The sequence below is a fragment of the Aspergillus bombycis genome (assembly GCF_001792695.1).
Source record: "Aspergillus bombycis strain NRRL26010 chromosome Unknown contig00014, whole genome shotgun sequence".
NCBI lineage: Eukaryota > Fungi > Ascomycota > Eurotiomycetes > Eurotiales > Aspergillaceae > Aspergillus > Aspergillus bombycis.
Genome location: NW_019170016.1, coordinates 1 through 424,183, shown reverse-complemented (window position 1 = coordinate 424,183; position 424,183 = coordinate 1). Strand labels below are relative to the sequence as shown.

The 424,183-nt window shown below is 49.5% G+C and overlaps 138 protein-coding genes across 138 annotated transcripts; 69 read left to right on the top strand and 69 right to left on the bottom strand.

The window, feature by feature from the left end:
* Positions 1-309: 309 nt before the first annotated feature.
* Positions 310-2,390, top strand: ABOM_002076 (flavin-containing monooxygenase; the record flags this gene model as incomplete). The annotated part of the gene is made up of 4 exons (XM_022529206.1): positions 310-947; positions 1,005-1,258; positions 1,308-1,444; positions 1,497-2,390. 4 exons carry the CDS (start codon positions 310-312, stop codon positions 2,388-2,390), a joined length of 1,923 nt encoding a protein of 640 aa, XP_022392424.1.
* A 390-nt stretch (positions 2,391-2,780) lies between these two features.
* Positions 2,781-3,307, bottom strand: ABOM_002075 (uncharacterized protein; the record flags this gene model as incomplete). The annotated part of the gene is made up of 2 exons (XM_022529205.1): positions 2,781-3,014; positions 3,134-3,307. The coding sequence occupies 2 exons, from the start codon at positions 3,305-3,307 to the stop codon at positions 2,781-2,783; spliced, it is 408 nt and encodes a 135-aa protein (XP_022392423.1).
* A 1,126-nt stretch (positions 3,308-4,433) lies between these two features.
* ABOM_002074 (MFS transporter) lies at positions 4,434-6,132 on the top strand (the record flags this gene model as incomplete). Its single annotated transcript, XM_022529204.1, has 4 exons — positions 4,434-5,061; positions 5,134-5,187; positions 5,256-5,548; positions 5,620-6,132. 4 exons carry the CDS (start codon positions 4,434-4,436, stop codon positions 6,130-6,132), a joined length of 1,488 nt encoding a protein of 495 aa, XP_022392422.1.
* Positions 6,133-9,855: 3,723 nt separating this feature from the next.
* On the bottom strand, positions 9,856-11,452 carry ABOM_002073 (sugar porter family MFS transporter; the record flags this gene model as incomplete). Its single annotated transcript, XM_022529203.1, has 2 exons — positions 9,856-11,198; positions 11,251-11,452. The coding sequence occupies 2 exons, from the start codon at positions 11,450-11,452 to the stop codon at positions 9,856-9,858; spliced, it is 1,545 nt and encodes a 514-aa protein (XP_022392421.1).
* A 6,188-nt stretch (positions 11,453-17,640) lies between these two features.
* ABOM_002072 (flavin-containing monooxygenase) lies at positions 17,641-19,251 on the top strand (the record flags this gene model as incomplete). Its single annotated transcript, XM_022529202.1, has 1 exon — positions 17,641-19,251. One exon carries the CDS (start codon positions 17,641-17,643, stop codon positions 19,249-19,251), a length of 1,611 nt encoding a protein of 536 aa, XP_022392420.1.
* Positions 19,252-22,347: 3,096 nt separating this feature from the next.
* ABOM_002071 (D-isomer specific 2-hydroxyacid dehydrogenase family protein) lies at positions 22,348-23,650 on the top strand (the record flags this gene model as incomplete). Its single annotated transcript, XM_022529201.1, has 4 exons — positions 22,348-22,510; positions 22,566-22,635; positions 22,697-22,983; positions 23,076-23,650. 4 exons carry the CDS (start codon positions 22,348-22,350, stop codon positions 23,648-23,650), a joined length of 1,095 nt encoding a protein of 364 aa, XP_022392419.1.
* Positions 23,651-31,233: 7,583 nt separating this feature from the next.
* On the bottom strand, positions 31,234-32,526 carry ABOM_002070 (uncharacterized protein; the record flags this gene model as incomplete). The annotated part of the gene is made up of 6 exons (XM_022529200.1): positions 31,234-31,286; positions 31,354-31,512; positions 31,573-31,817; positions 31,897-31,951; positions 32,022-32,144; positions 32,202-32,526. 6 exons carry the CDS (start codon positions 32,524-32,526, stop codon positions 31,234-31,236), a joined length of 960 nt encoding a protein of 319 aa, XP_022392418.1.
* A 930-nt stretch (positions 32,527-33,456) lies between these two features.
* On the bottom strand, positions 33,457-35,449 carry ABOM_002069 (cytochrome P450; the record flags this gene model as incomplete). The annotated part of the gene is made up of 8 exons (XM_022529199.1): positions 33,457-33,699; positions 33,752-33,932; positions 33,997-34,054; positions 34,113-34,167; positions 34,215-35,019; positions 35,083-35,178; positions 35,228-35,267; positions 35,314-35,449. 8 exons carry the CDS (start codon positions 35,447-35,449, stop codon positions 33,457-33,459), a joined length of 1,614 nt encoding a protein of 537 aa, XP_022392353.1.
* A 5,962-nt stretch (positions 35,450-41,411) lies between these two features.
* ABOM_002068 (uncharacterized protein) lies at positions 41,412-42,926 on the top strand (the record flags this gene model as incomplete). The annotated part of the gene is made up of 1 exon (XM_022529198.1): positions 41,412-42,926. One exon carries the CDS (start codon positions 41,412-41,414, stop codon positions 42,924-42,926), a length of 1,515 nt encoding a protein of 504 aa, XP_022392354.1.
* Positions 42,927-43,130: 204 nt separating this feature from the next.
* On the bottom strand, positions 43,131-45,011 carry ABOM_002067 (uncharacterized protein; the record flags this gene model as incomplete). The annotated part of the gene is made up of 5 exons (XM_022529197.1): positions 43,131-43,376; positions 43,437-44,634; positions 44,696-44,766; positions 44,817-44,890; positions 44,951-45,011. 5 exons carry the CDS (start codon positions 45,009-45,011, stop codon positions 43,131-43,133), a joined length of 1,650 nt encoding a protein of 549 aa, XP_022392349.1.
* A 904-nt stretch (positions 45,012-45,915) lies between these two features.
* ABOM_002066 (uncharacterized protein) lies at positions 45,916-47,340 on the bottom strand (the record flags this gene model as incomplete). Its single annotated transcript, XM_022529196.1, has 3 exons — positions 45,916-46,043; positions 46,093-46,252; positions 47,110-47,340. 3 exons carry the CDS (start codon positions 47,338-47,340, stop codon positions 45,916-45,918), a joined length of 519 nt encoding a protein of 172 aa, XP_022392350.1.
* Positions 47,341-50,335: 2,995 nt separating this feature from the next.
* ABOM_002065 (uncharacterized protein) lies at positions 50,336-51,892 on the bottom strand (the record flags this gene model as incomplete). Its single annotated transcript, XM_022529195.1, has 4 exons — positions 50,336-51,066; positions 51,127-51,340; positions 51,403-51,459; positions 51,530-51,892. The coding sequence occupies 4 exons, from the start codon at positions 51,890-51,892 to the stop codon at positions 50,336-50,338; spliced, it is 1,365 nt and encodes a 454-aa protein (XP_022392351.1).
* Positions 51,893-53,818: 1,926 nt separating this feature from the next.
* ABOM_002064 (putative oxidoreductase) lies at positions 53,819-55,394 on the top strand (the record flags this gene model as incomplete). The annotated part of the gene is made up of 4 exons (XM_022529194.1): positions 53,819-53,901; positions 53,956-54,395; positions 54,452-54,629; positions 55,100-55,394. 4 exons carry the CDS (start codon positions 53,819-53,821, stop codon positions 55,392-55,394), a joined length of 996 nt encoding a protein of 331 aa, XP_022392352.1.
* Positions 55,395-55,829: 435 nt separating this feature from the next.
* On the bottom strand, positions 55,830-57,297 carry ABOM_002063 (acyl-CoA dehydrogenase family protein; the record flags this gene model as incomplete). Its single annotated transcript, XM_022529193.1, has 3 exons — positions 55,830-56,003; positions 56,062-57,035; positions 57,111-57,297. 3 exons carry the CDS (start codon positions 57,295-57,297, stop codon positions 55,830-55,832), a joined length of 1,335 nt encoding a protein of 444 aa, XP_022392345.1.
* A 419-nt stretch (positions 57,298-57,716) lies between these two features.
* Positions 57,717-58,670, bottom strand: ABOM_002062 (phosphotransferase family protein; the record flags this gene model as incomplete). The annotated part of the gene is made up of 2 exons (XM_022529192.1): positions 57,717-58,413; positions 58,465-58,670. The coding sequence occupies 2 exons, from the start codon at positions 58,668-58,670 to the stop codon at positions 57,717-57,719; spliced, it is 903 nt and encodes a 300-aa protein (XP_022392346.1).
* A 625-nt stretch (positions 58,671-59,295) lies between these two features.
* On the bottom strand, positions 59,296-60,858 carry ABOM_002061 (putative endoglycoceramidase; the record flags this gene model as incomplete). Its single annotated transcript, XM_022529191.1, has 2 exons — positions 59,296-60,324; positions 60,379-60,858. Coding segments are annotated over 2 exons (1,509 nt in total), but the record flags the coding sequence as incomplete, so codon positions are not given.
* Positions 60,859-62,294: 1,436 nt separating this feature from the next.
* ABOM_002060 (saccharopine dehydrogenase family protein) lies at positions 62,295-63,745 on the top strand (the record flags this gene model as incomplete). Its single annotated transcript, XM_022529190.1, has 4 exons — positions 62,295-62,484; positions 62,538-62,685; positions 62,738-62,810; positions 62,867-63,745. The coding sequence occupies 4 exons, from the start codon at positions 62,295-62,297 to the stop codon at positions 63,743-63,745; spliced, it is 1,290 nt and encodes a 429-aa protein (XP_022392348.1).
* A 3,696-nt stretch (positions 63,746-67,441) lies between these two features.
* ABOM_002059 (MDR family MFS transporter) lies at positions 67,442-69,168 on the top strand (the record flags this gene model as incomplete). The annotated part of the gene is made up of 3 exons (XM_022529189.1): positions 67,442-68,031; positions 68,095-68,509; positions 68,569-69,168. The coding sequence occupies 3 exons, from the start codon at positions 67,442-67,444 to the stop codon at positions 69,166-69,168; spliced, it is 1,605 nt and encodes a 534-aa protein (XP_022392426.1).
* Positions 69,169-70,000: 832 nt separating this feature from the next.
* ABOM_002058 (uncharacterized protein) lies at positions 70,001-71,065 on the top strand (the record flags this gene model as incomplete). The annotated part of the gene is made up of 2 exons (XM_022529188.1): positions 70,001-70,176; positions 70,240-71,065. 2 exons carry the CDS (start codon positions 70,001-70,003, stop codon positions 71,063-71,065), a joined length of 1,002 nt encoding a protein of 333 aa, XP_022392425.1.
* A 2,217-nt stretch (positions 71,066-73,282) lies between these two features.
* Positions 73,283-75,334, top strand: ABOM_002057 (uncharacterized protein; the record flags this gene model as incomplete). Its single annotated transcript, XM_022529187.1, has 10 exons — positions 73,283-73,484; positions 73,557-73,634; positions 73,699-73,823; positions 73,917-74,080; positions 74,156-74,239; positions 74,300-74,476; positions 74,542-74,625; positions 74,686-74,969; positions 75,038-75,140; positions 75,199-75,334. 10 exons carry the CDS (start codon positions 73,283-73,285, stop codon positions 75,332-75,334), a joined length of 1,437 nt encoding a protein of 478 aa, XP_022392432.1.
* A 510-nt stretch (positions 75,335-75,844) lies between these two features.
* On the bottom strand, positions 75,845-77,534 carry ABOM_002056 (sugar transporter; the record flags this gene model as incomplete). Its single annotated transcript, XM_022529186.1, has 4 exons — positions 75,845-76,503; positions 76,558-77,036; positions 77,098-77,269; positions 77,324-77,534. The coding sequence occupies 4 exons, from the start codon at positions 77,532-77,534 to the stop codon at positions 75,845-75,847; spliced, it is 1,521 nt and encodes a 506-aa protein (XP_022392431.1).
* A 948-nt stretch (positions 77,535-78,482) lies between these two features.
* ABOM_002055 (transcription factor) lies at positions 78,483-80,627 on the bottom strand (the record flags this gene model as incomplete). The annotated part of the gene is made up of 3 exons (XM_022529185.1): positions 78,483-79,225; positions 79,281-80,487; positions 80,538-80,627. 3 exons carry the CDS (start codon positions 80,625-80,627, stop codon positions 78,483-78,485), a joined length of 2,040 nt encoding a protein of 679 aa, XP_022392434.1.
* A 484-nt stretch (positions 80,628-81,111) lies between these two features.
* ABOM_002054 (arrestin family protein) lies at positions 81,112-82,587 on the top strand (the record flags this gene model as incomplete). The annotated part of the gene is made up of 4 exons (XM_022529184.1): positions 81,112-81,362; positions 81,411-81,723; positions 81,779-82,219; positions 82,303-82,587. 4 exons carry the CDS (start codon positions 81,112-81,114, stop codon positions 82,585-82,587), a joined length of 1,290 nt encoding a protein of 429 aa, XP_022392433.1.
* Positions 82,588-84,400: 1,813 nt separating this feature from the next.
* Positions 84,401-84,973, top strand: ABOM_002053 (GPI mannosyltransferase 2; the record flags this gene model as incomplete). Its single annotated transcript, XM_022529183.1, has 2 exons — positions 84,401-84,516; positions 84,571-84,973. 2 exons carry the CDS (start codon positions 84,401-84,403, stop codon positions 84,971-84,973), a joined length of 519 nt encoding a protein of 172 aa, XP_022392428.1.
* Positions 84,974-87,681: 2,708 nt separating this feature from the next.
* ABOM_002052 (uncharacterized protein) lies at positions 87,682-89,150 on the top strand (the record flags this gene model as incomplete). The annotated part of the gene is made up of 2 exons (XM_022529182.1): positions 87,682-87,777; positions 87,834-89,150. The coding sequence occupies 2 exons, from the start codon at positions 87,682-87,684 to the stop codon at positions 89,148-89,150; spliced, it is 1,413 nt and encodes a 470-aa protein (XP_022392427.1).
* A 1,696-nt stretch (positions 89,151-90,846) lies between these two features.
* On the bottom strand, positions 90,847-92,211 carry ABOM_002051 (M20 family metallopeptidase; the record flags this gene model as incomplete). The annotated part of the gene is made up of 4 exons (XM_022529181.1): positions 90,847-91,085; positions 91,134-91,261; positions 91,321-92,078; positions 92,149-92,211. The coding sequence occupies 4 exons, from the start codon at positions 92,209-92,211 to the stop codon at positions 90,847-90,849; spliced, it is 1,188 nt and encodes a 395-aa protein (XP_022392430.1).
* A 341-nt stretch (positions 92,212-92,552) lies between these two features.
* Positions 92,553-96,696, top strand: ABOM_002050 (pantothenate transporter; the record flags this gene model as incomplete). The annotated part of the gene is made up of 13 exons (XM_022529180.1): positions 92,553-92,586; positions 92,648-93,410; positions 93,463-93,775; positions 93,833-94,006; positions 94,712-94,890; positions 94,950-95,043; positions 95,098-95,222; positions 95,283-95,541; positions 95,593-95,856; positions 95,915-96,015; positions 96,075-96,140; positions 96,196-96,430; positions 96,478-96,696. 13 exons carry the CDS (start codon positions 92,553-92,555, stop codon positions 96,694-96,696), a joined length of 2,826 nt encoding a protein of 941 aa, XP_022392429.1.
* A 3,926-nt stretch (positions 96,697-100,622) lies between these two features.
* On the top strand, positions 100,623-104,397 carry ABOM_002049 (uncharacterized protein; the record flags this gene model as incomplete). Its single annotated transcript, XM_022529179.1, has 6 exons — positions 100,623-100,717; positions 100,797-101,039; positions 101,098-101,675; positions 101,741-101,775; positions 101,836-101,869; positions 101,939-104,397. The coding sequence occupies 6 exons, from the start codon at positions 100,623-100,625 to the stop codon at positions 104,395-104,397; spliced, it is 3,444 nt and encodes a 1,147-aa protein (XP_022392363.1).
* Positions 104,398-105,433: 1,036 nt separating this feature from the next.
* ABOM_002048 (class I SAM-dependent methyltransferase) lies at positions 105,434-106,507 on the bottom strand (the record flags this gene model as incomplete). The annotated part of the gene is made up of 3 exons (XM_022529178.1): positions 105,434-105,550; positions 105,603-105,936; positions 105,993-106,507. 3 exons carry the CDS (start codon positions 106,505-106,507, stop codon positions 105,434-105,436), a joined length of 966 nt encoding a protein of 321 aa, XP_022392364.1.
* Positions 106,508-109,278: 2,771 nt separating this feature from the next.
* ABOM_002047 (class I SAM-dependent DNA methyltransferase) lies at positions 109,279-109,929 on the bottom strand (the record flags this gene model as incomplete). The annotated part of the gene is made up of 1 exon (XM_022529177.1): positions 109,279-109,929. One exon carries the CDS (start codon positions 109,927-109,929, stop codon positions 109,279-109,281), a length of 651 nt encoding a protein of 216 aa, XP_022392357.1.
* Positions 109,930-112,937: 3,008 nt separating this feature from the next.
* ABOM_002046 (uncharacterized protein) lies at positions 112,938-114,932 on the bottom strand (the record flags this gene model as incomplete). Its single annotated transcript, XM_022529176.1, has 5 exons — positions 112,938-113,500; positions 113,554-113,595; positions 113,650-113,816; positions 114,160-114,723; positions 114,793-114,932. The coding sequence occupies 5 exons, from the start codon at positions 114,930-114,932 to the stop codon at positions 112,938-112,940; spliced, it is 1,476 nt and encodes a 491-aa protein (XP_022392358.1).
* Positions 114,933-115,437: 505 nt separating this feature from the next.
* ABOM_002045 (serine hydrolase domain-containing protein) lies at positions 115,438-116,783 on the bottom strand (the record flags this gene model as incomplete). The annotated part of the gene is made up of 3 exons (XM_022529175.1): positions 115,438-116,139; positions 116,188-116,324; positions 116,393-116,783. The coding sequence occupies 3 exons, from the start codon at positions 116,781-116,783 to the stop codon at positions 115,438-115,440; spliced, it is 1,230 nt and encodes a 409-aa protein (XP_022392355.1).
* An 810-nt stretch (positions 116,784-117,593) lies between these two features.
* ABOM_002044 (flavin-containing monooxygenase) lies at positions 117,594-119,261 on the top strand (the record flags this gene model as incomplete). The annotated part of the gene is made up of 1 exon (XM_022529174.1): positions 117,594-119,261. The coding sequence occupies one exon, from the start codon at positions 117,594-117,596 to the stop codon at positions 119,259-119,261; it is 1,668 nt and encodes a 555-aa protein (XP_022392356.1).
* A 353-nt stretch (positions 119,262-119,614) lies between these two features.
* Positions 119,615-122,119, top strand: ABOM_002043 (Zn(II)2Cys6 transcription factor domain-containing protein; the record flags this gene model as incomplete). The annotated part of the gene is made up of 1 exon (XM_022529173.1): positions 119,615-122,119. One exon carries the CDS (start codon positions 119,615-119,617, stop codon positions 122,117-122,119), a length of 2,505 nt encoding a protein of 834 aa, XP_022392361.1.
* Positions 122,120-123,228: 1,109 nt separating this feature from the next.
* Positions 123,229-125,569, bottom strand: ABOM_002042 (hexose transporter; the record flags this gene model as incomplete). The annotated part of the gene is made up of 10 exons (XM_022529172.1): positions 123,229-123,334; positions 123,416-123,505; positions 123,576-123,787; positions 123,849-124,060; positions 124,123-124,312; positions 124,359-124,508; positions 124,565-124,658; positions 124,717-124,877; positions 125,104-125,243; positions 125,320-125,569. 10 exons carry the CDS (start codon positions 125,567-125,569, stop codon positions 123,229-123,231), a joined length of 1,605 nt encoding a protein of 534 aa, XP_022392362.1.
* A 546-nt stretch (positions 125,570-126,115) lies between these two features.
* Positions 126,116-127,868, bottom strand: ABOM_002041 (glycosyl hydrolase family 79 C-terminal domain-containing protein; the record flags this gene model as incomplete). Its single annotated transcript, XM_022529171.1, has 7 exons — positions 126,116-126,558; positions 126,607-126,640; positions 126,707-126,798; positions 126,850-127,212; positions 127,271-127,518; positions 127,570-127,689; positions 127,738-127,868. 7 exons carry the CDS (start codon positions 127,866-127,868, stop codon positions 126,116-126,118), a joined length of 1,431 nt encoding a protein of 476 aa, XP_022392359.1.
* A 1,690-nt stretch (positions 127,869-129,558) lies between these two features.
* ABOM_002040 (putative class V chitinase) lies at positions 129,559-133,577 on the bottom strand (the record flags this gene model as incomplete). The annotated part of the gene is made up of 4 exons (XM_022529170.1): positions 129,559-131,297; positions 131,367-133,023; positions 133,092-133,450; positions 133,547-133,577. The coding sequence occupies 4 exons, from the start codon at positions 133,575-133,577 to the stop codon at positions 129,559-129,561; spliced, it is 3,786 nt and encodes a 1,261-aa protein (XP_022392360.1).
* Positions 133,578-134,263: 686 nt separating this feature from the next.
* On the top strand, positions 134,264-135,246 carry ABOM_002039 (uncharacterized protein; the record flags this gene model as incomplete). The annotated part of the gene is made up of 2 exons (XM_022529169.1): positions 134,264-135,043; positions 135,112-135,246. 2 exons carry the CDS (start codon positions 134,264-134,266, stop codon positions 135,244-135,246), a joined length of 915 nt encoding a protein of 304 aa, XP_022392436.1.
* Positions 135,247-136,437: 1,191 nt separating this feature from the next.
* On the top strand, positions 136,438-137,301 carry ABOM_002038 (uncharacterized protein; the record flags this gene model as incomplete). The annotated part of the gene is made up of 1 exon (XM_022529168.1): positions 136,438-137,301. One exon carries the CDS (start codon positions 136,438-136,440, stop codon positions 137,299-137,301), a length of 864 nt encoding a protein of 287 aa, XP_022392435.1.
* A 60-nt stretch (positions 137,302-137,361) lies between these two features.
* ABOM_002037 (2EXR domain-containing protein) lies at positions 137,362-138,465 on the bottom strand (the record flags this gene model as incomplete). The annotated part of the gene is made up of 1 exon (XM_022529167.1): positions 137,362-138,465. One exon carries the CDS (start codon positions 138,463-138,465, stop codon positions 137,362-137,364), a length of 1,104 nt encoding a protein of 367 aa, XP_022392440.1.
* Positions 138,466-138,765: 300 nt separating this feature from the next.
* On the bottom strand, positions 138,766-139,878 carry ABOM_002036 (nitronate monooxygenase; the record flags this gene model as incomplete). The annotated part of the gene is made up of 1 exon (XM_022529166.1): positions 138,766-139,878. One exon carries the CDS (start codon positions 139,876-139,878, stop codon positions 138,766-138,768), a length of 1,113 nt encoding a protein of 370 aa, XP_022392439.1.
* A 1,750-nt stretch (positions 139,879-141,628) lies between these two features.
* On the bottom strand, positions 141,629-143,239 carry ABOM_002035 (glycosyl hydrolase family 79 C-terminal domain-containing protein; the record flags this gene model as incomplete). The annotated part of the gene is made up of 1 exon (XM_022529165.1): positions 141,629-143,239. The coding sequence occupies one exon, from the start codon at positions 143,237-143,239 to the stop codon at positions 141,629-141,631; it is 1,611 nt and encodes a 536-aa protein (XP_022392438.1).
* Positions 143,240-144,112: 873 nt separating this feature from the next.
* Positions 144,113-145,515, bottom strand: ABOM_002034 (cellulase family protein; the record flags this gene model as incomplete). Its single annotated transcript, XM_022529164.1, has 4 exons — positions 144,113-144,201; positions 144,258-144,825; positions 144,881-145,054; positions 145,108-145,515. 4 exons carry the CDS (start codon positions 145,513-145,515, stop codon positions 144,113-144,115), a joined length of 1,239 nt encoding a protein of 412 aa, XP_022392437.1.
* Positions 145,516-146,338: 823 nt separating this feature from the next.
* Positions 146,339-149,415, top strand: ABOM_002033 (Zn(II)2Cys6 transcription factor; the record flags this gene model as incomplete). Its single annotated transcript, XM_022529163.1, has 6 exons — positions 146,339-146,383; positions 146,440-146,962; positions 147,024-147,261; positions 147,317-147,866; positions 147,932-147,995; positions 149,159-149,415. 6 exons carry the CDS (start codon positions 146,339-146,341, stop codon positions 149,413-149,415), a joined length of 1,677 nt encoding a protein of 558 aa, XP_022392444.1.
* Positions 149,416-149,816: 401 nt separating this feature from the next.
* Positions 149,817-150,824, bottom strand: ABOM_002032 (uncharacterized protein; the record flags this gene model as incomplete). Its single annotated transcript, XM_022529162.1, has 2 exons — positions 149,817-150,059; positions 150,138-150,824. The coding sequence occupies 2 exons, from the start codon at positions 150,822-150,824 to the stop codon at positions 149,817-149,819; spliced, it is 930 nt and encodes a 309-aa protein (XP_022392443.1).
* A 3,575-nt stretch (positions 150,825-154,399) lies between these two features.
* ABOM_002031 (putative glutamine-serine-proline rich protein) lies at positions 154,400-155,521 on the top strand (the record flags this gene model as incomplete). The annotated part of the gene is made up of 1 exon (XM_022529161.1): positions 154,400-155,521. One exon carries the CDS (start codon positions 154,400-154,402, stop codon positions 155,519-155,521), a length of 1,122 nt encoding a protein of 373 aa, XP_022392442.1.
* A 1,923-nt stretch (positions 155,522-157,444) lies between these two features.
* Positions 157,445-159,609, top strand: ABOM_002030 (MFS transporter; the record flags this gene model as incomplete). Its single annotated transcript, XM_022529160.1, has 7 exons — positions 157,445-157,691; positions 157,870-157,969; positions 158,035-158,047; positions 158,120-158,337; positions 158,393-158,542; positions 158,598-159,001; positions 159,062-159,609. The coding sequence occupies 7 exons, from the start codon at positions 157,445-157,447 to the stop codon at positions 159,607-159,609; spliced, it is 1,680 nt and encodes a 559-aa protein (XP_022392441.1).
* Positions 159,610-161,544: 1,935 nt separating this feature from the next.
* Positions 161,545-162,049, bottom strand: ABOM_002029 (uncharacterized protein; the record flags this gene model as incomplete). Its single annotated transcript, XM_022529159.1, has 2 exons — positions 161,545-161,599; positions 161,649-162,049. The coding sequence occupies 2 exons, from the start codon at positions 162,047-162,049 to the stop codon at positions 161,545-161,547; spliced, it is 456 nt and encodes a 151-aa protein (XP_022392365.1).
* A 1,855-nt stretch (positions 162,050-163,904) lies between these two features.
* Positions 163,905-164,801, bottom strand: ABOM_002028 (NAD-dependent epimerase/dehydratase family protein; the record flags this gene model as incomplete). The annotated part of the gene is made up of 1 exon (XM_022529158.1): positions 163,905-164,801. One exon carries the CDS (start codon positions 164,799-164,801, stop codon positions 163,905-163,907), a length of 897 nt encoding a protein of 298 aa, XP_022392366.1.
* A 3,431-nt stretch (positions 164,802-168,232) lies between these two features.
* ABOM_002027 (ankyrin repeat domain-containing protein) lies at positions 168,233-169,783 on the top strand (the record flags this gene model as incomplete). Its single annotated transcript, XM_022529157.1, has 1 exon — positions 168,233-169,783. The coding sequence occupies one exon, from the start codon at positions 168,233-168,235 to the stop codon at positions 169,781-169,783; it is 1,551 nt and encodes a 516-aa protein (XP_022392367.1).
* Positions 169,784-169,887: 104 nt separating this feature from the next.
* ABOM_002026 (ankyrin repeat domain-containing protein) lies at positions 169,888-170,954 on the top strand (the record flags this gene model as incomplete). The annotated part of the gene is made up of 2 exons (XM_022529156.1): positions 169,888-170,111; positions 170,183-170,954. The coding sequence occupies 2 exons, from the start codon at positions 169,888-169,890 to the stop codon at positions 170,952-170,954; spliced, it is 996 nt and encodes a 331-aa protein (XP_022392368.1).
* A 1,802-nt stretch (positions 170,955-172,756) lies between these two features.
* ABOM_002025 (GNAT family N-acetyltransferase) lies at positions 172,757-173,353 on the bottom strand (the record flags this gene model as incomplete). The annotated part of the gene is made up of 1 exon (XM_022529155.1): positions 172,757-173,353. The coding sequence occupies one exon, from the start codon at positions 173,351-173,353 to the stop codon at positions 172,757-172,759; it is 597 nt and encodes a 198-aa protein (XP_022392369.1).
* A 523-nt stretch (positions 173,354-173,876) lies between these two features.
* ABOM_002024 (putative rhamnosidase B) lies at positions 173,877-176,450 on the bottom strand (the record flags this gene model as incomplete). The annotated part of the gene is made up of 4 exons (XM_022529154.1): positions 173,877-175,050; positions 175,112-175,830; positions 175,888-176,364; positions 176,427-176,450. 4 exons carry the CDS (start codon positions 176,448-176,450, stop codon positions 173,877-173,879), a joined length of 2,394 nt encoding a protein of 797 aa, XP_022392370.1.
* A 564-nt stretch (positions 176,451-177,014) lies between these two features.
* On the top strand, positions 177,015-177,878 carry ABOM_002023 (2EXR domain-containing protein; the record flags this gene model as incomplete). Its single annotated transcript, XM_022529153.1, has 1 exon — positions 177,015-177,878. The coding sequence occupies one exon, from the start codon at positions 177,015-177,017 to the stop codon at positions 177,876-177,878; it is 864 nt and encodes a 287-aa protein (XP_022392371.1).
* Positions 177,879-178,737: 859 nt separating this feature from the next.
* ABOM_002022 (lytic polysaccharide monooxygenase auxiliary activity family 9 protein) lies at positions 178,738-179,820 on the bottom strand (the record flags this gene model as incomplete). Its single annotated transcript, XM_022529152.1, has 1 exon — positions 178,738-179,820. One exon carries the CDS (start codon positions 179,818-179,820, stop codon positions 178,738-178,740), a length of 1,083 nt encoding a protein of 360 aa, XP_022392372.1.
* A 1,458-nt stretch (positions 179,821-181,278) lies between these two features.
* Positions 181,279-182,670, top strand: ABOM_002021 (glutaminase; the record flags this gene model as incomplete). Its single annotated transcript, XM_022529151.1, has 1 exon — positions 181,279-182,670. One exon carries the CDS (start codon positions 181,279-181,281, stop codon positions 182,668-182,670), a length of 1,392 nt encoding a protein of 463 aa, XP_022392373.1.
* A 1,124-nt stretch (positions 182,671-183,794) lies between these two features.
* ABOM_002020 (uncharacterized protein) lies at positions 183,795-185,153 on the top strand (the record flags this gene model as incomplete). The annotated part of the gene is made up of 1 exon (XM_022529150.1): positions 183,795-185,153. One exon carries the CDS (start codon positions 183,795-183,797, stop codon positions 185,151-185,153), a length of 1,359 nt encoding a protein of 452 aa, XP_022392374.1.
* A 981-nt stretch (positions 185,154-186,134) lies between these two features.
* ABOM_002019 (Zn(II)2Cys6 transcription factor) lies at positions 186,135-187,832 on the bottom strand (the record flags this gene model as incomplete). The annotated part of the gene is made up of 4 exons (XM_022529149.1): positions 186,135-186,893; positions 186,947-187,080; positions 187,172-187,718; positions 187,773-187,832. The coding sequence occupies 4 exons, from the start codon at positions 187,830-187,832 to the stop codon at positions 186,135-186,137; spliced, it is 1,500 nt and encodes a 499-aa protein (XP_022392453.1).
* Positions 187,833-188,401: 569 nt separating this feature from the next.
* On the top strand, positions 188,402-189,626 carry ABOM_002018 (uncharacterized protein; the record flags this gene model as incomplete). Its single annotated transcript, XM_022529148.1, has 5 exons — positions 188,402-188,501; positions 188,568-188,723; positions 188,776-189,056; positions 189,124-189,426; positions 189,483-189,626. 5 exons carry the CDS (start codon positions 188,402-188,404, stop codon positions 189,624-189,626), a joined length of 984 nt encoding a protein of 327 aa, XP_022392452.1.
* A 559-nt stretch (positions 189,627-190,185) lies between these two features.
* On the bottom strand, positions 190,186-192,235 carry ABOM_002017 (amino acid transporter; the record flags this gene model as incomplete). Its single annotated transcript, XM_022529147.1, has 9 exons — positions 190,186-190,629; positions 190,686-191,011; positions 191,064-191,087; positions 191,145-191,525; positions 191,593-191,647; positions 191,701-191,728; positions 191,780-191,892; positions 191,946-192,008; positions 192,062-192,235. 9 exons carry the CDS (start codon positions 192,233-192,235, stop codon positions 190,186-190,188), a joined length of 1,608 nt encoding a protein of 535 aa, XP_022392446.1.
* An 894-nt stretch (positions 192,236-193,129) lies between these two features.
* On the top strand, positions 193,130-194,628 carry ABOM_002016 (uncharacterized protein; the record flags this gene model as incomplete). The annotated part of the gene is made up of 5 exons (XM_022529146.1): positions 193,130-193,318; positions 193,384-193,488; positions 193,557-193,784; positions 193,856-193,998; positions 194,091-194,628. 5 exons carry the CDS (start codon positions 193,130-193,132, stop codon positions 194,626-194,628), a joined length of 1,203 nt encoding a protein of 400 aa, XP_022392445.1.
* Positions 194,629-194,803: 175 nt separating this feature from the next.
* Positions 194,804-196,634, bottom strand: ABOM_002015 (myo-inositol transporter; the record flags this gene model as incomplete). The annotated part of the gene is made up of 3 exons (XM_022529145.1): positions 194,804-195,082; positions 195,185-196,383; positions 196,436-196,634. The coding sequence occupies 3 exons, from the start codon at positions 196,632-196,634 to the stop codon at positions 194,804-194,806; spliced, it is 1,677 nt and encodes a 558-aa protein (XP_022392448.1).
* A 1,072-nt stretch (positions 196,635-197,706) lies between these two features.
* ABOM_002014 (cytochrome P450) lies at positions 197,707-199,626 on the bottom strand (the record flags this gene model as incomplete). The annotated part of the gene is made up of 7 exons (XM_022529144.1): positions 197,707-198,103; positions 198,162-198,433; positions 198,488-198,732; positions 198,780-198,931; positions 198,989-199,180; positions 199,239-199,368; positions 199,434-199,626. 7 exons carry the CDS (start codon positions 199,624-199,626, stop codon positions 197,707-197,709), a joined length of 1,581 nt encoding a protein of 526 aa, XP_022392447.1.
* Positions 199,627-201,919: 2,293 nt separating this feature from the next.
* Positions 201,920-203,692, bottom strand: ABOM_002013 (neuroligin; the record flags this gene model as incomplete). The annotated part of the gene is made up of 2 exons (XM_022529143.1): positions 201,920-202,071; positions 202,123-203,692. 2 exons carry the CDS (start codon positions 203,690-203,692, stop codon positions 201,920-201,922), a joined length of 1,722 nt encoding a protein of 573 aa, XP_022392449.1.
* A 740-nt stretch (positions 203,693-204,432) lies between these two features.
* Positions 204,433-206,156, top strand: ABOM_002012 (pyridoxal phosphate-dependent aminotransferase; the record flags this gene model as incomplete). Its single annotated transcript, XM_022529142.1, has 9 exons — positions 204,433-204,549; positions 204,625-204,666; positions 204,722-204,984; positions 205,032-205,177; positions 205,241-205,446; positions 205,505-205,557; positions 205,637-205,804; positions 205,867-206,082; positions 206,132-206,156. 9 exons carry the CDS (start codon positions 204,433-204,435, stop codon positions 206,154-206,156), a joined length of 1,236 nt encoding a protein of 411 aa, XP_022392326.1.
* Positions 206,157-206,889: 733 nt separating this feature from the next.
* ABOM_002011 (alpha/beta hydrolase) lies at positions 206,890-207,694 on the top strand (the record flags this gene model as incomplete). Its single annotated transcript, XM_022529141.1, has 2 exons — positions 206,890-207,273; positions 207,356-207,694. 2 exons carry the CDS (start codon positions 206,890-206,892, stop codon positions 207,692-207,694), a joined length of 723 nt encoding a protein of 240 aa, XP_022392451.1.
* A 959-nt stretch (positions 207,695-208,653) lies between these two features.
* Positions 208,654-209,304, top strand: ABOM_002010 (uncharacterized protein; the record flags this gene model as incomplete). The annotated part of the gene is made up of 1 exon (XM_022529140.1): positions 208,654-209,304. One exon carries the CDS (start codon positions 208,654-208,656, stop codon positions 209,302-209,304), a length of 651 nt encoding a protein of 216 aa, XP_022392450.1.
* Positions 209,305-212,465: 3,161 nt separating this feature from the next.
* ABOM_002009 (uncharacterized protein) lies at positions 212,466-213,251 on the bottom strand (the record flags this gene model as incomplete). The annotated part of the gene is made up of 2 exons (XM_022529139.1): positions 212,466-213,075; positions 213,154-213,251. The coding sequence occupies 2 exons, from the start codon at positions 213,249-213,251 to the stop codon at positions 212,466-212,468; spliced, it is 708 nt and encodes a 235-aa protein (XP_022392383.1).
* Positions 213,252-215,357: 2,106 nt separating this feature from the next.
* Positions 215,358-217,098, top strand: ABOM_002008 (amino acid transporter; the record flags this gene model as incomplete). Its single annotated transcript, XM_022529138.1, has 7 exons — positions 215,358-215,539; positions 215,604-215,617; positions 215,671-215,743; positions 215,809-216,140; positions 216,202-216,342; positions 216,401-216,615; positions 216,673-217,098. 7 exons carry the CDS (start codon positions 215,358-215,360, stop codon positions 217,096-217,098), a joined length of 1,383 nt encoding a protein of 460 aa, XP_022392384.1.
* A 1,034-nt stretch (positions 217,099-218,132) lies between these two features.
* ABOM_002007 (uncharacterized protein) lies at positions 218,133-219,587 on the bottom strand (the record flags this gene model as incomplete). Its single annotated transcript, XM_022529137.1, has 2 exons — positions 218,133-219,307; positions 219,386-219,587. The coding sequence occupies 2 exons, from the start codon at positions 219,585-219,587 to the stop codon at positions 218,133-218,135; spliced, it is 1,377 nt and encodes a 458-aa protein (XP_022392381.1).
* A 1,071-nt stretch (positions 219,588-220,658) lies between these two features.
* On the bottom strand, positions 220,659-224,436 carry ABOM_002006 (fungal specific transcription factor domain-containing protein; the record flags this gene model as incomplete). The annotated part of the gene is made up of 10 exons (XM_022529136.1): positions 220,659-220,730; positions 220,788-221,072; positions 221,131-221,290; positions 221,349-221,553; positions 221,623-221,759; positions 221,821-222,216; positions 222,278-222,570; positions 223,541-223,720; positions 223,781-224,009; positions 224,066-224,436. 10 exons carry the CDS (start codon positions 224,434-224,436, stop codon positions 220,659-220,661), a joined length of 2,328 nt encoding a protein of 775 aa, XP_022392382.1.
* A 464-nt stretch (positions 224,437-224,900) lies between these two features.
* ABOM_002005 (uncharacterized protein) lies at positions 224,901-227,029 on the bottom strand (the record flags this gene model as incomplete). The annotated part of the gene is made up of 12 exons (XM_022529135.1): positions 224,901-224,933; positions 224,988-225,041; positions 225,115-225,268; positions 225,323-225,439; positions 225,504-225,745; positions 225,803-226,051; positions 226,115-226,156; positions 226,209-226,284; positions 226,332-226,472; positions 226,534-226,633; positions 226,692-226,797; positions 226,853-227,029. 12 exons carry the CDS (start codon positions 227,027-227,029, stop codon positions 224,901-224,903), a joined length of 1,491 nt encoding a protein of 496 aa, XP_022392379.1.
* Positions 227,030-227,495: 466 nt separating this feature from the next.
* Positions 227,496-229,007, top strand: ABOM_002004 (M20 family metallopeptidase; the record flags this gene model as incomplete). Its single annotated transcript, XM_022529134.1, has 5 exons — positions 227,496-227,618; positions 227,674-227,851; positions 227,910-228,486; positions 228,548-228,691; positions 228,758-229,007. The coding sequence occupies 5 exons, from the start codon at positions 227,496-227,498 to the stop codon at positions 229,005-229,007; spliced, it is 1,272 nt and encodes a 423-aa protein (XP_022392380.1).
* A 2,367-nt stretch (positions 229,008-231,374) lies between these two features.
* On the top strand, positions 231,375-232,337 carry ABOM_002003 (oxidoreductase CipA-like protein; the record flags this gene model as incomplete). Its single annotated transcript, XM_022529133.1, has 3 exons — positions 231,375-231,407; positions 231,461-231,637; positions 231,717-232,337. 3 exons carry the CDS (start codon positions 231,375-231,377, stop codon positions 232,335-232,337), a joined length of 831 nt encoding a protein of 276 aa, XP_022392377.1.
* Positions 232,338-232,766: 429 nt separating this feature from the next.
* ABOM_002002 (putative phosphatidylglycerol specific phospholipase C) lies at positions 232,767-234,311 on the bottom strand (the record flags this gene model as incomplete). The annotated part of the gene is made up of 3 exons (XM_022529132.1): positions 232,767-233,567; positions 233,621-234,029; positions 234,127-234,311. The coding sequence occupies 3 exons, from the start codon at positions 234,309-234,311 to the stop codon at positions 232,767-232,769; spliced, it is 1,395 nt and encodes a 464-aa protein (XP_022392378.1).
* A 1,736-nt stretch (positions 234,312-236,047) lies between these two features.
* On the bottom strand, positions 236,048-239,260 carry chsC (chitin synthase C; the record flags this gene model as incomplete). The annotated part of the gene is made up of 7 exons (XM_022529131.1): positions 236,048-236,185; positions 236,236-236,881; positions 236,942-237,125; positions 237,194-238,040; positions 238,126-238,487; positions 238,547-238,970; positions 239,177-239,260. The coding sequence occupies 7 exons, from the start codon at positions 239,258-239,260 to the stop codon at positions 236,048-236,050; spliced, it is 2,685 nt and encodes an 894-aa protein (XP_022392375.1).
* Positions 239,261-244,002: 4,742 nt separating this feature from the next.
* ABOM_002000 (putative MFS transporter) lies at positions 244,003-245,888 on the top strand (the record flags this gene model as incomplete). Its single annotated transcript, XM_022529130.1, has 4 exons — positions 244,003-244,195; positions 244,248-244,410; positions 244,464-245,522; positions 245,588-245,888. 4 exons carry the CDS (start codon positions 244,003-244,005, stop codon positions 245,886-245,888), a joined length of 1,716 nt encoding a protein of 571 aa, XP_022392376.1.
* An 854-nt stretch (positions 245,889-246,742) lies between these two features.
* Positions 246,743-247,249, bottom strand: ABOM_001999 (MAPEG family protein; the record flags this gene model as incomplete). The annotated part of the gene is made up of 1 exon (XM_022529129.1): positions 246,743-247,249. One exon carries the CDS (start codon positions 247,247-247,249, stop codon positions 246,743-246,745), a length of 507 nt encoding a protein of 168 aa, XP_022392462.1.
* Positions 247,250-247,505: 256 nt separating this feature from the next.
* On the bottom strand, positions 247,506-248,318 carry ABOM_001998 (uncharacterized protein; the record flags this gene model as incomplete). The annotated part of the gene is made up of 1 exon (XM_022529128.1): positions 247,506-248,318. One exon carries the CDS (start codon positions 248,316-248,318, stop codon positions 247,506-247,508), a length of 813 nt encoding a protein of 270 aa, XP_022392461.1.
* A 790-nt stretch (positions 248,319-249,108) lies between these two features.
* ABOM_001997 (uncharacterized protein) lies at positions 249,109-255,333 on the bottom strand (the record flags this gene model as incomplete). Its single annotated transcript, XM_022529127.1, has 4 exons — positions 249,109-249,756; positions 249,843-254,197; positions 254,258-254,861; positions 254,923-255,333. 4 exons carry the CDS (start codon positions 255,331-255,333, stop codon positions 249,109-249,111), a joined length of 6,018 nt encoding a protein of 2,005 aa, XP_022392458.1.
* Positions 255,334-257,267: 1,934 nt separating this feature from the next.
* Positions 257,268-258,219, top strand: ABOM_001996 (5'/3'-nucleotidase SurE; the record flags this gene model as incomplete). The annotated part of the gene is made up of 2 exons (XM_022529126.1): positions 257,268-257,442; positions 257,504-258,219. The coding sequence occupies 2 exons, from the start codon at positions 257,268-257,270 to the stop codon at positions 258,217-258,219; spliced, it is 891 nt and encodes a 296-aa protein (XP_022392457.1).
* Positions 258,220-259,109: 890 nt separating this feature from the next.
* Positions 259,110-259,879, top strand: ABOM_001995 (NPP1 family protein; the record flags this gene model as incomplete). Its single annotated transcript, XM_022529125.1, has 2 exons — positions 259,110-259,327; positions 259,387-259,879. 2 exons carry the CDS (start codon positions 259,110-259,112, stop codon positions 259,877-259,879), a joined length of 711 nt encoding a protein of 236 aa, XP_022392460.1.
* An 812-nt stretch (positions 259,880-260,691) lies between these two features.
* ABOM_001994 (putative endo-1,4-beta-glucanase) lies at positions 260,692-261,653 on the bottom strand (the record flags this gene model as incomplete). Its single annotated transcript, XM_022529124.1, has 2 exons — positions 260,692-260,937; positions 261,006-261,653. 2 exons carry the CDS (start codon positions 261,651-261,653, stop codon positions 260,692-260,694), a joined length of 894 nt encoding a protein of 297 aa, XP_022392459.1.
* A 3,155-nt stretch (positions 261,654-264,808) lies between these two features.
* On the bottom strand, positions 264,809-265,534 carry ABOM_001993 (uncharacterized protein; the record flags this gene model as incomplete). Its single annotated transcript, XM_022529123.1, has 1 exon — positions 264,809-265,534. The coding sequence occupies one exon, from the start codon at positions 265,532-265,534 to the stop codon at positions 264,809-264,811; it is 726 nt and encodes a 241-aa protein (XP_022392395.1).
* A 1,365-nt stretch (positions 265,535-266,899) lies between these two features.
* On the top strand, positions 266,900-267,330 carry ABOM_001992 (uncharacterized protein; the record flags this gene model as incomplete). The annotated part of the gene is made up of 3 exons (XM_022529122.1): positions 266,900-266,943; positions 267,006-267,060; positions 267,118-267,330. The coding sequence occupies 3 exons, from the start codon at positions 266,900-266,902 to the stop codon at positions 267,328-267,330; spliced, it is 312 nt and encodes a 103-aa protein (XP_022392454.1).
* Positions 267,331-270,633: 3,303 nt separating this feature from the next.
* On the top strand, positions 270,634-276,144 carry ABOM_001991 (MFS myo-inositol transporter; the record flags this gene model as incomplete). Its single annotated transcript, XM_022529121.1, has 9 exons — positions 270,634-270,765; positions 270,879-271,221; positions 271,281-271,988; positions 274,160-274,375; positions 274,470-274,533; positions 274,586-275,029; positions 275,065-275,362; positions 275,414-275,752; positions 275,809-276,144. The coding sequence occupies 9 exons, from the start codon at positions 270,634-270,636 to the stop codon at positions 276,142-276,144; spliced, it is 2,880 nt and encodes a 959-aa protein (XP_022392456.1).
* A 966-nt stretch (positions 276,145-277,110) lies between these two features.
* Positions 277,111-279,002, top strand: ABOM_001990 (amino acid transporter; the record flags this gene model as incomplete). The annotated part of the gene is made up of 8 exons (XM_022529120.1): positions 277,111-277,361; positions 277,414-277,874; positions 277,933-278,076; positions 278,130-278,344; positions 278,399-278,596; positions 278,655-278,682; positions 278,743-278,858; positions 278,919-279,002. 8 exons carry the CDS (start codon positions 277,111-277,113, stop codon positions 279,000-279,002), a joined length of 1,497 nt encoding a protein of 498 aa, XP_022392455.1.
* Positions 279,003-284,568: 5,566 nt separating this feature from the next.
* mfsA (glucose-inactivated glycerol proton symporter STL1) lies at positions 284,569-286,197 on the top strand (the record flags this gene model as incomplete). Its single annotated transcript, XM_022529119.1, has 1 exon — positions 284,569-286,197. One exon carries the CDS (start codon positions 284,569-284,571, stop codon positions 286,195-286,197), a length of 1,629 nt encoding a protein of 542 aa, XP_022392385.1.
* A 2,627-nt stretch (positions 286,198-288,824) lies between these two features.
* Positions 288,825-289,958, top strand: ABOM_001988 (sialidase family protein; the record flags this gene model as incomplete). The annotated part of the gene is made up of 1 exon (XM_022529118.1): positions 288,825-289,958. One exon carries the CDS (start codon positions 288,825-288,827, stop codon positions 289,956-289,958), a length of 1,134 nt encoding a protein of 377 aa, XP_022392386.1.
* A 247-nt stretch (positions 289,959-290,205) lies between these two features.
* On the bottom strand, positions 290,206-291,037 carry ABOM_001987 (carboxymuconolactone decarboxylase family protein; the record flags this gene model as incomplete). Its single annotated transcript, XM_022529117.1, has 2 exons — positions 290,206-290,860; positions 290,946-291,037. The coding sequence occupies 2 exons, from the start codon at positions 291,035-291,037 to the stop codon at positions 290,206-290,208; spliced, it is 747 nt and encodes a 248-aa protein (XP_022392389.1).
* A 3,715-nt stretch (positions 291,038-294,752) lies between these two features.
* ABOM_001986 (putative lipase 2 precursor) lies at positions 294,753-296,173 on the top strand (the record flags this gene model as incomplete). Its single annotated transcript, XM_022529116.1, has 2 exons — positions 294,753-295,190; positions 295,259-296,173. The coding sequence occupies 2 exons, from the start codon at positions 294,753-294,755 to the stop codon at positions 296,171-296,173; spliced, it is 1,353 nt and encodes a 450-aa protein (XP_022392390.1).
* A 456-nt stretch (positions 296,174-296,629) lies between these two features.
* On the top strand, positions 296,630-299,002 carry ABOM_001985 (transcription factor domain-containing protein; the record flags this gene model as incomplete). Its single annotated transcript, XM_022529115.1, has 3 exons — positions 296,630-296,717; positions 296,778-296,832; positions 296,893-299,002. The coding sequence occupies 3 exons, from the start codon at positions 296,630-296,632 to the stop codon at positions 299,000-299,002; spliced, it is 2,253 nt and encodes a 750-aa protein (XP_022392387.1).
* A 158-nt stretch (positions 299,003-299,160) lies between these two features.
* ABOM_001984 (C6 transcription factor) lies at positions 299,161-301,225 on the bottom strand (the record flags this gene model as incomplete). Its single annotated transcript, XM_022529114.1, has 3 exons — positions 299,161-300,213; positions 300,270-300,734; positions 300,785-301,225. 3 exons carry the CDS (start codon positions 301,223-301,225, stop codon positions 299,161-299,163), a joined length of 1,959 nt encoding a protein of 652 aa, XP_022392388.1.
* Positions 301,226-303,725: 2,500 nt separating this feature from the next.
* Positions 303,726-304,955, bottom strand: ABOM_001983 (uncharacterized protein; the record flags this gene model as incomplete). The annotated part of the gene is made up of 2 exons (XM_022529113.1): positions 303,726-304,284; positions 304,354-304,955. 2 exons carry the CDS (start codon positions 304,953-304,955, stop codon positions 303,726-303,728), a joined length of 1,161 nt encoding a protein of 386 aa, XP_022392393.1.
* A 1,183-nt stretch (positions 304,956-306,138) lies between these two features.
* On the top strand, positions 306,139-308,112 carry ABOM_001982 (uncharacterized protein; the record flags this gene model as incomplete). Its single annotated transcript, XM_022529112.1, has 2 exons — positions 306,139-307,836; positions 307,903-308,112. The coding sequence occupies 2 exons, from the start codon at positions 306,139-306,141 to the stop codon at positions 308,110-308,112; spliced, it is 1,908 nt and encodes a 635-aa protein (XP_022392394.1).
* Positions 308,113-309,033: 921 nt separating this feature from the next.
* On the top strand, positions 309,034-309,971 carry ABOM_001981 (SDR family NAD(P)-dependent oxidoreductase; the record flags this gene model as incomplete). Its single annotated transcript, XM_022529111.1, has 2 exons — positions 309,034-309,739; positions 309,805-309,971. 2 exons carry the CDS (start codon positions 309,034-309,036, stop codon positions 309,969-309,971), a joined length of 873 nt encoding a protein of 290 aa, XP_022392391.1.
* Positions 309,972-310,570: 599 nt separating this feature from the next.
* On the top strand, positions 310,571-311,917 carry ABOM_001980 (Zn(II)2Cys6 transcription factor domain-containing protein; the record flags this gene model as incomplete). Its single annotated transcript, XM_022529110.1, has 3 exons — positions 310,571-310,684; positions 310,743-310,991; positions 311,063-311,917. The coding sequence occupies 3 exons, from the start codon at positions 310,571-310,573 to the stop codon at positions 311,915-311,917; spliced, it is 1,218 nt and encodes a 405-aa protein (XP_022392392.1).
* Positions 311,918-312,116: 199 nt separating this feature from the next.
* On the bottom strand, positions 312,117-314,074 carry ABOM_001979 (uncharacterized protein; the record flags this gene model as incomplete). The annotated part of the gene is made up of 5 exons (XM_022529109.1): positions 312,117-312,611; positions 312,672-312,945; positions 313,004-313,574; positions 313,627-313,903; positions 313,952-314,074. Coding segments are annotated over 5 exons (1,740 nt in total), but the record flags the coding sequence as incomplete, so codon positions are not given.
* Positions 314,075-317,127: 3,053 nt separating this feature from the next.
* Positions 317,128-318,766, bottom strand: ABOM_001978 (aminopeptidase Y; the record flags this gene model as incomplete). The annotated part of the gene is made up of 3 exons (XM_022529108.1): positions 317,128-317,253; positions 317,325-318,466; positions 318,523-318,766. 3 exons carry the CDS (start codon positions 318,764-318,766, stop codon positions 317,128-317,130), a joined length of 1,512 nt encoding a protein of 503 aa, XP_022392327.1.
* Positions 318,767-319,928: 1,162 nt separating this feature from the next.
* On the top strand, positions 319,929-321,323 carry ABOM_001977 (uncharacterized protein; the record flags this gene model as incomplete). The annotated part of the gene is made up of 2 exons (XM_022529107.1): positions 319,929-320,640; positions 320,719-321,323. 2 exons carry the CDS (start codon positions 319,929-319,931, stop codon positions 321,321-321,323), a joined length of 1,317 nt encoding a protein of 438 aa, XP_022392397.1.
* An 89-nt stretch (positions 321,324-321,412) lies between these two features.
* ABOM_001976 (uncharacterized protein) lies at positions 321,413-322,158 on the bottom strand (the record flags this gene model as incomplete). Its single annotated transcript, XM_022529106.1, has 3 exons — positions 321,413-321,463; positions 321,520-321,811; positions 321,887-322,158. The coding sequence occupies 3 exons, from the start codon at positions 322,156-322,158 to the stop codon at positions 321,413-321,415; spliced, it is 615 nt and encodes a 204-aa protein (XP_022392330.1).
* A 1,607-nt stretch (positions 322,159-323,765) lies between these two features.
* Positions 323,766-324,675, top strand: ABOM_001975 (pyrroline-5-carboxylate reductase family protein; the record flags this gene model as incomplete). Its single annotated transcript, XM_022529105.1, has 2 exons — positions 323,766-324,315; positions 324,371-324,675. 2 exons carry the CDS (start codon positions 323,766-323,768, stop codon positions 324,673-324,675), a joined length of 855 nt encoding a protein of 284 aa, XP_022392329.1.
* Positions 324,676-325,781: 1,106 nt separating this feature from the next.
* Positions 325,782-326,462, bottom strand: ABOM_001974 (nitroreductase; the record flags this gene model as incomplete). Its single annotated transcript, XM_022529104.1, has 1 exon — positions 325,782-326,462. The coding sequence occupies one exon, from the start codon at positions 326,460-326,462 to the stop codon at positions 325,782-325,784; it is 681 nt and encodes a 226-aa protein (XP_022392328.1).
* A 1,515-nt stretch (positions 326,463-327,977) lies between these two features.
* ABOM_001973 (uncharacterized protein) lies at positions 327,978-329,006 on the top strand (the record flags this gene model as incomplete). The annotated part of the gene is made up of 1 exon (XM_022529103.1): positions 327,978-329,006. One exon carries the CDS (start codon positions 327,978-327,980, stop codon positions 329,004-329,006), a length of 1,029 nt encoding a protein of 342 aa, XP_022392334.1.
* A 718-nt stretch (positions 329,007-329,724) lies between these two features.
* On the top strand, positions 329,725-330,347 carry ABOM_001972 (uncharacterized protein; the record flags this gene model as incomplete). The annotated part of the gene is made up of 2 exons (XM_022529102.1): positions 329,725-330,090; positions 330,141-330,347. 2 exons carry the CDS (start codon positions 329,725-329,727, stop codon positions 330,345-330,347), a joined length of 573 nt encoding a protein of 190 aa, XP_022392333.1.
* Positions 330,348-331,756: 1,409 nt separating this feature from the next.
* ABOM_001971 (uncharacterized protein) lies at positions 331,757-333,331 on the top strand (the record flags this gene model as incomplete). Its single annotated transcript, XM_022529101.1, has 6 exons — positions 331,757-331,966; positions 332,053-332,142; positions 332,200-332,373; positions 332,441-332,838; positions 332,903-333,073; positions 333,136-333,331. The coding sequence occupies 6 exons, from the start codon at positions 331,757-331,759 to the stop codon at positions 333,329-333,331; spliced, it is 1,239 nt and encodes a 412-aa protein (XP_022392332.1).
* Positions 333,332-333,872: 541 nt separating this feature from the next.
* Positions 333,873-337,137, bottom strand: ABOM_001970 (uncharacterized protein; the record flags this gene model as incomplete). The annotated part of the gene is made up of 7 exons (XM_022529100.1): positions 333,873-334,325; positions 334,385-334,468; positions 334,556-334,677; positions 334,747-335,615; positions 335,672-335,709; positions 335,768-335,885; positions 335,936-337,137. The coding sequence occupies 7 exons, from the start codon at positions 337,135-337,137 to the stop codon at positions 333,873-333,875; spliced, it is 2,886 nt and encodes a 961-aa protein (XP_022392331.1).
* A 2,136-nt stretch (positions 337,138-339,273) lies between these two features.
* ABOM_001969 (Zn(II)2Cys6 transcription factor) lies at positions 339,274-341,702 on the bottom strand (the record flags this gene model as incomplete). The annotated part of the gene is made up of 6 exons (XM_022529099.1): positions 339,274-339,527; positions 339,587-340,497; positions 340,563-340,999; positions 341,079-341,273; positions 341,349-341,558; positions 341,634-341,702. The coding sequence occupies 6 exons, from the start codon at positions 341,700-341,702 to the stop codon at positions 339,274-339,276; spliced, it is 2,076 nt and encodes a 691-aa protein (XP_022392398.1).
* Positions 341,703-341,999: 297 nt separating this feature from the next.
* On the top strand, positions 342,000-342,937 carry ABOM_001968 (chaperone protein HSP31; the record flags this gene model as incomplete). The annotated part of the gene is made up of 5 exons (XM_022529098.1): positions 342,000-342,075; positions 342,127-342,347; positions 342,404-342,519; positions 342,582-342,763; positions 342,813-342,937. 5 exons carry the CDS (start codon positions 342,000-342,002, stop codon positions 342,935-342,937), a joined length of 720 nt encoding a protein of 239 aa, XP_022392399.1.
* Positions 342,938-343,202: 265 nt separating this feature from the next.
* On the bottom strand, positions 343,203-344,698 carry ABOM_001967 (aldehyde dehydrogenase family protein; the record flags this gene model as incomplete). The annotated part of the gene is made up of 2 exons (XM_022529097.1): positions 343,203-344,481; positions 344,550-344,698. 2 exons carry the CDS (start codon positions 344,696-344,698, stop codon positions 343,203-343,205), a joined length of 1,428 nt encoding a protein of 475 aa, XP_022392400.1.
* A 930-nt stretch (positions 344,699-345,628) lies between these two features.
* Positions 345,629-346,147, top strand: ABOM_001966 (uncharacterized protein; the record flags this gene model as incomplete). Its single annotated transcript, XM_022529096.1, has 2 exons — positions 345,629-345,803; positions 345,864-346,147. The coding sequence occupies 2 exons, from the start codon at positions 345,629-345,631 to the stop codon at positions 346,145-346,147; spliced, it is 459 nt and encodes a 152-aa protein (XP_022392401.1).
* A 750-nt stretch (positions 346,148-346,897) lies between these two features.
* ABOM_001965 (uncharacterized protein) lies at positions 346,898-347,590 on the bottom strand (the record flags this gene model as incomplete). The annotated part of the gene is made up of 3 exons (XM_022529095.1): positions 346,898-346,993; positions 347,049-347,450; positions 347,531-347,590. The coding sequence occupies 3 exons, from the start codon at positions 347,588-347,590 to the stop codon at positions 346,898-346,900; spliced, it is 558 nt and encodes a 185-aa protein (XP_022392402.1).
* A 1,266-nt stretch (positions 347,591-348,856) lies between these two features.
* On the top strand, positions 348,857-350,563 carry ABOM_001964 (histone deacetylase RPD3; the record flags this gene model as incomplete). Its single annotated transcript, XM_022529094.1, has 4 exons — positions 348,857-349,051; positions 349,116-349,416; positions 349,473-350,014; positions 350,066-350,563. 4 exons carry the CDS (start codon positions 348,857-348,859, stop codon positions 350,561-350,563), a joined length of 1,536 nt encoding a protein of 511 aa, XP_022392403.1.
* A 541-nt stretch (positions 350,564-351,104) lies between these two features.
* On the bottom strand, positions 351,105-352,208 carry ABOM_001963 (NAD(P)-dependent alcohol dehydrogenase; the record flags this gene model as incomplete). The annotated part of the gene is made up of 3 exons (XM_022529093.1): positions 351,105-351,387; positions 351,444-351,873; positions 351,926-352,208. 3 exons carry the CDS (start codon positions 352,206-352,208, stop codon positions 351,105-351,107), a joined length of 996 nt encoding a protein of 331 aa, XP_022392404.1.
* Positions 352,209-355,247: 3,039 nt separating this feature from the next.
* Positions 355,248-356,129, top strand: ABOM_001962 (uncharacterized protein; the record flags this gene model as incomplete). Its single annotated transcript, XM_022529092.1, has 1 exon — positions 355,248-356,129. One exon carries the CDS (start codon positions 355,248-355,250, stop codon positions 356,127-356,129), a length of 882 nt encoding a protein of 293 aa, XP_022392405.1.
* Positions 356,130-357,352: 1,223 nt separating this feature from the next.
* Positions 357,353-357,909, bottom strand: ABOM_001961 (uncharacterized protein; the record flags this gene model as incomplete). The annotated part of the gene is made up of 3 exons (XM_022529091.1): positions 357,353-357,639; positions 357,720-357,801; positions 357,874-357,909. 3 exons carry the CDS (start codon positions 357,907-357,909, stop codon positions 357,353-357,355), a joined length of 405 nt encoding a protein of 134 aa, XP_022392406.1.
* A 520-nt stretch (positions 357,910-358,429) lies between these two features.
* ABOM_001960 (beta-glucosidase) lies at positions 358,430-361,070 on the bottom strand (the record flags this gene model as incomplete). The annotated part of the gene is made up of 7 exons (XM_022529090.1): positions 358,430-359,729; positions 359,780-359,942; positions 359,999-360,245; positions 360,300-360,522; positions 360,584-360,636; positions 360,692-360,885; positions 360,944-361,070. The coding sequence occupies 7 exons, from the start codon at positions 361,068-361,070 to the stop codon at positions 358,430-358,432; spliced, it is 2,307 nt and encodes a 768-aa protein (XP_022392407.1).
* Positions 361,071-362,176: 1,106 nt separating this feature from the next.
* On the bottom strand, positions 362,177-364,109 carry ABOM_001959 (sugar porter family MFS transporter; the record flags this gene model as incomplete). The annotated part of the gene is made up of 5 exons (XM_022529089.1): positions 362,177-362,571; positions 362,628-362,913; positions 362,965-363,331; positions 363,390-363,816; positions 363,887-364,109. 5 exons carry the CDS (start codon positions 364,107-364,109, stop codon positions 362,177-362,179), a joined length of 1,698 nt encoding a protein of 565 aa, XP_022392344.1.
* Positions 364,110-364,875: 766 nt separating this feature from the next.
* On the bottom strand, positions 364,876-366,419 carry ABOM_001958 (UNC93-like protein; the record flags this gene model as incomplete). Its single annotated transcript, XM_022529088.1, has 3 exons — positions 364,876-365,951; positions 366,004-366,211; positions 366,348-366,419. The coding sequence occupies 3 exons, from the start codon at positions 366,417-366,419 to the stop codon at positions 364,876-364,878; spliced, it is 1,356 nt and encodes a 451-aa protein (XP_022392343.1).
* A 2,207-nt stretch (positions 366,420-368,626) lies between these two features.
* ABOM_001957 (uncharacterized protein) lies at positions 368,627-373,213 on the top strand (the record flags this gene model as incomplete). The annotated part of the gene is made up of 2 exons (XM_022529087.1): positions 368,627-369,575; positions 369,621-373,213. The coding sequence occupies 2 exons, from the start codon at positions 368,627-368,629 to the stop codon at positions 373,211-373,213; spliced, it is 4,542 nt and encodes a 1,513-aa protein (XP_022392336.1).
* A 501-nt stretch (positions 373,214-373,714) lies between these two features.
* Positions 373,715-374,845, bottom strand: ABOM_001956 (putative phosphatidylserine decarboxylase; the record flags this gene model as incomplete). The annotated part of the gene is made up of 3 exons (XM_022529086.1): positions 373,715-373,925; positions 373,978-374,536; positions 374,605-374,845. The coding sequence occupies 3 exons, from the start codon at positions 374,843-374,845 to the stop codon at positions 373,715-373,717; spliced, it is 1,011 nt and encodes a 336-aa protein (XP_022392335.1).
* A 297-nt stretch (positions 374,846-375,142) lies between these two features.
* ABOM_001955 (DUF2945 domain-containing protein) lies at positions 375,143-375,611 on the bottom strand (the record flags this gene model as incomplete). The annotated part of the gene is made up of 3 exons (XM_022529085.1): positions 375,143-375,214; positions 375,273-375,335; positions 375,405-375,611. 3 exons carry the CDS (start codon positions 375,609-375,611, stop codon positions 375,143-375,145), a joined length of 342 nt encoding a protein of 113 aa, XP_022392338.1.
* Positions 375,612-376,699: 1,088 nt separating this feature from the next.
* ABOM_001954 (uncharacterized protein) lies at positions 376,700-377,855 on the top strand (the record flags this gene model as incomplete). Its single annotated transcript, XM_022529084.1, has 3 exons — positions 376,700-376,913; positions 376,973-377,287; positions 377,350-377,855. Coding segments are annotated over 3 exons (1,035 nt in total), but the record flags the coding sequence as incomplete, so codon positions are not given.
* Positions 377,856-378,422: 567 nt separating this feature from the next.
* On the top strand, positions 378,423-379,933 carry ABOM_001953 (uncharacterized protein; the record flags this gene model as incomplete). The annotated part of the gene is made up of 4 exons (XM_022529083.1): positions 378,423-378,609; positions 378,656-378,756; positions 378,807-379,067; positions 379,124-379,933. The coding sequence occupies 4 exons, from the start codon at positions 378,423-378,425 to the stop codon at positions 379,931-379,933; spliced, it is 1,359 nt and encodes a 452-aa protein (XP_022392340.1).
* Positions 379,934-380,638: 705 nt separating this feature from the next.
* Positions 380,639-383,276, top strand: ABOM_001952 (ferric reductase family protein; the record flags this gene model as incomplete). The annotated part of the gene is made up of 7 exons (XM_022529082.1): positions 380,639-381,076; positions 381,132-381,172; positions 381,228-381,548; positions 381,599-381,828; positions 381,883-381,938; positions 381,989-382,110; positions 382,169-383,276. The coding sequence occupies 7 exons, from the start codon at positions 380,639-380,641 to the stop codon at positions 383,274-383,276; spliced, it is 2,316 nt and encodes a 771-aa protein (XP_022392339.1).
* A 3,714-nt stretch (positions 383,277-386,990) lies between these two features.
* On the top strand, positions 386,991-387,563 carry ABOM_001951 (uncharacterized protein; the record flags this gene model as incomplete). The annotated part of the gene is made up of 3 exons (XM_022529081.1): positions 386,991-387,324; positions 387,380-387,453; positions 387,504-387,563. 3 exons carry the CDS (start codon positions 386,991-386,993, stop codon positions 387,561-387,563), a joined length of 468 nt encoding a protein of 155 aa, XP_022392342.1.
* A 440-nt stretch (positions 387,564-388,003) lies between these two features.
* On the top strand, positions 388,004-390,737 carry ABOM_001950 (transcription factor domain-containing protein; the record flags this gene model as incomplete). The annotated part of the gene is made up of 7 exons (XM_022529080.1): positions 388,004-388,136; positions 388,233-388,311; positions 388,405-388,510; positions 388,588-389,531; positions 389,580-389,993; positions 390,076-390,314; positions 390,370-390,737. 7 exons carry the CDS (start codon positions 388,004-388,006, stop codon positions 390,735-390,737), a joined length of 2,283 nt encoding a protein of 760 aa, XP_022392341.1.
* A 213-nt stretch (positions 390,738-390,950) lies between these two features.
* On the bottom strand, positions 390,951-392,523 carry ABOM_001949 (MFS multidrug transporter; the record flags this gene model as incomplete). The annotated part of the gene is made up of 4 exons (XM_022529079.1): positions 390,951-391,088; positions 391,148-391,783; positions 391,846-392,151; positions 392,221-392,523. 4 exons carry the CDS (start codon positions 392,521-392,523, stop codon positions 390,951-390,953), a joined length of 1,383 nt encoding a protein of 460 aa, XP_022392416.1.
* Positions 392,524-394,851: 2,328 nt separating this feature from the next.
* rglB (polysaccharide lyase family 4 protein) lies at positions 394,852-396,948 on the top strand (the record flags this gene model as incomplete). Its single annotated transcript, XM_022529078.1, has 3 exons — positions 394,852-395,515; positions 395,569-395,675; positions 395,728-396,948. The coding sequence occupies 3 exons, from the start codon at positions 394,852-394,854 to the stop codon at positions 396,946-396,948; spliced, it is 1,992 nt and encodes a 663-aa protein (XP_022392417.1).
* A 344-nt stretch (positions 396,949-397,292) lies between these two features.
* ABOM_001947 (bile acid:sodium symporter family protein) lies at positions 397,293-398,555 on the bottom strand (the record flags this gene model as incomplete). Its single annotated transcript, XM_022529077.1, has 2 exons — positions 397,293-397,847; positions 397,950-398,555. The coding sequence occupies 2 exons, from the start codon at positions 398,553-398,555 to the stop codon at positions 397,293-397,295; spliced, it is 1,161 nt and encodes a 386-aa protein (XP_022392414.1).
* A 1,152-nt stretch (positions 398,556-399,707) lies between these two features.
* Positions 399,708-407,670, bottom strand: ABOM_001946 (type I polyketide synthase; the record flags this gene model as incomplete). The annotated part of the gene is made up of 12 exons (XM_022529076.1): positions 399,708-400,556; positions 400,616-401,090; positions 401,148-401,563; positions 401,634-401,915; positions 401,974-402,840; positions 402,907-403,029; positions 403,085-405,231; positions 405,281-405,730; positions 405,789-406,212; positions 406,269-406,381; positions 406,443-406,566; positions 406,630-407,670. The coding sequence occupies 12 exons, from the start codon at positions 407,668-407,670 to the stop codon at positions 399,708-399,710; spliced, it is 7,311 nt and encodes a 2,436-aa protein (XP_022392415.1).
* Positions 407,671-408,431: 761 nt separating this feature from the next.
* Positions 408,432-410,111, top strand: ABOM_001945 (uncharacterized protein; the record flags this gene model as incomplete). Its single annotated transcript, XM_022529075.1, has 4 exons — positions 408,432-408,554; positions 408,605-408,680; positions 408,733-409,043; positions 409,098-410,111. The coding sequence occupies 4 exons, from the start codon at positions 408,432-408,434 to the stop codon at positions 410,109-410,111; spliced, it is 1,524 nt and encodes a 507-aa protein (XP_022392412.1).
* Positions 410,112-412,669: 2,558 nt separating this feature from the next.
* Positions 412,670-414,380, top strand: ABOM_001944 (acyl-CoA dehydrogenase family protein; the record flags this gene model as incomplete). The annotated part of the gene is made up of 4 exons (XM_022529074.1): positions 412,670-413,276; positions 413,339-413,564; positions 413,615-413,983; positions 414,044-414,380. 4 exons carry the CDS (start codon positions 412,670-412,672, stop codon positions 414,378-414,380), a joined length of 1,539 nt encoding a protein of 512 aa, XP_022392413.1.
* A 282-nt stretch (positions 414,381-414,662) lies between these two features.
* Positions 414,663-415,428, bottom strand: ABOM_001943 (sugar O-acetyltransferase; the record flags this gene model as incomplete). Its single annotated transcript, XM_022529073.1, has 3 exons — positions 414,663-414,758; positions 414,817-415,216; positions 415,268-415,428. 3 exons carry the CDS (start codon positions 415,426-415,428, stop codon positions 414,663-414,665), a joined length of 657 nt encoding a protein of 218 aa, XP_022392410.1.
* Positions 415,429-415,952: 524 nt separating this feature from the next.
* On the top strand, positions 415,953-416,890 carry ABOM_001942 (uncharacterized protein; the record flags this gene model as incomplete). The annotated part of the gene is made up of 2 exons (XM_022529072.1): positions 415,953-416,350; positions 416,401-416,890. Coding segments are annotated over 2 exons (888 nt in total), but the record flags the coding sequence as incomplete, so codon positions are not given.
* A 262-nt stretch (positions 416,891-417,152) lies between these two features.
* ABOM_001941 (uncharacterized protein) lies at positions 417,153-418,683 on the bottom strand (the record flags this gene model as incomplete). Its single annotated transcript, XM_022529071.1, has 5 exons — positions 417,153-417,200; positions 417,255-417,891; positions 417,942-418,075; positions 418,142-418,449; positions 418,506-418,683. 5 exons carry the CDS (start codon positions 418,681-418,683, stop codon positions 417,153-417,155), a joined length of 1,305 nt encoding a protein of 434 aa, XP_022392408.1.
* A 997-nt stretch (positions 418,684-419,680) lies between these two features.
* Positions 419,681-420,839, top strand: ABOM_001940 (proteasome inhibitor PI31 family protein; the record flags this gene model as incomplete). Its single annotated transcript, XM_022529070.1, has 2 exons — positions 419,681-419,867; positions 419,947-420,839. The coding sequence occupies 2 exons, from the start codon at positions 419,681-419,683 to the stop codon at positions 420,837-420,839; spliced, it is 1,080 nt and encodes a 359-aa protein (XP_022392409.1).
* A 646-nt stretch (positions 420,840-421,485) lies between these two features.
* ABOM_001939 (serine/threonine-protein phosphatase) lies at positions 421,486-422,820 on the top strand (the record flags this gene model as incomplete). Its single annotated transcript, XM_022529069.1, has 6 exons — positions 421,486-421,647; positions 421,715-421,756; positions 421,850-421,955; positions 422,015-422,548; positions 422,607-422,679; positions 422,748-422,820. 6 exons carry the CDS (start codon positions 421,486-421,488, stop codon positions 422,818-422,820), a joined length of 990 nt encoding a protein of 329 aa, XP_022392325.1.
* Positions 422,821-424,183: the final 1,363 nt, after the last annotated feature.

Sequence of the window (424,183 nt, the reverse complement as noted above, 5' to 3'; positions counted from 1 at the left end):
GGGGGGGGGGGGGGGGAGGGGAGGGAACTAGACCCACGTGGATGGGAGATTTTACTGAGCGTGGAATGGTGGAGGTGAAGAATTGGCGGATTTTCCGAGAACTAGACAGTAACTCCCTCGGGAATTTGAGATGCCCAAGTAATCGTTTTCCCCGCGTGAAAGAGAAAGCCGACCCGCTATGAAGGAAAACAAGCAACTGCAAAGTAAAGTCGCAAGTAGAGTGCGTGAGTCTTGATATTTGAGGGTCCCTACCCCTTCAATCCTCAACACCTTGCAATGTTAACCAAACCATCCATTCGAGCTGGCGACATGAAGGACAGTCATCGAAACCCAATCTTCGAAGCCTACGGCATATCGGGAGACGCAGCTCTCGGTGGCAATTCCCAGGGAGCGCACCCTTCCTCCGTCGACAGACCGGTCCACTACCCGCAATGGGACCAACCCAGCAGCCGTGGTTATGTGGTCTCCAACCATATGATCAATGAGCCCCCGCAAGGGAAGTCCTTTCGGATTGTGGTCATTGGCGCCGGTGCGGCGGGCATCGACTTTCTTCACCATGCGCCATCCGCATTGGAAGGCCTGGGGGTGAGTATTGTGTGCTACGAGAAAAACCCGGACGTGGGCGGCACCTGGTATGAGAATCGCTACCCGGGCTGTGCTTGTGATGTTCCGAGTATCTCGTATAGCTTTCCCTGGAAACCCAACCCCCAGTGGAAAAAGTTCTATTCTTCTGCACAAGAGATATGGCAGTATATGCGAGACATCGTCGACGAGGAAGGCATGATGAAGTACATTCAGCTTCAAAGCCAGCTGGTGTCGGCGAGATGGGACGACGAACGTAGCAAATGGTGCATACGAGTCCGACGCGAGGTTCCGGGCGACAAGGAGATTTTCCAAGAGTGGAGCGAAGAGTGCGACCTTCTTCTTAACGGCGGAGGATTCCTCAAGTATGTCACGCTCTCTCTTCAAGTATGTATGGATTTGGTGAGCTAACTATGTGATAGCTCATGGAAATGGCCAGATATCCCGGGGATTAAAACCTTCAAAGGCGATATTTTCCATACGGCTAATTTCAAGGAAGACTATCCTGTCAAAGGGAAAACGGCCGCCGTCATTGGAGCTGGCAGTTCTGGGATTCAAACCGTATCCGCTATCTATCCTGAGGTTGAAAAGCTGTATACTTGGGTGCGAAGTCCAACCTGGATTACGGCGGCGATAGGGCAGAAGTTTGCGTCCAAAGAGGGCCATAATTTTGACTGTGCGTTGCCTCCCCCACAACCAAGAGATGCAGCGCTAATGAAATTCAGATACTGAGGAGCAAAAGGAGTTCTTTGCCAGAGACCGCATGGCATATCATCGATACCACAAGACTATTGAGTATGAACTCAACAACCGATTCAGAACGGTGTTGCGGGACACGGCAGAATCCGACGAATCCAATGCTGTATGGCTCCCAATCATTCTATACCGCCACAAAAGATTAACATGCCTTCCAGTATGCGTATCGGGTGATGACGAACAGGCTCAGATCGAAACCAGAAGTCCTGGAAGCCATGCTCCCTCGGGACTTCAGTGTTGGCTGTCGTCGCCCCACACCCGACAATGGCTATTTCAATGCCTTGACAGGAGGTAAGACAACCGTGCTGCCAGGAAGTATCAAAGCAATCACCGAGACTGGCATCGTCGATGCAGATGGTACCGCGCACTCGGTCGACGTGATTATCTGTGCCACCGGGTTTGACACTTCTTTCCGTCCTCGTTTCCCCATCCATGGTCTGGATAGCACGCAGACGTTGGCTGAAAAGTGGGCTGAGTGTCCTTCCAGCTATCTAGGAATCGCAGTTGATGGCTTCCCGAATTACTTCACATATGGTGGACCTTATACCCCCGTGGCGCAAGGGTCCGTCCTCCCGATTCTCTCTCTGTTGACCAACCACTTCCTAGAGATCATCAAGACCATGCGTACTCAGCATATTCGACGGCTCAGCCCGAAGGCATCTGCCGTGGAAGACTTCCTGGAGCACGCACGCACGTACCTCCCACGCACCGTGTGGGCGGATCCTTGTACCAGTTGGTTCAAACTGGGCACCAAGACGGGGAATCTTGTGATGTGGCCCGGCTCTCGTCTTGCCTTTTTCGAGGCCCTCCGCCACCCTGCCCTCCAAGACTACGATATTGAGTATTGGAGTCGCAACCGGTTCGGCTATCTGGGTAGCGGCTTCGTCGACTTTGAATTCAATAACCCCCCTGAGACCACCTGGTACTTGGATGCGTTTTCCAATAACGACAAATGGCAGCGGGGTAGTGTCGAGTTTTGGAAGTACGCCGACGATTTTCAAGGCCTGAGTGAAGGCACTTTGCCGCCGCCTTCATCTTCATCGGACTTTTGAGTCTAGCCTCGAGCTTTGGAAAGGAGTAGTCACTCGTGGTTGTAGGTTTCTTCAGAGTCTGGTTGATAATTTTTCCTTTTCCTCTTTTTAAATGAAAGTCTATAGATATATTGTTTCTTTTCCTTTCTTTTTCGGTTCGGTGCTGAGGTGTAATCTTAATAAGTATGGGCTGTAGTGTTACGATCAGGACATTCATTTGGCAAACAGTAGGATATCTTAGGCAACTAGAAGTGCTATCATCTTGACGGGATTAGATATAGACTTCTTAGATATGTATTCAAGCACTAGTTAGACAGGAGAATGCTGATTATCGCCTAGGCGAGGAGTTAACTAATGAGATCAACCAGCAAGCCAACGATATGTCAAATTCGCATGGCTCCAGGTTGTATTTTACAGGCGTGATCTCTTTGAGCATATGGGCTGACGTTTCCCTTCCATTCGGGACAAGAACTCCTGGCTCACCCGGTGACTGAAGTTGGGAGCTTGCACAGTCCTGTTTTCTTGCACGGTCCACTGTTCATGCTCGACTTTGAGCCAATCTATAACATTTTTGGCTAGCTGCCTAGGCTGTTCCACAGGAGCGACACCATTGAGGCTGACGACAAATATCCATTTCCATGCGTCCTAGTCTTCGACAATATTAGGTGCTTTTCTCATGCCGGTGCCTTGTGGCACACCTGCTACAATGATATATCCGACCCAGTTATTAACGCCAGTCACAGAGGATACGTCCACTTCGGTACAATGGACATGGGGTTCACCTTGGCGATCGACTCTGTCAAATTGGCAAAGTTCTGACTGGTGACATCCGCTATACAAACAGCCGCAGCACCTCTTTTTGCGAGGAGCCGAGAAGTGGCAGCACCTACACCAGAGGTGCCTCCTCTAATAGCGAATATCTTTGAAGAAAGGCTCATGGTGACAGCGAATTCCGTTTAGGCCCTACGCTACATAGATATATTTTAATAGAAGCGTCTTGATTATCATATTTAGCTTAGCCCTCTGGATTATATTATGAAGATTCGTTCTAACAGTCAGCTCAATTAAGTGGAACCGGCGTAAGCGACCTGTTTCTCGGGTAATATGAACGTAAGGTAATTCGTTCATTATTGATTCTTGTTTTTCTAAATAATAAGCCTTATATGCCTCTTTAAATGTCTTATTGGCCCTGGGCATATTAATACCGATGGTCCCACCTACTGTATTTGCCGAAACACGGCAAATACTTGGCAATACTACGAATCGAGGTTCCGGACAATGTAAAATATTACCAGCTTTACCAATATCAACACGCAACTCTATTGACCAATTAAATATATTATAGATTTCCACTGTACTTATTAACCAATTATATTTATTCTTTCTATAATAAACTTCTGGATTACTAACTAGTCCAATTCCGAGCTATTTACCGCTTTTTTTACTGTTCAGAAAAGTCTTTTTCAAATTTTCCAGAACTAGCAGTATCCTGTTCTTAGGAACTACCAGTACCCTATTCTTAGGGACATCAGTATCCCGTTCTTAGGGATTACCAGCATCCTGTTTTTAGGGACTATTAATATTCTGTTTTTAGGGACTACCAGTACTATATCTTTGGAAAAGCTCAATATGAGATCTTTAGATTCTCTGAGATTCTACGGAGTAGTAATAATATTTGTAAGCCCTAGTAGAATTTTAGGGGCCGGTGGTATATAGATTTAGAAAGCGCGTGGCTTTACGTAAAACCAAAAGATTTCAGTGAGGAATCTTACATAGCCCATTTAGTCCGCCGTAAATACCACATGTAATAAACAAGATTCTCACTCCACTGCCAACAGTATATCCACCCCCTACATGGGTTAATATGCACCAGAAATCCGGATTATGCATGGTGCATTACCACCATGCAGTATGGTTATTCTAGCATCGGCACTGCCGACTAGCCGATCAAATGCTTTTTAGAAATGCTCGTGGCTTGCACAAGCTTTCCCAAGAATAACATCCTTCCCGTCCTGGCCTGCATATGACAAGACGATCTTGAATAGTGAACGACGGTTGACCACGATGCACAGTGGGCTCTCAAACGGCGTGCCTGGGGCTTCCCAGCGTACTTACCCTCGGAAGATATCATTCTGGCGCCTCATGACTGATCACCAAGTCCTCACGAAGGAGATTGTGGAATACGACTATCCTGGGTCTGGCACGAAAGACGACCCCTTTGTTGTATCGTGGCTAAACGAGGATCCCCGCAACCCATTGCAATTCAGCATGGCTAAAAAGGTGGCCATCACACTGGTGACGGCCTTTGCGACCCTGATCGTATCCTTGACTTCGTCTGCCTACTCTGGCAGTATCTCAGACATCGTTCGTCGGTTTGAAGTAAGCACCGAAGTGGCCACTTTGGGCCTCTCGCTGTTTATCTTCGGGTTCTCAGTAGGACCACTGGTATGGGCTCCCTTGAGTGAAAGCATCGGCAGGCAAATCCCCTTTTTTATTTCATTTTTGTCTATGGCTGCCTTTTTGGCAGGGTGTGCAGGGGCGCGCAATATCCAGACCCTGTTGATTCTTCGGTTTTTCGCCGGAACATTTGGCTCTTCACCCTTAACCAATGCGGGTGGAGTCGTGTCTGATATGTTTCCTGCGCGGCAACGCGGATTGGCACTTTGCTTGTTTGCATCCACCCCCTACATGGGTATGTCTGCCTTTCCCTTCTCGGCGAACATGAGAACTTTGGAAATCTGATCAAAGAGAATTAATTATATAGGCCCTGCACTTGGTCCAATGATCGGCGGCTTTCTCTCGATGAATGCGGGTTGCGGTGGGTGGAAGGCCTCTTGGCTGCATGTGCTGGACTGGTATGGATAGTAGTCACTATCTCAGTGCCAGAGACCTATGCGCCGGTCCTCCTCCGCAAGCGTGCCGCCAAGTTATCGCGTGAAACAGGGAAATGTTATCTGAGCAAGCTGGACGTGGGCAAATCACCTGTGGCGTGGACAAGCCGTCTGAAGACGGTATTTTCCCGGCCGTGGGTGCTGTTGTGTCGAGAACCGATTGTTCTCCTTTTCACTTTCTACGCCTCGGTCATCTACGGTACCCTTTACATGCTCTTCGCGGCATTCCCCATCGTCTACGAGCAGGGACGAGGTTGGAATCCGGGTGTGGGGGGCTACCTTTCCTGGGTGTGATGGTGGGAATGTTTGCGGGCGTGGGCTATGCGATTTTGGACAATGGACGGTATGTTCGAACACAGGAGAAGTATAACGGCTTTGCGCCACCGGAGGCGCGCCTGGTGCCTTGTATGGTTTCTTCTGTCACCATTCCGATTGGCTTTTTCTGGTTTGCATGGACCAATTCGCCCTCCATTCACTGGATGGCCAGTGTGGCCGCCATGGTTCCATTCGGTTCTGGCCTGGTACTCATCTATTTGGGTATTGTCAACTACCTGATTGACTCCTATACCATCTACGCCGCATCGGTGATTGCCGCCATGTCAATCCTACGATATAGCTTCGGCGGCATATTCCCCTTGTTCACGACGTATATGTATGAGGGACTGGGGATTCACTGGGCATCGTCCATTCCTGCATTTGTTTCGGTGGCATGCATGCCACTGCCATTCATATTTTACAAATATGGTGCCGATATTCGGAAGCGCTGCAAGTATGCCGCTATTTCTGCGAAGCACTTGCAGACGATACAGGAGACGGCCGAGGAAGAGATACGACGGAATGCTGTCGCGACCCAACCCAATGCTGCGGTGTAGAGGCAATCTCTTTCACCAGCCCCTAGACCAGGATGAAAGCTGCGGACATAACCCGCTGGTAAAAGTAAGAGCGAAGCGGAGGCGTGTGGGTTTAATGTCCAGGAGTTGCGGGACCAGTAGCAGCACCAGGAGCCGGAGTAAACCACCCACTTTACTGACGCCTTTTGACATAGAAGGGATCAAGTCCCGGTAAATATATGTATGCCCTTATACATAGTTGTTCTTCTACAATATCGTAAATTTCTTCAAATACCAGGAGACGAATGAAAGCACACCTTGCATATTATTCATCAGAATAAGACTCTCTATAACTCACATCGTGGGCTCTCCCATATATCCCGCGGACAAAACAAGATATAGAATCTAAGAAAGCCGATCTACAGAATGGACGACCAGTCCTCCGTCTTGATGTACGCCTCCATCGGAGTAACAGCAATCTCAACACCAAGCTAATCAACGTCGGCATATTACAACAATATCCATAACGAAAACATTCAGCTTCCCTCACTAGCCGTCTGCACCTCCGGATCACCCCCTGTATATCCAAACTCATCCACAGACCTGAACGTCTCCGCCAACTCCACCGTCAACGGCTCAGGAACGCCGTGGAAGTACTCCTCCTCGGACACCAGTTGAAAAAAAACGCTGTAGCCCCATGGACCTGCCCCCAGAGCTCCGTCCACTGCGGCCAGGTCATCAACTCCGACACACCGAGTGAGTGTGTCCTAGCCGAAAGATCTACCACTAAGGCCTTAACAAATGCCCCCGTATCCTTCTGCGTCACGACAAACGGCATCACCGACCCAGGCAAAAACGTTCGTTTAATGAGAATCCCCCCCCCCCAATCAGGTTGCTTCTGCGGCGCCAACGGCGGCGACATCTTCCAGTTCGTCACGTAGTGGCCGATCTGCACAAGACTCATCTTCTCCGCGAGCTGCGGATACTGACTTTTGATGATGGAGATCTGCGCAGTCTTGGAGTTGTTGTGCAGCGCGTTGGGGTATTTTCCGCCGCTGGTTTTGGAGAGAGAGAGGGCTTGGGCGGCCGGGCTGGATAGATTGCGTGTGGATGTGTGTTAGTATGTTGTCGCATGTCGTGGGGAGGGATGTACCTGGATACCGGTGACGCCAACAATCACGATGAGTTTAGACATGTTGATGTTTGATTGAGTTCTGCTGATTCTGTATACAATGTCGGTCATCGCAGGACATGGTCGAGGTATATATATGATCATCGGCACTTACCGTAGATGGGCGTGTTACACCATCGCTACATGGTAAGAGGCGGATGAAAATCTATCCGATATGAAGAACACTCCTGCGATTGCGATGAATCTATCCGACTCTTCGTGAAAGGTTCTCTGTGAGTCGGGTTGATCCTGCAGATTAGTAGCCATGTCGTCCGTACGGAGTCCTGCGGGTGAGCCTTCCACTCAGTCGGAGTTGGATTGTTTCCGGTGAGAGATGAGACGGGGATCGGAGGGATAATCACTTTTCCTTACTGACAGTTGGGTTCCAATCGGACTGGGGAAATCTCGCATCCTCCGTTTTATTGGTGTCATCGGATTTTGCGATTTTGCGATTTTGAGACTTTGCGGCTGTCCGGCGTTTTCGGCTTTTGCGGTGTTTGAAAGTCTTACGCCCCGAACAGGATGACACCGTCGGAATCGGCCACGCAACTTCAGGTTACTAAGCTCCGGGGGGGATATATCATTGCGCAGAAAGAAACCGTCATGAAGATCCCACCAGTAGGGCTCGATATTATTAAGGCTAGCATACTCAGAGCACACTCACCTCCACAGCAATCGCCGGAGGCCGCTCAGGGCGAGCACCAAAATGGAAAGGGGAAGACCTTGAGCTGGCGAGAAATCCAAGCACGTTTGAGGGGGCCCTCGGGAAAGTAGCTACGCATTGATCTAGCGTGAGAGGCAGATATAATAAGACGAAGATGCATAGTCCTGCAGCGAGGATCCTTCTATCTCGTGCGTTCTCCATGGTTCAGAAATACTATATGATGACTAAGAGACGGCATCCAGAATGAATTTGCAGATAATCTCATCCATCTTGGCCTGAATTTCAAGACCGCAAATAGGCCACCCCATGGCAAATGTGTGCATCTCGCCCACCATCGCCACCTCTGTGACCTCGATACCGGCTTTCATACATTTTTGATACCACCTTTGGCTGTCACTCGCCAATATCTCCGTGCTGCCATAAATCAGCAGTTGTGGCGGTAACCCAGAAACGTCATGTGTGAGCAAGCTAGATATTTCTGGAGTATCGGGAGGAAGGTCAGAAGGCTTTAGCGCATCGAGCAAAATAGGAACGGCCGTATCATATTCCAACACAATATCGTGGCGAACATTGGGAGATCCGATGGTCCTCGCACCGGTCATATCAAGCCAAGGTGATATGAGGACTGCGCAATTCGGCAGAGAAAGCCCGCAGGTCTTTCCATGATCACGAATATAGAGCAGGGTGAGCATCGCGAGATTGCCTCCGGCGGAGTCACCTGCGAAAACTACTTGCTCGGGTAAGGCTCCACACTGGAGGACCCAGCGATAAGCTGCCAGCATTGATTCACGCTGTGCGGGCCATTTCTGAGAGACTGAAAGAGCTGTGCTCTCGTAGATTGAGTTAGCAGATGTCTAGAGCCCAGAGAGTACCGTTTCACTCACGATATTTTACCGCAACAAACACCAATTTCTTTCCACTACTCTGGCCTTTGGCCGCCCACCGTTGATAGGTCTTTAGATATTGCAATGGATGTCCCGATATCATTCCACCGCCATGTGCAAATATTATAACCGCATCACTAGTTCGTATGTCGGACGAATCTGTCGATGGCACAACATATCCGTCAAAGCCATTGTTCCGAATCAAAATCTCGCGGTGATTTCGAGGCTCGCTATACAAAATGCTTCCCAGTGTTGAGAGAGTAGTCCCAACCCAGGCTCTGGCAATCGAGTTCCGAATCGAGAGAGGCTTGAGGGACCCGGGAATAAAGATGGCACAAATCAAAACGCAAGTAGACCGCAGCACAGCAAGACACAAGATCTTCAGTGTGAGCAATGGATGGGCCCGTATCTCCCCCCAGTGAATGGATAACATTTCTTGTAGATTGATCGAGAAGAAACCAAGCAGCGACACTAGGGTTAGAGGAAAATGGTATTTCCCAAGCGATCAAATGTTGGAAGACAAAAGAAGGGAAGGGTTAAGTACCAGGAGCGACTACTGTGTGACTTTCTAGCTACCTCTCCACTTAACGATATACGGCGCCAGTGACTATTTATGACCCGATCTGGTACATTTGCGAGAAAGTATTATCGTCGCACACGAGCCTCTTTGAATGATCGGGAAATCAATGCTCGGCTTACGCAGATGCCTCGGTCTATGGGCATGCGCTTCGGAGAGGGTTGCCTAACCATTCTTCCTTCCAAACATTGTTTGCTCTATTTCAACTATAGACAGTCGTATCATATCTCTATTTATCTAGGTATGGCAGTGTAGGCATTTGTACAGAGAGTTAGTCTAATAATTAGGCTACGGAGAGAGAATGGGTTAAAAGAATACATCATCTCATCTCATTAGCACCATAGACATCTGCATCGAACACAGGCCATCCTTCAGCAATCAACGTTCCGGAGACAAGAACTAGTATTTGGACCTCTTCAAATTGCTGTTTGACTTTAATGACACATTGACACAGACTGCCTAGGAAAAGCTACTCCAATTCCTCCGACTTTGGTGAGATATCCATTGTTTCCTTTGCCGCCTCATGAAGAACCGACAGACTGAGCCTCGGCATCGTCCTGGACAGATGAACCGCTTCGAGAACCGTCTTGGATGATCTAAATATCTCTTCAATCTCCTCCAACGATCTTCCCGCTGTCTCAGGGAAGAAGAAGTAGACAATAGGAATGGCGGCTGCGTTTGTTGCACACCAGAGAATGAAGTACCGATAGCCAATACTTTCGATAGCGACAGGGGTGATTTCTGCAACCAGGAAGTTGAAAAACCAAGATACCGCCGTAGAAATCCCACACACCGGGGCTCGGAGGTGCACTGGGGCCAATTCACTGGCATAAAGAAACGGGAGCCCAAGATAGCCAAGAGAGGCCACGAAATAGAAAAGATACAAAAAGAATACCCCAGACCGAAGAGCAGCGTTGTTATTTGGATTCGAGACCACACCAGTGAGGCAGGCCATGCAAATCGTAAGCCCTATCGAGCTAGACAGCAGCAGCTTTCGGCGACCGAACCGGTCGACCGTATAAGCGCACACGAAAGATCCAATGATGAAGACTGCCTGAGAAGCAGCAGCCAATACAAATGCCTGACGGGGAGGAAATCCAAGCTGCTTCGAGTAGATCGTCGGTGCATAATAGGTGATTGCATTGATGCCAGTCAGTTGCAGCAGCATTTGGACAGTTCCAGCAAGGAGGAGCCTTTGGAGATTTCGTTGTGGCTTCATGTCGAGCAGCGACCGAAGGCTCTTGTTCTCGGACATCTGGAGGGAGAGTAGGATGTCTCGCATGATCTGATCAACTGACTCGGAGTGGGTATCTTCGTCGTAGAGAGCGGCCAGCACGCCCCTCGCTTCCTCAATCCGGTCCACCTTACAAAGCCAGCGAGGGCTTTCCGGGAGATGAAAAATGAACCCACAGACGACGACGGAGAGGAGCGTTGTGAATGCGAGTGGAAATCTCCATTTGACCGACGATTCCGGGGCAAAGGATATGCCAAAGCTAATCCATAGTGCAGCGGAGGTGCCCATGCCAGCGAATATACCAAATGCAGAAACGTGACGACCTCTGCTCTCTGCTTTGACCAGCTCCGATTGCCATAACGAAATCGTCGCGACTAAGCCTCCGGTGCCGAGCCCGAGAATGATACGAGCGACAATGAACTGAGCCAGCTGGAAGGAAGACGCCTGCAGGATAGCCCCGACGGCTTGGATAGCACTGGCGATGAAAATAGTTCGCTTTCGGCCCAGACGGTCTCCGAAGCTGATGCAAGCTAAAGCCCCAAAGGCCCCAAGAAGTGTGAACAATGCAACCACCGTGCCTGTCTCTCAGTGAATGGATGTCATTCCCGACTTCAAGTCACTGTGACATACCTTGTATTGTAGAGTTATGTTGCCTTCGGTCCTCCGGCACGTTGGTAGTGTCCATAGCAGGGAATTGCTCGTTGAAACCTGGCAACCCAAGCACACCACCAGCGCTTGCGGAATTATAGCCAAAAATCATGACCGCAAAGCAAGCCTCCATCCAGACTGCGATACGCAATCTGGATCCTTTCAGTCCAAAATATGACTTCATTTTCAAATATCAAAATTTGACGCGGAGAAACGACCTTGACTAGCGAGTCAGGTAGTGATGGGCAGGCGCGTATTTATATTCAAGTCTTACTTGTCAATTCAACTTCGACCAAGAGAACCTTTAACCATGAAAAATTATATTCTCATAAAGGAATACCAAAATATTGTTAACTCTATACCAATGCCGTCGGCAATTGACAAACATGCAACGAAGTTAACTCTTCGGCCATGACTCCGTTTCCGGTAAGTTAGGGGGAGAGCGGTAAAACCAGAACTGGTTCTTGGGTTAAATGAAGGCAATAATATTCTGGGCCTGAATGCTGTTTTGAAACCTATATGTACTTAATTGCGAGCAGTGCGTGCGTGTTGATCAGCGTCAATTACCTTCATTCACTTCCCAGCGAACCGTATGACGAGACATGGATCTCTACTCATTCCTCGTTTAGGGATTCAATATTCTCGCTTCTAGATCTATAGTACTTCCTACGTCAGATGTCAAGTGAAATATAAAAAGTAACCAAGTCGGCAAAGGTTCTACAATTACCGGCCTTAACATATTTTACTTCATTCTACAGAACATCACTCGAAGATCCTCCACGGCTTATTTTTCAAGCCTGTTTTCTCCTATCACTGAATACTATACCGAAAGCAATCAAGAACCAAAGGATAAAGAAAGCCGAATAAATTCAATTTCTAACAATCGGGTAAATTGAGTTCACCGATAGACCAGAAAAGAACTGACGTGAATATATCAATCACTTTGGCCCATTTAGGATACCCCGGAATGCGCTGTATTTGAGGCCTCTACAAATTCAACCCTGAGGATTGGTCTACTGAGTCCAAAGCTGAAAGCAATTCACCACGCAGTGTCGGCGAACACTGATCTAAACGCTCTCTCAAGCGTTATCCCAACTACCATCCTCGACGATGAGATCTCACAATATTAATATCGAGATATAGATATTTCGTAAGTAAACCGTGGATCAACATTGGTTCAAAGAGGAAGTCCAGATTACACCAGTCGACACCCCCGCAGCTAAAAATGTTCAACCCGGCGACAGCGGCATATGTGTTATACAATATTCTCGTTCTGAAATGCGGCCAGGAAATCACTACCTTGTGCTTCTATTTCCCACATGGCCTCCCTCGTTATGCAGAAAGAAGGAGCAAAAATCATGGCAGGATGCCATGAAAGTCTTGACCAGTATCAATATCCATCGAGCCAACTAGGTCGTTGACCATATCATTAGGGCCAAGAGGGCCGAACTGGAAGTCAAAAGGCAGTTCGAAGTCCGGAATATTCAATCCGAGAGCAAATTCCGAGTCGCCCGTACACAGTCCCTGCGTTGTCTGTAGCGCGTATCGTCTTGGAGTTTCCGAGGGAGGGTTGAAAACAAACTCACTCTCTAGTTCCTGGCCTGATGGGGTCGAGGCTTCAGACATCGATATGGAGAGACCAGTGGTACGAATAATCTTTTCAAACATTTGCAGTGACGACTTGTTCAGTGACGACATTTTGGAAAGCTCACGCAGAAATTCCAACTCGCTGTGGATTCGGAAGATATTGAGGTATTTTTCATGAGTGCTGACTGGAGTCGTTACCGCTTTCTCTATATGCAGTGCTAGTGCAGTACAAGCGCAGGTGTACCTGGATGCCGTTAGCCAATGTGCATTCATAGGTAAAGAACTGGGGGGGCGTACACAAACCATGGGCAATATTGAGCCATTCGATTGGCTGATATTCGACCTAGCATAACATCCAGCTCAAACATGGCGCTCGTTAGGTTCTTATCTGCGAGCTGGTACAGGGCATTCTTCGATGGGCGTAGGTGGCTCCGAAGCATTCGATAAATGACGCATTCGCAAACGTAACATCTAGTATTTAGGTACAGGGCCCAAAAGTTACTTTCGTTCCAATCTTGCACATCGGATACTTTTAAGCCTTCTTGAAGCGAGCGACGCCAGGATGCCATGAAGTCTCTGATTTGCTCAACTGCAGAGCCAGACTCTGACGAAATAAAATCCTTCCAGAATCGGCCAACTGCTCCCAGTAGTTAGTGTAAGAGTTGTCAATCGAGGGAGCTTGGAAATACGAACCACCGAACTGAAGTTTGCAGCTTTCGATGAGAAAAGACTTGTGTAATTCTGGAATAGGGCGAAGAAGGTCTTCGATGTCTGGTGAGATATTTTCCTCCCCCCAGTCATCCTTCGTGAGAGTCGGGGTGTCGAATTCGCCGTGTTGAAACGAGCGCACGGCTTCCAGTCCATGCAGGGCCAACAGCGTATCCCAACTGTATACAACCCACCAGATACGACGGTAGATTTTCCGCGAGTCCGGATCAAAGTTGCTTGCAGTCCTGCTTCGATGCAGGCCCAGCCGGATCGCGATGCGAGCCGCGTTTGAAATCCAGTAGCGGTGATCCTTCTCCATGTCACGTGACACGTGGGACATGGCGAGCAATAGTGAGCCTTGGAGAATCCGGACTTGACTCTTCTCGCCTCCCACGTCATGCAGTAGCTTTGCCCGGGTGAAGAAGCACCTTTGAGCCGTGATATGATCGTCAAACCCAGCGTCATGCAATAATTCAATGGAGGCATGGGGAATGGCACTGGCAAGAATAGCGTGAAGGAGAAACAAGGAAGGTTTCTGCTGTCGATAATCCCTAGTAAATCTGACACGATCAAACACAGGCGCATACGCGTAGACTCGGTCAAAAAATAGCCGAATTAATTGATCACTGTTCATTCCGTGGATTAAAATTTTTAGTGGGGGACCCCGAGAGTTGGTGACTTACCACACGGCTGAGACAGGAATATTGTACACTCCTTTGTGTCTCAAATAGGCGGAATCAACGTCATCTAATTCGGATATCCCCCCAGGGCTTTCTCGCAGGATTCTTTCCGCCAAGTTATTCGAAGTCGAGCGCCCGAGAGCCTCACTAAGGATATAAATGGAACTGATACCCTCATGATAGTCTGCTTCTCCTTCCTCGACCTGTGATGAACCATTCAATCGGGCTAGATCAGGCGAATCGTCACGCATCTGCTGCTCATTAGGCAATCCTGCTGATTGTTCCTCTCGGGCACTGCCCCCGGACGACGGCGAACGGTGAGGCAGTGGTTCCTGCAATGGAGGAAGATTTGTTTGCGTCGTGAACGACATCTCGGGTGGTCTTGTGGGTACCAGTGTTGGCTGAGATGATCGTCAGTGTGGGAAATGAATCCGAGATATTTCTGAGATGACTGACCGGTCGCCCGTCACTCTGATCTGCCCCCAAAGTCGCGTGATTCGTGATGGAGCCATTGGCATGATTTATCGACGGGGTCGCATTGAAAGCATGACTTCGTAGGTCGCCTTCAGCTGCCTTTGACTGTTGGCGTTGAGTAGGAACTTGGCCGTGGATGTTCTTTGGCTTTCTGAAGTTCATATCAGCATCCCAACGCTGTCGATCGTCAAGGCACATGGAACCTTCGATTCTTCTCCCCGTTCGCTACAGCAATGCAGCTATCTGCCCGCTTACAAATGACGCATCTGGAGCACGGTATCCCAGTCCTTGCCGCATCACAACGCACCTTGCGCTCATGGCAAGGCACGCACGCTTGAGGTTTTCTCCCCATTGCTTTCGGTCGATGGGGTTGGTGAGGCTTCCGATGTTCGACGTTGCTGGTGAAGTCCCAACGAAATGTGGCCATTACCGAGTGAGGTGGTCCGAAAGGAAAGGCTGGTAGGCACTACCTCATTCGAGGTTGATGATATAAGGAGGTTGGCATTGGAAGCGGGGAAGCGATCCGCTAAACCTTAATGCTTCCGGGGTAATCCACACTACTAGTCCTACGAATGCGGGGCTCGAGCATGTATCCGCCCTTTCTGTTCATGTTGGAATCGGAGCCGCCAAGCGCCCCGTATTTGTGTGCTTGGTGGCGCATCTTGTTGGTGTCTATGACACATACGGCAGGTCAAACCGCGCAGTGTACAATATCCTGAATAATGGGAATTGGATGATTGCTGGTTTGTAATATGCCTGGTTGGGGTATGTAGTCAGCTCTGGACCCCATACTAGCGGAGACACCCTCATAAAGGCGACTGATTGGTATTATCTCCATCGTTCTCACTACTAGTACCTTGATCGGGTCAGTTGACGTACGTTGGTGGCCGCCTTCACGGAAAGGTAAAGAACAAACACCTGGAAAGGCCGATGTAACACGATCTAGCGTGCCATTGGTTGCAATCTCGGGTAATGGCAATTCTACCCCACTTTCCAAAGTTGACCGCGTATTCGGCTTTCGCTCTCCCTGTATTTGGTACGGTACAGTCTGGAGAAACAATACACACAGACGAATTGCTGTCGACGCGCACAGCAATATCTATTAGACCTTAAATATCAGCCTGCATGGACTATGATCCCGGTAATTTCTTGTTGGTCCCTACCGTTGGCTGTTCGTCTCGACCAGTCCCTCATCTTCTCTAAAATTCCGTGTTGTTTCTTTGCTCCCGCCCCTCTCCGACACTTTCCCAATGCTAGCAGCCAGAATAACTTTTGAGACTCTTGCCTCGTTGACAACCAATGACCGGTTGAGGCTTTGTGTGGCGAACATTGTGGCTAGAGATTTTCCCATTACTGGTTTTCGCTGGCCTAATTCTGTAGGCCTTTAGTGCTAGTTCTACGCAGTTAGACTATCCGATAATGGATGGATGCTATTGAATTCCGTTTGGTTTTTGCTTGCGCGTAGATCAAAGCCACTGCACGCAGAATTCTATGAGGGCCGAGAAGTTCCTGTGTAAGCAAGAAACGTTAACTCATAATCAAAGGCATTCCTGTCGCCGAGCAGAACACGTCAAAATATAATTGCAACAGTGACACGTGCCTTCAAATGACGGATTGAATGCCAAAACGCAGGCACCGGAGATGGAACCCCACGTCGCCAGGGGTTTGAGGGTTAGTAAATTGAAATTACTGTTCCAGCTTGGGCATTCCGTGTCGCTGGCTTGCGCCTATATCGGTTACCCTCGCGGGATGGCCCACGATCTAGTGGCACAACAGAGCCCTACCACCCACAGGATCTCGTCTCCCTGCATCCTTGGAGTCGTTACTTACCCCTTGTATCTGGGCGTTTTAGCATCGTAATTCTCTGGATTATGTTTTACTACAGTGTAATCTATGCCGGGAAGTTGCAGCACACCTCGGTTTTCTCATGACGGGAGATAGAAGAATATGGCCGGGTTGGACATACGATTCGCCCCTGTCAGCCTTAAACAGGATGAATTGGAAATCCGTAAGTACGGGTAGTCATAGTGAGCACATGCGGGATTTCCTCGTTCGTTTTGTCAGGGCGCTTGAGGAAAAAATATGTCCGAGAGATGGGTTTTCTCAGGCACCGCTAACATGTATCTCTCAGGACAGAAGGTAAATGAGACTCATGAGTCTGATAAGTGTCACGTCTGCGATGAAGAGAGCAGCTAGCTCCATGTGCAGACACCTCTCGATAACCGGCAGGACAAGCGTGATGTCTGCTACTAGAAGGCCATGACCTCAAGCGATACCTCAAGATCTGCGCCGGCAAGGAGACATCCACTTGCCTTCCATGGTGCTATTGTCGTTCGCTACTCATCAGCATCTGCCAAATTGGGAATAATGCTTACATCTGCCGGTGTTGTGGCCAAGACGCTTTCTTTCATACATGCAGGGGGCCTTGTGCGTGAACACGCAGTGTAGACGGTATATCGGTCAATTTCAGTGGCTTCCAAGTTCATTTACCCGACGTACAAGGTATATTCTAGTATGCGAACAGTCACCCCCCCCTCCAGCAATTTGCATCTTTGATAAAAAGAAAGATGATATAATGTAGTCCTGCACATAACACAGACAATCCAAAAGCACTTGTCCAAGATGCTATATCCCGGTTCGCCAAATGCCGACCAAGTAGGCATTTACCGGCCAACAGAAGTGAAACCCGTCTGGTGACGAAGACATCGTAGCTACCCTGTCGAGGCAGACTCCATAATACACCGGTCGGATTTCAAAAGGTGCTGCAATACACCGGCTGGGCAGAAGCAATTGTTGATGAATATAAATCCAAGTCTGTCACCCGCTTCATCAATGATCTTCAGCCAAGCTATCTTTCCCTTTTTGCTCCAGACATAGTCTTTCCACTATACTCCGTACATCCAAGTACATCATTACGCCCATCATGACAGTCGATACCAACATATACGATGCCGTCATCGTGGGAGCGGGGTTTGCCGGAATCTATCAATTGCACCGATTCGTGAACATGGGCATGTCTGTCAAGCTGATCGACAAGGCGGGAGGCCTCGGAGGCACATGGTACTGGAATCGGTACCCAGGAGCTATGAGTGACACCAATTCAGTTGTCTATCGCTATTCCTGGGACCCCGAAGACCTGCGCGAGTACAAATGGCCGAGACATTACGTGCGCCAGCCCGAAGTGTTGGCCTACCTCGAGCATGTGGTGGAGCGCTACGACCTTGAGAAGTACATGCAATTCAACACCGAGCTGGTTGGCATGGAATACGATGAGGTTCGGAAGTTGTGGAAGATCGAAACCCCCAATGGGCCCCTCACAGCTCGTTATGTGGTGACGGCCCTTGGTTTGCTCAACCGCCAGAACTGGCCGGATATTCCCCACATGAAAGACTACCAGGGCGAGATCCACCACACCTCCAACTTTCCCAAAGAGTACGACTTCACCAATAAACGGGTCGGTGTCATTGGGTGTGGGTCTACGGGCGTTCAGGTCATCACCGCGCTGGGACCCCAGGTGAAGCATTTGACATGTTTCCAACGACGCCCCCAGTACAGCGTCCCCGCCGGGGATGCACCCGTGACGGAGGAATATCGGGATTACCTCAAGGAAAACTACGATCAGATCTGGGATCAAGTCAGGGGGAGCTTTGTTGCCATGGGATTCGAGGAAAGCACCGTCTCGGCTCTGGAAGTGTCCGACGAAGAGCGTGAACGCATCTACCAGGCGGCGTGGGATAAGGGCAATGGGCTACGCTTTATGTTTTGGACGTTCAAGGACCTGACCACGAGCGAAGCGGCCAACAAAACGGCCTGCGATTTCATCCGCCGTAAGATCGACCAGATTGTCAAGGATCCCAAGAAAGCCCGAAAACTGAAACCGACCGAACTGTACGCACGACGGCCGCTCTGCGATTCCGGGTACTATGAGACCTTCAATCGCGCGAATGTGGACATTGTGGATGTCAAAGCCACGCCCTTTGTGAAATTTACGCCCACCGGGATCCAAACGGCGGATGGCGTGAACCACGAACTCGATACGGTGATCTGCGCGACCGGATTTGATGCGGTGGACGGCAGCTACTCGCGACTGGGGATCCGAGGCCGTGGTGGCAAGACGCTGCAGGCTCACTGGGAAACTGAGCCCCGTACTTTCATGGGCTGCGCCATGGCCGACTTTCCCAACTTGTTCATGGTGAATGGCCCCCGAACGGTCTTCGCGAATATCCCCCCGTCCATTGAATCGCATGTGGAATTCATTACCGATCTCGTGGCCCATGCCGAAGCGCAGCGAAACGGCGCGAGGCAATCAGTGGAGGTCGAAGTAACGAAGGAAGCGGAGGATCGATGGGCAAAGTCGTGTACCCAGGCTAGTGAGGGAAGCCTGTTTACCAAGACCGATTCGTGGATCTTTGGTGCCAATGTGAAGGGCAAAAAGAAGGCCGTCCTCTTTTATTGGGGTGGTCTCGGTACATTCCGCAAGATCCTTCGCGACGAGAGGGAGGGTGGCTATAAGAGCTTCATCCCAATCCAGTGATGGGCGTTGGTGGTACTACCAGAATGTTCATTCTTCACATGTGCGTTGAAATTCACGTCCAATACATTGATTACTTTGTACTACATCTCATGGAATCCCTCGTATCTCACTGTACTTTGCTATGCGTCAAGTTCAGCCTGCTCGATGATAGTCCCTGCCCAACCCCGATGTTCCTTCACCGCAATAATTACTCTTAGTTATGTCAGTGCGTAAGGTATGGTCACAACGTAGTTATGTGACACCAGAGTGGAATAACCATGGGCCAACACTACTAGTTACTCTAGGTTCACTACACCAGAATTCAGAACCGGCGCCCGGGTCTCAGATTCACAGATTCTCTCGGTCAAACAAATAACTGCTAGACCAGAAAAAGTGTGATCGCACCTATTAGGCTTGATACAGTACAGTCCGTCTTGGTATCTTTCCACATTGACACTTTCTCAAGACCTTGTGCCACGGCCGTGCTAGTCCTCCTCCTTAAGCTTCTATGGCTGCAGACACCTTTCAGAGGATGACCATCACGAACTCATTTTGCCCGAAATACCGGACAAAGTGGTGTGGAGCATATGCCGTAGCGTTGTTCCTGAATTACGAATATACTAGGATCAGGAAGCAAGGCCACCTTGGGGAGGGGTGGTCGCAACATGCAAGTGCTGGTCCAAGTTGACATTCTGTTGTTTATACTGGCGGCTACAATCTATCATTTTCTTAAAGACCTGAAATGGTTACCTAAAGTGCGCCTAATAAATTTCTTGGGACCTAACAACAACATGATCCGCTTCGTACGTGAATATAACTGACTTACCAATCCTCAATCGACTTCTAACACATGCAAAGGAAACAAATCCAGCCAAACTCCAAGAAGAACTCAATGAAATGATCGGTATGATCATCAGCATAATCATCCTCCTTGCCACGCCACTCTCAGGTAATACTGTGACAATATGTTTTAATCGCAAAGAGAAAAATGCTCAGGCATGAGTTGTGCCATTTCTTTCGGTTCTTGGTATACCAGATGATCCAGATGTTTTTGTCATCTATCTTTTTGGAATTTCGTGCTGAACACTCCTAGTCACTATCGCATACATGATGCAGCAACAACTAAAAAAATGGGATTTTACTACTTTCGAATCTTACAAAAATTCTTTAACCACAGTATCTGCAACTTACGGTACCCACGTATGGATCGGAGCGAATGGGTGTTGACCGTGAGCGAATTGCTCAACATTTCTTACCAGAGCCGCAATACTCGTGCTATTACTGGGTATATCCTTCACTTCAGGCTGGGTCTTATGGACGCGAAGTAGTCATATGTCACTCCTTAAAAGAGCATTTTCTCCATTTGTTGGAGGGCATACCCTTAATGGGACTTGCCTCTGACGTGACATACGTACAAGACCCAAGCGTCGCTATCTAAAAAGATCCTAGGCCTCTGTGCTTCGGCCTTAGTAGCGGTCGGCGGCACTTGTAAGGTCACTTAGGAAGCTAAAGCCCGTTCATACATTCTGACTCAACGGAGGGTCTAGCTAGACAATTACTAGCCAACTCTTTGTGTGATGTCCATCACTGTGAGCAGAGATCAATTGGAGTGTTGTTGTAATATTAAATCATAATCCAACATGCGGCCCGCAGCCGACCACGCCGGCGAACATAACGCGCGGAGCCAGAGTTATATTGATTCGTTGAGCAGCTTGGTGTATACAGGTAGAGTGATGGTGACATTGGGATTCATTTACACTGACCCCTTACCGAAGCCATGTGCGGTATACGAGAACTATATACCTAAGTATGTACACCTGAGATCGTCAACTTCCTGACACCAAATTGAAGCCTCATCACAGCCTCTCGTGGCCAATTGCCGCTCCCATTGTTAGGCTGCTCTTATGGTGCACGAAGACGAAACGGCTACGACACCTCGGCAGAGTACGATACGTCCTGAACCGTCTTCGCCCTCGGCATGATGTCTGGTATACTTTTCTCACCTCCGTTTGAGCAACACGCCACTAGCACGTCTCGAATTTTCTTCCGCTATTCCAGGACCATGGGTGTGTTGGTAAGAACTGCAATAAACATTCCCGGAGCTGCTTCGGGCCACTGTGTCTTTCTTGAGGCTGCCTGGGCCCACAGTGCTCAGGTACTGATTTTGTCTGTACTAGGCCTCACTGCTATATAGTATCTTGCTCCGGCCCAAGCTCCAAGGATAGTATCTGCACTGGCCCGGGTTGTATGACAGAAGATGGTGACTGTGACGTGAAAGAGGCCGAATACTGTACTGAATAGATTAGTAGTACCATAATCACTCCGGCTTCCATCTGTTCTACCCAGACAGTGACAGCAGCAGCCTGTAAGACAAGTATTGCTGGCAGTGCAAACGGAACCACTGTCACCAAGAAAGTCGACAAGGATAGTTTGGTCGAAGGAGCTGTGACATATATGATAACGACGTGCCAGCCGATGCTGCAGACGATTCTATTGTCGGTTCTCTCGAAAGCTACTACTCTAGTTATTGGTCCGCTGTAGATGCGACTTCCGCCAGCTCCTCGAGATATTTACCTATGATACTATAGCCCCTAAGCTTAGGGATCAAGTTGCCTGAAGTTAGCGACGGTCGTACCTAACCTTGGGGGCCACAACACTGGAGATCAAAGTAGAAAAGTCGTAAATATCTTTGGAACGCGACTGAACTAGTGAATTATCCAAGTATTTCAAAACCTATGATTGGTTGATATACATTGCGCCCACCACCGTATTGCTCGGAATTTTAACCCGTTACCCGTCGATATCCGAGCACTTAGACCACTATGACTGGTAGGTAATAAAGTGGGATCTAAGCAATAGATTCAATTGGCTTATCTGATAGTAAAACTTTTTGTTCGTTTGTTACGCTGCCGCGTTAGTACGTGCAGTCGCTTTAACCCCCCCCCTTCCCCTTCATCCCTGCGCAAGGGTTTTGCCCCGCTCATGCACTAAATACCCTGCACGGCAGTTGAATCGATACACTTAAATATAACCACCGATTCCACCCTTCCTTTTTCTCTCTCTCAGTTCATTTTCTGGCCAGCTTAACTTATCGCAGTCGAACGATCCACGGTAGAAATGTCGAAAGGTCATTCACGGGAACTCCTCCTCGTCTTCCTTCCATTGCCAGAACCCAAGGAAGCAATTGACTTCATTCGCCAGCAATTTTCTACTATAGAGGTGGCATTCTTTGAGATTCCCCCTGGTACATTGGAGCTCACCGATGATATTATTCCTTCTGGTTAGAGGACCGCTTGGCAGACCCAATCACAATTACAGCTAACCGGGAGACTTAGATTTACTTCAGAGGGTAACCATTATGACGACAGCTTTTGGTGTTGTACCGCATCCCGATCAAACTCCTCGGTAAGCCACTTGGATCCACTGTGAAAGTATCAACGGACGGTCGCTGATGATGTCGGCGTAGGCTGAAGTATTTGCACTCTTTCTCGGCTGGTGTGGATCATCTGATCAACCATCCTATCTTCCGTGACACGAACATACGCATGTCCACAAGCTCGGGGATCCACGGGCCGCCAATTGCGGAGTGGGTGGTCATGAATTGGCTTACCTACTCAAGAATGTATTCCAAGATTCTAGAAGCCAGTAGCCAGCATCGTTGGCTGACGTTCAAGGAAGTGACTCAATGGGGGGTTGATGACCATGTGGGCCAGACTGTCGGCATTCTAGGATATGGTAGCATTGGACGCCAAGGTAAGACAAACACATGAAAGAATAATATCCTCTTCTTCGCCACCGCAGTGAGTGGTGTCTCGTTTTCCACTTTGATGGCTAATATCAATTAGTTGCTCGTGTTGCATCTGGTCTCGGTATGAGAGTCCTGGTATACACGGCACAACCAAGGCGAACGCCAGAGTCGCGAAAGGATACTGGATTTATCATCCCAGGGACAGGAGATCCGGATGGTCTGATACCTGAAGCGTGGTATAGCGGGCGAGACAGATCATCACTTCATGGTTTCTTGGCCCAGGGCTTAGATCACCTTGTGGTCTCTCTTCCCTTGAACACGGGAACTGCCAATCTGATCGGTAAAGAGGAGTTAGACATCATGTCTGCACATTGCAAGTCCACCGCTCAGAAGCCCTTCTTAACCAATATATCGCGAGGCAAGGTACTTGACCAGGATGCCCTGCTATCGGCACTGCAGTCAGGGGCCTTGGGAGGTGCGGCGTTGGACGTGACTGACCCTGAGCCACTGCCAGTGGACCATCCACTCTGGGAACAGCCAAATGTGAACATCGGTTCACACATGAGTGCATTCGGGAAGCGGTACTGGGCTCGCTCACTAGAGATTCTACGCCTCAATTTGGCCCGTATACGTGAAGGAAAGGAGTTGATCAACGAGTATCATAGGTGTTGATTTAGCGATCGAACCAGTCAAACATCTGCTCTACAAACGAGGTCCATGAGACCAAAGCTAATTAAGCCTCTGTTGTGGTGTGCTCCCATGGATTCATGAAAGACGAAAAGGAAATCGAACAAACGGTTTATTCCCTCACGGCTGCTAGTGAAAGATACACGTTGGTCTAGACAGGTGGGAGCCAGGCAACCTTGGTGACTAATGCTAAAGTTCTGCTATGCAGGCTCTGCTATTGGCGAAGCTTCAGTGATGTCCTAATCATGGTAAAGTCGGTCAATCGAATAGCTAATACATGCGAGATCTCTATTCCCGACTGTCGTCCCGTCCATGCAATCAATCTCGGAGGAGAGGAACAATTATCTATAATGCATTTTTATCTCTGTCCGCATATTTCCATTGATTCCTTGCTATCAATATGATGTGATTCATGATACTGATTACCAGTTTAGTGAGGTGGGTTACAATAAAGAAAATAGAGACCAGCAGAGAGAAAGAGACGGTGGCATTTCTGAATACTACGGAGTCATAAAATTTCCATCATTCTATTCTATTATACTCTATCATGAATGCAATCCTTATCAAAGGCTTTCTAAGAAATATATATAATATAGACTACCCATTCTAGTAGCTTAAGGGCTTTTGTAGCAAAGGCTGGACCTCAGCGTAGCCCATCGTACGAATATAAGCACGATTTCCATGTGCAGCGGGAATGATCGCTATGCAAAACCAGACCTAAATGAACACACTGACCTTTCTGCATTGAGTCCGATATGTATCTGCCTGACATTGAATATTAGTAATACAAGCTCTATGTTTCTATTTCAATAAGTCTTGCTTATATTACTGAATAAGCTTTGGGTTGGAAAGTACACAAGGTACGTTCATCTAACCGTGAGCACCCCAAACTGTCATCGGATATCTGGGTGTCATACAGTACAATCCGGTTTAAACCCCATTTGTTGAAGGTTGTACTATGGGATGCTGTAAATAAGGTGGCTCAACGTCATTATAGATTCTACATCCTAATCACTATTTGCATGTGTTTTGGTCAAGAAATAGGAAGAATAGAAATGGCTCAAGGTTGTAGATATAAGAATAGAAAGACTGTAAGAGTCTCGCAAAACCACGTGATACATAAAAACAAAGCAAAAACAATCATTGAACAAATATGGTTCCAGAAAAGGCAACTCCGATAGGATATCCACCGAAGGCTCCCAGGTGGATATAGATATCTTCTCCCCGTCACGGAGCCACGTATAGCACAGTATAGCCCGAGACCAGGAGCCAGATCACCACTAGCCAATGCCATTGTCCTGGAAGAAGTCATCTATATATATGGAAATATAACGTAAGGCTGAAACCGTCATGGTACTGCCATGATCGCAAGAGCAAGTCTTAAAGGCACGCCAGCTTCGAAGCAGAACCAGTACCCCTGGCCTACGCTCGTCATGAATCAACCAGGGCTGCCAGGGACTTATGGCTTTAAGGGTCAAGACGTGCAAAGGCGCTGGAAGAACCATTCTCCCAAACTCAGTTGACTTTTCAGGTTCGTGGGTGCAGTATCAGGCTGCCGTGCGCGGTCATTTATCAAGCTTATCCTCTACCTGAAGCAAAGGCAATTCTATTATCAGTATACAGTGAGTTGAAAAACCTTGGAGCTCATACCGTCATAAGGAGGGAGGCCTCTCAGCCAGTTTGTCAAATTAATCAAGTTCAAAAGAAATCGAGGGAGGTTCATGACGAGATCGGCAAGCTTAAGTAACCCGTCAGAGATATCTTTCGTGGAAGAGTCCATGGTCACAGCGGTTCTCTGTTAAGGCAATACTCAAAGGAATAGTCACTGTTTGAAATGTAGAGTAATGTGGAGGTGATGGGTCGAAAGAATATGGGGGAAAACCCAGTTATATACGTCTCGCCAGGCGGGAAACTTCCCTTAGCTATTGTAGGTCACTATTCTGGGGGCTGATCACACTAGCTGTGATTAGGAATAGCATATTGAAGGTACTTAGTGTTTATTCCAATTTTGGAAATGGTTGGTTGTGTGCTCTTGGGGTGAGCTTGTGTAGGTAGGGTAAACTTGAAAAGGTTTCCACCCTACCAGGGTCTGGTGAAATGGGATAAGCTCTCATGAAGAGACAGCAGGCATCCACAATATCTAAAAAAAGCAAAATTTGGAAAAAGGGAACCAGAAAGGCATCGAATTGGGGCTCTTCCAGACGGACAGGGGACGGCGACTGCTTAGGAGCTTTGCTTAGATCCAGAATCATTTCCACAAGTCGGTGTGCGTTCGTATGAAACACAAATTCGAATTGTGGTAAATGGTAAAATACCAGTTAGGTCCATTCCCTTCAACAGATCATGGGCGAATAGAAGACGGTGTCGACAATCAAAAGCGGTAGGTCGGTGGTGTCTGTAAATACAGTATAAAGAGGCAGAGAACGACAAACTTTGCCAATTCTCAAACAACAGACGACAATCCTGCTTCGTATCGGGCCACTAAGACCACGAAGCTAACGATCAAAAAAATTTCCTAGCAACAGATTTCTCCTGGGAAACTGTCATAAGGGAGGCTGAATACAGACAATCTCCCTGAAAGGAGTAAACAAGGTTTGAGGCTACATGCAGCCACCATGCAGCTTTGGATAGAATCACCTCGAATGTCCAATTTCAAAGTTTTCAATGTTGATATCTGTCTTGTCTTTTCCTTTTCCTTTTCCTTTTCCTTTTTTTTCTTTTTTCTATTGTGTACCTGCAGTGTTATTACAGCCAACGGCGATCAAGTCTTGTGGGCTGGACTACCGTTCCTCCCGGACCTAACTCACTCAACTTCAACAAGATCATTGTTGGCCTGGGCACTATATCTCCTGGGCTCTGTAGCTTATGGTTTATGTTTTTTATTTGACGTTTCTTCTACAATTTCTGTTTTTTCCCCTTGTTCTTTTGCTCAGTAGAGCAACTCGCTTCTAGCATAGACAAGACATGGATATATTTTCCCTGACCATTGGTCCGCACCGTAGGAGCCACTGTTGGTTCATCGCTTCGTGTTTTTCCCTCCAGAAGGCTCATCCAGTACTCATTGGACTTCATGACATTAAACTTTCGGTACTACATGAAGACAGACTGTGTCGTCCTTGGTCACCGGATGTCTGTCGAGTCACTGATGACGTTCCTGGTTCCATGGCTGGATTCTCCACAGTGGATAGTGGGGCCGGAAGAAATGAGTTGGTTCATTGATGCATGTCTTGAGCGGAAGGCATCGGTCCCAACCGAGGTGATTATGGGCTCGGACGTTAGCCTTCGCTAATCCCTCGAGCAGCAGTCCTTCCCGTCCGCCACGGGCCATTCCACGGAAGAAGCGGTGAATCACATTTGATCTGGTTGGATATCCTGGGAGTCGGGTCCACAGAGCCATGTAAATCCCGTGGGTTGCGCCGCGCCAGTTTGAAGGGATGTTCGTTAAGGTTCGGGTACCCTATCTACCTCCGTAGGCTTGGAGTTTGAACTGCCTACACGTGGGGGATGTAGCAGCGATCCTCTACGGCCCATGTATGCCATGCGATGGGTCCATTGCTGTAGGGACTATATACAGCTGAATCACAGTCACACCCGATTTTGTAGGTGGGTTAGCGCCTCGGTCGCGTTTAATCATGCCGTGTGTCCCTGCATCCACGGAGTACTTCGGACGATCAAACTCTCGAGCCTGTATTCCTCATCCGATGCTTGGCCCTGTCTAGTTTAGATAACCTGGTTTTTGGGAACAGTACATCAGATTGGGTGATACACAGGTATGTGGCCATCCTCAAGCCAAGACGGCGTGGCTGTGTGCTATGCGCGACTGTGCGATGCTTCTAGGATTGGCACGGGATACTAAGACATTTGGGCTCGCTGTTGGTTCGGGGAAGTTTGACCGTCCACCACTTGGCCTGCATACAAAAGTACGAAAGCAAGAGATGCGACACGAGAGGCGGTCGTACCTTTGCCGTCCATGCATGCATGAATGGGAAGTGATGGCGCGAGTTGGGAGCCAGGTCCATCATCAGGGGGCACTTGAGTCGAACCCACAGCATTGCTTCGCCTCGCTTAGCTTCCAGCTTGGAAACCAAACACGAGCAAAAGTACGGACCTACCTGCAGGATCGACAGGATAGCGGTTGTCAATGCCGCTCAGATTTTACTATACCTCCCAACTCTGCACAGCCTTTGCCAGCTGTCCAGGCTAGCCCGAGTTGTTGTTGATGTATCCCCACTCTGGCAAGGGCCCAGATAAATGAATAGATTAATCAATACACAGATAAATCAATAACAGTGTGATGATAGAAAGTCCTCCGGATACTAATAAAACTATTTGTAAGATACTCCTCAAGGTCACCAAGAACGGAATGTCTGATTTTATCTTACGTTATCTTTACAGGTTTTTCTAAAACGAAGATTTTCTCTCCGGTCGCCCAACCGTTGACAACTTACAGGCCCACTTTAATTAACTTAACATAATCCATAACCGGCTCAGCGAAATGTGCTCCCCCGGTTACCCTTGGTCTTCTAGCACATTTTCTCATCCTAAGATCCCAACAATAAAACAGGGCAGGAACTTAACATGGCCGAGCCGCAGGCCCGCTGCCCGCTCCCCGGTTACGTTAGCCTAGACGCGCCGACGGATTGCCATCCACAATGAGGATTCCCCATCAGGGTTGGCTGTCGGTTAGCTTACATCGGCATGGTGCTTAATTTAATGTCTTCCAGGAACCATCGTATGAACTGTCGATCGTTGGACACTGCAAATGGTTGTAACGTATATGGATTGCATTCCAAGACCATCCCACCCCAGAGTACCTGGATCCACGAGATGAGAACATGATGGAGTAAGATTTAATCACCAACCGCTGGACGTTGCTGCCTTCAGGTCTGGGCTCCGGAACGGGAACGGTTGGCCAACAGATCCTTGTTCCTGATGGCTTATTGGACCATTGCTTTCGTCCAATTTCCCTTGACCATCGGATCCTGGGTGGGTATTCCGAGATCTTCTTCGCCGCATGAAAAACATCTAATAGTATGATTAAATTAAATCTGCGTAAGCCAAGGAGCAGGTGCTGACAAGAGCATTTTACGAGAAACCATCGACCAATGACCTCAGTGCTGTACGTACCTGAGCTCCGTGCAGAGAACCCGTTGCATAACCTTTCATGCATATGGCGAGGTCGACCACGACAGAGAATATTCTCTGTTCAGCTAGGCCCAACTGCGTAATAGTCGGGGACTTCCGCTCCATCGTATATAACACGTCGGATCCGAGTATAAGGATAGACGCCCCATGGAGCCGCGTGACCATGTATCCATGATTTTGAGTTTGGCCGGACACAACAAGAAAGTTGCTCTTCTTGGAAATGAAGACAACGAGTGAAGGGGAAAGGGAGATTAGCAAAGTCCACGCCAACTATGCCAAGCATAGCCCGACGCAATTCCATTAGCATGCTAATCTTCTGAAGTGTAGGCTATCAGGGCTGCGTCTTCACGCATAGCCAAAATGGCCATCACCCCAGCAATGAGGAGTTCGGAATCTACATTACCAGCAGATAGATGATCTTCGTAGATGAAAAAGTTAGCATTGGTCTCAATCTGCGCCAATTCCCTATGAGGCCTCAGTATCTTTCGGTTATGTTTCTCCCGCACACTTAATCTCCCTTTCAAACAATAGTTTCGTACTAATACACTGTGCCTCGACTACAATAAGTGCCTTTATCAAGTCATGACCCGTACATGAGGTTCGAAGCAACTATTGTTGAAGTACCATGCAGTTATCTGGGCTTTTATTGCCAAGGGCAACCCAGAGAGCGACAACATTGGTCTTTGCCCTGGACTAGTTAGGTACAAGGGTAATCAAGCGCTTTGACATTACGAGGCACACTGTCAGAGGTCCTCAATGCTCATCTTATGATCATGCGCTGGCATACAGTCCTCCTTTTTTTCTTTTTTTTACTTTTAGTTATAGGGCCTTCACACAAGCAGGCCCAGTATTGAGTAGTTAGTACTGTTGTATTTCTTAAATGTATAAATCAGAATAAACAAGTAAAAATAAGAGAAGGGTGATCCACTATTCCATGGCTTTCATTCTATTCGGACGGAAATACAGAGAGCTTGGCCACAAACAGGGCGCGAAAACCAGGGTTTGGGAAGATCCTGTTGAATCAGCTTCGGAAGTGTGAGTTGTACAGAGACAAATGAATGTAAGAAATGATTCTACACTGTTGAGAGGCTGCTTTTCATTCTACGTGACAAGCGAACCGGATTGTTGTTTCAGATCGAGCATCATAGCGCAGTGGCGCCTACTACTAGTAGCCATTTGCTGACTACAATTCAAAATAGTTGTTAATCCACAGGGATCAAGAATGATTACATATGAACGGCTTGCTGTCTTCCTAGGTCTGGTGCTGTTTTAGCGCTTTCCCCTTTTTTCTGTTTTGTTATTTTGTCCCATTTCGTCCCACTTCGGCTCACTTCGGCTCACTTCGGCTCACTTCTGCTCACTTCGGCTCACTTCTACTCACTTCTGCTCACTTCTACTTACTTATCACAATCCTATCTGACTTTTTCTTATTTTTTCTTTTTTTCTTGTCTAGATGTAGGGTGGAATTACATTTTCTGGAGTTCTATGTTGATGTCTGGACAGGGAAATGTCTGCTATCTCCATATTCATCGACTATTGGTAAGTGAAACGGTTCTAAATGATGTCCTTACACTAACCCAGGCGTTGTTACTGGAGATGGAACTTGTACTATAGTTGGAATGCTAGATATGAAGCGTACTGTTACAGACCCTTGTCTAGCATACCTTATCGAGAAAGCGGACACGAAAGGATAGAAATAATAGAATACTAAGGGCCAGAAACAGCTACGTGATCACCAGCAAAGAGTTATTGAAATATTCGACAATACTGTTAGCGAACAGCTGATATCAGTCTTATTATATAATAATCTATCTCGGGATCTATTCTTATGGGACTATATTGGGAGTATACAGTACTGTATACTATAATTAAATATACTATACTATCTATTCTATGGAGAGTTATCATAAAAGTAGATAATTCAGAACATATAATGATATTTATTTATATATTTAGTCCAGTTCTTTGTAATTAATTAATATTATTACTATAGCGTTATCTTTGCTAGTAAATCAGTCTTAACTTATTTATACTCTTCTAACTACTAAGTATATATATTTACTCTAGATGTCAACTTTTTATCATACTGATCATCTATACCATGATTCCAGACTATAATAGAACATATATACCTACTACCCGTGTATATGTATCGCAATCCTAGCTCTGAACCCAGGGGTGCCTTGTTCAGGAGTGTTTCAATATTTGCAATTATTGTCAAACCCAAGACGTTACGACCTTGTGACGTTTGAACGAAATTCATAATATTTGTAGAAGCTTCAACACATCCACAGCTTTTGAACATTGTGCCCATTGAATATTTCAACAACATTGAATAAGACCAGTTGGCTATTTTGCTTGCATCTCCCCACATGTGCAGCTCCTGAGGTTCAAATGTTCGGTTGGATGATTCAAGATTTAGTCTACACGCTATGTTTGAATTCATCGTAAAGCGTTGGCAAGAAGGTATTGAGATCTATTCCTCGGAATCAAGTCAGCTAGCAAATAGGGATCCACAATGAATGAGGGTTGCTGGTACTTACGCGACATCTCGATCCCACAGTGTACCATCAAGTCATGACCGACTTGGGGAGATGCTCCCGCGATCCAGAATCGCGATCGAAGTTCCCGTCGGCCATTACTCATGCGCCGGACTTGATGAATCAGGTAAGATTGGTCATCAAATCCCGATGTGATATGCGCTTATACGCATGTCAGCGTCTCATTGCTCCTTGCTTGAAGTCCACGATAAAGGGACATACCGCCAATGTGGATATGACCAACAACCATCGCCTCGACCCCCTGGTCGTCGAATTTTCTTTTGTCAATTCCCAGTTCTGCGGGATCGATGAAGGCGATCGTCAGCTTGCCGCCGTCATTTCCGATGAATTCCGAGATGAAGGAATAACTGCCTATATAACGACTTGGTAGGTCTTCCGTAGACCATTCAAGTGTATTAGGATGTCTCCAGGCATACTGGTGTGCAATTGGATTCCACAGTTTGTATCTTGTGTCGGTGAGCGCAATATTAGCACTCGGACTTTTTATTCAAATTGATGTTGGCAATTTCCAAATTAATGATGTACCTTGTTGTGTCTGTCAAGTGCCAGCCAAACCACCAGTTGTACATGTCACCGGTTACTGCAAAAGAGCCTCAGTAGACTTGTACATGGTACGGGATTTCATTCCAATCCTAGCTACGTTGACTAACCTTCTGGGATCTCCGTTCGCGCGGCGATGAAAAGTGTCTTGTCATGTAGTATCGTATACCCATTCTCCATAAGTTGGTATCCCTTTTGTAGGAGATAGTCTTTGGCTTCTTTGGCCGGGTACCCTGGGGAGATAGTATTAGCGTCCAGAAGGAGCGCGGCGGAGTGGCTTCACAGCACACCTAGGTCACTAGCCCAGGGACTGGCAGACAATCCCTTTTGAAGTTCATCGGAAATTGGTGGAGTGACCGAATTATAGAATTTCGCAAACGGTTTGTCAAAGTCATTCTGGCGGTACCCCAGATAGTAATTTTTGTCTACGGGATCATAAGGGTCCGCGTTAACCGATGTAAGACTCCCCGATTTTTCAGTCGCCATCTTGTATGGGTCGCCGTGGGTTTGGGTGTGTAATTTGAGGGCTTTTGATGGTCTATTTGAAGTGTTCGGGAAATCGTAAGATGGTTCGGCGTCGTCATGACTCTCAGTCTCAGCTATCCGCAACGTCATGACCCGCGACATTCCTTACGAACGCAGCGACGTTCCAAGATTGTTCTACACCACCTGTCCAACAATACAAGAGAACTGGCACATCTTTAAATGGGGCGCGCAGTTTTGGGGGTTTTGTAGGCTCCTTGCTTCCAGGTGATCACTGGATACACTGGCTGGGCCCAATTGATTAAATAATGCAGTTCTCTTCGCCAGTGAACGTAATCGGTACGCGAGCCGTATGCCACACACCATATGAAAAGTCAAAATGACCACAACACCATACATTTAGACTTCTATATCAAGGATGAGTAGTTCAATGGATTCGGACAGTGCGCAACCTTGTGGCCCTGTACATTATAGCCAGAACAGTTGAATAGGGCGCGCCTAGGAGTCGATTCACTAGATAGGGCCTTACCTGCCTATATCGCTTCATCATATACCAAGAGTCGCCGGTTAGCAGTTGCAACTGCCAGCAGCTACACAAACACGATGGAAACGACGTGTCTATTTGCGCTGTTTCGAGACCCCGTCCAGTTCGTAGCAAGAATGCTGCCATTGAGTACTCGCATACCATGTCTAGAGGAGAGAAAGAAATAAGGCGTGAGGAACAACCCAAGGAAGCTAAGGTTCCATCCCCAAAGTAGACTAGTACTAACTGCCTTCGGGATGTCGTATATAGAGATAAAAACCTCTCTTGTTCCAAGTCCTAATCATATCATCAACGATCCTACGAATGAAGGGTCTATATGGCTATCGATACGAATTGGTATGGGGCACTTCTAGTAGAGACAGAAACAGATACCATACCCATTCTAATTAGGAAAGAGAGTACCACAACAATAACTCTGCTTTGGACTAGTATGCAGAGTACGAATAATGGAGTTTCATTTTGGCTAAGTTTAGATAGGATAAGTTGGAAGGGTGTGGATCATGGCTAATCCTACCGACTTAATCGGTGTATTTCACCAACGTTTCATTGGCCTCTTCGTGCTCCCGTTCAATCACTTCGCCATGCTTCTCAGATCGTAGGGAGAGGCTCAATGGGAATGGTTTGGGAGCTATCAAAAAACCATTTGTCCAAGCTCTTCCCACGTTATCATCTATCTCTTGATGTGACAATTGGCGTCCTGTAGCTGGGTCTGCCCCAGGCGTAATGTCGAACGCCCAGACGAGCTTGGCGATATTGATAAGCTGTATATGATCAGCATCCGCAATAAGTGTATTTCCGGGAAGATATAATTACAAGAGAGTTTTCAGCGAGGTGAGATCCAGGGCAGACGCGTCTTCCTGCCCCAAACCCGTATGTCCGGTTTAAACCGCTGATGGTCGCGGCACCCGACTTGAATCCGAGGTCGTGTTGCTCGAATCGCTCCGGCATGAAAGCCTCTGGATGCTCATAATTCTCAGGATCGTGGTGGATAGCCCTGCCAGCCAAGGTATCAGTGTGTATTCCAAGGCCGTCACAAAAGTCAACCCGGATGGTCATACCACGTGTTCGCTAAAAACGTTGTTCCTTTTGGGAAATGGTACGTCCCATACACGTCATCTATATTCATCAGCAGGGTCTAGTGTGTGTCGAACATGGGTTGAGCGAAATTAGTTACCTTCAGTGAGAACATGTGGAATGCCGCCTGCTGCGACCGGTCGCCAACGCAGCACCTAACCATATGTAAGATAGGGATACAGAATCGAACAAGGTGGCGTACCTCAGTGACACAGTGCTTGATATAGGGCAAGTTGTCCATGTCGTCAAATGTCGGAGATCTCTCGGTCCCGCATAAGGCGTCCACGGCAGCTTGCGCTTTACGCAGCACTCGCGGATTCCTTGCCATTGCCAACAAGAAACTTAGTAAGGCAGATGCTGTTGTGTCAGACCCTCCTTCCATGAGGACACCTCCGATATATGCAATATGTTCGTCATCCAAGCTGTACTTTCGTTGGAAACTCTCTTCAAGTAGCATATCCACGAAGCATTTATGAGACACACCTCGGGACTTTGTGCTCCTGACGCTCTGGAGAAGCTCGAAGTAAAGCTCCCGCTGCTCTTTCCGGATCTGTTGGGCCCATTTTCGCCACGGTGCTAAGAAAGCTGGCATATATTTTAAAAAGGGAAACACGTCGATCGGAGGAGTGGCCCCTGTTTCCAAGATCGCTGTGAATTGATCCTGGACATGATACAGGCGCTGAATATATGGACTGTGGAATTCAGACCCGCGGATACCGAACACGGACGCAAGGATCACCGCTGTCGAGTACCGGCGAATGTGATCATAGTAATCCTGGGGGGACTGCATAAGTTGACGGAGAGTGAAAGTTGACTCTGCTGCTTGCAAGGGCCGGAGAGACCCCACAGCCTTGATGTTTAACAGCTCCTGGAATAACTTTCGCTGGTTCCTCCATTCCTTACCATAGGGCATGAGCAGCAAATGGGTATTGTCCTGCGTAATGACTTCTGTTCCAATATAGTTCGGGGGTCGGCTGGAATAGATAGCGCCACGTTTGTCAAATAGGCTAGGTTAGGCATGTATGAGTGCGAGAGTCTGCGAGGTATGTATACGGAAGACTTTTACTCACTCCCTAACCGCACTCGCTGAATTCAGTATGATGAGGTCTTTCGGGCCGACCTTCAGGGAAACAACCGGGCCATAAATCCTTGCCCATTTTTGAAACCTTGGAGCAATATCAGCATGGATGGGTTCAGATCTGGAGAATCCCGTACTTTAAGAATCCCTTAGCGGAGGGTATCTGGTGTATGTTGCCTGGAATTCATTAGCTTCATCAATCCAGTCACAACCAGCAGCGTACCAATTAGCGGTAGTGTTGGAGGACCAGGAGGAAGAGACGCCGAACGCCGTGATGCTCGCATCAGCCGCAGAGCAAAGGCGGTAGCTGATGAAACAATAAGCGCTATGAGAAGCTTGAGGATGGTAGCGGCACCCATCTTGAACAACAGGCATCTAGGAACAGTGTGAACATTTATGCTTATTGAATTGGCGAGGTGCTTGGATTGCTTTTAAAGTCAACATGTCCGTGTTTAGACAGTTCCTGCCAGGCATGTCAAGAAAGCTAAGGAGGATAGGGAATGACCCTCATGTTGGCGTTGCGTAAGCTGGTGGGGTATTATGCAGCCAGTAATAGCCATTTCTACGGATTTGTGCCATACCAAATGTGCGGGAGTTGTGGGGAGCCATACATATACTACCGGGCAAGCATGGAGTTGGCGGGGAAAGGAATGCCGTGGGAGGCTTTTGTTTGAAGATCCTGCTGATCTCCCCACCCGGGCCGCGTGGGGTCAGCGAGACATGCAATGCGCCTAGGTGGTAATACCCGCATTTTCCACATCTCTCCAGCTCAGCCATGGTCCGATAAGGTTATTAATCTTCGAGGTCTGTATTAGATTGAATTGAGCCAGAAGTGCGGATGAACGAAAATCTGGCAATAACTGGTATGTCCAGGATCCCAATATAGTGGCATCTACTTCCCTATTTACGCGAATCCGTAGAAAGGCTCTATCAGTGTTTCTAGAACCACGTTACCCTCAAAGCTCCGATGATCTATATCTTATTTACCTCAGGGGAATATAATTTCGCCTCATAGTATGTATGTAAGAGTTCTCAATGGTGACGAACTACCTCGAACACCAAACCGGTCATCTTGCTCTACCCATGGTCATTTACATATATATAATTGTGAGAGTTGCCGATATTTACATTAGGTCAAGTGCATAGAACCGGCAAAACAGTCCGCAACTAGCTGACAATGCAAAAATATCACAAGGACTATGACACCAAAAGTAGATCACTAGACACACCCATTCGTATACACTTTCGAATACTAAGAACTCTCATACAGTTGTGTTGCAGGAACCGCGAAGTTTCAACTTGTGCTGTAGTGTCCAGCACCATAGACAGGTATATTTTACTCCATGGAAAGAACTGGCCCCCGTTCCTTCCATGAAGTAAAATATACCTTTCCCTCTGTGATATGACTGCAGGATCATATCCCCAGTAGGACGTTGAGGCAAAGGTTTCTTATATTTCGGTGCTAGTAGCGACACGTGTGAATAGGGATTGAAGATTATCATAAGACTGGGTTGTCAACTTTTGAGGGAGAGAAGTCTGGAGCTTGTATGACACACGAAGGGGTTTTATACAACACTTCGAAACACACTGGTCAACGTTAAGGGTTGGGTATGCCTGAACAAATTTTGGGTCGATTTTGAGATAACTCAGATCCCAGTATCTTAAGTTATAAACGGACTGCAAAGCACAGATGGTTGGAGATGAAGCGCTGACCTTTAATTTGTCGAGTGAAAAGGCCGTTCCATGCTCTATTTCGAGCGCATAAATGTCCCAAATACGGAATGCAGAGTCGTAAGAGGTCGGCTGCCCAAGGTCTCCATTAGCCGGTCTTTGCTCAACGACGGTGTATTCGAGTGCGGCCTTGATAACCTTATCCATATCTAATTGATCCTGATATTGGATTAGACGGTCTCGGAGTTCAGGCCATGGGAACCAATCAATTACGGGGCAGTGAGGGACGTTTATTTGCATCGGCGTGGGTCGATACACAGGAGGCACGTTATAATATGTGCGCTTGCAGGGGAAGTTTCTCCAAAGCTCAATTTTGAAGAAGGCGTCATACCCCGACTATCTAGCGTTAGTATGGTTGGAAACTCTATGAAGCAAAAGTTATGAAACAGCTCTTACAATTAGTTTGAATGCCCCCTCAGCGGAAGTCCAACATGACTCGAATATCCAAGACAGGCTTGAGGCAACCCACCGTTCCATTAGGGCTCTATTGGAAACCGTCAGCCATAAGCACGCAACTCATATTAACCCAGCAAGCACATTAGCAGCCACAGTACCTTGTAGTAGCAAACAACTTTGAGTGACCTGTTGTGAGTGTCTTGACCGCATTGATATGTTGATCGAGTCCTCCCTCAGACGCCTCGTAACTTGGAAACCCATCTTGAAAGATACATGTACTAGACAACAGAAGGTTTCCACTTTCCCAATAGGATGGAACAATCGTATTGGATTGGTCTGGCCATTGTTGGTTTACAAGCCGGCTTCTAGGAGATCTCGCGATGTTTCCAGAATGATGCAAGTCCTCATTGGCATTTGCATCGTAGTTAATGGCCATGTTGGTTGGTTGATAAAGGTTCCGTGCGCCATGAATGGTCTCACAGGTTTGAGTATATGCAGGAAATTCAGGATGTGAGGTCTCCGGGTCCTCGCCAGCGACCAGACAATCTTCCATGTGAGGCGCAGTACCAGCTGCCTGATGCTCGTTGTAGTGGATTGCAAAAGAAGCATCCAATTGAGGACCGCTTTTTTTCAAGTCAGTTGCATAATGATCATTCGATTGGAGAAACGGTAACGTTGAAGACTGATCGAAACATTTAAGCCGGCCATCTGCATTATCTGCTGCAAGAGGTGATAGATCATATATCGGTAGGTCAAGGTCAAGATCTAAGGTTTGGAATACAACACAATATTACGTCAATGTTTATCCGCTGCATAGAGGGGCTGTGGCACTCACTGTTTCCATGCAGTAAATTTCCATTGAAAATCTCTCCAAGCTGCAGGGAAGGTGACACAGCCCATTGAAGCTGGGAATTATTATATCTGTCGACAATTTGCTTCAACTGCGCAATCTGAACTCGAAGATGTATATTCTCATCTTCCAATCTCTTTATGTATCGCTCCTTCTGCTCTAAGGCTGCTTCAAAAGCAGCTAGTCCTTTCTGGCGATGTAACCTGAAAGTTCTCTTTCTATCCCGCCCTGAAAGTGTCGGCTTCAGCCCAGAATATATGATCTCTGCCATGGCTAGGGCCCCAGAGTCGAGGATACTGGAGGCACTAGATTCAGCTATAAGTGCGCAGCCAAGGATTTAAGCTAAATTCGATACATTGCGGGGTAGCGGGGTGAGCTCCGGCGGCGGGGCAACAGGCCAACTAAACCTAGAAATGACCAAGCGGTGATTACGCTTTGCTCATTATTGGGAATTGTCTCCTTTGGCATACGCATACAGGATTCAAATTTACATTTGAAAGCTACAAACGTCCTAATCACTGCCACAATCCATTACCGTAGCAAATAGAAGAAACCTTGCGGTGTTCAAATTTGATCCGATATTGTAAGTTGACCAGACATGGCTGAACGGACCTTGAGCGCACATAATGCTATGCAACGACCTCCATGAGCAGCACGAACTAGATCTTTTGACCCTGTAGTACGTGCGCAGTAGGCAGTAGACTGTTTCTGTAGTTACTCACGGTCCGGTAATGCATCCTTAGTTATTTTTAAGCTTGTGTGAGATAATCAGATGTTACGGTTCTCAATGACTGGTCCGGGAACCTCAATATCTCTCATCAGTCTCCTTTGGGATAGTAGCCAGTTGCGATACATTGGGCGATAAAATCCTGTCAGCTCTAACCAGTCTTTGATATCAGCGGCGTTATGTTCGTCGGAGGCTACTTGTATCTTATGCCGGCCGATTTGACAGGTAGAGTGGCAAAGATCATTTGAATACCGTCTTTCAGCCCGAGTCAGCCGTAGATCAGAGGTTGAGGACATAGTCGGACTTTGCAATAGTTCGTCCATCCCAGACTGTATCTGATGCCCCTCATGGTCATACCCAAGGCGAGGAACTCTCCCATCCACGGATTGGTACTCAAAGCCAATGCCCGTAAGATTGGCAACGTTTGTCTCATCGCCCATCTTATCAGGCATTTGATCATATACCGGTCCAAATGAGTCATCCGGTGCTTCCAAGTCCGCCGACTCTGAATACTCTGGCAAATGGGCTGAAACTGGAATGATCCCATTCACCATGTCTCTCACCAGAGTATGGTCCAAGTGACCACCGTGGTCAGGAAGGCTATCAGCAGGGAGGAAGTCTCCAGAGTCGGACATTCCACTTGACATCGATGTCGGCTTGTTAGCGTCATCAGGCAGTGGACCCCGTGGTCGATCCGACTGACAGTTGATTTGCCTTTTCTGGCATGCCTGGCATGGTACAAGCCCATCACACTTCCGCTTTGAGATACGACACCTATCGCAGGCGCGTAAAACTCTCTCGGACAGTCGAGGGTCCCTAACGTGCTGCTTCAGATGACGTTTCAAGGCATCCCTGCAAGAATTCCACAGTTGGCCACAGATGGTATTACTTGTATGGTTTGAGTGTCTCGAGTGGATTGGGATCCTCTTACAATCGAGCAAAGTCTTGGGGGCAGAGCGGGCAATGATAAGGTCGTGTGTTACTATGTGTTCGGTAGTGGCCGTCGAGGTGTTCACGACGCTTGAACGATCTGTGGCAGCCCGCTACTATACACGGAAATTTCTTCGCCGCTTCCATAATGCTTGTACTAGTACAAGGCCATCACCGTTCCCTTCGCATTGGCAGAGGTTGTGGAGAGAATCAGAGAGGGAGAGCGTGGAACATCTACAGAGGGAACTGACTAATAACTTGTGCCGGGAAAGCATCCCGCGTATGACCCCCGGTGGGGTAACGGCGGGGTGTAGTTCGGGTGGCAGCATTCGGTGGGGAAGCTTCCGCCGTCTCCGGGATTCCCCGCTGTCCTCGTCTGTTTATCAAAGAACCAACTGTTCAGGAAATAGGCTCGCAACAGTTCACGAGGAGCGACACCTGCTCAACGTACTTGTACGACAGCATTCAGGGCTGCTCTGTTAGAGTACACTTCAGCATTCCAGTTGAATGAGTACATTAGGTTTATGTTTTTTTTTTTTTCTTTTGTTTGTGTGTGTGTGTGTGTGTGTGCGACTGAGGACGGGAGCAGCGGTTGAAACTTTAGGGGCCTTTCTTGACGAAGCTGAGGGTTGTACTTTCACTTGAAAGTAGCTTACTAGCCGCTGAGAGTTTGAATAACCTCAAAAGGCAAGAGACACGCCTACCTGATCAAGGGGTAGAAGGTCGTTATCGGTAACCAAATTGAAGCTTCGATCGCTTAGGACAAATGACCCAAGAGTCAGATGTTGATATGTGCAGGACTGGATTGGGTAGTAGAATTTTTAGTGGTCCAACCTGAGCCCTCCCTGGACCCACACTGATCTTGGTCTATCCAGTCGGTCGGCGGATACCCAGCATTAGGCTTAGTAGTTAGGCCTAGTTCCGTATAGACTAATTTGGCCGGTAGGACCCCCCCAGATTGTTATTTAATTATACTACAGATTTACCACCACCACCAAGCAGGATTAAGTCATTTTGTGATATATACAATTCTATATATCTTCAATACAGAAATTATCCATTAAAAGGTTCTAAAAATACTTGGATTGGCTAAATTCTCAATTTCCAGTACGTTTCCCAACAATGCTGTGTATATATATATATTGCTACACATAGAAGAGATATTTGTTGAAGATAACTATAATGCATTTAATTTTCAATTAACGATATACACATCTAGAGATATTTTCAGCCTATGGCAAATATGAAGGGCCCAACTATGTAAATAAAGCCAGAGATGTAAGATGTTACTTAGGTTAAATCTATGAAAACCCGACCCCAGCGAGGGGTTGGGCCCTAGATCTCGAGCACGAACCCGCTGCGAATAACTAGCTGACTGACCGAAACGGTTACTCTAACCAGGCAACTGTCGTTGGACTCGTCGATTCGTCTATATCAGGCAAGTGTAAGCACTCCGGCAGACTACTGGGGAGGCACTAATTTCCACAATAGTCGACCTGCCCCAGATTCCCCGCAATATGGGGTGGAAATCCCCCACATCCAAGGAAAAACCCCAAAATGAGGAACTCCGAGCCGTCGAAGTAGTCTTATAACCCCAGTATAAAACCCGGCGCAGGTTGCGAGATGGGCCACTGTACGGGTGAACCCTGGGATCACTCATATTGACCGCGCTGCTCAGATGCACATGATGCAGCTTTTCACCCGCCACCTGTTCGCGGTGGGCCTGTTCCTCACGGCCGCCCAAGCGTATGCGACCAGCAGGTTGGGGATGCTGCGCACAGTCGTCACGACTGACATGGAGCAGGATGACCTCGCCTCGCTCATCCGGTACCTACTTTACACCAATGAACTCGATACACAAGGCATCATCTACAGCTCCAGCCGCTTCCACTGGGCTGGCGACGGCAATGGCACGAAGTTTTTCCTGCCCGACCGCGAATATACCTCCCCACAGTGGACATGGCGCTGGACCGGCACGCGGACGATTCAGGATCAAGTCCTCCAAGCATACGCAGAAATCTTCCCAAATCTGCTTAACCATGATCCATTCTACCCGACACCGGACGAGCTGTTGTCCATAGTCAAGATCGGCAATATCGACTTCGAGGGTGAAATGGGTCACGACTCAGATGGGTCTAATCTCATCCGCACGCTGCTGCTGAACGAAGACGCACGGCCGCTCTACTTGCAAGCATGGGGTGGCACCAACACCATCGCCCGTGCTTTGAAGTCAATCGAGGAGCAGTACTCGGGCTCGCCGCAGTGGACACAGACCAAGGACGCAGTCTCCCGCAGAGCCGTCATCATGGCAAGTGGCTTCCAGGACGAGACATATGCGAACTACATCTCTGTCAACTGGCCGGAGATCCGTGTTGAGCAGTTGGGGGCCGGATACAGCACCTGGGGCTACAACTGTAATAAGGGTCAGGGCAACGTCCGTGGTCTGCCAGACACCCACGTATACTTTACCGGTGACTGGACCAAGGCGAATATCCAAGTAGGACCATACGGGAAGCTCTACCGTTCCTGGCTCGACGGCCAATCTATGCCAGGTGACCCAATGGACACTTTCGGCGATCGACATGCCGCCAATTCGTCAAGTTTTTGTCAGCCACTGGACCCGTACGCCTTCCTGTCCGAAGGTGACAACGTGGCTTTCAACCCCCTACTTACCACCGGCATTCATGATCCGGCCAACCCAAATCTCGGTGGCTGGGGCGGTCGAGCTATGCAGAACAGCACCTCACCGAACTTGTGGGAGATGGTTGAAAGCGAGAAGAATAGGACCGGCGCGGAGTTGGATGGCTACACAACGGGCCGCTGGGCCGCAGCCATCCAGAATGACTTTGCGGCTCGTGTGCAGTGGACACTGACGCCGAAATATCAAGACGCCAACCACGCACCCTCGGTGAAGATCCTGAACGGAACCACAGTACAGGCGCATCCTGGGGCCACTGTAACCCTGGCGGGTGCGGTCAGCGATCCAGACGGCGGCAATGTCACCACATCCTGGTGGCAGTACGTCGAAGAAGGTACATACCCGGGCAGCGTGACAATGACTGAGTCAGGGAGCAATTGGGCAGACGTGACAATCCCAGAGGATGCCCAAACTGGCCAAAATATTTCGATCATTCTGCAAGGCACTGACGATGGAACATTCCCGTTGACCCGCTATGGCCGCATTTTTATCCAAGTCATATAATCGAATATACCCGGACCGGTATGTCGCTACGAGCTCTAGCATGGATGAAATGAGATACAAAAGCTGCAGGCCTTTCTGTGTATATTCCCGGGCGCAGCAATAACTGCTTAGTATGATACAGTAAATACCGCTCTGCTTCACTGATTGTCATGTCTCATTGCCACGATCCCTTGCTTCCTGCGTCAGCTGAGAATGTACATATATTTATTCCCGGAGGTCGATCTGCTTCCCGGCAAAATATCGATATCTTCTCGCGCCTAGAACCCGAAGTCTCTTCCCATAGATGATAAACAGAGCATTGCCAAGGAGTATGACGGTTAAGATCACACTGAATGTAATGTAAAAGCCCGTGAGCCCAGAACTATCAATCCAGGGAGCCAGAGCAAAGACAAAGACCGTGGAGATTAGGTTGCGGATGAAGGTAACACCCACGAGAGAGCCCGCCACAATCTGTTTAAGTAAATCTGTGAGTAGTCAAGGCATAGAGTCATGATTGGGATTGCCACTTACATCGGTGTAGGCATCAGTTAGGTACGTGAGAGAGACGCTACTGGGTGGTGTTGAGCCAAAGGACGCTAGTCCGAGGCCTACAGCTGGAACTGGCCACGGAAGCCCCCGATCTAAGCCGATTCCAAACATGATGAGCCCCGCAGGTACAAAGGGAGTAAATGCCAAGGATAGCCAAAGGCGCATCTCGGGCTCATAAATGCCATTGTTCCTCCGCGCGAGAAGGACAATGAGTTTGTCACTTAAGGGCCCTGCGAGGAGGATTCCCAAGGACGTGCCAATAAATGAGGGGAGACCCATCAGGCCAATCTGCGCGGCACTGAAATTATATGGCGGAATGGTCATCCAAGATGACAGCGTGGTGACGGTCACAGTCACCGCAGCTGTCATAGCTCCATACACAACCGCCATAAAAAATATGGCCGGAATGGTGAAAAGCATGACGAAGGGCTCGTAGCTATAACGGGCGAAGTTGGCTAGAGAGCTCGGTGAGATCGTCCACAGCGCAAGCCTCTGCAGATAGGTCTTCTTGGGAATAGAAGGGTCGATCCAGTTGCCTCTCTCCGCTTCCCGTCGCATTTTGTTGTCTTCTTGTGGATTTTCCTCATCATTTGTCACGTTTTCTTGATGCTCAAAACTTCCCTTTCTGTTTTGGACCTTCGCTGGTGACATGGAGGGAGGAGCTTCCTCGGTAGGGGTTGCAACAAACTTTGTTTCTTCATATAGAAATAGAAAGGCGACTAATCCGGCACCGAATAAGATCACCATCCACCACCAGACCCAACGCCAGCCCTGTGAGTCCACGATGTACCCGCCAGCCAGCGGAGACAGGCTAGTTCCCACGGTCATGATCCAGACGTAGATACCATTCATCAAACCTCTCTGGTGGACGAAATAGATATCTGCTACCGTCATCTGAACCAGCACTTCTGCCAATGCCCCCACGACGCAGCTCAGGATATTGACTGCCATTAAGTCCGCGACGTTCATCATCCGTGCCGTCCACACGCTGATAGCGCATTGGAAGGCAGTACTAAAGACATATACTGGCCGTCGACCATATTTCAGGGCAAAGGGGATGATAATCACACTTCCGATGCAGAGCGCACCACATCCTGCTGCGTAGCTGTCATTCAGGATCTCGAAGCTGAACCCGAGCTCGGCGTTGACAGGACCCCAGGTTACCGTTGCCACATCGATTCTGGGTGAGGTGTGACTCGTGAGATAGGTTGAAACCCGTGATGGTAAAGAAGATGACCTACAGTGCAAAAACCATCATCACATAGTAGGAAACCAAGGAAAAGTTGAGGTGCTTGCGCCATGTGGACCAATTCTATTGTATATCAGCAGGTCTTCCTTGCCTTCGCGGATGCTCAAACTCACCAGCGGATCGTTGGGGTCATGACTTGGCTTTGGTTGTAGGATAACGTTCGATCCGCGGTCACACTCGGAAGCCCCTGTGATATGTAATAGTGAGCAAAAAGGCCCTAAAGGGAATATATCGTGCTCGTGTATACCTTCAATGCGAACAGTGCCGGGTGGCCATGCTGGGTCAATATCCCTGATTTCCGATGCCATTGCGATTGATTTGACGACTCTACCGCACGCGACAATGAAAGCCAGACGGGTTAATCTTCTTTACGAGCTCTGCTCATGGTACCGTCGGCATCTTATAGTAGTAGTTTGATAGAAACTCCGCACACCAGCCTACACCACAGTCCAAGCCATGGTACTATGTGCTTTACGACATCGTTTACGCTCTGAGCATGGATAAGCTATTTGATACGGCGATCACTCGAGTTTCCCATCAATAATGCGGGGGTGGAGCAGCCCCGTCGAGCTGGAAGGGATAGTTGGAGCGACAGTCCAATAGCGTCAATTTGCGCGACGGACAGTCTGTGCTGAAGTGCCGTGCGGGGAAGCCTTGCCGATGGGATCTGGCGAGCAACACGCCGTATTCATTACCCACAGACGATACTTTGGTGGTGGTGGCAAGAGGTGTTGCGTCGAATGTGGTCATCTCAACGGACTCACTCGTGCAATTCACGATGGTATGGTGTTTTCCCAAGCTTCTTGTACGCCGTTATCGGCCGCTCCCATTCTATCGTTCTCTGCCCCTTCGGCCGTAGACCCACGGGCAGAGTTTCCACTGTAGAGCTAGCCAGAACGAGACAACCCGTTTCGTCTAGTAGGGCGTAATCGGGAAGCAAAGGAGAGTCGATCTAACGAACTCGTCGTCGAGGTTGCCAGAACGGCATCCGTGTACTAACACCACATCATTTCATTTTCGATATGACTGCCATACCTCGTGGCCTCGTATTCGAAACTCTCAACACTTAGATTGGTTCCCCTGGGCTCTAGAAAACGGGCGTTGCGCGTGAGGAGAGACTGTTCAAATGTACATACAAACTCCTTATACATCTGCTACAACACAATCAAGACCATACAAAGCCCTTCCAATGCCACGCGATCATATCGGCTTCTACACACGGAAGGAGAAAGCGACAGGGCCCAACAGGTCAGTATCCTGTGCGCCCTGAGATCCATAGGTATCAAACCACGTTTTGCGCAGTGTGTTCTCCAGTGTAGTGGCGCCTGCAATTTCAATATCTGCAGTTTGTCAGCATTTAGATGATCCTTCTGTCCGATGAATGCCTACCGTTGAGACCGTCTCTTGCATATGAAGTCACTTCCAGTGGTGCCGCAGCTAGGAAGTTAACACCGTCGAGTTGCAAATTGTTGGTGTTCACGCCCCAACTACCTCCAACATCACCCAAGTCGATAACAACCGCGATACGGTCTCCAGACGATTCATTTTTCTACCAAACAGATAGATCAATGGTTGTCTTGTGACTGCCAATGCCACTGGCACTTCCGAGTCTAATAATATTAATCCAAGCCTTGAGGGTGCTCATTTGGTACTCGACAAGCTGGTCTTCGAGTCCAAAGTGGAGTTGAGTCCAGTCTCACTTGCACTAATGGAAGACAGGCCCTCGACAGATAATGTCCAAGATGTCAGCGATACAGGGGCTGGTACATCGTTGAGTGTGACACTGATGGTCCGTCCATTGGACAATTTCACAGTCTGGGTTCCACTTTTGCTAGATCTCAGGAAGGTATTTGCCGTCTCAGCAACGGCCTCGGCCTCGGTAGCAATAATATGTTTGCTGAAGCTTGAGAGACCGTATGGGTATCATTTATTAAGCCAGTTTGCTTATGCAACCGTCTCGCCCAAGGATAGTTCGACTCCGATGTACCCAACGGCTGTGTTGAACGCAGCAATGGGTGAAACTTTCCCGGTCCAGAAGTTCAACATGAGGGGACAACCCCCCGCGAAAACGCTGGACATATGTTTTCTTGGTAATTGCGAACGAACTCGAGATGAAATAGATCGGCTCAGAGTCACTGATGCAACGGTTGGTCGTGATGGTGGATATATTTGATGATGTGGAGTGCCAAACAAAGGGATCGATCCCCAAGGCCTTCAGAGCTGCAGGAGCCTTGGATTTGGAATTCACCCGCTTTGTAGTCTTCGAAGAAGCCATTACTCAAAGGCCTGCCGGATCTGAGCTTTGACCTGAGCGCAGTCGATGCACAATGATTGTGGATGGGACGGAGTGTCCCTAATAATCACGCTAGGTAGACCTGAACTCGCATAGGTGAGAGTCTTCCTGACATTAGCCAAGTTAAGACTTCTGATATTATCCATCCGAAGGGCTTTGTACCGAGGACCACCTGGAAGAGGGCGCGTGTTCTTGGCCGTTGCGAAGTACTCTGCCAGGCCCTGCATCTCGAATGGTTTCACCGGGTAAGAATAACCGCTATCGTTGAAGACAGTATCTGTCCATCTTGCCGCCACACGCCAATCAGTATGCCGAATAGGCAAATTCACCAATGTAACATCCATTTGCAGAGCTTGATGAGCGTGCGCCATACACATACTACCTCTCGACGCGAGGATCCACTGAAGCCGACGCGGACTCTATGCATCCGCACACCCATTACTCGAGGAGCCGAGCGGCGTGAAAGGCGCAAAGCCAGGTCACACATAACATGGAAAGTCGCGCAGCCAAAACACGGAAAGCACCATTGCCACCGTCAAAGCTGAGAGACTCCCCCTGGGGAATACCAAGCTAGAGGGTGCCCTCGAAGAGTGAATCGTACCTGTGTAAGTGTGTAGGCGCAATTTAGGCCGAGTTCGATAGTGAATATTTTCAATCCCTGGACGCGGTAGTCAATATACAAGTATGTGACAGGGGAGTAAACGTCGTGCTCAATTCTGGTTGCAACTTTATCATGACCCGTAAATGTGTTGGTATCTCTGATTATGTAGAACTGATGTGGAGTCAAACCATAACCTCGACACTTCTTGAACTATTCCAGCACCCTGTCGGTCTAACATTGCTTCCACTTTAACCCGAGTGAGTCTTCGAGAATCGATCCTCCCAGACTCTTTATGATATGGCGCAATTCACCACTCAGGATGTGTTTGTTCCAGTAGTTGAAGGATGCATCTGGCCCTGCCCCAGCCAAATGGTCGACGATGTAGGCTGGAAGCGGATATATCACCACCTTTGAAGCATCTGAGATTCCGTCATGTATTTCAGATCTGCCCGTTTCTTTGGCGTAAATTGCAACAACCATATAATTTTCATCTTCTGGTCTAGTCTAGAAGAATCGATCTTTCCGATAGTGCGTCATCGAATCCACCACTGTTGATGGTTGAGATGCAGCCGTGTATTCATGTGCGATTGTGTGGACAGATGGGTTTTCCAGTTTCTTTACTGTACACCACAGGCAATGAGGCATTCAATTTTCTTCCTTCGAAAGCCCCTCTCGACCCTTAACCTATATATAAAGGAAATGGTTACGCATAGGCTGGGGTTCCAAGAAAAACGCAAGAGGTATAATGTTGTCTCTCAGGTAGGATGCCTCGTCTAATTTAGACAGGTAGTAGCGATATGACCCACCAGAGGTTTGGACATCCCTTTCCATTCATCTGTCCTCTCCTTCACAGCGAGAGTCCTGATCGTCCGAGGGTTGATCTTGTGTCTGAAACAACAGGCCAAGACTATGAGAATCAGACCCATGAACATGCATATCTAGGTTGATAGATCATAATCCAGCCCGTTCAACCATATTCCTTGTAATATCCTAAGGAAGCAGAGGATTAATGGTCGCTGTAGAAAGCTGGATCCGTGGGATGATTCGAGTGGGAATGGCGCAATACAGGCAAGGTTTGGACGTCGACCTAGTTGGATGCATGTACCCCTTCTTCCCTGCAGTTGAGCATCGCTCCACCAATAGTCAGACTGCCATGTACGTGGCATCAATTGCATGTCCGGCTGCAAGAACAATCCACCTTCCCCATCTGCTTTGAGTGCAAATAATTTGAAGAGGCCCTTGTTTCCCTTCCATCACTAAGGTTCCGACATCTACCTCTCACACTACAAACAGCCCCGGCTACTAGCAGGTCAACTCTGGTGGATTGACTACTCTGTATCAAGAGCATGGGTAAGAGCCATTAAGAGCTTTGGTAGCACGGGGATCTACTATGCTATGCGACGGCCGGCTTCATATACCGAGAAACACTCATTGACGGGCTACCGTCCTATCATTGAGAATACCCCTCCAAGTACAGGTTAATCATGCACCCGGCCTAGCGGGAGGGGAGAAGATCAACATCTTTGCTTGGTGCCACATCACTTCCCACTGTGCATGCCCCGCTACATCAGGCCGAAATGACGTTATATGCAAGCATCAGTGGCCGGATGAGTTGTTGGTCTATCACATATTGAAGCAAACAAGAAACGACTGAGTCCATTGGCCTGGTTATTTAATCTGCCGCCTCGCACAAAGTCAACTCCGATCTTGTTGCAAACATCTAATTCTCTAAGTTGAAACAAGGCATATTGAGCAAACTGCACAATGGTGAGTTCGGCAGCATAACCTCTCTACTCACATGAGGAGATCGCGAAGTGGAAGGAAGAGTTGCGGAAGATTGTGAGTGCATGCGATCGACCGGTCCAAACTCGGCTAATCTCAGGAAATATTATCGAACACAGATTATGACAGTAAGTCTGTTGCTCTTTGAACTACTTCCTCCCATATCTCACGCATTATATCTACTAGGCTATATCGATCCGTATGAGATCATCGGTACTGTAAATGAAATGGGCCTAGGTATGACCAACGAAGAGGCTGTCGCCTGGGTGAAAAGGCTGGACTTTGACAGCAATGGCAGGGTGTCATTCGGCGGTATGGATCCATCCAGCATCAAAGCTCCCTTGTATTCACTGGAGGGAACAGAATTCCTCGCAACGGTTGGTGAAAGGAGCAACAGCAGCAGCTAAGCACACGTTGGGAGGATCAAGGAATTGGACATGATATCGAATCACTTATATGATAGTGGGTTTCCAGAAAAAGCCTGCTCATTACTTGGAGTGGAGCGGTCGAGGTACATAGCATCCTCAGGGTACTGGTATCATCCTCGAATAGTTTAGTTGTGATGTGAAGCTTTGCACTATCAATGCAAACGTGGCCAACCATAAGTTGTCTACTAGTCGTCCAGGCCAAAAGAGTGCCATGCGCTACGTGGCTACCATTTTTGTAGTTCGTTAGATCTGATAGTGGCCGTATACCCTACTAGTAGTACTGGCGGGATCAAGGATACACTCCGGAATTCAGGTATCTGATTCGCCTGGATTGGGTGGTCTTGTATGTCCTTGTTATCCAGAGATTATAGGATCATATTCATGCCTTATACCCTACTGTGAGAACGCTCGTCTTCGAGCCAAAGGAAAACTGAAAAGCATTTTATTGTCTGAAGAATGATGAAATTTTGGTCAGTCTGCCACGACACCACACTCTGCAGTCTCTGCTCGTCCAATGGGATCTGAGCCCTACTCTGAATCGTCCAATTCCTCTGGTTCGGGGGACTCAGGTGCCGCTTTCAGTCCTTGCTCGATCATAACCGCCTCGGCAAGACTCATATTCCTACATTCGACAGCGCGTTGCAGTATCTCGGTATGCAGGTGGTCATCCAGGGGCGGTTTGGTACCCTTTGCCGAGTGGGCCATAATACGAAGACCGTAGAGCAGAAGGTCCGACGGGCCAATGTGCTCCAAGTCGGCGTCCTGGATCTCTTGGCCCTCCTTATCGTCCACTGTCTCCTCCGTGGCCATGAGCAGCCGGCGGCTACCTCGCCAGTTCGGGTCCACATAATTATTCATGGAGTCTGCACTACCAATAACCATCTCAATCCATGTCAGAGCCCAACCGCCATTCGTCGCCCACTCCTGGAAGCCCTCCGGGTCAGTGATGGCCATCCATGCCACCGAGAATCCCGCCGATAACAGGGGCCCGACGCCCGGCACAAGACCCAACCCTGCGGAGACAACGGTCTCGATCAGGTTGAGAAGAAACGAACTTCGGGGCGGCACCGGCTTCCAGATTACATCCACCGCGAAATTTGCGTTGATGAAATCAAGGAAGTCAAAACTCAGGTTGGGGCGCACTTGTTGGGCTAAATGTCCCGTGGCGATGTCACCCACTTCTCGTATGACAATGAGCTTTTCTCGCCAGATATTTGTCACTCGCAGCCTCGGCGTTAGGGCGAGCAGCTTGATGCATTCTTGAGGACCGCCTCGTCAGTATCCAGTCACTTCCGGCGGACATCCCTAGATGCACGTACCCTGCACGTCGATTCCTAGACTGTGGCCCCACGCAAAGCCTACTCCAAGCTCCGGGGTGAAGTCGTGGCCAAGAAATTGGTTTATTCTTGGACGCCAAATATCTCGCCGTCCCTGATGGTAGAAGTTAATCTGGACGTAGGTGCAGAGTTGGGGAAAGTCCTGGTCGGCTTGCTGGGACAATGGAAAGTAGATGGCTCGGATGGGCGTGACGAGCTAGACATTGCGCGGTAGGTTAGTTTCTATACACATCGCCACAATACTTAGCAATGGCTTACGTCAAGCCAGATCCACTGCTCTGCTGTGGTTGGCAGAGGACAAGGATGCACCCGGACCTAGCAAGATCAGCCGTTACTCGCTACGAAACAATGAGTTAATACCGCTGCAGCTACTCGGAAGACTTACCTTCTGCGCCCCTCCGTTGTAGCTATCCCTGAATTCGGCTGGGTTCGTCTCCAGTGGGATCTGAGCCCAGCGGCTGATATTGTTGTTCCGGCCATAGCTCACCGGAAGATGGCTCCAGAATCCATACCAGGTCCTGGGTACCCCGGATGGCCTCTCACGCAGATACTGAGATCGAGGGCCTTCATGATTGGGCTGGGGAAGATCGCGGACCTGTCGAGCCATGGCCACATTGCTAACCCATTCAATTAGAAAGTGAGAATAAAAATGATTCGCATTGTTGGCATCGAAAAAGGTGAGATGGTTGGCAAATCGTAGGCTTGATCGCTGGAAATACACTTCGCCTTCCGGATGTGCTGCTGCCATGGTGGATATGAACCTTGAGAGAGGATGCCAAACCGAGAGATGGGGAGCACAGGACGCCACGTCCTCAAATTTATAAGAAATTACAGGGTGGACAAGGGAATCGGAAGGAGGCGGCGATGGATATTGCAACTAATCTGCAATGTTCAGCTTGACTGCGTAGGATATTGCCACCACCATCGCATCGGCCAATACATGGAATCGCAGGTATTCTGCTGGCGCTTGGTTGGTTCTGACCTGCATTTGCTCTCGGGCGAGCTGAAACCAAGTAACAGAAGCAAAGGAAGCACTGCAGTTCGACAGTACCACCCTTCCAGTGGGCGTAGTTGTGATTGGGGCCTGGCGATGCACCATACGTTGCTTTTTCTAGGATATATTGGCGATAGCCAGCCACACGGACCCATATCCATGCATCTAAGCGGGGCACCACCAGGTTACAACTTCATAATGAAGAGACACTGGACCAGGCCGTAATCACGTTCAATCACAGCCTGCATCGATAGTGGGGGAGACACCATTTACCCAATGTACTCCGCATAACACGACCATGTAAGTGACGCGACGAGCCCCTGCTTTCCCCGTTCTGTCTTCCAGTTTGTTGTCACGGCCTATCCCCACCAAGCGATGGGAAACCCGGCCCGTGTCTTGTTATGGCTGCATTTTCCTCTCCGTCCTAGTGCTATACCATTGATGCAAATGGTACCTTTGTTTTGGCGCTTTCCGGCCAAGGGGATGAGAGGGATTTGGGGGGAAGTTGGGGTGATCAGGGCTGCTGCACGATGTATTGGCTTGCCGGTATCATGCCAAGCCCTGCGGCCTCCAAGTGCAAGAGTGTGCTGGGGACATCCGTCAGGGTCCCAGTGTGTATTACTACAGAATCGGTCTCAGGCGGAGCAGAATGGTAACATCCCACTTAGAGTTGTTTTCGGGTCGGGTTGAGGTTCAAGACCTAGGGCCCGCACCGGAACTCACTGCGTTCGGGGCGGGTTCGGGTCTAATTATGAATCGATCAGTGACCGAGAAAGACAATATAACATACCTGCGTTACACGTTTTACATATAGGAGGGGGAAAGCCTTCGAGTCGGGTATCTTGCATGACTAGGGCGGCTGCGGAAGAGTAGCCGATCTGGGTCGCTCCCGTCTTGAAATGTGGGCGCAGAGCGAGTAGTGTATTTAGCGTGGAAGACTTGTGCCAGGGGCCTGTGGTCGCAATTCGATATGGTCAACATCCCAGGTAGGCTGATGTGGCTAGATAAATAATCGGATCAAACCTGGTCGTCAATGAGCGCTAATGCGCCTTGCGTTTTGCGTTCATTGTGTTGGGCGCATATGTCAGCGCCACCTGGTCTAATGGCCTTGTCCACAGACTAGTTATTCTGTTCCTTTGACTAATTCTCAGTGCTAATCTCCATTGTACTTTTCATGGTGTGCCTGCCAGTAGCATGGGACGGCCTCCACCCCCAACGTTGCGCCATGCTTTGGGGCTCTTTGGGTACCATTAAACCAACCAATTCTACTTGGCGCGAACGCAAGCTGAGAGTAGAGACAAAGGATGTGTTTACTTCTCGTAAATCTCAGAATGTAACCTTGACTCAAGTTGCCGGCTATTGTGGTCTGTTGGTGGCATCGTCCTGTTCCTTTCCACCCTGCCTATACTAAAAAATATATATCGCCGAATGCCACCCCCCACAGATCCTGTCCACAAAGGAAGAGAAATAGAAGTACATTCAGTTCCTCAGCAGCAATGCCCACCTTTCCCCTCGGACCTGCCTGTGGTTGCCCTAACGAAAGTTTCTCTCTCAGCACTGGAGCGCAATTCTGCGGCAGAAGCACAGAAACTGCTTTCGGCATGTCAAGAGTGGGGTTTCTTTCTACTGGACATGGAAAGCTCAGACCAAGGAACTAGAATGCTCCAATATGCAGAAGCAATGTTTGACCTCACGGCTGACCTTTCGGAGGTGGACCACGAATCTCTGAATAGGTATCACCACAAACCACCCGATTTCACACGGTATGTGCTGCTCTCCTGCTGCCCTCTATCACAGCCGACTAATGATCAAATCAGGTATAAATCCATTGGGACCACCAAGACAGAGCCCGGAAAGTTCGACCACATCCACGTGTACTCGGTTGCCCAGGATGATATGCTAGGAAATACCTCCTCCGAGCCCCAGCTCCCTCACCCAGGGACCATCACTCGCAAGAAAGCCCAAACCCGCGATTTTATATCCCGCAGTCATGCGGTGTTGGATCGTGTTCTCGCCAGCCTAGATACCAGCCTCGGCATTACCCCAGGAACTCTCTCAGCGATGTGTCCACCCACGGAACCCTCTGGCACCCTCGTCCGTCTCATCTGGACCCCTCCCAGCGCCCAACAGCCCGACTACCGTCAAATCTCCTTTGGCAGCCACACCGACATGGGCATCATGACATTGCTCTTCAACGTCGCGGGCGGACTCCAAGTCCTCCCCCCGGGCGCGGCCAACGTTGACGCGAACTGGCAGTGTATTCGGCCGGAGCCGGGCTGCGCGGTCGTCAATGTCGCTGATACCCTCGAGCAGTGGACTGGGGGACTCCTGCGCAGCTCCCTTCATCGGGTCGTGATGGCCCTGGAGCCCAGGCGATGGTCACGCGGAGAAGTGTGGCGTATTTGCTGCGGCCGAGACAGGATGCGTCGTTGGCACGCTTTGTGGGGGGCATTGTCCCGCCGTTGCAGCCTGGAGAGGAGAATGAGACAAGGTCAGTCGATGAGTGGAATGAGTGGAGATCAAGGCAGATTCTGCAGGGGCAGTTGAAGACTGAGCATCAGAGTGAAAGGGAAAATTGAGATCGCAGGTTGTTGAAGGATCCGGGCCAATAGAGAGACAGGCTTAGGCACCGATGGCTACTGGGAACATAGGAACAGTACATGTAGGCTGGCACAGAGAAATTGCTATCCATCAAAATCGACGGTGTATGTAAGGTCACTATATAAAGAGCCCAAGTAGCACCTGGCACCTGCATCCCCGGACCGCAGGTTCACAACTTCTGAATCTTGAAAGACGGAGGAATAAGAACCGCTGTCTGATGACTGATCGCAATTAAATCCATCCTCTAATTGAATACGAAAAGCTCCATATCCAATCGCCCATTCAGAATGCGCTTGCATTCGTTTCGCAGGTAGAGGCAGCGGACGCCCTGAGGAGGCAGCCGTTGCCTGATCTCCGTAGACATCATGAACGAGACATTGTATCACCAGGCATGCAGCCCCATCCATTGCCGGAGTCGCGGCAGGACCTGCCCTTCGGTGAGGGCTTCGATCGCGATTCCCCGCCACTGTCTTCTGTCTCTAGTGGAAGGAACTGGCACTCCAGGAATCGCAGCTGGTCCGCAACCCAGGCTATCGGCCGGATGTACAAGCGTGTCCTGGAATGGGCGCGAAGAATCGCCCGAATAGACGACCTGTCTGGGGGTGTGGTCGCTGTCTTTGGGGCTCAGGCAGTTCCTCTTGCGCTTGACGTTTAGACCCAAGAGCGGAACGTTCGGGCACGGGCATCATTACATCCACACGACTCTCGGATGGTAATATGGGGCCGCTACTCGCGTGTCCACCGTTGCCGTCGCCGACGCGTTGCCCGGGAACTTCGCAGCGGCGTATCAAACGACGGACGGCACGGCGTTTATCATCCGGTGACGTGACGCGCGGGCCCCAGGCACCAACCAGAAACTCACCTTGCAATGAATTTCGTCCTCCATTGTACAGATCGTACGATCTCAGAACCGTCGCCGGTAGCGCTGGCGACATACAGCCTTGATAGGCGAGTTAGACGTCGTTCCGGACAAGACTCTACCTTGCAAGCACCTGTATAGCTACACGTTGATTACTTACCCCTCGCCAGAAAGATAGGCTGGATTGATTGCGTGGTATGGGCTACAGAGACAATATACGGGAAAGCTTATCTACAGCTTCGTCTTTGCCTTTTCACGCCCGGCCTTTCCCTTGAATCCAAACAAATATGCCGCAACCTTGCGGATCTGGATCTCCTCTGCGCCTTCCGTGATGCGATACCGGCGGAAATGCCGATAGATATGTTCGAATGGGTAGTGGCGCGAGTAACCGTCACCACCATGAATCTATCAAGTCAGCCTCGCCAAGAATAAATCCAGAAACGGAACAAGGGGCAATTTATACCTGAATCGCTTGATCGGCAGCCTGACAACACAACCGATTCGCCCAGAAATTGCACATGGCGACTTTATCACTCAACCGTCTTTCGATCGCGATCCACGGCTTGTCCGTTGCCTCGGCCACCACCCGATCCATGTCGCAGCTCGTCTTGAGGATCAACAACCGCAACATCTCCACCTGGGTCATGAGCTCCACAACCGGAAACTGCACCGCCTGGTGATCTGCCAACTTCTTTCCCTCGCCCCAGATCGTTCGATTGCGTGCGCGCTCGATGGCACGCTCGAGACAGAACTTGGCCGCTCCGCACGAGCTGGCCGCCTGTCGGATGCGGTTCTCATGCACAAAGGTCTGCGCAATCGCCAACCCCTGGTCAATGACCCCTAGAACCGCCGACTCGGGCACCCACACCTCGTTCAGGGTTACCGTTGCGTGGTCTGTGGGCATATTCAAGGTCCACTCGTAGCTGGCGATCTCAACCCCTTCTGTCTCCCGGGGAACCAGGAATGCCGTGATGCCCTTCGCGGATCCATCTGGGCCAGACGTTCTCGCGAAGATGATCATATGCGTGCAGTGATGCGCGCCCGTCTGCCACTTCTTCGCACCACTGATTTTGAACCCGCCCGGCACACGCGTCGCTGTCGTCGACATGAAGGTCGCGTCGCTGCCGTGGTCGGGCTCCGTGAGGCCGAAGGTGGTGCGAAATTCCCCGTGGAGTCGCGCGGGGATAAGGTTGAGTTTTTGCTCCTCCGTCCCAAAGTGGTGGAGCATCAGGATATCGGGAAAATTGCCGACGATGCTGTGTTCGTTTTGCAGGTCATTAGCGAGCCCTAGACCACCACCGTACGTCGGGTGGGAGGCCATGTGGAAGCGCGTGGCGGACATCCATAGGTTAGTGTCCGGGTGGCCTTGTCCACCATAGATTTTTGGGAGGGCAAAGCGGAAGAATCCGGCTTCGTCAGCAAGACGGCGAGCTTGGCCTGGTGCTTTGTCAGTATCTCTCTACAGTTGAAAGTGGTAGAGACCGGCATTGGTAGGGCTGGGAAGGGGTGTACTTAGTAAATCCTCCCATTCTGGCGATGGGAGGCCGCCCTTAACCCAATCTGTCCGGGCATACTCGCGGCGATGATCGAAGAAACGGTTATTGTCTTCGGAGTGCTGGAGAGGAAGGATGGTCGAGTGGATGAATTTGTCCACGGAGTCAAGGTGGGCGACTAAGGGGGCAGGCAGATCGAAATTCATGTCCGCCCAAGGGTTTCTTATGGTCTTTCCGATCGATGTTGCACTCAGGCGTAAGGAAGGTTCATATTCATACTAGTTCGTTGTCGAAGTGCCGTGATGGATACCTATATTTAGCCTAGATTCCGCTCCGCACGGTGTGGTTCAACCCCGCAGCCCTACCTCGGTCGCGGATCGGCCGCTCGGCTTCTCGCTTGAATTGAACCAAGCCTGTTAACTCTGGCTAGCACTAGGAGGAGTATGAGTGCTGTGGTGACAAAATTACGGTCCACGGCGGCGTGTTAGGAGACAACGATGTAAGTCTGGGGGTTTCAAAGCAAAACTTCGAAGTATGGAACTAGTGATTATGCGACAGCAGGCTCGTTATAGGAAAAGTATCGCCCTTGCCTGATTCAGAGTCTAGAAAAGAGGAGCAGTCCTATTTACAGCTTCTTCTCGCGGGTGGAACTGTCGCGCAGCGTATTCACTGTTTCCCACATTATCTGCGCTCTGGTACCAAGGCTGTCCGCCCATTCTTTCGCGCCCGGGCTCTTCGATTGCCCGGTCACGTATCGTGCTGCGATTCCTTGTGCGATGACACAACCTCGAAAATGAGCGAATGCGATACCCCAGTCGAGGTCCGACTTTGCCTCGTATCCTGATTCATAATACCACCTCAAACACTGCTCTAGACTAGGCAGACCTGGTATATCGTTCCGAGTTTGGTCACGGAGTACCGGCGCACCGGGTCCAGAGTCTTGGAAGATGGGAGACAGCAGATGAACAATATCTGATAAAGGATGCCCGATGGTTGCCATCTCCCAGTCTAACACCCCGATTACCTTTGGCTCTGTTTTGTGAAAGACGATATTGTCGATCTTGAAGTCGCCGTGAACGATGGTAGATCGATCCGGAGGCTGATTCGTCTTGAAAAAGCTCGCAATTTCCTCCAGATGTGGGAGTTTGCCAATGGGGACATTCGTTTTGGCGTCCACAGCCTTTGACTGGCTTTTTGCTATCGCCGTAAAAGTTCGAATCTGGCGATCATAGAAGTTACTATGCTTACCCAACCCCCCTACACCGACCGCATTATAGTCGAGGGTATGTAGTTTAACAAGAGTTCTCACTGCATCCCGCCACCTATTTCCGGTCAGCCCGTGAGACAGAGTCATAAGCTCCATGGATCCTTACATCTCCGTGCGGTGTTCCGCTGTCACTCCCGGCATGTAAGGATCTGTGATAAATCGGCCGTCCAAGAACTCCATAATGTAGAACGCGGTGCCGATTACCGTCGGATCTTCGCATAAGACGTAGACCTTGGGTACTGGAACCTCAGTCTGCTCCAGTGCGTGCAGGATACGATATTCGCGCTCGACTTGATGCGCCGTTTTGGACATGATCTCGCCCGGTGGCTTCTTTCGAAGCACATATCGTCGGGACTTCGCATCTGTGAGTAGGTACGTCGGATTGGACTGACCAAATCCGAACTGCAGCCCACAAAACGAAACAAAAAATATTTAATTTCTGCTCATCCTCTATGAGGGCAGTAACAGATAGTCGGGGGGTAGCTTAGGTACCTGCTTGAGATCAAGGGGTCGCGATATTGCTAGGTTGTGTTGCCTAATATAGTGTTCTAGGGCAACCAGGTCAATGGGTTGTCTGACGGGGCCGGCCATGATGCCCTCCTTGATGTCTACTACTTCTAGCTCTATCTCCGCCGGTCTTCCGTGCACATATTAACTTATATACGCCCCTCTTGGCGCCCTCGGCTGTTATTGAATTACCCCGCTTTGGTGATAATGCCCTCGGACGTGGAGATACGGCCGTCGTGTACCTTCGTGCACGGCCTTTGATAGAAACCCTGGCTCAGGGGGTGAGTGAGTGGTAAGTACTTCTCTTGCGTAGAAAGATCCCCGCACAGGAGCATGGCTAGAGTCAGGATGTATAGATTATATTTGGAGGCTGATCTTAACTCCACGATTATGAGTATTTAGGTTCCCTAAAGGCAAACTATGGATGTTGTTATTTACGGGTGACGGTGACCGAGATCTCGGTGGCGTCCTTGATACTGGTCGATGTGAACAACGCCAAGGTGCGCTTGTCAACTGCGTACTGGACCACGCTGCCCTCAGGCGAGACCTGGACACTATATCCATTGGGGAACGTGGATGGGGGCAGGATGATCTCGGTGGGCGCGTCAATATTTGGATCAGACGTGAACTGCAGCTCGAAGGTGGCCGAGCTCTCAGAGAAGCCGAAGCTTTTTGGAGTACCAGCGACGGCAGCCGGGTAGGCACGGCTGTAGTGCGTTGCTAGCTCAGGGTATGCCTGACCAGACGTGCCATTGTACAGGTTTTCGTACGCCCAGCCGATCCAGGAAACCATCTTTTCGTCGGTCGCCGACATGGCTTCTGCGAGGTCCTGCATTTGCTTCTCATCGCCCATCCAGAACGTCAGCTCGGTCAGCACACCGGTCGTCTTCAGGCGCTCGTTGTCCTTGCGGCGGTTGTCGAGCGTGGTGGAGATCGATCCCATTTGCGGCGGGTGGTAGTAGTGGAACGAGTGCACTGACTTGGAGCCGTCCCCGAGAGGGACGTCGTTGAACCCCGACAAGACGTCCAGGGTGGCGCCTTCGAACCAGATGAGCGTGTCCGTGTCGACCGTACGGATCTGCTTGGTGGCGCGGTTCCAGAGCCCTTCCAAGACCTTGTGGTCGGCCACCCCAGGCACCAGGAGTGTCGGGTCGGCCCAGGTGTCTCCCACCCACGGCTCATTCAGCAGGTTATACCCGACCACATTGGTCGTCGTGACATACTCGGATGCCAGCTTCTTCCAGTACGCCGCGAATGCATCGCCCAGCCCGTCGTTATTGTTGTATAGCCGCCCAAACGCATTGCCCAACGCGACCGACGTGTAGCTCAAAGCCCAATCCACAGTCCCGCACAGCGACTCCGGCGATGGGAAGCCGCGTTCATCCACCGGGAACGGCGTCGTCTTGAGAGGAAACGGATACATCTTACCACTCGAGACCCAGTCCTTCTGCGCAAACCACTACAGAGCCGTGTCAGCATCAACTGAGGTAATTTGCCCCCTACGTCTACTTACGTCCGGTGCGCCGTTGCCACAAAATTGCCGCGCCAGGCAGTCCTGATGGACGTCCACCAGAACATAAAGGCCATGGTCCTCAGCCATCTTGGTCTGCTTCTTCATGATATCCAGGAAGGTCTGGTTGTACTCCCCACGGACAGGCTCTGCACCCGCCCAGCTGTGGCCCAACCGCACAATGTTGAGACCCAAGTCATGCAGGTTTTGGACATCTTGCTCGCCAAATGAGGAGACGCCCGGCACCCACTCCAATGGCCGATGCCATGGTGGCTCCTTCATCACGACATTGGTTCCGTGGAAGAACCGCGTCCGGCCGAATTCATCGATGATCTGATGCGTGTCTTGGTTGACCTGCTTGATACGGGACATGCCCGGATGATCCTGGTACCAACCCTCGGCATCCTGAGCCCACACGCCCGCCGACGGCGTACCGACCACTGCTAGCAGCGATACAACACCAATCCGATTCAACAGCATTCCACTGAAAGGATCCCGTCAGTCCCGGGCGGAAAGAGGAAAAGTGGGAGTGGACGAAGAGAGCAAGTGTCAATCCGAATCAAGGGACTACAGAGAGGTTATAAATGGCCCACGCTTCTTTTTACATAACGTAAACTAGGGTTACATTGCTACTCCATCGCCTGAAGAATTAGACGTCGAGATGGCCTACAGCCACCCCAGAGCTCGGATTGGGCCGTGGAGACACGTCGCAGGGTCTAATGAGAAAAGCGGGTCCAGCTCGCCTATCAACCACCGTGATGGCTGCGGGCAGGTAACATTAAGAACGGCCCAGGTGGGCCACCAGCACTGTGACTTCGCACCCCAAAGGCATCCCACACTTGCATATGTACTTCCGTAGCGCCTACAGCTCTCGCGTCGGAAGCGAGAGCATCTGTGATTGTCGGCGGTTGTAAGCGACTCTCAGTTCTTCGTCACCCGCCTTTACCATTACCGTTGGGAAGGAATCCGATAGCGTGAGCTGATATGCGACCAATCTACCACAGATGCCGTTTCGAGCGTGCGTTGTAGTGTGATTGATTTTATCTCCGATCCTCGCTTCGCTATCAGCAGGCTATTAATTACCAACAATGGTACGGCTTCAGTTCACGGCACAACAGATCAAATGAGTGACATGCGCTGCAGAAGCGGTTTTATGGATCTTGCTTGCCAGGGTGCCACTTTTCAGGCAATTATACGGCCGTCAGATGAGCTGGAATTCGCCATGCTTATCCTTGGGCCGTGGGGCAGTCATTTCAGCAGATGTAGGAGTGTTCCTTTTCCCATGGTTGGGGCAAGGCTACGGAAAAGGGGTCACAACGACCGCTAGTGCCTAGTGTCCGATCATAATACCTCGGCCATTAGGTCCAGAGTCCATGCGCCCTGTTCGCATCCCCGGAAGGCCCCACTTGTCCCTGTCCGTGGATCCCCATTCCAGAACAGATAACCAGATCTTCGTGTGTGCGCCGGGCAAATGGGGGAGCCGAACCGTGTACAATCAAGTCAGAATCCGTGACAGGAGCACAGCAAAGCAGAGTAAGAATGGATCCCAGGTGTTAGAAGACCTAGTATAGAATCTCGCAAATATATCTCAATGCGACTAGCCTGCAGGTTGGCAACGCAATCCTAGTCGCTAGCCACAATAGGGTTTCCCATGCATTAGTCCTATAATCGGAGGAATTATCAGTCCGATCCTTCGGGCGATCCACATGTGATGCTATCCGCAAGTCGAGACAGGGATAGCGACAATCGATTGTTAACCAGACTCTGGGGAAGCAGCTTCCCCACATATAGTCCAGGAGCGGTGCTCCGTGCCCATTTATACAATCATGGCCCTCATCGTAACATGGTCGTTTGCTTTCCGCTGCTCTGAGTTGGAATAACTCGCGTCAGATAGCTTGAGCCTGTTGATCAATTGCAGAATGACTTCCAAACGCGAATACGACTTGATTTTGTTAGGTGCAACTGGCTACACGGGTATACTCACGGCGCGGTATATTTTCAAGTCGCTACCACCTGACCTGAAATGGGCTATTGCCGGGAGAAACAAGGGAAAGCTCCAGCAGCTTGCTCAGTCTCTAGTGCCGGAAAGCTCTTCTAGACAACCACCTCGTCTGTGAACGCCAAATCTCCATTCAGCTTTGCAAAAGCTGAATTCTGAGCAGATACCCTCATCGTGAAGCTAGACCAGACTGAGCTGAACGACTTGGCAAAGAGGACACGACTCGTTATATCGACTGTGGGCCCATTTGCGCTGTTTGGCTCGGAAACCTTCGCTGCCTGTGCTCGAAATGGAACTCACTACTTAGACTGGTAAGTCTCCAGTGTGCTAAAATACATGACCAAACTGACAATGGATGTATAGTACTGGAGAGGTGCCCTGGTTGAAGGACATGATTCAGCAGCACGATCCCGTCGCAAGAGAGAACGGAAGCATTGTATATCCCATGGGCAGGATGATCGCACGGAGATGTTCGTAGCTGACTGCACCCAGATGATTCCGTGCTGTGGCTTCGACTGTGTGCCATCCGACCTTTCCACTTGGGTTGCGGCCAACTATATCCGCCGCCATTTCGGCACCCAGACTGGCCGTGTTGATGTATGCATCCACAGTGTCCAGGGCGGAATCAGTGGCGGGACATTGGCGTCGGTTCTGCAAGCGTTTGAGCTTCATTCCCTTCGCCATCTCTACAAGGCCCATGCCCCCTATTCCCTATCCCCGAGGCGACCCGCACCGACCGTGCCCGTACAACGAACTAGTATCTGGACCAAGCTTTTCGGATTACTCTGGATCAGGCAGCTGGGCTGGATGGCGTATCAGCCACAGGGACCGGTTGATCGAGCCATCGTCCATAGATCTTGGGGCTTGTTAGAACCGACTACCGTTGCATATGGCCACCGGTTTGAGTTCCATGCTTGGTTTAAAATCTGGGGACCCGTGGCTGCGATCTTGTGGCATTTGGGAGGATTAATATTGGCGCCGTTGATCCTCCTACGCCCCATCCGAAAGCTACTTCCGAAGCTTTGGTATGAACCCGGTACTGGTGCAAGCCAGGATAAAATTGAGAAGAATTGGTTCGAGTATCGATGTGTTGCCGAGGCAGATACCGCTACTAAGGTGAAGCCAAAAGCCTTGGTTCGGATGCGATACGAGGGTGATGCATACATATTCACGGCTGCTGCCTTGGGAGAAGCAGCACGAATTCTTCTTTGGCAGAAGGATACATGGGCGCACAACTTTGGTGGTGGTGTGTTGACCTCCGCCACCCTGGGAGATCACTATGTCTCTCAACTACGGGCTGCTGGGGTGACCATCGAGGCTCGACGCGACGATCCAGCATTAAGGGGAAAAGATCCTTTCACCAACGTTTGAAATTGCTGTTGAGGATGCGCCCGGGGGTCTTCCGGTAAAGGCTTGATGTCGTCATTCTATTCTATATTCATACGAATAGTTATGTTTTCACTACTGTCTGCGGCAAAGTCGAGCCCCAGTTATTTTGATCCGTCCACGTGCATCTTCACCTATTGCTAGAATCAAGACGCGGATCGGGTTCTCATCTCAATACTCTCGCTTGCTTAAACTGGTAGACTGGCAATATGGTGTTAAAAATGGTACTAGTCTCACAGAAAGCATAGCCATGAAGTTGTCAAGACAGTATATAGTAACAATGTTTAAAAGGCAGCTTGAACAGGATCTTCATTTTGGCATGTCAGCCAGGATTCAGCAACCAGTTCTGTGCCAAATAACTTGCTGGCTGTGGCTGCGCTGCGTGGAGACCCGAGAAAGAGGACCTGAATGTCAACCACGGGTTACCAGGTTAGTACCGGAGATAGTATTCCCCTCTTGAGTCCCTCCTTTGAATCCGATAATAGCGGCAAACAGGAAGTGGAGTGTTGTAGTGGGTACGACTGACTCTAGAGACCCCCTATGCACGGACTTGGATCTCTTCTGTGGCACTAAGGGACCGAAGCATGACGATCGCCGAGTGCAATGCGGCCGTACTCTGCTAGTTGTCCAGCTGCATTGCTTGATGTAGCTGTCATTTTGCAGGGCAGCGGCGAGGAACCCATACGGCTAAGAGTATCTTGGAAGATCAGATAATACAAGGAACCGCCACCAACGGCCTTTTATCACCAATATAGAAGGCCGCATGCGACTTGGCACACATCATTATGCCTAATTATACACACATCTCCATCCTTTGGCAGTCGTATGGCTCACCTAACCGTATAGCATATTGTTTGGTCGAGGTCGGCCCGGAGTGCGCGTGAGGTCTTCACGGCACCACAGGAAAGGTTAGTCCTAGATGGTTGGCACAAATCCGTGTCTATTCAGATGTCAGCTGCAAAATCGACTGATTCCATCCTCTGTGAAGTGACATGATGTCCGAGCCATCTTAGTCATCATGACCATTGTATGCTGGGTATCGTAGAGCAGCGTTAGGGTAGATCTTCCGACAGCTGTTACGCTGGTGACAATAGAATGTAAAGAAAGTTCAGTCAGTCCACCTCCAGATTTATCCGTGTTCCGGGGCAATATGTCTGCATATGTAATTAACTTTCGCATCCATCCTGTACCAAAGTAATGGGTTGGGCGGGATATAAATAACTTTCGCTCACTTGGGTCCTTGTGTTCTTGGCTTCGTATTCGACCCTTTACACGAAGCTGTTCCACAGCTTTCGTGCCAATGAATTATATTGTCCTCAAAAGGACAAATCTATGACGTTTAGAAAAGTACAGATTACCGTAAAGAACTACATCATGCACCCAGAAGGGGTCAAATGTTCTTTTGCCTTCAGGATACAACCGGCTAATCTAGAACACATAGGATACCAAGTACGGGCGACGAGTCAAAATACCTTGAGGGGCACCAGATATAGAGATCTGTATCTTTGGATACGATGGTAGTTTGAGGCAAAATATACCAAAAGGATCCGTCTCTGCGTTTCTCTCTCAGTTCTCTGGTACATCTCCAGCCAGCTTGACCCTGAGAAAACGCCGAATTACGAGATTTATCATGGCTATCTGGTTATAGACAGATTTACTGCCATGCATTAATATACCAGGGTCCAAGGTAGTATCGTATTGGGAAAGTGGACTTTAGTATGAACGGGGGTCTAGATCAACCATGTTGAGTTAGCCTAACTATGCAGTGGTGTGACAACGCCTTCTATACACCTTTCATTGGCCTTGATTCAGAACCGCTCCTGAAGTAGCTACTGTGTACCAAAGTCCTTGGGCATCTCCAGGGCTATATGCTTTTGACTCTCGATAACGGACATTTCGACCATACCACGACGCCTCCTCTGGCCATAAGGCATAAATACCTCCATCTCTCCTCTCCACGATGGTCCTCGACCCATCCTTCCAACCCGGACCTTAACCATCTTCCCTTCAAACAAGCTTAGTGAACAACATCATGTTGCTGTTTAGCCTTCTTACCTATACCGGCCTAGCAACTGCTCTGACCTGTACCATTATTGGTCCAGGCTCCGGCAATTGCCGTTCCTGCCCAGCTGATGACTGCGAAATAAAGCAGAAATTCAACACTGGAAGCCGGCAGGAGTTTAAGTGTGTCTGGCCTGATGGCGGACCGGTTTCTGGCAGAAAGTAAGCTTGCCGGTTTGAAATATCATTGACCTCATGCTAATGGTGACCGTTCCTCAAGACGCTGGGGCTATAACCAGGATCGTGACTGCTTTGTATCAGAAGTAAGGCTTGGAAGGTGCAACATCAGTATGTTTACAACATGTTTCATACCTACCTCAGGAATAACTAAGGCTCACGTTTTATAGACTCCGTGACGGATTGTGTTGTGGGCTTCGCTCAGGGTTTTGCGCCCCCTACCTAGGCTTCACTTTAACCCGGACATTCTCACATCTGGAATCTCGGATCACCCTTGCAGGCCCCCAATTCTTCTTTTTGTTTTTGTTCTTTGTCTTATTCTTCTGCTTTTTTATTCCCTTTTTCTTTTTCTTTTTTCCTTCTTTCCTTTGTGATTCTCGGGCCAGGAGTTCTTTGGAAAGTGGACCGTTTCACCTCGCATGGATGCTAGTCAGAAAATCCCATATTTCGTCCATAAATAGTATACGTCTGATACCGAACAGCTAGTTGTATGTTACACAATATAGCATAATATTGCTTCCAATCAATTCTGCAGACTGCGACATTTGTCTTCCTGAAGCGACTCGTCCATGATTTAGCATGCTTCCATGCCTCTTGGTGTCAAGGAAGCTTACTTAATAGCTCTTGTATGGGAGATTATTTGGCACCCATGTGTACCCTTGGAGCGTAAGATGTGTAATACAGCTATGTATCAACACAAAGCCGTTTTACACAATAGCAGGCGACATTTCCTTGACACAAACCATATTTGCACGAGAAGTCAAACGGCAGGGATTATGCAGGTAGCAATATGTGTATACTCTGATGCTCTTGTTGAGGAAGTAGCGTATAATGTTTATTCTCATCATAATAGATAGGTAAGATTAATCACCTGTTAGTCATGGTGCATAAAACACTCGATAACTGAGAAGAAACTACCCAGAGAGAGTAGTAAAACCTAACTGTATACAAACATATCGATACCACTACACACACACACACACACACATGCATTTGTTTAAAACCAGAAATGACAGTGGAGACTATCTAGATCCAAGTATATCGCAGGTATAGAGGAGACCCCACATACTGATAGAAGGAATTTAAACAAGCTTTGCGCTGTTGAAAGAATAAAACCGCCCAGAGCTGTCAGCAACCTTGTAGAGCCGAAGTACAACCACTTAACTGACGATGGACCTTTCCACCTCTCTCCCTATCCTCGTCTTCCATGACTTTGTAACTTCGGCGAATAAGGTAGGGTTATTGGCTTAAGGTCCCGACGGGTTCAAACATCCGATGGCGTTCTCCACATGTGCAAGACTACTACCTCGGCTGTGGAATTGAAGCCATGCATTGTGTGCAATCACGCTCCCACTCGTCCCTCTCATCTTATATTTGCTGCTGCCAAGAGGTTCGTATAATGCCATCGACAGAGACTTTCCCTCAAGCACGAAACGTTAAGATATGCGGCCACATCAAGAACGAGGGTCGGCAACCTCGCCACCAACAGTCGAGACTCTTGCTGTCGAATCCGTCCCGCCAGATACAGAGCCCAATTACCCAACAGGCACCAAGTTTTGGTTCACCATCATAGCGCTGGGTGTCATCCTAATCCTCGGCGGTCTGGATGCCAACATCGTTGCTACAGCGGTACCGAGTATCACCAACCACTTCCACACGCTCGCCGACGTAGGATGGTACTCATCTGCATTCCGACTCTGTACCTGTGCATTCCAGTTCGGGTTCGCGAAGCTATATACACTCTTCTCGATTAAGGCTATTTTTTTAATAAGTAATATGATATTCCTTGTAGGCTCAGTACTCTGTGCCACGGCTGCTTCGTCGACGATGTTTATTGTAGGAAGAGCAGTAACGGGTCTGGGATTCGCCGGTGAGCTGGCTGGCTGTTTTGCCGTCCTTGTGCACATTGTTCCGCTGAACCGACGCCCCGTATTTGCGGGTTTAATGGCGTGTGTGGAATCGCTGGCCATCATTGCGGCGCCTATATTGGGTGGTGCACTGACGCAATCTCTGGGGTGGAGATGGTGTTTCTGGTATACCCTGCTCCTTCGAGTCATGACCAAACTGGAGGCTGCGAGATGCTGACACCTGCATAGGATTAACCTTCCTATCGGCGCAGTATCGCTAGTGACCATGCTTTTCCTTTTCTCGGACCCAAGAACTGTCCAGGAGGACGACCTTACGATAACCCAAAAGATTAGAGAGCTCGACCTTGTGAGTAACTGCTTATTCATTCCCTCCCTGACAGCCCTGTTCATTGCGCTATCGTGGGCGGGGACCAAGTATCCCTGGTCTGATGGGAAGGTGATTGGACTATTCGTTGTATTTGGTGTCCTACTCATTGCCTTTATTATCAATCAATACCGACGCGGAGATTCGGCAGCTCTCCCTTTCCGTATCATTAAAAGCCGAAATGTCATCGCTGGCTTTATCTTCACAACGTGCACAAATTCAATGACAAATGTCTTGGAGTGGTATTTACCAACGTACTATCAAATCGTTCGAAACCAGGTGAGCTTTCACCAGATAGTGAACGACGTACTCTCACTGACAATACTCCATGCGACCAGACCCCAAGCGAGAGCGGTTACTTGATGATTCCCATCCTTGTGGGAATGATGCTCGGGCTCTTTTTGCAGGGTATCGGTACTACAACCTTCGGCTACTACGCCCCATTTATGATCTTTGGCTCCGTTTGCATGCCGATTGCCGCAGGCTTGATGACAACATACAATCCGCACACATCCCTTGCCCAAATTATCCTGTATTCGGGATTGGCCGGTTTCGGTGGAGGTATCGGCTTTCAGGGCTCCCAGGCAGCTGTTCAGACAACGTTAAGTGCCGCAGATGTCAATCTTGGGATCGGGGTCATCTTGTTCGGGCAGAGTATGGGCCCGGCGGTGTTTATAGCCATTGCGCAGGTTATATTCACCAATCAGTTGTCATCAATCTTAGACGGTGTCGTACCGGGGTTGACACCTGCTTATATTGCAGAGCGTGGACTTGGTGATATTAACAACCTGGTTCCCATGCAGCGGTGGGATGAGGTGCTGCGCGGAATCGATCAGAGTTTGACTCGGACGTGGTACCTTTGTGTCGCGCTGGGTTGCACGACCATTGTGGGAAGTCTGTTGATCGAATGGCGCTCGGTTAAGGAGAAGCAGTCATGAACGTGGTAGTGCTTCCATATTGGAGTTTTATGGATAGCCTTGCTAATTCAAGGGTCATGACAAGGACATAGGCTGAGTAAGTACTTACTCTAGAAGTCTGCGGCTAATTGATAAATTTGTAAGTAGTGGATGAATTGGTTGACACATCCGACGCCGCATGACTCTTGATTTGGCCATGTTTCTTTGACCCTTTCGCCTTGTTGCAGGTATGTACATATATCGGATCCAGCTCAGATGAAACCATGTGATACAATATATATCTCGAGTACAGCGTATTCAACTAGTAGTAACGGTTTGACAGACAACTGGCACCCTAGACTAGACAGAAAAATCTACTGTGGCTTTCAGTTGCAGTCTCTACTGTCGTATACACAGACAGTTCTGAATCCAACGATATCGTACATCTCCCTCCGCTGTGACTCCTCCGGAGAGTGACATCTGGTGGCGAGCCTTAGGCCGACCACGCGAGCAAAGACGCGGGCCGCCCGACGCTAGGCCACAAGCGGAAAGAGCAGGAGACAGCCTTTTGTTCAACGCTGTTGATATCCACCTCGCTTACTCCATGCAATCAGTGCTGTATTGGTTACCTTTACCTCCACTCACGGTTTCCAATGGGAAATATGATCAAAGATGTTGAGAGGCCATTTCAATCAGGCAGGTCCTCCCGTTCTTCAGAGCTCCTCGGTGGGTCATATCCAACCAGATCTTCGGAACGTCGGAATCTCGGAAACCCCAAAGTTTTACCTCCATCGGCCAATTTATGGCTCTGTGATTCCTCGCGGCTGCCCGAAGCTGGCTCGCCATCATCACATTGCACGTATAACTCGCTACGATGCCAGACTCCGATCGCCAGCAAGGGGATTGTATCGGCGCCTTCCCAGGCACAGAGTGCGGCACCAAATCAAAACCTTCCACCGATATAGATCCACATCGTGTGGGGAAATGTCAGCCGTGGTCAATATCCGCCGGGCTGAGGTCAATGGATATCACAGCGCAAAAAATCAACATGTAGGTGTCGTCCATCTTCATTTCTCAACCTCCTTGTACCTAATGTGCGATTGTGAACGGCAGCCTGATCTCTAGCTCAATCGGCCAGGACACCGCTCTCGGCTCCATTGAATATCTATCACACGCCTTGCATTACTTTCTCCTCTCCAGAATCTGGAGGAAACTCAAGGCTCGCCTGTATGCTCTGCTGAGAGTGATTCAGAGACGTAAAACTACTCCGTGTCAACATCACTCCCGCCCTGAACGAGTCAGGACACCTCCGTGGTCACCGCTTCTGTCCCTGTCAACTTTGATGTTCGACACTCGTTGCACCCTACGTCTCCTGGGACTATTCTCGATATGGACCTGGGGCTCGGAAACCGCAAAGGCTCCACCGGTGGATCGAATGGTTCGAACACTTACGCGGCTTCAGTTATTGGCGACCACATCGTACCAACTCCTAGAGAATGTCGCGTTCCTCATGTCGAAGGATGTTTTACCGGAGCGATTATGGGGACGGCTGGATGGCGAGAAGCTGTTTTCTTGGAGTCTTCTTTCTCTGTGTGCACATATGATACTCCAGTTAGGCAAGCTTTGGCGGGAGAGTGTGCTTAGAAAGGAAGAAGACCGGAAAGTGATGTTATCCAGCAATGGGTGCATAAACATGATTGACAAGGAAGAGGAAAGTGCGACTGGAATCGGCGACAACGACACGGAAATATCAATACGGCAAGAAGAAACCACGGAAGCGAGGAAGAGCTTAATATCTAGCTTGACTTGGGGAGCATTATGTGCGCATTGGGGTATGCCCGCTGGAATTGGGATTCCGGAGGCCTTCATAGGGGCCTTGAGCTTTGTTGCTGATGCTTGGGAACTAAGGGATACATGGAATTCAATCGAAGTTCCATAGGTTGGATGTTTCTGCGGCTTACAGGCTGGAAATACACGGTAGCGCGTTATTTACGTTATCAGGAAGAGCAATACATCATACTCAACGGGGATCCTTCAATTGAAGAGGTTGACCTACAGAACATGCACCTCATGTATTGTATGAAATTGAGCCACTTATGGTAGCCGGTTAACGGATATGATTGAGTGTGCCCTAAGCGGCGAACTTTCAATGGAGCCATTGACCCATAGCTCCTCAAGTGGATGTCTGGTTGCTGGAGAACCTGGGAAGGATATCTGTTATAGGAGTTGCTGGACAAGAGTACCGCGTGCTATTGTGACTACAGACAACAATCTTTCTGTTCTCGGGACCTGGCACCTGGGTCATCGTGCAAAAGGTACGTATATACGCCGTTGTTTCTTGCGGTGTCGCATTGTCCCGATTTTTGGGTTATTAACCCTCACTGCCCTAGGATATGAAAAATGCCACATCTCGACGCCATCCACGTTGCCGTCAGCTGGCTCTTTGTGCACAATTTGTCTTTCGCCAAGGCGTTCAGTTTATCCAGACGCTCCCAGCTCTTCCCATAACCCTCCTCCTTATACCAACGCCTCCTTCTCGGGCGGTTGCGATGAAAGTTAATATGACTCGACTCGATATCCAATGTAAGGTTCTGTTTTGAGCTTGGCCTATGTTTGATGACATTGGAGTAGAGTCCCGTGCAATCCTGAGATTGAAGCTTGCCACTGAATGGCCTTTCTCACTTGTACGTGATGTGCATATACACCCATGTTTGTTCTCTCCCAACTATTCTGCTCTTTCACATTCCAACGCGAGTCGATCTTTGTCAGACTGTTCTACCTGCACAGCCTGGATATCATGCTATAAATGCCCCTTATTTCCTCAAAGTGGCAATCCGGCGCCGAACATGGCCCAACGATTGTGAGATACCCACTTGGTCGTCGAGAATGCTGGTTATGGCTTCTGCGTGGCTCCGGATCAGCAACCTCTCCAGACTGGGTGGCCATTGATCAACAAGCCAATATAGTTCATTCTGGCGGTCCCGGTTCCCCTCGTGTAAAGGCAGGCCGAGGCCCCAATCATAGTTCTCTCGGGGCTGAGAAGTGCTCCAGCGAGCCCTTCCGCCTCCAGATCCATAGGGCATCCTCAACGAGTTGTCACCATCTGCATACTCATTACTCTGCTCTTCCTCAAGGCAACTTGTTTGATGTGCCTGGCTCTCAGTTTCGTTCATGATCTACGAAGCGAAACAATTTTGACATCCGGATACAAGACCTCGAGAGTTGTGTGGTGAGATGGTGGTGCTTGCAAGACAACGCTATGACTGACGATGTCACAAGCTGTTTCCAATCGAATACCAGAACGTCTTGCGGCAGTCGGGTGGGATTAGCCCACTCTTGAGGTTAAAATAGTCTTCTTTATGTCCCGTGTACTTCCTTCTGACCGATTGTCCACCGACCGGAACACTTTTGTGGTCCCGATTATGATCTCATATTTTACCGGACGCGAGCCGATGATTGGGCATCTTGCTGCAGCCAGCACTATGCCGGCGAGAATGAGTACATGTCGTCGTATCTATCTCCTTGCAAGATAGTGGTGGGTAACTCGTCGTGACGCCACCGAGATAGCACTGAAGATGGCGGAGTGGGGAAGCCGCCCGTCTAGTGGTTTTGTTTCGCGTGGACCTTCCTTGGCCTTAGCCTGGAAGCTTTGGACGCTTGGAGCATGGGGAAGAGACCCACTCGGGTTATCTGGCTCCGGAGATAAGAGATATTGCTAAGAAATAGTCGGAATGATGCGCCTTGACGATAACCGTTATCCTAGATCCCGATACTGTGACGGAATTAGACACTGCGGCGTAACAAAGCAAGAAAAATAGAAAGAAAATCCCTATCAGGACAGCACATCTTCTGGATCAATATCCACCATGGGATTTATCGAAAGACAACAGAGCAGAGAGGCGCTGGAGCAATCTTCCCGCGTGGACCTTCCATCGCCTTGAGAAGAACCCCATGGGGAACAGACCCACCATTCACTTCGCCGCGAGACGCTCCGGACACGAGCTTAGCGTCAAGATATGAGGAGACATACTCCGAAGCCAGACACCCATCTATATAAGCCGTCATGCTGGCCAAAAGGATTCTGGCATCTTTCTCCTCTGACCTGACCCAGTCACTCAAGGCGCCGTACGTGTGGTGATCGTACACCTCTTTCATAATGATCGACGCAAAGACGGCTGTTCCTATTTCACGCGAGGGCTCTTCTCCCACCTCACCAACCAATATAGTCGATCAGAGTCAGGGAGTCACCATGGAGGCCATTCCGCTATGGAAGCGTGTATGGCGGCACAGTTTGACGCAGATGATCCTTTTGAGCGTCCAGGCTTTTTGTGGGCCCGCCATGTCTGACGCGATTACGGGTAGGAAATCTATACCATCACCATATGCCAACTAGGCTTCGGTGGTCTGAATGTGCCGCTGACTTTTTGGAGGCCTCGGCGGTGGTGGCCTTGCAACTCCACAGGTGTCAAATATTTCGACCGCGATCAGATATGCCACGTTAGCTGTCGGTATGTATCTCGGCAGACTCGATCAATAACTGTCAGTGTGCTGATCGGTGAATGCCCGATCAAGTCTGCTTCTTGGGCGGTCCCATAGTTAATAAAATTGGCGTGAAGTGGGCCCTGGTCATCGGCTCAATGTCTTTCCCCATCCAAGGGTCTGCCTACTACTGCAACAGCAAGTTTGGAAACCAGTGGGTGAGTAATAGGACTTCTTGAACGTGCCCACCGGCCAGATTCATCCTTTCTTCTTGAAGTACGCAATGCCTGACAGGACGCCACTTTTTCCAGTATCTCATTCTCAGTGGTGCTATTGGCGGTATCGGAACTGCTTGCTGGTATGTCGCCGAAGCTGGAGCCATCATGACGCTTGCACCGTCGGGTGCTCGTGGAAAGTACCTGGCACTGTGGATTGTCTCGCGAAACCTTGGACAGTTGGTTGGAGGCGCAATCAAGTAAGCCTCTCGAAAGTCTACACGAAAAGCTTGTGTGATGAATCGATGCTAACTGAGGGCCCACTCTTTTGATAGTCTATCGAAGAACCACGAGAAAGGCGCCAATGGCGGAGTCACACCCGATACTTTCATTGCCTTTGTGATTATTGAGTGCATCGCGTGAGTGTATTCTCCCTTTGCATAATCTCGAGGACCGAAACTAAACGACGATTCTTGCAGCCTTCCGTTCGCATTATTAATCACCCCCTTTGAGCGCGTTATTCGATCCGATGGCACCCAAATCGTGACCGCAGAGACTCTGTCTACCAAACTGGAGCTTAAGCGCATCGCGAAAACCATGACCTCACGGCTCATCGTCCTTTCGTCGCTTTGGGCATTGTGGTCGTTTTTCTACACGTAAGTCATATTTCACACTCATTTTCATTTATTCGACAACAAGGAAACATTGACAGAAATGGTAGTGGTACTTGGACTACCTACTTAGGTACCTACTTCTCCGTCCGGGCCCGCGCGCTCTCATCTCTGATTTCGCCCTTCTTCTGCATGTAAGTCGAAGGCGTGTTTGATTCTTATTATTTACACTGACCAAGTGCTTTCCTGACCAGCATCGGCTGCTTTGGCCTCGGCTATATCCTCGACATGAAAGGTCTTAGCCAGCGGCGTCGCGCACAAATTGGTCTTTACACCGTCGTCGTCCTCAACGTCGGTGTGTACATCTGGTCCATCATCATGCAGACCAAGTTCAACCGCCATGATCCTGGCCACATTGATTGGGATGACGGACTGTATGCTTCGTCCTTCCTGCCGTATTTCTTTGTGCAGACCACAGGTCCGTTGTCACAGTCATACATGTATTGGCTCCTGTCGTCTTTTGCGACAGATGCACAGGGTGAGTATTGAAATAGATCTGTGTTTGAAGAGCCGCAAGAACTCGTTCATATGCTAATGGCCTGTTAGAAAACGTTCGGAACGGGGCTGCATTCAGATGCATCGAAGCTATCGGCCAAGCAATTGCCTACGGCATGAATACTCAAACAACGAGTGACCCTCTCATCGGATTGTACGGTTTCCCATCCCACTTCTATATTATAAGGCCCAGGACATACTGACTAGCCTAGTTGCGTGACGTTCGCCCTCCTTGGCGCTTCTCTGCTCCCCATGATTATGCTTGTGAACACGACGCCGGACCGCATTCCCGCTGATATAATTGCTGAGCAGCAGGATGTTGCTCGTGAGAAACTTGAGAGTGCCTAGATTAGCCAGGACTTCATGGTCTGGGTTAGTGTAATAAGCGGATGTTGTCTATAGTACATATTATGGATGCCCTGTATATACAGTGTCTCGCCAAAACACCAAAGGCTCTAGATCTGAATACCACTGAGACTTTTTGACATGTTTCACATGGGATACCAAGGCTAGACTATAATAGTCCCGCGGAAGTCGTACAAAGTAGCAAAAGGTGAAGGCGTCTGTGTAACTGCGTCTTCGATGGGTAAGGCAATATTCCCGTCACAGGACGGTGTGTAAATGGGATGGGGGCTACTCGTTAGCAGCAAAACTTCGAATTAGAGTAAGTTGCCAGGGTTTTCTTCATGAATTATTAATACAAGATAGTCTATAATATATTGACACCTCTGCTGGGCGGTGTCAAAAGATAGCAGAAGGTCCCATGCTGGGGTTTATCCATTGTCCGCGAAATGGTGGAATGGAAACAAGCCCAGCTGCGGGCTCTTCAGGTTCGGCCTTAGAGCCCTCAGCCCATATTCAAACACGCTCCACTTCGACACCACCGATCTCCTTTTCACCAGAGTGCTGTTCTGATTGAATATACCCATATGCCTTGATTTCCGCCGCCATCAGTCTGGCCTGTTTCACCGGATCCCCGCCCCGGGAAAAGATGAGATCAATATCCTCAAGGCGCAGGTTGCTCGTCTCAGGATAGAAGAAGTAAATGATTGGGATAAAGAGGAGGTTGGTGACCATGAAGATCAGGTATGCCTTCCACTGGATGCGGTTGATGATAACTGGCGTGATCATGACCACAGTAAAGTTCCACAGCCAGTTGGAGCTCACTCCAATCGCCGTGCCTTTGGTCCGGGCTTCGAGGGGTAGAATCTCTGGGACGTACACCCACGGGACCGAGTTGATGGACATGCCATGGATCAGCATGTAAAGGAAGAAGAAGGTAACAGAGGCGGAGGCATAGGCCTGTCCATTGGGCTCATTGACCTGGGAGAGCAGGGCTGCGACCATGAGCATACATACGCCTAGGCCAAAAGAACCAATCATCATTGTCTTGCGTCGGCCCATCCGATCCAGCATAAATGCGGGAAGAAGCGATCCGAGCATGAACATGATCTGGATGCACCCGCCGAGGATCTGAGAAAGTTGGTAACTCATGCCCACGTTTTGTCTGAGGACCGCTAGTAGATGGATCATCAGTAGTGGTCATCCAGTTCAAGGAATACAGCACCTACTCGGAACAAAATAAACGACTAGGTTGATCCCTCCAACCTGGTTCATGAGCTGAATCCCCCACGCAAGGAGCACTCGTTGGCCCGTTTTCACCTCATCGTTACGGAAAATCTTCCAAAACGACTGTTTGCTGGCCGCGTCTTCTAGCTCAATCGCTGACAAAATTGCCCTGTGCTCGTTGACGATGAATTCGTCATCCCGCTCCCGGTCATAGACGGCGCAGAGGACCTCCATGGCTTCTTGCTCTTGGCCGTGGTTCATCAACCATCGCGGAGATTCTGGGAGGCCAAACACCAGCACAATAACGAAGATGGCGAATACGATTTGCATCCCAATCGGAAGTCGCCAGGCGATGGGGCCGCCGACAAATGACATCCCGAAGTCAAACCAGTATGCCACAACGATACCAACCGCAGTGAAAAGTACTTCGGATGAAATTAGGCGTCCTCGGGTTTTGCCCTCGCACATCTCAGCTTGATACCTTGGGTCTCGGTCAGCATCCTAGTCATTGTGTTTCAATGATCGCTAGCACCGAAGCTTACATTGGCACCGTCGATGTCTTCAAACCTGTGCCCGCTCCGGTCACTACTCGCCCAATGATCAGATGGGACACAGTAAACGCGCTAGTCTGCAATACTGCGCCAACGATCACCACACCCATTGCTAGCCAGATGGTCTTCCGGCGGCCGAGACTCTCTCCGATGAAGAAGTTGACTAGTGTCCCTCTGAGTCAGCCCGATGCTCGTTGATAGTTGCCAGTTCACTTACTCAAGCACCCCAAGAGACAACCCAGGTTATAGCAGCTGACTATAATTCCTTCCTCCGAATCATCGGGATAGTTGAACTGCTTCCTCCAGTCCTCATTTCCAACAATCCCGCTGAAGACGCCCTGGTCGTATCCGAACAGAACAAAAGCGACAAGACAGCATGCAGTGATAGCTGCCTGCAGGGATTTGCCCCTTCCATACCAGGAGCGCATACTGAGCGGTGGATAATAATTTAAGAGAAGTGGTCCACTACTGAATAGCACATGACAATGGCCATGGATCTGGTCCAGCCGAGAGCGTTCTTATATATCCTCCGTGAACCATGTATATGACGACACGCTGGTTCTCAGAGTCGGGAGGACCCCGATGATTGTGGATTGGAAGGGTCCATCTTGTCCACTTGACGGACAGCAGTGGATCCAACGCGGGGGATTCAGGAAGCTGGAGAGAAGCATCAGATATCGTTGTGAATAATGCGGAGGGTGAAGGGTCTGGGGAATGTCTGCATCGGGCAAGCGAGGGTCCAACTCGGCCGCCGTCCGAAGCCCATTGCGGTTTAACTTGCCTGGTTGGGCCCGCCCCAGGATAAGGATTGCTCCGAGCCCACGTGACCCGGGCCCCTTTTGGGGGACGCGTGCTGGTTTGGGAAGCCGCAACCACTCCGGTTCTCCGCCGATCTTGTGCCGATCGTATATCAAACCGAGTCTGCGAGCATCGCTCCTTTCGAGACTACACGTAGGGTTACATTAGCTTACGGGCACCTCATGTTCGACTGAGAAATGGCGCGAAAATGGGTCCAATGACACCCTTGGTACGGACGACATGGGGAGAATTGCAATATATCGAATGCTGGAAAGAACAGGAGGGGTACTGTGATATTGGTCTTTATATTCAGAAATACCTGAGCCCAAGTCCGAGTGACTTCAGAAGAACTTGGCTGTACTTGTTCTCTATTCGTGTAGCCGTTCGATATCCGTAAGATTGAGTCCCAGCCCTCCACATTGGATGGGTTGACGGTATTATATATAATCCATACTCGATTGCCCACTCGAGATGATTTACTTTCCATTTGGACACAGTACTAGCCAAGCGAGGCCTTTAATTTCAAACTACGGTTGCCCGTCTTGGATTTTGTTGATCGCCATTTCCAGCTGGTGTAACTAATGGCAAGAAAAGTCAAACTCATCGGGGTTCCACATCGTGTCCGGGTTGATAAAGGCCGAGTCCGAAGGGCATTTGGGGATAGTAATGTTCAAAAAATTTCCCAGCTGATCGTCGATATCCTGAAAGATGGGATCCGCCACAAAATCATTAAAACCGCTGTCATCCAAGTCCCCAAAGTCGAACAATGGTTGGTGATCTGTCATTGCGACGGCCTCGTTTTCAAAAAGTTGTTGGTCGTGTGCCGCTTCGGCTACTGCTACTGAGCTCCCTTCGGAATGGAACGAACACACATCACAGGCATCGCAGCTTGATGAAGCTGCAGCAATAGGTCCCTTCTTGTATGGCGGCGCTAGTTGACTCGTTCTTCCCGCCAGGCGTTGCATGCCGTCCAGTGCACGCTGACCAAGCCGGGTCATCACTTGAGCGGACCACCACATCGAGCTCAGAGCCTCTAGGCTCTTATAAAAAGTTTGTAAATGTTTCTTGGCCGCATGCTGGGCACTGAGAAGCTGACAACGCTTGAGCTGTTTATAGGAGATGGAGAACGCAAGTGAGATGGAATACGCAACTGTCGGTAAAGGCGCGAACTGACTGATAGCGCACATTTGTATCAGCGTGGCTATGCGATAGACAGCCAGATCCTGTCGCAGGTACAACGCGTGAGACCGAGGTTGAGCCTTAAGGCCCCATGGCCGCGAAGCTAGAAGAGCTATTGCATGATACGCCAATTCAAACGACACTGAGGTAGTTTAGCCAGAACTCTGTGTAGAAGAAGGCGTGAGAAGGAGACTGACACATTTGATCCAAGGGTATATTCTCCGCTTGACATTTCGCGATCAGTTCTTCGAATCGGGGAATTTCGGGTTTGTTCTCATCCACCGGGGCATCCAGCATTGGCCGATACACCACCATGACCTCGCCCATGATTGACGCCAAGGAAAGCCAGACGCGGAACGGGCTGTCGAATAGGTCAATCACGTCTGTGAGCTGTTGTCCCAGGTCTCTGTCATGGATCACCAACGGCCTCCCGTGAATGGCAGCAGTCCATCGGTCAAGACTCCACAGGCACCAAAACAGTGTAACTAGCGGTTTTTCATGCCTTTCAGGTCCGCACTTTAGGAAGTGTAGCCCAACCGTGTGAGCATGATGAATGGCTTGGGCTAAGTAGAGCGACGCGTCCTCAAAGCTCTTTGGTCTTGAAGTATGCAACGAAGCAAGAGCAAGGGTCTGTATTAAAGCCATCCGTTTCCGCTCTAGACGCATGGTAATAGCATAGCAAAGGTCGTCGTACAGAAGGTCGCTAAATTTGCGAGGGGGAATGGTTTCGGTACGATCCCCAAGCTGGAGCAATGGTTCTGCATCGCGTTCCTTCGAGGCCACCAGACATATTGCCTGCACGAGGTACAGAGAAACAGTACCATTGCGGAATTGCATTTGAAAGTCTTCCTCGTGGACCAGAGGGAGCATGGGGTGGATGCGATGAAAGTAAATGTTTATCAACGCTTCCTGCGTTTGTCGTGGCGGGAGAAGAGGACCCGCGCATCCGGAATGTCGCTTTGATCGAGACACCTGGTATCGGGTATTACTCGATGAGCGCTCTTCATGAGAGGCGTTCTCGCCTTTTTCAATAAATTCATTTTCCCCATCGAGCCAGACTCCAACATCCTGCTGATGAGCACGCCCACGCATGAGTCTCATACTACCATCGTCGACAAAGAGTACAACTGGGTTCAAGTCACCGATAAACCGATGGGTGCTGGTATCCCTCTGTGAAATTTGCGAGGCGTTTCTTTGACTATCGATGTGAACTTGAGAGGGTTGTTGCGCACTCTGTAGCTTGGGCTCTGCAGGTGCGCCAGGAAGTCGCTGCGATGCTGAAACACCCCGTGGTGATTGTGACCCCCGCGTCGTAGCTGGAGAATATTGAACAAACTGGGTAGTCGGCCGCTGTGGCGTAGAAAACGCCGATTGTCGGTTTGCTTTCTGATGGTAGCATTTCTTCTACATGTCCGGTGAGTGAAGTGCGCACGCAAGGGTAAATACCAACCAACCTTTCTCAGGCGGCATCTCTCACAAGCACCCCTGGCATAGGATCTTTTCGGGACTTTTCCATCTTGACTGATATGGAAGGTGAGGTCCATCTCGACTGACTCATATGGTGTTGCTTGTTCAATCTCGTGGTGGCAACTTGCCCACAAGTGATTCAGGTTTTCTATCAGGTCAGAGGGATTGGTCGTGGCACACCTAGAATGACCTCTATTCGCTTGGGCTGATTACCAACGGATTTGACTCACGGTGTATTTGATATCTGTTCGGTAAGTCTAGACGACGACGACGTCGTCCGATCCACTTCGGTGGTCTGGACCAGCAGCTTCCATTTATACCCGATCTGGCAGTCTTGGCCACTGGGAGACTTACCCTTTTGAGCCATTCCGCCCTTGATGGGGAAGTTCCGCTTTCCGGACCTAAAAGGGAAATCCCTTCATCCCATGCGATACTAAAAGAAAAATATATATAAGAAAACAGTGAGGAGTCGACGGCACAAGTACAGACGAGCAGTAGTGAAATCAGTTGGATTGATCATAACGACATTGCATATCTAGTGACCCATCGATACCCTTCATGATGTTGTTCAATGAGACCGTGTGCTGCAGTGTAAGGTTCGATTTGAGTCCAAACTCCCATCTTGACACTTGCTCAAAACAAGCTAACGCCACTATGTTTCACATCTGTAGTTTGGACAAGTCATGTATCTTTCTTCCGTCTTCAAATTGCTCTGAGGGCAAGCCTTGCATATCTGGGAAGCTTCGTCTGTCACTTGCGCAAGCTATGACCGTTAGAGGAATCTCGGTCCAGGTGCGAGGTCTAGCCAAACTGTGAGTTATTCTCTGCGGGTTTAAAATTCCCATCTCTAACAAACATAGGCCATATGATCAGGGCACATTCTTCCAATCCTATCATGAAGAAAATACATTTGTAACAACCCAGCCCCTGGCGTCGTCTCACAAGCAGAATCCATTCAACCTACCAACAGGGGACTATGAATTTCCATTCAGCATTCCTCTAAATGATAACATGCTGGAAACTGTCTCCTGTCGACGGTCAAGCTACCGCTTGTACCAGGTACATGCCATCATCCAGCGCAGGTGGAACAGAAATGTCACTGTCTCTAAACCGATCCGAATTTATAAACGGTTTTCCATTGAGGAGAGCCTCAACTGGATGTTAGCTTTGAATGTCAGCAATGCAATGGCATTGTGCCTATGTACACATGGCTAATGATGCTTTATAGTCAATTGACAAACAGTGGGATAATGTCGCGCAATATAACGTGTCCATCCCCGATGTCAATATCCCGTTCGGCGCAACATTTCCCGTGAAACTCCGGGTCGCCCCCTTATCAAAACGTATAAAGCTCCAAGCGTTAACGATCGATGTGGTTGAGCAGCATGAGGTCAAAATGAAAGCTCCGGCAACATACTCCGCACAGTTCAACGTCCACTTTCTATCATCCAACAAGGAGCACGTCATTTTCAGAGAGCGGCACAATTTAGATGACTGCACAGTGTCCGGATCAGAAGACTCTGATCTTGAGTGGTGTATAACAAAAGCTATATCTTTGCCACAGGACCTCGAAGAGTACACCCAAGACGTGAGCTCTAACGCGATAAGGATCAAGCATCATGTAGCGTTCACCGTCGAGTTGCTCGGCGTGGGCGAGGGGGTATCCATGGTAAGTGAAACCCATTAGTTATACACGACAGAAGAGCACCGCTGCATACCTTTCCTGGACTACCTATGCTAACGCCTCTATAGATCAAAGGAACTATTCCACTGAATATTTACATGTCACCCCATGCCATCAGTGAGGACGGCACCGTTCGTCGTCTTCATATTGATAGATTCCATGACGAATATGTGCCTCCTCCACCCTTGTACAGCGAACATCAAAACGATTTATTGCTACCTATAGCGGAGGCTTTGCTGGATATTAAGAAGCTACGATTGAATTGCGAGCAACAACTGGATAATGCGAGCTTCAATTCTACCCGACGTGACTGTGCACCCAGTTACGAAACCGCGATTCAAACTAGCCATTAATCGCAAACCACACTCGGGCAATATGTTCTTAGAATTGAATGATCGGGATATTCTCAGACTGGGATGTTACCTAATATCTTTCCACCCGCTGAAGATTTCAGCCAAAGCTTAAATATATCCCTAGCTCTGTTTATGGCTCATGATTGAATGTGACTGGATATAATGTTTACTGCGCGTCTCAGAAATTGCGGGTCTATCTGTATTCATCAACATACACATCATACGAACCGACCATTCCTTGCTTAAACTCCATATTAAAGCCAGTATTTCCTTGGGAAAAGAAGATACTGTTTGAGAAAAGAAAAGATACAGTTTCTTCACTAGTAAGAAAAGAGATCCCTGGTGATCACGGCCCACGCGATACACTTTAGAATAGCTTAAAGTTAGGATTTTTAGTACCCCATTTGATGGGAATTGATGTAGACCAAGAGACTAATAAGTTAGGATCCCGCACTGTCGAGGTTTGTCAACGTTTTTTTCTTCTTCTTCTTTTCTTCTCATTTTCGCTACGAAAATACGGTGAGCATCCCCTTGCTTTTCTCCCGGTTGCCATGGATCAGATGACCAATCATTCCCTATAACTGCCCCAAGCCAGTTCTTCTCAATGTGGTAAACAGGCACCAAGCAATGGATAACTTGTTTGAAAAACCTCTTCACTACGCAAGAATACCTTACTTTTGAGATAGCCTCAGGCGGTTATCTGGACCAGCGGAATCCTGTTCCGCAGTGCGTTCATTACGTGGCTTATCCCAATCGAGCACTGCCCATATATCAACAACAATCCTTAAGTTGCTTGTTGATGATTCGTGATAGACACTGCGACCGGAACACATTCAAAGCTCATGCCATTGCCTGTAGGTATAACGTTGAGCTTCGTGAATCCTCGGCCGTGCTCCGATGAGCTCCCGGTCAGCACAACGGCCACATGCCTGGTTCATACTGAACCCTGGCCACCCCGTTAAGAGCCTTTTCGTTGCATTTTGGTTATGGAAATCCATTTTACTAGTGGTTATTGCTTGCTGCCCTGGACCTGGCTATGAGACTTCCCTCGGTCTTCTTTCTTGGATGCCGGGCGCCATGATAGTAGACCTCAGCAAACCGAGTCCCTCACGCCACTTCCAACGCTTCTGAAATTCGCTCGGTGGGACGCAGTTTACTTTCTCCACATCGCTGAACATGGCTACGTTTATGAGCAGGAATGGGCGTTTGGATATGGGTATACTCAAGTCTTATCATTTCTTGCTTCTGGTACTATCCTCCATATCGCTATCTTTATCCGCCATATATATGCAGATGCTCACACCGATCAGTTCTCCGTCGGAGCAGTGGACTAAGTGGCGTCACTGCGACCACTCTTGTTGCAATTGCCCTGTCTCATATGACGCATTTGCTCTCGGTCGTAGTACTGTACAGGCTGTCGATCAATGTCTTTGGACAGGACACACCTAATCGGAGGTTGACCTGCTTTCTTTCTGCTGCCTTGCATATCATTTGTCCAGCAGGAGCATTCCTCTCCGCTCCATACGCAGAATCCCTTTTCTCTTTTCTCAACATGCTCGGGTTCTACATTTATTCCTCCTCATTTCTTGACGATAATGCGGGTCGTACACTAACTAGTAACGTAAAGCTACTCATCGCCTCGGTGGTTCTTTCAGTAGCTACTACGGTTCGAAGCAACGGGATCCTCAGTGGATGTTTATTTACATATGACGCTGTTTTCCTTCTTCAAAGAGCACTCTTCCAGGGTCCGTTGAAGCGGGCTTGTCTTCGCTTATGCGTGACCGTTCTCGGCGGTTGTATAGTAGCCGCTGGGATGATCTTCTCCCAGGCCCTGGCTTACGCAGATTTCTGCCTGGACGTACAGACCTCTCGACCCTGGTGCAGACACCTGATTCCTAGTATCTACGCATGGGTCCAGCGTCAGTATTGGTCAGTAAATGGGCGATCTCAATGTTTGGAGCGGTCTAACCTTTCCGTTTTCAGGGATGTGGGTTTCCTTCGATACTGGACGATACGGAACCTTCCCCTCTTCCTACTCGCAATTCCCATGCTACTCACCCTCTGCCGGTCTTCCATCTGGGCAATGTCTTTATCCAAGGCTGAGGGTCCCTTATTTTCCACCATGTCCGCTTCGTTATTGACCCGACTGGCTCTCCCTCAGGGTTTGCTAGCCGTACTAGGCTTCACCAACTATCATGTCCAGATCATCAACCGAATATGCTCTGGATATCCGCTATGGTACTGGTACATTGCGTGCCAAATCGTTGGTGATTGCTGCGAGCCACGCTCTAAGAAAACCCCGGGCTGGGGATTCGTTGTACAAGGCATGGTCATGTACGCCATTGTCCAAGCAGCGCTCTACGGTTCCTTCCTCCCCCCGCCTTAAGGAATCTCAACTCTGTCCCCAAACAGCGGCAGCAAAACCTACAAGTCTGTATATTGAGCGTTTCGTTCTGCAACATCCATCAGACCAGTCATGATTCATTATTGCGAGACACAAATAAGCGCACCCACACCATAGTCAAGGCTCTAAGGTGGGGTACGTTGTTTAACGGATCGATCCAGAGCACCATGCTACGGTTTTTATTTCACCTTTGTTTGCTATTACTTCGGGTAGATCAAAACTAAAGCCATCGATATTCGGCCGAATAAGTGGATTACGTGCATTGTGCAACCAATATAATAAACTATATGCGCAATGTTCTTGATGATGTGATTGCCAGCGAGCTTAAGTATATAAATCTAAATGCATGCAGACACATATCCGAAATACCAAAAATGATCCAGGATACTTAAAAGTAGCAAGAGAACGCTGGTTTGCCCAGCATTTCCTTCATTGGAGTCGATGGCCTGTATAATTGTGATCTCTGGCTCGCGTAAATAGTCCCATCGATCGGTTTTCAGCCAATATTCCGGGCTAAAGTGGCTGTAGTCAAGTACCCGCGGTGGGAATTGAGGCACTACATCAGTTGAATGTGTGATGCGATAGGAAGAGCCATGCCCTTGGCCCGTAATAAACTCTGCTAACACGCGATTCCCAACCCTTGGTGAACCATACGCGTACTATCTCATTAGCAGGATTGAGAGGAAATGATGAAAATGCGAGCCCACCAAATCAAGAACCCAGCCCGCCTTTCTCAACTCCGTCGCGGCAATTGTGCCTACGGCAGCCCCTGCACTGTGACCAGTAATAACAATGCCATAATCGGGGTTTGTTCCAGCAAAGTCTAACAGCTCATTCGTGACAGCTTCGGCCACTGAACGCCATGATTGCCAGTATCCTGTATGCACCGTGCAACCCTCGCAAAGACAACTGATATCTACCTGGGAAATCTTCAAATTGGATATCCATGTCGTGATGGAGCGCGTACCGCGAAAGGAGATCACCAACAGCCTCTTTGTCCTGTCCACCGCAACAAAACCGCGGACATCCCCAACGCGTGATCTGAATGTCTGCTCAGAGATATCCAACTAGTGAGAGATGGGGGAACGAGTTACGTATTGATCTCTAGTAGCGTTTCTGTATTTGCTTCCTCCACTAGCGGACAATTGCCAATAGGGCACAGTACTTTGTCTCCCGGGGAGTTGGTGTTGGCTGTGCAGTAAGCCGCTGCAGTGTATTGTGCGAATAGGTTGAGTTGTGCTGGAAGCGATATGGGACTATCTGACGAGAGCATGGATTGGTTAGAGCCTGTCGTATACTTTTGGGGCTAGACTCCTACCTCTGAAATTGGGTTGACTTGCAGTTCTAGCAACCAGGCATCCTAGGCTAAGTCCTATGTAAAGAAAATTCACCATCAATACCAGCATCGAAGAGAGTGTCACGGCTATGCCAAAAGCCGCGTAATTGTACGAACTCTTCGCTCTCATCAGAAGACGCGGCCGACTCGTGGTCGATACCCATATATCCCTGGCGCAGAAGCCAGGCGGGTATGTATTACGTGGTTCGCTCTGTAGCAGTCGAGAAGCCGCTTACATGCAGGAGTACAATGTTTGAGCTGCGGCGATGCATTTGGTAGCGAGAAGCTTAAAGCCTTGCAGCAGGCCTTTGGTTATAGCGCAAGGGACAGGAATGTGCTAATATGACATGCTCTCAATGAATGCCCCCACAGGATTGGGATTCTCCCGTGGCGGTCATTTTGTACGAGTCGCGCTGTGAGAGATTCGAATGATTAAAATTGAACTAACAGTATGAGTACTCTAAGCCCCGGGAGGTTGCCAAAATAGTCGATAAAGGTTAAGGAATGCCAGTTCAATAGTACGGAGAAATATGCAGGATAAATCAATAGTTTCATTTGATCGGTTGAGCGGTCAGTTCTGCACGGCGATCAAATACTTCGTGTGTCATTTCTGCACCATTTCTCTAGAACATACGTAGTAATTGCCCAAACGTAGTTCTCGGCCTTGCTAGGAAAGCCCAAGAGGTTCAGGTTGGATACAGTTCCCGGGGATCAGAATAATTCGCTACATTCCCACCCCTCTAGAGTATACTAGACTACATGTATCTCCGGATGACCGGAGAGCGCACGGATCGCCCCAGTTAAGCAAGGACTAAAGCAAAACATGAAGTCGACGAAGCGGAAATGGTTTGATGCGGAGTTATTTCTCATTGGCAACAAGGGAATCACAGTGTAATGCAAGAAAGATAGCAAGCCCGCCTATTGGCACGAGAAGCGTGGCCCGGCCGTATCCTACCGACGCAATGACGCCTTTTTACGGTTGCTGGCTGATTTCCACACAAGCGCTCGGTGGACTCTGACGATCGACAAATCGTGCCGAAAGAGCTTAAATTGATAGATGAAAAATCACACACACCCCAGAAAGTGGGCCAGCGTGCATATGAGAGCGATTTGACTCAGGAAATACGGTGTCCAGAAAGCAGACAGTCGGACCCTTTCACGTCACCGAGATCCTCCGACATCTCCTTGCATTCCGTGGGCCGTGTGGCAGATGGAAAATGGGGAGGATGGGGAGGTGTGTCGGATCACCGTACAAGAACCATAAGACTGGTAGGCGAAGGCCCTCTCGAAGGTCTAGCCTCTCATTATCCCCTTCTCAGCCCTGAACTCGCAGTTTCCTACTCTCACACCAGCCATGGACAGCGATTATAGGGCTCGGAAGGAAGCGTTTGTGTCGGACCTGTCCGGTGGAAATCTCAAGGAAGTCAGCAACGTCCTGTTAGCCCCCTTGGTTAGTATTCCCGGTGCGAGTTCACTTTCATTTGTCTCACATGGCTTTGGACATAGACCGCAATCCTCCTCTGGACTACTCTTCGAACGCGATGCTCGTTCCTGTTGAGACTTCGCGCTGTCAGTGTCACAGTGGAATTCCTGTTAACTGTATGGGTACCGCTTGGTGCTTTGACGGTCTGGTACCCATTCGTGCCAGCATTAAATATCGCCCTTGTTCTTTGTTCTGCGCTCTTACTCCTCTCCTTGAAGCCATCCGTAGGTGGGCGCCAGACATCTACATCATCCTCAAAAGAAGGTGCGGGCCGCCAGCAGCACTATCTGTTCATCTCACATCATCGTGGAGCGCTGATGATGTTGGCCTGTCTTGCCATCTTGGCCGTTGATTTCCAAGTGTTCCCGCGAAGTCTAGCCAAGGCTGAGAACTGGGGCATATCTGTGATGGATCTCTTTGCTGGCAGCTTCGTGTTTTCGTCGGGATTCATCTCGCACAAGTCCAGTCGGAATGCAGCAAAGCGGTCCTTTTATCTCACATTATTTGGCCTTCTGCGGCTGGGCGCCATGAATTTGCTTAATTACCAGCAACATACCTCTGAATACGGGGTTCATTGGAATCTCTTTTTCACGATCCCCGCCGTGACCGCTATGGTCAACATAGTCGACTGTATCACCGTTGTTGTTCCCTTGCCGGATGAGGCACTGGCGGTCGCGACCGTGGTGACAAGTGAAATTTGCCTGAGAACCAGAGGCCTACAGGACAACCTTCTCAGTCTCGACAGAGGAACCGGGTTTATTTCTCTCAACCGGGAGGGTCTTTTCTCCACGGTCGGATACGCCGCAATTTACCTCATTGGCCGCGGTGTCGGTTCCCATATTTTCATGCTGCTGTCATCTCAGAAACGGTCGAAGATGGTCCTGTCAGGACTGGCGACACAGGCATCTCTATGGGCCGGGTGTTTTGCTCTAGCCTCTACCGATGCCGTTGGTCTTGGATGGCAGATTCCAGTCTCCCGCCGGCTCGCCAACGTATCCTATGTTTTGTGGGTCGCAGCAGTCAACAGTGTCTGGCTGTTCCTATACTACCTCATTGATGGGGTCCACACGACCGCAGGTCAAGGGTCGGGCAATCGACACATGCGGAGGGATGACACCGATGTTACGAAATCTGTACGAAGCGATATAATCTCTGCCTTTAACGAAGCTGGTCTGGCGGTCTACCTCATTGCAAACCTCATCACTGGAGGGGTGAATTTGGCAGTGAACACCCTTGATATGTCCCGGTCATCATCAGTGACTCTCCTGGTTAGCTATGCTATGGTTCTCACCGCTGTAGCTTTTCACTTCCGGTCATCGGAGAGGAAGTTGAGAGTGTAGGCTAAGAAAAGATCTCAAAAGAGCGATATCAAGGGTACCCACAGTGACCTCCACCACAGCAAAACCATGGTTCATCTTTGGCAAAGCTGGGCCCTGGGGGATATATTAGAATGAAAACAGAATGCAATACTTGTGATCTCAATTGTCCCCGTGTGGGCTATCAATACAGTAGGCTAAGCGCTTATAGTGCACGTGTGCGAGTGAGATTCTTGGTTGTTTCTGGTGCAGTTGCAGCTGCAGGAGGTGTTGTTGCCTATAGTATGATAGTTAACCCAGTCACATCGGCGCAGAAAGGCCGTGGTCAGGGTCTGCAATAGGAGGTAGTGTTGTGATTGTTTGAATTTTTTCGATTGCGGTTGATGAGTTAGTAACTTTTGTCACAGGGCCTAAGGTGTCGCCTCTGTTCGCTCTATACACACCGTGATCGCCATTATCACCAGAGGCACTGAAGGCTTTCCTATGTGACACAGAGACATTTCCATTTCTTCTTTTCAGGACGTTCAGCACGCTTTTCCAAGTTACTTGACTCTATTCCGCGATATCGTCCCTTGTGTTTACAAAGCTCACCCCCACTCAACCGCCGCAAATTCTTCCCGTTTATACATGACTCAACATCTATATATTTCTAGTCTAGGCAGATACTCCTGTATTCAATGGTTAAGAATAGGTTCAGTGCGAATGTGGGAGATATATCAGGTCTGTACTACGATGGATCACCGGGCATCACTGGATTCAAAAGCATGGGCGCCATCTATCGACCGCGGGATTCCTCCTCGGAGTAAAAGTACGAACATTTCACGCCGCGATTACAAACAGGACTCTGAGGATATAGGCCGTATGGGTATCACAGGGCATTTGGAAACATCGCCTTTCCCGGCGTTCAGCTCACGGGCTTCCTTGCAGAATGTGAGTTCGCACAAGGCCTGCTGCCATATAGCACCTCGATGTACAGGCTTACTCCTGGTTTACAATGATGATACTCGAAGTATTCTCGGTCAATGGTACGAAGGTACGCACACGAAACCAGATATACAAGAAATAAGTTTCCAATCCGGATATGCTTTGTCATTTTACTTAACACAACAGGCGAATCTTGTATCCTAGCCAAGATCGATGCATTACGGAGCGCTACTCCCTTAGAGCCAGGTTGCACCTAGATTGATATAGCATATGGAGTGGGTATTCATGCACTGATTTGCTAGAATAGAGCTGATAGACTTAGGGTGAAATTATCTGGCTATTTTTACATTGTTCTGATGTTATCTTCGGTGGGATGGTAGGGAACTGTGTTTCTTCGCATTCCGCGGTGCAAATCTGGTCAAGCCACCGTGTGATTTTTCCCGGGGTCATTATGCCCCGTAGATGAAGAACATTTCAGGAGTCGTGACCGGACTGGTTGTCTGATGCATTGGGGATCAAGGAAGATACCGAGTAGTTAGTAGTTCCAGGGGGATGAGGCCAACTAGCTTAGTCAGCCAACTGTTTGTTTACAGCCGATAACGATAACGATAACGATAACCACCCAGAATGGCCGTTGGCCACGTGACTGGTCCATGGTAACAAACCACCCGAGATAGGACGATCTTAACGGATACCATTAAACCAACTCTCTGTACATTCGAGCTTGGGTAATCTTCGCTATTTCAACTGGATGAGCTTGTCAACTTTGGCTCGAGCGTCTGCATAGCTAGCGCAGCTATTCAGCCTTGCCAAATCTCTCTCTGTGCTCTTCCCACAAGCGATTCCGGAGTTCCTCATCCTGCAGAACTTCAAGGCCTGTCGCAGCCATGATCGAAGCGAACCGCAAACACGACTCAAACGCCTGCCGTGTTCCGGCTGCCTTCTCAAATCCAGGGTGGTGCGGTCCGATCGTCGGTGATTCCACCCCGATAAGGAACCCAGGATGCAGGCTTGGAAGCTCATAACTCACATTACCTGATTTGACGGTTAGTATCCGTGGCGATTTTGGGCAGAGAGTCCAACCTTGATCTGTTGATGCGCCACTGACTGTAGGCAATGATTTCATGTAATTCTGCTTTTGCTCCTGTGAGTTCTTGTAGAAGTTTTCGATGAGGATATTACTGCATTGTAATTCCTTGTAGCTCTCAAGCCTGGAGGCAATCAGGTTAGCGATCGCTTATGGGGGCTTCCGGTCGGTGCGCTTACGTACCAGGCAAAATCAACGGTGCACCCGGCGGCTATCGCTGCTCCTTCACAGCAGGCAGTCACCCTCTTGACGGTGTCGCGCAACTCTGTATCTGTCTCCGCGCGGACGAAGAACTGGAGCTCTGTGAGATGCGGAATCACATTTGGCTTGTCACCTCCCTTGGAGATAATTGCATGGATGCGCTGATTAGGCGCGACTTGTTGTCGAAGCATGGCCATGTTGCTGTAGGCAGCTACTGCGGCATCCAATGCGTTGTGACCCAGCCAAGGGGCATTGCCAGCATGAGCATTAACACCACGGAAGGTCACCGTGGCTCCTCCACGAGCCATACAGCGAGCAGCCGCCACGCCATCCACTGCCACGCCAGGGCCAGGATGGCCCATGAGGCAAGCATCGACGCCCTTGTATGCGCCGGCCTTGAGAAGTTCAATCTTGCCCCCGCCGCCCTCTTCTGCTGGGGTGCCGAGAAGGCGCACACGGCCCTCAATCCGGTTGGTGTTTAAGGCTTCCGCAGTGGCAAGGAAAGCTGCAAGGGAGGAGGTGGCGATCAAATTATGTCCACAGGCGTGACCAATTTCTGGTAAGGCATCAAACTCCGCATTATAGACAATCAAGCCCCCACCGGTCCCGACCTCGACTTCGAACGATGTCTTGAGTCCATAAGCATGACGCGTGACGGTGTATCCCAGCGACTCGAGGAGGTTGCACAGGGTATCATGGGCGTAGACCTCTTCATAGGCAAGCTCTGGATTGGAATGGATCTAGATGAAGGTAACACATCCATGAGATATGTCCGGTACCATGTGTGAGCACGAAGGCTTGGTCACTCACTTGCTGGTTAACTTGCCAGAGACGCTCCTCGTGTTTGTTTATAGTTTCCGCAATCGACGCCATGTTGAGAGCGACTTGCAACGTTGGATATTTTAATATACAAAAATGGATTTCAGGGATGCCACTGTTCTACTTATACTGCTCCACTTATATTTGTTCTACTTATGCTGGTCTACTTATACTGAACAAGGGCGTGTACGGTGGACCCCCGAGGGTGGATACCTGGGGAACGCATTGTGATATCGGCAACCGGTGTCCAATGAGCGGCAGGGTCTCGCTTATCCCGCAACCAATTGCCGAACGAAGCGGCAGCAGATCCACTTAAAGGCCAACAACGCCCCGTTCATTTCTTCTCCTGCCTTCTGTTCCTGCAACAATATACTAGCAGAACCCCCGTAACAGCTATGTCTGGACGCCATGCATCACGATCGCGGACCGGTGAGCATCTTGATTTTGACCGGCTAGTTTGCGTCCCCCTCGCTAAATGATTACGCAACAGGGTGCGCGACGTGTCGGACCCGGAAGGTTAAGTGTGATGAGACGCATCCCACCTGCATCCGATGTATCAACGCCCAAATGCAATGTGAGTGGTTTCAAAAGTCTCCGAGGAAAGCCGCCAGGTCGAAACCAGCCTCGACGGCGTTGAGGGGTCTAGGCCTACCGCGCACCTATCAGCCACTCCGACCACGAAACATAGGTCCGGGTGTGCATCTTACTTTCCTGCCGTTGCCAAACTACCGCTTGCTATCGTCCAGCGAACGGGAGTACTTCGCGTTCTTTCCCCACACCTCCATGGTGCGATGGCTTGGGAAGCCATGGCAATGGGCCTCCCTTCATTATGTGTATAGCCATATCGCCCCGCATTCATCCGTCGTGACGAAGATGATTCTGGCAATCTCTGCTACGGAGCTGGAAGGGATTCGCCACATGGAGCGACTTAGAAGCGACCAGCGAGCCTCACACGACCAATGGCCAGGTGAAGCTGGTACGGCACACTATCAGAGGGCTCTACGCGATTTTCAGCTCATTCTTAGTAAGAGCCAGGGGTCACTATCTCCTCAGGAAGTTGATGAAATCTCGACAGCATTTTTCCTTATGGTGACCTACGAATATATGTTTGGTCAGGATAGCGCGGCCGTAGAGGTGCATATTCAAGGCATCTACACTTTCCTCAGGGCTCATGATTTAGTTCCGAAGCTTGGCGAGCCTCGCCAATGTGCTAGACTACCGGTACTGACGCAACAGCTATTGCTTTTTGTAATGTAAGTCAATGTTGGCTTGGAGGTACTTGTAGCTTTCTACTCATGACTACAGGTATGCGAACCTGACAATATGCAAGTACGGCCATCTCCGCCAATTATGGGAGGAGGCTGGCCATGAATCTTCCTTTGTCTCTACTATGGATGAGCTCTTTTATAACAGCCGCGCGTTACAGCATGCAATCTGGCCGTTCGAATACCCGACCGAGGCATCGTTGGATGACATTTCGGTCTTTCGTCCGTTGGAGCTGACTAACGAATGCAAGAAACTGAAATATAAACTATTGCGCATGCCTCAAAAGATACAAGTAAAGTCCGAAGGTGATCTCTTGCACTGCCTAGAGCAAGACCTGCATGGCATTGGAAAGGTATACAATGCACTCATTCCACGGGAAGTATCCAGCTAATCAACAATCCACGCATAGCGATACCAAGATCTGATTACCCTCAGCCAGCGGCCGCACTCGGACTTGCGAAATAGGCAATTGCAAACGATATATTTTGCAGTTGCAGAGTATCATGCGACGACAATCTTTTACTGCTACCGGCGGAGCTTGCTTGGCTGTATGAGACCTCCGTCCGTGTCCTCTCACGACGCAGTAAGTGGTGCATTAGCAATCATTAAGGAGCTGTCAGCCGAAAGTCCTTCGTGCTTAGGAAGAGTCCACTGGCCGATAGCTGTTCTGGCCGGATGTATAGAGGATTCAGAAGACCGCCAGTGGATCCGGAAGACCCTCGTAGGATTGCAGCATACGATAGTCTTTCCATCCATGAGGGGGTGGCTTGATGACATGAGTGGCCTCAACCTCTAGTATTGGACTGTCACCAAACCAACATAGTTGTAGACAATATCTTTCAGTATCTATCCTCGGCTATCGGTCCCTATCATCAGGCTTGTCTATTACATGCTAGAATACGAATCCTCTTGGCAGGCCAGCCTCCAAGGGGAACATGTGGGAGTGCATTTGAGGAATGCATTCTGCTAGACCCATTTTTGCCGAGACCACCAATAAATATCCGGCCCCAGATATGACCATCTCAGCCATACTGAGCTCTGAGTGGTTGCAAGTTAAGCGACGGTCAACTTAATGTCCGTCCATGCGACACGATAAGGTTTATTGGTATGCCAGATAACGGAATGAAGAGTGAGGATCGTCCCTTACTAGTCCATATCTCGAGCGGGGGTACCGATATCATGTTATCAATGTTTGAAGCCCAGATGAAGGCCAACCGCATGAGTATTTAGGACCAGGATGCAGACAGTCTGATGGGCTTGCATCGTCACAAGTCTTACTCAAACTCAGGAAACTGTCCTTTCCATGCCGAACAATCAAGAAAAGCCGGCGACTTCCGAAAAGGAAGTGGAGGTCGCCTTGAGCCATGCTGCGGACCTCCATCGTGTTTCCGTCGGATATGGGGAGCAATTGCCGGACCCATCAACATCGACCACAAATAAGTCCTTGCTGAGAAAGATCGATTGGCGGTAAGTGTGCTTGCAACGGGTCTTACTAGCGGCGCACCAATGTTAACTGGAGCTTTTAGTCTGTTGCCAATTATGATGATATCATACATGCTGCAGTTTCTTGACAAGCAAAGTTTGTCCCAATCCGCCATTATGGGTATCGTAGAAGACCTGGTTAGTCCGGCGGTCAAAAGAATAGAAGGTACAGACTGACCGGAGAGCGTAAAGGGATTGAACGGCAATGAATACTCTTGGTCAGGCTCGATATTCTACTTCTCATACCTTGTGTTTTCTTATCCTGCCTCCATGCTCATGGTGCGGCTGCCGATTGCTAAGTTTCTCGCCACGACACTGTGAGCTGAAGTCTACTCGAACAGTCGCCTAGTTGTGAGCAGTATTGACCATGTTCTTAGCGTTCTTTGGGGCGTCGTGCTTGCATGCCACGCTGCTACGCAGGACTTTACAGGACTTATGGTTACGCGCTTCTTTCTGGGTCTCACTGAGGCCGCCATCTCTCCCGGCTTCAGCCTGATCACTGGCATGTGGTATACCAGGTCGGAGCAGCCCTTTCGCCATGGTGTATGGTTCGCTGGTAACTCTATCGCGACGGCATTTGGGGGGCTGGTAGCCTATGGAGTCGCTCATATTGTCGGCTCTATCCCCGCCTGGAAGGTGCGAGTTGTCCGTTGATGCCATTGACGCGTTAGATTAACGCTGGCGCAGTGGCTATTTATTATTTATGGACTGATCACCGTTGTGTGGTCAATTGTTTTCGTGGTATTCATGCCAGACTCGCCGTTATCCGCCCGATTCCTCTCCCAACCCGAACGCACCGAGGCGGAAGAACGAGTTAAAGTCAACCAAACAACTATCAAACACGACAAGATTGAGTGGCACCAGGTATGGGAGGCCTTGACGGACTACAAGATTTATATCTTGTTCTTGTTCCAGCTAGCCAACAATATCCCTAACGGCGGTTTGACCATGGTATTTTCCTCTCCCTCAGGCCCGCTTACAATTATCGGTGGTTAATCTGGCTGCATAGTTCTCCTCATTGGTAGTGAAAGGCTTCGGGTTCTCAACGTTACAAGTCTACCTTTTGTCAATACCCACGGGCGCTGTCCATGCAGCCTTTGCTCTTGGAAGGTATTGCCTCGAAAACCTATCTACCACTTCCACGGTTAACACAGTTCAACAAACAACAGTACCTACCTTGCCGGCCGCTTTCCAAATATCCGTTGCATGCTACTGGCTGGTTGCACAACGATTGCGTAAGTTCCATCATCTCATACTAAGGGAGAACAATCTGTGACGGAAAGGATATAGTCTCGTTGGAAGTATTCTGGTTTACGCCTGTGAAAGCACAGGACTCCGCCTATTCGGTCTCTACCTGTTTGTTGCCTATGCGGCGGGTATTCCGATGACTCTCTCCATGGTCTCATCCAATGTTGCTGGCTTTACTAAAAAGGCGACTGTCAGCGCGATGATGTTCATCGCTTACTGCGCAGGAAACATCATCGGTCCATTCTTATTCTTCGCGCGTGAAGCTCCAGTCTACAAGGTAAAGCTACCCGGTTGGAATAAATATTCACACTGACGTTCCGATAGAGCGGTTTTATCGCCATGATGGTCTGTCTTGGGGTAGCAACTGTTCTGATCCTAGCACTAGGGTTATGTTGGCGGTTGGAAAACTCCCGGAGAGATCAGGTATACGGGCCCGCCGCGTTGGTGCCTACAAATAGACCCAAGGAACTAGGGCAAGGGACATCTGGGACGACGGAGGATCTAACCGATGTTCAGAATACGGCGTTCAGATATGTCTTCTAAACTTGAGGGTGTTTCTGTGCCCAGAGTGCTCCATAATGACCAGAGCTTGATGCTCCTGAGTGCCAGGAGGCCAGTCTAGTGTTACGAAGAACGGCCGTAATTGGCTCCGTATACGGTTGCTATAGCTCATATCAGCATGAAGCTTTGGTAAAGCAGAAAACAAAGGCAAGGAAAGGCAAGGAAAGGCAATGCTTCGTATACAGGGGTCGAATCACTTTGACCAAAACGGCGAACCTGAGAAGCGCAGCCTTGCGATGTTCGTCAGTTCAGAGTCAATATATATATAGTATATATAATCTAATCCACAATAGTCTCTACTGACTTACTGTCTCTTTACTAAACTTAATTTAGGGATCATGGTATATAGATTTTAGGGGCTGCAGAGCCTAGATTTAGAGGCTACTGTATTTAACTTAATTAGTATTATTCTATATCTAGCAATGTTTACCGGTTACGTTATAAGGCAGGTTTCTTTCAATAGCACAACTACTAACTACATACTACGTCCCCAACAGAGAATCCTTGATTCTACCGGTACACTTTACCATCGAGTTGAGCCTGCCCAGAACTGCTGATCCTCTCAGACTACTGGGTCTGAGCAAGACTTGTCCTTTATAAATACCTCGCTGATATCGGCCCTCCAAGCATTATTCCAACTATCGGCTCAGGAGAGTTCAAGAAACGCAGAGATAGATACTAAAAGAATCCTATCAAGAGCACCAGGAAATACGAGTATCTGTCATAGTTTGGCTAGAAGTTGAAGTTGTATACCTCCCTATAGTGACCCATTCTGGCTATTCCGCCCGCCACCTTCAGCACCCCAACAGCTTCTCAGAACAAACACAAGTCCGCACATATAAAATCCAACATTGCCCGCCTAGCAGATCGGAGGTTATAATCACTGACGGGGAGACGAGAAGTCTATATCAGTAATTAGTTTGGCCTTGACGGTGTCATTGAGAAGAATTCATTATGGAAATCTTGGGATCTGTCCGCCACATTGGGAGCAGGTGAATGGCAAAGGCTGAGTGATATAACTCTATCCGCAGCTTGGGCAATTTCATTTTGGAAAGCACCCACCTTGATCCATATGTTGCACTAAGCCCCATTAGTGGGGATTCTTAGCATAATTGCAATATAAGCTAAAGTAGAAGGCATAGTCCTGGCGTCCTTACAGAAAGGAGAGATGATTCCTCCTTCATCCATGGTTGTGCTTTGGTGGTGTTTACTGCCGTTAAAATGAGAATTGGTATTATTATCCACAGACTTTGAACTTACCTTCTATATCATGGTCATTTGTTGTTAGAATCCATCAGGGAAAAACGTGAGCTAAGCTTAATCCGTGACAATGCCTTCGTACCGTCTATTCTCACATAAATAGTTTCATCAGCTACTCCGTACGTTTTGGTGAAGTATGGAGTAGAAGGATATTAAACCTACTTTCTATTTCGGATCGTGGAGTCAGCCTTTGATCAATCATGGGGCTTCATCCTGCTACTTACTGTCTATAATCGATGTTAACAGTTTTGCTCAACATTTCAAGTTATCACTCAGATATAAAGAGTTGGTCAGTAAGCCAGTACGTACACCCTAAATTTGAAATTTATAGTCAGTCACTGGCAAATAGTCTTCCTTGATGATAACTTACACCATTCTGTGCCTATTAAGTCAAAAATAAAACCTTAGCGGCTTTCTTATATATTCCTTTCAAATCAATACTTACTGCAGCAGAAACCTGCAAAGGTATCAATAAACATATAACTCATGTTTCCACTGAGTGATATGCTCTTACCGACTAGTTAAATACGCCGCTGGTGTGAGCACTACTATCTTGCTCTTTCAATTCACATAAGGTAACAAACTGCGATACTTACCACCTATCTTGCATTAGAAGACCTGCCTTTACAAGAAGCCAATTGGAAGTTCTCTTGATTTCGGGTGATAGCTTACTCCCTAGTGGTTCGAGATTATTAGCACCAATCAAGTGACTCTGCTACTGATAACCATATACAAAAGGAAGTGACTGCCCACCATCTGTTGGATGACATTGCATCAATGTGTACCCTTCGCATTTCATAAGGCCAATCTGACGTTGGCGTGTAAACTTACTTTCTAGGTCATGAATCATGATTAGATTTAGCCGGACGATAATAGGGGATTATCTCTATCAGGCCCTGTAAACTTACATACTAGTGCAAGAAGTCCCCATCAGTTATTAGTCTATACCATGTAGTATCGATTGCGGTATTACCCACCCCCTGGGATTGAAGATACAATTAATATTTATCTTGCAGACTAGTAAAAGTGGTCACTTACACACTATTCGGAATCAACCAGTTTGGTCAGTGGAATATTTCTGCTGCATATTCTATGGGGAGAAGACTTACGTTCTATATTTGTCCAGTTAGTCCTTAACAATATACTATAGCAACATTCGACATGGGAGAAGACTTACATTCTGTATTTATTGAATTTACTCAGCTTTAGGCTGTGAAGATCACCCAAGTGTGATGCCTTGGTGTTGGCAACTTACACACTTTCCGTGGGTCAGTGTCCAATAGTCACATAGAAACTACCATGGTGTTGATCGAGTGACGAGGTATCTTACAACCTGTTCAATTATTAGCTTAGGGGTAACTTCCAGGCTGATAACTATATTTGTGTCCATATCCCCGGGGCCATGCTACTGACATGCTTTTTAATCACAGGGTGGAGTGATTAGTCCAAATCCTTTCGAAGGCAGCAAATAACAACGCACATTGACCTATTGATTCACCGGTTAGATTAAGCAAAGTGGATGTTTCTTGGAAATCATGCTTTGCAGCTCACCATCTGTGAGAGAATAATGGCATAGCAGATTAACATAGTTCAAGGATTCCCACAAATCAAGGGGAGTATTCACATCCTGGAGCAACCGGTTATTGTCAACAATTGGAGGTGACTTATGATCTTAACTGGAGGAGAACTCACTCCCTTTTGCTGCATCATTGAAAGAAATAATAAGTATCCAGAATACCATGCTGATCTTTAGGCACATGAACATACACACTGGGATGGAGGTCAGTCTTTCCCACAGTCACAATAGCCATCATGGAGTACTCACATTCTATATGAAGATCGAGGAAGTCGCTTTGTCAGAACATGGTCATTGCAGTGGGGTTGTACTTTCTCACCAAACAATCCGCCATCTAATTTGTTCATTAGTCTTCTCTCGAGACCCGCTAACTATTGGAAAATGTCACTCACGATAAGATGCTTCGAACTTGGTGTTTGGTTGGGAAAGGGCTTGCGGTATATGTGAAATACAAGGGAGCAAAAACAACAACGAAGAATATTTGGAGACTAAATCACGAATGATGGCACTGTAGGGGGACAGGCCCTTTAATGGTAGACTTCGAGCCTCTCTCAACCTTCTCTCTTAGCCTGTAGTCCAATGTAACCCTCCCGATGCAACTGCACCAATACCATGTCTGGGAATGCGTGCTGTGTACTGCTATGAACCGGTGCTCGAGCCTCTCCCCCTCATCGCCAGTTCGTACTCCAACGAGTTACGAACTGTTCAGCCAATCAAGTCGCCAAGCGATAGCGGGCAAGGAGTTGGCGTACGTGGCAAGTGTCCTGCTTCCAGCTCATTCTGGTTGAACAGGAAAATAGCAGCCAGGCTGTCTCTTGGGGTGGCTTCAACTTGACACTGTTTGACCTTCTCCTTAACAAGGCAGAAGTATGCAACAAGAATCCGTACTTCCAGCCAGCAATCAACGGGACCGTGGGTCCCATCCGCAGTCCCAGTATGAACTTTGCTTACTCTCCCTTGGTAAGTACCAGATCCCTTGTATTTTGCAAGCCAAGATCAAAGCGCTGACCTGTCGGGTGAAGATGGGGGAGGTGTGCGCGGCCTTTCGACACTATATATCCTTAAATCCATCATGCAACAGCTCAATCACTCACGGAGGAAAGGCGATCTTCCAGCAGTCAAACCGTGCGAAGTTTTCGATCTGATTGGAGGAACGAGCACCGGCGGGTAAGCACCCCAATACTCAACAAATCTAGTTGTGATTTCCTGTCCTGATTTCCATCCGTAATGAAAATCATGGTTATAGATTGATTGCGATCATGCTTGGCCGGCTGGAGATGGACGTGGACGAATGCATCGAAAAATACACCAGTCTCATGGAGGAAGTCTTCCGGAAACAACGAGTGTGGCTCCCATTTAATTGGAGAGGGAACATTGAAGCACGCTTCGACTCTGATCGGCTGGCCTATGCCGTCAAGCAAGTGGTTCTGGAGAAGGAAGGAGTAGAAACAAGTCCACTTGATGATGGCAAGTCAAATCGCTGTAAAGTGTATGGCGCACGGATTACTCCTGAAGTAGGCCGGCCTTGAGACTGACGTCTGAACTAGGTTTGTGTGCGCGACAGCCAAAGAGACTAGGATGACCACGCGATTGCGCAGCTACAAACTTGCTGATGAACTTTGCATCGATGCGACAGTTCTGGAGGCCGCACTGGCCACATCGGCCGCTACATCATTCTTCAAACCCATTCAAATTGGAGCCCGCACATTTGTTGATGGGGCCCTTGGAGCGAATAACCCCGTCGAAGAGGTCGAGAGAGAGGCGACTAATATATGGTGTTCCACGAGTGCGAACTTGAAGCCATTGGTGAAGTGTTTTATTTCGATTGGCACGGGGAACCCCGGGAAGAAAGCGCTCGAAGATAGTGCCCCCAAATTCGCAAAGGCCTTGGTTGATTTGGCGACAGAAACAGAGCGAACAGCCGAACGGTGTCTTGAGCGCTGGCGGGTTGAATTCGAAGGGAATCGGTATTTCCGGTTCAACATTGATCATGGACTAGAAGGAGTGGGATTGGAAGAGTTTCAGCAGCGGGGTCTACTTGAGGCTTCGGCAGACGAGTATCTCCGGAGCCAGGAACAGAAGATCCGGCTTCGCGAGTGCGTGGCGAACTTGCAAGTGAGATCGTGTATGTATATTGAAGACTTCGCCTGATAGCGGCGTCGGAAAATCCAGAAGGCTCACGTCCATTAGCCCTAACAGGCGATCCACCCCAAGAGATGAGACCAGTATGTTGATGTTTATCCTGATCTTCACCCACAAGAGTAGCGTGTACTGATGGTGGGTAGTTCTTTGAACGAAGTCCTCTCCCATCCCCCCGAAGTAAGTTAGAAGGGCATCAATAGTGTCGTACCGCAGGGGACGGGACCTGGTAGGCTAAGTGATATGCAGCCCAGCAATGCCCGCAACGGCTCTGGCTTGTCCCCTTTTTGAGAAACCCACGATTTGTCGGTCGTACTACGGAGTTGGCCGCCTTGGAGTCAAAGCTCTTTGGCACAAGGCATCCTCCCAAAGTGGCCATCACCGGCCTAGGGGGCATTGGAAAGACGCAGGTGGCAGTGGAGTTTGCTTACCGGATTACCGAGAACCACCCGGACCTCTCTGTCTTCTGGGTAGTTGCAACGAATACGGAGAACTGGGTCAATTCATACCGTGAGATTGCGGAACATTTGAAGATTGGGGCCACGTTCAATGATGATGAGGATATCAAAACGACCGTCAAGAATTACCTGAGCCACGAGTATGAGGGTCAGTGGTTGATGATAGTGGACAATGCCGACGACCTCGATTTAATCGTGTCCAATCCCACAAGCACCAGCCGATCTCTCTTTGATGATCTACCCCAGAGTAGCTGCGGTAGACTGCTAGTCACGACTCGAAACCTCAAGGTCGCGACTAAGTTGGTGAGAAATAACATTATCTACATACCAGACATGACTGAAGACCTTGCCCAGGAGCTGCTGCGCAGTTCCCTAGTTCATCCTGACCTACTGCACAATGCCGAGGCAACGTCGGAGATGTTAAAACGGCTTGCCCTCCTGCCTCTCGCACTTGTCCAAGCAGCTGCATTTATGAATGAAAATAGTGCAACGGTCGAAGACTACCTAGGGCTCCTGGAGGACGCCCGAGAGGTCGACGACTTGTTAGGAGAGGATTTTGAAGACGACACCAGGTATGACTATTGCAGGAACGCGGTTATCACTACATGGTTGATTTCCTTCGAGCAAATACAGCGCCGTAACGAGCTGGCTGCACAGTACTTGTCATTCATAGCCTGTCTTGATCCCAAAAATATCCCCATGGCGCTTCTACCGGTGTCGTCCTCAAAGAAAATACTGTTAGAGGCTATTGGAACGCTAGCAGCATACTCTTTTGTGACTAGACACCGAAATAATGAATTCATGGACGTTCATCGACTTGTCCATCTTGCAACACGAAATTGGCTGAGAAAGGAGGGAAAACTAGAGCACTGGCAAAAGGCCGCCATGAACCGTCTAACCGAAGTCCTGCCGACTCCCAGTTTTGACAATATGCCCCTGTGGATACACTATTTGCCCCATGCAGAACAAGCCATCGAATACGAAGCCACCACAATGGGTGTCGGTGAGGAGAGCTGGCATAAATTCCCTCTATATGAGAAAGTGGGCGCATGTCTGCTCACCAATGGAAGATATGCAGACGCGGAGGTGTTGCTGCGGGAATCTAGAGACTGGAGGGAGAAGACACTGGGGCCTTGCCATATCACCACCTTTGAATGTGCCATTAATCTGGGGCGAGCGTTGAACTGCACAGGGAAGTTCGTGGTGGCTGAGGGACTTGCCACGAAGGTCCTGGAACAAATGTCGGCCAGCCAGGCATCGCATCAGCCGCTTACGCTGGAGTGTCTGTCGATCCTGGCCGAATCCTTTCGAAACCAGGGGAGGTGGGACGAGGCCCATAAGCTTAACAGGGAATTATTCGAAAAGAGAAAAGAGGCACTGGGGCCGGACAACCGCGACACTCTGTGCAGTATGTCGGATCTTGCTGAGACACTCCGCAACCAAGGGTGTTTCAAGGAGGCGGAAGAGCTGAATAAGGAGGTCTTGGCGAGACGCAGACTGGTCCTAGGGCCCCGTCATCAGTCCACACTGGGCAGTATGCTAAATCTTGCTGCGACTTACTGGAACCAAGGCCGACTGCAGCAAGCCGAGGAGTTGGAACTAACAGTGCTCCAGGAGCGAGAAAGGTCACTGGGATCGAACCACCCAGACGTAATCAAGAGTATGGCAAACCTTGCTGTCACCTACTGGGAGCAAGGCAACTTGAAATCTGCTGAAGAGTTGGAGGTACAAGTGATGGAGTCAAATAAAAAGATACTAGGGACTGGCCACCCCAGGACCCTGAAGAGCATGAGTAATCTCGCTGAAACATATCGAACGCAGGGCCGTCTCTCAGAAGCACAGGATCTCCATTGGGAGGTGTGGAACAGACGAGTTGAGCTTCTCGGAGAGGACCATCCCGCAACGCTGAAAAGCAAACACCATTTAGCGGAGGCCAAACGACAGCAGGGAGATTACCGGGAAGCGGAACAGCTGCACGAGTATGTTTGTAAGAAGAGGCAGGCTATTGTTGGTCTGAACCACCCAGAGACACTCAGAAGCATGAACAGCCTAGCTGCAACATACCATATGCAGAACCGCGGGAGTGAAGCCCAGACACTGTACGAGGAGGTGATTAAGCGACGGCAACGGATTCTTGGAGCTGAACATCCTGATACGCTGGCTAGTATTGCGAGTCTTGCCCAGGTTTCTCGGACAGTCACCCAGACGTCATTGATGGAAGTGAAAGCAGACTGTTTGGCACGTAAGTAGGTGGGTCGATATTGGCATGTGTTCAATTCCTGCAACTGCGTTATACGCGTGGGTGAGATGAGAATCATTTCGCTTGGTTGGAAATGTGTGCGGATTAGACAGCGATTGGAGGGATAGATTTGGAGTAGCATAACCAGACTGCTGTATGGCTAGGTTAGCTTAGGTTCACTGGGTCTGTTATACCTAACCGGTAGATTATGATTACAGCAATAGAATTTTTATATCTAACTATAGTTAAGTCAAAAAATAGATAATTAATCTATATTTACTTGTTACACCCGGGGTTTTGTTATCAAGCCACTATAGACAGTAAACGCACCGCGCGTATTTTCTTTTTCTACAGTAGATATAAGACAATCGATATTCATATATCTTAATATTATTATTATTATAGTCAATATATTATCGAATAGCATTATATTAGATTAAAATCTATAATATCACTCACGTTCTTCTCGATTTGGGTTATCCCGTCACTCCTTTGGGTATGCCTCAAATGCAGGGACTTGCAGACGAGGTATAGAGCTGTAGAGCGTCTTGAGGCATAACTCCACCACGACGGGGCTTATGACTCCAATCTCCTGGTCCAAATCGTGAAGAAACATATGGTACTCGAGCAACCAACCCCCGGCGGAGACACAGAAAATGTCCCTTATTACGCACGTATTGATAGCGTGATGAGGGTGAACTCATCGGGAGGAGAATGACACTCTACCCAAGAAGGCTGGTTGATTCGTTTTCTCCTTCCCCTTTTTTTGGGCTGCACATCTGAACACTTGATCGTGGCCCTTACATCAAACGGGAAAGCTTCAAGGCGTCACTAATCCTTCCACTATGGTATCTTCTAATTCCAGGTCAGTGTAACGTTTCTCCGTGGGCAAGTCTCCGCATGTCGGGATCTTCAAGCACCAGGGTACCGCTTCCCATCCTGTTGTCGGCAGTCTTTTAAAACGCTACAAGCGGATTGTGGCATATTTTGCAGTTATCCTCGAGGACTCTATGTAACGGGCCTTTGTTTCCTTAAACGCAACTCGGGCTAGATGTTTGGCTTCTGACCGTAAACCACTGATATCTCGACGTATGCGTGGATACTCGGATTATTTAATGCGTCACGCATTTTTGCAAAAACCACTTCAACCTCCTCCCTGGACCACTAATCTCTCGTGTTAGTTACCTGCTAATGCTCTTGTAAGGCTGCTACTTACTCCAAGAATCTTAGTCCACAGCATCATCGCCCACATCTCCAGACTTTCCTCCATGACGATGCGAAAATACCGACCAAGAGTCTTTAGATGCGGGTCTTTTGGCCACGGGCCGATGGGTAGTTTATACCGGCGTTCAGTAACGTTAACAAAGCCAGCATCCATCATTCGCTGCTTAGACTCGTCGACTATGCGCAAGGTCTTGCCGAATTTGTCGCCGGCCTCGAGACTTTTCTCGCCCCATATCTCATATATCGTGCCTACGGTGCTTCCGTCATCCGAGACCGGGGTCACACTCATCTCGGCCTGCTCCAAATATCCACCCGGAAGGAGGTTCCTAAAATCCAAAATGATGAGAACCAGGGGCCAGCAGTGTAATTCGGAAAAGCATACTTCAGAGCCTGCTGGTAAAACCTCCCCCAATCCGCCACGCACCCGTATAGCCCGCGAACATGTATATAGTCAAATGCACTTTTGTACACCCACTCATCACAGCAGTCGTCAATCTCAAAGAACACATTCGGGGGGACAAAGCTAGGCTGGATGGGTGAGAGATCCGTTCCGATAACAGTTGCCCCGGGGTGAAGATCGGCAAAGTCCGTGGCCCACGACCCAGTTCCAGTTCCGACATCAAGCACTCGCTGTGGATTCTTGATCGGGGCGAGGTACAATCGGCCATGCAACAGTAGCCCATAGAGGTGATGACAGATCTCCATCGCATCAACGGCCTTCTCGTCGTTAGATCCCCAGTACGATCCTGCATGATACGCGTGGTAGCGTCGGCCATTCTCGTAAACATAGTTGACGATACTGCTGCGCATCGATGTCACCTCGGAGTCGGTCGCCACATACTGGGCGTCGTACTCATCACCGGAGTCGACAATTATCGTTTCATTACTCTCTGCCATTTTGCTTGAAACCTACTGTGATGTCGTGTTTGGCCATCAAAACCATTCCGCAACCAGACTGGATTGGTGTGCGCGCAAATTTATATGTCAGCTGGTCACCACAATCATTAGGTTACTTCTCGGATCAGTGTCTTCACCCGAAGGATACAGAGACTCCGCCAGTAATATCAGAACACGAGATATCCATCTGATGACACTAGCCAGGACTGTGGGGCCGGGGAATCGGGCACTGGGGCCGCCTTTTAACGGTCACTGAAGTTACCCCCAATAGAAGCCTCAGAGATGTGGGGGCTACAGACAGGCCATAGTCATTAGTGAAAATAGCTATGTCCAGACCAGGCTAGCATTGACTCTCAACTCTTCTCAAAGTCTGCCCTGGGTAATTCCTTATCTTTCGCCTGCTATCATGTCACCTAGCATTCTAGATTTGGCTTGACAGTTGCCCTGTAAGTCGTGTCGTTCTCCATGAGTCATGTTGGCCTGATGGCTACTTAGAAACTAGAGCCTCTCGAAGCATCGGGTAAACAGACGACAGGAAGGGAAAATAGCTTAGTGAACCCTAGGCACAGGACAAACTCAGAGGATACATGGCGGCCCCTGGATTTGAGGTTTATTTACTCTTACTCTGGCTTTTATTTCTAAGGGCAGTCTGTGGGTTATCCTGGGTATAGAAGGATTTGCCTTTCATTTCACCCCGTGGGCCCTAATAACCCTTCATTTAGAAGTTAGAACTCTCGACTTACTACTGAAATGCCCGCGTTCTACCCTATGCAGATCTCCGAGGCAGAGTGTCTGCCATTCTTGCCACCGCTAATGACACTGAGATATTAGGTCCTTCTCCTGATTATTCGCCTCTCAATACTCTATCCAAACACCCAATCCGTGTGCTAAATCATCCTGTCAACCTGAAGCCCCTGTGCTGTGCCCAATTGTGGCGTTGACCAAGCTCAAAGCTTCCCTGCTGGTGTGTCTCACTCGTCCGTGCTGAAAATATTATCCCTCCAGATACTATGGATTTCGACGTATATACACCACGTACCAGGACGGGTGGTCTTCAATTGGCGCCTTTCCGCATGGGTGATTCACATCTCGTTCTCACGGGACGAATTCTGAATTGTGTGTCGACTTCAACTTCAAGCGCTGCTTGGCCCTGTCATGGGGATAGCACCACGTCACCGATTGGGTTCCTCGCTAACCGTAGACATCTACTACGGGACAGATTTTGTATCGAGGGTTCCACTAACGTGGTTCCTCGTCCCCACCTCTCCTTGATCTAGTTGACGCAAGTGAAACGTTCTCCTTTTACCTCTGGGCCTCTGTTCGGCACAGTCGCGTGAGAAAGGCCCAAAGGCTCTCCCACTGTTAACAAGGAGACTCATGAAGACCATGATTGTATCGTCAAGCGGAACTGAAGTATTAACTTCAGATATTGACTACCCGTTGCTTGAGTTGAATGAAGATGTCGCCGAAGAAGAATGAATGACTGTTAAACGAGTGTCGGGGTATGTCTTGGAGCAGGGACGTTGCCTCAGTCTTACTCGCGCAAAACTTAGGTATGTTCTGCAAGGGGGCAGATCGGCTATTTGTCATCCGGCGCTTTGGCGAGCATACCTACAGCCTCGCTGGGGATGAATTGGTCCATGGGCTTATGCATGCAGAAGCTTGTGGACGTCAATATCCAGCCATGCTGGATTATGATATTAATTGAATGTAGGATGTAAATGCATGGATGATTGCAAGATTGAAGATGCCCACAGCTATTCAACGCGTACGACCTGAGTTCAAAATAGAGCTTTGATTCTGGGTACGCGTTGGAACAGCTTTCTGCGTTGGAGAAGCCCTCACAGTACACGGTATGATATATGATTTGATCTCTGTCAGCCTGGCGAGCGCAGGTAGCAGCACAATTATGCCCGTGTCCATCTTGGGCAGTATCCTGGGCACTTCCATGCCAGGCCCGATCTTCCTATGTTTCCCTAGATAGAAAACGTCGAGATGCAAGCTACTGACGCCAATGTTTGTGAGCCACCAGCAGGTCTCTGGGTGCGACGTCTTTAATTTATCTATCTTTCTATAAAGAAGTGTCGTATTATATTGTAGAGTTCGGCATTCAAACATTCCACAGATGTACGGGGTTTGCCGCGTCCGTTGTCTCCATAGAATCTGACAAATTTAGATATATGATGAAACTTGGGGCAAGGACTAATATCAAAGTTTCTTCGTATTACTTGAGTGCGAACTGAACCACATTTGAGGATAACTTTTCTTTGCGACAAATTCATGTTCATTTGCAGACTATATAGTTTTTTACTTTTATTAGTCCCAAGTACCCAGTATCGCAGCTTCCAAATCTCTCGCCAATCTTGCAAGTGTTATACTACAAACCGTGAACTCCTCTATAGCTTATTGTCTACGGGAAGCTAATTCTTTTGTTTCCCTATTCCTACACGCGGTTTGATTTACTCTCCAGCTCTATATTCTCATTATCTAGTAAGCTTGTACATATACAACGCAACCTAGACTCGGGTCCCTGTCGAAGTCCGTCGAAGAACGGTCGCACCGGGCTAAGAACAGTTGCACTGGGAAAGAGTAGTCGCGCTGGGGGAAAAAAAACAGGCAGTCGCACTGGGGAAGAATGAACGTATAGTCGCATTGGGAACAGGCTTGAGGTCCTTGCCAACTTAAGCTCAGCCCAAACCTAGAATGTTAGAAAGCCTCCCTCCATCTCACGCCAAAAGACCGATACAAGAGAACGATATCGTCTCGTGCATTCAAGCGGATCCTGTCTTTTTCATCAGGAGCAATGTGGCTTTGTCACCCGCTCCCTTGCGATAGTCTATGAGGTCCCGACTGACTACCTTTGCCAGCCCTTCGGCCTCGAGCTTGTCGGCTTCGGCTTTGTAGCCTCCGGATACCCAGATTTCTTCGAGGACTGTGGCGACGATGGTACCGTTCGGCTTAAGAAGACGGATGAATTCTCTCAAGGCAGGGTCGGGCCCGACGTGGCCGCGTGTGAAGGTGCCGCAGCATGTCACGATGTCGTACTTCTGGTCTGGTTGGTCGATCGGCTGGGTCAAGTCGACTTTGAATAGGCTGCGATACACGCCAGTCTGTTCTGCTACCTTGAGCATAGCAGGAGACAGATCCATGCCATCGATGGTCCATGGGCTGCCTTTGGCAAGGGCTTCAGCCACAAGCCCCGTTCCACAGCCAGCGTCCAATACGGTAGCCTCGGGGTCTTTGCTTGATGCAAGGGCGGCTTGGGCGACAAGGAGCGGAGCGATATAGTTCTGGGATGCGTCGGCAAGGTCATCGTTGTAGGAGGCGGCCCATTTCTCATAGAGCTCCATGCAGTCTTCCTTCTTGAGACTGTTGCGGGCTCCCGCCAGGTAGGTGTTTTCCGTTATTACTTGGGTTGCCATGGCTGCCAAATAAAACTTGGTTGGATGGATATCGGTGCGAATAGGTGGAAATTGAACTGGGATCGAAGGGCTTGCTTGGGATTTCAATGGAACATTGAGCAACAACGGTTATTCTTCCGACTACTTATATGCTTTCGGCTCCTCACTCGGCTTGTATACTTCAATAGGATCCCTGAACAGCCCCTCACTTCACATGGGAACGCTGGCGAATCCTATGGGATGGAATCGTTTTGCTGATGCATGGCGCACAGTCCTTCGTCCGTTCTCGATGGCGTGATGGCTGGCACTATTAACTGGCTTGTTCCGAGACGATCGCACTGTATCTGAAGCTACTGCCTGTGGCTTTCCAGGGTAGAATGAGCATATTACATCATGGGGGGAGTGTTGGGATAGGGCATAAGAGAACTACACTTCTAGTGGGGTCAAGGAAACAGCCTCCACCGTGACGACTCTTGGCGCAATACGATGTTTCCCCCACCAAGTACGAGTTTCCCCGCGCGGCCTAGTCTTTGTGGACTCTTGACTCGCTGTAAGGGGTGGTAGGATTGGAGTGTACGATTGGTTCACACAGTCGGTTGACTGTCCTCCAGGCAATGAGGTTAGTACAACCAGAAATTCGCGAATCTTTCGCCTGCATAGCCGGACGTCCGGAGAGGAAGTCGTCGCTGTTAGTGGTGCATTTCTTGATTTGAGCCCTGGATCATCAATCACCCACATAACGCTACTGTATTGGAACTGCTGCTCCTCATTTGCAACCTATGATGTGCATTTGACTGCAGCTTCTGGGCTTTCTTTTACCCCACCAGTGCAACACAACGGACGCTCGACGAACCTTGTTGATTACACCATTGATCTTATGGACACGGATGTCTCCATGCGGTCATCCCGCTCCTGCGTCATGCAGAAAGTATGGTCGTCGAGGGGAGAGGGGTGTGTTACGTCGCGAGACTTACCATATGCATGCCAAACCCTGTTGACCTCATTCGCCCAATGGGATAGCCCCGATTTTGGTCGAATCAAAGGTGGTCAAGCACTGGAGAATATGCACTTACTCAGCATGCAGGATAGAGAGAAACAATGAAGCATGTTGGCCGACCGTCCAGGGTGCAGCTGTGCAATGACCTTCGAGTTAGGGTAGAACCCCTGTCAGCTGAGTACGCGTTCCGAATTCTCCCCTCGATCCAAGCATGATTAGTGTCTGTGTATTTCTCAACTCGATGTGCGTCTGTTCCCTACCCTTAGCGATCATTTTTCTTCAAGTGGTTAATGCTAGTCCTACTGTCGCAGGATTCTAGCCGTAACAACAGACGGTTAGGGCACGCGCTACTAAAAACAGAAACCGATATCTGATCCGTGGAGAAAGCTCCTTTACTACTACCGAAACAGCTTGCACATCACTTTCAAGGCCGGGAAATTACGAATGCGACAATCAGAAAGCTGAGGAAACGATGATTGCCTAGAGAAGTGGTTGAATCCACTCTCGTGCATCGTCTCACTTCGCCAAGGCCGCAGCAACCAGCCCTGATTAGCCTAATGATAAACCGCTTCGATTGCCCCGCATGTCAGAGATTCCAACTTCCCCCACCAAGACAGACACGGCACAGAGTTCAACCGAATGGTGGGCACAGACTAGCGCTGTGATGATCCAGATCGGCCACTGCCAGTACCTTCCTCTCTCTAGCGCATGCCGGCGAGTTCGAAGGGCATATCGTCCCTAACCGGCGGCAAGGGCTCATGACGGCCATGCCTGGGCAGCCCTTTCTTCATTCCTTCCATCCTCTTCTTGTGGTAATGTAGCCCGAGGGGGTACCAATTCTCCGTGGTCAGTCCGCGCGAGAAGCGCGGGAAGCCCATTGGTTATAACGCTGACGTAGGTATCGTGCCACGACCGCGGATGATGCGTCAGAAAAAAGGAGCCGTGTTTAGCGCTGAGCGATCCACTGCACAAGCGCCATGGCAATGGGGAATGCCAGCCTTGCCTCAACGACATACGATGCGGTCCATGGGGCTGGATTCAGCCACTGAACTATGATCGATCCAGATCAGCCAATGTGAAGAACCGCCCTTGCACATAGTCCACAGCATCCCTGGGAGATATTTCCATCTGATACGGGACGGTTTCCGGGATCAGGATAACGGGAGGTGAGTCGACTGGCGGCGGGCTTAGCCAAGTGCAAACGACCGGATAGCCGCGGTGGTTGCGATCTTAACAAGACCGATATGACCCCCCATGCCGCAGCCAAGTCTGACGGTACCTACATCAAGCGCGTTAGACATTACGATTGTGTAATCAGCCGCGTTGATAGTCATAGGCACTAGGGATGCATTAGCCAGACAGTACAATATCTATCCTGAGCGGATATCTTCGCAACTCTCCGTTAAGATCTTATCCAGTCAAGCTGTGGGGTTTGGGACATCACTACACAGTACAAAGCCAATTCGAACAGTGTGGGTAGTATGTGGGCCTCGGCCTGTCGGAATCTGGTTTCTGTGCCGGATATTTCCTAGGCACCTTTGCTTCGCAGCAGCCCAATGGCAACGAGCTGTCTCATGGGCGATCGATAGAAACTGCTATTGGAGAGAGAAGATCAAAAGGAAAGACACCACCTGGCTCTCCTGCCAACCAGACCGGAGCCTCATAGATTTGGCAGCACACTGACTATCAGTATGCCTGTCAAACGACAATCTTCCTCTGACGCTAAAGCTCGGACGAACTTGGCAGACATAGGTGGGGATTTTTGAAAGGACACCTAAGTCACCTCAAAAGCCTCCAATGACATATACTGCGTGCACCTTTTGTGAACCATGCAACGCTATTACGTATACAATATGTATGCAGGAATTCCTTCAAGAAATGGTTTTTTTGCTATCGGCCCGCGCACACCCCGTTCATTTCCTTCCTGATGAGCTTACCACACGGTGCGAGAATTGTTCTCCCGCATATCTGGACAAACAGGAAGTCAAAAAAGGGATACTCGTCCGTCCTACGGGGAACGTAATCTCGCTTTCTATAAGAATCCCAGCAGTTCCATCATCCATGCATCGTCAATACCGTCAAGTCTTAGATCGTCTGGATTGCCTAATGTATTCTGCAGGGTCGGGTTGGCCGCCTCAGTGGCAGGCAGGTACTGCCGGGCCTGCATCAAGGACGGTCCCCATCTTTCCTTGATGGCGGATATCATTTTCACGCCCTTTTCAAATATGTTGTCTTCCGCATCTTGGCCGAGATGGTCGGATGACCTTTTGAAATTGATTTGCAGGTGGTCTAGATAATGGAGTAGGTTTGCGCTGTCTTGAACGCCATTCTTATCCCATGCTGGATCATCTAAGGTGGAAAGCTTGAAAAGATTCACCAGGGCTCGGCAGAACTGGAAGAGTATGGTAAAGGATACTCCCAAATAATGTTCCGGGGGAACACACAACCAGACATCCAACCACGACTTTGCAGCGAGAAGAGACACATGAAGACTTTTGAGGCCTTGGGGGTCTGGGCAGTTGATCGGGATGGGAGCCTTAATAAGCACCTCATGGATCGCAAGTTCTGCGTTCGAGAAGTACATACTGATGACATCTAGGCAGACAAATTAACGAAGCAGGTCTCCGAAGGGAGGGCGTAGGACATACTATTTTTCCTCAGGGGCGAAGGGATCTGGCGCTTGACTGAATCTAGTTGGGATTGCAAGAGATCTGTCACCAAAGGTGATGAATGAGAGCTCTCACCGTCGCGGCGCAGATGATAAGATTTGTCGACCACTAGCTGAATCCTGACGAGCCACACCAGCAGTTCGTCTCCAATGCACTCTTTCGTGCTAGCCAAGATCTCGAGGCTTTCTTCCATGTGGGGCGTCCAACGCAAGGCATCACTCTTAAATAGCGATGACGCGATACTAGAGTGATAGAAATTCATCAGGTTAAATCATATTGAATGCACAGGCTCCCGGTTCACCTTGAAGTGATCAGAAAGCACCCCAGCACTGCCCTTCGCTCCTCCAAAGTTCTTCTCGTAGCCGGTTCTGTCTTTAGACCGGCCGCTCGATTAAATCCATGCAAGATTGTTTGTTCATTGAGTGGAGCTTTGTTGATACCCAGCTCGCAGACCACGCCGGTCAGTATGTGGCTGTAGAAGTTGAGAAATGGCTTCGCGCAGTATGTTTTCCTGGATAGAAAAGTCAGAGAATGCTAGTCTACACGCTTTCTCAGTGGGACTGTTGGACCTCTTCGCCCACTTACCAGGACATGAATGTCATAAGGCCGAGAAGAATGTCCATGTTAGGGGCAATGTCCACGAGCAGCTCCTGGTAAATAGTGTTATGCACTTTGGTGAACAGGGATTCTCTGTGAGTCAGGTTCGGCGTCAGGACTGCAGTAAGACAGTACCAGAAGAATGGCTTCTCTTTCATAAGTTCTTGAGGGGTGACATGGGGCGGTATATGGATGTAGGGGAGATAGCTCAGGTTTTCGGTACGGAACTGCTCAAGAGCTCTAGTTGCCGCATCGGACGAGACATGATCCAAGGGATTCGGATTGTCCGATGCAGGCAGCGCAAAGACCGGAGTCCTTGTTTGAACATCATATGGGCTGGGCGACTCCTCGGCGTGCCCTTCTAGCGAATTGTCACCCTTTCGTACTCCTTCCGAGCCAGAAGAAGACTGCGTAGATATACTAGGGCTTTGCAGCGCGGACAGAAGACTATCGAGTCTAGATTCCACTCGTGCAATCCTCGTATTTGAAGAACCCTTCCGGCGCATTCGAGCCGATAACGAGGGTCGGCATTCCTTGCCCAGACGATCGCATCTATCATAGGTCAGTATCACATACCTCCACACGTCTCAGCCCTGAAGCCACAGCACTACGATTGCAGACCTTTCACACTGGTCCCCAGTCGCCAATAGTAAGCATTTGCATTTGGCACGGGCGCAATTGATGCATGCTTGACCGTATGGGGCGGGTGTTGTCTTTCGGAGTCTCCTCGCCTCCGTCCGACGGGATTCGCTGTTTGGCATTACGATACAATGGTTGTTTGATGGTTGAAGAGAAGGAGAAGACCATGTGTAGGTTAACTTTTCCACGTCCAGGTAGACGGACGGATTTCAGCGAGGATTCCGGACCGGGATTGAAGTTAATTCACCTCCAAGTCCGACCTGCTGACTCATCACATCGTGACCTGGTTGATACATTTATCTCCTCGTCGCTGAGAATAAGCTGGAGATCTTCATTTCTAGCAGTTCACTCTTATTGTTATTGCTATTGTCTTATCCATTTCGCTCCCCTGCGACGAAATTGGCGGTGTTGTTCACCGTGAAGGTCTATATCGCCACTGGAAAGCCGTCGGGTTTCGCAATCCCGATTTCCGATTCAGCCATGGGAAACAGTAGTGTATATAGAGAGCAAGAGATCCACGTTGTCCTTCTCACTGGGTATATAGCAATTAACCCATCCATGCACAGACAGGGCTGAGCTAAGAACAGACCATTCCTAGCCTTCGTACTAGACAGGCAACAAGCGTAGCTACAAGTCAAGCCCTTGGTACACCAACGACTCCATGTCGCTCCACAGCCCCAGTACTTGTGCATCTGCGAATGGTAGTATCTGTGTACAAACCATCCCTGCGATCCCCTTGGTTCTGTCACACCACCACCAAAGATTAGGAAGTCCAGCCCAATGACCAGTCTGCGCCGAACGGCCAGTGCTGCCCCCAGTAAGCATACAGGTTAGTCCCCAGCCTTGAGGAGTGCCGGATGGATACAGATGAGGAATGTGGTTGGTGAGATCCGCTTTGGCTGGTGGAATGCCCTGGGATGCAAAGTTGGGGAACTGGGGAATCTGGTTTTCGAACATTAGGTCAACCGTCGCCTTGCAGAGGATCTGCTTGTTGGTGGTGGGCGATATGCCATCGTTCAAAAGTGTGGCGAGAATTTGGCAATACTCCTGAGGCTTAGCAAAACAGCCTGCCCCGCCACTGTTGAAACAACGGTCTATATCGCGCGCATCCTCCACGATCAGTGGTCGTCGCAGAAGGTGATCGCGTGGCGATAACTGTCCATCTGGCGCCCGGGAGTTCATATGAGCCAGTCTTGACTTCATGGAAGCATTCGGGAACATGGAAATGTTATGCAAATTCAAAGGCTCAAAGATATGACGACAGAAATACTCATTCAATGACAGACCCGTTACGCGCTCCACGAGAAGGCCGGCCCAATCAATGTTTACCTACAGCTGCTTGTTAACTCTGCATCGAACCACGGCTTGTCATCTTACCCCATATTCCCATCTCTCTCCTGGTTGGTTCACCAGCGGTTGTAGCATATCATAAAAACATCCCGAGAATTCGTCATATCCTACCGGCTTGCTATAGTCTCGCAGTTTCTCATTGAAGAATGAGTACCCGAAACCAGCTGCACAAAGTTATATGGTTAGCATATGTACCTAGAGTGCCTGTTCATGCTCTGATGGAAGCTCTCACCGGTGTGGGTTAGAAGCATTCGCAGCGTAATGCCCTGTTTCTTCTCGACCAGACTTCCATCCGCTTGCAAGACCTGAACCCGCTTCAACTCGGGGCAGATCGTTTCGACCTGGGTACAATCGTCCAAGGAGAGAAGGCCTTGCTCCACAAGCTGCATACAGGCAATTCCCGTAATCAATTTGGTACATGAGGCAATCCAGAAGATATTATCGAGTGACATCGGGTCAGGCGAGCCATATCCTCGTTTTCCGCTGGCATGGGCAAAGTATTCCCGACCATCCTTACCCACGACGACCGCCACTGCCCCAGGGATACCCTTCTCCTGGTCCGTACAGGCTTCATCAAGCCGAGCCTGTAGAGAGCTAGTCACGTCGGGGGTCAGTGGAGTCATTTTCGCAGTTGGGAAAATTATGTAGTTCGTCGTATCAGCAAGCGCTTGCATACGAAGCGATCATGATCACCTTCTCCAGATTGAGATGTACCTCAATATATCCTTCCTGACCAGATGCTTCATGTTGGTATTTTTGATTGGGTCGCCCCGTAAACTCCGCACGTCCGTTGAGCCAACAAGGACAGATTGAGTTAAGTTGCGGGGACGCGGTTATGCAGCATCGGATCCGCATACATCCAGCGGCGGGGGTGAGTAATGAAAGGCACAAATCATAATGCTCAAGCTAGCCTTCAAGCTACATCGCAGTCGGACATGTTCCGCGTCACAAGATACCGATGCGGATCCGCATGCACAGACAATCACAGCCGATTCCTTTATAGGACAATCCCTACAGTTCCGCGCAGTTCTGCTATCTTTGCACAGATACACAGTCTAGGCCTTCCCACGCTTGGCCTCGATTGATTGGTCTACAGGTATACCCATGCAGCAACACCCTGGCGAGGGGGGGACCGATTGTCTGCCAGAATCGGACTGATGCATCATTAGCTGGTGCTACGCATACACGGCTCCGTCGGTTATGACCACGGGCAGGCACACTTATGGGCGCTTGATCCTAGCTGCTGACAGTATTTAAGGTATCTGTTCTCTTGGGCCAAGTGTACCCATCCAATCTCGAAGTATCGTCGGTGCAGAGAAATACTAGTACCTCTCAGAGCTCTTTGGCCTCTCTAGGTTCCTCTTCAGACCCTGACGATACCTTTCTTGTCGTTCTCTATCGATCGGAATACCAAACGGTATACCCCCGAAGCCATGCACGTAAGAAGGGAACTCGCGGAGAATGCCAAGCGTGGCACCGCTGACGGGAATTACGCCGACGATCTCGACGTTGACGTCCTGATTGTGGGTGCTGGTTTTGGCGGTATCTACTCCCTGTACGAAATGCGAAAGCTCGGGCTCAAAGCCGTCATCTATGAAGCGGGGAATGACATTGGTGGCACATGGAGATGGAACTGTTATCCCGGCGCGGGTGTGGACTCGGAAGTGCCCGAGTATCAGCTGTCGATCCCGGAAACCTGGAAGGATTGGACGTGGTCGACCAATTATCCCAACTATGAGGAGCTGCGCAAGTACTTTGACCATGTGGACAAAGTCCTCGATATCAAGAAGGACTGCGCATTCAACAGTGTAGTCGTCAGCGCCCACTTTCATACGGTAGAAGGTCGCTGGCATATCCGGACGGCAGATGGAAGAACTGCACGGGCCAAATACTTTATCATCGCCGCCGGTTTTGCGGCTAAGCGCTATATTCCGGAGTGGCCCGGCATTGAGAAGTTCAAGGGTACCGTCCATCACTCGTCATTTTGGCCGGATGAGAAGATTGACGTTCGTGGGAAGCGCTGTGCGATCATTGGTACTGGAGCCTCTGGCGTGCAAGTCACCCAAGCCTGGGGACCTGAGGCCGGGGAGCTCAAAGTCTTCCAACGCACGCCGAACCTGGCAGTGCCCATGCGCAAACGATCTCTCACGGTGAAGGAACAAGAGGACACCAAGGCGTTCTATCCGGAACTTTTCCGGTATCGCGAGAAATGCTTTGCTGGGTTCCTGTACACATTTTGTGAGCGCGGTCTGTTTGAGGACAGTGAAGAAGAGCGGGAGCAGTTTTTAGAAAAGCTGTGGACTGAGGGTGGATTTCGGTACTGGGTTGCTAATTACAAGGATTATCTGTTTGATGCGAAGGCAAATCGTGTCGTTTATGATTTCTGGAGGAAGAAGGTGTGTGAGCGCATTAATGACCCCAAGGACCAAGAGCTCCTGGCGCCTTCAGAGCCACCACACCCCTGGGGAGTGAAGCGGCCTTGTTTGGAATATGACTACTACGAGCAGTTCAACCGGCCCAATGTCGGCGTGGTCAATATCAAAGACAACAACATTGCAGACTTCACTGAAACCGGCATCAAGCTGCAAGATGGAACCGAATATGAATTTGACATTGTGTGTATCGCCACGGGATTCGACATCACCACTGGGGGCATGACCAGTATGGGGCTTCACAGTATCTCTGGCAATAGTCTCAAAGAGGAATGGAAATCGGGTGCCTTCACCCATCTTGGCATGACTGTCAGTGGGTATCCCAATATGTTCCATATTTACGGGCCACATGGCCCGACCTTGCTGAGCAATGGCCCTACAACCGTTGAAATCCAGGGGCGGTGGATTGCCGATGCCATCAAGCAGATGGAGCGGCAAGGCATCAAGTACATCAATCCGACCGCGAAGGCCGCCCAAGAGTGGAAGGTCAAGATCAATGCACTTTCGGACAGGTCACTCTTCCCTACGACCAAGTCCACCTACATGGGTGGTAGCATGCCCGGAAAGGTCTTTGAGCAGGTCAACTATGCCGGGGGGGAGTACGCTTATTCCAAGGAGATCCGAACAGCTCTTCCCGACTTTGTTGGATTTGACGTCGTCAGACGCTGAAGGGGGGGACCCTTTGGAGACGCTGAGTCGTGTTTCACTAGCAATAGCCTTTTGTAGCCATGGGAGTCGCAACACATGACCGAATGATTTTTCTTCGTCCGAGCGGTAGAGAGTCCCGTCCGCAATCATGTAGCCGTAGCCAGTAGAATTCAACAGGCCGAAAATAACCTCAAGCGTAAGCAGATCACGAACTATTATTGTAACCTTAAGCTTGGCCCGAGTGATACCCCGCAAACCCCCGCTTTTCCCCAGCTCAGCTCATGCTTTAGTATCTCTCAGATCCATGTTCGCCTTCCCTATTCTCTCGGGAACAGCACTACCTTGCTGTCGCTCATATCACCTTGCTGCGAATAATGTCTTATCGTCGCCGTCAGCATCGTAGCTGTGATCAATGTCGTAAAGGCAAAAGAGCATGCGACGCCCTCCTAGCTGACGAGCTTGAGGGGATTGCGAATGCTGGTGCTCAACAGGCCTATAATCACTCTTGCTCCAATTGCAGGAAATACAAGAGGAAATGCACATTCGACTGGCTCTTGAGTCACAGTCTCACAGTATCTCGGCATGGTCATCGTAAGAGAGCCAGAAATACTGCCATCGCTCGCTCCCAGCAGGCCAACGACCCTTCCGCCGCTCGATTCTCCCAACAAGCCTCCATTGGGCCCAATCCTACAGAGTCCCTCCAGCGAAATGTCGAGAACTGTGAACAGCCAACGTCCGTTTGGGATCCTCTTTCGCCGTGGCCGCAAGACGAGGGACTAAATGCGGAGTGGTTGACTTGGGGGAACCTGAATGACCCAGCTGTCGTCTCTCCTTGGAGCGACGACATGATCGTCAATAGCAATAGCCACGTCGACGTTGACCATACACCACAAATGGCTGCCCATTGGAACTCTCCCGGAGCCTGCCAAGATTGGCATATTACCGGTCAAACGGCTTTGCTCGATACGATGAGCAATTCAGTCGCTTCGTCGCAATCAAATGGTACACCTGGTCCCCAATCATTTCATGCCTGTGGTGTCAATTCTGAGCTCTCGCTGTATGATGTTCCCCCAACCGAAGTTTATGCTGTGTCCCTGCCAAGGAACACTACACTGTGTGTAGGCTCTAACCAATTATCACACAATTATGCGCACTCCACGATGACGCACAACTTATTCCACATATATAACGACAGTATGGAAAACGCCTTGAGCTGTTGGCTGACGGAACGTAATTGCCCCTACAGTAATTTGGGATATGTTGACGCAGCAGGACCGAAGACAGGCTCTTACACCACGAATAGAATCTACAGACGGGTTTGCCTCTTAGATCAGGCATACTCATCCATCCCAGGTCGACGTCTGACGAGCGTGGAGAATCGGACGGCAACACAGGTGCTTCATGCTGCCATCATGGCATTCGCTTCTCAGTGGCTAGAGGAACGTTCAATAGACAATTCTATTCGATTCCCATCCACCGCAGTTCATCAACGAAGAGGCATGCGGGAGATTTTCTGGAATCAAGCGCGTCATGTGCTAGAGCAGTCGAGAGCAATTCCATCTTTCCGCGTGGCCTTTGCGCATATGTTAATTTCGCTAACTCAGCCTCCCCTATACTTTGGGGAAAGAATGGAGCCCGGCGAACTCATAGACCATGATCCTGCACCGATGTTCCTCGAAACGGCGCTCCGGCAAATGTTTACTTTTCGTTCTACGTTGATCAAGCTTCGGCGGCAAGGTCCCAACAGGGTCCTTGAGCATGGCGAGGAGAGAAAATGTGAGGGATACCATACAGGACAAAGTGCCCATCAGTCAGGCCAGATTGATGTGATGCTGAAGGACTCTGAAGCCCATCACACTTTCGATCTTCTATTCTGGCTGGGCATCATGTTTGATACGTTGACATCGGTCATATATCAACGCCCCCCTGTGATTTCCGATGAGGACAGCCAGATTATACGCACCCGGTCGCCCATAATTTCATTTCCGGATGCCGTTGATTTAGATGGGTGGGATATTAGCTCCTCTTCCATTCGCAAGAGTAAAGAAAGTGTATGGGGCGATCTTTTCCTCCGCAAACGCACCATGCTCCACAGCCTCAACCAGGCCCGCTGGCCCTGTTCTTACGAAGAGGCAGCGGAAGTCCTATCTGACGCCGCGCCAGTAAAGGTCCTTCTATTCCGTCGCATAACTCATATCAACACCCTTGTGTGTCGGGGAGGTGAGGCTGAGGCTATCGAGGAAGCGATCCACAACGCTCTCTTGGTCTACGAGTACTGGAACTCCACGTACAAGCAATTTATGCTGGATTGCCTCTCTCACCATCCAGAGCTCCCGTCTCGCATACAATCGTGGTATTTGGTGCTGGCCGGACATTGGCACCTTGCGGCGATGTTGCTCGCAGATACTCTTGAGGACATTGACGAAGCGCGACTTGGTCTGGGCACCCAAGCCACGTATCGGTACACGACGGGCCTCATCTCCCTCTTGAGACGCGAAAGTGCGTTCGCTGTCGGAGACCTCGCCCAATACTCTTACGACTTGCAGGGATCGTCGCATCCCAAGCTCCGCAACTTTCACGATTCAGTCAATCAAGCAGCGTCCTTAACTGAGCCATGGGCTGCTGTCCTTATCCACTCTTTCAGAAAAGCAGGCACCGTTCTGATTAGGGAGATAGGGACATCACAATATGGCTACCAAATGCAGCAAGAATCTTTCATGCTGGCGTGCCAGCGTTGTGAGCACTGTATAAAGGCACTGCAGTGCCTGGGAAAAAAGTCAGATATGGCTCTGACCGCAGCTCACAGACTATCAGACAGTGTAAGCAGAACACTGTCGCGACCCAGTCCTATTGTTTTATACAATATGTGCGCCGTGTGATATTGCTTTGTTGACCTGGAGCTGGTCCACTCGAGATTGTCCGACATTAGGAAACGGAGTAAGTGTCGGCGAGATGAGCATAGCGCCTCGATTATGTCTAGCGAGTATCATTGCTAAAATACACTGGCAGGCATTAACCACAAGATGAAGGCGCAGAATATGGCAGGACACGAATCCGCTACTTGAGAAAGACCATTTCCACGTCAGTGAGATGCATAAGGGACTTGGAGCATTTATCATCCACGACGAACAACCGGAGTTTCAATATGGAGGATTGTGTACTCCAGAGAGGACCGCTTGCTATGATTCGACGCGCGAAATATTGATTCAGCTCTGTTCCATCCGGACGGTTCGTGTAGAGTGAGCTGCCAAGAACAAGTCGCGTTGTGCCTTCCGAACAGTAAACAAAAGATGGCTCTACACGTGACTCTTGCAAGATAGCCCAGCGTATCTCAAATTCATTTTCAAAAATTCTTCTAAATTCGTGTATAGATACTACAGTAGCTTCTACATATGTTTGTGAATTTTGTACGATATTCCAAGCCTTAACGATGCGTTTTTGCTTCAGCTGTATTTCAGCCGGTAAAGTAGATACTGGATATATATTTGCTTAGGAGCGCTTCGGGACTACATGTACATGTACGCATACATCTAGGATTACTCACGCAAACTAGCTCACAAAGTTCTAAAAAAAATGTATAAAATATACCTTGTAGCAGAATTATCTTTTCTATTTTCCATGGAATTTTGTCATATACTGTGGTAGGCATTCGGGGTTGTCAAGCGAAGAAATGGTGAAATCTATGAACTGGAGATAACTACCAATACGGAGTCAGAGAAAGCCCCGGCCCTAAGCCCTAAGCCCTAGCGATGTCACCCAAGCCAAACTGAAATAAGTATTAGCTGCCGCCGCTTTTATGACGACGTTCAGAACATCTCCTTACATTCGAAGGGTGAAAAGGAGAATTCATTCGGATCAATATACTATTTCAAGAATTCATGTAATAGTCGGGCGTCATGCAATACCGTCAACCACGGATATTACCATACGTGTTTGATGATGCGCTAGACTTGTCAAATGCAGCTCTTTTGGCCATATCTGTCTGACTCTATGCTGTACGCGTGTGTGTCTCCAGCTCGTGTTGTTCGAAAGCATTGGTCTGAACGTCAGTAACATAGTGTTTGAACTTGCGAAGATTGATCTTCTTCTCAAACCTATGAGAAAGACCCCAAGGAGTTAGCACGACTCGAAGATGGAGGCATAAAAGAATACCGTTGGAGCGCGTTTCCACTTACATTTCATCGATCTCGGCAGGTGTCCGACGTGTGACCTCCGGGAGAATAAACCACGCGATGATAACAGCTACCGTACCAGTTCCCGCGAAACTGTTTTATGAAGTGTATGTCAGTGGCCGATCATTTCATTTCTCCAGTGGAGTGGAAACCGAGTACGCACAAGAATCCTGTTTTGACTCCCCATTTTGTAAGGGGTCCGTTGATCATCAGCGGTGTGCAGAAGCTGAACATGAGCGCGATTAAATTGGACGCCGCAAGGGACCAGCCTGCAGTTTGAGCACGCAGGCGTTGCTGGGGGATCTCTGCAGCGTAGGCGTAACCAATTGACGAGGCACCGGTGGTTGTGAACGTAGCGAGACAGGCGAAAAAGACCTGTGGCGCAGTGTTGGTTGGTTAAGGGTCCTGGTGAAAATCATAGATTTGAATAACTTACTAGAAGCGAGCTTGTAGACTTCTGAGTGTAATCAAAGCAGCCGATTATTCCAAGGCATAGCACTGATAGAGTCGTTACCGCATAGGGATAGACGGTGAGTGGTCGACGGCCAATTTGGTCGGTGAGCATGGCTGTGATGATCATGGAGAGGAGCTGAACACAGGACAGGATGACGGTGACCAAGAAAGGGTCTTTATTACCCGCATATTGAACTGCAAGGAGAGGTGAGCAAGAGAGAGGAGGAACAGCTCATTTGAACGCGCAGCTAACTTACAAAAATAGGTAGCGTTGGAGTTAAACACTGCCAGCCCGACAAACTGCTGGGTGACCTTTGGCCATCCAGCAATCACGAACCGGATGAAGTTGCGGCCCTGGAAAACTGCCCACATCCCTTCCTGCGAGTCTCGCTCAGCAATCCGGCGCTCCTCGGCGACTGTGGCGCTCATGATCTCCTGCAATTCGCACTATTGTTAGTAACAAGCGCGCACTAAGGGCGATATTTGGACAGACAATTTGTTCAGACACATCATAACCCTCAACGCGGCCGTTATAGGTCGTAAGGATCTCTGCGGCCCTATCAAGCTTTCCTTTACTGACGAGCCACCACGGGGTTTCGGGCATGATGACGAAGATAATAATTGTTGCTCCGACCATAGCCCACTGGAGAGACTTCTTAGTACGATCACTGAGATCGGCTCAAAGAGACTGGATTTTACCTGTGTATAGATGGGCGTTCGGAAGTCCAAAGGGCTTATAGCATGAAGTCGGTTGAGAGCCACTGAGGCGAATATTTGTCCCACCACGAACCAACTGAGAAATGTTCTGGTTAGGAGTATCCGTGATTCAAATCGGCAGTGAGGCAGCTTACAAGCTGTATGCATTAATGAAGAATCCCCTTAACTGGGTCGGGGCTATCTCCGACAGATAGATAGGCAATGTCGATTGCAGCATGCCGACTCCCATGCCCGAGAAGAGTTTCGCCACGAGCCAGTGATCCCACCGGGTAGCAAATGACTCAATGAATATACTCTGAGAAAAAAGAGTTGCATTAGCACTTTGGTACATACGCCAGTGAGTAGAGGTTTAATGAAGCAGGGGGAGCCTTGAGTTACGGCGTACTACTACGAAGACGACCCATATGATGTAAAATGCCACTTTTCGGCCGAATGCTTCCGTAGCATATTGGAGCAGCTGTATAGAAGCAGGAAAAAATATTTAGCAAGCTTTCCATGAGTCTCGGCGTGGGTATCCGTACAATTTGGCCAACCGCCTGGCCAGAAGACTGAATGCCACTCCAAGCGGAGACATACTGGCCTTCGATGATCGTGGTTCCAGGGCTCGCCATCTGTCGGATGAACCCCTCATTGGAAACGAGCCCACCATTGAGGTTGATCTCTAACACCGTGCATATATTCTATTAGTCTGACTTCCGTAAAACTTTGGATAGAAGTTCAGGATAAAGAAACCGTACGGTAACCATCTAGCGCGGCACTGAACGCCGCAGCCATTGCAACGACCGAGACGACTTTATATCGCCTCACCGTCTGCCATACAGAAAGGTCATCCTCCTTTGAGCGCATGACTGGCGCACCGCCTTTACCTATTGCACAATGCTCATTCTCTTCAGCGGTTGGCTGTTCGGGCCCCTCATGTTTGCTAATGCTTGGCTCGTCTGCGGTGACGGCCTGCAAGCGATCGTGTGAGGCGTGGTTGGTGACCATGGTGATCTGTCGTTGATGTGACTCAGGTCCCTAGTCTCCTAGACGTGCAGGTGTAGGTCAGAGGGTATCCTTTCGGCCAAGATGCTTTTGTATATAGACAAAAGAGTACATTAGGGCTCATAGTGGACCCGTGCGGAGACCCCAGAGATACCCCAGACGGGAGCCCCATTAACCTATGTCAAGCTTTGACACACGATCGGTTATTGACAGGGCAGGCTCGGCTTACGACTGCTGGTTTAGGTTACGGAAGGATTCCAAGCTCCGGTGGAGGTGGAGTGTTTAATTGCGCCAGTGCTTTTGATTTCGGGATATCGCACCCCGAGTGTGTGCTCACATTGGTTGATCGACACCACAAGACCATGCTGTATGAATGAGGGGTTGAACTAGCGCAAGTTACCAACAAAGTGAAAGGATAGTTCCATTGGTTTGGGCAGCTGCCTCGGATAAATACAGGACAAGTAATAACTGGTTGGTTACATCGTAATTTGTCATCGCTTCTAACCCCTGCATTATGCCGTGAAAGCACAGACCGAAGAACACTGCTTCTTAGAGATAGATAAGTAAGGCTTCTGAGGCGCTGAGTGTAAATGTGGCTGAACCGGAAGACACAGTGCTTGTTTCTACGACTTCATCGCCCTGGATCACGCATGTTCCGTTTGCAAATGTCCGGCCTGCAACGGTAGGAACCTGGCCCCGATCGACTCGAGACGTAGAATAGGGCGCTGTTAGTCGTTTTGCGGTGACACTGGAGGAACTTAGTCCGTTCAACGTGAAGGTCTGCGACGGGCGTGTACCAGTGGTGTAGTAATCTGAATTGTACAAAAGTATTCTAGACGGAGCGCCGCCTTGGTAGATGGCGTATGCGGCGTACGGGGTTGTCTGGTCGTCTAGAGGAGCGATCTGGTCTGCATTGGCCAGAGCCATCGTCGCAAAATAGGCGCCGTAATAGGGTGCGCCCATATTGTAGCGACCCCACCAGCAGTATGGGCCTTTCGAGTCAGCATTCTTCCAGGAAGTGGGCAGATCTCGTTACTTACAGTTTCCTATAGTGCCCTGGTGGAAGTAGAGAGCCTGTACAAGCCGGAGTGGAAGTGGTTACTTTCTGTGATACCGACTCGAGTGATCCCTAGTACATACCTGTGTTCCCAAAAGAAGAGTTTGCATCACGTAGTCTAGGATCCAAAGACTAGCACCGTATGTTGGGCTGATCCCACCGCCCCCTTGTGTCGCTATGGAGAACCGTCAGTGACAGCTTTGAGCGTGGGACGGAGTATAAATACCAGAGTTAGTTTCTCCAAAAATATGAGCTTTGCCTTTTGCAGCTGCAGCTGCAGCTTCGGAGGCAAAGGGTTGAATTTGCGACGCAATGCCACTGTGGCTCATTAGACCGGCCAAATCAGCAGTGTTGGGCGACTGGGGATAATTGTGCGAGCAGTAGTCCTTGACAAGGTCATTGGCATCATCCTCAACGGCGGATAAGCCGGCGATACTCATCGGTGAGGTGCCAAAGTAGACACCAGCGGAAATGAGACCTGATGCGGACAGATTCTGGCAAACTGCATCCTGCCAAGCTAACTGGGATTTGTAGTCGGCTGCAGCGTCCCATGACGCGCCGTCTGCAATGGGGTCGCTGTCGGAAAAGACTGAGTGGACTCCATATTAGCAGGCTCCCGAGCGCAGTCATGCATAGGAATAACCTACAGTTTGGTTCATTTCCAAGTTCTATGGCATAGAGGTTATTGATTGTATCTTTGGCCAGGGCCGCTGCAGCAATTGTGTTGGACTGATTGTTCAGACGGCGATTAAGGCCCACGATAACCTGGCCGCCGTAGTTTGCAGCCAGGGACATGAAGGGTGGGCCAAATGTAAGTGATGACGGTGCATCTGCCGGATCGGATACTGTGTAGGTGACTGCGCTACTGGAAGACGCATCATATGTCGCACGATCTCTAAAATGGGATTAGAACTGATCAGATAGTGTCAAAGAAGAAGAAGCGCACTGCGTGGTGCCGCCAATTCGGAGTGGCGGCCATGTCCCGGTCAGGTCCTTGAGGTTCTTAAGGCAGGTTTCGGTTGCATCGACATCGTTCATGTAAGCCGGAAACGTGAAAAACTCGAGACTGCGTAATCAGCGCGGTACTCTCCAGGAACGATTGTGTGATACTAACGAAAGGCCCACTGGTGCCTCAACCAACTGAGCGCTTGCATTTGTCGGTGCTGACCCTGGCACATCAAAGATCAACGCTGATGCCGGAGCAGCAACGGCGAGGAGGCCTGCAGCGAGGTGAATGAGAGTCATTAGGACAAGTGAACCCTGTCGTGACTTCACCTGGAGGATAAGATGGCAATACTAGATACGTCGCCCTTGGGGAGGTTTGCTACATTATATCTACCGGATTGTTATTCACTACCCTACATACTCTGATAGCCTCGGTAGGACATCCCGAGAACAGAATGAACCTTGAACTTCAGGTATTTCCGTACAATATCTGCTAGAGCTCACCTCCACCGGAGAGAAGTCGACGGGATCCCCACTGCCATCCCCAACGCCAGGATGGAGTGCAAGTCTGGAGAAGACGGCGTGCGTCGATCAAATGCGGGGTACGTTTACCATAGATGACATGTCTTAGTCGTCGGGACAAGCTTTCCCGAGGCCTAAGCAGTAGGATGATATGCTAAGACAATAATCCCTCTTGTCTCCGATGCTGAACCGTTTCTGCCGGATTTTTGCCTGATTGAGGGCCAACGACACGCACGTGCACAGGGTGTTTTCCCCCGCCGAAAAGGGTATAGTCCAACTGCATTGCTGCGACTTTTGATCTCTCAGGCGATGCTGACGTCTAGTGATTCTACGGCCAGTAAACCCTGAGGTCTAAGCTAGAGCTTGGTGAGTTCAGTTCATTGACTGCTGGCTATAGTATCCCGGCCAAAAATTGTGCTTCTCCTTTCCCAAAGCTCCAGTCCTCCCTGGAATTTTCGGCACAGCTGATAATAAGATCTTCGCCAGAGAGTCCACATCTCTCAGATAATTGCTCATGAAGTGCTTGATACGTAGCCTGCTTCTGTGTAGCACTACGCCCTTGCTGCAGGATTTGTATGATAACCAAGTTGTTGCTTCTCTTCATTCCCAGGTTCGTATCCTCACAGATCAACTCGTAGGGCTCGTGTTGGGTGATAATCTTTGGGCCAGAATATGGTTAGAATACAATATGGGTGCCACGGGTACATGTAATATAATACTTACTTGATAGCGATCCCGGTACGGTGCGTTGAAGTGCTTTCGCATAACGTCTTGGATAACATTGGCCAGCTGTCTTATCTCATGGGGAGATCTTACCCCTTTGATTAGATCAATTCTCACCAGAGGCATCGTTGTTTCGGGATAAGCAGAGGAACGAAAAACGAGGCGTAGTAGACCCTGAAAAAGAGAAAAGAGGAAGGGAAAGACGAAATCAATCAATCGATAGCGTTGGAACAGCACGAGTAAATACCTGCACAACAATCCCAAACAAGACACTTAGAAGAGGGTCATTCTATCTATCCAGGCTGTCGAGCATATACCCACAAGAAAATTCCCATACGACTAAGGTTTCTGATATTTACGTCTTGTGTGGTGAGGTTCGCTCCGCAATATCCGCGGCGATCTCGGGGTCTTCCATCGTGACATCATACATGCATTGGTCTTTTTCAAAGGTGCACCCAACATTTACGAGGATAAGGGACAAAAGAAAGATTTCTCTCCGCTAGTAGGCTGCGGAGATATACGCTGCTGGTCATCACAAGATTTCGTGATGTTCTGTGAAAATGATTTCATATATCGGGTATGGAACATGAGACGCTCCTGCCGGGAACATAACATGAAAAAGTTCACGTCTGTAGGAACGTCTTAGCTGGCATCTCTTATACTGGTCTATATGAAAAGAGAAAGGGTGAAAAGTGTTTTAATTACGAAGCCCAGTGCCTCGTCGTACCATGCCACCACACCACACCTACTTCCTCGCACACAAACTTTGTACAACCTTTTGCACCAAAGCATCATTATCCCTAAACCTCTGTGGAAACTTGGCCAAATCACTACTCTTTAACAGACCTCTCGCCTTGGAAGCCTCCACCAGCGCCTCCGCCTTGGACAACTTGCCTGACCCGCCGCCAACACCCGCAATCAAGCCCAGCACCGCAAACGGTGCAGACGTCGGATCTTCGATGATTTCCGCCACCGTCAACGCTCCATTTCCTGCTTCGCCGATGAGAAGTGCAATGCGAGCGATTGATGCTGCACTGCCGATCAGGGGGCCGAGGGCCTCGCCGACAAAGGGGATGACCATGAAGACGACGGTGAGGATCTTAAAGATGAGGTCCTTCTTTGCTTGTTCCTTGGCGTCTTCGCCGATTTCTTTAATGTCCTTCATGCTGTTGATGGCTTCCGCGAGTTGCAGCACGGGCATGGAGTAGGCGACTACTGCGTCAGTGGCCGAGGTATCGTTTGGCCCGTCGTCGTAGAAGGACAGGCCCACGCTGAGGTACGAGGAGAGGAGCGAGGTTCTCAGCGCCGTGACATTGTCCATGGACGCTTCGATGAGCTTCTTAGGATTGCCGACGTGAATATCGTCATCGGAGCCCTTCTGAGGGTAGTTCAGCTTTTTGTGGAAGAGTTTCCGACAGGGCAGGCCGTTGGCGGCGCCTGGTCGTATATCGCCAGGATCCGCACATATCCAATCTGAAGTTTCACCGCCAAGCGTCACCCACGACTCGTCGATGCCAGTCTCAGCAGCGAGCGCGTCAAAGAAGCCCTTCTTGTCGACGAGATCGTAGCGGATGCTCCACCCCGCAACTATGTCCCAGATGTGCGGCATGGTGAGGCAGGGATCTTTGGTTTCCTTGCCGCCGGTATATGCCCAGTAGCAGTCAAAGTACTTGAGGCCTTTGCCTTCGCCGAACTTCATGAACTGGTCGATGCGCGGCTGGATTTGCTCCTTGGTCCACTTCTCGTACCAGCCGAACTTGTCGTCGTAGCCTTCTGAGTTGGTTTTGAACAAAGATAAGCTGTCGAGGAGCTGTGAATATAGAATGTCCATTGCAAAGAGGTGGACACAACCTGGGTCTAGAGAGTCGGCTTTATCAGCGAGACCATCCAGGGTGCCAGGGTTCTTGTCGGGTGGGCAGGTGAGTGTGTCATCGCCAGATTCATCATCGGCACCGTCCTCATTCTCGCTATCGTCGCGGTTTTCATCGTTGGAGTAGTGTTGGAGGTCAATGGCCCAGTCGCTGGAACCGCCAAAGTTGAGGCCCTTGATCCAGTTGATCCGGTTGGCCTTGAGATCACCGTCCATATAGGCCGCCCAATCCACCGCTCCGGGATTACCGTACATGAGAATGTTGGAGTCGGAATCCTTGTCAATGTACGACTTGACAATGGAGTAGTTTCCAGGGTTGTCAATGATATCGTTAAGCTCAGCATTGGAAATATAGCCACCAGTTGTGGTACAAGGCGCGGCATAGGCCGCAGACTGATACTTCGCTCCAGCATAGGTGCACAGGGGACCGGAGCAGGACTCGTCAGTCATGCGAAAGCTTCTGGCATAACTGGTGACGCCAATGACGACCTGTCGGGCTTCCACACCAGCTTTGGTGATCATGACCATGGAATTATGTGTCTCGGTCTTGTTGACGTGTGATCGAAGGCAGTTTCCAGCTTCGCAGCCCGGCATGGCCGATTTGCTGTCGACGTCTGCATCCAGAGAGACTCACAATTAGCATATCGTTCTATCCCGTTGTATCCCAGACGCGCGTTACTTACCCCATTGGCCGTGCAAGTCATACGTCATGTAAATAAAGTAATCCACATATTTCGCAATCTCCTTGATTGGGTACTGCTTCAAGTACCAATACGAGGACGGGATGGCAACGGAAATTGATTTCTCGCTGGGCAGCTTGCTTCGCAGCAGCTGCAGGAAACCAAGGTAATTGTTTGCATCTTCAGGACTGCCGGGCGGCACGTCCGGAATATCAGGTGCACCAGGATACTCCCAGTCAAAGTCAAAGCCATCCAGGTTTTGGCTACTCATGAAGTTTACTAGGTTGTTGACAAATGTGTCGCGGTACTCCTTCTTGGTGGCATCCCGGAAGCGCTGGAACGTGCCTGCATCTGTGGAAAATGCCCACCCGCCGAAAGAGAGAACTTTTTTAAAACCAGTCATCTTCATGAATTTGCTGAACTCGTAATAGACATCTGGGATATCTATATCGAAGTTAGATGTGACCGTTCCAAAAGCAAAGTGGATATGCGTGTACTTGTCGGCCGGGATCTCGCTGACACCCATTCGCAGACACGCCCTCAGCTGATCAAATGCCTCGAAGTAGCCGATAGTCCTCACCTGGTCAGGCGCCTTGCCGTTGTTGACAATATCCATCCCACAGTTGGAGATACAACCGTTGGTTTCTGGCTTTGCGGTCCCGGGAGCGCCAGTATCTGCGGGTGACTTAGTACAGAAGTCGACCGTTGTTCCGCAAAAACCCCAGGCATCGCAGCATGCATTCAGTGGACATGGATTAAGATCAGCTAGTGCCGTTCCGTTGGAAGGCTTCTCGGTACCCGGTACCTGTGGACCGCAGGTGGCTCCCTGGACCGGCGAGGGCATAGGAGGTGTTCCCTTACTGAGGCATATGAGTTGGCCAATCTGCAGATGCGCACAGCCAGCCCAGCCCCAGGTGTTTTTGTTGAAGTCTTCAATGTCTTGCTGTTCCAGGTAGTGTGTTTGTGCCACGTCAGAGCATCCATCGTTGTCATTGACTTTGTATGTGTTGCAAGTGCCGTCGGGCTGGGGCTGAGGGCGAAAGTCCGGCAGGGTGCCTGCGTTGCAGCAAACGTGCTGTTTGGGCTTCAGGGTCGAGCACAGGTTCTTTTTCGGGTTGTACTTGGACAGGTCAGTTCCGGAGATGCCGCAGCGGCTGGCCAACGAGGCGCAGCTGTCACCTCCATGGACCTCTTCTGTTCTGCACTCTTCCCTTGGGAGAAGGGCTCGCAGTTTTCCTCTAGCTGTTCTGTTGCCATAGGAGACTTTAGTGATATTGCTAGTAATAGCATTGAAGCTTTTATCCACTGTAGACACGAGAACATCCATGCTGATGGCGGTAGCGGAAATGGCCCCGTCAAGGCAGAGACCATTGCTCCAGGCCTTGATAGCATCTTGAGCTACTGCTAGATCAACAAAGCCAGTAGAAACCACCCCAACAGTCAGGGCCGCGCCGGCAGGCTGGCAGATCTGCAGGGTAGAGGTTTGCCGTTCCGGGAAAGAGTCGAGGAAATCTCGAGCGGCATGTTTAGTGATTTGTGCACCAGAATATAAGCCCACGACAGCAGACCTGTGTTTGGCAAACAGGATGGTGGTGCCACATTCAGCGCTCTTGTCCACGAACAGAGCAAGTTGACGAATAGCCTCGGCTACATGAGCAAACTGCGGAGCAGTGCCGGACGCTTGGTAAGCGTCGAAGGGCCAGTCTGGGGAGTGAAAGTGGTCTTCACTGCCTTGGCACCGCAGCTTTCAGCGACGATGAGGTTTTGTTGACTTGGCTGCTGAGGCACATCGGGGGAGGCAGCAGCCTCGTACGTCTGGCCTTGACTAGCCACACAGGCGCGGATAGTAAGGATGGTGCTTGGATCGGCGACAGAGTTATAGATATTCAAACCAAAGAGGACAGTTTCATCACAGCTCTCAAGATTGTGGAGATGGTGGATGTTGGTCCAGTTGGCCGGACTGGGACCAGCATCAGCACACAGACTGGGACAGTTGTCAGCATACTGGCCATTGTAGCTCTCTGTGACAGCAAAGGCGAAGTCGAGCAGAGAGGCAAGGAGGACAAAAGAGAGCCTCGTCCTGTTGTCTGAGCCAGTGCTAGCAGTGGGTGAGGGAGATTGCGAGGAAGATACCGAGTACTTGGGCGGATTTGTCGTTCATATAATGTACTACTGGTGCTCACCGTGTAAGTCGGCGATATCGACCCAACCCATTCTACTACCCTCAGCCCATTTCTTTCGGGTTGTTAAATTACTTGCAAGCCTCGTCGAGGGTTCCCATTCTGCCCCTGAGAGATGCATGGCACTAAGGAGAGAAAACCCCATGTCTGGTCTGGTTGGGGATTGCAATCTATACGATGGCCCTCACATGCAAGTAAACCCTGGCGAATTATGATTACTATTATTACTATTCTCCTTTCCCCTGGTCGGTCTAGAGTTTCAAGAGCTTTTAGTCCTCAATAAAACCAGTCTAGGGAGCAATGCTATCAACATATCCCTGCATGTAACCTTGTGGCTGACTCGCGGTACACCCTAGAGACTTACTAGTGTTAGTTAGCAACGGACTTCCGAACATCTCCGTGGCCTGGACTACGCTGTCAACCAAAATCAGATAGAGACCTCCTAGAAAGGTGCATGCGGTCATCTTTACATACTACGAGGGAAATCATTTAATTCGACTCCTCCTTTTGTAAAAGGGAAAGAGGAAAGGTATTGGGTCTCAAAGTCTGAATCAAGTTGCCACGCTTGATTCTCGTTGCCGACACCCTTCCTTTTCTTCTACAGAGTACGTATCGTGAACAGCCTTGTCTTTATTGTCAAAAACACGTCCCATTTACTCTTCTGTTATTTTCCGGGTGATTGACTTATCCGCCTCACAGTTCCCCTTTTACTGAGTTATTATGGTCCTTGCTACAATGGCCGCCGCGCTCACTGCACCGGTCTATATAGACTATAATGAGTTCTTTATAAATAAAAGCAACATCCTGACGGTCCCCTATGAAGATGTTACTGCCGCTTTCAAGACACCTGTCTCTATCTACTCCACAGCTGTAGATGGCTTCGACTGGACACAGCCGTATCCGGGCTCCCGCAAAGACGGACACACGGCATACCTGGAGGTCGCCCAGGAAATGCCCTTGTCTGAGTCTATCGTGCAAAATGCAACCACGGTGTTGTCATCATTGACGTTTGGTATCCCCGACAGCATGAGCTCTGGCGGCCAGCCACTGGCCATGGATCCTTCATGGTACATCTGTCGCCACGTCTTCATCTCGACCAGTCCCGAGGCGAAGCTGGCCGTCGACAGTGGCAGCAAATGCGATTTCTTATCTCGGATATGTCAGGATGATCTTAGGACTAGCCTGACTCAGGATTGGGGGAAAGCTGCTAATGGCACCATGTGCTCGGCGCTTGGCTTCGACCCCATACCGCGGAGTTGTAAGGACTCGTTTGGCTTCGCGCGCCAGGATGTCATGGACTTTGACGCCGCCTTCCTCGCAAATACTACCCTGGCCCCGGCACAGACGAGCAAGGAGCAGCAGCAGTACAGCTGGCGTATTGGCACCGGGTATCACGACCCTGGCGATGCTCGCGCCTACGCCTTGGCCGCCAATCGTACTTACCTCGTCGCTACCGTTTGGGGCTACAGCGAGAGTTCAATGACCATACAGGTCCCCGAGGTATCATTTGATTGCCTCTCGTCTGGCGCAAGCGACACCCCGCCACCTTCACCCACTCCATCAGCCAGCACGACCGCGACTACGGCATCGGCGTCTTCATCTGCCGCGAGCCCAACGCTAAGACCGGCCTGGATAGCTACAACAGGTGCTATGCTGGTAGCAGCAACGGACTTGCCATACTCGGCCGCACTGTCAACAATTGAAATGGGCTCGAGGCTATTCAGGCTGCGGACATCAAGGAAGGACAAAAACATCCCTTGATGATTCAGGCAAGCGGGGATTCTATTTTTGTCTACGTGGATGACTTGTGACATTAGGGCTTATATGCCGACAATGTCTATAAGCAATGCAAGAACATGCACGGTTTGAGTTGGATATACAGTGAATAGTAATAGTGTATCTCAGTTTGAAGGTTCATAGCTTTTTCAATTAAAGGTTTTCATGCTATATGAGATTCATTTTTCTTTGACTTGGACAACATCCTTGTGTACACGGGACTAATGGTACCGCTAGACCTGTGCTAGGTATGCGATACTATCTCCCTCATCTATGTCACCCATGTAGCAAACCGCCGAGATCACAATCACGTACTTTGGCATATTATTGACACCGGAGCATGAGGAAGCTTAAGGACAACATGTAAAAGCAGGCGAGTATTGACCACTCAATTGGCAATTGACTTGTTTAGTGCAAATAACTAGGACGGAATGTAACTCAACCTTCCCACCACACATTAGCTTGACCCCAAAAACTGGTTATGATCAGCGATTGGTTAAATACGGAACCATGAGCCGATATCTACTATATTAATATATGCGCGTTGGAAGCGGGCTAATCTCCTAGGTAGTAGCCGAGGTATCGAAAGGTAAGACACCAGGGATTATACCCTTGTTACTATTAGCCTCGTTAGGACTGCTATAGAACTGCATCCGGTATACCCCTGCTAGATGCATGAATCTTGAGGCGAAACAAACAAGCCCCCGAACAATTGCTTCGCCTCGCCTTGTTCGGATATTGCGAACCCACACGCAGGGATCCTGTTGTCCAATCGGTAAGTGCTCATAGATCACGAGACCATGTTGTATAGGTCCATCTCTCCGAGGTCGCCAAGTCTCGCACCTTGTTGAATCTAGCCCTTGGAATTAGTAGGGAGAGTGAGTAGTGAGTGTTAAAGACTATCAGAGCATGACAGAATTCCCGCCCCCTTTTCCTGTGCATTTCTTCTGCCGGCGCATGACTCGCAGCCCGTAAATCACTTGCACTCGTTGTCATAGAAGGGCTCTTATATTGGTCAGAAGCCCTTATTCACTCTAGGCTGTCGTTTCGTATACCGCATTCTTTTACACATTGCCTCTTTTTGCATCTTGTTCTTTCTCGGATAGAAACCAGAAATCATGCTTCTACTGCTGTGTATCACCGTCTTTCTCGCGGCGGGTGCTACGGCCAACAAGGTCGCCGGCAAATTCCAAGTTCTCTTTTTCTATCAGCTCTACAGACTCGAAGTAGACGCCCACGGCCTCGACGACTCGCGTATGGCACCTGGCTGCGCCAAGAACGGTGTCGTCTGCGACATGGAGGCCTTCGCTAAGGCAGTCTGCAGGGTCGACACCACCGCTGAGATGGGCCCCGACAAAAAGCCTATCAGGGACCCTAACACCGGCAAAGTCATCCTCAAAAAGGTGCCTGATTTGGGCAAAATCGACTGGGCACGTATCGGTGAGGGTGCAGATCTCGATGTCTTCAGCACTGAGTTCGACAAGTCTGGCTACCAAGGGAATCTTCAGAATGCTAAGCTCTTCAAGGATTGGAAAGGGAAGGACAATTTTGACGACGTTATGAGCGAGGCAGAGGATATTGGTCTCAAGGCCATTAACAAACTCAAGGCCGATGGCAGGGAGCCTGTTGATGACCGTATCAACAAGATGACAGCTGCACTCCAGACCCATGCTGACGCCCGGCGCTACGACCAGGCAATCACGATCGCTAAAGATTTTGAAAAAGAGATAGGAAGAAAGGGATTCACCGTAGTGTACACAGATCCGATAGAGCGACCACCGGTACCGGGTTACAGGAAAATCGACGCGGAGCAGACTATTGATGTTAACAAGGGCAGAAGCGGCTTTGATAAGGTTGAGGAGACGGTGAAAACGTTTATTAAGGACAAGAACAGCGCGGGATTTTCAGGGCGTCATGCCGAGCTTATCTACAAGACGCGGGATATCCATAAACATCTTGCAGAGGCGTGTCGAACAGGATGAGATTCTATTGGACTATATAAAAGACAATTCTCCACCGATATAGGCATAGCATCGATTCCTTTACCAGTAGGTCGGAGGTGGCGGGTATCTATAACACTCACCGGTACAATATCGCACCATAATCCGCGGTCGCAGCTTGGGCAGACTCTGTCGAGCTTCTTTGACCCACGGATGGTCCTCATTAGGCGAATACCGATATAAGTCGATACGATCTGGCCGCGCCAGGCAAGGCACCCAAGCGGAGGCCGGGTTCGTCCCAAGAATGTCGAGGTTTTCCCTTTGTGCGTAGTACCACCTGGACGCGAGAAGGACCCATTCAGCGCGTCTTTTCCATTTTTCCACAGCCGCTCGGAATCGAGTGGTTTTAAGTAATTCAAAGAGTGTTTGCACCACCGGTTCCTTGTCCAATGCGTGCTCTCGGAATAATGCTTGAAATTCCCCCAACCGAGCTCCGTCGTCAACATCAACCATTTGAACGGGCGCATCGCCCAACAGTCCAAACAGGCCAGATCTCAAAGCCACTTCCCTGGTGATATGCAGAGAAATTGCCACCATGGCCACGTCGAGCCTTGGTGCAAATTCGGCGAAACCTGCAATCTCGTCCGCTTCTTCATTGCCTAGAGGGTGACACATGCCCGTACGACGACAACCCTGGAAGGAGTGGTTGACACACTCATGATGGTCATCATCGTCAGCAGTGCCATCCAACAGCCCTTTCAAATCAAAATAGTGAATGACTTCTGCCACGATAGAAGGTTGCATCCTGAGCTCTGCTGCGTAGTACAGGAAGTAGGCCATCGGGCTGCTCAGTTCAATAAGCGGTCCCAAGACATCGTAGCTCATTCGCGTCCAGTTGATATGCCAACCATCCCGACGCGGCTGCACCCATATCGACTCGAGGCTAGTTGTTCCCTGTCCTTGATCCCAGCGGCCATGTTCAAACGCGACTAACCGAGACTCACTGTTGACAAATGCGATGACCGGCAGCCGAGTGTTTAGGTGTGTTGTTCGCATGGGGAAACAGGCTTGACGGGATTCGTCGCCATCGAGAAGGAAGGCGGGGATGTCTTGTTCTGCTATACGATACGGTAGGCAGTGCTCCCAAATAAGACGGCGCAGTTCGAGAGGCAGCTGCATGAAGTAGTGGAATGAGTTGCTGGACATCTTGTAGGCTTAGTAGATAGTGACTGTCACGTAGGGCGCGTGTACGGAGGAATAAATCAATAAAAGACAACGAGGCGGTTGCAGATTAAATACTAGTCAAAGCCCGTTCGGCCCTAACGGTCGGGCCGGTGCTCCCCTGTCCCCAGTTCATTTGGCGCCCCCCTTTAAGGGCGATAGTACTCAGTATCTTAACCCTTCTTAACTTACCCTAGTTATAGTCCGGTATGAGTCACTCAGCAAAAAGTGGCGCTGATCTAGCGCCCTTCCACAAAGAGAAACTCGTAACTTGCTTGCTACTGCTCATAGCTTGACAGGAAGGATTGGCCTCTGGAGACTTTCCATCGCATCCCGCCGGGTCGTCGTAACGATCTGTGCTGCTGGCATGGCCGCTCGTATCAGTCCTACCCCGGTTCCTGCATAGGTGGTCATCCGGCCTTGCGGTCCCCAACCATCATCCCCCTTGAGCTTCTCCACCTCATACAAACGTCGATTCTCCTCCTCGGTGACCTCCTGGTTCACAATGTCCTCGTACGATCGATTGATCAGCCCGCGTCCATCATACTTTATTGGCCAAGCATAGATCCCACGGACTTTATCATACACCGTTGACCGGACCGTATTCACTCCACCGTCCGAGGCCCGAAGAATCTCATTCTGATAGCCTTTCGCAATTTGTGCCTCGGGAGAGGCCAGAAATCGAGTCCCCATAGCACATCCATCTGCACCCAGAACCATCGCGGCTGCCAATCCTCTCCCGTCAGTGATACCACCTGCTGCAACGACAAACGGTTTCCCGGTGTTTGGAGTTGGCCTCGGGTTTCTGGACTTCAATTGATCCAGGACTTCGGGAAGTAGAGTGACAATACTAGCAGACCGAGCCAATCCATGGCCACCGGCATCACACCCTTGGACTACCAGGACATCCGGCAGCAGTTTCTCTGTAGACTCCATGGCATCTCCCAAGCAACAAAGTTGCACCCAGATCTTGACGTCGTAAAGGACGTCGGATCGAATGGCTCGGACCCAAGGTACGAGGTCGTCCACACCGGTCTTCGGTGCAAACAGCCAAACTGCGCAAGGGCGGTACTTCTTGATCAAGGGCAGTGCTGTTTCCAGAGATGCGCCCCAATTTAAGAAGCCCACCCCGACGGGGAGAACGCCAGACTCGCCCGGGGTCCGTTCAAGCTGGGACTTTTGGAGGTTGGACTCGGCGATGAGACCTTGTGCTTGAATGAGCTGTTGTTCCAGACTCGAGAGATCATATCCGCCAGCAATGAAGCCAATCCCCTTCGCGGAGGAGACCGCGACTGCGAGCTTTGCAGTCGCGATGTTGAGCATGGGCGCCGACGCAATGATCGGGCCTGCGATCCACGGATAATCTTTTTGTAGACGAGAGAACTGGGCAACTGTCATTATGGTCGAATTTTGCCTTCTGGTATTCCTTCTAGAACGACTTTATCTACCTCGTCAGAAAGAGGTATATATACTCGTCGTATGCGCTAGGCGAGTGGAAGAATACCCGAGGTCCAAGCGAGGGAAGCGTTTATAACAAACCAGTAGGCAATGAGATACGAACAAGGACCCCAGAAAGCACTATCATGGAACAAAGGGGACGTGGCGCGGTCACGCGGCTGGCGAGGGCCCAAAGCGTCAAGCATGCCCTATCTCGATGCTCAGTCGTCCTGCCGGCAGGGATCATCGCCGCAGTGAGGCGGGGATCATGAGTAACAAACAAATCCATTGAGCGTTCCTAGTACTACCCGGACCGCGCTGGTATGTAACCTATCGCATATCTTATCTTCCATCCCTTTGTTATCTTGTTTTAGTCCATGTCGCGAAAGGTACTGATGACTGGCGGGGTATCTGGAGATACGATCAAGATAAGTCGATTATCAATTGCGGTTTCCTGGTAGGATATCGTGCAGTGTGGACCCCCGAGGCAGGCTTATACTCGGACGCTCTTTCGAACGCTGCTTAAAGTTTGCTTTCTCCACGTTTCTCTAGCATGGCGTCCTCGAGGAAGCCCTAGGCAAAGGCTATATTTTTGAGTTCAATATAACCCTATCTGAAGCTCCGCAATACCCGTATGAGCCTTTGGTTTACAAGTTATTGGATTGACCACGTCATTACACAAGCACGTAGCCATCCCGGATTGTTAGTCGATAATTCAATCGCAGTATTCCTTCGATGTACAGGGGAATTAAACAGGAATCCAGTTATACATTGACGTAATGGTGGTTTCCTAGTCCATGGTGCTGCACCTCTAGCGCCAGTTGTCCAGGCAGGCGAACTGGGGCCCATGTCTGTATCATATGCCGTTTACGCCAGCATCGCAGGCCATTGAAGTGCCTGGAATAGGGCAATGAAAACGAATGCTCCTTCGACCTTCTTGTCAAGACAGCCTGTGGATTTATTTCTTTGGATCTGGTCCCAACCACGTTGTACCGCACGTCAAGGCACACCTCGCGTGTTACTACTAGTAGTAGGGTAAAGTTCGATTGGTATCGAGTAGGATTTCGCCAACAGAACATACAATTTCGACTCCCAAGAAACCATAGATTTGGAGGACGATGATAAATGGCTTGGAGCGTCTATGGCAGATTCCCGGCCCGCAAAACGTAGCGACACACGCCGCATTCATGGAGGAACCATGTCCCTTCTATGAACATTATCCTTTTTTTCGGCTTATCCTACCTGACGAGGAATTGAACTATTAAGCCTGCCTCATTTTTTACAGCCTATGAATATTTACCCCAATGCGACCGTGTGGACAATCGCTATTGGGGCGCAACGAATCGGATGCAGCTGTTGAGGGAGATGATATATTTCAGATGACCACTGTCCTCTGTACTCAAATTACTTCTCTAACTTCATTATCTGTTCGGTATATGGTGTGCATGTTGACGCCTTTCCGTTATGAAGCGAGAATGATAAGCACTTAAATATAGCGAGTGTTACAGATATCCTTCGTTTCAGTGATCGAGCATAATGAAAGTTCAAGTAGTAGACGGAGATAGTACTTTCTGGAAGGACCCATAAGGATCCTTGGAATGCTCTGATCTAATACTATTGCTTTGAAAAGCAAGCCTGGTGTGTTTTCTCATACCAGCCCCTCGAATGTGGAGAGAACGCCATGTCGCTAGTTCTAGACAAAGCACCGAAATCATTTTGAGGGCTTCTGGATCAAGATGGCCTCGGCTTGAGAGAGCTCACATCGAACAATACCACCACTATTCACAATACCCTGCTCGATCTTTTGCTGACCTACCAAGTCACCCGTCACTGAATCAATGCCGACTCCCGACACGCTCACCCCACTCTTCGCATTGGTTCCTGGACCCTGCAATCTGAGAATCTCTATCTTTGTTCCTGGGCTCCACGAGGTATGCACTTCCACGGTTCGTCGTGGTCGGTCCCCTGGGGAAGCAAACGTGGAGTCTGTCGCAGTTAAGGTGGAGGGGTTATGGGCCCCGACTGTCGAGTTCCACACGCCCAGATCGATGAAAACAAGCTTTGCAAGGTTGGACTGCGCAGTATCGCTGAAGATTGCATATCCGCTAAAGTCCGACGCATTTGCGGCGGGTAACGCAGCGATCTTCCACGAGTCCGCCTTCCTACCGGAGATGACATGCGCGAGGAAGATGTGCGAGAAGAAGTTGGCTCGGACACCCGCAGTGAGGTTCTCGCCCTTATACTCATACGGCAGGGGCGTGAAGGCAGAATATTCGCTCTGGTGACCGAGGTGGAAGTATGTTTGCTCGAGGCCAATAGTCGCTGCAGTTAACACATAATCGGTGGCCCAGAGAGCGGCTCCAAATGTGTCACTGATCCCGCTTTTCCCACTGCAAGAGGCCGAGTTGGTTTCACCCAGAACCAGTCGGCTTCCTGCCGCTCTGGCAGCTGCGTCCTGTGGAATATACTGCGACAAATTCCTCCAGATAACATTGTGATCTGAGAGCAAGTTCAAGGAAAGACGTGCGTAACGTACGGCATCACAAGTCGATTGGGGGTAGAGATGCACCGCGTAGCTCTCAATGATCTTAGGGTCGACCAATCCGGCGCGGGTTACGTTGACGATGTCAAAATCGTCTATCTCATCATGTTGATCGGGGACCATGGGAGGGTCGGCAAAGACGGCCGCTTGGAAGAGTGGCTTGTGAGTAGCATTCTTGTAGAACTTGGAGGACAGAATTTGGCCTGTCAGCTGGCGCCACTGCTTCGTATATTCCTTGGTGTCCCAGTCGGCTCCCCGCCAGCCCTTGTTGATATAGTGATCTATCTCATTCCCCAGCTCAAAGTGTGATAGGGAGTCTCCCAGCGCCCCCATCGCGGCCTTGGCTTCCTCCATGGCGTTAATCCACGAACCCGTCTCATTGCGGAGATTCAGCGTGTATAGAATGTCCGTTCCTTGTGGGAAATATTCTTTCCAACCATTAAACCAATCTCGTCGGATGCGCAGCACCTCCACAGTGGTATCATTCGGCAGCGCTTCCGATGGCACTCCTAACGTCGGATCGAACAATGTCTGGTCGGCGATATTGCCTCCGACTCGAATTGGTGCGGGTACGCCAGCTATCTCTGCGACGTGTCTCAATAAATTTGACGCCAGTTCAGTTTGGAGGTACGGAGCAAGCGACACAGGTTCAATTGAATAACCATACAAGTCACGCCTGAGGACCCTAGACGAACTGTTCAAGGGTATATGAACAGTGGACACAGAAGACGCAATCGCGAGATTGCTAAAGAGAAGGAGAGAGGGTAGCCAGGATGACATTTTGTGCATACTGAACAGGGTCACCGACTTGCAGGGCTCATGTTCGGACAGGAGCTGAGGCACAGCAAGATTTATTTACATCACTAGAGTGGGGCAGAGTCAATGGGGTGATCTCATAGAATGTGCTCAATCAAGCAACTTAATCTAATTACCAGAGAGATCGGCGCAGGATGTCAGCACGGCGATATTCCGGTGGGGGAGTGTTGTCACCGACTGCACTCCATGGTCCCTCGTCAAGACAAACTAGAATCAACATGACTCGGAAAATTCCAGTTGTCTGTCGAAGTCTGAAATCCGACACCATTTGGAAGACCACATTAAATACTATAGAAGGAAGCCGGGACGGTATCTCATGGAGGCCGGTGGTTACTCCACCGGACTCGGTCTGGTTTGTTTCCCCACGTTTTAGCTCCGGAGGGGTGTTTAGAGCTGCCACTCATGCTGTCGGGCAAGTCCGTCCCTTTCTGTCGAGCTAAGAATGTTACGATGCGGGGAAATGCCCGCCTTGAGGACGGCTGGCGCTGCAGCTGGGCCGATTAAGCTATCTCAGTGTCCTTTCCTTGTGCCGTGTGTCGGAATCAGAGTGCCGGAAAGTTTATCATCGCTTCCCTCCCTTATACGTGACCTTCTGATACGGCCTAAAATAGTAGTAGAATTTGAGAATGGATCAGGAAAAGTGAGCTCTAAATTAATCGCATAGCAGGTTGTCATATAGAAGTATTCTCAATACTGAGCCTATTTGTTGGAAGGACTGCATATCATACGCTCGCTCGGGCAGTAGTATTTCAATGCACAATCCAATCTTTCCATTACTGTGCTTTGTCCTGGTTATCCCTCGGCAAACCTGGAGAAGCCATGCGATACCTTGCCGGGCTATCCCAGCGTTGCCTGCACCATGGGTATCAAGCCGTTTGTGACGGCGTCGGTTGACCGCCAATCCGACCAAGAATGGTCAAGAAGTCCTACATGCTTGGTTAGAGACCAGTTTGCTTTCAGCTTGGTTTGTTAAATGGCTTACCCCATTGCTCGTCATCATCCTGAATCCCTTTCCGGATATAATAGCTTCCCGCAATCACCCAAACCATCCATCCGGCCTGTAAACTGGGCAACCATTCCCTCAGACAGGAGGCATACACATCCGTATATGTGGTGTTGTCCTGTGGGAAACCGAATTCCGTCATCTGAACCGGCATGATATTCACAATGCTCGAGTTCTGGGCGTCCAGGGCATTGAAACCGGCATTCCATAAACTAGACTTGAGGTTCTCACAGCTCGTCGCTGTGCGTTCATAGTTATGCAGCTCGAGCACAATCTTATTAGCGTATTTGAAGTCATGCTTACGAAATGCAGTGCCGTTTCCCAGGTCCATACCGGTAGGTATCGGGCTGAGCTTTGTGTCATAGTCGAGGCCCGAAAAGTAAATCAAGACATTAGGATTGGCCGCATGTATCTGGTTGGCATTATCCACCATATGGCGGTACCAGTACTGCCAATTGTAGGTCCTATTGATCAAGGTCGGATTATCTTCGGCTTTACGTAGTTCATTTCGCATCCCGACGCTTTTCACGGCGGGCAGAGATTTGACCTGAATGACCGTGTCAGTACGTGGATGGGGACCAGTGCTCCGGGGGCTTCAATACATGTTCAGCCATATACTGCCACCCGCGATGCCATTTCGCCACATCGAAATACTTGTCTCCAAACCAGGTGTTTCCGTCGGTCCCTGAACAGCACCACATGGCTTTCGAGATGTGGTTGTCCAAGTGCACATAGACCCCTTGTCGGTGTGATTCGTTTGCGACTGCGTCAAACACCTGTGAAACATTCGATTAGTCGTGAAACAGGCGCTGCCTTAGGCGATACCTACTTGTAACCTCGTGGTATTGACACCAAACTGTGGATTATGCTGCACAATATCGCTAAAGACTTTCGTTCCATTCTTCTCCCCAAGCGCCTTCACAAGTGAGTCTTTGATAGAGACATCCTGCCCCGTCTCCAAGATATCGTCGATCATCTCGATGGCAAAGGTGAGGCGGATGACGTTCATCCCCAGTGTTTTGATCTTGCCGATAATATGGTCAATGGACTGATACTGCAAGCCTTCTGGTAACATGGCTTCTGAAGCACCTGGCCAGTTGACACCTGCGAAAGTCACATTCTGTCCGTTAGCGTCGACTACCCAACGCCCAGAAGTTGAAAGGGGGCCTGGGGTAATTGCAGAGGCAATTTGGGGAACCGCGATCCCGACCAATATGGGTAGGATGTTGAAGTGCATTTTGGTGAGCTTGTACTGTGGAGAAGAAAAAGACCCTCATGATGGGTTGAGCGCCTCTTATATCATTCTTTACTTGAAAGCCTCTCTGCAGCATGTATTGGTTTGCATGTACTATGTAGGAGCTACGGAGTATTCACAATCATGCATGCTTTGGTCACATACGCGGAGTACCAGTGGTTGAACCAGTTCATTGGATCAAGGCCGTAGACGCGGAGGGAAATAACCGGCAGCCTCCCAGACGGAAATTATCCGATCATTTAAACGGAGCGTGTTAACGATCACCTCCCAGAAGAGTAATAATAATGGCGAGGTGCAACACACGCCATCAATGCCTGCAGCCGTTAATGTCCAACGTTCTTGGAACTAGATCTACATGAATACCCACTTCCAGTCGCTGAAAACCGTCAGGTATGAGAATCATCCTCGCATGTCCGCTGAGGAGCCCGGATAAAAAACAGCACGCGAATGAACGGGGTAGTGTTGGCTAATGCAAGATGATGTAAAACGAAACATTGTCCACTGCGGGGCCATCGCATGATCCATCCTCAGGCATAAACAACATCGAGGGATTGTGCTAGTACCTGTATCGCATCAGACAGGGCCTGGGTCCAGTGGATACCACCGCATAAGCGATCTTTGCTGCATCCGGTGTTGAAGAAGTGAATCAGTCATAAGAAATCACATGTAACCTTCATGCGATCATGACTAATTATGCATCACATGACATATACCGTCTGGGGAGTTCTTTCCTCAGGCACCCAGCTCTTATCATGATTATCTTATCGTAATTGCAGAATCCAACCTCATCGTAGGCAGAATCATAATGCCTCTTCAGCCGCTGTCATGCATTCATTGCCGGGAGAAAAAGGTATATGACGCCGAACGTTCTTCCTTTCCTTGGGATATATGCTAACAGACACAAAGCGCAAATGCTCGCGAGAGTCTCCGACCTGTAGTCGGTGTCACCAGTTGAAGCTCAACTGTGCCTATCCTACCAGGTGGCGCGGACGACAAATAGAACGACTTGTTCCAGGAAGTCCAGGCAACTCAAATGCGTTATCGATCACGGCAAACGGGTATCTTACCTCCAAGGCGAATGGACTGCAACTATTGGATGCCTACTTTGCGCTCTTTATCCCATCGACCTTCGTCTGTCACCCGTCACGGCTGAAGGCTCGGTATAATGACGATTGTCTTCCGAGCTGTGTCCGTGACTCTGTTTTCTCCATGGCAACTCTATTGCGATCTGCAACTACGACAGGTCTAGCTAGCGATACCCGATCCACATCAGAAGCAACACCCCCAGGAGAGATCTGGGCGCAACAAGCTAGCACGAATGTTGTTAACCAGATCAGCCGGCCGTCATCGGATGTTCTTCATACCCTCTTTAACCTAATGGTTTACTGGTGTGCAGTGGGTAAAACACAGAAATTCAAGGAACATGCCAGTGAGCTGAGCGTCTAGAACTATCTACCTAATCGAGCGGTGTCGACTGACCGGCTCAACAGAAATGGCATTGATGGTCATTCGGCAACTGAAGATGCAAGAGCTGGCCTCCTCAGTCACTAGATCTGGTCAACTTGAGCGGGCTTCCTTTTTCGTGGGTATTATTAGTCAATGCATCACGGACGACAGCGAATGGGTAGCTCCGAGCACTCCATTCTCCTTAACCGGCCCACTTCCGTCCTCCGAAATGGATCTTCATAGTCCTATCAGGGGACAGTTATTGAAATTCATTCAGCACTGGTATTTTTGCGTTCATTCAAATGGAGACCGAATCACTGACCTCATATGCCGCTAGGATTAAAATACGTTACTTTGTTCGCGGTATGCATGCGGATACGGACGCAGGTATGCAATGGGCGACGCTGTTCAACTTAGACGTCGAAACTAGAGCATTGTACGAGTCCCTCTCGCCACATTTGCGTGATTTCAATGGTCAGCGAAGTCTTGACGCAGACTTTCGTGAGAGTCTGGGATTACAGACTCTGTACCATATGTGCCGGTTCGTTCCCCATATAGCCATGGTTCGATTGTTCCAAAAGCAGAAATCGCCGGCAGAGGATTATGTGCAACTATGCGCACAGATTGCAATACGGCATATAAACCAGGTTTCAGATGTTATCATGAACTCCGTTACATCAGGACCGGCCTCATTACTAACTCTACCACCATTTGTTGCATACTGCTCCTTCACCTCCGTTTCAGTATATCTGAGCTATCTCAATTACTGCGGTAAATTTTGGAATGATGCCAATGATCCCACCATTTACCTCTTAAGAGACAGACTCCTGTCTAATTTATACTTACTCAATCGGCTCCGACGCGTTTGGAATCCGGTAAGGGTAATGGTATGTGTTCTAGCCCACATGCGGTCCTACATGTGAACATCGGCTAACGTAACGATTGTATATAGTGGGAAGCAATACAGATGGATGTAGCTGCCCTGGGCATCTCAAACACCGATGTTGAGGCCTATGGTAGATCTCCAAGAAATATGTCCCCCCCCTCCAACAGACTGAACCCGAGATCACACGTCTCTCACCTTGCACCTGCTTTTGAGCCTCAGGTGGAAACTGAAATAATGTTTAGTTTTCCACATATTGTTGACCGTGTTAAACTCGCTGATCCTGTATATATTATACTCGGTATCTTCCGCTTATTTCAAGTCGGCAGCCAATACAGCGTGATGCCAGCTTCCAGCAGCAATAGCCCAGGGACCAGACAGGCACAAGGGCTCGCTGGTAATGCTCAGCATACCGCACAAGTGTTTCCCAGTAACGCATCCTATCTAGCCTCCTCTCGTCCTCATCGGCCTTTGCCTCTCAATGCGAACGAACGGCGGATCCCAAAACGCCCGCCTGTATTTTGCAATCCGCAATGAACAAACACGAGACCGCGGACCAAGTATATCCTAGCACGCAATTGGGTGGCGCAGAGGAGAATCCAGCCATACCTTTGGGAATGTTACAGATGATGTGGCTTGCCGAGCAAGATCTTCCGTGCCTGTGAACCCAAGCTCTTCACATGCCCTACTGCTCTACGCAGTACGCATCTGAGTGTAATGCACGGCATATTGTACCCAGGAAAGCTGGCTGCGGCGCTCTTCGGCATCCTCAGGCTAGACTTCAATCTGCATACTTTCTTGAAAGTTAACCCACATTGCATTTCACGATATAATAGCAATTGCAAAGGCCCGGCGAGAGGAATGGTCCTCTGACTTTACGTGTGGCTATACACTATTTTTTCAACTCAAGCACGACCTCGTGGAGTGACGGCTGGCCCTCGGAGGAATGATTTCTACGGATCAGGATTCGATTAGCTGATTCACAACCAGCATCCAGGGAAGCACTTAGCAATAGCTCTCCCTGCGGTAATGCCACCGTCTTCAGGAGAGTCGCTCATTTACTATTATGGCTTCTCCGTTGCACATAATGCAGCGTGTCACCAATTTGGGCTTGTTCAACGGGCATGAAAACAAATACGGAGTCAGTTATCCAGCATGCATGGATTGGAATCGAACGGTCATTTTGCTCAATCAAATCTAGCTTTCATTGAGTGAAAGGATTTATCTACTTGAGAATAACCAATGGCCGCGCAGGACTGAGGGATCGCAGTGTTTCCATGTACATACTGTGTGTAGACGACATTATATCTGGCGCTGTAAAGCTTGACGGCGCCATTGCGGCGATGGCGATTCAGTCTCCCCAAAAACGCGGGCGCAAGCCCACAACTGTGGCCGCCTGGGTCGCGCAAACCCGTGGGTATGGCCTTGATCACAGCACATTGTCAACTCTCTCCTGTCAGGTAGTGGACTCGAATCATAATTCGTCGAAACGACTAGAGAATGAGGTCAACATAGGGGGCTGTGATCAAACCGCTATTATCTCGCTCTTCTAACGGTTTGGTTAGTGTGATAACAGCACATCGTTGGATAACCTTTATATCCTGTCTGTCACTAATGTACTATCAATTAATTGATTAATCGATCAAGATCCCATTTCCTGTTAGAACCTAGCAATTTAACGTTTAGCTATACAGGTGCACGAGGCTACCAGCATACTCCAGGAGTACCCAAATATATCTATATAGGATATACTAGTAACACATTGCACGTTACTATAATATCTAGATTTGTAGCCTTCTCTAAATTTATCGTCTATATTCCTACCTGCGGGTAACACTTGCGCTGAAAGCATTGACTTTGTCAATCAACTTATTGAGGGCTAGCCTGTCCACCCCTGCAATGATCGAGACGCAGTGAGGCTTTGGGTGGGGGTTAGTAGTCCATGCGCTGATGATCATGCTCCCATCTTCGAATTCGTTTCGGAAAAATCCCGGAACTCATCCCTCGAGCATCCAAGGTAAAGTGGATAGAGCATAGTTGCTTCTGAAAGGCCCCGTTGCATGAAGTGGCCTCGAAGACATCCTAGGTGATAGGTTCCCGTGACGCGGATGTTCATGTCGAGAATGAGGAAACGTCCATCTGGCCCAATCATGAAGTCTACGCCTGCTGTGCCGTAGTAGCCCTTGCTGAACAGGAACTGGGCCAAATGGTCTGTGAATTCTGTTTATTCTTCCTGACGCTGTGGCTGTTCGGGATATGAAACGCAACCCCCAACCCAAAGACCACTGTCGTTGAAAAGCTGTTTGGTATAGCCGATGAAGATCTCGCGACCTTTACACGTCACAAACAATAAGGCCATTGTCTCCCCTTCCAGAAAGTCCTGGATAATCAGGCTACACGGGGAAACATGTTGATTTGTTGGGTGCACTTCTTGGATCATCTCGCGTAGCTCCTTCCGGAGTACTGCTATGGCATCCTGTCGATCGGGTTCGGTACGCAGAATAAAAGTTCCCTGGGCAGAGATTGATTGTGGGACCTTCACAATGAAGGGGAGATCCTTTTCGTGGACTGTACGCAGCATACGTTGAATTTCGGTCTCGACGAGACATGAATCGTGCACTTGAGAAGGGAGTAGATGGCTGTCGATCACAACAGACACCGGGGTTGGCAGACCAGAGTACGCTAGGCCTCTTTTTGATAGCAAGTTATAGTGAGCCTCAGGATGGACGGCATGCGGCAGATGTGCCAGACAGTCTACGGGACTCAGAACGGCTAACCGCGCGTTCGGCGGTAGTACCACATCTGCTGGGCTGCGAGCAAAGCTGACTTTGGGTTGTTGGTCCGGGTACAGTTGTTTATAGACCTCCATAGGATCGACATGATGCGCACGCAACTTTGCCGGTGGATCTTGTCCGTTCTTCTCGTGGTCGTCAAGATCAAGCTCGAATAGCACCAAAGGCATCTTCCCCGCAATGAATCTATATCGCTAAGGTATGCCCTGCAGGAGCTTTTTGGCCAAATCTTGCTTGCAAGGGGTTTCCGCCAGTGGGCTCTGGTACGTGAACCTCTTCGATAAAGGTAGGGAGGACGCGGCTTGAACCCGAGGGATGGGAAAAGCAAAGGCCAGAACAATATCTGAGGCTTTCCCGCCGTCTAATGAGCACAGATCTTCCAATGTATAGTTGAGGGCAACTGGACGTGTGTGAGCGTGCATTGTTGCGAAATGTGCTTTCTAGCTTTGAGGTTGGTTTGGAATCCGTAAGATCAAGATAAAACCATCGCTGGTAAGGGTGATAGCCACGAGCTTTTAGATTGTGCATGGTGCTGTAGCCAGATCATACAGTGGAGTACAATATACATCGATCTTGCCCTTGGGATCTTGATGAACGCCGAACCCCTCCATGTTTCTTGAGGTCTTTTCTTCAACGATGCCCGAGACTGTATGACTACTCGCATAAATGGCTCAAGTACAACTAGAGACGTGATATGCATGCCCCGCCCACGAGCGGAGACATCAAACAATCCCTGCAGCCGCAGTCGACGTAGTATCCAACATATTCATGTCACGTGTGTTTGGATGAGCTCATTCTACATGTTGAGGCATAGGCAGCCTGCATGCTGATAATGAGATGTCACAGTGGAGTCAGCTCGTCGGGCTTCTCTGCATATCACACCAATGCAGTGGGCTTCAAAGGAGTCTGTATGAATCATACCGCGAAGACCACTATTGTTGAGACTTCCAAGTGACAGTTCATCTATCTGCTAGGGGCAAGGCTGGTCCTAGCATTTTGTGTCATATTCATATGCTCAGGTGTAGTGCGTCATCTTATGCAAGGTGTCGCAGGAAAGGGTTGTGAGAACCTGGAGTTGGGCATACAAGGAGCAAGCCTTGCAGTGATCTATACCTGAAAACAGAAACGAGCGCTCACATGATAACTCTGCGATGACATGGGGCTTGCATTGAACCTGTGTTTTCGATGAGATCGAAAGCGATGGGGATTTTCAGGATGATACGACATCCTATCGTGGATTGTATCGGGTCTTGTAGGGTTATATCAGGTTTCGTACGACTTGGACTGTATGTGCATGAGAGGACGACACGTTGTCCACCAATCATTTCTTCCTCCCGCTCTCCTAAACAGACTGCGTTGAAGCTAACAGAGTAGCTAGTCCTGCCACTACGGAATTTCCAGGCTGGCACAGTGGAGTTCTCGTTCTGCTTGGGCGGGTGCTGTTAGGAAAGAAAACGGGGAGGAACGGACATCATTAGAGAAATTCAGATTGTATTCTCTAGGAAAATACAACAATCTCTATCGATCTGAGATTGTTGCCTCGTGTCTATACCAACCGAAGCGGTCATCTGACCATCAAGCGTCCCAGTTGAGAAACACCTAAGCTTGAGGTCAGCGATAAAGCAATAGCACTCCAAAGGCTCGCCATCGGGCCCCAGTTCTCCTGTTGGAACCAGCATGCCCACCAGCGAACTGTCTGAACCGGTTGCGCCATCTTGGCAATTTCGTCTCGCTTACGGATGGCTAGCCTGTGTCTCTTAGAAGGCTGCTCAGGCTCCTGTTGAATTGGCCATCGCAATTGCGGGAGGCCATCTTTGGTGACCTTTGCTGTAGGGACCGCAGCGCAGGAAAACAAATAGAATTGATACAAAGAATACTAGAGTACGCGTGAGAGAATGAATTTACCATGTGCATGAAAGGAAGCGAAGCCCAACCAGCACATATCGCAGCGCTAAACTCTAAGTACCTTCCAGGGCATTGACAAGTGCCCATAGCAATATCCCGCCTAGCAGGTCTTGCCCCCTATCAGCCATGGTGGCTCTTGTGGAGAGAAACGGACCACAGTACAGCAACATCACTACAAACGCAATTTTGATTAGACTAGCAAGATGAACAAAAGAAAATGAAAGAAAAAATAGAAGAAAAGAAAAGGGAAGAAAAGAAAGAAGGAAGGAAGGAAAAGGAAGAGGAAACGCATTCATGGAGCACAATAGACCATGTCCACTCCCGCCTCACTCCAAGCCTGTATCAGAGTCAAGCAACAGTATATCCAGACCCATCATACAAAAGCAATAATGGAGCCAGCCAGTTGCAAGCGATCGAACGAGTATCCTGATTCGACAAGGTGATCAGTGGAGGCTCGACAAACAAGAACGCGCAACTTGGGGCATTCACTACCTCACTGTTATGACATTCTGAATTCCTCTTAGCCGGGCGGTTGCAGGTGGGACGTTTGGGCGATCGGAGCAGGTTTTTGTATGGAGTCCTGGTTTGGAACCCATTGCACGATGGGCGGGGGCTGAAACCCACTCTCGAGTTGTCTTTCTTTGGCCTTCCGGCTTCGGTGCCTTTTGATGAGGAAGAACACGGCGACCGAGATGACCAGAAGGAGAACGATGGGAATGAGGATGGCTTTCAACAGAACCTTTAGGACACCCATACCGACGGAGGCTTGTGGGGGACAATGGAAGAAGGTGGGCGGCTTATGGGAGGAAAGGGTAACTCGATGTTCTCAGATGGTTGCGAGTTAGGAAGCCTGTGAACGAATCCCCCCTCCATGGCTTTATATCTGGGACAGCGCTGGGAGACAGTTGAGGGCTTGCACGCTCCGGACGACATGGCCACGCCAGGGGGGGTTGATTTGGAGATTCCTCTGAATGTGTCGATGACCAAAGGCGCTTAGTACCAGTGTTGGATTGGGTGACCCATTGGGTTCCTGCAGGCGATAGCCCGTTCCCTGAGCAGAAGCACCAATGGGCTGTCGCAAGGTTACACACAGATTGAACGCTGTCGAGGAGACATGGGATAGGCAGCCATTATGTTTCTCTCTCCGGCGACTGCGCATCCAGTACCACCACCTCCATTCAACGAGACAATCTTGACACACATCGCCTTGGTTTCTGGCCACCGTGTGTTATCGTCCCGCGGAGTAACAAGCCAGTCGGAGTATCTCACTGATAGCACTTTTGGGACGGGTGTGATGTGCTATGCAGAAGCTTCATTCTCGACTCGCATTTGATGGTTGAGGGACGAGCCTGATTGGTCGGCAATCAGCTACGGGCCGTGGGTAGTGGAGACGATCCGTTTTAATCGTCTACTAGGCAGCCATGAAAACGAGGGCAGACGGAGATGGACGAGGGCTGCTGGAGGGTGTCACCCATGATTAAAATTAGCACCGTGTGATGCGGAATGGCCCTCGCGCCATGTAGGTCAATAATTTGCTCAATTGAGGCATGTAGCCAACGTGATGTTGTCCGACTCGGGGGGAGGGTGAAGGCACCTTAAAAGGAGGACAAGAATATCCAAAAGTGGCTTGCTTGTGCCCACGGTTGTGGCAGTGCCGAGAGCCCTGTAAGGCACAGCCACCCCACCTTTGTTTGGGTCACGGGCGTATAAATATCAGAACCTCGACTTCCACTTCTTCAAGCAAAGGACACTGATCTTTGACTCTCTCTGCCTTTGCGTCCGTGTTGGATTTCACTCGTAGCGATTTTACCACTCTCACTACTACCTCCATCCTTTGGCCATGACGATGCGAGATTATCCTAGTGGGGACCAGCAGACCCCCACCGGCTATGGCTATGGGGCAAACAACTATCCTCCGAACCGACAAGGAAACCCATCTCCTCAGTCCTTTAACCATCCGAACAACAGTGGCTATTATTCGTATCCTCCATCTGGTGCCAACCCGTCGGAGGCAAATTATAACTACAACGCTGGGAATCAGTCCTACCCCACGCAGTCGGAATATCCTCAGCCGCAGCCATGGGCGGGGCCCTCCCCTTCACCTGGGAACTACTACCAGCAGCCGGAGAACCGATCATATCAGAACCCCCCATATGGAGGACAGCCACCATATCCCCAGTCTGAATCCCCCCGGCCGAACCAGACGGATGCCTACCCGAAACCATATCCTCCTTCCTCCCCACAACAGGCGGGTTACGGGCAATACCCGTCGGCACCACCACCATATTCCCCCCAGCCCACAGGGAGCACAGATAGCCCGAATGCTGAACCAGAGGAGAAGGATAGAGGATTTCTCGGTGCGGTCGCAGGCGGAGCGGCAGGTGCCTACGGTGGTCATAAGGTCAACCACGGCTTCCTAGGCGCCATCGGTGGGGCGATCACCGGCTCAGTCGCGCAGGACGCGATGAAGAAACATAAAGAAAAGAAGGAGGAGGAGGAAAAGAAAAAGCAATGGGCCGCTCAGCAAGCAGCCCAGCAAGCGGCTCAGCAACACGCTCAGCAGCACGCTCAGCAGCACGCCCCCCCTCCCATGTTCTCCCCGCCCCCACACCATGGACCTCCCAGGCATGATCCAACCCCACTGCGTGGGAACTTCTCTGCCTCATCTCGCGACATCCGTTTGGAGAGGGGCCATGAGCTCGTCGCCCACTGTGGCGCAATCTCGGGCCAAATGCGTCCATCATCCATTCCACTCAATAACGTGCTGTCTAACCAGTACGGCAAGCTCGTGTGGGCACGGAATGGCAACTTTGCAGCGTCGGCGCGGAATATTCGTCTGATCGAAGGGGGCAAAGTGCTGGAGGCCGAACTCTCGAACGGCCGAGGGGGATGGGAGCGATCATGGATGAGGTTGGATGAGCGTATCTCCAATCAAGATGGCAATCTTGTCTTTCTAGACTAGATCCGGCACTCTTTATCTTCTATTCACTCTGGTTTCTTTGTTCTTTTCCGTCCTCCTGTTTGTCCATCGTAACGAGATCGCCTCCAGATAGCTAGAATGAATTTTCATGTTCCGATTCGGGATTCACTATACTGTAGCCTGTTTTCTTTGTGTATTTGATCGGAACAGATCCAGTTGTCAAAGTGGGCGTCAGAGACCCCCGAGCATGCTATGCCAGATCGCAAGATATATATATCTTGCTTGCTTGTTGCCGACCAGCACGTGACCGGATCCGGAAGTAGAATTCGGTCCGCCGGGGTGTCCTGCCGTGTGTCTGATATTCTCCTGGGCTGGAGAACAACCCTAATGTGTACTGAGTACGGCACGACGACGACAGCAAGGTCAGCATCCATTCATTCTCTTTTGCCAACAGACCCGATACTCCGTACGTACGGCTGAATTGCGAGGACAGGCATGACGTCAACTTCCGCAAACAACCGGAAGTATGCCGAGGACGCTTTTGGTGGATGCTCGGCTAATTCTTAGTCCACCACCAAGTGGGCGTCGAGCGGCCGAAGCCGATGCCAATTTCCGACCGCACGCTCACTTTCCTTTCCTATTTCGCCGACATTAGGGTCCTTGGCACCGACAATACGACGCCAGGACGCGAATGAGCGCTAGGAGGGAAATTATCGACTCACATTCTGACCCACCGGCCGATTTTGTTAAGAACCGCGAAGTCTACCCCAACGACATCGAATCATACAATCTTAAAAATTTTTTTTTCCTGTTCCTTCCTGGTTTCCCCTTCTCTTTGGCCTTTCTCGGGTCCTTCCCCATTCTCCACTGTCACCCACATAACCCGCACGCACACACACAGCCAGTGTCGACCTGAGTAGGAAGAGGCGAAATGCCTCAGCCCCAAAGCGCCATGAGGAGAGCAACCCTGCGTCCTCAAGTACCATAAGACTAGATGAGCCGATAGCAATGATTGTGGCCCGCGCAACGACAAGATGCCCTGTCAGTCACACCGAAAATGGGGCGCTATGTATTCGTACCGGGAAGGAGCAGATTTCAATTTCACGCGGACATCATCAGCTCTACCTTAGTTCTGGCGTTGAGCCTAGTGCGGTGGGCCTGTTCGTTATGCATTGATGTTATGTCAAATTTTCACCATTAGTCCTATAACGGAGATATAGTGTTGCATGGATCGGGGGTTATATAGGGCGCAAAAGTTCCCCCCCGTCCGTTGTCCGCTGCTTTCGGATTCCTATCCTACCCTACCCTCGTCTTCCCCATTCTTTCCTCTCCCCACCTGCCCCATCTTTTGGAGGAGGTATTCCGTTACCTCCCTCAGTTCACTGGAGTCCCGTTCTTACTACGACGGAATCGTTTGGCCTCCCTCGTTCCTGTGTGTCATCTTTGGGCTGTGAAGGACTGTGGTTACCGGGCTATTCAGCGAGATAATATACGAACCAAAAATTGTTACGGGCTTTTTCTCTGTGGTATCGGACAGCACTAGATATAACAATTCTAGGACCGAGACACCCAAACCGGATACTCCACCACGCGCCCAAGCGAAAACCCAGAGAGCGACCTGTGTTGATAGAATTCCATTGCGCCAACTCCCATTGTGACAACCCTCTGCAGCTTCGGTGCCCAATCCTGGACTCACGACAGCCATTGCGCCACCTAGCATCTGCCCTGAATAGCGCCCTGCAACGACTTGCCCACTCACGATCCAGGTTGTAAGAGTTACCCAGTTGCAACAATTCCGACGGAGAGACCCCGGAATCATCCCCGACGCAAGGTAGCCAGTGCTATACCAGAACCCTGCAAGACAACAACCCCAGCAACCTTTAGGTCGTCCGTTTCTTCTTGCCACGCGCCTCATCCCGATCGTGATCCCCCTTGCGACCCTCCCCCCCGGAACGCCTGATCAAGATGGGTAATTGGATGAAGTCCTGGCAACGGGAGCGCCTGCAAATCCCCGAGGTCGTGATCCCACTCGCCGATGCCCCAAATTCGATCCCCCATGCGGAAAAGGATGGCGAATCAAACGTCAATAGCTTGGATTCTCAAGAAAAGGGCGCCGGTTCTGCGCCCGAGTGCAGCACGCTAACCATGGAGGCCCTTCGTGCAGAGGTGGAAGGCGCCGTTGCCGCCTCAGGCCACAACTCAGTCTATGATCGTATGTTCCTTTTGCCCTGTCCTGAAGTAATCATTGAACCCCAATGAGCCGGCTATTGCTCCGATGCCTTTGTTGCCGATGCTATCCCTTTGCCATATCCCGTTCCACCTTCCCAGCCATGGCTCTCGACCCGACCTAGACCGAGGGCTCCGTATTTCTGACTGAGAGATCCTCACAGGCAAAGCCAAAATTATCAATAGAGCCATCCAGGATATCGGCATGGGCCGTTATCAATGGGAGCTCTTCATCCTGTGTGGATTTGGCTGGACTGCCGATAAGTGAGCAGACCCCTCATGCCCTATCTAACCTACATGATGTCGCTCTAACCACCCCACGCGTACAGCCTTTGGCTACAGGTATGATTGCTCGATCCTCGTCCGATTTGCGTCGAACGAAGTGGGCAGCGAGACTAACTTGATCGCGCGCAGGGAGTTGCCCTGACCCTCACCCCGTTGTCAATGGAATTTGGTATCTCTGAATCCTATGTTCGTTTCACCACCTGTGCCTTGTTTGTGGGCCTGATCGTTGGCGCTACCTTCTGGGGTCTTGCATCTGATCTCATTGGACGTCGATTGGCTTTCAACACGACACTCTTCATGTGTGGCGCGTTTGGTCTCGCGTCCGGCGGTGGTTCAACCTGGGTCGGGTGGGTTTATGACCAGCCCCAGTTTGCGTTCTCGTGAGGCTAATGGGAATTCCAGTACTTGTGCCCTGTACGCTTGCTTGGGACTAGGAGTAGGTGGTAACCTGCCGGTGGATGCTGCAATCTTCCTCGAATTTTTACCCACGTCTTCCGGCCACATTCTGAGCTCGCTGGCCGTATTTTGGTCGGTGGGTACTTTCATTGCCAGGTTTGCCTATCCACCTTGCAGTACAATGTCTTCGAGTGTACTAACCCACGAGTAGTATGCTGGCCTGGGCCTTCATCCCCAACTATTCCTGCACCGATGCCAGCACCTGTACCAAGGAAAACAACATGGGCTGGAGGTACCTCGTTCTTACTCTGGGTGCCATCACCATGGTCTTCTGGATCTGTCGATTCTGCTTTTTCAAGCTGTACGAATCGCCTAAGTTCCTGGTCGCCAAAGGACGGGACGACGAGGCTGTTGCAGCGATCCACGGTGTCGCCCAGCGCAACAAGAAGAAGACGTGGCTCACGACGGAAATCCTGAACGAGATTGGCGGATCTACAGAGCAGACTGAGAAGGAGCAGAATCTTTCCTCTAAGGAGATCCTTGCGCGGTCTCTCTCCAAGTTCTCCGTGCAGCAGATCGGTCCGTTGTTTTCCTCCAAGCGTCTCGGCATCACCAGTAAGTCTTCTTTCTCCGGGTAGTAGTGTGACCGGGCGATAACTGACAAACCAAACCTAGCTGTTCTCATCTGGCTCTGCTGGACCACCATCGGCATGGGATACACGCTGTTCAACGCGTTCCTGCCCCAATATCTCGGCTCGACCGCCTCGACATACGAGACCTACCGGAACTACGCGATCACATCCGTCACGGGTCTGTTCGGACCCATTCTGGCTCGCTACGTCGTCGACATCAAATACATCGGTCGGAAGGGTACCATGGCCATTTCCACTTGTATCACGGCCGTCCTGCTCTTCTGCTTCACCGCGGCCAAGACGGCCGACACCCAGCTGGTCTGCTCCGCTCTCGAATCGTTCACCCAGATGATCATGTATGGTGTGTTGTACGCTTATACCCCGGAAGTCTTCCCGGCTCCCAACCGAGGCACTGGAACCGGTATCGCGAGTTGTCTGAACCGGATTGCTGGTCTCTGTGCACCGATTATTGGTATTTATGCTTCGGGGAATCCCAGTGCTCCTATTTATGCTTCCGGTGCGCTCCTGTTGGTTTCGTTTGTGGCCATGGTATTGCTGCCGATTGAAACTGCCGGAAAGCAGAGCCTATAGAGTGCGTTGTGTGGAGGTTTTATGTGGACTATAAAAAGATCAGAATATCTCACAGATGATACCATACTATTGTGTATATGTTGACTCCAGCCAACTCATTGTTCATGATTGTACTTTGGTTGAATATATAGAAATAGCTTCACAAGGACTGAATAATATATATTGGCTTATTAACATACATAATACTCATGTCACTGCTAGAAAAAGAAACACAACCTAGCACAGACCAAAAACATGAAAAAAAAGCCTTAGTTGTCGTTGGCGACTGAGCTCATCCAGGCCGCTCCCCCAAACCCTACCCCTTGCCTATGACTCTCCCAACGACCCACCCTGGTCCGCGTACCCCCCGCAGGAGCGGTACCCCCCCAAATAAGGGGACCCTCCTGACCAAAGGCAACCCTCGGAGCATAACACCAACCACGCCCATGAATACAGCGCCAGCGGTGCGACCTCCTCCCCCAGGCCCCCCCCGAGGCGACGGTACGGCCCCAAGACCACCGCCACCAAGAGCACCGCCCCCAGCAGGATCTCCCCCGGTGCCGCCTCCGCCCCCAAGAGCACCGCCGTGTTTCTGATTTCTACAAAGACAGCAGCAAAAGTTCTGGTGAATGACCACCCACCACTTCCTACATGCTATATGACCTTCCCATTAGTATAGCTTCCACTCAAGATCTAGGATCATCTTACGTGGGGGCCTTGTAAGCTTGTACACTCGTTCAAATTCTTCAATTGTTTGTGGGACATACCCCCCCATGGGGAGCCTATATTATAGTAGATATTATTAGCCCTTTTTCAAAGTTAACCAAAGTTAGATAGAGACAATATATACCGATGTTTAGCGCGTAAAAGCACTATGGCGAGCCATGTCGCCACTGCCCCAATTATTATAAGGCCTAACAGATCCAAGCTCGAGTAGCCCATATGCCACTCGGGGCTATTTATTTCGTTCTTTGATTATGAATCTCCTTGCTAGTTAGATAGTATGTAAATCGAATCAAACTAAGAATTGTTAAATCCCCCCGCTTTCCATGTGCCAAAGGACCAAGGAAGATAAGACAAGACAGCACCTTAGGCCAGGAAGGAGAGGGCTGGTGGAAGGATTCGTACTGAGTGAGATTGGATGATGGAATGGAGAAGGAGAGGATGGGGCAGACGACAGAGAGAAGAAATATAGACATGAAGGAATATACGGAGGCGAGAGAATGAATGACAGAGTTAAATCACTGCGCTATTCATCGCGCATGGCAAGTGGGCATGTGAATAGTCATCGTTTTCTCGAGAGGGAATGCTCCTTCCTGAAATCACTCAGCGGGAATCTTTAGCAGCATCAATACCAATGCCAATATCAATACCAAAGAGAGACGCTAAAGAAAGGAGAGAAACACGAGACCGACGGAAAGACACCCGGTGATATCCGAACCCCTTGGAGTTACATGAAGGGGATCTTGCATATATTTATAGTTTGGAAGAGCCCCTAACAGGGTGACCCATGTACAGTGGTTGACTTTCGCAAGGCGTGGAGGGAAATAGGGGATTGATCTCCATACAACTGATCCCTCGGCCTTCAGTCCGGCGTTTTAATACTACTCTTTGGCCATTTTTGGCATACTGCAAATATTTCCTTCCAAACCAGTCGCGTGCATGACGGCAGTACTACTCTTAAGATAGAGCAACAAAAGCATTGATATTCTTCCTCAAAAGTGAGAACAAGAGCACGAAAGATTAACGATCAAAGTCCCCAGACATAAGCATTAATCAGAGATTTTCCATAGGAAGAACCCAACCCTTTGATATCTGCCTTCCTAATTTCCCACTCCACTAAGGTCGGGTCCCCCTCAACACGGAAATTAATACTGAATCCTCTCAGCTCCTCGCAACACTTGCACGCCGCTGTGCAATGTCCAAGGTGATCTGGACGTTTAGAGCCTCGAGGCCTCATGCAACAACTACACCCTCGGCCACAACATCCACCCAAGTCTGCACATTCGGTCTGTAGCCATTTTGAATGATACCAATCGCGTGTTCGGCGACGAGCATACAGAGCACGCTTGAAGGGCCCATCTGGAAAGTTTCTGAGTATGTTCTGTATCTCTAGTTCCGCATTCCAAATAGCACGATTGAAATCTTGCAGGTCTTTTTGAATACTCTCCATCTCTGTCACCAACGTATCTGCTACAGGCCGGCCCTCGTTCAGCTGCTGGAAGAGAGTATTATGCTGAATTTGTAAATAGGCCTCGCGCTGTATGAGGCAACGGTAGGCATGCTGGGCTATGTAGTAGGAATCGAAATGCTCCGGAAGTTGAGGCTGATAGGTGCGCCATTCGTGCTGTTTACGGCGAAGCTGCTGGGCTTTTCGGAAGTGACCGCCCTGCTCAAGCTTATCCTCGAGACACCGGAGAAGCGGTTCAAATCTCTTTGCAAGGTAGTCTTTCAGAGGCATTATTTTCGAGTTACGCGTAGGAGCTTGTTAGATTCAGTAATATATTGTGAATGAAAGGACCCAGTACAAACTCTTCGTCGAATATGTCATCCGGCATCATTGTTCCATCACCCCCGGTTCAAATGGGTAACCAGGGAGGAGGGTTCATGCCCACAATCATTGGTTGAGTTCTGCATGCTTTTGCTTGCTGGAGGAAACCGCAGCAGGGTCTCTCGAACGACCACGTGAACCAACGCCTTCCAAGATCGTCCACGTTTTTACGACCCTTTGTTTGGATTTCCAGCTGCGTTGTACATCGAATAATCAAACCATCTTTTCAACCCACTTTGCGAATGATTTTCGAATAAGTGTACAATTTCACTGGCTAATTAAATCAAAGACTCTCTCGAAAAGTTCAAAGAGAAAAAGGACGACTACTACGGGGGCATCTAACGGTTAACCCCCTATCTACGGGCATGCCGGCAAATATCCACCGCGGATGGTATATAGGCTCGTCCGCCCTGAGGCTGCTTGCCATCATAATAAGCGGTGCATTCTACACATGGTATCGCATCTGCCTACTCCGGGCAAGGAACAAGTACGTTAAAGTCAATATTAAGTACTATGTCATAGTGAAAAAAAGGCTAATACATCTACCATTATATAGGTATCCGCAATACACACCCAAGACCTTGAGTGAATTTTTAAAAATTCACAATGTTGCCCGGTCTCGCCGTAGGATGACCCCTGATTTTGAGTGGAACTTATACTAATGGGAAGCTCTTGTAGCCCTGGGATAGTAGTGGCGATGCATCGTTGAGAACTTTTGTTGTTGGTGCTCCTGCCCTTGTGCAAAGGAGGAACCCCACCTGCGCCTGCTGGAAAGCGACGCCTGATGAGGTATAACTACTCGCTACGATACCTATGTCTGTTTGGTTCAGCACACACTCACATCTGTGTGCTGCAATCTCGATAATGCCATCTATCCCATTGCCTCCCTCCCTATCGGCTAGTGCGGCCCCACCAGGGGCGAGCCCCTGATGGCATATTGGCTATTCGGGATTGGGGTGCTGGGCCTCATCATCATAGGGGCCACGGCCATATGGCTCGTGATAGTTCTTTTACGCGCTAAGCATTGGTATATATTATCTATATTTATCTTTGGTTAACTTTGAAAAGGGGCTAATAATATCTACTATAATATAGACTTCCCATAGGGGAGTATATCCCGCAGATATTCGAAGATTTTGAACAAGCTTACGAGCTCACAAGACCCCTACTTAAGATAATCTTAGATCTTGAGTGGAAGCTATACTAATAGGAAGGTCATATAGCACGCAGGAAGTGGTGGATAGTTATCCACCAGAATTTCTGCTGCTGTCTTTGTCGGAAGAGAAATCAAAAACGCGACGAAGATATCGCCCTCGAGGAAAGGAACAGACGTAATGTCAGGAAAGGAAGGAGGGAAGGGGGGGAGTAGTATTATCAGACAGCTCAATTAGTTAGGACTGAACTAAGATTATCAATCTACCAGTTCGCACCGCACCGATCAGTTCTGGTGGGATACTTATCTACTTGCAGATCTATATCGGTCCAATCTGGTCGATTCCTTACAGTAACAACCCGGCTGGGGAGGGGGACAATGATGCCACTGGGGGGGATAGGGCTAGAGGGGGAGTGGTCGGCTGGGTGACAAAGACCTGGCTGAGATACCTTAAGAAGGGCGACTAAGACTTTTTTGCATGTTTTTGCCTGTTTTGTTTTGTGTTGGTTTTCTGCAAATCGCATAATTACTATGGATTTCAATACACCAATATAACTTATTGATTCCTTGTGGAACTATTTCTATCTACCCAACTCAACCAAATTAGAATCATTAAAATAAGGAGACAATCTCAGCAATCGCTCTGCTGACATCGTGACGGCGATATCCAAGTCTCTCGGCATCAGCTGGGTCTGGTTCATATGACACCATATTTCCTCGACCCGAGTAAATGACCGTATCAGGTAACAGTGGGTGTTCTTGATCGAGCGATGGAAGTGACGTGCTATTACCAACGGCGTCGAAGAATTTCTGGAAATAACTTGCGAAGCTGAGATTCTCGTCACCTAGTAGGTAGGCCTTCCCCGGCTCACCGTGTACCAAGGCACCTGCAATTGCTTCCGACAAGGACTGGGTTGACATGAAGTTCGATCCACCAAGTGGGCCGAAAAATGGGATCCCCAACTCCCCTTTAGCGTAGCGTACGTAGGCTTCAAATACCGGCGTACTCATTCCGGGCACGATCCCTACGACGAATGGCGCCTCGAGAACGCATGCGTTGAACGCTTCTCCTGCAAGCTCAAGGATACCGTCGGTAGCCAGCTTCCGCGAGCGAACGTATGCGTTGGAATCAATCGACGCTTTCGCAATACGCGGGTAGAAGCTTCCGATATAGACAAAGCGCTTTACGCCAGCATCACGCGCTAAGCGAGCGAACTGTGGGATGGCTTCGCCATTCACGCGGAGAACATGCTCGTCAAAGTCCTCTCCCGGTGGTGTATGACGGATATCGTGGCCAGCAGCGAAGACAACCGCATCAAAGCCGGCTAAGTGGTCCCTGGTGAACGTGTCTTGGACGAAGTCTCCCTGGATATATGGAAGCCGGATAAGAGCGGTTGTCTCTGGTGGAGGGCGCCGACCTGCGATTGAAACTTCATGGCCAAGTGATTGGAGGTGGAGAGCTGCGTGTCCACCGATGGTCCCAGTACCGCCAAGAACAAGGACTCTCATTGTCTCAGTAGGTCGGATATCGTGGGGAAGGTGAAACAAAAGTGATTTATGCAGTGAGACTGCCCACGAGGGATAGCCATGCACAAGGCCTCGCAAGGTCACAGCATTTATAATTAGATATGAAGCTTCACTTCCTTCTTGATTTATCAGCGGACAAGAGATTGTGCTCCACAATGTTCAGTATGCAGAACTTGGCAAGTATATCGTCTCGTATGCCTCAAAAGGCTGCCGGGATCGGATCTTACCGAGATCCGGCTTGGCGATGGACTAGTCCTCTTTAGACAAGGAGATGAAGCGACGAGGTATTCAGGTTGTTATCATCTCGAGAATGTGGAAAAGAACATACAAATGGTATGATGTCCTAGGTACTGTTTGAAGAGAGAGATCTATTAATCCCGATTTGTGGGTTCTAGCTTCCGGTTGTTTCTCTGGTGGACATGTATCTTTACTCCAAAACATGTATGTATATATATATATACAGTTAGAGGTATCGTCATGACTCAAAGAGACGACAAACACATACATCAACGAGGGGAAATAAAGAAGACAAAAGAAAAATGACCATGCTGCAAATAGATGAGTGCCGCATACTAGCCACAGGAGCTACTTCAAGCGCATCCCTGAGCCATCTACCTGATGTCGGTCTAGAAGCGTCGGCGTTGCGCCTCGTGCGCCATATACATTGAATTGAGTATAAAATCGTTATCAAGATCCAGCATGCCACAGGATATGAATAGCCGTTCAAGAGTCTAGACAACAACAGATTCCATAGCACGCTACTCTGCCATGCTAACTTCGATATTCCAAGTTTTTTAGCACTAAGTAAGAAGCTAAACTCTAAATTGTTGGTTTTTGATACAACTGACTAGGAAGCCCATATGCTTTAGTGTGTAATAAGAGCTAGCAGTGTGTGGCTTCCAAAGCTGCTATCAACAGGTAACTCAATGGGTTTGAGGTTGAATGATTGAACATCCCCCTCAATATATTTTAGGTTTCTCTGCCATAAATCGTACACTCCATTAGAAATTCACATGGGATGTTAAGGACTTCTGCTAATGTTACCGGAAGGTTGAGCACTAAGAATGGTTGCTAATTATGATCTACAAAGGAGGCTCTCTACACTGAGGCATTTCGATAAGGCATTCCGAGGAGGCACCCTTTGAACACAGTGTCTATATCCCTCGCCTTATCATGCACAGACCGCCCAAGTGGTGTTCGCACATCGTACTTTTAAAAAGGCAAAAGGTTGCATTTATTAGCGGCCATTGCCGCTTTCCCCGGCCTGCACTAACGTTGGCAGAGCTTGCCTGTGAGATGATCGACAACACATCGGCCATTATACGAATGGTTAGTTAAGTTCGGCAGTACTTGTATATTCGTGCGTCCAGCTGAAACAGGAACCAGACATGAAGGCTATTTGACGTGAGCGTTCACTGCTGTTTTGACAACTCACTCCGTGCAAGGTCCCACATCGCGAGGGGCCTCTGCTCTGCTGTGTAGTGAATTGTGCATAGTGAGTACTCCACCGAAGTCTTCTTAGGATTCAAGAGATATGGCACTTCCCTGTGGCTCAGCTGTTCGTAGGGCCTCCAAAACACCTGCAGAAACTGGCTGGGTCCATCACCTGAGAATGATGTGGGCCAGGTGGAGACTTTTATGGGAGAGCATCATTGGGCGGGCCAGAGGACAAGATAATGGGTCATTTAAACTTCAGAAGATCGATACTCTGCACTCCACCGGATGGCATATGGCTCGAGGTTGGCAATTGCTATTCGTTAAAGATGTTGGAAACCCAGGCGGCTGAATAATCCGATCCACGATAGTTCACGATGGAAATGTAACCTTGTCCTCACCTAGTTCTGAGTTAATTCTCGAAACCCATGGAAAGCAGGTGAAAAACGTAGAAAGTTATCGAGGTTCGGGGTTTGGAAAGGAAAAAATGGAGAAATTGTGACTAAAGGTTCACCTTAGACATGGGTAGCAAAAGACGAAGTCTGAAACAGGGATAAACACCAGGATGCGATCGTCCGCCAATCGTCGACGCAGAGATATCAGGGTTAGAATTAGATAAGAGTGTTGGGTTCTTGTCCTGGTGCTCCTTTCTGTTATGGTGCGAGATTTAGTGAGACATTTGGCCAGGGCTTGAAAGCGACGATCACACGCATGAAGCGCAATTTGAGGTTTAGGGCTTACCGCTAGCTATGAGTCTAGTTTCAGCGGTTCCAAAGGTTCAGACCACTAGCCGCCACTGACCTTCTCCCCCTCCGACATTACCAAGAGATTGGGTTTCTTGGTGGAACGGAAAAGGGAAATACCAGTGGAAGAGATATAAACCGATAACACAGAACAAAGAAGTGACTATTGCTTGGTAAAATATCGAACACCTGAGGTGGAAATCTGAGCAAAATAAGGAGGGTTAGACTAAGCATGATGATGCACCGAGGGCATGCTGCTTGGCACCACATCGCCGGAGACAAAGTCTGGTTCTCTCTAGGCTCCAGGCTCCACCCGCGCAGCATCAACGGCTTTGTCCCTTCATGCACGAGGCGCCCCAGTAGCCAATCTTTCGCAACTATGACCAATTTGGTGCGCTGCGCGGACGAGACTTTCCGAATGTACCCAAACTTCTTCGACAAGGGCAGTCTCGAACAAGTGCCAAGAAACCTAAACTCTGTTCGCCAAACTTTCCCCTTGGCATCGCGTCAAATTCTCGCGCCTTCTATCCCAGGTTCCCAGACGCTGACGGGATGGAGCCCACTCGGCTTAGAAAATTCTGACCCTGCGGAGGAGCTGACACTTCTTTTCCGCAAGGTAACAGGGAAGAGTCGTGATCATGATCCGCTAAACGGTCAATTGGAAATCATGGATATTATGCGGTGTAGTGCAGTATGCAGAAAATACGCCGTCGCATCATAACCAACGTCGATCGGCTCGCTGTCGCGGGGTCAGACTTTGAGTTTTGCCCAGTTTGGCGAAGTAGATTACGTGCAAAATATTCGGCTGTACGTAGTACGTCTCCGATGGGTCTCTAGAGTCCCAAGATCTTGGTTAGCTCCAGGCACAGGATCATCATGGCTAAGGGGAATGCCCACCAAGAACCCCAATTGTTTGACTAGCACATGGTGCCTTGCGACGGATTCTTGCGTGGCCCACTTTCCTAGCGGAGCAACTGGTAGTATCCAATGAGACTAATGGACGAAGGCAATCGCATTTTGGGTGAGTGTTAGTTGTAAATCGTTGGCTGGTCGCGGTTCTAACAGGTATCGCGTGCGCTGGCGGGCCTGGTTGCCCCAAGTTTTCCTTAAACCCCGACGTCGTACCTTCCACGAAGAAAAAGGAATAAAACAACCAACTGAAACTGACAACAAAACATAAAGAAACACGAATCCCCACTTGAGATATACGAAACACTCCTCACATCCCGCAGTGTCATGGCTCCTACCCCGGAGGATGCCGTCTTTGCAATTTCCGCCCAGGCAACTCAGCTGGGCAATCGCATCTCCGTGCGGATGCTTGACTACCTAAGTACGGTGCACGACATCCCTGATGGCTTTGGAGATCTCTCAAAGGTCTTTCTCGATACCTGTCGCTCCTTGTGGACAATCGAAGCCGGCCTCAGCGAGTCGACAACGGCGAACCGGCCGCTGCCCCGGATAATTGTTCAGGAGGTGGAAAAGAAGTTTACAGAGGCATACCGAGAATTCCAGCACCTGGACCGGGTCGTGACCAGGTTGATCCAGTACGAACACCGTGGGGCACTGGGAAAGCTACAAAGGGGATGGAACCGACCGAGCCACGAGCTGGGCAAGATCCGGGAGTCGCTCAAGAACACGATGGAGGCTCTACAGATCAGTGTCCTGGCTTTCCACTGGTCCCTTGGCGATGCAAAGCCAGAGGAATCGGTCGGAGTGGGATATGCAGGGCTCGCTGCGGCACTTGATCGGATGGCGAAAGGGAGATCGGTGGCTGGAATAAACAAGGCGAAGACACTAGAACGCGGGATCGCCGAGATCAAGCAACCATCACAGGCTGTAAAGGCAGCGCCCGCTGGGCCCCCTCCCTCGGTACCCGTTCCACCAGTACCACCGAAACCATCATCCGGCAAGGACGATGTCAGCAGAGATCCCGGTCTGGGCAGTTCGGGCGGAACATTGGTTGAGTCAATGCCGGAAACCATGTCGTCTGTCCTGTCACTGGATTCCCTCTCATTATCGAGCTCTCACCATGGGAGAGATCTAGAGTTATCACAGACCCGGACTCGTACTACAAACAGTCACCGAGATGATCATCCCCACCTCCAGAGCTCCTCGGCATCCACTCTAGCTCAGGAGATGGATACTAATCCTAGCTCTGTTCTACCGAGCAAGGCATCATACCGGAAACACGATCTACCTCGCATGCCGCAACGGTCCCCGAGTAATACCAGCGCTGCGAATGTCGGTCATCTGAAGAATGCTTTAGCCTCTGCCGTGCGAGCGAGAAACCATCAATTAATGGAACAGCTCCTGGATAGTGGCGTATCACCGGACATGGGAGAGAACACGCATCCACTGAATGAGGCGATTTTGCACCGTGACATCGAAGGGATGCGTCTGCTTCTGCTCTTTGGAGCCAACCCGAATGGACCAGACAAAGACGGAAAGTCACCACTATTCTCTGCGGTTGAAGGGTCATTCATAGATGGTACGACCTTGCTGTTAAAGTACCGTGCAGACCCATGTCTCATGACCGGATCTGAGCTTGAGTCTCCCCTTGGTTTGTGCATCACGAGCCTTAAGACGGGTCTTGTTCATGTCCTACTCGCGCATGGAGCAGATCCCAATCACGAGATGAGAAATGGCAGCACAGTGCTCATCGAAGCTATCCGGAAGAAGGCTCCTCAACGACTGGTCGATCTGCTCCTGGATGCTGGTGCAGAGGCAAATTTGAAAAACAGGGAAGGGAAGTCGGCGTTGTTTGAAGCGTCCAAACCGACCAGGTGACGGTAGTGACAACACTCTTGGACCATGGAGCGAATGCAAACCTCCCTGGACCGGAACATGTGCTCTGGTCAGCCATCTATCGGCCGGCTTCTTTGCGAATCCTGATGGCTCGTGGGGCCGATGTCCGAAAAACCCCGGGTATTATGGAACAAGCAACAAGCATCAACAACATTGATTCCGTGCGAATCCTACTACAAACTGGCGTTGACCCCAACTCTAAAAAGGATGGAATTTATACACCATTGTGCTCTGCGATCCGTGACAATCGTGGGGATATATTTGCGCTTTTGCTGGCCAACGGCGCAAACCCCAATGTCATGGCATCGGAGTATCCGGCGTGGAAATGTGTTACTCATTTCCGGACACATTTACTGCCCGATCTAGTTGACGCCGGCGCAGACCTCCACCAGCACCGGGTATTGTCGAAATGGCAGTGCAAGTCAACAACGGAGAGGCCGCACAGTGGCTCTTGGAACACGGAGGCGCGAATCCGAACGATCGCAATGCACAGGGACATACAGCACTCACAACAGCGATTCGTGATGACCGCGTCGATCTACTGACTCTCCTGCTGGCGCATGGAGCGGATCCCAACCAACGTGGCCAAGACTGGCCCGTGTGTATGGCCGTCCGGTCTCCGACACTTTTGCAACAGCTCCTCCCCGCCGTGACAGACCTGTCGGCACACAAAGGGGTCATGGAGATGGCCGTGTTGGCGAACCAGTTGGATAGTATCAAGTTGCTACTCGCTGCGGGTGCCAGCGTCGAGTACAAGAATGGCGGGGTTTTCTCCCCGTTAACGACAGCGCTTCGCGAGGGTCACGAAGATATTGTGCGATTCCTGCTGAATGAAGCTGGTGCAGACCCCAATGCGCCCGGTGAGCATCTTCCCATTGTCAAGGCTGTCCGTAGATGCCACGATAGAGACTTCAAGATGATCGAATTGTTGCTCGAGAAGGGCGCAGACCCGAATGAAACCTATCGGGAATGGAACGCGGTAATGGAGGCCATCGAGAACCGAGACCTGGGTCTCCTTCAACTTCTGGTAGAAAAGGGCGGAGGCGTCGATCTTGAAAAGCGAGACGAGACTGGCAAGAGTGTGATGCAGATGGTGGATGCCTCTGGTTGGAGTGAAGCAACACAGCTTCTACTCGACAATGCGCGCCGATGAGGAAGTTTTAATGGCCGAGACTATATACCCACTTTTCCTTTGTTTACACCGAAAGATAATCCGTCAGAGAGGGCATTTGAAGTAGTTGACCTGTACCAAGTCAATGTCCGAGGAACCATTTCTTTAAACCTGCGAGACCAGAAGCCGATGCTTTTGCTCTTAAACGAAAGTCGCAGCGAATCACTTGGGCCCGAAGGTGGGCTATTGGCCATGGCAGTGCCTTTTAATATGTTGTTGAAATATGAAGTACTATATGGTTGGATTCCTCCTGCAACGTAAATAGAATAATCATAGATCAAAGAGTTAAGTTAAAAGGGAAGCCATTTGCGGGGACCTCGCGCTAGACCAAATCTGGGTAGGGCCCACCGCTTCAAGGTTGCTAACACGAGTTCAAAGTCACTTTCATATTGTTTATTGCGCAGTGCAGCGTTAGCGTAGCAGGTAATATCTCAGACTACGTGAAAGGATTTATGTTTTGATTGGCCCTTGTATGGGGATTTTAATTGGCCCCTCGAATGAAATGCTATATACTAGTACTAGTAGTACGGAGTAACGTAACTTCTAGTACTATATTCCCAAATATATAGTGGTTATTGTAAACGGATCCCGATTCCATAGCCTAAAGTGCTTAAACCACTTGAAGTACTTGAATTGCTTGAGTTGCTCTTAGATCATATGATTCCTTCGCTGCGTATATCTTTCCAGCCCATCACAAGAGGGACTAGAAGTCCCTCGTACCTATCTAACAGTAACTTCATGCCTTAAAGAATACGGCGTTTTGAAGGAAGCAATCGGTGTTGAAGTCAAATCATCATAACCTGCATCATGCATGATACCAAGTCCATCCCAAACACCCTTGTACGACCGGGTGTCCGGGCACGCTCGTTCCCAAGTTCCCGCCTAGGTGAAAGGTGCCTAGATCGCACATTATATAGCTACTACTAAGGGTCCGGTGGCGTACACCCAGGATGGTACATTGGATACTCAGTGTTGGGGTTGGTATCTTTCAGTATCCTGTGTGCCTTGATGGACATGTTTCCGAATTTGTCTGAAGAAGGCAAATACCAGGTATGTATTGTCTATATTAGGCTTGACGTAATTTGGAAGACGGCTAAGTATGTCTACTATTGGATAGATATCCCGTAGGGAAATTCAACCCTAGCAACATAGAGGAGTGCGAGGGGGAGTTACGCCTCCGAAGGTATCCACGTAAGATAACTTCTGATCTTAGGTGTTTCTACACTAATATGAAGATCTTATAAGACCGAGAAAACGGTAGCGAGTAATTGGGGAGAAGTTCTTTTGTTGTTGTGTTAAATCGCAACAAAATATAGCACTACCGGACCTCAAAAAGCCTTAATAGGTTGGAACAAACTGTTGAAGATTTCGAGAGGGCATACGAACTGATAAGACCTCCACGTATGATGATCTCGGATCTTGAGTAGGAGCTATATTAATGGGAAGATCCTATAGCACTGCGAAAGTGGTGAAGGGTGTTAGGAGAAGAAATAGCATTCAAAGAGTTGTTGATTGGCTTTTGGAAAAGCGGGCTTAATAGGGCTTTTTGTTTTACTAGCCCCAAAGTCTTTCGTCTCGTCGTCACATTGTCGTGAGGTGACCCTAAGACACGCTTGTAATAGAAAGCCGATATCCATAGGATAGTTGAATCAGGAAAGATCTTCATGCTCTTCATGGGCCGCACCAGCCGGTATGTGTAGGAATGCGTGTGAAATTGCCCACGAATCAATTCTTCCAAGGGATCTCAGTATTTCGCAGCATATACGACTTCCCTAGCCATTCTTTCACTTCTCCAAACCATCGGTTCTGATCAGGCGAAATTGCATTGTATCTCGCTCAGGTGGTGTCATCCAAGGAAGGACGTAATCCTTTCTTGTCACTTCGACAAGTTCAAACCCACATTTGCGCAAGACCTTAACAGACGCCTCGTTCTCCGTGTCGCAATATGCCTCCAACACAGTGAATTGAGGTTTGCATGACCAAAAAAGTTCCACAAATGCTCTCAATGCTTCCGTTGCAAATCCCAGCCCCCAAGTCGATCGGTGAAAAATGAAACCCACCTCTGGGAGAGGATCCGTTCTCCATGTGCCAACCCACCCGATAAATCCTCCATGAGCCAAAATATCATACGGGTGAATATCCTCGGCGCCCTCTTGACTCCCCTGGAGCTGGTCCATATCTGGCCGGAGGAGTACCGCATAGTTCTCACCAATGGGGTTTTCCTTGAGTAACAAGCTGGACATCCACTGTCGGGAATCGTCCAGTGTCTTGCATGGGCCATGGGCGCTCCATCGGGTGGCCACCGGATCGGACCAAATGGCGTGGTAGCCAGCCACATGGTCCTCGGTTAAACGGACGAGCTGTAGTCGTTCTGTCTGCATATTGGGGAGAGATAAGTGAGGACAACAAAGACCGCGATATAGGATTATAAGACACGAAGACTGAGAAAACCCAGGCGCCGCCAACTTCGGAAAGAAGTACACAAAACGGAAAGTAAGGAGAAGAAGACGAAGCAAATAGACGCATGGCTTGTGTCGTTATAAAGCATATGGACTTCGTATTTTCGGACTGACTCAAAGGACTGCGGGCACCGCATGCAGTTAGACAGGCTGAGTAATCCATAGGAGTTAACTAAAATAATAGTTAAATAGAGTAAGAGAGTATATACCGTTAATGCTGCTATATTATGCCACAGCATTGTGGTGTCCACCATCACTCAGAAAGAGACTGATATGTGGAGCATTACTATAAAATGATCGCCATTTGATCTACCTTATTTGAAGAAAAATCTACAACTGATAATACAGGGAAAGAGGATATGAGTCCCCGTAACTCTATCACACACCCTGATCGTTCTTTCTGCTTCTAATTGATAACCCCCTCCCTCGCTTTTCTCGATACATGTTACGGAGCTTCGTGAATGAGTCTTACATAGTCGATGAGGCCGTGCTCCTCTTCAAGGCCACCTGGCAGTTGACTGACCACTTCGACTGGCTTCTCAAGTCGGAGCTCGACGTTCTTCTTGCCATCACTTCCAATGGTCCACGAGACGGTCACAAGATTGTCCTTACCCAGCGCAACCTTGGCCTGTATTGTGTCACTGAGCCCAAGCCGCGGTTTGAAGAGAAGCTTAGTCGACCCCGGTGCGATAGGCCGAATGCCAGCCAATTCCGTGCAGTACTCATAGACGGGCACACTAGACCACGCATGACAATCTGACCGCTGCCGAACATCGTCCTCCTCCCAGGTTGACAGATTGTTGGCTAGCATGTTCCGCCACGGGTCCCACAGCTGGGGCCAGAAATTGTCGTAGACCTGATCGCCAGCTAGAGACAACGCACGCAGGGCATAAAATCGCATCATGTAGGAGCATTTTGCGAAGCGAGAGTCCGCGAACGATTCGGTTAGAATGCGGGTCCGATCTTCCGGTCGCGCTGTCCCAGACAAAACCGCAAAAACCTGGCAATGTTGTGAATAGGACGATTCATCAGCGATGTTGGCCGTGGAATCGGTGAAGAAGCGTCCGTCGTAACAGTGAGCTCGAACGGCTTGTTGCAGTGCGGTCGCCCGTGCTTCGTACTCCTCTGCATAGCCCGGTCGGCCAACGTCGCGCACAAGCCGCGCAGCTTGTTGCAGGACATATGCGTATAGCATGCTGAAGTATGTATGTCGGTTTGATTTGCGACCCGAGGTGGGCACCCCTTTGTCGGGATAATCCTCCGTTGCACCCCAGGTCGTGACCCAGTCGACATACTGCCACACATCCTCCGGAAGTCCACTTACAAGGCCAAAAGGATCGATGTGTGAGTCGAAGAAGTCGAGAACGCCGTCGATGCGAGGGAGGAATGAACGAGCAAAGCGAGTATCGCCGAAATAGAGATGGTGATCGCAGACCTGCAGGACCCAATACAACGAAAAGCCAGCAATAAGCTGAGGGACGTGGGAGGGGAAGCGAGACTGAGTGAGACCCTCAGAGGTGACTGAAGCTGCAAAATTTGTAATTGCTTGTCGCATCAACCGGTCGTCACCCGAGAGTAGATAGTGAAACAGGCCGACGGCGCGACTGTCCCCAGAATATCTACCAGGAATGTTAGTCCTCCCAAATGCGATGGGAATGATATGTCTGGCAGTGGACTTACTGAAGTTGCTCATAAAACGGACAGTCCGAGTACCCGTCGAACATGCAGTTTCGCATGGTGCGGATCGACACGTCCCATATTCGTTCGCTGTATTCATCGCCAGACTCGGCCCAACTGGCCTTGACGGCGAGGGGATAATTGACTTGTGTCGCTTCCAAAGGCAGAATACGGACCGACTCCTCTCCCACCGTGATCTCGACTCGAAGAAGGCGAAATGTTCGGAACCAAAATGGCTCGTAGACCACGGTCTGCGTGTCCGGGATATCCAAGGTCGCCGCGTCATACGGACCCAGGATATGACCAGCCTTTGCATCTAGCCGATCTGTCTTCTTGCGAAAGAATGGATAGGAACGGGGCTCCAGCTCGTACCCTTCCGAGTATGTCACTTTCATTGTGATCTGCGACGCGCCCGTGATGCTTTGAAAGGCCCATCGGAGGAAGGCAGTTGAGTGTGTTTCGGCCTGCAATTCAAGCATATGCGAAGAGCGTCCCTGAAGGGTCAATTGCCCATTCCCCGACAAGCAAGATGCCCACTCGTCCGCACTGATAGAACTCTCGCAGGCGCGTATCACGTTCACAACGATGGGGTTCTGGTCAGGCATTGGGATCCCCCGCGGACGTAAACGCCAGGGTGGGAGATCGCCATTCAGTGTTTTGATCCCATACATCTTTGGGGTCACTGCTGAGCTATAGATCGTCGGAGTGACTCGTTCGTATATCTGTCAAAACGTGGTAATGGGTGGAGTGTTCAGGACTGCAGGATGGACCCAGCTTACGTGTAGAAATCCGTCATCTATCAGGCCCATGGGAAATTGGATACTCTCATCCACCTGTGCCTGCCATCCCACCTGGGAATCAATGTCCACAACATTACTGCCCGTCTCTACACGGCCAACTACAGTCAACCCCGGCAGCGTCGTCCTCTCAAATGGCATTGCGCCGCGCGAGGACGCAAAGTATCGCACCACAACGAACCGAATCACATTCTGTCCACGGGTGAGATATGGTGCGATATCAAGAGTGTCATAATACCAGATCCACGGACTGCTGCGAGCTGGCCCGACGGCGACACGGGTCCCATTGACATAGAGTTTATATCGGGTATCCGCAGAGAAATGCAACTGCGCGCGAGTTGGACGCTCCGGAAGGTCGAGCTCACGGCTGAAATGGACAATTCGCCCTGTCGTATTGACTCGCGACGAATCGACCCAGTCTGGTGTCCAGATCCAGTTGGCCTGGAGGGCATTGATGACCTAGTGAGACTTGTTAGTAGGCTCTAGATGTGTCAATGGGCTTTTGTCTCGGACGCGCATACTTTCTGTTCCTCGGGTGTCACCATAGTGTGTCGACCAGAGAAGAGGCTGGTTTCACCTGTGAGTGTGAGTCGAAAGATTCGGACCTGAGGGTATTTGTCTGCCCATGTTGCGCGTGAGGGGTTTCCCTGGTCTCGGGCTATTCTCCCCCGAGTTTTCGGTTAATTAATCGCAGATCATCTACATCGTAAAACCCGATCTATGCGCCAGGTAAACACGAAGATATGTACCTGAATACCGAGAGAATCAAGAAGTGGAAGATGAAGAAGAAAAGGAAGAAGAAGAAAAGAGAGCGTAAGGTATTGAAAGCAAAATATAGCAAGTTCTAATGCCTCGGCTAAAAGGAATAGCTGAATGGATTCATCCAACACAGGAATCGTCGGCCCGGGGCACTCAATGAACACCAGATACATGAGTGATGACATGAAAATAGAATCAACAGAAGTGGTGCCAAGCAAAGCCTCTTGTCAGCTTGACTAGGCAACCACAGCCACAGCCCTGTTCAAGAACCTAGTCACGAAGCTTTTCTCCCGCGCAAACCGTTGACGCCCTTCATCTTACATCTGCCTGCTCCTGGTATATCATCCACCATGGCAACCTCAACGACAGCAGCACCGAACTCCTTTCCCTTCACGCGTCTTCCTGGGGAGCTTCGCAACCAGATCTGGCAATTGGCTCTCTCCGACCCTGCCCACTCACTGCCACAACTCTGCTTCTACAATCAGGGCTGCTGGGATCCGCAACAACCTCCCGACGAGGATGCGGAATTTCATCCCCACAATGACGAGATGAAGGTGACACTCGCATTTTTCCATGATCGCCTGGACCCGATCCTCGTGGAGGTGCCACTATTTTTTGTCAACCGTGAAGCGCGGAGTTTCGCGCTAGCTTGGATCCACGAACATGGCATACAAATCCGCTTTGATAAGCACACCCAATCCCTGTATTTTGTCCCCCTTGTGGACCCAAGACGGGATGTATTATATATCCCCAAGGAGCAGTTTGATGACTTTCTGTTTGATCCTTCGTGTCGACTGGTTGAACTTGAACTAGGTGATTGGGATTATAGTTTTGCTGCGCCTGAAATTACGCGGCTAGCTCTCCCTGCTACGGTATTATGGGAACCAGAGATAGATACCCTACGCAGAGCTCTAGAATATTTCCCTCGAGTGAAAGATGTTTTTGTAATTTTTCAGGCGCGGTCTGAGGGGTTTTGGAGTGAGGGACATGAGGCTAGGTTGCGGCAGCGTTGGGTATTGGAGGACGTGCCAGGTCTAAAGGGGCCGATATTCATTCGGGATGAGGCTGCTGACGAGGAATATTGTATGGATCCGCCAAAAGCCTTGGGTAATTACGGTTTCAATTATCTCTTCGGTAATGCTTACCTTGCTATCGGCACCTTTCAAGTTGAGCGCTTCGAGATGCAGCATGCCGTTGCCGTGAGGAGGCTCTAGGCACACCTTTGACATTTCTTGACATTCTTCTCTTTGAAGCAAAGCCCACCTGCCCTTGAGATATTCTATATCTTATTTTGTCTCCTGTGGCAACAGGATTAGCTTCCCTACACCTAGATAAAAGAATTATTTGACAGTAGAAGTGGTATATTTGGCCTCCACCTTGGTACAGTGTCAGTGGCCCCAATGGCCAAGCTTGACTGCCTACGTCTCCAACCTTTACATAGGACAACAGAGAGGCTCCAGCCTCCTCGCCCCGTCACGCCGTTTGTGACGGTCTGACAGCAGTACTCTCTCTGTGTTATACGAAAAGGGTCAACAGCAAAATGCATCGTAGTGTATTCAACTAATGAATGAAGAAAAAAGGTACGACCCATAGCGTACTATGTGCTACGTTTGATTTTACCCCGTAAGTTGCTATCTGTTGAACATGCTGTGTCATTGCCTGAATTGTTCACATAACCGTCCGGCGAATTGCTTTATGTGCTCCTGTTTATATCGTTAGCTATAATTAGGGATGTTCATTTCAAACATCCGCAAAGCCCGTCCATATTTCATCTACAAGACCTGCAACCAGCAAGGCCTCTCTTGCCTAGCCAACAGGGACTGAAAAGAGCACGATATGAGAGTAAGATAAGTGGAAGCCATAAGAAATATGTTCAATTATGCTATCTGGCCAATTGATTAAAATACAGCTCGACACCCTATGTCGAGAAATGTCTAACAAGACACTGCTGGAAGGCCTGGCACAAACACTGACCATCGTGGCCGTGTGGAGAAGCCAGGATAAGTAACTCAGGTTCATCAGGCGAGCATATAGGTCCTCTCTCCAAGCATGCGGCGAGCTTCCAACGCCAGTCTAGGCGGCAGCAGCCTTTTCAGTGACGGTCGTTGTCGTGGTCACGGTAGCGGTAACCGTTGTTTGCGGACCGCATGCATTACCGGTAGTGATGCCGTTCGCCTGAGCCGTTACTGTTGTCGTTTCGGTCACAGTCACGTAAATCGGTTCAAGGTTGCAGGAAGTTGGGGAGATAAGAGGACTGCTGGCCGGGAGGCTGGGCACGGGCGTCGAAGATGTGATCGGTTTTGCAACAGCTACTGCTGCGGGTGTTGTGGAAGAAAAGACTGAGCTATACGAGACGGGGTCCACTGCAGCAGATTCAGATGCAGTGGCAGTTACAGCCGATGCAGACCAGGAACCTGACGGGGCGACAGCAACCCCAGCAGCCTTGACCACGTTGGAGCCACCGTCCGGCCATACGCGAGGCCCGGGCATGGTGTAGTTAGTCCAATAGGGGCGATACATGTAGAAGAGAATGCCAGGTTCATAGCCATTGTAGACCCCCGGGATCTGGACAACGGGGTGCGGAACGGCGGTGCTATCGCTCTCCACCTCGATCTGTGCGCAGTTGAAGTAGAGCTCCGCACCACCCCATTCACCAGCACCGTGTAGGGCAATGTGTTCAATGCGAACCAGGTATTGGCCGGCAGGAGTCTCCTTGGGTAGGGTGAAGGTGAAGTTTGTTTTGCCTGTAACGCCCCATTCGATCCCATCGCTGCCGAACGATGTCGGGCCTAACTCGTATATCTTGAACCAGTCGCCAGACCCGTCATAGTCGCGCACATCACCAGGCGCCTTGGACAGGTACACCTGCATCGGTCCGGGGTGCTCAATCAGCGCGCCGAAGTCGGTGCCGAAGCCAATGGTGTCGCCGGCCTTGACCTTGTAGACGTCGGTCTTGCTGGCAAAGTCCAGTGAACCAACATTGCAGCGGAAGTCAGTGCTGTCGTAACCGCCCTTGTAAGGCATATAGCCCTGGGTATCCTCGCGTACGTATTCGAAATACTCGGTGAAGTTGCCATTGGCAATGAAATTAGGGAAGAAATAATGAGTGGATACTATAGGCGCGGCCGCCAGGGTAAGCGCAAGCTGGATCTTCATAGTGATGCAAAGAGCGAAAGTCAATCAAAGAATGTGGTTCAATCGCCAGGGCTGATGGTTGAAAGAAAGAAAAAGAAAAAAAAAAAAAAAAAAAGGAGAAGATGAAAGATTTTTATCGATTGTCCATCTTGTAAACTAGTACATACGTTGAACTCGGGTACAGCAAAATTAACCACATGGAGAGCCGGGGAAATTGAGGACTGGAACAGCCAGCTCGGCTGCTAATCTGACACGACTAGGCGGAGCTATGCAGGCACCGTTGTTTCAGCCCTAGGCCTGTAGGAGCACAAATACTACTCACAACGTTCAACATTCCAATAGGAACTCGAAGTGGGCCGATTATACTAGACACTGCCAAGGACCCTGTCGACTCCAACTGTCCAAGGATGGTCAGCCCTACTTCAGAGTGGAGCAGCCGCTGGTCACCGTTCAAGAAATATACGTAACTGCCGGACCCATCAGGGACTTTAGCCGATGCCATTCAGCCTGATCATCTCGTTTCGCGTGGATTAAGTGGCTCTTACTACGGAGTACGTAGCTCCCTATAATGTATTTGGTAAGCGAGTCAACCACTTAACCTGTGATTTGACGCGCCTCGGAATATTGATTTAATTCAACAACCGAAGCACCAAAACTTCCGAAAAGTTCAAATGATTTAGTATACAACCCGAATGCTAGTTTCTATTAGCTATACCGTGATTAAAAAAAAAAGAAAAAAAAGAGATTCAATGTATTCGAGAGGTAGCGCGTATATACATATAATGTACCTCGTTCCACTGGATCTGATTTTGAACGGATGGTGACAGTGTTCGGCCTGGACCACGCGCACATAGTCATAAATTGACTATTTCTGAAGAGAAATCCCTACCAATCCATACTGTGGATTCTATCACTAGATCGACATGGGATACCTCCCCGGCCTTGGCCATAGACAAGAGTTTATAGACCGAAGTTGTATGGACGGTGCAATTGCGCTAGTGAACAGCCACCATATACTAGTAACCAAGGTTAATTTAGAGCTAGATCATCAATCTGCTACTATTTCACTTTGGAGGATTGAGTAGGTAATTATTTCACTTGGATTCGACGATCAGGTCACTCGATTTCCGCCAATTAACTCTATTATTTTAGGTTCCACTGGATCCTGGACTAGTGGGCTGCTAAAGATCCCTACCACTTTGAATATCCTGGTCCTGCAGTATTATACCGCTTCGAAGAATGATAGATTATACGAACTGATTCTTTCCCCAAGCCTACTAATTATAAGTGCGTGGCAGCTGTAGCTGAACTGCAGAACGCCAAGCGGCCAAGATTTCGGCAGAAAAAATTAAATCGTAGGGTGACCATCAGTCAGGCTGCGAGATTTAGTGGCCGCTTGCGTCGATGACCAAAGTAAAAAAAACCTTATAACTACACCCCAACCAGACAATTCCTCCTTCAGAATTGTTCCATAAAATCATGAAATCTCCTATCCCCGACTATCTTCACCAGGTATTGGAAAATGCCCGCCCGGAGGAGTCCGGAGAGCTTGCCAGCTACATCGATGTCTTGGCTAAAGCGGACCCCTCCAAAATGGCCATTGCGCTGTCGACTGTAGATGGGAATCTCTACTCGGCCGGGGACGACGAGGTTGAATTCTCCATCCAGTCCATTTCCAAAGCCTTCGTGTATGCTCTGGCTATTGAGGATGCTGGGCTGCCACGAGTCTTGGAAAAAATCGGGGTGGAACCATCCGGCGACGCATTTAACAAGCTGTCGTTGCAACCTGGTACCAACCGACCAATGAACCCCATGATCAATGCCGGTGCTATCGCCTCGCACACAATGGTGGTGGGCGAAAATGCCACAGCAGAGCAACGCGTTGATCGCATATTGAAGGCATTGTCGAAACTGGCAGGCCGGGACTTGGAAGTGGATGAGGAAGTCTACGAGGCCGAGCTCAAGGACGCGAACCGAAATATCGCCATTTGCTACATGCTCAAGGCGGCAGGCATCATTTCGTGTGATCCACAGGAGGCTGCACGCGGTTATATCCGCCAATGCTCTATCAAAACCAACGTGCGCGACCTGGCCATGATGGCAGCAACTCTGGGCAATGCCGGCATACATCCCATCACCGGGGAGGAAATTATGCCACACCAAAGCGCCCGCCAGGTCCTGTCCGTCATGACCACCTGTGGCATGTACGATGCTGCTGGTGACTGGGTGTCCCGGGTTGGCATGCCCGCAAAGAGTGGCGTGGCCGGCGGTATCATCGGCACCCTTCCCGGCCAAGTGGGCATCGCCGTCTTCTCTCCGAAACTGGACGGGCGTGGCAACAGTGTCCGAGGCGTCAAGATGTTTGAGCAGCTCTCGTCCGAAATGGGCCTACACATGATGGACATCAGCCAGGTCGGCAGGGCTACCGTGCGTATATGGACTGTGACCATTGTTGGCGGCGCCGATCAACCCCACGAGTGTCCGCAGGAGGTGCCTGTCTTTGGTCTGCGAGGCGCCGTCCGTTTCGCGGGCTCTGAACGCCTTACTCGTGCTATTGTGCGCGAGTTCACCCCTCCGACCGCTGCCAACCCCGAGTATGGGCGACACAGAAATGCTTGTGCCGTCATATTCTCATTCAAAGACACTTATTCCCTAAACTACGTTGCGCAGCGCATCATTGGTGAGGATATCCGTCGCCTTCTTGACGCAGGTAGGAATGTGGTGGTGATAGACCCTTCCAAGGTCCTCAGGATTGACGGAAACCCTGCTTTTATGGCTATATCCCCTCGAGTGGTCAACGACGAAGCTGAGGCGCGTCATTATATCGGTGGTCGAGGCTGCAGGGCCGTCTCCATTAGTGAAGATTGGTGATAGAGACTGGGCACTACGTTATATAGAGGAGAGCGTTCGGCGTGCTTTTTGATTGTACTGTAACAGCTCGTTAATATCAGTATCTCCTCGTTGCGTAGAAACCCATGAACTCAATCGCAACCAGACGGATAAAGCTTATGGGGTCACAATGCTTGATATTAGAAACGATGCGGATTCCTGTCGGAGATAGATACTGGTTACAGAATGTCGGATCTCGGAGATAAGGATCGGCCTCGGTGGAGACTAGTCCTCACTAGGCAGTCAAAGGCGGGCCTCTTTATCAAATATGCGGAGAACGATTTAGAGAATCCTGGAGCCCACTTCCGCTCGAAGCATATCTGTGGTACGGTCCGCCAATTGACCCCAGTGGCACGGATGTTACGCAGATCCCGGACATGCTAGCGCGGCTCGGCTTCTACTTGGAGTGTGATCCCCAGTATAAGAACCAAGAAAGGAGTATAGCGCCGCCCCGTGCCGCCTGGCAGACACAGTCCCACGACTGCGTTCGGACCGCGTGCTCTAAAGTGCGTTGGAGAGTTAGTCCTTTGGTTAGGCACATGGGTAATTGATGCGGCCATCCGGAGAAGAGTCATACCCATGCCATCTGGATCCGCTAGTTGGTATGGAAAAACCAATACATACTCTCAAGTCCTCAGGATGCTACCGGAAGAGATCTACTACTTGGACTTATTTTTCAGTCCACAACAGCAGGAGCTTTCGCCGTTATATATGATGCGGCATTAGGCATCTGCGGAAGTGTCCAGGATTATATCAATAGTACGGATTCCTCAAGCAAGGTTGTCAACTTGCTGATCTTTTTCAGGAGCTGCTAATATAGCACTCCATTCGCTTAGATTCAACATTTGCCATAAGCGGCATAAACTCATTAAACTGATCCACTTGATCTGCGGTCTGGTGTCGTTCCTGCGTCTAATAGTAGCAACGCGCGTCACTCCGGATAATGTCGCAAGCGGACGGTGGTCTAGCTCGACTATCAATTACCCCAGCATGCATAATAAATACCCCGAAGGTGCCCCTGGGAATCTAAACACAGAGCCCATGGAGTAAATCTAGCATTTCCCTTGTGTTCATTCCATTCGAGCATTTCCTCTACTTAGCACAGAATGGTTTTCTCCAAGGGAGCAGCTCTTGCTGCTCTGTGCGCTCTTGCGATTTTTGCCAAACCCGCATTTTCCGGTTCCAATGAGCAATTGCCACTTTTGAAAGACTTCGATGAGTCTGGTGTACTTGGCGCTCTCTATCGGCCCAACTCTACAAGCGAAAGATCACGCATCGCGGTCTACGTGATGCATGCGGAGCAAGACTACACTACTTTTGTGGCCTGTACAGAGCTACCTAAGCGCGGCTTCACTACTTTCTGTGCCAACAATGAAGCTAGCAAGTATGGATACATGTCAGACCTGAACTTTGAGGACATGATGACAGAGATCAACACCGGTATGGCTTGGCTACGCAACCTGACCGACATCGACAAGGTTGTGATCCTAGGCCATAGTGGTGGTGGCGCAATGATGGCAGCATACCAAAACGTCGCAGAGAACGGTGTTTCGGCATGCAATGGTGCTGAGAAAATCTACCCGTGCTCTGACGCGATGGCTGGCCTTGAACCTGCTGATGGCCTAATGTTGTTAGATGCCAATTACGGTCTTTCCACCATGGCGTTACTGAGCCTGAACCCTGCCATTGAAGATGAGACCGACACGTCCAGGTTAAACCAATCTTTGAGCGTCTACAATCCTGCCAACGGATTCAACAATAATACCCAGTCCAAGTACACCGCCGATTTCAAGAGTCGATTCCAGCAGGGCGTCGTGGCACGCAACAACCGCATCCTACAGTATGCCCAGACGCGCCTCAAGGCACTTGAGGCCGGCAAGGGAATGTTTGGTGACGATGAGCCACTGACTATCCCAGCTTCACTTTATATTGGATTCAACAATCTATTCTTTGCCCAGGACACCCGGTACCTGCACCATACCACATATGCCTGGCCTCTGCTCCGTAAGAACGGCACCACCACGCAAATCGTCCCATCTGTACGCGTCCCCGGTAACTTTAAGGACTACTCCAATAAATGGCAGAGTGGGGCGCTGAAGACTACCATCCGTCGATTCTTGTCTACCTTTGCCATCCGAGTCACCGACAAATTCAACATCAAGGCAGACAACATCGAGGGCATTGACTATGCCTCGAGCCAGACGGCACCCCATGCATCCGTTCAGGGTATTCGCGTCCCTCTCCTAACCATGGGCATGACGGGTCATTACGAGTACTTGAACGCGGAGAAGCTCCACCTCAACGCCGTCAGCAACGACACTGCGATTGCTTTTGTGGAGGGAGCTCAGCACACTATCAACACTTGCACCGAGTGCGAGTCCTATCCCGGTGAATTTGGGGACACTGTTGTGACATGTTTCGATTATGTTGCGGAGTGGTTGGCCAAGCCAGGTCGCTTCCTTTAGGCTTTAGAAATTCTTGATCTGTGCCCAGTAGACTTAGTACGCTTATTTAGCGGGGGATACTCTACGGGATACGATAGCGGCTCCAGGTAGACTCTTTAATTGGAGGCTCTGGGATTACTTTCCTGTCTCTTGAAATACTAGTAGGTAGCAATGGTTCTGCCCACCCACATTATATTATCCATCACTACTATCTGCTAGTCCTGTGAAAACGCCATTAAAATAGATATATAATGGATGTTGTCAGGAAGAACAGACATGCATAAGATAAGCAATAACTCTGGCTGACGTTGTGTAGACTTTCCCAAGCGCAAGTTCAGTGCCTTTGTCATACCGTCAAGAGCGACGTTAGATCCCGACCTGGATTTCTTCTTGCCGCATTCCCCGTACATTCCCCCACTGGAGAATAGTACGGTCTTATTCTGTCGGCACTTGGAGCATCATTCTGCGGTATCCCAGAGGCTAGCGATCAGAGAATCCCCGTCATCGAGGAGGATAAATACTTGTGGAACATGGAAAGGCATCGATCAGAGCAACGTCACTGAGAAACAACGAGGGCACCAATTTGGGTATCGCTGGCAATATTATCTACGTGTTATATCATGAATGGTGTTTATCAATGGCAAAAGCAGAACACTATGTGCTCCCGCTTAGACGGTGGTGAGTTTCACAAAGTCGCTTCTCTCACGTTTTCGTATCCTAAGTATTGGACAGAACACCCACAGATTGCCTGCATATAGCTTAGGTGCTGAATATGAGGCTTTTGACGATTTTCCTGAAGACTTGTTCTCCAAGTATCTTCTCGTCTCTCATGGCGTGCGTTACAAACGAAGCAAGCATTGCGAGCACATATAAATGAAACCACTCCTATCCAATCATGAAATTGCGTATCCGAAGACAAACAACATTTATGTGCCCTTTTTCTCGCCCGGCATGAAAACGTCTGGCTTTGAGCATATGCGACCTTCTCAAGCGACGAAGGATCTAACAGACCACAAGTTGCAGATTTGTTTCCGTTGGAACCGCATCGAGAAAACCGCCTACATCAATGCCAAACATCTTCGTGTACTCAAAGATATGGTAGAACCAGTTGCGCTCAGGGAGATTGTAATAGTCGAAGTACCCGAATGCAATTGACGCCGGAAAGGAGATCACACAAGCACCCAAGGCAATTGTCTTTGGTTGCAAGAAGTATTCAGCGCATTTGCCAATATTGACGGCCATATCATGCATCTCTTGTGCATCGCAAGGGAACGGGAGGAACGGCGGCCGACTCCCCTCGGGAGCATTCCTTAGACAGCTCAGATATAGCATGTAGAGATTGCTGCAGAGAAGGACATGAGAGGTCCAGTACAGCAGGTGAATATGACCCGTCTCAAAGTCAGAAAAATAGATACTCGTCGGAGGGAACTTCTCCTGTGGCATGGCGTGGCTTGAATGAAAGCTCGCCGGTTGCTCCCAGTATAGCTTGGCAGGGTAGTCCCTTTTGTATGCCTCATACCAGGCCCGGAGCCGTCTAGAGAGACTCAAATATTCCTTGTAGATTGTAGATAGCCTTTGTAAATTCTGGGGAATATCTGACGTGTTATACGCCGAGTCAATCATCTGCAATAAAGCCGGAATCTCCACCATCAGGTCTAGTAAGTACTGTTTTGGTTCCTTCTTATACCCCTTCCAGGGAACAGACGTCCATTCTGGCGTTGCAAGGTAGGTGGGTTTCCTTGTTCCAATGCAATGGATCATCTGACGTGAAGCAAATTAGTCCTGTGGTCGTACATCAACATCGCAGAACGTACAGCGGAAAGCCGTAATCCGTCAAACAGTCTATGTCTTGCCGGAGACCATTCACTGTCCAGACCTTGTGAGTGAACCAATGAAAGGGCTCCGTGGGTATGGCTCGCCCAACCCAGGCCTCTGCTAGACGATCCTTCTAGAATCTGTAATAACGGCTTGCTGTTAGCACGGACACAACTACTAGTAGGACGGAAGCCCTGCCTCATAAATTGCCAAGAACATCATACTTGCTAGGGTCTCGTCTCGGAGGCCCCGGGTTCCATTTTGAATGGTTCTGTGAAGATGTCTCAGGGATTGGGAATATGATTCTGAGCTTATCCGAGTCAAACGGGGATCCTGGGAAATGCGACCCATTCGAGCCGCACCGAGTGCCAGCAAAGCCGACTTCAAACTCGGCTCGTCTACATCGAGGTCAGGGGTAAAGGCCATCCAGTCGATATAGCTCGACTTTCCAAAAACGTCTAGCCCCGTTTGGATGACGTTGTTATGGAAGTATGCGCCACAGTAATACGCAACAGCAGAGCGCTGCAGGGTAAGGGCATGGGAGGATAGCCCACGGCTGCACACGCGATGTGTGACCGCAAGGTCTGACTGGGCATCAACCTCTCGACCGTCGGAGCTGACTTCAGTGGTCGAGCTAGACTCTGATACCGCTTGACTGGAACGACCTTTCCTCTGATAGGACACATTGATGAACTTCATTTCGCGCGAATAGCCCGGACAGGAAGTGTTTCGCGACAGGCATTGACCACACGATGGTCGCTGTTCGTCGCACTATCGATATGATTCAGTGGGACAGCTCAGAATTAGCCAAATAATGCCACTCACACGCTTCTTGCGCCTCCGGCATGCATGACACCCTTTCGAGCCTCCTGCGATTCGTGCCATTGTATCAAGAGCAATGATATCAAGTGCTTTGTTCCACACTATTACGCACCGAACATAGATTGAGATCCAGATTTATTTCCTTCAGAAGATCATTTGTGACCCTTACATAGACCATATCGTGGGGCTGTGAAGGTTCTCCACGGGAATACGAGGCGCCAATAGATGCGGTGCCAAGGTTGAAGCACAGTCCAGAAACATTTAACCATTTGGCCGGGCGCAATACATTTCCTGACTAGGCATGGTTCATCATGACTAAAGCCTTGGCAGCTTCGTGGTTGGCGGCTATATATAGCGGTATATCATAGGCAGGCTGCAAGATATCATTTACATAGAAGTCACAGAACTTCATCATCAGTAAGCGCAAAACCTTTCTCGATCCAGTAGTTAGTAATTACGATGGTGCCTAAAGCTCAGTCATTCTACAATCTTGTTAACTCAACAATTGAACATGGCAAAAACGTTGTTACCTTAATAGATACGTAGTTTAAAACATACAAATGATGCAATCTCCAGTGCCTAACACCCCTTCACCAGCCCTCTGTAAATCACTTCATCTTTGATTCTCAACTATGGACCGTGTTGCTTCAGGTACTCCTAATGCCAGGCCCGGCTGGCTCCAAAAGCTATACAATGCCTTGGGATTCAAAAAAGGGTATAACCTCATTCTATGTATGTTCCATTCCGCGACCTGTGTTTGTGTGTGTGTGTAGCAACAAGAAACTTACCATGGGTCAGTTTTCATCTTCGGTGGTGCTTGGATGGGATTCACCCTCGCTCGTCTGGAATTCTTAGACTTCTCAACGTTCTGCGACAACGCAGCGCCTGGGGAATGCTTTTACTATAAGGGGAGCGGATACGTAGGACTATACCTGCACCTGGGTTGTATACTTCGTGTGTCTCTTTGCCCGGAATATCTTCAATCGAGTCGCTAATAGCATGTCAGCTGCTGCCTTCCTCGCCTTCTTCCAGTTTATCCCAGCCATCCGATACAAGGTTATACTATTCCACCGCATCAATGGATACATCATCATCCTACTCGTCCTGCTCTCCCATGTTGGGACATTCATGATTGCAAGACATGCCTTCGGAGGGCTCATTCCCACCCAAGCCGCCATAGGCCTCCTGGTAATCATATCGACCTGTGCCATCGGCATGGCCTACTACAATGTGAAGCGACTACAGCTAGAACAGCATCGAGCCTGGATGCTACGGGCATTCTTCTACGTAAGACCACTTTTCCCCAAACAGACAAACCTTCTCTGCGAACCTACTAAACATAGCCTTCTCACAGATGGGATGTATCATCACTGTGCGCATAATCCTCATCATATCGACGACCATCATCTCAATCTCACCGAGCTACTACATGGCCCAGCCATGCGAAAAAATTGACTTCATGATCGGAAAAGAACAAACACTCGAGAGCTACCCCGACTGTGTCAGCTTTTACAACGGGTCGCAGCCGGCCCAGAATGTCCTCGTCCTGGGCGACTTCAATGGCGATGCGGACAGAATAGGAACCGCCCTTAACATGAACTTCGGGATGGCGTTTTGGCTCGCCTTGTTTCTTCATGTTATCGGTGTAGAGATCTATGTAAGTTCAGCAGAGTCGATGTTCCCTCACCCAGAGAAACTGACTTGAATCGCTAGCTGCAACTAACTCCGAGAGAATCTCAACGGCTGCGTGAAATTTCCTATACTCGACAGTTGGAAGCTGGGTTCGAAAACCCTGGGAGGGCGGGTCTCACTGTCGACAAATTTGGTGATAGTGAGCCTTGGGTTTCTGGAAAGTGATGTCGATGATTATTGCCCGATAACTTGATCCATCTGCTGGGTTATCTAACCCCGGTGAATTGGGTATAGCCCTTTATTGAGTGAGCCGCACTTGGTGAAGTTGATGCTCTTGGCTTTCTGCGACTTTATATATGAAATTGTCTAGTTCCCTGGTATACAATAGTGTCTTGCTGTTAAACTATCTAGTCGCTATATATGTAGTGTTTGAAAACATAAGGGAGTATCAAATACCAACAATTGACGCACAAAGAGACATGCATGTGTAGAGGCTGGTACAAGCTGCGCACTGAAGAGCCCGAGGATGTTTTGGACTGTGCTTCACCATTGTGGGTCAATGGGACTCAAGTAATGGGATAAAGTCACTATAATTGGTGATACTCTAACCGTCTTTCTCGTAGTCGGCCGATAGCATTCAGACTCGAATTTCTTCAGGAGCCCATGAAAATGTGAAATCTGGACAGGTAATAACACTTTTCTCCTTTGACTGTCTTCCCTGCAGGTTGAGCAATTCATTAACAGAATGAAATAATTTGATATGAGCCTGAAGACCACAAAATACTTAATGAAACATCCGGCCTTCTACCTTCACAACAGGGCCTTCGTAAACCTTCCTCGCAACCAGCCAGTATAACACCGCCGATAATCCCATGACCCCGACAAACAGAACCGGTGCCCAGTTCAGAGTTTCCGTAGTGACTTCGCGGTTCACAGGCCAAAAGCTCCAGAAGAATGCCCATGAAGCATACACTAGCGCCAGTATGTTTATTGGCATTCCGAATCGACCAAGCGACCAACGGGAAGGGGGTAGTGGTGGGGACTTTGTTATGCGGCGCACAATAACACAAGCAATGGAGATCGTATATGTAGCCATGAGAGGGCTGGTAGAGAGTGATAGCAAGGCGTTCATTGCGACACCGGAACCAATGTTGATCAGAAACATAATGAGTGAGAAGGCGCATGTCATGATGACTGAGTTGACGGGGATATGGAGTGTCGGGTGGACCTATTCACAATATCAGCCATAAATCCAGCAACTACCGCAACTAATGAAGGACTTACAACTCCAAGCCAGCTAGAGAAAGGTAGGCCATTATCACGAGCGAAGGCGAAGGTCTGTCGCGAGGCTGACGCTATGCAGCTAATAGTGATCATGAAGAATAAGAGGAGGATGACCACCACTAGGATACTTGCACCAGTTACATTCTTCGTAGCCTCCGAGAACACATGGATAAATGGTAGAACAGTAGGAGAGTCCAGGGCTTCTTGCACGTCGAGCATTGTAAATAGATATGCCAGAACTAAACCAATGGCAAATGGCATATTCAGGAAAAATGACAGTATCATTGATTGAGGAACTGTAATACCAGCGTTTTCAATCTCTTCCGCTGTAATATGATTAGCTGCCCATAGGCCACCTTGCTAACAAGAAGAACTTACACATATGTGCAACCGAGTCAGAGCCTGGTGCAGGACAGAATCAGCAAAAGCCTCTTAAACCCCCATAGTTAGGACTCTCACCCATAACAGTAAACATTTGGGACACCTGTCCTATCATCACTGCCAACGATGGACTCGCCCATCCAGCTCCGTAATCCTTAAACCCGAAAAATACGTCCTGTGTCTTTGCCTTGGGTGCGAGGACGAGTAGCGTGACTATAATTGGAGCAAATGCAAAGAAGTGGAAGGTGACAAAGATGCCCTCTGCAAGTGGAAGATGTTTTGCAGCAAATATATTAAAAAGACTCATTCCAATTGATGCTGCAGAGACAATCAAGGTTCCTTGCCAACGAGCCGGGACATACGTCTCATTGTTCAAGAAGATCATGGCCTGTATCATTGTTCCGGTTAAATAGGTGTCAAATGCCACCACGCTCTGCCAGGCGAGTGCCGAAAGCCATCCTATGATAAGCACGTGTGTTAGTATACATGGTCAGTTTGATTATATCCACAGCTTTAGAACACGTACCGGAGGCATAGCTAAGAAACTTTTGATATTTCCTGGGAGCGAACTCAGACACCCACTAATAAGGAGTTTTAGCTTCACGCTTTCTATCGTCCGGGATGGACTACCTACATGGTACTGGCCACCTGCGGTAGGCGCCCTATGTGCGCAACATTAGTCCTTCTGTCGAAACCCACACTGCCGTACTCACATGGAGGACATTTCAGCCAAAGAAAGGACTATAAAAGCTGTCCGCAGTATGCCCAAACCAGCGACCAAAACAGACATGGTCGCCCACCTGTCCTCAGGCCCTGGGAGGTTGATCTGGCACCAGATTAGCTAGTTCCTGGCAAATATAGGTGTACCTACGTTAGCACATTCTCCCACGTTCCCATGATGCATGTTGTGAAGCCAACGGTACTGATAAGCCGGAAGTTTCTCTTTCATGCATTAGTACCGTACCTTCAAAGGTGCCGGTAGGCTGGATGCAAACCCTCATTTCCTGCTTTTTACCCATCCGATGCATGTCTCTCTGGTCGTTCACCGTGAATCCATTTCTGACGCCCTTCGATACACCTTCAAGACATTCCCTCGCATCAGGTATTGCCTCCACATGTGGGGTGCGGTCCGAGCCGACTTCTTTCAGTTCCAATTGCTCGTTAGCCATAATGACGATGAATGATACAAATTCACAGATCTGAGAAGGTTGACAGATTGTGATGGGAATTGTGCTGGGAAATTGAAGAATGGGGGACTCCTACGTGGCGTCGATTTGGCCCCCTGCGGAGGGTACGTAAACAAGAGCACAGTGTCACATCTCCATTGCATCCCCGGAGGTTGTACACGGACTGTAGTGGGTTTACTCTGCGTCCAGGGTGTGGAAGTCTCGACATCAATTGGAACATCTCCCAAGCTACCCAATGGCCTCTCCGGTGGCGCATAGCCTGCATAACGTCACAGTTAGGTTTCAGGGATCACGCACAAAGAATTCCCCCCGTGGAACCTTTCGCCGTGCGAGGCCTCTTTAAGCGTTCTAAGTAATTTGAGTCCCGATCTGATAGATCATACGCTTTCGAGGTCTGCCTGCCTCTTGAGGTTATTTCTTGCTTTATTCCTGAAGGTACGGCTTGAGGCCGTCATCCCTATTTCCCGAAAGAGCCCAGGAGGCATAAAACCTCGAGGTTGCACACATCGACATGTTAGCCTTCTAATATAGCCCTTCGACTGGGACCATTTAATTCTGCGCCTCCTATATGCGCTAGGGGCACGTTACTACCTTGCTCAGACCAGTTCCAGCCCCGCCCCGATCAGTTCTCTTAAACCACTTTGAGGATAATGTCCGACCCTTTGTGAAACCGGATAATCGGAAATCAAGAATACGCGATTTTGTCCAAGGGAACCGCCGCCGTCGGGTACAGCATTCATACACCATTGCGAGAGTCCAGGATCCCTTGTCCGCATACCGAACCATTGGAAGTGCCTCCCTTAGGGCTCTCTTGATAGTCAACATGCCTCTCCTCCAGTATCATAATTACACTTGGTTGCTTTTGTTCCAACTCGAATGACTTTTTCCGGCTATGAGGACCACTCCTCTATGGAGATTACGTCCAATAATCATGTCGCAATCATTGTTATTGCCGCAGTAGTTGGGTTGGTATGGTCGATATTGATGATTGTAATGAGAATATACTTACGATTGCGTCTCATTCCTCCCCTTGGCTTTGACGACGCCGTTGCTGTTTTTGGAACGGTACATACACACTCTTATCTCATCTCATCCGTTTCTAATATATAGACTAACCTATACAACCAAAGATTGTGGGCATAGTGCAGACCTCAATAACACTTCACGCTGTGCACAACGGCATCGGCAAACAGGAAGACTTACTCTCGCCCAATGACGCTGACACCGTGATAAAGGTATGCCGTCCTTTCCGTGCCTTACAGGATATGATAATCCAGCCACTAACTGTGGGGTGACCGGGTAGGGTATATACATTGCCTGGTTGCTTTACCCCATCGCTGTCTGTTCCTCTAAAGTATCTTTGGCATTACTTATCGCGCGCCTTACAGTGGTCAAGGTGGAGCTTCGTGCAAGTTATGCCCTCGCCGGAATGGGCGTTGTCTGGGGGATTGTTTCTGTCATTGTGGCAGCGACGCAGTGTAAACTGCCGCAGCCATGGAACATTGGGGTCTCTCATCAATGCGATACCATGGTATAGTCCACATCCAGTACTTTCATACAAAGTGCAGTATAGTGTTTCTAACCTGTCTCATGGTCATGAAGTTTGTGCGCTGGACCGTGATCGAGACGGGAAATATGTTGATTGAGCTGCTAATTCCCGGCCTCATCATTATGTTGCTTTGGAATCTTCAGGCGCGATTCAAGACAAAGCTTATAGTCCTGTTAGCCTTTTCAGTTCAACTTCTGTGGGTGGTTCAACCCTAATTCCGCTTCTCTTCGTCAAAGATGTTCATATCACAACCTCTACTAACACGATCCGACACCATGACTCCAATAGTGTCGCAATCCCAACAATATTCCGATTAACACTCCTCTACGAAATGACGACAAGAGACATTCGTAACGACCGCACTTTCGCATTGACTAATGCGGTAGTGCTCACTGAAATCACGATGCACTTCTCCCTTATGGCTGCGACCTTTCCATGCCTTCGCAAATTCCTGCAGGCATTTGATACCAATCTAGGCGCAACCACGCATATGACTACTAGGCTTGACGTCACAGGCGACACTGGTTCAAAGGGAAGTTACGCGCTTAAGTCCTTAGAACGGCCCTCCCAGGGAACCGGTGGCAGCATCGAGCAGTGGCCTCGAATTAACCGCCGACCCGGTCGCAAATATCAACCACACACTGTGGCAGCGATTTCGGCGGGGAAGGACTCGAGTCCTCAGGCACATGGGGCTGGGGGAGGGGAAAGGGAGCGCACGGGCAACCATGATATAGAAAGTGGGAGTGTAGAAAGCGACAATAGCCAACTTGCCATAATCAGGCGGACGCAATATTGGGAGGTAACGATAGAGTCGGGAGGAAAATGATACAGACATATACTACTGGCATCTGACGACTCTGACCTGCGTTAAAACCTACAGTGTTTCGAGCGTTGTGTTACAGTAGCTTGGCTTGCATAACTCGTGAATACCCATCTCTATTCGTATATTTCAATCACGTACATAGTGTCCCTTAACCAAGCCATACGTCCGGAGCAGTGTTTTAGTGCCCAAACGAGGTGACTGTAGCAGCCTTGGCCTCATCACGATGCTCCTTCTGCCATTTCTTGGAGTAGCCCACACCAAAGCCATCGCTGAAGACTTCACGAATGGCTTCCAGAGGCATGCCCTTGCATTCCGGGAAGAAGAACAAGACAAACACCCAGCCAGTGAAGCAGATGCCAGTGTAGAATCCAAACGCGCCGCTCGGCGTGATGCCCTTCATCATGGATAAGAAGGTGGAGGAGATGATAATGTTGGTGCTCCAGCAAGTAACCGTGTTCTGTTGCGCAACTGTTAGTCATCATTTCGAATATGAATTCATGTTGGGGCAGGGTGTCAAGAGGAAAGGGGATCAGTGGGAAATAGAGAAGGGAGGACAAACCATCATTGTCCCGATAGCTCGGACTTCAAGTGGAATCAACTCGGTTCCAATCCACGCAATGGTCGCAACGCCAGACGAATAGCAGGCAACATAACAAATGATAGTCACCAGGACTACAATTCCCGGCCAGCCAACGTTATCGGTTTCCACTTCCAACGTTTGCAGGTTCACTGGAATATAGTGGAACGCGACCGAGGTGATGAGCATACATATAGCCATGCCAAGCACGGTAGTGGTCAGGATAATTCGTCGTCCAAATCGATCCACAACCAAGAGGTTGACGACCGAGAAGACAAAGTTGGTTCCTGAGACAGTGATACCGACGGCTGTGGGGTTGTTGAATCCAACGATCGAGAAGAGCTTGGCCGCGTAATACATAAGCGTGTTGAACCCTCCTAATTGACTGATGGCCATGACGACGCATGCAGTTAGGACGGCACGACCCGTTGATGGCGTCGTGAAGACCCGTTTAATCGTCGCCCAAATTGTGTCTTCGGACATCGCATGCGTTACTTCCTGAAGCGACAGCTCGATCGATCGGATCTTGGCTTCGCGCTGTTCCACGGTAGACCGTGGGTAGATGCGCCTGAGGACAGCATCTGCGCTTGCATTGTCACCACGTGAGACCAGCTGACGAGGCGACTCCGGACAGAGGAAGAGGAGCGCAGCAAGTGCCAGGGGCGGTGCAGCTCCTATCCCGACGGTTGCGCGCCACGCTTCTCCCTCCACCTGTGCGAAGCCGGCTCCAATCGCGCTCGCGAGTAGCTGACCAAAGGTAACGCTCATGTTGTTGAATGCCACCATACGGCCACGGTATTTGGCCGGGGCTATTTCACCGACTATCGATCGATTAGTATGCCAGTCAGTGTAGGTGAATAACGAGAAGGGACGTACTATACAGGGGGACCACCATGCAGCGCTGCCGACGCCGAGGCCCACAACAAATCGACCGACCGCAAACTGAGGCACAGAATAAGAAGCTGTCTGAAGCACGGTTCCGAGCACAAAAAGAATACAGGCCCCCCAGATGGGCCAGCGGCGACCAAAGCGATCGGCCGACAGACCAGCTCCGACTGCGCCGATCAAAGCACCACCGCTCGTCAGTGAAGTGACGAGTTCCTCTTCACTGGAGCTCAAGGTATGACCGAGGGACGTTCCAATGGTCACCAGTACCGAGGAAATATAGCCGGTGTCGTACCCTGAGAAGGAGATTGTCAGTTCTGCCTTTGCGGTGCTATGCGACAGACATACCGAAGAGAAGACCACCAATTGAGACGGTTATGGAGATCAACCACGCGGCCTTCGAGGCCGCTGTGTCTTCAATGCCACTCAGCTCAGAGACATCCTGGAGACGTCCCTTTTCAGCATCTATTGTGTCAATGTGCTCCACTTGCTCTGCCTTTTCTTTCTCGTACGAATCGTCCTCGCCACCGTACTGGTTCGGGGACATGATGCAGAGCTCGGTGTGGTTTGATCCAAAAATTTCCAAATATGAACAATTTCACTAAAAGAAAAGAGTAACTGATCGATTGAGGTGGGTAGTGGAGAGACTCAGAGATAGCGCTCCCATGTCAGAAATGCCAGATGGAGTCTGGGGATGCATGAAGCCTTATAATTGTTTGGTTGATAGACATCTAGCCCCAGACTAGTTGCGCTCCATTCTTCCCCACTCCCCCAGGCCCGTTTTACCTTTCCCCGTGGGGTACATATCAAAGGCCAATCATGTTCCTCCGATCGAGCAATGTCGAAGAGCCCAGCCAAGAATGTCTCTCTAGGCTGTGGCACTGCTGGAGATTCAATAACCGATGGGATGCATAACCGACAGAACCGGGGGCAGATCGTTTAGCCACGCGGAATAAATTACTCTCCTGGTGGCGCCCAGGCCTCAACTGACTTTTAAAGCGAATCCAAGACGCCGTAAATCCCCCAGATTGACTGTTTCTCCGCATTGATAGGCGTCTGGGGTCAACCTTAAATCCCTGGCAGCCCCACTCAGCCCCTTCGGGAGGCAATTCTTTCCAGCGGGATTTATTCCCTCTTTCACCCATTCTTTAGGTACAATCCTTTGAAAACCAGTGGACGCCAAGCCTGTATCCGTGTGGGATTGTCATGTTGCAAGTTTCCCCGAGCAGTTCGCCGCATCCCAGGGTTGCCGACTGGCTTCGGGACGTTCCAGACAAGCCAAGACGGCTTTCTCCTCACGTTTGTCCACTTGCGGCCAGTCAGACCCGATGCAGATACGATTGGGAACTTATACAAGACAGCATGACATCATTGGATTATCTCTTCTATTGACGTATCTCTGCTAAAAGTGGGTATCGAGTGGACCTTGCCGGGTACAAGTGGGTATGTGAGCAGGAATCCAATCACAATTCCCTCGTGAGTGATAACACACTCTCATTGCCCTTGGTTAAACCACATACTCGGGCGCGGTGTGGCCATTTCAATCATATACTCCTTTCAAAGAGCACTCGACTTCTGTCCTGGACGTCTAGGCACCTTGGCGACAGATCACTGGCAAATCAGGTTTCCAGCAGGGTAAGTTCCTCCGCGTGGCTCTTTTCCCATGGGAAGCTCTTCTCAACCGCCCGAATAAGACGCTCGTGTTCGGGGCTACGGACGCAAATGCTCAGCTCGAATGGCACCGGGTGACTGATAACTCCTGTCGAAAACTCGGGAGTAACGGGGACTTCTTTTCCATCTCGAACCGCATTGGTAATGTTGAACACGGCCAAGCACCGCGCCACGGCAAGATAAAGATTGGCATCAGCGAGATGCTGTCCGGGGCAAATCCGGCGCCCGAATCCGAATGCGAGTAAATGCGGATCATATTCTGGTGTTCGCCCATTATCGCTCAGGAAGCGCTCCGGCTTGAACTCGAGCGGGTCGTGGTAAAGGTCTGGATCATGAGCAATGGCCCTGTATATGTGAGGTATGTCAGCGGACAGCAATGGAGATGCAAAGATGGCTAACGCACCAGATGTTCGGGACCAGGATCGCGCCCTTAGGAATGAGGTAGCCCTCGTATGTATCGTCCTCGCTTGACGCATGAGAGACCCCCAGTGGAGTCACCGGATGCCATCGAAGGACCTCCTTCACCACGGCATTGATATATGGCAGGCTTTCACAGTCAGACATTTCCGGTAGACGGCTCGTTCCCACCACACGGTCAATTTCCTCCTGGGCCTTCTTCTGCACCTCCGGGTTCAGCACCATAGCCTGGAAAAAGCATGCTAATGACGAGACACTCTAGAGTAAGGGTTAGCTGCGAACACACATGAATCGATTAGCCGGCGGATGTACTGTTTCAGCTCCTCCACCGTAGAGCGACTGTGCAGACCACTTCGCCACGATTTCTTCCTCGGAGCCTGGTTCGACATGGCCTTGCTCCAGAAGACTCGACACATACGAAGGCACATACTTCTGCTGTTTAAGCTGTCGTCGAACAAACTCGTAGGGCACGTCTCTCATTGCCGTCACCCTTTTCTTGTATGCCTTGGCCGTCTCTTGCCACCCGCTACCGGGAAACCAGCTGGGTAGGTATTTTACTGCATCTGGTCAGTACACATTCTGACAAATAGCGTCGGCTTCATACATATGGGAATGAAGTTGACCAGCCAAGCCCCAGGAAGGACAAGTTGCGAAAAGTCCTCCATCCCCTTATCGACCAAGTCAACCAGGGGGTCACGCGCATGTGACTCAGTGATATAACCGTATCCGACTCTCAGGATAATCGAACCAGCTTCCCTAGACGCAGGCGATGCTTTAGTGGGTCGATTCAAGTCTGAATGCCGAACAACTCACTTCCTGATGTGCTGGATAAGATCATCCGGGTTGTCCAGTATACGGAACACCAGACGATGTGTTTCCATGTCGATGATATTGTGGTATTTTGAAATCGAAGCGATAGTGCCCATCTCTTGGTGCAACGCTTTCCGATAGGCGCGGAACCAACTGTTGTACGGCAGCAACCCCAATGTGTCCTTCCAATCCGTTCTAGCAAGCCAGTTAGCCATATATAGCTTTGGCTTTCCAGAGTCTTTGGCTACCGCACATTTCTGCGATGGGCAGGTGAGGCCTGGAGGAGTGCAGCCCCGAGCGCTTCTCCATGAGATCCACCACGACCTGATGGTCGTTTATGATGACGAGTGTTTGTCCAAAAATCGTTACCGAGCTGATTGGCCCTATTCAGAGGTTCCGGGATTAGTACTTTGAATTCCAGTATTTCCGACTTGGATCATCGTGTTACCATAAAGCGCCTTATGCTTGAGCCAGTGCAACCAGTCTGGCGTGCCCGGTGACGGCAAGTCCAGCAAGTTGCCGATGATGGGCTTTGAAGGAGGGCCTGGTGGGAGCCTCTTTAGTGTCTTCCACGCCCCCAGACTCCATCGGACTATGTAGAGGCCAGCGAGGCCCAAAAGAAGGCTGACTACCAGCAACATGGTGACTACAGCCTGCTCCAGTGAAGTTGAGTGGCACAGCCCGGGCTCATCCCATTCTTATGGGACTCCCTTGAGATGAAACAGGGCTGCAGATATCCCCCTTCATTCAGCTGAATATGCGGCGGTAACCATGACCAGGGGGGGTTACATCGCCTCTACAATAATCATCTCTCGCAACACAGTGATTGGTTCGATCTAGTGCTTAGTGGAGCCAGTGCTCTGCAAGATATTTGAAAAATGCGCATGTATTCAACCAGGGCCTGAGTCTTGTTTCGCTTATCTACCGTGCTTTACGCCACGTCGTGTATTAGCGTCTCTATGATTCTTGGTTCATCTTTTTCTTTGTTTCCGTCCCTTATTTTACCTAGTTTTTGGTGGTATAAATCATGACCAATCCATTCCTGTCAAGAGTCCCAACACACGTCTGTGGTATGAAAGGTCGAAGTACAAGAGACTGAGCTGCAACAGTGCATTGACGAGCGTTATGTGAAAACTTTCATGGTTTATACACATTCCTCATCTGCCAGAAAAACCTTCAAGATGCTAGTATGAACCTAATGTGGCCCCTGTCTATGCGGCCGCAATTGATACGGGATGGTCAAGCCGGTGTTATTCGGCCTTGATCGTCTGACACAACCTAAAATGTCACTGACGAAACGGGCAACGAGCAGCCCTGTATCCGCCGTAGTAACCTCATTTCGTCTGGGGTGTAAGGATTGTGGTCGTACGAAAAGCCCGGCAATACCGCAAGGCATTTCAAGCCTCCCAGTGCATCATAGACGGGCCGACAGACATGAAAAAGCCCTAAGCCGCTGATATCAGAGGCTACAATTGAGGTTCTATTACCCGGTACAATACCCACGAATCGCGAATCTCCAAAGAATAACAAGAACAGGAGAACCATGACCTGTATTTGGGGGGCAACAGACTGCGGTACTGGTACTGTTGACAAGAGCCGACCCATCCCTTTCTTCGCCAGTACCGCCGACGTAATCTGGATTGCGTTGTACCACTCACCGTGAGTGCAGACTCGGCGCTGTCGTACAAGGGGCGTCCTCTGTCTTGATTCCCTTTGATTACTTGTTCTTTTTTGTTTATGGTTTCTTTTTTTTCTGCACGGGGAGAAAAAGGCAACGCTGCAAAACGCCCTGCATAACCTCCAGCTCCACCCTCTCGCGAATCTACCAATCAAAAGCTCCCTCCCTTCTTCGACCGCGTTTCCCCGATGGTGCATTTCTCCGTCGCACAGGCCTGCTAGGGGGGATCCACTGTCCACCGTAGCCTGTATAGAGTGCCAGGTCGTTGCCCTAGTGCCACTATTGCCACGTATGGGCGCATTAGGCCACATACGGGTTAGTGCGGGAACGGCCCGAGGCTGAACTCTCCACAGTCTGGATGGAGTGTTGCAAGACATGAGCAGATACCTTGGACATTTTCACATCCCAAATCCCTTAATATATATACAGTTGAATATCTTTTTTATAGTTGAGTGTAGTATGTCAGTGTACACATCACTCATCTGCCATCCCTTGGATCACAAGCCTCGTGCTCTATATGTAACCTGTATCGCGATATATATATTTCGCCATTAAATCACTTTACTGACTAATATAAAATCACGTCTAATTGATAGTAGAATGTTCGGTCAAGACACAGTCTCCCCCGAATGTTGAACATAAGACTTAGATACAAGCACTCACCTATTCAAAATATCCATACGTGAACAACTGCTATGATCATGGTGCTCACAATCTATGCAATCTACAGACTTGAACTACAGTGACGTGATACATGCCAATAACTTATACAAGGCCACGCCCACAAAACCACATACTTTTGGGAACTGAGTGAATATCAGCATAGCTTAAATATGAATAGAGGAGTCTTGCTACAGGGGTGTTGCTTTTTTTCAGCAGATCGCTTTTAGAGCTTTTGTGAGGACATGCATTCCAGGTGAAAGTTTATCTTGATAGGTTATTCGTACGGATCAGTAAAGTGTTGATGGCACTGCATATCAAACTTTAATGGCTCTGTGCTGTGCAAGTCATCGAGCTGCAATATAGCACAAAAGCTAATGGGAACCGGGGTACAGAGTCGGAACGATACAATCTAGCATAGGGGCATTGCTGGTTTACACAAATGGAATGAAATCTATGGCACCGAATGCTGCGAAACAAGGCATGACTTGGATGACACATACACCCGACATACTTACCGGATTGCTGTCCTCGTTAATTGTTATACGATAACAGAGCTGCGTCGACAAAGATTGCACTTTACCACGGCTCGCGAATCAGAACTTGTACTCGTCAAAGGCGTCAATGACACTTTGGATGACCCCCGACCGCCAGGTATCACGCTCCACCGTTGTACTCTCAAGACGGAAAACCAAATTTGCGGCCGAGTCTCTCTGATATACTGGCCATTGTATCTTTAGATCTGGCACTACATGCAGTAAGTAACCTGACTGGGAGAAGCAGCAGCAAAGTAACTTACACTGGTGATTGTTCGGCGATAGCGTGCCTACAAAGCTTAACCACATACGGGCCACCCTGTGACTAACATTTTGTAGTTGGCTCTGAGCTTGGCTATCGGATGAAAGGAGAGGAGGAACCGTAAACCCGACTCCTTCGGAGTTGCTGAACACAAATGCGATATCCTGGAAGTGTGCGGCACCGAGAACCTGAGGGGACACACCATTAGGAATAACCGCAAAGAGATAGCTATAAACGGGTGTCCCGGATTCAGCCCACATTTGAGCACAATAGCGCTTGGGGGCATTGATGAGGTAGTCTCCAATGTAGAATGTGCTATAGCCATACAGTGAGCCATACTTCGAACTAGGGGAGATGAGAACTGTTCCCAAGTCAGCTCTGACTTCCCGGATGGGTAGCTGAAGATATCCATCCACTATTCTATCAATGGTGTCATTGGCAAGATACTTCCCGGCCCCGAACCCGGTGATCACAGCTCTGAGCTCAGCCCCCGTGTTAACAGAACCGAACATGCCGGAAGCGATATATCCTGTCCCCTCGTTCAAGTTGGACCCGATCAACAATGGTACTTTCACAAACCTTCCCTGCTTGAGCGCGTTTGAGGGAAAGTCAGTGATGAGTTTCCCGTCCACAACGGGGAAAAAGAACTTTTGCTGGAATGCAGCCTTGAGTGATTCCACTGGTGCTTGTCGTAGGCACTCAATGGTCCCTGTTGCGGCAGTACACCCAGTAGCGTTGAGGACATCTTGATACATGCGCTCCTGTTCATCCAGCGGGATGAGCGCAGCTGAACTGAGGGGAGCACCGCTCTGAGTGATAGCAGCGCGAAAAAGTCCATCGTCACGTCCACCATACGCTAGAAGATGGTATCCGACGGACAAAGCTCCACTGGACTCTCCTTGAATCGTGACGCGAGTAGGGTCTCCGCCGAACGCGGCAATGTTCTCTTGGATCCAATGTAGCGCCATGCGTTGGTCGTATAGGCCAAGATTCGCGAGGCCCGAATCATTGAACGTGCGACCGGACAAAAATCCAAAGCCAGAGACTCGATAGTTAAAACTAACTCCGATCGTTGGAGTGCCCATTGCGACGGATTCCTGGACGAGAAAGGACATATTGTAGCGCTGGTCTGCGCTACCCCCTTCCTGTAAGCCACCGCCATAGATGTACACCAGCACAGGGAAGCGAGAGGAAGAGGTCGCTCCAGCAGGACGGACAACATTTAGAGTCAAGCAGTCTTCATCTTCTTCGTGGTGGAACCCATCCTGCGTGTAGCCTGGGAGAGAGAGAGGCGCGGAGTGGCACCAAAGTCCGTAAGAATCTACCTGCTTCGGGACTTTCCACGACTCATTCAGCGGCTGTGGTTGTTTGTATCGTAAATCCTGGACCGGGGGTTGAGCGTAAGGGATCCCAAGGAAGAAGTCCTGATGGTATCGGGCATTGTGGACACCAATCAGGGTTCCATTTCTGACCGCGGCGATGGGTTTCACGCTGCGACCATTTCCGTGCCACGAGGGGAGTAGCAATTCTATAAGCCAGAAAAAGGTGATGGTCGGAGACCACGACCACATGTTGAACGGTTATCGTGTCGCTTGAAGTTCTGAGTCGACTGACGTTCGATCCAACGGACGCATACATTCCTGCCAAGCAAAGTATGTCACATGTTTTCCCTGTATGTTTTCAATAGTTCATGCAGGAATATCAGCCGGCATCAGCACTCCGTACTTCCGGATAGAGACAGAAGAGTTGTGGAGACGGAGTACAGGCGTTGCATGGGTCAGCCTTTGAGATCGTACTACGGAGTAATGATCAGGTTATTAAATTGGGCCAAAGGCGAATGTTATAGTACGCAATGAGGGAAAATTCCGGTATCAAATATTCAAGTGGATTATCACGCCTAAATGAAATACCTCGATTACACCCTCATTATTCCCTCCGTCTGTTCTTGCCCCGTCCGTGTGATGTCGCTGGGAAGTAATGGATTTCACTAAAGAAATTAGGCAGACAACCCCAATGCCATGGATGCCTAAATCATGTGTAGACGGTAGGCACTAGATTAATTCTCAGGACTGAAGGAATCTTGGTCGATCGACGAGCTTGACCTTGTTGGGAGATAGTCACAACATAAAAGCTGTTGTTTATTGGTTGGTATACGCCACAAGCACGCAATAAACCTTGCGCATGTCGTGCAGAACACCGCATATAGGTGTGATCATCCTTCACGTGTACCTAGTATCATGTTATAATGACTGAATGGCCTCATCCCAAGGGCACTGGTAAATGTTCGGCTTCGAGGTGTGCAGCTAGAGCAATGTTGTCGAGGCGAGGAGCGCAATGGGCAACAATTGATTTTGCTCATGGGGAGCAAAACAGCTATAACGCTGCCACTAACTCAAACGGTATTGTTAGCTTTGCTAATGCGGAAAATGTAAGGCCAGAGGCCACAAGGATCCGTGACTCTTTCCCGGAAGCCTATACAAGGAATGACATTGACGCGCAATAGTGGCTAATGCATGATGACCTTGCGGGTTTCATAAATGAACATGTAAGGCACCTTCCCGAACGAGGATCACCAGAAATACTGATATTTAGGTGTTAAGAACGACTTTGATAAACGATGCTGCGCTTACGGGGAAGGGTATACCGGCACATTGCGTCTCAGACGAGCGATGGCTGCGCACTTAAATGCTCATTTCCACCCTGCCAACAATATCAGTCCCGACGAAATCACCTTCGCGGCTGGAGTGACCTACCTTAATGAGGCATCCGCACTGATTCTTTGCGATCCGGATCAAAATGATGCTATCATGCTCGGACGGCCGGTATACGGGGCTTTCGCTAGGGATCTTGCCATGAGAACCAAGTTCGCAGCCCAAGAGCAGATGATGATCTCTGGCTAATGGTTTCCAGCATACACTTGGAATATGTATCAGTGGGTGATATGGATCAGTTCTCCCCATCTTGCATCACCAGTTTTGATGCCGGGTTCGAAGCTGCAAAAGCACGAGGAATCAATATAAAGGCTCTCATGATATGTAACCCGCATAATCCCCTAGGTCAGTCACACCCGCAACGATACTTTTGCCTGTATAACTGTTAAATATGTTACACCTGAGTAGGGCGGTGCTATTCTCATGAGACACTTGTTGGGTTGCTGCGTCTCTGTGCCTCGAAGGGAATTCATCTCATTAGCGATGAGATATACGCACTGTCTGTTTACGAGCGCCATGACCGCGAGTCAGAGACTTTTACATCGGTCCGAGCAATAGACCCTACCGGGATCATTGACTCGAGTCAGGTTCATGTTTTATACGGCATGTCAAAGGTAAGTGACGAGTTTGACCATAACTCTGGAGAAGGAATCTGTAAACATTCTCTTGCAGGACTTTGGAGCTGGCGGAATGAGACTGGGATGCGTCATATCCCAGAATGAAGAGTTTACGAGAGCAGCACGTGCTACCTGGCTAGTCACTCACTGTCATTAACGCGTTTCAGGGTAACTCATAATTTCACAGTCGCTTTTCGTCGCCATCCCAATTTTCCATGGATTTAGCCGCCAAATTCCTCGAAGACCAAGAGTTTGTTGCGAAGTTCCTGCAAAGGTCGCATCACCGTCTGCTCCAAAGTAGATTACTAGCGGAGGATCTCCTCTCCCGGGAAGGCATTGGTTATTCTCAGAAAGGGTATGATGTGACAAAGCTTGCGCTATCTGTTGTCTATAAGCCAATCTCTGATAATCGTCTAGGAACGCAGGCTTCTTTCTATGGCTAGATTTGAGCGCTTTCCTCCCTCTCCATGAAACTCATGGGGATGGCTGGGCTGCACAACGGCTGCTCACGGACCGCTTCAGCAAGGCTGGTGTCATAATGTCTACCGGTGCGGAATATCGAGCGCCAAGTCCGGGGAGATTCCGCTTAGTGTTTTGCGTCGACCCGGACACTCTGAGGGAAGGCATTAAAAGGTAAGACTCTCTCATTTCTAGAGTGCGATATTGCTGACGGAAGGCATAGAATTTCACGCGTTCTGGCACGGTGAGGACCTGCAGAGGTAGTAATCAGTCGAACTTTATGACCATAACTGGGAGAACAACTATTCTTTCAAGTTTTGATTAAACCTGGGTAATGGAATTGACGGTTTGTGGAAGATCCACAAACTCACAATTCCTTCTATAAAATATTTGCGCCAGAATGTTGACCGACAAGAACTTGGCCAGTAGCTTGGGATCAGTCTTTCATGGAACGAGAAATAACGACTAGTAAAAAGTGAACTTGGAAGGAATCCAAATCATCTCAAAAGCTTGAAAGTTGAGCAGTTCCGTTGTTTGGTTCTTTTGTGCTGTTTACGATGTTTGTTTCTCTGCACCCATGAGGGAGGAGACAGAAGCCCAATCTTAACTCCATCCTCATTGATTGACTTGTTCGCGGCTACTGTCTCGCTACACGTCACGACATTGATAATTCCACTGGACTAGATGGGCTAAACGGACCGTGCAGCACCGCTTATCCGTAATCGGCAAGGATATACTCGGTTGATCTTCAGACAAGCCGAACAGAGCCGATTCATGGTGGGCTGTCAGGCTGCCAGCACAATAATACTCGTCGCTATTTTCCAAGGGAGATACCATGTAATGTAACCTCTGAATCAATGGGCGATAATCCTGATATAAATCTCCACCGATTTGACTGCCGAGTTGCGAAAGCCAAAATATAAATAGGCACCGGACAACCCCGCCTCCCACCACCCAAACGCGACGAATAGACAAATCAAAATGTCTACCATAACAAGGCGGCCAACCTTCCTAATTATTCATGGATCATGGCATTATCCCGAGCTGTACGGTACCTTCTGCAAGGCGATCGAAAATCGCGGCGCGGAAGTTGTGTGTCCCCGCTTACCGAGCTGTAGCGGAGAGCTCCCCCGGACAACAAGCATCGAGGACGATGTCGCTCTGATCCGAGAGACCGCTCGGTCCCTGATTCAGGAGGGAAAGGACGTTTATGCTGTCATGCATTCATATGGCGGTATGGTCGGCACGGACGCTCTGGAAGGGTTGGGGGTCCAGCGTTTGATTTACCTGGCAGCATTTGTGCCGTTCGGTGGGAACAGTCTTGCTGATATGTTTGGTGGCTCTCTGCCCCCATTCATAGTCTGTGTAGGTTAATGATGTTTGCTGATCGAACGGTTGGCAGTCCTGGTTAGATGTAGTTTGCTGATGTACACTCTGTGCCAAATAGGATGAACAAGGTATGTCGCGGGTTCCCGAGGCAGCTTCGGTATTCTACCAGGATCTTCCCGACGACGAAGCCGCTTTCTGGGCGGAAAGACTCGTCCCCCAACCAATATCCGCACACCTCAACCCCATCTCCCACGAAGCCTATCGCGGCATCCCCGCCACATATATCTTATGTGAGGACGACCGGGCGATTCCCGTGAGCGCACAAGAGAGGATGATCGCAAATGTGCAGAGTGCGGGTGTGAGGATGGATGTGATACGGATACCTGCGAGCCATAGTCCCTTCCTGAGCATGCCTGAATCGACTGCCGAACTGGTGGTCAATTTGGCAGCGGAGTAATGTCTGGAAGTTCGCACAGTATGGGCGAAAATAGGGGAGAAAAATGTATGAAAAGAAGAAGAGTAAGGATTGAAAATAAAACCGACGACTTTTGAGACGGGAAGCTACACCAAGCCAAGAACTTGTTGCTTGGCCCTTTGGGAGACATCGCAAGCGCAGGGTTTGAGAAGCGGCAGCGTTGATAGCGCCTGTGCATGTAGGCTTAATAATCCTGAAGCGACGATTAACTCGCTAACTAGCGACCGGTTGTTCATGTAAGGAATCAGTGGCGGTATAACGCATTCTTCCTGTCCTTCCAGTTAATTCAATTCAATTCAATTCAATGATTGGGTTGGCGGCGATCGCGAAGTGTTGGGATCTTGGTTCCAACATTTTCATCTGACGCAGCTAACGCGCACATTTCCAACGCTCTGGCCCTGCTGCCCAATAACCACCAGAAGAGAGCATGCGAAAAGGCGGCTCTGGAGTAATCCGTTACCGACACAAAGGAAAGTAAACGATCGGAGATTTCGAGAGCGATCCACGACATGTCTTGGCAAGGTTACCGCTGTTTTGTCGGTCTAGAATATGCTTGCTCCCGGATGCGAGTTCTTGGAACCCAACGGTTTGATTTTCCTTAAATGGCGCCCATGTCAAAATGGAAGCACCTTAGTAGGCTGGTTTATGACGTGTCGCGTCTCTGATCACTCAGGAAGTGCTGATACACCGTGCTGGATTCTAGAGCAGGAACGGTACGGAGTACAGTGCCACGCCTGTTTTTTTTTTTTTTTTTTTCATTTTCCCTTCCCGCGGCAAAACAAGATAGTCAAACAATTTATCTGAACCCTACCGCTAGAGACAAAAATATCGCTGCGGCTCCGGCGCCTTTTCGAATGTTAGGCTAAAACTATAGCACTAATATATAAAAACTGTAGAAAGCCCCCGCGGACCGGACCAGACGAGGAACATCAGTTCTAACGATGGATTATCCAATTCTGGAATTCTTTACTTCGCTCGTTCTTTCTACCACTGCCATAGACAGTCATTCCACCACGCCCCACGCAAGCGGCGAATTAACCGAGAGCGACATTATATTTGGCATGAACGACGGCCTCTTAGAGATCATAAAACGGATATCTTCCCTTCACTGTCGCTCAAGAACCGGGAAAGTGAACAACTCCACCACGATTACGGAAGCTGTGGGCATATGGCAAGACCTAGCGACCTGGCAACCGCCAGAAGCCCTGCCCGGGGAACAATACCAAGAACTATACGATTCTTACACATCTGCACTTTTTACCTGGCTCTACCTCATTCTCCATCCCGACAGTATGTGCGACGCGAAGGTCCAGTCCATGGTGGAACAAGGTGTTGTGGCCATGTCGGCGATCACGGTTCTCGAACTGTCACCCTTTCTGCTCATTCCTCTGTTCATTCTCGGATTGGCCAGTATGCAGGACGAGCACAAAGACTTGATCAGCGGGTTGTTTGACCACATCGAAGAGCATACCGCGTGTGAAGAGGTGGACGTATATCGCACGATGGTCGAACGCAGTTGGGAAAACCAAGATCAGGGAATGCCGAGATGCTGGGAGTGGATCCAATGGCAGGACGCGGGCTCTGTAGGATGACAGTGTTTCTGATCAGACATTGCACTTGATGAAGCTGGATGGGATGTCGCTGTATCGTCCTTACAACCGCGGCTAGCGATGGATCCATCGGAAAAGTCGGCGGGAGGGCCCGACGAAAGAATCAAATTGAAACAAGTCCGACAAGAAGAAAAGGAAATGAAAACATGGAGTCGGTATAACGAGCGTATCATAAGTTGGCATGCTGTTACATACAAACACGATAATATGCAAATGATAGAAGGGTTCAATGTCTACCTTGACTGCGCATGAAGAAATGGCCCCCTCAAGGAACGTAGTGTATGAAGGAGCGCAGGAGTTGTAGCTCAGCTCACGGAGCTGCCATATCGGAAGGATGCACCGGTGACATGTGGGGAAAGGAATAGCCTATCTTGACTGCAACATAGCCCTCATGTGGGATAGAATCTGTCTTGGCAGCGTAAGGATCTGGATGTCAGAGACCCAATTGTATATAATGTTCGTTGTAACCTGGCTCTGTGAGAGATAGACCTACCCACAAGTAGACGATCCTGGCGAGAGAATGGGGATTCAAATTCTCAAAGACTGGCGCAAAGCGCGCTGACGGTGTTAAGTACCAAGAAACTGGCAGCAAGGCATGTCTCAGAACCCCTTGCGCAGATGACTTACGGAATACACACCCATCACATGGCTAATAAGGACAGGTGCGGTGCTTTTATTTGCCATGAGAGACACCTCTTCTTTCTGTGTCACAATGTGTAGCAGCCTCGCCTTTGTTGAGATGGTGTTCATGAGCAATAGCGACAGGAAGAACCCGTGGGTTGTAACACGGAAAACCAAATAAATCCGAGGTTTCATTTCACAGCAGCGAAGGAGCCAGTTGTCTATTAGAGGTGCCGCTGTCATGTAGCACCTATTACTAGTATTCAGGCTTGCTCAACTGGGTGGCATGTCTGTCTAACGACCATGCCGGCTAAGATGGCCATGGCTGAGAATCATCCATGGATCAGGCCACGTATAAGGTCGCATGCCCCAGATTGTAGACACTAAAATGACAGACCCACTGGAACAACTCATTACCATGTTCTTGACACTGGTGTGTTGGGGATCTGTGCTTCATCGGCGGGCGTAGATCCGCATGCCTAGCTTGCGACCAAAAATGTTTGAAGCGCGCTTTCCGCAAAAGACCTCCAACAATAATAGCTTATAGCGTGAGGTCTTGTGTCTATGCACGGGCATCTCGCTCCCCAGTCCCTCCACTGTGGAGGTGGGCTCGGTGGAGACGAGAACGGTGGTCTGAGACGCTAAAATGGGCTCATTTGTAGATTAGCAATCGTCCAGCCTTAATAGGCTGGAACCGGTCAACACTTTGAGTGACAAGCAGAAATAGCCTTGTATAAGTGTATAAGGACTGGATCTTGTACTCAAGAACGGTTTTGCTCTTTTCTGCCAGTGCCCCAGCCTGCAGTTAACGTGTGTCATCCGTGTATGTGGGCCAGCTGAATCCACCGATAAGCGCGGCTATTAAGAGACCAAATTTGGCCAATTAGTGGAATGTTAAACCTGCAGTAAACGGTTCATGGTTACTCCATACAGCGAAAATAGCTAATTAAGCTCAACCCTTCTAGGGTTCTGGAACGTACTTTTTGTCCAAGATCGTCATGTGCAATTTTCTACGTCTCTAGTGACTTTCATAGTGCAGCGCTATTAGGAACCGGTTCCACTGTCCTGGCCATGCAGGCCTTGACAGCTTTCCATCAACTGGAACATATTGCGAACTTTATGAGTTACATGATAAAATGTGTTCTATGAAGGTTTCACAGAGTCTTGTCGGCATCCAAATCATGTGGATAGTACTGAAGTTTCCTGAATATATGACTTGCGGATTATGCGTGTCATGCGCGATTTATGGGACGCTGACAGATGCATGGCATGGATGGGACCTACTGCAGAACCTAGCTGACAAAATCAGTTGCCTCCTAGTCCTATATTCGAGAAGCGAGACCTTCTGGCGCGCGCTATCACCTCCGTATAAACACTCGAGCCGTGATTACTGTTTCACGTCTTCGGGAAGCCATTCCTCACCATGTCTATTCTATGGCCCGTTATAGTCGTATGTCTCTCGCGCATCCCGCGTTTATGCAACTGCCCAGATCCACTATTAAAACTGTGCCTTCTTTATCAGCATCATTTATTCATGGACGATAGGACTTAAAGTACGAACAACGCCATAGTCTACATATCTACCTCCATCGCAAGATAGAGAAACATCGACTTATCATATATGCGCAGTAGCTGGCAACCCAGCGTACGCCCTAGTAGTTCAACACGGAGAGCCGCCCACCCACTACGATATATTGATCTCAAGTACAGCTGTCCTCTGGAGGTAACATCAATACTCAATCTCTAGCTTATGCATATACGCGGAGGACGAGTAGAAATAAGGGTCCTCAGCATTAGGAACCGCTGTTCACTAAACGATCTAGAGGGAATAAAAGTCCCTCCGCAGATACATAGAGAATAACAGTGCTCATTAGCCACCAATAGTATCCACCGGAGTAACGCGGAGAGAATTCCACCGTGGTTCGGCTCTGGGGAGTAGGGTTACGGTAACTAAGACAGTTGTCTGTGGGGACTAGATGTTGTTATGTCATACGAGCTCTCTGAGCACAGACCACTGATGAGGAAGTTGCAGCAGTGCGGAGACGGCTTGTTGCCCAAAGGTCTTGGGTCTGGAGCTAGTCTAAGGGACTAATGGGCGGCCGAGAGTAATGCAAATGAGTTATTCGGGTCATCCAGCACAGGTATTGATCTGCTTTGTTGGGCTCCTCCATAGCTGCCCTTATCACCCACCATTGGGGAAGGGCGACAGATCCATAATAAATTTCATTCGCCGATGGCCCTGTATGGATTTTGAAGGGGTTCGCACTTATGCGCTCTTGTTTTGGGGGTACTAATTTACGAAGATTGGGAGGTCCTAGCCTTTGGCTTACCTGGTGATATATTACCGAATCAAAACACGGGACAATGGCGAAATGGCGCATTATAGGCTTTTTTCGGGGCTGCCAACGAAGCATTCTATTTACATATGCAGATCACTACTCCAAGAAAGACACGTCCTGAAAATCAGACCCAAGACACAGTAACCCCAGTCTTGCCATCTACACACATTCAAGAACGGCTACTCAACCGGGACCTACGAGATTCCCATGCCCTGAAATCTGTGAACCATCCAACTCGGAAACAGTGTGGTGTTCTGGCAACTCGGATTTCGGTCTATTAGCCGGTGGCACTTGCGACATGCCATTGTTCGTGACTGGAATAGGTGGGATCTGAGAATCACCGATCTCTGACTTGGCCGAAGCAGCGTTGTTTCTCCGTGACCCACACCTGAACCATAGCCATGCAATCAACCCCAATAATACAATTGCGCCTAAGCATGCAGCGACGATGATTCCGGCCTTCGCACCAGGCGACAAATGCGCCGATATGGAGGCGCTGACCTGTATTCCCGAAGACGAGTCGGATGGGGTGGGAGGGGGTTGCGTCGATGTCGGCAAGTCAGTTGCCATGTGGTTGATCTGGATCATGGGAGCTCTAACAGTGTACGCAGAGATTGTGTGCGTCACCGTCACGGATTCGGATGTGGTGGCCGTGACAGTCGCCGGGACTGTTTGATACGTATAGCCATTGCTCGAGCCGGACTTGCATTGCACAACTGGGAAAGAGCCAGTAACGTAAACGGACTGGCATGTTTGATATTGATCCTGACCATCATGTCCACAGGAATAGCCGCTGTCAGGATTATTTTAGTTAAACTCAACATATGAATGTGTCTCCGAGAGTTACTACGATCGCATTGGGCAAGCTTACCTTGGACAACAGCCTACAGCAGTCTCACCGTCGTTCAACGAGTATTGAAACTTGAATCCATCATTTGACCCGCCCGTTGCCGAGCAAGCAGTCACCATCCCAGCAGGGCAATGTATACCGGGTGAATAAAAGCCCCAGCCGTTGAGGGCTACTCCTGTTGCGAGGCTATGATTGGTCCGGGGTGGCCAACACTCGACATCATCCTGCACCCCTTGGCGGTTAAAGGCATTATTACTGCATGTTTGAGCCTGCCAGCCTTGTGTGCAGGTTGGACACGCTCCTACAGCAACAGTACATGATTCCGGATAAGTAAATATTGTGGTTAGTGGTCCGAGGTTAGTGCGGAGGGATGTCATCGGCGTGTTTTGTGTCGGTAAGATCTTTGGAAGAGCGCGTTATCTAGGACAAGCATTCACTGTCTTATTTGGAATGCAGGAAGGAATAAGGGAGAGGACCACAGCTAAGCAAGACAAATTGACCTAATGATCAGGTTTGGTTCTGAAAACACGTATCTCAGACACTATGATCAATCTTGGTATCTGCACGGTTTGAACAAGAATGGCTTACTCGGCACACATGTAGCGAAGGCAAAAACAAGTTCCAGATTAAGGCGGGATTTAAACATCACCCCCTGTTGATCTCGCAAGACTCAGCCCTCCATAACACCGTAGAAACCCGAAGCAAGGGGGTAAACTATACGCAACTCATCATCCCTGCCAAGACTCAGCTCGGTTGATCGGCCTCATTCGCAGGGCTGGGGGGTACCTTAATGTAATACCGACTAGCAAGTAGGATGTGTGAGTGCAAGAGAAGCCAATTAGCCTTGCATGTCATACGCATGTACTGGAGTATTTTCGGATATTTCTGGCTTCCTTTTAGCTTTTCAATGCTTATTATGCTTAGCGTATCCTCCCTGGCCCCACTATTCCTCACCCTGTGAGTAGGTAGGTTTGGACATATCTCACATAGTCAAGGAGAGGTATTTTAGTTGATCTGCACTCTATTAAATCGAGATCCACGACCTACAATGTCGGTTGCATGTATCTGAACCCTATACGGACGACTAGTGTCAAGCTTCCCTTTCACCTAGCTATGTTTGTAGCTATTTTCGAGGTTTTTCGTCTTGCCTCTTTCGTATGAGCATAGTCTGCATAGGCCATAACTTTGCCTCTGATTGGTCTACCGTGGATTCCATGTCTGCTGTATATAGTATTTCTTTGACCAGAGATGAGACTTTCTCAAATGGCAGGTTTCTGGGACACGGGTTACTATTATATCTGTCAATTTGTCGTCCAAGTTTCTCTGACAATTATTTCCTTTCATTTCTATTCTACCTTTGTATTTTGATTGCTAAATGACAAAATGTTTGTATTTTGCTTGGATTTTTCTCCCTCTCTGTCGCCCTTAAGAGGATAAACTTCGTTAAGCTACAAGTGCATCGCTTTTTGTTCACCTTCAAAAGAGTCTCGAAAAGCGATCAATGCCGAATGACCACAAGACATCACTGAATACGTTGAGTATTTGCGAGCAACCAGAAGGTACAAGACAGTTGCGCCAGAAATATTATTTGATCTACAGTTGAAAGGGTTACCACTTATACTAGTATGAGCCGATAATAGCCGAGGGCGAGCTCGTTCTGTGGGACGATATGGACTAAGGGCTGCATAGCGTATCCAGTCAGTAGCTGTAGTGGGTCTAATGATTCAGTTATGCTTAAGTGGACTTTCTTCGGTTTTAACTTCTGAATTTCCAACCTAACCGAAGCTTTCGAACACCATATTGCCTGCAGATTAAGCGGTTGCCTTGTGCATACATCGAATACATAGGATTGTCTGCCACGGCGCGAACTTCTTAATACAGATAGTCCAAATCGATAGCTAGGAAGCAGAAAAAAGAGGTGAAACATTTTATTACTCATTTTTATGTACAGCTCCGCCTCTAGCCGCGCCATTTGTAAAGGATACAGGCTTTTACTTATTCTCGCCCGATATCGGTGTTCATACTCTATGCGAAGAAATCTGCCATGACTACAGTTGTTTTAGGGCTGTCTGTGCCTCAGAAGCTAATGGAATAGTTTTTTTTTCTCTTGGTGTTTGCTTGGTTGTAGACCAGCTAGTATACTAGACGTTCACTTCGAAAACGGAACCGGATCAGACCCAGAACCTCGATTTGGATAAGCTGCAGTAAACTGCCCAAGTCGGAAGATGACACAGAATGAGAACAAAACCCTTTCTGGGACGGATTTGGAAAGTGATCTCAATACCAGCTTCAGATCCCAGACATCTTTAGAAGCGAAGGCCGAGGACCAAGCAACCTTTGGATTGACTCAGGATGCCTTTGGCGACGAATCGAACGCTGAGGTGAAATACAAGGTCCTATCATGGTGGTAAGCATCAAAGCGCGAGGACTGGCATGTCTTTTGTTGGGATATGGCTGATAGTGGCCAATAGGCAATGTGGATTACGTCCGTCTCCCAACCCAAATTGCTTTATGCAAGTCAAACTGACCTATTGCTAGTCATGATCGCAGAATCGATATCCCTCGGCGTCTTATCCTTACCAGCAGCTGTTGCTACGCTCGGCCTAGTCCCGTTAGTGATCCTCTGTCCCCTACCTACAACAGCGACTTTGACTGATAATCTGGCGACACGATAAGGGCTGTTATTCTTATCATCGGCCTTGGGCTTTTGGCCACATACACCGGCTATGTCCTTGGTCAATTCAAGTGGAAGCATCCCCAGATTTCCAATATGGCGGACGCCGGTGAGGTCCTGATGGGGTCTTTTGGTCGAGAGCTATTGTGTGCCGGGCAAACACTGTTTCTCATCTTTCTCATGGCAGGCCATCTTGTAACCTTCACGGTCGCAATGAACTCTATTAGCGACCATGCCACCTGTTCAATGGCCTTTGGTGTGGTTGGGCTTGTGGTCTCGTTCATTTGTTCTCTGCCGCGGACGATGAAGAATATCTCCTGGCTTTCCATAATATGTCAGTGCGATTAACACGGGCACTCTTCATCTTGCATTCGATGCTAACCAAACGCTGGCAGCCTTTATAAGTATCTTAGCCGGCGTGTTCGTTACGATGATCAGTGTGGGTATCACAAAACCTGGCACTGGTGAAGCAGCAACGACCAAAACCAACCTATACCATGGATTCTCAGCAGTATCTAACATTGTATTCTCTTACGGTGAGCACCGCCTTCAGAACTACTCTGAGTCAAGTACTAACGCTAACATGTTCTCAAGCCGGACATATCGGGTACTATAGTTTTATGGGAGAGTTAAAGAACCCCCGTGACTTCCCCAAGTCTCTCTATCTCCTTCAGAGTGCTGAGATTGGCATTTACCTTTTGGCATCTCTCGTGATCTACCGGTATGCCGGTGCAGACGTCGCCTCACCCGCGCTAGGGTCTGCCCCTTCAGTCGTCAGCAAAATAGCCTACGGGCTTGCGTTACCAGCTGTATGTATCTATTCTGCCAAGTCTAGATTTGCAAGAACAAACTAACACATCACCCAGATCCTAATTTCAGGCGTCGTTGCAGGCCACGTCGCCTCGAAGCTTATCTACATGCGCATATCGTCTGGCACAGACCGCATGCACAAGCGGGACTTCGCCGCCATCGGATCTTGGATTGGCGTCATTTTAACACTTTGGGTCCTTGCATGGATAATTGCCGAAGCTATTCCTGGATTCAACAGTATTCTGACTTTGATCAGTGCGTTATTTGCGAGCTGGTTCTCTTACGGTCTTCCCGGGTTCTGTTGGCTGCATATGAACGCCGGCGCATACTTTGCCTCGGGCAAAAAGGTCTTGCTCACCTTGATCAATGTATTGACAATTGGTATGGCGTTTTGTATATGTGGCCTGGGTGTTTATGTGGCAGGGAAGGATATTCATACCAACCATTCTGGGGCTAGCTTTTCTTGTGCGAATAACGCATAGGTGGTTTTCAATCGAATATTATTTTGAGTACTTCATGTTGTCGAGGATTTATTTTGAAAGTATACAAATCTCCGACTTTTCCGTAGGCTCATCTACAATTTCTGGAGTAGTTTTCGTAGCTGGCTGCCAGCGCGCCGAGAGGAATATAGAGATGATATCGCTGACATCTGTATCGTACGCTACCCACTCCCTGCCTACCCCTTGCGTTAGCCTCTTGGTACGTCCTCTTCCTTCCTTCCTCCGCCTGTGTTCAAATAAAGCTCCCCCTGCTCATACTACGTGGGTACTGCTCCGTACCTACTATGTCGGACCAACTTCTAGTACTATGTCCTGTACGGAGTACATCCATTGTCCTAATTTATCAATTAGGGTACCGGAGCTTCCTGCGGAGGCTACATTGGTCATCGCAATCCACATTCGCTGCAACTCCAGTGTAACATAGCGCAAGCTCATCGAATCTCGACTGACTGGACTTGCTTGAAAACAGCAAAGTTGGGTTGACTCTTGTGCCGCGCACCCGGTGGGCCTGATTTTCATTCTATATCTTGATCCAAGTGCTACGAGGCGTGTAATAGGAAGAAGTGCGGCACAGCAGTAAACTAACCACAGCCACTAAATTAAAGCTACATTTATACTAAATGTAAAAGTAATCAATCGGGTATTAACCAAAAAATACATACAACAGGAGGGATTCGCTGGTGGTCACCCACCCAACTACTAACCTCCCGGCGTGTGGCTTAAGTACGGCTGAGCGGACGGGAAGCCCTGTTCTCCACACCCTATGGTCGTATGTATCCTTAAACCGTTAATTAACGAACGTATGCTACACTACTTATTTCTGTTCCGAGAGGTCTAGATTTCATACTGCCAATATCTTCGCTAGGGTATAATGTAGTAGATATATGATGGGTGTACATGCACAAAAGAGCTGCCTAGGCAGAAAAGGTCTCCTTCCCCTGTTTCCAACCCTGGCGTTGGTATTTCTCCGAGAGCATTGGTGCCCGATGGGGCCAAAGTTTCATGATAATAGTCCTTCACGCGAACCTCACGCTGGGAGTATATTCCGGTGGTGGGTGATCATCCATAACCGTGGAATCTGACTGGTATGTGTCCTCATAGCCTAAGCCGTCAGAGCGATCATGGGGTGCGTACTGCAACATAAAGGGTATCTTGATTGTAGCACTGGCATTCTTTAGAGCTGTTCCAGGTGTATGGAAAGAAAGGCGAAGGTTAATGCTGTAAGTGCGCGAGATTAAACAAGAGTGGAAGGTCGGTGTCGGAATCCCGCGTGGTGGGAAGACGATAGGCAAAACAATAGACGCAGTGTAGTAGCTAGACAATGCTGGTTCATCCAGCCCTCGAGTTCGGTGCTCGCTAGCCACCTCGTGATGCTTCGCCCACTGGAGAAACCCCATCGAAAACGTCATTAGGGGAAAGGTTTCAGTTAACGCTCCCCGGTCCCATCCATTAGCGAGTCCGCGGTCGTCCCACGATGGGTAATCCTCCCATGGAGTAAGGCTGTAGAATGTGGAAACTTGAAGTTTGGCTGTTGCCTTTCTTAACTGTGGAGGTGCTCTGTCTATGAGAGGATTGAAGCGCAAAGTGAGACGCACGGCAGTATGCAAGCCAGTTTTTTCGAGGGGATGTTGCACCGAAAGTGGAGAGGAGGCTTCCGTTATTAGCTCCCCCAACCCAGGCTGCGTAAACCCCTGGCTAAGACTTTGTTTTATCCGTGTACGGATGTCTGGGATGGCAATTGGTAGACTCAAATGTGGTGCAGGTATAGCGGTGGGAAGAACCCGCACACTCTTAGCACAGTCCACAAGCCGACTGGGTCTTCTACTCCCAGGTATAAACGCCTTTGAAATAACCACGCGCACACGGTATGATATGCAGCACTTTCCTGAGGAAACATAATCCAGGGTTGGTTTTTTTTCACGTCCAAGTCTGGGATCGTCGAGCGTCGGGGGTAACTGAAGATGGGCTCGTTTGAAGTCAGAGCAGCTGATATTGTGATTGCATGATTGACAAGGTAGATATTGAGGAACGACAAAGGTGAAGGGAAGTTTGTAAGAGCATCCTGGCTGGAGTACTTTCGGCACTGCATCTATGCCTCGTGCAACAGGTTGTTTGAGTTGCAGAAATGTCTGCATAGCTTCAGAGTTGCTAAGGGTACAGGTCGCTCGCCCGATGGATACCTTGGCGGTGCCTTCGCAATAAGATCAGAATCTTGTGCCAAACAAAGAACGTATGGTTCGGGGAAGCAATCAATAGGCCATTACCATACCTTCAAAAGTTATGCTGATATTCTCGAGTGGGGTCTCAGAGTCCACAGTAATGATTACCGTTCCTTGGATCCGGTCAAATGTGGTATAGGTAATTTCCAGGCCATGCTGATGGTTATCAATCTCGATGGAGACTGTTGGGGATGGCCTGCTCATGGATTTGAGCAGGTCGAGGGCGCGGTGTAGTCTTGATTGCAGTGCCATCGTATATGTTTTGTGTCGAAGGTGTGCTTAATGCAGAGTGGACGCAGTAGAACTCAAGGCAGGGATTCACAGCTCCTTTCTTTCACCCATGCCCAGGCCTTCGCAATAACATACATCTGCTGTGTACAATACCCTGATAGACCGAAGGATGGCATTTATGCTACCTAGACAATGTTGGTTTGCCTTTGCAATGGTAGCTCTGACCATCTGTTGTATGTCTCGATAGAAGGCTATAAAAACAGGAGGTCTCGAGCAGATGAAGACCATGAAGAACTACGAGAGGCCATGCACGGTGACAATCATTCTTTTGTTTTATTTTTCTACTTTCCCTAAAGTCCCCTTTTCTCTCACTCTCGCTTTCTGTTTTCTAATGTAAATGTAGTTCGGAGACAAAACGGAGCGGCAATCGGAGCAAGGCCCGAGGCTAACCGAGAGGTCATCTCGAGTGTGATCCAAGCTTGTTTCAATGCCCTACTTACCGTTAAGTCTGTTTAAATTATGCGTTGAAAAAAATAATCGAATTCCCCACAGACCCTTTGAATTAACTTTTTCGCCATTCAGGGTCATCCATACCGAGCGATGTTCGGCATACCGCTTCGCCCACCAATGGGACGGACGGCATATCTCTTGACTATCCCGGGCACAAAATCTACTCCCCTATCCACCTCTTCGCCACCTATTCGTATTCTCTCTACCCGCGGGCACTGTAATAAAAAGCGAGCAATCCATAGTATAACACTTGCACACGGCTCGCCCCCCGGGAACAAGATCCAGAAGACCCGCTCCGGAAGAATCTGATGACGTCCATAGTAAGCAATCTCAAGTGACATGTATGGTAGGCCACTCAGTTATTCATCGTCCTATCGCTATATTTACGTGAGTAGAACGGAAATTTTCAACATCCGTGTAGAGTTAACCGCACGTCCTCGGTGCTCACACCGCTTGGGCATGGTCATTGTATTTCAGTTATAACAGTTTATTCGGCCTTGTATTCAACGTGTTCGGAATCCTTGTCCATTTTACAGAATATACACCGCACATAACAAACCCACGCATTGTTATCGTGGCATTTTACTCCCCAGAATACATAAGAATATCTTCAATCGAAGGGTCGTCAAGAGAAAACTCCGATAAAGGCAGTCTCTATTCGAGTTTTTTCCAGGTTAGCGCCAGAACACTAGCATCCGGAGTGCTACTCACAGCATTGAGAAAGAAATCAGACCCATCATCAACATGGTCGTTAATATCCGCCTCAGTTGTATCTTTTCTCGGTTTGGCGGCCGTCATAGTGCGCTTTATCTCAGCGACTTGATCGAGGATGTGGCTGACTTCGTCTGCCTTTCCAGCCAGCTTGGCACCTTCAAACATATCCCTTGCTTGTGCGAGTATACGCATCACCCCTTCGAGATCGATGCAGTCATATGCAACACAGGTAGCACGAGATAGGAAGTTGATTGCCAGGCCTAGAGCGGAGCCGGAGTAGTCCTGTTCAATTTAAGTATGGGATATTTAGAATGTAGTATGTAGCCTAGGAACTACGTACGATCGAATAGTTCAGGTTGGCCTGGTAGTCAATTGAACGAAGAGCGCATTTGAGCAACGCTTTCCCAGCATCAACAGCCGCCCGTATGAATTGAACTCGAAGCGTGTCGTTTCGAGCACTATCTGGTTTAAGACCGTGGAGGACGAGCCCATTCAGGTGCCTGTACTGTTGCTCAGTATATAATCATTCCGCAATCACAACTTATGTTGCTCACTTACATCCGCGCAAAGTTGTAGGGAATCTCCATTCGATTGCGGTCCTGGGGCTTGGAAAATGTCTGGTAAATGGGATCCATCTCTTCATCATTTCGTCGAAACCATGCCTCCAGCTGTTTGTCATAGAGTTGGAGCTGCCTGCAGACATCCGATGCAATTGGCTGCTGCTGGATATTGTCTGAGATTATCAGGTCTTTTTTTGCCTGATCTGATACAATCAAATAGATGATGAGTTCATAATGTTAGCCAAGTCCAGATTAAAATGGATATTACATACTGAGGATGCCGTAGATCTCCAAATATGCCCCTATACGATAGTCCACGTTACGCCGATACGGCATCGACATCAAATGGCTTCCTAATCTCGTGTAGCGATCGCTCTCACTGACAAAGTACGTTTTGCTGGTATTGTGCCTGGAGTCCGAGCTGTCAGCTTCGCTACAGGTAAAACGAAGAAAAGAATCGAAAGGAGTACACAAGGTCAACACAGCAGAAGGACAGCCATGTCCTTGCTCTGTCAATAGAGTCTTCATCATGATCACTAGTCTTGTCTGCAAGACTCAAAGCCGTCTCGGGAAGTTGCATCTGGTAGCCAATTGATAGCACTAGTCCCAACAACCGGTAATTCTTGTGCCACACTGCCATTAACAATATACCCTTTAGTGTCTCGAGAGAAGGGACAGGTCCAAGCAATGTTTGCTGGATTAACGAGTAGGTTTCATTTAGGCATTGACGATACAGCCGAGGCGCAGATGCACGGGCACCGATCGTACACATGGCCGCCAAGAGGAGCGGATATCTCCGGGTGTCCTCGAATGAAGCCATTGTGTTATCGAAAAAGGCAATAATTTCACTGCAGTTGGCCCCGTAGCTATAGAATATCGCCGTCAGCCAATGATAAGATTGTGGTATACACGGGTATGAGCACATACAAGTCGAAGAGCATTCGACAATCCTCCAACGTCAAAACTCCTTTGTCGATGAGATCCTTTTTTTCATACTCTGGTTCGAATAGTCCGGGAGTTGATTCGGCTCGCATATCGGGACGGATGGCCTGATCCTCGCCCGAACGTGCAGTGAATCCAACTAACGTTCCAGTCACATCTTGCAAGCCAACATGACTAGATAACTGCTGCAGAGCCCCTCGGAATGATTGGAACGAGGAGCTTACCGCATCCTCCAGCTCTCTAATGCGCTCTTCCAGCGCTGCTGTACGATCATATTGCTGTGTGCTATTCGGAGTGTAAGCGTTCCGTAAAGTAGCCAGATTTGGGTACTAACCTGCTGGATGTGGCTTCTATCACTCCAGTGGCAGCTCGGGGACTCGGCTTAGAAGGGGCAAATTTACAATCCGAGCGACTGGATTTGCATCTACCTTCGTTTAGAGATCAACCTAGCCCAGGCTCATTGTCCACGCAGGTTTACCTTATACAAGACCCATCATTGAAACCGGTACACCGAACTCTGCGTGGTTGTGAGAAAGCTACCAAATGGCTCCTGTATATGGGATCCTCACTTCAGCTTCCTGCAGCGCGTACAAGCGACTAATGACCTGAGATTTACGGTGAGTATGGGGATCATTAAGATACCGAAGCACAGGCATACCGTGGGGGTATCGATGCTGAGGACATGGTTTCAAGAGGGGATAGCCTCGCCGCCGTTCGCTTGGGGATAAAGATCAAAGGCCGACGTCTTTGGGGGCTCATGAAACCGTGACCTTGTCCATCCAGGAGGTGGAGTGTCACTTGTAAGATCTTGGCTGAATAACTGCGGAGATCAATTTGTTTATCGCTCTCCCGTGCTTGGCATTTCAATCTGCCCGCTTGACTTCACCAAACTCCCATACATTAGTACATAGATGGACAGGTGGACACTGGCTATAGGTAGTAATGGGTGGTTATTAATAATTATGCATGGTTTAAGAAAATAAAGTCCACTCCTTGAGTTATATAATAGTTACTATATTTGTTTTCGCGATTAACTATCGGGTCAAACGGGGGGGACGACGCCCAGAAGGTATCGCGTTCTGGGGAGCGGATTTCATTGTTGAGATTGAAACTACAAAGCACCGAAACGAATGGGCCAACACATATGAAACCCTCCAAAGACCCATTGACTCGCAAAGACGTGACCGAACCCTGAAAACACCATAACTCAGGCACCCTCCATCCATGATTGACCCATTAAGTCCGTACCGCGCTTCTGGACGTATCACCAATGGGATTGCCCAGGAGCCACTGTGCAAAGGTTTTGAACCCAGCTGCATTCAAGAACGTAAAATCATAGGGGGTAGTGTGGCGCATTAACAGCTCCTGGCCATCAAAGTATGCCTCAATGACACGTGGGTGCTGTCGATTGAGTGAAAAGAGTAGAACCTGACATCATATCATAATCAGCTTTGTGTTAAAGTATGCCCAGAAGAAAGGCAGGGTTACCGGCGCAACCATATCATTGACAACCCCCCTCTGCTTCAGTTGGCCCAACATGATCCGGATGACGGTCAATATTTCCCCGCGAAGTAGATGACCATCATCGACATCAGTGTCGTGGTGCATGACGCATTTAATATGCGGCTTGGTGAACTTAGCAAGATGAAATATCAACAGTGTGCCAAATTCAGGCTCATACGAGCTGTATAGATTCCCAAAATTGTAATCGCCGATCCTGGAGACGCGATGAGTAAAGGAATCTTTGAAGAAAGGGTAGTACCGGGGGCTTACTGATGGCTTGACCACGTTTGTCGGATCTCTGGGAACTTGAGCATCAACCTGCGAACGTATGACTCAAGATAAATGTCGATTTGTCGCGCGTAATCTGTGGACAGAGTTAGTGTGCTAGTGACGTATTCTCTGTCGACATATTCTTGTGTCGGCTCTGGCATGTCTTGGGGGGTAAAAGAGGTGAAAAACTTTGGTGCGAGCGAGTCATCGGCGTCAAGGCTCAGACGTTGGGCTCGAATTCTGCACTGTTTCAGGATGTTTTGGTCCAAGGTATGGGTGCCCGTCTCTGCGAGGCCTTTGATGTCCCTTTCCATGAGGGTGGGTGCTTTACGGAGGTTGTACCGATCGCGAGGCTCAACGACGGGCTCCATGACCACGATTTATGTATGAATTGACAATCAGAAGGAAGAAAAGAAATACCGTAACAATGACCTTCCACTCAGGAAGAGATCAGGAGGAGACCTGCCGTCTTAAATGTTCGCAGCCAGCCCGAGCATACAGCATGGAGGGGTTGGCTACAGGTCGTTTTCGTGAGGGAACTTCGGAAATCTGCTGCAGTTGCCCCCGCGACCCGACATTATCAACTGGAAGTTTTGAAGACAGACCAGGATCATTTTGACAACGGAATTGTTTTCACTCCTAAAGTTCACATGACTCGTGCAAGAACGCAAGATATGGCTTTGGAATAGGCCGATACAAATAGGATTAAATGCCTGTTGAGCTACCACATACTTGCAATACGAAACCTGGAATGGCAAAGGTAAGCATCAAAAGACATCATCGCTTGACATGATAAATAATGAAAGCAGCAAATACTATGCAGAGGTACTAATTCCTAAACAACATAGCGGAAGGAAGAGTTCTCCATCTACATCAGATCTGTGTTAGCAATTGCTAATGGTTCATATAGAAACAGTCTTACATCGGTCAGATCAGTCAAGCCGGAGATACCATCAAGGTCGACTTCTATCGAGGACTGTGCTGCGTCTCGCTACATATTGTATCAGAAGTTAGCCACCCGCCGTGGACCTGATGGTTGGTCAGCTTACCCTTTTGTTCTTTAGCACGTACAACCTATGCAGTAGCATAAGAAGAACGAAATCCAGGGCCAGGCAAATAATCATGGCAATGAACCCGGACCGATAATGTGGTTCCTCTCTTTCAAAGAATAGCTGGGGCCCGATCAGATTGCCAATGCAGTACCTATACCATATTAGAAAACACGATAGTGATGGGGTTGTCCATGACCAATCATACGCAATGAAAAGAGCGGCGGTGACGACAGTCTTCTTCGTTCGTCCGGCGATGTTTGCTTGGATCAGGCCTAAGGAAAGGACATAGGTTGCACTAAACCCAATGGCAAGATAGTATCCGCTGGGTTGCCAGTCAGCAGTAACCCTTTGTGAGGGAATCCCGAAGATCTCGTGGGTAAACGCACAGAAGGCGACCAATCTTATTTTCCTCTGGAAGAGCGTACATAAGGCTCATTCCCAGGATAGCGACGACAAGACCACCGCACATAAGGATGATTCTGCAGTTTTTAATCGTTCCTGCAAGGAAGCCGGTAATGAGAAGGGCAAGAACCTGTGCTCCTCCGAAAGGCATTCCCAGGAGTGTAGTTCCAAGCTTTGAGTAACCGAACCCCTCGATAATGAGCGGTCCGAATGCACTGAGGCCTCCCTGTATAGATAGTTAGCTGCGTCTGGACAGCATGTCAATTGAAGATCCTTCGCATACATTAGGAATGTTGTTTGCAATGACAAAAAGTATCAAGATCCACACTTGAGGATCTATAAAAGCCTCGCGTGCTTGATAGAACTTGAACTCCTTATTGTCCAGACCGGTCTTGTTCTCTGCTACTCGCTTGATGGCAACATCCTTCTCTGCTGGAGATAACCACTTCGCTGCGGTAGGGCTTGGAGCAGCAAAGAGGAAGAAGGGCACGGCCCAGACAACTGTGACAGAGCCGAAAATCAAGAAGGGGAACTATATGTTTTGGAAGATCAGGTTTAGCGATCTGATATAAATGCAGAGGGCCTCTTGGCCTACCCTGTAAACCGGTATATCGCTCTTGATGTGCCCAATCCCGTACTGTAGGGTCATCAGTCATCTATTCCTTTTATATTTGTCTGGGAATACGGACAGCCACAATGCCCCCAACCACTTGAGCAATCCCGTTCATTGAGAACCAAATGCCGGTCCGAAGAGGTTGCTCGTTTCTATCACGATCAGTATCTACATATATCCAATCCAGGATGGACCACACCTTTTGTAGAACATTGATGTTAACTGTACAAAGCAGGGACTAACCCCACTTTCCAAGACACCTAGAAAGAAACGAACAGGCATCAAACTGGAGAAATTATCTGCAGCTGCCATGCAAAGAAGAATGGCCCCCCAAAGAAACCTAGCATCCGTCAGCGATGTCATGAATGATATTCAAATGTATCCAAGTGGCAATAACTCACATCAAAACCCCACAGGACCTTGTGATATGCATCTTTTGAAAGAGGACATTTATGGGAAATTCACCCACAAGATAACCCAAGTAGAATATTGTCGTTAGCCCTGTAGACTATTATTAGCCCGTCTTATCAAAAAGACAATGCTTAAGGAACATGAATACATGAATACTGGTCGCCCACTAGATGGGCCTCCTCTTTCATCCCCCACAGGGCAGCATATGAAATACATGTCTTATCCACGAATTGGATGAGGTACGTGCCCATAAGCTAAGTGAAATAACATCAGCACGGTCGCACCTGGCAGACATGATCCAATGATTACCCAGGGAAGAAGAAACCAGTCAATCTTGCGCAGCACAGTTCGGTTCTCTGCTTCAGTGTACGGGGCATCATCCGTTGTCCTATGCACCGTGCCCAGTGAAATGTCCGGCTGCTGTGGAGCAAGGTCGCATGCTTTAGTGTCAAGCGTGCCTGACTTCTCGGTGCCGATGTGCAACATCGTATCTCGCGTCGTATATTTCCGAACGAGGACCTTGGAAAGATTTGGTAGATTGATATAATATACAGTATTTATATCCCAGCAGTACCATCTGCCCGGGAGATAAGTCTATTCCCAAGGGGAGTTCCATGTTATATACACAACGACTACATTACGACTTGGCCAAGACGACGATAAACGAAAGGATATCATCTGCCCCCGCCACTGGTCAAGACAACCGTACGGTTAGACTGACAGGTTCTTGGCTGAAGTTAAAGAGACCAGAATGAGGAGATGGGGGTTATGATTATCTGCGTCGGCCGGGCCGATCTATACTGTCGGTCGGCCCGCCCGATCCGATCCGTCACTGGCTATCAAAGGGTGAATGATGCGTTCGAATAAGCATATAAAGAGCGATAAATATATCGATCTTTCCTTAGCACGGATCTTTGCTATTCCCGTGAACACCATATCATTCATTGCAATCATGGCAACCAATTCTATCAACCAACACTGTAGCGAGGACACTGGCATTCCGAAGCATGTTATCCAACTGGTCTCGGAGGCTATCGACTCGGCCTCGTCAGAGTTGCGTCGGCTAAATTTGGAGGTAAATTTCGTCAATCTCTCATATATTGTAAGCACCTATGGAATAACGGTCACAGATCTGGAATAATCCCGAGGTGCGGTTCAAAGAAGAGAAAGCCTGTCGGTTGCTAGCCAAATGGTTTGAGAGCCAAGGCTGGACTGTACAAACTGGAGTATACGGTATCTCCACGGCGTTTGAGGCACGCTTTTCCGTCACAGCCGGGGAAAGATCGGTCTGCTACAATGCCGAATACGGTGAGTCTGTCAATAGCTCATACACTCGTTCTCTGCTAACGAGGGAGCGTATTCGTAGATGCCCTTCCTCAACTTGGCCATGCCTGCGGTCACAACCTCATTGCCACATCAACGCTGGCATCAGCGGTCGGGGCTTCTACCGCCATGAAGGCATTGAAGATACCAGGAACATTGATCGTGATGGGTACGCCCGCTGAAGAGACCGGCGGAGGTAAATACATCATGGCAAACCATGGCGCGTGGAAGGACTGTAGCGTCGTCCTGATGACACATGCAATGCCGGACTTCTCGACTGCGAGGACTGTGACAAAGGCGTCATGGAAATTCAGAGCCAAGTTTTACGGAAAGGCGGCACACGCGGCAGCTGCGCCGTGGAATGGAAATAATGCCTGCGATGCCATTGTGATGGCATATAACGGTCTAGGGCTACTTCGTCAACAAATCCAGAAGACGGAAAGCATCCAATCAGTCATCCTTGAAGCTGGAAGGGCACCCAATATCATCCCTGACTACGCTGAAGGCAGCTTTTCTCTGCGTGCGTTTGACTCGAAGGCGTTGGAGCGTCTCCGAAGCCGCGTCATACCCATTTTCGATGGAGCTGCAGCGGCGACAGGCTGTACTGTTGAATTATTTTGGTGCGTCGATATGCATATTATACAGGCTATGTAATGCCTATATACTAATATATGCACTCAGGGATGCACTGTATGAAGACGTCGTGACCAACATGGTTCTAGCGAACCGCTATACCCACTACATGATCAATGATCTAGGCCTCACACCGGCAGATATTCTTCCTCCCTCAGACCTATCAGCCAAAGTGGACCAGAATGGTAGCTCGTATGTTGCAAGGCGGAACACAACTCCGAACTCGTTGCAAAAGGGGCTAACGTTGCAAATCTCTAGCGATTTCGGAAATTGTTCTTATATTCAGCCCGGTATCCAGACATTGTTCAGCATCAACGCGACGGATATGCCTCATACTCCGTCCTTCCAGAAAGCGGCAGGCACAGACTTCGCACATACAGAGTCACTGAGAGCTGGAAAGGCCAATGCTTTGGTAGGACTTGAGGTCCTGCTTGACGAGGGGTTCTACAAGGAAGTAAAAAGTGATTGGATAAGTGATATGAGGGAGCGAGGTCGTCTTCCCGAGTAAGAACGTTTGAAACTTCAATTTGCGGTCATCTCTCTCTTCAGATCTTCAAGGTATCGGTCTGATGTCCAGTTAGCCATACTTGAATTATACCTAGGACTATAATACATACTCCCAGTCATCCATCGCGTGCTCATGCATTGGAGCACTCTTTCTAAAGCACATACTGCTCTCCTAAAATCGAACTTCGGGCTACCTCTTAGTACACCCAGCAATATCCGAGCTGCCTTGTAGATAGAATGCACTACAAATACGGGCAACGCCTCTAAGTCAATCGGTGTGATTTGTGCCGCGAAGCTCTCGGATGCATTAACAAGTTCCTCAATTATGTCTTGCATAAGTCTGTACGACCCAGCGGTACAGGACGCCAAGCCTGGGGCCTTAAAGCTGCAGCCAAACTCTAGGATAGTCATCAAGGCGCTGGATTAACTCCATGTTAGTCTCCCCCGGATGCTGTAGGCGATGGGGTAGGCGATGGGGTTCGACAGTACCTGCGGGATATGGCAACTGGGCTGTAGCACAGACTATGTGGGATGGTGTATTCATCTTGTACAGTCCCTCTGAATGAGCTGAGTGTCTTTAAAATCTGTATAGCTTCATCATTGAAGAATTCCATGTGCTGAACTGGGTCGTGGACATGCGTGAGCACTTGTTCGAGTATGCGTGAAGCTTGAGCTAGTTTATTGAAATGGTACAGAGGTTTCGATGGTGTTAAAGCCAGGTCGAACGAGTCAGAGTCCTATCACAACGTTAGAAATCCGAATTGCACTTCCCAGTCGCAGTACTTGCGTCGTTCCCGCCGACGGCTCCCGACAGTAGAGGTTTCGGGATAATAGTTCCTTTATTACTCTCTAAGGAGACATATCTAATCACAGTTTCATGATCCAATCGTTAGCGTTCATTCAAAGGAATAGTAAAGCATGTGGAAGAGAGCGGGCTTCGGCAGGCCACAATGGAGGTACAGATCTGTGAGTAGTGCTTAACATGAGAACGGAGATGGGGCGGGGCCAACCTGTCTGTTATGACAATACCACGCCATGTAAATCGAGCCTCGTCCACTCTCTCTGAGGATTTGAACGTTTTTTCTAGCTGGGATTTCGATGCTTCATTCACCCCGAGGGCCACTGCTGCCCGAACATTTGCACCCATGGAAATATATGCTGCAGGGTACAAGCCGTGGCCCACTTCGAATATAGTGAGTAGTAGCCTGCACTGCAGCAGCTCCAATGAATTGATGTCAATCGCCTCTAATGATGCAATGTAGCCCTTCACTAGTATGTATAGGGAGCGCGTGCGGGGTGATATCTCATCATTGACTGGGCTCGCACCCAAAAGGGTCATGCAGAGCGTGAGCAAGCTGAGATCCGGACTCATATGAGTAAGGATGTGAGACAGACGGTCGTAAAATGGCGCTTCAGCTAGTATGGGAAACCATGGATGGATTGTCCGGAAGTATACCGCGGCTACCGATCGAATCCTACTTTCATCCCCAATGATGGTCAAGACTTGCGTTCTGATAGTATGAGATATGTTGATCGACGTAAGCTGAGCTATATCAGGCACTGGTAGCGAAATTGAGGATACATCCTCGGGAGAGTCTCCGGTTCCAACTATTCCATTTGGTTCCGTATAGCAGCAGACACGGTTGAGTCTTATTGGTGTTCAATTTAGTACAGATAGTAGTATATGTAAGCGGAACGGGCCATTTCCGCGAGGTGGGCTTACCTTTTACACAAAGAGCACACTGGAAGTAGCTTGTCACATTTACGCTTCTGCGTCCTGCAGCGTAGACAGACGCGATTCGCATGGCTGCTCATCGCGTATCGTGACGGTGCGGATGCAGGTGCGGATGAGTAGGGGCTCCGTCTCGGTATGGATTTAAGTACCCACTAGATTCTTGGTCATCAGCTCATAAAGGTCTCAGATGACCTACATTGTCGCCCCACTTGATGACTGCTAAGTACTATACTCCATTGTACTCCGTACGCGGTTATAAAATCAAAGTGGGTTACTAATTGCTCTCCGTTTGAGATCTATTGCACTAGTCCCATTCAAGTTTAGCGGTCCGCACCTGCATCCGCACCCATTTCATACTACTACTAGTACTAGTAGTATCGGAATCCTAGGGTTGAGAGAATTATGTACAGGGTCCTTTCTCTACGCACGGTAGAATCTTCGAGCGATGTATAGCGTAAGCAGTAGTAATACTAATAATCAGGTAGTGGCAGCTAGGAAATGGCATTATATAAAGTCTGTCGCCCACCACACTCTGCACTTCCCAAGAATCACATCTAACACCATCCCGAGTGCACTGCATAACCTCATCATCTCCCAATCAAGCTCTTGATATTTTAGTCAGATCTTCCAACCATGTCTGCGATTCGAAGCGTTGCAATTGCCGGTGTAAGTTCCCACCCCTTCGAACCAGTATCACACCTAAGTTCTAACAAGCAAAGGCCTCCGGTGACCTCGGCACCCCAGTCCTAAACGCGCTCATCGAATCCAACAAGTTCAACATCACCGTTCTGACCAGACACTCCTCCAAAGCACGATTCCCCGATACTGTCCGGGTGATCCCCGTCGACTACAACTCCATCCCGGAGCTCACCGCCGCTCTGAACGGCCAAGACGCCGTCATCTCCACCTAACAACCGCCGCCATGGACGTCCAGCACGTCCTAATTGACGCTTCGATCGCCGCGGGCGTTAAAAGATTCATCCCCTCCGAATTCAGCGCCGATGTGGGCAATCCCAAGGCTCCACATTGCCCATCTACCAGTCCAAGATCGCCGTCCACAAGGCTCTCCAAGCGAAAGCGGCAGAGAACCCTGCGTTCACGTACACTTTGGTCCGCCATGGACCCTTCCTTGACTGGGGCCTTAGGGCCGGGTTCTTTGTTGATTTCAGGACTGACATACCTCCCTTCTATGATGGTGGTGACCGGCCATTTAGTACAACTACTCTAGCCACGATCGCGAAGGCGGTGGTCGGAGTCCTGACGCATTTCGACGAGACGAAGAATCGACCCGTCTATGTGCATGATCTAGTCACCACTCAGCGCCAGGTCTATACTATCATCCAGAAACTAGCTCCCGAGCGGAAGTGGAATCCAGTGGACGTTAGTACGGCCGAGCTGGAGGCTAAGGCGCGGGAGGAGTGGGCGAAGGGGAACACGGATTTACCGTCTATTGTCGGTCTTTTGTGTCGGGCAGTGTTTGCGGAGGGATATGGTGGGGAGTTTAAGAAGGTCGATAATGAGCTTCTTGGGCTGGGGTTCAAGACGGAGGCTGATCTTGAGGAGGTGGTGAAGGCGGTTTTGGGTGATTCGCTGTGATGGAAGCATAGAGTAATCTAATTTCCTCTGGTTAGGGGTAGTGGGTTGGGGTCTGCTTCGTAGTGAGTTTGGTGGCTGAGATTTGCAATTTGACCAAGCTTTAATGGAACAGATAAGGCTTTGAATCCAGAGGCTGGCTTTGTATGAGTGTAGCTCCCTAGTAAGCTATCTGAGCGCAGTCATGGTAAACCTAGGGCTCTTCTATGCGTTAAACATGCGACAGATCATTTTCTTTTTAGATATCATTTCAATATCAACGTCTTTCATTAATGAATATACAATATAGAAATAACCCAGCTATATCTTATCATCATCGTGATCGCTCTAGGCGTAGCTATAAGCAAACAATGTTCTATAACATCTAATCGTTCACTGGAGTCCGAACGTTCATCATCACTTTTAATTCCATCTCACTTCAGGCATGGAGACTTATATCGAAAAGGTATGGGGAGTCTTGAGAGCAATAGGAGCATCCTCACGCAAAGTCTTGCCGATCAGGTGATCAAAAGAGGGAGAGTGGGCGACACGAGGGGTGAAGTCCTCGATATCCCAGAGATATCCGAGAGTCTTGAGGACGGAGGTAGCACTGTAAGGAGCGGGCTTGCCTGTGACGGGGTCCGTTCCGTACTGTTCAATATATCCCTTCTTACTGTAAGGGGAGATAACCCAGGTCGGCATGCGGCCGCCCAGACGGTCGAAGTGAAGAGTGTACCTCTGGCCGTTCTTTGCAGTCTCCGTGTAGGTCAGGTTATCCGGGCGGACGGCGAGCGGGGGAGCGACGTGGTCGTAGAAGCCACCAGTCTCGTCGTAGGTAATGAAGAGCAGGGTCTTGTCCCATTGGGGGCCCTGGCGGATGGCGTCGTAGATCTGCTTGACGAAGACCTCACCGTAGGAGACGTTGCCGGTGGGGTGCATGGAGTTCGTGTTGGTGCCGCAGCAGGAGGGGTTAATGTAAGAGAATTTGGGCAGGACACCCAAGTAGGCGTCTTGGAAGAAGTTTTCGACAGGCACCACGTTGGACCGGGAGGTCTGGTTGACGTAGGTGAAGAAGAGGGAATCCGGCTCGAATTCTCCGTTGGTGCCATCGTAGTTGAGCCAGGACACGCCCTTCTCGTTAGCGGCCTCAAAGATGGACTTAGAAGCGATGCCATAGTTCAGGAAGTCATCATCATTCTTGCCATGTCCAGCAGAGGTTCCTGCCAGAGCGCACAGGCGGTTCGGGTTGGTGGGCTTTTGAATGGGTTAGTGAAATTCAAAAAATTATATAAATTCATCATACTTACTCCTGGAACACACGAGAACCAGCTGTTGAAAGTCGTGAACTCATCCACAAGGTCTACAAGCGTCGGAACCTCCTCCTCCGTGTAGTATCCCATTACTTGGCGTGTCGCCTCTTCTGGGGCCAGCTTGGGGTAGTCGTTGAGCTGTGCGTTGAGGAAGCCGGACTGGTCGGCGACGACCTTGCCACTAGCAATTGCACCATTGTTTGGGGTGTAAGTCCCGTAGAACTCCAAGTTATTACCCGTCACGGAGTGGTCGGGGTCATTGAACACGGAATCGTAGTCCTTGGCATGAGTACAGTACTTTCCAGAGGATGGGTCGCTCGCATTCTTGTAGTTGCAGAAAGGTCCGTTGTTGATCGGGTTATCGAGTCCTTGGCGGCGCACGCCTCCTAGGATGTTGTCGAAGGATCTGAGCCAGATGTTAGTGCTTGTCTTCACATGCAACTGGCTGGAAATGAGGAGGGAATTGTTCGTTCAACATATGACCATCACAAGGGCACACAAACCTGTTCTCGAGAATAAGCCAGACAATGTTCTCGACCTTGTCCTTCAGGTTCTCAATAGATTCCTTAGAACCAGGCTTGTATCCGAAAGGAGCCTCTCGCACGCTCGTATACTCGGACGTGACAGGACTAGCAAGACCCAGAGAGGCCAAGAGGCCGAGACCAGTAAGCAGGGCGGCGGACTTCATGATTGCTCTCCGATTTCTCCGATTGAGGTCGTGTGCTTGAACAAATGCTACTTGCTAAGGAATTTTAGCCCGGCCAGGGCGAGGCTTATATATCCCACCGGAGGAGCTATATTTTTATCCCATTCGGATGCCACGTGCGCTGTGCGTCGGGTTGAAGCGCATATCTGTCGAGGCACGAGTGACTTCGGCTTCATACCGACCAAGGGCAGCCTATCACCATCCATCTTTACAAAGCGTCATTTGTGGAAGCCACCGGAGACGGGATGACAGCCCTATCGACAAAGAAAACGATATGAAGTGGAGGCCACATGGGTGGGGTTTTCACTTGACAGCCTTGGTCACGAATAGAGCGTGATGCGGGATGGGAATGGGATTGGACAAGCAATGGCTAAGCTACTAGAGTGGAGAGAAGCACTAAACTAAGACATGGGGCAGCCTACGCTAAGGCGAGGAACGTGAGCTTAGCATCCCAGTTCAATCCCTTATTATCGGTCCCCAAGGGGTCATTATCCTGCAAGGGATTGCCTTAACGCGCACCTGGGAAGATTGAGAACTCTCCGGCGACAGACAACTCTTCTCAAGTTAGATAGTTTGCTCTGTGAACAAAGTAAGGTACGTTGAGGAAAAGGGGGGCAAAAGTAAAGCAAAATAAAATAACATAAACTGGCAAAAAGGTACGATGCCCTGCACTTACGGATGATTGCCGCTGGCTCAAAAGCCTGCACATCTCGTGCATGCAGAGCGGCATACGACTCGTTATCAGGATATGCATTGTCCAGGAACCACGACCGTCCGTCTGCCAGTGAGGTTCAAGAACGACAACACGGGCCGTGGGAAGGCGATCGGGTGTCTTTGGGACTATCCACGCGAGAGATTTCGTGCTTCTCCACCCGCCCCACAGCGTCTCGAATACCGAGAGACATAAAGAAAGACATCAAGGATACACCTCTGTATCCATCCGGATCTGTCGGTCTCTGAATGTCCCCCGTCCAATAGCCAGAGTCATGAGTGAACTTCAATTTTGCCAGTGGAGATAGATGAAGCAATCCGACTCCACTATCTGCTGATATTTGAGGTGGATGGGATGGAAGAATTTCTCGCTTCGCGATTCTAGCTATAACAGCAGGACACGGGTGTGGACTGGCTTTTCTGATTCGTCCGATACATAGTGCTCCCACTGTACCTGAGTTTGCGCAATCTTGAGGTGCAGTAAGGGACAGGGGAAGTATATGTTTGTTGCTTAGACGGAAACCCGGTTGACCCGCCATGGTAAGGAAAGAAAACATTGAGGCTCCGAAGGTCACGGGTCTACAGGGCAAGTATTCGATGCTTTCTAATCTTTACCTACTAACCTCTCGGCTGCCATTCTCCCTGCAACTGCATTTTCCTTGCTCCGAAATCGACTACAACACATATCTGATTCGTGAACTTTGATCCCGTCACTCGACAAATGCGTATGCCCAAATACATAAGATAGGTCAGACTGAAGAAGAGACCAGGATTCCTGCAGGCCCCTGAAGATCTTCTGCAAGTATGAGATAGGTCACATCAATTACTTCGGGAACTGTTTCTACCGGATCATCGGTGATCGCTAAAGTCATCATGAGTCTATTATCATCGGCTATATACAATCCCCGTCCTCATATGCGTTAATACATGAAAGATTTTCCAATTATGACACCACGATGCCCAGCAGGACATCGGGTGTGAAGTACTATACAAGCCCAGCATTTCAATTAACGGCGGCTTACGCAGCACATAATACCCGACTTGGCCAAGAAATACATGGACCCAATGAATCGGAAGAATGACAGTCCAGCCGTGGCCCACAGGATGACTCGGAAATACCACGAGGTTCTCGTGGTGGAGGTGTTCTGTACGACTCGTTAGTATCAGTAGGGGTGCGATCGATGGAAAGGCATACCGTCAAACACAGAGAATTGACACCGGTGGCCGTAATCAACAGAGCCACAATCAGGTTACTAAACACCCAGAGCAGCACAAGCATCGTACGGAAGTTCTTGTATGAATCGTCCAGACTGGTGGATTCCTCTTCTTCTGGTTCCACCCACGGCGTCAGGGCACGCTTGACTGTCGCCTCGAATTGGCTGTCAATATCCGCTTGCGGCTTATCCACTTCCTCAATGAACTGCTGCTTGCTGCCGTCTTCCTTCTTCGTCTGCGCCGATGGCAAGGCTTCGGCCTTATCGGACCCTTTGGTACCCCAGGAGACATCATGCCAGTTGCAGAAGGCATACACCATCAGAATGTTGATCGAGGTCGTCATACCGAAGAAGTAGGCCCACGAACTGGTGAGAATGTGCCATGGGTCACCGTAGAGCAGACTAGCAATGACATAGATGCCGTAGGTCGAAACTAAGGCGATCAGGACAATACCACCGCTATCGGAAGCGAAGAACGACGAGAAGAACCCGCTCGCGCCGTGGTCAAAATCAAAGTCCATCATGCCACCCGTGAAAGCATTAGCGACCAGGTAGAACGACAGGACCAAAATATATATCTGAACGATGGAGAAGTAAAGGAAAGAGAGGGTGTAAGGCAGTCGTGTTCTAGTCAGGAAGAGGTTAGCAGGCTTCCCACGACTTATCACAATCGGCAGCAAGACTTACCCTTTCGGTCGGTTTCCCAACGCCAGGATGAACTGCAGCATCAAACAGAAGATATAGCCGTATTTGAGGAAGGTGTTGATGATGGGGGAAGCATCATTGCCGAACGGCCATCCCTTGTTCTGGTTAGCGGCAGCAGGCGTACCGACGAGATCCATAATCACCGAACTGGTGAGCCAGTAGGATGCTGAACGACCATCAAAGTCAGCGGACGAGATTGTTCGTGCAGGGCAAGGGGTGTGGGTGGGGACATACAGAGAGAGAACCAGGTCATGATCAGTTGACAGAAGTTATAGATCATTTGAATATGCAAGAAAAACATGCGAATAAAGCTGTGTCCACTGCGATAGATTCGTCCGAAGTGCATCATGGCGTACAAACCGGCGGCGAAGGAGCCGTTCAACCAACGTCGTCGCTGACCGATAAATTCGGCCGAACCCTCCGGCACGTCTGTTTCACCTTTAGATGCCTTGACGTACGATAAATGCCATTTATAACCGGCCTTAGCCACCAGCTCAAAACACAAGATTCGATCTTCGGCTAAGAACATGTTCTTTTTGAAAATATTCATACCCTCGATACCTTTCTTTCCGAGACGCTTCGAGAGCGTGTGATCTCCGTGGAAATACTGCTCCAAGGGGCGGCCCATAATGGCGCGATAGCGGTACGCTGAGAAAGCACCGGGTAACACACTGACATAGCCGAAGGCACTTTCTAGCGGTTTGTCCAGAATATTGGAGATCTTATACTCGAAGTTCTGCGAGGCGACTAGCGGATTCAGGACCTTCCGCCAGCCCTTTCCTAACATAGCATGAATCTCACCACACGAGCCACCGAGGTTTTTATCGTTATAGAAAGATTCCCAGAGGGCCAGTAGCGATTTCTTGCCGGGTTTGGTTCCCGCGTCGATCAGAATGCAGACTTCCGGGTTCAGAATTCGACTAAAGGCGTTGAAGAGCCAGCGGTGAGAGTTGATCTTCTTGCTGTTCTTCTGTTTGAGACAGAAAATCATCTGGACCGGGGGGAGATTGGAGGGGTCGTTGCCTTGCGGGCGAACCAACTGTTGGTTTGCGGTGACGGACAACTGCGTGGTATATTCGAACTATTCCGGTCAGTCCCATTGATTCATCGTGCCCATCGACTTATTGGGACGGTGCCAGCCTTTGGCGGGGACGTGCAAAACTTACAACATGAGCGACCGTTTCCCGGCCGTCGACGTCCTTTTTCATCACGCCATCTTGGTAAATTCCGACCGTGGCCAACACATCCAGTGTGTTCTTGTCGCACGGCTCGATTCCATCAAAGACAAGACATACGACGATTTTCTGCCAGGCGGGACCTCCCTTGTTCCAGAATTCAGACTTTTTCAAGTTGACGATATCGCGCACATTCTGCATCACGCCGTGCAGGGTTCGGGCGGTCAGAACTTTGTCTTCATTGTAGTAAGTGATGGCGATCAGCAGCTCGGTGTGACGGTTGTAAATGGCCGGGCGCAGGTTATATCCGTTTCGCAGGGTAAATTCGTCTGGGTCACAAGTGGCCGCCGTATCTGTGACGGGAGGGATTAGTCCGACCAGTCTCTTGATGCTGCTGTACGAAAGGACCTACACCGCATATGCGTAAATTCTTCCGAGAACGCCTCCTCCGCTTCACGATATTCGGGTTGAATAGCATTTTGAATGGCACTAGGCACCGGATAGTCGACGCTCAGGACGGAGCCCTGCACGAGGTTGATCTTACGGGTTCCATAACGGCGCAGACCCGATCGGTTACTGATGCTCTGTGGCTGATGAAAGGTATCGAGTTTTATCCCGCTCGTCTCCGACATGCCCGTGGCATCGTAGACTTCGGCCGCCTCGGACTCTTGGTAGGGGGGCGCAGCGAAAACGGTGACGCCGGGATCATGGAGGGTATAGCGGCGTAGTGAATCGGACGACAGACTGGGGTCCTCAACGCCGTAGATACTGGGGTGGTTATGGCGCAGAAGCGACGATTGCTCCTGTTCGTCTCGGTCTGACAAACCGGGCGTTTGCTGTTCCGGTTGAGGAGGCATTAGAACGGGCGAAAATGGAGCTCTGCCAAAACAGAAATTCATCGGATGGCAAGGAGGGGGATCCGAAGACAAGAAGAAAAGTAGAAGAGAGCAAAAAGAAAAGAGGCAAAGAAAGGAAAGGAATACGAGCAGAGCAAACAAGCGTCCAGTTTATTGCAGGTGGTGGTAGCGCGGATCACACTTACAGTTCGAGAGGGATTGGTATGCGAGTAAAAACTGCTCCGGCTTGGCTGAGGAGAGTGTGTGGAGTTGGGCCGTACGGGTCCCATCTCGACGGTGTGGGCGAAAGTTGCACCGTCAACAGTCGACAAGAAAGGTTATCTATCCGATCCCCAATTATAACGAGCGTTTTCCTTTCCGTATCCTATAAGCGAAGCTGCATAGGAGACCGCGAGCGAGGGACCAAAGCGAGAGGTAGGGGACCCGGCAAGGATCGGCGTAGGGTCAGTTCGTTCGATCCGTTGGGTGAGGAAGGACGAAGAAGAAGAAAGGACGGAAGAAGAACAAGGGCTTCAATTGTTAAACAGGGGGGAAAAGAAGAAAAAAAGAAAATTCAAAATCTCCAAGGGTCCAGAAAAGAGATCGAAATCCCCCCCCATACAAGAATAAATGGGAAGGTACGAAGGCTGGTCAGTCAGCAGCCGTGCGTGTGGAACCATGGATGCATTCTATATATAAATTCCAATTTCATTATTCCTACGTGGATTAATTCTAATTTAATTCTTTCAAGGGGACGACAAGTACCCAACTGCCCGGAACGGCGAGATCCTGCTATGATCATTGGATCCGTGCAGGGACATGGCAAGGGAAAAAAAAAATAAAAGGGAAAAAAGGGAAAAAGAAAATTAAAAAAAGGTTGATCAATGAGCTGGAGTATTATTTTTGGTATTTTAGAGAAATATTTGATTAATCTCATAGTATTGTTCCTGTTCAGGCGTGCACAAACACTACTGCCTAGGTAGCCTGCAAGGGGGCGCAGTGATGGGTGTGGCTTGGAAGGACCTTCTCCCTCTCGAGATCAAGAACAACAAATACATGAGACCCCATGGCATCAGAACCAAATTAGAGAGAGAAAACTAAACTATAGACTAGAATGAAATTGAGCAGGAAAATAGATAGAATAGAACAACCAAACCAAAACAAACCAAAACAAAGTAAAAGTAAAAGAAAAGAAAGAATAGAGACAGTGTCATTCGACTAATACAATACCTCTCTATAGTGATGCCTTCTCGGTTGCTCCGTCATCAGCTTACTCTACGTGGCCCACAACCTGAAAAAAAGAAAAAGAAAAAGAAAACTGTCGATCGATAACCCCTTCAGGAATATCCTCGAGTCATCCCTTGGGTGCCTGAGGTACACGACAAAGCCTATCAATATTATCCATCGGTCAGTTGCCACTCCTACCGGGAGGGAAAAACCCTAAAGCTCTCATCCCAGGCACGACATCGTACACTCAATCCGAACGCAGCAACGCAATTTCATCCCGGCAATAACCAATCCTGAACATGATTCTTTGCGGTGGCTGACACCGACGGTCCATCACCATTGGCCTTCCCCAGGGAGCAGTGCCTCCCTTCATGATCGCGCGACGCGCATCCGGGTGGAGTCGCCCCAGTGCCTCTCCCGATCTCTCAGTGGCCGTTCTCCAGACGTTGCGGGTTGTGCCATGTCTTCTGATTTGTGTTGCTTGAGGAATGCCTACCCCACTGTGGGCCACAACATGCGCATAGCCGAGGGGGGCTTCAACATTCGATCAGTGAATGAATCCTTATGACGGCACATTCATGGACAACGGGTGCAGTCATCCGGTATGGACCGTGGCGGGAAACTGACATTTTCTTGCCTTGGAGATGACATTTCAATCAGCATCTCCGGGCAGGAGGTTGGTCGGCTGGGGTTGAGAAGCAGCCGTGAAACGCTTGTCACACTGCCAAGAAAAAAGGGAAAAAAAAATTAAAAAGTGGAGATCACAGTGAGAGAGAAGGGTCCCTTTCCTTTTCGACCAGTCCAGGGCACTTCGTTGTGCTGATCACAAGATGGCGGTTGAACACGTTGGACAACGATTGACAAGGCTAAGGGACGGTGTAGATAGTCTTTTTATTCTAGAATTTCCGGTGGGATCCGTCTCCATAATGCAGCGTTAGTTTAAGATACTACTCCGTAGATTCCGTGGTATTTTTAGATTTTAGTCTTCCTGTGAACTTTTTGGCATAATTAAGACCAGATCGTATAGATGTGGATGAGCATTGTCTCAGAGTGCTTGGTGCTTTGGTAGTACTCCGTAGATTGGTTCCTATCACGCATGACGTGCCTATTGATCAAGCATCAAGGGACCAAGGAGATACGCCGTGTAACTCAAGATACCAGACGGTTCAGATCATCAATGACCCTTTAGCCTTCCGGGTGGTGAAATGGGCATCCATGCGTTACTATATATGTCGCCGATTGGCCACCCCCGATGCAACCCTGCGGAGTACATCTCTTCAGCAACAGCACAACCACAAGAATGCAATGTAGGAAAGGGTGGAAAGATCGAGAAAGGGGGGAGTGAATAATAATAAAAAAAAAAGGGTAAATAAATAAAGATAAGAACATCACATACACAGGGATGTTGGCTTTGAGTTATGTGGTTTGAAAGCTACAATTCGTAGACTAAGAATCAGCATCATTCGCGATCAACCCCTCCTTTTCCTCTGGCATCAAATTTCACCATCTACCGCCCCAGGGGTTACGGATTGCAATTCCACCTTGATTTGACAGGGTGCTGGCCCACTTCCCGAGAGTGTCTGGGGATACGGTTTCAGACCATCACCGGTGCATTGTTACTAGGTCTAAGAACCCCTCAGGAGGCGTTGCGACCAAGGGTCCGTCCGTCCAAGACGGAACACGCCGAAAATCATTACACCTCGGCTTTCACCAGAAATACGATTTCATTGTACAGTACCAGAGGAACAAGTGAGAGTGCCCTGCCTTGGCTGATTGTATCTCATAATCCTTCGGCGGCCCCTACGGTCCATGTGCTGCCTGAGGCATTCTCGCGGCTTTCAGTGCAACCCAGCTCACTGCAGATCGTATAGGATAAAGAACAAATCGCAGAAAAAGAGACAGTACAGCGTATAGTTATATCCGTGGGTGCAATGAATATGACAAACCATTCTCTGATCACCAGCCTTCAACTGTCTGATGGCGCTGACCGGCATTTTCAGCTTGGCGCTGTTCTTTTCCTGCCCTTATCTTTTCGGCCTTGGTCCACGACCGTCCAATACAACCTCAGGCATTAAACGTATAAACAAACATTCCAGGTTAGTCACATTGTATCCAGTGGATCCCTCCAGCTTCCAACTTCTCATCATACTTTGTTATGGAAGAATCTAGCCCCTCCTACCAACCAGGCATATTAAGTTATACATAGGGTGCTTTGGTATCTGCCCAGTATTCTGCGTACCAGCCGCCAAACTCCCAATCGACAGGAGTGACCGGCGTGGGTAAAGCAGCCTCGATAAGGACAGGAATGACAATTGGTTATCTCTTAGAATACTTTGGCGGCGTCCTCAATAGGGATATCATTCTCTAGGAAACAATGGAGCTTGTTAGAACGGGCCCAAAGGAAATAATAATCCAATGCAATGATCACGGTCTCCTTCAAAGCTGATCAGTATAGCTTGTAATCTCACTAGCAATCTGCTTCTTCGCGCTACTGTAACGGCGGTTGCAATGGCAGTATACTATGTAGGTGACTCCAGGGCACTCAGGATCGTTGATCCCGAATTATATGTTTGGTCTTGTGGAATACAGAGCCCCGGCTGTATCTCTTACAGCTACTGGTAGATATCAACCTAACCCGGCTCTTTGGAGATCCATACCATAATATATTTCAGTTCAATATAGAACTCATCCGAGCATTAATAGATACCATAGACTTTTGGGGACATGTCTATTTGTATGCCTGGTAGGAATCTCTCGGATTATTCTGACAGCCCTCAAATCAATGGCCCGCCACCCATGGTGAGGGAGTCCAATCTGACTCAACTAGAGAAGATATCAAAAACAATTATCTAGATTATATTTGTCAAGAATGTATGACGTCTAGTAAGTCCTCTGAGGCTATGTATCTGGAAGTATTACAGTGGATGGTAAGTGTGGAGGTGGAAATAACAATAGCGATTAACCCTTTTCATTTCGGGTCATATGTAATCATATCGCAAGTGGAAGGAAATAAAGAGAAACAAAACAAACAACAATAACATCTGCAGTGCGTGTAAAAACATCAGGTGATGCATGTGTTGATGTGTTGAGAATTTAGCCAGAAGGCCTGGACCCGGCCGATGCCCACCTCAGGCAGGCACACCCTTCCAGTCGACTTGGCCATGTTCTTGATCCTTTCCCGATTTTTAGTTTTTAGTTTATTTTATTTTATCTACTTTCAGTGTGTTTCCTGCTTGAAAATCTTCGGGGGCTTGAGTGTTCCTTGGAGTGGTAAACATGGGACCCTATCATGGCACTGGGATAGTAGATGTCTCTATCTATATATAGAGGAAGGATCGAGTGCCATTGCATTTAAAGCTGCAATGCACAGAAAGCATTTGGGGCGCGTTTTGGCTCAATCAATGTCTTTTATATAAATATAAAGAATCTTTTGTCACAAGAGGAATAGTATAATGTTGAAAAAGAAAGAAGTTATGAAAATTGGTGGAAAGACCATGTCCTTGTAAAATGTGGTGATATACGCTAACTCGGGCGAGTGGAGTCGTGAGATTGATAAGATGATTTCATGCTTGATGTAAAGTCCTTGTATTCCTTGTTTTTGAGGCGGTGAAATCCAACCTCCTCCCAAAGAGGAAGACCGTTCCAGAAGGTACCACCGGGCCCCATCGCTCAGTGTCTAGACATATATTCCTTGCATCATTCACACTCGCTTTCTCTTTGCTTGACAGAATATGTAAATCCATCCAATTACTGCCTCTCATTTACTTGAATGCGCCTCAGTTGCGCAGCCTCACACCATAGTATCATGTCCCTAGTGCAACGGGTGTCTGCCATTGACGGGGTGGATAATGTGGACGTCGTCGAGACGGCGAGTATCCTCTCCACCCCCATCCGGCGCGAAATCAGCTACGATGTCTTACCGCCGCCTCCTGTGGAAGAGCGCTTAGATACGAAAGCGGCGACTCCGGCTTACAGAGTGTCAACCGCAAAGCGACTCGGTGGGTAAGAGAGACCATGGTGGGCGCATCAAGACACTGACCCGTTGTTAAGCTCAGGTGATTGTGACGTTGTTGGCTTGTTGGTGCGCCTCTGGAATCGTGTTCGGCTTCGCGGCGCTGAAGCCGGTGATGATCAATGAAGGCGTGTACCGGAACCTGTGCACTGAGGCGGTGTTGCCCAAGGAGGGCAACGTATGTAGGGCGCAAGATCTTCGGTACGTTCTCCCCATTCCAGCTTACAATTCGTCCGTCTCACACGCGTTCTCAGCCTAAACTTATTCTTCATGGTCGGCTCTATCACGGCGAATGTGTCCGCTCTTCCGGTCGGAACGATCCTCGATCGCTATGGCTCTCGATGGTGTGGTTTTATCGGCTGCATAGTTTTGGCCGCTGGTAGTCTGCTTATGGCCTTTTCTTTCTCGGGTGGCGTGGACGGTTATATCGCGGCAAACTTGATGTTGGCGTTGGGAGGCACGTTCATTTTTGTCCCATCTTTTCGAATCGCCAATGCGTTCCCCAAGTACACCGGAACTATTGTCGCGCTTGTCACGGGCGCATTCGATGCATCCGCAGCGGTCTACCTCTTCTATCGTCTGGCGTATGAGAAAAATCCAGGGACCTATTCCCCGGAGCGGTTCTTCCTGGCTTACCTAGCAGTACCCGGTTGTATTCTCGTCGCATTGCTTACGATTATGCCGACTCACGACTACCAAACCACACAACAGTTGCAAGTCAAGATTGAGCAAGCCGAGGACATTACGCAGGATGTCCATGACTCGGATACCGAGATTGAAAGCAATTCAGAGCTGTGGCAGGTCCGGACGGACCGCGCGAAGCATCGGAAGGATCAACTACGCAAGATCGACAAAGTCTTCGGAGACAAGAGGGAGCGTAAACAACGCCAGGAATGGGAGGAAGAGCGGCATGAAACGAGCCGGGTATGGGGGGTCTTGCATGGTTTACCGGCCCACGCACAGATGAAGACACCATGGTTCATCCTGATCCTTCTCATGACAGTCCTACAGATGTTGCGCATGAATTATTTCATTGCAACCGTGCGATCGCAGTACGAATTTATGCTCCGCTCAGAGCGGCAGGCCGGAACGATCAATGACTTCTTCGATGTTGCGTTGCCTGTTGGGGGGGTGCTTTCCACGCCCTTTATTGGGCTCCTGCTTGATAATCTCAGTGTGCCCGCTACGCTGGCAGTGATCGTGCTCCTGACCACAACTACCGGCGTGTTGAATTCTGTGCCCGCTGTATGGACGGGCTATCTGACTGTCATCCTCTTTGTTCTCCTAAGACCATACTACTACTCGGCAATGTCGTAAGTGCACCCGCTTGTGTCACATATCTACGCAACAGCAATACTAACTACTTAAACCTCAACAGTGACTACGCGACTAAAGTCTTTGGCTTCGGAACGTTCGGCAGAGTTTATGGAACGATCATTTGCTTTTCCGGCCTCGTCAACTTCGCTCAATACTTGTTGGACTACCTAACGCACGGTCCGTTCCACGGCAACCCAATCCCAATTAATATCTTCCTTGCCACAGCTGGCCTCGTTGTGGGTACAACCCTGGTGACCTTTGTATATATCGCGGAGGAACGATGGAGGGAAGAGAGGCGAGCGGAATGCGACGAAGAACGGCAGAGACTGATCCCAGAAGAGGAGGAGGAAGAGCAAGCTTGAGACAATGAAGGACACTCGCTTAGCTGTTATAGCGGTACAAATCTTTGCAGGTATGTTGCCGACTCGTCTAAAGGTTCCAGGGAAAAAGGCATGATTTACGCGGCGAACGTATTGTTAATGACCCAGCATACTTTAGAAGAATCGTATTGAGTTCCTGGCCATAACTGTTGAATATTGGTCTTGCAAGGATCTGTTTTCTCGTAGAGCCTAACCGCTATTCTGAGCATCTAGCTATGCAAGCGAGCGCTTCGTTGGTGAGGTGGATTCCATGTCATATACGCCTGCATTCCCTGGAAGCCTACATTAAACAGGTATAGATAGAAAAGTGGTGCATGTCTAATCAGAAAGCCATATACGAATATGCAAGTAACATATAGCATCTGCACTATCGTGCGGTCGATTTCGGAGTGGGCACAGTCTGATAAACCGTACAAAATCGCAGTGACAATTCAAGAGGAATACCCAAGCTAAACTTGGGATCTCTGACTTCCATTAGGAAATATAAGTATCTGTTATACCTATCTAGTTCGAAGTATGTGGCTTTGCGCTAGTCACGGCCGATCCTCGGTATTGGATCACTGCAAACGCTTGTCTTGTACCTTTAGGGAGAGTTCAATATCACATTAACTGTTGAAGCTCTTATGCCGGGAATTCCCAGTTTTATTCGCATTATAATGATTGGTTATGTTCGATACATGATTGAACATATCTTTACTTTGTTGGATGCTGAGATATAGGATATTTTTGTTTTTATTATACAGATCAGCTATTATTTATAGGTTCTAGGATTAAGTTGAAGTCATCATATATTATGAAGACAGAAGCAATGCCCTGTTTTCCAAACGCGAAGCCACCTACTCACTGAGCGCCTGCCCAGCCTTCCACAGCAGTGTCAGACAACTCAGATTGCCAACCCACCAAAAGAGGCCTCGCCACATAGCGGGGCGTCGCCGTTCCGCGGTAATGTAATTGATTGCATAGAGTATCCGCGCCACAGTGTACGTCAAGCCTGCCGCATTGATCGTAGTTCGTGGTACGCCCGCATAAGTGGCAAGGGTGATGCCGGCGACGAGGAGAGTGTAGTTCTCCACGGAGTTGGCATGCGCCGCTTCGTTGCGCTGGAGCATTTCAAGCTGCTTCCGGGTAATTTTGCCGTCCCGGACGGCCGCCTCGCCGTACTTGTTCAGGTCCTGACGGGGAGATTCTTGGTGGTCAATGCCGTAGAATTGTTTGAGGGTGCGCGAGGAGAGGACGCCATAGGCGAAGGCGAAGTGGAAGATGAGGAAGCCCGGGCCATAATTAGGAATGGGCGCCGACAAAGGGGCTTGAGTGAGACCGACAGCGGTCAACAAGGACGCCATTGTCGCTAGATGGTGATATGATTCGCCACTTGCTGTAGGAATTAGTGTGGTTGTAAAAGAACTTGGAAAATGTGGCTGTCCATTGCAACATATAACATCAGAATGGCCCCCACTCCCACCTCTCGGAGCTGCTCGGCGTTAAGGCGAGTGAGATTTTGGTCTGGCATGCCAGACGGAATGTCGGGGCGGCGACATGCCGACGGATCGACTCGCCTCTAAAATCGGGTTCTAGATGTCCATAGAACCCCGCACACGATCAAAATCGAAATCGTGGAGTCGCTGGCTGTGATCGGATATGTGCAACGTCAACTAACCGTCCCAAAATAATATATTCCAGCTTCAACTTGATGCTATAGACCAGCACCTTCGTGGTGACCTGTAAGGTGAAATAGCCCGCGAACTGAACCGCCACCACCGCTAAATCGAGCACCATGATAGCCACATTGACGATGATTAGTTGCGTGAGAATGGTGCGCGACGGCCCTCCGTGGTCCAGCCGCAGTAATTTAGCGGTCTCCATAATGTATACGGAGGAGATTAGAAGCTCTTGCACACAGAACCACACTACCTGAATTCGTTCCATGATACCGAACGCCACCGTCACGTTGTGAATGTGGGAGAGACCATTGTTCATGAACTCGAGCGTGGTCGCCGCGGTATGGAGGAGGACACCATCAATGATAATGAGGTAGAGAATGCCTTTGAGCACCTTGCGATTGTGAACGACGAGGTGCAAACGTGACCAGAGGACGAGGGATTGGCCGGTGACCATACCTACCCAGCCGATGTCGGTGATAGCTAACTCGAGATATCCGTTGGTGAAGGTGATATGAAACATCTTCAGGAGATATCCCAGGCCAAAGGGGATGATGGAGATGGAGGCCACGAAGAGACTCCAAAAGTAGGTGCCGGCATAGCGCTTGAACGTATTGAGACAGAGGACCACCAGCTCGAGGGCATTACACCAGGCGAGAGCGATAAAGACGGAGTAGACATATTGAGCGACGAGCGGATCGGTCAGTTGCCGCGCTAAACCCGTGCCGTCATTCTCGGGGGTGAAGCGTGGCATAGATTCTTAGGGCGAACATGGGATGGTGTTTCGTTTCTCCTGATCGATTGTATCGATCGCGCTATCTATCCATGTATGTAGGATCTAGCCGGGGTTGGGATTGGCAGACAGGCTCATTTAGTGTTAAAAGGAGAACGAAGGAAAGGGAAGGGGAAAGGAAGGGGAAAAAGAACCGGAGGCTAAAACGCACAGCGTCAGGTGAATAAGCTTTCGGCGAGAATATCTTAGTTCCTCAGGCTTGGAATGGAAGCCTCAGTCCGACGTCAACCTTGGAAGCTCAGGACTCCATCCAGTACCTAAAGTACCGTGAGAGGTGATGAAAAACTTCTTGGGTCAGCCAATTGTGTCATGAAGAACCCCCTTTTGCAATATGCCCGTATCTCCAATTGGCTGGAGATACATACCCCGGATAGCCGGAACCCAATCAGACGCCCGTCATTCTGCTTATCGCATGGACGCCACCAATCGGTGGTCTGGGCTTCCGTCATTGGTCAATGGGGGAGGAGAAACACAACTCCGGTTAGTACCTCGTGTCGTTCCATCACGTGGCGACCATCTGACTGGTAGCCTTCCATTACTCTTCTGACAACTACAACTACTTCAACTACTCCGTACTTGGGTGTATTACGTGACCACGGCTATGTGACAATTCCCTCATGCAAATCGTGTATGACATTATACCTCTTCGAACTCATGGGACAGCGATTATATATCCCCCGCTAGTAACCATGTCTGAGAAATGGCCAGGCCACTAGGTAATTACATCCAACTTAAACCTCTCGTCCTAGCTTCATGAAACCTCCTGGGACCTCCCACTCTGGTGCTTGTTTGCAGAGGATTCAATATCGGGCTCACTGGCCTTGCGCAGCTGGTTCTGATGTGTAGCGCCCTTACCAGCCATGAGGAATCCATAATCGTGTGGAGCCTCCCACACACCCAGTTTGTCAACTTCTTTGGCCGTCCAGTGCTGCGGGTTCCGTCTCGTCCATTTCCTTTCTTTGGCAAATTTCTCATTTAGTCCGGTGAACATATTCTCATACCTCTCCGATCCCTTGCTCCAGCCGCCATTGCGCTGGTAGCACCTCTGGAGCAAGGCCGTTTGCTTGGAAGCAATCTCAGCCGCCTCCGACAGCGTGATATCTGCGCTGTCCTCGAGAAGCTGGCGCAGGACGGATTCGTGTACCCCCATTGCGCGAACGTGATCACCTTCTGTGGTGTAGAGAGCCGACAGTAGATTCGTCAACTCTAGAGCACTCCGATCAAATTGACCCCAGACTCGCTTAACATTATAGCATAGACCCCCACAAAGCTGAGTCGCTTGTATCGTCCGACCATTTGAGAAGCGGGCCTCGACCAACCGACGTCCCACCAGAATGATAGTATCCGAAGACCATGTCTTTTGAACAACCCGAGAGGACCACAACTCGCTCAGGAGAAACTGTGCATGTGTCAGCGGTAGAGAAATACAAACAGACAAGAAAAAAAAAAAGACTGCGAGGAGGCCGGGTGAGCATGGATATTTACCTCTAGATCTTCAAAGTTCCTCTGGCCACCTAACAAGATTGCAAGTTGATTGAGATCCGTGGTCTCAAAGTCCGTGAGATTCACCCCTTTCTCATGATAAGAGGAGATAATCTCATGCAAAATGGTCTTGGAGAGTACTAGCATTTTTCCACTCAGTTCACGATCGGAACATCTCCGGGAGCCTTGGACAAGAAGATGCTCGGAGAGCTTCACTCCATCTCGGGTACTGTCCTGATCCTGAAACCCGCCGGAATCTTTGACGAACTCGTGAAGCATGGCGGTATGGCTATACGCTTGTCGAAAACGGCCGGTAGCCAGCTTTTGATAAACATTATCGACAATCACGCGAGTCAATCTCCTCACTAGACTTCCCTGAGGTGCCTGCGAGATACAGACGTCGTAGAACTCTCGCAGGATGGTCTTGCTAGTTTCAATGCCAGTGAACCGCTCGGTAAACAACTGGAACAACTCTGTATCGGTGGCGTTGGCGTTCTCAGTCCAACCATTGAGGCTTTGGAAATTCATCAAGTGGATTCCAGCAATGAACATGTGGATGAAGCCCTTCTGTTTTCTGGCGTGATGGAACGCCGAGTACAGCTGAATCTCTGCGATCAGGTCGGCCATCATGGATGCATAGTTGCGACTATTCCTCAGAGACATCTCAAATGCGACAACGAAGCTGGCGGCCCTATGAGACCCCTCCGTTTCCATCGCCTCTTGCATGAGTCGGTGGCGGAGCTCTCTCGAAAGCCGAACCCCCTTTTCTTTCAATCCAAAGTTCACGTACATTAGCGCAAGCTCGACAGCTGCGGTGTGCAAATGCTGACTGTCGGCTTTCTCTTCGAAGGCTGCCACAGTACTTGTCTCGAGTGTCTCCTGAAGCTCCTGACGAGCAACTTTATTGTTCTGTCGATGCAGTAGTTGTAGCAATTCCCGCAACTGCGGGAGACTATATTCCTGAGAAGCATATCCATGATCATGAATAGAAGAAGTATATCTTTCTCTGTATAGTGCAGCAGCCTTGTGAGTGGTCCGAGATTGGCGGGCGTAGAGATCTGCCAAACAGTGTTTCATGGCCATTGTGGTTATTTCCTGTCGCCCAGCGACAGTTTCGCTCTGCTCAAGAGCTGTTTCATACAGCTCCACTGCTTCGTCATGATATCTCTCATCTCTGCGAGAGATTTCTGCCAAAGAAAGTGTTGCCTCGTAGGCTTGTCTACTTGAGCTTCCATGCCGTCGTTGGCAGATCTTGCGATAACTGGCCGCCAGGTCATGGATTTCCACGACATTTGCACCCAGCTTTGTCTCTAACAACGTCTTATAATGCTGATAGACTTCTTCGATAAGCTCACTGTCTACTAGATGGTCTTTGTCGCCACTGGAAATTGTCTGCCACATCACCTCATAAACGCCCCTTGCCTTCGTCCACTTTTCAGTTTCTTCGTAAATGGTAACTAGAGCCCGAGCAGCGGCAATGGCTCGATGGTCTAACTGACTGTTGTGGCGAAGGTTGTTGTATATTTCTTGATATGCTTGTTCAGCTTCCGTTTTGTGGTGACACCTCTTTGCCAAGTCTCCCCATTCGTACAGTATCTCAATGCTCTGCTTGTGGGCCTTGCCTAAGCGCGACGAAATATTACTATACAAGTCTCCGTATGTCTTTATTGCCTCATGGAAGCGATATATGGTTCGGTAAAAAGTAATTACTTTGTCCGCAGTGGATCGAATCATCTGCGTGTCAGTGGCATCAGAAGAGAGCACGGTCTTCAGGACGTTTTGATAAACCAGTGCCGCCTTGTCGACTTGCAGATCCTTGAAGTAACAATCCGCAAGGCTTGTTGCTAGCTCGACCGTTTCATCAACGTTCTCGCTGAGTCGGATCGTCGTCGACTTGCTGTCAATTTCGGCCCAGAGATGATACAGAGCTCGACGATATACATCAGCAGCCTCCGCGTATCGTTCTCTTTCCATCAATGAAGATGCCACCTGCTTGGCGGCCTTCATTGATGCCAGTGCAGTATCGGATGAATCCATCCCTACTGATCTGGCAGACTCCAAAATCTCATGGATTATCTGGATTTGCTCCTCAGACATAGACGCCTCGCCTGATGAAGCGGTAGAGTTAGATTGCTGCACAATCTGGGCTAACGATGCGGTGACTTGGACAAACCGCTGTGAGACTTGCTTCTGGGACTTGTGATATTCCCACAATGTTCCCATGGCCGACTGGGCTAGAGCGTCCCATTTCATCTTTCGAATATGACCGATTACTAATTCAAAAGTTGAGCTTAACTGGTCAAAGCGAGAGACCCGAGATTCCAAGCAGAACCATGCAGCACTGGTAACCGATTCTGCCTCTTTCTTACGAGAATGCCGCTCTAAATACTCAGCATATCTTATAGTGAACTCTGCCTGTTGCTTGGTGACAGTATCCGAGGTATCCTCAACGGCTAAAAGCTTTCTCCAGGTATCCATGAAAAGCGCATCGGCTTTGGAGGTTTCCCCTCCTTCATCGTAGACCTTGATCATTTGTAACGTCGAATCGATCATACGTTGGTCGGTGACCGCTAAACTCTGCTTCGAAAATTCATGTTCGGTCTGCAATATTTCTGCAGTAACGTCAGACATAGACAGCCTTTCGAGTTGCCTGTATATGTGCTGAGTTATCTTTTCCATCTCATGAGAGTGTTGGCCATATCGAGCGATGCTCATCTCAAAGAGCTCTTTGGATAATCTTCTCACGGACTCCTTGCGTTTCAGAGTGGCATGGTGATCGAGCAGCATTTGTGTGTATTTGATTGCTACGTCATTTGAAAACCCGATTTCTTCCTTGGTTGCTCGCAACAGATACTCTAGTACTTCCTCCTTGTGGTCCAAGAAGGCCTCATGCCTAGAGTCTCTTTGTGCTGCAACGTCAATGAAGACCTCTGCGCTAAATCTTGTAACGATATTGCGTGATCCCAAGAGGGAGCTGCTCTTTCTCCAGGCCTCGTAGGAATAGTCAACAGTGTCAACGGACTCAAGCCGCTGTGAAACTTGTGCTGCGCTGATTAAGCTTTGCAAAAGTGGCAAGGAAAGGTCTGGGAGGAGCTGCCGACGAAGTTGGACGGCAAAGGCCTGCAGCTCCTGCACCTGGTACGGCAGATATTGCAGTTGATGGCAGCCGCCTTCGAGCAGTGCGAGTAAAACGGAGTCCGGGAAACACCGCTTGAATAGATTGGTTACCTTGAAGTTGTCTCTTTCCTTCTCGTTCATCTGAGAAGACCTGAAGTGCAGCGTCCAGTACCTTGCTGCATACTCGAGAAGGTGATATTGATCGAAATATCTGCGTTGGGCAGACTCGCTCAAAGGTGTCGTTGAGACCTCTACCTCATCAGTCACATTGAGCTTCACATAGGCTAATAACCGCGTAAGAAGGTCGGAATGCGCTTCCTTCATGGTTAGCGGCAGTTTTCCTTTGTCGCTGTCACCAGCGGCTGACTTCGCCTGATTGATAAGATACTGTCGTAGGGCAGAAGATCTAAGGGAAATTACTTCGTCTTCAATTTTAATAAAGGAGCCGAACATCCGACGGATGTCGCCTTCCGTGTTTCCTACACGAGGTACAACCTCCGTCCTTTTCGTGTCGACCTCCAAAAGAGAACGAATCTCTTCCATTCGTAGAGGGCGGTGGGAAACGATCGTCCAAGCCAAAACTGATCGTGCTGTCCAATCACTCAGGTCAATCGAATCGAGTGTCTGTTTTAATACATCTTGAAGCGAAGAAGGGATTTTTTGCACCAGAGATATCATGTCTGACGAAGTCCTCAGGGCATTCAACTGACCGACTGCCAATTGTGCAATAGGAAAACATCCGTTTGCTTTCTTTACAATGCCACTCTCGATTGCCTCTCGGTCTTCTAATGCTAGCCCGATGCACACTTCGGAGCACTCAATCTCGTTGCGAACTACGGTTCGAACATCGCCTGCTGTCTGGTTTGGCTCCATCTTGATCCGATAAGCGTCACTAGGCACGCCATTCAAGGGCCTGGAGAGGGCAATCACTTTGATTGAAGGGCTTTGTGAAACCAGCGTTCTCAAGTGACCAAAGAGACGCGGAATAACCTCGAGATCCCCGTTGAGACTGTCGATACCATCGAGGATAACCATCATTTTGCCTGTTTCTTTCACAGCTATATTGATAGCCCGCCATAAAGAGTCCTCCACACTCTTACTGGAAGCCCCAGACGAGTGTAGGTGCATTGAGTGTTCCAGAGCCCTTAGTAAATATCCATCCTTTGCTTGACGTCCAAGTATCTCCAATAGTAGACCTTTCGCTAAACCTATAGGACCTGTTGTAGCGCTAATATCGTCATCTGCACGAGAATTAGCTCACTGTCGCTTGAATTTCCCGTTTCTTAGAATTTATATCTCACAAACTCTGAAGGTGACTACATCATAATCATGTGGATCCGTTGATGTTTGAAGTTGCTGGATGATCCACTCAGATAAAACAGTCTTCCCTGTGCCTGTGTCACCGGTTACAGTAAATAACTGACTCTCGCTCGATCGTATCTGGGAAAGTCTATTGGAAAACCACTCGCAGGTGTACTCTGCCGGCTGAGGTGAGCGTGCAGAAAGGATCCTCGAGGCCACCCGATCCTTGACAGACAAGTACTCCCATATCTCTTGCACCTTCTCTGATGGATCTACACTGACATCGCTCATGATAAGCCTACTCCAAAGCCTTTCTTTAACCGCGATCCGATGGCAATGGAATGCTTGAATCTGTGGATTGAATCGGGACTGTAAATCGGATGTATCGAGAGCCTTGGAGGCGCCATGAGCTTTTCGAAAATAGTGCACACTGGCTGAACAAATGAGCCCACTTAGCTCAGCATACGCAGCAACAAGCTCTTGTTGTGCAACGTTGTCGGACATTAAGAGCTCCCGATTGTTCCTAAAATGCGACAATTCAACCGCAAGTCTATGGAGTATCTGAACAAACGAGGCTAGGAGACTTGCTTGTTCTGAACCACACTGATCTCAAGTTAGTGGGATTCACTTGGCGTAGAGCCTCTGCCCTTATCCGGATACGCACCTGCAGAAGCAATAAAAGACTCCCACCCATTAGTCGGATTGCGCGCTCGGTTCCGGATGTGAAACTCGCAATTAGTCGGGCGAGCTGCTCCAACCGGCCCACTAGGACCACAGCTTGCTTGAAAGCTCGATCAAGCTGACTACCATTTTCGGGCATAAACCGTAATCGTTCATCTGCGATGCCGTCGAAGATATCTGTCGTCGCTCGGACACTATCGAGCACTTCTTTTGCCGATGCATCAAGCTGAGGTCGTACTCGGGAGGCGATTTGATCACTAGCCTGGTGGAGGGTGCCCAGCTTTCGAGCGTCATCCGTGCTCCCATTCTCTTCTGTTCCGGAGATCACATCGTGGAATACGTCCTGCCGGAAGGACGGATACCCGGCGGTGGGAGGAGCGACCTCAGCCGACATTTGCAACTCAACGCAGCCCTTCTTTCAGAATACCGTGTTGGCGCATGTGCATAAGTCTGTATTTGCTTAATTGACAAAGACGCGGGCCAGAATGGCTTTTAATTGACATCAAAGTCTGGCCAGGCGGCTGTCAGAATATGTAGTGATCTCATTGACATCATCACTTCTGAGAGTTTCGTAGACTGCTGCACGCACACGGTAGTCGTCTGTATGACAGCATCTGTACCTGACTGTCTTTCCCACAAAGGGAGATTTCCGATGGATACCTCGCTGGTCAGTGAACCATTCACAGCTTTATTTGGAATTGCGAAGACATCATGCCTTCCATCGTATGGGAGTGTCTGGTCCATGTTTCTATTTACATCATGGACCCGGTTGAACCCGTGACGACCTTCCGCAACGGTCCACAGCGTAACCCTAAACGCTGACTTATACACTTTGATATTCAACTGTTTCCATTGTTTCCGACTAGAATCCTGTTTTTGAACGACAGTGCATGGATTGGCTTTCTGGTACAATCGCTCATATAAGGTTTCTTCTCCACACCCCGCACCACACCTTTTATCCGCGCACATCCGGTGCTTCATTACGTATTTGCCATGGCCTGTGGACAGGGAATACTTGCCTCTGTTCATACCGAGTAATCCTGTGACTCGATCGTCTCTTGGAAAAGTGTGAGATAGACGACTTGGACTAGCGGACGAAACCCAGGTCCGCCCATCCTGGTGCCTGTTCGGACGGTCTAATCAATTTATTAATGCTTCAGCCTATGCTTCCTTACAAATTGTTGCCTTAAGGGCCCTTCCAATATCGTGTTTAGCTCAGGTGGAAGTCTAAGGGACGTATCTATTCCTGAAAGCAATCGCGTCTCCTTTCGTGGATAATCGCCAGTATCAGCTTCCAACGATGGCCATGAACCCCATCGATCATGAACACATGCCATGCCAAGTCCATTAGACCAATAAGCTTATACCATGTTTCCGTTAATATCCTCGTAATACCCACCTCATCCGACCCGTTGGTACTAAAAGTAATCTGCAAGACTCGGAAGATCACCGAAGAGCATGTTTCCACTCCCTAACGCTACCTTTTCAGTATTAGAGTCTAAAATAGATCGTATAAATCGGTAAGCCAGAGGCTGAGAGATTCTGTAGTACATTATGGAACCATACATGGTTTCGGGCCAAGACCGAGGTTGGATGGGAATCCTTCAAATAGTGTATTCACAACGGGCATTCTGCGTGTGTTTAGGACTAGAACAATCGGCTTACCGAGGAAATAGTTGCAATAGAAAGGGACTTGTGGAGTAGCATAATAAAGATATCATACTATCGGATTTGATATCGCATGGTCAGGGGAGTGTGGCTTAGCTACGGGTACTCTTGTAGATTGCGGAGGGAAGCTCCTATGAGGCAATAACAAAACAAAGAGAAAGGAGAAAAGTAAGTATGTATTCCGCAAAGTTATGCATCAAAGGAGAGCAGTGCCCTGGTGCCCCGTTGCCCCGTGGCTGTATAACTCTGTGCAGTCTTCTGGTCCGGCCGATGTATCTGTCCTGCAACGCCCAGCTATTCTCCTGTAGAAACCTCCAGATACATTAGAATGTAGCTCTAGGCACCGAGGTCCTAAACTGTAGCCGAGCCAATAGCAGTGGATATCAAGGAGGAGAAAGGATGGATAACGCGTCGTGCTAACAGATTTAATCTATTGCGGGCAAGCACGTGGTCCTCCTGTTGGTGGAGATCAGCTGCCGATTTGCCCTAATTGTCAAATTATGATCGTCCCCTTCGGCAGCCACGGAGTACTAACTCGAAATGTGCTCCTTCTCTCTCTCGCAAGATGAAAGAAGCAAAAGGAAGAAAGCCCTATATAAAGGACGCCTGTTTCGCGATGGGACATATTCAATAGTTGACTTTCCTACTCAAACCGTCGCCATGCATCTTCCGCTCACTCTCGCTGTGCTGCCTCTTGCAGCCCAGGCTGTAAACATCATATCCGCCAACGATGACGGGTGGGCCGAGAAGAACATCCGCACTCTCTACGACACGTTGACCGCGGCTGGTCACTCGGTGGTGATTTCGGCGCCAGCGGAAAATAAGAGCGGAACAGGTATGCTCTCCTTGTTGCTCTCCTTGCCACACACTGGGATCTAACCGTTTACACATTTTAGGCTCCTTGGATGCAGAGCCTAAGCAATTGACCGAAGCCTGCGAGTTTGACAGCTGCCCGGAAGGCAGCCCCGCAGTGGGAAACAACGCTACCCAGCCGCGGTGGAACTACGTGAACTCGTACCCAGTCACGTCAATCAAGCATGGTATCCAGAACCTCTCGACCACCTACTTCAACGGCAACCCGGACCTGGCCGTCACCGGTCCAAACGTCGGCGCCAACCTAGGAGTGGCGAACGCGATTTCCGGCACGGTGGGCGCTGCCTGCTACGCTGCCCACGACGCAGGTATCCCAGCAATTGCCTTCTCCGGCTCCAGCGGTTCTGCGACCGCATGGGATGATCCCACGCCCGAATACGCTACTATCTACGCCCAGCTGGCGGCCAAGGTCGTCGACAAGGTCGTAGCTGCCGGCACGCCCTATCTCCCCGAGGACGTCTACCTCAACGTCAACTTCCCTAAGGTGGACGACTGCGCCAGCGTGGACGACTTCAAGTTCGTGCTCTCGCGTATTTACACCGCCGTCCCCCTTATTTCGGGCGACGATGTAGAAACCTGCAGCAACGATCAGCGCCTTCCGACTGAGACCAAGGTCACGGGTGCGGGCTGCTACGTGAGTATCTCGGTGGGTAACGCGTCTAACAAGAGAGATGCGAATGCGACGCTGCAGGGACAGGTGCTGGACAAGTTGGGCGACTTCCTGACCTGTCTGCCCTAACTAGCTTGAGTGATTGCGCCACCATCAACTGGGTCGGACGTGCATGACTAGGGCGATTTATATTAAAACCGTTGCGTGGTCGGTAGGCTGCATGCGATTGGCGATATTGTTCAGTGTACATAGCCGACGTAATTAATATTAGTGTCATCACTCAATTCTTCCTGATCCTGCAGACTATTAATTTTTCTTGTTTCTGAATTATGATATTACTGCCTAGGTCGGCAGCTTCTTGCGTGCCTACTCGATCTAAACACTGTAGCTCGAATCCTTCATCATGCAGAGAATAAGCTAGCAAGGGTGGCTGCATAACATGATACGCATTAAGCGCTTTATCTACTCGATTAGTTAAAATCCCCGAAAGGTAAGGCCTACCAGAATAGGTACAAAAAGCGCACAGCGCGGTAGACATGTCTTCAAACATGATGCGACTTGGCATAGGTTGCATCCATCGTGCGCAGTAGCACTCTCACAAGCAAACTATCTAGCACTAGCAAGCAGTAGTTCTACACAAGCCGCCTCCGATTGGCAACTATTGAGGATGCGGCCACCACCTGAGACAAGAAATGCGTTAAATGTCAGTCAATCGAAAGGTGCCTGGCACGTTACAACCCACACCCCGCCAAGCCAGGATCAGTCTGATAGACCCTGGCTTATCCACTGACGATCCTTTCAGGAACCACGTTCCTGATATCGCTCGGCTGGTCGGATATCGCGCTGTTCCGCAGGGGGTCCGCAGGTGATCGGCATAACGTCGGAGAATTGTTTGCGCGATGGAATAGGGATCGACGAACTATGCGGAATGGTTCGGTCGCCCGTATAAAGAGTAACGGACATCTGTAGGTACAATGTCGGTCAATTGACTGATCGTCGTGCTCATCCAGGTCTCCAATATGGTCTCCAAACTCCTTCTCCTTACTGCTGCGCTGTCGCAACTCGTCCAGGGTGGGCTCATTCGCCGAGAGTCCATCGACCATGACAAAGTGGTGGGATTCCCTGAGACAGTACCCTCCGGAGCCACTGGCGAGGTGTACAAGGCGTATCAGCCGTTGCTGAAAGTCGTCAATGGATGCGTCCCCTTCCCTGCCGTGGATGCCCACGGAAACACCAAGTAAGCAGGACACCCCCTCGCCATAACCCCGTAGATTTTAGCATACTAAGTGCAACCAGCGGCGGCCTCGACATCTCGGGCTCCAGCAACGGCGACTGCTCCAAGAGCGATGGCCAAGTCTACGTTCGGGGCGGGAAGTCCGGCGACAAGTACGCCCTCATGTACTCCTGGTATTTCCCCAAGGATCAGGCCGCACCGGGCATGGGACACCGCCATGATTGGGAGGGTGTGATCGTCTGGATCTCTGACCCGGCCAAGACATCCGCGGACAACATTCTTGCCGTGTGTCCCTCCGGCCATGGCAAATGGGATTGCTCGACGGACGGCTACACGCTCCAGGAGACACACCCGTTGATCAGGTATTACAGTGTCTGGCCTGTGAACCACCAGTGCGGGCTCACGAATGAGGCTGGCGGATCTCAGCCTTTGGTGGCTTATGAGAGCTTGCCGGAGCCTGCGAAGAATGCGTTGGAGTCTACGGACTTCGTCAAGGCGAATGTGCCATTTAAGGAGGAGAACTGGGCTGAGAATCTGGGAAAGGCTATTTTCTAAATATTGCCAAGGCTTCGTGTGAGTGATGCATATGAACAGGGTAGAGTACACTTTGTATACATAATGTTTAAATTGGGAGCAAACCATGTATATAGCTTGACGGAACGACATTCTTGAAGTACCATTTTCCAGATTTCAGCATGTTAGCTGACATTGTGATAGCTATCGCAGTAGCTCTATCATGGCTGTCTTTGTCATTGTTGAACTGTTTCTTTCCATGTGTTGTACCAAAAATGCTAAATGCAATGACTATGAACTAGTATAAACGGAGCCCTAATTACTGGCACCAGCCTCACACCGGATCCCAAGCAGAGAATCCGCTCCACATACTTAGCAAAGTTAATGTTAGAATAATCATGTTGTGGAGTTCAGACGATGTAAATATCTTCGTAAAGACCACCATTTCATCTTCCTGCCATTAACGATTTTAAATGGCGATGTAACTCGCCTCCACTGCTATCAACTCCCATGAACTAAAGGCCAATGATACCACTGCTTGATATTATGTTAAGTTGAGCGCAGTGGCATACGAATCTTGTCCTGTCTAGTGCATAGAACGTCAGAGGAAGAGTACTTAGTGATTGAAAATTAGCGGTATTCTTCACTAATGTGGAATACTACTACAGTTTTGAGAGAGCAAGCACTACGCGGATAGGATAGGCTGGACCGGAAAAACAACTGTGGTCAATTGAGTTTGTGGCTCATGAGTTCACAGAAAGAATCTATAATACAGTTTTCCAAAGCATTCCGATTTCTCTTCAGCGCAAACAGTATCTTGAACCCTAATGATGTCATCTCCTTGGAGTCAACGCTTAGCGGGAGGCAGCAGCAGAAGAGGTGGGAGCAGCCGAAGAAGATGGAACAGCCGAGGAAGAGGGAGAGCGAGTAGGGGCAGCGGAAGAGGAGGCGGCGCCCGAGGAGGAGGCACCAGAGCCCGAGGCAGGAGTGGTAGCAGCGGCGCCAACGGTGAGGGCGGTGCCGGTCGAGGTAACGGCAGAGGTGGCTTGGGTCACACCAGTAGCGGCGCCGGTGTAGAGGCTGGGCCAGGAACTGGGTAGCTGGAGACGACCTCATAGATGTTGAAGATGATGCCATCGCTGGTTGGGGTGTAGAGCTCGGTTCCAACGACACCGGCGGGCTTGTCGGCACCATCACCGTTGACCTTAAGGTTGAAGCAAGAGGGGTAGTTCTGAGCACCACCCTCCGTGCCGGCGGAGTGGAGGGCAATCAGCTCGTGGCGGAGGACATAGTAGCCCGGAGCGATCGACTTGGGGATCTCGACGAGCCAGCTGTTGTTGTTCTTGATCAACTGGTCGTCGCCCCAGACACCGGGGACACTGGAGCCATCCACAATACCGACACCATCGATCTTGAAGAACTCGAGAGAGGTCTTGTCAACCGAGGCGCAGTTGGGCTCACAGCGGGCGAGGTAGTCAATGACAGGGCCGTGGTGGGATTCAGGCCATGGAGTCCATTGAAGGCTGATGCGGTCTCCGGCGTTGACCTCGACGTAACCATTGCCAGCGGTAGCGTTCTGGTGGCAGATGATGTCGGGCGAAGTGTAGTCATCAGGGGCGAGAGGGCCGTTGCCAGTGTTGGGAGTGGTCCAGGCGGCTACGGTGGGCGCGCTTTCACCCATGTAAGGGAAGGAGTTGATATCGAATCCCTCGTAGTAGACGCCGTTGACCACGATGTTGGTGACATGGCCGTGGGCAGCAACCTTGGTGGCCGAGAGGAGGGCCGTCAGAAGAGAAGCAGACTGAACGTGACGCATTTTGTCAGGGCAAAGAAAGAAGTTCAGATAATGAATGGGGTTAGGTAGCGAAAGAGTGATATATGCGGTCCAGCGCAACGAATGTAAAGATTTAGCCTGGTAGGCAAATACAGAATAAAGATATTGAAAGAAAGACCGGTGATTGAATAGAGGAAAAGAATGAACGAGCCCATCGTCCTTTTTAAATCACAAAGATGAATCTGACCGCCACCCTATACCTCACACCTCAAACGTCCGTTCCTCTCTTCTGCATGCACGATGGCCCATCGCTTGCGTGCCCTGGAAGGATAGCCCGAAGAAAAGCCACCAGACGCTGCGGTTCCACAAGCGCCGAAGTAATCAATGTGAGAATACACGGTGATCGATCAACTAGTGAGTGTAAGCGACGACAGGATAGGGTATTTTTTTCGGGTCTTCCTCCAAAGATACCAACCCTGCCAGGAGTTTAAACGTAGCAGATTGATTTAAATTGGCGCCGATCCCCGTTAGTTGGTTTGGAGGTGAAATTATCCGTAGCATGGATCCACCACTCACGCCCTTGAAAACCTTTAGCCGCGACAAGAGTGGAGATAGTCTAACTAATAATAGTCGTTATTATCCCTACTGCATCCCTAGTCTACTATAGAGCTAGAATGTAAGCCATGATTGCTGGGATTACCTCACTCCATAAGGTTGTTTCATGTCCATGTTGACTGTCACACCATCATGAAGACAAGTCTACGGATACTCGCGAATCAGCTGGAGTGTAGGCATGGCAAAGACCCCAACAAGTTGCCGAGGGATTATAACAGCTCCATTTCTTCCGCCTCTAATGAGTAGCCAAGCCGGGAAATTATTGCAATGCGATATTAATCTTCACCTGATTGTCTTGAGACCATCCTTCGGCCCGAGCCCGGACCAATAGAACACTCTGAGAATTCCTGATATCTTTCCATTGGTCCTCTAGAGCTGGTGGTTCCACTATTGGGTGCCAAAGCTCATATTATATGTGAAGCCAGAGGAAAGGGCGAGGCTTTATCTTTCTAACGGGGAAGAAGTGGAGTGACTATTGGCTCCACAGCCCAGGTTCACATCTACAATACACACCAGCAGGTTGTCGAACACAACTAATTCGTATACTCCAATCCAGTCCAACTTTATAGTAGACTGTCTGGGTCTTCCAAAGGCTCTAATCTCCCATATTCATCTACTGCACGTATTATCGACCGGTCTAGAATATCTCTAGGGTTCAATGAGCTCAATAACATCTTACATAGTCTTCACAGTTGGGTCTTAATAAATGCCTGATGCAGGCGTCAACCCAATAGTTTATATTCTTTGCTAAACATGCTTCTAGGGTCAAGGTGGATACTCTATAGTTCCTGGTGCCACTATTCAAATGTTGCTGCATTCAGATAGGCATGGAAGTTCACCCCCTTCCATGTCTATCGTACTCCTAAAGGAGGCGCAGGTACGGTACCTCAGCCACAGGAGATAAATTTACTTCCTTCCCCTTTCATTGGCCCCATGGATCGTCAGCCTTTCTATAATAGTAGCGCAACTATGATCATCCTACTCGTACGAACCCCTGGTCTGAAAAAGGAAGTTACTGCTAGTAGTGATGATCCACTTCTAGAAGGAATATATGAGAAAGAGTTATATGCGAAGAGTGAAATCTCCGTGAAGATCTCACATCATATCCGTCAAACATACTCGTAATGAACCAGGAGTCAGCATACTTGTCCGTTGTTCTGGCCTTCGGCGAAGGTTTGTCCAATATATTGACAATGACAACCCCAAATGCTAGATGCCTTTAGCATTTCTGGTCGATTACTGAAAGGGATATATTGTCAACTGATGCGTGATCGATGATGGACAATGATATATTATTGAACGACTGCAGTATTTCAACTAGTGATCGTGATGTAGTGTCATGCAATCTGCAAAAGAAACGCCATGGGGATCCTGCGCCTGCCTTCCTGAAGCTATGGAGGGTTTCTTTACAAAACAATTTGAGGTGTATGTCATAGTCTTCGAAGTGCAGTGATAAAGAGGAGCAGACCCTTCGAGAGACAGGGTGAAAGTTCACGTGGGAAAGCCATACAACTACACACGTAAAAACCAATATAAAAGGAATAAGAAAAATGGTACACAGCGCGGGAAAAAGATGTGGGGAGAAAAACAGCAAAAAGAATGACCGACGCAGGGATCGAACCTGCAATCTCTTGATTCGTAGTCAAGCGCCTTGCCATTGGGCCAGCCGGCCAATTGTTGAAGTAACAATTGATTATTTGATATTATGAAACCAAGGATATACAAGTTTTACTTTTCATTTTTGCATCACTCTTGCCACTCAGAGCGCGCGTCTAGGAGATGTGACGTGCCAAAAGTTTTCAAAGCCTACCACTAATAGTTTTCTTAGTCTTTTCTCATTTCCGGTAGAGCGTTCCAGATGCAACCTGTTGATCTTAGCTTTTACAGAATTTAATGCTATCTGGGGAATAGTTCGCTTTATGGTCGCTACTATATATGGTCATGGACTTATATATATATTGTCGGGTGGATAACTATATACCCACGTACCCAGACAGGAATTGTACCTTGAAAACGCTTTCAAGTATATTTTCAATTCAGCAGTGAACTACAGTGCTTTCTGTCTAATTCAGAAACAATATACCAATTGCGTGTGGAAAATTTGAGGGCTATATAAAATACAAATGCACAGCTCAACTTGTTACTGTCTGTTTTGCACATATTCTCCCACAAGGTGAGAGTAAGTCCTAATTTGGGTAGTTGATTGAGTGAAAGACATTGGAAGGTGTCTAAAAATACCGAGATTTCTGGTAACAATATCGGACACTTGGAAACCCCCAGTTGAGGGGTTTCAACTCATGGTCAGAGCTACCAATACCAGCTACCGCGATCTCAACCATTGTGTAATTTAATAGAATGCGGCAGTTCTGTATCACATTTCTTTGGCAATGTCTACCCCAAGCCAACGATAAAAGACATCTATGCAGAGCTAAGTATACATACAAAATAGTCGACATGTGTGAATGTGCTGCATGCCCAGCAGTAAATAGTAGGAAGGCAGCCGAAGTCACTATTCCAGGATTCCTCCCCTAAGTATCGACCCCCTCCTACGGAAACCATAACTAGCTACTCGAGCGAGTCATCTATTTCAGCTCACCCTCACCATTGCACATCTTCAGAGGGTACCCGTCACCCAGGCAGCTGGTGATCACACCCTGCACCCAGTCCAGCTTGGCCTGCTGGTAGGAGACGCTCTTGCGGTCGAACGAATCGGCCTGGAAGTACTCGTACTGAGCCTTGCCAGGAGCACCGCTGAAAACATAGCCTCTGCGGCGGTGGGTCAAGGGGTTGCTAACAATGGCACCCCACTTGTCCTTGGGGATCGTCATGGTGGCCGTGCCGGTAAGAGTGTTGGTAACAGTATCTTGGTAGTTGATACTGGCGCCAATCTGGAGCCACTTCTCAACAGTAGCAGTGAAAGAGGTACCGACGCTGATGCTGTTGGCAACGCTCTGACCGGCGGCAATGGCGACAGTGGCGGCGGCTCCGTTGGCGTGAGTGATGGGGGACATGGCGATATCCCAGCCCAGGAATTCCTGGTCGGGGAGAGGGATGATGAACTGAGCATCACCGCGCTTCTGAAGACCGGTGAAGCCGTCGGACTTGAAGGACCGGGGGAGGTTGTCGGTCGGGGGCTCAAGGGAGATGCCGTTCAGGTGAGATTCAAGGTCCTTTTTCTCAACAGCCTTGGTAGTACCGTCACCGAGGACGAGGATGGCCTTGTCGGCGGAGATTTGATCGGCAGGGAGAGCCGTAGTGAGGGCACTATTGGCGCAAAGGGAGGCCAGCAAGACGAAGGGGACCTTCATGATGTCGAGATGAGCAATTTAATTGCTAAGGAAGTATTAAAAAAGATTGCGAAGGTTGCTTGGAGAGAGAGAACAAGTCGGGGGAAGAGGTCAATTGACGGGAAGGAGGCTTCTATATAGAATCTGGCCACGGGGAGTATGTAGCTGCCATTGGGAATCCAACGGGACCAAAGACCAAGATGAATACCTCTGAATCAGGAGCCACTCTCGGCATAGCTGACGTGCCATTCACCATGGGGTGTCGGAGGATTGGCAGGCGATCCCTCTATCCTATTTGGAAGGAATTCTCCGAGGATTGCCCGGAAACAGATGAGCGTCTTAGAAATAGTCTAAGACTAAAGGATCTGGTGATAGTTGAATGTCACCCCCATATTTGGAAGGCAGCAGTAGATAGCCGGCATGTGGGAGACAATAATTCCCGCAGGTTAATCTAATTAGCTTTACGCTGAAGAATGTACGTACTCAGACATAGGGCCCATGTTCCTGTCGATCATCAGTCGTGGACCCAAGGCACCGGGTCATTGGCCATGATTTAACGTTAACTCAGGCCACTGGGGATATTATTGCTTGGACAGGCATTCAGGAACCTGGTGAAGTGGAGCAAAACCGACGAGCTTTCCCCAGGGATCAGTAGCATGGGGGATAGTCATACACTACCACACATTTGATTGCATCCAGCCCCACAAGCGTCGACGAACCACCAGTAGAATGAAGTCCGATGGTCTCACTATCTCACTATGGAGCACAGCCACGGATATCAAGGTTCCAATCTACAGTTTTGCCACCCGCTATTCCTTCGCCTTACTATCTTGTGCACCGAGGGCATCCCCATCGCCCAACCGTGTTGATCGCTTCCGAAATGATCGACCCGGGTATCCCCACGCGGCTCCGATTGGATCTACAGGTGAGACAATGAGGTGCAGCTACTGCTACGAAGGATTAAACGCAGTCCTGCATATGCATTTAATGTCCAGAAGTGAAACATCTCCCGCGCTGAAAGACGTTGGCTAGCCGGAAATAGAGTCCCAGATCACTGCCGGTACCTGCATTATCAACGGCCAAGCACATCATTCTGATTCAGGTCATGTCATGAGGAGTCTTGTCGGTTCGCAGATTATGATCGTGGGATCTACATGGGGTATCTTCGGATATTTCGCCTTGGACCGAGACATGCCATTACCATGACAGGAGCCCCGGGATCGGCTCTGTACACATATACTCCGCCAGGGATACCCTCTCGTGACCGTTCGTCATCTTTCTTAAGTACTACCGTTGCTCGCGAACGTCAGGAGTTCCAATCTAGGATTCCCAAACCCCAACACACCACCTATCATCTCTCACTTCTTCGTCGGGACACAAGCAAACATGAAGGCATCTCTCTCTTTGATCGTTGCAGCTCTGGCCGCTGGGTACGGGAATTCATTTACTACCTAACCAACTTCAACCACTGGCAGTATTAACGATTCATTAGTGTCGTTGCGGATCTTCACTATACCGGTGTTTGCGTTGATACCAATGGCGGTGTTGTACGTGCTATCCCCATTCACTTTCCCCCGCAACAGTCAATCTAACAATCTACTTAGGATGCCTATAACCGGGCTGCCACCGAGAAGGCTTGCGCCGCGTACAAGAAGCGCAACACCGGCAACAAGCAATGGGATCAGTGCCCCGACTGCACAGTGAAGAACGAGAAGGACCTCCTCTATTACTGCGACTCCGCAGCCCAGCACATTGGAGGTGATGAGCTGCACTACTATTGCACACAGAATGGCGCCGGTGGCAGTGTGGCCTGGTAGATTGAGTATCGCGGACTTGATTAGGACAACGCAACTATAGTGGGTGATGGGCTTGAGTTAGTCGCAAGGCAGTCAGCGAGTATTGTACCTCTTTTTACAACATGTATATCACAGAATATTCTCCTGGTTAATGGGCCTGGGCCCTCGAATGGGTTTGCAAACAAGGGCGACATGCGCTTCTCACCGTTAGTTTGAAGTATTCTGTACTTGAAACACTAGTCCGAGGGACGAACCATGGCGCGAATCTAATAGGATGATCATATCTCCATACTCATAAAGATGACTTATAGGTTTCATCTAGAGAATGATTTGGCGTGGTTATAGAGCATGGTATCCGTCAAAATATAGTAGCTTCAGGTACGGTGGTGGAGCTGGGAGTAACTTATAAAGTCATCATATGTACATCATATGAGACGACTTGGCTTGTCCATCACTACCTAAAATCGAAGATCACAAAAGCCTGAAACACTGAGTAAGGGAACCATCATGAGAGCCTTTGTAAGGCGCCCTACAATCAACGTGAGAGTCTTGAGTCTCTATCGTTGGTGTAGCACTGAACTCCAGGTAATGTCAAGTGACATTAGATGACAAAATTAGGCTCTAACAGTATACGGCAGGATGAGATCCGTATATAGGCAAGGCTCGCCTTATAAAAGAGCAGGGGCCAGGGCTAAGTTGTGGACTATGGCACATAGTGATACATTGTATGGCAGATATGAATCCTGAATGTGGCACAAGGATATTAAAAAAAGTTATAATCATTATGTATGTTGACATGATCGCACTCGCATTAAACATTATTGGTTGCTTGAATAATACCATCATAGACCCTATGGTCTTCCTAGCCCAGAGACAGCTCACTAGGAGTTCCAAAATGAATGCCAAATAAATCAAAAAGGGAGGATGAAGCATTTCATCGCACGTCTTTCCCAGCCATCACTAGATGTCGGTCAGACCTTAAAGTCCGTGCATTCGCAGGATATCAATATTATCGTGATTAAACATTATTTGATGGTGGGAAATCGCAATATCAGACGCTAATGGCGAAAGGTATGTGTTGTAAGCTGTCATGATTATCTTTATGATGAAAAAGATCTTGTCGCTAACAAGCGCCTTAGATATCCGTCTTGCGGGGTTGCTTCCTGAGACGGTGACAAGCCCAGCAGGCCCAGACGAACAAAACAAAATGAAGCACTCTGTTCAAGTCAGTCTAAGCACTGGCTCAAAAGCACTGATTTTTTTTCGTCTTACGAGGTGAGCAAGGCCATCGCGAATCCAAAGAACTCGACCCTTGGCAATGTGGTGTCCCGGCAGACAGATCTACGACAGGAATACCCTCCTTCCGCGGCAGGCGTCAAGACGATCATCGTTACGAGAGTAGTAGCAAACACTGCCGAAAAAGCAATAAAGTCGAATGCAATATGGACGCCCGGATGGAGAGCTCGACGGAGAAGAAGTCTGGCTGTTAAGGGCACAAGCGACCAAAGGAATGCATATGAAGACTGATCGACAACATGAGCTTCCGTAGAGATAGCATCAGATCGCAAAATGAAGTGGCTCACTTACTGGAGCTAATATCATCAGACACAGCATGGCGCCATTGAGATCCGTAAAGACGCGATCGTGAGCTTTTATTGCCCAGGCGAATACCACCAGAGTCGTAAAAGCACTGACAAGTGCTGCTATGCGAAGCGATAAGTTAACCGGATGGCCGCTCTGCAAAAGATACTTTCTGTCCGTCATATTTGGTCTGCAGGACAATTCTGAGCTTAGTGACTTCGAATATGGTTGCAATATGCAGCCATAATCGGAGAAAAGGCTGCATAACACTTCTTTTTGTATGATATTGATGAGGGAGTATTGTTTCTTAGAGTTTCAAGCCACACTGGTGATCTACACGATAGCATCAGCCAAGACTCAAACACGAGGTTGAGCCAACACAGCCGTAATTGCTGAGTTGGTACTAGCCACCCAATAAGAGTTGGCAAAGAAGAGGGCAGTGCCAAAAATATACTAGATTGCCTTACTGCACTGCCCTATGCATGGATAGCATTCCCACCGGAGTCGTCACTGACCCTGGCTGGAGATATAAAGCCGACCAATTAGGAGAATACACCATCCAACTGTAGGGTTGTTTTGGCTTGCTGATACCGTTCATTGGTTCTAGTGCCAAGGGCGCTTAATGGAACTATATCAGGCCATACACTTGTTTTGCTGGGTCCCGCTATAGGCTCAATTATAGGAGTTGTGGGAAGTTCAGGACATGTGCCGAACATCATTGCCAAATATACATCACCCTCAATGGTGAATCGTGTGTATGCATTTACTCTCTAGGTGTGAGTTCTGCATTTCAATATATTTTCATTTGCTCTGACCTTTGCATGTTCACTCAACATGGTTTCCCAGTGCAGAGTCTGTCTGCGTAGAACTTTATGATGATCAGGGTTAGCTTTCCATGCAGTCTCATGTGTACGACAAGATGTTGGATTGATCAAACCTGGAGATACTGCCGATAAGCAGGCCTCATCTGTGTCTACCCGTAGTCACAAACCCATTCCTCTGGCTCCCATCCTGAGAAATCTAGCTGCCTTATTAGAAGTGTGACATAGCAGAGAATGGCATGTGAGATCATCGTTTCTCTCCCCATAGATGGGCTAGTCAAGAGACAACAATATTTATATTTATAGACTGTTTTTAGTACCCACTCAGAAACTTTGGGCAGGGTGCCTTGTGTTCGAGCTCCCGAGACTTCAGTTGGCCAAGCGAGGAGTTTATTCATGCGGCTCATTTACAATGACAGCCTTTATCTCCATTCTATCGCTCATATCACAGACAACACCAGATAAGTCAACCGTAGCGTAGTTGACGGATGCTTGTCTCATAGTGTCGATATACTGACGACTATCTTCCGTCTCTTGGGGCCGATGGGCGGGGGATTCCGCATCGGGCTTTTCCGATCACTTCACTGCCAGCTGTACTTTGGCAGGACGAGAGCTTAGATGCTCTATCTGAGTGAACTACCCATATTGAGGGTGGGTACAGCAACAGAATGGGAGAAACATATCAAAGAGAACGCTCAATGCACCCCTGGATTACGCGACAGTTTCCGACGCAAAGGTAGCGTTCATGTTATGGCTTAATGATTACGAGCGCTTTGCGTCTTTCACTGATCATCATATAAGAGACACGAGTAGACGAACAAAGCTTCAAGCCCAGACACATCGGCTGTTTTACCGCACGACACAAATGACAGCTGCCAACGTACAAACCTAAAGATAACCCTCATCCCTCAGCAAGGCAGAAATGAACGGAGCGTCTAATGGGGTAGCCAACGAGAAGGGCGTTTCCGCTCATGGGACACTTGAGAGACAAACTAAAGCTTCAGTTAATGATACAGCATCTATCCCAGATGGCGGGACTAAGGCCTGGGTGCAGGTTATAGGAACCTTTTTTATTTTCTTCAACACATGGCAAGTTCAAGAGATATAGCCCTGTTAGTCTGGTCTGACGTGTATAGGGGCGTACTAAACACGTTTGGTGCTTATCAGACCTATTATGAGACCCGGAAACTGTTTCCCTCATCCTCATCGAGTATTTCCTGGATAGGTTCAGTGCAGTCGTCTTTGCTCCTCGTCTTAGGATTGATAACTGGTCCGCTGTATGATGCGGGCTACTTTTATCCCCTTCTTTTTAGTGGCTCGTTTATGATCGTATTGGGGCAGATGATGCTGAGCCTCTCCAAGGAGTACTACCAGGTGCTGCTATCACAAGGAGTCTGCATCGGTATTGGAACAGGCTTAATTCTCATTCCTGGCGTTGCTGTGCTCTCCACCTATTTTAGTACGAAGCTGGCCCTTGCGAATGGATTTGCAGCTGCTGGCAGTGGATTGGGTAAGCCGTAGGAGTTGTGTTTTCCTATAGGAGGAAGTGTTTCTGACTTTGAACGGTAGGGGGCATTCTCTATCCGATTATCTTTCACCGACTTCTCAACCAAATTGGATTTGGATGGACCTGTCGTGCGATGGGCCTCGTCATATTAGTCACGATAGCCATTCCGATCACGGTCTTTCGATTACGAGTGAAGCCATCTGGCAAACGGAAACTCTTGGACCTTGGGGCATTTCGCGAGCCCGCGTATACGTTCTTTGTGCTGGGAGGAACTCTCGAATTTATCTCGCTCAACATCCCATTTTACTATATTCAATACTTTGCTATCAGTCAAGGGATCGCCGCTAACGACCTTGGATTCTATCTACTCTCAATTTTGACCACCGGATCGGTTATGGGGAGAATATTACCAAACGTATTTGCCAATATTATAGGCCCATTCAACATCATATTTGCATGCACGGTTATCGCGGGGGCCCTGGTGTTCGCCTTGGTTGATCTATCTAGTCTGGTGGGAGTGATCATCGTGGCTTTTCTTTATGGCTTCTTCACAGGAGCATTTGTGTCCCTGCCGCCCACTTGCTTTGTCAAGCTTTCCCCAGATCGGGCTTTTATTGGCACTCGAATGGGGATGGGGTATGCAGTAATGACTGTCGGAAATCTAGTCGGCACTCCAGCGGCTGGGGCCATCCTGCAAAACCGGGGCTTCAATGCCGTGTGGATCTTTGGGGGTGGGGTTTCGATTGCAGGAGGAATAGCTATGATGATCAGTAGGAATATCCAAGGGGGATGGAAGGTACTAATGCGACAGTGACATCGGGATAGCTCTATGCTTGGCTACTACTGCCATATGGAAGTCATAGAAAAGTTACATGGCGTGCAAGTTGGGTCGTCATGATGTATCTCCAGAAAATGATAGGGATAGCTCGGATATCTTTGCTGCCGCTCAGATATCTCTCCTTTACTTCCTCGCTCTTTTGTCTTTTGCCGTAGCTATTTCTAGTATTTCTGGCTCGTATATCGGTTCACCGTTCGCTGCAAGTCATCCACCGGCGACCGCACATGCTCGAATTAGTTTCACGGTGATTATCTGGGAGGTCCTGCGGTGTGGTCCCATATTTCGATGAAACTAACTTTGACCATGTCATCATCCAGTCCTTTGGCCAAGAAATAGCCGGTTGCGTGACTTGGTGTTCGTTGCGGCGCGTTATTAGCCATCTTGGCTGCCGGTTCGCAGGGGGTATATCCGCCAATAAATGGAAGACCCAGCTCGAATGCGTTGCAACCGTAATGGCACTGACGCTTGGGGCGTTGGATAGAGCGCCTAAGGCCAAGCAAGGTTCATAACCATGTGACCTATCGACCAAATCGGAAAGGGGTCGAATGGTTGCGACTTTCCTTCTTTTCATTCCTCTCCCTCTGCGGGCACTCTGTGAACCGATAAACATTAATATCATTCTACAAGAGGGCTCTTGGCAGAACAACAAGCGGGCCCATTTTTGGCTCCAATGGCGCTGATCTCCAATCCAAAACCCAAGGGCAAAATCCGAGGTGAACTTTTCGTGCCCCGCCGACAAATCGTTTATATCTGAACACATTTATCCCCCCGTAACGAACTCTGTCTTTAGGAGACTCAGACCTGCATGAAAAAGAACCCTGGCGGGAAAGCACCATCCCTAGTGGAAACCCGTCCTAGTCACCTATCGGGTTCCGACAAAATCGATGAGTCGAACCTGTGCTCTCGGACAACCAGCTGTGGACGCCTTGCAGGGTCGGCATATGTAAGCCAAGCTGCTAATCTTGGTATTTCCGCATGCGGATATACCAATGGCAGTTTCTGTGAAAAGAGTCTTCTTGGCCTCCCTCGGGATGACTGGCTGTGCGCTCTCGGCGCCAAGCTGCCGAGAAGTATTGGACCGAGTGGGAAAATGCCGATTGCTGTGCTATGATGCCAGAGGGGAGTGAATTGCTGTCGGAGCCTTGAGCCTTGAGCATTCTGTCCAACTGACCTTTGGTTATTATCATGATGATCCCAGCTAGCCCTTTTCCGGTCTCTTTGTATCGGGCATACCTACAGGGGAATGCCACTACTACGTTTCTCGGACCACATGGCTTACATATGTGCACTACCGCTGGATGAACCTGCATGACTCCGTCGGCGAGTCATGTTTCTGCTACTCGCGTTTGTCGTCGTAATAACCTCCTCTAGTCCCGCAGTGCCCTGTCAGTCTGTCAGCCATGAAATGCCACGAAGCGACTGTATACCCTCATGAAAACCAATAGACATTAATCCCGCCGAACTGTCCGTTCTTCGTTACAGAGGAACAGCCACACACCCAGCGACATTGGCAAAGTGGACCCTGGGTGGCAGGTTAGGTTTCCCCATTCAACTCGTCTGGGACTTCCAAGAACGCCACTAGGATGCTCTTGGGACTCCAAGCCTCTTGGCCTGGGGACAGTATGGAGTCAGTGGGAAAGTCTCTGGGGTAGGTGGTAGCTAATCTGGAGACGGGCAGTCATCATGCGGAGCAAATCAACTTGACTGGTCAGCAAAATGGCACGATGGCTACCCCTGTTGTTGTGCGGGCGACAGCTCTTCTTCTGGGCCCTTGGAGAGGTTAAAAGCGACGGTCTGCCACTGTCTGAGATTGTGTGGCCCCAGAATTTTCTCCTTCAGCTGCCTCTCATTTGCCTATCATATCCTGCACCTCTTCTTGGACATACTGACCCACGCCTTGGTCCTCTGATCTGCAAGGTGCTCCGCACCTAGACTTCTGCCATGGATAGGAAGATCGATGACCCCGAAGCACCTGCTTGACGTCTCAGCATCTTGAGTCCGCCGTGTCAGTCGAGAAACAAGATGCAGCGGAGACAGCCAGGGTTTGGTCACGGGATGTTATTAAAAATGATACTAACACGAAACTGAAAAACCCCCTCTCAGGATTGACTCGTGAGGAGCTTTACCGCGATGTCGAAGAGTTTGCTCGAGACAAAGATCTCGAGCACATTATGGAACACCTCAAACGGGGCGCGCTGGTGGCCCAAGACCCAAAAGCTTTCGAGGAATTGAGCGAATTGTCTGAAGGCGAGAAGGAACTCCTCCGACGTGAGAAGACGCACAGATGGAGTCAACCTTTCATGATGTATTTTATGACCAGTAAGCACCGCATCTCGTAGGAAGCGTTTTTGGTTTACTTTCTTTTCCCGTTTCCCTTGTTTTTTAATTTTTGTTTAACCCCGATGATCTATAGTTCTCTGCGCTGGTTCCGCAATTGTTCAGGGAATGGATCAAACTGCAGTGAACGGAGCACAAGAGTGAGTAAAGTCAACTGATTCAGGTGGTGACTGTCAGTCTGACAATAGCCAGATACTACTTTGTGGAGTTTAACATCACGAATTCGTGGTTGCAAGGCCTAGTGAACGGCGCGCCATATCTTTGTTCAGCTCTTATCGGCTGTTGGACTACTGCTCCGCTCAATCGCTGGTTCGGACGACGGGGTTGCATCTTTATCTCCTGCTTCATCTCATTTGCTTCCTCCTTTTGGATGGCAGCCGCACACACCTGGTGGAACCTCCTGCTGGGTCGTTTCCTGTTAGGTTTTGCGGTGGGTGCGAAGTCAACGACTACTCCAGTCTACGGCGCTGAATGTGCGCCTGCTAATATACGCGGTGCCCTGGTGATGATGTGGCAGATGTGGACGGCATTTGGCATCATGCTAGGCTATATCGCTTCTGTCGCGTTCATGAATGTGTCACATGCAACCATCCCAGGTTTCAACTGGAGGCTTATGCTGGGGTCGACCGCCATTCCGTAAGTTTCTTCCACAGGGCTGACCCACTCGGCAGCTTTATTCTGCGTGAATTAACAGTCCCGAGTCCCTTCTTTGTTTGTATCCAGGTGTATCTGTGCCCCGAATCACCGCGATGGTATATGATCCGCAACCGCTACCGGGACGCGTACGGGGCACTTTGCAAGCTGCGCCCATCGGAATTTCAAGCCGCGAGGGACCTTTATTACATTCACTCTGCGTTAAAAGTAGAAGAGAAGCTCCGGGAAGGAAAACACCTCTGGCGCGAGATGTTCACCGTCCCCCGTAACCGGCGCGCCGCCCAATCATCTTTCTTCGTCATGTTCATGCAACAGGTTCGTTTTTGAGCATCCCAAGCCTCCATCTGTGCCTCTAACGTCGTCTAGTTCTGCGGCGTGAACGCAATAATGTACTACTCTTCTTCGATGTTTCGGGACGCGGGATTTGATCTCCGAACAGCGCTTGTTGTATCCCTCGGATGCGGTATCACGAACTGGATTTTTGCTCTCCCGGCGGTGTACACAATCGATACCTTTGGTCGGCGCAACCTTCTGCTGACTACGTTCCCTCTGATGTGCCTGTTCCTGCTCTTTACCGGATTTTCGTTCTACATCCCCGATCAGACTCCTCGAACGGCCTGTGTCGCAACCGGTATCTACCTGTATATGATTGTGTACTCGCCTGGGGAGGGACCCGTGCCTTTCACATACTCCGCCGAAGCATTTGTGAGTAACATTTCTTACCTTCCTCCCGTGTCATCGACCAAAGCTAATCTAAACAGCCACTGTACATCCGTGACATTGGCATGTCGTTTGCGACGGCCACGACTTGGGGATTCAACTTCATCGTTTCGCTCACATGGCTCCCTCTGCGGGATGCATTCAGTGTCCAAGGGGCATTTGGTTGGTACGCAGCATGGAATATTTTCGGGTGGATTTTCTGCTATTTCTGCCTGCCGGAAACCAAGGCGCTGTCCCTGGAAGAATTGGATCAGGTCTTCTCCGTGCCTACCCGCAAGCATATCAACCACTATCGCGGCATGTTACCGTGGTATGCGAAGAAGTACATCCTCCGTCAGGATGTACCGCCGCAAAAACAACTGTATGATTACGAGTGACAGTTGCCCCGACAAGGCGTTTCGAATAACGGGGCACTCGGCTCACGCGTCCGGGGTCGATGAATGATGGTAGTATGGGTATTAAATATGGATTTAAGTAATGTGATGGATGTGATGGTATGACCTTTTGCACTTGTCGCCATTTATTCAGGGTAGTAGTAACTAATATGACCACGTTGAATTATCAATCCGAATGCGATATCTCCATTTAAGGTTTAAACCCTGACTTTTATCTTCTCCATGCATCCGACCGAGGTTAAGTAAACGGAGTCCGTTTCCCGTTAAAGTTTCCGGGGTTCAGCATCTGGATCGGCCTGGACGACCAGTGGTGTGCGGTGGAACTGTAGCCGAACATTCGAACGTCGCTGGGAGGCAACTATGATTGGTGTAGTACCTGCAGGAAGCCCCGGCCCTAAGGCACTCGACGGCACGCTAAGGCGCTCAACTGAAATTTTCTAGGTTAGTGTGGCTGACGATCCGGCGTCTTCAGGCTTCCTATTGGCCGGAAGGTGGCGGTGGCACTCCACATGGGCGCCACCCGGGCGGAGACTAATTAGGTAACGGATTCAACACACACTTGCAGAATATTCCCTCTTCTCCAGGCGAAGGTGAGTCAGGCAATAATCACGATGCTTTCCTGACGTCGAGCTTGATTCAATGGCGCTCTTCTTTCATTTCCCTTAGACACCGTCTTCCCCAGAGTGATCAATCGCGACCGGTTGACGAACGTGGAGCACTCCGGACCGTTGGTGTCACTGTGCTGTAGTATCCATCAAACTTCATTCTCCGCTTCTTCTTCACCCCATTTTTCTTCGGTTTTTTTTCTTTTTCCTTGTCTTTTTTGGTGTTTTTCTTTTCCGTGACCGCTTTCCTTTCTTTCCCGGTGCCCCTCTGCATCCGGCTGAGAGTCACCTCACGCTGGTCATTAGCCAGTTCAATATCAAACTCTTCCCCCGAAGCGCACTCATGGCTCCCTCACCGGATAATCATGGAAGCGCTGTATTGAGTGACATGAGTCAGGACGCAGAATATGATGTCAAGGACACGGAAAAGCAGCAAGAGGAAAAAGCCCATCCGGAATATCAGGACACCTTTGGTGATGAAGAATACGCCGAGGTGAAGTACAAGGTGTTGAGCTGGTGGTATGTTGTCGGACGATCTCAATTCTCAAATGATCCCAGTTGGCTGACCAGCTTTACACAGGCAATGTGGTTTTCGTGAGTAACTCTTGGGAGCTAGTGTTCGGGGAAGTGTACTGACCCTCATGAGTGATGGTCGCGGAAACGGTCTCGCTGGGGATTCTCTCATTACCCGCCGTGGTTGCTGCCTTAGGCCTTGTCCCGTAGGAAGCCCCATTCCCGGAGGATGCTCATTTCATATACTGACATCCATTAAAAGTGCTATTATTCTTCTGCTCGGCCTCGGCCTTCTGGCGACTTATACTGGCTATACCATTGGACAGTTCAGATGGCGCTATCCTCACATCCAAAGCATGGCCGATGCCGGCGAGGTCCTTCTCGGCAAGTTCGGGCGCGAGTTCTTAGGGACCGGTCAACTTCTGCTTATCATTTTCATCATGGCTAGTCACATTCTTACCTTTACGGTGGCCATGAATAATATCACCGACCACGGAACGTGCTCCATTGTCTTTGGTGTTGTGGGACTAGTCATCTCTTATGTCTTATGTTTACCGCGCACATCGGCCAAGGTGTCGTATCTCTCTATTGCTTGTGAGTAATGCCAGCCACTTCGAATTTCTAACAATTAGATTTACTCACACTCCACCAGCTTTCATAAGTGTCTTTAGCGCCGTAATGATTGTCATGATTGCGCTTGGCATTCAACGCCCATGGCACGGTGGGGTCCAGGCGACCGTCGACACCAGCCTGTACAAGGCGTTCCTTGCTGTGTGCAACATTGTCTTTTCTTTCTGTGCGTTTCTCTCCCGTCATGTGTCCTTTGAACCTCATTAACATGTATTTTAGCGGGCCATGTTGCCTTTTTTGGATTTATGTCCGAACTCAAGGATCCGAAAGAATACCCCAAATCTCTGTTCCTTCTTCAGGGAATCGATGTCTGCCTATACATCGTCACGGCTATCGTGATTTACTACTACGCTGGCCAGGATGTGACTTCCCCGGCTTTAGGGTCTGCTAGTCCCGTGGTGCGCAAGGTGGCCTACGGCATTGCGCTTCCTACTGTAAGTGCAATACTGATGTCAGTTCGAGAAATACTTTATTAATATCGTCATCAGATTATCATTGGTGGCGTAGTCAATGGCCATGTTGCGTGCAAGTACGTCTACGTCCGCCTGTTCCGTGGCAGCGACCGCATGCACAAGAAGGATCTAGTGGCCACCGGCTCTTGGGTAATCCTTATGTTGCTTCTGTGGGTTGTGGCCTGGATCATCGCGGAGGCGATTCCAGTCTTCAACAATCTTCTGAGCTTAGTCGTACGTCCCTCTGGTTGCTCTCCATTTCCACAATGAACCCAACTGACATATATCCTAGGCCTCTCTCTTCGCAAGCTGGTTCACCTGTATGCACTGCCCAAATCCACCCCCCAGCCCCAATCATCCAATACTAACAAACGGAATAGACGGCCTCAGCGCCACGTTCTGGCTCTACCTCAACAAGGACCGACTCTTCGCGACGCCCATGAAAATCTTCCTCACCATCCTCAATGTCCTTATTTTCGGAATCGCAGCATGCATCGTACGTTCTTCCCATGATATCCTGACTTCCCTCTTCGTTCCTCACTAACTCGCCTCACAGTGCGGTCTCGGCCTGTATGTGTCAGGCAAAGCATTGCATGATGACCCCAGTAGCGCTAGTTTCTCGTGTGCAAATAACGCTTGATCTTTTGCATTGTTCCAGCATCGGGCCGGAGTTGTTGTATTATACGCATCAATATTTGTATCTATAGATTAGATTTGTTTGAATGGATTCATAGCCCGCATGGCAAGCGCCCTTCACTTTGATAACGAATCGATGAAAAATGGTGGAATCCTCATCCGCTTCCCGTTACCCTACACGTGATTATGATCCACGCGCAAAGGTTATCCGTTTGGATGAATACTTACTAGGTAACTCGAGATTACATGGCTTAAGATATAACGCTCCTGAATGTCTCCGTATGGCGAATCGACCGGTGCTTGTGCGGCAAATGACGGCATGTTGAAGTTTGTACGATGGCTGTAAGTTTATTGGAGGTAATTGATTTGCAATTACTATGTTTAAGTTTAATAAAAAACATATTGTTAACGATAGATAGACATAAACATACAAGAAAGCTTTCGTTTGCCACGGTTGTATTCGTAACATACCCAATGACCCAACTGTATATACGAATCAGACCAATTTGGATTAGACAGGGTCTAAGGATATATACAATGGACACTTCAAGACAGTAGCCCTATCCATGTGGAAGTAATGGTGTTCCTTAAGCAGTTTGTCTGTTCTCAATCCTCTTGTCTTCAGAAACCGCCTGGCGAGCTTTCCTCCACCCTAAAAAGTCCTAGTAATGTCAAGAATAAAACAAAATCGCTATGATGATGATGGATGGTGATAAAGTGGGTTTAATACAGCTGGTAATGAAGCCACCTGCAGTGACTCTATAAAAGGACTTGAAGTCCATGAACATGTAGGACTCACTTCCAACTTACGTTCAATATCCATATCTGCTTAAACGAACTCTCTTTCGACTTGAATCTCCAAGCCTTTCTTTGTAGCGCATTTAACCCGCAATACAGAATCCAAATGAAGTAGATCAAACTAGAACAGTTCCAAGACTTGGGACCCACAATTAGCACAACTGCATCATGGCACGTTCGGTGCAGTTCCGGTGCACAGTCTATATGTTGCGACTTTGATGACGGTTGATATTAATTGACATTTCTCCTGGCCGAATATTTGCCGATCTAGCACGACAATTGGTGACAAGTTCTCCGCTCTCGCTGGACAGCATTCTTCGGCCGTGCATTAGCCTCGCCTTTCAATTCCCTGAAGCAAATGACGATCAGTAGTCTGACCACCCGGCTGATTTGGTAAATTGTTGTCTCACCTGTAGAGTGAGTAATCCCTGGAATTTATCTTATCTGATTGATAGCGACCTGATCAATGCCCGGATTGGTGGAAGGATCCCGTTATGGGTCATCGCGGCGGGTCGTTGTATAAATTATACCAATGCTAGATAAAATCAGGGCTGTTGCAGGTGGATACAGTCAGAAGCCGTCGTTGAAGGTTGTACCGACCTCGGGGATATCATCCCCGATCGGAGAAGCATATATAGACTGGCATGGATTCCAAGCTCGTCCGTGATACTCTCGCAGTTGTTCTTCTCAACATATTCGCATCCTGATCTTACATTGAATCTTTTTTTGTCACTTAAGGTCGACTCTTCCTTCACGATGCGCTTCTCCACTATCGGCATTCTCTGCTCACTCCTGGTGCTTCCTAGCTTCGCCAGCCCCGTCGAGACCAGGAATCCCACTTCTCTTGCCGCTGACACGAGCAGTAACGAGGTTAGTGCCCTTGGATAACAACCCTGCTGGCACATACCATATGCTCTCCCCTTCCATATATTTCCTCTATATATGCGCCCATGTGGAACCAAGGTGAAATACCAAACAAGCTGCTAACATTATGGTTATATAGTCATGGATCAGCAAACGCTGCTGCATCCTCTGTGACAACCCATACGCCAGGTGCGGAGCCAATGACAAACGCGAGGCCGTCGAGACAGAGGAAGAAGCTCTCTTTGGGCTGGAGAAGCGTTGCTGCATACTCTGTAATAACCCGAATGCGCGCTGCAAGCGTGGCGAAACGCCAGGACAGTGGCCTGAGAAGCGCTGCTGCATTAACTGCGATAATCCGTACGCTCTGTGCGACGGTACAAGCCCGTCTGGTGGGCGTCAGCCTGTTGATACGTTGAAAGAGGCTGTTGAGGGACTGAATTAGAATATTCGGTTCGCTATAAGCAAGGATGGGCATCTGTTCGATGTAGGGGCTAACCACGGGAGAATGGATGCATATGTGAAGCTAGATTGAGATATATCTGAATGCATTGCATAGTCATAGGCCATTCCCAAATTACTATATCAGTTGCTGTACTTTGTCGTACTTACCGTCGCACGTCCATGAAGACAGCTGAAGCTGGTCTTTCATATTTCATTAAGGTTCAAATAACCTTATTACGTACTATCATGCCAAGCATGGAGCTTTCAATGCTTGAGGGAGTCAAGCTTCACCATTGTGCCTGCTTTCAGACAGGTGTACCAAGTTCGGCCTGGTCGTGCAGCTCAGAACCATAGCTTAGCTGAAAGCCAGATCCAGAAGGCTCTGGATATACTTCTCAAAAGCATGAGTCATATCACATCCCGGTCGGTGCCTACAGAGTAATCTGTAGCCATGGTTGCGCTGAGTGTATACATATAACATTGAGCTCCGCTGATGCCTCGGGTGCTGGTCGAACTATGTGACGCCGTAAACGCATGACATATATATGCCTGGTTCCACCACAAGAGATTGCATGGTAACTTGACCAACAGAATTGAACTGTCAGATACAGTGTAATTTCATGAAGCAGAACATATCAGGACTTTCGCTTGACACGTTAGGCATAGCTCTAAGCAAGCTGGAAAGGATACTTCTTTCTGTTGTTGCCCAGGCTTATGTTCTTAAGGCTATCAATCCAGTATGGCCATTTTAGTTGGATATAATATGGCAGCAATTATGCTATCGAAACGGCCCTAGAGCCTCAACAACTATTGAAGGCCAAGCTACTCAACATACCCAGCCCATCTAAGGCCTTGAAAATCGAGGATGGGCCTCAGGTATCGCGAAAAGATCAGACCTAAGGTTACTGGAGTAGTTCTGGCCAGGGCTCATCAAAGAATCCCCTGGAGCGTGCGATCGTAGAGAGCATCAATGTGAGGAAGATAGAACTATTCGCACTTAGACCCTAGGTGTCGAGATTGGATACTCCAGCAATATGACTCTGAGATATCATTGCGATTCTTAGAACACAATCTGGGATGTCACGGCCTACCCTTGAGAAAGTCATTTCCAGGACAAGCGCACAAATCTTCCAGCAACGCTATCAAACCTGAGGCAAGTCGAGCCGAAGAGGATCAGTTGTACGAGGTGGATACCACATTTAGCTTGCCTCGTGCATTTTCTTCCTTTTGTTCCTTAGTTCAGTTTAGGTAGCGCCCTCACTGAGACATTCCTTCGGCCATTAGATGCTTCTACATCTTGGTCACATGTGTTTATTTACTGAAGGCTAGAACCCTGACGCTAGTAATGTTCTAGACCCATATATAAGTGGGTGCTAACGTGCATGATTATATATCTTCAAAGCACCTGCTGCCGTCCCCGGGTATACTCCCTACGACGAGAACGATTCCGTAAGCCATACTACTTAGCCATATCTAATTTCGGCGAATTATTATATCATCAAGGATATTTTGTTATCGAGTAGGGTTAATGAGAACATACGTGGGTAGTTATTCCCACGCTATGCCTGTTCCGGACACTCAGGCCATTGAATCACGTGGACCGAAGGAGAGCCCGACACGTGAGAGGCCGAGGGAGGTCCCGCAATGAAGTCAATGGGATGAAACAATTCCCATAAAGATCAATGGAAAGCGCCATGGAAAGCGCCATCCACGTCACTGGCGTTGAGGTTGTCCTATCTTGAGTTTTTTTCCCCGGCGGGAACGATGGAGCCACGAACGGCACGGAAAAAGGGAAGGGACTAGCGCATGCCGAAGCGGCGACCTGGCTTGCGATTTGACCCCGTACAGCCAGCGAAATTGGACCAAGATCCGATACGCAACCCACGATAACCGCTCGGTCGGACCGTCACAAGGCTCAACCGGGAACTGCAAAGATCGGCAAAGGGCAACCAAGTAGTACGTCGCACCGAGATGATGGCAAAACTTCGGCTACGTCAGGGTCAAGTGGTTTTCCATCTTAATCCGTTCGCTGGAAGTAAGAGAGAGTTCGGGAAACCTGGGGAAATCGTATCTCCCCATGGGCCCATACTGACTATCGCGGAGATCGCGGGGGGGGGGGATGAGAAGGCGCGAGACTACTGTGTACGATGTGCAATTTTCTGAAACTCAGCCGAGGCATGACAGGGAATCTGTAACCACATGGCACTCTCTAGATCCCATTCTGGTCTGGGTGATTTAGTAGGTCGCCTCGATGAGGTGCCAAGACGGTCTGTGAGTCGTCGGAAAAAACAAATGCCAACAGGAAGCTGACTAGCAGTGGCAGCTTGACAGAAAAAATTTCCTATCCAGGTGACTCTCCAGCGTGGTATCCGTGAGGCATTTCCAGTCCCCCACTTTCTTGGCGTAATCTCAGTGTGCCTGATTCCAGAGACTCCGCGTCGCCAAGATCTGGTACTCGACCGTTGAGGGCGTACCCAAGACTTTCAATGCACTCAAGCACTCTCAAGCACCGGGGGGAGAACACAGAATTATTAAGCCACATTGCTTCACTCGCCAAAGCTACTGCCAAGACGTAGTAGTCCATCGGCTTCTCAGACTCGTCCTTCTCACAGGCTCACCACGGTGCGCCAAGCGCAACCGCCCCAATCTTGGCGAATTCGGTCACGGTCGGCACAATTAATATGACCAATATCGATTTTTTTTCCGTCTGGAGAATCGTTTCTCTATTCTCTTTCCCTTTCCTTTTCCACAGTGGCTCGGGCTTGTTTCGCCTTCTGCCGGGATGTTTTCGGCTGACATGTCAGCTGTACGCTCCAGAGCTCATGTAGCATGATGAGGTGTGGGAAACCTTTGACTGTGAGGCGTCTTCACTAGCTCGATACTCCGTAGAGATCCTGGACGCCTGCTTCCCCAGGTGCTCTCCGCTCTTTGGAGAGGGCCATGGCCGCCACCCCCCATACCCCGAGGAGAAGGGTGCCGATTGGAAGGTAAACCGAGATGATGCTGTGTCCCGGATATGAAGAGCCCCGCTGTGAGCTTTGGGGCCATCGCCTGCTACGGATTGGTCCGAAGTTTTCGTAAGTCGCCGGGAAAATTTTGCCTAGCGCCGTGTTCGAAACTTGGCCCCAAGTTTTTGACATCATATTGGGGCAATGAGGCCTCTCCACAGTGTACACCCTGACTTGTGGAGCCGTGCCAAGCGCCAAGGACGCCCGCCAAGTGCCAAGAGGACGGATTCCTTCGCGCTTCGGGAACGATCAAAGCCTTCGCTGGACTTTCCCCTTTTAGTCCCAAGGTTGCAATACAAGTCCGATATTGAACTTACGCGATTGCTATAAGAACGCCGAATCGTGCTGTTCCGACGTCCTCTTTCCTTCCATACTACTTTTCCCTCAGGTTTCCTTGAATCCCCCCCCTTCCCTCCCCACCAAGAAACTGACGGCTGTTACTTGGTTCCTACCGTCAACATGTGGACGACCACCAGCGGCTTGAGTGGTCGGCCACTCCGGCTGAGCATCACCTTCGCTGCTGTCGTGGGTTTCTCGCTCTTCGGCTACAATCAGGGTATGATGGCCGGTCTCCTCAACGGCGACGAGTTCGTGAGCTCCTTTCCAATCCTGGCAATGCCTGAGAATCCGACTGCGGGGGAAAAACACTACATCGACGTCATCCGTGGTGCGGTCACATCCTGCTATGAGCTTGGCTGTTTCTTCGGCGCGCTATTCTCCATGTTCTACGGCGACAGACTCGGCCGTACTCGCCTGATCTGCATGGGTGCCAGTGTCCTCATCGTTGGCGCCTTGCTTACAACAGTCTGCTTCACTGGTAAATGGGAAGTTGGTCAATTCGTTATCGGCCGTGTTGTATCCGGTATTGGAAATGGCATGAACACAGCCACGATCCCCGTTTGGCAATCAGAATGTTCCGGAGCGCATAATCGTGGATTCCTGGTCTGCTTTGAGGGCGCGATGATTGCTGGTGGTACCTTTATTGCCTACTGGGTGGTCTTTGGTCTGTCGCACGCCGCGGATTCTGTCCAGTGGCGATTCCCGGTGGCGCTCCAGATCTTCTTCGCTCTGATTGTGGCCGCCGGTGCCCTGATGCTCCCGGATTCCCCGTCATGGTTTGTACTGAGAGGACTTGACAAGGAGGCTTGCGAAGTTCTCGGTAAGCTTAAGGGCGCATCTCCCGATTCTGATGAAGTCCTCCATGACTTCAACTTCTTGAAAACCGATATGGAATCCTCAAAGAACTCCCAGTCAAACTGGAAGGCAGTATTTACATTTGGCAAAACGCAGGAATTCCAGCGTCTTCTTATCGGTTGCTCTGGTCAGTTTTTCCAGCAGTTTACTGGCTGTAACGCTGCTATCTACTACTCTACGCTACTTTTCCAAGAAAATCTCCATATGGAGAAATATCTCTCTCTAATTATGGGTGGAGTCTTCGCGACTGTTTACGTCATTGCCACGATCCCATCCTTTTTCATGATTGAAAAAGTCGGCCGCCGGAATCTATACTTGATTGGATTTCTCGGCCAGGGTCTGAGTTTCGTGATTACATTTGCTTGCTTGATTAAGGAAAACGAGAACAACGCGAAGGGTGCCGCTGTTGGTATCTTCCTCTTTATCACTTTCTTTGCATTTACCCTCTTGCCACTGCCCTGGATCTACCCACCCGAGATCAACCCCCTGCGGACCCGGACTGTCGGCGCGTCGGCGTCAACCTGTACCAACTGGATCTGCAACTTTGCCGTGGTCATGTTCACCCCGCTTTTCGCTGGTCAGAGCCCATGGGGTGTGTATCTCTTCTTCGCCCTGTTTAACTTTATCGGCTTGATCTTCGGTTTCTTCTTCTACGTGGAGACCGCCGGGCGTGAGCTTGAAGAAGTCGACATCATCTACGCCAAGGCCCATGTCGAAGGGAAGCTGCCATTCAGGGTCGCCAACGACATGCCTAAGCTCACCTTCGAGGAAATCGTCCAACAGTCTCGCGAGCTGGGCTTGGATGCCAATGATCACGGTACCCCGGAGAAGAACGAGCTTGGCCTCAGCAGTGACAGTGGCCCGGAGACCGAGGAGGTCCAGGAGAAGCACTAAATGCCTTTTAGTGGAGGTGTTGTAGTTTTGGATGAAGGTGATGAACATATGTGAAAGTGGTTGTATCTAATGTCTTTTTGACTGTTCTGTGTATTTTCGATTCCCCCAAGTGATTTCACCGCACGATCCGCACAATAGCCAGGCCTCTGGCAGCTACTACGTGATATTAATTGATAGAGCCAATGCCAGCTATATATTACAGACCTTGTCTCGCGCACCCTATCGAGGATAAAATCATAACCGTAGAAGATAGTTAGACCCGAAGGTGTATTCCATATATTAGTTACTAACATATCCTGTAATCGAGGACATTGTCAAGCGAGTTCATTCCGATGAACCGTTCTACGAACCTGCGGAGCACATTAGGAAAGATCAGGGGAGCTGTGAATCTCTTTCACTTGGGAAAGCCCAAACTCGTTACACCTCAACAAATCTCATTCAGTAAAGGACGTTGGGCCCGTTAAGAAATCATCAGACGATACTCCGCGGCCCCTAGATCGTCACCTCCCCATACTTTTGGATACGGACCCGTAACGGCAGCAAAAAACTATATCCATTTCTTGCTTTAACCTCACCATACCTATTTTGACATCTAGCGATTCACAAAGAAACAAAATGTGACATCAGTGGCATTCGGCTCGCTTTCCTTTTTCATAGATCGTTCTTAAAAATTTGTGCTGACTAGTATCTCGGCAGATATCTGCCTAGATCTTGGCCCCGAAGCCAAGGGCCACAAGTTGCACTGATTACCCACAGATCTCCCCGTCGCCCATGTATCTGCCCGAAAGATTCTGCTCCGTATGTGGATAATTCCACTTACTCGCGTCTAACGCTCGTTGTCGTCCCACTGTCCCCTGTTGCCGAGGGTTCGCCTGTTAGCGTTCCAGTGGAGAAGAGGAGCTCTCGTTGAAAAACTTTTCATGCTGCCCCCATGTGCTTAAATCTTGGACGCCGCTTAGGTCATGTCTCGGGCCACCTGCTTCCACGTACCTCGGTGACATATACTCCGCATGCTGTGGTCTATGCTTGCTTGCTTTATCCCGATTGTCTACTTCTTCTAACCGACCCCCGAGACTCTAGTGTAGCCGCCGGCTACCCTCAGACCGCGGGTCGCTCCGGGAAGAGATCGACTTTGTCTTCGCGGAAGGTTTCCTTGAGGATATGGCCTGCGTTTGCGCTGCGTGGGAGCTGCCGTACTTAGCCGACGAGCAGGTTGTCATCCAGTATGGCTTCGGTGGTCCTGGCCAACAGGCTCCGAGCGAGGCGAAGAGTATCGCCGAGTCGGACGGTACCGACTCGATGGCTGTCAGGAACAGCGACCCTGGGAAGAATAGAATACTGTACCCACTGGTGGCCAACAATGATTCCAGCCTATGAGACAAATCTTTGAGTCATGCAGGTGGATCGTCCAATGATTACCCTTTTTGATCTTATGGAATACCCCGCTGCGGATGGTATAGACTGAATATGTTAGTTGAGATTGTGCAGTGTTGGTTATACACGAGATTAGCATCTTTTGATATGACTTTACTGTTGTTGGCTTGGTAGTCATGTAGAAACAGTAGTATAGATCAATAACAGTTGCTAACTACACTAATTGTCCCGTCTTCAAGAGCAACTGCAGTACCTGTGTACACATGGTCTATGCCACACCCTTCAGCTTTGCTCGCCTATCACACCTCGTGCAAGTGGCCTGTTCTTTTGTACGTTCTGATTTACCTTCATATCTTGGATTGCAAAGCCATCTGTATGTTTATGCAAATTCCTAGTCAAGTATCTGTGATCGAATGAGCCCTAGTAGCAACTGATCTCGGGCTTTCCTTGGGCAATCACGAATGAAGTGTGTCTCCAATCGGAGACCGCATAAGCCACAAGCTCTTATTGCAGTGCATCAGTACCCCCGAGACTTCATGCAGTAGTGCCCCAGACCGATTTGAACACTACATGCATGGACGGCTGCATTAGGGCCGTGTAGGATCAACCTGCCATTCGAGGACAATGCACTGCGACTACAATTCGTTTGCATCAAATAGGATCTCAACTAAGCAGCAATGCAACCCTATCCCCCCTAGAGCATGTCATGCATCTCAGAGCCAGTCACATAGCATCCACAGGACTAGGGCTCCGAGGCCCAGCTGCGACGTAGTAGCTCTATAGGGTTCAAGGAGTGGAGAACTGCTACACAGCACAAGCCAGTCCCTCTCACTCCTGCCGCATCTCTAGTCCTAGTCTTTATTCCACTTAAAGTTCCGATCGCAAGCTGTTGGTGGATAACTGACACTGCCGCATTAGGCAATCCTAGCCCTAACCCCAGATCCCCTTCATTGACCCCTTTGTCCGTACCACCTCCCCATACACACATACATCGTCGCCTCTACCCCTCGAAATTGTGATTTCCAGTACCTATTGCTAACACCATTGAGATCAACAATGAGGCAACCAGGCAGCCGTGTTTCAACGGGGCTTGGATGACGTCATCCATGCCAATCACTGCGATAACGAGATGAAGTATCGGTGAACAGCTGGAGATTGCCCCTCTTTATATCCAAACAGTCCCCCCGCCTCTCAAGCCACAATCAACACTCTCTGATAACTCTTTTCGCCGGACGAATAGAACACCAAACACAATGCCCGGAAACTTTGGCCAGAAAATCCTCAAGACCTTCGGGTTAGACGATAACCAACATGGTCAGGGCCAGGGCCAGCCTCCACAGCAGTACCAACCACCGCCACAGCAGGGTTATCCAGGCCAGCAGCTGCCTGGCAACCGCCACATTGAAGATGGCGATCGAGCACTTCACCCGGACAAGCACGGTACATACCCCCGGCTCGCCAGACTCGGTGACGGGTCGTTGCTCGCCTCGTTCACCCACTTCCAAGGGAACACACGCGTGCTGGCCGTATCGAGAAGCACCGACGGCGGCCGGACGTTCGAGGACTGGGGGGAAGTGACGCGCGGCGAGGGCGACGTCGACAACGTGTTTCTGCTGGAGGTCGCGCCGGGGACGGTGCTGGGGGCATTCCGGAACCATGACCTGGGGCCTAACGGGCCCACGCACTTCCGGATCACGGTGTGCCGGTCGATGGACGGCGGCAGGAGCTGGCACTTCCTGTCGCAGGCGGCGGAGAAGAGCCCGCCGCACGGCATCTGGGAACCGTTCATGCGGCTGGGCCGCGGGGGCGAGGTGCAGCTGACGTATTCGCTGGAGTTCGCGCATAACAACCAGAGCACGATGATGGTGCGGTCATTCGACGGCGGTGCCACATGGACTCAGCCGCAGTGTCTGCATGGGGACTGTGATCTGTTGCGGGATGGCATGAACGGCATCGCGCCGACCTGGGATAACGGTCGCGAGGCGTTGGTGATGATCTTCGAGACCACCTCCTTCGGCACATTCAACTTGGAGGCGCTGATTTCCTACGACGACGGCCAAACTTGGGGCTGGCGTCACCGCGTGTATGTCCCGCCGCAGGGCCACAATGCTGGCGCCCCCCAGATCGCCTCCTTCGCTGATGGTTCGCTGGCGGTTATCTTCATGACGGACGAGGACCACCAGGAGGTGTCGTGGACGAATAATGCCTCCATCAAGGTCGTCTTCGCTGGACCCCCGCAGAACGGCCAGATCCAGTGGACCAGGCCGTCCGTCATCTGTCCTCATACTAGTCACTGGCCGGGTATTGCGCCCGTGGATGGGAATACGCTGTTTGCGACTTTTGAATGCGAGGGACGCCCGAGGGCGAAGGCTATCACTCTGCACTGAATATCTGGTTGAGCGTGGGATGTTTGATCTAGTGAGGGGGGAGGCGAATGGTTCTACGAGTAGTTGTAGAGCAACTGCCAGCAGAAGCTACTATGAATCAAAATCACATACTACCGCTTGACAGAGTGTCACACTTTGAAAGTATTACAGAAGACGTAAAGCATTGTATAAACCTGACACGGCAACATTCAAGTAGAGTTCATTATACGGCGTATCGATCAACTAGCACATTGACTGGACAAACCCGCTATAGGTTCGCAACCAACTCATCGACGCTCTTCATCTCCCTGGCATTGTTCTCCCCAACGTCCAAAGCAACCAACACCCGGCTCACGCAGTTATATCCCGCAATACCGGTCGTCAATTCGACGATCTCACGATCCGAGAAACCCTCTGTCTGCAACTGCGCGAAGGTCGCATCCTGCACCTTGACCGTCTGCGTCATTTCATCCGCATACTGCACGATCGCCTTTTGCTGGGGAGTCAAGGCGCTTTGTGCCAGGGCCTCCTTGGCTTTCGATAGCTCGGCAGCTTCTCCGACCACGGTGGAGGGGAGAGTCCGCACGGCCTGCAACTCTGGCGCTTGAATTCCGCCCTTCAATGCCAGCGGGGCATGGGCATTCCATTCGTAGACTGCTCCAGTCAAGACCGCCACGCGACAGACGGCGAGTTCGAGGAGTCCCTGGTCAATGATGGTGCGGGTCCGGATGGCACCGAGGAAGCTGTTCCAGCCATCAGCGACCGGGGGCGAGTGCAGCAGGGACAGATCGAGCGGGATGAGAGGGCGGGGGTTGCGACGGGCTGCAATGCGGGCGTAGATGTCGGCCGCGTCGGGGTCGGATGCGGGGGGTTCGGAGGGGGCGTAGGGCAGACGCATTTTCAATGGGGGGATCGTGGAGAATCTGGGGATGCTCGTCAGTATCAGTGTTATCCGCCGAGGCCGAGGATATACGTCCAGAGAAGGTGTACTACTGGAACGGGACTTACCCGGGGTTGGCTCTATTGGCAAGTTTTGAGGTTGTTGTTCGGTGTTGAGTCACTGATTTGCAAGGGGACAGTCGAAGCGGAAAGCCCCTCATGCTTTTGAGAGCGTCACTTGGGCTTCATGATGGTGATTGCTTGACCAGGTGGGGATCTTCTCTCTCGTCTTCTCTCCTCATTTGCGTTTATCCGGTTCGGCAGAACGAAACGGATATCCACCAGTCAAACAGGACAAACTCGCTGGACAAACAGATCAACACACGTGATTTTGGTGGGCGATACACGCTAAGCCTATCGAGGAAAGGTGATCGGTGATCCTCGACTGAGAGTGCGAACGGAGTCGACAAAGTATTTACCAGTCTGCCCAAATGCCACTCTTTGACGCCCAAGTCTTGTCGTAACTGAATGTATCGATTCCGCACACACCCACTATGATATTAATATACCTTGACTCCGTATAGTTGCCGGTATGGGGGAAGATCTTGTCCCAAGGTGTCAGTGCGTAGAGGAGCTGAATGATAGCCAGCGAATCGGGCTCTACTGACCCCACTGCAGCTGTAGAACACAGTAGATATTTAGCTATCTAAGAGGGGTTCAGCTCACCCCATCTTTCAACGTGTGCCTTTCCATATTCTTATACAACGATGACTCACCACATTGCATTCACGCGCGTACGCAACGACACCTCCCAGCCGATTTATGCGGTTGGCTTGGCCCATAAGTACAGTAACGAGTACCAAAATAGCGACGAATGGGGCATCATTGAGCCCGGAAAGTCTAGCCCTACATTGCCAGTTGATTACACCATGGGGTGGGGTCACAGCCCTCGCTGCAAGACCTCTGACGGCTGCATTCCTCGCCCCAACCACTACGACTGGATTCAAGCAGCATATCTTGAGGGAAGAAGACGCCACTATCACCATCAAATCGAAGTCGGCATTCCTCAAACCGTTTCCTCCACGAAGGAGCTGTGATTTAATCCTCTACTGACCAAGTCTCCTGTATAGAAAGCGACCCTTCTTTTCGTGGTTAGTTTAGCTCCCCGGTGTATATATCGCGATAATCTAGTCAATTGGTAGCTGGCTGTTCTAATACCAAGAAAGATGGTGATATTGACCTCAGGCGAAGATATATAGCGGGATTATTGTGACCCATTTGTGACTTTAGGTTGTTAAGCTTTTGCTTTACCATGTTTTTTGGGGTTTATACAACCATATGTAACGGCGGGAGGCAATATAGGTCACCCCAGAGCATTCTAGATCGTTGATCCACAATTATTATGATCTTTTGGTCTTGTGGAATCCAGTGCCCTAGCTACATCTCTTATACCATAGTAGATGGGATTACTCATATCTGAAGCAAAGTTTCTTTGCAGTTTTAAAAATACGCTGCTTGAATTCCATACCTTGCAATTACGAATGAATACAAAGATCGATTGCAGAACGTGTGCTTCCTCCAGCAGCTGTAAACCGGGGCTAGTATCATGCAAGGCTCGATAACATCATCCAGGGTCACTAACAAAAGTTTTCGTCAGCCGTGCTACTCTGATCCTTGGTTTCATGTATACGTCGGAATAGTCCCGGTGACCTCTGATAAGTAGACTTTGACCGACTCCCATAATGTCTACCATCTCATATGATACTTTTTCGTTTTCCTACTTGCCAGAGTTGAGAGTTACTTATCTATTCGCATACGGTCTATCGAGAATCATGAAATACATCAGGCTTATGTTCCAGTCATAATGGTTTGAGGAGACTGTACGAAGCACACCCATCTTACGACTTTTGCAGAAGCGATCATGATCGAGACAGAAGTGGCAGTAACGGTGAAAAAGCGGGCACTTTCGTCAGGCTAACTCGAAGAGGGTGGGTTGTATTCGAATGGTACACTGAAGGTGCATTAGTATCCTGTATAATACTGTCCACTATAACTCTCTAGTGCCAGTTGGCACTCTTCAACATATTGGCCGATCATACAATCCATATCTAGCAAGTGTCATGCGATAGACGGCACGATGCCCTTTGGAGATGTTTTTACGATTGTCTCGGAGATGCCTTGTATAATCACCGCCGAGGAAGCTATGGCGTCCCCACCAAAATGAATATCGGAATACAGGCGGAGTTAACGGCCGCTAAAGAAACCCAGGGACGTTTATCCAGGCTATACAGAGTACTATACGATGCATAATCATATGCATAGGACCCTTTCCTGCCCCTGGCCCCACGTGGTTGACCATGGAAGAGGTCACGCTTTACGCGGCTTGAAGAGCCCTAATTCATCCTAATTCGAGTCTTCCGCGGGCCCCCGAGTCCTAAGTAGCTGCTTAGCACATGCCCATTTTTCTTCCCTTTAACTTCTTTTTTGGTTGATTCTGTTTTATCTTACTTTGCTTTACTTTGCTTTTCATTTTCGTCTTTTTCAGCTCTCTCTCGAGTGAGTTTTCATCCTTTCCGACACAGATGAAACATTGGCGGAGGATTGAAGTCGGTACGTTGGATACGCCGATATACCTCCATATAGTATGGGCTACTATCGTGGGAGCTTCTGCCTCGGAGTTAATAGTCAGATTAGTTATAGGCGAATCTGGACATCCGATAACCGAACTGATTAGAAATGCGAACGGAGTAACATGGACCAGATGAATTTTTACTGCGTATATTGCGCCGATCCCTATTTCTACCCGTCAGCAATACCACCCTGAATTATTGGTGTGTGCAGCGTGGGGCCGCTAAAGATCGGGTACGGCGGACTAAATCGAAGTTCCCAGCAAGGTAAAATATGAGCCGAAATCTTGGTATTTTATATAAAAGCCACGACTACTATATACTTCTAAATCTATTTACCACCAGATTTTAAAAATAGTGTTGTATTATCTCTAAATATTACTACTACTCCCGGAATACTACTACGGGGTGCTGATAGTCCCTAAAAATAGGATACTGGTGCCCCCTAAAAACAGAGTGCCGGTGCCCCCTAAAATCAGGGTACTGATAACCTGTAAAAACAGGATATTGGTGCCCCCTAAAAACAGGGTACTGGTATCTTCTGAAAACAGAATACTAGCAGTTTGTAAAAGACTATTTAAGACAGAAGAAAAGACGGTATAATAATGTCTTGGAATTGGACTAGTCGATAATCCAGAGCTTGATCTTATATATAAAGAATATAGTTGATTAAGCAGTATAGCAGATCTCTACACATAGACTTAATAGATTAATAAAATTATATATTGGTATTGGTAAAGTTGGTAATATTTTACATCGTCTGGAGCTTCGATTTAGTCTACCATAATCGGGTGTTCCTGAGATCCACCGGTAGGCTTTTCTTGGGTTGCCTTAATTCTCCCAAAAAGAATACCACGAAAAATGATGTGGCTCACTCAACCCTCCAGGGAGTCTACGAGACCCTGTTTCGATGACAATGGTTCCCATCGTCGCCTGGTTGATCATGACACCTGAATTGATTCGGAATATTTTGCAGAAAAGCCTAAATCTGCTAAGTTCAAATAATGCATGCACCAAGTGGAGCATCAAACCGGCCAGAAAGTTGACCCTATTTCGTGCCGCTCTTCGGATGCACTAGGATGGTGGATCAATTGAGTAATCAATCATGATCGCATGCCTTACCTGGATACGGAGTTTACTCCAGTTATTTCCTCAGCTGAGCACTCCCGTATCGGTAGCACGGGTCAACTTTGGATCGCAATGGTTACTAAGGTGCTGCTCCACAGCTCAGTATAAAGAAAAGGAGAAGATGCCCTCGAACTCGTGAGTATCAGTGAGATCAACTCCCCACCATTGAGCACAAGACATCATGCGCTGGCTTCCCCTGTTCGCCGTCGTCGCGGCCGATATCTGGTCTGCAGTGACAGCCAAACCTCTTCTGCCAGCCGAGGACCCCTGGTATGACCAACCAGCGAATATCGCCTCCTACGCGCCGGGCCAGACGATCCGTTCTCGCGAGTTATCGGGCAGGCTGGCGCCCTTCCTCCCCCTCCCAGTCGACGTGGCGGTTGAATCGGTGCATCAGTATCTGTTCCGGACCACGGACAGTTTGGGAAACCCAGTCGCCGCAGTGAATACGTTGATTCAGCCCCGTAATGCGGATCCGTCAAAGCTACTTGCGTACGCGCTATTCTACGACTCCTCCAACCCGGCCTGCGAGCCCTCCTATACTCTTCAGCCAGACTCGGATTCTGGTCTTGCCGGAATTCTATCCCCTAACAGCACTCTGACGCCCGATGCTGCTGTTGTAAGTTTAGGAGATTCAAGCCTTGGCCACGATGTTCAGCGTGACTGACAAAACTCGCCAACGAATAGTTGGCCGCCTCCCTGAATCTAGGTTGGTGGGTCGTGACCACAGACTACGAGGGAGTGAACGCCCACTTTTCAGCCGGTGTGATCTCCGGTCAGGCGACTTTGGACGGTGTTCGTGGAGCTCTAATGGAAGCCCCCAAGCTCGGCCTGTCAAAGGACGCTCGCTACGCCATGTGGGGATACTCTGGCGGTTCGATCGCCGTGAACTACGCGGCAGAGTTGCAGCCAACCTACGCACCGGAGCTGAACTTCGCCGGTGCCGCCGCGGGAGGCAACATCGCCAATCTGAGCTCTACTCTCCAACGAGTCACGGGCGGGCCGTTCGCTGGACTTGCCTTCGGCTCTATTGACGGTCTGTCCAAGGCCTATCCGAATGTCTCCGAGTGGCTCGACCGGTCCCTCGTTCCCGAGAAGCGAGCGGAATTCAAGAATATTGCCAGCAGCTGCCTGATCGGTGAGGGTACTCAAGGGTTCCTCCAGGATGTCTATTCATTTTTCGTGAACGGCGAGGATTCTTTCAATGAGGACGTTCCTCAGGATGTGATGCGCCTGGCTGGACAGATGGGTGTGCGCGGAACCCCCAAGATGCCCATGTACATCTACAAGCCCGTTCACGATGAGATCAGCCCGGGGGCAGACACTGATGAACTGGTGGACACCTACTGCCGCGACGGTGCCACTGTTCAATACGACCGGGATCTGGTCGGGGGACATGGTAGCTTATGGGTGACTGGCACTGCCAATGCCATGGGATGGATCGCCGATCGCCTTGACGGAAAGGAGGTTTCCCATCCGGGAGCATGTACGAAGCAGGATGTGCTTCTGTCGGATCTGAATCCTGACATGCTCCCCTTCTTTGGAAATCAGTTGTGGGCCACGCTGAAGTGGACTTTGGGTGGCTTCTTGGGACCCCGGTGAAGGGTGACGTTTAGCATTAAAGTGGGAAGGTGGGAGTTGTTTCAAATTGGCAGTTATACTTAATAGATGTAATATTATAGTGGGAAATATATAGATTCACGTGATTAGTACTAGATGGAAAAATCAACCATTATTGGGTGAGCTTTAGTAGTTCCAGACCAAATCTCTTGATTTCCTAAGTCCGGTCAAAACCAGGTAGAAACTCAATAAATCAACAAACCAAACATCAGTACACAATAAACTAGGGCTCGAAGCAGGCGCTACGAGTATAGTTATAGTCCACGAACCTTCGGGATGCAGATTTGATGCCGAGGCCGAGGTCGGAATTACTAAGGATCCGAACCCTTAAATTTAATTATCGCCTTGTGGAAGGCCTTCAGATCTTCGCTTTCTTGGCATGGAGAGAATGTATTCATCCGCCGTCACTCCGCCATCATTCCCCTCGCCAGCTTGACCATGGGTAAAGCTACCAAATCGTACCAGTGCCAAAGGTGCGATAGGACGTTTGCACGATTAGAACATCTCCAACGGCATGATCGTTCGCGTAAGCTGCTTCTCCCTTGGAGCCTTCGGTCGAGTTCCCCCGACTAACAATGGCGACTAGACACGAAAGAGAAGCCGTATGTCTGCGACAAGTGTCCCAAATCATTTACGCGCAAGTATGTGGCATATAGCTATACCTGCTCAGCATTTTAAAAATATATACTCATCGCGAGCAGAGACTTGTTGGCTCGTCACGAACGCTTGTCGCATAGTTCCCCGACATCAGGTGTGGGCCAAGATGCAGTCACTCCGCCGCCGTCTTCCCACCAGATGTTCAATGGGCTGAACATGCTGGCATCTGCTGTGACAAATCATTCCCTGGATTCAACGAGCCAAGGGAATCATGGCCTTCTCTCCGGAGGGCCGGCGCCTTTCTCAGCGCAAGCAACGCCAACTGCCGAGTCCTCTGGATTTAGCGAGCCATTTAGTGGGTTTGGTCCGTCCACTGCCTATGATGGCGAGGACTTCACGTCGTTCCTCGACAGCATTCCTTTACCTACCCACCCGTACTCCCCTAGTTATCAACCTCTTCCATTGTTTCCGCCGTTTCACTTTGATACCCCTCCTGTCTATGACCAGCTACAAAGGGAGAACCCGGCCGAAAGTGCTGAAACCCCTTCCAGCTCCATTCTACCTCGGCACGGCACCCAAATACCCTCACTTCAAGCCGAAGAATCTCCGACAGCATACAGAGCACGACACCCTCCAACTTCACTATCCATGACGACGCAATGTAGAGAGCGTATTGATGTTCTCCTATCTGATTACTCCAATGTGATCCCGAACCCACACGTCCCGTCGCGGCATGCCCTCTCACGCTGTTTGACCGGCTACCTCACCGGCTACCACGAGCATTACCCCGTTCTACATGTTCCCACCCTGGATCTCGATTCCAAGTCCTTGCAATTGATTCTATCCATGGCTAGTCTGGGCGCCCGATATTGCCGGGAGCCGGAAACGAGCACTGCCCTCTACCAAGTCGCCAAGGCTGTGACGCTCGAACATATCCGAAGAGAGTTTCAATGGGTGGAACCTAACAGCGGTATTAACCCAAACCGGCACACTGCGCCATCTCCGGCGGCCCGAGAACAGGATCTTCTAGAGACGCTACAAGCACTCTTGCTGTTAGTATCCGTATCTTCCTGGCACGAACATGAGCCGCCCTATGAGGAATCGTTGTACATGCGAAGCTACATGGAAACGCTACTCCGACAGGGAGGACTGAATGACCTCCCCGCGCAAGATGGATCATGGGAGAGTTGGGTACGAAGCGAAGAAACGAAGCGAACGCGACTTATCGTGTTTTGCTATTTTAACATTCAGACTATCGTCTTCGATTTGCCACCGATGATGCTCACTGAGGAGTGTACTCTTGACCTCCCGTGCACAGAGGTAGAATGGCAAGCCACAACCGCCAGCCAATGGATGGAGGAAAGGAGTCAGAGCCGAGGTGAACCCAAACTACAAGATGCTCTCGCCTCGCTCTTCGCCCACAACCCGGACATAAAAGGGCGACTGGAGAGCTTTTCCTCCTTAGGCGGCTACGTGCTCATCCACGCAATCATCCAGAGCATCTGGCTCATTCAAAAAGCCCGCCGGCTGCCTGGCTTCAATGGGAACTCTCTTTCCCCGTCTGAAGTGACCTCGTTAGAATTCGCATTGGAACATTGGTGCCAATGCTGGGAGCGCAACCGGGAAGCATCCATTGACCCCTTCAATCCACATGGCCCGTTATCTTTCACATCTGCTGCCCTCCTCCGACTAGCCTATATCCGGCTGAACGCGGACTTCAGTTCCGCCCGGCGGCTCCAAACCTGGAACCCGGAGGAGATCGCCCGGTCGTTGAAAGAGAATCTCAGTGTCGAGCGCAACGACCGATTAACTCGGGCGGCGTTGCACTGCGCTCACGCTCTCAGCACTCCGATCAAACTAGGAATCAACTACGTCGCCCAGACGCAGGTGCATTCCTGGTCGCTGCAGTATGCCCTGTGTTCATTAGAATGTGCCGTCCTACTCGCGAAATGGCTAGAAGAAGTGACGGTCGCAAGCCCCAACCCGAGTCTGACCGAACAGGAAAGTAAGCTTTTGGAGTTTGTCATCGAGATGGTGATGGAGACTCGACATGGGGTATCCCGAGGATGGCTCTTGGCCAATAATACCCGGCTGAGTGCGATTGTGACTCGGCTGTGGGCTCGGCTGTTTACCGCCGATTATATCTGGGAATTGGTCAACTTGATGGGTCGGGCTTTGAATAGCTATGCGGATTTATTGGAGAGCATGCATTAGGAGTGGTTTCTGGCGATCACGAAGTCGACCCCAGCTTCCCTCCACTGAGCTGATTTCAGCAGAGAAAGGCTGCGCCCAGCGTTCACAAATGGTCATCACCCTGCAGTACTACATATAGTGCAATGCTAAGAATGAGACCCCGCTCATATAATGCGGCATCAAAACGTCGGGGCAAAGGACGTCCAGTCAAAGAATGCAAGAGGATCAAGATCCCAGGGCGTCGGGGCATCTCCAAAGTCGATCTCTGGGCCTGTATCCGGCAGCTCTGGTTGGTCCATTAAGCCTAGGTCGGACAGTTCTCCTCCTGACTTCGCACCTAAACATGATCGTCGGATCGACAATGCCTTCTGTCGAAGTCGACATAGAACCGCCCAATGAGGGCCAGACTCCCGCCAGCCTGAGTCGCGCTCTGTTAATTCGAAGCACGTATTAACGGCATTCCAAGCTCGCTCAACCCCGGGGGTCTCGGGACAGACACATAGATGCCACAGGGCATACGTGAGCAAATGGTACGGAGTGTAGGTTGAAGACAGCCAACTGTAGCTTTTCAGGACTTCGTCCGTAAGCATCTCCAATCCACATTCGATACCCTCGCATGCATATGATAGCGTCTCCTCGTTAATGTGCTTTGCAGATTGCTCTGCACTAAGACCATTGAGCGACTGGATGTGCACCAGAGCCCTGGCCTTCGATAGGAGTACCCGGCCCAACAGAAACGTAGCCTTCTGGACTGGAACGTTCTGGTCGCAATATTTCAGATACGTTTTCCTCAAGCGGGCATCCAAGTCGGCCACGAGCTTCCGGGATTCATCATACGCATCTCTACCGTGCTGTGATTGTAGCGAAACCCGGTGGAGGCGCGCAAATACCTTACTCGCCTCTGTGGTGATCAAGAACATGGTCATCTCCGTCCACGTTACTTTCGGAGACGGCGGAGTCTTCATCTGGGGACTGAGATCGTTGTCATCGACGTTTAATGGCAACTCGGTATTAGAGATCGTCTCAAAACCCCCGACGAGCCCGTGATCTTCAGCGACTCGCCTATCGGCGGTTATAATATGCCACCACAGGCGACGTCGCAGCTCACATTCCAGAACCGGGAGATTGAAATTGCTTCCGTCGCGATGGAGGCCGATCGACTGAGCGGCGTATATAGTCAGACCGTTCAAAACCCAGTTGGAGCGACCGCTGCTATGGAACCGGCGGCACCGCTAGAACAGTTAGCCCCGCACACGTTTCCCGTCTCTTAGAATAGGGAAGATCTTACGACATAGATAGCCATGGCCTGTAGAGAGGTTATGGTCGGCGAGTCCAGAAACGAAGAATTGTACAGCGAGACTTCCAATCCCCGTTGATATTTCTGCAGCGCCACGTGTTTCTGGCCGCCCAAGAAATCGCCTTCGTTGATAGATAGCAAGCTCGTGGTTGCAGCGAAGTAGATTGCAAATAGAAGCGCGCTTAGATCCGCTGGTACATCGCTTGGAGCGTTAATGGCATTGTATACCTTTGGTAGTAGCGTCGGAATATGCACAACCCTCATGAGCGGATTCACGTTGTTCAAATAGACCTGCCATAGCTGCGTTGCCTCCCATCGAGACGGATATAACTGCGTCACGTCTGATATGGCGTGCTCCGGGTTTAGCAGTAAGCCCTCTGCACGTAGAGGAGAGAATACAGTAGAACCACCACCGGCGCTCTGTGGAGACTCTATGACCGTTTGAAGCTCTTTTTCCTGGTAAACAGTTATGAACATGAACATAGGAACAGAAAACATGAACACACCTTTTCCAAAACATGCGACAAAAAACTCTCGTTGATATACCTCGTCGACGGACCAGAAGTCACCAAGAAACCCTCTCTCGGTACATGCGGTTCCCTAGCCTGTGGACCGACAGCAGTCCGATCAGTAGAACCCGGCCCTGAGCCTGATGAACCTGGAATCGCAATACCCTCATCCCCACCCACGATCGCCGAAACAGCGCGTTCCAAGCGCGCCAACCGGGCCACAACCTCGTTACGGCCTACATTCGGAGCTCGGCGCTTGGCCTTCTCGGATCCTGGGTAGCGACAGGTCACATTGGACCGCGCGCAGGTAGTACATGGGTGAGACTTATCGCAGCGCACCTTGCGCTGATGGCAGCGGATACAGGATCGCGAGACGTTGTAGCGACGCAGGACCCTTGGTTCCTCGTAAATATGATCTGAGGCACTTCCGCTTTCCATTGTTCTGCCATCCATTGTACTGTCTTTATTCTAGACCAGAAACGTAGATAAAATCGAGGGTGGTAGGATGAAGTGAGGACGTATCGGAGGTTCGGCTGTTCGGTCATTCGCGCTCGGCGATTGAACGGCCGGTCCCGATTGCTGGCTCCGGATATTCGAACCCAGTAGAAGTAGACTATATATCAATAGAACTCTTTACTTTCACATTGAAGCGGATATTCATAATATTTGGATCATATCGATTTTTAATATACTGGGTACTGCGTAACTCGCCTCTGGCTGTGGCAAGATGTAATTTCCTAATGTAGTCCAGCATTCATGATCTGATAAACACTTCATCGGGGCAATATATGGCGAGAAGGCTCGCAAAGCATCAACCACCTATATAGTTACATATTTAAGTTAAGTCATGAGGGGGAGGTTTCGAGTTCCTCAAGAAAGAGTCCTTCAATAACTGGGCTTAGTACCTTTCTCTTACTTGGTTGACAGGCACCTACCCTGATAAGAAGAGTATCTCTTTACACAAACACCGCGAACTGGCTATCTTGCTGTCCCTTCAGACTCCTATCGTAATAGCTTCGGTGATCCAAGTGGAAGAATGATGGTTGGAATGCGGATCCAAGTAAGTATATATTCATGTTTTGTCCCAATTGAACAGATCCTAGTGTATAGCGTTTTATTCTCCATACTGCTCATAGGAGTCCACTAATCAACTCAGGCAAAGCAGGTCTTGAGATGAATAAAGTCCTTTCAACCGTCTCTCTGAATGACTGTAAAAAGAGTATTTAAACACACACGGTTAGGCAGCACATTAGGTAGCAAGTTGCACAGAGACTAAGGATCTATTATATAAGAGATCTTCAATGCAAAAGGACGCGGATGTTATAATCCGTGGTCAGTTTAGTCAACTAGGCTAAGGAAGGGAACCCTGTTAAGGGGGTTATGGTACTAGCAAAGAGACTTCTATACGGAAAACTGATCGTCTGATCTGACAGGCTTGCAAAGAAATACACACACATAGGCTGATATAATTGCAGGCGCGCCGTTTCGTTCGTCAAATTGCTTTTTGAACAGACTGCAAAGTCTTATTATAGTGGCTCTGTCAATTACCATTAGCGAAAGTATTCCTAAGGGCCGGATGGAGACAGTATACCTTCATCGATCTAGAATCCAGCTTTCGTGAGCAACGGATCCATTGCAGACTGGCTCAGTCTTTCAGATTTGAAAATTTGTTGAAGACCCTTGGCAGGCTTAGCCGCCTCACAGGAAAGGTCGCCGGCGTATATAACGTGGCGTACGTCATCTTCCGTGTCGGTATCGCAAAGCCAATACTTGCCGTCCGTGGTTTGTTCACATGGAAGCCTCCCAGTAGCTTCAAACCCCAATGCAAAGTTCGAAATACCCTCTTCGCTGAGTCCCCTACAGCTCATCACCAGACCACTTACCTGGGGATCCTTAACCTTTAGATAGACAACGACGGTTTCTGACTCTCCCGCCTTTTCAGCCTTTTCAACGTTTTCAGCATTTTGAGCCTTTTTAGCTGACTCGCCAGCCTCATATATGGAACACAGCACAGTAGACGCAGTAGACAGTGGGCTAAAGGTCACAGATCGCTCCATATACTCGTCTGTGCAGAAATTTCTGTCCATCTCAATCGGTCCTTTGCATTTATGCAAGGCTGTTCGACAATTGCTCAACGACTTTTGATTTTTGCATTTGTCGGTATCTTCTTGACACAAATATGCCTGGCAGTCCTCTAACTCAGCGCTAGTGCAGTCTCGTCTGCATGCTATTTCCTTCACGAAACCAGGGACGACGTTGATTATAGTCTCATAGTTCGATGGACATATGCCCATACCAGGAACATAGTAATCAATGCAGCTGTCGTAACGACTGCAGCGAATCTTAGCGGTAGCACCGAGTATGAAGCTACCAATTGCGAAGAGCATGAGCAGCCAGCGTTGCATCGCGGGCATGATTTGTATTATTCGGAAATGGACGATTTTTGAAAAGGTGACCGTGTATCGTGAATATTTTGAAGGTCTGAAAAAAAAGGGGGAAAGGAAAGAGGACCAGAAAGGATGGTAACATGGTTCAAAGGGTAGAGAGATTGAGGAAAGTATTTATAATGGATTTTGGTCCAAGCCTCGCGGAGGTATCTCATTCCTCAAATAACAATAATAATGTGACGCGTTCCCGCGAGGAAGTTTACTTTCTTAGCGAGATATAAATCTAATGCAAGGGGGTTGCGTGTGGCCAGGTACCAGGCCGATCTGTTCCTACCAGACAGTTTAGGAGGAAGCGCACACAGCGTATTAGAAAAATGGATATTTCTACCAAAAGTCAATACATCTCACTAAAAGATAACGCTATTTGAGTACTTAGAAAAGTGGTCAGTTATCTAGATCCTGATATATAGACATTTGTATGGCACGGCCCTTACCAGCCTCATTGCCAAGGAAATAAATAGCCACTACTTAGGATCTCGCTGCCCTTCACTCTAGGCCAACCGAGCAGACGCTATACACCCAACAGCTGCGAGCGCAAGGAACACCATTTCTGGACCGGAGAACCCTGCTGCATTTTCCGTGCCGGCGAGCAAGACGGGCACCAGCGCAGTCGTTAGATTCAGGAGGCTAGTCATGATCCCGTAGCCAAGGGTGATCAGACCCTTGTCAACTGCCTCCTCCTCCGTGCTTTTGACTGAATGTTCCTCCTCGTTATTAGAGGGTCTTGGAACATGGTCCGAAGAGTGCAACGTTCCGTAGGGGTCATGATGCTCTATGCCCGAAATACTTGTGTTGCCTGATCCGGTGGGAACAGACAGGTCACAGAGACATCGGGCAAGGCCGGCCCAAAACGCCACTCCATAAAGCGCGTAGGCGGTTCCAAGGAAAATCAATGGTAGAATGGGCCCAATCTTGAAAAGAAACATCAGATGTGCTGCCACCATGAGGATATGACTGAGGACAAGGGACCGAGGTGGACTGCGAAACCAGGGTAGGTCCAACAAGAACCCAACCGGTGGAACGAGTATCCCGGAGAGAATATACGGTATGCTGATGCAGAGACAGGTCAGTGCTCGATTCCTTCGTTGGATGGGGACTGAGATATTGCTGGGCTCTTACCTGGTTGCAGATCCAGCAGCGCGCTGATCGCCTTTGTAGAACCACGCGGCCAGGAACCTTTGGGCGGAGTTGGTGAACGTGTTTATACCACCATATCCCAAGACACAGACGATGCCTAGCTGCCAGTAAATCCGATTGAAGCGAGAGACTGACGAGATGAACCCGGGAGGGTTGCTGCTCGCTTCTGGGCCCGCGACATCACTGAGGCGAAGGAGATAGAGACAGCTTAGCAGAGTGACCCCTAGGGGTAATACTGTACCCATCCAGCTCGCGGACACTACGCCGGAGGCTTCTGTCCATCCTGGGACCAACATGGAGTTTGCGACACTCCCGAGCCTCGAGCCTCCTAAGTTCAATGCTAAGGCAAAGGATAATTGTTTGTCCTGAAACCAGCGGGTAGTGATCTCGCTCCCCAAGACGCCCATCGTCTCTCCACCGATTCCCACCAAGACACGCCCCAGGATCATCCCGGTCACCACTCGAGTTTGCACCGATAGGCAGAACACCAACTGCCCCGCCACGATACTTAGGAGAGTCATGAGAAGGACGGGCCGCTCCCCAAATCGTTGCACTGCTAACCCCGAGAGGCAGGGCAAAAACATATTGGGTGCTGCATAGGCCGTGTACAGTGCCGACACCAGATAGGCGTATTGCGCATCCGAGAGTGACAAATGATGTCGTAGTGGGTCAGATAGGCTTGCGGGAAGATCATAAACTGAGGACAGGAACCTGATCAGTACCACGGCGATCTATCCATGCCCATGAACTAAGTGAAATATATTAATTTACTGAAGTATACCCCCCACATCATCGCGCAGACAGCTATGAGAACTCTCCAGTGGCTAGGGATCGCCAATCTTGTCGCTGCTTCTGCCATCGCTTGGCCTCGCTACTGTCTGCCTGCCGGGGTGTTCTGCTGTGGACTGGCAGATAGGGAGGAAAGAGAGAGGGGTGATTGTTCCAGACCAGGCGCTACAAATATCGCGAGAATGGGATTCTAGAGCGATTGCAGGTTGACTTACGTGGTATACCGGTGCGGTGGGGTTGTGGGAGGGGTATATGCAGGTTTATCGAGGGTCGAAGCGTCCATCACGTCGCTCCTGAGAAGACTGTTTCTGACGCGGGTGGGAGGATGCGACGGAGCGATCTTCGCTACCCCGGCTGGTTCAATCCTCGCTTGAATTCTCATACTGTCTGCCCCTCGTCTGATACATTGAAGCTGTTATTACTACTGTACTACTCTCATACATGAAGCATGCTATGGCCTGGTCGAGGGTCAACCCTGGCGGTGAGGGGTTCCGATGACAAATTGCGTGCCGTGAGGGGTGCGTTTGATGCAGGCCACTGAGGCCAGCCAATGGCTTCGCGCTCACTCCCATTCCTGGCGCTATGGCCCTTCCTGTTCCTGTGTCAACACTACGGACTTGTGTTCTAGTGGGCAAACTCTACGAGCGATTAATTCCCTGTTCCACTTCGGTGGGTGGGTCGTTGCAACACTGAGGCATTTCTCCGAGCTGTTCATATCTGCGCGGGTTTCCCATCGGGAGAGGGGTTGTATGCAGGACGTTACTGTTCACCAGTCCGCAGAGAGTGAACATGTGAGGGTTCGAAGTGTGCTTTAAAGTCGGTATTCCACTGGAAAAAGGGAACACAGAAAGAAAGCAAAGACAAGAAAGGCCCCCCGAGTCGACGTGGGATCTGAAAATCACGATTGCCATTCTGAATCACCTCCCTGCGAGTGGACAGGACCGGAGAGGTAACTACAGTCTTCCATCCTCGCCCAAGATGTCGATGAGAATGCAACTCGGCCGGGTCGACTCCTTGTTTGCCCACGTGGAAAAGGACTGGTGGAAGGATGCCCATAATGAAATGTATCTGTTCACAAACGGCGACTGTGTGGAGGATCCCGCGATTACCGACACTGAATGCGACGAACTCCTTCGAATCCCTAGCATACAAACGCTCTTCGAGCACTCGACTGGCACCTCCCCCATGAAAGTTCTGGATCTGTGTTGTGGACAAGGTCGGCACACCATCAATCTTGCGAAAAGGTTCCCGGCGGTGGATTTCCAGGGTGTGGACCACAGTGCGTATCTTCTCAACATCGCCCGCGAGCGGGCTGCGGCAGAAAACACCGGTAGGAACACGGTCTTTCTGGAAGGGGACGCCCGACAAATCCCCGCTGCAAATGACAGTTTTGATCTTGTCTTGCTCATGGGGAATTCGTTCGGGTACTGTAGCGAAGAAGACAACGCCCAGCTTCTCGCAGAAGTCCAGCGAGTCCTAAAGCCACAGGCCATCTTTCTGATGGACAATGTCGACGGAGGCTGGATGAGATCCAATTTCACACCGGGCGGATGGGAGTGGATTGCTGATACTCCCACGGTGAGGGCCAAGAGTGGCGCAAAGACGACGAATGGAAAGCTCCTGGCTTGCCGGGAACGGGAGATGTCGCCAGACAAGAAGACGATGGCAAGCCGAGAGATTGTGATCGACTTGGATGGTCCATCCGTATGTCAAGATTTGTTCTATTCGGTTCGGCTTTACGACCTAGACGAAATCAAAACCCTTCTCCACACCAACGGACTAGCCATGATGACCGAAGATGTCAGGCAGATGTCCGGTCCGACGAGTGAATCTGTGGCCGACCTTGGTATGATGGAGAGTCGACAATTGGTTGTCGCACAGAAGACCCGGACGACCGTTACCGCAAACAATTTCTGTGCTCAGGATATGGACACATACATCCATCCGAACTTGGTCCAGAGCTATGACCCGATCAAAGGGAGAATGGTAGTTCTTTCCGCCCCTGTTCCTGCGGGAACAGTTCTTTTAAAAGACGCACCCTACGCAATCGTTCCCGCCGTTCACCCGGCCCGGAATGACGCCGTATTGTGTAGCAGCGTGGAGTGCCGTCGCCGACTTCCACAGGATGCAGGAGGTATCCATTGCCAAGAGGATTGTCTTCAGGATGTGGTTTGGTGCAACAGTCATTGTCAAAGTGCTGACCAGACTCGGCATGACTTGGAATGCTCCTGGCTCAAGCGTCATGGACTAACCCTCCGGGAGACAGAAGGGGAGGATGACTTTGCCATGCTGTGGATTATTGTGCGCATATTTGCAAACCGGCAACTCGAGCAGCAGGCACGGACTGAGGAACGCAATCATCTTCACTGGGAAAGTCGGTTCCAGCGTGGGTGGGAATCCATCGATATGTTTCGGGGCAATCAAGAACAGTGGCCGAAAGATCGACTGGAACACTGGGAACGCCTGATCAAGACGTATCTTAGTGATGTCCCATGGCTTCCAAATACGCAGGAGGTATTGTCCTTACTTTGCAAAGAGGAGGCCAACTCCTTTGGCCTCTACCCAGGCGTTACCGGTGTGTTTCCGTTGCCAGATCCCCCGGTAGAACGTGGCATACATTATGGACTTGCGGTTTATCCCAGAGCAACCATTTGCAATCACTCTTGCCTTCCAAACGTAGGTTCCCTTTCTTTGTTCTGATCAGATCTCGAAGATTCTAATGCTAACCACACAATCATATAGATCATACATGGGCCGGATGATCGTGGACGGATGGTTTTCACCTCCCAGCGCGACATTGCCGCAAACGAGGAGTGTCAGATCAGTTACTTCGATCTCTCAAAATACGTGGACGTCCAAGCGAGGCAAAAGGTGCTCCAGGATTATTTCACATTCTCTTGTGTCTGCAGACGGTGCCAGGAGGAACAGAAAACCGAGAGCCACGAGCATTGAATTTGATCATTTTGTCCTGCGGTTTCAGCTTTCTATAGTCCACAGGGACAATCTGCGGGTTCAGGGCAAGTCTACATTAGCGGGGCCATGATGGGGAAAGTTGTTCGGGATTCATAGTGTAGATAGATTCTTTAGCATAGATGAAGGAAATGCCCGTTAGAAACGAATGATTCCTCACTAGTGCACCTAGAGGAAAGCATCCCCAGCCTAGGCGCCATGGTTCTGTGATCCTCGAAATATAAGAGAAGCGCAATGCACGGGTATAACAGCTTTATCTCGGAAATAGCTCACCAGAGAATGGCCCCGATCTGAGAGCACAATACGTTTGATAAGTATAATATGGTGGATACCCCATTGCAAATACAGGATGATTAGCCCTAATAGTATTATTTGATGCTGTATTCGGGTTCGGAGCAGTGGCCCCTATCCTTAGCTGGCGTCTTTCAAATGCACTAACTAATAAGGAGCTGGGGAAGCTAAACCCAGGCTCGTATACATCGGCACTTCTTGGGTCTGAAGTAACCCTCAACACCCAGCTCCCGATCAACTGGACTTCGACTTCTCATCCACTAGGCACAGTGGCTGCTGTGGCTGTTGTGGTCGCTAGTTTTGTCGCGTATACCCAAGTTGCATCATGCCCCCGTCTCACCTTACCTTCCTTCGTATTCCAGGAGATGTCTTATTCGCCAGTAGCACAAGTCGAGGGGCATGTACGCCTTGAAATGTTCTTAATATGATAGAAAGGGAATTCCTACTATGGCGTGCTCGGGTCAGAAGTCCTCGCATGAAATCTTATAAAGGGCTGGCTCTCCCTGTGCTTCACGATCTCATCATCACCAACACTACTCTACACATCTTTTCACACCGTATTCAAATTGCTACCGATCCAGGGCTATTGCTCTTGTATCCACTATCTTGCAAATGGCAAACCCAATCGAGTACGCCACTCCAGTTTCGTTCACCAAGAGCTGGCACACCGAGCCCTATCCGTTCATCTCCCCGTCGCGACCGGAACTGTCCGCCGAGGGTAAGAACGTGGTCGTACTCGGTGGCAGCGCAGGAATCGGCAATGCGATATCCGTTGCATTCGCGCAAGCAGGACCCCAGTCGGTCGCCATCGTAGGCCGACGCCCGGAGAAGCTCCAGGAAGCAGCCGAGAAAGTAAATACTGCAGCGGAGGACAAGGTCACCGAAGTGCTTGTCGAATCTGCCGATCTGCAAGACCGCGCTCAGGTCGACCAAGCATACCAGTCCATCGTAGAGAAGGTGGGCAAAATAGATATCCTAGTGATCAATGCCGTGTTGCTCCCTGCGCCCGGAGGACTCACAAATCACAAGCCTGGGGAGCTCGTCCGTGCCGTTGAAAGTAACCTCTGGATGGTCATGAATGCGTTCCAGGCCTTCTTGCCCTTCGCAGGGCCAGAGCCAATCGTCCTCTACACGTCCACCTGTCTGGCCAACATCGCACCTACCCCGGGCCTTGCGGCTTACTCAATCAGCAAGGCTACGTGTCTGAAGACGATGGACTATTTTGCCATGGAGAACCCGCATGTGCATGTGGTCAGTATACAGCCAGGCTGGGTGGCAACTGACTCCAATGGACATCAGGAAGAAGCTCCTGACAAAGGTAAGATATTATCTTGCAGGCGTAATGCTCTTTTGATTGGTTGCAGAAAAGCTAACGACAGCTAGCTGAGCTGCCGGGCCAGTTCTATGTCTGGCTCGCGTCTCCCGAGGCCAAGTTCCTGAAAGGAAAATTTGTTTGGGCCAACTGGGATGCACAGGAGCTGGTGGAGAGAGCGAGCGAGATTCAGTCAACAAAGCTGCTAAACTGGGTCGTGGAGGGCGTGCCTATGTGAGTCGTTGGTAGGAGTATGAATACGTGTATCCAGCTGTAGTCGCATGTCTTTCATCTGACTTTTGCTCATGCAATATCCATATTGTTATCGTCCGTAGAGTGAATTTGAGTATTGAGCCACTCTTGTGACACATGAGACCTTGGGGGCCATGGAGCCATGGAGCCATGCTACATATATGGCCGTAGATGCTGTCTAAGTTTAGCGAAGACTGAATCCGTTTACTCTCACATATGGAGACCCAATTTGGGATTATACCGCGCGCGCCGGCTAGAAAGCATCCTTGCTAACTCTACAGGATTTAATAGCTCTAGAATAACGGACCTATATGCGGGGCGTTATCTATCAGACATGTCCGGTGGGGCGAGGCGTCTTTTAGCGTTGGACTAAGTTATTCCTTCGATTAACAGAGGGCCAAAACTATACGAGCGAGGGTTAGCGCCATAAGTACGCTGGTTATCGTCAGCACTAACTGTGGTTCGTATTTCAGCGCCACAGCTCGTGGCGGATGACGTTTGAGATGCTGTCAACGTCGCCTGCATGATACCAGTATGTTTCGCCCATATTCACAACTTCAACAGCGTCCGGAGGGATCGCAAGACATGGCTGTGAAAACTGCGAACCAGAAGGACGTCGCATTGCCGAGACTCAGGCTTCGCAAAGCACACCGGAAATCTCGGAATGGCTGTCGCAACTGCAAACTACGCCGGGTAAAGGTAGGTAGCCTATACGCTCCTTGACAGTCCACTCATCTTATGTGTCTGGACATACCAGTGTGACGAGGTCCAGCCCGCCTGTCGGCGATGTAGTGCCTATGGCGTCTTATGCAACTATGGCTCCGACGCCCCCGATCTACAAATGGCCCGCGAGATGGAAGATCCGGCGGTGATCAGCGCCGATGCTACGACCACGCTAGAATTGACCCGAGAAGGCAGAGACCATCTGATCTCGTTCGAGAAATCTGGGACCCTTTTAACGATTGCCACCGTCCACCACAAGGAGCTGTTGCAGTTAGCGTGCCTAGTGAGTGGATACCGTTGAACCCGAGCTGGGGTGGTCGAACAATGAATGGCTGAATGCTTAACCCCCTGTAGAATCCCTATCTCATGCATGTAGTCTTGGCCATTGCCGCTACGCATAACCGGCTCCGGGGCACACCGACTCCAAGAGGCCCCAGCACATTCGAGAGTTACCACGTCTCCCAGTGCGCGGCCCTGCTGAGTCGCAAATTATCACAACCTCTACAACCAGAGGACCGCGACCCACTCTGGATGACGTCCACTTTACTAGGCATAATCTCCACATCGAGCATCCCCTCTCTAACACCTCAGGAAGTCTGGCCGCTGAAGTCGTCCTACACGTCCGACCTGGAATGGCTGCGTATGGCCGAGGGCAAAATGGCGGTCTGGAGGCTCGCAGATCCCCTACGTCCGAATGGTCTCTTCCGCGACATGGCCGATGAATACGCACAGATGTATGACAGCCCTTTGTGCACGGAGATTGATCGAGTTCCGTTGGCCCTGGCGCGGATTTGCGGTATAACCCCGTCCTCATCCCCAAACACCAATCCGTACTTTACCGCTGTGCATACCCTTGCCCCAGTGCTTGGTGAGTATCCTGGTCAACCGTCAAGGGCACGTATTCTGTCATTTACGAGCCGAATGGACCGTCCGTTCAAGTCATTGTTGCATGCAAGGGACCCAGTCGCATTACTGCTTTTGTCTCTGTGGTACATCAAAGCTGGGGATGTGGTATGGTGGCTCCGGCTTCGCGCCAGAGTCGAATACCAGTCGATATGTATCTATCTTCGACGGTATCACGCGGATAGGTGGGATATCTTAGACCTGTTGTCCTGCGGCGTGAAGCAGAGTGCAGCACTGCATGACATCCTTTCCCCGTCTCAGCCCAGATCTTCATGTTCCTTTCCTAGTATATCCACTCCCGTCTAGAGGCATTGCTTTGTTCTCCAAATCTAGTTCATCTTCAAGTGACAGGCAAGCAGGAGGGCTAAACTACCTTACAAATGGTACTCGATCAATTAAGATCCAGTTTACATTTCATATTGGCAACAATCTTTCTCCCCTCGTGCTAACCACTGTCTGATCCTTTACTATTCCGACAATCATCCCATCTCCTAAGCCCAACACCTCAATCAACCCGATACCACTCAACATATCTCTCGCATCCAGTATGGCCAGACCAAAACGCCATTTCAAACTCATGCTGTGTGGGCTTATCTCCCAACCGCATGGGCCATTTCGCAACGATGCTGTTATTAGTCTTCATCCCCAGACCAAGAAGATGACCCATATCTCTGAACCGAGCACTCTCAACAAGCCGATTAAAGAGGGTGTCATTATCCGTAAATAAGTCCGCGGCACTCATCTGGTTGAGGAATTCTGCATTGTATTTATTCTTAGGGTCTCCGTGCCTGGGTCTCATTGGTAGAAAGCGCTGCAATGATTCCATCGCACGAGGCACAGAGGCGAGTTGATCGGCGGGCGTGGACATCTCTCTGACAGCATTGAGGAATAGCATGATGAGTGTAGCCTTGGGGTTTTCATTCTTGGCTTTGAGAAGGGGGCCGAATAAGGCGAACGTTTTTGCTGGGCCCAGGTATCCGAGGTCGGCGATGTTAGCAAGCTGGGGAAGTATAAGTCTAGACTCGATGATGAATCAATAGAATGGTAAAGAGTGTCTGACCTCAATTCTGTCATAGAATGTTTCTTTTCCTCGGAGTGTGGCCAGTTTGTCGGGTAAATCCATTGCGTCTTTCTTGAAGAGACAGATGCTCAGATTTAAGGTGTGTAGTCGTTTACAGAACCTCTGTAGATCCCGCTGGAGGTGTACGTAAAGCTGACCATATAGATCATGTTTAGCACCGTAACAGGTTCGCAGGACTTCGGTGAGTGTCCACCCTTGGAGAGGATCTGCCGAATCCGGCATGGGCCATGGATGTTCGTTATGGAACAACGTGCTTGCTTTCATTAGCGGCTGCATGTCTGTTGCTCAAGGATGGGTACGTCAGTACTTACGGGTTAGGAACCCTGAAGTCTTCACGGGATGCCCCAAACGGGAGTAATATCCCATCGCCCCGGAACTTGCAGACAGAAAGACGCCATGAAGGATGCAGCGGAAACAAAGCTCTGTCCCGGTAATCTCGACGACTATGGGCCAGGGTGACCGACTCATGCAAAGCAGCGGCTTTATTGTAGGACATATCTGGTACTTCTGGGAGGTAAGATAGAACCCTATCCCACTCAGTTCTCCTGAGCGTCGCAGATAGTGCACTACTCCCGCAAGACCATGTCTTCTGTAGGACACCAGCAGCCGGCACTGGGTCGGTTGCCAAGAACTCAGTTATACTCGGAAGCACCGAACTCCGGATAGATTGCAGAAGGGAGTCTGGCAGAAAGGCTGAGTACCATAGATGCAAGATTGCTACGCTGGCGATATCAGGGGGTAGGTGGAAAGCCACCAGGAGGAATATTAAGTTTCGCGCTACAACCGTCTCATCGCGGTCGTTGATATCAACATGGATGCGTCCGTGGTAAGTATCCGGGAGAGATACAATGGTCTTGACTAGATTTCTCAAGTCTCCCGAAGCTATAAAATATTAGAGAGACGAGGATCCACAGAGCCTTTTTGGCCCGCATACCTGCCAGAAGAAGACAGAGATCCTTCGAATAGCCCTTGCCTTCGTTATCCTTCAGTTGCAGTAAGTCCAAGGCTGGGACATTTCCCCATAGATATTTGCTTCCCCCATGCATCGCAACAGGGGCGTGCTCTCCATCCGAGGTATCGATGAAGTGTGGCACGCGGTGTTCGACTTCCCATGCTGGACGCCAGGCGGCTTTTCGGATGGGATTCTTACAGTCGAGCTTGTGGACCGGCCAATGAGCAGCCTGACAACCCTTGCTGCAGTACTTTTGCCCCTGTTAAGTCTTTTCATGCAACAGGATGTTTGAATGTGGGCTACTTACCATCACTAGATAGCAGCCGGTACAAGCCTTAGTGCCAGGCCCGAGACACCTGGTGACATCATGGTCCTCTCTCCAGTTTGCACACTGAAAAGGTTCCATCTTGCCACTAAAAGACAAAAAACATCTAAGCTCAATCACTTTTAAAAGGTTTCGTAGATGAAAAGCCAAACTAAGACCCCTGAGTAGGGTTGTGCACACAAAGGCAGTAGATACGAGTAAGCGTGCATGAAACGTTGGGCATAAGTCCTTTAAGTAGTCGTTCACTTCTCTAATATGACATATCCTAAATAGAAGAGGGGTAATTACTCTTTCTCTCCAGTCGCACACTATTGGTGACTCGGTTGCTTTGGCTACGGCAAGGCTGGCGTCTCTGCAGTCCCAGACGCAGCAACAACTTGCATACAGGCCGGATTCGGGCGGCTCTACCCTTACTCGCCCTTATATTTATGCACCATACATTTGATAAAATCGAAATCCAGGCAAAGACATGAGCGGGGACATTCTATGCACCACTAGTAGTCAGTCACTCCCTACGGAATTCACTTACGCACCAGTAATCCACCAATCATGGCCTACAGTCAGGCCTGTGCAATAAAGATCTTACTCCTGTCTTCCATAATCCAATGAAAATAGCCGCGGAACAGATTGGATTGTCTGTTCGCCCATAGAGAACATATGGAGCAGCACGTGACCGTGCCCTAGGCTGCCATTTGACCCGCCTCAGGCGCTATACGAGGCCGTTGCCTGATTGGCGGCTACTATATTTCCAAAGTTTTCATGAGCAACTAGGTACATACTTTCAAAATCCCCTTCATTCTTCTATTCCCCTCGCCATGGATAGGCTTCCTATTGAGATCCTGCTGAGGATCTTCAGCTATCTACAACCCAAGCTTGGTCCAGTCCTCCGAGTGAACAGTCGGTGGTTCAACTGTGGTATTTCGCTCATATGGCGGGAAGCATTCTGGTTCCATCTGTCTCGCATCCCCAAAGATCGACGGATACTCTATGCTGCTGCAATTGGGAAGCTCTTTCTCTGGGAGAGTGCCACAGAGCAGGTAGAGGAGTTCAGTCATTTTGCCTACCCCAGGCTGAAGCATCTAAGTCTAGGGTCAAGTCCTTCAGCCAAGGTAGACATCGCTTGGCTCAAACGATATATGCATGCAGGACTGCAATCGATTGAATTTTCAGGGGATTTCGATCCGGAGCTATTGCTGCACCTGCAGAGCAACTGTCCCCAACTGCAGAACATATCAATCAGTACGCCAGGCGACCGTCTTACGGGAGAGATATTTCACAACTTCCTCAAAAGCACTCCTGTCACTAAAGTCTCCCTGGGTGGAAACCAGGTTAAACCTTTACTTGGCCACGTCATTCTCAACCATCTCGCCAGTCACGACACCTTGGAAGAAGTATCTCTTGGTTATACTATCGAGAAATTACCGAGCAATATCAAAAGCTTAAACCCTGTCCGGTCGCTTCGAAAGCTCTCCGCCACAATCACACATGATCTATTTCCAAGTTTCATCTCCAGCTTCACGTCTTTGCACGAACTCAACTTAAACGTGAAGGGGGAGCCAAAATCACGACTTACCCCCATCGACCTCAAACATCTTTCAACCCTGACCCAACTGCGCTCTCTCCACATATCCCTAGATGGCAAGATGGAGATTCATAAGGAAGACCTTCTATTCCTCAAGAACCTCAAGCACCTAACGAAACTACAACTCACGGGAACGATCACAACGGCCCTCATTGCAGCCGGCTTCAACGACATCGACTTCGAGGACCTGGTTGCAGATCTGCCCAATCTACGAGTACTCCTGTTACACCTATACCAATTGCCCCTGACTACACAGAGCTTAGCAGCTCTTGGCCAATCCTGCCCGTTACTCGAACGATGCGATCTCATGGGAGGCTTTAACATAGCACAGCTGAAGGCGTACCAGACACCGCTATTCCCCAAGCTCGTTTCCCTCTGTGTCCGGGATTTCAACAGGGAAGTTATTGATCGCACTGGCCCAAAACCACGCACGGGGAGGGGGCCCGAGTAAGTACCCATGTATTGTATCGTATTGCTTGCTACGTGCCTCCGCTGACTCTCTCTCTCTCTGTCTTCAGAAATCCCGAAGACCACGTCATGCAGCTGGAAGCACACTTTCCGGAATTGCAACACCTTACACTCACCTACGCGGGGATTGCGAACGTCGCCATTTCGGAGGAGGTGAAATTCTCGGACAGCGTTCTTTATGGATGGAGGGCCAGGCAGCAGGAGCGAGAACAGAGTGTTCTGAAGAGTTATGGCTAGGAAATCACTTCTCCTGTTGAGGATTTATCTTTTCTTGAGTGTATATATACCTCGACATTTGTGATGAGACATATTTGATGCATACGTGTTATTTATCCGATGTTCTAGGACGAGAATCAATCAGATCAAGCAACCGATCCAGTGATTACACGGGATATGGGATTTGGAGATTGGCCCTCACCGTGACACCGCATTAGTGGCAGATAAATTTAAACCTCTACTTGGAATATGAGTGCAAGAAGCATTATTTGCCGCAGCTTTGGTTACGATTTGTATGGCCGCGTTTGCGTCGCAGTCGCTGGTCCCCCGTCCTAGAGCCATCGCTGGGCTGAGGAAGCGTATGGATATCCTATACCACTATCTGCAGACTATGTAGCCTATGATCCTTGCTGTCATCAAGACATAACACCGAGATTATCTGTGTCAGAGATCTCCCGCTTTCTAGTTGTGATAGAGAACTGCCTACGTGTTGCCAGGCGTGATGGTAAGCTGGTAAGCAGTAACTAGGTAGGTCGTATTGTTTCTAAGCCTTGCTCGCATTCTATATGTTGTTCCTACTCCGGCGCGCGGTCGTACTGTGTAGGTTCAATTTACTGGCCTCATTGCTTATCGTTGGAGTCAAACTGCTACCGGCAGGAGTATACAGCAAGAGGCTTATGCTCAGCTACAGTAACCTACAATAAAACAGAAACAACCATGTAAGTAAAGCTCCAATTAAATCCCGCAGCAGAGGTTCAGTTATGAACTCTGCAATATTGCTAATTCCGAAAACCAAACAGATCTGTGTAAAGGTCTAACAAAGTATCATCAACAACGCCAATACTCTGTCTATTGCACCATATCCTATTCAACGCCACCAGGATATCTAAAATTAAAGTACGAGCCGGGGCCCGTGGTACTTCTTCTGCTCTGTAGCAAAAGCAGTGATGGAATCCTTCGTCCGCTTAGGGAAACCTTCAAAGGATCTAGCATAGGTGGCAACTGAGTGGGCGACAAGCTGGAGTAAATGGCCGGGTTAGTAAAACGACAGACAACAGGAAAGGTTTGCCCTCGATTGGACGCTCTTACCTTGGTGTTCCACTCCCATGCCGTTAAATTCACATTGCCGACAACATCACAAATCTGGTGATAGCATGGGTCATACCAGGCGCCGGCAACACCGCCGAACATTTCCTGCTCCTCCGGTGTCTTGATACCCTCGGCTCCAGTGGCGATACCGCCTCCTGGGATACCGTGGCGGATAAACGCGTCGTAGTCGCTACGGCCATCAAATGGAATGTAGGTGTGGTTGAGGTCGTGGGCATCATAAAAATCGACGTACAAGTCGCGCAGCTCCTCAGACCCGACCGGGTTCACCGCATTGGTGGCGTTGTAAACCTGGTACGCAAAGTTCGGGGAACCAAGCATATCGTAGTCCATGAACAAACGGATCTTCAGGTTCTCCTCGGGAGTGAGAACGGAAACATAGTAGTCCGATCCGAGAAGGCCTTCCTCTTCACCAGCCCACCATGCGAATCGCACGCAGTTGTTAACCCGGTATTGAGTCAGCAGGGTCGCGAGCTCCAGGAGTGTCAAGCTACCAGAGCCATCATCGTTGATGCCCGGTCCTTCGGCGACACTGTCACTGTGGCCACCGAGCATCACACAGTTCTCGGGATCGCCCTCGGTCGTTTGAGCGATGATGTTGGTCGTATGAATGGTCTCGACGATGGCATCCATGTAGGCGATACCATCGACCTCCTCACCCTTCTTTAGTTTCTCCAGAATGGGCGCAGCATCTTCATCAGAAAGACCCCAGGTAGCAACATGATCCGGTGTGGGGTTACCGAGCGTCCCACTCAAACTTCCTGGTTCGTTGTTATATACCACAGCCGCAACAGCACCGGCTTTTCCAGCCAAGTCCGACTTCGTACCGAATGGACAGGTGCCACGGCTAATGAGCGCAATGGCGCCAGACACATCAGACGGAAAGTCTGACGCGTCACATCCGAAGTTGGAAACCGCTACCAGGGGTGCATGGACGGGCTCTTTGTGCTTGGTAGGAGGCGTCAATCCCATGGGTGCCGCCGATTTGGGTACATCGTCGCCGAGGACCAGGCGGGATTCGAATACATTGCCTGTGACGGCAGGGAAGGACTGGTTGGTGATCGTGTAGTAGTCTCCCAGCTTAGCAAGCGTCGCATAGATGTAGTCAATGGTTCCGAGGTGCCCTAAGGGTGTCCATGGGTCAGCGGCTATGGGCGGACTGCATAGTTCAGCTACCTACCTTTGCTTCCAATGACTCGAGTCGGATGATTGTATTCTTCCTCTCCCAAGTCCGCGATCTTGGATAGCTCTTTGGCTCTCTTTAACAGGTTCTCGGCTTTGACGTGACTTTGGAACGCGGAGGAGCTGACCAGCTCCTTGTCGGAGGTGATGGGAACCTGGGATTGCAACAGGGGAAGTTGGACTGCGCCGACTTCACCGAGAAGGAGGGTAGCAATTGCTACCTCTGGAAGCTGTAGTCGCATGATGGTACAGTGTGGATGTCGCAATGGAGATACTGGAATCAATGGGGAGCTGTTGAAGTGAGTCAGTCACGTTGGAGGAGATGAAGTCCCCGGTTTGTTTATCCGAGAGGCTGGGGCCGATCGATCACATCACGCGATAAGCGATAAGCGATAAGATAACCGCTATCTGGAAACGTGACTCATGGATAAGATTGTCCTTCAATGTACACCTCCCCGGCCTTTCAAAAAATTATGCCACTTAAAACACCGATTATATAAGATTTAGCATTTCAAGAATCTAGAGAATATGTATACTACAGTATACTTTTGTGCCAAAGTCACTTTGGTCCGGAATTTGTGGGGAGATATATATCTTTCTAGTAGGGCTCTTAGCATTCTGACAGCACTACTATATGTTTATTGTGAACTGGTGCCCTACTAGTCCAGTGTGCATAACGCAGGCATAACTCAGTACAATACTTTAGTAGGTCTTTATACCTTGGTATTATGTATATGATATGCCAGGCTGCTGGCGGGGTTTGGTCTCAGGCTAAATTGAACCCTAGACCCATGAACTTGGGGGCCAGAGAAACAAGCCCGGCCCCATGGCGAGGCCCATGCGCCTGCCATGTGGAGTTGTGTTTTATCCGAGGTAAGGTACGCCGGAAATGCTGTAGCCGAGTCTCACGTAGCGTACAGCCTCATCGCTGTTAGAGGGGCCGTGGGTATTGTGGGTACAAGGGATCAGGGTTGACAAGTTATGCTTGCTCCACTTCCAAGTTCGAGGAGCACAGCCCACCCACCTTGGAGTTCTGTGACGCCGCAGGATAAGATTTTAGTAAATCCCTTGTTCCTCTGTGTTTTATGATAGGCCTTCATGGCCGAATCAAATACCCCATCGCACCTCGGAAAGGGGTCCAACTTTAATGACTTGTAATGATGGCTATTAGTGGATGTTATAAGACGCCGGTCTTTTAGTCCCTGAAGAGGAAACGAACAAAGGGAGAGGTCCAAATGTCTGCTAACGGGAAGAAGAAAAATGCCTGGTTTACGCAGCCTCAAGCTAAATAGTTTCGGGTATGGCTAGGTACGCAAGGCTTGCGATGACTTAATAAATCATACCCTGTAAAGTGAACGATACTTTATATTCTTCTTTCCACTTTTCGATGTTTTCACAGACAATATGCACATATCGCCAAGGCTTCTGAGGCTGTCCTCCGTCCTCGAGTCATACACATGCCGTGTGTTCCTAGTCTTTTTGATTCCTTATGCACTTCTGGTATACTTGGCTCGCATAACTAGTTGGCGTGACCCAACGTCACTGTTCTTCCGAGAAAATGAAGCCTACAAGCCTTCGTATTCGAGCCCGCGTGCGGCGCAGGGCATGGCATTGATCAACGAAGCGAACAATGTGACGGAAGGTCCCCTCCCCAAGGCATCTGCGAACCCTACCATGTGTGTAGGATTTGCCTCTATTGCCCGGGAGGGTGTAAGCTATTTCGAGAGTGCGGTCGGATCGGTGTTGGCCGGCCTGTCTCCGGTAGAGAGAGCTGATATATTTCTCATCCTATTCATTGCTCATACAGACCCCAAGCAGCACCCGGCCTACTCGGAGCCATGGCTGCATGAGCTGGCTGACAAAGTTCTGCTCTATGATGAGAATGACATCGACATTGACCACATCCGAAGTCTTGAAACAACCGAGGCCAAAACTCTAGCTCTCGAGAAAGGCCTACTGGACTACACTTATCTTTTGAAAGCATGTACCGCTATTGGTACACCATACACCGTTATGCTCGAAGATGATATCGTCGCTCTTGATGGTTGGTATCATCGAACCAAACAGGCCTTGCGCGCTGCCGAGCAACAAACAGCGGAGAAGAAAGCATCGAAATGTAAGTTCTAGATCAAGACCACTCTGCCACTTACACAATTCTTGGGTATGGAGACTAATATAAATTGCATTTCTAAAGGGCTTTATCTTCGGCTTTTCTACACCGAGAACTTTCTGGGCTGGAACTCAGAGGATTGGCCTACCTATCTATTCTACTCTCTACTCTCCGCGACCACCATCTTACTCACAACCTTGATCGTCCGCCGTTATCGACCGTCTTTGAAGCCATTTTTACCGAAAGAAACCATCATTGTTCTTTCCTTCATTTGTACACCTCTCCTGATCATTCTCTTCTTTGCGACCGGCCGAGTCACAATGCTACCGATCCCTGAAGGTGTGCACGAGATGCCTAAATTCGGATGCTGTTCGCAGGGATTCGTCTTTCCACAGGGCCGTGTCATGGACCTGATATCCTGGTACGAATCAAAAGGAATCGGCTATGTCGACATGCTCACGGAAGATTATGCGAATCAGAACGGGGAGATACGCTGGGCATTAACACCCAGTGTATTACAGCATGTCGGGAGCAAGAGCTCCAAAACCAACAATCCGATCCCCCAGAAGGGCCTCCGTACGATCCCTGAAACATTATGGAATTTCGGGTTTGAGAAAAACGATGTAAATATTCTACGCAAAGAACATGAACAACACATGCGATGGGGAGAGCCATCACTGGATATATAATCGGAACGTCGCAATATTTCAATGAAAATGCTTAACCATGTTTAACTGCCAGCGTTTGGTTACTAAACCTATCTCTCCGTAGCATAGGTCTACTCGGAACCAAGTACGCTATCTGAGATCAGGATGGCTATAGCAGTAACCTTGTGTGGATCAGTCCAGTCGAATGAGAGAAGAGTGGCATTAAAAGAGATCTTACTAGTGATAAGTCCACACCTGGGGTAACGATGATATCAAGAACAGGTCTATAATTGCGACGTGTGCTTGGGGTCAGGGCGAGTTTCTGGTTGTGATGCACACTCTCGCGCACTTCAGTGAACTTCCTGTCTCCATCCACGATATCAAGGGACTCCAATACACGCCCATATCTTTCAATCTCCAGCGTGACCTCTTTATCACCCATTGAAACTTTCGTATCGGTGGCAGCTAGATTTGTGAACGTGAACATGAAGCTTCCAAACGGGACCAGTCGCGGTGCACCAGTGGCTATACTATCCACAGTTGCACTCCCCGGTAGTGTGATGGACCAAGCATTTCAAAATGATATCTTCCTGTGAAGCTCGAACAAGGGTAGACCCAAAGCATCACGAGATTCTCGACATGGGCGACCGTTGTATTTCCCACCACTGGCTGTGAATCGAGTAACCTCATTTTCGTCCTGTACTTTATAAGCAGCCACGGAGTGGCCGTCGCCCTGTGATCTGAGTGCCAATAGTGTTATCGAGTCGGTGATGTACTGTTCCCGGATCGCGACTGGGCGATTAGGAGCTTTTAGGACCTTGCAAGGCTGAGAGGATATCGCACGGTCCATGCGTGCTTGGATATATGCTGTAGGCATTGTAGGGAGATTCTGGTATATGTATTGGTGGCGGGGTATTCGTCGACAGAGGGCAGGTCCAGGAGTACAAAAGATACTTGATTATGCAATGCCATGCTGACGACGCATGGTGGATAGGAGGTTCCAAGAAGTCAATATGAAGCCTTTTCAGCCCCTGGGGAGGGTTGCTGACACCTAGCTCTTCCTCCTGTGCTGCTGTATACGCAGAAGGCAGTGGACTCAGAGTGGGAAATCTGAACCCAATTCGCGTCATTTCTTTAAAGCTATAGTTATACGCACAGGAAGAAACTCGGTGCTACATAAATACACCCTACCTTGCCATCTGTTTGCCAATGCGGCCGGAAGAGTGTGTCGCGAGACCTAATAGTCCCTCTTTCAATAACGAATCTGTACCACAAGAGTCAGCTTTCGTAATAGACTCTGCCGCCATTGCCTATGTTAGGTGCTTATGTCCCAATTGCCTGTGTCTCCTCGCGTAGTCGATAGCCAATGTACATCCTCCGTTTACACAAAGGGGCATATACATACAAAGAAAATGTAACTTGACCTGCATTAAGTAGCGGCTTAGCAGCAGATCCGCATCGTTGCTCGGACAACACCCTTATTCTGGTCTAGCTTGCGCGAATTTGGTGATTCACTATAGCTGTCTTTGAACAACTATTCGTTTCTCAGTCTACTATGGCGTAGAGTCATTGGTTTCGGGATGTATAGTACAGGGCCGCCTCCTCACCCGTCCAAAAAGCGCTCATCTCAGATACACTGAGGTTACGGAGTACATTACACGAAAAGGTTATGCTAAATCTTACAGTACATAGTCTGACTTCGCAAAGCGCAGCACTGCTACTGAAGCAATATCTAGAGCTGCGGAACGAGTGATTTCGCGCAGTTTTACTAGCACTTGAGTATATATGACGGTCCAGGGCTATTGACAAAATAGGGACAGGTCACACTATTTCTTAAATAAATAGCTAAAAGCTAATCAAAATGAAGGCTCAGCACAAATAATACAAGTTTGAATAGAGAAGAAAAGACTTAAAAGCAATCTGACAAAAAAAGAATGACCGACGCAGGGATCGAACCTGCAATCTCTTGATTCGTAGTCAAGCGCCTTGCCATTGGGCCAGCCGGCCAATTGTTGAAATACATGTCAGGTATTTAGCTAAACAAGCTAGCACAACATACAAACCAGTCCCTATAATGCATTGGCAGCGAGTTCCACGGAGCGACTAGTTACTAGGAATACGAGAGTGACAAGTCGAACACTGCGTGAGGTGGGGGTTTAGCTCACGATGATATTCCGAATTGACCAAAAAGGCACACCGTGCCAAATTCTGCAACATTATTGTCTTGTTTCATATAGACTTCCTCTCCTTTTATTGGTTTTGGTTTCCGATAACTTGTTTCTCAACGTCATCTTTATATTTCCATCCCCGCAGTCGCCGTTAACACCGCCTTCCCTATTTCATGAGACGTAATGCCAAGTTCGGTTGGCGGTCTGTTTGTGCCCCGCCTTTTGACAAAGTGGGGGAATTTTGATATCATGTCCATGTCGTATCAACTATCCCCTCCATTGCGAAAGAATAACTGAACATATCTCCCGTTTAAAAATGCCTTCCCTTCAAGACAGCAAGCTCGCCTTTATTGGCGGTGGCAACATGGCCTCCGCCATCATCGGAGGTCTCCTCAGCAATGGCGTCCAAAAACAGAACATCTGGGTGTCCGAGCCCTGGGATGTCAACCGGGAGAAGATGGCGGCCCTGGGGGTGCAGACCACTACTGTCAATGTCGAAGCTGCCAAGGATGCGGATCTTATTATCATCGCAGTCAAGCCACAGGTTACCAAGGGCGTGTGTGAGGAATTGGGCGCTGCCTGGTCAGAGCGTACAACCTTGCCCGTTGTGGTCAGCATTGCCGCTGGAATCACCCTCGATAGCTTGGTCCAATGGCTCCGCACCAGCGACGGACGCAATGCACACGTTGTTCGTGTTATGCCAAACACACCGGCACTCGTTGGTGAGGGCGCTTCGGGTCTGTATGCCAGCAAGGATGTGACCTCCGAAGAGAAGGAGCTCGTTAATGCTGTTCTTGGAAGTGTCAGCAAGGCCACCGAGTGGGTGGATAAGGAGGAATTGCTCGACGTCGTCACAGGACTTTCTGGTAAGTTCTGCTCATGAATTCTGACACCGAAAGGATGCGCATTGACACGGTTTAGGATCGGGACCCGCCTACTTTTTCGCCATGGTGGAACATTTGATTGCCAGTGCAACCGCCCTTGGCCTCTCCGAGGAACAGGCTACTCGGTTGGCTGCGCAGACATGTCTCGGCGCTGGCAAGATGCTTGTTGAGTCGCCAGATAGCCCCACCCAGCTGCGCAAGAACGTTACCAGCCCGAATGGAACCACATATGCTGCCCTTCAGACTTTCGAGTCGCTGGGCTTCAAAGACATTGTTGATAAGGCTGTCAACTCTGCTACCTCTCGGGCAGCTGAGTTGGGAAACACTCTTGGCAAGCAGTAAACATAAGGGCATGGCTGTGAGGGAAGTTAGCAGTGGGAAAAGCGTCCAACGTACCTTGTATGTATCAAAACCTTTGGGAAATTGATCAGACTCTGACAATTTAGTATTTGGTAGGATCCTGTAATCCTTTGCCACATCAGCGTATACATAGAATAAAAGAATCTATGAGATCTGTACTGTATGAAAGCCAAGAAACTATGTTCTTTCCCAGTAGACTCCCATAACGCTCCAGACAGGTACAGACATTGGCATTTACAAATGGTCATAATTCCATCAGCGGCCGTTGCATTGAGGGCAGCAATGGCGACTGTATGCTGGGAAGAAGGCGCCTAGGAAAAGGGTTTCCTTAGGCTTCAACAGCCGTAACCCTACTTGACTGGGGTTGTCCCTCCGTTTGGAGTTAGTAAGACGAGAATTGCTTGCTCTAGACGGTCTTGATGATCTATATTGATAATACCCCCCACAGGAATGGATTATCCAGACAAGGCTGCAGCGATAAGTGCTAGAGCCGGTCTCCATAGGCTCTGCACGCGCTACATAGCTATTAGTTTATCCGATAAAAGGGCATGCGGTGAATAATGTTTGGCAACCAACCAGGGTCACTAGTACCATAGGTTGACCAACTTGGAACTTACATACCAGTCTCACGGTGTTAATCAACTTACCGATCAGTAAATTCATAGGCTAGCTTAGTGTTCGGTTCGAAAGCTGAAACAACGGCAGTTACTCCGTTCTGTAGGCGAGATGGCATGGAGACGGCATCCTATAATAATCAATCAACAAATTGTATATCGTATGATAAGAATGGTCCGCGTTTTCGGACCCTTGTTTCATATCAGTCTGGCGACCTGCAGGAACTAAGCCAGACGCACGTACTATAGCAACGAGGAATGAAAATCACTCACAATGGTTCTATTAATGTATACAAAGGATAAATACTGAGGCGTTGCAATTCCACCTGACTACTATCCACATCTCGCACGGGAATTCAGCCTGAAGAATGATGAAGCCTATCCTACTGCTTGTCCATCAGAGTCCAAGAAAGCCCATGCCATAAGGCTCTCCGTAAACCCCCCTTCACTCTATACCACTAAGCAGACTGAGAACTAATCCCTAATGTCAATCCATTGCTCCCATTCATCTCGTCCCGCGACCACATGATTGACAGCAGATGTAGGATCCCCATACCCCACCGCCAACCCGCAGAGAACTTCCATATCATCAGAAATGCAAAGTTCTCTTTTAATGACATGCGAATATCCAGCCACGCTAACCTCAATACACGTATCCAAGCCCAACGCAGTCAGCTCTAGAACCAAAGTTTGGAGCCAGATTCCCACACTGAGCAGATCCACATCATACAAAGCCTTATCAATATAGATGATTCCCGCCAAGGGAGCACCGAAGAACTCGAAATTTCGTAACACGGCCGTTGTGTGTGCCGGTAGATCATCTCTCGCGATGCCCATGGCTTGGCCGTAGAGCTTACGACCGAGGGTTGACCTGTAGTGGCGAAAGGCCTCCGGTAGCTGGAGGATCTGCGAGGGGTCGTTATCAGCGGCCGCAGCCAATGCCGTCTTTAGGGAGGTGAGAGCATCGCCTGATAGAAATGTCGCCCTCCAGGGCTGCGTATTTGAGCCTGAGGGTGCATTTTGGGCCAGGGCGAGGCAGTTCCTGAGGTCGTCATTTGAAACTGACTTGGTGAGGAAGTTACGAGTGGAATGACGGGCGGATATCAAGTGCCTCAGGGTGTCATAGAGGACAGGTCTAATGGTGGTGGGGGTCATGATGAAATAGAGACATGCAATGATGGTAATCGTCTGTCCGGTGTATTTCTTGCTCAAACAATGTTCGGCACGATTGCAATGGCTTTTATACGCTATGATGCAGAGCTCAACGTGCCAATTATCCGATGCGCTCGTGAACACTTTGTACTTCTTTAAGGGAGCTCATTATCGTCTCTCAAGTAAAAAGGGTAGAGGTACATATGTGGAAGTGCAGGGATGTTTTGGTGATGGCGCAATGACTGCCGCTATTCTGTGGTTCTCAAGAGGGCCAGACCTACCAAAGATCCGGTTTATAATCCTCGGTGCCAAGTTTCCCGAGCCGATAAGCCGGCGAAAGGTAATTAAATATTGTATTTTAACTCCTACGTAAGTGGAGGTCCAGTGCCATGTTACTTAAAGTGACCATATATATACGTGGCTTCGAGTTGTGCTGTGTAATCCGAATAAGCACGGCTAGGCAAAGCCATAGCCGATCCCTGTATTGTAAGCCACCGTGTCGGATGGAAGATGCCGCGTAGCCTACTCGGTATATCGAGGATATCTTCAGAGCTGGGCTCAGGTTACCACAGCAGCTTTCGCCCCGAGCGAGATAGAACACAGGTCCAGATGGACCAACGAGTTTACTTTTTGATGTTTTGCACAGCTGTGATAGTGTCAAAGACCAACCGGTGAGGACATCTAAGATGTGGATATTGCTGAGCATCGAGTAGTTTCTCTTAGTATAGTCTTGATCGAAGTCTACCGAAAATCATCTCACGACAGGGGATCATCGGCCCACTCAATAGTGCGCTGGATTAGAGATATCCACCATTGTTGATGACAAGCCGCAGGGCTGCAAAGCTGGATATATATACCCAGATATCTTGCTCATCTGAGATTGAAGTTGGAATATTATTGTCTGGAACTGTTAATATTCCCCAAACGGTGAAGGCAGCCACAATTGACTTTTCTGATATTATATAGTTGTAAAGGCATCCTCAATACTGTAAAACCACCGTCGGCGGGAATACTATGTCCGTGCAATAAGAGGCCTTAGGCAGAGTATACAATAGAGGCATATAATGCAGCCACTGTGGCAGCTTATCATAGCGATGCCCCAAGGAACAGCCCTACTTCATCACTTCATCAATGTTAGAACCTTTTGTATGTTCATCAAATATTCAACTGAATGGTGCAATACTCACAGTTTTCAAGATCTGCTTCATCTATAACCTTGAGCGAATGATATATGAGTATATAATTCGTAGAGATTGGGGCATTCATAACGAGGATTCGGATGGCATATCTTTGACTATATCTAATGTCCGGTGCGAAATGTATCCCGCATATTGTCGGAATATCTCCCCCCGCGCCAATGTTAGCGCGACTATAAATAACTGTCGCTGAGCTTAGGCAACTGACAGACTTGGCATTGGGCATCTGCTGAACACGAATCGTATGCTCGCCCGCACAGAACCACACATACTGAACCGAGCGTAATTGAACCCTCATGACATATTAAGTGTACCTAGCAGAATGCCTACTTCCCTTTTAGACCTACCGAGCGAGGTTCTAGACCGAATTGTTGAGCTCGTCTTGCGCTATGGAAGCCCGGCCCCAGAAGACCCCCTGCCCCCATTGCAAAACTATGAGCCTAGGTCCCGTCAGGACGGGAGCTGTCTCTCAGCAGACTACGGCATTTACAGCGTCAGATACTGGAGGGACCAGGAGAAATACCATGATGCTTGGCTATCGAACCCGTTATCTCTTCTGCTTGTTAATCATCGGATTGGCGAAGTAACGAAGAGAAGACTAGATAATGCACTTACACCTTCTGTGTTCAAGCTCGATGTGATTCTGAGCGACGAGAGGGAACTACATCCAACATGGTGTTTTCTTTCAAATCCCTGTCGCCATGTCGGTGATCTCAGTGTGACGTTTCATGTGGTTGGTACCAGCTTCACGCCAATTTGGCGCCGATACCACCTTCTGCCCGACGGTGACTCCCCGCCTCGAATCCTCTGGGCCTTCTACTATCTGTTGGAACGCTTCCTGGAAGTAGGCCCCTTGGCGGAGCACAGAATCCCCGATGATGCACCCCGTACGGACGATCTGTTCTTTACGATCAACCGGTTAACCTTAGACTTTGTCTCACCAGCTAGGGAGGAAATGCTAGCACCTGCCAATCTCAGCTTCTGGAGTTGGCTGAATGGGGGCGCCGATGAAGACAACGCAGAATCGCATAGAGCACCCTGTAGCGGGGTTTTCAACTTGCTCATGCGACCAGAATGGCTAGCCGACTTGATCAGCGAATATGTTGGGTATCTTCTCGGCATGAGTATCCCTATGGCACCATACGGAAAGCTGTTGTATGAGTATGTGGGAAGTATCAGGATCTGCGTTGACGGGAAAGTGATGAAAGAGTATCGGCTCGACTACAGGCTACAGGATCTGAATTATGTAGGCCTCGAAGAAGACTACAAAAGGTATTGGGATTTCGGACGGTGGAAAGAGAAGGTTTATCGTATGCGTAAAGAGGCTGGACTTCCTGTTGTTATTCTGTGATGAATATAGGTCTGGATCCTCCTTGATCGTCGGTCAAGATGTCTTTTTACGGTCTATCATTGCGAGATCAACTATCATATAGCATGTGGTCGTGTTGACTCTCTTTGTTGCAACTATCCAGGAGCAATTACCTTCAGTGGTGGCATAGGAAGACGGGGTTATAGAATCCCAAGTTGCATATATGCAGTCTTTGGCTTATCACACAAACGATAATGCTGGCCCAGGTGCCTATGGAGAAATCCCCACAGTTCATTACTGTACTAGCAGTGCACACATGATTGCTGAAAGAAGGATGTAATTAGAACACATACATGAGATAATATGGTCGTGCTTCCCTCGAAACCAGTATCCGATGAGGAATGTACATGCTACACGTGAATCTAACCTTGTAATATCAATTTTTTAGAGACGACATACTTCATTTGTCAATCAGTGTGAGGTACATTATGAAGACATTGGGGCCATGGTTGTTAAGTCAATATGATCATATCCTATGCGTGTTTCATACTTGAACCTACTCCGCCTCGTTACACAAGAATTTGCCACACATCTCAAGAAAATTATGCTCTACAGTCGAGATCTGAATATCGAAAATATGCCTTTTTTGAAAGGGCCTGACAAGTCACGTGAGACACATCGAGTCCCTTGCAGTATTTAAATGGATGCCATCATCTCTTTTCCCCAGACTCACCGCCTATTTGGTGATGCAGTCGACACCATGCTTTCCTACCTCCTTTCGTGGATGACTGTGGAAAATCGCTTCACCAGCACCTCGATCCTTCCTCCGTCTATCACATCCGAAAGAGTTATGGAGGTGCTCCACAACCATGTGACGATGGTCAAATTGAATCCCTTGGTCATTGATCTCCAAAGATGCGAGCCTCACGAGGACGCCCCAGAGACCGACCGTGATCTTGTCTGGTATGAGATTACCGATAAGGTATCCTATTTACCCTTTGGGCTTCTTTCAGGGCAGGTCAAGTATAAGGCTTGCTTTGAGGACCTTCCGATGGGCCTACAGACCCATATTTACGCTCCCTTGGGGCTATGTACCAAGAATACGTGGACCGTTGAGGGCCAGATGGTCAGGCATTCACAAAGGCTGTAAAGACTGAATGAACTAACAATGCGCAGGACGAACTTCAATTGAAAGAAGATGTCTTGATGAAGTGTAACATCCTGGTGGCACCGTTCGTAAAGGCAACGATCAAGGCTTCCCACGGTCCTCTGGTAGAGCGGCTGATCATGGAAGCTAAGTTGCCAGATGGAGATCTGAAGTCGTCTGTAGGGGGATATGTGGAACGACAGTCAGATCGGTCGGCTCTCCACAAAAGAAAGTAGCTTTGACCGAAATATTTATCCGCATAAAGGAATCGGTGGGCCGCGACATGCCTGTGGAATTGTCGATTGTAGGCTTATACGTAAAGTAAACCCACAACTTGCAGGCCTAGGGATGTTTCACTCTCTTTGTACTTCGAGTCGGGCTAGGTAGTAATGCAAACGTGGAAATGAGAGCTCATGTTCGGTCTGCAAAGCTTTCCACTGTACCTGGGGCTTAACATCGTAGAGTGTGTCGATCATATGCGAGGGGTGGAGGACCCAACATGAAACATCTTAGACCAAGTATGAGACTTTAGATATGTAAGACCATACAAAGAATGTCAAATATGTATAAAGAGCCCTGACTAACAAAGAGTCAGTAGCGTCAACAGGGTGAGTTGCGTATATATTCTGCGATAGTCGGGCTATTCCTCCACATTACAATCCTCATTTTATAGAAATACAGCAGCACCTACAAGATATGTCCAACAGCAGTGCGGTTCTATTATATAGGCCATACCGCAAAGCATGGCATCAATTAGAGGCATGCGGGGACACGGTAGAGCTACAGCTTTGTCCAATTTGTAAAATGCCACCGTGCGACATACATCATTTGTTGTGTTGCATGTGGCTCATGATACCCTCGGAACACCATGATCCTCTGCAGATCAAGGACCTAGATATCATGAAGCCTTACACTACTTTGAACGAAGCATCGTATAAATGTCCAGAGTGTCCCTTATACACCCCTTATAGTGAACATATTAAGCGAAGACATGACAGCTATCACTAACATCACAACGGCACACTGAGTCAGAAATACGCGAAATGGTCTACGAAAACGTATTTTGTTATACAGCAATCGTAATTAGGACCTCTTGGCTTCTTGACCACGACACAAAGACTTGCCTTCAAAACGGCACACACGCTAGTCTACTGTCGCTCTTAGGAGTCAACCGCCAAATTTATAATGAAGGACGTCGTCTCTTCTACGGCCGCAATACGTTTAGATTTTCATTGGAACACGATATCCGTCTGTTCCTGATATTTATAGGGCGAGAGAATGCAGTCCTCCTGCGTGATGTACAACTTAGGCATCAATTTCAAGGGAAAAACTATACCAACAGTATCAAGTCGCGTATGATTCAGCCTCGCATTGATAGGGGTGGTAACTCGCAGGCGTCAGAGCTCAATATCTGGAACGACGAGGCATTCTATCTGGACTTTTCACGAATGATGGATTGCTGCGGAACCTGCAGTGGGATAATACATCGACGGGTGGGCGCAGATAACGTCTCTTCTCAATTTATTTTGACCCGATTCCTATATGATGTCGACTACGAGAGAGGAGATCAAAAGCTAAAAAGATGAAGACCTCACACCGTGTCTAGATACCTGTAAGCAAGAGCCTGGATGTGTTTGGAAGCATCATGCCCACTCCCGGATCTACAGACCAGTCTCCTTCAACAGTCGCAACAGGAAACGACTCATCATCAGCAGAAATATCAGCAGGTAATGAGAGAAGCGAAAGGATGAGCCATGGACGCCCCCTGACGGGGTGCCCGACGGGGGTCTGGCAGCGTGGCTTATGGTCCTGGGTGCGTGGTGTGTGCTGTTTTGCAGCTTCGGGTGGATCAACAGTACGTCTGCAGTCCCGAAACAAAGAAGATATAATCCCCATTGCTGACTCTTGGAATTCTTCCAATTATGTATCGGAGAATTCCAGGCGTACTACGAACATAATCTCCTCCGCCAGTATTCCAGCAGTAAGGTCTCGTGGATTCCGTCGCTGCAGATATTCTTCATGTTTGCCATGGTACCGACTCTCTACCTCACCGGAATCTATTCGCAGCCAGGCTGTACTCTAGACTAGGGGCCAATCGCAGGTCAAATCTACGACCGATTTGGTCCTCGATATCTCCTGTTAGGCGGCTCGCTTCTGCATGTCTTCGGTTTAATGATGACATCCATATCGAACAGATACTATCAGATACTGGTATCCCAGGCGTATGTAGTGCCATTGGTGTGGCTGCCATTTTCCAAGCAGGTATACCTATACTCCACGCCCTCAATTGATCTACTCATGTTCTCTAACATCTTACGGGGGTAAGCAGCATCCCCAGCTGGTTCAACAAGAAGCGTGGTGCAGTATACGGCATTGTGTCCTCCGGCTCAAGCATAGGGAAATCGTCTACCCTATCATGATCAGCAAGATCATTAACATTCTTGGATTCCCATGGACCATGAGAACTTGCGCGTTCATCATATTTTTCCTTCTACGTATAGCCAACCTGACCGTCAGGTCCCGTCTCCCACCGAACCCTCGAAAGCTATCCATGGAGTCCCTGATGCGACCCTTCAAGGAGTTAAAAATGATGTTACTAGTAGCCAGCTTCTCCATTCTCGCTTTCGGGATATTTGTGCCGATGAACTATCTCGTTACTGAAGCAATGGCAAAGGGCATGGGCCGTGATTTGGCGGAGTACTTGGTTGCCATTCTGAACGCAGGCAGGTAAGGCTCAACTCTAGGCTTGACATCGCTACCGTCAAGTGTCACTAAACATCCAAATCTACAGTCTCTCCGGCCGTCTCGGCGCTGGAACCTTCGCCGACACAATCGGTTCCTACAATATCTTCGCGGTTGTAACCTACATCGCCGGCATTCTAGTTCTAGCGCTATGGATCCCTGCCTCGAGCAACGCCGGAACCATCGTCTTCACTGTGCTCTTTGGGTTCGCCACGGGTGCGTACGTTGTGCTTGCCCCGGCCTCGTCGTCAAGCTTTCCCCATTCCCCGAGATCGGATATAGGACCGGACTTCTTTTCCTGTTTGCGTCTATCGGTGGTCTGACGGCCAATCCGATCGCAGGCACTATTTTGCAACACTCGGGTGGATCGTATACCGGCATGAAGATCTTCTCTGGCGTGTTGTTGATTGTAGGATCGACCCTGACGATAGGTGTTCGTCTCCGTGAGAAAGGTTTGAAGTTAAAAGTTATTTTCTAGAACGGTCATGAAATCTTAGCGCTCAATGGCTATTATCGTTTGTTGCTTTGGCTTTGGCTATTTCCCTGCAGTGTTTCCTGGTTCTATACACAGTCCACTCTTTATGCCGTTGCGGATGGTTTCCCATATGCCTAGTTTCTTCATGGGATTCAATACTCAAGGATTGTTCATCGCCCGGTTGAAGGTGTTGTCGTCTTGGATAATGGACCAGGTCATACATTGATTGCGACCATTAGAGCGTAGATTCATCACTGCCATACTCCTGATCTTTTCAAGCATGGGCACTGTTCTTGAACTAATGGGACAATGAAGCATAGCCCGTTCGCTGTCGGCTTAGCAGGTTTATAGTTGCTTGTATTGCTGGACTGCGAACCTCGGAAATCAGAAGGTGACACAAAAGATTGGCTATTAACTTCGCTACCTCTTGATACTTGATACATGATATACTGAGTATATAAACTGTAGATATTGGTGCTGTGTGTTGGAGATTGTAGTAGTAAGGGATAGTGATTTCGGGATCGAATATGAGATCTACATGAACTCACAGTACAGCATTGCTAGTGTCTGGCCAGCAGTCGACAACACTCACACCGTCCTGAACAGACACAACAACTGAACCCTCGCCTCTCAAAGGATTCCCTTCCCAGACAACAAAGTCACCCGTGTACCGTTGTGAATTTTCACCGCTATTGGCCGCCTTCCCTGATCTAGTGCCCAAGATAGCCTCAATATTGGTCGACACGAGGGCAATAGCTTCCTTATCGCTCAGCCCTGCGAACTTACCCGCCCACCGGGCCTCCTGTGCTAGGCCATGGACTTTAGAGTCGCTGCTTACGGCTAAGCCTAGAAGTACTCCGGCATCGGTCAAGATCTTCGCCGGGCTCTCGGTTAGTGGCGGCCCCGTGAGCACATCTTTCTTTTCCCAGTTATTCGGTGCACCACGATTACCGGTTAGAATGACTGGTATGTTTGCTTCGGCGAGATGCTTAGCAACCTACAGTGAATGAAGTATGATTAGTAACTACATGCTTGACTGGGACCGTTGAACCATACCGAGACTGCACCGTGTGCCCCATAGAGGACGAGCTTAACGGAAGGGAAGTCGCGCTTGATTAGAATCAGCTGGGAGATATCATCCTAAATAATAGAGTTAGAGATACCATAACATCCTTCTGGCTTAGCGAGAGGTAGTAGGTATTACCTGGTTGTATGCTCGAACACTACCGGGATCGAGCCGTTGGCAGCCTGGACATATATGCTGGCACTTCCTTGTCTACCTTCCTGACCTGCCTCTAGTATTTGTCGCACACGTTCAACGCCAGACGCGACAGTCGGTGTGTTATCACCTGGGAAAACACTAGTTAGCTATTTATAATCCCCCAATGGTTCCAAGGATATTATCCTAGATCATTCACCTTTAGCTGACTGTCCAATTGTGAGATGTAGTGCAACGTCATCCTTCCAGATTCCATCCTCAAGAATTGTGGCAGTTTCACTTGTACGTATACCAACGCTGACCCCCTGGATAATGCCCCCGTTAGACCGAGGTGCAGTGATTGCCTTTGTAATTCCGCCGATCCTCGCTCTAGTGAATGCCCTGCTATGGAGATGCACACCGTACTTGGCAAAATGGAGACTCTTTTGTTCATTCAGGACATCTGCACTTCTCCCTGTCGATCCATCGCCAGTAGATTCATCGGATGGGATATCTTGGATTCCGAGGTTGTTTCCAAAGGCCACCAGACCTGGGGTAATATAGCCATCGTTCAGGCGGAGTTCGGTCACGTTTTGTTCCTTTTGTTTAGTGGACAGACAGGTGGATCTCTTATCGAGGCATACAGCTTTACCGTCTTCAAGAAGTAACACGACATCGCTTGTATCTTCGACGGGAAATGGGGTATCAACTAGGACCGTTTTGACCCCTGTAAAGAGTACTTTCGAGGGGGACTTATGGACTCTCGAGCAAATGTCATCTTTCTGGTGGTCTAGAATCGAAGGCCTCGTCGCCGGAGCATCTGGTGACTCTACAGAACTGGGCCTGTGGATCAGCTCTTCTAGGGAATCATAGTCGCCCAAAACGGCACGGCCATCGATGAAGACCTCGAGTGGAGTCGCTCCGACTTGCAGCGGATGGTCATCCCAGATAACCAGGTCTGCGTCGTATCCAGGGCGAACATATCCAATTCTGTGGTCCTGCTGGACCGACCGAGCAGGTATGGATGTAACTGCTTGCAACGATCTATCTTCCGAAAGACCAAAAGAATGGGAAACAGCGGCTTGGTACCTAGCAGTACTGGTGTCAAAATATTGGTTCTCAAATCCGGTCTTGCAGATTCTTACATTAAATATTTTGCGTAATTCTCCTCTCCAGTATGATCCTAGAATCAGAGGTCAGCCGTAACCACCGTTTCATGTTTATGTCTAATGCAGCCATACCGATTTTAGGGCAACCTTAACTCCATGGTCGTCTAGTATTTTCGGGCCTCTTAGATTCGCACCATATGCCTCGGCTTTGAAGAGAGCATTCTCTGCAAAGGTTGCGATAGTGACGTTTCTAAGATCCGTCAGCTAAATCCATCATCATGCACAGGCTGCGTAACTAACTCCTCCAGGTGCTTCAACAGTTCTGGTACCTGCCATGCCTCCAATGCGTGATGGAAAGCCTGTGGATGAACTCCGAACTCGTGGAGCACAGACAGCATGCGCTCGAGATCCTCGGGCTCGTAGCAATGTACGTTCACATTGAGCTCGCCTCTGATAAGTGCGACTAGTGTTTCAAGTTCGAAAGATTCCGGTCGCGTTCCATGGTTCCTGATGAAGGTTTTAACGTGATGTGCTTTAGCAAAGCTGCTCTCCTGAATATCAAGTGCCGCTCTGCACCAGGTAGTTTGTCGGTCGTACAACTCCTGTGCTTCCTCTAGGCGTTTGCGCAGAAGCCAGGTGAGACCAAGCCTCGTGTTGCCGTACACTCCCTTCGGGTTCTCGCCACAAGCCATTTTCAGGTATCGCTGGCGATTACTTTCCGGTAGACCGTATTCCAAGAGCAACTCCTCCACTACGGGTTCGCCGGCCGCTCCAGATAATGGCAGGTTCTTGACCATGTATGCTTCGCCTCCGATAATGTTCGCCGAACCAGGCAGAACAAGCGACGAAGTGACGCCCCCAGAAGCGATGATCTTAATGGCAGGATCGTATGGTTTAAAGCCATCGATGGCACGGACAAAGGGAGTGATGGGACCCAGTAGCGGTCGCTCATTGACATCGCTTGTAGCCGGAAGCTGCGGAAATGGGAGCAATAAATGGTGGGAATGCATGTCCACCAGCCCAGGGGTAATGAACTTCCCGTGCGCGTTGACAATACGAGCGCCCTGTAGAATGGGATGGTCCAAGTGAGTGGGAGACACTGATCGTACCACGCCAGACGAAAAATGAATATCGAATCTCCCGTGGCGGGTAGACTCTCCGTCGAAGAGAGTCGCGTTCTGTATAACAATATCGCCCTTCTGGCCGGAGGTTGGATTCCACCGGTTGTTCAGCCTGGTTTCCGAAGCGACTCGATTGTGGCTCCGACTCTGAGCTTCATAACATCTGTTTATACCTTCATTGAACAGATCTGATTCGGTTGAATAACGTGGATAAGGAACTATATTGACCTTGGATTCGGCTTGCAGCAGGGCCGCAAGTGCTCCTATCAGGAGGAGGGTGCACAGAGCTCGCCGCCATCGTCTCAAGCGGCGTAGTCTTGATCGCTGGGTAAATTCACGGTGGTTTGACTCTGGGGCGAGAAGACCACTCTTGGCTGCCATTATTACAGTTTGTGATATGAGCAATCTAGTGATGTGGCTTGGGACGACTGGAAGGCAACTCTTTCCAGGTCTAACTCGCTCCCCAAGTACCTGGCCGACACATTTAACCCTCTTCTAGGTAAGTAAACAGTCTCGCGCGATGGTGCACAGTTTGTTGACGGAAGAAAAGAAGAATGACAGAGTATTTGTGCAACAACGTCGTCCCGCGGCGCTTATCTTTGCGTGACTGTGGGTCGAAAGTGCGTCAGTCGGAGGAATCCCGCTCGACTTCAGAAAGATTATCCCACGTGGATTTACAACGTACCGTGACCTGGAACTGCGAATTTCCTCTTGTCCTTTTGTTCGAAATAGCCACCTGATACGTCATGTGACAACGTATCTTAGTAGTATGTACTACTCGCATTCCGCCAGGGCATCACTCGCCAGCGCAGATTATACAGAGTGTCGCTCGTGTCCTCAAGGATGCTATTGCTTGTGAGGTTATCTATCAGTCTAGCTTTGAGAATAAGAGTATAGAATTACAGGAAGCTCTTGAAAGAATATGGGTAAATGGGTGGTTACATGCACAGATTTAAGATAATGGTATACATTTCGTATTCGCAAACCAACTCCACCGCTGGTAAGTGTCTAATATTTATACAATTTACTTTATAAAGCTTGCTAATACGCTGCTCCAGGTTTTGTCAGCATCTCTTAACGGAGAAAATTCCTGACAACGACCTTGCTTATAGCTCTCCTCCACTATTGGCGATCGATGCTGTAAAGAGCTTCCGACCTTGCCAGCTATCAGATCCTTTGCATTCAATGACAGACACAGCTCCATCGCCCTATGAAGACCAGTGCCAAAAGGAATTCTATCGTTGTCTGCTTCCTTTGCTCGATGGCCATGCTATTATATCTCCCGAACTTTTGATCAAGACAGATATCAAGGGTGGAACAATTAACCTTTGTCACCCAGAAGAAATGGGGATTAGAATTTATAAGAAACCGTGATAAAGTATTAGAACACATGCAAAGATTCCAACCGAACGGACAATATTACGATATGATCAAGCAAGGCAAGATAGAACACTTTATTGTTATTGATTTCACCAATCAACCGCCAAACAATCCTTATCCAGGTACTTCTATCATCCGGTGTTTATGGCTTAATCAATGTCTTTACCAAAGTTTCAGGGCCACCTTTACCACGTCGTATTTTCCGAAAATTATGGACACCGGTCTAACCCGAGTTGCGTGTTTGACTTTAATGGAGAATTCACCTCCTGTCCATTGAAACATGTATCTCTCCACCCGTCTTGTCTACGTTGCTGGTCAGTTATTCCGTCCAGACAAACGCGCTTGTTTCTTTGCGTCTTGCCCATGAAGCGATTTACTAATCATCCTTTCTTTAGTTCTACTTTGCTGAACCTCTGATCCTTTATCGATTTTGCACTTCAGCGGACCCCTGGTCGTTAAAGTACGCGTTGCTTTGATTTTGAGATACGTCCTGTTCACTGATGGCAGTACTATATACTCTTGACTCACTTTGGTTAGGTAGATCCTGGAGGAAGGTTGAATTGTTTGCGGTTGCCACGGTATACAATTAATAGAATAGTACTTCTGTCTGCAATAAAGCCAGCTTGGAAATTTACTCCCAGTACCGCTTTAAGATAGGGAGAAATTACATCGAAGGAAGACTCAGTAAGATATAAAGATACCCTAAGATTATTTAGCTAGACTGAGACTTAGAACAGCAGAACCAGGGGGTTCTAGATATAAAGGATATTTCGAGAACGATTACCCATTGTGAGTAGTAAGTCCTCGGGCTTAAGCGCCTTGAAGCAATAAGAGAGTAAGTAGCCGGTATAGGAACTCACAAAAGCACTGTATGAATTGCTGGCATATGCTACTATCCTAGTCGACCTTTTCTAATTAGCCGAGACATTCAATGATAGCACGTTGAGTTTCCCTTTACTAATACAACAGAGCCATACTCAGAATGAATGCTAAAGGGGCAACATATATCATGTTCCTTCGAGATCGGGGGCTCTTCTGTACAACTCCTATTGTGCAAGGCTTTGCAGGGTGACATAATGTCGATGAACCTCAACTAGATCAAGTTCGATGCTTGAATTGGAACGCAGACCAATTGCCTCAGTGTAGTATATCACTAAGTTCAGCAAATGACTGATAACCAAGATTATCCGACCAAAGCCACAGTTGGCTGGCGTCAGCAAGTCCAGAGTCGACTAGCGAAGAAATGTTCCCATCCCAGGAGAATCCGGCGGACGAATCCAAAGCTGAGTCCCTATGACCCAACCCTCCTGCGTCCTGCCAGGTAGAGGACGAAGTTCCAGAAATGGAAACTTCCATTTGGCTCGAAGGTTGTTGTGTGTGATTAGCAAACACTGTGTAGCCCTTGTCAATATTATGCGGAAGGTAATATACTTCACAACAGGGGGATTACCTTCTTGAAGAGGCATAAGAGACGCTTGAGCAGTCGTCACCACAGTACCAGAGTCAACACCCGTATATGTCTTAGTTTGGCTGAAGTCGTTATATTGATCATCAACATGCTTTTCACGGCTTCTCGGTGTGGAGATAGACGTGGGGATAGGGTCACCCAGAATTGTTCGTTGTTCGGCTTGCATGACAACATTGACCAAATCCTCGAGGATCTTGACGCTTTGAAGCGATAGGACATGCTGCTTCGATACCCTTTCCTTCTGTAGCCGGATGATTTGCATGATACCTGCTTTTGCCTTCTGACTTGTGGTGGACAATGGGTCCATGAGGGAGAGTGCGCAGAGGACAACACCGGATGTAAACAGGCATATCCCAATATGCATTACGGCGTGTGTCCTGCGAGAGGCCTGCAGAAGATGGGAATATCGATACAGTTCCGAGGTTCGTAATGCAGACTCCAGCAGCTGTTGACGAGAGAAAGCAGGGCCCCCGCTCTCGACTACCCTTCTGTTTAAGCTAACTTCAGGGCCAATATCTCCAAATGCAACACTTCGATGAAGGATGATGCGAAGATTATCGTAGGTCAACTGAAGAGCAAGCGCTGCCAGCTGTATTAAAGGCGGATGTCCCGAGTGATCATCTTCCTTGTATGTTTCCAGACGTAGGTTATCTGGTAGTTCTCTCTCCCATGTGACTAGCCGATCATGAATAACTTTGACTGTGTCGAGTTGATTGGTTTGAAGCCTTCTCCCTAGAAAGGGACCCATGATGCGATAAAGCTTGAATTTCCATTGATGATATGTTAGGAGAGGTCTCTGACGGGGACTTATGTCCCCCACATCCGTTACCATGCCAATATTACAATCAGAGTCATCTGTACTACATGGCCTGCCAAAGGCCACAGCTGCATACCTGGACATTAAACGATAACGTCAGAAGGACAACATGACGGAGGAGAACTGAAAGAGATAACGTACTTGTCGAACACTTCCAAGGCCCACCAAGACCGTCGTCTAGACTCTCGCCCCACTTCGGAAAGATTGTGCCACATTGATTCACGATGTAATCCAATGACCTGTGCAATTTTAATGCCACTGCCTAACACACCCATTCCAACAGTCGGACGACCATTGAATAAGTGGAAGCTTCCCAAGAGAACGCAAACCTGCACAGCTTCCACATTCGGACACCCAATAATCTGCAAAAATCTGTATTCGATCTGGGTGAGGAGCTTCTCAGATAAAACTGATAGGCTCTGGCAGTGTTCATTGAAGGGCTCGGAAAGGGACGAGTAGTGAGCGCCCAGGCCGAGGACCAATAACACAAGCCACAGGAAGTTGTTGTCTGGTGCAGCAACATGCACAGAAGCAATAAGACTCTCGTATCGATGTCGGAAGCTGCCTTCGTGGAATACCTGGCTTAATCGCATTAGGCCAGCGGAATCGACAATGAGGTACGCCGTTAGCGATAACAGAAATGAGGACAGAACATACCATCATAAACCAATCTACTGAGTCAAAGAACTGGGTAACGAGTTCATCCAGGACTTGCCGTGCAGGCAGCTCTATACCAATTGCATCTCTCCATGGGATCGGGCTGGAGGCGAGGGGGCTGTAGGTCTTCTTGCCTCCCGGCAAGGCGGAGGTGTCGTACTCCAGTGCCTGATGTTGGTCATCGCGCGAAAATATCTATCGTCGCCATGGTGTGCAGGTGGTCAGCGAGTTACGAGAGTGTGGTAAGGTCCTCCCCAGAGGTCTCATTACCTGGGTACTCAGGTCAACAATGTTAAGCTCTGGAAGAACTGCAGTATGCCGATCATTGAGACTAATGGGAGCAGCTCGTCTGTAGCTTCTCATTTGCCCAGTCGGCGCAGCAACTGGTATCATCGGAGATATTCGAGCCACTGGCTCCCCGCGCGGGACACACGTTACCCCGGCTCGGAGACATAGCTGGCACGGGCGTTGTTGATCGCACTGCCAGTAGTATTGCCATTTTCAGCCACGATCTACATAAAGTGGATACGAATCGATCGAGGGAGAGCCACATACCCCTAGCTTGCGCTGGCGACATCGCTCACAGGCGGAAGAAACTTTCTGGCGCTTTCTGGCCGGGTCCATCGTACAGAAAGCAGGTCGAGTCCAGGGGGGAGATCATTGGGTCTTGGTTCATCTCCGACGGAGTTGGATAAGCCTTTAAGTGGGGCGGTCCTCCGGCGGACTTACATAAGCACTCCAGAGCAATCGGCATGACATCACCATTGGACGAAAGCTTCTCATCCATACTACGGTCAATCATACTTAAATTCTTGTATTTTCCGGTTCGATTGACAAAGTAAATATACCATTCTCCTGTGATTCAATTGTCTGTTAAGACTATTCTCTTTCTACATCCTCATAACTTCTATACTATTCGAAATGGCACCCCCACGCAAGGCGTTGATTGCTATCACTTCCGCCCATGCGCCGCTCTACCCAGAGGGCAAGGAGACGGGTAGGATCTGAGTGGGCTTGAATCTAGTAATAAACTAATAGAGATGCCTAGGTCTATTCATCACTGAGGCGCTTCATCCGTTCAACGTCTTCAAGAAAGCAGGCTTCGAGGTCGACCTCGTCTCCGAGGATGGTACCTACCAGCCGGATTGGTTATCCCAGCAGAAAGAGTGGCTTCCAGAGGAGGATCGTGCTGTCTGGGAAGATCGCTCGAGTGAATTTCGGTCCAAGCTTGATAATTTGCTGAGTCCCAAGGACATCAACCCGGATAACGTACGTGCCAACTTGCGAAAACGAACACACTATGTCCGACACTAACCGTTGAATAGTATGGCCTTTTCTTTGCTTCCGCGGGCCATGCGTCGCTGATTGACTACCCCAATGCCAAGGGGCTGCAGTCAACCGCTGCTAAGGTGTATACTGATGGTGGTATTGTGTCTGCTGTGTATGTATATCACTTCTATTTCTCCCTCAAAATATCGGTGGCGGCATACTAATACCCCGCAGTTGCCATGGAGGAGCCATCTTCCCCGGTATTATCGACCCCGCCACCGGAAAGTCTGTTATTGCTGGTCGCAGGGTTACTGGCTTCACCACCCGAGGTGAGGAGGAAGAAGGTGTCCTGGACACCATCAAGAGCTGGAACAGGCCCACTATTGAGTCCTCCGCCGCCTCCTCCGGAGCTACCTGTAAGTTTCCCCCTCCGCCGTATAATACATGTCTAATCGTTTTTTCAAGACGTCTCCCCTGCCGGTCCTTGGGATGCATTCACTATCACGGACGGACGGATTGTCACTGGTGCAAACCCCGCCAGTGCTCATGTGACCGCCGAAGCTGCGGTCAAGGCTTTTGATGCGCTTTAAATTGCTCTCGTATAGATGCACTTGAACGGAGCGGAAATTGAATTGATTCCGGTATGAATAATGTTACTGCTCTTTTTTGTTGTCTTCCATTTACCAGAATGTAAATCGTTTGTTCATAGCTACGGTTTGAATATCTACGGCTTTGAAAATTAACATCAATGTGTAAAATTCTAAGCAGTGAACTAACCACGCACCCATGGAGGTTACACGCTGGATATAAGTGCTATGACTATCAAGATGACTTGCACTGGAACCACTTCAACCCTCACCCATACCGAGCATTGGTTGCTTCGTCATCAAACCATGTAGGGGCTACCCCGTAGTTAATCAGCGTGCTTTTGACCTTAGTATAACTCTCATACGCCTCCAGACCATTTTCCTTCCCGATCCCACTCTCCTTGAACCCACCCCACGGCGACGACGGGTCGTTCAAATGATGACCATTAATCCACACAATGCCGGCATCAATCTTGTCCGCAACGCGATGAGCCTGATTAAAATCATGGGTCCAGACCGACGCACCTAAGGCAAACGGGGTACTATTCGCAATAGAGACAATCTCCTCCTCCGACTCACACTGGATTAGCGCAATCACCGGTCCAAACACCTCATTAGAAGCAAGATGCGAATCAGCCCGGGCTTCAATAATAGTAGGCTCAAAGAAGAAGCCCTTCCCATGTGGCCCCGTGGTAGGATGCCCACCACAAACCACACTGCCACCCTCCTGCACCGCCCGATCCACAAACGCCGCACATCTCTCCACTGCAGCCCTCGAAATAACCGTCCCAATCTGCGTCCGCCCATCCATTGGATCCCCAACCCTTAACCCCCTCACCCTCTTCTCCAGTAATTCCCGAAACGCCCCATAGATCTCCCGATGAACCAACAGTCGACTCCCAGTCACACAGGTCTGTCCACTGGCAATAAACCCCGCAAACAACGCCGCCTGAACAGCTCTCTCGACGTCCAAACTCGGAAATAGACAAACAGGCGCCTTGCCCCCCAGCTCCGCCGTGACGGGGACCATATTCCGCGCTGCAACAGGTGCAACCGCCCGGTACGTCCCCAATCCCCCGGTGAGATCGATCTTAGCCAAAAGTGGCGACTCGCAAAGGAATTTCCCCGTCTCGAACCCATTACCGGAGATAATCTGGAGGACGCCGTCGGGTAGTCCTGCCTCCTGGAACAGGGGACCCAGTTTCAGAACCGACAACGGCGCAAGCTCGCTCGGCTTCACGATAACCACGTTCCCCGCTGCGAGGGCTGCTGCGATCTTCTTCGTCGCGATCAGCAGTGGATGATTGTAGGGTGTGATCTGTGCGACGACACCTAGCGGGAGACGGGTGAGGGTGTTCACGACGGGACCCTTGAAGGGCGTGACTCTGCCTTCGTGGACGCGGGCCAGCGAGGCGAAGTATTCAAGCCATTCTGGGACACGGGATAATTGGGTTTGCATCTCGCGAATGGGGCGCCTGTTTGGCGGGTTTCGAGCTCGATGAATTCGGGTAGGCGGGTGCGGAGGACTCGGGCGGCGGTGGAGAGGACTGTGAAGCGGTCTGAGGGCTCAGCTTTCGACCATGGTCCTGTGCGGAAGGTTTGGACCGAGTCTGACACGATGGTGGTGACTGTTTCTTCGGGTGTCGAGTCGATGGTGGCGATGGGGGTTTCGGTTGCTGGGTTGAGGACGGTGATTACTTGCCGGGTTGCGGTTGTGTAGGCGCCGTTGATCCAGTTGGATACATGGGGGATGGGGTCCGGCATGGTGGACTTGGTGCTTGGTAGAGGTTTAGAGATGGAATATTTCTCTAGCATGTCACAATGGGTGGTCTTCAAGTGTATTTGTAGTGAGGGGTTCGGAGGAGGGATTGTTGACTGATAAGCTATAACCCCGCATTTCCATTGTGACGCTGTCCTTATCTATCAGGAGCCAACTTGCATCATTTACCTGATCGCAATCGACTTGCAGGAAGAACTCGACATTATCACGACAGGCATTTATTGGTTAGAGCGTTCACGTCACACCTCAATGCAACTGAGCCTCAAAGGGCTCTTCTTACTATGGCTCATGGAAACCGATTGATAGCCTGGTTATTCCTTATCAATGGCAGGTGGAGTTCCGAGCGACCCCACTGTGGGTCCTGTATACAACCTAGTGCGAGTAGTACTACGGAAGTACTACTTCCTCAAGCGACAGTCTTGATGCAAACCACTGCATTTGATCTACCATGTCAAGTAATTCGGGGCTGAAGAGTCTTTGTCCCGTTAGTCTCATACGGGCAAGCATTCTAGCAGCATTGCCTTTTGTCTAAGAGGGAAATGGTTGGATGAAAGGGCAACAGTGAAAGGCTGTACTATGGCCTGCTCGTATAATGAGTGCACCAAGAGACCTTTTCCAGAAAGCATGATCTTGGTTGTGGTGGGTACAATCTAACAGGTGGTAAATGTACTCAAACGAAGAATCCTGGGGTATTTAAGCGGACATACTCCCATATGTTGCTCGCACATGTCTTCTTCCTCGTCCAAGTAAAGCCGATATATCATGTTACCTACCCCCGTGACGAGGAGTCACATGTACCCTGACTGTACAAATCTGCTTCGATCGCATACCTCCTCGATTTCCTATTACCCTCAGCCAGCACCAGTGACTTTTCAGAATGTCTCAGTTGCCCCATCAGTTCTTCCGCTGTCAGCATGACGGCTCTTTCACTTCTTACAGCCCTTGGGAAGGCTTTGAATCTAGAGGCTAGAGGCCATTACCATATGTCGCTATCCCACTGGCTCAACAGAGCAAAGATAGAGGAACACCTGGATTGGCATCGTTGCCTGATTCAGCCCTCGCCGTTCATCTCTGTGTTTAATAATGAACGTGAGTGATAAGCGACTGGTCATATCTCCAGAGATGTTAATAATGTCGATCTCTCCAAAGACGATGCGAATCGCCGCGCTCAGTACCATGTAGACCGTGGGTGCTCCGGTGTATTTGTGGCAGAGATCGATACCTCGTTTCTCGAGCCTGTCACTCTCCAGATCAACTTCGCTCACGAAACCGTACAACTACCGGTCTGGAAAAACTACGAGAATACTACCTTCATCTCTACGCAGGCGGTTAGGAGGCATTTAGGCGTCTCGCACAGTGTCAGCCAGCTCTCGGAGTGGTTTGCCTTGGAATATATCCCTGCTTCAATGATCCGACATACTGTCGCTTTTTGATACTGTCTAGCACCCACGCTGCAGAGCAAGAGACATAACGGTTCCCTGTGTCGGTATCGATGACTAGAAAGTTGCGAGGCAATAACTCGAGAGATTTTCAAGACGTTCGGCGGCCAGTACATTGCAGCATGGAAGGCGGCGTTGGGATATGTTCACTCCTTTCATCTTATTCCAGAATTGTGAATTAGGTCGTGCTTAATACAATGGAGCTACGGGAGAAGGCATTAATATCAACAAGAGATACAACAATGATGTGGAGGATGAGACAACTGTTGGAGGAAGGAAGAAGAAAAAGGGTTCCATTGAGCAAGGAAATATGTAGACTAGCGCACCAGATGATAAGCACAGGGCAGGGAATGAGAAGAACAATACCATGGAAGAATCGAAAGGAAAATGACGTGACATATGTATCTAATTCCGAATCTCCATCAAAAATTGATCCACTTTTAGTCATCTCGGAGGCGATCAACGCTAAGCCAAATGAAGGCTAGCGCTGTTGAAGGCAACGATGGACTCGATTTAAAGTCAACAGCCGATTATACGACTGGGGGTGTATTAGATATAGATACTCGGCCAGCAAAAGAACTCTGAAGTCTGTCACTGAAGAACTTTTTGAGATTTAGGCCCTAGCTTAATCAAGTATTACTTCATGATCAACTACACCCACACGCGACCCCACAAATATTTTTGTTCAGCCAACATATACTTCAAAATGGAGACATGAAATATGGATTTCACAACCTTGCATAACTACTCCTCACACCGAGCCAGCTCAGGCTGTGCAAGCATCTCGTGATCCCATCGGGGATCTTTGCTCGCACCAACGGGTGCCCAACCGAGTTGAATCTGTATCGACGGTTAGCTACTATACTCACCTATTCCAATGGTGTGAGAGAGTTACCTGCATGACTTTCTGATCCCAATCCTTCGTAAAGCTCTTGACCTTCCCATCCTCAATCTCAAAGATAGCCGCAGCGCTCCACTGTGCCGTTTTCGGTGGATCTGACCGTTCGATACCTTGATAAGGCTCGCCTGAGTGTGACCCTTCCGCCGTATATCGCAACAGCACATGGCCGTCCTTAGCCCACGCCTGATCATAGCGTATGATGTGCAAGTCATTCACGGACGCCATGACATGCGCATGAGAGTCAGCATAATCCATGGGGGTAGCACATCCCGGGAATGTAGAAGGGCTCCAGAACCAACTATCGGCCGTGCAGAGGTGACGGACCGACTCAGCACCTTTGTTGTCGGTCGGAGAGTAAGCGATTGACATGTACTCCTTTGCCACTGCGATGTTGTGCTGTGAGTCGTAAATGTAAGCTCTTTGCGGTGCGAACATTGTGGCTGATTGATTATATAGTTTGGTGGGGTTCTACGTACCTCTTCCTCGGGTGTTTGCTCCGTCGCAATGACGGTCGGAGGTGAGTTTACGGATGACATTGTTGGACTATGTCATTCAAGGAGTATGGTAGTAGGTGTGATCTGGAAGTTCTGTCCCCTGTATATATAACGCTGGAATGGAGGGTGTGACGGACGTCGTATACAGTGTCATGATGACGCTGAGCTTATCGTTCCCTTCGGTCGCTCACCCATGCATCTGCAATATCCCAGACAAACACTATATTATGTGTTGGGACGGTTAGTTGCCAAGATACTCAGCCATAGGTGTTGAAAATGGGGAGGAGTATCGGCAAGGTGGCAGGTAGGGTTTAGTCCTAACACTGATATATATGTAAATGAATCTATACAGCGAGTAGAAAGCGCTATGACATCGCATAGGACAGTTCATAGCATCAGGTCTACTTTACGTTACGATACATTGCCTACAATCATTTACTCGTTGAACTGTATGTCATTTCCCGTAACAGATGACAGTACGCACTGCTTGAATATGACCTGGGGACCAATCAAAGCCGGGAAAGCATCTGCCATCCTATTGGGATCTTAGCGAGTTTCCATGTAAGCATACTGTCTGTATAAGCCTTCATGCGCACCGTGCTGTGGCAGTTCAAAAGCTTTCATCATTCTGGAAGGTGCATTCCTTTGTTCTTTGTGATGGAAGGCCTTGGAGAAGTTAGGGTGATAGAGTGAGTATTAGACTAGAAATAGGCGTCTAGCGGCGTAAATCACAAAGCATGCTAGATAAAACGGTGCTATAGGGACATGTCCAATACATTCTCTGCTTGAAACCGCTGTGGGTTGCCACCAGTCATGTGTCCAGTGGAGTATAAGAGAGAGGAAGATGGCAATAGGAGAGAGGTCCACTCATCGAATGATATGGTCATTATGACAGCTAATTAGGTAGAAATAACGCGCATTGTACGTCCTCGTGGCAGGGTTGGAGCAATCAGATGATATTTCCCAGTTTGTGCGATGCGATTAAATTGCCGGAAGGGGAAACACGCGCCTTCGTTCTGCGGCCCGCGGGAGTCCTGGCGATCCGATTGGCTGAGAGAATCAGCGTGGTAACCCCTTTAGGCAATTCTAACATAAAGGCGCCATCACCAATCAGCAGCCGGCAGTCACTTGACTGGGGAGCCCTTCGAGCTACACTATTTATATATGCTTCGTCTGCTTTCTTATCTCCTTCTCTTTGACTTGTATACCGTCTAGACGACTGCTTGATCACGGCGGACCCTCCGGTTTTCCACTCCCATCCCCCATAGAACTAATCCACCGTCGCCTTCGTCGCTAACCTGGACGGATATGTTAACGACCACTCCCCTCGATTCATTCAGTCTGAACCATGCCTCTGCAAGCAAGCGGCGAGTCGCCTACTTTTATGATTCCGACGTGGGCAACTTCGCCTACGTCTCCGGGCACCCAATGAAGCCCCACCGGATGAGGATGGCCCACAGCCTCATCCTCAACTACGGGCTCTACAAGAAGATGGAAATCTACGTGAGTCTTTGTAGCCCTTGTTATGAGGCATTTTTCCGTGCTTACCTCCCGGGGCGTTTTCTAGCGTGCGAAACCAGCCACGAAATATGAGATGACGCGGTTCCACTCGGATGAATATATCGACTTTCTGTTCAAAGTCACGCCCGACTCCATCAGCAAGCACCTGACTGAGCAGGTGAAATACAATTTCAACGACGACAATCCCGTGTGGGATGGCCTGTCTGAATTCTGCAGCATCAGTGCGGGCGGTAGTATGGAAGCGGCCGCCCGTCTAAATAATAGAAAATGCGATATAGCGATCAACTGGTCCGGTGGTCTTCACCACGCGAAGAAAGGCGAGGCGAATGGTTTCTGCTACGTGAATGGTGAGTTCCTCGTAACCATCGAATTCGGTTCGTCGGCCTCGGCTCATGTGGGGTAGATATTGTCCTGGGAATTCTGGAACTACTGCGCTTTCATCAGCGCGTACTGTATATCGACATTGACGTGCACCATGGCGATGGCGTCGAGGAGGCGTTTTACACGACTGATCGGGTCATGACCGTGTCCTTCCACCAGTACGGGGACTTCTTCCCGGGGACCGGCGATATCGGCGATATCGGCGTGCAAGAGGGCAAGAATCATTCTGTGAATGTACCTCTGCGCCCTGGAATGGATGATGTATCCTACAGTCGAGTATTTCAGCAAGTGATTAAAGGTGTCATGGATTGGTATCGCCCGGATGCGGTTGTGCTGCAATGCGGCGGGGACAGCTTGTCTGGCGACCGTCTCGGAAGCTTTAATTTGAGTATGCGAGGCCATGCCAACTGCGTGAATTATGTGAAGAGTTTCAATCTGCCCACCATGCTGGTGGGAGGTGGCGGCTACACCATGCGAAATGTCGCGCGTACGTGGGCGTTCGAGACGGGTGTGGTGGTAGGAGAGGAGGTTGGGCCCGACCTGCCTTACGATGATTTCTACGGGGTACGTGATCTACGATCAGCCGGTTTACGGGGTATTAACATATCGTGTCAGTACTATGCGCCAGATTATATCCTGGACGTCAAGCCATCCAACATGGCAAATCAGAACACCGACACATACTTGACGCAAGTATGCACGAAGGTACTGGAGAACATCAAGAAGACCACGACTTTCAGCCCATCCGTCCAGATGACAGACGTACCATACCTCCCGCTTGTTCCTGCACTCGATGGGGAATATGAAGATATTGCCGACGATGAAGACGAGGATAACAACAAGGACGTCCGGGTTACGCCGCGCCAAGTCGACATGCTCATTGCACACGAGGGTGAGCTTAGCGACGACGAGGAAATGAACCAGATCAGCAATGTGCTGAATGCGATCAAGAAGCGAAATCAGATTAACCATGGCGAAGTCCTTTCGACCGTCTCTACAACAGAGGCCGAAGCCGAAGCATCGAAAACATCGGATGATCCGTTAGCCGATGGGTCCGTCAACAGCCAAGACACGCCGATGACCGACGCTGAGGTAATTTTCGACAATCACTAGCTCTCGTTGCTCTCTTTTCTCTTTCTATATCGGTTCTCTTTCTTTGCTTACCTACCCTTCTGGAACTCATCTTCGATATCCCGGTTCTAGCCATGTCGTTATTTCGCTGGCGATTCTTTGTGACGCCAATCCCCCCTTTTATTTGTGTATCTCGTTTAATTCTTCGATTCTCTTACGGCATATTGTGGGGATTGACAATTATGATGTCATATTATTCATAGCGCAAACTCCTTACGTTATTCGGTCAAATGGATAGAAGTCACATATAGCGAATGTCAAAATAGTCCTGGAGATGGATGATACACTGGGCACCCCACCGAATAGCAGATCGCGGCAGGCACTCCAGACAAAACTCCAGGTTGTGTCGGAACTAATGAAATGCCCCAGATCTATAAATAGTGCGTGTTCATAAGACGTGTAAGCAATTTGCCACTGGAGCCTTCAGCATGGCGATCATACATAAATCCATAATATCGTCATATTCTATTTATATTATACAATGTCTATCAGGGTATAAATATATCATACATCGAACACCAGCTTACTCGCGGACAAGAACACCCCTGTATCTCATCTTACCGTCCCTCAACGTCTGCATGGCATCCTCGATACCAGCCTCGTTCAAGGGGAACTTCATAATCGTGGGCTCAATCTTCTTGTCGGCGGCGAACTGCAGCAGGGACTTGAGGCTCTTGCGGGACGCCACAAGCGAGCCCTGAATACGAATACCCTTGACGTTCATGTAAAGCAGAGGAACGGCGGAGGGCTTGAAGTCAACGGTGAGGGGGTAGATCGTGCCATGGACGTCCATCAGAGGGAGGAGACTGTAAATGATTAGCGAACCAGCCATGCATTCCGAGAACAATTCCATAGAACTTACGATGGGTAGTCAACGTTAGCACTGCCGCAGAGCAAAAGATGCTTCAACGGCTTGAAGTCCTTCATTTCCTGTCCGGCGGAGAAGACATGGTATTCCGAGGCGCCGAACTGCATGGCCTCTTCGCGCTTCCGCTCGGAGCTGGAGAGCACCACGACGTGGCAGCCCATGGCAGCTGCCAGCTTGATGGCCAGGTGGCCCAGACCGCCGATGCCCATGACACCGACGCGGTCTGTGGGCCGGAGCCCGTACTCGGTCAGACAAGTCCAGACCGTGGCACCGGCGCACATCAGGGGCGCCGCGTTGGCGGAGTCATAGCCGTCGGGGATCTTGAAGACGTTGCCGGCGTTCCAGACGACGCCGCGGCTGAAGGTACCGATGTCGTGGTTGTGAGTTCCGTATTCCTTCTTGTTGACACAGTATTGGTCCCAGCCTGCAGGCACATTAGTTACCTATAAGGGATAGAGAAGAGCAGTTGAACATACCGCTGATGCAGTGATCGCAAATTCCACAAACTTCGTGTGTATATCCGAATCCAACACGGTCACCGACCTGAACGTGTGTCACGGCGTCGCCAACCTGTCGAACAACTCCGACGCCCTCGTGGCCAAGCACCTGGCCCGAATGCAAGAAATGCTCGTCTGTGCCGCAGAGGCCGGAATGTGTTGTTTCGATGTAGACATCTGTCGGGCGAAGGGGACGGGTCGTCTTATCCGCGACGATCTTGCCCTCCTTGGAGCCACGGTATACGTCAAAGGTGATGCTCATGTTGCCTCTTGTGATCTTGGGTATGCGGGAAAAGCGAAGACTGATTATACTACCAAGACCTCGCGAAGAGGGCCCCTATTATATACATACTCTACTCCCGGTAGATACATCCCGATTGCTAAGCCGGGATATCATATAATCAGAAGCATCTCCGTTGTTGCCTCAGTTTCGTTGGGATTAGAGTTTTTCATGGAATCTTCCATTCAACGGAACGTCCGGTATCCACTGGCCCACATCTCCCTGGATCCGCTGCTGAGTACCCTAACTCTCCGAGACGGAGCAATTCATACCACCGGAGCTGGGTCCTTGTTGTTTTTGTGTTCTTGCATAGTGTACAGCTTCAGTCGCCATTCACAGTACGTATGCACGGGGAAAGGAGACAATTCGCCTACGGGGATGGCATATGCGGATAGCCTCCAGATGAGGAATGAAACCAAGCACCATACCACACAGCATCATACCCTTTGCAACTAGCACATAACAGTGAATACTCCCTGAAATCAATCCATCTCATCCAATAAAACTCACAACGGAGACCATCCTACATGTAAGACCCTTGTTACATCATAAGCCCAATGTTACATTCACTTGAATCGCCAAGATCTTTAACTACTATAATTGTCTTAGGCTTTTGAGTCTGCCTAGTCTTGACTCTTGATATACTGCTCTATGCCCAGCTTACACAGCTCAGGTGTTCTCGACTTTCGCGAGCGTTGCGGTCCACTTGGACACCCGGCCTCGTTTATCGCAGATAAAGTATGGCGAATTTGCCACAGACACGGGACCCACATACTATACTTGGCCGCTGTTAATATTTTTCAAAGGGACACACCGAGGTTCAACCGTCACCGGAAATATGTCCCTGCTGTGTGGAATACATCGTCGGCCTTCGAAATCTCAGAAAGGCAGGCTTGTTGGCACTTGGAGAGTATAGGCGTGTAGAATTTTATACCAATCAAATGTTCCATTATTCAGCATTTCTCGGAGTGTGACGAAGATCAGCCACTGTCTTGAGGGATTCAGACCACAAAAATATGGTCGCAGACTAGATCTTTTGGACTAAATTGAGGGTTTCCAGGAACACTACGATATCTTCTGGGCTGATGTGGATCGAACGAGACATCTCCTCGCGCCAAGATAAGCTTATTTAACGTCGAAAGATCCGCGTACCTTGGTGGAATGTGTCTAATGTCATTCGACACTCCTGTGTATCTAATATCTATCTCCGTAATCGATACTCAAAGGCAAACAAAAATCCACTATGGCACTGCACTAGACCCTAAGAGTGTCCCGACTGGGATACTACTTGCCTTCACGCAAGCCAATATCATAAAACGGAGGACACTGCCTCGAGACATAACATGTTGAGTAATCCTAAAATTACCTAAGCCAGGAAAGCCTCGAAGTCAGGAACAAAGCAGCTGAAGTGCAAAACTCGGTAATGGATCGGAGGTTGAGGAGAGTGAAGCAGTGGGTCTCGACCCAACGGTGCAGGAATCACCATCACGAAGGCTCCACTGCGTAGCCGATGTGCCGTCTTGGCAGGTTGACCATACTCTGTAGAGGGTACTTAGTTCTCCTATTATGTCAAGGCGTTCGAGTTGGAGGACTCGTCACTCACGCCGGGTAACTGTTCTCAAAATATCCTTTATACCTAGGACTCCCTCGTTTCACTTATCTGAGGCCTATTCTAGCCAAACTATTCTAGATTATCCAAATCATCTGGGCAAAATCTATCTCTGTTTCTAATGGACTCTTTATTCGACGTAATGTCTCGCTATCTCTGACTTGAATTTTGTTGCAGATAGCAACAACTCCATCATTTGCATATCGTGGCAACTTAAAATAGTTCAACCCTCGCCCTCTAGGGTCTGACTGACCACAGTGAATCGATAACATATCACTGTCACCAGTGGATAGGACGTATCTCAGATTCAAAGCAACGAGTGATTTAACGGCGAAGGGTCCGCCGCTGGTCATGCCTTTCCATTGTTATCTCTCAACTAGCGTCACGTTCATCCAATACTCATGGACAATTGAAGACAACAGGCTAACGGTCTGCTCTGGGGTCTCCTGTTCCGCTAGCTTATGAGAATGTCCAAACCACGCGGGTGGTAGTTTAGACAGCGTAGAAGTTGAGACCAAGTACTTGCTGATATCTTGGTAGTTTACTTGCATCGTCTATCGGCCTTTTGCCATTGGGATGGGCAAGACTTTCTCTATCACGTTCAACATGCAGTGAACAAGATTCTCAGTTATATCAACACTGCACACTCGTATGGTAGTGTTCAAGATAGTATTGAGCTCTTCGACGCGCTATTTGTTAGCTTATCGCATGAAATTAGCTCATCGGCCCACTACACATCGCACTATACTAGATTGATGGTTGAGTGAAGGGAAGACTTATAATATCATCAGCTATTTCCACCGTTACGTATCGCTCCACCTGCGCCACGTCTTGAAGCCAGCACCGCCAAGTCCTCCTTATCACCTCTAGTGTCTCCTTCGAAATACCAGTATCTCTGCAGGCACGGCACAAGATATAGCCTCTCCACGCAGTTTGGTCTCGGCTCAACCTCGCAATCTGCGTCATCATCCTCCAAGTCGGCCAATATGTAAGGAATAAATCATATATCATTGGGTGGCCTCATGAGGCCTTTGCAGCCAACTGGCCCTCCGTAGGGGGTGGAACACAGAATCTGTGAATGATTGAAAGAACCTGAACAAAGATCTTACAAACAGGCAACCAGTTATACACAACCTCCACTGCGTCCGCGGCAACCAATTCACAGTTACATGTCTGAACCAAGAAAATCTAGGGCTCACCCGGGTTCACCCTGGTTCACAAGTAGAACGTTCCGGATCCTCGATCCCACGAAACCAGCACTCACAAAATTCTGTTCTGTTACTTTCTCATTCTTCTCTTTTTCTTCTCTCCAACTTGTCACCCTTTCACACAACACCGCATACTCAACACATACGATTATCACCAACGTCACATCCTATCATACATCACTCTTCGTTTCAAAGACCGAGACCATGGCCCCTTCTAAGGTCTGCTCTAAGGTGACCTCGAGCCAGGGCGGCCAACGTGGGCCTCAGATGTCATGGAACAATACCAATATCAACACTGTACGCGACAACCAGCCCTCCGTCTCCACTCCCTCTCCTACTGCTCAAGCTGACACTATCTCCGCACGTCAGCTGTGGCAGATCATCCTGCGCACCCAGCAGGTGAAGCTCGACCTGAACTTGGCTGAGATCTCCGCTGCCTGGCGTAAGTGCCCCTTCCCCCCCCCCCCCCCGGTCACTAGCCAGTCCACACTAACACATCTTCCAGCCACGGATCCCCGCCCTACCATCTTTGCACTGGAGCAGCAGCTTGCCGGTTTCCGTCGTCATGCCCGTGCTGGCAACAGTATGGTGTTGCATCGCGGTGATATCAACGTCGCCATGAGCGCCCAGGCCGCTGCCAACGCTCAAGCTGCCACCGCGAATGCACACAGCTACGTCTTTTCCATCAACGGTGGTGCCAATGGCCAGACCACTAGCAACGCGCCTATCCACGCTCATCCTCCCGGCACTATCCACGGCGTCCAGGGAATGACAGGCCCTAGCAGTAGTGGTTTTCATGCTGTGAATAGTGGTAACGCGGGTGGGTGCTCCCTTCCTCCCTTGCAGATCCACCGGGCTAAGGAGTCTCAGGTGCCACCCACGTCCGGCGAACGTCCCCTCGTCAGGCTGCTCGCTCCAGACCAGCCAGCCAGGGCTCTGGCGCTCAGCCGCACAATGAGTAGTCGTCGTGTCGTGACTGCAGCTTACTGGCCTTATCATCCCGTGGCTCGTCGTCCCGTTCCCTATTGTGACTGTGGCAGCTTGGATTGTTTTCACTGCCACGAGAGGATCATGGCTCGGCGGTAGTTCTCTGGCGTTGGTGTTGGCGAGTTTGGTATGCACATTTATGTATGCATGCAGCGATTCTACAGATGTGATGGTGGCGGCGAGCCTTTTGTTTTCTGTCGTGGTGGATTAGGGATACCAGTAGTCAGCGGAATGTGTACTTTATGGGGAAGAATAGTTGTGACTACTGATGATAGTTGATAGTCGATGCTAATGCATACGAAGTTGTAATTCTGAAGCCCATGCTGAAATCACCAACGACGTAGATTGTATACGGAATCTAGGTTAACGGGGTGGCTATCTATCTACCGCTAGCTTTCTGACCTACGCTTAATACTTGGACTATGTGGACCAGGATATAAACTACTCGGTCAGAGTATGGGAACATTTGGGTTTTCCGCCTCTGAGACCTAGTTGTTAAAGCTCATTATCTCAGCCAAATAAAACGTTGTTGAACTCAGAATTAGTCCTATCGATTCATTATCTTGTTATCCGCTGTAGACTATATTCTTTACCTATAGCCAAAATTCCCAACTAGCCAAGAAAGAAGTAATTGGTTCATGTTGTCCTAACCAAGCGCTTTCTATGCATGCATCTTGAAGGCACTACTTAAACCGCTTAATAGTACCTTCTAATATTCTGCCTAGAAGAGCTCGTATGGAGATTCCTTTCCGGCAGATTATAAAGACTGTCAATGGAGGTTAAATCGGGTGAATAAGACTATCATCCAGAACCCAGATACAATACTTTTCAAACCATGTTTGAGCTTGCCTAGAGGTATAAAATCATGGCTTGTCGTGTCGAGACACAATACCAAAATTACAGATTAATAGGAAGCTTTTTGTACACAGGGGATATAGTAATATGTTGTATAGCCGATATAACTCACCAAATTGTCCCGGATGTTGCCCTTCGGTTTCAACCGTACAATGCTGGTCATTACCGAATATTGCCTGGTTTGTAAGATCTCATAACATGCACATAATGGCATAGTGTTGAATGGGAAAATCTACTATGAGACCAGGCAATACTGTCCAAGCTGTCTTCGTAAGATAGCATACAGTGTGATCCTCCAGTTGACACTCCCACCCATAGTAATCCAGCACACTACAAGACTCAAAATATAGCGAACTTCCTTGATTGACTCCTAGGCCATAACTACTACCCATCACGACGCCAAAGAACGACACTCAGAAAACAGAACAACAGGTGTCCGCAAATCCCAGTAAAACCACCATCAATCTCTATTGCTCATCCATTTCCTCCTTCTTGACATTGATGACCACCTGCACTGCCATATTATCATCCTCCTCGTCCTCACTCTCATACTCTCGCTTAACCTCCCTCTTCGCAACCTTACTAGGCGTCTTTACCACCCCAGCCCCCTTCCCCTTCCCCCTCCCCTTAGGCGTAGTAGACTTCGACTTAGCCGGCGACGCAGCAGGAGTCCTCGCCGCCGAACCCCCGTCTTCTTTCGCAACCATCCGCCTAAGACGAATGATGCGGTTGTTGATTGCGCAGGCAGTCACATCTAAATTGCACAATGCATAGTACCACGTTAGCTTCGGACCTTGTTCCTCGAGGGATTCATTCTGCTTGGAAAACTCCTACCAGGCCCCATATGCGCGGCTAGTTTCTCACAATCGGGCTTGAAATTGACATCTCTGCATTGGTTGAGCACGCCGATGAAGAGCTGTTTTGGGTTGTTCTTTTGTGAGTCTGTGTTATTGGTAGCGAGGCCGGGTTGTTTGGGCTGGCTACGTACCTTTACGTCTGCTTCGGGGGTCCAGGTTATTGGCATTTTGATTGTGTATGCCTTTGTTGGGTTGAGTATGATTCTGTGTGGTTGTGGAGCTTGGTGTGGGTTTGGGATTGTTTGTTTGTTGTGGTGAAATGGAGTTGATGGTGGATTGTTGGTTGGGAGGTGGGAGTCTGGTGGAGAGAGAGATGGGAGGGATTTTTGTTAACAACAGGAGATCTGTGATGGTTGCTGCTACGATAGTACCGTTGTTCCATAGTGAATGGTTGTGTTGTGTTGCTTGTCTTTGTTAGTTTTCGTTCTATGAAGCTATGACTCAGTAATATCAGGCTCGGTGCGTGTTTGTGCTGCAGGTGCTCTCGTGCAGATAGAAAATAGGTCAGTGATATGTTGATACTGTAGTTCTAACCTGGTACTATTCAGGAGACAGATAGCGTATTGTCAACGGTTATTATGAGCATATTAGTCCTGTATTAGATATCAATATACCTCATAAGGTCTCATGTATCACTAGTGTGCTATCTCTCTCTCTCTCCTAGGCAACGACACATCACGAACCACCTCAGATGGTGAACTCCCCCTGCAGAGGCAGATCCCGACTCGATCTCCCCACATACACCTTGTATGTCCCCGACTGAAGCAACCATTCCTGCGCCACCACATCCCACGTACTCAAGTCGCGACGACCCAATGCAAACTCCACCGTCACAGTTTCACCAACCGGGATGTTGACTTTCTCGAACCCGCGAAGCTGGCGAACCGGTCCATTGGGAATACCCAAATACAACTGGGCAACCTCGTCCCCAGCCACGGGTCCACTGTTCGTGATGTCGACAGACACCCGGAGGATAACATCCCACAGGTGCGGGTTTCCGCCTTCCTGGATGGCCGCGGACGGCGGATACTGACTCGTCGAGTTATCGCTGAGCGGGCCGATGTTCAGACCCGAGTAGTCGAAGGTGGTGTACGACAGCCCGAACCCGAATTCGAATTGCGGCTCGATGCCTTGCTGGTCGAATGCGCGGTAGTCGATGTAGACTCCCTCGCTGAAGTCGTCCTGCGGGAAGAGGCCATACTGGCCCTCGGGCTGCGCGGGATGCAGCAGGGCTCCGTAGTCCTCTGCTTTCTTGGCGACGGTGTAGGGCAGCTTGCCGGAAGGGTTGGAGCGCCCGTAGAGCAGCTCGACCAGGGCACGGCCGGAGTCTTGGCCGGGGAGATGGGCGAAGATCACGGCGGTGACGTTCTCGTGGTCGATCCAGTGGTTGACGAGCCGGATTCCGGCGTTGTGGATGGTCACGATGGTGTTGCTGCACTTGCTAGCGACGTTGGTGACGAGTTCGTCGCTGCCCTCGTCCACCAATCCAGAACGGTCGTACCCTTCCGTGGCGTAGCTGTTGATGAATACGAGACAGGCGTCCGTGTTGGGGTCAACCTCCGGATCTTGAGCGGAAATGTTCCACAGAATGGCGCTGCCGTCTTCGATCACTTGGTTCTGGAGAGCATCCAAGGGGGCACTGACATATGCCGGCGAGTTTCCACCAGACCCGCCGCCCACAATGAGTGTGTGGTTGGGTTGGATCGCCGGACTATACGTAAACCATTCCAATTTGAACCCTAGACTGTCGGGCCCCTTGGCATCATACCCGAATACCGAGATCATCTCGGGTGATTTCAGCGGAAGAGTGTTGTTCGTGTTCTTCACCAAAACATGACCCTCGATGGCACTCTGGAGAAGGACTTTCCTGGAGTCGGACGACTTTCCGATGATGGCTTGGTGTGGCGCGTATACGTCTGTTGGCATGCCTACGCCCGGTGATGGGAATCCAGCGTCCTGGTTCACCTGGTACCACGACGCGATAATTCTACGCCAGGTTAGTGTCACGAAGCGCGTAAGGGCAGGGGACAGCCATACCTAGTTGCCATGTCATCGAGTCTGGATGCCTCCATGGTCCCATTCGCAATCGCGTCGGTCAGGTTCGAATTCCACAAGCTAGAATATGGCATGACCATATCCAACCCAGCGTTCGATGCTGCAATGCCGCCATGCTGAGCACCCCAGTCGGTCATGACATAACCTAGCTTCAGTCAGTTGCAAGAACGGAGTCTGCCAACTTCTTCAGAGATTGCCTACCTTGGAATCCGAGTTCCGTCTTCAACAGCCCATTCAGCGTCTTACTATTCTGGCATCCATAGGAGTTGTTAATGCGCTGATAGGAGCACATAATCGACACACTGCCCGCGCGAACCGCATCCTGGAACGGCCACAGATACAGTTCATGCATGGTCTTATCATCGATGTTGGATGAGCTAGATGCAATATTGAGACCATCCGTGGTTTCGGGGTTTCGGTTGGTTTCCTGCTCGTTGGCGATGTAATGCTAGTCCGGGGTTAGTGTAAGGACACTTCATTGTCAAAGTATAGTCCTAATTACCTTGGTCGAGGTACCCACACCCGCAGCCTGGACACCACGGATTGTCTCGGAGACCAACAGACCGCTGTGGTAAGGGTCCGTTGAGAAGCCTTCCCAGTTCCGGCCACCTTCTGCGATGCGGCCAATTGGCCCGACCACGGGGCCCAGAAGAACGTGGACGCCCTTCTTGTGGTACTCACTACCCATGTGGAGGCCTCTTTTATGCACAAGGTCCTTGTTCCAACTGAAATGGGAATAGATTAGCTGCGGTACTGTAGTAATCTAATAGCTAACCTAAGACTTACCTGGCACCAGCATGGACACCGCTCGACCATGCATTGACATGGTCTGTACTTCTCTAAGGCAGCTCTTAGTCCTCGTCCCTATGTTCGCCGTACAGTATCATCACTTACCAAGCCGTTCCCAGCATCAGACACACACAGCCCGGGAAAGTTCAACCGAGGGATCGCCGGGATGTTTCCCGAGCAGCCATTGTCGGCATCCACACCAGCGGTAAGGTTCACCTTCTCCTCCGGCGTGAGATTGGCGACGAAGGCCTTCGCCTTTTCGTAGGCAGATGCCCACGCTCCGGAGCCCGTGCCCTCAGCTACACATCCAAGTCAACATATACACCACATCCACTGACCGAGAGAGCCTCCACATACGGGACGGATAGACCGCAGGCGACTGTCCATAGAAGTATGCATCGCTGGTGATATTCTCCTGCGTCGGCGCGGCATAGGACAGAGAGACACCGGCCAAAAGGCCAGCCAACCCCGCAATAGCGTGCATGTTGTTGTCCGTTTGCTGTTGTCCTTCCCTTACGCTGGGATATCCGAGCTATTTATCCTTCCCCAAACCCTACCACGACACAACGACAACCTGCGCATGTAGATAACAGATGCATCATCGTATTGGCCATCGGCTAAACATCGGGAACTTACTCGCCATAGTGTGCCAAAGTGCACAAAGAAAGCAGGTCAATAGATGACTGTATACCAGGTTCCCCACATTGGTGTACATCCATCCCGGCCGCTCCGGGGTATACCATCCCCGCATTTACCACGCAACCCCACATCGCGACTCCGGGGAAGCTTCGACTATCCCACGCCGGCAGACGACCGTGCCCACGGTTGCCGTGTCTTCCGTGCTCTTGTACGCAGGTCTCTGCGAGCGTGCGATGAGCAACGTCTCCGATAGAGTTCTACCATCGTTCCGGAGGAGACTGGACTGCGGGGATATGAGGTGCCCTCGCGCTACGATTACCCCGATGGAACCGATTGCCAAGGGTTCAATTAGGCTATAGTGCAGTGCTTGTCCTATCGATTAAATCTTGGGCGGGGCGTTCCGTCTGCTGTGCTCATGACGGGTGGCCGTGCGTTGTCGGTGACAAGATCGGCAAATACCACTGTTGCACTGACACATTGATCCATTAGTAATGTACTGTGCTACTATTAGTTCGCTCCAGAGGTGCTCAACGAGTTCCGAGGCAGATGACCGGTTGGAAGTGTGGCCGGATGTTGGCTATAGTCTGGCCATGCCTTCCTCTCGCCGGGTTAGATGGACATAGCTAGTCTATAGCCTGATTAGCCTGAGACCCAGAAGAATGATATCATGGTCCGATGCTGTCATCGCGTTTGCCAAGCCCTGCGATGTCATGATGCAGTGCTTAGAGATGCCAAAAGCTGTTCCATGGCGTTATCAAGTAAGCTAAGCTAACCCTTAGCCCTGAGTGGATACATTTTCCTAATTAGGAAGAGCTAAGTATACGCATAGGTGCCTGAGGTGGGGAGGTATCTTCTAGTAGTAGTGTGCTATCTCAGTCTCCTCCCGCATGTATGAACGTGAGCAATGCATAGTTCGCTATCATTCTCTATACAGCTAAGTATACTACCCGTCTATGGCGCCCCCGACTTCTCCAAACGTAACGCAGGAGCCGTCGCATTCTCAAACGTCTCCCTCGCAATTTTCTCCTGCAAGTCCCTCTCAGCGCCGTCCAAATTATCCCCAAATACCACCGCGATCTGCTCGAGCGACTTCCCAGACGTCTCAGGGACAAAGAGAAACGAGAAAACAGCCGCCGCCACACAGAACAGCCCAAAGAAAAGAAAAGTGCCCCACCCAAGCTTAATGAGCATCTCGGGAACAACCACCCCGATGATGAAATTCGCGAGCCAGTTCATCGCTGTGGCGGCGCCGACACCCTTGGCGCGTTTGGAGTTGGGAAACACCTCCGCCGGCAGGACCCAGGCGAGCGGGCCGTATGAGACTGCGTATGCGAGCGCGTAAGCATCTAGTGTCTGTGTTAGTTTGATACAAGGAGGCAAATGGCAGAAAGGGGTCAAGTACAGATGAGGGCGACGCAGAACCAGCCAATCGCCTTGTGCGAGGGCCAGTCGTCACTGTATCGGCCCATCAGTCCGGCCATGATCAGGTGCGGTATCGCCATGATGACTCCTCCGATGATGGCCATCGTTCGCCGGCCGATGCGGTCCAGATACATCAGGATGGGGATACCCCCGACCAGCTGACAGATGTTAACCATCCCGGAGAGGATGAGAGATGTCTCGCTGCTTTGGCCGAGAGCTTCGAAAAATGTGGGCGCGTAGTATACGAATGCGTTGATTCCTGAGAACTATCGGCTTGTTAGTAGGCTGGAATACAACTGCACAATCGAGTGATATACCTGCTGGAAAAACGGGATAGCCAATGCCACAAGGGTTCGTTTAAAATATTTCGGCCGGACGAGAGACACCCACTGCTTCAGGCCGACTAGCAGTGGGCGAGACTGGTGGTCCGGAAACTCTTTCTCGAGCATTTGCTGCTGGAATCGCACTTCAGATAGGATCCCTTTCCATTCTAGCTGTACCTGCTCATCGTGCACGGGGCGTCGGCGCAGCTTCGCCAGAGCGGAGAGACTATCGTCGTCCCTGCCGCGCATGGCGAGCCATCGCGGCGAGAAGGGGAAGAAGTGGATCGCGCAGCCGACGATCAAGGCAGGAAACATCTGTAGGAGGAATGGCAACCGGAATGACCACTCGCCGGGTATAGCCCTAACCACACGCGTTAGAAAACTTGTCGGGGCAACGTGGAAATGTATTGTTAGCATACCTCGTGCCGTATGTAATCCAATATGCCACAATGGCCCCAATGACAATGCTTATAGATTCCAGTACGAGCAATGATCCTCTCCACGCCGGAGGAGCGATCTCCGAGATATATAACGGCGCCCCCATGGCTAGGGTGCCCACCCCAATACCCCCAACGAATCTACCCGCCACCAATGTGCCATAATTCATGGATGCCGTCTGGATGATCGCACCAATAACGAAGAATACGGTCGCCACTGTCAATCCCCATTTGCGGGAGATGCGATCCGCAACAGCGGGGAAGAACAGGCAGCCGATGAACGCGCCGAGCTCGAGCATGCCGGTCATAAAGCCGGTATGGAATCCATATCGTGGGTTTTCAGGAGAGGTCTCGGGGAACTGCTGCCGGAACTGGGGCATTACCAGGATGAGTGAAATGACACCTTGATCTGGGAGGTTGAATTAGTCTCGTTCGCGGATGTCAATCGAAAGCAGGCTGGAGAATAGGGTCTAGCATACCGTACCCAAAGGAGAACCCGCCAAACGAGGCGAGGAGCGCTGCTCCAAAAACATAAGGAGAATGTAAAAGGTCTCGCAGCTGTCCATTGTCATATTTGACCTCGGCGGTCATGTCGGCCGGACCAACGTCGTCCGCGTACTCATCATGAGCTAAAGAGGGTTTCTCGATTGTCTTTTCCATGGCCGGGATATTCAATTGGTCTGGACAGTCCGCCAGGATCATCTACGACGGCATGGACAAGGCACATATATATATATATCTTCGTAGCAGTCTGGATACCATGCCAATGGTCCATTCAAGCTAGACACGACAGTATCCAATGCTTCTCCGCATTTTGTCGCATACCCCACGGGGGACAGCCGAGACGATCTGCTCCACATCCGGGCGAATTTAACCCAGTTGGGGCGTCTGAATGTGTCATCTTTCTTGTCATTGGTTCCAGCCTCCTCTTTTCGGGCCGCGTTTGCCCTTTCCAGTATTGCCTGAAGTGGATAATCTGCCCCATTGGGAGCGGCCATCATCGGCTATCGAATCGCAAATGCCGTGATGACTCTTGCTCCAATCACCATGGCTCATATCGCTGATATGGCACTTTTAAGGTTATTGCTTGTGGGTGCGTAGGCAGTTACTATATACCCGACTGCTTGACGAAGAGCCACTTGATGCCTGAGTATCCAGGTATCAGCCCTCGTGCCTCCTTTGGTAGTGGTCTCCATTCAGTACCCTTTTTCCTTCGTTCCCACGTTAGAAAAGACAATGATGTATGCAACGGATATTAGATTGACCTATATGATATCATGATTCCTAGCCTGGGTCTCACAGTATAAATGAAAATCGTCGTGTCCACCACCTCCGCCAAGATATATCCATATGACAGCCCCCCCTATTTACGTCAGTCTAATCTAGATTGCAGTGCCTAGATCATCGAAGACCCCACTCTGGTTTGCGCCGACTGGAAAGAAAGTCTGAGACAGCACTCCGTGTCAACTCATGGCTTAGGGCCATCCGTAGACGTGTCGGCTTGCCTATTCTTCATGTCCACCTCGTCGAGGGTGTCTGGATCCGTACTGGTGAGGGTGACGGCTAACACGGCAGGAATGGCAATGACAAGCGAGCCCATACACAGGCCCCAGTCGACTGCGAACTGCAGCATCGGCGACTTGTTCATCGCCCCCAGTCGCCACGCCATCGCACCTCCGACGCTCTGGAAGGTTTTGTAGGCTCCCACTAGGATGGCTGCCACAGCGGGAGAGTTCGACTGGGCTCCCATCAACCAATAGCAGAAAGACTGCCAGAATGCATCGTACATGCCGTAAAAGATATAGAGGAACATGGGCCCAACGGAAATGCTGCTTTGAGTGAAGTCGACATCTTGCTTCTTGCCCTCCGCGACGCGTCGATCGTACCATAGTTGAAACGCGTATCCTCCGCCCCAGATCGCCATCCCCGTGACGAATAAGAACAACCAGTTGATCCGTGCCCGCCATTGACGATTAAGACCCGGGATATCAAGAAGGAGGCCCATAATGAGTCCACCGAACATCTGTGCGATCCAGTACAGGGCTCCATTCAAAGAGCGGCTGCGGATGTTGAATGTCATTCCGTTGACGATATTTTGCTGATACGAGTAGAATACATTGGCACAGAAGAACAGCGGGAGCATAGACAGCACTCTCCAGTCACACACGGTTTTCAAGGTGAGCTTCGTGATATTCAGCCAATTCTTTTCGGTCTCGGGGGTTGTTTGAATAGTCGCCACCCGCACTGCTTTCGGTGGGCAAATCAGAGCTCCCATGAGCCATCCAATGGCCATGATTATGAGCAGAGCGATGTAGGTACCGTCCGACACTGTTCCACTAGTTGAGTGGTAATTCATACCGAAACTGGCCAAGGAGCCAATGCCACCTCCCAGATTGAAGATAATCCAGAAGGCTGCAATGGCGCGGCCTTTCTGCGATTCCGGGACATACGTCGTCATGATAGCGCCTTGGGCTACCCAGAGGAACGATGCTCCGATACCGAGGATGGCTCCAGATGCGATCACAAACGCGCCGTTTGCCGTGCCTTCGAACTAACATCAGTGTGGATAACAGAGCATGATTTGTGAAGTACCTACGGTTGAAGCATAGAAGACTTCCGGAATACAATGGATATGTCCAACCTCCAATCAGCAGACAGGCTCGAGGTCCGATGCGGTCGAAGATAGGCCCAACAACGAAAAGCGCCGTGCCAGCCATGGCAGAGAGTAAAGCAACGTTCGCATTTGATGCTACGGTCTGGTCGACTTGGCCGGAGCCTCCAATCCCAGTGAGGGCATTATACATCTGCGTGGGGTATACTGCATTAGCATCGTCGAACAATTCGCTCGCTGTGGATATTAACACTCACGCCAGGACAGCAAAAGCAGATGAAACTTATTAGCAATATTTGAAACCACGGGTAAGTATACACGCGGTATACCTTGGACCGTTGTCCATTCACCCCGGGGGCGGGACTGAGTCCCTCTGCAACGTATACTGGATCGTTGCCCATATCGACGGAGACCAGTCTGAGCTGCAAGTTCGTGGATTGTTGAGTGGACCGAACGAAGGGCGGAGATTGCGCCCATTTAATAAAAATGAAAAATTAATATAAGGCTGCCCGATAGCAATTAGACCTGTCCGCATAAACATCCGTGCTCGAGTCAGTGGGTTGATAACGATTGGCTTAGCCGGGATGAGGCCACCCATGATTGGAACAGACGTTTAGTCTCAGCGCGACACCGTCACATCCAACCCCAGATTATTGGTAAAGATAAGACAGCCATGCGACGCTAGGAGGTAACCCTAGTGCGGGTGTGCGATGCCGATCTTGCCTCGTATTTCATTCCTACCCCCGACATAAAAGAACCAATGACGGTGGGGACCAAGGGAACGATGCATGCACCCGCGAGATAGCTCCCCTGGAAAGATTCGGAGATAACCCTTTCATTGGTCCCATCGGGAAGTCTGGAGGCCTGAACCGACCGCAGACCAAGTCCGATGATCTCCGCACAGCGACTTTGCAAATTAAAAATAGTCCACACCATGCTTTGCCAGTACAGCCATGTTGCAATCCCAAGTATCACTCCGATGAAGGCTAGGGTGCATGCATCAACGCCACGTGTCTGTCGTAGCAACGGGTTATTGATGTCGGGGGGAGGAAAGTAGACGCCAGTCAAATGGCTTCATCCGAGACCAAGATGTGATTTTGTCTGACAAAAGCACAGCCCAGGGTCAGCTTGGTTGACAAAGTTGGACTTTGGTTCATAACTGCAGAACTAGCATTGTACCTTAAAAGTCACAGGCGCAGATCATGCCATGCATCAGCCTCACGATATTATTAGAAGAGACTTGTCCAACCTTTCAACTCTATACGTAAATAGTACGAATAGCTAGTGTCAACGGCACTGCAGCTTTGGGTAGCACCCTATGTTCTCGGTTGCATGGCAGTTGCCAAGCGTATAGTTCGGCTCCTCATGAGAGTTGGCAGTGTCACTCCACCGAGATGGGCCCAGCGGGCAACCTTAAGTTTCTTGGTTGTCGCTTATCCGAGCTGGGCCCTCGTGGTGAGCACGCGACGAGTAAGGTGGGGACGCACAAGATTTAGCGCGGGTCATAGTCTCTGGAGCTCGCATTCAAGTCGGTGTTTGGTGTCTCTGACTCCTACATAATCCAGTTGAATGACGGGCCTGTCGTATGGCAATCAATTCAGTATCTTGTGTCATCCCGAGATTCACTGAGCGCCGAACCAGGGGTGAGCCTGAATTACATCGAAGATGGTGAAGAAAAGGCGGATCCAAGCTCAATGCAGTATAGACCATTCACTAAGCTTTCCTCGCTCCAGAAGGCTTCCAGTCCGGTACTATTGCGAGAGGGGGTTGGAAAGCCACAGGTCGTAGCTCCTGACACATCGGAAGTTACAACACCCCGACCCAGCTTACCGGAAAACTGCTGACTTCACCAGGCTTGAGTTTGACTAAATCCCACTTCGTTGCCTGAGGATGTTTTCATTCTTCTTTTGGTATTTGCGAGCAGTACAAACTCCCGGGTTCAGCTTCAACTTTCAACCACCCAAGCTTCCCTTCACCACCAGGCCCTCCGATGTCTCTTCCAACATAGACTCAGAACTGGCTATGATTCGTTGGAACCTCACGGGAACCCAGCCACGGATCGTATGATTGAACCTAGTATTTTATTGGACAGCTACTTCTCCTATAGTGCTTATCAGGACTGCGTAAAGTCGTAAGGAAATGGAAGGAGGTAAGGAACGTAAGGGTGCAACCTTGACATTGGAACTATATGTTCCATTATCGCTCCTGAATTGGGTACCACCGGTTAGGTTCACTTTTGAGATTATCACACCGATGGGGTTGTAATTGGGTATTCCTTGTTGATTGCCTCGATTTGATGGTGTTTGTAGGGACTGTAGTCGAGTACTCTAATACAAAAATGAAGAGTAACACGGGAACAGCCCTACACCCGAAATGGCATGCCACGTGGTGGCCGATCATGTGCTGGACGATAATGAATGTCGAGAGTACCGTCTGGGTATACTAGCAATATCTCCATCTTCTTGGGACTGTCGGAGGTGAGATGCACATCAATGTCTATCCGTGCAAAACTATTGGTCAGCCTTGCAGACCCAAACGCTACCCCTCCTTTGGACCTCATCTTTGAGGTTTCAATCAACCATGGATATTCTATCTCTGACATGCAAGCATGGACTACACACACAGCGACTATACTGTCGCATGGGTCTGTGCCTTGCCATTGGAAATGACAGCGGCAAAGGCAATGCTAGAAAAGGTGCATCTTTCGCTACCCCAGCCAGAAACCGACCATAATACTTACATACTTGGAAGTATTGCCAACCATAATGTGGTAGTGGCGTGTCTACCATCAGGTGTTTATGGAACCACATCTGCGGCAACTGTGCTAGCTCACATGTTATCAACATTTCGTTCCCTCCGATTTGGATTGATGGTAGGCGTTGGCGGCGGAGTGCCCAGCGACAACGCGGATATTCGCCTCGGTGATGTGGTTGTCAGTATACCAACTCCAGCCTCGGGGGGTGTGATCCAATATGACTATGGAAAGACCCTTCGTGATGGACGCTTGCATCGAACTGGATCGCTCAATAAGCCTCCGCAATGTCTCCTGACTGCCGTATCTCATATGCGCAGTGATTCTATGATTGGAGCCTCGCTGATTCAGCCAAGTATATCGGAGATGCTTCAGAAGCAGCAAAAGATCTATAAACAACTCTCCAAACCAGATCGCGATTGGCTGTTTCACTCGGGGTATGACCATGTGAGCGCGGTTGCTGATTGTTCCTTATGTGATCAGTCGCATCGGGTAGTTCGTACAGCGCGAGTCACAAATGAGCCGGCCATACATTATGGGTTGATTGCCTGCGGGAACCAGGTTATCAAGAATGCTAAGACAAGAGATTCTATTGCCCAAGGGTTGAATATACTGTGTTTCGAAATGGAGGCAGCCGGGCTAATGGATCAGTTACCATGTCTCGTTATTCGCGGAGTCTGCGATTATTGCGACTCACATAAGAATAAGGACTGGCAAGGGTATGCTGCTCTTACTGCTGCTGTATACGCAGGCGCTCTCCTGGCCATTGTTCCTAGCATCAACAATAAGGCCCAACAAGACCAAAGTATGTAATTGCCGGAAGCCTCGAATATTCTATTAACACGCATAGAAACCAAATTCACTGCCGAAGAGAAAGCATGCTTGCAAGGTCTGTTTATTACAGACCCAGCAGATGACAGAAGTGCACTGCAACGGAGAAAAGGAAAACGTGCTCCTGGGACCTGCAACTGGATATTAGAGACCAATGAGCTAAACACCTGGCTCAGACATCATGAAGGCTCCGAGTCAAGGTCAAATGTGCTTTGGCTATACGGGAACCCTGGAACTGGAAAGTCAACGATGGCCATCACGCTCACAGAAGAGCTCCCCAAGAAGTCGCATTTTGCCGGCAACAACGTCTTCCTTGCGTATTTCTTCTGTGACTCAAGCTCAGAAGCCCACCGTACGGCGCTATCCATATTACGGGGATTGCTCTATCAGTTGATAACAGAGCGCCCTGAACTTATAAAATACCTGCTTTCGAAATACAACACCAAGGATACACACTTGTTTAGTTCGTTCGATGCATTGTGGAGTGTATTGATGAGCTTGAGTAACGATAAAGATATTAAGGGTATATACTGCATCATTGATGCGTTGGATGAATGCGACCATGAGTCACAGCGCATGATACTTGAACAGATCGATCAAACCTTCACAGCTCGTCATATGAAGGATGACAGCTCGTCAAAGCTACATCTGTTGATTACCAGCCGACCATTTCCTGAGATTCGTCAGTATCTATCATCCTTCGAAAGCAAAGATCTAGCCTCCTACAGGGAGGTTTCCAGGGACTTGGAGAAAATGATTCGGGAAAAGGTTGAGAACTTACGGAGCAAAAAGTCTTATTCTCAAGCAGTGGCTGCTGACGTATCCCGGATCCTCGAGGACAAAGCCGAAGGAACGTTCCTATGGGTAGGCATCGCTTGTGATGAATTAGCGCAGGTGCAATCTAGGAATGCATTAAAGATCCTGCACAGTCTCCCCCGAGGTCTGCATTCTCTATATCAGAAGCTCCTCGACCGAGCAATTGAATCAGATGACAGGAATGACCAAGAAATAATAATCGATATGCTGAGTTTCGTCACTGTGTCCCGAAGACGAATGACATTGACAGAATTATGCGAAGCATGCCAAATTTATCCCAATGCTGACGAGGAGAGCCGCCTGCAATTCACACGAGAATACATTGATTTGTGCCGTCTGATGGTTGTTATTTCGGGAGAGCATGTTCAACTCCTCCACAAATCTGTTAGAGATTTTCTTGTGAGACATACACAGAGGATTGACGATATAGGGGCTAATTCTACACTAGCCTACCGATGTATCAATAGTGTTTTGCATGGCTATCAGTCCGGAGGGAATAAAACACGTTCGAGGACTGAACAAGAATTCCTAGATTATTCGACCATTTACTGGACAGAACATGCCAGTGTCTCCGAAAGTCGATTTACAGTGGCTCCAGAACACGAGTGTTTCTTTTCTTCGCAATCAGATTCCTGGGGAACGTGGCTGAAGCAATATAATTCTCTGCGGGACGATTTCCAGCCTCAATTAGATGCCAGCTATTCGGCCCTACATGTTGCAGCCAAATGGGGTATTGTTAACCTAGCAGCATACGTTTTGACTAAGACGAAGGGAGTAGAAGTTGACGACACTGCATACAAGGCCAGTGGTGGACTGACACCCATGGAGGAAGCGATACGAAGAGGCCATATGAGCGTGATATCATTATTATGGGAGCAAGGGTCGGCTAAAAGGCCGGTATCCGCCCGTGTTTTGACAGATGTATTACTGAACGGGAAGAACAAACAGGAAGTGCTGGCCTTCCTACTCAACCGAGGAAGCGAGGTGCAAATTACAGAAGATCTTGTCAAAACCATGCACAGAGATTGGCGCAACGGTGCTGAAACAATGCAGGATCTACTTCGCAAAGATTCTATCCAGATCACAGGATCCACAGTAGCAGTTATCTGTGAGTTATTTGGGTCAAATACTGTGAAAATGCTCCTTGAGCATGAAAATATCCAAATCGAAACGAATGCTGTCAGAGCTGCAATACATAATCGGCGCGATAGGACAGACGTGGTTAAACTTCTTTTAAGTCGACGAGGGGACCGAATCCCTATAGCGGAAGAGACCTTGGCACTGATTTGTAGAAATTTCAACTCAAACATCCTGAAATTGTTACTAGATCGGCAGGAACACCTTCCTATCACAGAATATGTGGTTAAATCAGCAGCTGCAAACACGCAAAGTAGCGCGGCGGTGAAACTCCTTCTGGATCGACTGGGTAACAGATCTGTTCCCATCACAGAGAGTCTCCTTAAGGTCGCTGCGGCCAATGGGAGATTTGGAGCCCAGCTGTTGGAGACCATACTAGGCCGTTCTAATATCCCAGTCAAGATAACTGAGAAGGTGTTGAAAGCGGCAGCAGCAAATGAGGAGAGTGGGAAACAAGTGATGGAATTTTTGCTGGACCGAGACGACCAGGTGCGGATCAGTAGTGATGTCCTGAAATCGGCAGCGGCGAACTGGGGCAACGGAAAAGAAGTGATAGGACTATTGTCAGATCGACGACAGATCCATCTCCCAATCCCGGAAAATGTCTTCAGAGTAGCGGCATACAACCCATTCCATGGAAAGGAGGTGATTAGATTACTGGTGGAGTTCCGAGAGAGCTGTACTGAATACACGAATAATAAATTCAAACACCCCGAGGATGCGGTCGAGGCTGCAGCAGGAGATTGGAAGTCTGGGAAGCAAGATATACAACAGCTGCTTAATCGAGGTGATCGGATCCTGATTACTGAAGGCGTGGTACATTCAGCATCAACCAATTGGGGCAGTGGGAGAGATGTGATGGAACTTCTTTTGAGTGGACAAGAAGCCCAGGTGAGCATCACACGGGAGGCAGTGCTATTGATCTATGCCAAATTTGATTCAAAGATCGTTGCACTCCTATTACATCGCCAGGGGAAGCAATTTCAGCTCACAGAAGATGTGCTGAAAGCTGCAGCCAGCAATTGTAGCAACGGGAGACAAGTCATGGAGCTCCTACTGAGTCAAAAAAGTGGCCTGGTCCTAGTCACCAAAGACCTGGTTGAGACCATAGCTCTCAATTTCTGGGGTGGGAAAGATGTGATAGACCTTCTTTTGGGTCAACAAGAACACCAGCTACACATCACACAGGAGGCAATGGCATTCATCTGTACCAGATTTGGCCCAAAGACCATAGCGCTGCTATCAAGCCGATTACAGAAGCCAATCCAATTCGCAGCAGATGTGCTAAACGATGCATTCGACAACTGGGATAGTGGGGAACAAGTGAAAGAGCTCCTGATAAGTGAATCAATCGATCACATCCTAATTACAAAAGATCTGCCTGACGCTGTAGCCCGCGGCAAGGAAGATGAAGAAGTGTCAAAAATACAGCCGAAGCAGGAGAAAATCCACGTTCAGGTTGGGGAATGCCCTACAGCTGGGGAAGAATGTGAGACAAACCAGTCAGATATGATAGGGCCCCTGTATAACGAGCGTAATGGCACCCAGGCAACTAGCATTCCAATACAGCCACTACCTGCCCATTTACACAAGCCATCGTTATGGGTTTTCTTTTTGACCGCGATCACTGCTCTCCTTTCCTACTGGATAACATATTAGGTTTCCGAATACAGCCCTTACACCCTAGAAAGATCATGGAATCATTATTATATATTCATACACCGAGGATCTTGAATTGGGAAATGGAATGGAACGCTCCCTGTATACATTGGGAGGATGCTTGAGGAGAACCTGCTAAGCTATATTATGTTGGACTCCTTTGAATCTCGAGTTACCGAGTCCCCGGCGCTATACAATACAATCTATCAGAGATAGAGTATCCAAGGCACGACCTTAGGGACATAGTTTCCCATATAACTATCTGCAAGCCAATTACATAAGGCTGTAGTGCATCGCATGCCTACATTACAAGATCATCTGATTAGTGCTTTATACCTGTCTTTAATTCCACCTTGATGCTACTTATACACACCTACCTACCACTACAAAGATTAAAGACAAACAACATTATTGGGGGACAAACTACTCCTATGATCTTAGGCATCAGATGTCAGAAGCAAAGCACAAACCCCTGTCGGCCGATAAACCCCTATATCTGCTTCACTGCAGGCCAGTCTTAGTGGAGCGACCCATGCTCATCCCAACCTCGACATCAACCATGATCCTCTGGTGGCTAAGCTTCTCCAAATCTTCGTCCAGTTGAATACGGCCTTTTTCAAACGCAACGATGATACTCGATCCTCCAAACTGGAACAGCCCAATCTCGTCTCCCTTCTTCACGTGGTGTCCTTCCTTGATGTGTTCATGGATTCTATATCAACAGTTAGCAGACTACAATAATCACAAGATTCTAGAATACGTACTCAACGGTGCCAACATCTGTTGCGCCAATGGCCACGAATAGGACATCTCCGAATTCCTTACTTTCAATACAAACACAACACCGCGCATTCTCCGTCAAGATATTAACCGAACTTTGCAAAGCCACCGGATCGACTTGATAATAATCGCCCGAGATCGCCTTGAACCACTTCACCCTTCCTTCAACGGGAGAGTGGTACCGATGATAGTCCTGGGGACTAAGACGAAAGCTAGCAACCGCTCCATCCTGCCACCGCTTTGCGCGATCTGCATCTCGGATTAGATTGGCGATGGTAAACTCGTTACCCTTGATCCACAGCCGGCGCGCTGCTTCCACGGTCGGATACACTACAACCCTCGAGTCAGACACTATAACCGCTTTTGCTGGGTCGTCGACATCGTAGATCGGTCGCGCTCCGGGTGCGTGTTTCCGGATGAAGAAGTCCTCAAACGTCTCGTACACCTCCGGGTCTGATGGTTCGAACTGGGACATGTCGATCTTATAGAACTCGATGAAGCTTTTGATTTCGGAATGCGATTGCGGCTGTCCTTCCCTTATGCCTATTTTCAATTAGTGATTGACGTTCTCCTATGACAATGTTAGTTAGCAGAGGTGCTGCGCAACTTACCGGCTCTTAGGCTTCTCTCGTGGGTCCATAGCCGGAGAAGGTGCGTACGATCTATCCACTCCGTGAGCGGGTTAAATAGCAGAAGGATCTTGAGCTTCTTCAACAACGGTTGCTGCTCCCGCGTGAATTCGCCCGTCTTGCGGTTGAAAGTTAGCCACCCTACATGGCGCTCTTGTAGCTGCCGGATGAATGCGACGGCGATATTGACCAGCTGCTGCAGATAACTGAGAATGGCCGGCATGGCGCTATGCAACTCTCTTTTTTATTATTTGATACAATCTGTAGCAAGGCTATTCGACAGGCTGATTTACCTTGAGAAGTGGAAGAAGATTGAACGTCAAAATAAAGAGGCCCCTATCGTAAGCGTGATGTCATAGCAATCAACCCTACAAAAGATCGCCATCTTCACGACATTTGCGAAACACACATTCATGTTCTTGGAAGGCACTCAAGAGTGGCAACTGAAAAAATGGAAAAGAAGGCCCCGTTGTAACTTGGAGAATACCCATGATCCGCATTCGTGTCCACAAGATTCATCTCAATGTTCCACCTTCTCTAGGGTTCCTGGATTATGGGCGACTCTTTTGCCACGCCGATCATGGAATACAACCTGAGCGGTGTGGACAGTGGTATAAGCATCCTTCCCCATGTAGGCTATACAATCTCACCTTGGGTGGGTTCTTGACGCCCTCCTCTTCGGCTTCCTGCTCATCCGTGACAATCCTTTCGACCTATGTCAGTGTATACCTTAGTCTATGCCCTATATCTCACATTGATGGGACAGAAGTTGTTTAGAATACCCCCCCTTGGTGTGAGCCACCGCGAATGCGGGTGAAGACATAATCACCCTCATGAATGACTTCGTTGTGCTTGTCTTTTACGTCGCCTTTCGCCATCCTGAACGTTAAATAAGTTGAACTAAGAAAGCTTAGGCCAACTTTCGTGAATATCCTAGAGAAGTTTGATAAACACGACGGGTTGGATATATTACTATGTGCTGGTAGCATTCCGTCAAGTAAGCCCTAATAGACAATCCCCTTGCATCCTATCGTCTAAATACAGTAATAAGCTTCACCCAGTAGTATTAAACCAGTATAACTGTAGGTGCTTAAACCGTCTAACATACCCCGTACAGTCGTCTCAAATCGCTCTGGCTCCCTCCCTAAGATCTCTCCCAACAGGGGCGACACCACAGCAGCCTCACCCCTCCTATATGCCTCCCAACAAGTATTATACTCCTTCGTGAAACTGACCCCATAGTACATAAATACATTTCTCACCTGTTTCAAAGAAGCATACTCATCCGCCGAGATCTTCCAAATCTCTATACACTTTCCGCGAACCCTCCCAGGATTTGACCAGTCCCCTCTAAAGACAAGACCTCAGGCCCAGACAACAGCAGCACTTGATTCAAAAAGCGAAATGTCTTCGGGCTTTCTGTATATGACACTATCATCCTAGCGGTAGCTTCACCCAACTCATCCCGTTTGGCCCATGCTCAGGGCCATATCCAGAAACTGTACGATCGACGGCGCTCTAGCATAGTATTTCTACGGGTTTCCTTTATATTTAGTACTATAGTCATATCAATCGGGAGATACATTCAATCTCACTATAGATTATTAGTTTCGTCAGCCATTGTATCATGCTGAGCTTATGACGTCAAGCCCTCCACCCTCAGAGGTAGGTCTTTCTTCCAAAGCATGAGACTAACGGAAGTTCTTTCTGGCGAATTCGTTCCTGCCTCTGTTAATACTCTGTAAAAGCAATCAGGCGATGTGGGTCCTGATCGTCACCATCATTGAGGCGGAATACATATTCCGCTTTGTCGCCAACCAGCACACAAATGAGATATTATATATATTGGCCCATCGATAACCCCACTAGATGCCAAGCCAAGGCGATTAGAAATCAATTTAGTGATATAAAATCGACTAGAAAGGTATGCAGGAGCCGCAGCACTGTCTACTCTCGTAATCTCGAGTAAAGTTCCTCCTGTTATCAATCTTGAGTAGACATTCAATTTATCCTATTCACAATGAAGACGGTTTTCATGTAATATCACCACCCTGATCACAATCTCCACTAACTAGCTGCTTCTAGCACAGGTGCCACTGGTTACATTGGCGGGGATGTTCTATCTCAATTAGCAGTCAAGCATCCCGACCTCACATATAGAGTGTTAGTTCGCGGTGCAGACAAAGGCGAGCAAATAAAGACCCAGTACCCATCGGTAGAGGTTATCTACGGCTCTCTTGACGATGCAAGCACACTTGAGTCTGAAAGTGCCAATGCCGATATAATCATCCGTGAGTTTCAAGCATTCACAGTGCGCATTAAAAGCTCATGTATACTGATATTATGATAGACACAGCCGACGCGGCTGATCATGTCGGAGCTGCCCAAGCAATCTTGGCCGGCATTGTCAAGGGACACACGGCCGAACGTCCCGCCTACTGGTTGCATACCAGCGGTGCTGGAATATTTAGCTACATCGACACTGACACTGGAACCTATGGCATTCGGCGTGATAAGGTCTACAATGACCTAGAGGGGATAAACGACATCCTTACCATCCCTGACCACGCCTTCCATCGTAACGTGGACAAGATCGTGCTTGAAGCGGGCGAGAAGTATTCCAGTATCTTGAAACCAGCTATTATATCACCCACAACTGTCTATGGTACCTGACCTCCATCTTGTATTCAACAAAAATACATGACTAACACCACACTCAATCAACAGGCCGAGGGCGGGGACCTTGTTCCCAGCGGAGCAGGCAGGTCTATGAAATGGCAAAATGGACACTAGAGCGAAAGAAGGCACCCATCATCGGCAATGGAGAATCGCGTGGTTGTGATATCCATATACTTGATCTAACCAGTCTGTATGAATTACTCTTTGACGCTGCATTGTCCGGACATGATGGTCTCTGGGGCGGAGTGGCCTATTATCTTGCAGAGACCGAGGAGCACTGTTGGGGTGATCTGGCGAAAAGCATTGCACGTATCGCGGCCGAGAAAGGTTACATTCCTGCGGCTGAGTTAGAGTCGTTGGATCATAGCACTGCCACGGCATGGGCAGGATTTGAAGCCGCCAGCTGGGGCTTGAATGTTCGCTGCCGTGCAGGTCGGGCACGGAAGCTCTTGGGATGGGCTCCAAAGCAACCCAGACTGGAGGAAGAGCTACCAAGTATTGTGGATGGAGAATGGCGCAATTTGCAGGTTGCAGAACGCGTTGAGTGTACTTGACTAACAGATCACAAGGTCAGCCAAATGCTCTTATGGCCGGGTATAGAGTACACAAATGCGCATGTATTGATTTGCTCTGCTTTCCAGGATATACTGACGCCTTTGTACTAAGCATAAGTGATGCAATGCTTGAAGATGTCTACAATAGAGCAGTATTTGCCATTATCTTAGATGGCTATCTATGTTAACATGGGAGCTCAAGCATGCTATACAATCGACTTGCGCTATTAAGACAGACTCTATTAAGGGTGGTGGTATCTAATGTTTTCTTCTGCGGAGTTTTACAAGGTGGTCTTAGATAGCTTAAAGATCTAATCATCGGGACTCGATCCCGACAATTAGCGTATCTCATGGAAATTGACCATCGGGTTTTCTCTCCGGCTATGTCTTCCGATCTTGGCTATTAGAGAGCTGATGTGTCATTGCGGGGTTGAAGTTATCTTATACAAGTACCCTGTGATTCCTTGGTGCACCTCAGTAGTATCTCATAGTCAAAACATGGGGGACCCAACAATACACAGTGCTCTGAGTACTTCAGTCGGTGATTTGAGGCATTCTGTTCCCACCATGCCTTCAGCTCTTCCAGCAGAAATATTGTCCAACTATGAGTTACAGTCGACTCAATGTCTGCAGGACAGAACCCCCGAAGAACAGGATCCTGGGTTGCGAGAGTTCTCCTTGCCCCCGGTAGACCAAGGCAAGGACGCCTGGCTATGTCTAATAGGCGCCTTTGTCCTGGAAATGATGGTTTGGAGTAAGTTGCATCCCAAGGTCAAGGAGCACAAGCTGACATCCCGAAGGTTTCCCCTTCTCTTTCGGTGTGTTTCAAGACTACTATTCCACAAATGAGCCATTCACTCAAAATGGATCGAGTGTGTCTATCGTAGGGTCATGCTCTATGGTCTGTAACTGCCACCTGCTCCTCCAAGTTAGTTACTTACTTCTTGCTAGGGAATCCTCTATCTTGCTTCACCTGTCAGTCTTTTCATACTTCAACGCTGGCCACATCTTTGTCGCTTAAGCAGTGTACTCGGTCTTGTCATTGCAGTCACTGGCATTATCTCATCCGCGTTTGCTACCAAAGTGTGGCAGCTCGTGATCACCCAGGGTGTCATGTATGCTGTCGGTGCTTGTATGCTATATTACCCTGTATTGCTGTTTATTGACGAATGGTTTGTACGGAGGAAAGGGCTAGCATTTGGGGTGTGCTGGGTAAGTTCATTTACTCTTATATCTGGAAATACGTGCTGATGAATTCTTGAGTAAAGGCTGGAAGCGCCCTCGGAGGCATAGTATTCCCAATTGTCGTCAATCTATCGCTCTCGCGACTCTCCTTCAAGGTGACTATGTGGGCCTGGGCGGTGATTATGGTCCTTCTCGTGTCCCCGTTTCTACCCTTTGTGAAGCCACGTATTCGGGTCTCCGCTATACAGGTCCGAAGGCCGCATCGCATAAGTTTCAGATTTATACGGTCCCGGCCGTTCCTAATCTTCCAACTAGGAAGTCTTTTACAAAGCCTAGGGTATTTTGCACCGTCCCTTTATTTGCCGACGTACTCTCGCCTGGTGGTTGGCGAGTCCAGCTTCGGCACTACAACTCCCTTGATATTCATGAATGCCGGGATGGTCATTGGTTTTATACTAATCGGTTATTGTATCGACAAGTGGCATGTTGCAAATGTAATTCTCTTTGCTACACTCGGCACTGTTCTGGGTGTGTTTGTGATTTGGGGTCTATCTGTTTCTCTGCCACCTTTGTGTGTATTTTCCGTGCTGTATGGGATTTTTGCCGGCAGCGCTAGCGCTACCTGGCCTGGCATTGTTCAGGCAGTAAAGGAGACGGACCAAGCAGCTCCGGCAGGATTCGTTCTCGGCCTCTTAACAGCCGGTCGAGGAGTGGGCTCTATAGCGTGTGGTCCCATCAGCGAACTCCTCATCAACGAGAAATGGCCCTGGACAGGGAAGCCTTCCGCCATGGGATACGGGACGAGTTTTGGTGGCCTCATCGTGTACACTGGAGTGACCGCCTCCTTCGGTGTATTGGGATTTGGGGCACGAAAGCTGGGGCTTCTTCATTGAGTTCTACAGAACCAGGCTATCATAGATCGAGTGAGCGGATGGGGCAAGTGCGTATCAATGACTCGGGTTTCTGCTACGAAAGTAGGCGTTTTTGATTACCGTGGGTTTACTTTCTATTCTATACGTCTTTCGACGTACCAACAAAGGTCTTATTCATATTTTGAGGATATACTTTGCTCCAGAAACCTCGCAACGAGAGAAATCTTTACCCTTTCAAGGGTGATGGAATGCCTGGGGCAGCCATTAATTCCGGTGTGGCCTGATGTGGCCTGATGTGTCAGGTATCCGCATGCGTTCCACTTTACCGAGCGCTTCAACCAATCGGCACCCACCGCTGCTATCAGATGGAGGATCAGATTAGATAAAGCGGTCAAGGGGGTCACCAGATCCGATGATGAGAGGAACTGCCATCAGATAATGCCGATACTCATCGCGATCAGTCTAAAGCTCGCTCGAGCCAGACCCTGGGTTGGCTCATTTTGATTGTCTAGCGTATCTTGGCCCATCCCGATATCCCCATGTTTTCTGCTCCTTCCACTCCCCATTCAAGCCGACTGATGCATTTTCCCCGGTGGGTCCAAAAATCCCTTCGTATGGCTTGGCTGGTCAGATCACGCTAGGAGGATCAGTCATATGCCCCGCTACTTTTAACATCTCTTCTTGTGATCTTCCTTCTCTCGCGCATCTTCTATCTCTAACATAGCCATGCTACTCCAAGTCTGGCTGTTGTTGGTACTGCATACGGCGCTCGCCTACAGCAAGGTCTCTCCTGTCAACGAGCGTTGTGTGACGGCGGTGTACACAGCGTGTGGATATATTCCGTTTGCCACACCCCCCGAAGTCGCACGGGGATTCTGGGGATCCCGATGTCAAAATCCGTGGACGGTTACCTCCATCTACGCTGCTGCTGATGTATACTGCGATCCATCCGAGCGAACGGCAGGTTTCGCCCAGCTCCAATCCTCCTGTCTACAGTTCGGCAATGTTGATTTGATCCCACGCGACGCTCTGGCCGCCAATTTGACCGACGATGCTATCAATCAAATGAGGAGAGTTGACTATGATGAAATTCCTCGGTCGGAGCCAGTTGATTACCCGGTTCTTCTCTCGGCATCGTTTTATAATCGCACATTCCGAACAATCGTAGGTTTCTCCGCAGCAACGTCACGAATCTCGAACTAATACCGCAGCTTGACAGGATACTTGGGAGTTTGAAGTCTGGACCCATTCCGCCTATGGGTAGGAAATAGTCCTCTCGTCTGAATCCCCACCGGAGCTAACTGAACACCAACAGTCTTGCCGGATATCTCTTCTGGGCACTCATTCTCTCGATCGGAGTCTTTCATCGATTAAGTCAACATCTACTGCTGTCGAAGCGCATTCGCGTAAATGGCAACCGATCCGTACTCTCGCGCTTCCTATATACACCCTTGGTCACCCTATACCACTGGATACAGACCTATATCATTACTTCCAGTCCTTTGCCATCGGGCGGTCGATATCTACTCTGGTGGACATTTCCCACTCGCATAGAAGCAATCATTGTTGTTCTTTTTTGGGTACTCAGCTCTGTCTTATCCTGTGTGAGCTACCGGCTCTTTTCCGAGAATATATAGTGCGTTGACCAGAATATTCTGCCCAAGGCCATACTAACAGTTAATGAAGCTGGCCTCAAATCTCCGCCCAACTTCTACGCTATATTGCGGACCGAACCGGAATCCTTTCATTCGCCAATATTCCTCTCATCTGGCTTTTTGCTGGTCGTAATAATGTCTTCATCTGGGCGACGGGTTGGAGCTTCGCCACATTCAACCTGTTTCACCGGCATATTGCCTGGATCGCAACCATCCAGGCGGTGGTTCACACACTGCTCTATGTGGTTTTGTTTATTCAAAGTGAGTCACTGATTATGACAGTGTTTTACTTCATCCGCTAAATCATGGGTATAGATGGTAATCCGTGGAAGAAGCTTGTTCGGAAGCCGTACCTCATCTGGGGAACAATAGTAGGTGCATCGTTGCAAAGACCCGGATCACGAAGCTAATGTTGCCATAGGGCATGGTTGCAATGATTTTGTTGTGTCCCTTCGCCATCGAATGGTTCCGGCGAAGGACCTACGAGACATTCCTCGTTATACACATTCTCCTCTCGATCGCAGCGTTAGTCGGTTGCTTCTAGTATGTCATTCTACTTTCCGTTGCTCCCATTGCCCATTCTGACAAATATATGTGGCAGCCATACCATCATTTTTGAAGGCCATGAGTATTGGATATGGCTATGGCCTGCTGTCGGCTTTTGGGCCGCGGACAGACTGCTGCGCGTGGTCCGACTAGTCTACTATAACCTGCATGTTCGCACCAATGTTGGGAAAAGCATCCAGTATACGCGCAGCTCAGCAACCTATGACAAGGCCTCCGATGTCATTCGACTCGAGGTCATTCCCGGATCAAGTCGACTCCAGCCTACACCGGGGCAATACTATTATCTTTACCAGCCATTCCGACTTACAGGCTGGGAAAACCACCCGTTTACTCTTGGGTCATGGTCATACGAAACAGGGCTTCCCACATCCCAAACACCAACACCTTCACTTGCGAAGGGCGACGACACCGTAGATGTGACACAGGTCCCTCTACTCTCCGACAGCTCGTCCGGCTCACGAACTCCCCCAGAAGATTCGCCATCGCTCGAAGAGCCCCAGAGGCTGCGACTGGTCTTCTGGATCAGACCTTTCGACGGCTGGACGCGCCATCTCCGACAACAGTGCATAAAATCCCACGGTCGGACATTGGATACGACAATCCTTTTGGAAGGCCCCTACGGGGAAGAGTTCCCCCTGTGGAAATACGAATCAGTCCTATTGATCGCAGGTGGAACAGGCATCGCCGCAGCGGTACCCTATATCCAAGACCATCTCGCAAGGTGTGCCACAGATGAAGCGGAAAGCCCGACGCGCATCCGAAATATTCACCTGGTCTGGACCAGTCGACAGGAGGCATTCGTCCGAGAAGTCGCCACTCGAGAGCTAAGTTCAGCCCTCGCTCGAGATGATTTCCGGGCGTCGTTTTACGTGACCTCAGCCACTGCAGCGCGGGGCTCAGACGAATGCTCAACACTGTGCGAAGAGCTTTTGGGGAAGACTATCGAGGTTGGCCATGGGCGACCCGATCTGCAAGCCCTTGTTCTAGGCCACGCTCATGAAGCGCAACTCAGTGATTGCTCGGCTGCGGTGTTGATGTGCGGTCCCCCTGCTATGGCTGACGAAGTTAGAACTGCGGTGTACCAAACAATGCGGCAAGGTTATCAAGGGGTCCGGTACATCGAGGAGTCTTTCAGCTGGTGACGTATTATTTTTGAATCGCATCTCGGGTTGATATCGTACCTCATACATATTCCATGGTTCATGTTGTCCTTTCACCGGAGTTGGGGTTGACATATTGCAGGCTAGATATCAATACACGGTAGAATTGCAGCGCAAGTGGTTTCCAATTATTGTTTGGAGAAAATTTTCAAAATAAGAACAAATAAAAATTGAATACCGTGAATAAATAAAAGTAAACAAATGTACATCACCATGTCTTCGGCCTTTGGATTTTCAATGCAGCCTTCTCGCACGCAGGAACCACCGCTCAATAGCCGATATGCAAGGGGCGGTTCGTTAACATCCCTCACTTCCCCCAACCTGATTTTTTAGTTTTTCTTTTTCCTTTTTTTTTTTTTAACGCCCCAAGATCCGGGTTTCCTCAGTAGACTCCACCGTAGTCACCCAAAGTGTGAGGTTCACTTTTCTCCTGTAATGCTCGGGCCTATAATACTATTGCACGAAAGAACGTTGAACTAACCGAACTACTTGGACACGACACAGCACATCAACAGCCCTGAACAGTATTTCCCTCATCCAAAGTAGCCCAATCGATCGACCGCTTCACTGCCTTTTGAGGGCAGTGGACCTTTGAGTCGTGACTACGGAAAGTTGCAGGAAATTGGGTGGGCCAGACTACCACCCGTACGGCTTTGGGGAAAGCTTCGTGTGGAGATTCTAGGCCAACAATGCAGATACAATCCTGATCTATGGCGCTTCTGCTCTTAGGGGCTGGGTCTCATCGTTGCTATTTGGGGATGAAGGTTTCTGATACATCTTCTGGTAGTTTAGGGCTGTGGCTTGATCACCTGATGAGATCTATCTTTGATCATGAGTAGCGCTTTCAGACTCGTTACACATTGGACGACAATGTTCCTAAAAGAGCAATAGCAGTGAGCCCCTTGTTACTATGGTCTAATAGGCCATCCCCTTGTGTTACATTTCTGAGTAATGAGCAAGAATAGTGCGGAAACATATTATATCTTCCCTTCTTCAATATATCGACATCGCTATGCGTTGTATAGGGGCTACATCTACTATTGGTAGACGTATCATATGTCACTTTTGAATGCCAGGTCAGCAAATTTTTTATCGTCTTTTGCGCCCCTCCCCCTTATTCCCAAGGCAGCTCAGGTGACCATGGTTATTCCAAATTCGAGTATCTTCAATTACCGTGGATCTTAAGATCATAAACAGCGTAGAAATCTGCACTGTTCTCGGAGACGTAGGATGGGTTTGGTAGCTCTTCCGGCTATTCGGACAAACGTCTGAAGGCGGGTCTTCGCTGTCACTTTGTTACCTATACGGGATGATCTCTACTAATCGGATGTACGGATCATATAGATTTATCTCTACGACGTGTATAGATTATGCTAGATAAGATGTAACTAGACTTTAAGCAGTTGTAAACGCGCCCTATTTGGAAGGTGACTCACGGGTCGTATCCGAGCGTGACGGCCAGGGCCTACACAGAAACTAAAGATGGAAACAAGGAGCTTTGTGATGCTAGATAGTATTATATCAGAATGGATGAGGCCAGAGTATATATATAATAAAGTGTTTGTACCGGAGAGTAACCTGAGTGTTTCGTTTGAGTGAGCGTTGGTATGCGTTTAGTATATATCGATCTAATTCTCATATATATATTTAGGTACAGGGGTGTCTATCAACCTACCATCATATCTAGATATATTCCGCATACTAGTTTACAGTGGCTGCATATGTCGGAGACGTAGATATATGGCATGAAGAAATAACTGCTATACTAATAGAGTCTCGATATACAAACGAATAAAGATAAGAAGATCCAAGTATGCCAAATATGAGAGATATACCATATGAACTGCATTTATAGGAGGATTGAAAATATATATCTCTGGAATAACCAGTGGATCTGTCTATCTATCAAGCTACACATCATGTAGGCTAGACAGGTATACTCCAACGGGTCATACGGAGACCTCGGTCCGACTTGGAGCTCAACCAACTTTCATGCTTCGGCACCTGTATCAGGATCTTTGTCTCCAGTGTAATAATACTAAGCTGGCAGAAGGTCACCTCTGTTCGAGGAACCTACAAAAAAATGCAAAAACATACAACAGGAGGGATTCGCTGGTGGTCACCCACCCAACTACTAACCTCCCGGCGTGTGGCTTAAGTACGGCTGAGCGGACGGGAAGCCCTGTTCTCCACACCCTATGGTCGTATGTACCAAATTATCATTTGAGCAGGTATATATGCTATTGCTAACTTAAAACTTACGTATAGATTTGAGGAAAGCTCAAAGAGACGGAGTAATCTCATTCTTACGTTGAGCCAAGTGTGTTCGATACCTACCTTGCTAGCATCAATTTTCTACAGTTACAAGCACGCTACCACCTAGCTTTCCTGTAGCTTATCCTGCCCTCGAACAAAAAATAATGTACAAGACAGTGGGCACTTTGCACGGTCGTTAAAAACTTACAACCTACGCAGGAGATTGACTGGAGGCTGGCAATCTTAGATTACACACATATAAGAAAGAAACAGCCTACTGTGTATCAGGCTATCGTATCAAGCACTCCATCTGATAATAGCTATTCAACTGGGTGTAGGAAACTTTCGGCTAGTGTGGCACTGAGACATCAATAAAGTATAATGAACTAGATAGACATCCAGCTGGGCCTCGGGATTGCTAGGGAATCTACTGGGTCGAGGATAGGCCCCGAACGACGAGTGCTAAAGCAATGCAAGTCTAGATCCAGCTGTATCAGGATTCAATCGATGCTTTATGTAGTATCCTCTATCAGGATCATGAAAAGGCGGGCGTTCATAGCCGGAATTTCGACATACGAGTGGCGTAGTGAAATGAAGAAGTTCTCCCCAACAAACCCTATTGATCCCATAACAAAGCTACAGTATTAGTCTAAGACATTAGCTACAAGTTGACTGAAATCGTGTTTAGGATTAGCGATATGGTTTTCCCCAGACTGCGGTCGAAAGTGTAGGAGCCACGGGGTCTGGACTTGAGTTTCTAGTCGACGATACCTTACCGCAGAAAAGCTTCAAATAGCTCGTGTAGAAGGCAGTCATGTTATTGGCACAAGAGGGTATCCCTAGGTGATTTTCGCGTACTTTGTACCCAGTGAAGGTTTTAGCTCTGGGCATGTTCGTGTCTGGGGAGAATCAACAGTAGTAGAAGTGTAGAACTGATCTATCACATTTCACTCCTGGGCGGTTTCCTCACAGGTAATCCAAGGTTTGCCAGCCCCCACAGAGTTTCTGCGAGGCCCTATGCGGCGTAAGAAGGGTCCATCCGGATATTGGCTTCCTGCATATGCAGAACTAAAATTATGTGAGTGGAGGCTGAGGCTATAGAACTCCATCCACCCCCTGAATCAATCCTAAACGCCAATCGGCAATACTCCACTCAATCGCCAGCCAGACCCCTGATGGTTATGCAAGGGCTTCCGAGCGAAATGAGATGGAGTCAGCCACATCAACTCTGGGATATTCATGACTACAGGTGCTTGAAGCAGAAGGAAGCATCTGTCTAGCCCTCGTTCCAGAAAGTTATAAAAGGGACCTGGGATCCCTCCCCAAATCGTTCTTCATCACGAACACAATCAGCTACTCAAGTAAAGCGTCACTCCTTAACTCTCACCCCTATACAATCACTTGTTCTAAACCATCCAACCAACCCAACCAATCATCAAAATGAAGTTCTTCGCTGTCGCTGCTCTCTTCGCCACCGCCGCCATGGCCGCTCCTGGTGCTGCTACTCCTGCTGGTGTTCCTGGTGCTGTTGCCGGCAGCGGTAACTCCCCGACGGTGGTTCAGACCCAGCAGATCCAGAAGAAGAATCAATTCGCACAGACCTGCAGCAACAACCAACATGAAACCGTGTGCTGCGACTCGGTGGACCCCTCGCAGACGACGAGCCTGTCTGGCCAGGAATCTGAAGGCCTCTTGGGCGGCCTACTTGGTGGCGGCCTTCAGCACCTTCTCAATGACCTCAGTCTGGTTGGGGGCACCCGTGGCGCTTGCAAGGGTAAAGTTTTCCGCAACCAATATCCCATGCTCAACATGATTAACCAGTCACGCAGGCCTTAATGTCGGCGGAGAATGCAAGACCAACATCGGTTGCTGTCAGAAGAATGCTGTGAACAACAATGTCCAGGTAAGCGACGCCAACGATATCCTCATGGTCGAGATACTAATGTATAGCAGTCGGGCCTCATCCCCATCAACATCCAGCTTCCTTGCCTTCTCAGCAATGGCTTGCTTTAAATCCTTTGCCGCCGAATGCTCCTTAGTGCTTTCGCCTTTTGTGCACAGATGATTTGAGATCTTGTATTCGCTTCGCTCATTATGTACACTCTAGAAAGTTTATGTTTGTGACTGCATGTCCATGCTAGAGTCGCCCTCTTGTCAATAATTGCAATCTAATCAAACTGTCATTATCTTGAATTGGTTATCCTGGCCTGTGCATCGTTGCTGTAGATCTTTTGCGTAAAATAGCCCACTCCCTTCAATGTGCATTGCGATATACTGTGTATAGAGTCGTTGCATCGGACTTGGCTCCGTTAGAGAATCTCTCTTTCGGCAGTTGCCTCAGGCCGCTCTCGGAACCACATCCGAACGTGTCCCGCTCCTCGGGTGCACTTCCTCTCCACACTCACCCTTTCTTCCACGAGTGCTCGGCTCGGCGTGTTCAATACCCCAGCATGATGGATAATTCGACTACTGGAAGACCTCCGAGCACGGGAAAAGACGCCGACCGTCCGAGCAAGCGGCGCAAAATAGCTGTGGCTTGCGATGAATGCCGTGCCCGGAAGATCCGGTGCGACGGCGCACAACCCGGTATGTTTATGCTCGAGCAATATCCCCCACCACGAATCCCTTGAATCGTACTGGGATTGATACCGGATTTGAATTCTGATCTCCTCTTTCCCGTAGTGTGTGGACCATGTACAAAAAAGGCAGATGCGGGGGTGCAGTGTGTTTACACTGGAATGCAAAAGCTTGATGTAAAAAGGTAAGTCCAGACGATACTTGTAGGCGACTCTCATCATGTGGGGATTGCATCTGAATTGTGGTGGATTGAAGGCTAACACGTCCTGCGATGAAGCTATATTACTACCTTGGAGAGTCGTCTCAGGGCTTTTGGACGGCCGCGTCGTACTCCGGCACGGGCATCAACGGGTGTGGGAAATGGGAGCTCAGACCACGTTCAAGTAAGCAAATGTGCACCCTACAAGCACGGTTCTGAGCGGGCGAGTATCCATTGGTGGTGGCCTGACTAGTTTCATAGGAGCCCACCTTGTCATATAGCCCGGCCTCGTCATCTGGCGTGCCTGTAGCTACTCGGTTCACTCCATCATCCTTAGGTCCGGATAATTGTCACAGGTTATCAAGTGGTATCCCTGCCAATACCAATGCAGGTGACAACTCCCCGTCTGCTAGTGCGTATCGAAGCCCTTCCGGAAGAAATGCTGGCTACGTATCCGGGCTGGCTCAGACGCGTCAACGAGCGGACGGCGTGAATGCAATGATGGGTGCGGTTGAAGAAGAGCGCCCGACGCAAGGCTTCTTTGGCAGCTCTAGTGCCGCCAGCTTCATGCATCAGATCAAGATGGCCGTCGACAAAAGAGTCACCTCACCCCGCCGGCGAACATCAGACACCATTTTAGGAGTATCTCATGCTCCAGGGCTCATGAGTACGACATCGGAAAGACGTTTTAATGTTCAGAACTATGTCTTGCCACCGAGAAAGACGGCAGATAGCCTAATGGGAGTTTATTGGTCTTTCGTCTTTCCCCTCTATCCCCTTGTGGATGGTATCCGGTTGAGGGCTGAATATGAGAAGGTCTGGACGGGTGAACCACTCGAAAATGACGAATCGATGCTCATGTGTACACTTAACGTCATATTTGCTCTCGCCTGCCAGCTGGCTGACTTCATCCCCCCAGAGGAGCGAGAGGCATCCGCAGACGCATTTTTTTCGCGCGCGAAGGATCTTCTCCAGTTCAACCTTTGGGACACAGGGTCTGCTGCCCTCATTCAATGTCTACTTTTGATGGCGCAGTACCTGCAAAGCACTGATTCGGCCCACCAGTGTTGGATCGTTACTGGCCTGGCCATACGGAATGCCCAAAGCTTAGGTCTACATCTTCCGCAAACTATTGCCCGGCTGCCGAGCCCACAGGAACAGCAGCTCGCACGCAAAATATGGCACGGATGTGTGCTGATGGATAGGTATGGTGGGCTTTATTAATTGGATCTGCAGTGCCTAACATTGAGTAGAGTGATCTCCATGACGTTCGGACGACCCGCAATGATATCGAAAGCGTCCTGTGAATCGGTACCCTTGCCCGCCACAGTGGATGAGGAGTATATTCCGACCGCTTCCGGCATCGAAGCTACACAACCAGCAGATCAGCCATCTGTGATGGCATTCTATGCCAAGTCACTTGAGTTGTATGAAATCATGAACGATATCTTACTGAGTTTATATAAACCTGTCCCCGAAGAGAGTCCAGAGGACATGTATGACTTGTATTTCAATAAGGAGACTAGTCAGGGCGAGCGAACGATCTTTGAACTTGACCGAGCTCTATCCAAGTGGAGCCAAAGCCTTCCGTCACATTTACGGGGAAACTCGCCTGCGGGCTCTACGGACGTGGTCTTCTACCACCAGAGTGTGGTTCTGAGAGCGAGGTATGGCCGCCCCATGTCAATCCTTTAGTACCTAAGCCCATACGGTATAGTGAGAACTAGTCACTCACTTCTCGTTTGGTAGATTTCTACATGTCCGTATGCTTCTGTTTCGCCCGATATTGTCCAGGTACTGTGCAGCTCGCGACATCGCAGTCCCCGATTCTCTTGTTTCCCCCAGCGATTCATTTCCCCAACGAATCGCGTGGCAGTGTTCAGCTATATGCGTCAAGGTGGCTCAAGAAGTAATCGAACTGATATATGGAAACATCCCTGCGGACGGGTCTTCGGGGCCCCTTCCAGCTTGGTGGTATAACATCCTCTGTGAGTTAGCATAATGGCAGATGTTCGACGCTCGGCACAGACTAACAAGAAATAGATGTATACACGGCTGCCACGGTCTTAATCGCAGGTTACCTTTGTCCCACAGTCCTAGATGAAGTGACTGAAGGTGCAATTACAAGGTCTTGGAACTGTGCTTTGGAAATTCTTCGCAAGTACCAGAGTTACAGCACATCTGCACGTCGATGTGTAGCGGCTCTAGAAATTCTCTATGAGAGGGTGGTATCAGAACGGCCTCTATTCCATGAACAACCCGCCAGTGATCAGGAACAGAGTACCGCATCCAATGCGGTCAATGACATGTCTCTTGGAGAGGGCATGAATGCTATGTTCATGGAAGGCTTTGATTGGCCGGACTTCCAAGACATGTCATGGCTGAACAGCGTGCCGAGTAGCTTACACTGATGCAGGGGTCAAGATCCTCTATGTTATGTCAAAAAGATCAGGGAACTGTATCAGGAAGCATATCACATTGCTCATCTTCTCTACGATAGAAGCATGCTTACGCCCGGGGTATGCATCCTGATGCATCTTTGATGTTCTCTCTTGCGTCTAGGTTCTTGCTATTGCGAATCATTGCTGGACCGTGCAGTACAGTTCGTTGATACCCATCCATCATTAACTTCCACGACTGGCAACAACATGCATCGCCACGATAGGGGCCAAAGCACACATGCCAATGATCGCACACATGACTCCCGCAGCGCCACCCAGGTGCAATGTTTTAAACATGGGAGGGAAATAGAACGGACCGATCTAGGGTTCGAAATTAGCTTCATGGGTGACAGATTGTGAAGGGCTTGAATATGTCTTACAAATCCATAAATATGGCGGACGAAGTTGACAAACACACCGATGTCGGTGGATTGATCTTTGTAGCAATCCACCGCGAATGAGATGAGAATAGTAGTCAGGATCTGATTACCAAAACTCGCAATAGCCGCACCTATGCAGGGAGTGACGTTCCACGATGTGGCATTATCCAGTTGAAATCCCCATGTCAAGAGTCCCGCAATGACGGTTGCGAACCCAATGTACGAAAGCCATAAGCGATCGGCCGGTTGGAAGTGTCCTCTTCTCTTACTCAGTGCTTTCATGAACCAGTCTGACATAGGCCCGCTGACTTGTTCCCCGACGAGACTTCCTATAATCACTGCAATATACTGCAGTCCGATCTGCTGAGCGTCGAAATGAAACTTCTGGCCAAAGGCAATGGGCATTTCAACGATGATGGCCGTATTTGCATAGCAAAAGACAACGCACTGAGCAACCGTAGGAATCAGGATTCGCGGATACCGGTACAAGAAGATCGACTCTATGAACTCGCAAGGTTTCAGAGGGCGCGGGTCGATTCGACGGGGGATAAGCTTGCTCGTCGGGCCACCCTTGCCACTACCGGCGTCCGCAGGGGCATATATCGTTTCCTCGCCCAGGAGGAGGTAAGCGAGGAACTGCGCGAAGTTGAGTATGGCGTATATCCAGTAAATCCACTCAAAGCGATATGCTTCGCGACGAAGCCCATGATAAACGGGCCCCCCGGGGTTCCAAGCGTGGTCATCAATGTCCACCACCCCAGCTTCTGGGCTCTTTCTTCAGGCTCACAGAGCTCGGTGATGACACCGCTCCCAATGCCAATCGGCGGTGAAATGAGTATGGCAGTGAGAACCCGTGTCGTCATCTGTGCTCCATACGTTGTGCACCGAGCTCCACCAATGTTGCAGACCAGACTACCGAGAACGGAGACCAGCAACACGTGGTATCGACCGTAGACGCAGGTAATCGGTTTCCACAGGAACGGCGTGAGCCCCAACACCAGGATCTATCGCGGCATCCATCAGCGTTTCGGTCTCAATTTTCGATGTGCATGTGGTGGCAAAGGAAAACAGACTTGTATCGATGTTAGATAGCTTGCCTCTGGCACGGTCACGCCGTACGCTTCAGCCATAGCGTCAAATGCTGGGATGATTCCCGCAGCCATAAAGGTCGCCACCATCGAATGAAAAGCGACCATTAGGATTTGGACATTTTTCTTCCAAATGGGCCATTTACGTGGGTCTCCGTAGCTGGAGAGGTTTTCAGTCCGCTGGATAGGGACCGCTGGGGATACACCCTCGAGAGGTACGGATGCTTCTGAGTTACTTTTCTCTGCTTTTTCCACCATTGCATCGGGGGCTGAAGTGATGTGCGACATTTTTCTAAGATGGACAGAAGATACTTCCGAGTTATGATATCAGGTCGCATTTGAATGCCACCAACTGCCAAGGCAAATATCAAGATAGGGTTTCGCGACTACCGGTTCACAGATACCAAAGCTCTCGGGAATCTGCTCCTCGAGGGAAAGGCAGATCTATGTACGGAGTACCAGCACAGCATATTAGGGCCCTTGCTTCGTTGTCAAGAACTATTGACCGCTTGCAGCGACCTACAGGTTTAGCGTGGTTGAGCAAGAACCATTGGTCCCACTAGCGCCCAGGTGTTGGCCTTTATATCCCTGTTGACTGAGGTTATACATAATCGAGGTGGGGCATGAGAGATCGCGTTGGACATGACTCCGTGGGTCAAATGTGGTACCTGATTGTAGTGATTTAAGTAGTAATTTGTGCTTTCCTGTTACCGATCAAACTACCACGATAGAAGAGTGCACGAGCAGCCAGACATTCTGAAGAGACAGCGATCCCTTTCATTCGATCGGGCACCTAGGCAAAGGATCTAGACTTTTATCCCCGCTTGAAGTAACCCAAAGCTGATCATCCCTGTGCTCCGTCTCCATTAGTTCATTCCGCTATAGACCCACAATCAGCTGAAGATTACTAACGACATGGAGGATCTGCCCGATGAGGGTTTCAAAGAGTCATTTCGACAATTCCATCATTCTCTGAAACGGTGCGACTGAAGGCAGGTCTGCTGCTGGATGCGTTTCATGCCAGCGTATCGAAGAGGCAGTCTCCTCCAGTCACGAATTCGACCGATATCTACCTCATAGTACACTGTTGGCCATCATCTAGCGAAGGCATACACTTGGCATACGCCGACTCCTTCGCTAGATCAAGACTTGGTAGTTGAAGTTAATAGGCCTCGTATCACTTTCTTCCGTATAGCCCACTCACGGAAGCCATGGTTAAAGCATGTACGCCTCAATGCATAGAGAGAGACCATCTCAGTGAGGCTCATTGCATCGACAACTCTACAGAATATCAAAATGCCAAGATATCATCGATCATGAATCAGCTAATGTATTCAGGTTCTTTTCAATCTTGGTTTTAACATACCACCAATTTTAACCCCTTACTTCCGGCCCTTCTGTTCCTTACTTGACGGTGCCGATAGCCAGTCTATTCCCCGTTCTGATTCGCGTAATCTTCCGTGTGTTAGCATAGCTAATCCTTTATGACCCATAACATGGTATACTGCATGTGTTTTACCTGCGTTCAGGATCTCCACGTTACTGTCTGCAGGAACCGCACTTCATCAGTGTGCGATTGTGTCTTTGGATACATGAGCAAACATGGCGTGGTAAATGCTATACCAAGGGGAAACGCTATACAATTTATCTGTAAGTATGTATCATAACTCTAGTTAGAGATAATCTTACGATGGCTTGGATTTCAAGTGCGGATTCCAACTCAGCCAAGGATTGTGACTTGAGTGTGCCTACGTGCGAACCGTATCTAGATAAGATCTATAATAGTTAGTCACAGAAGGTATATTTAGACTAAGAAAGTGTATACACACTTGTTCTTTGGTCTTATGTATCAAATTCTATGCGATAAAATAAAGCCGAGTAAAACAGCAGTTAGCACTGGACCCACAATGGGGTAATATATGTGTTTGTTATCCACTGCCTGTATCTGGAAGCATGTCTGGGAGTGGACTGTCATAGTCTTGCATCCAACTCTCTGAAATACAGTCGAATACGATGGCTACAGATCAAGAGCTTCAGAAAAGTAGTCCCGTTATATATCTGTCTAAGCCATTCTCCTTCACTGGTCCATGAAGCTTCACGTTCCTTCATCCATGAATATTCATGGTTATTATCACCTAATGAACGCCCAATTCAATCATGCGGAGAGGGATAGTTTCAACTTGCAGTAGGTACTGCAATAATTAAAGTGTGGTAGCTGTGGAAAATTGCCCCGTCCAGCTTCATTTAACGTGCTCGGGTGAATGTGGTCCGAGGCAGTTTTTCCATCAATCCGACGCTGGCAACTAGTGCCTTTTGGACTCCCCGCATTCGTGCCCCAGACTGAGTGGCACTATTGACTGGTGCTTGTCCGGGGCTCCGCAATGGAGACGGTCCACATGGCCGTGAGTTTGGTCAAGCTTCGTGCCCCTGGTCGGAGCGACACCATGCCTTCTTCATCTAAACTAGCTTGTCTCGGGATAATAACCGCCGGCGAGGGAACCCGGCGAAGGTTCTGTGCTAGTTATAAATGCCGGAGCGCACCCCTTCCGAGATGGAGAGAGCGTTGTGTAGCGTGGATTGTCCAGCGGACTGCTACTAGACGTTGACGGTCACAATATGCGTCTTCGCACTTCCCTAGGCGTGGCGTCTGCCTGCGCCTCTGTTGCATCCGCCGCGCTGACGGTCACGGAGGACAACAGTACAATCACCCTGACTAATGACCGGTTGACATCCACCTTTGCCAAAGAGAAGGGCCACGTCTCGGAGCTCTTCCTCGATGGCCAGGATCTCCTTGGACCTATATCGGGTAGCACCGGTGTTGGTCCATATCTGGATTGCTACTGTACACCCTCCGGCTTCTACACGGCGGGCAGCACCAACCCCCGGATGGAGGTAGTCCAGGGAGTTGATTCGACCGGCACACAATATGCCGGTGTAATCCTCAACGACACATACACGCCGACAGGGCAGCAGTTCCAGCAATACTGGTTCCTCCGAGACGGCGAGACGGGCTTGCATACATTCAGCCGCTTGGCGTACTACAACGAGACGACACCGTTTTTGCGCAACTTGCAAGAATTCCGAACTCTCTTCCGCCCGAACACTGAGCTCTGGACACACCTGACATCCAGCGAGGCTCAGACGGCCCCCCTCCCCAGCAAGGAAGCCATCGAGGAACAGGTCGTCGTGCAAGATGCAACCTGGCGCTTCAACAATACCCCGGACGATGCGTACTACACTCAGTTCTCCGAGTATTTCACCAAGTATACCTTCTCGAACTGTATGGGCCTCTTTGAGACATCGTGATCTGCTGCATGGGCTAATTGGCAATAGTGTGGAGAGACAGCAGTGTTCACGGTTTATATGCCGATGGGACCAACTCGAACGGCACCACGTACGGAGCGTGGCTCGTCATGAACACCAAGGACACTTACTACGGTGTATGTCAGAATAAATATTGCAGATTGTTAAACACGCCGCTGACCAGCTTAGGGCCCCCTCCACTCAGACCTAACCGTCGACGGAATCGTGTACAACTATCTCGTGTCGAACCACCACGGAGAAGGCACGCCAAACATCACCGATGGCTTCGACCGCACCTTCGGCCCCCAGTACTTCCTCTTCAACGGTGGAAAGGGCTCTGCGTCGTCCCTGGACGATTTGCGATCGGAGGCTGAGTCCCTAGCCGACCCCGGATGGAACGCTGACTTCTACGACTCCATCGCCAAGCACGTGGTAGGGTATGCTCCCTCCAGCAAGCGCGGCAGCGTACACGGACAGGTCAAGCTGCCCAAGGGTTCCAAACGACCCATCGCGATTCTCACAGTAGACGGACAATACTTCCAAGACAACTCGGTGGAGGCTTCGTCGCACCAATACTGGGCCGAGATGGGCCAAGACGGATCGTTCCAACTGGACCACGTCAAGGAGGGTAAATACCGCTTGACCGTGTTTGCCGACGGCATCTTCGGCGACTTCGTGCAAGATGGCATCGAGGTGCAAGCCGGCAAGGCAGCCAAGGTGCAGGAGACTTGGGAACAGGAGTCGGCGGGTGTTGAGGTCTGGCGACTGGGAACCCCGGACAAGTCCTCGGGAGAATTCCTCCACGGCGTCGCCCCAGACCCCACACACCCACTGCATCCTCCGCAGCACCTTATCTACTGGGGGGCGTATGACTGGCAGCAGGACTTCCCCAACGGCGTCAACTATACCATCGGCAGCAGCGACCCTGCCGTCGATTTCAACACCGTGCATTGGTCGGTGTTCGGCCCGACGCCTGAAAACCCGGACGTCGAATATGACACCACCCACGACTGGACGATTAACTTCTCCTTGGACAAGAAGCAGCTGCAGAAACGCAAGACAGCCACGCTGACGATCCAGCTGGCCGGCGCTAAGACCGCAGCTGGCAATACGGACGTGTACAACGCGACGGAGCCCTACGCGAATCTGGCGTTGGAGAGCTACATCAACGACCAGCAGGAGCCACTGACTTTGCTGGTCGGTTTCAACCAGTCCAGCAGCTGCATCGTCCGCTCTGCTGTCAGCTGCTACCAGGTGCGCTCGCGCATGGAATTCCCCGCCGACTGGCTGAACGTGGGGAGCAATGTGCTCACCTTGCACCTCCCCCGCGATGCCACGGACTACGAGACGGCGATCCTTCCGGGGACGGTGTATGTCCAGTACGACGCACTGCGTCTTGAGCTGTCGTAATGTAGGTAGCATCGATGCGAGTACAGGTTGTGTTGTATATATGTATGCGCTTAGCAGGCTTTGGCGAGTGTTTAGTTGTATAGAGAAATTAATGCAGTTATCAGAACGATCGGCGAGTAATTTGCATTAAACATCGAAACGAAGTTGAATGAGTGCAATGGCTTCAATACATCATGGCGTATATACTCAACAATGCCAACAATATGCAAGGTTTGAAGTCTAGCAACAGATGCAGAAGGTATATACAAGTCTACCGATTCACAAACAGCTCATAACATCATAACATCAGCCCAGGCCCAAACCCAACATGCAAACCCAGTAACTGCGTCTCCCTGGCTTACAGTTCATTTCCCCTGCCCATCACACTCACCCTTAGTCTCCTCCCTCGACCTCTCCTGCGTTTCCACCGTAACCAAAGAACCACACTCACCTCCATGATCCGGATACACCTTCTTGAGCAACCAGCGCCGAAAAACAGGCACCAAAAGCGACCCCAAAGCAATCTGCAACCCCTGGAAGATAACCATGGGCAGCTGAATCTTGGCCTTCTGCGACACATCCAGACCCTTGAAGATCAGATTCGCCAACGGAACGCCCATGGCGGGCGTCTTGGCTGGGACGCAGTACGCCACAGCGACGGTGTCTTCCCGCGAGAGCCAGAGGACGGACACCGAGACGGAGACGGTCAGCCAGACGAGGAACATGGCGATGGAGATGAAGACGACGAAGATGATGTTCGAGGATTTGACGGAGGTGAATACCTCCGAGCTGAAGGCTGCGTCGTAGGCTTGCCAGACGACGAGCAGCAGGCAGACGGAGCTTAGTTTGCTGAGTTTCCAGGTGGTGAAGACCTTCCGGACTGCTTTGGGGAAGAGGTGTTGGAGGATTTGGCCGATGAACTGGTTTTCCTTGTTAATATTGGTGGTGTTTCTTGCTTGCTTTTTGGGGGGGGTTTTGGGGGGGTTTTTTATGAAGGTTTCGTGGTGGTATGTGGTGCTTACCATAGGCACGAAGACTGATAATCCAATCTGTTTGAAGATACGCGCATAGATCGCCGCGTAGTTACCCTGCTCGGAGGAAAGAAAATCGGTGTACCATGGGTTCGGCAGACAGTACATCTGAATTAGCAGGGGCGTTAAGAAGGGCCCCAGGAAATTGCCGATGGTGGATTCCACCACCGTCAGGGCGTCGTTGCCATGCGCATTGCGCGTCATGACCACGTTGGAGGAGATGGTCGTCGGAACACATCCCATGAGAAGCAGACCGATCAGCAAAGCCTCATCCATGAAGGCAGGGTTCGTTGCGCACAGCGACACGACGGCATAGACCGACGCCGAGGTGAAGAGGAAGCATTGTATCTGCACGAACAAGTGGACTTTCCATCGACTGTAGTTCTCGATTAACGCGCGCGTCGACAATGTGCATCCCGTGATGAAGAAGATTATGGTAACGCAGAGATATGAAATCACAGTTTCAATTAGGTCCTGGTCTTGTGTCGGGGCTGGTGCTTGCGAGGCAATGAGGATGACGATGCCGATGCCGATCAGGAACCATTGCCCTAGGACGATCTCGAGGATCTTGCGCCAGAGGGGTTCTTCTGCCGGCATGGCAGAAGGGGGGATCAATCAGACTAGGGTTTGTTTTATATGAGTATATCTCTCTTCAATGCATTGTTTTTACGGGTTGGGCCTGGCCGGTCTTTTCCCTGTGGATCGCTGCGATATCGGCTGATTGTTTAGGCGATATGATCAGGAATCTTCCGAAGGCGTGAGATTTCCCGAAAATGACTGGATTCAATTTGGTTGGTGCTCGGATATCGATTGATAAGGGTTGGCTCCACTGCTGGATAACGATAGGAGTCAACCCTAGTCGAGAGTATTGATGAATAATCCTAGTAGTTCTCTGGTCATTCTCGTTGCCTCAGCTAGATATTGAATGAGAGGTGATCAATCAAGACCGTGCTTAAAGTAATATACGACACTCGGCCAACCTCACCCCGAGCAAAAACAGCCGCGATGGTGGTCTGTATCATGGCCGCTCTGGCGCGGAAGCCGGACCGCTACCACTACAACAAGGAAAGGATTGAATCTCTTGTTGATCAGATTGTCGATTGTTTTCGGCTTACCTACCGCAGCGCTCATCGCTGGGTGGGCGCCCAGGCTGGCAGAATCGTTGGGGAACTCCTCGGGAGTAAACACAGCATTGGGGAACATCACTATATAAATCTATGACTGCAGAAGGCTGGGAGAGCTCCGGCTCGGGAGATCTCGAGTTGTATTCTGGGGCTCAGGCATCCGAATAGTAACTTAACATTGAGATCATAGAGCAGGACTGCGCGGAGATAGATAAAAGTAGGAAATTTAACCGTGGAGTAGGGCAACGAGTTGGGAAAGAGTATCCAGCCAGTAGGGCACCGAATTAAGCTGAAAGGGAACTTCTAGTCAGTGCTAATGAGCCTACAGGCGCGGCGCAGCTGGAGAGGGATGAAGGAGATAGGCTGCTTTATGAGTATTCGCAACTGACCAGCGCGACAATATCGAGCCGGACTAAAAGAGGCTTACTATGGAAGTAGTTGATCTCAAATCAGATTAGTGAAAGCCATAAGACTAACTTCAGATGACAGTTACAAAGTAAGGTGATCAAAGATCGACCAAAAATGATATCATGCTTGGGGTCTCGGGTCTTATAGCAAAACCGGGTCCATCCGTCAACATCAAGAATACTGGCCATGCCTAGAGACATTCCCCTCAAAACCCATCTCAAGGCGTTGAATCCGTATGCTTTGGCTGAAACTTAGCTTTTAACCCTTTCAAAGCGACATGTGCTAACCCATCGATGTTCCCTGCGTTCATAAATTCCATCACGCTGATCTCCAGTCCCAACGTCTGACACCACCAATTACGAATTTCAATAACTACCAGAGAGTCAATTCCCATGTCGACCAGTGACTTGGTTGTATCGATCTCTTCATCCGCCTTGAACAGGAAGGAAACGATCTTGCGCCCCAATTCGTCTCTCAGGAGGGCGTAGCTGTCAGTGTGGCCTAGGACACTCGGCTCCCGAGAGGCCTCTGCCAAAAATGTTCTAAGGCCATTGTCCACATCGCCTCGTGCTCGCGGAGCCTCCTGCGCATTGTGAAAGAGCCTCATCCGTTTGTCACGCTGAAAGAAGCCCGGCAGACGAGCTAACGGGGTCGCGACACCAGGCGCTAAGCCGATTATCACATCATGCTGGCCGCTGCACGCCAATTTCACGGATTCGATCACCTCTCTCTCTTGGATGGTTTGACCGGCCCACACAGCGAGTCCCCGCTGTGTTATTCGACCACTTTCCGAGACATAGCCAATATCACTGACGATTCCTAGGTCGATGACGGATGCCGGAAGACCCAGTGATCGCCGGTATTTCGTAAAGCAATCTAGAAACGTGTTGGCAGCGGCATAGTTCGCTTGGCCTGGCTGACCGAGAATCCCGGAGATGGAGCTGAAAGAAACGAAAAAGTCTAAAGGCTCCCCCTGCGTGGCTTGATGAAGATTCCAGCTCCCTTGAACTTTGGGCAGAAGAACGTTGGTCCACTCGACATGGCTCATACTCAGGAACGCCCGATCCTTGGAATGAAGGTCAGTAAGAAGATTATCAGGGCACTTGGTGGAAGGGATTGCGGTACCTCCAACGCCATTGACATCTGGAATATACCAGCGATAGGGGCATTGCACTGTTGGACAGCCCGTTTCACATCACAGAGGTCCGATACATCGCCTTGTATCACAGTGACCTCACATCCTTGCGCCCGTAACTCTCGAAACAAGGCTTCACGGGGCGTCGTAGTTGAGCTGGCCGAACGGGAAAGATATACCAGCTTGCGAGCTCCCTGTTCCACCATCCATTGCGAGACGGCGCGGCCGATTCCACCTAAGCCCCCGACCAGCAGATATGCACGGGTTGGCGAGAACGAGACTGCGACCGGCATCTGGCGAGTTGGGCCAGGCCTGGTGGACATATTTACAACGATTTTACCAGTGTGTTGGCCGGTCTGCATGTAGCGGAACGCCTGCTCGATCTCGGCCGCATCAAATGCGCGAATCGGGCGAATTGGTTGAATCCTACCTCGTCGGACCAAATCCACACACATTTCGAGAAGTCTATCCTTGTCAGCAACTGTCTAGCCCGTTGCTCTGTAAACAGACTCTCCCACTCACCGTTGACATTCTCGAGGCTGGTATTCGAGGATTTCCGCCAGGTCAACACTGATCAATGATCGGCTCTGGACCATGGGAGCAAGGCTCAAGCTGGCATGGCCGACAATATCCCGTTTCCCAATCTCAACCATCTTGCCAAATCGTGCGACACATTTCCACGACGCGTGTAAGAGTTCCCCGGAGAGTGAGTTCAGCACCAGGTCAACCCCCCGGCCGTCAGTTTCTCGCATCACATCCTCGTAAAACGAGGGTTCGCGCGAATTAAAGATATGATCGCGCGGGATACTAAACCGGTCTTGAAGATACTGAGTCTTGGTTTCACTACCTACAGTCGTGTAAACTTCAGCGCCAATCATTCGACTGATCATAATAGCGGCAAGCCCTACGCCGCCACAAGCCGAATGAATCAGAACGGTCTACGTGGTTCGTTGTCAGTGCTTGTGCAGGTTCCAAAGTTGAGAAAGAGTGAAGATCGACTCTGCTCACCTGTCCTCTTCTGAGCTGCCCAATGGTCATTAGAGAGTGGATGGCAGTGGCATACACACATGGCATGGTGGCTGCATCTGCAAACTCAAGGCTGTCCGGAATAGGGGCACAAAGCAGCGACGAGGTCACTATACGGGTGGCAAATGAGCCGGGGCTCATAAACATGACTCGTTGTCCTGGGGTAAGAGAAGAGTGCGGTCCGACTCTATTCACGACGCCAGAACCTTCTAAGCCTAGCCCGTCTTTTCGTGCATCTAGGATGCCCTGAGCGCATAAAAGATCCTGCAATTTATCAGAAATACACAGTCATGCAGATGCAAGTGTTTGTAGATCAACTTACCTTGAAATTTAGGCCCGCGTTGTGAACATTGATCTCTACCTGGTCGCCTTGCAAATCATCAGGTTCGTCGTGCGACACCCAAGCAAGACTATTCAAACGGCCAAACGCCTCAATGCGAAGCCCGACAGCATTTGAAGCTTCTCTGCTAGACTGAAGGGCAAGGATTTCTTCTGGTGTGCACCGTTTGTAGCGGGAAGTGAGAATTTTCCCGTCCTGATGTACGAATTCAAAGTCGGTGTTGGTACCATCCGTCTTGTCTCTCGCCTGGAACTTGCGATAGATTAATTCCAATGCCCTCCAAGATGCTTGGTCAAAAGATTCCAATTCAACGGTGCCCATTTCGATCGCAAGCTCAGAGCGGATAGTGCGAGCCAATCCCAAGACCAGACCAAATCGAGGATCTGCACACTTGAGCTGCACTGACCTTGTTACCCATAAGATCCCGGTTGATTTGCAACCCGAAACGAACTTTTGGAAGGCGATCAGGTCTGAATCAGAGATATTATCGAAAAATGGGCCTTCAAGATCCAGGAGAGAAACGACATCCCCAATAGGAGGTGCCACGCTTTGCAAAGAGCGTAGATGGACAGTATGACCCTGTGTAGTGAAATATTGCTCCACAGCTCGAACGTGTTCGTTATCAATAGAAGAACACAGGAGAGTCACAGGGCTTGGCTGGGAGTCATCGTCACGCACCGTTGCAAGCATCGTTGCATTGGTAGCATACGGAGGTTCATTATCATAGGCTAACTTATCAATTCCAGTAAATCCACTGTTCTGGAGCTCAGTGTTCCATCTTTCAGGAGAAACGAACGGCTCTTCCTCGCGGGAGTCTTGGCCACCAATCCACCATCCTGGGAGGACTCCCTGTCACTAACGCATCAGATACCACCCATCTCCAGGGAAACAGAACCAGCCTCGAGAGAAACCTACCATGACAAAATTGATGAATTTAGCCGTAGGGCACAGCTCCTGCAGCAGAAGCCGGCCACCTGGGGCGAGCAGCTTCCGAACATGGCGTAAAGCCTTGCCAAGCTCCGGGGTCGCATGAAGCACCTGGCATCCTATTAGCTCTTCGCTCGTCTGACTGTTAGGGGCTGTGGAAGCTCACATTTGAAGCGATAATTAGATCGAAGTCGTGCGCTTTGAATCCCTGGTCCAATGGATCCTGGCTGATGTCTAGGGCCGCAAAATCTATTCCGTGAAACCTGCGGAAACGTTCTCGAGCAGCAGGGAAAAACCCCATTGATATATCGGTATAGCAGTATCGCGAGTATAAACGAGGTCCATTGCGGATGGTTAGGGAATTGAGGGCAAGGGCCGTGGTACCCCCCGTGCCTGCACCAATTTCCAGCACTCGAAGGGAGGGACTTTCGTGCCCAAGTGTGGAGAACAGGCGAGATAAATCCAAACTTGCTATCACGTCATAAAAGTTCTTCAAACCATCTTCTTGGTAGAGCAGGTCTATCCCGGAAACGGAGCCACTGCAGAGCTCCCGAATCTTGCGGTAAACACGAACGACGAGCGCGTCTATAGGGGAGCACCGTGACCTTGCCGGGTCGTCGATGAGTTCCTGTATCAAGACTCTTCTGTGTTTTGAATCGAGCATGGCCCATTCTTGGGATTTGGGAACTAGGTCGTAAGACCCATTCATCATTACATGGACCTGCTTTTGAATCCACGCAACATACTGCTGCAAGTATGATGCGTGAGGTTGTAATGGTTGAGAGTTCAGCTCATGCAATGTCTCAAGCATGCAAAGAACTACTAGTTCTTCACAAGATACGATCATAGATGTGCCTGGTGTGGTGTTGTAGATGAGGTCCGGTGCAGGGATATCCTCCAGGCGAGAAGTCCACTCCAGGTAGGAAATATTCAGAGTTTCAATTTCGTCCATGTCGCTGGTTTCACCAGTCAGGGGCGCTAACACACAGCCACTGAAAGCGAATACTACATTATCCCCAATGACTCCTATGACGCTACCCTTCAGCTTCTTATTCTCAAGTTCCTCGGAAAAGGCCTGAAGCTGGACCGTAGATGCAGTTTCATCGACGTAGACGTGATCTATACTGACGGGCACGACTAATCGATTCAATTTGCGACGGAGCCCTCGGCAAGCCGCAACAGATAGTAGCTGCAGAGCACAGTCAGCAGTCGTAGGATGCAGCGAGTAGTGGGCTTGGTGCAGCTCCTCCGAGTATGGAACATTTGCCGACGCTGTGTTGGCCAGCGGATCGGCCTTGATCTCAGCCAGGCGTTCAAAAGCCGGCCCGTAGTCAAGTCCAAGGTTGTTCAGACCTTGGTACCACTTCTGTGAGGAAACCTCGCGCATATGGGACTTGGTCTCAGCTACGAGACTTTGGTCGCTTCCCGCTTTCACTTGGCCTGTGCAGTGCTTAATCCAGGAATTACCGTTGAATGCGGAGATACTGAAGCTGTACCACGCCGAGTCGTGGAACTCCGTCAACGGTATCACGTTCAATGAGGTTATGATTTCCGTGGCTGTTTCTTGTTTCAGAATAATTGGCGTCCTGACCAGTAGACGCCGAATAGTGTAGTCTCCTCTTCCTGTCAATTGACGAATTGCCTCTCCTACCGCCGCAATATATGCCGTGCTAGGGAAAACAGTGTCCTCGAATACCTTGTGGTCTCGCAACCACTTCATATCACCCAGAGATAGGATATTTCGCCATGCAAAGCCCAGTTCACCAGTCTCCAGAATTCGCGAACCCAGAATCTCATGTCTTGGAAACGCAAGGTGTCGCCAGCCTTTCGAGAGACGGCTTTCGCACCAATGTTGATCGGAGTCATGCTGCCAGCAATACAAAGGGAGATTAGTGAGAACCTTCCCGGGGCCATTAATTGATAAGAAGTCAATGGGAAGGCCCCGAAGATACAGCTCCCCGGCGGCCTCGTAAGTCTTAGTTAAAGAATTAGAGCCGCGAGACAGTGTAGGCAGATAGACTGCAGAGTTGTTTCCCTTGAGGCTAAAGATTTGTTTCAAAGGAGCCGAAAGGACTGCATGTGGTCCAATCTCTAGCATAACAGTCTCCTCGCTCTTCGGCATCTGGTCTAAAAGGCGCCGGGCAGCAGAGCTAAATAATACCGGCAGTTCTAGGTTCTGGCGCCAATACTCAGCGCCTAGTCCACTTTCTAAAATGTCTCCAGTCACGCTCGAGTAAAATGGAATTGCCGGATTCCGTTCTTCCACAAAGTTCAAGAGCTGCTCGTAGATTTCGCCAACCCCTTTCATGTGATCTATTTATTGTCAGTCAGAGTTTGCTTGAGGTTCGGATGGGAGTCTAACCAGAGTGATATGCCACCTTGACTCGGAGGGGTCGGCAAAAGGCACTAGGGAAGGCTTCTGATATACGCGATAGCACTTGGGCCACAGTAGACTTATCGCCAGAGATCGTGACACTTTCTGGACTATTTTCGCATGCAATTATTACACCATCCTCCAGGTAGTCGGCGACTACATCACGACTAAGCCCCACTGCGGCCATGCCTCCTTCAGTCTGGGGCAATTTGGATACTTGGCCACGGAAGTAGGCAATCTTGATAGCCTGTTCCGCGGTTATAGCGCCGGTCGTGTATGCGGCCGCAATTTCTCCACTTGAATGGCCGACCACTGCGCTTGGATGGATATTCCAACTACGTAGCACCTCAACTAAACCAACTTGTAGTGCGGTGCACAATGGCTGGGACAATTCGGGACTTTCCATTTCGGCTGCGGTCAGCTCTGTCGTGATCATTTCTGTTTACGTCGTTGGTTAACCATCGGACTTTCATTTACTTTCAGATAGGCCACATACCCAGAAGCGAGCAAGGCTCACAGTCATCAAGTTGCTCTAACGTGCGTGACATGGTGACTATGGCTTCACGAAATGCCTTCAAGGCCATCAATTCCCGGCCCATACCCGGCCACTGTGCTCCCTGGCCAGTAAACACAAATGCGAGATTCGTTTTTAAACCCGTCAATCGGGAAGTGTGCGATACTTTCTGATGACCATTGGGTCCGCTTAGGGTGTAGGCTCGATACTTGAGGGTTTCTCGACAGACACCTAGGGTATGACCAACGTCGTGTACCTGGTCAGGATTATGGGCCATGTATTGAGCATGGGCATCGATTGACTGTTGCAAAGAGTCTTTGCTGTTGGCCGAGTACGGAATGATCCGATACTGGCCTTCACACAAGGTTGGCTCATGATTGACGGGTGTGGCTGCCTCGATAATCGCCTGTTCGATATTTGAGTAAAGTGATCCTCATTTCCCTCATACTAGACTACTCTTACATGGGCATTTGATCCACCAATTCCGAAGCTATTGACACTAGCACGTAGTCTTTTCCCTTGTGGCCATGAGGTAGGCTCGGTTGGGACATGCAGGTGCGCTTCGTTGAAAGGGACTGATTCGTCAATATATTCATTCGACACTTTTCTTCCCCCCTTCCGCAAAGGAATACTTACTCTTCGGGTTGGGAACTGTGAAATAGGGATTCGGTGGGATGATCCCTTTTTCCAACACCAGAACGACTTTAATCAGACTGGTCAAACCAGAAGCTCCTTCCGAGTGGCCAACATTGGCTTTCACCTTGAAAGCGTCTCAGTTTCATCATGACACGTTGCGACTGTTTAAATGTGGGAAAAGTCTTACAGAGCCTAGAATGATGCCTTCTCCATCAAAGGCTTTGCTGATTGCGATAGTCTCGACTGTGTCCCCTGCGATGGTTCCTGTACCGTGACACTCAAAGAACCCGGTTTGTGAGATATCTTCAATGTTTGCGGACTGGTATGCTTTACGAATCAACTGTTCCTGGGCTGTGGCACTGGGGTACGTGATGTTAGGCGTTCGTCCATCTGAATTGACCGCTGTGGCTCGAATCACGGCACGAATAGGATTCCCATCGCGAATAGCATCGTCTAGCTTTTTGATGTAGATCGCATTGATGGCCTCGCCTCGCCCGTAGCCATCTGCTGTGGCATCAAACGTCTTGCATCTTCCATCTCGGGAGAGCACGCCAACCTCACACATTCCAATAGTGGTAGTCGGGGCCATGATGAGATTCGTTCCAGCCACAATAGCCCCCACACATTCACCTTGGCGAAGGGCCCGACACGCCTCGTGGAGGCCTGTAAGGGAAGAGGAGCAGGCAGTTCGGATGGTCATACTTGGTCCCTTGAGATCATACTCGTAAGAAATGCGATTTGAAATCGCATAATCTCCCGTGCCAATGACATGGTAGCTACCGACATCCTGCGTATCCTTCCTCGAGATTTCCAACCAGTCCTCCCCAAAGACGCCTACATAACATCCGATATTCTGGCCGCGCCAACCCTTTTGGCCTGCGTTCTCGAAGCATTCCCACACTACTTCGCAGAGCATTCGCTGCTGTGGGTCCATCTGCGCTACTTCACTTTTCGTGAGGGAGAAAAATGCTGCATCAAAGGCCGCTAGGTCATCTTCGAGGAAGTAACCACTTCTTGTATAGACGGTGCCCTTCTTTGGAGTTGCACTGTAGTACTTGTCTACATCGTAACGACTCGCGGGAACTTGGCCATGGCCGTCTTTCTTCTGAATGAGCATATCCCAAAATTGCTCCGATGTCTTGATTCCTCCAGGGAGTCTCATTGACATTCCCACGATGGCAATGGGTTGCGTGCTATGGGAAGCCTCATCCTCTCCGCAGGGACTCATCTTGGGCTAAGGAACCACAATGGGGAAGCTTTTGGTGATGCTCAAATGCACGGCAATGAGAAAGTTATGACGCAAAATTGAAGCGAGTTTAAAATGTTAAATGATTCAAAACCACAAAATGAAGACGTCGTTAGAATTGAAAGAGCCATCGGCTCTCAGCTTGAGAACAACAAACCTCCTCACCGGGATTCCACCGAGAGCATTTCCTCGAACATCGCCAACAGGCTTCTCGTGTCCTAACTCAAAGCGCAGCGGGACGGCTGACAGCATTTTTTGGTGACGGGCCATGAATGCGGTTCTGCCAAGGTTGAAAGCTCAACGAATCTCCCCTTGCAGATTCCACAGAGATCATTCCTCCAAATCGCCAATAGGCTTACTGTGTCCCAGTTTACCGCGGAGCAGGGCGGCTGATAGAGTTCTTCAGCTGTCGGCCATGAATGCGATTCTTGCAACGTTCAAAACTCAAAGAATCTCCCCTTGCAGATTCCACGGAGATCATTCCTCAAAATCCATCAACAAGCTTACCGTGTCCCAATTTCATGCGCAGCAGGACGGCTGACAAAGTTATTCGGTGGTGGGCTTCAATAGTGTCATGCACGCTGAAATTATCGACGATTAAAATGAACGATTGTGGGCCTGTCAGAGCACGATCCATAACATGACCGGTGTTCTGCAAATATACCACTCAGCATAGACTTTCTGGGTACGGTGTGTCGTAAGGGAGTCAACGGCAAATTCTATCGAAGGTGTCTCAGAAAAAGATGAGTGAGGCCGTTGAGGATGAATTTCGTCTCACGAAACAGCAAGCTCTTTCGTTCGCCGCAATGATGTGCCTGAGTCTGATGGCTGCACTTGATGGGTCTTCGATCTCTGTTACTCTACCGGTGAGCAATTTGCCCTGCCAAGTTACTAGTCATGCTTATACGATCGGTAGAGAATCGCGAATGAGTTGAATGCTTCGGCGATCGAGGCTTTCTGGACGGGGACTTCATACCTGTTATGTTCTGCAAGTAAGTGTGAGGTAGTGACTCGAAAATGACCTAGCAGGGTTGACAAGACCAGCTTTCCAGCCAATATTTGGGTCTCTATCTGAGATTTTTGGCCGCCGATTCTTCATTCATTTGGCCATTGTCTTCTTCTTCGTGGGCGCTCTTCTGGCAGGCACGGCGAACAGTGTGTTCCGTCTCCTCCTCGGCCGTGCCTTGCAAGGGGTGGGAGGTGGTGGCCTCATTACATTGACGGGTGTGATCATTGCAGACTTTGTGCCTTTGAAAAAGCGTGCAAAGTATTTCGGCATTCTTAGTGCCATGTGGGCTCTAGGCTCTGTCATTGGGCCGGTCATTGGTGGATGCTTTGCAGAGAGGTCAACCTGGGTAATAGAAGAAGAAGAAAGTTCGAAGCACTCATTTGGCTGACACTATGTGTAGCGTTGGATCTTCTATATCAACTTCCCGTTCATTGGCATTGCGGCTGCTGTCCTGGTGTTTTATTTCCCACCTTCACGCGTCACCGACAATTGGTGGACTCTGCTCAGGCAAGTTGACTACTTAGGCATGATTCTATTCGTCACGAGCATCAGCTCTTTTTTGATTCCCCTTTCCTGGGGTGGGATCATGTACCCCTGGAGTTCATGGCACACCTTAGTTCCATTGATAATCGGGGTTCTAGGTCTTGTGGCTTTTGCAGTCTACGAGATTCGCTGTGCCTTGAATCCACTGATTCCTCCAGCTCTGTTCCGAGATCAGTCCACGACTATCTCCCTAGGTGGGTTCTTCACCCTCGGTCTCTTGCTTTGGTGTGGACTGTACTATCTCCCACTTTACTACGAGGCAGTACAGGGATACAACCCCATTATCACCGGTGTGGCCCTATTCCCTGCTACATTAACTGTCGCTCCCGTCGCCGCAGTCACGGGAATTTGCATATCTGCCACCGGTGGGTATCGATGGGCGATATGGGGAGGTTGGGCACTATCAACCCTGGGCTTCGGACTACTCTGTCTTCTTCGCGTGAATACAAGTATCCCTGCCTGGATCTTCCTCGACCTAGTATCTGGAATAGGGCTCGGTATGGTTGTACCCGCTATGGCATTTGCAGTTCAGGCCTCGGCAAAACCACATCTCGTACCCTTGGCCATTACCCTTTCCACGTTCTTCCGCAGCTTTGGGCAGTCCGTGGGAGTTGCTATCGGCGGCGCCATCTTCGAGAATCGTTTAAAAGTGACACTATCATCTACTCCACAGCTCACCGAGCTGGCCAGTCAATATAGCCGCGATGTCTTTGGCGTGATCGCATTGCTGCATAATACGGACGAAACGACCATCCACGAGATTCAATCAGCTTATGTAGACAGCTTGCGCATTGTGTGGGCGTTTGGTTGTGCCATCTCGGGCGTTTCTTTCGCCGTAAGTCTGTGGGTCAGGGCCCACCGACTTGAATAGACTGCATGGCTCTACGCGCTGGGGCCTAAGGCCTCATTGCAGATCTGAGGTGGACTAGTATCACACCTGAGTAAAGTTCAAAATTGTGATCCAGGGCCCCGTGTCTTGCACTGTGAATAGCAAACAGCCCATTACCGAGATCTTAAAGTGCAGAAGTTTTCATATTGGCCCACATATCTCAACGCTGAATGAAGCACCCTGGGAGCCAGAGGAACGTTCCCCGTTTCTAGGCAACTCTTCCACTACTCAGAAGCTGGCCATGTCCTCTACTGTCTCACGATTCCCCACCGAAGCCTCAACTGGCCCAGAAAAGTCACCCATTTGACGGAGAGCTGGTTAAATGGACCATCCAGCAAGAAGACTTTGAATCGACCTCGGCTTGGCGGACAATCATACACGATTTTGGGAGAATGATGGAGATCTGTAACTTGAAGTTGCAGCGATTGGAGACGACCGGTTTGGGATTTTGGGAACAACAAGCTATAGAGCTGGAGTCTTGTGCGCAGGTCAACACAGAGCGCCCGATGGGTTTTTCGTCGGCTAAACCGTTGTCAAAAAGGCAAGTCTCGCCAGCGTATGGCATGAGGGATAGGAATTCGAAAAGGGCCCGATTCACGCCGATGGGTAGATCGTCCATGCGTCGTAGGGGTCCCAATATTCTGGATTTGACAACCAATGAAGGAGTCTTTACATCAATGGCAACCATATCCCTTCGTGTGATCTGGACTGGTTTCAATGCGGAATTCGTACCCGCTCTACTAGAGGTCAAGTTCATAGAAATAATGTCTAGTCAAAAGAACTTGAGGATAAACTCGGCTTGGGATGGTCGTCCTTCGGCTTATTTTGTGCTGTGTGGGTAGCTAATGTTCTACATTTCCTCGGCGGTGCTACGATAGTACAGAAAATTCAAGTCTACTCTTTATTCACATTCATATCTATTCTATACAATACGTATAATTACTACTGGTTAATGCCGCTCAAGTGCATCCCTCATCTTCCATATCTTCTGAGAGAAGCTCGAAAGGTCGTTTTCAGCCACGAGAAACTTTTCTTCCGAGGATAACGAATATGAAGATCGGGTTTGTCGCTGGTATTGGTTAGAATATCCAGCAGCAGCCATCTGAGTATACATATAACATTAACATGTCAAATTACTTCAACTTATGTACACGGATATTCATCAACCTCTCGTTTGAACTCGTTATAGCCCGGGAGTATGGGCTATAAAGGGAATATAAAGCGATCCAACCTAGCTCCCTCTAGAAGAATGCTCCCTTTCCAAGTGAGCTTACGAATAGATACAGGCAACCGTGGTTCGGTCGTGGAGGCGCCAGCTTGTCAGTCCTCGCACGACCAATCTTCCTCGCAAAGATCAGTTTTAGACATCAACTATCCCTCTTTGCTAGGAGAGGTTCAAAATCTCGCTGCGCCGGTCTAGTGCGATCCTAATTTACTGACAAATAAAGTATAAGCCGTAGTATAGATCTAACCTAAAAACCTCGACTGGGTCTGGATTCATTTCAAATAAATCAGCAGCCACGAGTAGGACATCTAGTGGAAAATAAACTATGCTTCATTTTTAATATCTTCTACGGCGATCCAACTCAACAGGAAGAAATGCGACATCATCCGTGACATTAAGATACGACCGTCTATTACCACCCTCGTCAATTTCACCTGACCAGAAAACGACCGTTCAGGTAGTTAGGAATACGAGATGCGTCCGTGCCCATGATCCAGTACCTTGTTAATGAGATTAAGAGGTGTTATAAAGCCAATGGAGCAACCCAAAAGCCTCTCGGCCGTGCGTTGGCAGACCAACTGCGGGTGAAACGTCAGCATTGCCACGTTGTATTTCTTTGAAACTACTCCGTAGGTTATTCCAATACATTTGTCGTTGTTAACCAACAACTCACATTACTTTTCCCAATCTGGGGCGGATATAATTAGGGTCGAGGTGAGACAGGTGACTTCCGAAACCAGTAACTGCCACATGATAACTCTAGACCCTAGACACGGTTGGAGATGGAGAGATGGAGACGTGGTCTGATGGATCTGAGATCGCCACCGGACTAAATTTCCATAATACCAGGTGGAGCTTAAGATTAGTGATCAGGTTTCCCCTTGGAATTTTAACTTGAAAGGGAGCAGCTTCTGCGGATTTAGCCGAGGTAGATCCATTCACAAGACAAACGGTTGTTGCCCATGAGAACAGGAGAACAAGGGATGTAAAAGACCCTTGAACAGCGCACACCGGACCGTCGTCACACATCAGGTATGTATACAAGGGTCAGGACAAATCAGAATAAAGATATTCTAATCGTCGGTTGAAGATCTCAATGTTTCGTTATCGAGTCGCATACACTCCGCGGTCCCCGATCGGTAAGTCGGCTTACCGCAAGGGGTAAAAGCCTCGGTAACTCTTCTCTGTAATGAGGTTCCCATGATTGGCGTACCTGTATAAAACTATTAGAGAATAGCATACCTTTCCCCGCAAAAAGAGTTTTAGTTCTTCCCCCAGAAACAACTCCGGGCAAGAAAAAAAAGACAGAATCGCCATGTCGAAAACATTCTCGCGCGCCGAGGTCGCCAAACACGCCTCCGAAGACTCCGTCTGGTGCATCATCGATCACCGCGTCTACGACCTCACAGATTTCCTCGACGCCCACCCCGGCGGTAGTGTCGTCCTCGCCCAGGTCGCCGGCAAAGATGCGACCGCCGAATTCTACAACCTTCACCGTCAAGAGGTCCTCGAGAAATACCGTGATGAGCTCTGCATCGGGACCGTAGAGGGCGAAACCCCCGAGATTGCCCCCCGCGAACCCGGCAGCCTCAGTGAAGTCCCCTATGCCGAGCCCCTCTGGCTGCGTCCGGATTTCAAGAACCCCTACTATAAGGAGAGCCATCGTCGGTTGCAGCGCGCCGTGCGCGAGTTCACCGATCGTTATATCTACCCCGAAGCGCAGGAGAAGGAGAAGGATGGCACATATATCAGCCAGGAGTTGATCGATCGCATGGCGGAGGCTGGTATTCTGGCTATGCGCTTGGGCCCCGGAAAGCATTTGCATGGTCGCAAGTTGCTGGGTGGTGCTGTTGATGGAAAGGAGTTCGACTATCTGCATGATTTGATCATTTCGCAGGAGCTGAGCCGAGCGAACGCCAGAGGTAAGTTTACTCTTCGGGATTTTTGCGGTCATGGTGAGGTATCGGGTACTAACGGTTGGCAGGCTTCTCGGACGGAAACATGGCTGGTATGGCGATCAGTTTGACCGCTGTTCAGCAGTGGTTGCGCAATGTCCCTCTTCGCAACCAGATCACCGACGAGGTTCTGTCGGGCAGAAAGAAGATGTGTCTTGCCATCACCGAAGCTTTCGCCGGTAGTGACGTGGCTGGACTGCGCACCACGGCGACAAAGACTCCAGATGGCAAGCACTACATTATCAACGGCACCAAGTACGGTCCCTGCCATTTACTGAGTCACAACAATGCTAACCATCCCGCAGGAAGTGGATCACTAACGGCATGTTCGCCGACTACTTCGTTGTGGGCTGCAAGACCGAGAAGGGCTTCTCGGTGATTCTGGTCCCCCGCGGCGAGGGCGTCGAGACTAAGCTGATCAAGACCTCCTACTCGACCGCCGCCGGTACGGCATACATTCAGTTCGAGAACGTCAAGGTCCCTGTCGAGAACCTCCTGGGTGAGGAACACAAGGGCTTCATCGTCATCATGAGCAACTTCAACCACGAACGTTTCATGATGGCCTGTGGCACCATCCGCATGGCCATGACGGTTGTTGAGGAGTGCATGAAATGGTGCAACCAACGTATTGTCTTCGGCAAGAAGCTGATTGAACAACCTGTCATGCGACAAAAGTAATGACCCCCCCCCCTTCAATCCCTCTTCGGAAAGAATCAAATGCTAATCATAGGCAGACTCGCCCGAATGATCTCTCTCTGCGAATCCAACCAAGCTTGGCTGGAATCCATCGCTTACCAGATGTGCAACATGACCTACAAGGAACAAGCGACTCATCTGGGTGGCCCCATCGGCCTGCTCAAATCGCACGCAACCCGCGCCGCGCAGGAGATCGCTGAGCAAGCGACAAACATCTTCGGCGGTCGTGGTCTGACCCAGACTGGCATGGGCAAGGTCATCGAGATGTTCCATCGCACGTACAAGTTCGACGCGATCTTGGGTGGAACAGAGGAGATTCTGGCCGATTTGGGCGTGCGACAGGCTATGAAGAAGTTCCCTAAAGCGATGTTGTAAAATATGTACTTCAGGATTTAGATACCATAAAATTTCGTTATGTCGTGAGATACGGCTTTTCTAGCTTTTCCTATCCCTATGCCTGCACGAGCCTGGTAGAATATCACTAGTTGTTGTTCCCTTTATCATGGTGGGTCAAACACGCCAGCGCATTGCAAGCAACGGTTCTATTTTATCGCGCTACCCATAGCTCGACTCGACGGAATGATATAGTCGTGAAACCGTTCCCTTATACAAATACCAACAAACGCCCATTTCTTGCTTGAAACCTCCTCCTTCCCATCATTGATTCGACTGCTGCTCCGGATCCATACTCGTCTCGATTTTCCTAATCACCCGTGCCGGATTTCCAGCAACGAAGTGAAAGGGTGGCACATCCTAGTGAGAATTTAGCATCCTACCAAAAGAATGACGAGAAAGAAAAAGAAAGACATACCCTGGTAACAACACTCCCAGCACCAACCGTACTCCCCCGTCCAATCCTAACACCCGCCAAAATAATCACACTCCCGCCAATCCAAACATCATCCTCAATATGCACTTCCTTCCCCGCCTCCGGGCCCTCGAGCCCGCGTCGCACAGCAGGGTCCATCGGGTGCGTGGCACCGTAGATACTAACATTCGGGCCGAAGAGGACGCGCTCCCCGATTGTCACAAGACAGGTATCCAGGACGATCAAGTTGAAGTTGAGGAATGTCCCTTTTCCAACCCTGAAATTGAGACCGTGGTCGACTGAGATTGGGGGGTCAACGACGGGGTCTGTATCTTTGAATTGGTCTTCGTCTTCTTTGGCATCGGCGAGAGGGGGTGGGAGAGGACGGGTATCTCCAATTATACTAGATATCTATTGGTATATATCGCAGAAATGAGAGATCAAAGAAGCATACTCTCTCCATAGTTCCACCCTGCGTCGTCTAGATACTTGTCCGGCTTCGTTGAACCGTTGACATGCTAATTTGCATCGTTCGCGGTTGGCCTGTAGATCCTCGTCCCAGGCCCAGTATAGCTCGCCATTCAGCATCTTCTGCCATTCTTTGGAGGTGGCCATTGTGACTGTATAATTCCGGGGGTATAGAGGTGTTGGTGATGAGAGTCAAGGTTTATCTAACGCAAGGAAGTCCTGATATTTATATTCCGCAGAGGGTACTCCAGGTCCGCCTTGAATGGGACTTTGCGGGGTTGGAAGAATTGCTGGAATTGGCAGTGCATGCAGGTTGAAGATTTTACCGAATTAGGAAAGTAAGGCAGTCAGTTGGAGTTTAGCGTAGCGATCGATCTAACCTTAAACAAACTAGTTTGAAGCCCTGTGGTTCTTGGCGCTATTGGCACTTTTGCTTTCTTTACTTAAATGAGTATCTTGTAACTAAATCCATGTGGCGATGACCCTCATCTGACCTTCGTTCTCACGAGTCCATCGTATTTTCTGTAACGGGACCTCTTGCTGCTGGAGACTCGGCTGGCTTTACATGATGGCATCCCAGGAAACCAAGGTATATAAATCAGTGGAACGCCTGGTCTACCTTGAACCTAAACGCATACCTTGACTCAACCACCCGACGGTTTCATATAGCCATGTCTGTACCATCATTGACAGTGTCATCAAATAACTTTCCATGCGCCGCGGCGCTGGTCAATGTCTCCAGACCACCCCATGGTACCTTTGAATGTCATGCTCGTTACAGCCCACCTCGGGACTTCACGCAAGCATTATACATTCCTCGTCATGACTCAATGACTTCCCATCTCCCTATCTATAATGTTGCCGAGAGCTATCGGGATTGCATTAGAGATACGGTCTTTGGTAGCTATCTCCACTCGGTCAAACTGAGTTATATGGACAAGCCTCGGGGTGACGACATGAACGCCCGGGTGGAATATCTGGTCGACGCCAGCAAAACGGAAGAAGAAGCTGTGGAACTGCAAGTTCAGCGCAGAAGCTTGAGCCAGAGCGACGACGTCAAAGCCAATGCGTGGGTGCTGTCCTTTGTTTTTCAGAGAATGCCAACGCTAACCTTGCTAGTCTAATTGCCACTGGTAGCGCCGAATTCTTTCTTGTGACCGATCAGGGCGAACACGCCAGTGGTCCGATGACAGCATCCTTTCCCATCGAACCAAGCGTGAGAGGAGAATACAGGATTCCGCACCCTTATTTCACTTGGCGTCTCCCGGGCCACAAAGAGAAGCCCGGCAAGTTGGTCCAATGGCAAGTCCACCCAGGGCCAAACAGCCTGTTCCGCTACACTTTGGTCAATCTTGATGAACCTGAGATACTCGCAATTTATATCCATGTTGGCATTGTGGTGTGGCTACCTACAGACTTCAGCGAGGGTGTGCTCTTGCTCCCTGAAAGTGGTGGGCAGGAGCAGGAAGCCGTTGTGATCGCGAGCTTATTGGCGATGCTGCAACGGTTACGCGAAGAGAAATCAATGCGCCCGATCAGGGACAGCTCAACTTCAAACTTAGCGAGGAGCTTGTTTCCAAACTGCGCCTGCATTAACCACACGGCTGAGGGTATGAAAACCTCAACATGCGACTAAGAATATACGAGAGATATGTATGTTAGCCATGAGGATTACGGCCTCCGTCAACAGCTTCTGTGCCTTATATTCAATTTCCTGCTTCTTTGTTATTTTTATTTCTCGTTTCTAGTTTTCCTTTTGTTCACTTGTCTTGTATACTATGGTACGGCGCGCATTATCATCAAGAGATTCCAATATCCTCTCGCTTCCGGCAGCGTCGTTTATCTCAGGATATAACAACTAATTTATGTTTTTAAATGATAAGATAGTCATGTTGTCGTGCAATTCCAGGACAGTGAGTCTGAGAAACGTTAGTGGGACTCGAGGAAGCGGATCTTGAAAGTAGACAACTTACAAAGCTTGTCCACGAGATATTTCTATCATCGTCAGGTGTTTGAGCAGCGCGAGCAGCCCATACCTTTTTGAGAAGGTCTCGAGGCACTGGGTTGCGAACCTCGGATCTCTTTTCAATCTCTTCGAATCGGGATAGAATGTAATACTGTGAATGTGGCGCAAGGGAGTCGGCTCCTGCCATGAAGAGAGGTAAAATGAGCAGTTCGACCAAGGGACAGTCCGAAGGTATGGTGGCGGTTGTATCTAAAATCCGAGTCACACAGTCTTGTATCTCCGGGCTTTTCGCCGGACGAAGATCGTCTAGTAAGCGGAGGATACGTAGTATGCATGCGAACCGGAAAGCCTCCGCCACGGCCAGCCAACGAGGGTCACTACTAGGGTATATCTTCTCTTTGCTATCCCATGAGTATAGCTTGTGCTTGGCCACGAGCATAGCTATCTGATATTCATCCCATGTAAGCCACCCCAATGTGTGCTCTTTGGATTTTTCCAGAATACTACCAATAATCAGGAACACTTCCCGAGGACATCCGTTTACCATCTCGAATGTGTTTTCACTTGCACACGCAACCAGTTCTCGGATATCTTGAGAGAAGCAGAGGCGTTCTGGACCCGCAAAAGCACGGATAATATCAAGCCTTCAAGGAATTAGTACGTATCGAAACATTGGGCTGTCCAATTACCCTACCAGGCGAGGTTGCCCAGAAAGAACACGGCCCGCTGACGGTGACCGCTTAGTCCCTCAGAAATCAATAACCGCTTGCAGACAGACATAGCTCCCGTTACATGGATTCCGTGAGTCGAAATTCCGGATTCAGCTATCTGTATGAGACGGTCAGGCTCTCATAATGGAAGGGTACGGCTCTCTGCCCTCAACCACATACTTACATCATGGAGCAATAGAATCTGAATGATGGCAAGAACGGCATCTTGCTCGTCCTCCAGCAAAGTTGATGCTTGGCTTCTACGGATCTCTTCACTGAGAGCCCGTATAGCTTTCATGCGATATTCTACTGCAGTGGCTTCGTGCATCGTTTGGTTCCCCGTCAATTGCCCGAGATGTGAAGCGGAAAAGCCAAGCACAGCGTAGAGTAACCCAATTTGCTTTCGGGCTAAGGGAAGAATATATAATCGATACGGGTTGTCGCTCTCATTACCAATCTCCGAGATCTGATGGGGGCATATAAACTCGTCATCTGGGTGGGGTCATTACCATGTTTGTGAAGAATTCACGGGCAAAGATTACACTTACAATGAGTGAGAAGTGTCTTGGTTTCAGGCAATCTAAGTATCTCTGCGATGTCGTTGGGTATCTCTTGCGTATCCACATCGGGTTTGTCCGAGCGTGGCGGCGGGTGAGCTTCTTCCGGGGGTGTCGGAGCTGCATTTGCAGTTCCTGGAGTTTGCTGCTGACGGATGGCTTGCTCCATATTTCCCCTATCCACCGCATTTCGAGGTCTTTGAGTACTCACCGGTATCCGGGCGCCTTTCCATTTTCCTCGACTAGCAATACCACAAAATCTGAACTGCTCCGGATACCCTCCACATACTAGACCCTTTGATATGCAGCGCTGACAATTGGGGCGCGCACGATCGCACTTTCGACACTTCTCCCTGCATGTCAAGCATGCAGGCCCTACGTTGTAGTATTATGTCAGGCTGATCCTTTGGACAGAGAACTACTGTCACGTACCGGCCCGGGACATTTCCACCAATCTACCTGGATATGTGATTGGACGACATCACCCAGAGCATGCTTCGCCAAGTGGAGTTCGTGAAAAGTTCGGACACATATCGTGCAAGGTCTGTTACCCGATGAGTTCGTGATAGGCCGAGATCACATGCTGGCCGTTTTGCCTCATTGGGTATTTTGTGGGGCCGCCAATCAATTGACTCTTGTTGGCATCAGATAGTAGATGCTTAAGTAGAGCCTCGATTAACGGGAGCTATGATTTTGTATGGTTTTTCTGAGTACTTTTGGACATGCTGGCGAAATAGCTTCAAGCTGTTACTCCATGGTGTTCACTATTTCAGTTTCAATGGACAACTCGTGTTCCATCGGTCTTGGCTGGGGAGGGGTAGATAAATGAATAACACCATCAGTATGGAGATTAACTCGTTATAGGAGCTTAGTCCACTGCTCATATCATGGAATAGTGCTTGGATATTGCGTAACCTTTCGGATCTTGGAAAAGAGTGTATGTCTGGTCTAGATCGAGGAATAGATATCCAAGTACTAGTATGTACCTCTTGTGGCCCGCCGCGACAGATAGACCTTACTGCCTCGGGCTTAGCGCGGGCGTAGAATCTACTTATCAACACGTGAAGGCTGCGATAAGCCAAGAGCGGTTCTGCCTTCCCACATCATCGCGACCTCATATATCTACCCAGCAGCTTCTACAGCTTTTAAACCAACGAATACTCAATATGGCCGGAAATATAGACGTCTTACGGGCCGAGAATGTTCTGGACCTTGCCCAGAAGGCTCTACGGGGAGACGGAAATGTCGGGTACAGTCTCAAGACTCCTTACGAAGCGGTTGCTCTCATCGGCCATGCATGTATGCTGGCCGTCAACTTCCGTCTTGTGGGCCTTGGCGAAGAGCACACGATAGGTTTGTGTTTTTCGGCTTATTCTTATGCTCTTACTTGCCTTGATTTCTCTGCTCCTTGCTGATATTTGGGGACCACCAGAAGGCTCATCGGACAGTCCATCCCTTCCACCAGGATGGAATGCAAACGATACCTTCTCCTTCCGTTACGCTCATTCGCAGTCTTCAATGCAGTATCTGCTCAAAGTCAGCCGGATAGGCAACAATGCCCTTGTTTTTGCCCTAGCACTGGGAGATGACAGAACCACTTCCTTTGACCTTCCGGCCAAAGACTTCATTTCTGCGTCGTCTTTGCCTGTTTCATCATCATCAACCGAGTCAAACGCCACACTCAGTGAAGTATTCATATCTACACCGCGCTTGACCGATTTGATTGGGCTATTCAAAATAAACGTGGTCCAAAAACTCGCTCCTGGTCTATATAAGGAAGGATATGAGGCCACAAGTCAGTCAGTACGTGAACAGCCACAAGAGAGACCCCCGCGACGCGACCCATTACGAGATGATCCACTCCCACAGCCCGCGCGCCCATATCCATTTGACGACCCCCTAGCGACAGGGCCTCGGCGACCAGTTCCTCCGGGAGACTTTGCACCACCCGGATTCGAGGATGAGTACGAAATCCAGAGACCGCCTCGCGGATTTCCTCTCGGCATGGGAGGCAGAAACCCGCTTAATATCGGAGATCGGGATCTGTATCCTCCTGGACTAGGTCCTCATGACCCTCTCAGAGGAGGCATTGGGCCAGGACTTAACGGAGGCGGAGGTGGAGGTATGCACCCTACTTTTGATGATCCTCTATTTGGCGGCCCGCAAGGGGGAGGATATGATCCGCAGGCACCGCCTGGGGCTCGATATGATCCTGTCGGGCCAGGATCAGGAGCGCCTTTCGGGCGAGGACGCGGGCCCTCCGGAGGACGTGGCACTGGCGGAGGCGGATTTGGCGGGTTTGGGTTTGGCGGTGACATCATCTAAGCGCGCGGTTAAGCTCCTTGTAGCTGTCGGTCTAACTTAGTCGGGCAGAAACAGATTCTACGACATGATGACAGATTGGGAGACAATAGTTGGCCCCGGTAATGACTTTGTTACGAAGGATTATGTATTTTAATGGTACAGATAACTGAATACTATCTCCGTCGCACGGTTGTGCAAAAGCCTGGACCACTTCGTAATTTTGCGCAAGTAGAGGTAGAGATTTCCAGATGTGGCGGGGTTGGCGATGCTTTGGAGATCCTGGGGGAGGTGTGGCTGGTGGCTTGCGGCCTGAGTGCGGTGTGGCGCACGGACCAACCAGCGCGCAGAGAGGCAGCGACCAAACCTGCACGGCCAGCACCAAACCTCAGTCCAAACCTCCCTTCCACCCTTCCTCCTTCCCCTCCAACCCCCATTATCAACCTCATCCCCATCTACACAACCACCGCCGTCGCAATCGGTGCTTGTCCTATTAGAATTTATTCCTGTTTTCCAATTCTGTTGTTCCTTTAATTTCTTGTATTTTCCTCTTACACGTCACCCTCACCGACAGCCTCACGAGACCCTCCCACTCTCAGTGTTCCGCCCCTCCTCACCCCCAACGATCCGAGCATCCTCCCCCTTTACGCAGTGTCTGGCATCACTCTAAATGGACAACAATATGGAAATCGATACCGCGCGGTCCCCCGAGCCCCACCGCCTGTCGCCGACGTCTGACCCTGGGTCGATACCGACACTGGACGGATGGATTGAAAATTTGATGACCTGCAAGCAACTAGCGGAGGAAGACGTGCGGAGACTGTGTGATCGGGTGTGTTGCTGTCCAGGGTTTACAGACTTTGGTGCGGGTTGTGGGTGTGACTAATGTTGGGATACAGGCAAGAGAGGTGTTGCAGGAAGAATCCAATGTGCAACCAGTTGTACGTGCTTTTGTTTTGATTTTGTGTTGACTGCCTTCCCTTCATCGCGAGCTGAGCGACGCGACCGGACGGATGTTGACTTGGCAATTACAGAAATGCCCAGTGACTGTGTGCGGTGATATACACGGCCAGTTTCACGACCTAATGGAGCTCTTCCGCATCGGAGGCCCGAATCCAGACACAAACTATCTGTTTATGGGTACGTTCCCGTGTCGGGGGTCTTTGGCTGGTCCCTCTAACCATCCTTGCCTTTGCTAGGTGACTATGTCGACCGTGGTTATTACTCCGTAGAGACCGTCACCCTCCTTGTTTGCCTTAAAATCCGTTACCCCCAGCGTATCACCATCCTCCGTGGAAACCACGAGTCCCGCCAGATTACTCAAGTATATGGATTTTACGACGAGTGCTTGCGTAAATATGGCAACGCCAACGTCTGGAAATACTTCACTGATCTTTTCGATTACCTACCCCTCACCGCGCTCATCGAAAACCAGATCTTCTGCCTCCACGGCGGCCTGAGTCCGTCGATCGACACGCTTGACAACATTCGGTCCCTGGATCGGATCCAGGAGGTCCCCCACGAGGGACCGATGTGTGACCTGCTGTGGAGTGACCCCGACGACCGATGTGGATGGGGAATCTCGCCCCGTGGTGCTGGATACACCTTCGGGCAGGATATTTCGGAAGCATTTAATCATAACAACGGCTTGACTCTGGTTGCACGAGCACATCAGCTTGTAATGGAGGGATATAATTGGTCGCAGGATCGGAACGTGGTCACAATTTTCTCCGGTAGGTGCCCCCCGGCCATGATGCGTCGCCGCAGGGCCATCGCTAATACGCGTTCCAGCGCCGAATTATTGCTACCGCTGCGGTAACCAAGCCGCGATTATGGAGATTGATGAGCATCTGAAGTATACATTGTATGTGACATCCTCCTCTAATTTACCTTTTTTTTTTTTCTTGTTACTAACCGTTGATCGTTCCGCAGCCTACAATTCGATCCCTGCCCCCGTGCAGGCGAGCCAATGGTCTCGAGGCGCACGCCCGACTATTTCCTGTGATCGAATGTGATAGACTTCTCACCTCTGGCAAGATGAGGTTCTCCGACCCTTCGAGAGGGCTCCTGGGATTTGGAATTGCAGACGCGACGGTCTGCCTAGATAATTGTATGTCTGTTTTCTGGGCCGTGTTGATACCATTCATGAAAATAAAAAGACATTCGCAAGAGTTTTGAATTTTCTCCTGCGTTTTGCGGTGGCTCTCTGTCTCAGCAGAGTAATGGGGGGGGGGTTTTTCCGGGCAGCTTTCTTGGATACCGGCGGTTATGGGTTGATGCTAGAACTTTTACCAGATACACCGCATTATGAACCGCAAGGGTGGATCTTTGTGGATTACGTTTGTCCTCTAGAAATCACCGGGATGGTGGACCATAATGAATTCCATTGCGATGGTTCCATTTCACAATCGTAGCGGAGCGCACATGGTCACGTGCACCTCTGACACGGGGATGGAGTCCCTCCGGCTCATGTGATTTCTATACTCTGCCTGCCTTTTCTGGCTCCTTTCCGCAAACTATGTACTCTGCAGGGTAAACGTCGGCCGCTTACCACTGTCATTAATCTGATACACCCATGAATACTAGGATTGATAAACCAGTCTCACCTCACCGCGCCGAAGAAACGCCAAGAAAAAGGCTGTCGCGCTGGGCTCTAGCCTGAAAGAGCAGCTCCTCCTTAACTTTACTAGTCGTCGTCAATCCCACTACTAGTAAATGTTCCACATCAACAACCCCCACCTGCATCTCGCCCCCCCCCCAAACAAAAGAACTCCGCCACATACTAAGTACTAGTACTACTACACTCGACAAAAGACCCCAACCGCCACATCATGCAAAGAAAGACACATGGATTGCTGCACACTCATGCACCTCTAAAATAAATACAACAATCAAACAAAAACCCAAATCATACAATTCGCTGAACCCCGCTCCAATCAATATTGCTCAAACAAACAGATAAACAAACAAAACAAAAGGCTGCATTGCATGCATCATAAGTAACTCAAAGCAAACCCCCAATTCACACCCTCAACCCACTGGCCTTCTTCGCCAAAAGCGCCTCCACCTCGTCCTTGTGCTGCGAGAAGTTGTCCACCAGACTGTCCCACATGGCCGGCTCATGCTCGTGCCGCTTCGGGCTGTTCCACGCGTAGTCGGTGATGGTGAAGGCGCGGGAAGACTCGAACATGATGGCGATGGATGCCTCCGAGATGCGCATGACCGGTGGGGGGGCCTCGGACGCGGCTTTGAATTCTTCGTAGGCGACGCCGTGGGGGACCACTTTAATTTTTTTTTGGCGTAGGTTAGCGGTGGGGTGGTCTCCCTTTTATTTGTCTCTCTCTCTCTCTCTCTCTCTCTCTCTCTCT